We start from the raw sequence: 422,689 nt of genomic DNA on the forward strand, positions 1-422,689 counted from the left end.
CTCTCGTATGATCATTAACAACATTGATTCTACAGTTCTAGGGAATTGCAGTTCTAGGGGATGTACTATGGCAAAGTAATAAAAATATTGTTCAATATTGAACAAGAAGAAATTAAACTATCTTTTTGCTGGTATATTATGCTGTAAAAAGGAGATGTGATTAGTTCTTAAAAGATAGATAGGCAAAAATAGTAGCTTTGTACTTAACTGAATATAACTATAAGCTATTATTTGAGGTCCTATAATAAGATCTAAAAATGGAAAGTTTTTATGTCATAAAAAAATATGTAAGAGCAGTAAAAAATAAGTATAAAAAGTACAGGATTGATTTCCCTTGCAAACATTCACAGCTTAACATAAAATCACCATGCTCAAAAGAATGTGTTATTAGCACATAAACAGGCAACTATATCAGAGTAACAGAAAACAGTCAATATATATTATAATGTATGTACAAATTCAATATCTAACAAAGGCAATATTCAAATGTAAGGAAAATGAGGACTCTACTTCTAGCCATGATGGTATGATAGAGATTGGATTTATCCTCTCATCTTGAACAACTAGAAAAGCAGAGCTAATATATGAAACAGCAGTTTTCAGACATTGAACTACAGGCAGCTTAGAGCAGTGATTCCTAAGAAAGGGTAACAAGAAAGATGAGACCCATGAATAACCTAGCTCACTGCATGGAGAGCCTTTTTAAGCTAATGTCTAGGAAGAGGAGCTCAAAAAGTCTAACAATCTCATTGATTGAGGAGACAGAATTTAAGAGGCCAAAGAAGTATAATTCTCAGGGTAGAAGGCTGGGGAGGAGAGAAATATACAGGGAGGGATTCACAGACCTGCAGAGGGGCCCTCTCAGGATTTTTCCTAAGAACTGATTTCTGTGTGTATGTGAGAAAACTACTTGAGGTTGAGGAAAGGGCACCTGAATGGAGAAGGTAGGGCAACACTTGGATCTCATATGGAACCAGGAATAATTCATGTTCCTACCAGCCAGAGTAGAAGGACCTAATAGATGAGCAATCAGGGAGATTACACAGAGGGTATTGTTTAGTATCAGGCCAATCATCCCCAAGTTAAACCTGCCCAATGAAGATTAAAAGCAAACCTGAGAGCCACACTGATTCTAAGTAATTTTATTTGTCCAGGATAGAGCCCCCAAATATGTAAAAACATACAAAAATATCCAGCACTCAATAATGTAAATCTCACAATGTCTGGTACTCCATAAAAATTAACTGATAAGCAAAAAAGCAAAAAAAAAAAAAAGCCTTAATCATTTCTCAAGAGAAAATTCAATCAGCATCAACACACCCAGAAATAAGGTGCTAGAATTAACAGACAAGGATGTTATAAATAAACCCCTTATGCTCAAGAAGCTAAAGTGTAGGGTAAGGAGAGGAGAAAGAAAATATTTTTAAAAGATACAAATCTAACCCCTAGCAATGAAAAATACAATGTCTAAAATGAAATACACTAGATGTAATCAAAAGCTGATTAGACACTGTGGAAGGAAATACTACTACTGAACATGAAGACAGAGTAGTAGAAATTATCCAAAATTAGACACAAAAAGAAATTGAACAGATCATCCTTGAATTGTGAGAAAATAACAAATGGCCTGACTTATATTTATAACTGGAGTTCCAAGGATATGAGGAAGAATTCAGGGGGACAGAAATAATATTTGAAGAAATGATGACTAAAATATTTTCCAAATTTGATAAAAAACTATAAATATACAGATTTAAGAAGCTCACTGCTATGGACTCAAATGTGTTCCCCCAAAATTATATACTAAAGCGCTGACCCCCATTCCTATTTTTTGGAAATGGAACCTTTTAGAGGTAATGAGGTTTAGATGAGATCATCAGGATGGGGCCTTCATAATGGGGAGATGAGAGGTAGGGGAGGGAGGCCAGTGAGTTAACCAGTCATGCCTATCTAATGAAGCCTTCATAAAACCCCAAAGGATGGGGTTGGAAGAGTTTCCAGGCTGCTGAGCACCTTGAGGTACTGGAAGAGTGGCATGCTTGGCTAGGATGTGGAATCTCTGTGCCCCTTCTCCATTCCTTGCCTTATGCATTGATTTCATCTGACTGTTCCTCACTTATAACTTTATAATGAACTGTTAATATAGTAACTAAAATGTTTTTCTAAATTCTGTGAGCTGTTCTAACAAATTCATCCAACTCAAGGAGGAGGTCCTAGGGACCTGCAGTCTACAGCTCATGGGTCAGAAGCACAGGCGGCCACATGGACTAGTGACCAATGTGTGTGTGTGTGTGACTGGGGCAGTCTTCCAGGACTGAGCCCTTAACCTGCGGGATCTGACAGTGCCCCAGGACACTCAGTGTCAGTGCTGGAGGGCAGGACACCCAGTTGTAGGAGACCGTTCTGCCTGTCATGGGCCCAGCTCCCACTCAGAGATGCACAGGACCCACACCCACGGATAGGTTCTCCTGTGGGGAATCAGGCCTACAATATGCCTAGGCTGCTTTGAGTCTGCTTTTTGTTAAAAACTTCCTCACCCAGCCTTGTGACAGACATTTACTGTAAAGTAACTTCCTAAAATCCCTGCTAAACCTTCCAAGGATGAGTGTAACCAGTTCAACCACTTTTGCCCTTTTCATTTGTAAAAATCCCTCTCACTGATGTGATTAGCGGCATTGGCTCCTTTGTTTTCTGTAAAAGGTAACCACCTAAAGCAACCTGTGCATAGTAAATGAGGACCATCTTGTAATGTGCAGAGAAACCAAATAAAGGCCTGTCATGGGGGAGGCCACGGCTTTTGCTCCCCTTGAGAGAAAAGCCATGCTGCCCCTTTTCCTCCACCGGACTTGGTAGTCTGCGTGAATGTCTCATTTCACCCATAATGATGCGGACACTGCTTGCCAGTGTCTGCATCACCCAATGGGTGTCACAGAATTTCTAGGTAAGCGGAAAAAACAACACTCACTGGAACTGGCGTTAGAATCATCTTCTTGGGTCCTCAACTATAGACCCTGAAGGTCAAAAATTGCCCTTTTTTAAAAAAGAAAAATGCTTCTAAAGTGCTTTAAAATCAAAATATGCCGTAACTGTTGCCACAAGTGAGATGTTTACTTATCAACATTGACCTTAATCCTTAATCTTTATGAATAAAGGAATGCATTTTTCAATTAACACCTCTTTTCTGGAACTGAAAATAATCTGTTAAATGGGAAAGACTACTTTGATTTGATTGACATGGACTTTCAAATTTTATAGGCATTAGGGAGCATATTTAACAGCTTCTTTGGAGATATCTTTGAGGACCAGCTAATTCTTAGTACAAACTTTCCTTTTTAAAAAATGGGGGAAAATATAGCCAAATTAGATATCATGGAAAGGTTGCCCTTGATTTTAATCAGAAATTTCTAGTATTCCCATTTTCATAGGATCTAGTGCTCAGGGTATATGAAGGAAAGCTTTTTTTACATGTTCCTTTTTTAAAGGAATACTAGTTATTAGTCTCTAAGAAAATTATGAACGGGTGAAATGTGAGACTTTTTAAAAATATGCTTGTTTGTTTTTAACCAAAAGCAATGATTTAATAATCTGCTTTAGGCCCTGGCCGGTGGTTCAGTTGGCTGGAGTGCTGTCCTATAAACCAAAGGGTCACAGATTCGATTCCAGGTCAGAGCATGTAACTAGGCGGTGATTCAGTCCCTAGTTGGGACCAATACAGAAGGCAACTGAGCAATGTTTCTCTCACATGGATGTTTCTTTCTCTCTCCCTCCTTCCTCCCCTCACCCCCACCCCTACCATTTGCTCTCTTTCTGTAATCAGTGAATATACATCCTCAGGTGAGGTTTAAAAAGACAAAAGTAAGCCACTTTAGGCCTTTTTCTGGGTTTGTCACTAAAGCAGAGATGAAAGCATATTTGGAAAGTCCAGACGAGTCTTATTTTTCCAAAATTGAGTGGCCCGTCTCCCAGTGAAGAAAGAATAATATTCTTGACACCAAAACTTGCCGTTTTTATACTTACCTTAGATTAGCTTCACCATAACCATAATCTCTATCATCGAGGATGCAGCCACACCCCACCTGACCCCCACCCCCATTCTTTGTTACATGGACTTGTCTTCTCAATTTTGTGTAACATGCCATGTAAGCCCAGGTTCTAGATAAGGTCCCCAAATTTTTCCTCCCTCCCTGATTCACCCCCTGTAAGCTTTCCTTTACACAAATGTAAGGCTGCCATTGTGGTCAGCTCAAGAGACCTCACCTGACTTACATTACCTGGTACAGTCTTCCTTGCCTCATACTTCATCTGTGACAAGTAAATATTATTGTTTATCCAGAGGTTTTAACTCCACATGCATAGGTAAGAAAGATAAAAGGACATAATAGGCCCTGGCTGGTGTAGCTCAGTGGATTGAGCACAGGCCTGTGAACTAAGGGATTGAGGTTCCATTCCCAGTCAGGGCACATGCCAGGGCTGCAGGCCAGTTCCCAGCAGGGGACTCATGAGAGGCAACTGTACACTGATGTTTCTCTCCCTCTCTCTTTCTCTTCCCCTCTAAAGATAAATCAATAAAATCTTAAAGAAAAAAGAACATAATAGTAGGTCTTTCCTTTAGTCAAAATCAAATTTACTAATACACTAAAGACTAAAATTGGGCAGAACGAGCAACCTAGAAAATAAATCTGCAACCCAGATCTTAAGAGACCTTGGGGCCAAAGATATATTAATACTTGTATACATATATACATATATAATAATTATTAATATATTTAAAAATATGGTAGATAATTTATTTGGGCTAGGTTGATGACATCAACTCATCCATTTGCAATTAGCGATTGTGCTTTAAGTAAAGAGTCTGTACTTAAAACATTTATTTTAATTCAAAAGAGTGTGGTTTCCTGTTCAATGTCATTTTATTTAGGCTTCAGTGATCTTTCGTATATGTATGTGTGTGTGTGTTACCATAACCAAAGACAAAATATGTTTCTGATTGGTGTATATACTACTTAGGATCTTACCTTCTAACTAGAATAAATAATGGAATACTTAGGGCAATGCATTTTTCAGATAAACTTTGAAAAGCATCATTCTCCAGTCTTATGCAAATGACAAGCCTTCCACTTCTCTTGTGTTGGCTTTTGCATCATCAAATATCTATTTTAAGGTGAATCCAGTTTATTCACATTTCAAGCAAATGTAATTAGTTAGTACAATTTAGAAGTAAAGTCTCTATTTCCTCCAGATTGATGAGTTTATACCCAGAATCAACATTAGTGAAAATTCTCAGATTTTTCAAGTAGAGAATAGCTCCCTGAAGAGATTACAGGAGAATAAACCCAGAAAAATTTTGATCAGAGCCACTTTATGTTGTTTTCTTTAATTAAAGGCTAAAATTGCATCTCTAAAATAATTGGTTCTGGGAATGAAACATGTTCACAATCTGGCACAAATAACAGCCCCTGTTTATTACAAAATAATAAGCATGTAATTTTGTAACATAACAATATCACACTCAAGCACACCACATGACATTTTAGATGAAATGTTCAAATTAAAACTATAAATTATTACATCCATGTTATTACCCTATCAACCACATTTCAGTGAGCCTTACTTCTGCTGGACCCTGTAGAATAGCTTAAAGTAATTCACCTTATTTTCAGAGTGTAATCAATAAGACTAAGAATAAAATTGTAGCAAGGTAAGAAAGTAAATGCATTAAAATTAGAATATCATTTCTTAGAAGTGAACTTCCTAAACCAGTAAATGTGCTGTTCAAAGAAAAGTACTTCAAAGGCGTACTTCTCTGCATGATTAAGATTCTTTGCAATTAAAAACCTCTGTCTTGAAATATTCTTTAACTTTAAAGGCACTGCTAGTCAGAAAAATCCCCCTGGATTCCTTGGTGACATTTCTCTTTTTTTTTTCCAGTCATAGGACATGACAATACCAAAATACAACGGAGCCCACACATCTGTTAGCCACTCTGGCTAGAGGTACTCAGCTGATGCAAGACGTGCCTTTTGAAGCCTGGGGGAGGGGCACAAACCAATGAATGCAACCTGCTCACTGAAGCACCAACTCCAGAGGCAAAATGACAAGGGGAAGGATCCACTTTAAAGTTTATAAGTGTATATGTGAGCATGTTCCATATGTGTGTATTTTGCCTGGGGACAAAGGTACTCAATAAGTATTGGTTGATTGATCACTTTTTATTTTGCAAAATAGAGAACCCTCTCAAGAGACAGAATTGAAATAGTCTTGGAAGAGTCATGTTGAATTCAGAAGTAGTTTTTCTGTTAGTATAATCAGGGTCAAAATATTTACCCAATTTACTTAATTTTCTTGGTATATATGAAGATATAAATTAAGCAAGGGTACTGAAAAAAGCATAACAATAGTCCAACGATACCTTCATCATCAAACATTCAAAACAGTATAAACAGCTTCCCTGTACTGACACATCCTCTGTTCCAGACACCAGCTAACATGTAATTAATAGTGACATTGTAATTAACATGTAATAAGTGTAGTTATTAACATGTAATTAATAATTGCATAGTATTTGTTAATACTCAATTTTATAGATGAAAACATTAAGGTTATACCTAACTTCCTCAGAGTGAACAGGTAGCAGATTTGGGTATTATTCAGGTGTGTTTGACCTGAAAGCTTATTTGTTAACCTTTGCTAGAAGTTTTCAGTGGTGACCCCCTGACCAAAAACGATAGCGTTATCTAGAAACGTGTGAGAAATGCAAATTCTCAGGCCCTGCCCTACATCTACTGAATCAGAAATCTGAGGGTAAAGCTTAGTAATCTGGTTTTTAACAAGCTCCTGGGAAACTGTGACACCTGCTCAAACTTGAGAATCACTGCTTTATTCTATTCCACCTTTAATATAGACTACCATGTTATGATTGATTGAACATGACAGAGATTCTTTGCTTAACCAAATTTTACTGAGTCCCCTGAAACTTCTCCTATGCCTGTCTGTGCACCTTCTTGTAAAATCCAGTTTTGACCAGACACTAAGTCAGTTTAACCAGCATCCTCCACCCTCCATATCTGATCTCCTTCATTATATGATCAGATTGCTCATCCTTCACCTTCCCCCACGTGATGTCTGATCACCCTCTCCTGTCTTCTGCAAAAGTCCTGTGAGGTCCAATTTACTTGGAACCTCTTTTACTCCTGATGCTTCTTCCTCTTAGTGATTTTTCATTCACTAACCCCTACCTTACTCTTTGGCCATGAATTCTCACTTGTCCATACTGTATTTAGGGTTGAGTCCAGCTCTGTCCCACACTGTACTATCCCATTGCAGTGGTCCCTATACCTGTCTTGGTGGTCCTGAGTAAAGTCTGTCTCACCATCTTTAACATGTATCACTGAATATTTTTTCTTTAACAAATATGCACAAAGGTATTAAGCATGACTCAAACTATCTAGAAGTTGTATACCTCGGTCACTGTTTACATAAAATAAAAAATACCCTTATACGTGGCAGTAAAATAATTTTAAAATGACCACATATAGAACTTATTCTAATAATTTTATTAGCATTTTAAAAAGTAAAGAAATTACCTGAATATATGAGGTCTGTCCATAAAGTATCCAGCCATGTACTATGAAAATAGAGACATTTATTGAAGAAGATACAAAATATAAGACACATTGCACATAGGACAATGACCCCTCAGTACCCTTCAAAGTAGGCACCTTGGGACCTCACACAGGTCTCCTAACATCTTTTTCACTGTTCAAAACACTCTGCAAAATCATTTGTTGGAATAGCCATCAGTTACCCCATTGTATTTTCCTGAATCTCATCAATGGTCTGAAGTCTCTTCCCTTTCAAAGGTGGTTTTAGTTGTGGGAAAAGCCAGAAGTCTCGTGACACCAAATCTGGGCAGTAGAGGGGCTGAATCACAAGGGTGATTTGATTTTTTCACCAAAAAACTCTGTACAAGCTGAGAGGCATGAGCAAACACATTGTCATGATGAAGCTGCTAATCACTAGTTGCCCATAGCTGCGGCCTTCTGAATTATCACAGAGGAATATTCTCACTTAGTGAAAAATGTGATGGAGATTAGTTGTTCTACTCGCTTAGTCGTTTTGAATGTGATGGCCACACAGTATACATGCTCACTCAACAGTGTCTACTACCCCCACTGACTAGTATAATGAAATTGTCATTGTTCACACATGCACATTCCGGTCCACTCTCCTTGGCTGCCAGGTTACATTAATGTCACACAATTTTTCTCATTATATTAACAATGGCTGGACTTTTTCCAGACAGACCTTGTTGTATATTTGTCAAAATTGAATCAGAATATCCAGAGCTTTTCTCTAATATATTGTAAGATGAAAAAAGAAACTTGAAAGATAATGTTAAAAAACAATAATTCTAAAACTGAAATTTATTTGTTGACCATTTTTAATCAATTTGGCTATTTATTAACATTTATTATTATTAAAATATGGATGCTGGCTTATGTGTAGATGGTCATATTTCCATAGATTGATTGTAATCAGCTATAGTCACTATGTATAGCCAATCATTCTAAAATGTCTTAAATATATTCATTCTTTAAGTTTAAAATAGATTATTTTAATAACACACAAAAATACCTATCCTCAGATTATAAAAGAATTGAACAACAATGTGCAACTATGAACAAAATAAATAATGCAGTTTTAATGACCTATGGAAATCCTATGGGCCAATACAAGAATTTTATAAATCAGAAAATGTGTTCCAATGAGATAACAGGGACTTTCCCCAAATAGCATAACCTTTACCTTGCATGCAGAAAATGCTTGTAGCTGGCCTCCGAAAATGTCCTCTGACCAATTTTTCTTCTCTCTTCCTGTATGCACACACCACTCCTCAAATCTAGAAGTGCGGTTTATTTTCTCTTTGTTTAAGGAAGCCTTTATTTTTGTTTCACTTTTGAAGGTTTCTTTCACTGGATATGAAATTTCCTTCGGCACTTTGAAGATATCACTCCATTGTCATCTTTCTTGCATGGTTGCTGGTAAGAAGTCACTAATTCACCTCACTAATGTTCTTTTGTTGATAAGCTTTCTCTCATTGCCCTCAAGCTTTTCTCTTTGTTTTCAGTTTCTAACAGTTTGAATATGATGTGCCTAGGTTTGTTTTTTTGATTTGGGGATTGTTTTAGAAATTTACTCTGCTTGGTGTCCTTTGAGTTTTTTAGACTTATGGTTTGATGTCTGTTGTCAGTAATTTTGAAAATATTTCAGTCGCTATTTGTTCAAGTATTAATTCTGCCTCATTCTCTTTTCTTCTGGGATGCCAATTATACATATGGTATACCGTTTGATATTTTCCCACAGATACTGAATGCTCTGTTTGGTTTTTCACCTTTTTTCTCTTTGTTTTTCAATTCGAGTAATTTCTATTGACTTACATTTAAGTTCACTGATTCTTTTCTAGGCTATATAAAGTCTACTGATCAGCGCATCAAAGTCACTTTTCATTTGTCTTACTAAGTTTTTGACTTCTAGCATTTCCATTTGATTCCATCTTATAGTTTACATTTCTCTGATGAACTGCCTCTTTTTTGTGCATATTTGTTCTTTATTAGAGATTTTAACAAATTAATCACAGTTATTTTAAATTCTCTGATAGTTCTGACATTTGTCATATCTGAGTCTGATTCTGATAAGTGATTTGCCCTTTCAGATTTTTTTCTTACCCTTTCGCATGCCTCATTAGTTTTGTTATCTTTGTTGTTGTTAAAATCTGGTCATGTTATACATGTTGTTAAAATCTGGTCATCTACTATCTTATACAAGTTAGTAGATATTGAAGGAAATAATTCTTAAGTTTGGAGATGAGCCTGCTTTCCCTTTTCTAAAGCTTTTAAGGTAGTGTTCTATGTTGATATGGTCAGATGTGAGGCTGGTTTTGAAGTTAGTTGTTGCTGTTATTGCTTTCAGTGCACTGGAGTTTCAAATTTTTCTAATAATGTCATATGTTTACACTATGAGTTTGTTTGTCAGTGTGTTTTCTCAACACTTGCTCAAGAAAACACACTGCTTAGCCCTGGGTCTTCCATTAATACTGTTTTCCCACTGTATATTCCATTTTTATTTATACTCAACACTTGATAGTGTGGTTGGATGGAGAGTCTTGTGCTCTGATGTTGTGATTAGGTCTCAGTCTTAGGCAAGCTCTATGAACCTTGGGAATATGCCCTTTACAAGTATTACTGCATCTTCTTCAGATGTAAAGCCTGGCCCAGAACATATTTCTTCCCTCTGCCAGCTACAGTGGGTACCTTCAAGCTAGTACCTTCAAGCTACAATTTTTGTTGCTGTTTCCCCTATAGATTAAGACTTTTATTTCATAGGGAGATAGAGGAGAAAGATCTGGACATAACTGTAACAATAGCTGCTATTCCCTGTCCCAACCAGCACCTTAGGCACATTTTCTCAAGATTCTATCAGGTCTTCCTTGTGAGCACCTAGTAGAGTTCTTCGAGGGAAAACCAGCAAAAAGATTCAATCCCCTATACTTGGTTTTAGTGATCTATTAAAATTTGCTAGATGAGTATTTTACTAGTTTTTATGGTGCGTGGTGGTGTCTGTCCAAGGTAAGCAAACACTCATGTTTTATTTCTTATTGCCAATCCCTGTCTCTCTGTAGATTTGAAGTAATTGTCCAGTGACCTTAGCAATTTGAAGGGTTCACAAAATGTCATCAGTATATAGTTTATCCTGGTTTTGTCTTGTTGTAGAGGTATGTGAGGCATTTTATCCAGCTCTCTATTCTGAGCTGACACTCTCATTTCCTTTCTTTAATAATCTTTGTGAATTGCTAAAGGCCCTGTGATTGGCTTTGACCACTAGAATACAATAGAAGTTACAACGTGGGACTTTGAGACCAGATTTACAGAAGAATGGCAGTTTCCATTAACTGCCTCGTAGAGTCCTGAGCCAGCCACCATGTAAGAAACATATGCGGCCTACTGGAGCGAGAGGCCACCCAGTGCACCCACAGGTCAGGGAGGAAGCCAACTTCGATGATCCAGCTCTACCTACCACCCGACTGCGATTTCGTGTGAGACCCCAGGCAAGCCCAGCAGAACCACCACCCAGCTGAACCCCCGCCGACGCACAGAATCTTACAAAGTAAGATTGTTCTTTTGAGTTACTACGTTTTGAAGTTTGTTATTCAGCAATAGATAACAAAGTACTGTTCACCAACTGTTTGCAGGGTAAATAAATTATAATCTTAGACTTACTACCTCAACTATAATTCTCTAGATACCACAATTTTTTGTTCTTCTAAGAGCATTATGTAGTCAAGCATGCACAGCAAAAGACTAGTGAGAGAAAAATTTAACTCAGAGGAGATTGAAAATGAAAATGGTTATTATTTTCCCCCACTAGATCTGAAGGGGGATCAAGAGTCAGTTTAGAGATGAGGGAACTGATGTGTTGCCTTTACCAAAGCATGCAGTCAACAAAATGTTGCCAGGTGAAACTCAAAATTAGTTCACATGGAACTAAGAAGCCATTGTATTTGAATTTAATGATCTTTCAAAGACGATCTTGTATATCATGATTAAAATGATATCTAAATAAAATATTAGTATTCCAAGAAAATTACCCCAAAAGTATGCAAGATATTCTAAAGCTATTTCTACACTTATTCTAATTGTGAATTTACCCTATTTACTTAAAACATTGCTTAACATTTTAACCACTCTGAAGAAAGTCAGAAAATGACTAAAATTAGCCAAAACAGACATTTTTATCAGCTCAGACAACAAATTATACTATATACAATTAGTGCTACTCTGTAACCATGGCATCTCTTAAAACTTAATTAAAGTTTAACAAAGAAGGCTTAATGAGATAAATAGGGTAAGTTCACAATTGGGATAAATTTAGAAGTCTCTCTGAAGTATTATATTAGTTCCCTTATCAAGATTCTCTTAAAATAATTTCTTTCTCAAATCTTCTATTTCTGATAATATAAAGGAAATTATAGCCATATTGTTATTTTATAAGATAATGCTCATCTGCCCCAGGCTTATCAAGATGAAAATTGATGAAGCATACCTTCCCACAGGGTCTGCTTTCTAGGGCTGCAATTGAAGGGACAATACACAGCCTTTATGACATTTACATTTAAAAAATTTCCACTTTACATTTAACTTCCAGAATTTAATCATTAACATTCTTGGTTACCTAACTTAATTCAGCCTGGCTGATTAGTGCACTTATTACAAATATTAAGATTCATAGAGAGCAGATTGACAGCTCTGGGTGGAGGGATTGAGCAGAAAGGAAAAAGGACTCATGGACATGGACAACAGTGTGGTGACTGTGGAGGCGGAGGGTGGGTATAAAGGGGATACATCGTAATGGAAAAAATACAATAAAAATATTAAGACTGGAGAGCAGCGAAAGTGATTTGAGTTACAGAGACAAAAGTACCATGAAACTAATGTTTCTCTTTGACCCATAGTTAAAACAATGGTTAAAGCAGTAACAACAAGTGAATAGAGGCAACTGTGAGAATTTGTGCTTGGAATTTCCTCTGGAAGTCATAGATGTCTCCCCCTTTTTCTCCTTTGTGATGGTAGTCAATGATTAAGGCTTTGTTTATGTGGCATAATGCTTCCTGCACAGGTGTAGCTTGAAATTTAGGAAGAAACTTAGGGAAGAGAAATAAATTTACAATTTGTTTTGTTGTTGGTTGTGTTGCAGCTGAGATTTTAAGTTTTTTCTCAAAGAGAACAATGTGTGAATTGTATTAGAAGAATCATTTGGAGCTATAGTGATTTAAAAAGAAGAAAAAAATAACATCATATTTGTTAAAACTATTATCTGTCAGACATTGTATATAATTTAGCTAGTCTAATTCTTAGATATATGTACTAAAATATAATATACTAAAAATAATTTTGGGGCTATTTAAAGATAAAAAGATTGTGGCTCAGAAATGAGAAATTTAAGTATCTAAAACAAAATTGGTAGCCAAATTATATGAAACCAGTAGACCAAAGTATGATGTTTTATTTTAGGACACACTGTGACAATTAGGAGGCTTCAATCATTAATAAATTAATTGACTTATAAAATAAATGTTAATTGCATGCTCACTATATTCTAGAGCTGCACAAATCTCTGAGGAGCAATAGAGAATCAGCAAGACAAGGTCTTTTCCTTGGGAGCTTACATTCTAAGATCTCTGATAAATGAATCACTTCTCCTTAGACATTCAACATTCATTTACTCACTTATTCAATAGAAAGGTATTGAGAACCTATTCTTGGCCAGGTCCTATTTGAAATATAAGTGGTAAATATGACAAATTTTAAAAAACACCTAACTTCTTGTAGCTTACAAGATATTGGAGGGAAAAGGCAATTAACAAAATTAATTAATTAATGAAAACAGAACAGGGCAAAGCTACATTTACAGTTATAAGTGAAACAGAGTTTATTCTTGTAGTATTATTAATTATTGTATCATTTTTCATGTGAACAACTATAGACATACTCTTACCCCTCCCTGTATATGACATGTAACAATAATAATTACTAAGGAGAAATAAATAAATGATGCAAGGGGAAGAAATGGCATGGGTAGCCAGAGAGGTTCACAACGAGAGGATGACAGTGTCAGGAAAGGCCTTGAGGAAGTGAGGCAGAGCATAAAGATTAACAGGTATCTGGGCAAAGAGCTTTCTAGGTCAAAGTGAAGACAGTGTCAGGGCCCTGAGGCAGGAATATATCTGGGGAGGCTGATGGGAAATAAGATGAAGATTGGGGAGAATAGTAGTAGATGAGGTCAGAGGTAAAGGAGAGTCATTCATGCGTGGTTGTGTAGACCAGAATGAGGACCTGAGTGAAATGGGTTCTGTTGAGAGGTTTTGCCCTGACCTATGTGGCTCATTAGGAATGCAAAAAGTCACTGGTTTGATTCCCGGTCAGGGCACATGCCTTGGTTGTGGGTTTGGCAGAGAGGCAACCGATCGATGTTTCTCATGCATTCCAGCTTCTCTCCCTCTCTTTCTCCCACCCTCCCCTCTCTTTAAAAATTAATAAATAAAATCTTTTTTAAAAAGCAGTTTCGAGCAGTGCAAAGACATGACCTGACTTTAGTTTTACTGTTGATTCAACAGCATGCACTTGCCCTGGGGCCCAACACAGGGCAGCATATTCCTTTTCACTTAAAACACAAGCAATGCAGCTTGATACGTAGACATTCAAGCATGGTTTAGATTTGGCACAGACGAGGCTGCCTCAAGAAAGGATAAATTAACTTTTCTTGAATAAGGTATTTCCTGTGTTATTTTCAATGTGCCCATGGGAAGTCAGAGGCGCTAGGCCAAGGGATACAACATCGAGCACCATTTTATACTAACTGCTTTAAGGAGTGTGTGTAGAACTACAAAACTGTTTTGCAAATTCAGTGAAAAGGCATTCTTTAGCACTTACTTCTCTCCTCCAAAGCAACTGATTTTTAAATAGTAAACCACCCAGGAAAATAATAACCATGGATTTTTTTTCCCCAATAGCAATAGGTCAGCCTGAAAGTGGTGGCTATTCTCACCAAAGACATTTCCTATTTGTTAAGAGACTCACAACTGTTAGACTTTAGAATCCCGGTATGTCTGTTGATAGGAACTTTAGTTTAAATTGTTTTCCTAAAGTTGCACCTTTTCTTGTTGGCAGTGGTAGAACCATACCTAATTAATGATGCATCTCATGAATGAGCATCTTCACTGTGCTAGGCTGTAGCCTATGTACTTTAGGTTCAGTAACCATGAATGAAATTGTACTATGAATGATTCTATGATATAAGCATTAGTGCTCTCAGTTTCCAGGTGTATAAAGTGAGTCTCACAGAGACAGAATAACTGACTCTCCAGGATCACAGCCAGCAGATAATAACTCCAGGGCTACCTGACAAAGCCTAGTTCCTTTTTTCTAGGCAACATTCCACTTAAGAAAAGTAGCTTGGATCCTTAGAGATAACCACACCTCACACTCTTTTTTTAAATATGAAAGACAATGGTTCAATCTCAAAATCCTAAGGCATAGTCAGTCTCTAGGACCTTCTGCATCTATATAAAACCCAAAAGCAATACTATCCTTGAAGATGAATAACTACTTATATATGATCCATAGCAAAGCCTTTATTTTCAGTTAGAAATATCCAGAGTATGTGTTTCTCAAGAAGTAGTTCAGTAAGTCAGCTTTGTCTTACCCCATATAAACTTCAAAAGTAGCCTACAAATGTAGCAAGAAACATAATTATTTTCAGAAAAAGAAGAGTGAGACCTTTCAATCCTACTAAAATCCTCATGTTCTTATAAATTTACTCTCTCACACACTGGATATTATATTCCAGGGATGGGAACTGGACTGCCTAAGATCTACATTTCAATATTTATTCTTATTTGCTTCAACATGGAAGTAAATAGTGATATTTGGCAGTATTGACATTATCAGCAAATTTGTATTTGAAATCACTTTTAGATTGTCTTCACTTACCTTCTCTGAATTAGAGTTTCAGAAACTGTTCCATAAAATGGGGGTGGGGGTGGCAGGGATAGAGACAATTGTACTTGAACAACAATAAAAAAAGAAAATAATAACAAAATAAAATAATCATAAATCCATCACCTTAAAAAAAAGATGGGACCCTGACTCAATTCATCCATTGATTTTATTAAGCATGAACCTAGAAACTATTAAGATATACCTTAGAAGCTTCTCTTTCAGTTATGCAGGGGGTGCTATTTGGTAGCAATCAGTCTGTGATTTAAGGTAATTCACTATCTTTTCATCGTCTCCTAGCATTTGTTCTGGAATAAATTCTTGTAATTACATAAAAAGTCTACAGGCTTGGCAGTAGGAGAACATACTTTCAAAATCTAGGTAAATAAAAAAGTCAGTGTTTCTGAAAAACTTCAGAGGATTTTATGTACTTAATTTCTCTTCTGATAGTTCATTATTGGCATATTGGCATATAAAAATACAACTGATTTCTGGATGTTATGGGATTGGCCAAAAAATTAGTTTGTTTTTTTCCCTATGACGGCTGTAGTAGCACTTAGTTGTCTTTAACTTCATTTGAAACAATTTTGTTAGATTGTATTGTGACAGCTGTTATAGCAGCATGTATTTTAAAAATGTATTAAACATGGTGAATTTTCCTGTAGCCATTTTACTATTGAAGATAAAAGAAAATATGCAACGTTTTTGGCATATTGTGCTTTATTATTTCGAGAAAGATAAAAACACAACTGAAACACACCAAAAAATTGTACAGTGTATGAAGAAGGTACTGTGACTGATTGAACATGTCAAAAGTGATTTGCAAAGTTTCGTACAAGAGATCGATCTCTGGATAATGCTCCAAAGTCAGAAGTTGAAGACCAGTTGAAGCTGATAGCAATCACATTGAGACATTAATTGAGAACAATCAACATTATACCACATAGGAGATAGCTAACATACTCAAATATCCAAATCAATAAAGTTATTGGTGAAAATAAAAAATACGTTTTTCTTTTATGAAAAAAAAAACCTGAAATAGACTTTTTGGGCAATCCAATAATTTTCTATCCTGCAACTTTACTGAATTCATTTATCAGTTCTAGTAATTTCTTAGTAGAATCTTTAAGGTTCTCTATGTACAGTGTCATGTCATCTGTGAATAAAGACAGTTTTATGTCTTCCTTTTCAATTTGGATGCCTTTTATTTATTCTTCTTGTCTGATTGCTATTGCTAGGACTTCTGGTAGTATGCTGAATAAGAGAGATGAAAGCGAATATCCCTGTCTTATTCCCGATCTCATGGTGAACACTTGTGGTTTTTGCCCATTGTGCATGATGCTGGCAGTAAGTTTGTCATATATGTCCTTCATTGTGTTTAGGTATGCTCTTTTTATTCCCATTTGCTGAGAGTTTTAATCATAAATGGATGCTGGATTTATTAAATGCTTTTTCTGCATCTATTGATATCTAACTTTCATTATGTGGTATATCACATTTATTGATTTGAACTTTATGTACTCTTCATCAGCACATTAACATACATGAAGAAAATGAATTAATAAAAGTTCATTTAATATTAACTTAGTGCCTGGTTGTGAGGCTTAGTTGGTTGGAGCATCCTCCCATACACCAAATGTTGCAAGGTTTGATCCCCAGTCAAGGATCATACCTGGGTTGCAGGTTCAGTCTCTAGTTGGGGCACATAAGAAAGGCAACTCATAAATGTTCCTATCTCACACTGATGTTTCTCTCTCTCCCTTTCTCCCCCTTCCTCTCTCTCTAAAATTAATGAACATATCCTCTGGCAAGGATTATTAAATAAAAAGTAAATAAATAAATAAAAAGTCAAGCCTATTCTTAGCCATCATCCTGACCGCACTCTTATCTTCCTTTTGAAAAAAAAATCAATGATGCTAAGAATTTACTGGTGTGGATTTGCCATTTCAAGTAATGCTTTGAAATAAAATCCTATGAGTAGAACATGTTGATTTAGCTTGTTGAAAGAAAGCAAGGGGGAATATATCAAAAAGTGATGCCTACCCTTGAGAATATTTTTAATCGTAGACTCAAGCTAAGAACACATACACATGTATGAAATGACATCAAGTCATTTGTAAATGACCATCAGAAGCTTATGTAAAGCAAATAGATAGGGCACTGATCCAATAGACATGTTCTCATACTGACATATTCTGCTTATGCTCAGCTGAGAAAAGGAAGAATTAAATGAACTATTGTTTACTGCGTCTGTGGTGAGTCATAGCATATGCAGGGGCTGGGGCCATGATTGGGCTTCTGTCCCTTCCCAGAGGAGGTGAGGGGAAAGAGGCTTGAAGACAGAGAAGGAGAGGTTGGAATTTGGGTTTTAAGAAGGGCTATTCTAGATGCAGTGAAAATACAGTAGAATTGCAAAACTGGAGGTTAATTTTGGCCTTGGTAGTAATTCAGAGGAAAGATGTGGGTCATTGACAGACGACAGACAGCCTCTTGTTTGAAATTTTGGAGGAAACCAGTCAAAGCAATATGCAATGAGGCTAGAGAGGGGACTCTAATGCATCGCCAAACAAAGATTCCAAGAATATAAGGATTCCGGAGACAAACGAGGGCAGAGGGCACTAAGGTCTTGGCTGTGACCTAAACAGGTTCTGTTTTCTTCTTCAGAAGTGTCAGTCATGTAAAAAAGACCAAGAATAAGGGGAATAAGCACTGGGGAGGTGTTTTCCTTAAGGAAACCTATACCATTTGAACATTTTGAGATTCTGTGAATTACTGATGTGTATGGTAAAACACCCAGGTTAGTCAGTAAAGCTGAAACTAAAGCCGGATGACAAGGTAACTAGACTAGAGCCTTAGTTATTCTTTCTCATCTCTGTGAGGATACTGTTTTGATCAAAACTATGGTTTTCAAATTCAGTCATAGTGAAGCATAAGAACTATTTGCATTACATTCAACTGTAATTAAAGCTTTTAACCATAAACTAGGCAACATGAGGTCTTAAACTAACAGGATATAGTTATTAAAGGTGTCAAGAAACTGCTGTTCTCGTTAATCATAGTAAAATAATTTGCACCTTTAAAAATGAAACAATGGCCAAGGGTACTTTTCATTTAAAGAATGACTATTATCTGGAGGAAATATGCCTTGTTGTTCTGTACTGATTTCCAAAAAAGGACATTTATAATTTATACTAAAATAATCTCATGAGTCCACAACAGAGGCATGAACACACACACACACACACACACACACACACACAGCTTGTTGCGACGATGTATTATATGTATTTTTTTCTTTAAAAAAATTTTATGTAGTTGTAATCATAGCTTAGATACATTTTTTTTTTATTTGAGAGAGGGGAAAAAGGGATAGAAAAAGAGAGAATCATCAATTTTGTTGTTCTACTTAATTGTGCATTCATTGGTTGCTTTCTGTGTATGCCCTGACCAGAGATCCAACCCACAACCTTGGCATATGGATATGATGCTCTAACCAAGCGAGCTACCCAGCCAGGGCTGTGAATTCAAGAGCAATGTAGAATTGTGATCAATACTAATAAGAACTGCATTCTCATCAACAGAAAAATATAAATTCCATCAAACACTATATGCTAACTCTCCAAACACACTGATCATAGTAAGAAACAACAATTTAAAAACCCTCAAAAATGAAGATAACAACATTCCTCGAATAATATAACAGAGGTGCCCCAAATGAGCAAATCTCCACTTTCCCCCACTTCTTTCTTGTTTGCTTGCTTTCCTTCTGGCTGGCGGCTGCAGACCAAGCTGCTGAGGAGGCTCTTCCGACCAGAAGCCAGCGGCCCCCAGTGCTGGGACGCCTCCAGTCACTGCATTACTAAGTCCAGTCACTCACTGATGCTTGTTAAAAGCCAGAGCTGTGTTCTCTTGCTGAGCTTCAAAATAAGATTCTTCATCAAGTTGGTGAGCAGCATGGAGCCATGTGCAAATTAGAATAAGTTCTTCAGAAGCTCATTTCCCCTTCAAGGGCTTGAAAAGTGCTCAATTCAGGGAGCCTCTCATTCATCTTGCAAAGACCGATTCAGTAGATTTGGGCTGGGTTGGGCTACAAACAAATTATTTCCTTGCAAGAATTTCTTAGAATGATAGATTTTGAAAAATCTATAAAGATCTTCTAAAGGTCATTTTCATGACTTTGTCAAAATATACAAGCTTAGAAGTTACCCCATGCCCATTCTCCCATGCCAATATGGAATCCATGAATTCTTTCCATAAGCAAGTTTCCTCTAAGAAGTAAACAAAAATTTTGGTGTTAATATAAGCTACACTAACACAGTGAATATTCACAAGCTGACTTCAGTGCTTCACAAGATGGAAAACCCTCGCACCATTTTCCAAGTGATTTCAGTAGAAAAATGTGTTTCCAGTAGAACACTATGCACTGTTTACAGCTTCAGAGCACAGCCTTCAGGGTTATTTGATTGTGCTTCCTTGGGGGTTCTGTGAACTTCATGGTCGTCAGGCTGTTTCACCACTCTGTAAGCTGCAGACACTCATAAGCAGTGAGTGTCTTGTCTATAAACAATGAGGCTTGTCTATACACATACGAATACATTCTGTCCAGGAAGGGAGGCCCCTCCCCTGCACCCCACTCAGGAAGAAGACAGAGGAGGGTTTGCATTTATTGGCACATTTATTCAGTACTTCTGATCTGTAAATACCTGCGCTTCTTAACATCATTGAACTGGTTGTTATGCATTTTGTTTCCTCATTTAATGAGATAAATAAAATGTTTGACACGTGGTCACTTTATATTTGTATGACAACCATGACTTCACCTTTTAAATAAAACTTTTCTCTAACACAACACTGTGATTTTTAAATAATTCTCGATTATAGTCATTGAAACTAATCAAATCCATTTTCCTCAGACTGTATCTGTTTAAAAACTAAAAGCTGTCCAATTGGCCAAAAAGCTCCCAGTTTCACTTATGTTCTCATATTGTCTATGTGCTGAACAAAGGTTCAAGCTCCACCTAGTAGTGTGATGTGAAACTTAACTCTGTGTGCATGTGTGTGCATGTGTGTGCAAGTGTGTGCAAGTGTCTCTGTGTGTTTGGGGCAAAAGGAAAAAGAAATTGATTACACATTAGATATTAGAAAACACTAACAGGAATAGGATGTAAAATTGGCATATTGCAGTGATAGAAATTCTAAAATAATTCATCTGAAGAATCAGAAAGCCAAGTTATTTATCACATCAGAGATAATGTAAAACTCTCTTTGTTCTCTTAAAAGAAGTTATTTCAACTCTTAAAAATGATTTAGCACCTTAAATATCTTCCAGCTTTCCTCTAGTTTATACTGCAAATAGGTTTAATATTTAATTATATTGACTATCATGAATAAAAAAAGTTAAAAGAGTGTTACACTTCTGCCACACTTAGTAATATCTTTAGGGGGATGCATTCACTTGGCAATCATAAAAAATTAATCTATAAGGCATCATGTTGAATATTATTACAGTTGATTTAGATTCATTTCAAGCAAAGAGGCCAGCCCACGAAGACACTGTAAGGTAATGCCACTCTGATTTTGCCACCTGGCTCTAGCACTAATCTAGCTGGGTGGACTTGAAGAAGGTGTCCAGCAATTCCCACAGTCTGCCTCCTTATCCAAAGTAGAGATAAATCCTTCCAAGCAGATGGTTATTTCAAGGATAGAACTATACCACATATATGTAGAAATTTCAAGAAATTCTATCCACATTTTAATTATGATATCTAATTTGAAATATGTATAGTTCAAAAAGTCATAATATTAAGAGGAAGCTTTTGGTTCTGACCTGGGATGATATTATTTATTATTATTATTATTATTATTATTATTATTATTATTACCAGACATTTTCCATACATTATTTTATCTAATAACTCCTCGACAAAAGCATATTTAAAACCAATTTATCCAAAACGTAAAGCATCAGGACAAGATAATTTAATTGAAAAATGCTACCAAACATTTAAGGAAGAAATTGTACCAACTCTTTACATTTTTCAGAATATGAGAGTAGAGGAAATGCTTCCTAACTCATTCTATGAGGATAGACTTACTATAATACCAAAACCATAAAAAGATATAAGAAAAGAAAACTATGGACCAATATTTCTTATGAATATAGTTATAAAATCCTTCAAAAACAGCATATCCAATTCAAAAAGTTATAAAAAGTATTATACACCATGGTCAAATGGAATATATCCCAAGTATGAAAGCCTGGCTTAACATTTGAACATCGATTAATGTAGGACTTCTGGACAAAATAGTGGCATAGGTTAACACTGCTCACCTCCTCACACAACCACATCAAAGTTACAACTAAAATATAGAACAACCATCACTCAGAACCATCATAAACTGAGTTGAATGGAAGTGTGACAACTACAGAATTAAAGAAACCACATCCATCCAGACTGGTAGGAGGGGCAGAAATACAGAATGTGTTGGTCCCGCATCGACCCACGGTGAATAAAATTTTAGGAGGAATATCTTGGGAACAAGGAGTTCCAGCCCCACACCAGGCCCCCCAGGCCATGGTTCTAGTGCCAGGAAGACAAGTCCCCATAACTTCTGGCTGCAAAAACCAGTAGAAACTGAATCTGTGGAAGAAACTTTTGGAGTTCCAAGCAGTGCCTATTAAAGAAACTATACACAAATTTATGCCAACTCACTCTCTCTGAGCTCTAGCACTGAGGTGCAACTTGCAGGCACCAGTGGCAACGGGGAGAAATTGAAGTGTGCATCAAGGTGGGAACAGGGGAAGAGGCCATTGCCCCTTTTCTGAGCCCTCCCTCCACAGAGCCACAAACCTGACAGGTGGAGGCCATATCTGAGACTCCATCCACCTGGCTAATATTGTTTGCCCCACCCTGGAGATTTCCTAAAGCTCTGCACCACTCAACTTAAGGGCCCACCAAAGCTGTTAACTGTGACTTTTTCATATAAATGGTTGGTCTTGGCTCATGCTTCACAACTTCATAAATCCTATCAAAGAAGCAAAAGCCAGCCTCAGTGAACCCTCAACCCCTGCACCTTTTGCTAAGTGACTCTAGGCCTGGCACTAGCAGCAGGCCTAGTTACAAAGCACAAGATTTTTTTGCAATATTAATTCCTCACCTGAGGACATGTTCCCATTGATTTTTGAGAAAGAGAGAGGAAGGGAGAGAGAGAAACATCAATGTGAGAGAGAAACATAAATTGGTTGCCTACTGTATGTTTCAACCACAGATTGAACCCATAACCCAGGCATATTTCTTCACAAAAAATCGAACAGATAACCCTTCAGTGCACTGGACTACACTCCAACCAACTGAGTCATGCAGACAGGGCCAAAGCACATGACTTTCAACTGTCCTACATAACTGTTTATAATAGTGGGGGATTTTAACCTGGCTAAGGAAGAAGTCCTATGTGCCTTAAAGAAATCTCCCATCAAGAATCAAATAAGGTACATTGTTAACATGTCATCAGACTAGGACTTTCAGTCTATTGGTTCAGGGGTAAACTGTCCCCTTAAGGAAAGGCTCCTTCACTCTACTGACATTTCTCAAAATTCAAACACACAGGTTCTAAGAAATGTTGCCAGTTTGGTAAAGTTTTCTGAAGTAACCATTTTCTTTATCCATTCACATATCAAAAATTATATCGAACTAAAATGCTTTGAGGATTTTTCTAGAGTAAATATTATAAATAGTTCCTCTAACAGGGAGCTAATCTTGATTAAGAAATGCCTGAAAAAATAAGATTGTTATTAAGTGTCCTGGTAGTAAAAATAAGTCATATTATGAAGAACCTAGAAATATGTTTTGTCCTTGGGAGGAAATAAGCAATAATCCAATGTAAGAAATAAGCTTTTCTGAAGATAAATAAGAATTTCAAAAACAAACCAAAGGTAATCACACCGAGTTCCAAGGAAAGACAAAATTATAAATCTGTCAAAATTCTTCAAAGAACTCATGATCTGTTAAAGAGTTCCTTATTTTGATTATTTGTCCATGCAGAAATGACAGAATATCAACTATTGACATATCTCTTTCTGTGAATATTTCCCTGAGAAGAAAGAGAAAGGCTTTCCAAAAACAAGAGTCACCAGGACCTTCCTTATAATTAACTGGCACTTAAATAAATCTTTTGAGAAAAGATGGAAAGTAAATCCTCTGGTTATGTGTGAATGCATGAGGGAAAGAGGTTAGAATTAGGAGAGAAAGATGGTCCAAGCCCTGAGCGGGTGCCACAAATAGCTTACATCAGAGTGAAAGAGAGATTCAGAAAATGAGCCTGAGAGGAGTGGCCAGAGAAATAAGTGTAACACCAGAGGACCAGGTGGTGATGGAAGCCACACCTGGCTTCTATTGTGTTTGATGGAAGGAATGATGGTAAATTGTGTCAAAAAGCAATGAGAAGCCAGATAAAATGAAAGCTCCAGAGTGCACATTTATCTTAATAATAAAGGTCTCTGTTGATTTTAGAGGAGAGTCATGTTGGTGAAATCATGGAGCTCAAAGCCAGATGGAGGGTATGGAGAGACAAACTGATATGGGAAACTTTGAAAAACCTCTGTTTAACGTTTATTTGCCCAGGCCCCAGGCGCCCTAGAGAGAATGATGGGGCCATCTGGGAGGGCGGGTGGCCGGATAGTGAGGACTGGAACTAGCACCCTACTGGGAAAGCAAATAGTGGGATAGTCAGTAGGACTGGAACTAGCACCCCCGCTAATAGAACAATTATCACATTATGCTTCTGTATCCCACATTTGTCACATAGACAGGAAGACCCCTAATCTATATATTCCCCAAGAATCCTTTGTTTGGGACTCAGAATTTGGAGAGTGACTTCTCTGGGCCCGTGCACGTTAAATAATAAACCTCATACTCCAGAATCCCTCGGTGTCTGGTCGCTTTATTTTCCTATAACAATAGCATCCCAAGTGCATGTGTAGACACCAACCCTTGAAAAAACGGACTCCCCTGGGAAAAAGGAGGAAAGGTTGGAGAAAGAGGCTGGCAAGTCTACTGCTCAAACACCGTGTTAAAGAGAAAACCACAGGCCCAAAATGACATTACTAGTTTTAAAGTACATGACACCATCCCTAAACAATACCTGGCCTAATTGCTGTTTCTACCTCTCCTAGAAACATAATCATAATCAGCCAGTCTGGGATTTTCTGGTCAATACCAATGATGTATCTGGCCCTCTCCATTCCCCAAGACCACCTTCATGGGAAGAAGAAGCACTGTGCGTGATAAAAACACTTTCTATTTCCTTCCCCTCACAAGAAGATGTCCTAATTTAAAAATGCTCCTCTCTTTTCTCTTGCAAATAGTTTCCTTGCTGCACCTTTCTTTTCCATAAAAACCTTCCTTCTTGTATAACCCCTGGAGTGCCCTTCTGGTTGCTAGTTAGGGTACTTGCCCGAATTCTGAATCACTGATATGAAAAATTGGACCTTCAATTTTAGTCAGTTGAATTTTGTTTTTTAACAGGCGAATGAGGGAGTTTCTTCTGGTGGTTTCAATTTATTCTTCAAAAAAAGTAGAGAGTAAGTATATCTGTCGATAATTTAAAAACTAGAGAAATGATATTTTTCTTTTTTCTTTTATCATTATATCAGCTATGTGCAGATTCTAATAATTATGCTATTAGAGAACATTAACTGGTGGTGGTTTAATGGGATTTTTGTGTTCTTTCCACAAATGAACTGAATCCCAAGATAGGGAGATTAGGAGTTATGCTTGACATTGCTCATTCTGTGGAATTATGGTTGACATTGCTCATTCTGCTCTAGGAACAGATTCATTAACTGTGTTTAACTTTCAACTCTGGAAGTCAGGCAGTAACCTTCCAAATAAATGGTGGGTTAATTCAGAAACGATGCCTGTTATCACAGGCTGTGGTAAATGCACTGAGAACCACCAGCTTATTTAAAAATCAAGCCTGGATATTGGAGACAAAGAAAAGTAAAAATGATGCCTTCTGTTTTTCGTGCTTTGTTTTTCCTTACTTAGCTCATGTTAATGGAGATGATTTTTGTCATGGGGACTGATTTGAACAGAAGTGCAAGGAAGCAATGTTAACTATGGAAAATCTTTGAATTACCACAGAGGAGCCTTTCAATTTAATCTATGATAGCAGAAAAGAAAATTAGTCTGGTTAAAAAAAATGATAGTGAAGCACAAGAAGTAGGAAAAGGAAATAGAAGATCAGTTAAGCTAAAATTTCACTTCTGTGCTATGATGGCCAGCTGCCAATAAGGGAAATTTCCAGCTACAAGAAGGAGAAACTGGATAATAGACAGGTAACAGGAAAAACCATGTATATCAAGAGTGTGGGCAGAAGAACAAATCTAGCATATATGTGGAATATAGGAACAGTGTTCTTAAGGTGATATTAAGCATCACAAATTGAGGAAAATGGGACACACTGTGCATAATGGAATCAGATTTTTCAAAAGCCTTATTTAATAAGGAACTGGCCTCATTTTTGAAGTATGAGAAGGTAGCAAAAAATACACAACATACCATTCATTAGCTGTAATTAATTTCACACAGGGTTTTTTGAAAGTAACTAAATCAAAACCAAGAGGTGGCTTGGACTGAACATACTTTAAGTTAAAATAATATGAGAAGAAACTGGCTATTAAAGAAAACAAGTCACAGGTAAGACTTTGTCACAGAAGTGAGGTGTTGCTAGACATATAATCTCCGCATCAGCTGGGGTTGGTTTCCTACCCCTATGAGATCTAAATAGGGCCAGGCTTGAAGTCTCAGTTTGCACAGTGCAGAAATCCAAAGCCTTCCCATTCTTGGAGAACAAACCTTCACAGGGCCAAATCCATTTCTGGGTTCATACTTATGGGTCTGCCATGTCAAGGTCCCCTATACCATGGTCTAAGTCGGGGCCAAGCTCATTGATTGCCTGCCTTCCTGTTGGTCCTTAGCGTTTTTTTTAAAGTATATTTTATAGATTATGCTATTAAAGTTGTCCCATTTTTATTCCCCGCCCCTACCCTGCACGTGCCTCCCATAAGTATTCCCCTTCATTGCTTCATGTCCATGGATTATACTTATAAGTTCTTTGGTTTCTCCATTTTCCATACAATTCCTAACCTCCCCCTGTCTATTTAGTACCTACCATTTATGTTTCTTATTCCCTGTACCTTTTCTCCTATTTTCTACTTTATTTCTTCCTTCTCCCCTCCCCACTGATCTCCATGTGATTTTCATTTCTGTGAATCTGTTCCTGTTCTGGTTATTTGCTTAGTTTGCTTTTGCTTTTGTTTAGTTTTTTTGGTTTTTTTTTTTTTAGGTTCAGTTGTTGATTTTGTTTGTTGTCATTTTACTGTTCGTGTTTTTGATCATCTTCTTTTTCTTAGATAATTCCCTTTAACATTTCATATTATAAGGGCTCAGAGAGGATGAATTCCTTTAACTTGACCTTATCTGGGAAGCACTTTATATGCCCATTCATTCTAAATGATAGCTTTGTTGGATAGAGCAATCTTGGATGTAAGTTCTTGCCTCTCATGACTTGGAATACTTCCTTCCAGCCCCTTCTTGCCTGCAAGGTTTCTTTTGAGAAATAAGCTGACAGTCTTATGGGTACTCATTTGTAGGTAACTGTCTCCTTTTCTCTTGCTGCTTTTAAGATTCTCTCCTTAGCTTTGATGTAATGTAATTATGATGTGCCTTGGTGTGTGCTTCCTTGGGTCCAACTTCTTTGGGACTCTCTGAGCTTCCTAGACTTCCTGGAAGTCTATTTTCTTAGCCAGACTGAGAAAGTTCTCCTTCATTATTTGTTCAAAGAAGTTTTTAATTTCTTGCTCCTCCTTTTCTCCTTCTGGCACCCTGAGATTTGGATGTTGGAATGTTTAAAGTTGTCTGGGAGGTTTCTCAGCCTTTCCTCATTTTTTTGAATTCTTGTTTCTTCATTCTGTTCTGGCTGAATGTTTATTTCTTCTTTCTGGTCCAAATTGTTGAGTCCCAGTTACCTTCCCTTCACTGTTGGTTCCCTCTGTATTTTTTTTTATTTCACTTTGCACAGCCTTCACTTTTTTCTCTATTTTGTGGCCGTACTCAACCATTTCTGTGAGCATTCTGATTACCAGTGTTTTGAACTATGAATCTGATAGGATGGCTCTCTCTTCATTACTTAGTTATATTTTTGGAGCTTTTATCTGTTCTTTCATTTGGGCCATATTTTTTTGTCTCCAAGTGCCTGTTATGTTGTAAGGGGTGGAGCCTTAGGTATCCACCAGGGTGAGGGCAACCCACGTTGCTACATTGTGGTGCTGTATGTGGGGGAGGGGTCTTAGAAGGAACAATGCCTTTCAATTTTGTTTACCACCGGTTTCCCTGCAGTCAAGGCTCCTGACTCATCCCACATCCTCTCTTTCCATGCTGCATAGCTATCATGCAAGGATTTCCCTTCATCATCTGAGAGTTCTCTTAAGAGCACTCTGTATTAACATGCTTTTCCTCAGGTCCAAAGGTTTCCTAGCACTGTTTAGAAATCCTTTGAAGGCCACTCAGAGTCTAGCTTTGGGACATGGCCTCATTTTTCCTCTCTAGAATATGCTAGAATTTTGTTTTTTTATTTGCCTCTTTTTATTTAAATGGCTGTATAGTTAGTCAATTTTAATCTAGAAACATCTATCCTTCAGACCTAAGAATTTTTGTGTTTTATTTCCATAAACTTTTCCTGTCTATTTTCTTTCTGAAACTCTTATAATCCAGATATTGGTCCTCCTACACAGATCTTTTTTCCTAAAGATTCTATTTATTTATTTAAGAGGAAGGGAAGGAGAAAGAGAGAGAGAGAAACATCAATGTGTGGTTGCCTTCCACTGAGGACCTGGCCTGCAATGCAGACATTGCCCTAACTGGGAATTGAACTGGGGGCCTTTGGTTTACAGGCCCATGGTCAATCCACTGAGTTACACTAGCCAGGGCACAGATCTAAAGTTGTTTTAAGTTTCTTCTATTGTCCATCTCTTTTTCATCTATTTTTGGAAAGATTTTCTTGACTTGACCTTCCAACCAATCATTGATTCCTTTAGTTCTCATATATTTTTAATATCCTTAAGAGCATTCTTGTACTTTGGTGATTTACTTTTTGTAACACTCTGCCTTTGTTTTGTGGGTACAACATCACCTTGGAACTCTTTGAACATATTATTAAAATATCTTTTGAAGTTTTTTTATCTTTGTTATATTTTCCATTTTCTCGACATTTTTTTGTACATTTAACTTTTTTCTGAATTTCATGTTAAGAGTTCTATTTGTATAAGCAGATTATACAGTGGTGAATAGCACTTGAAAGTCATTTGGAGTTTTCATTGAGGGGTATACAAATATAAGAATCTCTATTTTTGTTTTAAATTTCAGGCCAGTAAGTTATCACTGGAGGGTATCCTCTGTTCTCTAACCTGGTGTGTACAAATGAGGGTAGGAGCATTATCATCATTGTTTGAAGAAAGATTCAGCCATTCTGGAGAGTGAGGTTCCTTCCATCTTCTGCTGGTATGAGGACAGGTAACCCACACCAGCTGGAGATCCAAGAGCAGATGTGAGGACCTGTTTCATAAACAGATGTTCGATTGATTTTTCAAAGTTTTCTGATACCTGAATTCCCAAGTTCTTCCAGGGTTCTAAGACAGGAGCCATGTTGCTTTTTGTCTGCCTATCCCTCACATTACCACAACACTTGTCATTTTAAGCCATAGGTAGTTTTGTATTATTACATTGATCATGTTTGGGATCAAACAGAACTGAGTCTAGGGACGCATACAACTCAACTGGTGGGAGCACAAGTATGTGGGCTGAATGTGGAGTAGTACAAATGGCAGCGCTGAGGATCAGTTTGCTGTGGGAATCAGCCAGTGTGGTTGACAGAAGAATGGGAGAGAGTCCATTAATTGGGAGAGTCAGTTCAGTTTGCTTAGAGAATTGCTCTCCATACACCAGGCTAGAAGGACATTAAACATTAAATATTTGCATCAGATTTATTGAGTCCCTAAAGGACACAGATTACCATGAAAAACAAAGTAAACAAGAAAATGAGAATTCACTTCCAGAACTTTCTAGAAATTTTCTTGATTCCTTTTAGTTATATTTATAGTTCCTATTTCCATGATTACCTTCAAATATATAATTTAAAATTCTTAATTCTCACTCTAGTTTCTGTGAGTTACATCCTTTGTTATCTTGAGACTAAAAATGTAAAATGTTAAAGTATCTACTTTTATTGTAACATTTATGTTTTTTAAAATAAAACTCTGCTCTGTTTAGATGATAAGATAACCTATGCCACACAGTGAAAACAAGTCAGAAATAGGTACTCTGAGAAGTCTCTTTTTTCACTGTTTGGTAATGATAAAACACAGTATTTTCATGTGACAAGATAATACTATAGAGAAATTCTATTACTTTTGCTAATTATCTGCATGACATATTTGTAAATCTAAGTAACAAAATCCTTAAAAGTCAAGCTTTGGAAATTGAAAAAACTAATTTAGTCACTTTTATTTCTGAATAGCTGAAAAGATAATAATGCTCTCATCCTCATGACATTAGGGACAAGTAGCAATATTTCTGCTGGGTGATTTCTATATTTTCCTTTGACATTATAGCTTATTGGAGGCAAAATAGGGTGCTGTGTATGACGGGCTTGCAGGGTCAGGCTACCTGGGCTTCATTCTCAGCTCCATTTCTTCCTGTCTGGATGAACATCAGCAATTATTTAAGTTCTGCAAATGTTAGTGTTGTCAAATGCTGAATCCTTGAAAATATCACCAAAATAACCTATTTGAGTCTGAATTTATTGCTTACCTCAGGAAGGGAGAACATTGCTTTCACAACAAATTAGTAGCATGTTGAAGAGAAGAGAGCAAAGTTGATATTTATGAGGTTTAAGGGTGTGGCTTAAGGCAAATCTTTCAAGGTGAGGGTTAGGGCTTGGTTAGGGTTAGAGGAAGAGTTTACAGGAACAAGTATAAAGAACACATGGACAAAAACTAATGGGGATAGAAATGGGGGGGGGTGGGGAGCACTGGGGGAGGTTGGTTGGGATGGGAGTAAAAGACAGAAAACTGTAATTGAACAACAATTTAAATAAATAAATAAATAAATAAATAAATAAATAAGGAAAAAATAAATTTTTCAGAAAGTTCCTGAAAGGAACATTAAAGTTATTTTTAACTTTTATCTCTCTGGATAAAATTATCCTGAAATGGCTAAGACATCGTGATAAAGAAGACAGTGGCAGAATAGAATCATGATATTGTGGACAGTAAGCTAGCTGTGTTTGGGTGAGGGGGAGAGGTACATGGTTAGGAGTCTCAGTTTCTCATTTGCAAAGTTGGAATAACAATAGTAAATTTATGGATGATGGCACTAAAGGTTAGTTACTACTACTAATAATACTTACTAGTACTATTATTACTATTAGTACTTATTAGTAATATTAGTAACAGTAATTAGTAATATTACTAATTATTAATTATTAATAGTAATTAGTAATATTACTTATTAGTACTAATAAGGGCTATTATTAGTAGTAACTAACAATACTAACCTTCTAGAAGGAAATTATATACTGTGGAAAGAGAAATGGCTTATAGTCAGTCAAACATAGGTTTAAAAGTAGTTACAAGTGTTAGTAGGTGTACTCTTTTTTGGTGACCTTTACAGTGATACCTCTCACAGGGGTATTGTGGCAATTAAGCAAAATAATGTATGGGACATAGTGTTTCAGGCAAGAAAAAGGCAGCTCACTCAAAGGGGAGAATTGCAGATGGTTTGACGTAGGGCTGATTGCAGAGGATGAGGAGCCAACAAAGGATGTTGATGCAGCAGCAGGAAGACCTGTTACTACTCCTAGAACTATAGGCACAAGGGAGGGAGCTGGCCTTGAGCCTGGCAAGAGCTGGAACCCTGGGAGAGAAGCCAGCTGACAAGAGCTGAGACCATCTGGTAAAGTAAGGTAGACACTGCCAAACCAGGCAGGGAGCAGCAGGAATAATGCCCTAACCTGTCCCTCCTTTCACTCTCCAATCTCTTGCATTGCATTTGTCACAGCCAGCGGAACACCAGAGGGCAGGTGAGCCTGAATGATGCAGCCAGTTTCTTGGGCCAGGATGGAGAAGAGCAAAGACTGTCATCAGAGGGACACACAGAGTAACCAGCACTGGCAGGGACTTACGAAGTCTTATTCCCTTGCTATGGTCAATTTAGAAATGATGATGCAGCTGAAATGAGGTACATTCATACCTCAGTACTTGCCAGCTTCTGAACTCCTCAAACCCTGTACTCATCACATTTTGACAAGAAAACAATGTTTCAGCACCCAGTGCTTTCTTGGGACTTGTCAGACTTGCTAGAACATGTATGAACCACAATACCACCCTTCATCATTCCTTGCTTGTTTGATTGGTTTTGTCATTCATCACAAGTTCCAGAATGAATCAACTGCAAGTGCTTAGGTACCACTGTACATGCAATATAGTACTGAAGAAGTCATTACGTCTAGATGAAGAGAAAAACTTTTAAGCACTAACAATGTGCAAACTTAGTGGATTAATATATGGTTAATGGAATAATGGGCCTGTTTATAAGGAGACCAATATGATATCTGCTTGTCAGCAAATCAGGATATAAAAACATACAATGTCCATTACATTCAGAGATACAATGTCCATTCACAATGTCCATTCAGTTCAAGAAACTCCCCTTAGCAAAGTCTCTAAATTTTTTTCTTTTATAACTTGCAACAAGAAAGAAATTGGTTGAATAGAAACAAACTCACATACGGAATAAACATACCAAAATATGCAAATCATATATGAGTGTGTGTATACAGGGCACGGACGCTAACCACTAATGCGCCGTCATGGGACATGCTGAAGAGCCTGTCCGGAAGCATGACAGAGTGCCTTTCTGGAGCCTCTTTGCATGCTGGTGCAGCACTACCCTCAATCTCACTGATTCTGAATCTTGACTTGGTCCATATAAAGTGACCATTTGTGATTGAGAGTTGACCTCTCCCAAACATAGAGCTGATTGGCCCTAGTTCTTTTGCTGTTTAAACTCCTTTCGAATGTCCTAGTATGCTCATGACTATTCTCTGCAAATGCTTGTTTCTGCTGAACATAGGGAGGTATTAGACTACCTCACTCCCACTACCGTCTGCCCACAATGGTTTTAAGCAGGGAAAGACTCATTTTGAGAATCAGTCTACTGGTCTTACTATACAAAGTCACTTCCTTTAGTGTCTGGTAGTTTCTCATTACCAAAATGTCCACATCTGTTGGCTGTTGAGCTGGACTAACTTCCTGAACAGGCCATGAGCCACAGAATGCTCCCTATGTATCAGATACTCTGAACCTTGATGTTGTATTGTGTGGGAAGTGTTGACAGAGACAATTCTCCTTTAAGTAGATCATGGAAAGGCTTCCTATGGGCCATTATTCCTATGTTCAGGAAATTTTGTATCCCAAATCTTTCCATGATACCATTCCCATCACAACTCATTTTTTAATGAAATATACTTTGAAGAAATTATATCTTCAAATGATAATCTCAGGGTAAACTTTCTACAGGATTTTAAAAAAAGAAACAACACTAATTTTGGTGTATAATCTCAGATATGCTTATTTATTTATTTTTGAATCAATCCTATTTCTTTGCAGTTCACATGAATTTTTCAGTGTTTTAGGTATAAGCCTATTCATGTTTTCTAAAAGATTGCAAAATCCTTTAAAGCTAGGACCATACTTAATTTATCTCTTTTATCCCACTAATGTATTCCTGTGCTCAGTGACTTTAGTTCATTTGTGAAGTGCTGCCACCAAGTGAAGAGCCACTAAAATGGGAAAAGAAAAGCCATCAAATTTAATGGGAAAAGTTATGATGCATTTATGATGTTTGGGCCCAAAGCCCAAATATCCAAACTTTTTTTTAGAAAAATATATGAATTAAACAATGAAAAGTTATTGCAATTAATAAATAAACAATTTGAGTAAATAAATATATTTTATACTTAAAATGTTATATAATGAAAGTTGTAGGGTTGGCAGGTGGTGAAGGAAGGGTGTGAGAGACGTATTCTGTGGGTCTTGCTCTCAAATCTACGCTCACAGCTCACAGCTGTAGCACAGAAACACACCATTAGGGCAAAATGAAGGTTGAGTAACCATGAGAATGTCTCAAAATACTTGAAAATAACCCACATGAGTAACCAGCTCAAACCACTGCCTTCTCATTGCTTTTGCTTGTCCTGGGTACACATAGGAAACATTTTGGGTGCATCCATTTATGGTGTGCAATTTAAATATGTTCCACCTGCTGTTCTCTGACTAAAAACGTGTTTAGAGAGAATCAATAAGCATATCTTTGCCTACAATCATAATGGTGAAATACCACTTCTTACAGCATATTTATTTAGTGTCAAAATCTTGTTCTTCTGGGGAAAAAGAGTCATTGTCCAAAAAAATAGGATAACTTTTTAAGATAGGTTATGTTGAAAAGTCATCAACTAAGCCCTCACAAGGTGAGGTAGGTCAGAGTGTATTACAAAGCATGTAGTTGCAAAATGAATAGTTAATCAATGACAAATCACTGTTTCTCAAATAGCCTTTTATTATTTTTTTTGCTGTTCTGTAAGAAGCATTTTTTTTATTATTTAATTGTTGTTCAAGTACAGTTTTCTGTTTTTTACTCCCGTCCCACCCCACCACCCCTGTGCTCCCCACCTCCCTCCCATTTCCACCCCCCTTAGTAGTTGTCCATGTCCTTTATACTAGTTCCTATAAATCCTTCCCCTTTTTCCCCTGAAATTCCCTCCCTTTTCCCCTCTGGTCTCTGTCCACCTGTTCTCTATTTCATTGTCTTTGGTTATATTTTGCTTGCTTGTTTGTTTTGTTGTTTAGCTTCCTGTTAAAGGTGAGATCATATGGTATTTATCTTTCACCGCCTGGCTTATTTCACTCAGCATAATGTTTTCCATTTCCATCCATGCTGTCGCAAAGGGTAGGAGCTCCTTCTTTCTTTCTGCTGCATAAAATTTCTTTGTGTAAATGTACCATAGTTTTTTGTTCCATTCATTTACTGCTGGGTACCTAGGTTGCTTCCAACTCTTAGCTATTGTAAATTGTGCTGCTTCAAATAGTCTTATTAAAAGACTATGTAAAGCACCACTCAAATTGTTCAATTGCTGCTGATGAAGTTGTTTTGACTGCAATGGTTAAATGTCTTCCAAAATATTTAAATAGCTTTGCTACAAAGGCTATTTATCCCTGTGTATCTGAGGTGTGTTTGCCTTACTGGAATATGGTGGATCCCTCACACTGGTTTTCAGCAGTTTTGAAGGAGAAACTAGAGGCACGTGAACATGACACCTATAGATTCTGGATGGTGAACCCGTGGGGGTGGCAGAGTGAAGGAACAGTGTGAAAAGCTGGAGCCCTGTCAGCTGGCAGTACAATGCTCCCCCCACCTGAACACATGTGGGGAAGGCACCAGCGCTCCCCTCCCCCTCCTTTTATGTGGCCTAGTTTTATACTTATTTCTCTTCCTTTATTCATTCTCTTTTATGCTCACCCTAGCTGTTTCCTTCCTAGTACTAATCTAAGGGACTCTCCTCTGTTGATCGTCACCCAATTTCTGATGTTGTAAATACTTTACTTACTTAACATGGATCTCCTTTCTCCTTTCTCTTTATGTCCCTGTCAAAGGCTCTAACAGGACAATGTTGGGAGACTATCTGGGACTGTGATGTGCCTGTGTTGGTTTTTGTGTGTATATCTTTATCTCAAGTGCATCACTTTATGTTTATGGAAGCTTTTTCTGATTACACAGACAAGAACTACAAATGGTTTCTTGTTTCTAGCAAGGATATTATTGCAAATTACAAGTAAGTATTTGTTAACATCAAGAAGAACAATTCTGGAATTTTTTTAATGTGTTGGTCAGTTGGCATGTAAATGCATGAAAACTTTGTTTATTGAGTGCTTAGTCAATGACTTTTCAACAAAATGTATCTTAAAAAGTTATCCTATTTTTTAGACAATGACTCTTTTTCCCCAGAAGAACAAGATTTTGACACTAAACAAATATTCTATGAGAAGCAGTATTTCATCATTGATTTCAGGCAAACACATGCTTATCGTTTCTCTCTAAACAAGTTTTGTCAGAGGACAGCATGTGGAACACATTTATGTTGCACACCATAAATGGGTGCACACAAAATGTTTCCCATGTGTACACAGGACAAGCAAAAGCAATGAGAAGGCAGTGTTATGAGCTGGTTACTCATGTGGGCTATTTTGAAGTGTTTGAGGCATTTTTTCTATTTATCCCCTGATCTGCCACCTCTCTTATCCTCCAAAAGGGTTAAGATTACAAGACAAATTGAAACAGAAATAAGTCCAAGGATTTCAAATTTCCCTGAAGAAAAATGTTATGTCAGTATGGTTTTACTTCTGTTCAGAGTAATCATTCAAGCACCAATTAAAGTTGTTACTTAAAATATTAGTAAATCCTATTAATAACTTCAAGCAAAAACATAAGGCAGAAAAGTTGACCAAAAGTAATCAACCTATTAATAAAGATAATAAGATTTATGCATCTAAAGCAAATATATATGAATATGAATATTTTTAAATTCCTAAAGAAAAACTAGCCAAAGTTCATGGAACACTTCCACCAACCCAAGTACCCTCCCAGTGTGAGTTGTCTTAATCAGCTGTCAGTGACAACATGGCTCAAGGGGCCTTTTCTCTGCCTCTTTCAGAGAACTCCCTTCTGGGAGCAGGAACCTCCTGAACAAAGGATGCTGTACTCCTTCCTTTGCATGATTCTTATGAAACACAGCTGCCTCCATTTCACCCCTTACAATCACCCTAATTATCTTCCTGGCAAACACTATATCCATGTCCACTGGTCAGAAATGAACACTTAAACCCATCTTTCAAATCTGCTGGTCTGTTGGTATCACACTCACAATGCTGTGTAACCATAACCACTATCAGTTTCTCAAACTTTTTCATCATCCTCAAAAGCTCTGGAGATTCTATAATCACTAAGTAATAATTCCTCATTCTTCTCTCCTTCACCCAGCTCCTGCTAAACTTTAATCCATGTTCTGTCTATGAACTTACCTATTCTAGCTATTTTGTGTAAGTGGAATAATGCAATATTTTTCTCTTGTGTCTACATTATTTTATTTAGCATAATATTTTAAAGGTTCATCTATGTTGCAGAATTTATCAGAACTTCATTTCTTTTTTATAGCTTAATAATATTCCATGTATATATGTAACATATTTTGTTCATTCATCTGTTGACAAACACTTGGGTTGTTTCTACTTAGTTATTGTGCATAGTGTTGCAATGACCATTGGCATACCGGAATTTGTTTGAGCCTCTGTTTTTATTGATGTGGGCTACAATACCTAGGAGTGTAATTTCTGGCTCTTTTGGTAATTCTATATTTAACTTTTTGAGAAACCATCAAACTTTTCCACAGAAGCTGTACCATTTTATATTCCCACAAGCAGTGAATGAGAGTTCTAATTCCCCACATGCTCATCAGCATGTTTTTTCATTTTTCTAAATCATATCCATCCAAGTGGGAATGAATTGGTGTATCATTAGTGTTTTGATTTGCATTGTCATAATTATTAGTGATATTGAGTATCTTTCCATGGGTGCATTGCCTATTTGTATATATTTGGACCAATATCAATGCAAGACATTGTCCATTTTTTATTGTTTATCTTTTTATTGTTGAGTTTTGGGGAGTTTTTTATATATTCTGAATATTAAACTTTTATTGGATAAATTATTTGTAAATATTTTCTCCTATGCTATAGGTTGTCTTTTAACTTTCTTTGATAATGTCCTTTGATGCACAAAACCTTTTAATTTTGATAAAGTTCAATTAATTATTTCTTTCATTGCTCATGCATTGGTGTCAGATCTAAGAATTCACTGCCAACATAAATAAAAGAACTAAAACCATAAAACTCTACACTTATAAAGATTAACTGCGATATTTACATCTAAGAGTTTTAAGGCTTAGTTTTAATATTTATGTTGTTACATTTTGAATTAAGTTTGCATATGATATGATGAGTTACCTATTTGTTTTTGAATGTTATATCTTGACATAGGTGGCAGGGTGACGTGGGATATTGTAGGAACCCAGAAACACGCACACAATTTCATCTCCATTCGGTGGGGCATCCATGATTGCTCTAAATTGGGGAAAGTAATAAAGAAAGCAGAGAAGAAAGTTAACAGTAATTCTATTTGTGTGTGCAGAAGACTAGATCCCAGTGTAAAAGAAGAAAAATATTTGAAGGTTCAATCAGGTACAACTTATATTGCCTATCATCCACACATACCAACTCCCCATACTTGATCAAATGCTTCAAGATGAATAGAGAAAAGGAATTGGAAGGAAGATTTTAGATCAGGGAGCATCCCAGAGAAATGAAATCTGTTCTCACCTCCTCAGCTGATTTCTAGCAAGAGAGAAAGATAGAATTCCATATTTCGAGGGGACCTGAAGCCAAGGGAAGGGTGTTATGCTTCCTACCTGGTTACTTGCAGAGGCTGCAAGCCCCACTGACAGTTTCAGGCATTCTCATGATGACACATAATAGAGTGGGTGGCCGTATACCACAGTTGCACACATGGACCAGTGAAGAACCTCAGAAATAACTGCTGAGTCTCCTCCTCATGGGACATAGGGAGATGCTAAACTTCTTACATGAAACAGTGCAAATCACCATAAGGGTTTCTGATACAATGAGTTTAAAGTTAAGCTCAAAACATATTTAATTATGTCCAATAAAATTGAATACATCCAACAGTGAGCTATTACATTTTGCAGGAATAAAAGATACGGGTGAGGTTTACATTCAAACCTTGCCTCACCTGGTGATGAGAAGTTGCTCACCAAACCTTACTATTCCATAATTTGGGGGATTAGCCAATTTAACTTACCCCATAGAAGCTGACAGCTAAACATAGCTGAATGCATTTATTAGGGGCTATGTCATGATATTTTAAAAGCTCACCAATATTTTCATACAATTGTTTTGGAAAGGTATAATATGATCATTTGATATGCTGTGGCATGCAAATAAATTCTCTAATCTGCTTCTGTATGTCCAGTGCAATTTGACACATAGATGCAGGCAAGAGTGCAGGGATGAAAGCTAACAGAAATTTGGCAGCAGTCAGAAGCCTCTCCCTTCACGTGCTAGCTCTATAGATGTCAAGATGAAAGGCCAGAACTTGGTTTCTGCTCTCAGTCCAAAGAAGTCGAGGCATTCAATCTCTATCACTCCGATGTCTTTCGCAGAAGGCTCATGAATCCCAGGGTGGGACAAGGTGATTTTCCATACAAAAACACAAATTATTCTAATGTATCTTAACAAATCCAGCATGAGGCAGAATATGTTGAGAGAAGGACAATGCTGACACATATTGAAGAGGAGAATGGAATGTAGAGTTGATCATTCTCGCCAGAAGGACCTTGAGGGAAAAGTCAGAGGTGAGATCTGCCTCTGTGCTTGCAGAAAGCAGTCATAATTTCAAATTTAAAAACCCAATTGACTGGCTTAAATCATTATTTGTTTTTTTAAAGAGTATTGTAGAAAACATTATTTAATTTTATAATTAGCACTATTTCTTTTCTAACTCCTTTTTAAAGATTTTATTTAGTTATTTTTAGAGAGAGAGGAAAGGAGGGGGAAAGAGAGAGAGAGAAACAGTAATGTGTGAGAGAACATCAATGGGTTGCCTCTCCCACATGCCCCAGCAGGGGATCTGGCCCACTACCCAGGCATGTGCCCTGACCAAATCAAACCAGCAAACTATTGGTTTGCAGGGCAACACCCAATCAACTGAGCCACACCAGCCAGGGCAACACTATTTCTCAGCAGTAAGAGACAGACAAAAAAGCAGAAACAATTCCTATTGGTGGGGTCTAATTTGCCAAATGTTGAAGTGCCTCCCTGTTAAATAGCAGGTGACTAAGAACAGATTGACATTCAGCTCCATAATTACACACTGAACTCATACTGCTAGGTGGGCACAGAGCTGTTCCTTTGTTAAAAGAGAAACCTGAATATTCATAAAATGCAATTTAACCAATGGTTTGTGTTTGCTGTGAGAGCAGATGCAGAGGGAGCTGAGTGGGGAGGGGGTGGTCAGAAGAGCCATTAGACTGTAACACAAGTCTGACCCCAAGTGAAAAATAGAAAGAAGAAAGGATGTTCATGTAAAAGTGTTTTGGACCGCAGTGACTTGTAAGGTAAGTACCACAAAGTTGTTGAGGAGTCCTCAACCACAACCACTCATCAGAAGAGTCCCACATATCCCAGGGATGAGACTGCCGTAGTATTCCTGCCACACTCAGTCAATGACTGAGAGCAACACATGGGAAGTGCAGCTTTGGTGCAAATGTGGTGATGGATTTCGGGGCCAGGTAGCTGGGGCCTTAGGTCAATTATGGTCCCTGCAGTGGGAGGAGATCTGAGAGATGAATTCTCATGGCAGTCACACCAAAGAGTCAGCTCTTCTGGGAATGCCTCACAAGGCATAGACTTAGTATAATGCGAGTATATTTGTTCATCTTTTAGCATTAAAAATGCCTGTTTAAATTGGGAGGAAAATTAATTAGCACATATTTGGTAGAGAAATGAGTGTGTTCTACCTCCAAAAGATAAGTGAATTAATCATTCAAAGAAATTTTGTACCTACTGTGCTCTTCAGACAGCCACTTGATGGTTTTTAGTTCAAACAAAGTTGCCACTTCATTCTCAGTAAATGGTAAAGGAGAAAAAAATGTCTTATTGCAAAATATATAGAGAAATAACAGCTCTGTTATTTTGTTTTCTTGAAGTGAGCCTTTCTTCTTCATGACAAATGACTATTATTCCTGGAGCTATTTGTCACTGGGGTAGGGACAGAAGGGTTGGGTAATCATGTCTGCAATATTTTCAGCACCTCCACATTACAGTTTAATTCTCCACATCCATTTCCTACAGAAGAACCTCTCCACAAAACAGGTATTACCTACATCGTAAGTTAGCTTGAGTAAGATGTGAGCAAAGAGTGGCATTTTGTTAAGGCATTACAAATGCCACAATGAGTTCCTTGTTTTCTTGATGCCAAAATTTCACCCCGTCATGACGTAAGTTCATCTCATCATCATGGCCAGTGGACACTAACTGAATAGCTATTACCACTTTACCAAAGAGAATGCAAAGAGGACTCAGAATCTTGATCTGAAGAGGCTTACTATTGTATTGGGGTGGGGAATGCATGTATATAAAAACAGTTCAGGTAGTATAGAGTGCTGGACCCAGTTTTGGTTTTATTCCATGTATAAGGTACAAAATTAGCCTACAACAGTTTTCTGGCTGCTTGGCAGAAAGCATGAGATGCTGGGTCAGAAAAGAAGGACTTTCTCATTCACAATACAGCAAGCATCATGTGGAGCTTGAGAGATCCACAGCTTTTCTAGCAAAAAGCAAACCAATCTGTTCTTTGTTCAAGAAGGGATACATTACTTATCTCCCAGTCTACCATCTGCATAAAGAAAACGTGAGGGATGGCCTTAAAGTCTCGGCACACCCAGCAAGTCATATAGGAACCCAAGAAGCTTACGTATATGTTTCTCCAAACATAGGCAGAAAGTCAAATGATCAACATAACTGACAACACCACTAAAGGTTGAACATCCAAAGTAACAGTACACTCATCAGTCAGGTTGGGGAATTGATATTGACATTGGCTAAAAAAAGACAAGTAAAAAAATTGTTTGCTCTCATAACAAATTTATTACCAGCTTTTCTCTAAAGACAGCTGTGTGTTGCTTACAAGGGAAAAAAAGGGATGAGGGGAAGAGGAATGGGTCTTTGGAAGTTTTAATATTTGTTAACAATGATGAGATTGGACTACCTACACTGAGAGACACAACGTAAATCTACCATTCTGAGCATTCACCTTCAATGATCTGAAGGAAGGGATGTTAGATGCAGGAATCTCATCAAAATCATGGGAGTTGAAATGTTATCTCTTTCCACATATTTCTGCATATTTTTTATTAAACTTTCCTCCTAAACCATAACAGAAACAATAGGAACAATGCCTGTTTTAAGTTTCAGTTAGCTGCATAGAGGTTGATGGGAGTATGGGGATTTAAAACTCTTCATGCTTTCATTAGATAAAAATCTGTGACATGTAAGTCATTATTATTCATCAGCATGAGGCCAAGTAAATTAGTGGAAGGCCAATTCTTGCTCCACACCCATGTCTGCTTGGCCCAATTCCCTCCATGAGTTCCAGAGCCACACAAGATGTTATAGCCAACGGTGACCTTTTGTACCAGAAGCTCCACTGATTCTAGCAGGAAATTGGGTTTCCTCTACTTCCACCTCAGTTGCAGAGGGCACTGAGCATGACCTTGAACCATTTTGTGATCCTATTGTGAAGCCAACAGCAATGAAGCAGCATTTCCCAGAACAAAAGTAGCTGACATCAGGAAGACACAAGACTGACAATTATGAAGCAGGCCAGGACTCCTTGCTTGAGAGGAGAGATGGAATCAGGGTTACAGCCATGCCTTGCTAAACTTATCACTTTAGGGAAAACAGAACATGACAAGTGGAAAGCAATCATTGTCTACCACTGAAGTGTTATTTAATGTGGAAAACAGGCCCAAATATGGTTTTCTTTTGGTGTTTTTTTAAAGTAATGTTGATCTTTGGTCTTCAAGGGTAATGTTGAATTTTCTCAATTCATAGCTTACATATAGATTCTGTGATCATGAAAACAGTTTCTCTCTTTATCTCTCTGATTCCAGAATCCACTTGCACATTTTTAATTAAAATCCCATTTTAGATGAAAAAAAAAAAAAGAGTTCTCTGCACAGAGAAGAAAAGAACTTTGGGAGATCTCAGGACCTCCTCATTTGAGGACCTCTTTCCCACTCCCTGAAAATCCTTCTTTCTCCTCATATTTTCCTCTACTTAACCACTTCCTACCTCACAGACTACCCTGGCTCACCTAAGCACTTAAACATCCTTTTCTTCAATGATTTTCAGGTATATGTATGACAAAGTGCTGTGACCAACTCAGCTTTATATGCATTTTGAAAAAGAAAATTTGTATTTCAAAAAAGAAAGTGGTATGTCACTAATAATGTATTTTTAAGAGATATCTCTTGAGGGAGGAGCCTGGATTCTCCCCCTTTTAAAGCTACAAAGCATTTAACAAAAACATCTAATCTGCTTTTGCTCAATTCTATCTTGGGTTCACTTCACCAAACATAGGATTTCTATTCCTAAACTCAGACCAAATCCTTGACTTTAGACCTATTTACGGACATGCTAAATATCCCGTGAAAATTTTCCAAATCCAGCAATTCAGCAGATGTATTATCTGATGTCAAGTATCCAGATGCTATTTGAGAACACGTAGATGTTTGATTGAATTTTTCATCTGTCATTCGGGTATTTGGCACTAAATACAGTCTTTAGAAATCACAGAAGGAACTCATTCTCCAGGCATTTTGTGCAACATGCCCTACAATGTTGTTTTCTGTTCTGAAAGAAAGTCCACTGTGTGTGGAAAGCAGCAGCAGCATGGAAATCTGTCCTAAAAGAGAACTTGAGTATTTAGAAGGCTGTTCTGATCTTTGGAAAATCCAGGGCTTGTCAGGTGCTGAGTTGCCCCTTGTGTTATTCTGGATAGGCTAGGTTATGTGGGATAACCCCAAACGTTCCAAATCTCAGTGGCTCCCACAGCCAAGATGTATCTTTCATTTAAGTCACATGTCCAGCATGGGCCTGGGGTGGCAGTAGGTGGGAGGGGGAATAAGGCTGGAGGGTGTCTGCTCAGTAGTCACTCTGGGACCCAAGCTGAAGGAGTCTCCATCTCAGCAAGTGTGCCTGCATTCGCCTCACAGGGAAGAGCAGAAGTAGTAGGTCTCCTGTTGGAATTTTGTAAATTCTTATCAGAAAGGATCCTCCTCATTGGCCAGAACTAGTCACATGGACACACCTAACTACAAGCAGTCAGTAAGGTTCAGTGCCCTGAGTGCTACTCAGAAGGTGAATGGAATTAGATATCAGTGATCAGTAGTCATATTAGTCATATCCATCCAAAATTCAAAGGAAAAATTCACCAAAACAAATTTTCCTTAAAGTTGGGTTTCTTCCTAGTGCAAAATCAAACATTCTTTGCTTCTTTCAGACTAAATGCAGGGTAATAATTTATCAATACATTATAACATTGATAAGATCACTGGAAGCATATTTTATTTAAAATTTAAAAGTTTATTCTCTCAGGAACCTTCACCTTATTCCCTGCTCCCATCAAAAAAAAAATAAATAAATAAACAACGAAAAGAAAGAAAATACATTAAAATTTTAGTTCCCCATGTAAAGCATGCAAAGACTCTAATTGTAAATTCAAATAAGGGAAAACCAAATCTACTTGCCTCCTGGCAAAACATCACTCTTAATGAGAACATGCTCTATGCTTCAAAATCTCATTATCAGGATTAATCACTGTTCAATGTGGCATATAATCAACTTTCCTAAGCATAGGCAAATATGCATGGTTCTTATAAAATAGGGATTATATCTGTATTTTTATTTCCCGCTGTTAAAATAGTGTTGTTATAATTATTATGCAATTTGTCAAGACAATTTCAATGATTACATAAGATTAAGTCAATGGGACATAATTTATTTCACCATTCTCCTTTTGGTTATTTACATTGCTTGCCATGTAAATGTGATTATTTTTTATGTGACTATTTGATGAATGCTTGTTTGCCTCACAAGTGCTTGTTTGTAAACTCTTGTATTTGTTCTTGGTCAGCATGATGTTCCCATTCCTAGCAGTACCTGAAATATGGTGGGCAGGCTATGGCACTTGTTGAATAAATGAAGGAACCCACTCCTTGGCCCTTGGTTCAAGTCAGCCTCATCCACAAAATATATTGATCTTCATCTCCACTATATATTGTAGTCTCTCCTTCTTATAAAACTCCTCTGCAGTTGTTTTTCTGTAACTCCCTTGCAGGGCAAAAATACAAAGTACTATTTATTGAACACCATTATGAGCCAAGCACTGTGCTAGACATACTGTATTCAAGAAGAAAGTCCATACCATAAGAGCCACAAATTGACCTAGCAGACACGTAAACAAAAATAACCCTGCCATGAAAGTTTCAATAAAAGACGCTTTCAGAACTCGTCAGTGACTGCCAAGCAGTCTGACTTTGGAAAAAGCTTGAGTCCCTCCAGAAATGAAATCTCTGTTCTTGGGGACCGGGGACCCCAAGGGGACCGGTCTAAAGATGGAAGCCCAGAGCACACTGCAGCCCAGGGCATCTGCCACGGGATCTGCCACAGTGACTGACCCCTGGGCAGGAAGATGTGAGCCAGCAACTCAGGAGCAGGTGCACTTACGTGGGTTACGAACAGCACCAATTATCAAAGAGGGAATTAGAAAAACTTTGTGATATCATCTACAAAGATGGGAATATACAAAGGAGAAAGCTCTCAATAATAACCCATTCTAGAGAAAGGGAGAAGAATGCATTCTGAGACTTTGTGTCATTAATATATTGTACTTATTCTCAGAGGTACCTACCCAAAATGAAGATGCTATTCCCATCTCCTTAAATTACAAGCCAGAAGTAGATGTGTGAATGATCATTCACTTAAAATTCTTCCCCCTTAAATGACATTTATAAACTAATGAATATCTCACGTCTTTTTGCCTTACATATGGGAGACACCAAAACCAAATGCTTCAATATCAAGAATTAGTGGAAAATAACACATTTCCTTTCCTTCACACCACAAATATTGAGTAGCTCTATTTTTGTGTGTCTTAATGCAGATGTTTCAGCAAGTGCTCGGGTATCTAATAATTAATCTTTACTAATGATTCCAGGAAGACGCTACTTTCGCTAGTTTAGGTAGTTTCACTGATGTGAAATCCTGTATCTAGTCATTTCTTCCTCCCCCACAACCCCAGGCAACCACCAATTTTGTAACTGTCTCTATAATTTTTGCCTTTTCCAGAATATAGTTGGGATCACACTGTCCATACCTTTTTAGATTGTTTTTTTTTTCACTTTGTAATATACATTTAAGTTTCTTCCACATTTTTTCATTGCTTTATAGCTCCTTTCTTTTCAGTGCTGAATAATAGTTCATTATCAGGGTATACCACAGTTTATTCATTTATTCAACTACTGAAGAATATCCTGATTCCTTCTAAGTTTTGATAATGAATTCAGCTGCTACAAACACCCAAATACAGAGTTTTGAGTGGATGTAAGTTTTCATCTCTTTTGGGTCAATACCAAGAACTACAATTGCTAGACTTACAGTAAGAGTATGGTAAGACCACCAAGCAGTTTTCAAGGTAGATGTGCCATTTTGCATTTCCACCAGCAAATAAATGAAAGCTTCTGTTGTTCCACATCCTTGCCAACATTTGATATCAGTGTTCTGGATTTTGGCCATCCCAGTGTGTCATAGTATCTTATTTTAATTTGCATTTCCTTTACGATATACTATATGGAGAACCTTTATATATGCTTATTTGCTATTTGTTTATTTTCTTTGGTGAGGTGCCTTTAAATTCACTGCTCTATTTTTTATTGGGTTTTTGTTATCTTACTGTTAAGTTTTAAGAGTTCTTTATGTATTTTGTAATAGTTCTTTATCGCACAAAACTTTTATAAATTTTTTCTCTCATTTTTTATTCTCTTGAAAGTATCTTTCATGGGGCAGAAAATTTTAATTTTATTGAAGTCCAGTTTATCAATTTATTCTTTCATGGATTGTGCTTTTGGTGTTATGTCCAAAAAGTCATTGGCAACAAGAGGTCATCTAGATTTTCTCCTATGTTATCTTCCAGGAATTTTATAGTTTTGAGTTTTACATTAGGATTATGATGTCTTTTCAGTTAATTTGCAAAGGGTATATGGTCTGTATCTAAATTCATTTTTTTACATGTAGATGTCCAGTTGTTCAAGCTTCCACTTGTTGAAGAGACTATCTTTGCTCCACTTTACTGCCTTTGCTTTTTTGCCCAAAACCAGGTCACTATATCTGTGTTATCTATTTCTGAGCTCTCTGTTCTGTTCCATTGACTTATATCTCTGTTCTCTCATCAGTACCACATTGTTTTGATTATTGTAGCTTTACAGTAAACCTTGCAGTCAGACGGCATCAGTCCTTTCACTTTTTCTCCTTCAATACTGTGTTGACTATTCTGAATCTGTTGCCACTGTCTATATACTTTAGGATTAGTGTATTGATATCTACTAAATAACTTGCTGGGATTTTTATCATGGTTGTATAAATCTGTAAATCAATTTGAGAAAAATTACATTGACAATGTTGAGTTTTTCTATCCATTAACAGAGGAGTATCTCTGTTAATTTATGTCATCTGATGTATTTCATCACAATTTTGTTTATAAATATATATACACACACACATATATTCACATATATACATATACTATACTTATTTTGTTATATTTATACCTAAGTATTTTATTTTGAGAATTTTAATGTAAATGGTATTGTATTTTTGAATGTCAGGTTCCACTTGTTAATTGGTAGTATATAGAAAATCAATTAGCTTATGTGTATTAACTTTATATTTTGCCATCTTGCTATAATTATCTGTTAGTTCCAGGATTTTTTATGGGTTCTTTTGGATTTTCTACATATATAATAATATTTTCCATGAACAAAGACATTTGTATTTCTTCCTTCCAGACTGTATAGTTTTTATTTCCTTTTCTCCTCATATTGCCTTGGGTAGCATTTCCAGCACAACATGGAGAAGAAGTAGTAAGAAGAGACATTTTTGCTTTGTTCCTGATCTTAGTGGGAAAACTTCCAGATTCTCATCATTAAGTAGAATGTTAGCTGGAGATACTTGTAGATACTGTTTATCAGGTTGAGAAAACTTTCTATTCGTAGATTGCTGAGAGTTTTTGTCATGAACAGATGTTGTATATTGTCCAATGTTTTTACTGCATCTATTGATACGATTACGTAATTATGCTTATTTAGCTTGTTGATATGAATGGATTATACTGATTGATTTTTAAATGTTAAGCCAGCCCATCTATTTTTGATAAATCCCATTTGTTCATGATATATAATTATTTTTATATATTTTGGAGTTCATTTGCTAATATTTTGTTGAAAAGTTTTATGTCTATGTTCATGAAAGCTTTGGGTCTGTGGTTTTCTTTTTTTGTAATGTATTTGGCCTAATAGAATGAGTTAAAAAATATTCCCTCTGCTTCTACTGTCTGGAAGAGAGTGTAGAAAATTGGTATAATTTCTTCCTTACCTGTACTTACTTTAGTAGATAAAGGTCTATTCAGATTATCTATTTCTTCTTGTGTTAGTATTAACAGATTGTGCCTTTTAAGGAATTAATCCATTTCATCTAGGCTATCAAATTTGTGGGCATATACTTGTTCATAGTATTTCTTTATTATTTTTTTAATATCTTTGGATCTGTAGTGATATCCCTTCTTTCATTTCTGATATTAGTAATTTGTGTCTTCTCTCCTTTTTTATTAATAGCCTGGCTACAGGGGCTTATTGATGTTACTGATCAATTACCCACTTTTGGTTTCATTGATTTCCTGTTTTCAACTTGATTGATTTCTGTTCTGTTTCTTATTAGGTTCTTTCTTCTCTTTACTTTGGATTTAATTTGCTCTTCTTTTTTTAGTTTCCTAGAAGGAAGCTAAGATGATTGATTTTAGATCTCCTTTCTTTCCTAATATGTTCAATGCTGTAAATTTTCCTGTAAGAACTGTTTTCCCTGTATGTAACAAATTTTGGTAACTTGTGTTTTCATTTTCAAAATATTTTAAAATTTCTATTTCTTTTGAGATTCTTTTCTTTAACTCATGTTACTTAGTAATAGATTTTTAAATTTCTATATGTTTTGGTACTTTCCAGTTATCCTTCTGTCACTGATTTCTAGTTTAAGTCCACTATGGTCTAGGAGCAGACTTTGTAAAGTTTTTATCTTTTAAATTTGTTAAGGTGTGTTTTATGGTCTAGAATATGGGTCTATCTTGATGGATGGTTCATATGAACTTGAGAACAATGTATATTTTGCTGTTGGATAAAATAGGCTATGGGTGCTCATTAAATCCAGCTGACTGATAGCAATGTTGAGCTCAAATTATCCCTCTTGATTTTGTCTCTGCTGGATCTGTCTATATCTGATAGAGTGGTGCTGAAGTCTCCAATTATAATGGTGGATTCATCTATTTTTCCTAGATTTTCTATTAAATTAGGCTCTGCTTAACTAGTTTCCTCTGAAAACAGATCTCACAAAAGTGTGGGATGTCCCTATGACTTCACCAGGAGATTTAAATCCTTGGATTTGTTCACACCTGGCCTCCAGCAATTTGTCAATAACAATTTATGTTGTCCTACCCCATCACTGGTTCCTGGGGATGTTTCTGCCCCAGTATGTTGTGATTCTCTTTATCCACCTCTCTCTCCAACTTTGGGGGCAGCAATTTGCCTTATAACCTCAATTCTCTTACCACTCTCAGAAGAATTTTTGATTTCACAGCTTGTTCAGCTTCTTATTCATTGTTAAGATAGACTGGCATCTTCTAATGTTGTTACATGCTGAACTGGAAAACATAGCCATTCTTAATTTTTAAGCACAAATTGTTCTAATGAAACATACATTGGAAATATATTTAAACATTCTATAAACAAGATATGTCTGTTAATTCAAGTTTTGCAGGCTTAATCCAAATATTTGGAGAAGGTTGAAAGGAATGGGACAAAGAGATGAAGTTTCTCAATATCGGGGAGATGATGTACTTCAGAGACATAGGGCAGGGTAGGCTTTGAAAGAAACCCTCATCGGAGCCACCTAACTTCTTAGGCTTTGCTTTCTGCTTCTGTTGAGTCACAGAAGAGCTGCCAGTGGTGTAACCTGAGCTCATTCCATCCCCACAAACTGTCTAAGAAGGTAAACCTTGCCATCCAGAGCAGCTAATGTATAGGGTGGCCAGCATTTTAGGAGATCTCCACCAGGCAGAAGGAGAGAGACTATCTGAAGCAACTAGATCCTTTGAATTTGGATTCAGTTTGAATTTGCAGCCTATGGAGAGCATCAGTACTTGCTAGTCTAGGCAGAAGCATAAAGCAGGCAGAGACAGCAGTGGTAGAAATTATGAATCCGGACAAGCCATGAACAAGAAGCAGTTGGAGCAACCAGGTCTCTATAATAGCAGCTCCAGCCCTGCAAGTAGTGAATGTCCACTCAGGCTAAGACAGCTAGGAGTTGTTTAACCACAGAGTTGCTGTTAGAAACTGGGCACCATGCTCTCTGTCCTCAAATGACCTTCCTTTCAGGCCCCTGTGCCTGGTGAAGGCTTTTCTGTTCTTCTCCCCCATTTCCTTAGCTAACATGGAAGACCTTAATTAACACATAAAAGTTAAGTTCTCCTCTGAGTCTAATATTCTAGAATGATACTGAACACAGTAAAAACTCATTAATTCAAATCACTTGTTCCAAATTTCTAATTATTTCATTTGGACAAAGGTGAAGTTTATTTTAACTCAGAAAAAAATTATTATAGATAGCTCAAATCAAAAAGAAAAAGAGTAGAGTAACTGTTTAAAATATTTAAGGAGAAAAACTATTAATTTAATAGGTTAATTTAAAACTATTTTATTTGTTTCTGAAAAAAATATATGACCCAAAGAAATTCAATTAAGTAGAATAAATAAATATTGGTCACCATTATGTTTTTCAACAAGAATTGGCTGACCCTCTCCATGGTGTAGGCACTGTGCTAAGTTACTGCTATTATATGAATGTTTGTGTCCCCCCAAAATTTGTATGTTGAAATTCTAACCCCCAAAGATGATAGTATTAGTGGGTGGTGTATTAGGGAGTTGCTTAAGTCATGAGGATAGAACCCTCTTGATAGGTATTAATATCTTATCGAAGAGGCTTTCCAAAAGATCCCTAGCTCATTCTACCATGTAAAGATACAAGAAGTCTGCAGTCTGGAAGAGAGTCCTCACCTGACCATGTTGGCACCCTAACCTCTGATTAACCTCAGTCTCCAAAACTGAGAAATAAGTCTCTAATTTTGTAAGCCTCTCAGTCTACTTTGTTTTAACAACCTGAGTGGACTAAGGCAGTTACCAGAACACAGAAACATGGAATCAATAAAGTATAGTATGGTACTGTATGTTAATTTAAAAAATAAAAATATAACATAAGAAAAAGCTTAGAAAGTTGGTCTTTGCCCCAACAAATGTATGGATTATACACACACACATAATGGACCTTGCCATTAAGCAGTCTAGGGACTGATGGAGAAGACAGACACATCACAAACTACTCTCTATAATAAAGGCCAAGACTGAGTTGTACACACAGGGTGTTAACAAGCACACACAAGGAGTATCCCAGTCACCCTAGGGGTGGAGATACAAGCTACACAAAGCTATAATTGAGGTCTGTTAAAATGAAAATCCCCTCTTAAGACATCAGAATAAGAAGCCAGTTCAAAATTCAATTCAAGTAGCCATCTCACATTTCAACACAGCTTATGCTGCGTGGCCCCAGGTGAAACACAGGTGGAAGGGAACCTTGGCTAGCACCACCTGCAAAACCCCAGGGCCAGTGTACCCAATGGACAGCTACAGACCACATTGGAGCACTAACACCCTGCCCCTACACAGATGATCCCCCACAGAGGGCAGGGGTTGGTGGTCAGTGGTCACAGCCTGTCCTTGCAGCTGACTGACATGGGTAAGTCCCTCCCATTGACCTACTAACAGCAACCAAGGCTCAACTACAAGGAGGAGGGTATACTCAGCCCATACCAATGGCGCACTTCAAGTACTCAGCTTGGGTCATAGGGGAGGCTATGCCACTGGACCCTACAGGACACCTACTACATCAGGCTACACTACCAAGACACGGAGTCAAAGCAGCTCTCTCTAATACATAGAAACAAATAAAAGGAGGCTGCCAAAACAAGAAGACAAAGAAATATGGCCCAAATGAATGAAGAGATAAAAGTTCTAGAAAAAGAGCTAAATGAAATGGAGATAAGCAATCCATCAGATGCAGATGTTAAAGCACTGGTTATAAGGATGCTCAAGGAACTTAATGAGGACCTCTGCAACATAAAAAAAAAAATCCAGTTACCCCTGCGTGGTGTAGCTCAGTGGATTAAGTGCTGGCTGTGAACTGAAGTGTCACAGGTTCAATTCCCAGTCAGGGTACATGCCTAAGTTGTGGGCCAGGTCCCCAGTGGGGGCCACATGAGAAGCAACCACACATTGATATTTCTCCCTCCCTTCCCCGCTCTCTAAAAATAAATAAATAAAATCTTTAAAAAAATATTCAGTCAGAGACGAAAAATACACTAATTGAAATAAAGAACAATTTACAGAGAAACAACAACAGAATAGATAAAGATGAGTATCACATCAATGGTTTGGAACATAAGGAACAAAAACCAACAGCTACACAGAACAACAATAAGAAAAAAGAATCTAAAAAATGAGGATAGTGTAAGCAGCCTCTGGGACAACTTTAATAGGTCCAACATTTGCCTCATAGGGGTGCCAGAAGAAGAGAAAGAACAAAAAATTGGCAATCTATCTGAAAAAATAGTGAAAGAAAACTTTCCAAATTTGGTTAAGAAAATAGACATACAAGTCCAGGAAGCACAGAGAATCCCAATTATGATGGATGCAAAGAGGCACACTTCCAGACAAATCATTATTAAAAGGCCAAAGGTTAAGGATAAAGAGAGACTCTTAAAAGCAAGAGAAAAGGAATTCGTTTATTAGAAGGTTGCCAGATGGGAAGGGGAAAGTCAAGAATGAGTGAAGACGTAAGGGAATTGAAAAGTACAAATAGGTAATTACAGAATAGTCATGGGGATGTAGAGTATGGTATAGGAAATGGAATAGCCAAAGAACTTACATGCATGACCATGGACATGAACGATGGTGTGAAGATTGCCTAAGGGAGTGGGGGATGCTGGGTAGAGGGGGTAAAGGGGGAAAAATCAGGACAACCGTAGTAGCATAATCAATAAAATATTATTAAAAATAAGAAATAAATTTAAAAACTTCAATTCTATATCAAAATATTCTGAAGTTCTACCCAAATCTCATTTGAAATCCAAACTATATCTAAAGGAGTGTTCAAAAACACAGATAGTGTTCTATGATTTTATTTTTATGTTCTTTGTCATTGCTATTTTTATTCTGTGATGGAAATGTTTCTAGACTGCCACAGTGTCCAATTTTCAGTGGCATTTCTAATCAAATCAAACTCAAACTAGAAAATATTAAAATGTCTTCATTCAAGATTTCACACTAAAATCTAAAACAGAAAACTGAATAAATAACAGAAAGTTAGCACTAACTCATGCAGGCCAACTGGCATTAAAACTTTTATACTTCCTTCAATATTTGCACTGAACATAAATGAGATATTGAAATGATTCTTTTGTGAAAAAGCTGTACCTAGTTAATTATGCCTACTTCAGAGACAAATCAGAGTCAGAGGAGATGTCATGAAAATTTTTTTAGCATCTCAGTAACACAATAATAGATACAATAATTTCTATAAAATACTATCTTTAGCTCATCAAAACAAGTTATTTTCCCAACTTTTTTCTTCAGTGCTTTCTGTGAAAGCTTTCACAGAAAGCTTTTTCTGTAAAAAGCTTCCTGCTTTTTACATTTACCAAATGTAAAAAACATTAAGAGCATGTATGATAAATCAATAATTGCTTATCTAAGACCAGTTAGATAAAAATGTAGGGCCTTCTTAATATCATGAAAATGGTAAATAAATGAAAGACTAGATCACAGAATGAAATTGTAAAGGTACCATAAGAAAATAAATACTCCTACCAGAGTATTGAAAGTAGAAAACGACAAAATGACTCCATCCCAGCCACTGTCTGTTACTGCAGGAGACACCCTCAGTGAAACTGCCTACCTGAGTCCAGTCAGCCCACAGCTCCGTGGGAGATACTCATGACCTGTGATGGTTGCTGCTGTGTGCCATTAAGTTCGGGCAGCTCTTTTGCAGAAATAGATGAGACAGGTGGTAACTCCTGCCATTGCTGGTGCTCCATTTTACTTTATCCTCTTCTGAAAAGATGGGCCCTTAATGTTTACTTAAGTTATTTGACAAACTTTAAATTTTGTTACCTTATCTATGGCAGAAATAGCTTTTGACATAAAGGCTTCGCCTTCGTCCTAAGCATCATTGAACATATTTTGATCTTTTGAAAAATCTGCTTCTGGGAAAACTCAAAGTAACACTATAATCTTTTAAGTTAACTCTACAAAGTTCTATAAAAAAAAGCTCCCTGAAAATAACATTTTATTTCCAAAACTTTGCACAACATCTTTACAAAAGAATAAGAAATACAACACTAGGCAAAATTAAGGCATATTATCACAATTTTATCATAACTGTAAGTACAAAAATTATTTTGTTGTTGTTTAATGGTATTCATTTAAATGTTAACCTATTGCTTCTGTTGAAATAGCATTAAATAGAACTTGCCTTCTACATACTGTTGAGCACATGTGTTAGTGCTGCTTTGTCACTTACTCTATTCAGACATGATGCAATTTACTTCTTAAAATTAAAAATAGTATACAAATGTCACTATAATTTTCTTTCATAGTTACTTAACAAAATGTTAAGTAGGTAATTGATGGAGCCACATAATTTTTATTTAGGCAGACATAAAGAGATAATTTCTTTTGAAATATTAGACTTTGAATATTAATAAACAGAAACCTTATTGAAAATGGACATGGGAGACTAGAAGAGACTTCTCAAGCATGTGTCACTCAATGTACATGACTGACCCCAACAGGTAGAGAGCACCCTGCATATTCAACAGAAAATGATACTACTTCACTACCTCAGCAGGAAGAAAAAATATTTCCTCCTTACTCGGTAACAGCTCGGCCAATGGGAGATTTTCATAATGTACCCAGTGCAAAGTCTCTATACCTCAAACTTTTCATTTTCCCCTTTAGAGTCTGTTTATAACAGCTGTTCTCAAGTCCATAAAAGAACATTACTCTCCTTTGCTTCTCTGGACTTATGTGTAATTTGCTATTGGACTGTGTGTCTCAAATTGCAAAAGGAACCTATTTTGCTGGAGAAATATCTGCCTATTTGTTTAATGTCAACAACATAAAATATTTTGTGTGGCCCTGGCTAGTGTAGCTCAGTGGATTCGGCACAGACTTTTACCAAAGTGTCGCCAGTTTGACTCCCATTCAGGGCACATGCCTGAGTTGCAGGCCAGGTTTCCACTGGGGAGCACACAAGAGGCAAGCACACATTGATATTTCTCTCCCTCCCTTTCTCCTTCCCTTACCCTCTCTCTAGAAATAAATTAAAATTATATATTTTGTTTGAATTTTACATTATGTAATGCTAGAAAGTCATTTTCGTGAGGTACAGATCTTTCATAACAATCATATTTAAAAATATGTCAGTCAAATCTCAATTCATTAACAATTTTTGTTTTCTTGGAGATCACTGCACATCCTCTCATCATCTCTCTTAGTCACATACAAAGAAATTTAAAAAGTAGTATATAAGTCAGTTATTGCCATGAAAATATGACATCACCAGCCACTCTAAAATTTTTTGACACATTACAATTAGGCAACTAGTTCTCAATTATGCATCTGAGGGTCAGATGAGGTAGCTCTGCTTCATGTGACTCATCCCAGGGCCTTGTGTCTCATTCTGTTCTTCTCAAGAGAATGGCAGAAAATTTAAAAACTCAAAAGTGCAAGCACGCTTCCAGCCTCCATTCATTAACATTCTAAAATCCTATTAGCCAGAGCAAGCCACATGGCCCAAAGTCCAAGGGTGGAGGGAAGCGAGGCCATAGCAACAATGTAGACGTCTAATTCTACTACAAGAGAATGAAGCTTTGGGACTGAAAAGTCAATCCATCAAAGTGCTCAATGAGGACAATTACACTCTCTTGAACTGTGAATCCTGTATTTGGCCCACTGGGATATGTGTCTAAAGGCAAACCCTGCAGTCAGCCAGGTCAGTTGCCCAGTCCTTGCTCTACTTCTAGTTCAGGTCTCACTCCAGGTCAGAGGTCATACTTCTGCCTTGTCCAGACCTGACTCCGTGATGTGATAGTAAACTGCCATGCCACTATCCTCAGATATTCTGAAGGAGTGACCTAAATATAAAATTGTCTCAGGACATCACAATGAAATATATTAAAAATATATTAAAAGCATGATTTTGGAGTGATAAAAGCCATAGTAACTACCACTATCTATTGAGAGCTTCACATGTGACAAGCATTGTGTTTAGTATTTCACAGAATTATTTCATGAGACAGGAAGCATTCACATGGAGTTATCCTGAAACATGAGTTAACCATCTCATAAGTGGGGGCTTTGAGTGGGCAAGTTTTATACCCACTGCTGAATCCTAACTGAATATAGTAAACATAATTTTGGTTGCCATTCTTCTGGTAAAAGCAGAACTGATGAATCTATCTAGATGAGGTGCTTTGCCCTTATCAAACTAAGACTTTTATTTCCCAGGACTCTATATTTTTAGTAGAGAAACAAAGAGAAGGAAAAAATATGGAGCTGATTTATTGAAATCGTAGATTAGTTCCTGCGACAGGATGCCCAGAGCACCCCCGTTTCCTGTCCTTTCCAGCTGGGTTCTTCAGCTGACCTTTTGTTTAGTGAACCACGTCAGATCCTTCCAAAAGTGAACGCTTTGCTTAAGTTTCCAGAGCCAGTTTCTCTTGTTTTCTACCAGGAGCCCAAACTGACACAAAGCCCTTGCACACGAGTGATCTAGCTAAAGTCACCCAGAATGTCACCACTCACTAAACAATAAGGTCCTCAAGGGGAGGGTTGAAGATGTGTTTCATCTACGTATATTCAATGTCCAAAACAAGTTCCTGAAACATAACATGCTATACACTGAATATTTGTGTACTCCCAAAATTGTTAAAACCTAATCCCCAATTTAATGGTATTTGTAGGTGGAACCCTTAGGAGGTGCCTAGGTCATGAGGTGGAACACTCATGAATGGGGTTAATGCCATGTAAAAGAGATCCTGGAGACCTCTCTCACACCCTTCCACTGCATGAGGACACAGTGAAAAAACAACCATCTCTGAACCAGGAAACAGATTAGACACCAGATATTCTGGTGCCTTGATCTTGGACTTCCCAGCGTCCAGAACTGTGAAAAACAAATTATGATTTTTATAAGGTACCCTGTCTATGGCAGTTTATTATAGAAGCTTGAAAGAACTAAGACAACACATAATTTATTTTTTCCAGATTTCCATGAAGACCTTCTGGCCCCTTTTATTTAACGGTGACACATATCCCCACCTACTGCTATTCTTCAGCTTCCCTGAATTCAGTACATTTTAACCTAAGACGATTGGGAGCTCAGAGTATTTCTTAGCAAATATTCAATAATCAAAATTAATCTGTGAGGACTTATGTTAAATTTAGGGCCTTCTATTAATAAAATGTATACCAATAAGTTGCAAGTAGAGTTGTCCCAAAAGAAAAAAAGAGTTGTCCCAAAAGAGAAACCTAGCCTAGGTCTCCTAGCCTAGGATAGAAACCACTACAGAATGATAACTGTTGTCTATAATACTTTGACATAGATAAAAAAAAGAACTGAGGCTTTCTTAAATCTAAGCTAGCTTCAAAGACAGTAAGAAGATTATTCTAAAACCATCCTGGGTATCATCAGTTGCCAAAATAGCTTGAATAAGATTTAGGAAAAAGTTCTTTCTTTAAGAGAATGTATTCTTTACCTGCAAAATAAAATTCAGATGCAACATTAAGGAAATAAGTAGACTTTTCAACACCAAAGATAAAAGGAAGATTTTGTTAATGCTATTTTGGAAAATTAAAAGTAATATTGTAACATTTATTGGGGATTCTATTTATAATTATTATGTCCATCATAGAAAAATAGAAAATGTTTTTAAAATACTAAGAAAAATTATCTATAATTTTGAAGTGTGGGGACTCTCTACCATAGGTAACAGGAAAATCTAATCCAAATTGTTCAAGAAAAGAGAGCTATTGGCTCCTAGAACTGACAGAGCAGGGCTTGAACTAGCTTCAGGCACCAGTTGATTTGAGGTCAAATGATGTTTCCAGAACCAGATTTTCATTTCACTACCTATGGTTTTGCCATCCATGAGGTTGGCTCCATTCTTAGGAAGTGTGGCTACACTCTAGCTACTCTAACACAATCTTCCCTCCAGTCCCAAATTGCATGAGAAAAAAAAGAAAGACTTTGCACCCTGATGGCAGAAATCAAAGCTTCAGAATTGAGTCAGTTCTGAGTGGGTTTATCCCTGAATCCCACACAGGTTCAGTGTGCTGACTGACTTGGGAGACCAGAGCGGACACCTGCCACCCAGGCAACAAGAACTGCAAGTACTGGAGAGTCTGCTGCTAGAATGAGACCTGGGGCTGACATGTGAAGGAGAAGGAATGGGAAAGGGAGACAAATCCCAAATGTCTGCTTCTGTAAGACCATCACTGAAAGAGAACAGCCATTAACGTTTTCTTATATGATGTTTACTTATATACATGTACCCATTAACGTTTACTTATATACATGTACCCACACAGACAATTGTAAGAAATTAGAAATTTAAAACCTGATTTACAAATCATACACTAAATTAAAAAATTTGTAAAATTTTTATATGAAATTTTATATATTTTATGAATGTATGTAAAATATATGAAATTTTAAAAATTAAATATGAAAAATTAGTAGGTGTTACAGCTAAAGGTGGAAAGATGATGGCAATGTTCTCTCTCCTTTTTAAATGTAAACCACTTGTTTATTGTACTTTTTCCATTATAATTTATCTCCCATATATCCCCTTCCACCTCCAGCCACCTGCCTTCCCCCACCCTGCAGTCTCCACACTGCTGTCTGTGACCACGTGTTCTTTCTCTAGTTTTTTGTTTGTTACTCAGTCCTTCTTCCCTACAACCTCTCCAGAGCTGTCAGACTGGTTTCTATCTATGAGACTCTCTCTGTTTTGCTTGTTAGTTCAAAATGTTCATAAGATTCCAAATATGAGTAAAATCATATGGTATTTGTCTTTCTCTGACTGGCTTATTTGACTTAGCATAATGTTCTCCAGGTCCATCCATGCTGTCCCAAAGGGTAAAATTTTCTTGTTTTAAAAAATATTTATTGATTGATTGATTTGAGAGAAGAGAAGGGAGGGAGAAAGAGAGAGAGTGAAACAGTGACAGGTTGCCTCATATATGTGTCCCAAACAGGGACAGGAGCCTCAACACAGGCATGTGCCCTGACCGCCAATCAAACCACAGCCTTCGCTTTGCAGGACAATGCCCAATCCAATGAGCCACACTGGTCAGAGCAAATTTTCTTCTTTTTATGGCTGAGTAGTATTCCATTGTGTAAATGTACCATAGCTCTTTTAGCCTTTCATCTACTGATGGACACTTGGACTGCTTTAGAATCTTGGCTATTGTGCATAATGATGCAATGAACATGTGGGTGTATATATTCTTTTGAATTAGTGTTTTGGGTTTCTTTAGGTAAATTCCCAGATGTGGAATTACTGGGTCATCTAAGACTTATAAAGAACTTATGAAACTCAACACCAAAGAACCCCCCAAACAAACCAATTAAAATATGGGCAAATGACCTGAACCGGCACTACTTCTCCAAAGAGGATGTGCAGATGGCCAATAGACATATGAAAAGATCTCAGTATCACTAATCATTAAAGAAATGGAAATTAAAACCACAATGAGATATCACTTTAGACCTGCCAGAATAGCTACCATCAATAAATCAATAAACAAGTGTTGGTGAGAATGTGGAGAAAGGGGAACCCTTCTGTCCTGTTGGTGGGAATGCAGGTTGGTACAGCCACTATGGAAAGCAGTATTGGATTTACGTCAAAAAAATTAAAATGTTCTCTGTTTTAATTATAACGATGCTTATACCATTTACCAAAAGTCATAAAACTATACTCTCTGAATGGGTTAATTTTATTGTATATATGTTATTCCTAAGTTGAAAACAACTAAGTTAAAAAATAAAAACTAAAGTATAGTCTCCACTTTTCATTTGATAGTGTATAATAAGCAGTGTTATATGAGAAGAAACTCTTCAATGTGACAATTAGCACATAGTTCAAAATCACAGAATTAGTAGAGCTAAGTCAAAATTTCAAAATCAAGCTCAGGAACATATGAAAGACTTTAAAAAGCATGAGAAAATCCAAGTTCATGAATTTTGCATCAGAGTCAGAGCAACTAATCTGTCTGGAAAATATTTGTGTTACATAGTATAAGAGCAAATCATTCATGACTAATTTTAATATTTTCTTTAATTTATTCAAGAGATAAGTATCATGAAAACTAAAATAATATTCTAGATAGAACCAGAATCAGAAGACAGAATAGGCATGATAAATTATCCTTATTCATTGGCTGATACATTAAAATTTTTCTCATTCAAAAACAACTTTGATTTAATAATATCCTCCTCATCAAGGACCAACGGTAACTCACACTAAGTATAGCAGGGACAGAGCTGGTTTATATTAAACTGATAATGTATATATATTATGCATCGGGTTCAAATTTGTTAAGAATAAAACATATAACAAAATAGAAAGTTTCCGTCAATGCTACAAACTATGCATATTTTATTTCTTTTTATCTCCACAATGGCCACACTGCATTTATTAGAGGGTCTCATCACTCTTTTTACAACCCTACGTTTTAACTGAATTTTAGGACAGTAAAGCGCAGGCATGTAGCACTCCCAGGACACTACAGTGAGATGTGCTCCACAGGAAAGATGAGCTCTATGATCAAAGGACAAGATCTGTTTCTTCCAGATACTGCAGTGAAGGTCAATACTCAACTGTGTCTCCTTGGGAACAGGAGTATGTTTATTGTTACTATTGCTAGATATTTATGTGACATTTGAGATGATCAAAAGTCCCCAAACAACTTTCATATGGCCTTCCCCTCAAAGGTTTGCCTCTAGCGGCATTAACACATTTTAGAAACAGAGGGTCTAAGTCAGTATCAATGGAGATCTCAAAATGTCATCTTCAGAAAAGGATTCACAATCCCTTCTAGATACAAGAAATACAAAACCATTCTGGATTTGAAGCAGAAGAGAAAGCTTTCAGCAGAAAACACCTTTTCTTTTAGAAAGATAACTTTGGCAGGCTGACAGAGTGGATTAGTGACTAGAGAAAATGGAGTACATTGCAATAGATCAGGCTTGCGGTAACAAGAGTCAGAATGAGGATTTACTATTTGCAAGTGTAAGTATAACTGAAATGCTGAAGGGATGTGGTACTAACAGAGACAAAGCTTTTACCCTCTACTTCTTGCCCACTGGGTCAGGGCAAGAGTCACAGCTGAGACAAACCAATGGCATCACCAGTTGCATATTTAGTTAGTTGGGGTGCCTTTATATATGTTGGTACCTGTCCTTTTAACAGACTTCCATCTTTAAAAACAAACAAATAAAAACTCAAACTTCCCTGCTCCTGGCTTTAAAAAGGTATTCTAAGTTTATTGTGTACTTTTCCTACCCCAGCTTTGTAATCAACCATTTTTCTGAGGAGCCTGGGTACTTACATTGGGAATGGAATTACAGAGAGAGCAAGATCTGAGTGCTAGAGGCAGCCATTGCTCCTAGAATGTGTCTGTTTCTAGGACCTTTTATTAACAGATAAAGATAGAACACACACACACACCTCCGCACATTCTGGTATGCATATAAATGTATATGCACACATAAGCAAGTTTGCATATATATAATGAACACATACCTGTATTTTTCCCTGTATTTTAAAATCACTTTACTTTTATATTTTTAATGTTTAGATTTGGAATAAATCTTAAAATCTAACTGTTCATCCAAGGAGGTAATGTTTCTGTTTTTTAAGGTATTTTTATTAAATATTTTATTGTTGTTCTATTACAATTGTCCCAGTTTTTTCCCTTTTCCTCTCCTCCACCTAGTCCACCCCCCACTGACAGTCAATTCCCCACACCATTGTCCATGTCCATGGGTCATTCATAGATGTTCCTTGACTACTCCCTTACCCTTCTTTCCACCCTTATCCCCTCCCCAGTCCCCATGTGTCACTGTCAGTCTGTTCCTTGTTTCCATCCCTCTGGTTTTATTGTGCTTGTTTGTTTTGTTCATTAGGTTCCTCTTACAGGTGAGATCATATGGTATTTGTCTTTCACCACCTGGGTTATTTCACTCAGCATAATATTATCCAGTTCCATTTGTGCTATAGCAAAAGGTAGGAGCTCCTTCTTTCTTTCTGCTCTGTGGTATTCCACTATGTACGTGTACCACAGTTTTTTGATCCATTCATCTACTGATGGGCACTCAGGCTGTTTCCAGCTCTTGGCTGTTGTAAATAATGCTGCAATGAAATAGGGATGCATAGGTTCTTTTGAATTGGTGTTTCAGGGTTCTTAGGGTATAATCCCAGCAGTAGAATTGCTGAGTCAAAAGGCAGTTACATTTTTAGTTTTTTTAAAGGAACTTCCATGCTGTTTTCCACAGTGACTGCAGCAGTCTGCATTCCCACCCAGAGTGCACTAGGGTTCCCTTTCCTCCACCTCCTCCCCAGCACTTGTTGTTTGTTGGTTTGTTAATGATGGCCAGTCTGACAGGTGTGAAGTGCTATCTCATTGTGGTTTTAGTTTGTTAATGCATAGTGATGTTGCTCATTCTTTCATATGTCTCTGGGCCATTTGTATGTCATCCTTGGAGAAGTGTTTATTTAGGTCCTTTGCTCATTTTTTTAATTGGATCATTTGTCTTCCTGGTGTGGAGTCATGAGTCCTTTCTACATTTTGGAGATCAAACCCTTGTCCAATATGTCATTGGCAAATATGTTTTCCCATACAGTTGGTTGCCTTTTCATTTTGCTGATGTTTTCTTTAGATGTGCAGCTTTTTAATTTGATGTAGTCCCATTGGTTTATTTTTTTCCTTTATTTCCCTTGCCCTAGGAGATATAGTGGCAAAAATATTGCAGTGTGAAATATCTGAGATTTTACTGCCAATGTTTTCTTTTAGGGCTTTTATGATGTCACAACTTATATTTAAGTCTTTTATCCATCTTGAATTTATTTTTGTGTATTGTGTAAGTTGGTGGTCTAGTTTCATTTTTTTTTTCATGTAGCTGTCCAGATCTCCCAACGCCATTTATTAAAGAGGCTATTTTTACTCCATTTTATGCTTCTGTGCTCTTTGTCAAATATTAATTGACCATAAAGACAGGGGGTTATTTCTGAGCTCTTCATTCTGTTCCATTGATCTATGTATCTGCTCTCATGCCAGTACCAGACTGTTTTGACTAAAGTGGCCTTGTAGTATAGTTTGATGACAAGTATTATGATCCCTCCTACTTTTTTCTTCTTTCTCAAGATTGCTGAGGATATTCAGGGTCATTTTTGGTTCCATATAAATTAAAATTTTCATACTACACAAAGTAATCTATAGATTCAACCCATTCCTTATTAAAATACCAATGGTATATTTCATGGATCTTAGAACAAATATTTCAAAAATTCATACCTATTTATTTTAGAATTCATTAGCTCACATTAACACTTCCCATTATACAATAGTTTGTCTCCCCAGGGATCTTGCTGGTCTTCTCTTGTTCCATACAGGTATGGCCTTCCATCCACAGTGAGAACCTTAGTTCCCCAAAACCTCAACACATTTACTCATTTGCTCAATCCCATAATACAACTGAAGTAGTTGCAGACTTGTTTCACCCATAAAACTACAACAAAAATAACCTAATAAAAGTGGTTAAGTATTTACTCGCCCTTTCCACACCATCACTACCATTTGACTTCCCAAGACTGAGGATACATGGTCAAAAACTGTGTTGAAAAATTACTAAAATTTATGATCCCCTTCTTTAATGTGGCTATGTTATTCATTTGAAATACAGTTGGTTCTATTGTTATCAGCCTGCTTTCTGTTTTAATTTTTTCTTTCCCATTTTTGTTGATTTCATTTTATTTTTTCAATATTTAGAATAATAGCAGAGTTTTAAAAAACAAAATTATTACAAAAGATATGCTCATAAAAATGTGACTCCCTCCTGTATCTCTTGTTACTGGTCCCTTTACTAACTACTGTTCTTATTTTATGGATCAATAAATTCCAAATGTCTTGGATAATATTAAGTTTTTTTATTTTTTTCTGTGGATCTTTGAATTGTCTGTTTTCTCTAGTCAGCTGTCTTTCCCATTTGTGCCTTTATTGTACTTGAAAACAAATGGTTGTTGATTGCCTACTCTCATTCATGAATAAAGGAATAAATTGCTAACATGGATATATAGCATGGATACCCTCTGAAGGTGCACAATCTAATTTCACTAATAAGTTCCTTACCTGTGTGGGAAGGTTGGCTGTAACATTCACGTGCATGGGTACTACCTGTCATTTGTCAAAACAGAGTAATTCCCAACTTCCTTGCCCACCACCAACAAAAAGGGTTTTCCTTTGGGGTGCCTATATCCACACTCAGATCCTTAGGATTCCTAACATACATCCTCTGATATTTTTAGAGATTACCACTCCAGTTTCATTCCAGAAATAATCACAATGCAATGAGGAGATGATGGCAAGTTTAAGTGCCCAAGCTCAAAACACTTTTTTAGATAACTCTAATCACCTGCCAATTCTTATCTTCTTTCTCAGAAGCTCTTGGTTGTAGTCATTCCATGGCAGGGGCACTAGCTGCTACCTCTACCATAGACTCTTTTTAGATAATCTTTAGGAATTTAGCTCTGCTGTAGTTAATCTTTAAAATTTTTTATTTTTTTTAATATATTTTATTTATTATGCCATTACAGTTGTCCCATTTCCCCCTCTTCATTCCCCTCTACCCTGCACACTCCCTCCTACCCACATTCCCCCCCTTTGGTTCATGTCCATGCATCATAAGTTCTTTAACTTCTACATTTCCCACACTATTCTTGCCCTCCCTCTATTTTCTCCCCACCATCTATGCTAATTATTCTCTGTACCTTCTCCCCTGCCCTCACTCCTCCCACTCCTTTGTTGCTAACCCTCCATATGATCTCCATTTCTGTGGCTCTGCTCCTGATCTAGCTGTCTACTTAGTTTGCTTTTGTTTTAGGTGTGGTTGTTAGTAATTGTGAATTTGCTGTCCTTTCACTGTTCATCTTTTTTTATCTTCTTTTTCTTAGATAAGTCCCTTTAACATTTCATGTAATAAGGGCTTGGTGATGATTAACTCCTTGAATTTGATCCTATCTGAGAAGCACTTTATCTGTCCTTCCATTCTAAATGAAAGCTTTGCTGGATAGAGTAATCTTGGATGGAGGTCCTTGCCTTTCATGACTTGGAATACTTCTTTCCAGCCCCTTCTTGCCTGTAAGGTCTCCTTTGAGAAATCAGCTGACAGTCTGATGGGTAGTCCTTTGTAGGTGACTGTCCCCTTATCTCTTGCTGCTTCTAGAATTCTCTCCTTCATTTTAATCTTGGCTAATATAATTATGATGTGCCTTGGTGTGTTCCTCCTTGGGTCCAACTTCTTTGGGACTCTCTGAGCTTCCTGGACTTCCTGGAAGTCTATTACCTTTGCCAGATTGGGGAAATTCTCCTTAACTATTTGTTCAAATAACTTTTGCACTTGTTACTCTTCCTCTTCTCCTTCTGGTATCCCTATAATTCAGATGTTGGAATGTTTAAAGGTGTCCTGGAGGTTCCTAAGCCTCTCCCCATTTTTTTGAATTCTTGTTTCTTCATTCTTTTCTGTTTGGTCATTTTTTTTCTTCCTTCTGGTCTGCTCCCTTGATTTGAGTCCCAATTTCTTTTTCATCACTATTGCTTTCCTGTCCATTTCCCTTCATTTCACTTAGTTTAGCCTTCATTTGTTCCTCTAATTTGTGACTAAAATCAACCAGTTCTGTGAGCATCCTGATCACCAGTGTTTTAAACTGTGCATCTGATAGGTTGGCTATCTCTTCATCACTTAAAAATATTGGCTCTGGGGCTTTGATTTGTTCTTCCATTTGAGCCATAGTGTTTTAGTTTGATAGCGCCTGTTACATATCAATGGTGGAATCTTAAGTTTTTACCAGAGCAGGGCAACCCAGTTGCTGGGTTGTGACACTGTATGTGGGGGCGGGTCAGAGAGAGAACAATGGTGCTTGCTCTGCTCTCTCTCTCAGATTTCAGTCCCCTTTGCTACTTCCCACAAGCAAATTGGGCCCTTCTGATGCTGTTTCCCACGTAGGTGGGCTTGTGCGTATTCTAGGACCCTGTGGGTTTCTCCAACAAACTCTCCTGTGAAGCTGAGAGTTTCTCTGCACCTCAACCCCCACAAGTTTTTTCAATCAGTGCTTTTGGCTTTATTTTCTATCACTGGGGCCCTGGGTTGCGTGGTCCGTCTCGCTGCCCATTTTTTGCCTGGTTTATCTGTGTGCAAATGTGTGTCTGCAGTCATCCAACCACCTTGTACATTTCACTGGGTCTGCTCATTTCCTCCCCATGCCAGGTCTGCCAACAACCACTCTTTCCTGCTCTGACCCGTCTTCATTGGCTGCCGACTCTGTCCCTCTCACCAGTCTGGATGAATGGCTCACTGTCACATTTCTGCACAGTTCAATTTTCTGTCTCCTCTGGTTGTTTTTTTTTTTTTGTTTCTAAATCTTTGTTGTCCTTAAATTTGGTTGTGTGAGGAGGCACAGTGCCATCCATCTTAGCCGGAAGTCTGTTTGATCTTTTAATGTTACCTTTTTGTTTCCCATCTTCAAGAAATTGGTTTCATTATCTGATCTTTTGTTGTTCTCTCCTCTCTTCCCATGGCTATCATGTATGAATTTTATTTTAAATTTCCTTATAGTTGTTTCAATGGAATATATACAAGGAACTGAGGTCAAAGTGAATATGTTGCTAGACAAGTTTGTATAGTTTTTTGTCCTTAAAGCATGGATAGCATGACCGACTCTGCATGAATGGGTGAGGTTAAACTGCATTATTTACATCAAGTGTTCATAAGAGTTTGCACCCTGGGGAATAACTGTGGTTCACAGGAACCACCTTGGAAGCTCTGCTGCAGGGTGGAGATGCAAATCATTAAAGAGAGAAGAGATAATGGAGTGAAAAAAAAACTCTGGCTTGGTTGTCCTTGTTGGTCCAGAGGTTCCCAGTAGAATGTTTTCTTCCTCAGTAAGCTCACCCCTATATATGCCACAGACTTTCTGCATCAGCACCCTATAATTTAAAGGGGCTTCGTATGATAACAGATCCATAAGTAGAAACCAGGAATTCATTCCCCTATGCTGCCCACTTCTAATGCTTCTGTTCACAGAGAAAACCTGAAAACTCAGCTTATCTCACTACACTAATGATATCCATCCTTTGTACTTGACTATTTCATATATGAAGTAGAGTCACCTGCTGCTTCACCTACTTCCTACCTAAGCTGCTTCACCTACTTCCAGACACTGCCATTCTATATCAGTAGCAGTAATATTACATTTTTAAACATCTTTATTAGATTAAGGAGAAGGTTGAATATTTCTCAATGAGCATTCAGTTTTAATGGCATTGTAGTTTTTTAACTCAGTTTTAGGAATTTCATATAGAATCACTTCAATTCTTTAGCATTAGCTGTTAAGAACAGGAAGATCCTGGGAAATGAAACCTATTTTTCTTCACAGGCACAAGGAGAGAAGGAATTTTAACATTTGACAACCAAACCTCATTCCATTGCTGAACTATCCTGCTTTCATTGTACAGGGAGGGGTGGAGACGGGATCCCCCCCCTCCCCAGACTCTCCTTCAGGCTTGTCCCCTGTTTATGTTGCATTATGTCTGTTATAGTGATTAACCAATACTGTCCATTCTCTAGTTCACATTTCTTTTTTAAAAAACCTCATAGGAAGTTTCTAACTTTATTTCCTTATTTTCTCCTTCCGGTTTGAAGCTGGCCTTCTCCTGCTTTGCAGACTGCTCATAATGATCACACAGGAAAAGTGTGCTGCAGGAACCTCAGGCTCCAGTGAAGGCTAATTCTCTTTCTCAGGAATTGACTCAGTCTCCTTTCTCAATGTCTTTTTCTGGTTGTGTTTTTGATTTGCAATGTGTCATATATTAACTTGGATTCACTGTTATAATCATACTTTTAAAAAATATGTTACAGAGACTGTCTCAAGCATGACTGTCTAATGGCATATAAAATTCTGTTTGATTCTTTATCTGTCTTTCTTCTCTGTTCTACCTGTTCATCTGTCACTCCATGCTTTAAGGGTGTTTCAAAAAGACCAGAAGAACAGATATGAGCATAAAGTTGATGGGAGCTTACCAAACTCCAGTGAAGTCTTTGATGTAAGTGGAGTTCAAAAAAATAAAGCAGGTTTAGAAATTTTCAACTTCAAAGTCTTATTACTATACACTTTAATCAAATATTTAAAATGTAATAAATAGCCTCTGGCTCAAGACTATGAAGATTTTATGAAGACTATTGAGTGTACAGAAGTCCACCTATTCTATTTATACTCCACTTTATAGAGAGAAGTTAAAAACATGGGTTTTATAGTCGGAGATATCAGAGTTCTAATGCACCTCTAACACTTATTACTTACAAGATTTGGGTTATATTACTTGGTATTTCTGAACTTCATTTTTCTAAGGTATAGAATGGGGCAGTAACAATAATATGTACTTTATGGAGTTGCTACAAGGATGGAATTAGGTAACGTAAGCAAAGTGCTTAGCAGAGAAGCTGACACATAGTCAGTGGAGAAAAATATTAACAAACACACAAAAAATACCTTTTGAATAGTATTTCTACACTATTAAAAAAGATAACTTGTGAAGTTGCTACCCTTGTTTATTTGCTATTTCTATATCTTTATTTTATGAATGGGATTTTTACCCTCTAGATATAACTACTAAAAATGCTTAATAAGCCATGGCTGGTGTGACTCAGTGGGTTGAGCACCAGCCTGCAAACCAAGATTACTGGTTCAATTCTCAGTCAAAGCACATGCCTGGGTTGTAGGTCAGGTCCCCAGTTAGAGGTGCATGAGAGGCAACCAACTTATGTTTTTCTTACACATCAATGCTTCTCTCCCTCTGTTTTTCCCTCCCTTCCCCTCTCTCTAGGAATTAATACATAAAATCTTTTTTAAATGCTTAGTAAAATATATTTTAAGACTCTTTAAAAATTTTTTGATCTTTACCCATGGATATGTTGATTTGAGAGAGGAAAGGAGAGAGAGATGAGAGAGAAAACACCAGTGTGAGAGAAGAACATCAATGTGAGAGAGAAACATGGATTGGTTGCCTCCTATATGTGCACCAGTCAAGAATCAAACCCATAACCTAGGTATGTGCCCTGCCTATGAATTGAACCTGCAAACTTTTGGTGTATAGGACAATGCTCCAACCAACTGAGCCACCTGGCCAGGACTTTAGACTCAAAAGATTGAATAAGCCTGTGAGAAAGTGTGAAGGAAACATGGAGAAGAGAAGCAAAGCAGAAGTAAGAGATGAGGGATGTGACTGAGCACTAAATCTGCAGGATGCTCAGTGGTAAGCACGGCCCTGAAACTTGGAGCACAAAGGGGCCTGGGGAAAAAGTCTTGGGCCCTGGTAGAAAAGAGAGCTGCGGCAAAGGCCGTTCACTTAAAATTGGGATCCTGGAGGAAATACACTCTTAGGAACAGGGCAAACTAGGAAAAAGTGTGGTAACCTGCCTAAAAAAGCAGTTGTCAAAAGAGACTTTCTGGTCTTGGTTCTGGTTGGAAATTTTTTTTAAAAAACTCTGTCCTGAGAATTCTATATCACTGGACAGGTCACATGTGAATTTAGGGCCATATTTACAGTATTTTCATGGCCCTAAATACTGTAAACCAAAGCCTATACTTTAAAGTGTATGCAAGTTTACAATGCCTTGGGTAATGTTAGGAGCAGACACAAAATATTCTTGAGGGAACATGTACTTGTGCCCAGATTTTTTAAATTCTCAGAAACATTCCAACAAATATAAGTCCACAATGAAAAAAACTCAAGAAAATCGCCCTGGCTAGTGTAGCTCAGTGGATTGAGCACAGGCCTGTGAAGCAAAGGGTTGCCGGTTCGATTCCCGGTCAGGGCACATGCCTGGGTTGCAGGCCAGGTCCCTAGTGGGGGACACATGAGAGGCAACCACATATTGATGTTTCTCTCCCACTCTTTCTCCTTCCCTTCCCCTCTCTCTAAAAATAAATAAATAAAGTATTAAAAAAAAACTATAGAAAACCCTAAGGAAATAAGTCACTGTGAGTGAGAGTTAGGGAAAGAAACAACAACAGAATTAGATCTGCAAAAACATAACACAGTAGAATGTTCGAGTATAGAATACAAACTGACTATGTTAAAAGTGCTCAAATAAAAAAATGAAATGAAGCAAAAACGAGATACTATCAACATATTAACAGGCAGATTTTTTAAGACCTAAAGAGAAGTTCTACCAATGAACGATGTAATAATTAAGAACTAGGAAGCCTGAGGGTGTTGGACAAATTCACACAGAATGCAGAGGAGACAACAAAGAGATGAAAAGTACTGAAAGCAGATCAATAGGAAGCAAAGACCTGGTAAAAAGATAACGCTGAAAGCAGTGCCCCCTTACCTGCAGGGCATAGTTTCAAGGCCCCGAGTGGATCTCCGTAACTGGGAATAGTATCAAACCCTATATATACTATGGCTTTTCCTAGACATACCTAACTTTCCACTTGAAGGAGTCACTTTACAATTGCCAGCGTCATTACTGTTGCACTTTGAGGCCATTATTAAGCAAAATAAGGGCAACTGGGACATCAGCCCTAAGACGCTGAGACAGTGGATCTGATAACCCAGACACCTAGTCAGTGACTAATGGGCAGAGAGCATCTGCAGCTCGGAGACGCTGCACAGTGATGATTCACATGCAGCGGGAACAGAGCAGGAACGTGTGAGATTTCATCACACTACTCAGAAGGCAGGCAATTTAAAACTTATGAATTATTTGTTTCTGGAATTTTCCATTTAATATTTGCAGGCCATGGTTGACCATGGCTGATTGAAACCACAGAAAAAGGGGAAACTACTGTGTATAATTTGGGCTCCTTTCCATTGTCCCTCCAACCTAGAGGTGGAAGCAACTTCTTGATGTTGCTCAACTATGATTTACTATCCTCTCTACAGCTTTTTTGCATTCCTACTGCCTCTGTAACCAATTCCCTGTATTAAATTTCCCCCACCAAGAGACTGAAAGTGATTTCTCTATTGCTGGCTGGACCCAGAAGGATAAAAATATTGATTAAATTTTAATTTTCTCAGTTAAATATGCATGATATGAGTTTAAGAGTAATCACTGGGGGGAAGGTGGAAGGAGAAAAGAGCTTCCCACCAATTAAAACATAGTCAACAAATGAAGGGAGAAACAAACAAACAAAAATGAAAAGCACAAAGTAAAATGGAGGGGTAAGCACATACATGTTAGTATTTACAATAAATATAAATGCATTCATGGGAAGAGTTGAACTCTCCAGTAAAATGGCAAAAATTTTCACATAGGGAGTCAGAATTCATCTATAAGCCAAAAGGAAGGGACACATAGAAACCAAAGAAAATGTGGGGGGGGGGTTGAAAATAAAAAGATGTAAATAGTTATATAAGGCAAATATCAAACAATAGAACAGTTGGTTAGCAACACTTACATGAGGCAGAAGAGAAACTATAGCAAAATACTTTTTTATGTTATAATAAAAGTTTCAACTCACCAGATGGATTAAATGATCCTAAATTCATTTTATTTTGACATTGCCTAATAGGGTAATCTCAAAAATATAAGCAAAAAAAATGATGGGAGAAATGGGCAAATTCACCATCACAGGAGATTTTTGACACATCTCTCATAATGGATAGAACAAGCAGATTTTATTTTTTAATAAATATTGAAAGATTTTGCCTTGGCTGGTGTATCTCAGTGGAAAGAGCATGGGCCTGTGAAGCAAAGGGTCACCAGTTCGATTCCCGGTCAGGGCACATGCCTGGGTTGCAGGCTAGGTCCCCAGTGGGGTACACATGAGAGGCAACCACACATTGATGCTTCTCTCCCACTCTTTCTCCTTCCTTTCCCCTCTCTCTAAAAATAAATAAAATAAATATATAAATAAAATATTTTTTAAAAGATGTTATTTATTTATTTTTAGAGAGAGGAAAAGGGCAGGAGAAAGAGAGGGAAAGGAACATCGATCAGTTTTTGCCTCTCACACACACCCCAACCTGAGCCAAACCTGCAACCCAGGCATGAGCCCCGACCAGGAATTGAAGTGGTCACTTCTGCCATGCTGGACAATGTCCAACCAACTAAACCACACCCATCAGGGCTGAACAAGCATACTTTAAAAATAGGTAAAAATTACTATCAATGTCATGATTTAACAAGCTTGATCTAATAGATGTGCATAGAACTCTAAATCCATAATTAGGCAATACCTATATTCCTCCCACAGGGAACATTTCTGGAAACTTGTACATCTGGAATTATTACATGAAGCCAGCTCTGGTAGGATTCTATAGTTTCTATCAGCTGGCCGAGTTATTTCTGCCATTTTGCAAACTAAAATGCCACACTAAGAAGCACTCTAACTCATTCACTATTACTCAAACCGTTAGCATAATATCTAATCTCCCTGGGTCTCTGGTGTTCTCACAGGTCTAAACTGTGTCTTCCTCTTTCCCTGCTTCTATGAAGCTCTTCCCAGAAAGCTAAAATTGCACATTTTAAATAGATGCCCAGGAAATCCTCACTAGTGTTTGTCCCTTTTGATAGTTCTAGAACATGTCTACTTTTCCTTGAAATCACTTATGTTCCCCATCCTGCAAGTTCAATGGAAACTAAATTAAGAGATGGTCATTTAATTTTCACACTGTCCATAAAAACTTTTGTAAGCACCAAATGTTTTTCTTTTCACAAAATGCTTCAAATACAGAGTCATTTGGTGCATTAAAAACCATTTTGAATGACACTAAAATTTTGATATAGTTCCTGGTGCTACAAGGCAGAGAAAGTCCTCCTGTGCCCTGGCCAGGTGGCTCATTTGGTTGGAGTGTCATTTCATACACCAAAAGGTTGTGGGTTCGATTCCCAGTCAGGGCATATACCTAGCTTGCAGGCCCAGTCCGTGGTCAGGACGCTGATGAATGGGAAGCAACTGATCAATGTTTCTGTCTTACATCAATATTTCTCTCTCTCTTCCCACCCCCTTCTCTCTCACAAATTAATAAACATATCTTTGGGTGAGGATTTAGAAAAATGTCATCTTGAGGACGATACCATCTCCATGTGTGTATCAGGATCCCAAGGCCAAAGAGGTGACGAAGCAAAGAGTTTATCGTACAGTGACAATGCTGAGCTGCCTCTGAGCCCTGTGCTCCTGCAAAGCAGTGACAGTTGAGAAACCTCTTTACCCTTATGTCATTCCATCCTTCTCTTTCCTGCCCCCCTCTGTCGAGAAATGAATAAATAAAATCTTTTTATAAATGCTTAATAAAATATAAGACTGTTTTTGCAAAGCTTTATCCTTACTTGAGGATATGTTTACTGATTTGAGAGAAAGAGGAAAGGAGAGAGAGATGAGAGAGAAAAACACCAACGTGATGGAGAAACATGGACAGGTTGCCTCCCGATCCACTTCCCCATGCAAAATGCCTCACTAAGCAGCTAACCGGCGCACTCCAAAGGATCCCCATGTCCCTGCAGATTCTGAAATAGACCTGCCTTCACCCTTCCTGGATGAGTCTCGTGTTTAAAAAAAACCCGAGTCTTCTCCATCTTCTTTGAAACATTAATCATTAGTCAATGTTCCTTCTGTTGCAATAGTCTGGATAAGACCATTTCCCTCACTGTCTGGTGCATTTTGTCTTCAGGAAAACTGGTGCCGTGACTCACAGTGTTGGTCCCTGTCTTAGGACCCCATTTTCTCCTACCAAGAGGTACGGAGGCCTCTTGGAGCTCCATTCCTGCGTAATGATCCAGGCACCCAAGGGTGAGCTCAGCTCCTGATTCTGTGTTCTGGACTTTTGTCCAGCCACAGAACAATAAAGACTGGATTTAATTCTCTTTGAGTACTTGCTTCATACCTGGTGCTGGCTTCTCTTGGTTTCATGGTTTGATCATTTCATGATTTCTGTAAATGTATTAATGGCTTAGGGAGGTCTTGTTTCTTTTAGTTGAAAGGCAACAAAGAATCTGATTTAGTGTTTTCTGTTTAACTTTTTGTCTATTTTTGTCACAATTAAGAATTTGTAACCGCAAGAAACAAAACTGTCTTTGATTTAAACCAATGAGATTTGTACTTCTATGATTATGCTTGACCCATGACTAAAAATTTTTAAATAAAGCTCTCTATTTGTGACTGTTGATATGGTTATATAACTATAATTTGGAAGGCCTTATGTCTCATTGTAAAAGTATATATTTTCCTACCCTTCATGGTATTAAATAAATTAGGCTATAAAATCTCTTAAAGGAGACCTATTCTGATTGGCTTAGTTTGTAATAAAAAACATTTACATAAATCGAATATCCATAAAATTCCCAGATAGTAAGAGAATTGAACCCCCTATAATATTTTCAGTTTTAAAAAAAGAGGTATTCTTATAGAAATAAACTTACAAATGTTTAAAGAATTCAAGTTCACATGATTTAAGTAAATTCTTGGCAAATAAGACTTATCTAATCATTTTCATATAATTAAAAACAGCTGTATATTTTCCATTAGCTCAGTGTTAAGAATAATATACATGTAGACTTATTCTACTTGGCTATGTCATTCCTAAGCATATGCAGGTTTGTTGATTGAATAAGATAGCACTACTTCTACCAGATGTTTAAGTTGATGACAAATGTAGATCCGTTTAACAAAGCCTGAATCACTCACTATTCTGACAAATTTTATTGCAACAGTTGTGTGGACACTCTCCAAAGAAAGGATGGACACTCGCCCAAAATGTGGTTCTGACTGGAGACTGATGATGTTTCACAAATACCAAAAAGGAAGGAAAAGGCTTATTACTCACACAAGGAGGCTTTCTGGAGAGAGCAGGAGAGGTTTCCCCACCAGGTCCAAATGGCTTGAAAGCGAGCAAGGAAAGGAGAGTGGTGCGGGATTCTTATGAAGGGTGGGGCGGGGCCTGAGTGAAGTTCCCCACGTGCAAGTAAGAGCTGGTGTGGTTTGACCTTCTCACCAGCACCAAAGGAGGAAGCACCTGAGCTTTCTCGCCAATTTCCCCTAATGAGGGACAGCAGAGGGAAAGGTGAGGTTTAAAAGCCGTCGGCAGTCAAACATCAACATAGGCAGACTCTTCATTAGTGACAGTGTGTTATGGCTTGTGGTATGTCAAGGTGAGCATCACTTCCAATATTGTGAGGTAACCTAAAATGTGTAGTGATGTTAAGTTGATCAGTCAATATTGCCAGGATACCAAGATCATTTCTAGTAAGGTAGACTACTGAACCATTAATTACTCAGCATAATTTTAAATTTCTATATTTTTGCCTCTTATTTTTACGATATGAAAAAGCACGTTAAAGGGCACGGCCATCTTTGCCACGGTGAGAAGGTGTGCTGTAAGGGATGTGTTTGTGCCGAGGAAGCAGGAGAGGTTTGGACCTAAAGGGAAAGGACCAGCTGTTCCCAAATAAGAAAAGGAAAATGCAGGACGAAATCTGAGTGAATATATAATACTGAGAAAATTTTGCTGAAAGAGAATTTTTTGTCACGGTCAAATCTGACATGACAAAAAAATTGATGGGCCTATGAGTTCCTTATGGTTGCTGTAACAAACTACCACAAACTTGGAGGCTTAAAACAACCCATATACTGAAAGATGTAGTATCTTTCAGTTCAGAAGTCCAACAGGGATGCTGTGGGCTAAAATCAGCGGATCAGCAGGGCTGCATTCCTGCTGGGGGCTCCGGAGGAGAGTCAGTTTCCTTGCCTTGTCCGGCCCGTGGAGGCTGCCTGGATCCTGGGCTAATGGCTCTTCCATCCGAAGCCGCAGCAGCCAGCCTGGCCTCTCTCACTCGACATCATTCTGACACTGACTCCTCTGCCGCCCTCTTCCACAGTTAAAGGATTGTCATGATTGTGCTGGGTCCACGAGCTAATTCAGGACAATCTTGTTATTGTAAGGTCTCAGAATTAGCAGCCTTAATTCCATTTGCAATAGAATTCATTCCTCTCTCTATAATGTAACATATTCACAAATTGCAGGGATTAGGAAGCAGACATCTTTGAGGGGCCATTTTTCTGCCTAGCACAAGGAATTCATCAGATTCTCAAAAGGCGATTTTCTGTCAGATATATGATACTGGCACAAACACAGAATAGTGGAATTTTTTTCTTGGATCATCGGCCTGCTGGAAGAAGTGGTTGTGAAATGTTATTCTTGCTTTCTGTGATAACCGCCCACATCCCTATCAGGACTCTAGGTTTCCTGGCAGCTTATGAAAAACTCCGGGAGCTGAAGCCCAAGTATCTCATATCGACCACAACGGACTAACCACCACCACAGACCGTGCATGGGCCAGATTTTTCTCCAGGACCCTAAGGGAGAGCCCTGTCCAGCCACTGAGGAAGTCCCATGACATGTGTGGCCACATGCACTTATGAGAAACGTAACCACAAGTGCGGACAGCATCGCGAGCATTGTCACCGTAGCCCCCAGCTCCGAGAAGCTCAACAAGGGGTTCTTACTCTAGTAAGAGTTTCCTTCCACCCCACTTTGGAATCCACTGATCTAGTTATTCTCAGGATTTAACTCCTGGCTTTTCATCTTCATTCAACCTTTGATGTTACTACTTCTCTCTTTCCTTTGAGTACCCCTCTTTTGATACCTGAACCAGCCCTCCAGCACTCTCAAACAGCCAGCCTCTGTCCCCTGCTTCCATCAGATCGCTCTGTAGATTTAATAGGAACCAGGCCAACAAGGGTCCTTGAGGGACTGTTTCCTACTTGCCTCCCCTCTTTGGGAGGTTTATGACTGTCTCACAGCTATTCGGCATGCAGTAACATTGTCTTCAACAAAAGTGAGGGCTGAGACTGTTTAACTTCACCTGAGCCCTGTGTTCCTGGAAAGCAGCAACAGGGTCAAGAAATCCTTCCATGGTTTTGTATAGCCCTTTTGAGTTCCAGAAAGTGGTCAACCAGCTGACAGCAAAGAAGTCCGCCCTGGAAGATGCAGAGACATTCTGTACCCCCCACCTTTCCACGACAACTTCCTTGTTTATTAAAATTCTGCATTCTCTTCCTCTTCTTTGTGACATTCAGTCATGAACATTGTCTCTGTTGCAACAGACTGAATAAAACATTTCCTTAACTGTCTGGTCCATTGTATCTTTCACAAAATGAAAAATCCACCCTTATATTATCTGTTTTCCAAGCTGACTTTTCCTTCACTTGGAACCCCTGCTCTTAGGGAGTAGTGTAGCTTGGTTGCTTGCTTAAAACGTGGAGTCTGGAGCAGGTCTTAGACTCTGCCCCTCGTACTGTGTGACCATGAAGAAGGGGCTTGATCTTTCTGTGCTTTATGGGGATGGTGGTGGTGATGATGATGAAGATGATGACAGAACCTACTTCACAGGGCCGTTATGTAAAAAGCTCCTAACAAGAGTCTGGTTCATGGAGCTACACACAGCTGCTATTATTATGTGAAGAATACCCAAGTCTCCCCAAACCCTTATATTCTTATGAGCTTAGTTTCTATTCCACATCTGAACTGAAAGTTCATACTCACCTTATAATCCCAGCACAGACATAGATAGAGAACAATAAATGTTGAATGAATTAATGGTTGGATAGGCGAATGAATAGTTGGATAGAAGAAAAAGGGAACTAAAAGTGAGAAGGCAAGTATTATTATAAGCAAAAGATGACTGTTTTTAATCAAATGTAGTATTTCTTTCCACAGTTAAATGAACAAGTTGAATTCCAAGCTTTATCTCAGAGATGTGTCACTAATGCTCGGAAATCAAGTCAAGTCCATTTCACTGAGGGCGTTGGTGCTAACAGGCAGCTGATAGGATCCAGCACATTGGACTCAATGTTCTGGGGTCAAGGCATGTGAGGCAATAAGACTAACTTCAATTAATGGCAACTGTCTCTGGTTTCTTTCCTTAGGGAAAGAGAGAACAAATTACAGTTTAGCCAGATTGAAATGAATGTATCACTGTTCAACTGAGTGCAGAAACTTGAATTCACACTTTTTGATTTATCACCAAGACAGACATGCTCTCAACATATAATCAGCCTCCTCCTTCTTCACACCAAATGGAAGTACCCAGACTTATCCAGGCACTAAGTGTGGGAAATCTTTTTAAACTTTAAAACAGACAGAACTGTATGTCATTAGAAAAACTTAAGCTGTAATGTGATACGCAGTTAATGTTTTAAGACAATCCATACCCCAGGCGACCAGCCATAACTCTTACAGTATACTGCCCTCCAGTGGATTGGTGAGGGACAAAAATCTCTGAAAATTTTAAATAACCTATACACAAGCTTTTAGCAGTGATGTTCAACCTTTAATAGAAACTTTAAAAATGCGCTTGCAAATACTACACAGTAATCCTCAAAACTTTTTTTAAAAAAGAGCCTTGTATTAAATGAGCTGATGTTAAGGTAAAGTACCAGTTCACAGAGACAACTGTACTTGAACGACAATAAAAATAAAAAGAGAGAAAAAAAGAAAATCTAAAAAAAAAAAAAAAAGTACCCCTTCATTTCCTCCAGAACTTGACCTTCCCCCAGTGGCTACAGCAGTGTCGCCTTATTTCTAGTTTGACCCATCACGTTCGTGGGTCCTGAACCAACTATTTCTTCTAACTAAATTCGCTCTGGGTAAAATGACTTTTTGTATTTGTCAGGAGAAACTTCAATTGCTCTTTTAAATGCTGCCTTGACACTACTGGGTAAGTAAACAACTATTTTCATTTTGCAAACAAAAGTCACTAATCAATGGTCAAATTTAGGCTAAAACTTAGATGTTTCCCCTTCCAGCTGACCCTTGGACACACGAAGTTCCGGTAACAGCCAGATGACTTCCAATGTCCTGTGATTTGACCCGTTCCATGCAGAATTTGGTTGGGTGAAATATTTCCTGTCTTTTGGTGTCTACCCGGTTTCTCACAACTTCCTTTTCAGTATCTGGGCACTGCAACTTTTTCTTTTGTTTTAAAATAGTACCTGTGGGTGGGGCTGTTCCTCATAAGGTGGTTATCTTCCTCGTTTGTCTTTGGTAAGCCTTATACAGCAAACATTCCACAAGGAAATGAGGGTTAAAAACATGAGATTTTCTCAGGGCAGAAATTTACGATGAATACTAACTAAATAGCCGGACTTTCACAGGTAACTAATTTGTGGGGAAATAAAATAATTGAAGGACATTTCTAGAAGAAAGCTGTTATTTTTCTTTGTTCCAGTAAGCATGACTACAGTTAAACTCAGTTTAGTCCTCTTGAATGTGTGCAGAAGAAAGAAAATCATTCCATGTAACTGTCTGTTTTCTAGTTGGTAAAAGACCTTTTCAGAAGTGGAGTTCAATATTGCTCTAGTAGTAATTCACCACCAGGTTATTGGACACCGAAAATGTGCTTGCTATATAATGAAATTTTGAAATAACACGGCACTTTAAGTCACGCTATTTGAGTTTATTTTGAAAGCACTTTTATATTCTCTTTCTTATCAAAAATATTTCCTCAATGCTTAGAAAAATGAGCATAGGAAATTATCTGTTTAGCGTATAATAATTACCTTGATCACATTTTGAATAGACCACAAGCAAACTTGGAGATAAATCTCTTTACAGAATACTTTAACAAAAAGAGTAAGCTGATTAAGAGGAGCTCCTGAAGGTGACTGATTAAATTTCATTCTAATTTCAGTGTAATATTTATATATTCAACATGTATTCACTTATGCATTCTCAGCTTGAAAAATATTCATTGAGCATCTACTATATACCAGAAATATGTGATACATGTGTAACAGGGTGCAGCCAAGAGGGTGGCCCCAGAAAAGGATTTGGGATGGGGTCCAGAGCTCAGGGTGTCCAGGAAATATTAAGATGTCCTCACCAATCCCCCCAGGTGTCAGATGAGGGAAAGGACACATGGAGCAGGGCCATTGAGAGCTGCTTTGCATAGCAACAGTTTCGTAGCTAACCTCTGGCATGGTCATTTAACATATCTATAACCTTTACCTGGTTACATAGATATGTTAAATAGCCGTAGCCATGCTCTGAACCAGGGGGATGGAACTGACTTCCACCCAAGATGTAACTGAGGGGCAGTTCCCCCAAGTTATTGCACCTGCATGAGAGCTTGGAGTTGATTGGCTCCATGCCATGGGGCCACACCTGCCCAGACTCATTATGGCAGCCCAGTAAAGCTGGGAGGATGCAGCAGTGTCCTGGCAGGTGTAACCAATTGTAGGAGGAGTCAGAAATGGGACTGCAAAGGAGAACTGGCGTGGGGATTTAAATGAAGACACAGCAGCCATTGTGGGGAGAGCCATGCAGTTTGGGGTGGAGTTAGGACCTTCTCTTGCCCAGGTGAAAGGGAGAGCCATGCGGTTTTTGCAGAGTGCAGACCCTCTCTTGCCCAGGTGAAGAAGAGAAGTCACATGGCTTTAGTAGCGTGGCAGGAGGAGCCACGCAGCTTTGCCAGAGTGGGAACCCCTGCAGCCAGGTGAAGAAGAAAGCCACACACTTTTGGTGGAGTGCAGACCCCTGCAGCTTTGGTAGAAGAGGCCCATGTGGCTTTGGGGTGCTCCCTTTGGCCACGTGGCCTGGGAAGCAGGAGAGACTTTGCCTGGAAAAATGGGTACAAAAAACTCTTTGCCAGTAGAGCATGAGAAGGTGCCACATGGCTTTGGAGTAATTAGAGATCCTGCCTGGATGGTGACATAGCCGACTGTGCCAGCTGCCCGAAACATGGACGTGTGCCTCTTTTCCTGAGAGGACCTAGTACCTCGTATTAGGGCAGGGGGGAAGGAAGCACTGTGTGCGTCTGTGGTTATCCTAAAGGACTTTGATATTTTAACGGGGACATTGGGTCACTGCTTTAAGTCTGTATAGCTTTGAATAAACCTTTCCTTTCCTTTCACAAATCTCTGGTATTGAGAGATGTCTTTCCTCTGGCTGCGGACAGACGAGCCCAGTAGGTATTAGTTTACTGTCCTTGGGACAGGCCCCTGTTGTTCCGTAGCAGTTTTTGGGTGGGCCAAATATCGCCCCCCTTGGACCTCTGTTCTGTAACACGTGGAGGTTTCAACCAGGAATAAGACAAGGACCTTCTGAGCAAGAGCCCATTTAGTGGGAGAGTCACATGGGTAAATAGATCATTAAAGTACAGTATTGGTAAGCGTTATAACAGAGGTGTGTAGAGGTAAGAATTTCTACCCCTCTCATAAGAATGAGAACACAGAGGAAATATACAGCTCCAAGTGGGGACATTTCACAGGAGCAGCATTATTTACATTTTAAACAATACATGACTTCATTGGTTACACAAAGCTGCCATCAAGCTTCTCCAAATGCAAATACAGCCAGGCACCAGAAAGGTGGCTTGTGAGGAAAACCGCAAACAATGCCATTTGGCCTGGGTTCGGGGAGCCTGTGGGGGAAGGGCGAGTTTGTGAGGCAGGCTGCAGGGCTGTCTGTTTCCACAGGTACTTTGGGAAGCTAATGGACACCGCTGAAGAATTTTAAGTAGTACAACTCATACAGGGTGCAGCCAGGGGGGGGGGGCCCAAAAAAGATTTGGAATGGTGTCCAGAATTCAAAGTGTATAGGAATAATGGAGAGACATATAAGATGTCCTCACCCTCCCTCCAGGGGGAAGGGAAGAATGGAGCAGGGCCATTGAGAGCTGTTTTGCATAGCAACAGTTTTGCAGCTAACCTCTGGAATGATTATTTAACATATCTATAACCTTTAACTGGTTTCATAGATATGTTAAATAGCTGTGGCCAAGTTTGGAGCCAGGGAGAAGGGAGTGGCTGCTACCCAGGATGTAACAGGGGCTGAGCCCCTGAGGGAGAGCGCCTGCATGAGAGCTTGGAGAAAGATGGGCTCCGGGACATGAGGGGTAACTGCCCAGGTGAGGGGAGAGCCACGCGGTTTCAGCAGAGTGAGGACCCCCTCTTGGTGAGGCAAAAGAGGGAGCCACATGGTTTCAGCAGAATGCAGACCCCTCTTTCCCAGGTGAAAGGGAAAACCAGCAGCTTTGCCAGAATGGAGATCCCTACAGCCAGGTGAAGAAGAAAGCCACACACTTTTGGTGGAGTGCAGACCCCTGCAGCTTTGGTAGAAGAGGCCCATGTGGCTTTGGGGTGCTCCCTTTGGCCACGTGGCCTGGGAAGCAGGAGAGACTTTGCCTGGAAAATGGGTACAAAGAACTCTTTGCCAGTGGACCATGAGAAGGTGCCACATGGCTTTGGAGTAATTAGAAATCGTGCCTGGATGGTGACACAGCTGACGGTGCCAGCTACCCGAAACATGGACGCGTGCCTCTTTTCCTGATTTACGGTACCCAGAGTTGGGACAGTGGGAGAAGTGGGAGCTGTGTGGATGTAGGCGTATACCCTAAAGGACTTTGATATTTTAGTGGAGGCGTTAGGCCTAAATAGCATTAAATAAACATTTTTGTTTCCTTTTCACAAATCTCTGGCATTGAGAGATGTCTTTCCAATTGGCGGTGGACAGAAGAGCCCAGTAGATTTGAGTATTCCGTCCTTGGGAGGGGCCCCTGTTCTTTAGCAGTTTTGGGCATCCCTAGGTGGGCCAAATATTGCCCCTCCTCCCTCGGACCTCTTGTTTGGTAACATGATGGCATGGTCAGATTTTAATTTTAGGAAGTTCAGTCTGGTGGAATTAAAATTGTGAAGGGCATTTCATTATCTGAGAGCAAGCCAGTGAAGTGGATTGGTGGGTAATCCAAATGTGAGATGGTGAGAAATGCAAAGCCAGTGGGCAATAAATCCAATGAAATAAGTCTTAAGAAATTTATATTATATTTTTTCCACTTTTATAAATTCTCTAAAGTGAGTGTATAAATCATATCAAATCATTTCTCAGTTAAAAGAATGTCATAAATGTTATAGGAAAACGAAGCAACCAGACACCGAGGGATTCTGGAGTACGGGATTTATTAACGTGCATGGGCTCAAAGGAGACAGTCTCCAAATTCTGAGCCCCGAACAAAGGATTCTTGGAGTTTATATAGTCTACGGGGTCTTCCTGTCTATGTAGCAAAGCGGGATACAGAAGTGGAATGCGGTAATTAGTTCTATCTATGGGGAGGAAGCAGAGTACAAAGGCTAAATGTGAAAATTAGTTCTATCAGCGGGGGTGCTAGCCCCAGTCCTTGTGACTATCTTGCTGTTTGCTCTTCCCAGACGGCCTTATCACTCTCCCAGGGCGCCTGGGGTTTGGGGTGAACAAAGGTTTACCAAAGCTTCCCACATCATAAAGGTGAATTTTTAATCAGAAATGTGACAATATATCATTAACATAAGCAGTTGTTACTCATGTTTGCTTGTTATTTTTCTTAGAGTATCATGCCATATACTTATTTGGTTCTGCTTATGTCTCTAAATTGTCAAATCTATAACCAGATCTGAATCTTGCCTTCTCAAGTATATCCTATCTATTCTTAAGTTATTTTAAAAGCATTATTCATGGGCAAAAAAATCTCTGATCTAGGAATTAGTGGAGGGAAAGAATTGATAGAAAACAGTGACAATGGGTAGCACTAAGGCTAACACTGCGGCTCTTCCACAATGACTGAAGACATTCTAGAACACGATACACTCACCCTTAATGAGACAAGAGCTCACCTGAGAATCATTTATAAAAGCACCTCAGTGTCGATCAAATATAAAATAAAATGAGCCTAATTTCAGTGCTTAAATGAAATTGTATTGGAAAAAATAATCCAAGCTCTTTATGCTTTATACAATGGCTGAACTCAATTTTAGTGGGGCAAAATTAAATGCCTGCTTAGTTTACAGGGGAAAAGTGGCCAAATTTGGATGCATCATTGTGAGCCAGGTGTGGTGGGCTGCATCCTAGGCTGGATGAAGAAGGCTCTGGATGCTCAGCCACTTGCTGGCAGTGGGTCCTTGCACGCATTGCTTCACCTTTCCAGGCCTAGTTTTTTTCACTTATGGTAGGGTTTTCCAGTGCTACTGACATGTGCAGCCAGATAATTCTTTGTCATGGGGAAGAATCTGGGCCATAATCCCAGGCTGAAAGGAGCAGGCAGTTAGTTCTGAGCATATTTTCTCTAGTGTGGGGAACTCCTGCCTGTACTCGGTCTTGCTTCCCTGTGGGTGAGTGGTTTCACCCACATCTCCACATTATAGATACCTCAAACCCAGGCTAAATATTCCCAGAGAAGAGCAATGTTTCCCAAAGAATTATCATGTGCAAGAATGGCACCTTGGCTATACAAAAAAAATATTCACATTATGAAGTAAACAACCTGGTATTTACCCTTAAACATCTGCATTCAAATCACACCATTTCCTTAAGAATAGCAGAGTGCATTACAAATATTTGTGTTAAGAAAGAGTCTGTTTTGCATGGCTAAAGAAAACAGTATTAAATTAAAAAGACAACCAACTGTATGGGAAAACATATTTGCCAATGATACCTCAGACAAAGGTTTAATCTCCAAAATATACAAAGAACTTACACGACTCCACTCTAAGAAGACAACCAACCCAATTAAAAAATGGGAAAAGGACTTGAACAGACAATTCTCCAAGGAGGACATGCAGAAGATCCAGAGACACATGAAGAGATGCTCAATATCGTTAGCTATCAGAGAGATGCAAATTAAAACCACAATGAGATACCACTTTACACCAGTCAGAATGGCTATCATAAACAAAGCAACAAACAACAAATGTTGGAGAGGGTGTGGGGAAAAAGGGACCTTAGTTCACTGTTGGTGGGATTGCAGACTGGTACAACTATTATGGAAAACAGTATGGAATTTTCTCAGAAAAATAAAAATTGACCTGCCTTTTGATCCAGCAATTCCACTGCTAGGATTATATCCTAAGAACCCCAAAACATCAATTTCAAAGAATCTGCACCCCACTGTTCATAGCAGCACAATTCACAATAGCCAAGAGCTGGAAGCAACCTAGGTGCCCATCAGTAAATGAATGGATCAAAAAATTGTGGTACATATACACAATGGAATTCAATGCAGCAGAGAGAAAGAAGGAGCTACTACCCTTTGCAACAACATGGATGGAACTGGAAAGCATTACGCTGAGTGAAGTAAGCCAGGCGGTGAAAGACAAATACCATATGATCTCACCTTTAACAGGAAGCTAAACAACAAAAAAGACAAGCAAGCAAAATAAAAACAAAGACACTGAAATAGAGAACAAGGGGACAGCGAGCAGAGGGGAGAGGGGAGGGAATTTAAGGGGAAAAATGGGAGGGATTTAGAGAAACAAGTATAAAGGACACATGGACAATAACTAAGGGGGGTGGAAATGGGAGGGAGGTGGGGTTCATGGGGTGGGGTGGGCTGGGATGGGAGAAATAGACAGAAAACTGTACTCGAAAAATAACTAAATAAAAATTTTTAAAAAAGAAAGAGTCTGTTTTTGTTGTCCACAGAAACAAAAACACAGTCCAAATTCAAGTTTCTCTCTTTTGCTAGAGAAATATAATTGGCAGGCAAGTTTAAAGTTAGGGTTTGCCTTAGCTTCTACTCATCGATTTTTCTGTATGTTTGTTTGGTTCATTGGTTGATTTTACAAACTGAGTTTTAGTCTGGGCCTCTTGATACAAAATGTAAATTTTATCCTTTTTTGTTCATTTTTCAATTTAAATTATTAGTTGTGGTTCTTCTTAATTCTTGCCAGTGGCCAAGCCATATCTGACAGCCAATTTAAGAAAGGCCCAAGCTCCACTGTTAGAGGATTTCTCTTTAGAGAAACACCTTGTGCTTTCCTTTGTATTGACACATCCCTGGATCACTATTTGCTCTGGGAGAACAGTTGAACTGACAGAGTTAAACAGTGGGATATAGAAAAATATCTATATAAGTTATTTAGCGAGTAAACAAGATTTTTATGGTTTTAAAATTTATCAGCACTCTCAGCTTCTAAAATGAAAGTTTAAGTAAACAGCGTGGAACTTGAAACAAAACATCAAATGACTCGTGAGGCCCAGGGCCACAACACAGAGCCACTCACAAGAAATTCTTCCCAAACGGCAGCTACTCTTAGCAGCTGCAAGTGCCGGGGAGAAAGAAGTCACTGCTGCCCCCACTTACAGGCAGCTAACTATGTAGGAAGCAGGGGAAAGGTATTTAAATACAATTAAGTCTTCACTGAAAGTTGTAGGTAGGTTCTTAAACCTGTTACTTTAAGTGAAACAACATATAACAAAATCAAATTCACCTTAGGCTAGGATCGGGTGCGTCCCACTGTTTGGTGTCTCTGGGCCACACTGGAAGAAGAGTTGTCTTGGGCCACATATTAAATATACAAACTGATGAGCAAGAAAAAGGGTATTAAGTAAATTTATGAATTTGTGTTGGGCTGCATTCATAGCCATCCTGGGCCTCGTGCAGCCTGCAGGCTGTGGGTGGGACCCCCCTGGTAGGTGATATAAACAAGAGTTAAGATCCCAAGGCATATTTCTGGTCACAAAATCATCACCAAACTTCTGAATAAAGACCCCAGACACTTCTGATATTAAACATTGAAATCAGTACATTTAAGAGAAATGAAAGAAAACAAGTAATAATAATTTTCCAGCCTGCTTATTCCAGTTCAGGGACAGGGTGGCAAGAGCCTGTCCCAGAAGCTCATGTCACAAGGCAGGACCCACCCCGGACAGGGACGCAGTTCCATCACAGGGCCTCTCTCAGCCACACTCGCTCAGACCGGGACACTGTGCACACGCTGGTCACCTCAGGGGCACGCCTTTGGGCTGTGGGAAGAATCCCACACAGACCACACGCACACAGTGGGCCCAGCCGGGAATCCATTTTTCTCCCTCATCAACATTCTAGTGAATGTCATTACTATAATCACATCAATGACAATCTTCAATGCCATTGAACAAAACAACTCTACTTGAAGACCTGTTGTCTCTTCTTTGTGACATGGGCTGTTTCTCTAGACAGAGGCACTTCAAAGAGCTAATCTGCATGTAAGTAGAAAATTCTTGGAAAGGTATAGTCTTCTTTCTGCCCTCATCAAGAATAACAATGCTAACACTTGTAATCCAAAGTCTACTCCAAAATCATGAAATATTATAATAGTCTCAGTAAGCAGGCCAAGTGGCCCTTGCTTATTTATTCTCAACCATTTTTGGCTTCCTCTGTGACAAATAGAAATGTTTAGTTTCCAGCAAATCCAACCAGTCATCACCCCTATCAGAGAACCAGCTGTCAATATGGCATGTGTTTATGGGCACAAGGAAGAGTCTTCTATCCCAAATATCTCTGGCACCTTCTCCCAAGCATTTAGGTTTCATTTCTTTGGGACAAGGGATGCCTTCATCTAAAAAGTGGGAGTAACTGAATACTGCAGGCAATTGTGACACAGTGGCATCTGTATACCTAAACATTTCTAAACATAAAAAATGTGCAGTAAGAGTACAGTATAGAAGATAAAAGTGTGTGTGCAAGCATGGGCATGGGGCCAAGAAGGGAGAGTAGATGTCGTGAGTGGGGAGGGATGGAGGCGGAGGGGGAGAAAGAGAAGGGGAAGAGAAAGGAAGAGGAAAGATCAAAAGAGACCCTGAAAGATAATGCTTGAGAGGAGAAATATAAAAGGGAGAGAGGGAAGGAGTAAAGAGGAGAGAGAGCGAGCGAGCTAGTGCACAAATGAGTTAAAGGAAAGGGACTGGAAGGAAAAAGAGAGAGAACCAAAGGGAAGTAAGTGTGAGTGCATGTGGGTGTGCCTGTGCACGAGCTAGTGTGGGATAGGCCAGCCCCTTGGCTCCCTCATGGGGACTTGGGGACTTGGAGACTTGGTCCCAGCCTCATCTGAGCACATGATGGGTGAACAGCATGCTGAGCCTCTTTCTCTATTTAAGCCACTGTGAGCTCACAGGAACTTTACCATCATACTTGGGTTCAGCATTTCTTTCAACATCACAAACAAACCTTTTGCTTATAATCCATTATAATCTTAGGGGACCACCATCCTCCAGATTCTTTATTGATGAAAATGCCTCTACATGGTGCATGACTGTGGTCATCTTAGAGGACAAATGAAAGTTAAATGTTGACAATTGTTAAGCAACATGGCAGGAGCTGGGCCTCTGAAGCTCAGACCTGTGCCAGATCGAGACTGAACCGCACAGCAGCACGTACGCATTACAGAGACATAACCCTTCTTCTAGTTTAAGTGACTATTATTCTGGATCTGTCATTAGCACCAAACCAACTCCTAATAAACCATTCCATCTTCACCAGAATCCTAAAAGGGATTGTCTGCATCATACAAATGAGGAAATGTTTAAAAACCTATCATGTTTCCAGAACCAGTAAGTGGCAAACCTAAGTTTAAAACTCAAATCCAACTTTCCACTATATTTTGGAACTTTTACCAGGCCAAAACAGTTTAATTCTAGTCCTGGCTTTTTATAACCTTGGAAAACTCATATTTATCCCACTTCAGCTTCAATTTTATCATCTGTAAAATCTAGTGCAGGAAACAAACCACCTCTTCGCATTTAAAGCAGAATGGGATTAATACAGAAATTGTTACAAATCTCCAAGAGTTCTGGAGGAGCTGCCACTGGAGCCTCGGACCTGGAATTTTGGTTTTAAGGTCACAGCACCTGAGATGTGGCCAGGGAACAGCTGCTCCTACCTCTAGTGGCTGCCACTACTTCAGGTCTGTGACACTAATGATCCAAGGCAGAGTGTCCCCAAAACCTCAGCTGCAAAAAAATCTGGGAAATGCAGGGTTTACCCTTCCAGCTTCTCCATACAGGATGAGATACAAAAGTAAATGGAGATGAATATACAAAGGGAATTACAAAAGATAATCTCTAAGAATCCTCGCCGTCCTTCTTACTTGCTGTGTGTCGTGGGTAAGTTACTTAACCTATCTGTGTCTCAACTTCCTCAACAAATAATGAGCATAGTAATGGTACCTGATGCACAGGGATGTTGTAAAGGTTAAATAAGCATAACAATATAGAAAGTATTTAGACAGCGATTGGCACATGGTGTTGTATGTGTTATTTATTATAATTATAATTATTATCATAATCATTATTCGACCTCTTCTAATTTCGAATTTTTCTGATATTTTGTTCCTAGTGAGGCAAAAATGTGAAGTGCAGAGGTGACCTATTCTAAGAACTTGAGCTAAAAGTATAGAATTTTAGAGTATATTCTTCAATTTAAGGAATTTAAGAATAATCACCCAACATCCTCTGATGTTGGCTGTGTGGGGAATCTTTGTTGGAGGAAATATTGTGAATATTTGTAAATATAGATTCTATTGGTATCAGATGTCATAACTGCATCACAATAATAACACCACAGATTAAAACATTCACTTTATATAATTTTATAATATCTTTTTAAATTTATAAACCTGAGTCTTTCATTCATTAGTGAGGATGGGGTAAAGCATCCTTGAAAAATCCCAGGAAGGGCTGATATGGGAACACAGCCCCCTTAACTCCAAAGGCTAATTCCTCATGATATATATATATTATATGATGTTTTAGAGAACCATGGTTGTATTAGTCAGTCTCTGGCTAATGCGATTAATGATGATTTTACTTTCCTCTCACATTTGTTCAAATGAATTTTTTAAAAAATATCACCAGGTGTTTCAATTTTACTTTCTGAAGATAGCTTTTTAAAACTACATGTAACTCCTAATTTTTTAAATTGCAAAAAGAACCCCTGCTAATAATTGTGTCAAAGATATCTTAAAATAGTCTTTTTAAGAAGTTTAAGTTAGTAAGTTACATTGAATGCTTTTCTATTAAGTACCATAAAATTTCATCTAGTCTTTTATTCCAGCATAATATTCATTTTTGTAAATTATTCGTTTTTGACTAATAATGTTTGCTCAGAATTTCAATTTTTAGTTTCCAAAGACACAAATATAATTAGGAACCAATTTTAATGGACTAAATTAACTACAGGATGAAGATAACATTTAAATCGATGTTGTCTGCATATTCCTGGGTATTAACGAGTGATACTCCATGAGCACGACTTACTAAAAATCCCTCTCGGCCACTTCTCCGTTCCTTGCCATTACTCTGATCAGTCTCCTTAAGTGTCCTGACTAGTGTTTCTTTGATATTGTTTCCAGATGCCTCTGAAATGATTCAAGGTATTATTTCAATGACATGTATTCCAAGGCTCCCCCAAGTAAAAGGCTACCGTCTCCCACACCTGGGTGTGCATCAGCACCATCTAGGGGATTTGCTGCACTGAGCTCTGTCCTCACAGGTTCTGGCCAATGAGATGCAGGGAGAGATCCAACATCTGTCTGATCTCAGACAAGTAATGCTGGGACACGAGGATGGTGTTTAGAAGCACAGCTCTCGCAATAACAGACTCGAGAAGGCGCAAGTATGGGCTTCAGCAAACCAGCAGGAGGTTCACGGCACTCACATTCACGTAGCACACAGTGAAAAACTGCCTGCCAGTGGGATGAGTCACCTAAGTGATGCATCGCTGTACATGCTGCTCGGGCCACCTCTGTTTGCTCTGGCATCACTGGAACTCCACTTCCTAACCGGAATGAGGATTCAGGTCTCTGTCTACAAGTAGAAATGCCCCCTTTCTATGGATTAAATGTTTGTGTTCCCCCAAAATTTGTATTTTGAAACCCTCGCTGCCAATGCGATGGTTATTTGGGGGTGGGGCCTTTAAGGGATGATTAGATTTGGATCTGGTCAGGAAGGTAGAGTGCTCATGATGGGATCACTGTTCATATTGGAGGGAGAGGGGAGAGCCAGCTCTCTGTCACACTGCTCTGCCCCCACTAGCATCCCTGCCCTGCACCGTCTTGCTCTACTCTTCTCCAGAGCATGTATTGCTCTCTGCCATGTTATGTAATTCACTTACTTCTGAATACATTGCACCCACAAGAATTTAACTCCATGAAAACAGAAATCTTTGTCTCCTTCATTCACTGATGCCTTCTACACACTCAAAACAGTGACTGGCCTCTAGTTGAGACTCCACAAATATTTGTCAAATTATCCATTCTCAGTCATTTTCTCATTTTTTCCTAGTACTTAGTAATATGTAGCTCAAAATTTACCATACACTGTATCCTTTCTGCCCATCTCTCTGCCTCTGGATGATACACTATATGAGCAGCTATGTGATTCTTATAAAGAAAGAACTTTTTCATGAGTTTTGCCCTAAAGGCTATTCTACCCATCACATTACCCCTTCCTTCTGAAAGCCAGAATAGTTTTTGGAGTAGACTCTCTGAAGCTTATTTAAAGTTGAATCTGGATCTGGTGAGGAAAATTTCTCCTTGCCTTACCATACACAACCATTATCAAAATAAACCACTACCCCTTCCCCACTGATGAACATAAAGACTTTGAATTGCTTGTCTCTAAGCTCATCTTTTCATGTTTTTGGAATTTGGTGGCATCACACAGCATTCTGGGCCACAGGAAAAACTGTTTTGGGATCTCAAATGTCTCCCGGCCTTGGTTCTATACACCCAATAAAACAATTCTTCTCCTGGTCCTTCGGAATTGTCCTGACCTATAATTAGGATGTAGCCTTATACTCGGGAGGTTTTCACATGACCCTTCTTATCCAAAAATAACAAGTGGGGAGCAGAGAGGCTAGGGAAAGGGGCTTCATCCATGCCACAGGGACCTGCCTAATTTGAGCAAGCCAGTCACAACACTCCCAGGTGCCAAATTCCTCCAGAGACTATGACGGGTTTGGAGCCCAAAGCCTCACTGGAGAATAAAATGTCCCCCTGCGGATTCCCTCCCTAGAGGACCCAGAGGGCATGGCAGCAGGTCCTCTGGTCTCCTGGTCCTCGCCACTGCCCAAGGGTGCTGTCTCTCCCTCTCTGCCTCTTGAATCTGTGGGCACAATGAGCAGCCAGGGGAGAAGCAGGGCATTCAAGATGCCGGCTGTCTCACTCGCCTTGGCACCAGCTTACCTTGGAGTTGCGACTGACAATTATTACTGCACAGCTATCAAGAGTTCAATTGGAGTGGAATAGAAAATATTATCCAAAATAGAATGTGCTATTGTGTTTAAATTTCAGTGATATGTGCTTTTTCCTTCCCATCTGGGTGCTTTTGTATTGGTCCCTACTGTGTTGGGTCACTGTTGGTGCAAATTGTGTGTGAGTTACATAGACCGGTAAGAGGATAAAAAAAAAAGTCTTAAGCATTAAGATATTCATATTTTGCTGCCAAGGCAACATTAAAATCTTATTCAATTTTTGAAATAACAAGCAGATCTCTGGTCCCCCTGGTTGTGATCTCTGTTGTGAATGCTGGTATCTTATCAACTAGTTCTGAGTGGACATCAGTGACAATTGTGCTCACCCCCCGATGCCTTTTTGGCTTCTCGCCCTCACCATGCACTTCACCCGTCTCCCAGCAGTACGTGACCTAGATGCCAAAGGATTTTCAATTCTAACTTCACCCAGTCAGTAACAATCCAAGTCCACTGCCCAAAGACAAAGATCTAAAACCGATGACCATGCCCCTCTCACGGATCACTAGGGTGCTCCAACAACTCAAAAGTTTTCATACAATACCAATGCATAAAAAAATGCACAACCAAGGCTTAGTGGAATAAGGGGGGCTCCTGGTATAAAAAACACTAAAGGACTCCCATACTGCCATGATTAATACACCATTTTTCACTGTATGTTTTGTATAGAGATGTTTCCAGTGTGCATTTCATGCAATAATGCGCCACAGCTGCAGTGCTAACCCTCAATGTGTTCCATATGGAGCTGTGGTTATAATCGGCTCCTTCTGCAAAGACTCTCTTGGACATCTTCTTTAATTAGGATTGAACTGAGCTGAGGGCCCCAGAAGATGCAGGAGAGGCCTTTTATTTCAATCATTGTCATTTCCCTGGGCAAGATCTCCTTCCAGAGAAAGCTGTGCAGATTCCCTTTAATCTTCACTAAAAGGAGTCTGCCTGTTAACTAAATCCACTCATTTTTATAATCCGAACACGACTCATGGCAACAAGCTTTAAAAAAATAGTAATTGTTCATTGCTCTACTAAAACATGATGTTGGTATCAAAGTGAGTGGGGTCATTGGTAATAATAATAATTATTATTATTGTTATTATTATACCTCACTGTGAAGGGCAGGCACAGGAACCTGAGAAAGAAAGCTGACTCACCATTTTAATGAGACAATGTCTCCTCATACATTATCTGAGACAGGGCAATGATCTAAATTAACATACACTGCAGGCTGCAAAGATAACATTAAAAGAGCTACCAGAAAGTAACTGTGCATGAAAAAGCAGAAGTTGTAAAAGGAATAGATTGTTTGACTACTAAAACTGTGAAGCTTCTATATGACACAACACTATAAATTAAACTAAAAGATTAAAAAACAAACTTGGGGTGTGGAGAGAATGAAGTATCTATATGTCAAAGGATGGGTTAATATCCTCTATATAGAAAAAGCTCTTACAACTCAATAAGGACAAAAATATGTGAAACAAACCCAATAGGAAATTTTGCAAAGCTAAAGAACAGGAAATTCACAAAAGAACAAGCGCTGGTAAGCATAACAAAAAGTTAAACCTCATAATTATTTTTAAAAGATTATTTGCTCAGAGTGAGAAGAACACACATTTACTAATTTAATAAGAGTGGAAATAGTTTTCCAAAGGAACTAATGCCAGATTGATACAACTTGGGACTGCTGCGATCTGCTTTTATTAAATGAATGTCACACAATCTTTGCACTTAGGTTCACAGGAGAACAAATTTATCCATGAGGCATTTGCTCCTGCCCTAATGATATTGTATCCAGAAAGCAATCGCCAGTGCAGCCCCACAGCAGGTTGCAAAGGCCACGACTCATATGTTGCTCCTTTAACACAGGCATGGCTTTCTATTTCAATCCAGGAGCAAAGAGTAACTGTGTGCCGTTCTCCCCAGACCACTAAAACCTGGAGACTCAGGGCTGGTTTCTAAACAGGCCCTTGCAGCAAGAACTAAAACACTGGGCTTAAAAATTCTCCCTGGAAATGCATGCTTTACAATAATAGACTGTTGTAATTTGGATTCAGTGACTGAATAGCCCAACTGCTTTTCGTCGAGGTCTAAGATGACAGCAGTTGCCTAGTCTGTCAAAAAGATGGTAGTTCAATTACTTCCACTTCTCCTGGGCACCACTCGGTGGTTAAATTGCTGCATTCCATGAACTAGAATTTAGGGCTCTTGCTCTGTGTTCCCAGAGTCCCCTGTTCCCTTTCACCCTGGTTCTTCAATCATCCAGCCCTATGTCATTGGGATCCCACAGGTAGAAAATCAAGGGAATGCTGCTCTTATCTCCATAATCCTTATGATAGAATTCCACCTCATAGAACTCGTGGGAAAGAGCATAGACACTGGGGGTACTTCTCTGTCCCATTTAAAGATAGCTGGCAAGAGTATTTAAAGTCGTGAAAGGCAAGGACCTACATCCAAGATTACTCTATCCAGCAGAACTATCATTTAGAGTGGAAGGGCAGATTAAGTGCTTCCCAGATAAGGTCAAGTTAAAGGAGTTCATCATCACCAAGCCCTTATTATATGAAATGTTAAAAGGGACTTATCTAAGAAATAAAAGATCAAAAACTATGAACAATAAAATGACAACAAATTCACAACTATCAACAACTGAACCTAAAAAAAACAAAAACTAAGCAAACAATAGAATAGGAACAGAATCAGAAAAATGGACATTATATGGAGGGTTTTTAGTGGGAGGTGAGGAGAAGAATGGGGGGAAGATACAGAGAATGAGAAACATAATTTATAGGCATAAAATAGACAGGTAAGAGGTACAGAATGGTATAGGAAACAAGCTTATATATAAAACCCATGGACATGAACTGTCATGGGGGAATGCTGGAGGGCCAGGGGTGCAGGGTGGAGGGGAAGAAAGGTGGAAAAATTGAGAAAACTATAACAGCATAATCAATAAAATACAGTTAAAAAAATAAAGATAGCGGGCAACCTTTAGTGTTCACTAACATGTAGCTTCCCCCCCTCCACCTCGCCACATAGTCACAAACCAAACACAAGTATCTGCCTCCAGGACTTCAAATGTCCAATGGAGACATGGTAAGAATACTCGTGCCAGAGTGGTATCCACGTCCAGAATGTTCTTGCACTGCAAGAACTTCATGGGCTTTGGCATTCACAGTTTAATGTAGTATCATTGGATGTCTGCTTTCAACCTCTGTTAAGGCAGCCTCCATGATACTGTTTTTCACACCTTTTTTATACCGTGACAAATGCGTACACTCATCGGGAGAAATAGGAGGTGGAGGAGGCCTGCCCAGCCCACCTCCCCACTGCCGTCCCGGGTCGGGCCATCTGTCCTGCCATCCTGTCTCCCACCTCCAGTCACCGTATTTGAAAACATACAAGCACAGGCACAAACTGTCATTGTCCATGGTTTTCCACCCAACTGTACCCTAAAATAAAACTTGGGGGGGAAAAAGACTTCAGGCAGAACAGGACTAGATCAAGAGAAAACTATGAGAGTGACAAGCTCTTTCTTGGTCACCTTCCCACTTTGCACTTCAGAATTCTCCTTCCTTCCAGGATGCCCAGTCCTGCCCTCCTGTCACAGAAGATGACGTGTGGCTCTCGAGCAGCTGAGGCCGTCGCTAGGTCGTTCTTTGTGCACTGGTCCTTCCCGAATAACGTTTGCTTATCTGAATAAGAAAGGTTCTCTTTTCTCCTCATAAATGCAGTCAAGTATTACACATTTTATTTCATTCCTACTACCTCTGAGAACTCTGGTACCCTCTTGCTTCTCTGATAAAAACTGTAATGCATTTAATAGGCACCAATAAATTAGTTGACCTTTCCTTGGAAAATAGTTCATCTTTTTTCATTTTTCTCAGTTAACTAGCACCTGCCTATTAAGTGCTTACTGTGAATGAAGTCCTATACTCCAAAAATGAATAAAACAGGGTTTCTGCATGTAAGAATAAGCTTACCCTCTAGCTAGAAGGAAGGGTGCACAGCAAAACATTATCTGAACAAAAATTATAACACCATATCAAGTGCCACAAGAGTTGTGTGTGAAAGTTCATATGGAGACAATGGACAGGAAAAGGAATGAGGAGAATGGATGAGAGCATCTGGAAGTAAAACTAAAATAAATAAATAAATAAATAAATAAATAAATAAATAGCTCAAGGCCAGTTATGAAAACCTGCGTGTTGTCCTAAAAAGTTAGACTTCTCTTACTGCAACTGGAAGAGTTAAACTATCACCTTCTGAGATAATGTGACCCAGGGCTTGAGGTGTAACTCCAGGGGAGAATACGCTTCAGCGTCACCACCCCCAGCACTGGCCTTGACACCCCCTGACCCCCACACTGCCATGACACTGTGTTTGGGAAGTGGTTGTTTAAGACATCATTTTAAAACATCTTTTAGTCCATATAACCCTGTTTTCTCAAATGATTTTAGGAAAGAGTTTATAGCTCTAACAGAATGGAGAGCAATGTTATTAAATAAAATATATATTTGGGAGAACGACATTCTTACTTGTTTGGAAATAGCAAACTCCATTAATAGACAGTGCTAAAAGAAAGTATAGACTTCAACTTTATTTGACATATAGATTGTCAGCAGATGTCAGGTGTGAAAGAATACAAATGGATAGGAGAGAAAGAATATAATAAAAACTACAATTCAGAAATTAGTAGAGTCTTCCATTTCTTTAATATAAAGTTTGGAAACCCAGCCTTGTGAATGGGATAAAACATAACACTTGATATTGTACATCTCCTTGTAAAATTTTTGAGGCACTACAGATGATTTTGACAACCACAGCTCTGCACTATTGGGAAAGTCTGAGCCAAAACACACAGGAATGGGAGCCAGTGAGAGAAGTGAGAAGCGAGAGAGACTAATGTGTGTTAAGCTTACAAAGAAGAAAGACAACGAGGACTTTCCAAAAGTGCAGAACTAAATTCAGTCCTACAGCTACATAAGGAAACTCTTAAAACTAAAATAGACATGCCATTCAGAATTTTTAAATTATAATTGGCCTTTTAGCATTATTTTGTGTTGAATTAGTCTCCTTTAGCTATTCATCCAGAAATACCAGCCCAATCAATGCATCTTCCATGCTCCCCTAAAATTTGATAAATATAATTCACTTTTTTTAGTACACACAAATTTCAAGTTTTTGCTGAATGATTTCATAATGTGCATTTTATGAAGAGTTACATGCATTGCCACACAGGAAGGCTACAAAGAGTTCCTAATTTATAATTTGACTGTATTCCCAAAATGTTTCAGAAAGTTGGCGGATTGCAACTCAGAGTGCATCCTCTTGTGAACGTAAATGATGGATAATTTCCTAGACTGCCTGCACCAGGGAGTCCAGGCCATGACATACCTCACCCATAGTTCCATTAGCACAGCCTAGACTCTGGGTCCAGACAACAAAGTCTTCTTGGTAGAGTGGGAGGAAAGGAGATAAATCAAGGTTCGCTTCTCCTTTTCTGGGATTACTATTATTATACATTAAATAGGTTAAGACTTCCTTGATCATTCTCTCTTCTCCCATGTAGTGTCTTTCCACCCCTTGTTTGGACTATTCTCTTCAGAGCCACCATGTATCATTGGCTAGTTTGGTGGCATTCCAAACCCCCACCCCCACCCCCTGCTAGCAAAGTGCTCCAAGCTCCAAAAATATCTTTTAATACTCCTATCCCAACCCAAAGCCTCAGTCTTCATACCAAGAGTTCCACAGAATGGGAGGCAGCATTAGACAGGCACATTTTCAGTTCGTTACATCTGCCACTCACACGCTTTCTTATTGACCAGGACTAATTTAGTAGCAACAGTTTCTCTTGTTGCTTCTCATGGCTTTTGAGAGATCAAATTGCCATTAAGAAAAAAATCAATACATGTTCCAATGCTCCATTCTTGGCAGGAAGAGCCCTGGCAAGTGCCCGTCTGGATGGGGGAATCCCTGCTGTCATTATCATATTGTGCTCCTGTGCCAGCTTTGAATTGGTTTACAAAACATTGTATATGGCTTATCAGTCTCCTTCCCTCTTTCCTTGAATGTTACCCAGTACATTTTTGCTCAATACCAGTGTTCCTTTAAGTGAGATCTGTTTTTTTTAAAGCAGGTGTATTTGTCGCTGTCCTATTGTAGTTGTGAGAGCTGTTCCACAAAACCATGTTGTCTTTGCATCTAGTCTGAACTTGGGTCAAGAGTCAGCAGGTGAGGAACAGGCATGGCAGGGAGGGCCTGGCTCAATGCAAACTCTGCAGGCCCGTAGCGGCTGCCTAGAAAGAGCCATGAGAGGGGTTGTAGGAGAAGGTTTCCATGCCCCAAAGCATGTAGGCGTGACCTCGACTCACCAAAGCTTCTTAGAAGAGACATAACTATGTCAACAGGCACCCCAAACATCACTGCTCTTCAAGTGTCTGTTGGCCACTCACCACTGTGGAGTTTCCCTGTCCTTTCCGGTTGTCCTAGACACTATCTTATCAGCTCCACATCCTTCCTCTTTCTCTTCCACTCATTTCCTCCCTTCCAAGAGCCAGGAAAATTCCTGCCAAGTTTTAGGAGAGCCACTTCCACTCTCTTGTGAAGTCTTGGTCCTGCCATTGCTGGGATGTCCTCTGTCCCCAGCTCTTATCAAGACTTTCTAAGCAAAAACAGTGTTCCTCCTCAGAAGGAACCCTCTTCCCATCACCCAGTAAAAAGATGGAGTGGCCGAGAAGGACTACCTGAGGAGGAAGCCCCAGTGGCCAAATAACTGGACAGCTAAACAGAACAACGGCTTCCGGGCATCTTCTCATCAGAAGTCATAACTCACTGAGAGTTTTACCCTGTTTTGAAATATGATCATAGGAATTGTTTAAACAGAGCAGATGTTCAGAGCCAAAATTTCTAAATAAATTAAAATGTTTACTTTCTTTAAATTATTCTATGATGTTAAAATTATTCCACCTTTTTATACACCTGGAAGTAAGGAGGGTGTATTTGTTGCGTGGCAACTTAAAAGTGCATGTGGCATCATGGGAATGATGTGGATGCAGCCAAACCCGTGTGGGGTCCCAAGTTTGCCGTTTAGCAACTGACTGGGAAAAATTTTTAATATTTTCTTTTTACTTTTTAAAGAGATTTTATTTATTTTTAGAGAGGGGAAGGGAAGGAGAAAGAGAGGGAGAGAAACATCAATGTGTGGTTGCATCTTGCATGCCCCCCACTGGGGACCTGGCCTGTAACCCAGGCATGTGCCTTGACCAGGAATCGAACCAGCAACCCCTGGGTTTGCCGCAGCCCACGCTCAATCCACTGAGCCACACCAGCCAGGGCTCTTTTCACTTTTTTTTATTATGAGCCTTAGTTTCCTAAGCTCTTACATGGAAATCATAAACCTTACCTTAGACAGGTTTTTTTCCTATTTTGTTTAAATCATTGGTTTACTTCATTGGGGGGAGCATTTTGGTTTTCTACTTCCCTCACTTTCTCCTTCAGTGAGGTATTATGTTTCTCCTGATGCACTGAATATAATACCACTGAAATATTCTGTTCCTAAATGGAAATTAAAGCAGGTATCAGTAGTTTCTTTTCAAAAAATAGTAGTATCAGCATTAAGTGCTAGAAAGATGGCAAGCATAGGAGCTGGACAGACCTGGGCTCCGAGCACACCCTCAGGTCATCTTTCTCTTCTCAGCCACCTCCTCTGTAAGCGTGGATGTTAACACCCAGCTGACAAGGCTGTTGGAAGAGATGCTAATGTAGAACCTGGCACACAGCAAATGTGCAATGAGTGAGAGCCCACCATGCAGTGTGTCAGTCCCTAACTCATATCCTAGCACATTTGGATAGGGTGCCACCCCCTGCACACGCACACACACACACACACACACACACACACACACACACAGGCTTCACAGAGGGGCAGTCGCATGGAATTCCAGTGGAGAACTCATACACTTTCAAGGGACCCTTCTGGCTGTGCTTCGGGAAGACAGGTGCTGCAGGGCTATTGTGATTGCCGGTGAACAGTGGCCAAAGAAAGAGCAGCTAGCCAAGAGCTTGTATTGCCATCTAAGCCTCTTGTTACCTTTTCCGGATGCAGAAACCCGAACCCCAACAAGGCCTGGGAATGTGGCATGTTGAGTGAGCTCCTTCATCTTTGAATTCAGTCATTTAGCACCAAAGAGAGAGTCTGGCATAGAGGAAACACTCAATAAATTTGTTGATAATAAATTAATGGAACGTACGTTCTTGTACCCTAGGAGTGCCAAAATGTTTAGAAAGGGAAAGCAGTGGTGCAGTCAGTAATTAAAATACCAAAAATTTTAACATCACACATAATCAAATCTAGCAATTCTACCTTATTTAGTCCTAGTACAAAAACCACCCACTTTAATTATTTTCATTTCTGGCTTAAACTCTCAGACTGGTTGTCTGACTATTACTTGAATTTAAGATTCAAATGAATACAATATTGGGGGTCATTTTTAGGATTAAGAATCCCTTCCATTCTGGTATTCAAGATTAAAATTCTAAAACTATCAATTTTCTGGTTGTTATCAGAGTCTTCTGTAGTATATACCCTCTAATTATAAAAATATAGGTCATAGATAGCCAAGGCATAACTAGAAAGAAAATATTGACTTCTATTTAACAATTTTAAGTCATTCATCGGACTCTGAATAAAAAAAATTAAAATGGTATTTACTGTACTAAAATTTAGCACATTGATTATAGCCAGACTTCTTCATATTTTCTATCCCCAAATTCTCTACTGTAATTTCATTTGCTGAGACTAAAGCATTTAGTTCATTCAATATAAAAGCATGAATGAGTGCATCATTTTTGTCACTAGAGGGCAGAAAATTAAAGTACATTATTTTCTAAACCCCTTAAAGATAGAGGTGCTATATTTAGGAGATCATAATAATTTCCTAAAAGAAGGAAATACTTTAGTAAATAAATAATGACCCAGTAAATAATTAATGAGCACTAATAAATGTAACAAATAATAAACTCAATTGTTTTTTGCTTTAATAATGTTTATAGAAAAATGTGAATTTCTACTGGATGATAATTTTAAGAATAAATATTTCTCCTAACATATTTTTGTTTAGTAGTTTTTATTTGCTGTAAGAAAAAAATTTCTTCTTGCTTTCTTCTATCCATCACACAGTGGATTGCTTTCTCAGAAGTTTATTTAATCTTGTTAAGTCTTTAGCTAATGTTTTAAATTATGAATAAAGGGACTCCCTCTGTTGGTTTTTAGTCTCTTCTGAATGGCTTTCCAAGTGCTTTTCCATAACTGGCACACCTGTAAATGTCACCTTGCAGGAGACCCCCAGGTAAGTGCTCTGAGAGGTATTTGTACACCTAACATTTCTTGAAGTAACCACTAAATGAATCAGAGAGAGCTCAGTGCCTTCCTATACTTTGGCATACAATACAAAGCTAAGTTAGAAATTTAAATAAGAAACTAATACAAAGGAAGATGATAAAATATGAATTCTGTGGACAAAAAATTCAAATCAAGCAATCTTAGGCTTTCACCGATCAGTTGGACCACCCTGGTATGGTAGGAAGAATTACAGCCTCCAGGAACCTGTGAATATGTCACCTTCCATGACAAAGGGGTTTGCAGAGGTGATTAACGTTAAGGACACGAAGAAGGAGAGATTTTCCATAAAACCAGAAGAGGGAGGCAGAAGCGGGAGGGGCTCCAAAGCCCCACCACTGCTGGCTTTGGAGATGCTGGAGCAGGGCCACAAGCCAAGGGACATGAGTGGCTTCTAGAGCTTGTGAATGGCCCTTGTCTGACAGCTGCAAGAAACTGTGGCCTGTGATCCCCCAGCCACAAGGAACAGAATTCTGCCAACAGTCTGAATGAGCAAGGAGGTGGGCAGAGCCTTCAGAAAGGAGCACAGGCCACAGAAACCCAGCTGTTAGTCCAGTGAAACCTGTGTTGGGCTTCTGACCTACAGAAGTGTGAGATAATTCACTTGTCTTGTTCAACCTACTATGTTTGTGGGAATTTGTTATGGCCACCTTAGGAAGCAGGCACCTGGCCACTGCTGAAGCAATGGGAGAGTTCCTCTTTCCAGATCCCATCTAGTACCTTAGCTTGGCGTGGTGCTCCCAGTTTCTGGACTATACCCCAGCTTTTTTAGCTTACCCACAACTCCCCCTGAACTGAGTCTTGTAGGAGGAGTTAGCCAAACAGAAATAGGAGTTGTTTCAGGCAAAAGGGACGGTGATGGGAAATTGTATGCTGTGTGGGAAGGAACTGAAGGTTCCCTGGTGTTTGCAGCATAAAGTGAGGCAGGAAGCACAGAAAAGGAGCCTGAAAATGCAGGCTAGGGTAACACTGGGGAAGAAACAGCATGTTAAATATGATCTTAATCTGTAAGCAATGGGAAGCCATTCATGGACTGTTAGAGGTTTAAGCATGTGTTTCATAGGTGATCATTTTTTTATTGTTGTTCTATTACAGTTATCCCAATTTTCCCCTGTTGTTCTCCCCTGCCCCACCCACCTCTCTGCTCCCACAGTCAATCCCCACCCTGTTGTCCATGTTCATGGGTCATTCATACATGTTCCTTAACTAGACCCTTCCCCTTCTTTCTCCTCTTATCCCCCTCCCCTCAGGTTGCTATAAGTCGTTTCCTTGTTTCCATGCCTCTGGTTCTATTTTGCTCTTTTGTTTTTGTTCATTAGGTTCCTCCTATAAGTGATCATTCTTGAAGCTGTCAAAAAATAGAATTCAAGGGAAATGAAACATTGGAAAATTCATGTAGAAATCTAGGTAAGATATGATGTTGACCTAAGACAGTGGTAGGAAGGACAGCAGTTTGAGGACGAGTTCAACAGGTATTTAGGTCATGAAATTAGCGGAATTTTGTGATTTATTAATTGTGGAATTTGAGTGAGAGACAGGGTCATGACTAAGTCCCAGGGTCTGAGTAAATAGTAGTGTCTCCAACAGAGATGAAAATATACAAAAGGAAGGGCTGTTTAGTGGGAAAGAAGGTAATATGCTATTTTTAGTAGATGCTCTGGAATTTGAGATGTTTATAGAATATCGAGGATGCACTGTCCAGCACTCAGCTGGATATTTGAGTCTGAAATCCAAGGTAGATATCTATGTCAAGTATAAATAAGAAAGTTATAAACATCTGGAACATGGGGAGATTGAATATCATGAGTGGTAACCATTCCCAGAAAGAATATGTAGAATAAAAGAAAATAATCTCAAATCAAACCCTCAAGTACATAATACCAGAACTGTGACAGAAAGAACCCACAAAGGGACCAGAAAAGAAAATGTCAGTGAGATTGGAGGAAAAGCAACAGAATGTAGTATAAACAATGTAAAAAAGAGAAGGGAGATTCCAGAAAAAAGAACTGACTAGCAGTAAAGTAAGACCTACAATATGCCCTTGAATTCTGCATTTAAGAAGCCATTGGCGATCTTTGATGGCAGTCCCAGTAGCACAGGCAAAACTGGAGCAAGTTAAAGTGAAATGAGGAGTTTACAGCACATAAAAAAGGGAGTGTTATTTCTTCCTTAATATTGACTACATTGTAACTTTGACATCTGTTCATGTCTTACCAGCAAATAGGATCGTCTCTGTTCTTAAACTAAACTGTCCTGAGCACCCACTCAATGAAGAGCACTGACATTGGCAACTAGAAAGAAGACAAAAACACATAAGATGTAGGGTCTTCCCACTAAGGAATTCACAGTTAAAAGGCAAGATAATGCTTAATTAAAAAGTAGATGGCTTTTACTGAACGTGTTTGATGTGTGAGGCACTGATTTCATGAACTCTTTTAATCTTCATAACAAACCATGAGTCATTCATGGTTAGTCTCTCTGCTTTTTTTCATATGAAGGTACTGAAGCTCAGAAAAATTATATAACTTGCTCAAGGTCACTCATCTAATAAATATTCATATAAGAATTCAACTCCAGGAAATCTGGCTCCAGAGTGTACGCATTTAACTACTATGACCTACGACTTTAGGGAAAAGTTGAGTATAATAGGGGTCAGGAGAATGGCAGAGTACTTCAGGCATTTGGAGGAAAGAAAAAATAACTTTTGCAGAGGCAATCAGGAAAGAGTTCATGAAGACATGGCATGTGCTTAAGCTTAATGGACACTCGAGGTACAGTGGCTGAGAGAGAGGACAATGAGGCTGAAGGGAGAAGACAACTAAAGGTCCAGAGGTCGCGATGAGATTGCATGTGGGATGCAAGGGACAGGCAGGTGTGCCTGGTTTGGTGTGCGAAGATGAGCAGGGAGTGCTCTGGCTGAAAGGGAAGTGTGGCCAGAATTTGGAGGCAATTAGGCCTTTGAACAGTTAGCCACAAAAAAAATCTACAGATGGTTTTAAGAAGGGTTTAAGAATATGATTGGTATTTTATTTTTAGAGAGATTAACTCAGCAGCAGTGTTTCGGAAGCGCTCAATTACCATCTCTCTTTAATCCAAACTCCCTCCCAAATTTCCCTATTAGAAGTTATCCAAGAATTTTGTATTGGTTTCCAATGGCTGCTATGGCAAATTACCACAAATTCGATGGCTTAAAACAACGCACATTTATTCTCTCACAGTTCTGAAGGTCAGAAGTCTGAAATCAGTTTCGCTGGGCTGAACTCAAAGTGTTGGCAGAGCCAAACTGCCTCCAGAGGCCTGAGGGGGAACTCTGTTTCCTTGCTTTTTTCGGCTTCTTGAGCTTCATTCTTCACTTTGTTTAAAGCCAGCAATGCAGCACCTCACCTCAGGGGCCCGCTGCTCTCCTCCTCCGTTTCAGGTCTCCCCAAGATGTTTAGACTCTCTCTTAGAAGGATGCCTGTGATTGTATCTAGGGCCCACCAGGCTAATCCAGGACCTCTCCTCTGCCTACAATCCTTAACTTAATCTCATCTATAATGTCCTGGGGGTTTGTTGTTGTTTGTTTTTTGCAATAAAAGGTAACTCTCAAAGGTCCTAGGGACCAACACCTGGAATCTTTGGTTGCCATTATTCAGTCTAGAACAGCATCCATTTAAAATAATTCCAAGTCCTTTGGTCTGTGTTTTATCCTTGTATCTGAGTGGCAACAAACATTATTTCATTGGAACAGGGCCCTGGAATTGGCAATGAGGAATGGGAAATACACAGATCCCACCATCCACCACTGTGGGGTTGTAGAGAGAAAAAACACCCCTATTGAAAAGAAAAACTAGACTTCATTTGACCAAGAAACTAGTGAGATGCGCTTTATCAGTCATTGGGGAAGGGGAGGAATGCTAGTGGGGAAAGTGCGTGCTTTGCATACAGAATGTGCGTTCATGGCAATGAATGGTGGGAGAGACCAGTACACAGGGAGACTAGAGTGGAGATACTGCTGTCATTTATGACTAAGCTGGAGAAAGACACGAAGTTTGAGAGGGAAAAGCAGTGAGGATGCACCAGGACTAGGGCATGAACTAGTTTCAACAAGGAGTGAGGGCAGGGTTGCTGGGGGCAGCTGAGGCCCATGGAAAGGACCGGACTCCCAGGGAAAAGGAAGTCCTACAAACCTGGACACTGTGAAGTATGGGTTTGCAAAGAAAAGGTTAGTTCATCTTCTGTCATGATGACCAGAAAGTCTGAATGGAAAATACATAACTCATGAAATTTTACATTTTGGGTTCATCTCTTGCTATATTGTTTCCATCATTCCACTTATCTGCAAAATTTGGACTTTTCTGCTTCTTTTTATGTTGATTCACACAACGTGAAATTATAAATGCACAATGCCTAACAAGTATGAATTAATAGGCAATTAATTTGTATAAAGAAAAGCTTTATTAGTGAAAAATGTTACTAAAGAACATCAAACCTTTAGGGATTGAATTACAATGAACTTTCATAAGGTATTAATTTCATTTTTTTATCCTCATTTGAGGACATGCTTATTGATTTCAGAGAGAGGGGAAGGGAAGGAGAGAAAGAGGGAGAGAAACACTGATGGAGAAACATTGACTGGTTGCCTTTTGTATGTGCCCTGAGCAGGACCCAACCGCAACCTAGGTTGGTGCCCTGACTGAGAATCAAACCCGAGACCTTTCGGTTTACAAGATGATCCTCCAACCCACTGAGCCACACCAGTCAGGGCCATAAGATACTCATTTCACCTGGGCCAGGCTCAAAACTGGGAATAAAATAATGGCTTTCTATACAAACACTATTAAATTTGTAAAGGAATTGTTTTAAGCTGATAAGCCTACGGTGTACCATACTGATAAATCTCAGAAATGGAAATGGAAATTATCTACTTTAGAAACCTAACTATCTTACAATGCAGATATCTGCATCCTAGATGTTCCACTCACGGTTCTGGAATAAGACAGATGACATCATCAGCTGGGATGTTTGAGAAGACCTTTGGTGAAGGAGTTGTTTGCTGTGCTGTAGACGGGGTTAAGGGGACTGACGGGGGCTGCTGAAGCATGCTCAAGGACCAGCAACAGCTGGAAACCATCACCACACATAGGCCTGAGAAGTGAGAGGAGGAAGACTTTCTTAGAACCAAAGAGGGCCATGACCTTGGGAGACAGAATAATCATCATACTAGCCAATAACTTACGTTTTGGTAAGGTTAGGAGACTTTCCGAATGATAATCTAAGCAACGTCCACCCTTCTCTCACCAGTTACAGTATATAATGTCCTGCCCTGAGGGGAAAGAGCCAGCCAACCCAGAACAAAGACAACCTTTTTTTGAAGATCACCTTTGAAACATGTGCACCCTCAACCAAACGCAGGAAGTGAGGTGCCTTTTAGCAGCTTTGTGTTTACCAGAGCTCTGACGTGGTTCGATAGAGATGGAGTAAGGTTAGAGCGACCTGAGTTTGGGCGGTTCCTTCCTGTCATCACCCCGTACGAAAAGCAGAGCCTCGCTTTGACCCCGAGCATCAGTTTAACCACATCTCATAGAGGAAGAGTGTACCCACTTCTCATTTACGTAGCCCAAAGTAGTCAAACTGAGTACGGGGCATCCCCAAAGGTAAGCCTTGAGTTCATAGGTCAGGAGGAGCCCAGTCGTCCCTCAAGGCAGTGACCAATTCCCGCAGGCCTTCAGCCCTGAAAAGATTTCCATGAAAGGCGGCAGACAAGGTTTGAAAGGGAAACACTTTTTTTCTACAGAATTTCATACATTCTACATGGGAAATGTGAAGACTGAAATATTATTTTTATTGTCATTATTATCATTTTGGTTGCAAATCATCACATATGGACTTCACAGCTGAATAATTTTCTCCCAGCTTTTCAATTCTTCTGTCAGTCCCAGAGTAGGTAATTACAGAAGCAAATGAAGCCCTTTATTCGATCCAAAGGTTTTTAGGGAGCCATCATCACCTACACACCAGGCAGCAGGTCCCTTGGGAAACCTTCAGTGTGAGCCACATTTGAATGAAAGTGGAAACCGACAGCTTTAGTTCTGGCTTTGGAACATATGGTGTGGTACATTAGCAGCATGAAGTCTATAATTAAAGACACAGCTTCTCGGTAATGACACCTAAATCCACATGTACTCGGCTGCACGGTACCTTCTGGAATGGAATCAGAGATGACAAAGCTTTGGTCTGAGGCAACACCAATGCTTTGGTGACTGTGATGACAGCCTCTGAATTATAGACACCTTCCTTATCCACTCCCACCAGCCTCCAAGCAGCCAGCAGTGTTTTCTCGCCCACAAGCTTCAGACCTTGTATTATGCAGCCCCATCATCTTGGCCACAAGTGAATGGGATCAAAGACTTAGGTCTCAGTAAACAACCACGAGCTGACTTGGCCTGAGAACCCCGCAGAGGCACTCTGCACTAAAGAGTGTCGACCCAAGGCTATTACATATTCTCTCTAGAGACATCTAAATGGAAGCAGAAGCCAAGCAGTGGAAGCATCCAGGAGTCTACACAAGTCATGATCCAGAGTGTAAGAGAACAGCAAAGACAGCATCAGAAGGTGGCAAAGAAGGGTGAGAAGCTGTTGCTGGGTATACAGCCCAGCAACAGAAACTGAGTCTCCAGAATAGTGGTGTAATGAGAAAAGAAAGCAGGGAGGGGTGAATGCCTGATTCTGGTGCCGTTTCCATGGCAGCCCTCTCAGCCATTAATGGCACCTTCCTTAGTGCCTCGCTGTGAGATTGCTAGTACCATGTCCCTCTGTATCCTTGTAAAAATTCCTATCATCGAGGCAACATACACATGTCTCTGTGCCTTGGAAGTAGAAAAACAAAACAAGGTTGAACCCAGGGGATTTTTTTTGTTGAAACCACATTTTGCACCTGAAGGTCATTCCCATCAGGAACATTCCTCCATCACATGTAGGACAACAAAGGATGAGTCTAAGAACTTGGAGGAACTTCACTTCTAACAGCAAAGCAGCATTGCATTTCGGCTCTGTCAAACCAGCTGAGTGCTTCCTACGTGCCCATAAATGGGCTAGGACACAATTTGAGGGAAGTTATTGCAAATAATTTGGAAGAAATCTGAACTGCTACAGTTTTAATTTCTACTAAGCATAACATCACAATATTTATATCAACTCAACTACATGGTGGGCAACTTGAGTGCAAGACATGCATTTAGAACAGTTGGTGGCAATGCAGAACCTGGCATACCTATCAGACTGTGTGACGCTGGCCACCACTTCTAAAGCCTGGGTTGTCAAGGCACCTGACCCAGCGTTTAGGTAGGCATGATCACGACCCAGCATTGCCTGAGATTGATGGTTGGGTAATTTTTCTACCTGTAAATCAGTGAAATAACAGAGTAATCTCTTTTGGTTATACCTGTCAACAAAACCTCATTATGAAGAGCAAGCCCAGGACAACTTTCACCAATGTCTTCGTGGAAGCAGCCTTGTGGTTTACAGTGGAAGCAGTTTTGATTCATCAGAAGGCTGACTGGTTGGCCAGTCACTTATGTCTTGGCAGTCAGTGCTGAATTCACCAACAGCAAGTTTTGTCCTCAGTTTTGCAGACTCACATGGGTGGATGCATAGAAACTTACAAAGTGCCAACCTACTAATTTATACTAACAAGGTAGCCACCCAATGGGACAATTGGGACAATTCACATCAGCTTGAGCAATGTCTCCCGAGAGTGCATGGAAGGCCTTATTCCAGAGATCTCTGAGTTTGAACAGATCAAAGGAAGGGGAGTAAAATAGCCACTTTTATGCTTTGTGCATCAGAACTGTTATCTCAATGCTTCTCTCTAACATGGGCACATTCTGCCAGGCACACGGTTCCTTGCACTGGCCTGATGGGACACCATCTCTTCTAAGCAGGATTTGTATGAGTACCATCCTCTAGCTCTGGCCTTTCCGGGCCCCCTTTTATATGATAAAGTCTGGAACTTTGTGGTTCACCATCCCCTTTGGCAGTCTGACCATACCTATGAATCCATTCTCAGAATTTTTAAATGCTACAGAAAATACATAGGATGGTCAATGAGACCAATTATAATGAAACCTAGTTCATTTCACTTGGGTTAAGATCCTCTGCATCCTGACTCAGTCATACAGTCTTTCTCCAAATTAGGTATAATAAAATTACATACTAAACTAAATTCATTTTTCTGCCTGGCCTCCCTATTATCTCTAGATTGCCTAGGTGAGAGTTTGGCAAATTGCCAGCCTTCAGTTCTGCTGCTGCATAATCACAAACCATTTCCCTGTCATGTCAATACACCGCACACACCAACCCACAGCTGACAGAACCCATTATTTCTTCCATCTTCAAGTCCTTCAGGAGTTCCTCATTCCCACTCACTCCCAAGTACTGACAGACCTAGTAACTAGTCTAGGGAACTAGTAAAAGGCAGTGCAGGGGCTTGTATTTACTAAGCGCGTACTATGTACCCAGTACTATACAGAGACCCACTCCCTGCTGTATCCAGAATCCAGAGAGATGATTTGCAATTCTGTCTCCTCTCCAAGTTGACTCTGGGCAAAACACCCAGTGCTCTAATGTCTGTGTGTGTAAAATATGTAAATAACAGCAATAGCACTGGAGGTTGTTGAGAAAAAAATAAATGAAGGAATGTATGTGGCAGAGCTGTGCATTAGCAAACCAGGTGCTGGAAAATACAACACCTGAGTACTTTGTGGAACCTTTCCTACACCTGAATTCAACTCTTGTTAATTACTGTTGAGTGGACCCCATCCTCACCCCAACTCTCCTCAAGTTCAGATGCTGCGGGATCCTATCCACACCCTATTTATTCTACAGTCTTTTCTATTATAATTATTACAATATGACTCATTTTAAAAATGATAGCGCTGTAAAATATCCTTGGTCCTCCTGGGAGATTTTAGCCCCCAAAACAGTTATGGGTGGTTAGCCCCCAGGATTTTAACTTCCTCCTATGGACTCTCAGACACTGAGCACCCCATCCCGAGGGCTGTTTAAACAGGGGCTTCATAATTGTCTGTAACATTTCCTGTGAGGGTTTGTTCTGTGGGGCCTGTCTTCTAGAAAGTTAACAACTCTTTATGTTTTAGAATTTCTTTTTTTTAAATTTTATTGTTGTTTAGGGTACAGTTTTCTGCCTCCCCCCCCCAACCATCCCCACCTCTGTCCCCTGATTCCACCTGCCCTTGGTTTTGTCCATGGGACCCTTATGGTTGTTCCTGAAAACCCTTCATCATCCCCCTCATCATCCCCTCCCTTCTCCCCTCTGGTTACTGTTTGTTCTTAATTTCAATGTCTCTGGTTACGTTTTGTTTGCTTGTTTGTTTTGTCGATTTCTTAATCACAACTTCTGGAACAATCTATCTTTCCTCACTCCATGGGGCTCAAGTTAGGATTTTCCCTCTTAGTCATCCTGCAAATGGCCATCCTTTCAAATGGCCTCCCGACTCAATTTCCTGCATTGGGAATGGGCTACAAGCCGCACTCACATGAGAAAGAACAGGCAAAATGGCCCAGCTGCTCTTGTTCCTATAAAACTGCCCAAAACACACCAACCATGTAGAAATTCACTACTGAAATCTAAACCCTGCAAAAAGGAGGGGACTTCCAGCTCTTTTTCCCATGCTCGCCATTTCAGACTTTTTTTGGGGGGGGGAGGGGGTTGGGGTGGAAAGAACAAGAGAAAATTTCTTTCTCTCTCTTCCTCTCTCAGAAAACCTGTCATTAGCCCTTACAAACACACCACAACCTTAATACAGTCCTCACCACTGTCTCACAGTGAGAACAATTCTCTCCTATTTGAAATTAATTCTCAGGTAATAAATTTTGCTGGCACAACATCAGGCTCCCAGAAATTACACATTCTCTGGAAAAGTTGTTAAAACAGAACGCATTTTTTGCTGGAACTTGGAATACACTGGCACAGTTTTTATGACTAGAGATGCCTGTTTCTCCCAGCAGCGCACGAGCCTCCGTTATCGCTGGGCTCCCACCCTGGGTCCCACAAGCGTTTATCTTTACAGCAGGCATGTGTGGTGTCGACACTGGTCTTATGAGGATGAATGAGACACAGTCCGTGGCCTTGAGGAACATGCTCTGTCGAAACAGTTTTCAATACTGGCATCGCTGGTTATGAAGTAATTTGCTACCATCAATAGAACCATTACTGGAGGTAGTGGGTCATTTACCTTCCTCTTTGTAAATTAGATCATGTTTGAAGTCGTCCCGATGGAGCATGTGATCATTCCGATTGGATTTCCTGAGTGGAATGGAAATGGGTGGAGTTACAGGAACACCTAGATTTTCATGAGGGGTACGTGAATAGCACCATTCATGAGTGTCACAGAGAGAAAGGGGCTGGGACAGCTGCCCCGGTTCATGCGATGATGCGTTGGCCTTGATAATTACAAGGAGAAAGTTAAGATGTGGCTCCTGTCCTTAAAGAGTCTCTACTATAACTAGCAGAATATATCAGATAACCACATGGAAACTAAATAATGAAGAGCTAAATTGTGCAGTTTAGACCACCAAAGTGGGAGAGCGTGCCATGCGATAAGGAATGACTTCGGTCGGTCTTGGTTCATTTTGTAAAAGTGGGGAGACCTCCAGGTTGGGAAGGTTTAGACAGGTGTGAGTCGTAGAGACAAGCGTGTTGGAGCGGGGTAGGCTTCCTCCAAAGGGTGGCTGGCTGAGGCTGCCCCTGGTATCTTGAAGAGTCTTCCCATATCTCCCACTAATCCACTCAGAGCTACAGCTCTCATCAGGTCAAATTTCAAATCTTTCCACTTCTCTGCACCCCCACCACCTCCACCCCAACTGAGGACCTCTTTGGGGCTCACCTGTCTTCCTGCTGCAGCCACCAAATGGCTCTTCCCGCCTCTTTTATTGCCTGCTTAAAATGCAACCTTCACAGATATTCCAATATCAAGTTGACCATGTCACTAACTCTCCTGCTTAAAACCATTAAATGACTCATGTATTTCCTCCAGGAAAAAGCTCGGCCATGGGACCCAAGACCTTTTATAGTGTCGTCGTTGCTTCCTCTTCAGCCTCATCTCTCACTCTTTCCCTTCATATATTTTCCTCCACAACCATTGAATTACTTGCTGTCATAGTCAGGTCAGGCTACCACAACAAGATACCATGCATGCATAAAGGAATGAATGAATAAGAAGAAAGGCAATGCCATGTTATAGGGGAAAAATGAGGCAGAAAAATTTATGTTTGATTAATTAGGTAACATGAAACCTTTATATGTTCTTTGTCATAAAACTATGATTCAAGTGGTTTTATAAGAATGGTCGGGAAGTTTTATTTCAAAAGGATAGGTAGGGTATGGGTAAGGAGAGCAGCCAGGACAGCATCATTATAATCCCATATCGATGTAATAGCATTGGAAATAATAATAGTTACTAGATAATAAATACTAAATGTTATTAATAATGTTATTAATAACATCTAGTATTTATTCAGCATTCACTACATGCCACTCGTGGTTTTAAGTGTTTTAATGTATTAATTTATTCTTACAACAACCCAAGCTTAGGAGATGAAAGGAGAACAACACTTTTTATCCCATTTTATACATGAGGAAGCTAAGATACAGAGAGTTTACTACTAACCAAGGCCATAGGTTAGTGGCAGAGATTAAAGGTAAATTATAAGAAATATTCAAAGGGGGAAAGAACACTCAGTGAAAGTTAGGATATTATAAAAATGGGATAGGGGAAACAAAGATGACTTTCAGGTTTCTGACCTAGAAAAGAGAAAACTGAGAAAGTTGGCATGAAAAGTCAACCTGTTGAGAGACACTGTGAGTGTATGGGAAAAACTGGCTTAGATGCAGTGACCGGACATCCCCACAGAGACGACCTGGAGGCAGTAACGAATGTTCACGGCAAGCCCACAGAGACTTATTGAAAGCCAGCTTTAACATATTTATCAAGGCCCAAGGAGTTGCCAACATGGGTTTTATGCAACATTTTTAAAGCATGGATTTAATTCTATTTTATAGGCAAAGAGGAGTGAGTGAAAGATTTTAAATAACATGCGAATGTGGATTTAGTTAATTTGGGAAACCAAGTGAAGGGTGGAATTGAAAAGGACTTACCAAAGTCAGGGATACAGGTTGAGTTGAGAGGCTCTATATCCTTAAAACTGACTAAAATGGTAAATGTAACATTATGTATATTTTACCACAATAAAAGAGTTGAGAAGCTGCCTCAGGGATCTAGGAAATAGAGGACAAAAGTATGAACTGGGAATGGTTGAGAGCAACTTTTAAAGGAGATTCATTGAATCCTTTATCCTCCCAGCTATTCTAGCTAAAAACCCAGGAGTGGTTTATTATTTAAAATTTAGTGACCTGGTTCTACTTGCCCGACAGTGTGCTGGGATACAAAGATGGAGAATAATCTCCGCCCTCAAATGGCAAGTTACACTCACTTGTCAAGTGTTATGATACTCATAATAGACTGTTAGGGCAGCATCAGAGGCAAGTAAGGAGCATAATGGAAAAACAGTGGAGGGCAACCATTAAGTTGTGGGGAATAAGCAGGGAAGGGTTCTGAGATATAGTGGCTCCTGAGTTGGACTTAAACAATGAAGAAGACCTTGCTAGGTAAAGAGGAGTTGGAGGGAGAAAGGGTATTCCAAGTTGAGGCACTTGCTGGGAGGCATAGAGGAGCAAGGAAAAGGCTGGGAAGTCCTGGCACCCAAAGGACTCCTGCTGCTCCAGCGCACTTGCTTCCCCGTGATGGGGCCCATTCACTTTGCTCGAGCAGGTGGTGATGGAGTCCAGGACCCTCATCCACTCAGCTGGTGAGAGCAGCCCCATCAGGCAGGGTAGACAGCCTGTACCACAGTAAGCGTAGGAAGACAGCCCCCATGAAGTGCCTCATTCCCTCTTCAGGACGGGGAGAAGAGGAGAGGGCCCTTCAACAGATTTTTGAGAATGGTGTAGACCTCAGCAACGGCATAGTTATTACTGAGGGAAGATTGAGTGGGAGTGGGGAAATGGAAGATTCTCAGAGTTAACTCTAGAGTTTCAGTAATGAGTACTCTTGGGGAACATCTTAGAGACTCGTAGAACAAATGCAAGAGCTGCTAGAAGAGAACTGAACCTCAGGGATGTCTCTGATGGTGGCTAAAGTCAGAAGAATATACTGTGTAGTGGATAAAAGTGAGCCTCTAATGTGGGCACACGAGCTTTAAAATTTAGACTCTGACAGTTAATAACTGTCTGCACTGGCCAATTGTGTCAAACTCTCTGAGCCTCTGCCTCTGTTTCTGTAGAATGAGAGTAACAATAGTACCTGCTTCATTGTTACCATGAGGACTGAATGGAAAAACACCTGGGTCCTTCACACAGTCCCTAACACAAAATAACACATTCAGTGTTAGTGACTACAACCATACTGTCACCTCAGTGACACCATTTGCCCCTTCCTGCTCAAAGGGACAAGACATCCAGAAGTAGAGATCCTGGTGATAACATTTCCAAATGTATAATGTAAATCAGTATTTTTAAGAGTTAGTTTTCTAGATGTTTTCCTTCCATACAGTGAAGGAAATCCATGAAATTAGTCTTTTTATAGCAGGATATCTTTTTATGAAGCAAAACAGAGAAAAGTTACAGGTTATTGAGAAATTGCTCTCAGTTTACTGGTAAGACAAAATCAAATATGGCAAATATCACTGTTTTGATATTAATGTTGGAGAGAATGAATGAACAAGAACTCTTCGCTTTCTGTCATTATTTTCATAGTTTCCTTGTTTAATAAAAACCAGGCAGTCCAGTTAATGAAATCTGTTCAACAGAGCGGGAGTCCTCAGAGATGACTGTAGGGGAGGGCTGGTATTTCTCACACAGGAGGAAGGAGCACACAGCAGCTATTTCTGGAGCTGAAAACAGGGGACATCAACACATTTCAGGGAGTTTTTGCCCGGAGGAATTTTGCCAGGTACACATTCTACATTTTTACATATTAGAAGCTGAATATCTTAAAATATGGGAACTAATTCAATTCTGGGGCTACATACTAACAATCCTAAATCACTCTTTTCATATAAAGGATGGATCCAAAAGTTCAATGAAGTGAAACTTTCTAATTTTTTTTATAAAGAGAAAAATAAAGCCAAGGAATGGATATGTTGCTCACCCTCAAAAAAGCATGAACTCTAATGAATAAAAATATAATTTGTAGGGAAAAACATGAAATTTGTCTATGTGAAATTAAATCTACAATCATAACAGGAAACAATACTTCCTACTCTGTATTGAAACTGATGCCTTAAAAAATTGAGAGTACATTTTCTGAAAATATGAACAGCTTCTACCTGCTCAATTGAGAAAAATGATCTTCAACTGTGTAGACAGCTCTAGCAGTATTAAGTGAGAACTGAATCCCAAGATACAAGGAGGAGTCAAAGAGCACTTAGTCATAGTAAACATCATACTTTCAGACCAAGATATCCTGTATCTTAGGATACAAAAGAAAAGTGCAGGTACAATCAAGAGCCCAAAGAGATTACTTGTGAGAAATACAGAACTCTGAAGACTTGAGACAGAGAAAAAATGCTTTTCTTTTCCAAAAGATAAGCCTGATAGACTACAAGACAACAAACTGCATGTCTATAGCTAGAAAAATCCTAAAATGATGTATGACTTGCCAATACTTATGGAACAAAGAGCTGGCCAAGATGACACATAGAATCCAAATGGGTTCCCCAAGGAGAAGATTGTCCAACTACCCAGCAGTTCAGGAGCTGTCACAAATACTGTATACTAGGAGTTTAGCAATGCAGTTTAAAAGATTCTCAAAAAATTCCATGAACCAAGCAAGGGTATATATTTGCATGTTCAATGTAGGTGAATTCATGGGTGGTTGAATAATGTTAAAGAAAGGTATTTAAGGGGAATTGTATCTGGTCTAGTTATTTCTGTGTGTTGTCAATCACCTGAATGAACACCAAGAAGACATTTAAATCTCAATTGCATGATCAATTCATTAATACACAGATTAACTACCTTAATAAATTTTTGCCTTTTTTCTCAGACTAATAAAAATGGGGTCCAAAACAAATAAGATGAAATTTATTAAATGTAGATAGAATATTTTACACATCAATTCAAAAAGCAAATATACAAGGTTTCTCTTGCTTTATCTTTAAGAAGACCCTGTGATGTGGGTACTGTATTTGCCATGTTATAGATGATAAAGGTGAGTTTGCCAAATTAGTGGTTGTCCCAAGTCATATTACAACCTCTTGCTTTCACTGTCACATCTCCATTGATTGAATCTGATTCTAGAACTTTGTGGTGATATCGGGCCTACCCAGATAATCCAGGATGATCTCCTGACCTAAAAACCTTTAACTTAACCACATCTGCAAAGTCTCTTGTGCTCCATAGAGTAACATTCACAGGTTTCAGGGATTCAGACATGGACATCGTTGGGGGCCATTATTCAGCCTACACATACTGGTGCATAGTGAGCAAGACCAAGGGTAGTCAGAAATGAGGTCAGAGAGGTGACTGGGAACTAAATCACATGGCCTTCTTGTAGGCCATCTTAGTCACGGGGTTTACCATAAGTTAAACGGAAAGCCATACAGAGGAATGGCATGGTTGACCCTACGTCTTTAAGACCCACTCCAGTGGCTGTATGGAGAAGAGACCACAAGGAGTTGTGATAAATGCAGGGAGAACAGTGAGAAGGTACTTGTGTTGATCTAGGTGAGAGATGATGGCAACTCAAGCCAGGGTCGTATAGTGGAAGTGGTCAGAAGTAGTTGTATACTAGAGATACTTTGAAAAACAGAGGAAACAGCTTTGACCCATGTAGCTCAATGGGTGTGTGTTATCCTGCAAAGCAAAAAGTTCAGTTCAATTCCCTATCAGGGAACATGCCTAGGTTGTGGGTTTGGTCCCTGATCAGGGTGTGTGCAAAAGCAACCAATGGACATTTCTTTCTCACATCAATGTTTCTCCCCCTCTCTTTTTCCCTCCCTTCTGCTCTTTCTAAAAATAAGTAAAACCTTTCATTAAAAAAAAAGAAAGAAAAATAGAAGCAACAGGATTTTCTGACAGATTCAGTGTGCCAGAGAAAGTGACCATGAAAGACTTCTTTTTAATCTGAGCAACTCAAATAGTAAAATGGTCATCAACTAAAATGGAAATTTCTGAAGAAGGAGTAAGTTTGGAGGAGTGATTAGACTAGAAACATACTCTCTGTTTTGGATATTGGCATCCAAATACAGATATTGAAGAGGGAGTTGGTTTCAGGAGTCAGGAAGTTAGGAGGAAATTTGGAACTAGGAATATAAATATGAGAATATGAGAATTGTCATCATGTCATGGTATTTTCAGCCATGAGACTTGGTAAGTTCATCAAGGGGAAAAGCATAAGGAAAGTAAGAGACAGTGAAGAACTGAATTCTGTAGCACATCCATGGTATACCACATCCAAGGAGGACCTTTCGGCTTTTGGGACAAGGTACAACCCATTGAGCCATACCAGTCAGGGCCTTGATTAGGACTTTCAAAGCTCCCCAACTAAATATAATGATCAGCAAAGTTTGGGACACACTAGTTCAGAACAATATCAAGTGCATAGAAAGCTTTATCAATATATCAAGTTGAGGAAGCTTGTGGGAATAGAAAGGATTTGGGGGAGAAAAGGAGTGGAAACCCATGTGCGACTGACAAATAGATGAACAGCATGATTTTAAACTGAGGGCTCCTGCCCCCGGGGAGTGTAATTACATCAGTTTTTCTTCATTTGGTGCACCCAAAATTTTGGGTCCTGACATCAAAATTAAATAGGTATTTAGTTCTGTTCAGCAACTGCTGGACAGACAGTGAAACTTACACCTTACACCTTAACATGGTGGGAAAGGCCGAAACACTCAGACTGAAAAAAACAGGGAGGGTCGCCTCAGTCCCAGTGATGATCTGAGCGATGGCGTCCAAGCAGCCCTGCCAACGGTTCCTGCTATCACTGCAGGCTGCCTGGAGAATTAAGATCACAGATAGGTTTGATTTCTTCTGTAGCTAATGTAACTCTACCCGCACTATTTTTTCTCCTTCCTAGAAATCTCGCAGCTGTGAGTTTAATTCCAAGTTGCACATTTCAAATAAAGTTCAATGAAGGAAGGCCTAACTCAGATAACAAGAGTCTCTAAGAGAGTCTTTATACGCCAGCTGTTAACTTTGGTGTTGAAATTCTGGTTGGTCATTCGATGCCTTTCCTTAATTCAGAAAGCACTTAGCGCACTTAGGGGAGCACCGGATTGATTTTCAATTCGAGAATCCCATGTCCGCAACTCGGAAACAGTTCCATAACATTTTCTGTTCTAGCCATCAGGCCAAATGGAGTTAGGAATGCATCCTGGACAAACAAGTATGCACTAAGCTCACACTGGAGAAAATGGAGGCCGTAGGAGGGCAGGGAAGTCAGCTGGGAGGGCCCTCGCTAGACAGGACAGTAGAGAGGGGTCAAAGATCAGGAACATGGGTGACAACTGAAAAAGAAATATCTGGGGGGAAAATGGAGAGAGATCCCTGATCAGAGAGAAGGGGAAGATCAAATAATAAAGAACTAATGACTGGGAACAGGAGAGAGAAAAATGAAAAGAAGCTGGCAAAGAGGGTCCCTCAAACAAGGGAAAAAGGAATAAGAAGGCCAGTTCACCTGGAAAACTTTGGGGTAGGACAGGAAAAGGGAATGCAGAGGACCAGACAATGAGGGTGGGCAGGGCAGAAGCTGGGAGAAGACTGCTGCTTCTCTGATGTGAGGGAGGAAGGGGGACCAGACTCACCGCTTTCTGCAAGCAGTTGTTGGAATATACCAACAATATGCAAAGGCTATGTTAAGACTATCCCAAAATTATCAAGAAAAGAGATTTAGTAAGTCCGAAGTAGAACCTAGATATCTGTGTTTTTATAAAACTTCATGCTTGTGTCTGATGTATATCCCCAACTGGGAGCCACTGGCCTACAAGGTATTAGATTAAAATGAAGAATGAGCTTGTGCACAATAACATTTTAAATAATAACTGGCATTTATGATTAATAATACTTTGCTGTTGATACCTAACATTATCAGGCAAAACAGCATTAAGACTCTAATAATTAGTCCTTGCTGGTATGGTTCAGTGAATTAAGTGCTGGCCCATGAACTAAAGGGTCACTGGCTCAATACCCAGTCAGGATACATACCTGATTAGTAGGTCCCCAGTAGGAAACGTACTAGAGGCAACAACACATTGATGTTTCTCTCCTTTTCTTTCTCTCTCCCTTTCCCTCTCCCTAAAAAAATAAAATAAAACCTTTTTAAAAAGACTCTAATAATTAGAAACATGTAATGTATGACATCAAAGATGTTGGCAAATCCCTAGGAACTTCCCATATAGGATACAGTTTCTTAAATATTGATATTAATATATTTTACTTATAAAGACTTTTACCTAAGAATTAATATCTCTTTTAACTTGGCAACTCTTCTCAGGCAACCCATCAATAGGAATATTGATATTTTTTAAAACCTAATTCTTTCTAGCACCTTACAGGGTAAAAGAATAAGTCTCTGTAATTTCACAGGGCCCTATGGGAAATCACAAATACAGTTTTAGGTACAAAAAATATCCTAAAAGTTTAACTTTATTTTTTTTATATTGAGGGTTGATTTGGGGAGATAAAAAAATTATTATCAGAGGATATTTAGACACTTTATTAAGATAAAGCCATGGGCCCTGGCTGGTATAGCTCAGTGGATTGAGTGCAGGCCTGTGAACCAAAGGATCCTGGTTTGATTCCCAGTCAGGGCATGTGCCTGGGTTGCAGGCCAGTCCCCAGGAAGGGATGCATTACAGGCAACCATACACTGATATTTCTCTCCCTCTTTCCTTCCCTTCCCCTCTAAAGATAAATAAATAAAATCTTTTTAAAAAAAGATAAAGCATGGATGCTTCAGAAACAATATTTGTTCCCTACGTGATTGAAGTGACCAAAAAATTTTAAAAATAAATACAAAGGGTAACATCATTGTAAAATATTACTTCTTTCAGAAGTAGTGATTCTTTGTTTTTCTCAGTTTTTATTGTTTTCTTAAATAGTCCAGGGTGTAATAAACTCAATATAAAGCACGATCTTTGCTGCACAGGTGACCCATACAGATTAACCCCTCATGCCGTGAGTGAAAATAATGAAAGGTAAACCAAGGAAGCAAGCCCATCACATTGAGCAAACTTTGCTAAGCTATGACCACATTCCAAAGCTTTTCAGACTCAGGTATTATAAACCAAAGCAAATAAAACTTATTTTCCCAGTTTTGCCTTTCATTGTGCATTTTAATATTCTGGAACATACTGGCACTTCAGGATAAATCTCGCAAGGCCACAAAAAGTAATTCCATAAGATGTTATTAGCATACAAGGCTTCCACCATTACTATCTTCAAGTGAAGCAATAAATATTTTTTGAAATTCTCAGTTTTAATTCCAATACAGTTTATATCAGTAGCTATAATCCACACAAACAAAGTCCTTGGAGTCCTCAGTAACTTTTATGAATATAAATGGGCCTGAAGAGCAATAACAAAACAAACAAACAAACAAAATTAAAAAAGAAATCAGGGAAATACTGTTTTAGGAAAAATCTACTCTTTTCCTAGGAAAACAAAAATGCAAATGCAGTTATATTTTCTTTATCACTCTGGTTCCTATAGTCTTAACCTCCAATAGTAACTGAACCTTTTAACCAAAGTAACTAACTCCTATTTCAGAGAGAAAATTTGGAGGTGAATGAATAATGGAGCATTTGAGCCAACAGGTAGAACTCATATATACATATAACACAACATTCAACAGACACATCCTTGCTACAGCCTTTTATACCTTCTGAAAGTGGCAAAACTAACCAAAGATATACCTCTCTGGAGCATAGTAAAAGCAAAATCATATAAACACAAATTATACCTAGTAATTATGTGTCATATTCTATTCAGAAATAATTTAGGTATCCATTGATTAACCATTAATTAATTTAATCAGCCTAAGGTCTCAAGTTCCCTAAAGATCTTTTTCAAATTGAAATATAATTCTCATACCATCAAATTCACCATGTTACATGTACATTTCAGTGGTTTTTAGTACAGTCACAAGATCGTGTAGTTATCACCATTATCCAGTTCCAGAACGGTTTCCTCACCTCCGAAAGAAAACCTAACATGCATGAGCATTCACTCCCCAATTCCCCCTTTCTCCATTTTTGGAAACTGATGATATGCTTTATGTTGATATGTTTTACCTATTCTGGACATTTCACATAAACATGATCACATATGTGGCTGTTTGTGTCTGGCTCCTTTTACTTCCCATAATGATTTCAAGGTTCCTCCATGCTGCAGCAAGCATCAGTGTTTCTTCCCTTTTCATGGACAAATAATATTCCATTCTGTGCATACACCACATTTTGTTTACCCATTCATCAGCTGGTGGACATTTAGTTTGTTTCTACTTTTTGGCTATTATGAATAACGTTGCTATGAACATTTGTGTATAAGTTTTGGTATAAAAATATAATTGAACTTTCTTGAGTAGAGCTCAGGAGTAGAATTTCCGGATCATATGGTAACTCTGTATTTAATTTGTAAAAACTACAACACTTGTGCACAGCCGTTGCATTATTTTGCATTCACACCAGCAGCGCCTGAGGGCTCTCTCCATTCTTGCCCACACTCGTCATTGTCTGTCTTTGATGAGGGCCATCCTAGTGTGAGTAAGGCGGGATCTCATTTTGGTTTTGATTTGCAGTTCCCTGGTGACTAGTGAGGTTGAGCATCTTTTTTATGTACTTATTGGATATTTTTATATCTCCCTCGGAGAAATGTCTATTCAGATCCTTTGCCCATTTTTCAGCTTGGTATTTGCATTTTTATTGTTAAGTTCTCTAAAGATCTTGGAAATTATCTTCAAGCTGACGTACTATAAAACATTATTCTTATTAAAATAAAATGTTTGTCAAAATCATGATTTAATTTAGTTGTACACAGTTCAAATCTTTCATAACCATCCAGTACAGCTGTTTAAGTTTATAGAAAGCATGCCCAAACAGAATTTTTAAATATGTGCTTTTATATTTTATTATTGATAAATCAGAGAAAATATTGCTGTCTTTTATTTTATCAACATCATTCAACTAGTCTTATTTGCCAAATGTTTACTTTAATTATGTAGACTTGGATTCTGAAAATGTCTCTTAGCTTCTGCAAGAGTACTTTTTAAAAAATTGTAGCATATTGAAAATAGTATTCAAGTTCTCTATTATCTTGGAATTTGGGGAACATTCAAAGTACACTTATTTATCATTAGAACCCAACTGGAACAGAACTCCTTTAGTTTCTATTTACTCTCTCTCTCTCTGTCCTTCAGCACCAGGAGAACATCCTTCTCCTTCAACCTTTATGAATGTCTAATATGTCTGAAGATAAAACATTTTCTACTGCCCATCCGACTTTTCTCATTCCTCACAAGTTTTTATTTCTTAAGACAGGATCCATCACCCACCCCTTTGATCTTTGCTGTATCTGACATTTCCCCTGTACTTACTGTTTTTTTAAAGTTTTATTTACATGTCAGTCTTTTCTGTCAACTCATTATTTCTGTTGTTACTTGTTTTTGCCTTTTTTCATTAATTTCTTGCTGCTTTAAGCAAATGGGTAGAAGAGTAGTCCTTCAATCATTTGCTTTAATATTTACTTTAATTTAGTTCTAATCAAACTTTCTTAATCTCTGTCTCATGCTCCCTATATCTCAAATTTTTCTTAATTTTCATTAAAATGCTTAATGTGCTCTGGCTGGTATAGCTCAGTGGATTGAGCATGGGCCTGCAAACCAAAGGATTGCCAGTTCAATTCCCAGTCAGGGCACATGCCTACGTTGTGGGCCAGGTCCCCAGTGGGGGGCACATGAGGCGCAACCACGCGCTGATGTCTCTCCCTCTCTCTTTCTCTTTCCCTTCTCCTCTCTCTAAGGAATAAATAAATAAAATCTTTAAAATAAAATAAAATGCTTGATGTCACAAAGAGTATAAGACAAACATTATTTTTCTGTCATTTGAAATAGTAGTCTTCAGAGTATTTTTATCTACTATGTTTTTCCTACTTTATTTCTTCATTAGAACCTTGGGGATTTGTATCAGGAAGGAAGGGAAAGCAGGAGAAAGAACTTGAAAGAGGAAGGGAGAAAAAAGAAAAAGCAGAGAGACAGAAGACAAGGAAGTCTATTCTGCTGCTTAGAATCAACGGCACAACTCATTCCGGCACAACTTTCCTGCATGAGCATACATTGGTTTTGCTCTATATATTCTATGAAACATAATTACAAGGGCCTAAAATATAATAGTAAACTTGTCCATCAACAACACTTTCTCTTCCAATTTCTCTTTAATCTGAGTGAGCAAGACATTTTATAAAAGACCTATCCAAGGACAAGGGTACAGTCTAGATTCTAGACAAGGACTCCCTGAACAGCTGAAAGGTCCTATAAGCATTTGGATGAAAGGCAATCCAACAACTTTGTTAGTGGATGTCAACGGTGGGCCCAGCTGTCCCCCAGGCATGGTGGAATATGAAGATGAACACAATAGAGTGACTGCCCTCAAGTAGTCTACAATAAATGGTAATATTGGATTAAGTGTCAACACACATTAGAACATAAGGGTGTACATGAATGAATACTGTCTGTTCTAGAAGGTGGGCATTGTAGACAGAGTGGGCTGGGAGATTTTCATGGAAGAAACTGACTTGAGCTGGGTCCTGAAGGGGTGGAAGGATTTGGCTAAATAGAGGATAGGAAGGCTGGATAGAGATGGCCAACCACACTTGTTTATCTTCTCCGGATATCATGACCCAATTAAATCCACATGGCATTCATTCATATACTTAAGAAATAGTTTTGCAACATCTTCCCCAATGCCATAGAATTTCAGATCTAGAAGGGACATTATCTAATCATCAACAAAATGGACCCAAATCAAGGATGTTATTTTCCTTTCCCTGCCATCATTTCCTTTTTTTCTCTGCAGGGTAATATTTCTTTCAGTAAAATTCAATCTTTCACTAAAATATGACAAAAGCATAGCCAATAAATAGAAATTCTCATTTTTCCATCTCTAAATCTCTAACTGGTTTAATAATTCACTCCCTCTCAGTGCCTTAAAAATGGAGCTTTTATCTTCAAATTCATCTGTAAAACTGTTCTCTTCCCCTCCCACTTGCTAAATGGATGCCATTTATCACTCATTTTATGGGAGCTTATCTACTCTGAGAGAAGTTTGATCAGATAACCTGGTCCTTAGAGAAGCAGAGGAAGATTGCAGGGAATTGCTTCTATTGTTTGAGAACCTCCCTTTGATCTGAAATTTTAGGATGGTTATAGGATGTCGCCAGTGTCTCTCACATATTTGATGGTGCAGGAAATTATTACCTTGGTCTCAGGGTCTAGAGAGCCTTCACTGAATGTGCTCACTGGATCCAAGCCTTCAGAATGATTTGAGGATGAGTTTAATCCCCAGTCGGAGACTGAACATTCCTAGTTTAATGTTGTGATATAATATGACAGATTTATACATTGTTCTGACATAATGAAATGCAAAGAGATGAAGTGTTTTATTTACACAGTAACCTCTTATTTCAACAGTTCACTGGCTGTTATATAGGCTTTCTGGGCTTCATCAAAAAGGCCTCAGGAAGCATTGCTGTGAGCCTTGCAGAACAGCCTCACCCGTTTACAAAGTGCTGGGCCATGAAGTCAGGAAGAAGAAAACAATAACATTAAACCAACAAGAAGCAAAACCAGGAGACCCTGGAACTTCCACGGCTCCAAGGCATCTGCAGAGCTCTCTGCCACCCAGATGAGCAAAGCCCCCAAATGGATGTTCTGGTATATTGGGGTGCGAGCAAATGGATGAAAAAAAAACATTCTTTATTACCAACATTAGAAAAATGAGAAGGAAATGGTTTGCTCCAGGGTTCCCTGCCCCTACAGTTTTGAGAAACAGAAGACAAATTAGACTTCTTTATAAAATCAAATCTGACTATCCCAGATCCAGCTGAAGGACCAGCAGCATGAACAGCACCTAAAAGCTCGTGAGAAATGCAGAATCTCAGGCCCCAGCCCCAAGCTACTGCATCAGAAGCTGCAATATAACATGCTCCAGCTGATTTGCATGCATGTTGAAGTTTGTGAAGCCCACTCAAGACCAGCATGGTGGCTGAACATTGGAACACCTGAGGAGCTTTTTAAATTAATGATCCCACCCTCAGGAATTCTAATTTAAATAGTCTGGCTCCCTAAGTGATTCCAAATGTGCAGAGAACATGGGCAAGCACTTGGAGGCCTCCTGTTCCCCAAGAGAACCTTGGAAATAGCCGCAGGTCTGGGTGCTGATGCTGTGGAATGACTACAGGGAATCACAGGAAAGCAGCTGCCCCTTTGTGGCGCAGATAAGCGTGCAGACTAAGGCTGGCTGTTCATGCCCACATGCCCCAGCTTACTTCTGCATCCATACTCATCACGGCTCTTCCCCATGCATTGTAGAGTGTGGAATCCGTGCAGAAATTTGTTGTGGCAGATCAAAACCTTAAGCCTGGGATGTCCTATGCCTGCATGTTTTTAGCTCATCCTCAAACAAATCACTTGCAATTAGGTCAGGGTCCTCTGCTGATGAAGGTAATAGAAGAAAGGTTGGCCAAAAAAGTTAGGAACTTAAAGTTGGAAAGCAAAAATCAAAAACAATAACAAAAAAAGAGAGAAGAATTACCCAAAGGAAGCAGCACCCAGCAACCCCCTGCTGTGAGTCAGCTCAGGGGAGGCCCAGCCCCTTCCAGGAGAGCCCGAGGAAGGATTCGGCTCAGCGGCTGGGCTCAGCTGGGCTGGGCTGCGCTGTGTGCTGCTGCTTCTAGTTCCAAGACCAAGTCTTAAGAGCAACTTTCCTTCCTCAGCTGCTTAAACTTTTTTTTTATCCTGTGGCTGGAAAGAAGTGTCACATTTTGTTCACTCCCAACCCTTCTCTCCCACCCCCTCCCATAGACCCTGAGCATCTGGAGGGGGTGCTGTGAGCCACCTCCAGCCTCCGGTGACTGGCTGCTGGAACTAACTTTCAGCTCCTTTCACTGTAACACTATGAAGTTCCTCGGGAAGCCCAGGAGCCAGACAGCTGCTTCTCTGCCTCTCTGCTTGCTCATTTTGAAGATTCTGCAACCAGGGCATAGCCACCTTTACAGCAACCGCTACGCTGGGTAAGTTCTGCAACTTTTATGCCCTGCACAGCTTTCAGTTGGATGAAGGGGTGGTTTGCGTATGGTGATCTGTGTGAATCTGTACACTCTCCTGGTCATCTAAAGTGTACGTGTGCTCCCGGCTCGTTGGTTGAGCTCGCTGAGAGAATGCAGTGGGTGCGAGTCTAGCTCTCCGTACTCTCAATAGTGTGTCAACTTCCCCTTCAGATCCATGTTGAATGGGATTCTCTTTACAATAGATACAGCCAGTATTTGCAGTATTTTACTTAGTACTGGGCGGGAAGGATGCTGCTATACCATGTGAATTACGACCTGGAACTATAGCTTTTCCTTTTAGCATTGTATGCAGGAGCAGTGGGTTGCAATTCACTGGTGATTAATTTAAGAGCCGTGTAAATTTTTTTATACTGCTTGTTAGCCCATAGCATGGTTATTAGCGAGATTTTCAAATCAGAGTGATGCAAATGAGTCAACTCAAAATAGGCAGAATAAAAGTAGCCAGCTATATAATTATGGGTGTTCTTCTGAAGGAAGAAACATAGAAGGGGGGGCAATTCATTCTTCCCCTCTGCAAATTAGCCTGCTTTGTGTTTGAACGCCTTCCACGAGGAGACACAGGGCGCATGGAGCAGTGTGGGACTGTGCACATCCTATTGTCCCAAAGGTTTGCTGTGGAATGTGTGTCTACCGCATGTGCTTTGCTCAGATTTGCAGAGGGTCATTCTTTGAATCTGGAAATTATGGCATTCCTGGATTTTAAAGCTGCAAAAAACTTAAATAACTGCTCTAGTTCAATTCCTTTCTGCAGAGGAGGAGAACTGGTGTCTTAAATCTTTTTTAAATAGTCTACTATCACTCAGTAATTACCAGTTGAGGGAAGCTTTTAAAGAGGTCTGGATTATAACCAGGGAGTGCCCTGTGTCTTAAAGCAAAGTTGTTCTTTCTAGGAATAGTATAAAGAAGAATTTATAAGTGTGACCCTGAAAAAGATAATTGTGTTTACCTTCTTCTCCTGAAGAATCTGGGCTCTGAATTCTGAGTTCCCCTGAACACAGTGCTCACAGAGGAAATTTTCAAAACATATCCTCAGTTTTATGGGATGCAGGCTGTGGGTGGTGGTGTTGGTTAAGATGGGGACTGTAGATGGTAATGCAATTTTATACTTCTCAACCCCAATGTTCCCACGAGAAACAGAAAGGAGTTAACATCTGAGGGCTGCTTTTTGGTCTCTAAGACACACACGGTCCAGGCTTTACATCCTGTCATTTGTCACTGTCCTTGGAGATCTGGGTAAAGAGGCTCATGTTTAATGACGGATGGTGCAGTCGAAGATTGTGGAGGAATCACTCTGACCGCCCTAGCCGACTCAGGCCATGTCATAAACATATATAACAGATTGAGGTACACCCTGTGACACAGGACCTCACTCCTCCACACGGCTGTGGTCCTCTCCATAATTATTTCAGTGTGTGGCACTCCTCAATGACAAGTTACTGGACCTGCTTCAGCTGAGCAGGTGTGGGCACTTTTCAAGGATATAAGGCCAATGCTGGCACCCTTTCTTCTGGAATTTCCAGCAACTGAAACTCTCTGGAGGAAGCTGCACTACTTCTATTCTGCAATGAAAATAATAATTGCTATTTTCTCTTTGTCTGCTACATACTAATTTAGTCCCAAATGTATAAATTACCAGACATCTGAAAACTGGAAGAAAACGATGCAACAATGAGAAAGTGAAGAAGGCGGCCTTACCTGTCATAGTAGAAGCTTAGAGCTTTCTTCAAACCAGAAATGTCTCAGAGCACACTCAGCATCTGAAGTGGGGGATTTTACTTACCTGCAATACTTACCTGTTATTCTCTCAGCACCAAAGACAAATGCTGCGTAAGTTTAGGAGTATTTTGCTTTATTTACTCAGGAACTATTTTCTGCAAGTCTAGCTCTTCAGTGAACAAGAGCAGAACCTGTTGGGATGACGTAGTGGAATATTATTTGGCATTATTTGTGTTGTGCATCCAAAGTTACAATTCTAAACCACCTCCTTTTTAACCCTTACATAATTTGTTCTGGTTTTGTTGCTAATAACTATGGAGTAGCCCTATTTTTTGCATTCTTATAAAAATATTTTTGCAGGTCTTGGTTGAATCTAATAATATGGAATTATCATTTGCAAGACTCCACACATGAATAAAATATAGAACAGTGAGGGCAGACCAGCATGCCCCCTTAGAGCAGCGGTCAGCTCAGTCCTTCTACATGAACTAGACCCAATTTTATAATAGATGCTTACTAAATGCCAAATTTAAGGGTCTCGGGGGTGGGGGGAATGCAGAGAAACTACAAGAAAAGCCTGACAAAAGCTAATTTTAGATAGCTATGCAAAATCACACAATTAAGGGATCCTCGAGCTTTTGGCTGAGATCAAGGGTAAAACACATAGAAAGAAATTAAGCTAACTGTGGAAAATCACTTGACTTCAGATAATATTATTGCTACTCTACTCTCAGAGGGTTTTAAGCTCTACAAATGCAAGTTGAACATTTCCCAGGTAAACAAATGTCAGTTAGTGAGTGGACACAGACAGACATCGTTGGTCTCTTCTGTCCTCATATTCCTGGAAACAGACCTACTTACTTACCTACCGTGATTCAGAACAAAAACATGAGGATCTTCCAAATCACATGAAATTGGGGTAGATTGTTTTGTTAGTGGTAGTAAAAGAGAGATCCAAGACAACAAAGCAATAAATTCCGCCAATACTATGGAATCACAGTGGCTATGGTTTTTCAAGAATTACTTATTCTTGAAATAAGTCCTGAAGTTCAACTGCCTGGATTTCAATTTCTGCTTTCTCACACTTTGTGGCTCTGTTACCTTGGGCAAGTTCCTTAATCTCTCTGAGCCTCTGGGGCAATACAGATAATATTAGAAACTTCTTCACTACGTTCTTGTGAGGATTAAATGCACTAGTACAGGTAGTGCATGGTTCTTGGCTCCTACTAAGTAGTTCACAGGGTGTTAACTAATCCTCATTAGTAGTTAGTGTAAACATGTATAAGGTATTTTATCAACCACCTTATTTAGTTTTTAGTACCCCCATTTTACAGATAAGCTAAATGAGGTGCAGGCAGGTTAACCCAAGTTCAGCACTAACTAACCCAGCTACACTGACTCCACAAACTAGTACTTCTCACTCTGACACCCATTCAGGTATAGAAAAGAATAGCTCTAAAAAACTGAATGTTTATTCTAGTCTGGAAAACTGATCCTTTCAGGATAATGAAGGAAAGGAGTAGATTATGTAGATAAAATTGGAAGCTTAACCTTGGTCGCCTTCTCTAGGGTTATGGTGAGTCACTGACGGTAAATCATGAGAAAAGCCGGCAGAGACCACAAGGGATGGAAAAACAGAAAATGAAGGGACTTAAGATTGTGACATGAAAAAGGCTGCACAGAAAGCAGCTGTGGGCATGTGCTTTCATTCACGCAACAGGTATGATTCAAATGCCCGCTCTGTGCCAAGAATGTTGACCAGCAGGGCCAACATCCTCGGAGAGCGTACGGAAGAGAGTGCCACACCCGACGGCAGTGCACGACTTGTGAGTGCCGGACGGAGGACCGACTACCATGGAGCTAACCAGACAGCTCCATAAACCAAGGAGGGGTAGAAATCCCTTCAAGGGCTCACCTACTGTAGTCACCCAGCCCCACTGTATCTCAGCAAGATGTGGAGAGAGAACTGACTGACTTCCTGCCACTGGGGCTGCTTCTGGGGACTTGAACCCACTGGTAATGGATTTGCCTGAGAGGCTTCCTGTCTCCTTCCTCACCCAGCCCCGCATTCATGGAGACACCTTGCAGGTCTCAGAGCAATTTCTTCCCCTCTACAGGGGAGCAGCTCCTGTGGCTCAGCCTTGTCCCATGACCACAGGTGTGTTCAGGCTGGTTCCAGCCCCTAGCCAGCTGGTCTGTTCTGATTGGTCAGTGCCCACGCTGTACCACATGCCCACCCCTGGCCCTCACCTGCCACTACCCCCCACACACCCCAGTCAGTCGTCAACTTACCTTGTCATCCATGGTCATGGGGTATAAATATTCAGAAATTAGACTTGAAAGAAATAAGATTTTTTAAAAACACTTTGTTCTCAAAATCCTGTAGGCAAAGAGGCCCCAAATTGGGATGCGACATATGGAAGAGAAGAGGACTGTGAGAAATACAGTGACAATAGATCAGATTCAGCTTCACGGAACCAGATGTGTTTCCATGTCACCCCTCTGGCTAGACCCTGCCCCTCTCAACAGCGGCTTTTCATTATAGATATGCCTTTATTTATCAACTTAGTCAATGTACATTGAATGCAACTAAGTGCCAGACACTAGGCTAGGTACCAATGTGTATTTAGACATTTTAAAATTGTATTGGAGTGACACTGGTTCTCAAAATGACTCTCGTTTCAAGTGTGCAACTCAATAAAACATCATCTGCACCCTGCATTCTGTCATCCTTTGATGGTGACTTCCTTTTAATGCTCTGACTTTTAGAAACTTAGGGCTTATTGTATGAATCTGGGAGTTGTCTTCTATGTTGATAGTTAAAGTTCTTTTCAGGTAGGATGGCTATAAACTGTCCTTTTCCCAAGACTGTTCAGTTTGCACCTGCCATCCTGGTGTAATAATTGGCAGTGTGCCCTTTCAGCCTGAGAAGGGTCCTCATTTGTATGGTAACTTGTGGGTTCAAGCTTTTTATTCTTTACTGTCTTTGTTGCTTTGATGAGGTTTATTTCAGGTATTCAACTACGCCCTTATGTCATTTCTATAGAGCAAATTTATCTCTGGTTCCTTCCATTCTTATAAAGAGTGACCTATTTTCTCCTCTCCTGCCAGCCCTGTTCAGGATTTCTTTATCTCAGCCTAGATTAAGGTAATTTTCTCCTAACTGATTTACTTTTCTCTAGTTCTTTTCCATTCTGATGATCTTACTAAAATAAGGCTCTTGTTGTACTACTCCTAGCTAAAGATCCACTTGGTCCCCTACTGCCAGCTCCATCAAATACAGAATCCTCTGCCTGGCTTTCGAGGCCTCGATAATCAGACTCTCTGATTCTCCTGCCTCTGTTTCCCTCTTCCTTAGCCCTGAAAGCCCTAGGTAGTCATATCAGAGGAGAAATTTCAGCCATGCTGATCTTTAACAGGCAAAGCAGGCAGGCCCCATTCATAATAAGGGCCTAAACCATAAAGGAGCCATCTCGATTATGAAAATAGTTTGAAATGTGTGAGATACAGATTTGGGGCATTAGGGACTACAAAGGGTGTGTGAGAGGTTCTCAGGTTGCTATCGAACCTTTCTCCTACAAGTTGGTATATAGTCAATGGAATCATTCTCCAGTGCTTTGTGGAAGTTCCAATTAGCTCTTGGCTCTTATTAATGGTAGAACATTTTTAGTTTTCTTTATGCACTAGCTCCAAGTGCAGTCCCTAATTACTGATTGTTTACCAGCCGATTATACAAAAGCTTTCCTCCCTGTGGTGTGTTCTGAGTTGGGGCCTCCTGCTTTGCCTGTTAGACCTGCAGTGCTGCAGCTCTCTCCTCCTCTGACCTGAAGTCACTGGCAGACTCTACTCCCTGGAGACCAGCACTCCCACTGCCACTGAGCTGGTGGAAGAAGGGGGGTTTCAAATGCTTCTGGGCCACTTTCTCCTTGGAGCCCAATCTGATAATGGTGCCTTGGTTTTATGGCGCCAGGATACTTTCTGCGTAATACCATTAACATGTGATTTCCATCCTTGAAAAGCAATGAAGGATATTAATGTTTCATAACTTCACAGCTCACATTGTGCAAGCTGCAAAAGCATTACATGTTTTTCTGTCTTGGTAAATGGGATTACTGAACAGAAAATAAAAGCCTTTTGGAGACTTGTTTTTAGAGTCTTCCTTATGATCAATCAGTAGATAACTGGTTTATAGGATTAGAATTTCCTTTGCCCAAGACATGCCTTCCCCGTCTGCCTCCGGGCCTTAGCTTCTTTCTGATAAAATGGAATAGAGAATATAAAGCTTTAGGATCTCATTCTAGGAAGTATAGTAAAGTTCCTGAAAATTATTTTATTAAAGGTTGAGCAAATTTCAAATAACTGGTACTCTTCAATAAAATTACCATCTTTGTTCTTTTTCTCTCTGTTCTTTGAAAATAGACTCTAAAATTTTTGTTTTATTATGTTATTAAGGATACTATAGGGTTATTTGTTTTGTTTTTCTTTGTCTTTTTGCTATAACAAAGAACCCCAAAACTCAATAGCTTAAAAAATAAATTTATTTCTCTCTCATATAAAAATATGAAGCAGGTATAGTGGGCAGTGCCAAGGAGCCAGGCTCCCTATTCCCTAAACCTCTGCCATGCTCAACTCCCAAATGTGGCTCCGGAGGGAAACAATTGTCACTCTCCTTTTCTTAAATCCAGGGGTTCAAACATCACTTCCTACTGGACAAAATCAGTTCGATGGCCTTAGCTGCAAGGGAGGCTATGAAATAATGGTCTTTAGCCAGGGAACCAGATCTGGGAGAACACTCTGGGAAATCATTGGCAATCTCTCTCAGTGGTTACTCTGCTATTTAATGATTACCAGCCCTTTCTCCCCTCCAGGTAGCTCTTCCAAAGAAACAGTCTATCCAAATAGGCTTTTAGATTTAGCTCTTCAAGCTAAAGTGTGCCCTTTTATTCTATGAATGGTCTCTTTAAGTCATAAAGTGTCAGAATTGCAGGAGCCAAAGAGAAAAACCATAGCCCAATCTCTTTGTTTAATACATGAGGAAGAAAAACTCTGAAAAGGTAAAGCTGGTGGTATAGTTAGGACTAAAACCCAGGTCAGCTGAGTGCACAGCATTCTTTCCAATTGACAAAGTGTCTTTGGTAAATCCAGAAATGATCTTACTCCCTCCTATTCCCTAGAGTTGTTGGGGTTGAAGTAAAGTGATTTGGCCAGGCTGTAAAGTGTTTAATGAGGGCAGATTTAATTTCATCTCTATGAATATTTGTAACAGACTGGCCCTCTGTGAGTCTGGGACTACAGAGATAAAGGAGCAGTCCACGTACACAGTCGTAATGAGTAATGTGGGCAAGTAAACAAACAATTCCAACTTCTCTGAGGGATCACTGTGCCCACAGAGAAAAACCCTTCATGCCGGGGTGAATGCAGGAGAGGGTCACTTCATCCAGTTGGAAGGGTGAGGAGAAGGTCAAAGAAATATTTTTGGATGTGAGATGAGTCTTAAAAGACAAACAAGAATTTGAGAATATTGTTACAGAGCCAAGGTATTTTACATTTTTCTTTTAAATGATTCATCCTCAAAGGACATAGCCCTGGTCTCAGTCTTTCCAGACACAAGCAATATATTGCATGTGCAAAGAAGTACAGGTTAGAGAGAGCTTGGTGAAGTGTAGAAAACTGGAGCAATTACATATGGCTAAAATAAACAGTATTTCTCTCGACGGCCATAAGGAAAGGTGAGGTAAGGCTTCTTGCCTATGTCCTACCTGATTTCTCCCAAAGTTGACAGAGTGCTGATGATGAATTTTAAACTGGAAATTTAGGTAATTAGTTTTTATTTTAAAGAAAGTTCCATTTGCCATCACTGAAAGGGGAAGATTTGAAGGCTGAAGATTTGACCCAAGACCGTCGTATGTTAGTGACTATTGTAATGTGCATTAGAGCCTGGCTTGAGGCAGTAACAACTAGAGGGAAAGGAGGGAACCAATTAAATATTTAGGAGGTAGATTTTTACAATTAGGTAATCAAGGAGGAGAGAAAAGAGGAAATTGTATAAAGTGATTCTTAGAACTGAGTAACTGGCCTGAGCTCTTTGCAGAGAACTTAAGTACATTTTTGAATATGTATAGTTTGAGGTGCCTACAAATAGGATAATGGGTCTGAACTTCAAGAGAGAGAGAGAGAGAGAGAGAGAGAGAGAGACAGATCTAGACGTTCCAGTAAGTGATATGTAAACAGAATTTCTTGAAACCTTGAGTGTAGAATGGAGCACCCAGGAAGTACTCACTACATAAAAAGAATAGAGAGCCGCAAACTAAATAGAACAGAGAGGAAACTAGTATAAAGGCCTATAAATAGAATAAGACACCCAGGAATTGTCAGAAACCCTGGAAAATAAGACATCCAAGATAGAAGGAGTCAGTCACATCAAGTACTGCAAAGAAGTATCATTGGTTTGGCCAATGAGAAATCAACTACATTATTATCAGAGGTGCTCTTCTTGAAGTGGGAAGTTAAAACCAGAACACAGTAAGTTGAGAAATGATTGGGCTGTAAGGAAATTAGCAGGGAGTATAGACCATAAGTTCAAGAGACTTATTCAGGAAGGGAGAGCAGTGATGCCAGTGGAGAGTTAATAACAGGATGATGAAAGGTTTTGTTATTTAGCTTTCACTTCTTAAAATTTGGCCTTGTCTTTCCTGCATTTGGGAAGTGGTAAGGCTGAAAAGGGAGGGAGAGACTGTAAAAGAGAAGAGAGGAGTGAAGTGATGAAGCTAGGTCTCTGGAGAGACAACAAGCTAGCTGGCCTTTCTTTTCTCTGTAAAGTAAGATGAGAGGTCCTGGTTCCATAAGGAGACAGTGAATAGGTGACCTGATAAAAGGAGAGATGATTTAGTTCTAAAACGTTCCTGAAGGAAATGACTTGACCTTCAGAGGGATCACCAAACATTTCCAATGGTCCAGCTGATGGTAGAGATGAGTCTGTAATGAAACCATGAACCCAGCTCCATGATTTTTTGGAGGATCATTCCATGTTTCCTCATGTTACATGTTACCTGAAACATGCCACTGTGGACCCTCATCATTCAATCTAGTACAAAAGGTGGAGTATATATCTTCAAATAAACCCTCAGGAAGCCAAAAAGCAAGTCAAACAAGATTGATGTTGGAAATACCCCATTCATTCTCTGCTTTTCTCTGCTCTGTGCCTGTGAGATACACCTCTGTGGCCTGTGTCTGGCTCCCTTCCTGAACAAAGGGCAGGAGGAGAGAAAGGCAGGGGTCTAGTTTCAGTGGCAGCTCTGGTGATAGCTTAGCCTCCATAAGGGCCAGCTCTCTCTACCCTCTGGGAGATCATTTCCTTCCTTTTTTTTTTTTTTTTTTTTTTGTCCCTTCAGAACCAGGAATACCTAATCTCTGGGAGCTTCAGCATTCCTTGTCTGTTCCCTTACTTGCCCACATCTCTGCAGATAGCTTCCTCATTAAAATCTCTTTAGTTGCATCATCTGAGCAGAATCCTATTTCTTCTGGGACCATGACTGATAGAGCAACTAAGTTGAAATTGAAAGCAGAAAGGGTACACACTTCACTCTGAAAATGTGTGTGAGAGCAATTGCTGGAGCTCAAAATGAAAGAGGACTGAAATGAAACAGCAGTGGGAGAAAGAGGATAAGGGAAGGCTGCCACTGATTTGCATTTCTCTAGAACTGACTGAAATTATGAGGTACTTTGTAAATTGGAATATAATATAAGGTATTATATTCAGTAAATTAGTGTCTAATGTTAGTTGGAAAGGCTCTTATGTAGACACATCCTGTTACAGAATTGATTACCTTTCCATTACCTTCTATCTGTCTGGGGAATTAAGTAAAAGATCTATGAAAATGCTTAAGTGTCTTCTTAGTCAAATGAATGGACCTCTCCTCTCCCCTCTCCCTTCTCCTGTCAGTTACCTGAGAACTGGAGATACCATCTCCTCCATCTTTCCAGTCCTCCCATCCTCCTGACCAAGGACCAGGGGTACCACTGATGACTACCTGGCCCCATTCTTTGTTCCCAACTAGAATTAAGAATCCTCCAAGTAGAGAGACAGAGGCAGAGTCTCTAACTCCCGAGGGCTTAGGTTTTAGTCCAATGATTTAAACTGGCAAAAAAAAAAAAAAAATGGCAATGCAAATATATTAAGCCAACACACCCTCTTCCTGCTCTTTATCCACCTTTGTTTTCTTTATCTTTTTATAGCAGTTTAGTGTTAGATGACCAACTGTTAAAAGATAAAATTTCTATATGATCACACACTTTATCACCAGATCAACATTGTGGTCTCCTTTGTACTTACAGAATCTATAACCATGTGTACATGTGACCTCATTGACCATATTTTAATTTCCCCTATCTACCTTTCAGATTGTCCTCCCCTTACCAGATTGATTTATGAATTGCCTAAATGTCTATTAAATTCCTCTTTGTGATTTTTGTGAATGTAATGAAATCATAAGACTAGTAATAAAATATGGTTTGGGTCCTGTGATAGCTTACCAATCATGTTTCCATGAAATGTATATAATATGTGCATGATGATGTGACAGCAACGCATTTGGCATCAAAATTGGTACACAAGGGGAAGGTTGGGGCATTTGAGACAAGCCTGTGTAGCAAACTGTTTGGAATAGTTAGAAAATTGCTGCTGAAGAAGATTTTCAGCTCTTGCCCCACTGAATAGAAAAGGAGGACATGTATGGGGGAGTTCCGTGCCCTCTAAATTTTCAGATCTCTGCATGGCAGCAAAGGGAAATGATTGCAAGAGACAAGTAGAAAATCATCTTAATATATCTGATAAAAAACCCCACTTTGATATTTCTTAGAGAAGTCAATACAGTCTGCCTCGTTTCCTCTGCCTAAAATTGAAACCAGAAAAATTGGTGTGCTGTCACTACCAGAACCAATAAATAGAGACAAGAATTTAATCTTTATGGGCATTTTATTCAGATGACCAGGGATCTGGGAAGACAGCAGGTTATCTACCCTCAAAAACTGTCTTAACATCTCATTTCAAGCCAACCTTTTTATAAAGAGAAGAAAGGGTGGGTATGGAGTTTGGAAAAAGGTTAATTGGATAGAAGATAGGTAAAGGGTTTGGAAAAAAGGTCAATTGAATAAGAATTGCAGTCTAGTAGCAATTTTCCTAGGACTTCTATATCTGTTGATCAACAATTCTTTACTTGTTTCACAGGCAAAGGGTGTTCCCTCCCAGGAACACAATGGCTCAGATACAATCTCCACAGGCTTGCAGTCCCCAGGGTACAAAGGTTGAACTGCTTGTCCACCTCCTGGAGTCACAGGGTCATGCGTTCTAGTTCCTGGGATAACAATTTTCCACAAGCATTAGTCACTTAGGCCTATCAACTAAGGCTAAAATCTTTAAGTTTTGAGTTTCCCTTTCAAAATGAGGACTTTTTTTCCCCCTGGAAACCTAGTTTGCTGTGGTAGGTTGCCATCCACAATATAGCTTCTACAAACTCCCCAATACTTCAAGCACACAGTGTGCCTAACTCTGTTCCTCCTAACCCCAAATCTGTTACTAATAAAAGCAAAGAAATGTATCTCTATTAATAAGATGGAGGCAGTGCAGCATCTGATCGGAGTTGTCCTGACTTTCCATCCACTCTATTTCAAACCTGCATACAGGTCCCTTATCCTGCCTTTCTTACCAACACAATATCTCATTCACTCAGTCAACAGCATTTACTGAGCACCTATCATGTGCCCAACACTATTTTAAGGCCTAGGGACAGACAGGGATTTAGGCAATAGGAATATAGCACTGCTTTAGGCACCAGTGAATAAAATAGTCTTTCATGGGATTTATATTCTAATGGGATACCAGGAAATTAATAAACCACAGTGTTAAGTTCTGATAAGGGTTATGAAGATATATAAAGCATAGAAAGGGGATAAAGAATGTCAGAAGAAGAGATAAGAGAAATGAATAAAGTCAAACCCAGAGCCATGTGAATATCTGAGGGTAGAAAGTGCCAGGCATGGGGACCAGCAGGTGGTGGGAGCCTGGTTGGTGTGTCCCCAAACAGTGGTTCTTCAGTATCATCTGGGACTTGTTAGAAGGGCAAACTCTCAGGCAACACCCCCCCTCATTAGGAACTCTGGGGGTTGGCCCAGCAATCTGGGCTTAAGGAGCCCTTCCCAAGTTGGACGCTAAAGTTTGAGAAGGGCTACGGAGAACAGGCACCCAGGTGACACAGAGGCTCTGGTGAGTAGCTGAGGCAAGAGCAGTTACTCGCCCTTTGCTCCTGCTGCTCCCCTGACGGATATAAATACCTCTATGTATTTTCTCTTTACATTGTGAAATGTCTCAATCACCTCCACTTCTCTTACTCTGTGCCTTTGTGCAGGCGGCACATTTCTGGGGAAGCCCTCCCCTCCTCCACGCCTGTCCCCTTTTCATGAGCTGCTTCAAACACTACGCCTCCTGCAAGAGTTCCCTGATGGTGCCACCAATCAGTTGTGACAGCTCCCTTCTCTGAAGTCCCATAGCACACTCTGTCATTTATCACCATCACCACATACTACTGGGTGTTATGGTTGTTCATGCATATCCTAGCTCTCTTTTTCGGTTACAAGTTGAGAGAAAAGTGCTGTATCTTATTCTTATCTGTATTCTCACAGTCCCCTAGCAGTGTTTGGCATATTTAGTAAAAGTTAGAAGGAGGGAAAGGAGGGAGGGAGAGAGGTAAGAAGATGGGAGACAGGCAAGGAAAGAAACTGATAAATTAGGAAATCTAACTGCCAACATGTGCAGGCAGTCTTGCCAGGCTAGATTTTGCCAATGACAAGTCATGAGAAATAGAGACCATTTGCTCCTTATGGCGTAGGAAGAATGTGGGGGCCCCTAGAGCTGCACCGGTATGGGCCTAAGTGTGATATTCCCCACCCTCATGTCATCTTCCCGCTGCTCAGTGTGTTTCAGGCATCACTCATATGATTACTCAGATTTGGTCTCAGATATTTACTTTCTCAGGCCCCCAAAATTGCTTTGAACAGCATTCCGCATTGGGGAGATTTCTGAGGTTGAGCCCAAGCTGCTGTTTCCTCTCTACGGCCAGAATGCACATCAGCTATTCCTCGTGTTTATTGGCCACGGTCTTCTACCGAATACAGAGAAGTGACCTTAACTTTTTGTCATTGTTGTTTATTCTCTAAGGACATGAACTCATCTGAGATTATGAATCACTTTTCATCAATTCATGTTCAGTTTAACATCTTCTCTAGTCTTTGAACAATTTTCATAAACCAAAGTCCTTCCAATTCATCCCTCAGAAGTTTATTGTCCATGTTCTTTTATTTGGCTCATCTTTTTCTAGCACTTTCGGTTTTTTTTGTTTTTTTGTTTTTTTGTTTTTTTTTTTTTTGCAGTAAGAACTTAAGTTTGTTTGCAATTTTTATACTCACTTCGCCTGCTCAGATCACCATATACATTCCAGGTGCTACAGAAACAGGATGGTCCTGGGAAGAATAGGCAATTTCCTTTAAAATAAGCAAAGAGTAAAACTTTGAACAGCCAGAATTGATCAAATAGAGTGCTGTGTAGTTCAAAGTGTCCTCAGACTTACAGCCTTTCATGGCTGCCACTCAGGGTGCCAGCCATGGGAGCAAACTTTAGTAAATCTGTAAATATCCAGACAGAAAGGTGAAATCAGTTGGTCCCTGAGAGAAAGGCGTGCTCTCAGAAGGCCTTGACTTAAGGAGCTGTTGGAAAAGAAGGGCAGATGAGGACCAGCTGGGAAATGGCAACAGGAAGGTCCCGAGGTTGGAGAATCACTCTCTAGTTGTGACACTAATGCATAGTTTCTCAAAAAAAAATGTATGACATGCCAAAGGACTTGACACCAGCTTGGCCTCTTTTTTGTATGAGAAAAAGCCTTCTTTTCTTTAATGTAACTTTCATAGAGAGCGTTTAACTACCAGATGAATAGCTCGCCATGGGCCTAACCCTCGGTCAGTTAGTTCTTTCTTGGAAAGAGATCTTAATGAGAAATAAAGTTGAAATGGTAAAATGGAATTATTGCCAGTTCAAACACCTACCCCAGAATTAAGCATTCTAAACCAACCAGTGGGAAGTTGCTAAATCAACAAGAGGAACCAATCTCATTTCTCTAACAGTGAATTGCAAATACTCAAAAGAATAATGTACTGAGAATGAAAAACTGGGTGGGGGGCGTACATATTTAACAAAGGTTTTATACCCTCGCACATGCTGTATCATTTATTTATAAGTTATAAAGCACAGCTTCCATTTAACATATTGTATCTTTAAGGGTTAATTGATTACTCCTAAGATTCTTCTGTTCATTTTGTAGCTCAGTGAAAAGCCAGTTCTTCATTTCACCCAACCTAAATATATCCATCAACTTAAAAATATATAAACGGCCAAGTGGGGGGCCCATGAGAATAATGTACCTTAAGTGGTAAGATCTATAACTTTCGTTACCTGTTGTCACCAGCAAAGACACATACATAGTCACCTTGCTTTCATAGTTTGAGTGGTAATTCACATCTCCCACACTCGTCGTACATCTCATATTCTTTACCTGTTTGTTTTATTAGACTCCAAGCCCTTTACGGGGTGACCCATTTTTAATGATTTGGCAAGGCTTGCAGACCCATCTTTCTTGCCATGAAAAGAGGCAAATCACCGTTTTCTTTCATAACATTTATCTTCCAGAACATCACTTACCTTCATCCTGAGCTCTCAGAATGCTCTCAGGTAGCACTTATCACTTCGTGTTGACTTGCCTGTTTAATTGTTTAGTCTTCCTGACTAATCTGTATACTCTGTAGGGGAAGGAACCCCTTCTTTTTCTTCCTCAAGTCCAATCTCTACACAGACTGCCGATCCCTGTGAGTTTTATCTTTGTTTCCCTTCTACCTACTGAAGTTGTACCACTGTAAGCTGCCACTATTTGACTTCTTAAAAAATTTAAAATAATGACAGTTTTATGTGGTCCCACCTAACGTAAGCTTTAATTAAGGACTTTTTACTTTTCATGCTCTGGAATACTAGCAGCTCATGTGCAAAATTTTCATTAAAGTAGCAAAGATCTATCAAGTTTATTGAGTGTTTTGTTAGAGCTTCTCAAACTTTAGCGTGCAAATGAATTACCGGACTCTTGTTAACCATGTAGATTCATCTCACAGAGTGAGCGGGCTGGGGTGGGCCCAAGACGCTGCGTTTCTGACAGGCCCAGGTGCTGCTGATGCTATCTATGGCCTTGGAAAGGGTTACTGCCTCAGTTTCCTCATCTGCAAAATTGAACTAATATTGAACTAGTTTATATATGTAAACTGCTTAGGACAGAAGGTAACACTTAAAACTCTATAAATATAAGCTGTTCACAGCATGAATAGCCCTGGCTGGTATGGCTCAGTGGTTGAGTCCTGGCCTGCAAATCAAAGGGTATTGGGTTCAACTCCTAGTCTAGGGCACACGTCTGGCTTGCGGGTCAGGTCTATGGTAGTAGGTATGTAGGAGGCAACCACACACAACATGAATATTTCCTGTAGCTTCCTCTGAAAAGCTTTCCTAAGAGAGTCATCTGAAATTGTGGGCAAAGATTAAGAGTGAAGGGAGAGATGTTTCTCATCAATTTATTTATTTAGTCAAAATTTCAGTAATTACCTATATGTTCGACAATAAGGGAAAGGTTAGTTATAGAGCACATTATGGAGTCTGTGCCCATTGTAAGTGTCTACAAATAATTTGGGGGGCTTGAGGTACAGTATGAAATGAGGAAAGAACAGGGGGCAGAGCTGCTTTGACTGGCAGCTCATGTAACCATAGTTTCTTATATATGATATAGTTCACTACATCTGGGGGAAAATGCCCCCCAAATATTAAGTAATTATTATGACCAAGTGATAGCATGATAGATGATATTTTTCTTCCTGTTGTACTTTCTCTGTATTTACTCCTTCTACATGAAGCATAAACAATTTTTATATTCCAAGAAAAAGTAATCGGAAACATGTGTAAGTCCCCACCCCCACCCCACCCTGCCAAAAAAATCAACCCTATAACAAGGATTCTGTCTTCCCTGGTGCCTTGTGCCAAAATGCTCTACAAGCATTGCAAACAAGGATCAAGAGTCAGTAAATTCAACAAATATAATACTCAGGGCAAAACTAATGACTAAACATTTTAAAAGCATGTTCATTTTTTATTTTTAAGTGAAAATGAGATTTTGGGGCGTTCCAATGGAGTATTAAATGGTCAAAACAGCTGCCTCACTGCGTGATTACCTAGATTCTGGGGACTCTGTAAAACACAGGCGCAGGGCTAGAGGCTTTTCAGTGTAGAATAATGCCAGAAACAGCCAGTATCATGCTGATATGTGTGTTTAAGTAGATGAGTGTTCCAATGGAAACCCTTTAGTAGATTCGATAGCACATATGATTAAATTTATAGTCAGATTTTCATTTAAAAGTTAATTAAATGGATCAGGAAAAAGCACTTGAAAATGACTAAAGAGAGAATCCATTATGCTTTTACATGTATTCCTCTATGACATATATTTTTCCCAGCTGGAGCTACCCCATTAATATTTTGAAAAGAAATTCAAAAAAATAGTTGCTAGCAGTTTCCAACACCATCAATTTCTTTGTGAAGCTGCCATAATAGTGACAATCAGAATGTAGTCCAGGTTGAATGTCTTTTAACTTACCAAAAGAGATCGAGGGCTATTTCATTTTGCTTTTGTGGGGCATGAATTGAGAGGAAAATTTGTCTGCATAAATTTTCTGCCACTCCATTGCTAGATAAAGTCCTTTATCCTTAATTTTTACTTGACTTTTAGTACTTTGAACTTTTCACTTTGTGAGTAGACATCACCTAGCATCTATGGATGGTTGATTCTCTCCCTAACCAGAATCTTCAACCTTAAAATGAAAAGAAAAAGAACTTTCAGATAAAAACCACTTTTTAATACCTTGCAAATCACTTTTCTTTGCTTCCCTCTTGTGCATTCTAGGACTGCGATTAAAGAGAATTTTGTCTTAAAACCGAGACTTTTGGTTAAAGAATATTGAAAAAGATGAGCTCTTCACCTGTGTAAGCTGATTGCAGTTTACTGCTGGGTGACTCATCATCATCCAGAAAAATGGGTCTCCAAAATAGGATGTCCCCAAAACATTGTATGTCTAACAATTTTATCACCTTCCTATTTTAATTTTTATATGTTTGTAATATAGGTAATATGTTGGAACATTAAATAATTTATGTAAATGACTTAAATATATATGGGAGTTCCCACAATTTTCAGTCTTGGAGGTTTAAAAATGGAGGGGATGGTTGTCTCAGGGTTCCATTCAGCCAGCCAATGATTGCATATACTGGAACCTATATTTATTTACTTATCAAATTTGCATGGAGCACCTATATATCCCACATTGTTTCAGACATTAGGAATATTAAGGGTGAGAGATAAGGCAGGCAAAGCCTCTCTTCTCGTGAAGCCCGTATTTTCATGAGGGAGATTGATAATGCACAAATGAACAACTAATAACAATCGCAGCTTCTTACAACAGGTACGATATAAATAAAAAAGATACTTTGATTTTCATTTAGTCATTTAACAATGACTAAATGACATGTGTATTGATCATCAGCTATGTACCTAGTACTGTGGTAAGCATTTTGCACAAAATAGGTGTGGCACTTGCTTTCACTGAGTTTACACTCACATTGAGGTGGCAGATGTTCATTGAAACTGATTAACGATATAAAGAAGTCATACAGTACTACCAAGTCAGAAGGAATTGACAGCTGAGTTGGGGGTCGAGTCTAAAACAAGAGAGGGGTTGCTGGGAATGTTATTTAAGGCAGGACTTTGATGCATTTTCTGGGAATGGTTATTATAGCAGATGAGAGATGGTGAGTAATGTGCTCTCTCCATCTAAGGAGATGGGAGTAATAGGTACACGATATTCACACTATTCAATGATGATTTTTAATTGTGTGGTTTTCCAAGGAAATTTGGCCTAATTGCTTGCTTGCTATTATTTGTGTGTATCTCAGATTTTTTTCAGCTACTCCCTGTCTGCACGTGTGACAAACAAGAACTGTACTTTAAATTCTGATGTGTGTAAGAACAACACAGGTGCCTTTCCCAAACTCAGTTCGAAAAGCTAGAACTGGTGTGGTCCTCCCACTGTAAAGCACATCTGAAGTAGTGAATTGGAGCTCAGTGGGGCCCTTTGCTTTGTGTATGGAGCCTTCTGAATACTAGCTGTTGGCTTCAAGAGGCAGTTGGGCTGCTGTGAGTTGGCCGTGGAGTTGAAAGAGGAGGTTGGAGAGAAATGACAAAAGGAAACTTCAGATGTGACTATTAGGTATGTGAAGTTTACCAAAGACAATGTACCACGGGGAAATCAGAACCAAATGTCAAGAGGTTCCTCTATAGGCAGAGAAGGATGTAAATGTGAGCAGCCACGTGGGAGAAGATATACCTTCTATTCAATATTCTGATGTAAACATTTTGTCTTCCCAGGAATCTTCATAGGCAGTGTGTGAGAGTAAAAAAGTATGACTGGACATGTATCTTTTGCTTATTTTTCTTTTGCTTCTTTCTTTTTCCTTTTGCCTTTTTATAAATCAAATTTTTAGAGCACCATCTATTAGGGCTGTTAATCTTTTGTATGACTACACATATGCTTTTTCTTTTACCAATTAACATTTGTCTTTTGACTTTTTCCATAAGCAAAAGACAATATAAACAATTTTAATAGCTTTAAATGCAAATTCTTAATTTTTCCTCCTGTGTGGCATTTAAATGTATGTTGTTTAAAATGTCAAAAATCTCTCCCACTGAAATTTATGAAAATATAGGGTGTTTTCTCTTCTGATTTTGCAATCCCTTTCTTTAGGCCTTTAATCTATATAAAAATTTTTTGTACATTGTGTGAGGAAGAATATAACTTAATTTTATTCTAGATTGTCACTCACAGAAAAGGACATGCAGAGAGCCAGTACATATATTAAAAGGTGCATTCCTCACAGAAGGAAATGTATAATAAAGAAATAAAATGCCATTTTGCGTGCTATCAAATTAACAAAACTTTAAAAGATTGACAATGCTCAGTGCTGGTGGGTAATGGGGGAAATTAGAACTCTCATACAGTGCTGGTACGAGAAATGTAAAATTGCTACACAGTCCTTGGAAAATAATGCAGCAGGAAGTAAGAGTTAAGATATCCTTGGTACCCTTGTGCTGAGCAATCCTATTCATTGGAAAACACCAGTCCAAAAATAAAAGACTTGCATGTGTGTTTCAATGTTAATGGAAGCGCTGTATGTAGTGATTAAAAAAAAGACCTGAAAGCAAACTAAAAGTCCATTGATAACAAAAAAAATGATTGGAAAGTGTTGATATTCATTTGTCTACACAGTGGAACATTATCGAGCAGTAAGGGGTAGGGTGCAGGACTGGGCACCCAGCCGGAAAGGGAACTAGAAGTGACTTAGTGCGCAGGCGCAGTGGCAATTGGCAGCTCTTGGGTTGACAAAACAGTGGCAGCGATGGATGTGGATGCCCTGGGCCTGGGCCGTTGTGGTTGGTAGCAGTTCCTCCACCGTGTGCAGGAACCACACTCTGGACCTTTGCATACAGAGTCAGACTAACGAGGCTTCTGACACTTCTGATGAGCGCACTGTTGAGTGAAGGGTCTGTAACCATGCTTTTCACTTCCACAGCGTCTCTCACTGCCTCGAAACGTGGCAGGCACCAGAGAGTGGGAATTCCAAAAGTATGGGCACTAGAAAAAGAATATTCTTCCCTCAAGCTCAACTGTTCTGTTATTCCTTTAACAACTAGCCCTCCTGTTACTTAATTCTAAATTAGATAGAACCGTGTCTTATCTTTGTTTCTGAGTTGGCTATTTCTGCAGTCCTATTATGTCCTGGATCAAATAAAATCCAGTTAGATCTAGAACAAAACAAATATTATGAAGTTATTACAAAGGATGAGTTATGAGCACATTCTACCCTAGAGGAATGTGAATGACATATTATTAAATGAAAACAAAGTTGTCATTTAAGATAGAAAACTGTACTTGAACAACAATTAAAATTTAAAAAAAGAAAACAAAGTTTCAGAGTAATATTTTTTAAAACATCTCTATTTTTTAAATTGGCTAGTTTTTGCATTGCAGGGATGTTAGTTTGGGATGTTGTTTGTGTTGATTCTTTCCCTTTTTTTTCTTTTTTAGGAGATGGGTAAGAGATGGTGGCAGTAGTCTTTTGTGAGGGTGGATTCTCTTCTCCCTTAAATATGAAAATGATCTGAGATAGCAACATGAAAGATTTAATTTTACTATGTAATTATGTATGTCATAAGAGCTAGATGAGGTGAGAGGAAACCTGCGTTCAGTTAGGTTAACTTGTCTTGGGAATGTCATTGTGTTCATGACATCTGTCCTTCCAAAACATGTTGGGAAAATACAGAAGAAAAAATCAAATGCTTCTAATGCCTATGAAATTAAGGGCATCACAGGGCAAGGTGATGACATTTCCCTGCAATTTTTCCATTTGCTCTACTTAAAGAGCCGGATTTTCAAGTCCATAAATTAGTGTCCATTCCAGCCCATTAGAGAAGGACCATCATTTTCTCATTTGGAAAAGACTCTGTGCCTTGAGGCCCACACTTACACATGGAAAACGTGAGCTCATCCTGGATCACAGCTTGCTTTACATCATGGAATCTCTCAGTCACAGAATGATACAGCTAGAAAGAACTGAGTTGACCTCACAGCTGATCACTTATCAGAACTACCTGCAGATTCAACAAACATAAACAAAAACATCCTGGACATATCCCAAATATACTGAATCAAAGTATCCAGAAACTGGGCCCAGGAATCAAATTTTTTAAATGATTACCAAGTGATTCTGATGCATTTCATCTATAGAATAGTGTCTGTGAACCACTGATGAAATTTATTGACCAAGAAGGTCAAGCTACCTGCCAAAGGTAACATAGGCGGGAATTGCAGCAAACATTTGTAAAACTCCTACCTAAAAAAGCCTTTTAGGGTTAAGTCCTTCTGCACAGCAGATGTGTAAAATTCAAACATGTTTGCAAAAAAAATTTTCACACACTTGAAGCCACTAATCCTTGATATGGGTTTTTGTTAAAGTAACACATCAGCTTTGCCATAAAAAAATGTCACCCTGAGCTTCTGTTGTTAATCTGCACCTGACCCTCTCTTAGTTAGTGTCTGGATATTGGCTGTGTCTAGTCTTTAGCCACAATGCATAATATATACTCTGTATCAAAAACTGAAAGTCCTCTGGGCAACACTATCCTTTAAAACTTTTGCAAGTGAAGTTAGTGTCCACATCTGAGCATATATCCCCTTCCTTTCTGGGTAATGGATATGTGACTTATTTAAAAGTCAAAAGAAAAATCTATTGACAACAGACCTTCAATATCTGAAACCCTTGAAGAATATCACCACTTAAAGAGAAAAAAAGACCAAATGGAAAGGGAACCTTTTAGAAAAACAGAGACAAAGCAAATGGCACGCGTGGTATTTCTAGTTAGCCTTGAAGGCAGTAAAGTACCAGATGTCATACAACAAAGTCCGAGGGGACTGTGTAACCTAATGGGTGTAGCCCAAGTGCTCGGCTTTTAAAAGCTCTCGGGCTTATAAAAACAAGCAACTTGGCACCATTAACTCCATATGTGAGATTTAAGACTTTTTCCCAGCCTGCATTTGATTTATTTAAACATTTGTAATGCTTACCTTTTGTGTTGAAAGGCAGAATACAAGTGAATAAGATGTTTGTTCAGCCCCTAAAATGGGGTCTTTCACATAGTAGGGTGATTAGCAAATATTTGGTGACAGTATTACCAGCTACCTCCTAACTGTGCAGTTGGAAAAGGAAAGAGCAGCAGCAGTCAATGTCTCCTGAGTTGAGTAGGCCACACAAAGCACGCTTTGCTCCACTAGAGAATGAAGTCATCCAGGAAACGATCAACATTCTGAAGAAAAAGCCAGAGCAAAGTTGTAATTGAGCACAATATCCCTAATTCAAACAAATCAGAGTGAGATACTTGTTAAGTTTAAGGAGCACAATGCAGAGATACAATTATCACATTACCAAAGACCACGCCTTCCTTTTTTTAAGTTCTATTTCCTAGAAGTTGGTGACAGTATCCAAACGTGGTGTTGCTCCCTTCTGTCCGACCACTCCTCTTTAGTCTCCATCGCTGGGCCCCTCCCCCACCCACTCCCACCTTTCCCTCCGGCCTAGGTTTTCTCACTCAGGGCTGTCTCTGTGAGCTCTGCACAGCCCGTCTCAAAGATGTGAATTGTTTTCGTGGCTTCAGCTATTTCCTGTGTTCTGATGAGTCTCACACTTTTATTTCCAGTCCTGGCTTCTTACCCATGACTCAGTCACATATGTCTAGCTGGCTGCTGGACATTTCCATTTGGATGCCAACCTCTGTAAGACAATTTATCCTTTTTGGTCCACATACAATCTCCTGCCTCTTCTTCCTAGTCTCATTGAAGTTACAGAAATTCAACCACTCTGAGGCCAAACCTCTGTCACTTTTCTTTCTCCCCTAGTTCAGGGGCTCACCAAGTCCTTTCACTCCTGGCTTTCATAAGCTTCTCCATGGTTTCACTTGTCTCATGCCATATTCACTATTTTATGTGTATGTGGCCATCACAACCCAAAACTTGCCTCTCTGCTTCCAGTTTCACTCCCTCCAATCTATTCTGTGCTCAGTACCAAATTAATCTCCTTGAAATGCCTTTCTGTTACATCACCCTGATGATTCTGAACACTGCCATGGGTCATGCCATCTCAAGAATTGTGTCAAAATTCATTTTTCTGGGATCCAAGGCTACCTACGACATGGTCCTCTATAGCTCTTACCTTTTCCTACTTGAACTCTTTTCACTTCAAAACAAATCTCTGTTCTGATCAGCATGGTCTGCTGGTTTCCCCAGACAGGACCATAACAGGTCCATATTCTGTTCACCTCACCTGGGTCCTTTTATCTGAAAGGCCCCTGCCCTTTAGCTTCTAGTTTTAAGTTCCAGTTTTATCATGATCAAACATGCCTGAAGAGACATCTCTCTCCTCTGCCAGCTTTTCTTGGTCAACTCAAGGCATCTTTAGAGAAAAGCATCTTTAGAGCAAAACTTCAATTACTTTATGACTCTCCCAGTGCTTCAGAAATAGTAAACTCTCAAAAACAAAGATTGTTATTAGATTTAGAGCCTGATCTATTGTCTGAACATGATTCTCCATTCAACTTGCCCAAAACAATGAAAAGAAAAAAAAGAGACAAAAGAAAAATTTGAAAGCTGGGCTCAGTTTTTTACCCTCCACCTAGGGTTCAAACAAGAACTATGAATCAAATTTAACCCTTACTTGTCTTTGTTCAAATAATCTGATACTTGGGGAAAGGTATCAGCCCAGATAATGACATACAGGAGAGACTCTTGCCAGAGGAATTTTCTGACTTCCCAGTTTGATAAATTTCTTTAGGGGGATTTTCTAATATGCACTCCTACACCTTACCACAGACAGTACATAACCCCTAGTCCTCCTTAGACCTAAATGGTTTCCCTAAGATTTTGCAAATTCTGTGCTCTTGATTCCTATCCAGAAGAATAAACTATTATTCTATCTAGTTGTGTTTTCTTTAGCCCAAATTAGCTTAGAAAGAAAGGAAGAGAAAGAATGGAAGGAAGGAAGGGAGGAAGGGAGGAGGGAAGGGAGAAGGAATTTTTAAAACCCTTGATTGAGTTTTGGAATAGATACATTGTTTTCTTAATTATGCCAACTAGGATTGATTAGAAATTGAGTAGTTTTAATAATAGGTTAAATATTCTAGAAAATGGGAGACTCAGAGATTGAGCCTAAGTAGGCTTTCTTGGGAGAATGCAGATGTAAGTCTTCTGGAAGGCAAAAGAACTTAATGAATATCCCACTTACATTCTCATCCCTTTGTGTCTTTTCACATTTCACATGCAGTCCCCAAGGTGTTTATCCCCCCCACACACACACACAAAGCCTGCTTCCACTAACAGTAGGCCGGCGAGGCTGAAGCCATGGTGTCCACAGGGCCCCACTCCCTCTGGAGTTTCAGGGGAGAATCCTGCCCTTCCTTTTTCCAGCTTCTGCTGTCTGTGGACTGTGGTCACCTCACTCCAAACTCTTTCTCCGTAATCACATTGCCTTCTCCACTCTTCTGTCTGTGTCAAATCTCCTGCCTCTCTCTCAGAAGAACACTTGTGACTGCATTTCAGATCCACCCAGACAGTCAGGCTAATCTCACATCTCAAGATCCTTAACTCAGTCACATCTGCAGTGTCCTTTCTTGTCATACGAAGGAGTGTTCACAGATTCCAGGGTAGGATGTGTACGTCTTAGGGGGTAGGGGCACTATTCAATGATTGACTATTAGCACTTTGTTTGTATCAAGTACATAATTAAAATGTTAAATTATAAAGCGGCAAGACTATTCTTAGAAGAATATTTACCATATGCTTTACACTGGATAGCTCTGGGGAGTGGGTTGGTGGGGAATTTCCATTGTCAGTATTATATGCTTTTTGAAGCATTTTACTCTTTTTCAAAGAGCATGTGGTTGATATGTTTGCACTTAGGAATAAAGCAATAAGGATTAAGAAGAAAAAAGGGTACTTCCGGCAATTTGGTATCTTTATTATTTCTTATTTTGTGGTGCTTATTTCCAGCATTCCCCCCTTTCTTCCCCGCACAGCTGTTCTCCTTTCACTCGCCTGTGCAATTTGGATTGAAAACACCCTTCAGGCAATTACATCCAAACTCGGATTTGCTTGGCTTCAAAGTCCCTGCCGTTCCCTCTGTTGTAAGCTATTTTTTTTTTCTAATTTCTTCCTTCAAAGACCAAAGAAAGGTTTCCAGAAGGAAAGGGACAAAGAGGAGAATCAGAAGGAGTGGAGAATATTTCCTTTTGACCTGTGCTCTGAGATAATTTTGTTTTGGTTTCTTCCCCCTGCAGCAAGGGCTGTAGCGCCCTGCTTCGGGGCAACACAGTCAGCTCCTCCTTCATTTCTAATTCCTTCCCATTTGTGGAAGGGTTTTGTTGTTGTTGTTGCTATGGCTATCATTTGTTCACTTTCTCAACCCATATTTTTGAAGCAGTTGCTATTTTTCAAGGAGTTGTAAAGAGTTGGCTGAGGATATAGTTATAAATGAGATAAAGGCTGTGCCCACAAAAGTTGTGGCGTCCATTTTTCTACTTTCCCCTCAATCTGCCCCCAAGTTCCAGTATCACTGGGTCAAGATGCACCCAGTTCACTGGTGACTAACAATTTCTTCCATGACTCTCTTCTCTAACATTCAGTTTCTTCACAAATGCATCAGAAGGACCAAGAGGCCATATGTTGGATGACCAAACTGAAACATTTTGAATTAGACAAGACGGTTCTTTCTCTCTAATGAAGATTCCATAATCTTAAAGTACAAGTTTGAAAATCCATAACTTTTCTATAAGTGTATTAAGGAAGTATAGTCACTATTTTAAGTCTAATTGGCCATAACAAAAAAGGTATTTGCAGTTTTGTGTGACATAGGACATCTTCCATGTTGAAATAATCAACTGTTTTAACATGCATTGGTAATCGGCATTGAAATCAACTTGGTTTACCATCAGGTGCATCTATTATTCTGTCTAATCACAGATAAACACAGCTGGTATGGGCATTGGTTGGAATATGCTCTGGAAAATGGAAGTGAGAAATTTGTTAAAAGCTGCCAATAATCTCTTCCCTTTATTTACTTTAAATATAGCAGAGAGAGGCTAGTTTTTATCAATGAGACAGGGACAGAGTAGAGATTTTTTAAAAGAGGGAAATCACCTGGGTAGATGAATTATGGAAAACATATAGCCAAGCTTCTCAAACTTAATGTGCATTGAAATTATCTGGGAAATTTCTGAAAATGCAGATTCTGATGTAGTGGGGTTGGGCTGAGACCCCAGATTCTAACCTTCTCACAAGCCCCAGGGTTTGGTCTTAGCAAAACCAAGATGAGTCAGTCAACTTATTCAGGGCCACTGCTTTTTGTGAAATCAAGAGAAATCCACAGCTTGGCTCTAAGATGTTTGAAGCCCCCATATCTTCTCTTCTTCGGTGCCAAATGGCAGTATTCTTTTTGGTGACTTAAAAGAGGCTCTGGTCCAGAGGAGGCACCTCTCTGATCACAAGTCTACAGTAGCTCCTCATTTCTTTTAGCTGCTTGGTTTAGTCTGGACTTTAAAAATGTATGTATTTTTAAATTCCAAAATGATACTATCAATCCATTGAGAGTAGAAGCAGGATCCTCCAAGTGCCGGATGCATATTAAATATTTAACAAATGTGTCTCTAGTTGAATATAATGAGTCCTCTGTTTCTGCAGTCTTTCCAGTAAAGCCTAGTCTATCAGCTGCCGCTTTGGCCAATGATATAACTGAGAGAGTTTAGGGAGACACTTAATTCCAAGGTTTAAATGTTAACAGGGATTGAGAGCAGAGTTTAGGTTAAAACTCAGCATTAGAATCCAAAGGAAACCCCAAACACTTTGGGAAGTTGTCACCATGTAAACACGCCTGCTTTGTCTGTCCTCACTGTCAGGATGGTCCTTCTACCCCAATGCCCTGGACATGATACCTCAGTCAGAGTGAATTACCTTTCAATAACGTCTTCTTCTGTTTTTATATGTCTCTAGTCCCCTAACAAATCCCATATCTGTTTAGAATGGAGGTGGGCGATGAGACTGTGGGCAACTTGTGTACCCCAGCACCTGCCATGATGCCTCTTGCTCATGAATAGTAAGCAGATGTACAATATTTCTGGACAGATTCAAACTTAGGGATATTTTTGAATAATTAAAGGACAGCCTTCTAAAGAACCCCATTCCTAGACCACAATTTTAGCCTGGAGATTTTAAAATACTTTTGAGATCACAATTATTTGAATGTGGAGCTTGTGTAAAACCAACAGGATTAAAATTCGTTGGTGGCTAGCACTTAATAATCACCAGATCCTGAATTTCATGTCCATCCCTCTGCTAAGAGTGAGAAGCAGAAATAAATAGCAGTTGAATGCAGCTTTAAATTGGAATCATATATAGAAGCTAATTTAATATAGGCAAAGAAAGTGGCCTTCCACCAGCCAGCGTACTGTAAAATCCATCTTCTCTTCAAACTTAAGATAAACTGAACGATGCCATTTGGAGGCTGGGAAGCACTCGAGCAATGCTCAGTGTGTCCATTGCTTATGGTGGAAACCTCAATTATAAATCTGTACCTTAGAAACAATGGATGGAATATTCCCAGGCTGCCTATAAACTGCCTAGAACTATCTAATTCTTGTTATTCAAATGTGTGTGTGCCAGGTTCCACCAAGTTTAAATGCTGGAGCAGGGAAAGGATCGTTTTCCCTCCTGTTTTTTTGAAAAGCTGAGCCACGAGCTCATTCATGGTGTACATAACTTCTTGGAGTCATTCATAAAAACTTAAAACAGGGAAATAACCTGGCTAAATATAGCTGCAGACAAGCTACTTCACCAGGTTCTACATTCAGGCTTTTTCATGTACAAAAAAAAAAAATAATAAACTTCAGGTAGAACTATTTCCTCTATTAAAATAATCAATGTGGCTGTTGAAAAATTAGTTTCCCCTAGAAAAGGAGCTAGTCTACAAAATGAGTTTACTTTTCGGAGGGGAAGGCTCTCCATGTACCTGACACCTCTGTTTCAATGCCGCCCTCTGGCCTGCTAGAAAGACCTTTCATAGCCCTCAGGATGCCTTTTCTGCTCCCAGGTTAAGCTTTCCTGCTCCCAAGTTAAGCTTCCCAAAACAGATCTTAGTTATCTTTATTTTGTTCCTGTGTGCAAAATAATGCCCTCCTCTGTGGTGAATCCACAGGCACTAGAAATGTGTTCTGGGTGTCCCTTTGCTTTTTGATTACATGAAAAGCCATGCTGATTCATGTGCTTTGCTGACTTCAGTTCCTGACACAGTTCTCCCTGCCACTGCCCAACAGCACTGGCAGTCCGCTGAGGGTGTAAATGTGTGTCTGCAAATCAGACTAGTGGCTGCCAGACCCTCCAAGGCATAAGGTGGCAGGTTTAATTGTCCAGTTGCACCGTTTCTCCCTATCCGAGCTGTGCCAAGGCCTGGATCGGGGAGCTCTGCTCTTGCTGAGTCCCAAATGTCTCAGCCCCAGAATGACTCCAACTTCACTCCCTGCTGCTGAACCATCTCCATGGTCGAGCTGGGATTTGCTTCCATCACAACTCCAGGTACTTACCCAAGTGTGCATGTCAGTGTGGGTTCTTGCACACTCACCAGGTCAAAAGGACTGGCAGTGGGAAGGGAGGGAGAGGGAGGAAGAGAAAGAGAGAGAGAGAGAAGGAGAGAGAGATCTGGAACCTGTCTCAATGCAGGTCATCTTGGACTCCCAAGTATTATCCAGCTTTCTAAATCTGTCTACCATGCTGTTTCTCCTTAGGGTAACAATACCACCAGGGTGTTAATTGGGGTGTTGCCAGACTGTCTTTCCCTCAACCACCACTTCCCACCTGATGTTGGGGACTTACTGCTGACTGGCTCCTCAACAGACAGACATGCTTTCCCTTTCCCCTGAGTTCTCTCTCCCTGGGCTCTGACATCCTTCTCTGAGAGCAGCTTACATAAAGCAACTCCCTCTCTTTCAGCTGTGTGTGTGTGCACACAGACATGCACACACACTGCTGTTGGGTACGTGATTCAGATCCCACCCCACTCCAGACCTGGAACCTTCTTGGGCTTGTGCCAGTGAGCTGATGCAAATAGATATAGGTACTCTGCTTTTTATTGCACTTAGCTTTATTATGCTTCACAGAGGTTTTGGATTTTTTTTTACAAATTAAAGGCTAGACCCTTCACCAGCAAAAGGCCTATGACTCATTTTATTGTGTTACTCACTATATTGCAGTGCTGTGGAACCAAACCCACAATACCTCTGAGGTGTACGCTTAGGAGAGAGGGTGCCCAGTTCAACAAACTAGATTAATGTGAGTGGGATCCCAGCCCAAACAGCCCCTGCTCCTGTATCCTGGGGCTCTGAAAATGAGTGCTGTTACTTATCATATGTTTGGTTCAGATTCTCTGTAGAAAACCTAATGGATCTGATATTTTCTGTATTGTTTATCATAGATAGTCTGGGTTTTCTAACAAATTAGCATTTGAATTGTGTGTTTGTTAAGCATTTATTGTAGGCAAGTAACAGAAACCAACATGAGCTACTTTAGACTAAAATGGGAAATTTGTTTCAAGGATTCAGGCAGGGCTCTGGGGACTGCAAGGTATGACCATGGACTTTCCTTAGAGCCCTGTGCTCCTTGGACCTTTGTTTGCAATCTCTTTGCATCACAGTTGAAATCCTAAATTCTGGGCAGAAAGCCTTGGGTGTCTATTTGACCATGTTCCAGCCAGCTAATGCTGGGGACACAGTTTCAGGTAATTCATATCACATGACTCAGCCAAGCCCCAGAGAGAAAGTGCAGAGATGAGGCTCTCTGTGGACCAGACTCTAAAAGGTAAGCACTATAGGAAGTATTTATTCATCTTTTTTAATCATTAAGACAACATTAATGATTGAATGACTGCAGCTCTTCAAGTGATCTCAATGACCATGAGTTGAAATGTTTTTCAGAAAGGAAAGGAATCTTCACAACAAACCTAGTGGTTCTGAACTTGGATTTCCTGGACCCATCAAGGTCACGCAGAGGTTCCAGATGTTCTGTAAAGCTCTAGTATATCTGAAAGGCCTTTGTTTATTTACCATGGTAAAGCTGCACAAGATCATGAGAACCTTGAGTTTTTTTGATTTGGACTAAAATGGTATTAACTTGTTGTAGTAGTAATGTTCCTTGTTTGTCATGACGAGAAATATTTGTTATATATAATTTTCTTTGCTAAACAATGGAGACAATATTTGAATACACTCAGTGTGGTAGTAGTCATGGCACTAAGAGCAAACACTTGCACAGTGTTCTCTGTGTGCTGCACGCTCCTGAACACTGCAGACATGATCTTTCCAAGCCCGGTGTTCGTGGAAGAGGGAAAAGGGGGTATTCGAGTGTCAAGGAAAGACTGGGAGCCACTAACCCAGGTCTTCAGTCACAGTTCAGAGTCTGCAGTAATCCTGATGCAGAAGTGCAAACATTCCACTCTTAACAGGGAGTTACAGTTCTTCCCAGGAAGTTTCATAAATGAGCCTTCTCTTGTTTGCCCCCCGTGGTTTTGGTTCTAGCCACAGTTTCACACATTCCTGACTTCTGGTTTTGGTCTCTTTAAACCCCTGTGTGCTTTTGCATTCTCTTACTATGTAGGGCATCTGAGGTTAGGTGCAGTTTTTCAAAATAAGACCCTTACCAGACTATAGAAAACTTTCATGGAGCCGTCACACAGGGCTGTTGCACTCTTTGTTCTTCAAAGAATTGAAAATGTGTTCTCTGACCTACGTGTTTTCAGTCATTGGCTACCCTTTCAAAACTAAGAAGCAGCTGTCTAATAACAATTCAAATTTAAATATTACCTGTTTGTATGATACTGAACTGGATACTTTTTTGCACGTACTCTTCATAACCCTCTAAGAAATGAGTAATATTCTCTCTCTTTACAGGGGAGGTAACTGAGGTTTAGCAAAGTAAATGCTTTGATGTGTAAATGCTCAACAGCACCTCTAGAGTAGAGGCTATAAAGTTCCAGGCAGCAGGGATGGTACCTGGAATTTTTTATCATAGTCCCTAGCACAAAAGGGGACCATCATAAATACATGAGTAAGGAATAAACAAATGATTTTAACTGCAAAGTCTATGCCCTCTCCTGCACACCAGGTTTCCTCTAAGATTCCCCTGGGATATGCTTTGTGTCCAAGTGAAGAAGTAACCGTTTGCACCAGCACTAGTTAACATGTCTACAATATTCTGTTGTCATAGAATATATGTATATTTCTAGACATTGTCTTGTCTTTATGTTCCTGGCTAAAGAAGGCTAGTTAGAGAATGTGGAGACGAATCATCACAAATCCATGATTGTAGGGAAGAGGTGATCAGAATTTTATGTTTGAATGGTATCATGTTATTATTAGAGCCACTAAAACATACCTCTAATTCTGGGATATTTTCATCCCCAGATAATGTATGCAATGCAGCTCACTTGAACTAAAATTACTGTACATTTTCTTTTGTGCATATGTTTACTTGTTGATGTTTTATACCATAACAGCTAAGCCCCTGGAAGGAAAGATGAAAACAGAGGACCCGTGCTATAAAAATCATCCTTTAGGCAACAGTGCCCCAACTTTAACCATACATTTTGTTGATTGTAACACATTGTTTTAAGCCTTGGAGTTGCAGCTCTAATGATTCATTTGTCTCTGGAAAAAATACCAAAAGAATTTCAACATTTATTCACTTAAGTCTTTTGTGAATCCCCCAGATTGCAAAAGACTTCCTTTGTCCAGGGCAATGCCACCCAATGATTGCTGAAGAAAATGGCTGTATTGATTCAAAACAATGGTTTATATTAACTTAGCAAACAGAGTTTGAGGTTAATCACCAGAAATAGTTTTTCTTTCATAGTTTATAAACTGCCTGGCATTTATAAAACTGAAGGAATGTGTGCTCTTCGACTTGTAACCATGCCTGTGCCGTGAGCCACTTTAAGTAAATACATAAATATCTGACTGCAGAGACCCACTAAGACATCACAGCTTCAGGTCCATAAACAATAGCTCTCTATTAAAACTACTATACTGGAGTATGCAAAATGGACTAAATAAGTCATGGAGAAATGTATCAGAAAAGCCCTGGTTTTGTAGGCCTCATCATAGTATGAGCCAAAATAAAATATTTAGACCAGAAAGTGATAAGCGTTTTGAGTTGTGGATCTCTCTGAGACTCTGATGAATGGGAGGTACCTGTTCCTCCAAAATGGAAATATGCACAAATTTTTACACACAGTTTTAGAGGATTCTCTTACCTCTGAAGCTCATCACTTCAAATGTTAGGCAGGAGCCTGCTTAGGCTTAAAATTGTTAGTTAGTAAGTTAGTTAGTTAGTTAGTTAGTTAGTTAACTAATTAATTAATTTGCCTATTTCACCCCTTCTTTATGGGGTGAAATAGACAAATATGGGGCACACATATGGCTTCGAGTGCCCAGAAGCCATCATGCTGTAACAGGAAAAGTTATTATGGTCACGTGTATTTGATACCATGGTGTTCTTCCAGGTCTTTCCCTTTTTATTTCAACAAGGGATTAGCTGGCTTTGCTTACTTCAGGTGGAAAGGCCTGCCGTAAGCTTCTGGTCTTTGTGGTTTCCTCTGGAAACTTATTTGAAGCCATATTTGGAAAACAAAAAAGAACTGGACCTAGAATGTAGTAATAAAATGTCTAGGCATCATCCTTGCCTTTTGCGAGTACTCCCATTGTGATATCATTCAGCCCAAACAGCCTGTGCACAGTGACTTCCCCTCTCCCAGGGTAAGGTCTGCTCTAAGGCAGTACCGGTCATTGTGTAGGCCCTGTGTGGCATAAAGAACTTACAAATATATACGCCTGTCTTCAGAATCTTACAAATCCAGTTGGAGAGAGGAGACCTGCAGAAGAAACAGGGAGTAAAACAAGAAAAAAATTATTCAGTATTGACACAATAAGAAAACATATTCACATGTGCCAACTGATTATAAAAGCAAGTGTAAAATTAGATTATTATAAACTTAATGATTATTTCTCAGTGTGTACCCCAACTTATTTGGTCATAAATCCTATTTTATAACATCAGTTACTATCTCAAAGGGCACACTGGGAAAACTTGAACTTTAATTATCATGAAAAATTTCCCTAAAGAACAAAGACCTTGAGAAATATGTAGGATATGAGTCAAGTATGGTCCAGAACAACCTGCATGAAATCACAATTTCTGGTGTGGGGACCGTGGCTCTTTGCATTTTAACAGCACCTTGGGTTATCTTCACACAAAGTCAGGCGTGAGAAGCCCCGTAGAACACACATAATGAAGAGGGAAGGCATTCATTACTATCTACTCAAATACTAAATAATAACACACTTAGGGCTCTTTGAGTTTAATCTCAAAACTTGAGAACTTACAAGATCTTGCACTTAGCGACTTCTCCCAGGGGGTCATTTGCAGGGCCTAACAGAATGAACCCCTTACATTTCTGAAACAGTTGTTGAGGATTTCGTTTTAATAGCATAGGGGGCCAAGCATTCTTTTACTTCCTACTGTGAAGCCATGATTCAAATAATACAAGGCCTTTTGTATACCTGCAAGTTACACACGCATAGTACATCATTTCTTTCCATTTTTATTGACACTTGTGAAGTATTAATAGCTTTATAGGCCAGACTTCATAGAAAGGAAGTAAGAGAAGGAAATAACTGTGTGGTAAAATGAGTTTCATACACTTTTTTTTTTCCGAGATGGAAAGATCCTGGGTAGAAGTTGAGGGCCAGCTAATTGCAATGCCCAGGAGGGTCCTGATTTTTTAAAAAATGTTCTACTTATTTTTCCTATGTGAAGAACATTTTTAAAAAGCAATCTAAATCCTCCTTCTGCTTATTAAACAGTGGGGCTGAGTGCTTTTTCCTCAAGAGGGAGAAGGAAAGGGAATTCACTTTTACTCAGGCTCTGCAAAGGAACTGGTCCTTTATGTTTTTTATTTAATTCAATACTCCAAACAACTCAAAAGGCAAGGTGGTATGTCTTTAAGTCATTTTCATAGATTAAGGAACTGAAGCTGAAAGAAGTTCAATGGCTTGCCTAAGGGCTTGTGACTATTAAGTGGCAAAAACAGAATTTTAACCTTCTATGTGTACCTTTTTATTTCTCCATTAAGAGCACAGTAGAGAGCTGCAGAAATGCACTGTGCCTTAGCCCAGGACTCTCCTTACTTCCTGGTACAGACAAAGGGTAGCACCCCCAGCAGCTTCAACTCCAGGGGGGTTTGCTGACCCTGGGAGCTCCCAGCAGCATCATGGTGTCCCCAGTGCCTCCCATGGCCCAACAAGCAGCATGGAGCAGTGATTACCAACATGGACATGGGTTTGACAATGACCAGTTGCTTAACCTTAAGTAAATTACCCAGTCTAAGATTGTTTTCTCAGTTGTACAATGAGAGTAATGTCTACTTGCATAGAATAGTATGGGTTTCTTTAACAGCTTTATTAAGGTATGATTTACATAGCTCAGTGAGCTTGGTAAATATCTTTAGTTGGGCAAAACCCACCAAATCCCATTTTAGAACATTTCCATCACCCCATACAGTACCACAGGGCCTTTTTTCAGTCAGTCTCCAACCACACTGTTGGTCCCGGCAACCATCTGTCTGCTTTCTTTTCCAGAATATCATATAAATGGAATTACACAGTATATGGTCTTTTGTGCTTAATATATTTACCTAGCATGTTTGTGGTTCATTCATTTTGTTTGTTGCTTGAATCAGTAGTTCATCCCCCTTATTCCTAAGTAGTATTTCATTGTGTACATATTATTGCATTTAAAAAAACCTCTTCATTAGTTGATGGACACTTGGGTTCTCATTTTTGGCCATTGTGAATAATGATGCTGTAAATACTAAGCACATAAATATTTCTGTGAACATAGGTTTTTTTTTTTAAGATTTTATTTATCTTTTAGAGGGAAAGGGAAGGAGAGAGGGAGAGAAACATCAATGTATGGTTGCTTTTCGTGTGTCCCCTGCTGGGAATTGGCCTGCAGGGAACTGGCCTACAACCCAAGCATGTGCCCTGACTGGGAATCGAACCGCGATTGTCTGGTTCGCAGGCCCGTGCTCAATCCACTGAGCTACACCAGCCAGGGCTCATATTTCTGTGAACATAGGTTCTTATTGTTCTTGGGTAGATACTTAGAAGTATCAATAGAAATTGTTGGGCTACATGATAAGTGTATATTTGATATTATAAGATGTCAAACTGTTCAAAGAGGCTGTACCATCTGTGTTCCCATCAACAGTGCACAAGGGCTTCAGTAGCTCTGCATCCTCATTGACCCTTGGTATTACCAGTCTGTTTAACATAAGCTATCTTAGTGGGTGTGTGGTGGTTTCTCAATATTGGTTTAATTTTTATTTCCTTAATGATCAGTGATCTTATGCTTCTTTGTGCCTTCTTGGCCATTTTCTGTGGAGCATTTGCTTGAATTATATATCTTCTTTTATGACTACTTACTCATAAAAGATACGTATCTTCTTTTGGGTAAGGCTTGTTAAAATATTTTGTCCAATTTAAAATTAAGTTGTTCACCTTGTTTCTATGAGTTTTAAGAGTTCTTTATATATATTTAAAAGTGAATCTTTTGTTAGATGTGTTTTGCAAATTTCTCCCCAAAATGTAGCTTGACTTTTCATTTCCTTAATGATGTGTCTCAAAGAGCAAAGCTCTTAATTTTGATGAAGTTCAATTTGCCAAACATTTTCTTCTATGATACAATAATAAGCACAGTCAGAAAAGGAAAAAAATCTAAGAAATCTTTCCCTGACCAAAGGTCACAAATTTTTTTCCAAGGTATTTTTAGAGGTTTTAGAGTTTTAAAATTATCACATTTAGATTTATGGTCCATTTTGAGTTAATTGAAGGCAAGTGGCTTAAAATAATACAAATCTATTTTCTTTTCTTTTTTTTTTGCCTTCTACATTTTTTAAATATATTTTATTAATTATGCCATTACAGTTGTTCTATTTCCCCCCTTCATTCCCCTCCACCCTGCACACCCCTTCCCCACCATTCCCCCCTAACTAGTTTATGACCATGTGTCTCAAATTCTTTAGATTCTATATTTCCCCTACTATTCTTGCCCTCCCCCTATCTATTTTCTACCTCCCATCTATACTACTTATTTTCTGTACCTTCTCCCCCTTCTCCTTCTCCCACTCCCCTGTTGCTAACCGTCCATGTGATCTTTATCTTTATTTCTATGGTTCACTCCTGATCTAGCTGTCCTCTTAGTTTGCTTTTGTTTGAGGTGTGGTTGTTAATAACTGTGAGTTTGCTGTCCTTTCACCGTTCATCTTTTTTATCTTCTTTTTCTTAGATAAGTCCCTTTAACATTTCATATAATAAGGGCTTGGTGATGATGAACTTCTTGAATTTGATCTTATCTGAGAAGCACTTTATCTGCCCTTCCATTCTAAATGAAAGTTTTGCTGGATAGAGCAATCTTGGTTGTAGGTCTTTGGATTTCATGACTTGGAATACCTCTTTCTAGCCCCTTCTTACCTGTAAGGTCTCTTTTGAGAAATCCACTGACAGTCTGATGGGAACTCCTTTGTAGGTGACTGTCCCCTTAGATTTTGCTGCTTCCAGGATTCTCTCCTTCATTTTAATCTTGGCTAGTGTAATTATGATGTGCCTTCATTATTTTTACTCATTACTAGTATATATTATTTATGTTCTTGAACATGACTTCTTGGGTCCAACTTCTTTGGGACTCTCTGAGCTTCCTGGATTTCCTGGAAGTCTATTTCCTTTGCCAGATTGGGGAAATTCTCCTTTATTATTTGTTCAAGTAAGTTTTCCACTCATAGCTATTCCTTTCCCCCTTCTGGTACCCCTATAATTCGGATGTTGGAGCATTTAAAGATGTCCTGGAGGTTCCTAAGTCTCTCTTCATTTTTTTGAATTCTTGTTTCTTCATCCTTTTCTGTTTGGTCATTTGTTTCTTCCTTCTGGTTCACTCCCTTGATTTGAGTCCCAGTTTCCTTTCCATCACTATTGGTTTCCTGTGCAATTCCCTTCATTTCAATTAGTTTAGCCTTTATATGTTCCTCTAATTTGTGACTAAAATCAACCAGTTCTGTGAGCATCCTGATCACCAGTGTTTTGAACTGTGCATCTGAAAGTTTTGCTATTTCTTCATTGCTCAGATTTATGGGCTCTGGGGCTTTGAGATCTTCTTGAGCCATTTTTGGTCTGTTTGTGCCCATTAAGTGTGAGGAGCGGAGCCTTAGGTGTTTCCCAGGGCAGGGCTGCTCAGGTTGCTGGGTTGTGATGATGTATGTGAGTGGGGGTCAGAGCAGGGAAATAGCGGCCCCCTCTGCTGCCTCCCGCCACTGGGGGCTGCTTGGTCCCATCTCACTGCCCACTCCCCTATCTGCGCACAAATGGGCCAGCACAGTCAACCCACTGCCCTTCACCCTTGCTGGGTACACCAGTTGCTCACTGGGTCTCTCACTGGGTCCACCCACTGCAATACCACACCTGGGATCTGCATGCCTGAGTCCATCTGACCGAGTTTTCCTGTGCAACCCCGTTCCGCCAGCTGCTGGCTTCGCCCCTCTTACTGGTCAGGCTGAAGAATTCGTTGTTATCAGACTTCCGAAAAGTTCAATTTTCTGTGTTCTGGCTGTGTTTTCTGTTGCTAACATTTTGTTGTCTCTAAACTTGGTTGTGTGAGAAAGCACGGCATCTCCACCTATGCCTCCATCTTGGCGGAAGTCGTCTGTCAGTTTGTTCTTAATTTCAATGTCTCTGGTTATATTTTGTTGGCTTGTTTGTTCAGGAACATGTATAAAGGACACATGGACAAAGCCAAAGGAGGGTAGGATTGAGGGTGAGAGGTGGGAATGGCTGGGGTGGTGGGAGGAAAATGGAGACAACTGTACTTGAACAACAATAAAAGATATAAAAAAATTTTTTTAAAGTGAAAAGATTAAAAATAAAAATGGGGATAAAGTATTTCTAGATATAGCAATTCTGGAATCTGTTTTGTTCTCTGGAAGGATTTTGGCTTTTTGTTACTGACATGTCTGGAGTCAAATTGAAATCTCCAGCTGTTCATGTTGTGTGTAAGTGTGCCAGAGTCTCTAGGGGTTCTCCCCTGCACCTTAGGTTTAAAGGTCAAACAATAATTTTGGCAAAGATATTGAACCTGCTCCTATTCATGCCTGTTACCCTCAGTTAATAAATCCATGGATTTTCACTGCCCACATTAGGTAGCTGGTAGAGGATGGGAATATTTCCAGACCAAAAGAAAAAAAAAACCCTGCAAACCCAGTTCTCAGTCAATACAGTAGCAGTTTCTCATGAGTGAACACCTCTCAAGTGGTTGCCTCTCTTTTGTTATTTCCCAGTACCCTGAAATGATTGACATTAAAAATTTTGTCCAGTGTACATTTTCTATGGAGAAGAATTACATGACCAATTTATACTATCATTACCAGAATATAGACTATAGGATTATTTTAAAGATGAAAATGAATTGAGTATAGTAGCTGGCATATAGTAAGTACTCAATGAATGATAGCTATTTCTATTATTATTACCTAATATATTCTAGATCTCTCATTGGGCCCTCGGTGTTACTCATTTCTTTTTTTCCTCTGAAACAGAGTTTCCAAACTCTGTTGGGAAATCTAGCTCACCAATTCTTGGGCTGTCTGTCACTTCAACCTCACCCAGGATTCCAAATTCCTCAGTTTACCCAAGTTTCTTATACAAACACTATCATTTTCTATGTGTGCCTCTAGATCTGCCTTCAAACAGGTCTTCTGGAACAAGTCTTTTAAGGAGCTTTTCCAGAGTTGTCTAGAATAGGAACCATATGTAAGACCCTCCATTCAATCAGTAACTCTGACCATTTGCAATGTGGCAGGGCCCCTCTACCACCTTCCACTACTCCCAGAAATAAACCAACATGCCCCATGGTATATTCTACATTCTATACTTGTCCTGTTTTCCCTGGTAGTTTATGCACTAGGGGACTGAGAATAGTCCTAATTAAGTTTTTTTGGCTTTACCAAAGACATGGATGGGGGCATCTCTTACTTTATTCTGTAGAAGCATCTTACCATTTTTCCCTAAGGTACTGCTGCAGAATAAAATAACAGTGATCCTGGGTTACCCAGTTTACAGATGCGACATGGAAAACAGAAGGAATTCTACATCAGTTATTTTCCTATTTAAGGACAGTTGTTTCACAGTCACAGATGCACTGATACAGTTGCAGCGATCAGCCTTTCTGACTACAGAGAGACAATAATGGTGCTGTTCTGAGTCATCATGAGGATTTCATTTAGGTTCCTATTCCTACTAGTGTGAATTGGCCCCTCACCAAGTCTTTTGTGCCCTAGGTTTGTGGGTCTAAGCTAATTGGTATGATGCAGTGAATATCTATCTACTTTAACAACTCCAGCATTGATCAGGTAATAAAGATTATATGCGAACTGCCTTGCGTATTAATTTGCACTGATTATCTGTGTTCCAGTTAGTGGCAATGAGGTCAACACTTTTATGGAGACCTATGATTTAATAGTGGAGAAATACACTAACTTCCTAACTAATGGGACCATGTCTGCTCTTGCCACTTAATAAGGCCATCAGTTAAGGGTCAGCATTTCTGTGTGATATTAACTTTAATGAAAAAATAGTTTAGCATGCCCACTTTTGAAATAATATACATAAGGGAGACATAATTTACATGTAATTAAGTTATAGCAAGAAAGATAAGCTCACTGTTAAAATCTTAATTGGAGAAAAATGTTCACTATTTGTCATTAAAATGCTTTACAGATAATTTTTAATGAAAGTATGGTGGTGACATGCATTATTTTATGATTATGAAAACAAATGATATTCTCAAGCAGCTTCCAGTGCTAGTTCACACTTTAATAAGTAAAATATGTCTTCATCATACTCGTTTCACCACTCTCTTGTTCTTGAAATTTGTTTTTATCCCTGCACAAGCAACCACTAGGACAAAATATGATGCGCTAATTAAACACTCCAGTGTAGTTTATAAGGGAATTATTCTCTACCAGCCAAAGAAGTTCTGGAATTGAGGCCAAAGATTTGTCTGGAGTTTTGTTTTATCAGTTCATGTTTGGGTCCTTGTGGGTAATATTCTCCTTCTAGGATGAGCCTGTACTAATTAATACTTGGGGCCTCCTTAATCACTGGATCTTATATATCTACCCGCAATGTCTAGCACTATGTCAGCATCATAAGAATTTGTTCTAGGGATGGATGAATGGATGGATGGATGGTGGTTGGGTGGATGGATAGGTGATAGAGAGAGGGGCAAACACACAAATGAATACTAGAATTATTTATTCTTTTATTCATTCATCCAAATAAATAAAAAATACTAGGACAGGATTGTACAATGTCATGAAAGGTGGAATAGGAAAGAGTTTCCAGATTGGAAATAAACTAAAATTTATGTTGAAAGTGTTTTCTTCAGCCCTGGCTCGTGTGGCTCAGTGGATTGAGTGGTGGCCTGAGAAGCAAAGTGCTGCCAGTTTGCTTCCCAGTCAGGGCACATGCCTGGGTTGTGGGCCAGGTCCCCAGTTGAGGGCATGCAAGACCCAACCACACACTGGTGTTTCTCTTCCTCTCTTTCTCCCTCCCTTCCCCTCTCTCTAAAAATAAATAATTAAAATCCTAAGAAAAAGAAAGTATTTTCTTTAGGACAAACCTCAGGATTAAGGACGCAAACTATAACTGATTGATTAACACATGCATAGGAAGTCGACAGTAAGATAGTCAGAACTTCATGAGGCTGTTCCTGTTTCTAGGATTTAGATCTTGGGTTCATGAGCCTGTGAGTTAACAGCTACATTAAGGAGGAGTACCCATATCTGCCCTAAAATCTGTCTCAAAAATCAAGGAGTACTCTCTTTTTGGGGGGATTGACATACAATTCTAGAACTAACTTTTTCACACCTTTCATTAACTGCCTAGACTTGAGTCATCATCTGGTCATCGTACATCTCTTCTGTCTTCTTGGCTGTTTTGGTTGCCCTCCTCTAGACCTATTGAAATCTTTTTTGTCTTTATTGAAGTGAAAAACCCATAACTACACATAGTATGTTAAGTGATGGCTTTTTAAAATATAACTGCTGTTATCCATTTTATTTCAGGAGGCCCAGTTCCTTATTCAGCATGGACACAGTAGTACCTCCTGAACCTTGCATTAGAATCATGCTTTACGGTTGACTTTGCTCCAAACCCACATTGTCTCATTTGATTTTACAATAACCCTTTGGGACAAGGACAGCTGCTATAGTTATGTTCATTTTACAGATAAGGAAACTGAGGCTGAAGGAGGTGAAATGACCTTTCCAGACTCATGTAACGGACAACAGAAGAGCCAGAACTTGAACCTTTGCCTCTAAAGCCCATGTCAATGATAATGGTGAGGTTTCATCTGTCACGGCTTATTAAATATGCAGTTACTAAATACTAGGCACAGCATTAAATACTTTCCATGTTTGCATATTTAATTTGCACAACCAACAACCATATTAGTAGAGGGTCAAACAAGTTAAGTGATTTGCAAAAGGTCACAGGGCTAAAAAAAACAACAAAAATAGGATCTGATAAAAAAAAATTCTGCCAGACCCCAAAGTTTCCCCACCAGCTCAGATCTTCTGACTCTGATTCGGAGTCTATTGTTTCTCTCTTGGTACATCAGGCAATGACCACAAAACCCCAGAAAACATTCCTGGGATGTATCTGATAACTTGGGGCTGGTCATCCCATAGGTTGATATCCGAAGGATGACAGTCATCCCAATTTACTCAGAACTGAGTGGTTTCCATGATCAGGGGAGTTTTAGTGCTAGTACTGGAAAGTCCTGCACATGCCAGGATAACTTGGTCACTGTAATTATCTGGTATCCTCTGTCCACTAAGACATCTTGTGGGAAATTTTTCTTATTTATGTGAATTCAGGAGGAGTTGGAACCCAGAGAGGTAAAGGCAACTTTGAGTAAATGATGAGATTCCTTTTGCCTCTGACTCAGAGGCTGAAGGCCCAGAGTAAGAATCCACATGGGTAGTTGTTACCTGCAGAATTTAGTTTAACTGAGTTTTGTTCTTCAGAACTCCTTTTCCAACTTCTTCGATACTGTGTAAAAGTCAGTTCTGTGTATTTTCCTGTCCCAACCTCTTAGATTTCACAATGTCTTTTATATTTTGAAAAACCACTCCCAGCCTCTCCCCTTATGTATTAAACTTGGATTCATAAGTTTATTCCTCACCCAACATGTCCCATATGAATAGCCACTGCATGTAAACTTATCCTTCATATGGTTTGAAATCACAGCATCCCCACGTGAAGCACAACCATTAAACATGTAAATGCAAAATTGAATTGTTTTGTTTTATTACAGTTTGACTTGAGAGTCTACACACTCTCAAGGGCAAAGGCGCTGGCAGCTTCTGGATTAGAGCTGAGGGCAGGCAGGGCTGGATCCTGGACCCAGAAGGTTGCAATTCCTGTTGTCACCACTAGCCTCCTCCCGGTTATATGCATGTAATTCTTACTTCCTTTTTGTCTACACACTTGTATCTATATGTAAAAAAAAATTAACATTTGTGTACACTGGACCAGCTTTTATGTGAGAGTTGAATATTTTCCACATATAATGCACACTTTTTTGCCCACATTTTTGAGAGAAAAATAAGGGTGTACACTATATGTGAGTAATACTAATTCTGTATCTATATAAATGTTTTTAATTCTTTTATTTATGCTTATGCATTAAAAGTGTAACTCTAGAAAGCAATAACTATATCCATATCAAAAATAATACCCTGGAATACAATCCTTGGTTTTGTTTCTAAATATAAATAAATAAATAAACAAATAAATAAATAAATAGTTTTTAAGTTAAAATGGAAGATTTTTTTCCCTGAAAGTTTGGGCTGAAAATGTGGGTGCACATTATTCATGGCAAAATACAATAAATGACAGATTGGTGGTAGCAGCCAGGCTAAGGGAAAAATGTGACCAACAGAAGCTCCCAGTGGCTTCCCCTGAGGTCATGGTGTTATCTCTCAAACCGAGAATTGAGCTGAGCCACTCACATTGGCTACTCATGTGGGCACTGCTTGGTGAGAGAAGTCAGAAGGTTTAAGGGCATCGTGGAACACTCCGCTGAAACCAAAATGACTGTGTGTTAACCAGAGAATTTTGCCTCATGAGTCTAAATGAGACTGACCAGTGAAAGGTATTCTAGCCATTCATTCATTCATTCATTCATTCATTCATTCAACAAGTGCTTTTTTGAGCATCTACTATATGCCAGGCATTATTCTCGAACATAGACTCCACTTATATTTTGATGAAGAAGAGACAGACAAATAAATGTTTTAAGTGTCTATAAGGGCTATATAAAATCCAGCAGGATAAGAAGATAGAAGGGAAATGGTGGAAGATGAGGGCTGTTTTAGCTGGTGAGGTTGGGAAAGAGCTTGTCAATAAGATGGCAGCTGATTAGAGCTATGAATAAAGTGAGAGAGGAAGCTGTGACTGTGTCTGGGGAAATAGCATTCCAGGCAGAAGGAATCGTCAGCATAGAGAGCAGTGTCTTGGGTCACCTCAGGGGAACTCAAGGAGGTGATGGCATCTGCCACAAACCAGGAAAGTTAGGAGGGACCATGACAATGACAACAGTGGATTCCCTTACAGGCGCCATGAGCTGTTATTTCATCATGGTAGGTAACCATTTTAATTGTTCAATATGTGCCACAATACAAAAAAACTGTGAAGAGCCACTGGGCTAGCTACATCAGGAAGAAAGCAAAGGAGAGAGAAGAAAAAGTCTCTTTAGCCTACTGGGGACTGTTTGCTATATCTGGATACCCAGCCAAAAGACCTCGGCATTTGGGGTGTCCACACTTACCGAGAGTGGGCAAGTTCCTGCTTCACTGGGGTTGAAGTTGACTGGCACCTGTACTGGATAGAGTCCGGATTTCCCAGGCACCAGGCCAGTCTCGAGCTGGAGGGAGGCTGAAGTGTTTCTGCTGTGTCAGCAGCAATCCGGTGTTTCACTGGTGTTCCACAGCCTGTCGTAAAATCATTCCACATCTGAGGCTACTCGTGATCTGTTTCTGAGGGGGAAATGGTAAAGGAGGTGAGAACTTTTTTTAAAGCATAGTTGACATGCAATATTATGTTATTTTCAGGTGCACAACAAAGTTATTCAACATTTACATACCTTATAAAGTAGTCACAATAAGTCTAGTGGTCATCTGTCACTGTACAAAGAGATTACGGTGTTATTGGCTATATTTGCTCTACTGTACATCATTACATTCCCATGATATTTATTTCATAACTGGAAGTTTGTACCTCTTATTCTTCTTCACCTTTTTCACTTATCCCTGACCCGTCTTCCTTCTGGAAGCCATCAGTTTGTTCTCTGTATTTCTTAGTCTGTTTCTGTTTTGTTTGATTTTTTTTTTCTTTGATTCCACATAGAAGCAAAATCATATGGTATTTGTCCTTCTTTGTCTGACATAATTTACTTACTACAGTACCTTCTAGGTCCATCCATGTTGTTGCAAATGAGAGCTGAGAACTTAAAGGGAAAGTCCCTGCATCTCATTCCATTGAAGCTAATTTGTGGAACTGGCAGGTTATCAGGGATAGGTAGCTTACATTTGCATTTTTAGTGAGAGAACATGAACCAGACAGAGAATGACCATGAGCTATTTACTAAGCTCCTACAAGATGCAGGGCACAATAATAAACTTAACCATGAGAGTAACAATGTGTAGGACAAACTTCTACACATATACAAATGGTATATATCACCTAGTGAGAAAAAAATCAGATTTTATCAAAAACTAATTTTTATGAATAAAAAGAACCTGAACCCCTGAGCTTTGTTATGAGAAGCTGTTAAGTTACCTAGATTATTGTTAAGTTACTTGCAAAATTACTGCTTACCAATAATAGACATAAAGGAAAGGGTTCCTCTTGGGGGAAATATAATAACAAGGCCAAGAGACTATTATGTACAAAGAATGTTGGGAAGCCTTGTTTAGTTCAGCCTGGCTGGAATAGTAAAAGGTAGGTTTGGAAATATATGTGGAGGTCAGATTGTGGAGGATCTTGCATACCAGACTAGGAATTTGAATTGCATCTTAAGGCACAAGACAGCTTTTATTAGTTTAGAAGAAAGTATATAAAATTTACTGTGACCAAGTTGGAGGAAGTGAATTGCAAAATCTGAGGACAGAATGACTGGTTAGACAAGCCTACAATGGTCAGTATTTCGGGTGTCGGATGACATGGTATGATCCGTGAGCTGTACAAAGATTAACACAAGAGTTTTAAAAAGGCACCTCAAATAAATAAATAAATAAATAAGCACAGCAACTTCTACTTTTGACCAAGATGGAGAAGCAGGGATTAGCTATAACCTTGTTCCTAAAACGACTAAGAAAAACAAAATATATGCTAACTATGGTTTTCCTATACTGAACATCAGACATGACAGGGCAGTGCTCTCAGAGAGGACACACACAAGCCAGCACCGTGATTGCTCCAGCTCACTGACCAGGTAATAGTTTCCAGGCAGCAGCTTAAGAACCAGGAAACCAGGGGAGCCTAGCAGTCTGCCTGAGTTGAGGAGACCACAGAGTCCAAGGCACCAAGAGCTTACAGGGAAGAGTACCAGGAACAGTATAGGAAAGAAAGAGCCAGAGTTCCAGAGATCTGCAGAGGGGTCCCTCAAAGGTTCGGGTAAGTACTAATAAACAAATGTGTGCGAAGAAACTGCCAAACCTGCAGTGAGAACCACCCAAAGGATTAGAGGAAAGCAATCCTTGCATCTCAGGTGGGGAAGAAATAGTTTATCTTCCCAGGAAACAAAGTAGAAAATCCTCATAATTCAAGTAACATCAGGGACAGTACTCAGAAGGCTCTACCTTCTGTAGTGGAATAAATAAAACTAGCTATACAATAGGGGCTACTCTAATCGTGACTAACAAAGCTGTAAAGCAAAACTCAGAAAAATCAAATTATTTCCAAGTAACTTAACAGTTTCTGAGGACAAAACTCAAGAATAGTTACAAGAATACAAAAAGCATCCAGGAGCCAAAAACACAATATTCCCAATGACTGGCATCCAATCAAATATTACCACACACGCAAAAGAGTAGGAAAATATGAGCCGTAATAAGGAGAAAAAAATAATCAATAGAATCTGACCCACAAATGCTACTGATGATAGAATAAATAGACAAGAACATAATAGTAGTTATAACAGTATTCCATATGTCCAAGAAGGTAAATAAAAGATCAAACATGCATTCAGACATAGGAAATACTAAAAAGACACAAACTGGAATTCTAGAGCTGAAAACTGCATCTATAATAAAGAATATACTGGATAGGATAAATATCAAATTAGATAATGCAGAATAAAATATTAATAAATTTGAGGACATTACATTGAAACACATAGGAATAAAAATATGACCAGATAATTTTTAAACTATGGAAAAACATGAAGCAGCTTAATATACATGTAATGGAAGTTCCCAAAGGCCAAGGGAGGGCAGAAAAAGTATTTGAAGAAATAATGGCCAACACTTTTACAAACTGGATGAAAACCTAAACTCACAGATCCAAGAAACTCAATAAACCTGGAGCGCAAGAATGAAGGAAACAGATCCAAGTTATGACATAATCAAATTGCTTAAAACCAGGGATAAAGAGACAATCTTCAAAGAGGTTTGAGGAAAAAGATGTATTATGTATAGAAGGATGAATAAGACAGCAAATTTTTTTCTACCCAAATTGATCTATAGATTCAGTACAATCCCAATCAAATCCTAGCAAATATCTTTTTTAAAAAAATTAACAACCTGCTTCTAAAATTCATGTTCAAATGAAAAGAACTAGAAAAGCCAAACAATTTTTTAAAAGAACAAAGTTCACAAGCAAACAACTAGAACAGGAACAGAATCAGAGAAATGAACATCACACAGAGGGAGTTCAGTGGGGAGGAGGAGGGGAGGAATAAAGGGGAAAAGGTACAGGGAAGAAGCAGCATAATTGGTAGGTATAAAATAGACAGGGTGAGGTCAAAAATGGTATAGGAAACAGAACTCAAAGAACTTGTATGTACAACCCATGGACTTGAACTCAGGGTGGGGGGGGGGATGCTGGAGGGTTGGGGGTACAGGGTGGAGGAAGAATAAAGGGCAAAAATTGGGAAAACTGTAATAGCATAATCAATAAAACATACTTTAAAAAAGAACAAAATTGAAGGACTTAATGATACCTGATTCCAAGACTTTTTAAAAAGCTATAGTAATCAAGACAATGTGCTATTGGGGAAGAGATAAACGATTAGAACAATAGCATCCTGTAGATAGTTTAGAAATAGAAACACACATATATGGTCAACTGAATTTTCCCAAAGGTGCAAAGAAAGTCTTTTCAATAAATGGTGATGGACACTCTGATGCAGAAAAAGAAATCATACAGTGTACCATTTATAAAAACTAAGTCAAAATGAACTTTAAGCCTAACTGCAAAACTTCGAACTATACAACTTTTAGAAGAAAACACAGGAGAAAATCTTTGTGACCTTGGACTAAACAAAGATTTCTAATATCTGATACCAAAGTGCTACCTATTTAAAAAGAAAGAACAAAATTGACTTTATTAAAATGAAAAACTTCTGCTCTTGGAAAATTACTGTTAAGAGAATAAAAAGACAAGTCACAGGCTGAGAAAAGATATTTACAAAACATGTATTTGATAAAGGACTTGTATCCAGAATATTGTAAAAACTCTAAAATTCAAGAATAAGAAAACAACCCAGCCAAAAAAGGCAAAAGATATAAACACTGAGCCACAGAAGATATACTAATGGCCAAATTAGCACATGTTCAACATGGTTAACCATTAGACAAATGCAAATTAACACTACAGTGAGAGTAAAAGCTTTGGACCTTGGATAACTGAAAGACTGATGGTATTTATGATTGCGAAAGTAGGAAACCAGTTAGGGCTGAGGGTACAGGGCTGAGTTTTAGATATGCTCTTTTTGAGGTAAGAGAGGACCATTCAGAGCGGAAATGCCTAGTACAGAGATGAAGATATAGGACTAGAACTTGGAAGACAAGTCATGTCCAGATAAAGAATTTTTTAAATAAAAGCACATAAAGAAGAATCTATACCCAAATGACTTCTTTCTTGATGATAGATATTTCCATGTATGTATATGTGTGTGTTTCATGTAGGTTCATTTGAAACATATACATATACACACATGGTTTTATATAACTGTATAAAAGCTTATAAGGTTACTTCTTGGCCTTGGAAGTAGCAAGCACTAAAGCATTTGTTAAGTTAAATTACATTTGGTTTGGATGGAAACATGACATTCCTAACTCAAATCTAAACTAGCTCTCTGTTCCAAGTGACCTAAAATAGGAATAAAGATACTAATCTTTAGAACAGGCCAGGGAATAGCTTTAAGTCCAGCCTGCATGCAAGTCAGTTTCGTGTGTATGCCTCAGCCTCCATGGCTACCACCGAAAACAACACACAGCCCCTAGCACACCCTACCTTCAAGTCTGTTTTGATCACTAGCAACAATTGTAGCCAAGTGATAACATGCTGAACCACTGACAGAGGAAATGAGCAATTAAGTCCTAACAACCTCGGATCCAAGCCTAATATTAGGCTGAACTATATGAGGAAATTCTCTCCAAGTAGACAGCCAACTACACAAAAACAAACAAAAACTCAGTAGCATGCTGCTTCATTTGGGGGGGCTGTTTGAGCTAAATGGCTTTTTGATTGTGGCTTCTTATCATGGGAAGCGTGACAGCTGTGGATACCCCTGGGCATTTTGCAGCTTCACTGCTATACAACGACGGTGGTTTCTACTCTGGAATCCCAAATTTCAAAGTGATTAGCATAAGCATTTGTTGATCTTTTAGGAGTAAAAAGCATAGTATTAGAGTCCATAATATAAAAATTGAAAATGTCTGATAAAAAGACTTTCAGAGACATTAAAATCATTCAAAACAGATGCCTAGAAGCATTATTTCTCAAGAGTGTTTTCCCTTCCAAATATCAAGTAAGATTTTTAACACAAAAGCATATGTTTAATTTGGGCAAAAACGTCCTTTCTAGATGTAAAAAGCAGGTTAACACCAAGGGCCATTAAATCAATAAGCTCTCGTGGATAGAATGTACGTAAGTTGCTTTTGGTTCTCAGAATGTTTGGGGCTGTTTTTTATGTGAACTTTTTATGGATATAATACACAAGTATAACATACAAAAAAACTGCACAAACCATACATGTTCAGTCAAATGACTTTTCAAGAGGTGAACACACCTGTGTTATTAATAATCAGACCAAGACAGAATATAACCGGCACCTAGAAGTTCCCTTGAATTTCTTGCAGTCTCCGCCCCTCCTCCCAAGAATAACAAGCATCCTAACTTTTACCTTAGCTTAGTTTTATCTGTGTATGAACTTTATATGAACAGAACCACACTCTTTATGTCTGGGTGTCTTTCACTCACCATTGTGTGGAGTGGAGTCTGCGTTCGTGCGTGTAGTTGGAACTCACTCATTCTCACACCACAGTGTGTGCATTCTGCTGTTGATAGATCCTGGCTTGTCTCCAGACTGGGGCGATGACAGGTATGACTGCTGAATACATTTCGGTCTGTGTCTTCTGGTGAACATTTCGATGCATTTCTGTTGAGTATACAGAATATTTAGAGTTTTTTAAAAAAAACTTATCCTTTTCTCACAGCTACAATCCACACAGAATTAATTTTTGTGTATTATGTGAAATAGAGAGTCAAGATTTATGTGTTCTGGATGGCTATCCACTCTTGTCTAGATATTAACCACCCTGGGCACTTGATTATTTATTTTCTCTAGTGGAACAGTGATAATAACTCCAAAAGAATAACATACGTACATATATATATATATATATATATATATGCATACAAATGTATATCACATGTATGTGACACATAACACAGAGAAAGATATTGAGATGCAGATTGTGCTCCAAATATGTTTGTGAGTTGGCTTTTACGCTTCTACGTGTACCCAGTGTTGTTACTGACAGTGAATTCCAGGGCAGCTGGCACCTGCTGCTCCAAGCACACTGTACCAGTGTGGTGGAAACTGCAGTCAAATTCCAGTGGTGCTCCGAGAGTGAATAAAGAGATGGCCCTCAACAGGAATGGGTATGAAGGAGTGGAGTAGCTGCTATTGAACGCTAATAACGCATTCATTAGTAATTTATGGATATAAATGTTTCTCTCTGCCCAAATGTTCTGAATTGATGAATAGTAAGTACCTCTCCTAACAAACCAAGAACTGTATTGGCAGATTCCAGGTCCTGTAGGGACCGGTTTGTCTTGGCCTGGCAAATGTGACTCAGCTCTGTATGGAAAACCTACAGATGCGAAGTGGTGGGCAGGAGCCAGACCTTCAAACCGAGTTCTTCCCAAATCAGGCCTAGAAAATACTTACAGACTGTTATGGCTTGCTCTTGCTAAAACTCCACCACCCTGGTCTAAAACAACAAATGTGTATTGTCTATCTTCAAGGTAATATCCAAAGCCTGTATGAGGATAGAGCTAATGAGCTCATTGTCATTCCTCTTTGCATGTTGTTTTTATTTCCTTGATTGTACCTAAAATGTAGACGATAATATTCTATGTGATAGATAATAAATCTTTCTATGATGTAAGACCCCAGGAAAACAATAAAAGCCTGTCTAGGCAAGGGTCGGGGCGCTCCCCTCTTGAGGGAGTGGCCGAGGCACCATAGGCACTCTCCCCTTGAGAGAGTAGTCGTGCCTGTTCCCTTTTTCCACACAGGGTTGTTGTCACCTGTGCATTGATTCTCGCTGTAAACCACAACAGGCAGACTCAGCTGGACAGAGTCTGCGACAAGGTCCTCCATGGAAAACTAAGAAGATTGTATCCTACACAATTCCTAGGAAGGGCTCCTCATTGACAGACCTCGGTGTGAGTGACACCCAGGAGTTGCGCAGTGTGGTTCAGTACGTGGCCCTGCGGGGATGGGGATTTATAGATGGAGATACAGATACATGCCATGCACATCTTCCCAGGCACCAGAGAAGAACTGTTGCTAGAATTAGAATGTCAGATTTTCCTGATCTGCTACTTTTATTAATAGCAATAAATACAAATGTCAGCATTCAAAGTCTTTTATACTGGACACATTTTAAATAGCAATATACTTGTATAAAATAGAGTCCATAATATACTATAACTCTTTAAGTAACTCTTTTACTATTTCTGGTGCCAAAGTTCAGTGTCTAAAGGAATGTCCACTGGGCATGTAAAAGCCTGCCTAGGAAAAATAACTCAGATGAATCTATTACAACCAGTGCCAATTATTTCTGTGCAGTTAATCTATAAAAGTTTTATAATGTAGCTGACTGTCCGAGTTGCAAACTAAATGGCAATACAGTAACCCTCTCCCCAAAACATAGTGATCTGACGCAAGCCACCCCTTTTGAAGTTCCTGCAGAGGTACTATATCATCTTAAAAAATAAAATATCTGACATGTCCAAACAGTCACAGAGTATAATTAAGACCAGGGGTTTAAAGAAAGCTGTGGACTTGTCTGAGCTTGGTATTCTAGTCAATGAAATCTGATTTCTTCTCAGCCTTATTTGAATGCAGGTTGAACCTTGTAAGTGCAAGACCCTGTGGGATGTCACTTGGTGGGAAGTGAAAGCACAGCTGCCCCTCTGTGTTTGTGAACCGTCCAAAAGAGCCATATCTGTGCAGATGAACTAATAAGGAGTGGTCTCGTTTCCCCCTGCCAACACTCCCGGAAGCTGATGAAAAAGCAGAAGACCAATAAATATTCATCTACTGATCCAACTGACATAGAAATGGAGTGTGTCATGCCATGGCTGAGGGCACTGTAATTTTGGAATGTGGCTCTTAGCAGAAAAATTAGAGTTTGCTGATCTGAAAGTGAACAGACCTTGAATCTGCCAAAGGAGTGAATATGTTTCAGGGCCAAGAGACCTGGCAGTCTCAGCATGAGAAGTGGTTGGAGTGTTTGTGCAAAGTCCCTTCCCCAAACCCCAAAATGGCTCAGATTAGACTCAACTGTCACTGCAAAAAAAAAAAAAAAAAAAAAAAAAAAAAAAGCTATTTCAGTGGGCTGCAGAATTCCTTCTTCTAAGACAAATGCCCCAGAGAAGCATTCCCTGACAGTGCTGAGGGAATTAGGCAATCAGATCCTTAAGAATTTGAGTTGGTTTTGATAGAGCAGGGGAGGGGTGAAAGGACAAGTTACTAGGATGGTAAGAATTGAATTGGAAGAATTTAACTAGAATATAGATTGTGAGGGGGAGTGGGATAAGAAGAAAGAGGAGCAAAACCAGCTCCAGTGGGCACCAGCTCCCAGAATTGCAGGCACACATCCCCTCTGTGGTGGGGAAAGGGAAGGGTCCCAGCAGGAATGAGGAGGGCAACCGACCCAGTAATGAGCAGGCTGTGTCTGGTGGGAAAACATACCCACAGCCAGGACCACTATCATTGCATCTTTGCATGGACACTTTAAATGTTCAGTAATCTGGCAGAGAGAGCTAATCATTTAGTCTCTATCCATATTCACAAGAATTTATCTGGAGTCAAATTCCTGAAATGAATATGATGCCAGGCAAAAGGAGTTTTTCAGTTCAGATCCTGTAGCAAATTAACTGGCTTCTTGCCTTAATGGCAGCTATGGGACTGAAGCATTAGAGTGATCTTGGAGTTCTAGCATAAGCTTGTAGCCATGGCAGGCGTCTTCTACACTGTGCTTCTGGAGAATGCTGTTAGGCTCTGCATTACAATTTGTCTCCTAAGACTGAACCATGAAATCAGATGTCAGTTCAAATCCTGACTCTACCACTCACAAACTGTGTAACGCTGAGCTTAACCCTTCAAGTGTCAGATTTCACAACAGGGAGTGGAGTTCACAGTTCCTGCATCATAGGGTTTTTCCTGACAATTAAGTGAAATGGTACACATAGTATAGCACAGTAACTCTAGTTTATATCAGTTAGCCTATGGTAAAACTGGTGTCATTATGCATAATTTTGCTTAAAGTCACAGAGCCTATCAATGATGTAAAGTGAGGACTTACTATACAATGATTTTATTTAAAGCTTCTGGAGGGGAAAGGCATTTGTGTGTGTCTTTTGCCTCCTTATAGCGTCTTTAGTCAACACCAGCCTCTCAAAGCCTTGGTGCAGAAGAGGCACTTGATATGTCTTTGTTTAATGAGTTTTACTGAATTAAGTCTATCTTGTTCCCTGTGCTAAAATGCTATTATGTTCTGAGGATAAAAATACTAAAACAACTTAAAGAGAGTGCAAAGTTCAACTGGTATAATCTTGACCCTTCAGATCCAAATGTAAAATTATCTTCTCGCCTAGTATCAGAAAAGTTGGGTATCCTGTATCTTGCCCCTTCAGGATCTGTTCCACTGTTGCCGAATAGAGTAGAAAAGTGGATGGGTGTGAGGAAAACAAGACCAAAAAATTCAGACTTGATGTAACATCCCTGCTTTCATCCCAGTCTCCTTTTGCCTTTTCTGCAGTTCATCTTTTTACATTTCCTGCTGGGCTCCATTTCATTAGCTGCCCAGTGTACCTGTACCTTCAAATCACATCTAGTTGAATTGTTCTTACTGCAGAATTTGCTACAGCTCCCAAGTCACTTTCAACTTTTGAAACTTCCTTTGTTACATAAAAAGTTATATTTTTTAACTTAATGAAGTAATACCTTCCTCTGCAGTACCTAAAAAATTCTATACATTTAATGTAAATGAGGCATTTAGGGCTTATTTGTTCAAGGAAGACTCCAGTTTGGCATTTCATCAATTTTCAAAGCAAAACATCCTTTAATGGGACTTGGAATAAAGCATCTCAGTTGTGTTCCAAGCCGAACTGCAGACTTGTTTGGTGCCTAGGTTACTGGCATTTTACCAATGATGCTTTCTAAATGAGACATGCTCTCTGGCAAACTTCCTCTCAGGAATTCTGGCAGACCCCTGGGGGAGTTGGAGAGACTTTGGCTTGATACTGGAGGCAGAGTAACAAAGAGTTAATGACAGAAAGGATGACTGAGGAAGATGATAGAAAGGATACTTCTTGGTTACTGGCTTGAGATGTGGGTACATTGTGGTACCTTTCAGTGAGCAGGGAAAAGAATGAAATGAAATGCTTTGGATTGCACGGAAGTATAAAAGGATGATCTAGAAGATATGTAGGTGCTAGAAAAAGATTTTTTTTTACAGGAAAATATGGGTTCAAAGAGAAAAAGAGTGTAAAATTTCTCAGTTATATGATATTTGGATTCCTTTTGATACATTTAAAAGTGTGATGTATTTTTAAATGCCAGTATTTACAATACACTTGAAAACTGTACCCACTGCAGGTATTTAAACTTACAATGAAAAACATGAGACACTAACTTTTAAAAGTACAAGCAGACAGTTCTTTAAAACTCTTTTAGAGGGTACGTAAGCACACATGTTGAAGAGTGCTGCCAAAGAAAGCCTACATAATATTCTACCCCACACAAGGGAGAAGCTCTTATGTCAAATGGGTTTTTTTAAATTTTTTTACTGTTGTTCAGTTACAGTTGTCTCCATTCCCCCCCCCCCCCATTACTCTCCACTGCCCTACACACCCTTCACTTTCCACTTTCAATCCTTCTCATGCCCAACATCGTCTTTGTCCACGGGTCCTTTATACATGTTCCTTGACTGGACCCTTCCCCTTCTTTTCCCCATTATCCCCCTCCCCACCAACCCCTCTGGTCACTGTCAGTTTGTTCTTTCTTTCAATGTCTCTGGTTATATTTTGCTAGCTTGTTTGTTTTGTTGATTACGTTCCTCTTATAGGTGAGATCATATGGCATTTGTCTTTTATCACCTGGCTTATTTCACTTAGCATAATACTCTCCAGTTCCACCCATGCTGTTGTAAAAGGTAGGAGCTCCTTTCTGCTGTGTGTTATTCCATTGTGTAAATGTACCAGTTTTCTGATCCACTCATTTATTGGTGAGAACTTAGGTTGTTTCCAGCACTTGGCTACTGTAAATAATGCTGCTAATGGTTTTATCAGTAATGAAAAAGTAAAAAAAAAAAATTCTCCCATAGTCTCTTCTATAGCAAATTACACTCTGGTGGGTGTCAGGTTTAAGGACATCATGTTCTTTAATAACAAAGCATCAGTATTCTCTTATTTCCTATTATTTTTTTTACTTTAAGTACTTCAGCCTGTTTCTTGGTCATTTTTGTTAGCATCACCAATGAACCCTACAGAATGTTAGCTGACATTAAGGAGTCAAAACATTATCTCTCTACTAGTATTAGACAGATGTTTATAGCAGTGCAATGCTGCTGGGAAGGATCTTCCTGAAGAGCCACTGCAGTCCCGGAAGCTGGGGGGTAAGGGGATAAAAGGATGTTAGAGAAAGGCAAAGCCCAGACCAAGGAAGCAGGCACATGGAGGCACAGACAACTAAAAAAAAATATGCAGGCAGATTTCAATACCAAATATATATATTAAGTGAGCACCTCTTAGGAGCTGGACACCACTGTGAGCTAGAAGCAAGATTGAAGGGATTGCTTTCAAGGTGATTGTTTTCGTGATTACATGATAGATCATTCTGAAAACAGCTCTGGACTCCATGGCAACTGCAACCACGAGTCAGATAAGAACTCACAACAAATATAGAAGACTCTTATTTTTCCGCACTAAATAAAACTAAAGATTCTCCCAACTATCCTCTTGGATTATAAAAAGGACAAAGAGGGTAAACCATACATGGGCTTGTGTTTGTGTATATAGATGACTTGTCAACATACAAGTGCTTCCTTTCTCAGAACACTCAGAATCATGATGATGCAGATAAAATGTATATATGGAAATTGGTATTTGACGTTTCATTTCTAGTATCACCTAATAGGTTTCTTTGTTACTTTCCCTGCCTTTATCCCCACGTCCACTCAGGATGCCTCAGATTACTTCCCAGCCCCCAAAGCAGTTCAGGTAACCTGAGGAAAACAGTGGGTAACAACATGTACTTGATATTGACTTGTTTCCCTGTAGAGTAGACACCCATGTACACACAAAGACACGTACATTGTGTTCACACCATTGCTTGTAGGCAAAAATAATACCTTGACCCAACTATTAACAGATACTGTGATCTGCACTGGTTTTTCTTGTAATTGTGATATACTTTTTTCTTTTACTCTCTTTAACTGTCCCTATTGCGCTCCCAGATCTCAAAAAGCCATATATCTGAGAGAGTGAGGTTTGTCTACACCAGTAATCAATGGCTCATCAGTGACTTCATATGTAAATAGCCTAGGTATTAAGAATAGTATGTTAACTTTGCTAATAGTATGTATTTTGAATCTTGGATGAGTACTTGGAGCGATTCCTCAGACCCCTCAAACAATGTTATTCCACATAGACTAGTTTCGCAGACTAGACTAGGAGCTGAGAACAACATAAACATCAATATTTTTATTTTAGCTATTTTGGCACAAAATCATTCTAAATGTAGCACTCCTAACTAAATATAAGACCGATATTTAGCTTTTTATGAGCATGAGCAACTGTAATTGTTATCAGTTATTATTTAGAGACACTCCAATGCTGAGCATTCTTGGTTTCCAAATTATATGGCTCCCAGGTGCTCTGTTTTTGTCCTTATATTAGATTTTGTATTTCCTTTTTGCTCTTAGTTGCACTACTACAAGCAAGAAGCACTAATGCCTGTGGGAAACTCATTCATCCTTTTTGAATGTCTGACCTTCTGTTACTCTAGGAAGTAATCAATGCTCAACAAGGAAGGAAGGAGAGGAAGGAGGGAGGGAGGGAGGAAGTTATTAGCTGACCAACTAGATTTAGCTTATAATTTAAATTATTACTTTAATAGTTTAATTATTAAACTAATAATTAAAATTATTTCTAAATTAAATTCCTGAAGAAGTCTATTGCCTTAGCATAGATTCTAGAATATTGCTCTTGGCATCTTAGAAATGATTGGTGCCTACTTCTCATTCCTGGGCTGAGTTGTGGAGTCTGTGTACACATATAACCGGATCAAATTATCCACCTAATCATTTCTTCAACTCACCTCTTTCTCTAGTTTTCATGTGAATAAACCTCTGAAACAATAATCACTTGTCAATATATGGTTAAATAATATTTCCATGTTTAAGAAGAATCATATTGGTAAAGGACTAGTTTTAGCCTTTAGTAATAAATGTGCTTATTTAAGAATGTGGTAGTAAATAGTCAATTTGTAATTAGCACTGGAATAAATTAGATCATAACTCAGAGTATCTGTCCTGGGTGATTTCCTAAGGGATTTGGCAATAGATCTTTGGTTAACAAGGAAGAAAGCTGATTGACAACAGTATTGGTTTTCTGGGTCTGCCTCTAATCCATCCTTTCACTGACAACAGTGATCCTTCCTCCAGGACCTTCCTGGCCACAGTTGCCTCATCCTTTACAGGCAGGCAGCCACTGGCCTTCCAGCATTTGCTCAAAACTGCCTCTTTTAAGAAACTTCCCTCCCAGGAACTTTCAGTTTCTCTTCTCTCCTTCACTCCCATGGTAAGCTATTTCAGCAAACATATTGTAATGTAACTGTGACTTTGCATGTCAGCTTCCTCTCAAAATTATGTGCTTTGTTTGTGCATACTTTATACATGCTAAAATGCCATTGTGTCCAGTAAACTTTTAGAAATATTTTATCTTGAATTTTTATGAGCTAATTCGAGCCAAAACTTATGACATTTGTTGAAAATCAAGATCTCAAATGCTCCTAGAAATATTTTTAAATGACTGAATATTGGGGGATTTTGTCATCATAAATCTCCAAAGGAACTTCTGAAACAAAAGAATAGCACACCTTTCAACAGATATCTATTTTTCCTACTGGAGCACATCTTTTGTGGGACATGCTATATACCACTGAGCCACATTCATTTTGAAATAAGGAGTAAATGAAGTGCAGCTACTATAACTTGAGGAAATGGCTAGCCCTGCATTTATAAATAATCCTAACCATCGTAACTTAGAGAAGCTCTTTAACTCATTTTAATTGGAGCAGCACTTTCACACTCACAAAGCAGTAGAGAACTGCTTGAGTGTGTAAGCGATGCACAACAGAAGAGGAACTGTAATGTTAAAGCCTTTATTGGGTGTGAGTGTATTTTTATGGTTCTGGCTATACGAACTGTGGAAGTGAATATAAAGAATATAGTAATCCATTGGAAGCTATGGAAAGTGCTTTGACAAAATACATCACACAGTATATTGCAAAAAACCAAAAACAAAAACAATTTCTCAGCCATAAAATGGATGAATTAAAATTTTTACAATTGTAGGGGAAAACCATGTTGAATAGAGCCTTTTTAACTAGATTAATAATGTTAATTAATAATGCATATGCATGTAGAGTCTTCTGCAATAAGTCTTCAAGGAGGATGATTTTAGTAATATGCAAATATGCAGGGGGGAAAGTGTGCCCGACCTGTGCCGGCTCAGTTCAAATATCAGAGACCCTCTGTGTGCACAGAAGAGCACCAAGTCCATACCATTCAACAACTACCTTTTGATTTGTTGTTGTAACAATGGCTGACTGAACACTTTATAACTTAAGAAGTTTATGTCCTCCCAGGGGCCTAGAAGGCGTGAACCAACATGTAGTTCATCTTTCTACCCCTCGTGCCTGGCACCCATGGAGCTCTTTCTAAGAGTGAGCAGCCCACTATGGCAGCAGGGCGGGGAGAAAGGGTCGGACATGCCATACTGACCTTCATTTCAAGCAGCTTGCCATCATTTAAAGCTGAAGAGTACCTTGTCTTCAGCTGAAATTACCCTGATTTACAATTACTCTCATACCAAAGGAAACTGGAAGAAGGGTCAGAGGTCCAGAAATCTAAGCTCAGTTTCACTCCCAACCCTGAGGCTTCCCCCTCGGATGAATCACCTAATCTCACACAGTCTCCCTTTAGAGGTCTATAAAATGAAAGGAAGTGTGAACGTGGACCTTTAGTCCTCTAAGACCTTATACAGCTTTAAAATTCTTTTATTTATAAACTTTTGTGAGGGAATTAGAAAGGAAATTTGGGTAATACTGGCATGGGGCTTTTTCCCACAGGCCGGGAGTCAGGATACCTGGATCCTTGTTCTAGCTCTGATAATAATTAGATCCTGTGTCCACTCTGGCCTGCTTCACCTGTTTTGGAAGGACTTGGGGGCTGAGAGGCTTAACTAGGTGAGCTCGAGGTCCTTTCTGAGAATCAAGAACCCACTTGCCAAGCCACCCATGACACCGTTGAACTGGAGGCCTTCACTTCTGATCTGAAATGATTTGGGCACCATAAACCCTTCCTTGGCACACTGAGCTAGTGGTTGTACTCAGACACAGTCAAGGCAGAAATGGGAGTCCACCATCAGGCTTCAGGGTTTCAGAATGCCTGATCAGAAACGGCACAGACTCCAAAGTCCTCTTTTGGCTCTTAAGTGTGGTAATTGATTAGTTCATGGTATATCATGACTAGCTCATGTTAAATGGTTAGGAGAAGATTTATCCGTTAAGATTTTGCTGGTAATTAAATGTGTCTAATAAAAACAGGAAACAGATGGCCAGTATTTATAGTCTGGTAAACTGAATTTTTCAAAATCTGATTTTCTCAAAGGAAACAATATATAGGGTCTTTAGTAGTGAAAAGGCAATGACCTCTAGGCTGAGTCATGATGGAATAAGCCTGATATAGGAAACTACAGTAAATCCAGAGCCTGTTCAGGTGCCTGATGATAGAATTTTTTATTCCAAATAATTAAACGTTTATGGAACGTCTAATGTAGGCCCTGCTCTGCTTGGCACTGGTGATGGTAATGACCACATGCTTATGTTCAAGGCTCATACAGTGTAAAAAGAAAGGAAATACAGACATGGAAACCCTGTAATTCACAATGCCATGTATATCAGCTATTTCCTCAGGCCCTGCTGTTCTAGAGATAGCAGTAAGTAATGTTTTTCAGGCCTAAGGCCCCAACCAGTGGAACATTTGGGGATTTGAGAACAATCAAGAGTTTCAACCATTCTTATAGACCCATAGATCCCACAGTCACCTGAACTTGGCCCTTCCCTTTCTGCCATTGTCCTGCATGGCAGGGCTGCAGTCCTCCCTTGGGTCCTCTGTGTCACAAGTCTAGGTCACAGTCACACCACCAGGCAGCACCTCTCCCCAGCAGGGCTGCATGAAGGCCCGCCACATCAGCTGCCTCGCTACAGTGCTGCTCTGGGTTCTGGAGCGAAAGGTCTCCCTCAGTTTCCCTCAAAGATCTGCTGCTCGTTGAACCACCCACCCCAGATGCTTCCTTGTTCCCATCCCTAGTGATGAGGAGTCAACAGAAACTTTCTGTCTAGGTTCCAGGGCTGTGAGTTTCCAGGCCTTGTCTCCCTCTGCCCAGCTTCACTGGCCACTACCAAGGGCCTTCACCGGCAAGAGTGACCCTCTTTAGCCCTCTCTCCTGAGGTCTCCTGCTTTCCTGAGAGAATAGGTAACAGCTTACTTTGGAGAGCTTGCTGCAAACCTTGTGCCCACTTCTGTGACTCTCCTGAGCAAGCAAGGACTTGCATCCTTTCTGCTGGGGAAGTGTAGCAGAGATGTACGGAACTAGCACTGAAGAAGGAGCTGTCACCTGTGTCTGAGAACAGAGAGAACACATGAAGAGGTCGTGTCTAGCTTGGTTCTTCAAATATATAAGTCTGCCATCTCCAAAGGAACAGTATAGCATGTCCAATAAACTTTAAATAGTTCAGTAGTTCTGAAATGCAAATTGTAAGACTGGAAAGATGATAGATCAAAAGATGAGCCTACAGGGGTGGAGGCAAGCACAGACCCCCAAGAGGCCACGTGTGTCTGTCAGCAGCCTATGGAAGGTTGCCAATTGCTAGGTGTTGCCATAAGAGTTTACATGTACTGATCCACAACCCAATGCAATAAGCACCATTATTATTTTCATTTTACATATGCAGAAACTGGAAGCTAGGAAGGTTTTGTTGCTTGTCTAGAATCCTACAGTTTGTCAGTAGCAGAACTGGAACTCAGACCCGTATTTTTTGAGCTCTAAAACTTATGCTCAAACTTTTTTGCCTACATACTTGAGAATTACTGCTGTAGCAAGCAGATGCCCACTGGAGGTTCTAAAATGAAAGGAATTGTGCAATAAAAACAGATCCATAGCAAAAAAAAGTTTTATATATATACATACACACATGGGAGGCTAGAAAGAAGCAAGATCAAAAAGAGGAAAACGTCAATGAATTTGGACTTTATCGTTTAGGCAAAGAAAAACCACAGGAGCATATGGTTACTTTGAAAAGATCTCATTATCATTTTTAAAACATTTTCAAAGTAGTTTTATACAAACTGTATTTTTCCCTCTTTTCAGTCTTTCTGCTTGGAGATATTTATTATGTTTCTTGAGAGATCTGTTCCTATGTCACTTTTTCATTCTGTTGGTGTCATACTCTTCAATTTCAGCAGTGGAAGTGGAGGTCAGAGAATAGGAAGCTGCAGCTTCATGAAGAGAGTCAGTCCTGTAAGGTCTGAAAGATCTCAGCTGTACACAGACATGCCTATTAAGGAAGCTGAAGTGAAAAGTAATAGAATGAAAGCACACTTTTAACCTGAACTGTTTTCAGGTGTTGTAGTTATTTTGTTTTGTTTCATTTTCCTGAAAAGAAATAGAAATGTTGTAGAACAAAGCCACAGAACCGGCACCAATACTCTATACTTGACCTTCATAGGTGAACCTTTTGGTCACTGGGGAAGGAGAGGATTAGAATAACCAGTTTTAACTTCAGAAGCAAGGAAAGTTATTTATGACTTATTGTGTTATTTTGACCATTTTCCTTCTGTTTTCCCCTTTCACAGATAGTACCTAGGGAATTTTTATTTCTTTTGGTTTAGTGTGCAGTAAACTAGAGTTTTGAGTATAAGGCTCCTTTGCTATTCTTTAACACACTCAACCAACCTTGTAATAGGATGAGTCATAATTACTTAAGTACAACTGAGAAATAATTTTTCCTGGCATTACAGCTGGTGTTACATCTTAATTCCTAGGCAAGAGGGACCCATGCCTGAGCTGTCCTCTGGCCCATCTCCAGCTGCACCCAAATCCCACACAAAGTGTACCCTTTCCATTGACTGTCTTGGAATCCACAGTCCTGGGACCCAAGCTCAAATAACCTCAAGCCCACTTGTAGGGCTTATGGGATCCTTGCAACCCTAGGCTTATGTGGTAAGAAGGGGCAGGTATTTGTGTGGGCTCTTTTTGGAGCTTTTATATGCATATGGGGCTATCCATGGCCCAGGGGTAGGAGAAGGCAGCACACTGACAACAGGTTAGGGGGCCACCTCTCCCTGTACTGCTACACTCAGGCATGGCGACCCATGGAGTCCAGTAATTCTACGTATGAACCTGAACTTCCATGCTATTAGGAAAGTATGCCTATCAAGGTAAAAGAATGAAACCTCATCTTATTACCTTGATTTGTAACTTTTAATATTTATACTCCTGACTTGGGTTCTGTACAAATGTTAAGGATAGGGCTGGGTTGACACCTGACCCAAACAATTGAGTCATATTTTCTTACTTTGGAATGTGGAATTGGGATTTGTTTTTGCTGGCCACTTGAACTCATCCCAGTTCCACATTCCAAGATGAGAAAATCTGGCTCTTCACATGAGGCTTCCCTGCCATCTTGCAGACTGGATGCTTTACTTATTATGCATGTGTATTTCCTCCCTGACAGAGGTCAAGGATTTTTGTATTCTTGATCACTGCTCTTTTGTTTGTTTGTTTGTTTATTTGTTTGTTTAAAAGTGTATGCAGTGTGTGGTGCACACTCAAGAAGTACTTGAATAAATTACCAAATACAAGAATGAAGTAGCGTTTGCTTCTCAGGATGGCTGAAGTAATACAGCTATACAAACACTTTCTCCCTTTAGAATGAAATTATATGTGGAAGCCGTATAGGTCCCCAGCAGTCTCACAATTCTGTGACAACAAGGGGACGTTAATCCAGATTACTACAACAATACTAATGCCAATGTCACTAAACTCTCAAGTGAACCATGACAAGCCTTTTTCCAGAAAACCCCCATCATTCGGGAAATTAATGAAACCAGTCACCCTATTAACTTCATCTACTCAGTGATATGAATAACAAAGGCAGTTTGGCATCTTCCTTTGGGAATAAGTAAGATCAGGGGGAGGTGGAAAGCTTTTCATCATTATAGTTCATTAAATGTTTAACCCTTACCTCATACCAAACTCTACACTGGTGAGTAAGGTCATTTAAACCCAACTGCTCTCTTACTAGATGTGATATTCTTCTGAGAAATCTGAGGCTCAGAAGTGATCTTCCCAAGTTTATGTGACTTAAACTTAGGTTCTCTGAATCAAAGTCTTTCTATTATGCTAGACTGACTCCATAAAAAATAAAGTCAGACCACTAGGGCTTTCTTACTGACCCCAAACTAGGTTTGAAACTATCAAGCCTCTATAACTGCTTCCTACCTGAATTATTAAAATATTGACACAGAGATAAAACTTTTCCACAGTAAAGGGAAATGATATTTTAAAGGTTGCTATCTTTTCCAGTTCATTTTTAGAAAGTCATCTTGGCTTATCAGTAGGAAAAATCTCTAAGCAATAAAAGAAATGCAATGAAAAGAAAAGGCAATGTACCATAAAATGTGCTTTGTATCTTGATAACAAGATGTGATCTATTTATTACTTATGATAAATGTGAAAATAAATTGCTTTCATGAATAGGATTCATGAATCCTATTCATGAAATAGGACCATGAATTCATGAATAGGACCATTTGGGTAATGTGAAGTCTTGCTTCTAGCATTCAGCTGGTTGAATACCTTGTTGAAATGTAGAGTAGGACCTTAGGGCTGTTTTGCAAACATAATTACATTTGTAGTTTATTAAAGTGGATTTGACATTCTCTGATGTATAATGTATTTCAATAATAATCCAAGTGTGGGGAGATTCTCTGAAAGACATTGGGAAGAAAGTAATAATATTTTATTAGTGTGCATCACGGAGAAAGACTTATCTATCTTAAAACAGTTATATTAGCTTAACCTATTCCATTTGTTTCCAAGATAAACTACATCCTAAAAAATTCCAGCTAATTTTAACTGAAATCAATAGGTCGGTATATTCTTTCCCATTTTAGGTAGTTATACATATATTGCATTGTTTTATCTCTTAATTAGCAATTTCTCTAGTTTGAATGATGACTGGCAGCCATAATGTAATCAGAGGAATCTCAGCAACCCCTGATAACTTGTATAATCTGAATTTCAACTCTGTTATGTATCTGCTTCCATTTGGTAGGGAGAATCCTGGCCCATTCCAGAGCAAAAAGAAAGCCTGTATGTCTGGACCAAAAAGAGAGGGGGTGGGAAGTACAAGAAAAGAACAGGTATTCCTTATTTATCCTGTAACAAGACCAACAAGGCAGGAAAGGGTTTTCACTGCAGAGGGAGCAACAAAGAGGTGAGTCCACACGCCACTCTCTAAAATAAAAGGAGTGTGGTAAGGCTAAAGAGCCAGTGCATGCATGGTAAGGAAGGCAGGAGAGGAGGCCGGTTACTATGCAACCTCATACATCATGAGAAGTCATTAGAAGGGATCTTCAGAACCTAGAGGGGTGGCTGGTAGAATGCAGGAACTCTGTGAATATCGGCTTAATGAAGGAATGCATGCCCATTTTTGTCACAAAGACCCTTCTGGTGACAGCGGAGAGGCATGAGTAGAAAGTGGAGTAGAAGGCCCACTAGGAGGGCTCCTGAAGACACAGCTGAGCCATGAGGGCTCATATACAGTGGGGACAGAGGGTGGGACTGACAAGGTGGGGTGTATCGAAGAGCCATTTAGTTATCCTGAGCATGACTGATATTCTAAAAAAGCAAACAAAACACTTTAGAACTCCCAGGTTTAAAGAAACTTTGATCCAACAAATATTATACTTGCCGAAGGCTTACTAGGAACTGAGAGTGGGACTCATTGTTGGAGACAGCAGTGAACACAGTCTATTGGGTAGGGGGCAGCCAACCCTTAGCAAGGAAGACGGGTGGAAGAGTCTATCTTTGCTGTTTGCTTATCAAGTCAACTCCTCTGATATTTTTCACATTTTAGAGAAAGGAAGGAAGGATATTTTGTAAATTACTAGATACATTATGCAGGTGGTGTTTGTTTATTTGGTCAGTCAGCTGTTGTTTTCTTTTAATTCTTTGTCCTATTTAACAATTGTTGCACCCTGGCTGGTGTGGCTCAGTGGATGAGCACTGGCCTGAGAACCAAAAAGTCACAGGTTCCATTCCCAGTCAAGGCACATGCCTGGGCTGTGGGCCAGGTCCCCAGTAGGGAGTGTCTGAGAGGCAGCCAATCAATGTTTCTCTCCTTCTTTTCCTCCCTCTGGTCTTCCTTTCTAAAAATAAATAAATTCTTTAAAAAATTTGTCTGTTGCCCTGGCTGGTGTAGCACAGTGGATTGAGCACAGGCCTGTGAACCAGAGGACTGTGGTTCGATTCCCAGTCAGGGCACATGCCTAGGTTGCAGGCCAGTTCTCAGCAGAGGACTCACGAGAGGTAACCATACATTGATATTTCTCTCCCTCTCTCCTTCCCTTCCCCTCTAAAGATAAATAAATAAAATCTTTTAAAAAGTTGTCTGGTTATATTTACCCATATTTTGCCATGTACAAAGCACATCCACGATTTGTGTGTGTTATACACAGGATTATTATACCTATTATTATACCCATGGTGTATAATCTTTATACCCATGTATAATGTACATTCTTATTTTTTCCCCTCAAAATTTTTGGCAAAAAAAGTGCTCATTATACATGGCAAAATATGGTGCTCTTCAGCCACATGGAATTATATGGGATTATATGGAATTAATTTTTTTTACCATTGTGATTTTCTATCATTAACTATCTTTATGTCACTTTTTAATTTGGTTTCACCTATTCTTCATAGAGGCAAATGAAAGAAGAGGGCTTTACTCTTGACCTCTCATATGAGTCTGGTAAAAGGTTTATCAATTTTGTTTATCTTTTCAAAAAACCAGCTGTTGGTTAGCCTCTCTGTATCACTCACTCACCCTCCCCCTGCTGGCCTCTTTCTCAGCCTCCTCCAGGTCTGCAGTCATGATCTGGAGACACCATTTTTTTGAGCAAAAAATCTAGTGATAAGAAATGGGGAGAGGGAGATGGTGTAGAGCCGAGCTTGTAGTTTTTGTTTTATATTAATATTTGACAGGTAAAGAGGAAATGGCATCATATTACCTCAGTTTCCCCGATCCAGTCTTTGAGGCCATCCTACTCGGGAACAGTCATGTGGATCCAGAGGTCCAGGTGCAGGAACATGTATGACCAAGCAGGACCATTAAGGAACACCACCGAGCTCATAAAGATCATCCTTAAAAAGCTAAAGGCTGTAGGCCCAGACAGAGACTCATTTTTATGTGGCATTTGACTGCTTTACAAAGAGACTTCCTTCCTGTTTCCATTTACTCTTCTCCAGGCTGTCATGCTCAGTCACGTAGGTGACGTTTCACCATCTTACAGATGACCAGACATCAGGGAGGTTAAGCGACAGAGCGAACGAAGCCTTAAAACCCATGTTGATGACCTGATGGAATGAGGTCAGGTTTATAGCTGCCATCACATGGTGGTATCACTCAGCAACAGTCCTCTGAGTTCTTCGTCACAAAGTGCACCCAATAAGCATTAAATTATGAGTGACCTAGATTCAGGCATAACCAGTAACTGCTGTACTGACCCATGGTTCCCATCCCCCGGCATCTGCGGGAATATTCAGAGAGAGAAGAAAGGGATACCGGCCATAGACACGTCTCAGACAGAAACTACTTCAAGCCAACAATGTTTAGGGGGGCACAGGTTTCATGGGAAAATCAAACGGGCTGTGGGGAAAAGTCAGCTCTGCCTCTAGCTGATCTGAATGAGAAAAGAACACCTCACCCAGCCTTTCTCCAGACTCCTTTTCTCACCCAACCCTGTTCATAGTCTGAGTGAAGGAGGCATAAAAAATAACAGTAACCATAATAATTCCTCCAACTGCCTGCCCTTGTGCACTTCTCAGCTTCTACAGTGACTAGGAGTGTGATTCCAACATATTCCAACATATTCCCCAAATCCACATGGCAATATCAGTGTTGGGAATTTTATGTCCAGGAAGGCAGATGGATAAGAAATAGCCGTGGGGAAAATGGAGCCAGGGATGAACTAAGGGAAAGATTCTGTTACAAAGAGGCTTTTTTTTTTTTTAATTTAAAAAAATCCTTAAATGGGAGGGAGGTGGGGAGCAAGGGGCAGGGGAGGCTGGGATGGGAGAAATAGACAAAAAACTGTACTTGAAAAATAACTAAATAAAATTAATTTAAAAAATAAAAATAAATAAAATAAAAACTTCATTTAACTTGAATTACCTCCTAAAATTACTATTTCCAGATACAGTAATATTAGGACAATTAAGACTTCTATATATAAATTTGGAAAAAACTCAGTTTATAGCAAAATGATTTCTGTAATTTCTAATTTTCACTCTGTTAACAACAGGTTTTTTCATTATTGGTCGATCAATTAAATAATCTATGCATTCATACAACACTTGAAGGCAACTTATTATATGCTAGGCAATATACTAATGCTGGAGTTATGAAGATTAAAAGTTGTTATTCTTGCTTGAAAAAAAAATCCTTTAGAGTCACTTCCTTCCGTTTTTGCCACCATGAGCTCCTCTGCACTGTGTCCGCCTTTCACTTTACACAATGGTGGTCATTTACAGTCAGGACTGCAGAGATTAAACACTCCTCTTAGTGATGCCATTACAGAGAGTCACGAGGGGACCTCCCTGTCATTTCCAGCTGAGCTCATCCTCCACTCCATCAGGAACTGCTGAAGGGAGTCAGAGCCAGACCATCTGATCTCTCGAAGGTTAGATGGAGAGGAGGGCAGGCTTTCTTCTCAGAGATCCTGACTGATGCAAAACAGAACAATTCCAGCAGCGTAAAATGTTATTTTGAAGCAGTTTCGAGTAAGGACTTGAAAGGTTTTTCATGGCCAACCAAAATGGGGCTTTAGAATGAATCCCAAGAGGGACTTATGTCCCCATGTCTATCCACCAAAATCCATTTCTCCTGATTCCTGACAGTTATGTATTTTACAGTGGGTATTATCTCTCTTTAGCTCATTAGAGAAAGTAAAATCTTAGAAGCTGTGATCATGGTGAAGTCAGATCCCTATTATCAGAAATTTAACTGCAATTCCACTTGGATGATAACAGCCAAGGACTTTTACATGTTTCTCCCCCAGTATCTCATTTTATAAAGTGGAAGCACCAGGTTCTGCTTTTTAGAATAATCAAATTTTATCACACTGCAATGAGAATTACTGTTAGAACAAATAACTCTTGGGCACATTGAAGAAGTGCACAGTTGAAACACTCCAGATGATTTTAAGCCCTTGGGAGATTAAATAGTAATTCCATACATTGTGTGACTCTGTGATATTCAAGGAATGCCTATATGCTATCTAATTTGATCCTACTGATGGTGCTATTATAAAGGGGCAGCATTATCCATGTCTTATAGAAAGATCACAAAAGTGAAATCATTTGCCTCAAGTTTCAGGGCTAGTAATGGAAAAGCCAGTACTAGAAACCAAAGTACAGAAACAGAAAATTAGATGGATCTGGCTGACTATTACTGTAAGCCCTTCAGGCCTGGGGGTCCTATGAAAAAGGAAGAGGCCAATTTTGATGTGTCAAAGTAATTTCATAATGCCCACAGGACTCTTTTCAGCCTTGCTTGGAAAAGGACATTGCCACAGGTTTTATAGATTGGCCCCCATCCTGTACAAAACGCTCTGCCTGCATTGCCCTCCATCATCCTGCTCCAGCCCCCATCACACTGGAGAAGGAAGAGCTGAGTGGTATGGGGAAGAGGGAGCCAGTACGGGTTGAGCCTGAGGTCTGATGTTTCCTGTAATCCAAATAAAGTTATCCACATTCCAGAGGCTATCTACCATTCCAAATTTCCTCAGTCTCCTAACGTCTTACACCTGGTTTTCTTCCCAGGCTCTGGTACCCATGTATCAAAAAGTCCTACATCACACAGATTTTACTTACCCAATGGGGAAAAGTAAGTACCTAGTAACAAGGCACTAAAAAATACAGTCTGAAGAATAGGTAATAAAACAATAAAGGCCTTTATATAATCACAAAGCCATTAAGCTTCAGGCCAATTCCTTCTATGGAGACAAAGAAAAGACGAGAATTTTAGTTTTTTTGCCATCAAACACAGCTGACAACGATTCTATGACTCTCCAGCCTCTGTGTGGTAATTTTAGACTGCTAATATTAACATCCCCTCCTTGATTGTTCTTAATTAAACTTACTCCTGAGCCTCTGCTAAATGCCAAAAATCTGGATCCTCAGTATATTCTTCCAAAAGGCTTTGGCTTTGTAGGAATCTGACAAAATTATTCAACTCCTACCCTTGCAGGCTGCCACCACTGTACATTAAAACCTACCAAATGACTCCCAGCTGGTGTCCCACCATCCTGTGCATGATTTGGGAAGGGTAATTGGACAAGAGCATTCAAAGCAAATGCATGTGGGATCATCTCTTGGTTTAAATACGTGAACACTATGCATTTCCTTGTTGTGAAGCAGCCATGGATATTTAGGTGTCTTCCCCACCATTGCCATCAGCTCCCCAGTAGCAGGAATGAGTCTTGATATCATGAACCAGACAGCACCTAGCATTCTTCTGGCACTGTGATTAGGTCAAGGGTGGGCTCAGTATCTTCTCTGATTCAAATCTAGAGAAGTTTAGGACTTCTTTCTTTAAGTAGTTGGAAAAGAAAGTACGCTTTTCTTTTTGGCAATGTTTTGGATAGATGTGTAAGTCCTGGAACTGCTGCAGCCTTTTTGTGACAGTAAGGGAAGCTGGCTTGAATGAACAGCTAAGAGAACTGGAGAGAAATCAAGCTATAGCTCTGAGCATGTTCTGCTGACCCATTGCTAGACTTTTCACTTCTAAGCAAATAACTTCCCATTATGGTTCAGTCCAATCTAAAGTGGGTTTTCTGTTAATTTGGAAACAAAAAACACACTAACTCATGAGGTAATTACACAATCATATATTTTTAAAGACCTTATTTATTTATTTTTAAAATAAAATGAATGGGAGGGAAATAAAGTGAAAGGGAGAGAAAAAGAGGGAGAGAAACATCAATGTGCATTGGCCTCTCGTGCTCCTCCCGGTACTGGGGACCTGCTCTGCAACCCAGGCATGTGCCCTGACTGGGAATTGAACAGGTTACCCTCTGGTTTGCGGGCAGGCACTCAATCCACACACCAACCAGACCCCACACAATCATATTTTTTAACCCCTAACAGAAGTTTTCTAGGATTGATTACATTTATAGAGCCAGATAGTCCCACTGCCAAAAAAGAAAAGTAAGTTCAGTATTTCCCACACAAAACAAACTCAGAAGATCTAAACCACACAAACATAGAGTCATCACATACATTTAATAGAGGAAATAGCGAGAAAAGAAAAGAGCGGATCTCGGTTTTGGGTCATGTGAGGAAATAACAAAACCAGGCTCCCTCTTTAAACTTTCCTGATTCCCATTTTCCTACAACCGATGCTTTTCCTTCTCCAAGGACCGTTCACAAATTTGTCACTTTCCGGTAAGTCTTTTTCGTGGTTGCTACTATATTACAGTCCCAGTCTTCCCCCTTTTGCCCTCCTCTGCCCATCCCACCCCTCACTCCCACAGTCAAGCCCCACACTGTTGTGCACACCCATGGGTCATTCGTACATGCTCCGTAACTAGCCCCTTCCCCTTCCTTCCATCATAATCCCCCTCTCTTCTCCCCTCTCCTGACTGTCAGTCAGTTCCATTTACATATCCACCACCATTGCCATTCAAGGAGCTTTTCATTCGTTAGACTGACCTTAAACTTCAAGGTGGCTCTTAGTTTCCTAGAAATTTTCAGATTCAAAAGAACAGGTCACAGGTGATATAGATACACAGTTCTCCTGTCAGCTATTGTTTCTAGACATAATAAACAATTTGGGGCAAACTACTGACAAAGTGTCCTTCTTAGTGTCTAAGACACTAACTAACCCTTAGCAAAATTCAATCCTAATTCTCAGTGCTCTTATTTACTCAATCCTTAAAAAATGATCTCACCTTTAACAAGAAGCTAAACAACAAAACAAACAAGCAAACAGAATAAAAACAAAGACACTGAAATAGAGAACAAGTGGGCAGCGACCAGAGGGGAGAGGGAAGGGAATTTAAGGGGAAAAATGGGGAGGGATTTTGAGGAACAAGTATGAAAGACACAGGGATGAGGACTGAGGGGGGGAATGGGAGGGAGGGGGGAGACGGGGGGGGGGGGGCTGGGTTGGGAGAAATAGACAAAAAAAACTGTACTTGAAAAATAACTAAATAAAAAAAATGATTCTTCAAAAAAAATAGGAACAATTAAATATACTACCTTAAAATGTAGCCAATTACTACAGGAGGAATAAATGAGATAATGCATGCACAGCCTTTAGAAAACACCTGGTAATAATAATGACTCAAACTATTCAGCATCATTATAACTTATTATTTCTGAGGTTAAAATAAATACATCAAATATTATAATTGAAAAAGTCCCCTGCAGACTGTTCAGCTTGGACAACTACTATAAACCCAATTACCCTTAACAAAAATAATTTCATATTCACATTGCATTTAGGTATTTCCAATATAATTTAAGTTCCAGACATCTTCATCAACATCCCCCCAAAAATTTTAAGCAGAGAAAATATAGGAATTTAAAGCCACTAAAGTTTTATGCAACTCAGTCTCTGCCTGAAAAAAATTCAATGCTTGTACTTCCAATTTCTTACCAGCTGTATTGAGATACAATGACATACAACATCGCTTAAGTTCAAGATGTATGATGTGATGATTTCTTACACATATATATGATGAAAGGCTTACTGCCACGAGGTTGGTTAACACGTCCTTGACCTCAGAGAATTGCCATTTTGTTGTCGTTATTGTGGGAACATTAAAGCTCTACTCTCACAGCAGTTTTCAAGCACACAATCCAGTATCATTAACTGTTGTCACAATGCTGGGCATTAGATCTCCAGAACTTATTTTAAAACTGAAAGCTTGTACACTTTAACTAATGTCTCCTCCCTTCCCCCACCCCTCAGCCCCTGGAAATCACCATTGTACTCTCCGTGTCTATGACTTTGGCCGTTTTCGATTCCATGTACAAGTGAGATACTATGGTATTCCTCTTTCTTTTGTCTGACTTATCTCACTTAACATAATGCCCTCAAGGTCCATCCGTGTAGTCAGAAATGACAGGATTTCCTTTTTATGGCTGAGCTATATTCCATGTATGCACATGTATGCATACGTGTGGGCATATGTATATATACTGCAGGAATATCTGTGCACATACACATAAGCGCACCACATTTTCTCTCTGAATTCAGGCGCCAGCGGGCACTCAGGCCGTTCCAGTGTCCCGGCTCCTGTGAAGGGTGCCCTGGTGAGCACAGGAGCTCGGGGTCCAGCTCTGCGTTCCATGTCAACTGTACAGCCACCAAGCAGCAAAACACAGTCCCCTCCAAACAAGTAAAGACCGTTCACATACCACAGGAGGAGTGTGCTTACAAATTTTTTAAAAAATGTCTTTCCCAACCCAAATTAAAACCATCCAGAAAAAAAAATCTTCGAATCAGGAACACATTTGGTGTGAATGTAAACAGACCCTGGTTGGTCCTCCCAGTTTCATTGATTATACCCCCCAGTTCTGTTCTCACAGTCATTTCAATCAACTCTGAATTTTGGTCAATAAATAAAAGGCTGATTTAGAAGCTGGCGCATCACTTCCCAGGGAGTTTTTCCATAGCTTTTAGTAGCCGGTTCATCCCTTTAACACATTCGAAGAAAAAAACCCTGCGTGAAAAATTTCCCCCAAATCACTTCAAATCTCACAGAGCATTACAGCCTCATTAACAGCCAGCGCCCACAGTTTTCTCTGCAGTGGGGCAGACACTGAATTGGCTCACCCAGCATCTCTACCCCAACCTCCCTCCAGTGTGGCTTTCTGGCAGCCTTGGAGCACGGGGGTGGGTCCCACATGTGATCTGGGTTCTACTCGCTCAAGACGCAGATTTGGAGTTGAGTCAGTAGGGAGGGGCACCTGGACACCTAAACCGCATTCTGTGTGTGAACGTGTCTCGTGATAGGGCGGCTGTGTGGTCGTCTGCCAGACGCAGTGCTTCCTCGGCTCTCAGCTGAGAGCTCCCAGCCTGACTTCACAAACGGAATGAAGGAATAACTCGGGAAAGAGAAAGTCTGGCAAACAACTTCCAGGAGATCCGAATTCTATTTACGAGAATTCACCTGGTCTCTTAACAGTCCATGTAGTACCTAGACAGGCGATACAAGTGATACGAGTACCATGGTTTAAAACACTGACCATATGTTGTTGACTCCTAGATTTTTATCCGTGGCTCTTGCTTCCTGCTGAGCCTCAGCTTCGTACATCCAACTTACTCCTTAACGTTATCATATCAAAGCCGAATAGCATCTCAAATTTAACAGATCAAGAAAGAAAAAGGAGCTGGATATTTCCTGCCAAACCCACCTCCAGTCTCTTCTACCTCAGTTCGTGGCAAAACCAGAGAGATACCTGTGACTCCTAACTCTCCTTTCCTTGACTCAGTTCAGCAGTGAATCCTGTGGGCCCTGCCTCACATACACTGGATTTAGCTTCTCTCCCCTGCTTCTCTAGACAAGCTGCCTCTACCATAGACTGTGACAGTCATCCCTCTGGTCACCTTGCTCTTCCCTCTCCCCTGCTCTCTTTCCTTCCCCCTTAGTCCATTCTTCAAACCGCAGCCAGAGTGAGCATTCGAAAATCTAAATCGGATACCATTCTTCTGATTAAAATGCTCTGAGAGTCTGTGTACTGAGTATAAAAGCCGAACTCTCTACGGCACCCTCAAGGCTCCACCACACAAAAGGCCCTCCCTGCCCCACCATACACGTCGCCTCCGTCCATTTGTCCCTTTGTTCTCTCTGCTACAGATGCACTGTCTTCCTGTCCTCAAACAGGCCAAGCATTTTCCAACCCAGGGCCTTTGCACTTGGGTTTCCTTTGCTTAGAGCCCTGTGGCTTATCATCACCCAGGTTTCAATTCAAAAGTTAATTCAGAGACCCACCCTTCCTTGACCACCCAATCTGAAATAGCAGCCCCCACCCTCATGAGCTACTACCAAATCACCTCTTGTTTTATTTATAGCTCTCATCATGACCTAAAATGATGTTACTAATTTGTTTACTCATTATCTGTTTCCCTCACTGTAATGTAAGCTGGATGACAACAGAAAACAACCTGCCTTATTTGTTGCTGTGTCTCCAGCCCCTAGAAAAATGGCAGTAATAGGTATTTGGCCAATGATCGAATATGTTTGCTTCATCCAATGGACCAAATATTAGTATTTTAAAGTAAGAACTATGAGCTCCTCTCTCACCTTCAACAAGAATGTCTTCCTTTCCTCCTCTGATTTTCTCCTGACAACTTTGCAACAACTAGGGGGTGTGCTCAGTCTGAGGAGCTAACATCCTCACCAAGAGAAGTGGGCATCAGCCTGGATAAGCTAAAGAAGGGGTCTCCCAACCTCTCTGCTTGTGCCCTCCAAAAGAATTTGGGAGAATAGTGTATCTCCTACACTATTTTTGTTTAACCTGAGAAAGTTGAAATATTAACTTCATTACATCTATGCCAATGTAACAATATTTGATGAGAAGATGTTATGTATTTTAAAATAGTATTTTTCTAAACCTTGAAGCTACAGATATAGCTCACATAGGAAGCTGTGTGCTGTATCCTTAATTGGCAAAGGGGAACTTCATTGCCAACCCAATCAGCCATATCTTTCGACTTGTACTTTTGTGTTAACAACACAGCCCCTTTACAACCCTCTTCCTTCTTCAGTTGAATTCTAGACTATATTATTAGATAATATACAAAGCTTGGCCATGAGTTTGTTGCCTGGATGAAATTTATGACTTCATATTCAATAAGTTTGATTAATGCTCTCTTTGGGTCTCCCCTTCAAGATCAATGTGTTTGGTGAACAGGTGACAGAGGAAGCAAGGGTATTAGAGTCAGATTGTCATTGCCCCTGCTCCTTACCCTGTGATATATCTGAATATTAACACCCTACTTACTGTCATGATAATTGATACGATGAGAGGGAGAAGCATGAGGTCCTACCACGGCCTCATGGTGCCGCACATTACTTTATTGGATGACCCTGAGAACTACCCCCCTGTAGGGAACCAGTTTGTTTCAGGTCTGGCAAATGTGATTCAGCTCTGTAAGGAAAACCTACAGAGGCAATATGGTGTGAAGGAGCCAAACCCTCAAACCAGGTTTTCCCATGGAAATCAGGCCTAGAAAATGCATATAGACTATTATGGCTTCCTTTTGCTAAAACTCCCTCACCCTGGTCTGAAACAGTAGATGTTTATTGGCTGTCTTCAAGGTAGTTTCCAAAGCCTGTGTAAATGTTCCCAAGGATGGAGCTAATCAGCTCATCCCCTTTCCCTTCTGCATGTGTTATTTTCATTTCTTTGATTATACCTAAAATGTAGGCAACAATATTCTCTGTAATAGATAATAAATCCTTCTTTAATGTAAAGCCTAAGAAAAAACAATAAAAGCTTATCTAGGCAAGGGTTGGTACACTTTCCACTTGAGAGAGTGGTTGAGGCACTCAGAGGCACTCTCCCCTTGAGACAGTGGCTGTGCTGTCCCCTTTTTCTCCACAGGACTACTGTAACCTGTGCATTTATTTTCGTCTTCAGTCACAACACACAGACTCTGTGGGCCAGAGTCTGCCACACCCCCTCCCTTTGAGCAGTACTGAGTTAAAGGGGGGGATTAAGGTTTTCCATTATTCTGAAAAGTAGGAGGTGTGTGATGATGAAGGATGATGGGGTATGGAAGAAAAACTAGAACAGCAACTCACCCTCAACTACAGGTGCATTCTCAGGAAGACCTGTTATGGAAAAGAGTACATATAAATGCTAAAAAGTTGGAAATTCATTCCATTGATAACACCAATTTCCTTATGCCCTTGGAAAGTCTCCAGGTACTCCCAGGGGTGTGCGTACTCCAGCTTGAAGTCAGCTGGGCCAACAAGCCCTGTTCATTTCTGCTACTGCTGCTGTCACTGTTGCACAGTACTGTACCTAATACATGCAACCCAACCAGATTCGATCCCCTTGTTCACTGTTAGTTTTCCTGGGCAAATAACATCCCCCAAACCTAAAAGTCCCCACAGTCTGCAATCTCTCTTTAAGTTCTGGTACAGAGACTTGAACTTGGCCCATCTAGAAAAAAACAAGACTGCAAGAGCACTGCCTGTGCAAAAGGCACCGAATTTGCCTCGGTTCCCACAGAACCCAGGACTTCACATATCAGAGTTACCTTACTCTTGGGTGTTGTGCAAGCTCTTACATATAACCGGCCCTCTAGTTCACCTCAGGCACACTTGCAGTGCCTGGGTGGCTATTTTGAAATGGATTTATAGTAGCAAGCATGCTAACCTCCTGGTACCATCCCCACTTTGTCTGCATCTTGATAGGATATCGCTTTTGCTCATAATGCTTAAGCAGCTCTCATTTTCTCTGTCTGGATGGGTGTTAGTTCTTTCAGTGCAGAAAGTTTACCTGGTTATACTGTGTCTCTGTGGTCCATGGACTTATCTGCTTTGGAGTCACCAGAGATGCTTTTCAGAACTGTTTAATTAAAGTGTATGGGAATGGGGCCTGAGTATCTATATTTCCCACCAGGACCACAGGTTAGTCTTTCTCTCTCATGAAATATCATATGTAAAAGAGAACATATAAGTATGTATGTGGTTAAGCAAATGATTACTAAACACCTGGGTGGCTACTACCCAGCTTAAAATGTGGAATACTACCAGTGCATTTGCATCCTCCCAGGAGTACCCCCACTCTGCCTGCAGTCTCCTCCACCTCCTCTTCCTTCCGAGGTTACCTCTATCCTTGGTTTTCACTGTTCCCTCGCTTTAAAAAAACTACCACATATACATATCTCCATAACATCTAATTTCTACACTCATATTTCTGAAATTTATGAAAAAATTATTACACATTAGAAATTTCTCTGAGTTGCTTGCTTATTCATTATGTTTGCAAAATTCATCCATGTTGATGTACATAGTCATAGTTCATCTATTTTATTTTTTTAAAGATTTTATTTAGTTATTTTTAGAGAATGGGGATGGGAAGGAGAAAGAGAGGGAGAGAGAAACGTCAATGTGTGGTTGTCTCTCACACGCCCCACACCAGGGAACCTGGCCCACAACCCAGGCATGTGCCCTGACTGGAAATTGAACTGGCAATTGTTTGGTTTGCAGGCCGGTACTCAACCCACTGGGCTACACTGGCCAAGGCAGTCCATCTATTTTAACTGCTGTATAGAACTCCATTTTTTGGAGAGCTACAATGTATCATTCCTACTGTTGATGGAATCTTAGGTTGTTTCTAGTTTTGTTTTGCAATTATGAAATAAAGCTGAGGTGAATGTTCTTGTATGATTCTCCTATTGCACATGCACAGGTGTGTTTTCAAGGGTTTAATTGTTGGGACATGGGGAATGGGCAGGTTTAACTTTTACCAGTTAACACACAATTGTTTCTTCCAAAGTTCTACACTAATTTATAGTCTATTGAGCAAAGATGTGAGTTTTGATAGTGATTTTTTGATACTCTCAAAATTTAATTGAAAAACTGGTAGTTTTTAGATGATTTTAATGGTAGTTATCACTATGGTTTTAACTTGCATTTCCCTGTCTACAAATGATATTGAGCATCTATTCATATTTTTGGTCATTTGTTTCTTGTTAATTTTGCATGTTCATATCTTTTGCCCATTTTTCATAAATAATGCATCTTTTTCTTATTGATACTATTCTGATTGATACTTAAATGTCTTCTCTTTGTGGCCTGATTTTTATTTTCTTTATGGTATATTTTGATGAAAAGAAGTTCCTAATTTTAACAGAATTAAAATTAATCAACTTTTATGATTTTTGCATCTTATTTAATAAAGCCTTTCCTACCCTGAGTTCCTGAAGATATTTCATGTCTTCTAAATCTCTCTCTCCTTTTTTTTTTTTTTGCCTTCTAAATCTTTGAAGGCTTTGCTTTTCGCAGTTGAATTTTTAATCCAGCTTGATTTGATCCAGCGTGACCTGACGTGAAGTGTGTGTGAGAGAGAAAGGCCCAGGTTAATTTCTCCCCACACGGATAACCAGTTGTCCCAGTTCTATTCATTAGAGCCCATCCTTTCCCCACAGATCTGTCACACCACCTCTGTCCTTGATGAAGTTTCTACATAACTAAGGCTCTATTTCTCATCTATTTGTCCATTCTCATGCCAATTTCACACTGTCTTAATCACCATAGCTTTATAAGAAGTCTTGATATTTCTTAGAACAAATCACTCACCTTACTCTCCTTCAGAAGTGACTGTCTATTGCTCTTCCAGTAGAGTTTAGATTTAACTTACCCAATTCACACACCAAAAAAAGGATGAAATATTTTTTCAGTTGCAGATGAATTAACATTTTTATTAAGAGCATGTTTAATTTAACCATTAACACTATTAATATTAAGTTACTACATACTTTCATGACTTTTAAGTAAAGGACATTGTACATGATTAGCCAGAGATAAAAAAAAAAAAGAGCCCTACAATTCACTACCCATTTCAGGCATCATCTTGATTTAAATGCATTAAATCTAAATTTGAGGAACATTATCTTCTTATAAATGAGCATCTGCTCTTCTAGTTATTTAGGTCCCCTTTAATCTCTTTTATCAGAATTTTATAATTTTCTTCATAAATAACTTGGATATGTTTTGTTGTTTGCATTGCTAGCTACCTTATATTTTTGTAGATGGTATGTTTTGACATATTTTGTGTTGATAATTTATAAAAAGTCAAATGGCTTTCTGAATTTTAATTATATATTGATTTGCTAATGCTAAATTATCTCACTAATTATATAACAATAGATTTTTTCCATTTTCTTTGTGGTTGTTTATATCATCTACAAAAATTTGCAATTTTTCTTTCTGTTTAATTTCCCTACCTTTTGTATTTGTTCTTATTGAACTAGTTCTGTTGAACAGAAATGAAGACCAAAAACTTTTTTCTCTTATTCTTGATTTCAAAGGAGAAAACTTCGAGCACCTCACTGCTGAGTATGATGTGTGCAGTTTAGAAACATAGACCATCTCACTTTATCTTAGATGTCACTTAACCTTTTCATATTTTGTAACTGTTTATTTCTGTAAATTTCTAGTACTTTCCTTAGATAATACTTTCTGGTGTGCTAATTCTCCTTCAGCTGCATTGAAAATGCTACTTAACCAGCCCGTTAAGTTTCTAATTTTACTTACTATAGGCTTCAATTCTAGAAGTTTAGTTTAGTCATTTTTATAGACTATTGTTCATTAGTCCTACTTTTGGACCCCCTCTATCATCTCATTAAACTATTAAATATACATGTTTACTCTATCTCAGAGTTGGCTAACTATAGGCCACAGGCCCAACTGTAGCCCGGACCTGTTTTTGTAAATAATGACTTACTGAAACAAAGTCATACCCATTTGCTTCATGTTGTCTTGGTTGCTTTCACCCCACATTGGCAGAATTGAGTACGGGTATACCCCAGAGACACAGCAGGTTCAGTTCCAGAGCACCACAATAAAGCCAGGACGGCAATAAAGCAAGTTGCAGGGTCTTGCCTTCAATTTGTAAAAATAAAAATAAAAAATAAACTATATCTGTGAAGCACAATATAGATAAGCTTGTAAGTTATATAAGTGCCTAATCAATATGTTGCCCACATGAAATTAATATATTGTATGTCAACTGTGATTAAAAAATTTAAAAATATATTTAAAAAGAAAAAAACAAAGCTCAATGCAATAAGATGCTTGCAGTTGCAATAGAGACTGTATGGCCTACAAGCCCAACATGCTTAGCATCTGGGCCTTTACAGGAAAACTTTTCCTGCTTTTGCTCTATTTGATCAATTCAACATCAGGTCTTATTATGCTCTTGGTTGTTTCCATTGACTTTTGCTCTTGGTGGCTCATTTCCTATGTGCTTTATAATTTTTTATAGTGAGCTCATTTTTTGCCACTTCATTTGCAGAAATTCTTTTTTTCTGTGTTTTATATTTTTTTATTCTTAAAAAAAATTATTGTGTTTTTTTCATTACTGTTAAACCCTCTTACACCCCCTCCCCCCTGCAATCACCACACTGTTGTCCCTGTCCATGAGTCATTTTTTTCCCTCAATCCCTCCACACCCTAACATCCCCCTGCCAATAGCTGTGGGAGATCCTTGAGGCCTGGTTTTGAAATGAATTCCTCTAGAAAGGATTTGTATTTGTTCTGCTAGGACCCCAGGGGCAAGTCAGGTCACTGATCAAGATCCCCCAGGAAATAATCTCTGAAAAAAAAAAGAGTTTTCATCTCTAAGAAAACAGAGGCAGTGGAGAACAGAGGAAGACTTGGACAGCACTAACTATAACAGATTTCATGGGAAACAGGAAAGCTCAGTCGGCCCTTCAGCAACCTCTCAAACTGAGACCAGCAGTCAGGCCTTCATGCCACAGCATAAACATGTGTTTGTATGAGGGTTGCCCATGGGGGAGGGGTTTTAATCTCAGGTGAAGCACCTCCCTTCTGCTGAAGACCATTCCTTAAAGTGGACTCAGCTCTGAGCTATGAGCAGGTACACGCCACAGCTGAGAGAATGAAGTCAGTAGATTTTTAATCCATATAGATAGTTTGAATTTCATTCCAGACCCTACTAGATGATTAGTGTATGGTTTTAAACTCTCAGTGGTGATTATATTCTTTTGTATCCAGATCTAGGTTCAAGACACAAGTTTTTCTACTCTTTCCTTCCACAAGGCATACTTTCCAGTTACATTTTCACTGAGGTTATATCATTAAGGCTTCCTATAAGGTTCTCTGATATGAATCCCCACCTTGCTCAAACTCTGGGGCATCAGGAATTAATGTCTCTCAGCCAGAGTAGCCACCAGCCTCAGTGTTCGCTCATCTCAGCATTTTTGGCTTCTTATGTTTAACCTACTTCTTCTATTGCCACCCTACCCCTGTGTATTTAAAAAGTACACCACATGCCCTGGCTGGTTTGGCTCAGTAAATTGACTGTGGGCCTGCAAAGTGAAAGGTCTCTGGTTTGAGTACCCAGTCAGGGCACATACCTGGGTTTGTGGGCCAGGTCCCTGGTTAGGGGAGTGCAAGAGGCAACTGATGGATGTTTCTCTCACACACCAATGTTTCCCTCCCTCTCTTCCTCCCTCCCTTCCCCTCTCTTTAAAAAATAAATAAAAATTTTAAAAAGTACACCACACATATACATATCCCAGTATTGCTAAGTTAAGTGTTTTGTACTGGAAGGTGATTTCAGTATGTTTAACACATCAAATTATGCTGGCAGATAGACTCCCAGGTGAATTTCATGCACACTAGAATTTCAAAACTACTAAACTAATATGAGCCGATGGCTGTCAGTCCACTGGGGCCTAAATCTTCTTCATTTCAATTATCAAAGGCCTTCCCTGTGGTTTTCTCTGATCACAGCTACACTTTCTTTTATGCAAGGGGGACCATATGTTTTTATACATAATTCTATGTAATTTATCAAACATTTATTATATGCTACCTTATATTACCATAATAATATAAGGCTTTATTTATGTTTTCTGTAACCAACTAGCTTATACGTCTTTGAAAGGTGTTTCCTTATGCTTTGTAACTTCTTTTTTTTTTCTCCCCACCAGGGACTTGCTTTATAGGTATCTGTTGAATGAAGTGGTTTGTTCTTAAATACTACAAAAAAGGTCTAAATTGAAGTATCAGATAATGATCCCACACAATATATTTCAAGCCCTTGAGACATGGTGAAGCTGTTATCTTACCGTAAGAAATTAATGCAAAGGCAGCATTCTCTTTTATTGCTTTTTCCTTCCCTACCTGTGCTACTGGGAGAGGAGATTCTCAAACCTTCGAGTGCAAGTCAATTTCAGATATTTAAACAATGATGCAGTTTACAAGAAGAAATTTTCATTTAATGCAGCAAATATCTATTGAGCATCCACTACATGTGAGATACCATGGCAGGCGTTCAACCTCTTGAGAAAATTCCTCTTATAAAGTGAAGTACACCAGCCAGGCTTAGGAGGTGGTGTGTTTTTCTTTTCTCTTCTGTTAAAATAGCTGCAGCAACCCAAGGGGGTGGGGGGAAGAAGTCATCACTTCTGCCTAAGTTTAATCTAAGAGTGAAGTCTAAATCACGCCCTAAACAAACTGCCACAGGGAGCTTCTTCGTGTTCTGAGTACTTTATATTGCAGCTATAAACCATGACCAAAGAGGGGAGAGTCCATTTATCTCTCGAGGATTCTCATCCAAGTTGTCTCTTATTTATTGCTTTTTAATGAAATTTTTCATGTACTTCAAAACACAATCTTTCAACAAAGGAAGTGCACTTCTGAGACCTAAGCACTTTATAGTATAGAATCTACATGCAAACATTAATTTTTTTCTAGGTGGGATTACCTGATGGGTTTCTTTGTGCTCGGGCAGGAGTTTTTGTTTTTGTTTTTTTTTTAAGTAAACATTCTACGAGTAACCCTTCCATGGAATATAAGCTTTTAGAAAACTCAACAAATATTTCAAACGGTCCATTTTTCTCAAGAATATGAGATGAGTTTAGCTATCGAGCAGCCTATATCTTCCCTTCTGAAAGCTCACAGTGTTTTAACCGGTTATAAAATTAAAGAGTGTTTTAGAGACAGGTATTCAAAGGGGAAAGCAAGAATGCCAGTGTGTGTTTTCCCACCTGGGAAGACTTTGATTTAACAGTAAGTTTATTTATTCCATTGGTTTTCTTTATCTCGTTCCTTTAAAACAGCCAAACCAAGTAAAATTATTGTTATTGTGCAGAGTGCTTTTGGTTACATACAGATGACCTGACTGAAACTGGCCTACACAATGAAGAAATTATTATAGTAAATAACAGAAAGTCCAGAGGCAGGAAGAAGCTTAAAGGTTACTTGGCTCAGCAAAACCAAACTGAAGACCCAGGTTTTTTTTTCTGTCTGTCTACTCAGCAGCCCATGGAACCTGCTTTACCCTAAAGCCCACTCCCTCCATGGTTCATTGCTGCCAGTGGTGAGAGTTATACGTGGGTGGGTAAAGGGAGGTTAGCAGTTATAATGCAGATAACACAATAATTGCTAAATAACAATACAAGAATAAACTCTGGTTCACACACTCACAAACCTACTTTTGCCCATCCCTGTGCACATAGGGTCACACATTTCCTTGTTTACCTTCTACAAGAGAGTGAATTTTTGCCCCCCAACCATAGGATAATTCTTCCCTTAAATCTGATTTGGCCAACCTATAACATATGTTCATCTCAGATTAACAAAACTGCCAGAAATATCTAAGCTCTGACCGGCTGATCAAGACTCATTCCTAATGTGAGGATGAAGTGAATATCTGAGCAAATCAGTCCTGTCAGGGTTTAAGAAGGAGAACTGGATTTGGAGGCACAGGCAAAAGTAGGTACTACAATGTCATCTGATCTTATTCCTTGTGAAAGGCAAGGCATGTAGAGAATCCTTTCTACATCCAGATAAATTGTGTCTGTAGAGGTATTGAAAATTGAACAAGTGCAGCTTGTACCAATAGAGAGAGCATCTATGCAGGGCTTTCTTTGAAATTATTTTCCTTTTTAAATTATTTTTTTTAATTTAAGTGGTTAAACATTAGTTTGTTTTTCATTGTATTCTTCCCCATTGCCATTTATCTATAGCCTCCAATCACCACAGGTGATTTTACTTGATCCCTCCTCTCCCTAGTCCCGCCGCCCCAGGCCAGAGCTGTCAGCCTGCTCTCCATCTATGAGTCTGTCTCTATTTTGCTTATTAGTTCAGTTTGTTCATTAGATCCCACATATGAGTGAAATCATATGGTATTTGTCTTTCTCTGACTGGCTTATTTCACTTAGCATAATGTTCTCCAGGTCCATCCATACTGTCACAAAGGGTAAAATTTTTTTCTTTTTTAAGGCTGAGTAGTATCCCATTGTGTAAATGTCCCATAGTTGTTTTATCCTGTCATCTCCTGATGGACACTTGGGCTGCTTCCATATCTTAGTGATGGTAAATAACACTGTAATGAACATGTGGGTGTATACATTCTTTTGAATTAGTGTCTCAGGTTTCTTCAGGTAAATTCCCAGAAGTAGAATCACTGGGTCATAAGGCAGTTCCAGTTTTAATTTTTTGAGATATCTCCATACTGTTTTCCACAGTGGCTGCACCAATCTGCATTCCCACCAACAGTGTAAAAGGGTTCCCCTTTCTCCACATCCTCATCAGCACTTACTGTGTGTTGATTTATTTACTATAGGCATTCTAACTGGTGTGAGGTGATATCTCATTGTGGTTTCAATTTGCATTTAGATACATTCTTAAAAATGTATCTAAAAACCAGACCACTTTCTTATGCCACACACACAAGAATAAATTCAAAGTGGATTAAAGACTGAAATGTTAGACCCAGAAACATAAAGTTCCTAGAAGAAAACATAGGCAGTAAAATTTTGGACATTGCTTGTAGAAATATTTTTTTCTGATATATCTTCTCAGGAAAAGAAAACCCAAAGAAAAAAATAAACAAATGGGACTACATCAAGCTAAAAGTGTTTGCACCGTGAGGGAAACCATTAACAAAATAAAATGACAACCCACAGAATGGGAGGACATATTTGCCAATACATATGATAAAGGGTTTATATTAAAAATTTATAAAGAACTTATAAAACTCAACACCAAAAATATATACAATCCAATTAAAAATGGGCAAAGGACCTAAATAAATGCTTTTCCAAAGAGGACATACAGATGGCCCATAGACAGATTAAAAGATGTTCAATATCATTCCCTTTTTATTTTATGTAAAGTGTCCTATATCCTCAATTGCTGTCTTAGGAACAAGACTAATGTGTGTTTCTCAGATGCCAAAGCTATGCCTGAGAAGAGAGGAACAGAATAGTAAGTCCCATATCAGGAAACTGATCAATAATGAGATTTTAAATACTTATGAAAAGGTTAAGAAACCAAACCACAAGGAGCAACAGAAAAGGTGAAATATATCCATAATAAAATCATGTTTTCTTGGTTCTGATGTTCACAGTGAAACACACTTGGAGAAGCATCTGTTCTTAGCTTTAAGTTCTAAAGAATGAGAAAAGTACTTCCCCATAGAGGTAATAACAATAGCTACTGTGCATTGAGAGGTTGCAGTGCCATTGGGAATGTGAGTGTAAGCCCACCACAGGCAGAACTGCTATATCCCGAGCACCTGGCACCATGCTTGGCACTTTATGTGACTTTAATACAGGTGACCAAATGAAATAATTTTCACAAAAACCTTAAGCAACAATTATTGGGTTTTTTCCCCCAATTTAAGGATTGGGAATTTTTGGCTCCAAATGTTTCAGCAACTTGGCCCAGAGCACACAGCAAGTGGTGGTGCCCAGATTAGAATCCAGACTTGCTTTACTTTTTTTTCTAAATGGAGAAAAAAATGGTACGGAGAATAAAAACCCAGTAATTCGCAGATAGGAATGAAAACCAGAAATGCCTGGAGTTTGAGCATCCTGAGTAGGAGTGCATTAGTTAAGTTTGAAAAGGCAAGCGTGAGATGATAGACATTTTCTATCAGGAAACACGGGGAAGAACAGAGACTATTTCCAAACTGGGGCAAAGTGCCTGTGCTCCCTGCTTGAGAATTTTGCCATTATGGGAACTTGGCCCTGAATCTATGGCCACTACTCCTGATACTGCAAACTCACTGATTATTTTTTTTTATGTCTCATGTGCAAACTCAGCTGTCTGTCACTGTCCAGTAGAATGAGCCCGACTAGGATAGAGTTTCTTGTCATTCCACCCTATGGCCAACTGACTAAACTGTTTTATTTAATTTTAATTTTATTTATTTAATCCTCGCCCAAAGATATGCTTAGAGAAAGAGGAAGGGAGCGAGAGAAATATCAGTCAGTTGCCTCTTGCAGGCACCTTGGCCAGAGACCCAACCTGCAGTCCAGGCACATGCTCTGACTGAGAATTGAACCCGTGATCTTTTGGTTTAAAGGACATCGCTCCAACCAATTGAGCCACACTGGTCAGGGCCACTGACTCTCTTTAAGTAAGGTGTCAAATTAGCTATGATCCCAGGGGAAGGACTTACAATACACCAAACAAAGGAGACTTGAAGAGGGTCCATGGACACGTCCTACATTCAGAGCCCTCCCAGGATATCTGTTACAACAAGTTTCCTTTTGAGGATATTCTTTCATTCAGTGGAAAAATATTTCATATTCAATGGAATATGCTACCCACTTGTAGGGTAGCATATGAGAGAATATGGAGGACTGAGTTGATGCAGCCAGGAACCCTCAAAGTACAAATAGGAGATAAGACTTCTGCCAAGATGGCGGCATAGGTGGAGACGCCGGGCTTTCTCCCACAACCAAGTTTAGAGACAATAAAACATTAGCAACAGAAAGCACAGCCAGAACACAGAAAATTGAACTTTTCGAAAGTCTGATAACAACGAATTCTTCAGCCTGACCTGTAAGAGGGGCGAAGCCAGCAGCTGGTGGAGCGGGGTTGCACAGGAAAACTCAGTCAGACAGACTCAGGCGCGTGGATCCCAGTCGTGGACCCAGTGAGAGACCCAGTGAACGACTGGTGTAGCCAGCGAGGGTGCAGGGCTGCAGGTTGACTGTGGTCCTGCATTCGTGGGCAGATAGATCAGCGAGGGAGTGGGTGGTGAGACGACCGAGCAGGCCCCAGCGGTGAGAGGCAGCACAGGGGGCTGCCATTTCCACGCTCTGACCCCGCCCCCACATGCAGCGTCACAACCTAGCGACCTGGGCGGCCCCACCCTGGTGAACACTTAAGGCTCCGCCCCTCATACGTAATAGGTGCGAACAGACCAAAACATTATGGCTCAAGCAGAAAAAGAGCTCAAAGCTCCAGAGCCAATACTTCTAAGGGACCAAGAGATAGCCAACCTATCAGATGCACAGTTCAAAATACTGGTGATCAGGATGCTCACAGAACTGGTTGATTATAGCCACAAATTAGACAAATACATGAAGGCGAAACTAATTGAAATGAATGGAATTGCACAGGAAACCAATAGCAATGAAAAGGAAACTGGGACTCAAATCAATGGAGTGGACCAGAAGAAAGCAAATAATGGCCAAACAGAAAAGAGTGAAGAAGCAAGAATTCAAAAAAATGAGGAGAGTCTTAGGAACCTCCAGGACATCTTTAAATGCTCCAACATCCGAATTATAGGGGTACCAGAAGGGGGAAAGGAACAGCCACCAGTGGAAAACTTATTTGAACAAATAATAAAGGAGAATATCCCCAATCTGGCAAAGGAAATAGACTTCCAGGAAATCCAGGAAGCTCAGAGAGTCCCAAAGAAGTTGGACCCAAGAAGAAACACACCAAGGCACATCATAATTACATTAGCCAAGATTAAAATGAAGGAGAGAATCCTAGAAGCAGCAAGAGATAAGGGGACAGTCACCTACAAAGGAGTTCCCATCAGACTGTCAGCGGATTTCTCAAGAAACCTTACAGGCCAGAAGGAGCTGGAAAGAGGTATTCCAAGTCATGAAATCCAAAGACCTACATCCAAGATTGCTCTATCCAGCAAAACTTTCATTTAGAATGGAAGGGCAGATAAAGTGCTTCTCAGATAAGATCAAATTCAAGGAGTTCATTATCACCGAGCCCTTATTATATGAAATGTTAAAGGGACTTATCTAAGAAATAGAAGATAAAAAGTATGAACAGTGAAAGGACAGCAAACTCACAGTTATTAAGAACCACACCTAAAACAAAAGCAAACTAAAAGGACAGCTAGATCAGGAGCGGAAACATAGAAATGAAGATCTCATGAAGGGTTAGCAATAGGGGAGCGGGAGGAGGAGAAGGGGGGAGAAGGTACAGAAAATAAGTAGCAGACGGTAGGTAGAAAATAGATAGGGAGAGGGCAAAAATAGTAGGGGAAATATAGAATCTAAAGAACTTGAGACACATGCTCATAAACTAAAGGGGGGAATGGTGGGGGGGTGCAGGGTGGAGGGGAACGAAGGGGGGAATAGAATAACTGTAATGGCATAATCAATAAAATAAAAAATTAATTAAAAAAATTAAAAAATAAAGCAACAGCATCAAAATATATATAAATAAAATAAATATGAGATTAAAGTGAAAAAATGTAATAATAATCAAGTATCTGTATAGCTTTTACTATGTGTCAGGCATTATTCTAAGCAGTTGACATGCACACTCACTCAATTCTCACAATAACCCCTGAATTAAGTACCAGTTTCCCCAACCCATAACTAGAAGGACTGAAGCACAGAGAAGTTAAAACCTTGTACTAGGACACGCAGCTGGCACCAGCAACTTGCCTTCAGAACACAGCATGTGCTTCTACCATCTGTTATTTGTTTCCATAGATAACTGAGCTAGGAAGGAAGGAAGAAAGGAAGGGAGGGAGGGAAGGAGGGAGGAAGAGAGGGAAGGAAGGAAGAAAGGAAGGAAAAGAAAAAGAAAGAAAGAGAGAGAAAGAAATGAGGGAGAAAAGGAAGAAGGGAGGGAGGGAGGGGTGGGGGAGGGAGGGAGGGAGGACAGAGGGAAAGAAGGGAAGGAAGGAAGGGAAGAAAGGAGGAGGGAGAGAGGCAGAGAGAGAAAAGGAAGAGAGAGAGGAAGGAAAGAAGGAAGGGAGGGAGGGAGGAAATGGGGAAAGGAGGGAAGGAGGGGAAGGAGGGAAGAAGATAATGAACGCTTAGGGGGGAAAAAAACAAAACTAAAGTGGGAAGAAAAAGCTGAAACCTTGTCATTCTGGGAGTCTGGACTCTGAAAGGGGCCCTCAAGGCCAAGGCTGGGATTCCAATGCGTGTACTGGGAGAAAAGAGATAGAAACAAGTTTCTGCATAAAGCAGGGAGCCTCAAAGTGTCAAGAAAATTCTGCCCTGCAGCTGGAAAATTGAGGGAGATTTAGTTCACCAGAGATTTAGAGGTTGGAGGTACTTGTGAAAGAGGATGTCCCAGACCTCTAGCATGCAGGGCCAGGGCTTCTAATTTACACTCTGCGTGATGTAGCATTTGCAATTAAGGGGAAAAACTGGCTCTGGGGCCTCAAGATAAGCTCTGAACCGTGCTATAAAGACACTAATCACAAGGCAGGACTCCCACAGAATTAACCAAAATATACTGAGTGCCCTGCTTTTAGAGCTTAATGAGAGATATTGGCATTAAACAAATAATTATAGTGAGTATTGCCAGAATATAGGAACAAGGGGAATAAAATCAACCAGATATCAAGGAATAGCTCCCTGGGACATAACCATTAAGCTGTGACCATCGGGGGATACATTAGTTTGCCAAGGCTCTGGTAACAAAGGACCACAGATTGGGTGACTTAAACCAACAGGAATTTATTTTTTCACAGTTCTGGTGCTACCAGACTGAAATCATGGTGTCAGCAAGCTTGTTTTTTGGGGGGGTTGATTTGTTTTGTTGTTTTGTTTGTTTCCTTAAGCCTCTCTCCTTGGCTTGTAGACGGTCATCTTCTCCCTGTGTCTGTATACAGCCATCCTTCTGCGCATGTCTGTACCCTGGTTTCCTCCTCTTACGAGGATAATCAGTCATATAGAATAGGGTCAGCCCTAACAACCTTATTTTAACTTAGTCACCTCTTCAAAGACCCTCTGGCCAAATGCAGTCACATTCTGAGATACTGGGGGGTAAGACTTCAAATATGAATTTTGAAGAGAGACAATTCTGCTATCCACACTTAGTGAGACACAGGAAACAGGAGCCCATAACAAATATAAGTAAATAGATAAATCCACTCACATCAGGTATTATAACTAATACAAATAAGTAAATTCTGCAGTGAAAAGTCAGAGAGTCTTCTACTGGGTTTTTTAATATGGAATCTAGCACCACGATGTTTGCCAGAGACACATCAGGAACAAAAAGCACAAGAGACAAGCAAACTGTGCGGCCAAACAACAAGAAAGCAAAAGGCAATTATACTGGGGAAAACGGAATTCAAGGAAAAGAGTATTAAATGAGCCAAAGCAGGATTTTTTAAAAAATGTGTTATGTTTTGAATATCCAGAGGCTTATAGTAGTTATTGATGCTTATACAGCTACATATCATCAAACTACGTGAATCAAAGTGTTTGAATTAAAAAATAAGTTCACAGTACCAAAATCCCAGTAGGTATGTTAAATAAAATTCTATCAAAAATTGTCAATTTTAGTGAATAAGAAATAAGGACAGAGAAGATCTAGATAATGTAATTAAACATTTAATAGGTATGTGTAGAAATTTTAACATTCTTCAAAATAAAATAACTTTTGGTAGGGAGTTTTGGTAAATAGAAATTAAAAACTGACATTAATGAACTATTAGACATGAACACCAATAAGAATGTCATATATTAAAACATGAATAATATAGTATACCTAAAGAAAGAAGTACAGAGTAAAGATACTGAAATTAATGACGTATGCACCTAAAGAGACAATCAATCAAAACAAAGTGATTCTTTTAAGAAAACCAGTGAAATTTAAAAAATTGGAAAGTATAATTAAGGGCTTTAAAAAAGAACAAAAACACAAATAACATTAGGATACCAAAAAAATACAAATCTATAGACAAAGATAAGATGCCTTAAATTATAATATGTTAACTTGTAGTTTATGCTAACTAGTATTTTATATAAGCAAGTGGATTATAATATGTTAACTCGTAGTTTATGCTAACTAGCATTTTATATAAGTGAGTGGATGTTTTTCTAGGAAATGTAAGTTACCAAAATTAACTCCAAATGCCCAGAAAAAAATTGAATAGACTAATATCCACAGAAGAATTAAGAAAGTAGATATCTAACCCCCAAATTTAAAAAAAAGAAGAAAAAGGAACTCCCATCTTAAAATTTTTGTGTGTGTATTCTACAAAACAATCAGAAACATAATTTCTGTGTCATTTAAAAGGTCAAAGCATATTACAAGGGGGAAAATTTGCCAGTTATGTCCATGCAGCAAGCATAATGCTGACACCAAAATCATACAAGGGTGATTCAAACAAACATTTTTTAAAGCTTATGAAAAGTTCATTTTAAAAAGAAACTCTGCATGAATGTAGGGATAAAACTCCAAAATAAATTATTAGTATATAGAATCCAGCTGCTTATTTAAAAATAGTACTTTAAAACCAACATATTAAGTAGAAAATAAAAGCAAATTCTTATTTTAAAATGCCATAAAGCAAACTCATGTGTCAGTGGGTGTTTTGTCAATTCAGAATAAAGAGCCTGGAGGGAACCACAAGGAAGTATTAACAAGCTCTAGGGGACGATGGAAGGTCAAGGCTGGAAGAGAACTGGGATGGGAGGAACTTCATTATTTCATATTCTCTGTAATGTTTTGATATTTACAAGCAAGGATTCATAGAGAAGAAATTTAGAGTTTAATGATGGGATCAATTGTGAAAGGTCATTCCAGAGCCAGAGGAAAACTCTGGAGTTTCACACCCATGTCTTTCAAAAGCAGGCTGAGGAGCACTCTCAAGTGCCCGTAAACAGAGACCTTCTTCCACAGGAGTCCCACAGTGCGGGTGCAGCATGAATGTGGAGGTAGGTCATCAAACTCAAGCAGCTCAGTGCTGTCCAATGAGAAGGCGAATGGGAGTTCATCCCTCCACGGGGACACAGAGCCCAGACAGAAAGACTACAGACATTTAGAGATGGTGTACTCTTGCCACATTCTTTTCTCTGGATGCGTACATTCTCATCACACACTTTTTAAATTGATTGCATTTATTTAAAATTATCCATGTTGTTGCTATCATACATAATGATTAGTAATCTAACTTAAAAGCAACTTGATGTTAGTATCATAGCCACACAACAGCATTTGTTCTGTAAGGAAAGGGGACAAAATCTAAGTATATCATGAGTAAATACAAATACATAATTACTAGGAGGTTACTTATATGGGATATCCTGCCTCTATACTACATCCTTAAACTGTAATTAAAAACGCCTGTTCTGACAAATTTCTGTAGGCTGAGTGAGAAATATATAGTTACAAAGTCACAGACAAATGAGCAGCTGGTTGCCCAGAGTCTCTCTAACCTCAGCTGTACTCAGACCTTTGATCTTAATCCCGAAGGGTAGTCTAGGGGTGTTAAATTGATGTTGCCACCTAGTGGCTGAAAAAACTGATCAATTAGAAAGCTGCTCAGTTCACCTTCTTTGATACCTGTTCACAGCTAGTTTTTCTAAGTTCCAGGAGCTATTTCACTACCTGAAACCAATTTGTAGTACCAAATTATTGTTTACTTCTAAAATGGCTGGCAACCAGATCTAGGAAGAGTAAGCTTTCTGTTTCGTGAGACAAGTGGGCAGTTGGGGGTCATCGTGTTTGACATGCTGTACAATGACTTCCTGTTGGGTTTTGGTTACTGCTTAGTCTACTCCAGTAATTTATTAGCTTATAAAAGGTAAGCCATTTTATGGATCTTTCTAAACAGCTTTCCTTATTCTCTATTGTTTCATAAGTAATCAAGAAGTAATAAACACATCTCTCAAGTTGTACCTGAGAATTTCTACAAGCTGAAATGAAGTGATTCTTTTAATAAAAATGAGGAAAGATGGGGTTTAGCAATCACTTTCAGGGTTCAATTTTTTTAATTTCCCACGGTTGTAAAACAGCTACAGAATGCTTTCTTCGCACTCTTGGGGAGCCACCAGGGCCCAGATGGAGGTCTTTTCCCACCAGGTGTCATGTGATTCATCCCTCAGAAACAACCCTATCACCCAGCAGAAATGTCTTTCTCAGCCAAGAATTATACTGGGTCAGGCAGGAGAGGCCAGGACCTGATGAAGCCAAGACAAACAAGGGTCAGTGTATTGTGTATCAAAAGTGAAAAAGAGAAAAGGTACAATTATATTTAAATTCTAAAGGTTGTATTTGGAGTTGTATTATAGTGACTTGATTTTTTTCTTTCCTTCTACTTCATTCTTTCCAGAAAGATATTGATAGGTTGTTTTGTGTGACTTTAAGGAAACCAAGGCTCCAAAGCCAGATTAGAGTAATAGTGCCTGAAACATACTAAATTATTATCATCAAGCCAAGGACCTTTAAATTCATAGACCTACCAAAGGTTTAACAGGGTCATTTGAAATAACAAAGTTAAAGTGATTGGAAATGAACACACAACCCTAAAGAATCAATGTCCATAAAATCTGGTAACCTCCACCAATGACCTAACAATTAATGTTACCTCCCCTTGGAAACTGCTATTCATCTAAGTAAAACCATGGATGGAAAAGCATGCAAATTGCATCCTGATCCTGGTACGCCTTTCAGGTAAAGAAGTCATGGGTAAATGGCTGGAGCTTCTGTTTTGTGCTTTACACATATGGTTTTAATGATGTTATATTTTATTTTCAGTCCTTGTAAAATGCCATAGAGGGTTATGAAAAATATTGACCCATGTTGTTCTTTATTTATTTTTTCCTACATTTTTTCTAGAAGCCAAGAATCCTCAATGATCTCCTTTGTGCCAATCCATTAATAAATACTTAATGTGTCTACTGTATGCAAAACACACTGAAAGCTGTGATTATTATACACTAGAGTGTGCTTCCCAGCTGACCTCATCATGACATGCTACAGAATGATAATACCTGTCTGGCACACCTGAGGGAGGGGTCACTACCAAAGACAACTCCCCAATGGATAGCATGACACCTCCCGTCTCCTTAGTCAATTCACAATCTTTACAGAAAGACTCTAAGAGAATGTTCAAAAATAATCTCAACTGTGGTAAAATTTTAATGGCTGTAAAATTGCTTTAAAATTATCACTTTAAAAATTTTACAGCCATCAGTGTCACATGATACACCCGTCAACAATTAATTGGTGGCCCTCCACTTTGCTCCCACATGTCAGTTGGGAAGCTCCACCCTAGAGAAATAAGATGCCCCATAGAGATGGGCTCATCTCTACTGTTCTCAGTGTGGGAAGAAGAATCCAAACCAGGAATGTTCCATAGTGTATGGATTCCATATGTCCTCTCATCAAAAGTCATATTCCTTTTCATCATGATGTTGTATTTTTTAAGCGTGTTATTTTCCTCTGTCATCAGGAATTTTCTTTCTCAAAAAAAATTTTTTTCTTTCTCAGTATCTGCTCTGAGGTATTCATGAAAGTTCTTTTCCTTATTGCCACCCTTCCTGTGTTTTTGGCCTTTCTCTGTGTGTGAATTTTTAATCTTCAAAAGCTGATGAAAAAACAAATAGTTTTAAAACAGGGGAAAAAAAAGACCAATGCAATCAGAGAGTAACAAGAACTGGATAAAATACCTGTTGGCCAGTCCAAAGTTCTGCTGTTTTTCTTCTTAAATGCAGGGGCAGTTTTTTAAAAGTAAAAAGATAGAGATGAACAAATATTTATTTTTGAAAGGTAAATATCACCATTTTTCTCTTTCTTACAGTGATAAGGTAATAAGACTTATCCCCAGTACAGAAGAGGAAGTATATGCACTGAAGAAAATATGCCGCCAGCTTAAGGTAAGAGTGTCCACTCACTTCTCTCTGTGTTTATAACATGTTTATAGGGCTTTGCTGACTAGAGTTGAATAATCGGAATTAATTAGCCAAGGGAAAAAATTCTAAGAGAACTGAAAGAGCTTGAAAAGGGTGGTTAAGTTAGTCAAAATGTTATTATATATCTGACCCATTGTCTCTATATACTAGTTTATTTATTTATTTCCCATCTCCCTGACTAGGACGTAAACTTCATGAGAGAGCACATGCATTTCTGTTCATCACTATATTCTTGGTGATTTCTGGAATATCCTAGAAGCTCAGTAAATGTTTTGATTTTTAATGAATGAGTGAATTTAGTTTATAATTTTCCAGAGATTCACTTTTCCCTCTTGAACTCTGCTGATCATCTAAACACTTTTCTTCTAATTAAAACTTCAAGCACAAGTGAGTTGAGGAAAAGAAAGGCTAGAAATTGAAGTTAATTAATTTTGCTATGTTTCAGTGGGTTTGATAAGAAAATATTGTTGGCAAAGGTTGAAGGGCTCTGATTATTCAATCTATGATGGATTTTATGGATTTTAGAGTTGACGAGTTTTTCATTCCCCATGACTGCATATAATTGAGCATTGACTTTAGCTAAAGAGCTATGACGAGAAGTGTGGTGATAGGCTATTTTCTGTGCCAACCTTCCAAGAAGAGAGTGAACCCATAAAATGTGCTGGTTTCACTTCATCTTCATGAAGAGCAAAGCAGATTATTAAGGAGGACTTATTCATCCTCAACATGGAGTAGAAAAACATGTCCTGGATGACTGGAGCACTATCCCACCTGGATGGCGCCTGCAGAGATGTTAGGGGATGGAGAATATGGGAGGAGAGATGGACTCAGTGGCTTCTGGAATGTTTATAATGATCAGACTTTGGGCCTTCTGTTTTTGCTTTGATTTTTCCCTTTGACGTCTTTCCTTCAAATATTGAGTTTATTTGCAAATAAAGTTTTGAACTTCTAGTTTATTGATTTCCTTTCTTCCTCCTCATTCCCAGCCCCTACCCATGCAGTGCTCAATTTAAGGTTGGTGTCTCATTATAAAGGCCTGGAGTGAGAATGCAGGGGCTTATCCCCAAGTTGTTATGATTTTTCTCCAATTCCAGGGAGACCGGGCTTGCTGGGCACCTCCCAAACTACCTACCTCTCTTCCTTAAAGGAGTCTCTTCCCTCTGACTTTAACCTTCCTCTGGTCACATCTGATCATCAACACGTTACAGCCTTTTCAGCAGCAGCATCTGAACCCTATCTACCTAAACAGTCCACCAGGGCTTCAAACGTTGCAAAGAAGTAAAGCCCATTTCAAGTAGGAGTTTCATCTCCATTGCAGCTGTGTTTTGGATACACCACTGGAAAAATAAAATAGCCACTTCACAACTTGGGGTCCAGTATTTGGTTCAATATTAGGATTCCCTTCCCAATTTTTGAATATAGTACCTCATAAACCTTACAAAGTTATAAAATTGCATCATTATATATGTGATCACTTTTCATTATCAAAAGCAATAAAATTATGTCAGGATGGTGGGGTTTACTTACAAACTCTCATAAATCACAGTGGATGGAGCTAAAAGGTATTGAATACAGCTGGGCCATTGTGGACATGGAACAACACACTTATACTGGGCCCCATTTTTGTACACACTTAAAACACTCCCGCATATTGTGTTCATTCGGTCCTGAAAGAAAGGTAATTATGGGGGAGGGGAGAAGGTGGGAAATGGGTAGGATGTGGAGGAGCTTAGATGACCCTAAGAGAGTGGAGGAAAGGGGGCTGGTAAGAGGGGAGCAGAGGCAGAGGGAAGAGAGAAAGGGAGTTGATACTAGAATGTTGACAATACTCTAAGGAGTCCACCCTACAGACAATTACATCCAGAGCTACAACCAGACCCTCGCAGTCACTATGTGCTGTCACCGTGCCAAGTGCTTCCTATAAATTGCCTCATTTTAATACTTCTATGACGTGGGCACTGTTGTTACTGCTGTTTTACAGATAAAGAACCTGGGAGGTTAAGAGGTTAAGTAACTTGCCCCGGCTCACAGTGTGGAATTAGAACACACATCGAGACAGGGCCAAGCACGCTAGAACCCAGGTGAGGCCACCCCTTGCCTTTAGTCTATTAACTCTGACGATCCTCATGGTGGAGATGGTGAAGGCCAAGTGTGCTGGACAATGGAGCCCAGATTCAGTGTGAATATTATCATGCATTCATTTACTTTATTTTTGAGTCACCAACCCCACCCCCACATTCAGTGATTTGCAGGAGAACTATCACAACTCTGTCTATAGTCCAACTCACAGCTATGACTTTGCAAAGGATACAAAGCAGAATCAACAAAGAGAACAAGCACACAGGCTAAAGTCCAGAACAAACCAGGCACAAGCTTCCAAGGAGTGTCTCCCAGTGGAATCATGCGGAATGTTCTTGACTGCCCCGGCAACGGGTTGTAATGGTACATGTGATATATTGTATGCCAGGGAAGCTCATTAGAGACTTAGGGCCAGGGTTTTTACCAGGGCCTAGTCCTATAGACCCCTCTGCCTAGCATGTACTAAAATTCCAGGCTCTCAGAAAGAAAGCAGGTGTTCAACATGAACTATGTTGATTATATACACAGTTCAGACACAGTTAGCTACTCTTCTCAATTAGAGTGGTAAGAACTCTCCCAAAGTCTAGGTTGCCGGAGGCCAGCTAAGGGCCCATCTTTCAAGCAGGTCTTTCTAAGGATAAACGTTTAAGACAAATACCATGTGATCTCACCTATAAGTGGAACTTAGTCAACAAAACAAACAAGTAAGCAAAATGTAACCAGAGACATTGTCATAAAGAATGAACTGACAGTAAACACAGGGGAGGAGGGAGGGAAATGATCGGGGAAAGAAGGGGAAGGGTCATCAAGGAATGTATATAAAGGACCCATGGACAAAGCCAAAGGAAGAAAAAATGGAGGGTGGGTGATGGGGGTGGGTGGGGCAGGGAAAAGTGGTAGTGAGAAAATGGCAACAACAACACTCGAACAACAATGAAAAAAAAGGAAAAAAAAAGTTTTTGTGCCTGCTATGTTAACTGTTCTCTGCACATCTCTTCATTTACTTTCACTAAAGAAATGGTTTTATTGGGCTGAAGTTTGAGACATTGCACTTAAATAAATTTTGATTTAAAGCATCATGTTAACTTGATGTTGTTTTAAATGTAAATGCTGTCATCGAGTGATTCACCTGCACTACTTAAAGTGGCAAATTTGGGCAGCCAGACAAAGCAGCCTGTGGAGAAGAAGAATTGAGTGCCTGTAATTTTACACCCTGTGGAGTTGATGGGGCAGAATCAGAGCCATTATTAATAGCTCCTTTGCACACCCATGCACTGCCTCCCAGGAGAAGGGAGGAGGGTTCATCAGGAAGCCTACAGTTGTGTTTTTTCCCCTAACATACAGTGTGGTAGACAGAGTTCTAAGATGGCTCCAAGATTTTTTCCCCTCATGTGCATGCCCTGTATAACCCCTCCTCTCGGTGTGGGTGGGAGCTGTGAACAGGGTGGGATAGTCATTCCCGTGTTATGTGGCAGAAGGGGGATTACCTGGGATGAGCCTGACCTGGTCAGGGCAGCCCTTTTAGAGCAGAGAGTTTCTCCAGTTCTTCCCAGAAAAGTGCTCCTACTGGCCTCAAAGAAGAACTCAACTAGTACATTGTGCACTGACCTTGAGAGCCACATAATCAGGAATGCACGCGGCCCCTAGAAGGTGAGAGTCAACTCCAACTGATAGGCAGCAAGAAAATGGAGGTGACAGTCCTACAATCACAGGGAAATACATTCTGCCATCACTATATGAGCTGGGAAGATGACCCTGAGGTCCAGATGAAATCACAGCTCAGCGGATGCCTTGATTTTGGTACAGTGAGACCCCAAAGAGAATATCCAGCTAGCTGTGCCTGGACCTCTCACCTACAGAGCTGTGAGATGATAAATGGGTGTTGTTTTAAGCTGCTCTGGTTAATTTGCTCTGCAGCAATAGCAAATTAATACACACAGTAAGGTGACAACCCTCCATCTTGGCCTTTGATGGCTCTTATTTTAATAGCATATATGAATGCTTTAAGTTTTCTGATCTCACTGGCTATCTCTAAGGAGCTCTGGAAAAGTAAAAAGTAATTAGATTACATGCATAGGCTGTAAATTCAGTATCTCATCTGAAATAAGAGCAAATGCAAAATATATGTGTAACGTTGGACAGAATCTGAAGAGTTACAGTCGAAGCATAGCTAATTAGATGTAGAATTGTTACAAAGCTGGGTACTTTCCTAATTAAATTTTGTGGTTTTGCTGAAGAATTAAAACAAGAAAGTTAAACAGAAAACCATGCCCCCGGAGAACTGGACTGAGAATGCAATAATCAATTAAATTTTTGATTAAAAGCATAGCCATGATTTAAATAAAGTTACAGTGAAAGGGGGACAGTTTGCAGGTGACTAAAATTAGAGTCTGAACACTATGTTCTGCCCACGTTTCTCCACAAAATCTTTGTTTGTGCTCTGAAGGAGCAGAAATGGCTTCATGTCAGATCACAGAGCAAGCTCCCATCATAGAATTTACACATTTTTGTTGAAAGAAAAAGTAATGATGCTTCTGTTCCCACTTTTCTCATCCAAAAGTTATATGATTTGAAAAAAAACCGCCCTGTAGTCTAAAATTTGCCACTGTTTCAAACTAAAACATAGCCTCGAAATATTAGCTGGTTTGTCGGGTATCACCGAGTGAAAGTTCAAGTCATGAGAGGAAGGTTTCAACACTTTTCTCCTTCGCTTGAACGTGGAATCCGCTGCTGCCTTCCTCAAGTGCAGCCTCCCTCCTGTGCTGTGGTTGGCCGCCTTCTTCTCTGATCCCCCTTGGAGCGCTTCAGACCCCCGTGGTCCTGAGGAGCAGGCAAGCTCCAACATCCAAACGGATGATGTCATTGACTGGGAAACTTGTGAGAAAGAAGATGGGTGATAGAATTCATGCTGTGGGAGTCCTTGTCCCCATTTTTGTTAACAACTGATTGTGCTATTATAGGATAACTTAATCAGGGCTGTGGCAGTCAGAATTCTATGGGGGCCTTCAAGATTCTTGGCCCTGGTATACATACACCTTTTCTCAGGTATTTCATCAAACACCAATCTGGATCCTGCCATAAAAAAATAGTTTGCACATGTAAATAGGACCCCCCAAATCAACTGACCTTGAAAAAGAAAATTTACCTGGGTGGGCCTGACTTAATCGTGTGAGTCCTTTAAAAACAGAGTGTTTTCTCCATCTCGTTGCAAAAGAGGAAATTAGATGCACTCCTGCTAACCTGGAGGAAGCCAAACATCCATGCAGAGAACTGCCATGTACCAAGAAATTCTAGGAGGCCTCTAGGTGCTGAGAGCTGCCCCCAGTTGACTAGAAGGAAAACAGGGTTTTTAGTCCTACAACAGCAAGGAAATAAATTTTACCATCAACAGAGAAGAATGTAAGATGTTCCTAAGTACCAGATAAGACCTTAGCCTGAGCTGACACCTTGATTTTTAGCCCCATGACACTTTGAGCAGAAAATCAAGCCACTTCTGACCTACAGAAATGGTGAAATAATAAAACTAAGCTGCTGAATTTCTGGTAATTTAGCAATAAAAGTCAAATACCATGGCCTTATAAAACCAGTGACTCAGAGCTACCTGCGGATACACAGAAGTCTTATGAATGATGTTGAGAGAGACAAGTAAAGAAGAGGCCAAAACTCTGATTGGCCAATATCTTTTTTGTTAAAGGCTTTGTGAAGTAATGAAGCAACATTACATTTGATTTCTCTGGCATTTTAAAAGAGAGAGAAAGCTGCTTATAATCAAGGCAAACATCCAAGTGCAGTTATGAGTTAAACTTCAGAAATATAAATTTCAGACATAGCATGCAATCTTCCCCCCTCTGCATGACTATTGGTAGTTAGTAAAGTCAATAACAAAAAACATATTAAGAGAAATAAGACAATATGTGGGGATAAAAAGAAGTACATTAGAAACCTTTTTTCAAAAGTAAAAAATCCCCTACAGTATTATTATTAGTATTATTATAATTACCCCAGTGATCCTTTATTTAATTTACTCAAGTAGGCTGAAAATATGACCTTGGGTTAATGCCATCGTATTGTAAGTTTCCTTTCTGTTTGTTAGACTTTTGTTCTGATGTTAAAACAGCCTGCTTTGGGGCTAGTTTTTAAACTTTAGAAGCAGTATTTGCTCTTCCTGGCTGGTAACTGACATTCCTACAGCAGTACCTGTAACTGGACAGTTTGAAAGGCCAAGTCCATCAGAGTCCCTCACAGAAGCTGACCTCAGGTGGGCTCATTCATGCAGCAGCTGTCATCTGTCATTACCTTGTTCACATGTCTAGTGGTTGACAGGCAGAAAGCTGGGATGACAGGACAACTGGAGAATATGTCTCTTGTCATCTAGCTGGCTAGCATGGCTTATTTACTCAGGAGTTACAGGGATCTAAAAGTAAGAGAGAGCAAACTCATAAAGCCCCTTGAACCCAAGTATGGAAGTCAAATAACATCACATCTGTTATATTCCACCAGCCAAAGGAGGTCCCAGGGTGTGGAAAGCAGGACCAATAAAATGGCATGGTCCATCAAAACAGAATAAAGTCTATTAAACAAAGTGGAGTCACTCATGTGAACCAAGATGGCTGCCAGTCAGCCATGACACTTTGTTTCCAGAGGAAAACCTTCTAAGTCACACTACACATGCCTGGCAAGGAGACACACCTGAGATATTTGTACATGTAATCAGATTAGTTGTGTCTCAGAGCAGGACCATCCACAGATAGGCTCCCGGGGAAAGTCCCCATTTAGCATCAAGAGTGCCATGATACTTATCAAGAGACCCATAGGGGTAGAGTACACAACCCTAAAGGGTACAGCCGAGGCAGGTTTCAGACCACTACAGACACAGAAAATATCCACATGCTGAAGTGCTGCTCCACACCATGCTGATCTCCTGACTGAGGTGATGCTGGAGGCTCTGCCCTGCTGGACCAAGAACTTCATTTACCCCACTGCCAACTGAGCTCCCGAGATTCTGCGTTGTAAGATGCTGCCGGCTCCCCCATCTACCGTGCTGTCTCCCAGACCCATATACGGAGACTCTGGGACTCGTGTTTGTTATTCCTCAATTCTCTTGTGTGATGTTACTACCAATTGTTTCTGAGTGATTAGTATTGTGATTAGGTTAGTATGGATTTGGAGTGAGCATGCATTGATAAAAGCTGAGTGAATAGTATAGTCACCTATGTTGTATTCCTGTTATTGCCTGGTGCCAGTGTCACCTGTAGTACTGGTGGTCATACAAGCAGTGTGGCACTCTCAGTTCTTAAGGCCCAGGTCAGACACTCTGGGTGGGGACCAAAGGTTGGTTTATGGGAAAGGCTATATCATGCAACACACGCTCCCGACACAAGGCCAGCCAGATTCAAGGAGTGAAAAAACAGACTCGTTTCTTTTTTTAAAATATATTTTATTGATTATGCCATTACAGTTGTCCCATTTCCCCCCTTCATTCCCCTCCACCCTGCACACCCCTTCCCCCCTCATTCCCTCCCTTTAGTTCATGTCTGTGTTCTTTAGCTTCTACATTTCCCTCACTATTCTTGCCCTCCCCCTGTTTTCTCCCCACCGTCTATGCTACTTATTCTCTGTACCTTCTCCCCTGCCCTCCTCCTCCCATTCCCCTGTTGCTAACCCTCTATGTGATCTCCATTTCTGTGGCTCTGCTCCTGATGTAGCTGTCCACTTAGTTTGCTTTTGTTTTAGGTGTGGTTATTAATAATTATGAGTTTGCTATCATTTTATTATGCATGTTTTTTCTCTTCTTTTTCTTAGATAAGTTCCTTTAACATTTCATTACAGTAAGGACTTGGTGATGATGAACTCCTTGAACTTGACCTTATCTGGGAAGCACTTTATCTGCCCATCCATTCTAAATGAAAGTTTTGCTAGATAGAGCAATCTTGGATGTAGGTCTTTGCCTTGACTTGGAATACTTCTTTCCAGTCCCTCTTGCCTGTAAGGTCTCTTTTGAGAAATCTGCTGACAGTCTGATGGGAACTCCTTTGTAGGTGACTGTCCCCTTGTCTCTTGCCACTTCTAGAATTCTCTCCTTCATTTTAATCTTGGCTAATATAATTATGATGTGCCTTGGTATGTTCCTCCTTGGGTCCACCTTCTTTGGGACTCTCTGAGCTTCCTGGACTTCCTGGAATTCTGTTTCTTTTGCCAGATTGGAGAAGTTCTCCTTTATTATTTGTTCAAATAACTTTTGCACTTGTCACTCTTCCTCTTCCCCTTCTCGTACCCCTATAATTCAAATGTTGGAATGTTTAAAGATGTCCTGGAGGTACCTAAGCCTCTCCTCATTTTTGTGAATTCTTGTTTTTTTCATTCTTTTCTGTTTGGTTGTTTCTTTCTTCCTTCTGATCCACTTGATTGATTTTAGTCCCAGTTTTCTTCCCATCACTATTGGTTCCCTGTGCATTTTCCTTCATTCCACTTAGTGTAGCCTTGTTTTTTTCATCTAATTTGTGACTAAAATCAACCAGTTCTGTGAGCATCCTGATCACCAGTGTTTTGAACTGTGCATCTGATAGGTTGGCTATCTCTTGGTCACTTAAAAGTATTGGCTCTGGGGCTTTGATTCATTCTTCTGATTGAGCCATTTTTGGTCAGGTCACGCCAGTAAAGTACGGCTTTGAGGGGCGGAGCCTTAGGTGTTCAACAGGGTGGGGTAACCCTTTAGCTGGGTTGTGATGTTGTATGTGGGGGTGGGGTCAGAGAGGGAGCAATGGCATTTGTTTTGCATTCTTGGATTTTGGTCCCTCTGCCGCCTCCCAAAAGCAAATTGGGCTTTTCTGGTGCTGGTTCCAGGTGGGTGAGCTTGTGTACATTCTAGGACCCTGTGGGTCTCTCCAGTGAACTCTCCTGTGAGACTGGGAGTCTCCCCGGCACCTCAACCCCCACAAGTTCTTTTAATCAGTGTTTTTAGGCTTTATTTCCCAGTCACTGGGGCCCTGGGTTGCGTGGTTTGTCTCACTGCCTGTTTTTTGCCTGGTTTATCTGTGCACGAATGTGTATCCACAGTCAGCCAACCGCCTCGTGCACCTCACTGGGTCTGCTGGTTTTCTCCCTGTGCCCAGGTCACCAACCACCACCTTTTCCTGCCAGGACCCTTCTCCCCCAGCTGCCGACTCCACCCCTGTTACCTGTCTGGCTGAATGGTTCGTTGTTGTCGGACTTTGGTACAGTTCAATTTTCTGTCTGTTCTGGTTGTGTTTTTGTTTCTAAATCTTTGTTGTCCTTAAGTTTGCTTATGCAAGGAGGTATGATGTTTCCACCTACACTTCCATCTTGGCCAGAAGTCCTCCAGACTTCAGTTCTTGAAGGGATAACGACAAGGCATGAACACAGACTCAAGAAGAATTTGTGGTCATTTTTATAATTCTTCATGCCTCCTATTCCCCACCCCACTCCAACCCCCACCCACATATTCATTCCAACCTGTCACCAAATCCAGCATGGAAGACAGCAGCTCCCTAACTTCTCCTCTGCGTTCTTACCACCACTGCCTTAGTTCTGACCCTTACTCTCTTGAGCCTGAATTAAACCAGTTTCCCAAATCGCTTTCTGTCACCTCAACTCTGACTCCTATTTGTTCTCCACACCATAGCTGAGGTGATCTTTATGAAATGAAAGTGGCTCTGTCTTAATGGCTGATATCAGGGCACAAGAATATAAATGAATATTAATGACCAAAAGGGACTACCACCATCCAAATGTACTTATTAAATATTTAACTATGTGAGGTCTTGTAAGGTCAAATGTAGAAAGCAATTATCAAGGTGATTAGGAAAAGCAAGGTCTCTGGAGATGTACCTCCTGTGTTCATATCTAGACTCTTCCACATCTGAGTTGTAGGAGTGTGTGTGAATAACCTAATTTCTTGATGCCTTCATTTTCTAATCTGTGAAGTAAGGAAATCCAGAAGAACTGATCTTCCCATGTTTGTGCTAACCTGAAGCTTTGAATACATCTATCAAAACTATAGCTATGTGTTCACATGTTGTGTCTGTCTTACTAGAATGAAAACCCCATGAGAACAAAGGTTGCTTACCATTCTTCATTGGGTAGAATCTATATCTGACTTACCTTTCCTTGATGCCTGGCTGTAGTCAGCACTCAACAAACCCTGAATGAATGAGCAAATGTAATTCATTTATCTATCTACTTGCCTATGATTATAATATGAACAACTCTCATTTGGATTCTGATCAAAAACATATATCTGACTGAATAAATTTTCAACAAGATCAAAAAAGCAAAATCAAGGTTAGGAATACAAATTACTGAAAAATTATGAGCTAAGGGAGTACTAAGGGTGTGAGGTGGAGAAAATTATCTCTCTCCACAATGACTAAGGAAGTTTATAAAAGAAGTAGAATTTCTATAAGAGCTTAATGATAGATACTTTTCTTGAGGAAACTCTCTCTAAGATCTGCAATTTTCAGTGAGCAGGCTTTCACGTAACTTTAAGATTGTGCCTCCCAGGGTTGACTAACTCAATAAATACAATAATGCTAATTACCAGAATATTTTAATTTGAAAATCAGAGCTCAGGTGTTTTGCCTAGGAGTCAATTTGTTGTACTGTATAATCAAAAATGTCTGTATTTCTTTAAGCCTCTGACATATTACCTGATTAACAAATTCATTTCTTTCTTATAACCTAGAAACAGCTATTATGGATGCCAGTGTGGCAATTCTCTGTGCCCTAAAAATTATTCAGAGCAGCTTTTGCATATTCATCAGCCAAAACCACAAAGACTTTGCTTGATTAAAGAAGTTTTCTGTTTTCTACCATTTTGTTTTTCTAGCTGTATAAATGTGGAGTGATTAAAATTCCCATAGTCCCACAAATATATTTCTTAGATCTCTTCCTGATATTTGCCTTTTTTCTGAGTCTATCTGACCATGAGTGTTGTTCTCTTCTCTCACAATTTCAGTCACATTTTAAAAATGTGCTGATTTGGGCTAAGAATCAGCATCATATTCTTAAGAGACAAGAAAGGAGAAGGTTCAGATTCTGGAACATTACTTGGCCATGAAAAGACATTGACCCAATGTAGGGATTGGTGATCTTTGAGAGGTGGCATCACAAGTCCTGACTGCCCACTCCTGCAGAGAGATGATGTTGGCAGCACAGGCAGGAGATGCCTCTGTGTTAAGGGACCAGGATGAGCCTTTTGGCACTAGTGTAGTGAATGACACACTGGGAAAGCAGTCTGGGGCTCTCGGGCAAGGAGTCAGTGGATGGAGGATAAACATTGGAAGGGCAGGATATGTTCCTCTCTTCTCATTTAGTAGACCCACCCCTCCCTCACCAAAATTTCCAGCCACCATATCCAGAGCCCAGCTTAGGGTAATAAGCCCATTCAGATGGTCAACAAATTTCAGTGAGCACTAAAATTAGTTCAAGGCCCAGTCAGAAGACAAAAACCACACCAATAATTTGAACAGAAAATTTTTAATATAAAGTAGTAGGAAATAGTAAATGGTGACTAACTATTAAAAGGTATGAGAGACAAAACACAAATTCAGAGAAGAGCTCCTACCTCTGAAGATGAGGAAGAGAACAGAAGGAGGGGACTAAGAACTTGGTAGATCTTCTTTCCCTCTCCCACCCAACCCCCCTGGCTGAGATTCAGGCCTTCTCTGGATTCAGTGATCCACCGAGTGGTGGAGAAACTCACTGGTGTGCCAGCAGGCTAGAGCTGGTTCAATCATCTACAGAAAGACAGTTCAGTTGTTTGCATGTCTTAGCCATCATAAATAATGCTGCAATGAGCATAGGGGTGCATATATCTTTACAAATAAATGTTTTCAAATTTGGGGGGTAGATAACCATAAAGGGGTTGTTTAATCAGATGATAAATCTACTCTTGATTTTTGAAGAACCTAAGAAAGAAGTTTTACCTGAAATCTTTATCATGTTTAAAAAGACTTTTGCTGAAATTACAGACATACTTCAGAGACAGTGTGGGTTCAGCCCCAAACCACCGCAATAAAGCAAGTCGCAATATTTTTTTAGCGGAAAGTCTTGCCTTCACTTGGTACAAAATGCAACATCTGTGAATCACAATATGGCAAAGCCCAATAAAATGAGGTGTGCCTGTATTATTCAGCTGAGAGTAAGAAAGGACATGGGGAAAGCAGATGAGCTAGGGTGGGAAGTCCGGATGGAGGAAGCCGAGAGCATGCCACAGGCAAACAGGGCTCCCTTCACAATTTTGTCCAAAAGTGGTATGGCCCTGGGCAGGCAGTCATCTCTCCTGCCACCTCCAGCAACCCGCTTTGCTTTTTTATTTCTTAATAATGAGTTTAAAATCATCTAAGCCTGTTTTAGAAAAATATCTTTCCAATATGAATATGTAATAATGGAGGAGATGCTGAGAGAGAAATAGTGACTTTTCTATTTTAACAATTTTTAGGTTGACTCTCTGTGTCACGGGTCTTATTGTTTATCATGTACAGGTGGTACCTTGGTACTCACTAATTTGTTCCAGAACTTGTAACAAATGCCAAAACTCATGAATAGCAAATGATGAAACATTTTCTCTTGTGGGGTGGCAGGTGGTTCATACAAGTTCTAAGAAGTGCGACAAGTCCCAAGCAAGTGCACTGAGTGCTGAAACATCTTTTTCTCATCAAAATTCAATGAGTACAGGGTTTGATGAGTTCTGAAGCTAGTGAGTACCAAGGTATGACAGTATTTGAAAAAATATTAGGGTAAGTAGGTAACAGATTATACGGAGAACACAACGTTGATTTTAGAATAACAAAATCTCTTAGGGTTACCCAATTTCTTTCAGGAGCATAAGAGCCCTTATTGGTTAAGGATCAATTATTGATCAAGGTTGATCAAGATTAATGATATACAGCATATGAAATGCTGACTGTCACAGGATTTAGAATATTACCTAGAGGAATTTATCCCTTAACAATTTGTACAAATAAGGTCTAATCATACAACCATAAGTGAATTTAATCTCTGATGAAAAATACAAGAAACATAAGCCATAAAATTTAATTCTCTGACCAATGATATCTAGCTTTTTCTTCATCAAGCCTATGAATAATGGTCTCTAGAGAATGCCCATGAAGCCAGAAGGTGGCTTCCATGGATAAGGAGGAAGCAGCTATTTAAAAAAGGTTGTCATCAAAACTCCTGGTAACTTCAGCCCTGATCAGTGTAGCTCAGTTGGTTGGGCATCATTTTGCAAAGCAAAAGGTCACTGGTTCAATTCCCAGTCAGGGAACACACCCAGTTGTGGGTTTGGTCCCCTGTCGGGGTGCATAAAAGGCTCCTTCCCCTCTCCCTAAGAAATAAATAAATAAATAAATAAATAAATAAATAAATAAATATTTAAAAATAAATAACCATAGAAGTTTCAAAAACACAGAAATTAAAGTTAATAAGTGCAAAGTAATGCCTACAGATTTTTTTACTATAAGTTACACTAAAGGGAAAATTAAAGATCACAGTATTATGTGAGCTTGTAATGAACAAATAGTGTAAAGTCACACGTGTACAAGTGAGTATCTGTTAGGACATAAGGACTTCAGGCTCTCAGAGATTCCTCTGTATGGTCGACAGTTACCCAATGAAATCCTGTCTTCTCTTCACCCTGTGCGCTCTATTTCCGACCTCCCTTTCAGCTAGTTAGCTGTGGCCATGCAACTGAGCACGATCAGTGCAATGCACACAGAGGTGATATGGGCCATTTCTTGGCCAAGACTTAAAAAAAGTCTGCCCTTGTGTTTTCTTTCCTCTTCTGTTGCCTGGATGACAGTAATAACAGGGCCCAAAAGAATGGAGAAGCCATGACATGGAAAATGTCTGGATTCCTGAGTCGCCATGAAGAGGAAGCTGCCCACCCTTAAGAAATACCCACCTTTGTCTGTTATGGGACCAAGGAATAAACTTCTCTCATATTTGGGTCATCGTATTGTATTTGAGCATTAGTGGGGAGGAAAAATAATTTTCCTTCTACCCTTCTTAGTTCTTAGCTGAGACCCCTGTAATAAAAGATATATTAATAAAAGAAAAAACTGAAGTTTATTAACATATGTACCTCATGTCTACATGGGAGATAACCAGTGGAAAATAAATAATTCTTCAAGATGGTTTAGAATTCAGACTTAAATAGCATCTTATTAGAGAAAAAAGGCAGGGTGTATACTTCTTATGGGAAAGTAAATAATTTTTAGGAAAGAAGAAAGGTCCTTAGAAGGATGGAAGCATAACAGTTTGTGACAAAGTACCTCTGGATATGGAGTCAATGTCTAGAATCCCCTTCTGTGATAAGAGTCAGTCTTCCCTGGCTGATGAAACTCCCAGAAAGGGGCATTATAACAGTCAAGTTTCTTCTTGGGGATCTGTCTTTAGGCAGATAAGGGTGGTTCAGAGAAAGCCTCTCCCCACAAATGCTGTTTTTCAAGCAGTACAGCTCAAAATCATCGATATACCAAAGCCGCACATTTTGTGGTAGCATGTCCTGAGCTCCTACAGTCATATTTTGGAGCAGCATATTCTTCTACCCTTCAGCATAATCACATGGCACATTAGAGTGCTTCCTTAACAAATCAAAAATATGCGTCATTAGCTTAGCAGTTGGGCAGTAGATGGAAGAAACATAGATATCACAGTCTAGAAAGAAAGACCAGTGTTATGTAGGAAAGAAACATTTGGTAACATTTGGTAAAACTAGGAATCAGCTGAACATAAAAGCCAAAGAATGTGTCTCCTGATCCTATAGTTCTAAGGAAAGTAGTTGCGTGCATTGCTTCTTCTCACTGCTTACAGAAAGTTACTATAAGAAAGAGCTGAATTTAGGTGGGGACTGATGAATTTACAAGCAGAAATTAAAAAGAATTGAGTATATAAAAAAGGGCAAGGAAACCAGAGTACTTCTAAACAAGACTCAAAAAGTTTTTTAGCAAAAGAAAAAAAAGTACATTAAGATTTCTCAGGTTTGCAAAGCGACTTCGGTTAAGGAAATTACTTTTCCACCTTTCCACTCAAACCAGCTGTTTCAAATGCCCTCAAAGTGGATTTCATTAATCTGAAGAGCGGTGGCAGCGCCTGAGGTCCAGGAGACGAAAAATGGTAACAAAACAGATTTGAGAATTACACCTAAGACAACTTTGGATGTGGTTGCTGTCAAATGAAACTTAATGGAAGAAAATAGACCAGAAGCCTATCTAGTTTCTGACAGATGGCCCAAAATATCACAGAACCAACCTCAAATTTGAAAAAGAGCACAAATTTGAACAAGCCAGAAGCAGGCTGCAAAAACTACCTACCTCCAAGGAGCACAGACCCATCAACACCCACTTCAAATGTGGCCATGAAGAAGGAGGAGCAAAGGAAACCCCCCAGAGAGGACTAGGGAGAACTGGGAGAGGAAAAGTAGTCCCTCCCAGAGAGCAGAGCCTGGGTCCAACCAAAGACCTTCCTTCACTGCTCCAGAGCAGAGTCTTTTCTTAATATATATATATATATATTAATATTTTAATAACAGTTTACATACAATATTATTTTCATTTCAGGTGTGCAGCATAGTGCTTAGACATTTATATAACTTATGAAGTGATCATGCCAATAAGTCTAGTACTCATCTGACACCATGCATAGGTATTACAATATTATTGACTATATATATTACATCCCTGTGACTTTGTAAATGACAGTTTGTACATCTTAATCCCTTTTTCACCCATCCTCCCAAACTATCTCCCATCTGGAAACCATCAATTTGTCCTCTGTATCTACAAGTTTATTTTTGGTTTTTAGATTCCATATATATATAGAAATCTTGTGGTACTTGTCTCTCTCTGTCTGACTTATTTTACTTAACATAGTACCCTCCAGGTCTATCCATGTTGTCACAAATGGTAAGATTTCATCCTTTTTATGGCTAAGTAATATGTCATTGAATATAGGTACCACTTTTTCCTTGTCTATCAACGAACACTTAGGTTGCTTTCATATTTTGGCTATTGTAAATAATGCTGCAATAAACATAGGCATGCATATGTCTTTTTGAATTAATGATTTGAGTTTCTTGGGATAAATTTCCCAAAAGTAGAATTGCTGGGTCATATGGCAGTTGTATTTTTAATTATTTGAGGAACCTCCATACTGTTTTCCATTGTGGCTGCACCCATTCACTATGTCCCCCAGGTAGATGCCATCATTACATGGGCCACTGTTGTAGACCACTCTGCCTGATTTTAGGAATTATATCTCTACCCCCTGTGGCTAAGGGTGAGAGACAACCTTTGGAATGCCAGCTGCAGGAGACAAAGCCTGTCTCTGGTAGCAAACGGCTGCCTCAGTTCCTCTCCCTGCCCCCAAAGCTTGGTCGGAGGTCAATGACCGGTAAGACCCCTCACAGCAGGGGGCAACCTAAGCCAGACTCGATCACTTGGGAGGCCTTCATGGAAGGACTGGGGGGGGGGGTGGCTGCAACAAAGAGCAATGGACTCTCGCCCCCCAGCTTTGTCAAAGCCTGAGTCCCCATGTTCTCTGGGAGAAGTGCTTCCTGGTTCTAATCCCCTTAAGCCTAAATACCTGTTGGGGAGAAGTGCAGCTCCTTGCCTTGCTAGAGGGAATCTGAGAAAAAATCTGGCATCACAAAAACTTGTTGATTAACCTGTGAAATCTTCTCTGCTAAGAGTGCTTTCATTCATATGATAAGGGTCCCAGAGGAAATGAGTATGTCTCCCAAAGTTTCTGCAACTCTCTCCCTGACAGATACTGACTCATAGTAAGCCCTCAGATTTTTTTGTAATGTTATCTACTGTTTGATCCTTGTCGCCTTGTATTCCTGTGTATTACAATCCAATAAAAGGCTATGGAGAAAGGCGCTCGGGGCTTTTTTCTCCTCGGAGAAACTGGCCACAGCCCACTCCTCCATCCCCTAAACAGATCTCATCTTGTCTCGGCCATTTATTTATTCATTCACATGTGTCCATAGCACCAGGGGGACTTGCAAGAGGAAGTCGCCCCCACAGGCCACTGATTCCACACACTCCCCATTCTCCCCTGTTCAAAGGGGATGTTACCATGAATGTCCTATCTCTGCTCACTATTGCACCTGGGGCAAGAGGAGGTGCAGGGGGAAGATAACCCACCTCTTAACTTGTACATTTCAGAGTGTTATGAGCCACATCTGAACCTACTGAAGAAGACTGTACTAACTAAAGAAGGCTTTGGGCGATCCCCTCAAGCAGGTATCTAGTGACTAAAAGGACATACTGACTAGTCACCAAAAATCTAATTATTTGGGGCCTATATTTCTTAGCTTCCCTACAAGTAGGAGCAAACATGTGGGTGAGTTCCAGCCAGTGGAGTGCAAATGGAAATGGAGAATGCCGCAGATCAAGGCCCTGTAACCCTGCTCACACTCTGGCCCTATCCACGGGCTGTGCAATGATGTGACCAGGTCTTAGTGCAGAGTGGAGCCGCAGGATGAAGGGAGCCTGGTCCCTAAATCACCACATGATGGAAGGCTGCCCACCAGCAGGGAACAGCTATCTCAGAAATAAGGGAAAATTTTTGAGTTTGAGCCAATGGACATCCTGGGTCTATGTGTTGCCGTACCTAGTGGTTCCCTGACAGAACTAGTAGCTCTAAAACTCACCCCATCCCTGGGACTCCTGGGCATACTGAAGCCCTGTGAATCCACTGAATATCACAGGGGTTTAAATTCTTCAAAAGTAGTATAGCTTGGGAAGTTACAAAACATACTCATTCCCTCAACAGATCATCATTGATGTCCACAGTTGGGCATTGCATGACTTACACACTGTGCTGTAAATAGAAACTGGACTTTGGAGCAAGGAGTTTAGAGACATTCATGAGGTCATCTAGAGCAAAAAGAAGACAGCTTTGTAGAACCTTGGCAGGTTTAGTGCAAGTTTCTTCATTCAGCAATCTAGCCAAACTTGCTGAAATATCTACTGTTGCCGAAATATGCCCTACATGTTTGACTTAAGCCTTGTTTATACAAATGTGTAAATGTATTCCAATATCAAATGACTACCATTTGCCAGATGGTACTCTAAAAACTGAGGGTTATAGCATAGTGCTATAACCAACAATAATTCCTCTCCTTATGAAACAGATATTCTACAACAGGAGATAAATGGGGAAAAAAGTAAAATTATATCATATCACAGGATCAGAGTTGTAGGGGGAAAGGTTGATAGGCATAGGGTATAATTTTAAATAGAGTGGTTGGGGAAGACATCACTGAGAAATGGCACTTGAGCAAAGGTTTGAAGAAGGTGAGGGTGAGCTGTTATTCACACACCTTTGGGAATACCTACCCCTTCCTTTTTTAACCTGTCAAAAGGGCCAGTCTCAGATGCTAACTCATCCAAATCTTTCTCCAACGTCCACAAGTAGGTGTGTTCGTTCTCTACCTGGAGCCCTTGAAAAACTTTGCTGTTCTCTCAATCTGTTCTCAGACTCTGGTTTTCTTACTTAAACACATGTTCTCATTTGGGAACAACAAGCCAACTTGACTGGGATGACCTAAGGTTAGTAAATTATAGCCCCTTTTGCCCTGACCCCACACAACCTCCATCAACACCAGACATGTTTGATGTCAACAACTGACATTTTCTCAACATCCTTTCACCATTTCCAACCAAATCCCTGCTCACACACTCCTTCCACATAAAAATAGTACCTTGCATGCCTTGTGAACAAAGAATGTGGTTTTTAAAAACATGGATAGTACATTTTTTTAATCCAATGGATGAAAAATGTCAGTGCAACCCATAGGCTTAAGTTTAGTCAAGGGTACAGGCTGGTAAGGCAAAAGCAAAGCAAAGCCAAACAATTACCACATTTAGGTTCAGTTTGATCCAGGGTTAGCAGGAAGGCTCTAGAGGTGACTTAAATCTCAGTGATTCAAGAACCTTGGTTATGCTCAAATGGAGGGTGGAAGGACAAATCAGATTTGCCTGGAAATTATTTTCAGACCATCTTACTAAATATACATGACCACAACTTTGGGTTATCTTAAAGAAAATCTTAGTAAATACTGATTACAGATCTGAATGTTTCCAGTACTCTTCAAAGACTCTACAAATGTTTGTCTTTAATGTTGTTTAACAAAAATTTACAGAGATGCTTTAGGGACTGTTGGTTTCATTTAGTATCCATTTTAAGTTTATAGGCCCTTTCTTCCTTCTAGTAATGCTCTTCATTCCTGTTGGGAAATCATAGAAGTATAATAAAATGCAGAAGGAACTCTTACAAGAATAAATGTGTTTGTAATTTAATGAGGAGTTAAATGAATGTCTAAGTTTTTCTCCTAAAGAATTTTGTAAAAAAGAATTGCAAAAATTGAAACAGTTTGGGACAGTCCCCTGCCCATTTCCACTTGGGAGGTAAAGAGTACAGACATGTAATTGCAAGTTCAAAGTGACCCTCTGTACTTAGTTTGGAAACATATCAAGAATGCAATTCTTGTACAGTATAGAAGGATAATCCATAGAAACAAAATGATCCCTGAAATTAACAGCATTTTGTTTAAGGATAGAATGGATAAAACCCAGATCAAACCATAAAAATAAAAACTTGCCTCTTTTCAGTTTGGCTACCCAATGTTTTGTGTCCCAAGTAATTTCTTGTTTATAATGAGAACCTTAGCATTTTATTTAAGCTGTAGAAAGTACAAGATTATAAAAGTCTATATAACACTTTGCTACCAAGGGGTTGCAAATTCTTTAAAAATGTTAGTTAACTTAATCCTCACAATTCCCAAGCAGGTAAAGAAATGACAAGTGGTATTGTGAGGGTTCGTCTCATTTTCTACTAGGAACATGAGTCATAATTAGTCTTTAAGTGGAAATGAGCTATAATTTCCTAACATTCGGTTGAGGTGCTGACCTGAACTCATTTCGCCTTTCTCCATTTGAGCAGTTATGTTCCAACTTTGCTCTTCTTTCTGTTTCTCTAAGGTCTGGTAGTGAACATGTCTTTGTGCTGAACTTGAGATGAGGAAGAAGAGAAGCCTTTTAGTAGATGTCAGCTTTTGTCTCTATTTTAAGGGAAATAAACCTTTAGGGTGCTGGGTCTTGATACACAAGAGTTATTCTACTAACAAGTAATTCCTTTTTGTCTTGATGTGTAGAGTTAAAATGGACTTGTAAAAATTTGGATTTAGTTATTTTTGAATACATAACAATATATTGATAATATTTAAAATTCAAAATGTTTAGAAAATAGACAGTAAAAAACCTCCCTCTTATTTCTTTTCTCTAGTCACCCAGTTCTTCCCACAGAGGCAACCAGTGTCACCCATTTCTTACAGAGAACCTGGGAGGGTTTAGAGGGGAGGAGCTAGATAAAGATAAATGTAACTCTGTGCAGGCATACTTTATTTTATTGCACTTCACAGATAATGTGTTTTTGTTTAACCAATTGAAAGTAAGACCCTCCACTAGCAAAAAGGTTGTGACTTAAGTCTAAGATGATGGTTAGCATTTTTCAGCAATGAAGTATTTATTAAATTAAGGTATGTATACTGTTTTTTTAGACATAATGCTATTGCACACTTAAGAGAATGCAGTATAGGGCAAACAACTTTTATATGCAATAGGAAACAAAAAATCCCTGTGATTTGCTTTATTGCATTACTTGTTTTATTGCAGTGGGATGAAATTGACCCTGATATATCTTTGAGGTCTTCCTATATATGGATATATATTTCTCTTCGGACTTTTTTCTTAAACTATAACAAAGCTACATATACTGTTCTACTGTTGCTTTTTTTACTTAAGATATCTTGGCAATCATTCCATAACAAAACAGAAAATGATCTGTTATTCTTTTTTATAGTTGCATAGTCTTCCATTGTATGAATATACCAAATTTTCATTAACCATTATTCTGATAATATTAAGATGGCCTCCAATTTTGTACAATTATGAACATCGTTACTATAAAGAACCTGTTAAGAAATTCATTTTGTGTATGTAAAAGTAGGATAAGTTCTCAGAAATGGAATTCCTGGGTCAAAGAGGATATGTACTTTGATTTATAGATATTTTTCTCTTTTTTTAATGATTTTTATTTATTTTTACAGAGAGGGGAAGGGAAGGAGAAAGAGTGGGAGAGAAACATCAATGTGTGGTTGCCTCTCATGTGTCTCTTACTGGGGACCTGGCCTGCAACCCAGGCATGTGCCCTGACTTGGATTCGAACCAGCGACCCTTTGCTTCACAGGCCCATGCTCAATCCACTGAGCTACGCCAGCCAGGGATGATTTATAGATATTTTTCAAATATCTATACTTTTTCAATTGCCACTCCCACCAGAAATGTCTGAGAATCTCTATTTCTGTACATCCAAATGTTTTCCAATTTTTGAAGGAGATATCTGATGTATCAGAGTATATCCTACATTTTCACGGGCCCACAAATTTAAAGCAATTTGTACATATCTTCAAAAGGACAATTTTAAAAATTTAACCTTAACATAATATTGCTTAAAAATACAAATCAGACCCTATTTACTATCACCATAGTAAATGTGTGGCAGATTTCTGATAAGCTGTTTCAAGAAATACATGATACAAAACATTTCCAGTTCTATCAAAGAACCTGGACAATACACTGGAGCTTCTTATACTGTGATTTGGCCACTTACACAAATTTGGGAATGTGAATATAGCAAAAAGTAGAAAATATTATTTTATGTTTGGTATTTAAAGTATATATCTGTAGCAGGTTTGTGATATTACAGGTTGAACTACAGAGAGTTTCTACCAAGTGAGAAATTCATTGTTATGAGCTGTTTACATGTATGTTGCACGTGCCAACATAACTAGTGTACTACACATTCTATAGCATTTGCCAAGGTGTGATCAGGACACCTGATATTCCAAATAAGGGCTTGTACTCAGATCAAAAATTATGTCACAGATGTCTTGTAATAGTTCTATTCACTTACAGTAATTACAGGATATTCTAGAGATTTTATTATGTACATCTATGTACTTTTATGCTCCAAAGCCTTGCTGTTCTCCATAGAGAGTAATATTTGACAGAATTTTAAAGTGTCAGACCATGTTCAATTACATAAAAATTATTAATACTGTAATATCAGCAAAAGGTACTTATTCACTGCCTTCTCTTGAAAATCTTTGTTCATACAAATGAGGTTCTTTGAAGAAACATTCTTTTTGGTTATTTTGAATTAGAAAGATCACAATGTGTCTAAATTAGTATTACTAGATATTCATATGATATAAAACTGCCTCTTCCTTTATACCCTTATAATACTGAACTCTATCTAATACCATTTATTGTGTTTCTGCAAGAAAGAACAGATGAGATAGGACAAACAATTTAAAATTGGCTCATTTGAATAATTTCAGTAGGCTCTGCGACACAGGAGACTGTCTGTGGTTGTCTGGTGCTGGGCTCTGGGGTAATTGGGACTGGTGTGAAGTGGCCACGAGTTTGAGAGCCCAATAAGGGAGGTGGTTGGTGTATAGACTCTGGATTGGTTGGTTTGTATTTGAAAAGCATACCCCTAGGAAGAGGACTCCTTCCAAGGAGACAGATGGACTCAAGCATATTATCAGGTTGCCCAGAATAAGGTGTACCCAGGACAAGTGCATGCAGGACAAGTATTAAAGCATCAAGTTGAGGGAAACTTGGTCAAAGCACCAAGTTATAGAGCATAGTTAATGCAATGATGCAGTGACTTCTAGCTCTTCTCCATGGCTGTTCGACCATTGTGAAACTTACAGATTATGTATTGGTATTTCTACAAATAATTATATATGTACATGTGTCTGTAACTATATGTGTATATGTAATCAAGAAATTATACTTTAAATATAAAGAATCCTTACTGAAAGCTGAGTAACATAAAGTACAATTGATGTTAAAATACAAGGTAATGTAGACTATTATACTGACTATAATTCAGATAAAAATTATCTTCAAGACAATTTCCTATAAATTGCACATATCTGATTTTAATAATGTTATAGAATACAATGGCTTGAGTACTTTAAAAATAACATTAAAAAGAGGAATTATTGTGATAATATTTTCTACTTTTGCTTCTCCTTTATTGGCAATATAGATTATTCATATATGCAGTGTGTTAAACATAAGACTTGTAAAAAAATAGCCTGAATCCTCTCTTAGCTCACTATCTAGAAATTTAGTGAGCTCAGTGAGTATTTATTTAGTGAGTATTTAAGTATTTATCTAGAAACCAAAATTATTTTTTAAAAAGTAAATTGAGTATATAAACTTTTTAATGTATCAATAAATTTAATTTGCTAATATTTTGTTGAAGATTTTTGCACTGGGGATATTGACCTGTAATTTTCTTTTCTTGTAGTGTCTTTGTCTGGTTTGGTATCAGGGTAATGCTGGACTCTTAAAATGAGTTGGAAGTGTTCCCTCCTCATCCATTATTTGGAAGAATTTGAGAAGGATTGGTATTAGTTCTTTAAATGTTTGGTAGAGTTCACCAGTGAAGCCATCTGGTTCTGGAGTTTTATTTGTTGTGAGCTTTTTGATTACTGATTCAATCTCCTAACTAATAATTGGTCTATTCATATTTTCTATTTCTCCATGACTCAGTCTTGGTGGATCGTATGTTTCTAGGAATTCATTCATTTCTTTTAGGTTGTCCAATTTTTTGTTATATGATTGTTCATTAGTCTCTTATGATCCTTTCTATTTTGGTGGTATCAGCAGTAACATCTCCCTTTTCATTTCTGATTTTATTTATTTGAGCCCTCTTTTTTTAATGATAAATCCAGCTAAAGGTTTGCCAATTTTCCTTATCTTTTTTAAAAAGTAACTCAGTTTTGTTGATCTTTTCTATTGTCTTTCAGTCTCTATTTTATTTCTGCTCTGATCCTTATTATTTCCTTCTTTTTACTAACTTTGGGCTTAGTTTTTTAGTTCTTTGAGGTATAAACTAGGTTATTTGAAATCTTAATGTAGGTGTTCACCGCTATGGCTGCCCCTCTTAGCTAAGAGAGTAGATCTTGATAGTTTTCATCACTAGAAAAAAACCCTATAACTGTGCGGTGATGGATGTTAAGTAGACTTATCATGATGATCATTTTGTAATATAAACATATATTGAGCATTAGGTTGTACATCTGAATGATTAGGTTGTGCACTAATGTTATATGTCAGTTACATCTGTTTTTTTTTAATTAGTTGCTTTTTAAGTACAAAATTCAAGAATCTCAAGTATCAATACATGAAAGAAGTTTTGTCTATTTTTGATGCCATGACAGGGAAATAAATCTCCATCTATGTTTTAATATGCATTTCATCCCTAAATCAAAGCCCAACATGATATAATGTTTTAATATACAGGGTCTGTCAGAAGAAAGGCTTTCTTGAGTGTGGTTGATAGAATACGTGAATGTCTTGCAGGAGATGGACAGCAATTTGAACATTTCACCTAAAATGTCATATGGTATGTTTGAGTGTGATGTTGTTATGTTACAGAATTACATGCTTATGATTTTGTAATAAAATATTTTATAACAAAAACTTTGTGTGTAACACAAAGTTCTTTGTGCCAGACCCTGTATATGTCAACAAATTATTTTGTGTTTTTATTAAGCAAAATTTGTTACTTGCTACATAGAAATGCTGAAGTTTTGTTTTTACATATTACCAAGGGCTGAATTTTCAACTAATTTTATAATACATAAACTTTAATATTCTGACCTAGAATAAAATATTTAACCTAGAAAGTATAACCTGAGTAATGCAGCCCTGGTAATTTGAACCAAAACTCCCACACAAGACAACTAAATCTGCTTTAAAAATAAACATTTTCTCCAAACCTCAAACAAGATAATTAGGAATTGCTGTATGAAAATCATAGGAATCGCTGAAGATAAAATCCAGGAATGTAAGCCCAGAATTTGTAGCTACTTATGCTCTGGAGGTATTTGCTCGCTCAGAATTGAGTGGCCCTTTAACAGCCTCACAGGCAGCCAGTTGTGCTCCCAGTCGGGATGCTAAAAGTCTTCGTGCTAGGAGTAAGCATGAACCAGAAGTAAAAAGCCCTTCCTTGAAACACCTGACAGGTGTTTCCTGTATGTGCAGGCTGACCTAGAATTCCATTCGTGAAGTGGGCCTGGCCAGTAGGGTCCCAATATGCAAATTCACCTTATCAATGCCAGCCTTTAAGAATATAGCCATCAAAAGTATCTTTCAAGAATGAGGATGGAATATGTACAACAAAACTAGGGGAGTTCATCAGCCACATTCACTAGAGGAAATGTTAAAGGGTGCTGTTCTTCAAGTGAGGTATAACTTCCAAACTAATGGAGAAAAAAAATCAAACAACAACAAAAATTAACCCCAGAAATGACAAGAATATTAAGTAAAAGTATCAAAGAATAGGTGAGACAATTAGAAAGAACTTGTTGGATGATTTAAAAAATACAAACAAAAAAATTAAAATGACTGCCGAAAATTTCAGGGGAATCATTCCCTTTTAGGGGTGCTGCAGCGCTTTTGCTTCCAAATATAGTTATGGTTACATGGATTTTCCCTTTGTCATAATTAAAGAAGCTCTACACTTGTTTTGCTGTTTTATTCTGTAGAAAAATGTTTTTAAAACCTGAAAACATTGTATCAGTCTCTCCTTATCAATACTACATAAAAATGAGGAAGTGGTTCTGGCAGCTCCTGAAAGACTTCACAAAGAAGTTTTGAAGTTCAGAAAAGGTTTAGAGAAGCTGTCACCCATCCCCCATTAAAGGTTCTACCCTGCCCCTCCAGACAGTTGCTCTCAAAGGTTCATAACACTGGATTTTCGTAAACTGTAGCCCCATAGCTCTCGCTTTGGTATCAGATTTCTTTCTACACTCCTCCTCCTCCATGCCACAGCCGACCAGGCTCTGTAATGGTCCTTTCAAGGAGGCATGTTTGCCATCAGCCAGGATGTAATCTCATTAGCACAGAGTCCTTCTGAGGGTGCTGTGCTACTGGGAACCACTGACTGAGGTAGTTTGGATCAAACCCTTTTCAAAAAGTAAATTGACTTTTTCCTTTAATTTTTAAAAAGGATTTGATCAATACCACCTCAATAATTTGCTAACAGAATGGATCTCAAATGTTTCACTACAAAAAATTAATTAATAAAAATTACAAAAAGCAAAATAGACTTACAAAACTTTTGAAATAGGCTAAAAAATATTTATGCTATACAACTACCACTGAAGTTTCTCTATACAGTCCCATAATTATGGCTCCCCAACATCAATCTTCAATGTAACTCTGGCTTCTAGTCTCCATCGCTCATGGTCTTGATAAACAAATCCTACTTTAGAGCTGAACTAAAGTGGAAACTCAAATACAAGATGCCTTTGACATTTAGAGTGAGGAAACTGATATGATTTTTGTTTGAGAATAAATTTCTATTTCAGAGGGTATTTTGAGTTGCCCATTCATTAAGCTTTTTTGAAAAAAATATAGCTATATTTTATAGTATTGTTTTAGCAATAGAATGGCTATAAATTTCCTGCCATTATTTCAGTGTAATAATAAAGAATTAAATTTACTTTAACCCTCTGGCTTGCTTTTCCTCTCCATACAGATTTTTTCCTCCTATTTCAAATATCTTTCCTTACTTTACTCTTAAGACATTAGATTTTCTGGAAATGAAAACTGGACGCTAAATTGTGCTCTGGAGGCATTTCAACAATTCTTTTCGGGAGTTCATTGAAAGGCACAGCTAAAGACAGCCAAAGGGCCTGAACTTTCTCTGTTCTCATCTGGATGACACTTTGCTTCATTTCAACTTTCCTTCTGACTCAGAAGTGCTGCAGAAATATTGCTTACAGAAAAGTTATGAATTCAAACTATTGCATATCAAAGCATATCTGCAAGTATCACATGTAAGACTTCCTGAAGTGATGACAGGAAAAGGTGTAAATTAAGCTTAAACTGAATTTTGAGATGCTTGCCCCAGAAAGGCTTAGCTAAAGTATTTAGTTAAACTGTCTGTCAAGGCAAGAGGAGTCACATGCAGGAGAAGATGGGTGAACGGTCTCACAAACAGTTAGGAAAGAACGTGAAATCCCCCCCATGGGAGCTCTGGGCTCGACTGAAACATGAGCCTGTGCTTTCCTGTGAGACCTGGAGCACAGGGCCCAGGTCCCAGGGCACTTCCTCCCTGCGGTGCTGTGAGAACTGGCCCCCAGCGTTCCTCGAGGAGCACACGCTTTTGTATCTTGTATCTGGGTGGGTGGGTGTGTAAAAGTAGGTTAATAATAATAATAAATACAATAATAAATAAATAAATAATACAGGAATAAATCTGTGTTGAGGACTCACCCAGGCAAACCTACTTTTGCCCGCCCCACATTGCTCTGCCCTTTCCCATCCTTTCTTTCCTTTCCTAAGTCTTTATTGTTTGCTGTTCTCCGGGTAAATGGAGAAGGAAGGAGGTTAAATAGTCTTTTTTAAATTATTTTTCAAGTACAGTTTTCTATTTCTCCCATCCCAGCCCACCCCACCCCGTGCTCCCCATCTCCCTCCCATTTCCACTCCCTTAGTTGTTGTCTCTGTGTCCTTTATACTAGTTCCTCTAAATCCCTCCCCTTTCTCCCCTTAAATTCCCTCCCCTCTCCCCTCTGCTCGCTGTCCCCTTGTTCTCTATTTCAGTGTCTTTGTTTTTATTTTGCTTGCTTGTTTGTTTTGTTGTTTAGCTTCCTGTTAAAGGTGAGATCATATGGTATTTGTCTTTCAACACCTGGCCTATTTCACTCAGCATAATGCTTTCCAGTTCCATTCATGCTGTTGCAAAGGATAGTAGCTCCTTCTTTCTCTTTGCTGCATAGAATTCCATTGTGTATATGTACCATAATTTTTTGATCCATTCATTTACTGACAGGCACCTTGGTTACTTCCAGCACTTGGCTATTGTAAATTGTGCTGCTATGAACAGTGGGGTGCATAGATTCTTTTGGATTTGTGTTTTAGGGCCCTTAGGGTATAATCCCAGCAGTGGAATTGCTGGGTCAAAAGGCTGATCCATTTTCAGTTTTCTGAGAAAATTCCATACTGTTTTCCATGGTGGTTGTACCAGCCTGCAATTCCACCAACAGTGAACTAGGATCCCGTCTTCCCCACAACCTCTCCAACACTTGTTGTTTGTTGCTTTGTTTATGATAGCCATCCTGACCGATGTAAAGTGGTATCTCATTGTGGTTTTAATTTGCATCTCTCTGATGGCTAGCGATATTGAGCATCTCTTCAGGTGTCTCTGGATATTCTATATGTTCTCCTTGGAGAAGTGTCTGTTCGTGTCCTTTTCCCATTTTTTAATTGGGTTAGTTGTCTTCTTAGAGTGCAGTTGTGTGAGTTCTTTGTATATTTTGGAGATTAAACCTTTGTCTGAGGTATCATTGGCAAATATGTTTTCCCATACAGTTGGTCGTCTTTTTAATTTAATACTGTTTTCTTTAGCCACGCAGAAGCTTTTTATTTTGATGAGATCCCATTTGTTTATTCTTTCCTTTATATTCCTTGCTCTAGGGGACATATCAGTAAAAATGTTGCTGCATGAAATATCTTTAAAAGAAGCTGTTCACCCATAGTCTTCAAACACCCTTCAGGCAAAACTGTCTGCTCCATTGATCCTTTATTTGGGTTTTTGAAATTCAAGCACAACAGTATTTGTGTCTTCTAAAAAAATAATAAAAACACCTTTCTATAAAAGTAAATATGTTAGGTTTCAGGGCCATATGGTCTCTCTAAACCACTCCATGCTGACATCCTAGCCTGAGAGCAGTCATAGACAATATGTAAACAAATGAGCATCACTGTATTCCTATGAAACTTTACTTATGGATGCTGAAATTTTCTTCTGTACTGTTCTTTTCCATTGACATTTAAAATGTAAAAACCATTCTTAGCTTGGGGTCATACCCAAACAGGCAGGAGACATTGGCCTGTGTGTAGTTTGGTGACCCTTGACTTAAAAGGTAAGGTCTTTTTGACCCCAGATACTTTAAAATTAAGAATGAATGAAAATAAATCAAATCATATTATCTGTACTTTGGGGATTAAATTAGACATAAGTTTTACAATTACTGGAATAATCTGTATGTGTTTAGTATTTATTGTGCTTCTGATTTTTAAGAAAATTTGACATGATAGAGAACCTGATAGATTAGTCGAGGAGATTCCAATTTAAATGTGTAATTGATTATAGATTTAGGATTTTAAGTAGAAAGTTGGAAAGAGATTTTATTGTACTTATAAATAATAATGGAAAGTTTAGGAGAACTTGAGTCTCCATAATTATAAGTTTAATAGCATTAAAATTTATAAGTTTAACTTAACTGTATAGAAAGGATTTACTTCTTCAAGTACTAAACTTGCTGGTCAAATATTTGAAGTGAAATTTATGGAATACATTGATACATATGATGTAAAATGTTTAAACTAATTTGATAAATTAAAGGCTGATTATTATTTAAAGATGTTTATCCTGTGCAACTCAAATTAATCAAATAATCAAAGAACATGGGAAGATAAAATTCTTATTTTAGACATAGATTTATAAATGGAATAATGAGTTGTATGCTATACTTTAAAGTTAATGAAAAGGATGTTTTATTTATTTATTTTTTATTGTTGTTCAATTACAGTTGTCTGCATTTTCTCCCCACCCCTTCTCCCCACCCCTTTTGAACTCACCTCCCTCCCTTTCTTCCACCCTCCCTCTTGGTTTTGTCCATGCGTCCTTTATAGTAGTTCCTGAAAACCCTTTTCCCCACTGTCCCCTCCCTGATCCCCTCTGGCTATTGTTAGATTGTTCTTAATTTCAATGACTGGTTATATTTTATTTGCTTTTTTGTTTTGTTGATTATGTTCCAGTTAAAGGTGAGATCATATGGTATTTGTCCCTCACCGCCTGGCTTATTTCACTTAGCATAATGCTCTCTAGTTCCAGCCATGCTGTCACAAAGGGTAGGAACTCCTTCTTTCTTTCTACTGCATAGAATTCCATTGTGTAAGTGTACCACAGTTTTTTGATCCACTCATTTGCTCATGGGCACTTAGGTTGCTTCCAGCATTTGGCTACTGTAAATTGTGCTACTGTGAACATTGGGGTGCATAGGTTCTTTTGGATTGGTGTTTCAGGACTCTTAGGGTATAATCCCAGCAGCGGAATTGCTGGGTCAGAAGGCAGTTCCATTTTTAGTTTTCTGAGGAAATTTCATACTGTTTTCCACAGTGGCTGCACCAGTCTGCATTCCCACCAATAGTGCACCAGGGTTCCCTTGAAAAGGATGTTTTAAATTGTACACCATTATTAAATTGATATATCTTAAAAATGCAAGTAACCAGGAACAATCCATTCAATGCAACAGCCTCTCGGACTTCAATACTCATAGAGAGACCCATAAGGATCATAATGACAGGAAGATGACACCAGGTGTAGACGACTAGAGTGGCCGATCCACCTTGACAATATAGGTGCAACCCCCGTGGCTGCCAGTGGCATTGACACCACTAGTTGGGTTCTATCCACAAGCCTGCATTGACACTGTGTCTCTATAACATACGCTCTTGATCCAAAGCAATATCCGAACCAACTCAAACCACCAATAGCTGATCAAAAGCCATGGATAAGGAAGGTGATCATGTTGTACTTGAGCCCTTTGAGGGACCAGACCCACAATGGTGTTTTAGACATTCAGCATAATGCCAAAGAAAAGCTGATACACAGTATTACCTCTGCATAGTAATGCAGGCCAGAAAAGTGGTGTCCATCTGAACCTACCATCACCTTCCTCCCAAATCTTTCCTGAGCACATTTTAGGACAGAGATCAGCAAAAACTACAGTCCGAGCAAAATCTGACCCGGTCTCTGTTTTCGTATAGCCTTTAAACTAAAAACGGTTTTTATATTTTAATAGTTAAAAATGCAAACAATCATATTTTGTGACACATGAAAAGTATCTGCAATTCAAATTTCAGCATTCATAATAGGCTTTTATTGGAACACAGTGGCGCCTCCTTACTGGCATGTTGTCTATCGCCACATCCACGCTGGTGGAGTCATTTAGCTCAGCAGAGACCATACAGCCTCCAAACCCTAGAGTGCTTCTTGTTTGATTCTTTACAGAGGAAGTTGGCCAAACCCTGCTCTAAGTAGAGCAACTTTGTCACCTCCAGTGAGTTCATATACTGGGTGGACATTCAAGGCTGAGAGGACTGACTGGCCAAGGGTTTGGGGTGGAGATACAGCCCCCAGGTGGGAAGACAAACACTGCAGAGGGGGGTTCTACCTGATACATATTTGACCTTGTCCATATTGTTTAAATGAGATTGGTTTACCCTAGGGTTAAGTTACTCTCTTGTGAGAACTAGCAGCAGGTTACAGCTAATCTCCCCCTTTCCTTTTAGTCTCAGGAATTTTAATGTCATGTGACTCAAAAAACACTGATCCTAATTCTTTGGATCTTGAATACCCTTTCTACCTTTGTGGTCATCAACAAGGATAAGGAAGATGCTTGTTCTTCAATCAGTGTATGGAAGCAGCCAATCTTCCTCATTAGGAACCTCCAGATTATGTGCTAGGCAAGAGTCCAGGTACAGAGCTAAATTTACTACAAAGCTAATAAAATGGAATCTTCAGAATCCCTCAACTGGAAAGCCCTTCCCAATGTGTTCACAGGCCCATATGTATTGGAAAAAAGTAAGATTTTTAACTTACTTTAACTTAGATTTTTCCCCGTCATTCATCTCCTCTTGTCCTAGGAAAGGCCATACCATTTGAGAGAGCCCCCGAAGGGAGGTGAATTTGGGATGCACTCAGTTTGCTTTAAGTGGGACTATATTTATAGGACTTGACATCACTTGTTCTATAGTTACTACTGGCTGTCTCCCTCCATCCATTATGCCAACACAGCAACTTTGTGGCAAGGGGAAACATAAAGTGATACAAACTCATTCCATAGTGCCCGGTACCAGAACTAGTGTTTAAGAAACAAGGTTTGAAATGTGTGAAACCAGAAGCTACTGTGTAAAATATTCTTCATTTCCACAGATATGTATAATCATAAGCAAGAGATTTATTTCCCAAATGTCTAGTCAAAACAGATATTCTCTGCTGTCAGAAATATGCTTGTAGTGAAGCCCATAAAAGGATAAATGTACCATATGTTTTTAATAGAAATCATGTGGAATAAGATTTCTTGTTTCTAGAGTTTGTGTTTTCAGAGCATAAACCTGTAGCACTTCTATCAGTGAGCATATCTGTGTGAAAAGGTCATGCGTTTTAAGCTTACAAATGTGTCATATCGGATCTGAGGGAGAACCTGTGGGTGTCTAACCTTTTGGCGTCTATGAACTACACGGGAAGAAGAGTTGTCTTAGGTCACATATTAAATACACAAACACTAACAAAAACTAATGAGCAAAGAAAGGTTTTAAGTAAATTTATGACTCTGTGTTGGGTCGCATTCATAGCCGTCCTGGACCACATGTGGCCCGTGGGCTGTGGGTTGGACACCCCTGACTGGTCTTAGAGCATCTTTGCCTGATTAAGTCAGATGGTTCAGACAAAATGCTTTGCAAAACTGCCACTGACTCAGTTAAGTGGCCTGAAGAACCTAGTGTTTCAATGGCATCTCTCTCTCTGTAAGGGTCATGTGTGTGTATGTGTATACACATACACATACACACACATACATATATACACATATATACACATATACATATATATAAGTCAGTGATTGCCATATAAAAATAATTTGAATGCCCAACCATATAGCACAGTATAAAGTAGCAACAATTTTTATATCCATTTGAATTGCTTTTGTAACCATATTAATTTTATATTTTTTGAGATGACACCTAAAAACTGTATATGCTTTCAGTTCCACAAGACCCGGATCTCCCCCAGAAAGCCCACCTGCCTGACACCCAGTGTGAGAGAGGAGTCACACTGGGTTGCCCCCTCTCATTACCCCATTGTCTGAATAATAAATAGTATGCATGTTTATAAAGAAAGAGGTGGGGAGAGGAGAGGTCCTACTATTGCTGTGATTCTTGCTCTCTGCATGTCTTGCCCCTCCCTCAGTCTCTTCAAATCCCAACTTATGGATTCTTTCTATTCTTACAGTTCAGGTTCCAGTGCAGTCTGACTCACATTTTCATGCCAGGCCACAGTATAGGTTATTGAGTAGCCTATGGAGTGGTCTCCCTCTACTCTGAATGGCCATTTTTCTGTAGGGAACAACTTTGTGCCTCCCCAGCATTCCTGAGCATCTCACATAGCACCTCCAGTGAATATGAAAGAGGATTAAGGGCAGCATTAAGTGCCCTGCTGAGATTAGAGAAACCACCCTACATATGCCCTCCACCTCTCCCGAGCTCTGTTTATCTGGGTGTTAGGATGGAAAGGGTCACCTGGAGGATTGGCCTAGGGCTGGGATTTGGTGATGAGGGGGTAGCACCATGCAGTTGTTTGGTGAGGTTGTGTGCAGTGCTATCAACCACAATGTCCCATCTGGGTAAAGAAAGAATCAAAGTTAAGGGGGGACCAGAAGTCTGGAGAAAACAGAGGGATATAGGAACTAGATATCTAAATTATATTAAAACTCAGAAAGGTGAAAGCATAGCTAGGAATTTGTAGCCCAAGAGTTGGAAGTTGAGATGTAAGATTTCAAAGGCAGCCTTGGCTAAAGGCAGACCTACGTCTTAGTGGATTGTGTGCCAGCCTGCCAACCAAAGGATCGCTGGTTCAATTCCCAGTCAGGGCACATGCCTGGGTTACAAGCCACATCCCCAGTAGGGGGTGTGAGAGAGGCAACCACACATCGATGTTTCTCTCCCTCTCCTTCTCTCTCCCTTCCCCTCTTTCTATAAATAAATGAAATCTTAAAAATATATATATTTCAAAGGCATGTAATGTCCTTAAAGTGGGTGTCTGAAGAGGAATGGAAATTTAAGCCCTTGGAGTTGGGAAGGTGGAGGCTTGGATGTCAGACACAAACATGATAGCTTCTGGGGAGTTTTCTGCAGGTGGGGTGCTTACTGAAGGCTCAGAGGAGGTACCCATCCCAGCACACGAGGGAAATGACTACGAGGTCAGCACTGGGAGCTCTGAGTCCAGACAGATGATGGTTTATCCAAACAGCATTATCTTTGGAGGAAGATGGTCTTCTACAGGAAAACTGAACCAAGAGCAGTTTGAAGCAATAGTGGAGAGGGAGGAAGATGCCAAGCAGGAGAACAGTGGAACAGTGGCTGCTGTTCCCCTTGAGATTTGAGTTATTAATCTGGGGATTTGCATTGTTCTTGGAAGGCTCTTCAAAATCTATTTGGGTATCTGACAAGAGAAATAGAAATCATGAATTAGCTGCAACCATTTATGACTGAAATTCTCTCTGAAAATTTAATGTGGTCTTGGCAACAGTAAAGGAAGGGTTCACTTGTTATGGTGACCTGTATGAGCCCAGTATTTGCAGAAGGCATTCTCTGTGGTGGTGCACGAGGAGCCTGGCAGTCTCCGAAAACTCTGGCAAAGCGAAGATGACATTGCAGAGACAGATATGATCTCTCTGAGAGTCAGAGTGCCAGAGACAAACCTGCATTACAAATCATGCACATTTGCAGAATAAACTCCAGGGAGTTGATCAATACCAGCTAATGATTTGTTCATTCTGTTTTCCCCAGGGGAAAAACAAGTAGCAATTTGGCACGTAAGCACCATTGAATTTTCATTCCTAACAGCCTTTTTCAAAGCAGTCCATCCTTTGAAAACCAAAAACAGCGATGTTTTTTATAAGACCTTGGCTCCACATCCATTAGCTGCTCTGTTGCTCAGTTTGCAGGGTCTGTGTGGCCACGCGCCTCCCGTGGAGTGCAAGGTGCTTCTTTTGATGTGCCATGTCAGCAGTAAGGGGGGCCCTTTGCCTACCAGAGCTCTGACTAAAGGGTGACTTCAAAGTGAGTGTCGTTTTCAGAAATAAGCACGCACACTCCACCAGATCTGTGTGGGGTTTTTTCATCGCATGCTGCCGATGGAATGTTCCTTGTCATTTTTGTTTTTCCATGTGCCATTATCCTTCCAGTCTTTCCCCTTTGAAGTATTTACACACAATTTTGACATCTGGGTTTGGAGGAGGATTCTGCAGTCATTTACAGCTTACCTAACAACAGAGCAAGACCAGTGAAAAAAGAAGGAAAAAAAGCCATGGCATGGTCCCAGGCCTTATAATTGTCTGCCACCTGCTCTCCATTATCCAATGCATTTATTTGGGGGCCATGCTGATTTACATATCCATCTCTAGCTTTAATTCCAATGACATGACTGATCTGACCAAATGCTACATGCTAAAAGATTTAGAAGGCCACAGTGTGATTCTCAATTCACCTCTCAGTAAATGTTTTTTGACCTTGAGTCAAAAAATCCTTACAAAATTCCTTTAAAGGCCAGTGTTTCCCTTTGTTGTTTGCAGATTCTTCTGATCGTTGCCGAGTCAGGATGTGCATTTTGTCGCATGATGGACCATTTTACAATAAAAAAAAAACAGTGTTATATAGGCAATTTTAATCACTCAGTAAAATATGTTGACATCATACTTAATGTGTAAAATGAGTTGAATTAAAACTTTTTAAATTAGAAAATTTGCTTTATGCACAAATTGTAGCTGCATCCCTTCTAATGGGTAATGTGAGTGTAAACATTTTCCTTCTATGGTGGTTGCAAGAACGTTCTGTGCACTTGATTCCACTCTCTGCTGCCCTTCCTGTGACTCTGAAAGCACACTCCTCGAAGAGAATACAGTTTTGTTAAAGGGTGTATTGTTGCACAAGAACTGAATTAAATAAACTAACACCTTAGGTGCAGTCCTTTATCTTCAAAACACACGCACACACAAGCCCAAGAATAGCCTGAACAGCCACTGTGTAGCTTGCATTCTAATAGAAGCACAGGCTTCCAGGAAATAATAATAAGCTTTGGGGACATAACAGGAGAGTAATAGGCAAAGAGAGAGAAAAATCATGGTTTGAACACCATAGACTTCAGCTTGCGTTACTTCTAGAATTAGAGATAATTACATGGTTCTTTCTGTTTCCTATACATGTATTCTGTCTCACCAACAAGATAGTAAACTCTTCTGGGGCAGTCATCATTCTTTCAACATTAAAGCCCGAATCCCGAGTAAGACCTGAACAAGTATAGGGGTTTGGGTGCCTAAGTGGAATGTACAGGAAGGAAGAAACTGAATGTGGGGAAGAAAGAATAAAGATGCAGCCAGAGGAAAGAAGACACAATAAGCCTTCAGGGATATCTGTATCTTTGTTTCCACTGCTGAGGTTAGAAGGGTCTATGTGGGGAGTCTTGCACTTAGTGTTCTCTTGCAAGGAACCCCAGTAAGTTTCGGTTCCCCTAATCAGTAACGGCTCCCCTCTCTCTGCCAGAAACTGCATCTCAGAGCCATCTTTAACCTTCCAGGGATCTAACTCATTGTTTTAAGTCTGGAGAATTTACCCTAACCAACTCTCATCTGCCAGTTTTTCCATTCTGAAAGCCATTATTCTACTCATCTGGATGACTGACAGTCGCTTCCCAACTGCTCTGCCTTTCTTCAGGATCACTGTGAACCAGCCCCGACCCCTCTACACGGCACAGGCAGATGACCTTCCCTGAAACAAGGCTCCTGTCATCACTGTGGTTGCATTCTTGTCATCACTGCTAGCACTGCTATGTGACAGGAACTAGCTGAGCCCTTTGCATACATGAGTTCATTAATTTACACACACAAACGTCAGCTTTACTCTCTGTTACAGATAATGAAACTGGGACTCATAGTCAAAGGTCATATAGTTTTTTAAAAACAATGCCGAAAAAAATACAACCACCTTGAAAAAGAATAAAACAAACAAGCAACGAAAAAAAAAAAAAGAAGGAAGGGAAAAAAAAAGGGGAGAAGGAAAGAAAAAAAGGATGAAGGGGGGGGGACGGGAGGGAGGGGGAGACCGGGGGGGGGGGAGGAAAAAAAACTTGAAACCAAATTAAAAAAAAAAAATTCAGCCTTTGAATCCTGGTTTGAATCCAGTGCCCATCTTAGCCAGTTTTCCATTTTGCATTCCAGCTCCCTGTTCAAGAACAGGCGGTTTCTGGGGGAAGGAAATGTGTTTGAACACACCACTATTTTTACGTAAAAAGGTTTCCTCCTAGCACCCTCTTCTGTCTAAGTTCTCCCCAAGTACCATTTCCTCCATGAAGACATTTGCACAATATAATGCAAGGGAGTATATATCTTTCTAATAACTTTTTTAGATTTTTGAAACAACTACAAACTTACAGAAAACTTGGCAGCGTAGTACAAAGGGCTTTTTCCCCTAACCACATGATGGTAGTTTGTCCCATTACCCTGGACCCTTTGGAGTGTATTTCCTCCACAGCAGGGCCCTCAAAACCAGAGAGTAACATTGACACCTTACTGCCAGTTAGTCTTCAGACCACACTCAACTTTGGCCACTTCTCCAAAAACATCCTTTATAGCAAAAGCATCTGTTATGGAATCACACTATTGGATTAAATTGTCCTCCTTCTTTAGTTCCCCTCGGTCTGAAAATAGATCTTCCCTTGACTTTTGTGATCTTAAGGCTTTTAAGATTTCAGGGCAGCTGTTTTGTGCCTCGATTTGGGGTTGTCTGATGCTTCCATGTAAAGAGAATCTGGTTATGCTTCTTTGGCAGGAACATCAGAATGTCACCGTGTGATCATTGCACCCTATCGCAGGACGAGTGTCAGGGTGCCCGTGTGACAGTGCTCACTGGGATCTGTTGACTGAGGTGTCTGACAGGCTTCTCCACTATTTTTCAAGTGCTTTGTAGGGAATCACTTTGAAACTACATAATGTCCCATTCCTCATAAAGCTTTTAATTTATCTATGTATATAATTATTTATATTAATATGAACTCAGTATTTTCTATTTTTATTCAATAGATCTAATCAGTTACCATAATGTATATAGATGCCATAGTTTTTCTATATGAAGCCAGTGGGAGCCCCATTAAGTTGGCTTATGTGTCTTATTAACATATTATTATTCTTTTTTAGCTATTGTCTTTCTGATAAAAGAGAAAGTTCCCAATTCAACTAGTACTTACACTGCCCAGCCCTGGAATTGGCCATTTCTCCAAAGAGTCCTGGTTTCTTCAGGGGGGAAATGGCATTGAGAAGCTAAGATCTGGGTACCAGGGGCTCTCACTGAAGCTGGAATGGACAGAGCATGGGAACATACACTTATACACACACGTATGTACATACAGGCATTCACATGTACATTCACATTTACTTCTGTATCTACTTTTATATTCAAAGCCGTGAGTTTACATTAATATGTATTTTAATTTTACTTTATGTTTACTTATTTTATTTTTATTTTTCCTTTTCCATGTTTGTAATTCTCTTCATTGACGTTGAAAAACTAGCTTCCCATTATTTGGTATACATTCAGTTGTTAAACCAATCCCCCTGTATGTAACCCACTCATTCCAGTCCCCTGCCTTGATACACACACACAACACACACATACACCAAATAAGGCCCTGAGCCAGGCCGCTGCTACCCTGTGCAGAAGCCTTCTCAGCTGGATCAAGCTCTGACACTCAGACTGAGTACCCATCCACATGGGAACTCCCCTCGCCTCACTGGGGGCTCTAACACCCATCGCCTGGCCAAGCCCTCCATGTGGACTCTTTCGTGAGCCTGTCCAGGCTGCGACACCACACACTCCCCTCCTTCCTCCAGTGACACCCTCCTCACCCCCTCAAGCTCCTGCCTACAGAGACATCCTTGTCATCTGCCCAGGTTCTGGGTTTCCATATCCCAACCCAAACAAAAAAACCTCCTTTGCTCTGCCCTACCTCATAGCTTTAGGGCCAAATTGTTCAGGAAGAAGAGCAAAAAGAGGAAAAGGAAATGAGTATGTGCTTTGAAGTAAAATGAATTTATTCTTTAGTCTTCACTGCCACTAAAGAGCTTGGTGAATTCTGGCAAACTGCCGACCTTCTCTAGCTCTTTCCCCCTAAGGAAGCACATGGCCCAGTTCAAACAAGAAAGACTTTGGGGTTGAGTTAGAGAGACCTGACTTTGAAACTGGGTTCCAGCATTGTCTTAGTCTATTCAGGCTGCTATCAAAAAATATCTCAGACTTGGTGATTGATAAACAATAGAAGTTTACTTCTCACAGTTCTGGAAATGGAGTCCAAGATCAGGGTTCAAAGCTAGTTGGTTCTAGTGAGGGCCCTCTTCTGGGCTGCGGACTGCTGACTTCTCACCGTGTCCTCACATGGTAGAAAGGGGCGACGGGGCTTTCTCAGCCCTCCAACAGGATTATAAGGGCCCCAATCCTGTTCGTGAGAGCTCCTCCCTCATGACCTAATATTGCCCAAAGTTTCCATCTTTAAAAACCATTGGCATTAGGATTCCAACATGTGTATTTGGACCATACATACATTCAGACCATATCAGCCACTGAGCAGTTCTGTGACCTCAGGCAAATCACCAGCACTCACTTATAAAATGAGATTTATAGGGACTAGATGTGACCCTGAATATATAATAATATTGTGATCTCTGTGTGGAGACACCTACCTCCATGTAATAGTGTCGTTGTAAGGGGTTGTGGCAAGAGGTGTGGACTACCTGGCATGTGGTAAATGCTTGGTATATAATCGTCATTATTATTTATGTCTCCTTTGTGGCTCATATAGTCTGCCTCATGGGATGTTTTTGTACATATGTTCTCCCAATTAGGCTGTAAATTCCCTGAAAGCAGGAATCTTATTATGCCCATTTTGTATCAGCAATGCCTAGCAGAGTTCCTAACATGTATTTTTCACCAAATTAATGGAGAGCTGTAAATCACCGAGATTAAAATTTGAGAGTTTTGTTCTATTGGCAATTTATAGTAATTATACATTTTTGGGTGTGGGAGAAACATAGAAAGTGTTTTGAGAGAATCATTAATTGGATAGTTCTACGAGGATATAAGGTGAATCAGAATAAGAATTGAAAGTGGAAATTTAGAAAGTATTTGGTCCTCCATGTAGAATCTTCCACATCTGCTTGTATACAACAGGGTTTCAAGTAATCAGGGTTTTGTGTTGCTGCATGTACTCTCCAAATGATAATTATTTGTTTTAAGCATAGCTAGGGAAATGCTTGTGTTTGCAATGTCTGGGTGAATGGGGCTGAGCAGAGGGTAGCATGAAGGCTCTGAGTCACACACAAGGAGGGAGGGGATCCATTTTCATTTGGCCTACGGACCACGTCTCAGCTGGTCTGTTCAGATGTCAATCTACACCCAAATAAAAAATCAGGGACAGCTGAAAAGTCAGCAAACCTCAGCTTCCTCCCTCATGACCCCTTTTCCCCACTGTGGACTTCTTCTAGTAGTAGAGAAGAGGGGTGGGGAGAGAAAGAATAACTAGGGGCCCCTCACCTTCAGGCTTTTCTCCCCACCAATAACAACATAGTTTATTATATTATACAAAGGTTTCCCATCCAGAGGGGCCATAGTTCTGGACCCCTAGGAAGATCCAAGTCCTCACAGAACACTGTTAACTAGTCTCTCTTTTTTTAAAGCTTTGTGTTTTTTTTTCCTAGCACATACCTGTATTAAATGATAAGAAGTCTGAAAAAAACAATTTGAAAGTGTATAGCTTTGTCCCACTGAGGGAGACTGTAAATCAGGTTAACAATGCTATGTGTCATAAATGATGGAGTCTAGCAAGCACCTTTAGAGAGTATTTCTTTTGTAATTACAGTGTTCTCTCCACTTCATTGTGTGATGGTTTAGAAACAGAGCCCTGCCAACACGTACATCAGGGAAACAGGCTATTTTTTTGTCCAAATCACCAGCAATAGAGAGCCCTAGTGTAGAACTCTGTGTTTGTAAGGGTGCAGGGAAGTTTCCCATTTTACCACCTTCTCTGGGTGATTCAGAGTATGCTGCCTGCGGTTGTGAGCTATAGTACAGAAGGGATTTATGCTAAGGGTTATCAAGGCCTTAAAAAGATAAACAGTAGAATAAATAGGAGAGCTGGCTTGTATCTCCGCACTTGAAATATTTGAATAGGCTTTGTTAAATTGACAGTAGAGAAAGTTAGTTCTACTGTTCCTATGAAATTATGACAGAACATGAGCAGAAATCTGAAGATCATGTACTTATACAGTCATGTGCCACAGAATGGCATTTTGGTCAAAGGTGACCGCATATACAATGGCAGTCTCATAAGATTATAATCTGATTGTAATTTTTATACTGTATTCTTACTGAATCTTTTCTGTGTTTAGCTATGTTAAAACCTACACATTCAAACCATTGCGTTACAGTTGCCTACAATATTCATTACAGGTTTGTAGGCCAGGAGCAATAGGCTGAACCATCTGGCCTAGGTGTGTAATAGGTTAGACCATCCAGGTTTGTGTAACTGCACTCTGTGATGTTCACACAACAACCAAATTGGCTAACAACTCATTTCTCAGAGAGTATTCCCCTCCTTAAGTGCTGCATAACTGTCCATCTCAATCTGCTGCCTGATGAGGAAGCAATTACAGGACATCATGGCTGTGGAGCAGTGCAGGCGTCTGCGGGCAGGCTGGCAGTCCGGTCCTGAGACTGAGTCTGCAGGGGGCCTTGTTCATTTCCTCCACCCAGTCTCCTTCAGAACTGTGCTTGTGGACAGGGCAGTGAATACCTTCAGGGGGAGAAGTCTAAGACTTGGAGAATATATCCGTTGCAAATCATTCTCTGAATAATTAAATAAAGTTGCATATCAGTCTTCTTTGGTCACATGCATACACAAACATTAAATGGTTTAGAAACAAATTTCACTGATTGTATAGTTATGGTATAGCAAAAATGTGCCAATATATGAGGGCGAAGAGAAATTTCAGCTGGCTCATGATGAAATACAACTCTCCCAAACTGTGATGTATTAAACTGGCCCACAAGCATTGGTACCAGGAAGCTGTAATAGCCAGCCCTCTGATTTGGGTGGGTCTGGCATGCTTTGGAAAGTGAGGTGAGTCAGTGTCACCTAGAAAAACTTCTTGAGCCGATATAATTTGACGGAGCTTTGTTAAAAGAAAATCTCACCAATTTCACTGGCTTTTTTTTCTTATTGTTGTTCAGTAACAGTTGTGCCACAGTTTTCCCTTTGGCTCTCCCCTTCCCGCCCACCCCCTCATCCCACCTGCTCCCACAGTCAATCCCCGCTCCGTTGTCCATGGGTCCTTTACTGACTCTTATACTTTGCTTCAAATTTGTGCTTACTTGATAAGAGTGTACTTTTTTCCCTTTGAGCCAGTGTTCAGGGCACGTTTATGGACACCTTCAGCCCACAATGAAGTGTGACCAGGCTGGATGAAGACATCAGCCTGCAAGATCTGCGCCGTGCATTTGCTAGGTGAAACACGTTGGTGAACAGTTGACAATGGCTCTTCATCACCCTGACGGTGTCTTGCATTGACAAGGTCTTGCATCACAGCTGTGCTGCCCCCGGTGCTGCTGGTGTCTTTCCCAGGTGACTGACTGTAGTACGCGAATGGCCCATCCTGTGGAAATAGTTGTCCACATGTTTGGAGTCAGTTCAGGAAAAGAGAAAAGTTATATTTAGGTACTTTGAGTTTCTGGGTTCCTGTGAAGCATAAATGTAATCAATTTGCATTTATTTGCATATTTTAGATAGTCCCTAAAGCTAAATTCATTTTTTTATTCACTAGATAGTTAAAGAGGGTAATCCACAAAATAGACAAAAGAGATGCCCTTCTGAGCTTATAGTCATGGGGAAGAAAATAGGCAAATGAAGAAAGTAACTATGGATTGTGGCGAATGCTATGAAAGAAATAAACAGGATTAAATAGAAAAAACCGGGATTCTTTGAAAGGTTAGAAAGGTCCTTTTTAAAAAAGTGAGAAGACTATAACCTGTTGTGAAAAGGTCTCAAGAGAAAAATTCCAGGCAAAGATCTTTGTAAGTTGCAAGGCAGATTTGCCTAGCTAAGCTTAGTTGTTTGATAGAAATAAAGCCAGGATGGCTGGAGTGTAGCGAACAGAAGGGAGAGCCCAGTTAAGATATGAAGTCTGAGAGATACCGCCCAGGGCAAGTTCATACAAGGCTTTGGAGGAAAGGATAAAACATTGAGGTTTTGTTCAGAGGACAGTGGGAGGCCGTTAAGAATTTTTCAGTAGAGATGTGGTATGTTCTAGAGAAAAATACTTTCTTCCAGGAATGGACAGACTTAGCCATAACACAAAACCAATTTTGAAAATGGCCTTCCCCAAAGCTCAAGGGCTGTGATTAGAAGCCTGGTGTCTATTCTATACTTAATTCTGGATTTGTGAACAAAGAGAATAAATTAGGATTACTAGACTTTGGGACTTGCAGGAAGGCTCACACAGAGCTGGAATTCAGCCTTGGAGGAAGAGCACTGCCTGCTGACGCTGGTGCCCAGGGCGCTTTGAGCAGACACCCTGCAGAGCTGAGAGCAAACCTGAGGGTGGAGGGGTTCGCTGTCAGACGGTGCTGATCTCTCCAATGTTGCACAAGGATGCCGATTCTGGTAGGGGAGACCAAAACTGCGAATTGAATCCAACCACTACTGCTAGAAACAACTGATACATTAAGAGATACAGAGAGGGCAGCAGCAGCTTCATTATTCAAGAGTGAAATGGAAACTATAGGCATCACTTCCATTCATAACTTGTCAATCTAACGGGCATCAACAGGGTTTGGAATAAATACAGCTAATTCTTGGTGAGCATGCAGTTCAACTGGTGGGAGCAGGGGTGCACAGATGTCCTATGACAGTAACCATCCAACAAACCTTGGGCATGAGTCAGTTTGTTGACACTCTCTAACTTCTGGTGGTGCTCAAGCCTCGCTGCTTGTCCCTATTTCCAAAAACAAAGAATCCTATTATAGGCCAAAGATGATATGTAATCCTCAAAAAGGTACCAACTTAATGGGACAGGTAAAGAACCATAAATGGGACCTAACAGAAGTAAAATTTCTTTCTCATTGTCTTTTCTCTACCTGCCCCCACCACCCCTGCAAGGTCTGGCAGAACCAGGGTAAAGAGACTTGGACAGAGATGGCCTAGTAAAGCTCAGCTTCAGGTCTTAGGGAGAGAGGGATTTATTCTCCTTCTTTGGTCCAAGTGCTAATCTCAAGGGCCAAGATCAGATACAGTCCTCTGACAAAGAGCCTAGGTAACTGACCCTTAGCCTTGCTCTTGTTGGGTCTTGGGCTAAAGGAAGCAAAAAGAGGCTGATGTGCAAAAATGGTCCCTCTCCAGTCACCAAAGTCTGAGTCCAGATAGGGATTTGGGAAGAGCCTGCATTTTTTTCCTGGTGTGTGTTCATAAGCAATGCTGCATTCATGTTTGTTAATTTAGCTAAGCTTCCCAGAATTCCCATCCAGTTCTGAGTCATGATTTGCCATAGGAAAAATTGCTAGAGATAAGCAAGGCAAAGGTGAAGCAGAAGCCAGCCTGTCCTGAGGCCTAGGCAGCCACAGCTCACCTACATGGTCCCTGACCTTCCCATTCACCCTCACCCTGTCCAAGGAGCAGAAGTCTGGCCCACAGCTTCTCAGATCCTGTGGACTCTACTTCCTCACCTTCTTCAAGTTCTATGCAGGTGCACATGTACATCCGTAGCACAGAATGCCAGCTCCTTCCACAGGTACCCATGTAGTGAGGGGCAGAACAGCCAGAGACAGGCAGGTTCCACTTTGTCCTCCCTCCCTTCCAGCCCTGCTGGCCAGTGGTGGCTCCAGGCCCACCAGGAAACCAGAGGCAACTCTCAGAGTGACTTTTTCCCTAGTACCTACACCTGCATAGTCTAATTTCCATAATAAATCCTTTACTCTATAACCATCAAACTCTAATAAGCCAGGCTATGCTGTGGAGACAAGTTATGCGTAAACTTTAACAACAAGGTTTATTTCTTGCTCATGGTCCATCTGCAGCTCTTCTCAGTATTGTCTCCACTCTGGCACCGGGGCTGAAGGAGCAGCCTCAGTTCAGAACATTGCTGGTCATCCTGACACACGGAGAGAGATGGGGAAACTCACTAAGGCTCTGCCTGGTAGGGATTCTCACCATGTCACCTCACACTTCCTTGGCCAAAGAAGTTCCCGTTACTTTGTATACTTTTTCTTTTCCCAACAGTAAATAGGTATCATTTTTTCGTGCCAATTCTACAATTCACTAATACCAACTGGGAGTCCAACAATTCAATTAAACTCTGACACTAACTCCCACAGTCAGCAGACTCCACAGGTTAAGGGCTTGATCCCACAAGACTGTCCCTACTTCAGACATCAGCTGCAAATAAGGTACCCAGGCTGCCCACACTTCTGCCCAGTGAACTGCAAAATTTAACAATTTGCTAGAATGACTCAGCACTCGGTAATGTATTTTGCTTACCAGTTCATTAAAAAGCATACAACTACAGCACCAACTTACACCATACACACACAAAAACTCAAGATGGATGAAAGACTTAAATATAAGTTGTGATGCCATAAAAGTCCTAGAGGAAAACATAGGCAGGAAAATTTCAGATGTCCCATGCAGCAGTATTTTCACCAATACATCCTCTAGGGCAAGGGAGATAAAGGGAAAAAATAAGCAAATGAAACTACATTAAATTAAAAAAGCTTCTGCACACCTAAAGAAAGCATCAGCAAAATGAAAAAGGAACTGACTGTATGGGAAAACAGATTTGCCAATGACACATTGGATGAGGATTTGATCTCTAAAATGTAAAAGAACTCATATGACTCCACACCAGGAAGACAAACAACCCAATTAAAAAATGGAGGACATACAAATGGCCCAGAGACATATGAGAGGATGCTCAACATCACTAGCCATCAGAGAGATGGAAATTAAAACCACAATGAGATACCACCTCATACGGGTCAGAATGGCCATCATAAACAAATGAGCAAACAACAAGTGCTGACGAGGTGGAGGAAAGGGAACCCTAATACGCTGTTGGTGGGAATGCAGGCTGGTGCAGCCACTGTGGAAAACAGTGTGGAATTTCCTCAAAAATCTAAAGATGGAACTGCCTATTGATCCAGTGATCCCACTACTGGTGCTTTCTGGACCCTAAGAATCCAAAATCACCAATTCAAAAGAACCTATGCACTTCAATGTTCATAGCAGCATTATTTAGAATAGTGAATTGCTGGAAACAGCCTAAGTACCTACCAGTAAATGAGTGGATAAAAAAACTTTGGTACATTTACACAATGGAATACTACACAGCAGAAAGGAAGAAGGAATTTCTACCTTTCCCAATAGCATGGATGGAACTGGAGAGCATTATGCTAAGTGAAATAAGACAGTCAAATACCATATGATCTCACCTATAAGTGGAACCTAATCAACAAAACAAACAAATCAGAAAAAAAGACCCAGAGACTTGTAAATAAAGGACAAACTGACAGTGATGAGAGTGGAGAGGAGAGGGGGATAACAGGTAGAAGAAGGGGAAGGGGCAAGCCAAGCAGCATGAATAGAGGACTCATGGACACGGACTATGGGGAGAGGAGTATTGACCATGGGAATTGGGGGGAGGGGCACAGGAAGGGAGAAAAATGGGAGGAAAGGTGGGACAACTGTAACTGAAAAATAAATAAATAAGTAGATGAATGAATGAATGTTAAAATTAAAAAGAAAGAAAAGGGTGCAACTCAGGAACAGCTACCTGTATAGACAAGGTGTAGGGAGGTGGTGCTTCCGTGCCCTCTCTGGGCACTTCGGTATGTTCACCAATTTGGAAGCTCCCAAACCCCATCATTTAGGGGTTTTATGCAGGTTTCTTTAGTAGGTACGATTGATTAAATCATTGGCAATTGGTGATTGAACTCAATCCCCAGCCTTTCTCCCCTCCCCAAGGATTAGGGTGCCGGGTTTTGTGGATACCGGCCCCCAATCCTGAAGCTATTTACTCTTCTCCTGCACTTGTAACTCATCTCATCAACATACAAAAAATAGTATATTCCAAGGGTTTTAGGTGCTCTAGGCCAGGACCTGGGGACAAAGATGATGTATTTATTTTTTTATTATACCACAATATGCCACCATAATAGATAAGTACCCACAAACATCCTTTAGGAATCTAATGAAGGTTGCAGAAAGTCAAGGATTCAGGTTTGAAGATCAAGATTGTCTCTCTCTCTCTCTCTCCATCACAAATGATAATTTTATTCACTCAACAGCCCTTGGGGGACCTGAATCAGATACAAACAGTGTAGTTGGTGTTATTTAAGACCAAGTCGTTACTCTGTTTATTTTTATTACTTTTAGTAGTTTTCCTTTGGGACTAAAAGGCTACATTATATTTCAGTTGCAAGATGTTAAAATATTTACTTGAAAAATGAGTGACTTGAATATTGGGTCACTTCTGAATCTTGAGACCCAAGAGGAAAATGATTTTTTTCCACTCGAATGGATGAAAAATAGACAAACTTTAAAGGGGCTACAGGGGACTGACATTGCAAGTGCTTGGGAAATAAATTACAGGTTATTTTCTGCGTGCTCATAAAACTACTTCTACTTTTTAGCTATTGTATAATCAATATCCTTCATATAATTATGTTACCAGAAGGTTCCTCCCTGTGTTTTGAACAAATAGAAAATTACCTTGAAAACTCATAAGATCATTACTCTTTAGACCTGAAGTTGTTTGATTTCTCTGCTTTTCCCACTGGGTTCCCACCCCAGTCGGGGAGCATAGAGGAAGCAACTGGTCAATGTTTTTCTCTCGCATTGATTTTTCTCTTGCTCTCTCTCTTTCCCTCTCCCACTCTCTCTCTCTCTCCCCACCCACCCCTAATATCAATAAACAAATCCTCAGGTGAAGATTTAAAAATATGTGTATAAATATAACTCTTCTAATGGAGTTTATCATTTTAACCAAATTGATAACCTTTATCCCGCCCTGTCATTGAGACAGGGGCCATTCTCCTCAGGGATTCTGTTGGCCTTTTATTCATTCTTTTACAATTTACTCAAAAGTATTAAGACAGGTGTCACCTTAATTAGTGTTTTGTATTCACCCAGTTGTTATGGACTGAGTCCACAGAGTGAGTAACGTGTCTGCTGAAAGCCATGAGATGGGGAGTTAGATGCTGACCCCACGCCATCCCAGTCCAGCAGCCGCAGGCAAAGCCTCCACTAAGCCATTAGCATTTGTCTAGCAAAGCAGCGGTCACTGTATTGTGTTCAACCCACATTCTCCCGGACTTCAGTAAGTAGCCTGCTGCTGCTCCTGTTCTATTTATGAATTTCCATTTACTTTTGCGTGCATATGGCCTTGTTTCTCTAATGCTCCACTTGTAAGCTTGGTGGTTTTAATAGCTAGGGGAAAAACATTTCATTATCAAATGCATGACCATATTTGTTTAATTTGAAAGGATTTGGAAGAAAGGAAACTAAGAGGCATTTTTTTAAAAAAAACAGTGTGTTTGTATGTTGTGAATAAAGTATGCAGATGAAAGAAAGAAAAAACGTCTTTATTTTTAAAGGAACAGTCTGTTTATTATAGCAGATGATCAGAAATGCCGCCTGAAACCCTGCGCTGGACCATTTCATCAGCTGCAGGCACGACAGGCTTTCTCACAAGCCCTGGGGGCCTGCAGATGTGCTTAAAGGCAACTCCTTACATTATACATGAAAAGATTATTCAAATGGATACCCTCTTTTCCAGTGCTTTAAATAGAAGATAAGTTTGTTATGTGTTTAGTTGCATGCCAAATACGGGAATATAGGTTATTTTCAAATAAAGGCCAAATGGCCTTTTATGAGTGATTGACATTGCACTCTTGGGCATTCACCCCGGAGAACTGAAAACTTGTGTTTACACAACAGCTCCTACACAAATGTTCATGAAAGCTTTATTCACAATGGCCTCAAACTGGGGAAAAAAAATGATCTTCAATAGGTAAAGGCTTAATTCTTTTTCAGTTTAATCTACATATTTAAGCACCTACTGTGAACCAGGAACATGCTTAGAATGAATGGTGCATAGGTCATGTAGAAGTTGCCCATCAGCAGCACCTGGGAACTTGTTAAAAAGGTAAACCCTCCAACCCCACCCCAAGCGTACTGGGTCCAGAGCTCAGGGAGTGAGGTTAATAAGCCCTGCAAAGTAATTCTGCTGTACACTGAAGTTTGAGGACCACAGGTCCACAAATAAACAACAGTTAGCAGGTAGTGTCAAAAGTGCCATGTTAAATGTGTCTACAAAGCACTCTGGGAAAAGGAGAGACAGCAAATAACTGGGAAAATTAAGACAGAGGGTCCAGAAGAGATGACATTTGAGCCAAACAAGATTTTATTTTTCAATTCAACAAACCTCTATTGAGCCCATACCATCACAGTCGCTCTGCCAAACTGAGAAAGTTTAATGAACAATAGTTCAGTAGATGGCACTGAGCAATAAATCAGAGGCAGATTAACCAGTGGAAGCTTTAGACTTCCTTACTTGCCTGGAATCCTTGCAACTGCCTGGCTCTGTTGTTGTCATTATACAAAATCATGAGAATATGTGTGTGTACCCTTTTTCTCACATTAGACCCCAAGGTTGGGAAAACCTCAGGTCCCCCACAAAACCTGGACCGACCTCGCACTTGCTACCTTTAGGGGTATGAGGGAGATAGTAAGGAGGCAAGCAGGACATTCCAGTAAAGAAAACTTTACATGGCCCCACTGCAAATAAGTGGCAGAAGGAGGTTTTTAAAAATTAATTAATTTATTTAATTATTGTTCAAGTACAGTTTTCTTTTACTCCCATCCCAGCCCTCCCTCCCCCAGTGCTCCCCACCTCCCTCCCATTTCCACCCCCCTTAGTTGTTGTCCATGTGTCCTTTATACTGGTTCCTGTAAATTCCTCCCCTTTTTCCCCTGAAATTCCCTATCCTCTCCCCTCTGGTCACTGTCCCCCTGTTCTCCATTTCAGTGTCTTTGGTTGTATTTTGCTTGCTTGTTTGTTTTGTTGTGTAGAAGTAAGTTTTAAACCCAGGTCGTGTGATTGCAGACAGCAGGCTCCTAGGTCCCACATGCAGTGGTTGGAATAGCACAGAGTAACAGTTAGAAGCAGGGCCTCTATGAAAATGGGGGGTTATAATAGCACCTGCTTCTTAGGATGCATGTGAGAGTGACTGAGTGAAACAGAGAGCAGGATGACAGCTAAGGGTGGGGAGATTAGGGGGGAGGAACTGAGAAAAAAGGGAAAAGAACTCATGCACATGGACAACAGTGTGGTGATTATGGGGGAAGGTGGGTATAAGGGGACTAAATGGTAATGGAAAAAAATACAATAATTTTTTTTAAAAAGAAAACCATATATGCCAGGGGACAGAGGCAGAGAGTGAGGAGTCTGTTGGTGTGACTAAACTGTAAATGACTGACAAGGTGCATTATCAGAGACCTTGGATGTGCTGAGAAGGGGTTGGACTTCATCCTCTAGTCAGTAGAAAACATTAGAGATTTTTCAGTGGGTGCCTGCCTGCACTGAACAAAGGTAACTGTAGCAACTGTACAAAGAAACAGATTGTGGAAGAGAGAGCCTGGAGCCAGGCACACACGTGGATCAGCAGCATAATGAAATGGACCAGCAGGGAGGTGTTGAAGGTGTAGATTCAGGCAATGGGAGTGAATTTCATGGACAATTCAGAGAAAGAATCTATCTCAGGATCAACTGGAAGGTAGACCAGGTAAAGACATTAAAAGTGACTTTTAGATTTATAGTTTGGGTGTTTTGTGTGCATTATAACATGGATAATACACCTCAAAACTCAAAGAAAAATATGGGAGAAGCTGTGGTTTTCATGGAGAAAATATGATCATTTGTAATGTTACATTTTTCTACATTATGCTTCCATCATCTCATATATATAATTCTAATTAATTACTTACTTTTTGACAAGTGCCACACATTTGAAAGAAAAATTACTTACACATAGACCAGTGTTTTATAATTATACAATCTCATTGTTCTAAAAATTGTTATATTCTAAAATCATTAATGAAATTACTATTTCTAAAGAACATGAAATGGGATTTAAGTATATAGGCAAAAGTCAGCCTTACTGATAAAATATGAATCAGGCAGGCTTTAAAATAACTTAGCATCATCTCTGATGGCTAGAAAAATGATTCTACAGTCTCTGCAAATAGCTTCTCAGATAAAAAGGTCAGAAGATTCCCCTTTTATAGTGTCATTAAATGAAGGGAGCAGAGCAGAGAAGGAGGGGAGTACGAGTAAGCTCTGCTGGGACCCAGGTAGAGGTTGGGGGCTAATGGAAGAAAGTTTAAAGTTACCTGTCAGGGACACACGTTACAAAAGGAGTGGGTTATATGTGCAATCCACATCAAGGAACACCAAACAGATCTTGTGCCCTAGTATAATTATACAGATTAGACATTTAGCAAAGCTGAAAGCAGCATGATGTGTCAAGGAAAAGGTCATCTAAATATCCCTAAGTGATTATTCACTGAGATTATTCAGAAAAAGTGAACTTGAGGATGAGGGAAATCCATTTTTAGCACGTGAGCTTTGCAGTGTGGGCTCGACTTTGTTCCTACTCATTGCTGTTTGACAGGAAAGCCACGGCCAGGACACCCTGGTCCTAAGTTAATGTTCTGTGTGCCGGACCTGGACATCGCTGAACACAACAGCAGGAAGCAGCAGATGCTCTGGAGTTGCCAGGAAAGGCCGCAGGCCAGCTTAACCGGCATCAGAGTTCCTTTCTGTGAATTATGAATTGATACACCTGGAATTCTGACAGTGCATCCTGACCACATTTCTGCTCTTAGGATTACAAATAGTTCCCTCTTTTCCTGGATTTATTCCCAACCCAGTTAAAGTGAATTACCCTGAGTCTCTGAATCTTTTATGACTCCTCAAGTAAAGGTCATTTCAGATGTGCATAGTCACCACCTGCTCAACTGGCAAATAATCAGGATTTTTAAAAAATAGTAATAAATAATAGTACTACTATTAGTACTAATAACAGTAGTAATTTTTTAAAAATCGTTGTAGAAAAGGGGAGCTATGCAATGGATATAGATGAAGAAGTTCCATAGATCTGTTTCACAGTAATGTGACTATATTTAATGCTACCGAACTGTATACTTAAATGGCTAAAAGGGTTTAAAAAATAATAGTGGAGTAAAAATCCTCATTCTTACACATGATGCCACCAGAAACCCCCTGAGATCTTTAATGGGTGCCTCACGACTTTAGGATGCCCCAAATAAATCTACCTCTTTCTTTCCATACTTTTTTTTTGGTCGAATTCCTGGTTGACTCTTGGGTCTTTAACTGTGCATTGTCAGAAACTGAGCGGCACTCTGCCACTGTAAGAAGCTGTATGATTCAGAAACCAACCCCCCTGATGTAATGCAGAAACCAAGGCCCAGTGACTTCAAATTCAAAGTCAAACCTGTCTACTCTTCAGCATTCCTCTTCATGACAATAAACAAGAACGTAATGATTTGAAACAACATGCAGCAAAATAATCTCCATTTTGTTTAAGAATGTAGGTGTTTTTGCTATAATGCAATATATGCATTCTAAAAGATCTCACATTCTACATAATTACACACAAAAAAATAACAGGGCTTTCAAGAAAAACTGGATTAGTGACAGACCACTTAAACCTATGCAGCTTCATAAGCAGAATATTAACAACAAAAACCCTAATACGATACTGAATTCCTAATGAATAAATGTGACAGTTAATATAGGTATGGTAAGTGAGCATTTATTGCAGTAAATAACAGCAACTCAATGGAAAGGGTAACAGAAGGGTTGAGGCCAATGAGCTTTATAGCAACAAGGAGAACATTAAGTGGAATCAGGGAAAACCAAGCAAAGGCCACTTCCAAGACAGAGCAGCAGCCAAGCTGAGACAACAGCGAGGATGTGGGGTGAATGGGATCATGAGTGGTCATTCTTCTGGGCCTTCCTGTGCTCTACTACCCTTTGTGTTCAGCTTCCATCACCTGGCAGTGCGCCAGGAAAATCTTGTATGAACCAATAAAAATTTAGGATTTTGACATTACCCTGTATTACCACTAGAGATTAAATGTTTGTGTCCCCTCCCCCCCAAATTCATGTTGAAACATAACCCCACTGTGGCAGGGCCTTGGGAAGGTAATTAGGTCTTGAGGGTAGGGCCCTCCTACATGGGGTTAGTGACCTTATAAAAGAGACCCCAAAGAGCAAGCATCCTTGTCCCATCACCAGGTGAGGACACAGTGAAGAGATGGCCTTATGAACTAGGAAGCATGTTCTCACCAGACACCGAATCAGCCAGCACCTTGACCTTAGACTTCCTAGCCTCCAGAATTGTAAGAAATAAATTACTGTTGATATTCCGTTACAGCAGGCTGAATAGACTAAGTACCAATCATATTGAAGCTGCTTTGAATTACAGAAATATACATTCTACCAGAACACACTGTATCTGCATTGGAACATTTTCTGAAAATGCATATAATGTGTAGATTTGATTCAGGATAAATTGGGAATCAATTTTGTTCCTATCCCTACAGTAATACCCATATGCAAATCCTTTCCTGCAGCCAAATAAATGAGCTTTCCTCTCCAACTGTAGCAAGACTTGACCTTTCTCCAAGAGTCACTGAAAATGAGCAGGTGATTATGTGGGTTTCTTGATGTACAAAGTTAGCAGGGAAACTTTCAATGTCTTAAAACTATAAATTTGGTGTTGTCATTAATGACTATGTGAAAGAACAATCCCTAAATGCAGAAGACTTTCATAAAGCATGGTCCTCAGACCAATCACAGTTGGCCCTCTGTACCCACAGTGTTCACATCTGTGGGATTTAACCAGCGCAGATCAAAAGCAGTGTTCAATCCACATTTGGAAATGTGAGGATACAGAGAGCTGACTGTAGGCATTGTTCTATACCATTTTATGTAAGGGACTTGAGCATCTGTGGATTTTGGTATCTGTGGGCATCCTGGAACAAATCCCTCATGAATGCGTAAAGGATGACTGCATTTCAGAATTGCCTAATGGGCTGGTCACAAACACAGATTCCCTTGCACCAACTCAGGATTCTTGAAATCAGGGTGTCTGGCAGTAGGTCCCAAGAATCTTCATTTTGTCCAAATTGATATCCAAATGAGTCTGATGTTCTCTAACGTTTGAGAAGCTGTAATATAAAGGTTTGTTGTTAGATAATATAAATGGACATAGTAGAAAATAGTTGTCTACTATGCCAGGCACTGGGAGGAGGAAAGAATTGCAGGAATAACATAGGCAAGGGCTACCTGAAATTGTTAAAGGGTATTAAACCTTAGACACTGATCTGTGATGTGCATCTATTCCCTGACTGGGCATTCAGGTCTATGTTCAAGTTCTTAATCCACTCTGAGTTGATTTTATGTGTAGTGTGAGATAAGGGTTCAGTTTCATTCTTGTATATGACTGTCCAGTTTTCCCACCACCATTTATTGAAGAGACTGTCTGTTCCCCAATGTATATTTTTGGTTCCTTTGCCATAAATTGATTGACCATATGTGCATGGGTTTATTTCTTGGCACACTATTCTGTTCCACCGATCTATGTGTCTCTTTGTATGCCGATACCATACTGTTTTAATTACTATTTCTTTATAATATAATTTGAAATCAGAAAGTGTGATTCCTCAGCTTTGTTCTTTTCTCTTAACATTTCTTTGGCTATTTGGGATTTTTTTTGTGGTTCCATACAAATTTTAAGATTGTTTGCTCTAGTTCTGTAAAAAATGTCATTAAAAGTTTGATAGGGATCACACTGAATCTGTACATTGCTGTGGGTAGTACGAACATTTTAACAAAACTAATTCTTTCAATGTATGAGCATAGAATATTGTTCTATTTATTTGAGTCTTCTTCAATTTCTTTCTTTGATGCTTTATACTTTTTGGTGTATAGGTCTTCCACCTCCTTGGTTACATTTATTTCTACGTATTTTATTCTTTTAGATACAATTGTAAATGGGATTGTTTTCTTAATTTCTCTTTCTAATTGTTATCAGTGTATAAAAACAACTGATTTTTGCATTTTGATTTTGTATTCTGTACCTTTACACAGTTCATTTGTTCTACCAGATTTTTATGGGAGTCTTCAGTGTGTTCTAGATATAATATGTCATCTACAAATAGAGATAGTTTTACATTTTTCTTCCTATTCTAATGCATTTTATTTCTTTTTCTTATAAAAATATAACTTTCTAATATTGCCCAGGTGTAAGAGTCATGTGAATGGAACTATCACTTAAGAAATGAATGGTTTGGGTGGTTTAAAGATCTTAAACTGCTGGACATTTGAAAATGTTAATTATTTAAAAAATTAGCAGTTATCTTCTACTGAAAGAATCACTTGGCTGTCAGTATATGCAGTGTTTCTCATTCTTCCCCTCCTTACAGTGACAGCATTTTCTTGTCTTCGGCAGATGATCTGATTCCAAAACAGAGTGATGGAGGTGAGCTTGTCCCATTCAGAGTGTGCAAAATTACACGACTGAATCTTTTGTTCCAGTTTAACTAGAAATCAGATGAACAAAAGCATCATTTCTGTTACTATCTAAAGAAAAGCTTACCTAAATGAAGCCCAACTTCTAGTAAGCCTAGAATAAGTCATTTTTTAGCTAGGCACAGCACCCAGGAATGCTAACAATTACATTTACAAATATACATCCAAAATATCTAATTATTAAATTCAATGTGCTCAGCCTCAAAAACTTCTATATGTGCTTATGTTTTGTGCCCATAAATGCCCATCTTTCCTCATGCATGAAATTTAGAATAATGTCAATAAAAGTGAATTTTATGATACGTATTTGGTGACCCCTAGATATAGGAAAGAGGGCAATAAATTATGAATGCTATGACAACCCAGTGAGTCAGAACAGCTAATGGGAGCATGCATTTATGTAGAGGAATGAAAAGGGGACATCGTCATGCACAATCCCTAAGCTGGTGATCTCAAAGGAATATTTAACACAAGAGTCTAAGAACGGTTAGTTGATACCAACAAAGTCTGTTCATTGTGGGCTATGCCTCCAGAGTATTGCATTCACTTCAGCATTGTAAGGCCAGTGGGCCACATTGATGCATAGCCATCATCATTAAGATCTTCCTGGACCTTAGGGACAGTCCAGAGTACAGGAAAGAGAAGTGGCATGTCAGCAACAGCAAGGTGAAAACAAAACCAGGTCCACACCATGTTGGAAAGCTTGGCATGATCTCCCGTGAGTATAAATGGTTTATTCAACAGCAGAGACTCCTGGATTTAAAGTTCTACCAACAGAGTGGAAGCGCCAGCTTAGTCAATTAACAAGAAAAGCTAGGTAGAAGGGGCATCTAATAGGTGCCCAGGTGCATACTGTGGAAAAACCAGAGTACTAGGAATTTACCATCTATTCTAGCCTATGTCCTTCAAAGAAGAGTTAGAAGAGTTTCAGGAATATAATAAAATGTATGCCACAGAAAAATCTGTCTTCAGATATTTCAGAGAGAGGGCAATAGTTGCATTTTTGGAATTTGTTTTCTAAGGACCCAAATTCATCAACAAATTATTGGTGTACACACTTTGGAATAGATCTGTATGTATGGACTGGAAAGTGTTCTTGATACATTGCCAAGTGAAAAAAAATACCTAACAGTTATGCTTATTAAGTAGTTAGATTCAAATAACTTAATAGTGGTATACTCAAGGTATTTGCATTAAACATTTTGAATGTCTCTGTGGTATTAAATTATTCTGTCTTAATTCACATTTGCCTTATTACTAGTGAGACTGATCCCATCTTCTTGTGAAGTTGCCAGTTTCTTGGCCCTGGTGAACAGGCAGGTTTCTAACTGGAATGTATATATAAAAGACTTGAAAGGAATAGGTGAGAATAAAAATTCTTGTCGATGGCAGAGTTGGGAAGCATTCTCTACCCAAAATCAAACATCTTCTTGTAGAATTCAAATGGCTTGAATTATGGATTTTTTCCTCATAATTATTTTTATATTCATTCCAATTTGTGTGTGTAGAATATAATTTTATTACATATATGTATATATATATATTTGCTTTTGTACAAATGGCATTATACTGTACCTACCATTCTTGTTCCAGCTTTATTAAGAGATAACTGCCATAGAATTTTGTATAAGTTTAAGGTATACAATTTGTTCTTTTAACATAATTACATATTGCAAAATGATTACCACTGTAGCATTAGCTAACACCTCCATCACATCATATAAGTACCATCTCTTTTATGTGTTGAGAACATTTAATATCTAGTCTCTTAGCAACTTTGAAGTATATAATATGGTATTGTTAACTATAATCATAAGTCTATGCATTAGATACCCAGAACTTACTTCTCTTTTAACTAAAAGTTATAGTTATTTATAACTTTATAAAGTTACATTTGTAGTTATGTTAACTACAGTTATAACAATGCCATAATTATTGTTAAATATAGTTATAATTGTTATAACTATATGGTTATTGTTAACAGTGTGGTTTATATTTTCATATGGTTTCTTGCTACTAATTAGCCTCCTTTTGTTTCAGCTTGAAGCATTCCTTTCAGCATTTCTTGTAAGGCAGGTTTAGTCATGAATTCCCTCAGCTTTTATTAAGGAAAGTCTTTATCTGGCCTTTTTATCTGAAGGACAAGTTTGCTGGGTAAAGTGTTCTTTGTTGACAGTTCATTTTTTTAGCACTTTGAATATTCATCCCATTCTCTTCTGATTGCAAATTCTCTGCCACAAACCCACTAGTATAGACTTTTAAGAGACATTTTTTTCTCTTGCTACTTTTACTGTTCTCTGCCTTTGATTTTAGGCAGTTTTTAAACGTGCCTTGGAGAAGATCATTTTAAATTGAAATTATGGTGTAATCTACTAGTTCCATGAAGTCAGAAATTGGATGTCCAGATCTCTCCGCAGGTTTAATCTCTCAACCATTGTTCTTTAAATAAATGTTTTCCCCTTTCTTCTTTTCTTCTTCTGGGATGCCAGTGATGTGTTCATTATTCCTTTTTATGGTAGCCCATAAATCAAATAAACCTTCTTTATTCCTTTTCATTCTTTTTCTCTTTGCTCTTCTAATTGGATAATTTCAGTTGACCTATCTTCTAGCTCACTAATTCTTCCGTTTGGTCTAGTGTGCTATTGAAATCATTGAATTCTTTAGTTTAGTCCTTGTATTCTTCAACTCCAAAATTTCTCTTTTTTAAATTGTATTTTACTGATTATGCTATTATGGTTCTCCCAATCATTTTCCCTTTGCCCACCTCCAGCACCCAGTACCCCCTCAAGCAATCCCCACACCATTGTTCACATCCATGAGTCATTGGAACACGTTCTTCTTTTTATGTTCTCTATTTTTTAACTTCTCATCTTGTCATCTAGTGTTTTCCTGATGTCACTAAATTATGTATTTGTATTCTTTCATAGTTCTCTGAGCGTCTTTAGAATAATTATTTTTAATTTTTTGTTGGGCAATTCCTTAGGTCCAGTTACTGGAGTTTCACTGTATTCCTTTGGTGGAGTTATGTTTCCCTAATTCTCTGTGATCCCTGTAGGCACAGGTGTTTGCACCTTTGAAGAGGCAGCCACTTTTTCCAGACTTTATGGACTGACTTCAGTAAGGGAACATTCCAACTTGCAGGTAGGGGCATGCTAGGGCATGTGCGACCCTGAGTCTAGTGGTGCAGGGCACCAAGTGCAGGGGCAGGTTGTGGCACCAGGTGCGGGACAGCATTATGACTCTTCATCTCCAGCCACTGGGGTCCACAGCATCAACAACTGTGTGGTGTTTGTGAGAGCTGTGAGATGTCCACAGCGGCTACAAGGGCTATTGGAGTTCTTAGCAGTACCTCCAGGTTCAGTGGCTAAAGTTCAAGGCGGTCAGTAGTGGTGGCCAGAGCTGGTAGGATGCACATACTCGGCTGTGGTGACCGAGTGCGTGTGCCTGTATAGTGTCAGGGTCTGGATGCAGACACACTCATAGTGGTGAGGGCCAGGGCAGGCAGAAAGGGCCTGAGCCAACTATGGGCTCTCTGGCAGCTACAGCGACCCTGGCTGTCAGTATGCTTTCCCATGACTGTGCAATCTCCCTCTGGGCATGTGCAATGCAGTTGAGGCTGGTGACAAGAATTGGGCTGGGATGTGCAGGTGTGCAGCTAGAGAGGTTAACTACAGGTGAGTATGATAGTACAGATTAGTGACAGAAGACAGAACTTAATCATGGCCATAACTGCAGAGGCCCTGGTTGTCAGGGTGCTCTCCCATGGCTACACAATCTCCCCAAGGTGTTTACACTGCAGTAGAGGCTGGTGACAGGTGTCAGTTCAGTGGCATACAGCTAGAGGTGCAGCCATAAGCACATACACAGCAGTATGAGTCAGTCATAAGCTGGTATCTTGTACTCACAGCCACAGAGGCCTGAGCTGACTACAAGTGCAGTTCCCAAGCGCCAGTGGGAAAAGGGGAGACAGGGAGGGACTCAGGCTGCTGTTATCAACAAATGTGACCCTGTTGGGCAGAAGCTGGTGAAATCTGCAGGGGGTATGTGGCTGCTGTGCTGGCAACTGGTTCCTTCTCCAGCAGTGAAAGCCGCTGGGCTTATCTGTAGAACAGGTCACGTGTGAGCCTTAATTGTTCCCACTGCACAGCTGCAGTTGGTGGCCCCTGCTTTTCTTCCTTGTTTGTACCATTTCTATGCACCTCAGCTTTGTCAGTGTGAGAGGAAATTGAAGCAGGGTCATAGTGTGGGATCCCAAAAGGCTGGAGAAGCTGGGCACTCACCCAGCCCTTCCTTTCATGGTGAGGGGGACTCCTTTATTTGGGAAGCACTTTCCTGGTGCTGATCAAGGGAATGGGATGATGCTGGCAACATGAAGCCATCTTCTTTCTCTTTTTGTACAGTTATTCTCATGGTTTTTGTTCCACCTTGTTGCTAAACTTTCTTAAATGTACTCCAGAGTTCCCCCACATTTGTTTTCGTTCATGGGTGTCTAATCACTGGTCTTTGTTGGAGGACAAAGGCCAAAGTCGCCATTTTGGTGACATCACCTATTCCTACTATTCTATAACCTGCTTTTCCATTTACTGTTACTTTTGTGAAGAAATTTTAAGACCAATGAATACACATTTACATTAATACATGTATATATACCAGGTCTATCCAGAAAAGGTCCAGCCATTGTTAATATAATGAGAATGGTTAATTATAATGAGAGTAGACTGGAATGCACGTGACTGAACAATGACAACTTCACTGCACTAGTCAGTGGGGGTGGTAGACACCATTGAGTGAGCACGTGTACTGTGTGGCCGTCACATTGAAAATGATTGAGCAAGCAGAGCAATAAGTCTGTGTCACTTTTGTTTTAGGCTTGAACATTCCTCTGCATAAACTATTCAAGTGATTCAGAAGGATGCAGCTGTAAGCAACTAGTGATTGGCAGCTTCATCACAACAATGTGCCCACTCATGCATCACATCTCAGGCAGAGTTTTTGGTGAAACATCAGGTGACTCAGCTCCCCCTACAGCTCATATTTGGTACCCAGAGACTTCTGGCTTTTCCCCCCCAAAAAATCACCAATGAAAGGAAAGAGGTTTCAGACTGTCCATGAGATTCAGGAAAATACCACAAGGCAACTGATGGCCATTGGGAGAACTATGTGAGGTCCCAAGGTGCCTACTTTGAAGGGGACTGAGATGTCATTGTCCTATGTACAATATTTCTTGTATCTTATATCTTCTTCAATATATGTCTCTATTTTTCATAGTAGGTGGCTGGATATTTTATGGAAAGACCTTTGTATTTATATTGCTATATCCCTAAATGCCACTAACCTTTTAACTATTTTTTTGCTTTGACAATGACCCTTAGTATGAGTCTATGGAACTGGTCTTAGAGTGCTTTTACTTTGTATCTGACTTTAAAAATGAATGCTTCTAACACCAGCACTGCATATAAACGTTTGCAGATGTTTGGTATATACCTTTTAATAGATTAAGGAATATACTTTTTATTACTAATTTCTACAAATATTTTAAAATTAAATTGATATAAAAATTGTAAAAGTTATTTTTCTGAGTATACTGATGTGATCATATTGTTTCTTTTCTTTAATACATTACTATTAATATGACAAAATCCATTCATAGGCTTTTAACGTTAAATTACAACTGCATTCAGTCATGATTTTAGTATCTTTTATATTTGGCTTACTAAAATGCATTTTTAAGATTGATACCTGTGTTCATAAGTAAGATTGGCTTATAATTACTATCCTCATGCTATCCTTGCCTGGTTTTTCTTATCAAAATTTATAGTAGCCTCATGAAATTATTTTAGAAGCATTTCTCTTTTTTTTTGTAAAATCTGGAAGAGTTAAAGTAAGATTGAGATTATGAGGCTGGGGGCACACAGCCCCTGGGAAGGATGCAGGTATTTAACTACTAATTTAGTGTGTTCATTGATAATGACCTATTCAGATTTTGTATTTATTCTTATGATGATTTTTTAAGTTATATTTTGGTACATTATGTTTTCCTATGAAATTTTTCCACTTTTGTTTTCAAATGTATTGGCTTAAGATCATTTACAGTATCCACTTTTTGTTAATTTAATAAATCTGGGTTTACATCATTCTCATTGCTAATATTGATTGAGTCTTCATTCCTTTGTTCTTATGCACATTTGCTAACACTTTTTCTATTTTAAATGTTTCAAAGACCAACTTTGTGTTTTGTTGATCCTCACGATTACATTTGTATTTCATTTCAATTGATCTCTTAGCTGTATTATGCCCTGCAGTCTACTTTTTTGTAGGTTATACCATTCTTTTTCTACCTTCTTGATTTAGATATATGACTCATCAATTTCTGTACCCTCTTGTAGCTTGAGTGTTCAAGGTCATAAATTTCTCTCTTAGAAAGGTTGTATTTAGTTTTGATTTGGTTCTAATTTTACCTGTGTCTTTTGTAATCCACAAGTTATTTAAAGTGCATTTTATTATTATTTTATTTTGTTTTTTGTTGTTGTTATTGTTATTTTTTAAAAAATTTTTATTGATTATGCTGTTACAGTTGTTCTATTCCCCCCCCTTCATTCCCCTCCACCCTACCTCCCCGTCCCCACCATTACCCCCCCTTTAGTTTATGACCATGTGTCTCAAATCCTTTAGATTCTATATTTCCCATGCTATTCTTGCCCCCCCATCTATTTTCTATCTACTGTCTATGCTACTTAATTTCTGTACCTTCTCCCCCCTTCTCCTCCTCCCACTCCCCTGTTGCTAACCCTCCTTGAGATCTTCATTTCTATGTTTCCACGCCTGATCTAGCTGTCCTCTTAGTTTGCTTTTGTTTTAGGTGTGGTTGTTAATAACTGTTTGTTGTCCTTTCACTGTTCATGTTTCTTTAACTTCTTTTTCTTCGGTAAGTCCCTTTAACATTTCATATAATAAGGGCTTGGTGATGATGAACTCCTTGAATTTGATCTTGTCTGAGAAGCACTTTATCTGTCCTTCCATTCTAAATGAAAGTTTTGCTGGATAGAGCAATCTTGGTTGTAGGTCTTTGGATTTCATGACTTGGAATACCTCTTTCCAGCCCCTTCTTGCCTGTAAGGTCTCTTTTGAGAAATCTGCTGACAGTCTGAAGGGGACTCCTTTGTAGGTGACTGTCCCCTTAGCTCTTGCTGCTTCTAGGATTCTCTCCTTCATTTTAATCTTGGCTAATATAATGATGATGTGCCTTGGTGTGTTCCTCCTTGGGTCCAACTTCTTTGGGACTCTCTGAACTTCCTGGATTTCCTGGAAGTCTATTTCCTTTGCCAGATTGGGGAAATTCTCCTTTATTATTTGTTCAAATAAGTTTTCCATTGGTGGCTGTGCCTTTCCCCCTTCTGGTACCCCTATAATTCGGATGTTGGAGCATTTAAAGATGTCCTGGAGGTTCCTAAGACTCACCTCATTTCTTTGAATTCTTGCTTCTTGACTCTTTTCTGTTTGGCCATTATTTGCTTTCTTCTGGTCCACTCCATTGATTTGAGTCCCAGTTTTCTTTTCATTGCTATTGGTGTCCTGTGCAATTCCATTCATTTCAATTAGTTTTGCCTTCATATATTTGTCTAATTTGTGGCTATAATCAACCAGTTCTGTGAGGATCCTGATCACCAGTGTTTTAAACTGTGCGTCTGAGAGTTTTGCTATTTCTTCATTGCTTAGATTTATAGGCTCTGGGGCTTTGAGATCTTCTTGAGCCATTTTTCATTTGTTCTCGCCCTTTAAGTGTGAGAAGCGGCGCCTTGGACTACCAGGTTGCTGGGTTGTGACGCTGTATGTGGGGGCGTGGTCAGAGCGGGAAAATGGCGGCCCCCTCTGCTGTTTCGCGCCACTGGGTGAGGAGCAAAGCCTCAGGTGGTTCACCAGGGCCGGCCACTCGGAGTCGCTGGGTTATGACGCCGTATGTGGAGGTGGGATCAGAGCAGGGAAATGGCGGCACCCTCCCTGCCGCTAGCAGTGACCCGTTGGGTTCTGGTCCAATTGCCCACTCCCTCACTTGTCTATCCGCGCACAAATTCGCAACCACAGTCAACCCGCAGCCCTGCTCTCTCGCTGTTTCCCCCGCGGTCGCTTGCTTGGTCGCTGGCTTGGTCGCTCGCTCGGTCGCTCACTAGGTCCAACCCTGCGCCTGGATTCTGAGCGCCTGAGTCCGTCCGACCGAGTTTTCCAGTGCAACCCCGCTCCACCAGCTGCTGGTTTCGCTCCTTACCGGTCAGGCTGAAGAATTTGTTCTTAACAGACTTCCAAAAAGTTCAATTTTCTGTGTTCTGGCTGTGTTTTCTGTTGCTAATATTTAGTTGTCTCTAAACTTGGTTGTGTGAGAAGGCACGGCATATCCACCTATGCCTCCATCTTGGTGGAAGTCCTAAAGTGCATTTTAAAATTTCTAAATGTAGATAGGTTCTGTCACTGATTTCTAAATTTAATTATGCTGTAATCAGAGAACATTTGTTTGACATACATTTTCTGACATTTGTTGAGACTTGTTTTGCATCTTGATATTGAGTCAACTTTCAATAACTTCTGTGTGTGCTTGGGAAGGAAATATGATCTTTCTGTTACTAAGAAATAACTGAGGATTTATAATTTATAATCTTTATTATATTGTCAATTTTTCCTGTGTATTTTGGGCATGTTCATATTAGTAGTACACATGTGTTTCTGGTAAATCAAACATTTTATCAATATAATTTTTATTTTTTTAGCATTTTTTTGTTGTCGTTCAAATACAGTTGTCTCCATTTTCCCACCACCACTTTCCTCTGCCCAACCCACTCACACCTCCCACCCCCAATACTAACCCCCTTTGGCTTTGTCTATGTGTCCTTTATACATGTTCCTTGATGACCCAAAGCAGCCAGGTGGTGTGTAGATTTTCACTTAATTTACCCATTTTTTATCCAACCCCAGTCTCTTCTATGCCCTGTATCATCACTTCAAAGCCTCTCTGTTTCAATTTCTCCAGAAAACATACTGGACTGACCAAAAAGTTTGTTTGGTTTTTACTCTGTAAGGTGGCTCTAGTAGCACTCAGTTGGTTTTAACTTCATTCAAAACAATTTTATTAGATTGTGTTGTGATAGTTGTCATATCAACATCCATTTTTTAAAAACTTATCAAAATCGGTGAATTTTTGTGCAGCCATTTTAATATTTAAGATGGAAGAAAATACACAACATTTTTTATGCTTTATTATTTCAAGTAAGGTAAAAACACAACCGAAATGAAAAAAAAAAAAAAGGTTTGTGAGGTTTGTGCAGTGTATGGAGAAGGTGCTGTGACCAATTGAATGTGGCAAAAGTGGTTTGCAAACTTTCATGCTGGAGATTTCTCACTGGACAATGCTCCACAGTCAGGTAGACCACTTAAAGTTGACAGCAATCAAGTCAAGACATTAATTAAGAACATTGAATGCTATATACCATGTAGGAAATAGCTGACATACTCAAACTATCCAAATCAATAAACTTATGTGTCTTTTATTTTACAGAAAAAAACTAAATGGACTTTTTGGCCAACCCAGTGTTACTTTGGTGGATTATACGAGGGCTCATTACCCGAGAGTGGTATTTGTGCATTGAGGATTTAGAGCCCTGATTCAGATTTTCAAAGGTCTCTGTTTTTTTACCACCTTCCTTCATTCCCACCTTCCGTATTCCACAGTAATACCAATCCCTCAGCTTGTCCAGGCTTCTGTGGAGCTCATGAACTTCCTTTTCATTGATATCCCTCCCATACCTCATTCTCTGCTGGTTAAATCTGAAATTTTTCTGATCAGTTAAGTAATTTACTGTTCTCTATTTGCTTTCAATATTCAAATTGTATTGCTTGGGTATACAGCTAGTTTCATCAAAGATAAAGTTAGTATCTTTTAGGTTCTCCTTGTTATTTTGGAGGTGATTGTGCAGAAGTGGTGGGATGGCAATACATTCATTTCACATCTTATAACAGGAAGTCTTGTCAATACAGAAGATCATTATTAGTTAAATCAGGATCTATTACATGGAAGTTGGTTAAAAGAACTTCTGTACTTTCATTCTCCAAATAAACCATGAGCATGCTTTTATATAGTACCATCAAATAAAAAGCAAATCTGATTTAGGTAAGCAGAGACTTTATTGAAAAGAATTATTGCAAGTGAAGGGGAAAAGACTATATCCATAGGGAAAACAGACCAACCTGAAGATATCTAAGTCTCAAAAGGGCTTTGTTGTATGTAGAAGAGTGAACAAGGCTAGAAAGAAGCAGGAGTGGGGAACTGGAATAAACAGACAGTAGATCGGAGGAGGTTCATCAGGAGGTCAGTTCATGCTCAGAAGAAGCTGTATTTTGTCTCAGTCTTGGCATGGGTAAAAGTTAAGTGGCCTGGCAGAGAGAAAGAAGCTTAATGAACACCTAGTCAAGTCAAGGCAGCAGGCATTTTGTCCAGATTGTTCAGTAGGGAAAAACAGTTCAGCTAATTATTTATGAGGCAAAGAATGGGAATCTGAGGAATTACATATGGGCATGTCCTAGATAAGAAGGGTGGAATCCATGAGCCCTTCTTATGTCATTGTGCAGCGAGGGTAGTTCCTTGCAGTAAGCCATTGCTAGAACACAGAGGAGCAGTGTAACTTTCACCAAGTTCTGGGATCACAGGGCTCAGGTAAACTTCAACATTGTCACTCTCTCTTCACTCGCCTATCCCTGATTCAACTCACCTTGCATGGAAGCCTCTGAATGATGCCTCTTACTCCACTTGCCTTCACCTTTGCCAGGCTAACTACTACTCGTGATTCAGTACTGTGCACAGGTAACACCTCTCCTGGGAAGATGCCCCATACTTCCTCCCCAGATGTAATAGAATAGTCCTCGTGTGTCTTCTCTCTGTAGACTAAGCATGCAATGTCTGCTTAGTCCTTCAGGGGAGAGCTGTGTCTTGCTCATCATTGTACCCTCAGCCTGTAGCGCAGTGGCTGAGTTTCAGTAGCTGCTCAGAAAAAAAAAAAAAATGGATGTGGAGTAGTGACCATAGCTTGGTCTTTGGGAAATCAGCCTGTTCTTACAAATAACTGAGGGACAGAACAACCTCCAGATCCTCTGGATTGTTCAAGGGTTGATGATCCAGTTGCTCAATCATCCAGCCCTCCACTTTGAGGATCCCTCACTGGTCTTTGCCATACAGGAGGCAATTAATGTGGAAGAAGATAATGTGCTGATTTGCATTTCCTATCCTTCGTTGCTTTGGAAAAGTGCTTTCAGCAAAGGGGTTGAAAATAACTTCTAAAAAGTTGAGTAGTTATCTTACTTTATATTTTTTTCATTACTGGTATATAAGCCCATGAAAGGGGATTCTAGTGCTAAATTGTTGAGAGCAATTTTTTTCCTGACTTTCAGAATAAGGAGAAAATATGGGTAAGTTTGAGAAAGATTTTTCTAGGGAAATATTAGCTTTTATACTCAGAAAGGCACATTGAATTTGGCAGAATTATAGTTTAAGGGGTACTTGAAAGTCATGTAGTTTAACTATTTCATTTTTAATTAAGAAAATTAAGGCTCTGAAATGTGACATGTTGAAATTTAGGTAGAACCAGAAAGAAGCCATTTATTTTACTTCCTAAGTTGGGCTTTTTTTTTTCCAGTAAATCAAAGATGTTTTCTTCAATTTCTTTGGATAATACATAGTAGAGTTCTTGAGCCAGAATCTGAAAAGGAAATGCACAACAAAATCTGAAATGCTTTTCACTGAGTATTACATCCCAGAAAAGAACCAGGTTTTTAAAATGTAAATGCACTATCATACTGTCATTCAAACACCAAATGGAATACTCTTCTAAATGTAGCAAGCAAATATCATGGAGAAGTCCTCAATGTTAAAACCATAAATCATCAAAAGAGGATAGAGAGAAATCTTTATTACTTTATGGGATGCAGCCTGGGAGCTCTTGCCTTCAAATATACTTATTAATGAATATCCAGGTGATGCACCAGTTGGTATCTGATTATTTCTATTCATTCTGCAAAGCTAAAGGCTAAAAGTGCTAACTCAATTCTTGGGTATAGAATTATTTTAGGCTGGCAAAATATAGTGAAATATTACTTCTCTAATCTAATAAATTTTCTGTGTGGCTACTAAGTTTCAGCTCCTCTACTGCAGGAATCACCTTGAAGGCAAGAAATAAGGTAGTATTGACTCTTTTACATGAAAAAGCTGCTTATACATGAAGTAGTAGGTGCTATAGAAAGATTCAGGGTGTCAAAGGCAGGTATGATGGACTCCCTAATTTCTCCCGGGTGGACCAGCACAGCTCTACATCTCTCATCCCATAACCCCAAACTCCCTAGTCCCCAAATCCCCTCCAAGTCAACCTAGCCTGGTAATGCTGAGAGTTCCCAGCCCTCACTTGGCATATTGTTAGTTATCACACAACCCAGGTAGCATGGTGATTAACCTGAAAAGTGGGAAAGCAGCTCCTGGCCACCCAGACTTGACTCATACCAACAGAGTGGTGTGACTCACACACTTGAACACCAACTTCAGACAAGACTACTCTGTGTCCACCATGAAATAAGATTTAAAATCTAAAAAAAAAAAAAAAAAAACACCAAGACTAGGGTGATTGTGACTAAACAGACCAAAAAAACAACAACAACAAAAAAAACATTGTCCAGACAGAAGAACGACCAAACATTCCCTTTTTTGGGGCTGATATAAGTAACTATGGCTTCTTTATCAATTACAGCTTTAGCCCCACATTATTTCCCTTCCTTTCTAGATAAAATTATTAAGCTATTCAATGATAGAATTACCTCTTTTGGATAGCATTTAATCCAGAAAAAAATCCCCCTAGCTTAACCCCTTCACTAAATCACCTAACATGAACCCAAACCCCAGAGGTTCTTTCTAAGACGCTCAGGCTAAGATTACCCCTCACTGCACTGATGCAATAAGCCAAACATTTTCTGACTACCCCTATGTTCTGAGTATTCAACTGATAGCCTTCAACATTCTTTCCAAGTTGGTGAATGAACCAATTAATAGTTCAGGGAAAATGTTAAGAATTTTTCTCTTTTTCAATACGCATGCTTTGTTTTTTGATAAATGAGACTGGCTATCCAATTATTACAATCAGCAATCAGCCTTGAAGAGGATTAGAGAAACAACTAGGGCACCAAAAAAAGGTTTCCAGAGCTTCCCACCCTTTCCACCTGTTGTAGAAATAATGTTTTTGTTTCCATATAGCCACATGGGGTTCTGCTGCCCACTACCAGTAAAATCCAGAGATTTGGAGTTTGGTAAGAAAGGAAAGGGGTTGTTTATTTAAAGGCTATACAATTTTGGAAGAACAATGGGCTTCTACCTCAAAGCTTATTTACTTTAAAACACCCAAAGGCAAATAACCCCTCCACCTCTTGTCAGCTCAGCTCAAAGATGCACCTGAAATCCCCTCTCCCATTAAAAAAAAAAAATACAGTCCTTTGGGAAATACAGGTAACTTAGCTGGTCCCCAGCCACAGTTTGGCTCCAGGCATCTTTTGGAGTCTAGGCAGCCAGCGACCCCCTCTCCCGCAGCACGCTGCCCCTTTCCTCCACTGCCCACTGCTTCCTGCGTTTGTGGAGGGGCACAGAGTTTGTCAGACCACACATTCTCCAGGGCCCATCAACCCAGGAATGCTCTGGCCTCCAACCCCTGACTGGGCTCGTGAGGGAAAGGAAAGAGAGCAAACTTCACACACTCTCTTTTTCAAGTCCCGCACAACACGGAAGTGTCCAAATTCCCAGCCAATTTGGGCCAGCGTTCACCATGCACATCAGCCTGTGCTGTGTCTCTGCTCCTCTTCCCACCGCCACGATCCATAAATGGATCGGAGGGATTTCTAGCCTCACAGAGGCACCATGTCTCTGCTCCGGTGGGACATCTCCTTGTTACACATGTGTTGTGGTCTTTTCAGCCTTACTAACTCTCTGTGCAAGCTGCTTCCAGCTGCGTCACACTGCTCTGCTCTGTTGCTGTGCTAACTTCTTTAGGCAGCCTCCACCTAAGAACCCTCCCACCTCGAGAAGGACAGACTTTTTATTTGCCTTGGGATTTCTCTCCACCCTCCAGTGATCTAGCCAGACTCTCCCCTTACATGATGACTAGCACTCAAGCTATAGTATTAATTACTGTTTAATTAAAATTTATAAGCCTTGCTTTTTTTTTGGACTGATTTAATTTTATTCCAATATGGAGCCTTCACAAATTTTTGATTATTTTATCCTTAATTAGTTGTTAGTTCATTTATTTTAATCCCTAATTAGTTGTTCATTAATGTATTTTCATCTTTCTTTAATGGTGAAACACAAGAAATTTAATTGCCTAAATTTCTGGAGCCTTTTATTGGCTTTATTGGGGCTGTGCTTTAGGGAAGTGATAATTTACAAAATGCTCGGGGCTTAGAAAGACAAGACAGGGTTAGGTAAAATTAGCCTCAGGAATTTAACAGCCTACCAAATGCCTCTGGTTTATAGGAGACCATATTCTCGGGCCAAGTCTCCCTTCCAGCAGCCCACAGATATTTGAAATGTTGGCAAGTCATGAAAAGTAGAGCAAAGACAAATGATACAGTGAAAAATAAGCATGTCTTTAACTGTGTAGCTGACATGACCACTGCAGTCATCAAACCACAAGGATGCAGTGCTGTGACCTGAGAAGCAGCATATTCCAAGATTACACTTAAATGTAATAAAAATTCAAAATTAAGAACTTATGAGTTGAGAATTGGGTAAGTAGACAAAATTTAAGTGGCCACTTTATCAATTTCTTGGTAAGAAGAACTAGAATTAGGAACCTAAAAATGCTTTGGAGCAATGTTGAAGAGAATATGTATATGAAGACAGAGGAAAGAAATAAATGCATGGCTTCATTTATTCTATCTACAAAATATTTAGTGCCTGTTGTATTGCAGGCATGGTTCTAAGAACTGGGGATATAATGATGAATATAGGGTGGGGAAGTCCAGTTTCTACTCTGGTGGAGATAATGGGGAAAACAGACATTAATATGACAATACTAGTGAGTTTGTTTAATGGTGACCTACAAAAAGATATGTCCATTCCCTAACCTTTGGAACTTATGAATGAGACCTAATTTGGAAAAAGTCTTTTCAGATGTACTTAAAAATTTTCAACCTGAGATCATCCTGGATTACCCAGATGTGCCCTAAACCCAATGACAAGTATCCTTAGAAGAGACAAAAGAGAAGACATAACAAACAGGAGATCATATGAAGGTGAGGGCAGAGATTGGAGTAAAGTGGCCAATGCCAAGGAATACCTGAAGCAACTATAAGCTGGAAGAACCAGGAAGGACCTGCCTTTAGAGCCTTCGGAGGGAGTACAGCCAGCTGACTCCTGAATTTTGGGCTTCTGACCTCTGGAACTTTAAACAAACAAATGAACAAAAATCTCTGAGTTTAAACCATCTCGTCTGTTGCAATTTGTTATGGGAACCTGATGAAAGTAATAAAATAATTAACAATACAAGTAAGGTATAACTACGGTTCTATAAAAGGAGATAACAAAGATATTTGACCTAAACATGGTGGTCAGAGAAACCTCCCCACAGTTGATAGACACAGATTCTGAAAGAAGATTCAAAAAGTTTATATGGGCCCAGGCCAAAAAAGACAATTTTAAGGGTAAACAAGAAAGGATACTCTTCAGTGTATTAAAATTTTGTATGTGCTAATATGTGAATCAATATGATTATGTAAATGTAATCAAGTACCAGTTGACAACAAACTTAATATCAAATTTTCTTGCTCAGAAAACTTGCTCAGACTTTTCTAAACCAACAAAAAATAGAGTAAATATAGAGCGAGACCATTCTCTCCTGTGCTTCTGTGTTACTTTGGGCAGCTGGGAGGCAGGCCATCTGTTACCAAGTTGAAAGAACAACTCACGTGTATTTCCATATCCACATATGGGACTCCCCCCGAAGCTGCTGGAGGACACTGATCACATTCCAGTGACACCTAAACAAGGTGTACAATCAGCCTTGGGCCTAGAAGACAGGTGGGTGCTTCGTGGAGGCTGGACCAGGCCAATAAGTGGGCATAGAACAAGAACCAGAAGAGATATGAAATTGGAGCCACACTGTATCATGATTGTTTTTATATTGCAAAAAAAAAAGTATTTTTGAATTTTGAATTATTTATTTAATGAATGTCTCCTAGTCACCAGGTACTGATTTATGTGCTGCCTATGTATTAGTTTATTTAAGTCTAACAAATCTATGAAAAAGAGTGTTCATAACCCTACTTTATAAATGAGGAAACTAATGTGCCGAGAGCTAAAGTAAATTGCCCAAAGTCACAGAGCTAACAAGTGACAGAGCTGGGATTCAGAGTCAGCCTGTCTGGTTCTAGAATTCCTGTTCTTAATCACTGCAGTTTCTATAATCTCCATAATCCTATAATAATAATTATTATTATAATTATAACAAACATACCAACAACCACTAAAACTATCAAATACTAATTAACCAAGAATCATCATCTTCATTTAACAGATGAAGAAAGTTAAGGAACTTGCCCTACATCACCCAGATGCTAACTGGGGGACCCTGAGTTTAGTCCCAGAGATTCAGACTTCAGAGTTCAGGGAATTAACCACTACATTAGAGTGGCTTCAAATCCAGCTACCTGCCTTTGGGCTAGAACACAGTCCTGCTCTGTTCATATTTGCGGTTTATTTATTGTTTTACCATCCTCCTTAATGCCAGTTGTAGGTTTTAATGCCATTGAACAAGAGGACAGTCTCACTGTAGTCTTCATCTTAGCAAGAAACTTGCAAAGTATAACTTTATCTTTACTGCTTCCAGCTTTTCTTTTTTTATTCTCTCTGAAAATAATAAAAATAAGAACAAATAATATGTGGCTTTCACTGTGTGGCAGACTCTCTGCCATGTGTTTTACTTCTATTATCCCATTTAATCCTGCAGGAAAGGCTGCAGGTAGCTTTTAAAATTATATTCACAGGACAGATGAGGAAACTGAAGCTCAGAAATGTTAAAACTATCCCCAAAGTCACACAGCCAATGCTGCCAGAGCTAGCATTTCCAGCTCAGGGTTATTGGCTTCCAAAATCCATACTCTTGACCTTTACACTGAACTGCCTCCACCTCTTAAATAGATCTGACTGTGTTTGACAGGTAATCATAGGAAAGGAACACATGGGAACAACCACCTGATGCCAAGACCAGAAGGTGCTACAAAGGAGCATCCTTTCCTTGGATTTAAATGGCTGTTTGCTGCATAGCCTGTGATGGTTGGCAAACAGCCTTAGACTATCCTGACAAGGTTGGCGATACTTTGTTGTCATCATAATCCAAGGTCACCCAGTTTTGCAGTTCAGGGACTATTTATCACTCCATCCAAATGTGATACAGCCATATGGAAATGATTGATGGTAACCTGCCCACAGTGGGCTGACTGTAACTTCAAAATATCTGCATATTAGTTTATAGGACAAATAACCCCTGACAGAAAAGACCAGGGTATGAGACCCATCAACTAGACCCCTCAAACACCAAGTCAGGACGTTGAATGTTGCTTATTCTTCTGAGCTATTCTCTGAAGATCCTGAGACACTTATCCAGGCAGTTAAATATGCATACCTGAGTTAGGCGTACCCGGTGTCACCGTTTTGTAGCTGATCATCCATAGGGAAGAGATGACCTTTATGACCCTGAGTCTTCTCATTCAGAAATCTACAATTAGCTCCTATCTTAAGGTGTTATTGAAAAGATTAGAAACATCTGTTAAGGCAGGTAGCACACTGCAAATCTCACATGACTGTTTTTCCACCCCATACCAAGACATAGGCACATGCCTGCCACCCAGACTGAAATATCCACATCACTTACCCAAGCAGCCATTGCCAAATATTACTGGAGAAAAGGTAATGATTCATTTTCATTTACTTTCCTACTATCAGAATTCACTTTCCTAATATCACAAAATATGATGCCTGATTTCAAAAATTCCTTTTAGTTGGTTTTCTTTAGAACAGCTGCTCTCCGATGACAGGTTAGTTTGCTAGGGGGCCTCCCTGGGTTATGCGGGAGGGCACGCTGCTTCCTAGAACTTTCCTACGGGGAAGACACTCTCTTCTGTGCGATGAGGATTCTCATTTTAGCATGCACTCCAGAAAATAACACTTACACACTCATCTTCAGAGTCATTATTCATATCCGTTCATGTGCCTGTAGCTCTTTATCCTACAAGTATGGTGCTATTTTCTCATCTCCACTGGCATTAAGGGATGGTAGCAAAACTTAATACCAAAAAGATGTCTGTAGAATAAACTGCTGGTTGCCAGATTGGGGGGGGGTGAGGGGTGCAAGGGGGAAGGGATGAAGAAGTTCAAAGAGTCAGAAAAACAGTCACAGGGATATAAAGTATGGCATAAGGAATATAGTCAATTTTATAATAACTATGTATGCTGTCACATGGATACTAGACATGGGTTAATGGGATGACCCCTTCATACACTATGTAAATGTCTAGTCACTATGTCATATACCTAAAACTAATATATTGAATCTCCACTGTAATCAAAGTTTTTTAAATTAGTGATATAAAAATAAAAAACAACACAATCAGAAAAAAGAAAGTCTGGTAAATCCCAAAGATGATTAAAGGAATAGAAAATCTCTGACATATAAACAAAAGTGAAAGATACCAACATTCTTTATGTCTTAAAGGTGAGAAAGCAGCTGACAAATGGAACAAGATGAAATTGGGCTGCAATGTAAGAGATTAAGACAAACGTGTGCTATTTGGTTAAATGTGGATATGAGTTAAATTAATGTCATCAACTCTCCTATTTTGGAGACTAAAAAGATGTGGCTTAGTTGCATCTAATGGGGACAGTTTGTTTGGATCCTAAATGTATCCTTGCCCAAGGGCTGACAGATGGATCAAATGATCTCTCAGCATCCCTACCAGCCCCACAGTTCTGTTTTCCATTATTGTTGGACTAGGATGTTTGCTGAGTCAGATTTGCTTTTGCCAGTTACTGGAGGAGTCAGCTGCTTGAAAGAAAATAGGTAGACTCTTTGTCCCCAAAATAAAGGATTCTCTACTCCATTCCAGATTAAATTATACCACTAAAGGTGTATTTTTCCCTGAGTCACAAAGTACTTTTAGTCTTACAGAGTTCCTAACTGAATGCAGACACTGACACCTAAGTGAAGATAAACTCAACCTTATCTGATAAAAGCTTAGCAACAAGCCAAGGCTGGAAATGCAGGAAAAAGGAGTCCCCAAGCAGAGAGAAGACAGACATGACCTTACAAATTGCACTGAATTGAGTGTAGTTCCAGGCTTATGCAGAAGATAAAGCTTCCCTCCCTCCCAGCTGAGTATAGTCATTCATTTATTCTTTTGTTGTTGTTGTTGTTAATTAAATTTATTGATGTAATATTGGTTAATAACATTACATGAGTTTACATTACACAATTTTATAACACAACATCTAGGTATGGCATTATGTGCCCACCACCCAAAGTCTAGTCTCCTTTTGTCACCATGTATTTTACCCCCTTTGCCCTCTTCATCCTCCCCCTGCCCACCTTGACCTCTGGTAACCACCATACTGTTGTCTGTGTCTATGAGTTTGCTTTGTTTGTTCATTTATTGCTTTTTGTTTTATATCCCACACATGAGTGAAATCATACAGTTCTTGTCCTTTTCCATCTGATTTATTTTGCTTAGCATGATGGTCTCAGGATGCATGCATGTCATCACAAAACACAATATTTCATCCTTTTTATGGCTGAGTGGCATTACATTGTGTATACGTACCGGGTCTTCTTTAATCATCTGTCAAAGGACACTTAGGTTGTTTCCATGTCTTGACTGTTGTAAATAATCATCAAGGAACATAGGAGTACATATATCTTTATGAATAAATGGTTTCAAATTTTTTTGAGCTGATACTCAGAAGAGGGATTGCTGGGTCACATGGTAACTCTATTCTTAACTTTTTGAGGAACCTCTATAGTGGCTGCAGCAATTTGTGTTCCCACCAGCAGTGTCCAGGGTTCCCTTTTCTCCCCATCCTCTCCAACACTTCTTCCTTGTCTTAACTGATAACAGTTATTCTGACAGGTGTGAGGTTGTATTTTATTACAGTTTTGCTGTTTATCACAGTTTTGATTTGCTTTTACCTTTGTTGTTGTGGAGTTGTGTTAGTTCTTTATATATTTTGGCTATTAGTCCCTCATTGGAGATACTGTTTGCAAATGTACAGTCACTCTTTCAATGACTGTGGAGCTCCTATGGGATGCAGAACCCTAGACAAAACACAGGGGACACTACAGTAAGCCAAACAGACATGGCTCCTGCTTTCCTTTCATACACTGAACATGTAGTAAGCACACAGTGAATTGTTAGGAGGGGACACACACATGCAACAGATAACAACTGAGTTGCTAATATGCACAAAGCACCATTCTAGGCACTTGGAATGGGGTGGTAACCACATGGACAAATCCTTTGCCCTCATGGAGCTCACGTTCTGGTAAGAGGAAGTTACACAATGAAAGCACAAGGTCTTCTAAGAACCATAACAAGGAGACCTACCTGACAAGTCCTCCCTGAGAAAGGGATGTTTCTATGGACATGTGAAGACCCAGTAGGAATTGGTGAAAGGCATGTGATAGGGAAGGAGGAGGGACCTGGAGAGTGTTCCATTTAAAGTTACCAGATGTTGTCAAACTGCCACAGTTTGCTTGTATAGTAGGATAAGGGGTAACTTCTGTATTTATTTTCCTTATTATTATTCAAATATCTGTGTAGCCAGTAATTGTAAACTATCAAAATAATACTTGGAACTATGTTATCTCATTTTTCCCTTGTAGCTTTAATAAATTGGTCTTTAAACTCTCACAAATTATGATCAATTTTATATGGATATGATGTAATTTGGAGAACAAATTTGAAATCAAATAGTTTTACCCTAATGAAGCAAGCATTGAGTCTAATTCCATAATGTGCTTATGTTACTGAATGCCAACAAGATAACGTGTTTGACATTGTGGCATGGATCTTTCCCCACCTACACTGAATGTGAATCACAGGTTGGTTCCTGCACTACAGGTGGACCTGTGGCAGCCCAGCAGTATCTCCTATGTCTCAGAGGGAACAGTTACTGATGCCCATATTCCCCAAAACGGTTCCCGAGTTCTGTTAGCCTTCTTACAGGAAGCCAACATCCCATACAAGTAAGCATTTTTCATTGCTTAATTTATTTGTACTAAGTTGAACTGAACAGTAACTGTATTCAGGTTATCTACTGAGTGCCAATGACAATGTTTCAGGTACTATTTATCAAATTGGGAAAGCCATGAATATAACAATTACATTTACCTCTGACCTTATTAATATAACAGGGGAGGGGGCATATTATCTCACCATCATCACCAAGTGGTCAGTATAAACACAGAAGGTTTTTTCTAGGGGAAGAAAGGAGAGCAGCCTAGCAGTGTCTAGAAGGTAGGTGGGAAGGCAGGGGCAGAGGAATTTTTCTGCAGTTGTTTACTTAAACCAAGGATGAGAGTCAGAACTGTGCAGACAGAAGGAAAAAATGCCAGCAAAGGGAAGAGCAGCATGGTGTGTATGCAGGAAACTGATGTAGTTCAGTGTTATTAGTGTACAAAGTGCCAATCAAAGAATAGAAAGAAAAAATGCTGAGAGGTGGGGGAAGATGTACAGGGTTAGGAGCTCAGACCTTTTCCTGAGGGTGGCGCTGTGTAAGTTGAGGATGTAAGCAAGGGAGCCATGCACACATGTAACTGGAAGGAAACTACAATCATGGCTCAGGTAAGAGATAGTGAGGCCCTGAGTTGAGGCCAGAGTAGTGGGATCAGGAGAGCATTCAATAAAATAGTTCAGAGGCAAAATCACCTGGATTCCACACTTAGTTTGGCGTAGGTGCAAGAGGAAGAAGTCAAAGATAACACCAAATCTACTTTGGGTGACTGAGGAGACATATTCAAACAGATTTGGATATTTGGATATTTTGAGGGTTTTTAAAAGACTAGTTAGAGTAGTACAAATAGAGTTAGTGGAAGATAGTCACAGGAGTCAAAGAAGAAATGAAAGACTTTCAAGAGAGGGAGCATTGGTGGTGCCAAGTGCCACAGTGATGCCAGCAAGAAAAGGACTAACCAAATTCTTTTGGGTTTGGCAGTAGAAACCGTGTTGGTAACTCTAATGGTGGTACTAGATTGTCAGGAGCAGGAGACAGAAAAGGGAACAGGAGAAGAGAACATGGAGCACAGAGAAGATGACTGCTCTCAGAAGGTAGAATAAGGAGAGAAGCAGAGAATGAGGAGTGACTACAAGGAGATGCAACATCAATGGCTGCTTGAGATATGGGATTTGTTTGGGGAGTGGCAATTTGGGCTTGTCGGTGGGCTGAGGGGAAAGACCAAGGAGAAGAGAAGGGGATGATGAGATAGGAAAAAATGCACAAGTGGAGGAGTGAGTTTGAATAGTAGGAAGGAACCTTACCCTCTAAGATAGAAAAGGTAAATGTGGAACCAGTTAAAAGAGATCATAACTGATGGCTAAATTTTCTGGATGAAGTAAGAAGGTTATCTAATGAAAGTAAAAAAAAAGGGGGGGGTTGAAGAATGTTCCAAGAGAAAAATTAGGGTAGCAACCAATAAAAGTAGTTGTTGCAGAGAAGAGAGATTGTAGCCCTGATACAAACTTGAGATTTCACTGGACAGGAACACAGAGAGGTCAAGGTTGCAAGGAAGCTGAAGTTCCTAGCAGGGTACTAGCTCAAGCATTCATTCATCAAGTCTAATCTGGGTAGGAAAGGAGAGTCTGGGAGGAATGATGGGACAAAATGGAAGAATTGAGGGAGAGAGGAAGGTCTTTGTATTGAAAACTGGTATAGTGTGGCTGAGGACAACAAACTGGAAGACAGTAGGTTTTAACAGAATGTTGGCTATTGGATGTTAAGAGTCCTAGGGTAGAACATGTATGGCTGGTGGGGAAGATTCAGGCAGTAGCCATGAGAGAGATGGCTGAAGTGTAATGGAGATCACTGAGGCTGATGTGGCCAAGAATGGGTGAGCCAAATCACCTGAGAATCACCATAGCAGTCTTCAGCCTCCTTGGAAGATGGCAGGATTAGTGGTGGGGAGAGAAAGAATATTACCGGATGGGGAATATCGGACATATCCAGAAGTTAGAAAAATGCAACTAGGAATAATATGACAAAAAAGGGAGGAAGAGCTTTTCCTGAAATTTAGATGATTAGGGGGGAAGCCGAAATGGGGGTCCAGGAGCATGCTGACCTCCCTTACTTCTGGCCCCTTGGTAAATGGGGTGGAAGAAGAGAAAGCCACAAAAAAAAATCTGTATTCTTAAGAGAGTCCAATTTCTGTTGGGTCAAGAATATAAGAAGGGAGAGTTCTCTGAAGAGACTGGAGAGTGTAGGGAGCTTATCTACAATGAAAGGGGGATTCCAGCAAGTACAAGGGAAAAGAAAGTAGTGGAGGGATGGGTAATCAGTGGAGGATCTGAAGTACAGCGTAGTGAATTGATGAGACTGGATCAAGTGACTTACCTTTTGTTTGGAATCCTAGGATTTGGGGACCGAGAGGCATGATTGTCAATGACTCCCCTCAACTACCCCAACATTTTAGCAAGTTCTGATGCTGCCAAAGCAAGCACAAAGATCTGTAATGATGTCTGGCAAGGCCTGGGTTGGGCTCATGGCTCTGGAGCTACTGGCAAAGCCTCTAGTCTCTGTGGATGACAGTCTCTAATGTGACAGTGACATCCTTCCCTGGTCCACACAAATACTTCCCCACCAGGAATATAACTGCAGCCTTATTAAAGTACTGATTTTCTTTTTCAGCAAGATATTTTATCTGTGCTTCTAGAACAGTGTAGAGACACAGCTGTGCATAAAACTGTTTTTTATATTAAATACCTTTTAGTCATTGCTGTGGCTTTGATTTTCTGAATGCCTGGCAGGAAAGAGCCTGGTAATTATACCTATAGGTACTCAGTAACAACTCACATGCTTCATTAATTATTATTTGGTACAAAAAGAATATACCAGTTATTTTAACAAATCTCTATTTCCTGCTATTAAATATAGGTCATGTGGAACTAACATAGAATAAAATATCACACTGTAAGTCACAGAGAATTGAGTCTAAAACATCGTTTTAAACTGGTTGTCTCTTCATAGAGAACAATTACTTAGAATTGTTCATTTTGTTGGTCCCAAGATAATAACATGTAAGATATCATTAAAGACCACGGGGACAATAGGTAGAGATCATTTTAATTCACTTTTATTATTATAGCCTGGGGTATTTTCAAAAGACTAGTACTTAGTCTGTACAATTATACATAATGTATAGCTAGAGTCATCTTTAAAGCAAAGATAATATACCCCCATGTGCCTAGCACCCTAGATAATCAAGCCCTCTTAATGACATGACAGATGAAATGACTCATTCTGCCATAAAAAATTTCAATCATTTTGTGAATTAAAAACCTGTAAAAGTTTGTCATGGAATTTGAAATTCTGAAACCCTCCTTCCACCCTGGAAGTTTGGAAGGGGTGGTTTTGTACTAAGTGATGACATCACCTGGGAAGTTCTTCATAGAAGCATGTACAATCGGGGTAGGAATAATAATAAGATGCAAAGAACTAAAACACAACAGTTACAAAAAATATTCTGGAGCTCCATTGAATGGCCTTCTCATCAATCGACAAATTTCCAATCAACAACTTGATGAGGAAAATGGCCTACACCTGCTATGTCCCAATTATTATTTTTATTGATTGATTTGAGAGGGAGAAAGAGAAATAGAAACATCAATTAGTTGTTCCACTTTTTTATGCATTCATTGGTTGATTCTTGTATGTGCTCTGACCCAGGATTGAACCCCCAAACTTTGTGTATCAAGATGACACTCTAAACCAACTGAGCTACCTGGTCAGGGCCACATCACAGTTAAATTTTCAGGTTGGTCTCGTAGGGCCTGTATTAAGGTGCAGTCTAAATTATTGAACTGTATTAGTTTGCTAGGGCTGCCATAACAAAGAACCACAGACTGGCTGGCTTAAACACAGAAGTGTTTCATCACCTCATGATTCTGGAGGCTAAAGGTCTGAAATCCAGGTGGCAGCAGGGTTGGTCCCCTGTGAGAGCTGTGAGGGAAGGATCTGCCCCAGGCCTCTTTCTCTGGTTTGTGCATAGCGGTCTTCTTCATCTCTTCATATCATCTTCCTATGTGTATGTGTCTTCATGTCCTAATTCTCACCCCCTTTTTACAATGTTCATTCTACCTAGAGCTGCCAAACAAACAGAGTATCAGCAGTAGAACCTCGAAACTTTCTAGTGACGTATGAGAGGAATTGCTCTTACCTTGAGATGAAACAAGTTATCTGTACTTGGTTATGTTTGGAAAGTCAGTTCACTGGAAATACTGCAAAAACAATACAATATAGCTCCATTTTGGAAACATTCTGAACATTTTTATACCCTTGGAAATTTTTTATTTTTGTATTTATGTGGTTTTTCTTTTTTAAATGAAAATCCAAAGGGAGATTTTTTTTAATACTCACCTGAGGATATGTTTATTGATTTTTTTCTTTTCTGTTCTTTTTTTTCTAGAGAGAGACAGAGACAAAGATAGAGACAGACATCAATTGGTCGTCTCCTGTACGCTCCCCAGTTGGGGATCGAACCTGCAACCCTTTGGTGTATGGAACAATACTCCAACCAACTGAACCACCTAGGATTCTTATGTAGATTGCTGGCTTTGGCAAATCGATTTGCATTTTTTCCCTAGTTTCCTGAGATAGAGAAAAGTAGCCGGGAGAAATGGAGGGATGGTGCTAGAAACCTACCTAAACATTGCCTGCAATAACTGGAAAGTGTTGGCAGTTTATAACCAACCACCTCAGCTCTAATCGAACTTGCATCTTTCTTACCTCTCCACATTCTCTCACAACACAGGAAGTTTGGACATTGATATAAAGGTTCATACGGTTCTTAAGACCTACACTGGCCATATTTGAAGATGCTTTTAGTCCATACAAGCCTACTTTGATCTACTGTAACTTCTTTCCTTGATGGAAGAAAGGAAGGACTAATACAGAAAGGAGGACTAATCCTCCACTCACATTTGAGTCACTACAAGCAGCTACCAAGCAAGTTTACCAACCCTGTGTCACCTCACCTTATTTTAATATTTAATGTTTCTACTTCTGAAGTTGAAAATTGAAACAAAAGAACAGTAAGCCAATAATAAATTCCTAAGTATTTGTCCATGATGGGTAAAATACTTGGTAAATATATGAGTGAATCAAAAGGATGGTCCTACACCCAGCATGACCCTAAGTTAATCTACTTCCTCATAAACCAAAAAGTGTTTATTCAGGGAACTCAAGAAATTTTTTAATGAAGTGATCTACATGGATCAACCTTAAAAGTTATTTATAAATGGCATTACACATTCGATTAATAGCATTTAAAGCACAAAGCACAGTTCTCTTGAAAGATAGAACATGAAAGCAAAGCTTTTTAGCAATCTGCCAGACTCAGAAAAATTGCTCGGAGGCTCTTCAACCTTTTTACTTTTTTAAGTATATTTTATTGATTTTGCTATTACAGTTATCCCAATTTTTTTCTCCTCTTTATACCCTCTCCACCCTGTACCCCTACCCTCCAGCACCCGCCCTTAGTTCAAGCCCATAGGTTGTACATGTAAGTTATTTGGCTTCTCTATTTCTTATATGATTCTTAACCTCCCCCTCCCTATTCTGTACCTACCAATTAAGCTTCTTGTTCCCTGTACCTTTCTCCTCCATCCTCCCCCTTCCCCTCCCCACTGATAACCTTCATGTGATCATTTCTATAATTCTGTTCCTGTTTTAGTTGTTTGCTTAATTTTTGCTTTTGTTTGTTAGGTTCAGTTGTCAATAGTTTTGAGTTAGTTGTCATTTAATTGTTCATTGTTTTTGATCTTCTATTTCTTAGATAAGTCCCTTTAACATTTCATATAATAAGGGCTTGGTGATGATGAACTCCTTTAAGTTGACCTTATCTGGAAGTACTTTATCTGCCCTTCCATTCTAAATGATAGCTTTACTGGATAAAGTAATCTTGGATGTAGGTCATTGCCTTTCATCACTTTGAATATTTCTTTCCAGCTTCTTCTTGCCTGCCAGGTTTCTTTTGAGAAATCAGCTGATAGTCTTATGAGAACCCCTTTGTAGGTAACTGTCTTGCTGCTTTTAAGATTCTTTCCTTATCTTTAATCTTGGGTAACTTAATTATGATGTGTCTTGGTGTGTTCCTGCTTGGGTCCAACTACTTTGGGACTCTCTGGGCTTCCTGAACTTCCTGGAAGTCTATTTTCTTCATCAGATTGGGGAAGTTTTTCTTCATTATTTGTTCATTTTAATGTCTTGCTCTTCCTCTTCTTCTTCTGGCTACCCTATGATTCAAATGTTGGAGCTCTTAAAGTTGTCCCAGAGGTTCCTCAGCCTCTCCTCATTTTCCTGAATTCTTATTTCTTTATTCTGTTCCCATTGGATATTTATTTCTTCCTTTTGTTCCAAATCATTGATTTCATTCCCAGTTTCCTTCCTTTCACTGTTGGTTCCCTGTATGTTTTGCTTTATTTCACCCTGTGTCACCTTCATTTTGAGACTGAGCTCAGTCAATTCTGTGAGCATCCTGATTACCAGTTTTATAGGTTGTCTATCTCCTTGTTGATTAGCTTTTTCAGTGGAGTTTTGATCTGTTCTTTCATTTGAGCCATATTTCTTTGTCTTGGTGCACCTGTTAAGTTGTAAAAGGACAGAGCCTTAGGTATTCACCAGGGCGAAGTGATCTTCTTTGCTGCCTTGTGGCACTTTTTCTGGGGGAGGGGTCAGAGAGAGAACAATGCTGCTTGTTCTCTCTGTTTTAGCCCCACTTTCCAACAAACTCTCCTGTGAGATTTGGACTTTCTCCTGCCTTCACAGCCCCCACAGCATTTTACAGTGAGAGTTTTGGGGTCTTTAGTTTCCCTGGGAGCCAGCCCCTCCTTGCCCATGGTCCATGGCCTTGCCATGGGTCCTCTCTACCTGCCCACCTGCCCCTCTCCACCCCTCCTACTGGTCTGGATGAATGTTTCTTTAACTCCTTGGTTGTTGGAATCCCATGAAGTTTGCTATTCTGGCAGTTATGGTTGTTCATTGTTTTTAAATCGATTGTTATCCTTCTTTTGGTTGTGCAAAGAAGCAAGTGAAGTGTTTCTACCTACATCTCCACCTTGGCTGGAACCTGGCTCTTCAACATTTTTAAACATTCCCTATAAATGTGCTACTTCATGGATAGTTACCTCTAGTTATAACAGGGGTTCCCAATCTCTGGGCCATGGACCGGTACCAGTCCAGGCCTATTAGGAACCAGGCTGCACAGCAGGAGGCAAGCTTGAATGTCCCAAATCATCAGGCTGCACTTGAATCACCCCAAAACCATCCTCCCTGACCCCATCTGTGGAAAAATTGTCTTCCATGAAATTGGTCCTTTGTGCCCAAAAGGTTGGAGACTGCTGATAGAAGACATCGCTGAATATTAGGGAGACAAGTCTGTATCTAGCTCAGCTGTCTCATCAAAACACTAATGACTATAGCTGAGCTCGTTCCACTCACTACAGTGACCCTGGAACCCCACCCCCACCCCCCAGCCTCAGCCTTCACTTTCCAAATGCATCCACTTTGATTAGCTGTGCTTTTCTTCTCTTGGCATTGTGGCAGGAAGTGAAATTCCCTTTTTCCCACTCTGTGTATTTCTTCAGTTTGCTCTTGAGAACTGTAGCTTCTTTCCCTCTTTCCCTTTCCTTTCTGAGTCTTGAGTCAGGTTGCTGGGTGATGACATGAGAAAAGTCAGTGATGAGAAGGACAGGAACAGATAGAAGCATCAGGAAAGAAGGATGTGGTGATGGAGTAGAAGACTTCATCTTGTTTCAGTTCTCATAATGTCACACTGGACTTGGAGTCAAATAATTCAAATTTGGGTTCATGTTCCAGGTACAAATTCTGGTTCTGTACTCACTAGCAGAGTGACATTGGCAAGTTCCTCACCATTTTGAGGATCAGTTTCCCCACTTGTGAAATGGGGATAACAATACAGTTTTATTTAGACATAATCTTAGGTAATAATATATATAAGACAGTGTGTGATATATACAGGACAATGCCAAGTGCCTCATAGGCACCCAATAAATGAGTGCCCATACCCATCATTCAGTTCTTATAGCTGCTCAATGAACAGTACTTATTATTACCATTACTATTTATTATTATTGTTGTTGTTGTTATTATTATGGAACATCTGTTTAAAATTTTACACTTTATATTTACTACACAATTTACTTCACAGCTTTTATGTCCTGAAAATGAACATTCTCCTGACATTGGTATTCTTAGAAATGTCTATCTTTGCTGCCTTCTTTCATAGATACATGATTTTATTTTGATATTACCTGATTTTTATATTATCTTCATTTCATTTTCATCATATCTATCATTTCAAATCCAGGATCCTCATAGAAGATCTTCAGAAAGCACTGGAAAAGGGGCGCAGTTTGCAAACCCAAAGAAATCGAAGATCCCTCTCCGAATACAATTATGAAGTTTATCATTCCTTAGAAGAAGTATGTAATCAAAGGACCTTTTATTGCATTTTTTTGAGGCAGGGACTATATGCAGAATAAGTATAGCTCTTTTTTTCTTTTTTAAATCCTAACCCAAGGATGTATTTATTGATTTTTAGAAAGAGAGTAAGGGAGAGGGAAAAGAAAAAAAAATCATCAATGTGAAAGAGAACCATTGATCGGCTGCCTCCTGTGTATGAGATCAGACCCTCAACCTAAGTATGTGCCCTGACTGGGAATGGAACCCACACCCTTTTGGTGTAAGGGATGATGCTCTAACTGACTAAGCCACCTGGCCAGGGCAAGTACAGCTCCTCATATTGTCTAGGTACCTCAGGTCAGTCCTCTATTCCATTAAGCATTTAATTACTATATAAGAAGTAGCAAAATAACTTGAATTCATCTGCTTTACCCCACCCACTCCTATGAAGGTCATGGAAAGTGCACTGGAAGAGTGAAGTGATGTTGTTATAACTGTAGTTATAGAGACCTTAACTTAAAAGCGTGATGCACATATTGATGGAAGGTAGAGCCAACTGGAGTTTGAGGACAAGGATTTGGTTGAAGGGTAGAGTGAATTTGGATTCTTACCACACACCCTCTGCAAATCTGAGACCTCCCAAAGGCCAAGCTTCATCTGTGGTTCCTCAGGGCCTATTAACATGCTGCTATTTATTCTACGTGGAAAGCACAGCAGTCTCATTCCCACCAACACATCATTTACTGCTCACCCGGATAACAACTAGTCATTCTTCAAACCTCAGCTTTACGTAGGAAGACAGCTATTTCTACTCTCCTAGACTGGATCAGAACTCCACTCCCCACCTCCAACTTCCAACATATTTTATGCACCATAGCACATGGATGTATGATTCTTTTTCATCAATACCTTTCTCTCTAATAAGCTGCAACTTCCATGAACACAGGCTACTTCTTATTCACCACTGCATTCCTAGTGGCAAACAAATAGGGACCTCCAAATAGATAGTAGGGGACAGAATGAATGCATACATATATTCTCCATGTTTCTTCTGAATTGAGCAAAGGAAGATGAAGTATTCATAAGATCCCATTATATTCTTAAGAGAATTCTTGGTTCTCTTGATAATTCTTGGTTCTACTTTCCTTTCAAAATTATTTCTACATATTTTACGTTACAACAAGGAAATGTTTTAGGTAATTTAGCACACGAAAATTTTATTAACATTCACTAGAAAAAGTCAAATTTTTAAAATATAACTATATAGATATATGTGTATATATACATACATATATACACATATGTAAAAATATATGTATGTCTGTATATATTTTTATATATACTCATTAGACTAAGAACAGAAAGAAAATAATATGGTACTTCCCAAAATCTATTTTTTTCAACACAGATTCTTTCACATCATGGAACAATGGGATGCTCTTGTGTGACTTCCTTACTCATACAGCTTTTAAGTAAAAAATGTCACCCATTTTTCTAAATGCCTCATTCATCCATCTCAAATATACCTTCTCCTGATGACAGAGAAGTGTGTGTGAAAGGACCAATGCAAATGCATTGCTATTACTTGGGAATTTATTCAGACTATGCCCTCTGATGTGTGTATTGATAGATTGAAGATCTTTAAATGTTAAAAAATGTCTTTTTCTTAGCATCTTCCATTCAATGGCAAATTACAATATATTGGGCTTTCATGTAGTTTGGGTGATTTTCCTGAAGCCAATTTCTTTCTTTTTCTCTTAACTACTTTGGGGAAAATGGAAGTAAATTTTGATTTTCTAAAGGATCCCAGAACACATTGATTAATTTTCTGCAAAACTCTGCCATCAAGATACAATTTACTAATGATAAATTGTAGTAGAAGGTGTTCTTTAAACAGGGAACAATATAAAAACTTGAATCTACTATTTGTAAAGGCAGAAAATAAAAGGTAATTTTAAATATCCTGAAGAAAATTAAAATAGAGAATTGGTTTTTGTTCAACTTTATATTCCATGTGTGCTGTTTGAGTTCTGAGACCTATTGTTGTCTTCTTACCTTTTGTTTTCTAAAAGCTCTGTAATTATGAGAATCTGACATGACTTTTATTTATTTGCTTTTAGATTCAAAATTGGATGCATCATCTGAATAATACTCATTCAGGCCTCATTCACATGTTCTCTATTGGAAAATCATATGAGGGAAGATCTCTTTTCATTTTAAAGGTAAAAATAGAAAATTATTAACTAAAATATTTACTAAACAATCATTCCAGCTTTGACATATGGGGAAAAGAAATAGAATGGTGTCATAGTGTCTAATATTTAACATTATCTGATAACTTAAGGAAAAGTTTTCCCTTAGGTGTTTAAATCATATTGAAGTTTCGCCACAGAGTATTGCAGAGAATACTAACATATTCTGAATTATTAATACACCTAAAAATAATGGCCTTCAAAATAATTTGTGAGTTGGTGGTGCATAAGGTGAACCAATGTAAAACTACATAAATATGTAAGAAGGTATGTGTCATTCCTAGCCCATGACCCTGCATTCTTTTCTAGCCTGGCCTGCAGCACTCCATCTTTTTTCAACCAAACACTCCAAAAGATTTATCATAAAACATCACCCTGCACTTTCTCACCTCTTAGTCAGACTATGACTCATTGGCCTTCACACTCCCACTGCTCCTCTAAACCTTCTCTAGCCAAGGTCAACAATGACCACTAGTTTTCCTTCTCATCTCTCTGACCATCCCTCAGGTCTCATTCTCTGGCTCCTCAGCCTTTATCTTTTCCTTACATTCTGGCAGTCCCAGGATTCTATCCTCTATTCTCATTCTACAGACAATCTCAAGCTGGACATATCCACCCATGGTTTCTACCATCATTCCAGACTTTGCTATTCAGTGGAGTCCCCTCTCTAGAGATTTAAAATTCATACATCATTGGCTGCTTTGCACTCTCATGTCAACAGTCACAAAGGCACCTTTCCTCAGAATGGTACCACTCTGCTCCCAGTGTAAAAACATGAGCACCACCCTAAATTCCTCTCCTCTCTTTTAACCACCTGCTTTAAATCTACCACTAGGAATGTTAATTTTTTTCCTTCTAAATACATTTTTGGATGTGCACCAACCTTTTTGCTTGTCCTCACTGATCTCTGGACTATCACAGTAATAGCCTCAGTACTGAACTTCCTTTCTAGACCCTGTCATCTAGATCCTCTAACCCAGCCATCTCCATGCTGCTGTCAGTGTGCTCTCCTCCTTCCTCCCACTCCACACACACTCCTCCCATGGAACTCAGGATGCAGCCTCCTCTGTTTCATATAGGACTCGGGAATTTCATGTGCTCTGCATCTGCCATTCCTCCCTCACACCAAGAAGCAGTTCCTCAAATATGATGTGCTCAGATTTTTTTCCAAACTTGCGATGCCTTCTTCCACCTTGTCTGCCTGGCCAACTTCCAGTCTTGCTCAAGTACTCAAGTGCTTAAGAAGAAGTCTTTTCTTTTGAGAAGACTTCTTTTATGTCTCAGGAAAATTAGATGTGTCGCCATGTTCTAGAACACCCCAAGGTTCCCAGAGTAACTAACACATAGTCGCATCATAATGATTAATTGTTCATAGTCTGCTGTCCTCACTACCATATAAATCCTGTATTTTTCCTCTTTGAATCTCTGGTGCTCAGTACAGTGTCTGACATTGAAAAGAACTTCCTGAAGTATTAGTCGAGTAAATTAATGCATAAATGAAAACTAGACCCCAATAAATGTGTCAAGAGCCACCTACTGATTACTGGGTTAGAAAGCAGGTTATAAGTAACGTTTATAATAGAATTACAGAGAAAAATTTGCCAATTCCACAATTCAAGTTGTTTCGTGTTTTTCCATTTTGTGTTGAAATCGAATTTGACTTTGTCCACCTACAAAACAGAGCTAATTCTTTGGGGAAGATTCCTTGGGAATTTTTCTGATTACTTGGAATGAAGAGAGGCAGAAAATTTAGCTTTTTACTTAACAGTCACATACAAGGGGGCATTCAAAAACACTGATTTATAAAAAATTGTGTATTCAGTCCCTTTCAAAGTGAATACTCCCCATTTGATGTAATATACTTATCAAGATGTGTTTTTCCCACTGCTCAAAATGGTTTCTGAATTTGTTGATCTTTCTGCTGCTTTTTATTTTGCCTCTTTCATAATGGCAAAACGTTTCCCTTCGAGGGCTTTTTTCATCTGGGAAAACAAAAAAATCACTCTGGGCAAGATGGGATGAATAGAGAAGGTAGGGCATGGGGGTCATGCTGTTTGGGGTCAAAAACCACTTGCTGAACACTCAGCGTGGTGTGCGCAGGAGCACTCCTAAATCACCCATCGTGAAATGGGCAAACACATCTAAAGAGCCTTCAAAAAAATCCACTGAAGCCAAATGCAGCCTCTCACAACAACACCAGTTGGTACTCTGATTCAGATGGGTTCCTAGAACACTAACCTAGTGGAGGAAGCCTGTACTACAAGGAGCCTTCCCTCCAGAAGATAATTCCAGGGTTGGGGGGTGGTCCCCTTTCATGTTTATATTAAAACAGAGAAGCAAACCTATTTAAGGAATTGTTATGTTTCTTATGTATTTCCCAGTTCTTTGATTTGTAATTAAGGCAAAAACTGTATTGTTTCTGCATAAAACAACCCGGACTTCTGGAATAGGTAGGGCATCTCTCCTTTTTTACAGGTTACCTAATAAAACAAAGCATAGTGAAGAATTATGCTGAAACCTTATTAAATTATGCCGATCACTAAATCCCAAAATAAAAGCCTGCATTGGTTACTAAGAATACTCTTGTTTTCAGCTGGGCAGGAGATCACGGGCCTACAAAAGAGCTGTCTGGATGGACTGTGGTATTCATGCAAGAGAATGGATCGGTCCAGCCTTTTGCCAGTGGTTTGTAAAAGAAGTAAGTTAAACCCTTTACACAAGGTCCATTTCAGTTAGTTGGTGGTTCCCATGTGTTTTTATTCTGCTCAGGTAACAAAACTGAGAATGCAAAGCCAGTGATACCTGCTTGGATGATAACACCTTGATTTTGGGGGTCGCCTTCATGTTTAGAAAGACCTTTCATAACCCTGGCTCCATTTATCCTCACCTCTGCCTTTATCCTCACCTCTGCCTTCATTTATCCTCACCTTTGACCTTGGAGGTCATTAAAAAGAAGAAACCTGAGATTCAGAGCATTTATGATTTTGTGACAAATGAGGAACCAACCATAGCAGCTGATATATGGGAAAAGCTAAAAATCAAATTTATGGTGTTCCAGAGCAATTTCTAATATAATGTTCAGCTTGGAAAATTCTCCATCATCTGTCTTCTCTGTCAAAATGATGTCACATGGGCCATAACAATAAAGACATGAGCAAGTGATTACATTTTTTCCCTTCTGCTATGGATCTGTAATTTAGATACAAAAGACCTTTAACCTCTGTGGATTTAACATTTTCAATCTCAGCATTTTTCGATGACTAACTGTTAATGACTCATAGTGATTTCTCATTTTCCAAGGGCTTCTGTACGTTAGTGAAGCTAGTGGGCTCCTATCCCGGGAGTGGGCCAGCCTCATCAACCAACATCTTAATATGTTTGGAGATTTTTCTATCCATTGTCAGTGGATAGAAATGGAAAGTCATTGTCAATGACTTTCATGGGTTTTTTAAAATCTCAATTTCTTATTTAAAAAAAAGAACCTCCTAAAAGAAAACCAAGCACTAGTACTGGTAATGAAAATAAAGAAATCTAAGGGTGGGAAGGTTCTAAGCCAGAGAATAACCCTACATGTATTTTTAGCCCTGTGCTCATAGAGAACCACTAAGCATACAAACGATATTTTGCATTTTCAGTTTTATTACACTGTGTTTATTACACTGTGTTTCTATTTCACCGTTTTAGATAGAAACACAGTGTTTCTAAAACACTGTGCCCTATAGTGAGGTTTGGGTTTTGAGGACTTTCCTAATCTAGGAAAATATCCCTCACAAATGTCAAGGATGTACTAAATTTGTAAAATCTGCCTCTGCCACTACCAAACACATAAAAGTATCCTTCATTTTATAAATATTATATAATAGTAAAAATTTCAAATGATTCTCACTCCGCATATTGAGCAATTCCTCCTATTCTTTTTTTAAAGATTTTTTTTAATTTTATTTCTTTTTAGAGGAGAAGGGAAGGAGAGAAGGAGAGAAATATCAATGTATGGTTGCCTCTTGTGTGTCCCCTTCTGCAACCCAGGCATGTGCCCTGACCAGGAATCAAACCGTGATCCTTTGGTTTGCAAGCCCGCACTCAATCCACTGAGCCACACCAGCCAGGGCAAGCAATTCCTATTCTTTAAAATGCCATTTTACCCTGGTAGGACCAATGCAACAGCTAATAAGAAATTAACCCTATTACCTTGTAGTAAATATCCATCATATGCACACAACATATTGTCTGCTGTCTCGAGTTTCAAAAAGAGGGGAAAACTGGTTAAGTATAGAGCACTAATGGTTTATACACTATGGTCCTGCATGTTATTGAAGGACATAAGAAATTATCTCTGAAATATTTTACCTCTCCTGGACCTGCGCAGCCTGTTTGTCATAATGCCTAAACTTACTTTACACGTTTATGGTGTTATCATCTCTGTTTGTACCAAGGGCTGAGATTCTCTTTATCTTGTTCATGGCCAAGTCCCCAGGACCCAGAACACCACCTGGCACCTAATAGATCTTCAGATATTTGTTACCGGATGGGAATAATGAGAATCCAGTGGTAATGATGTGGAAAGATTTCTGAGAGATGACTTGTCAAGTCATCTGATGCGATATGAATGGCACCACCTGGATTTTCGCAATGCACAATCTGTGCAGCCTCATGTGGCAGCTCTGTAATTCAGCTGAATTTCCAAGGAAGAGGAAGACACCGTGTAACCACAGGAAAAGAATGAGGCACCTGGGATGACTGCCAATAGATAGTAGTTGATTTTGGCACAATAGCAAGGAGCATCAATTAAGATTAGGTGCCATTGCACCAAAGATAAGTAAGGAAAAGCCTTTCCCCCCTCCATGGGGCCATTGCCAGGCATGCAGGCATGTCCAGCCATTTCTGTTCCTCTGCTACCCTTTCCATACCCCTCTCACTCTCACTGTTTATGGCCACTGCTTACCCCCCTACTTTATCACTTACATTTTCCAAGTCAGGATAACAACCAGAAACAAAAAAAAAGAGGGTCCTAGGGCCACTTGCCCCAGTGGCCTGGTGGAAGCAATGGGGCTGCCAAGGTGTGACAGTCATGTGGTAGCAGTGACTGGAGTGGGTCAACATTACAGGCTGGTAAGAAATAGTCTCCTTTGCTTTAAAGTCCCCATTTTCACTAATGGTGGTGTTGGGGACAGAGGGAATAGGGACTTGAAAGATCTAAATAACCTTAAGCCTGCCAAGCACTAGAGCACCATCTCTTACACACTGATTCCATCCCTTGTTAAATCCTCAGTCTCCCAAAGAAGGCAGAGGTGGTTGGTCCAAAAGGGGCTCTAAGCAGCACCCCTTCCACAGGTTACCTCCCCTTCACCCCAGAAATCCCATGACCAGTTCCCAGGCTCCCAACTCATCTCATTGCCAGGCCCCTCTGGAGACACCAGAGAATCTCTGAGCTCCATCTCTGCCTCCCATGAGACTCTAGGATTATATGTCTACCCCTCTCTTGGCTGACACAAGCCATACCTCGGACTCTCCCCTCCTGAGTTTGCTCCTTACTGGCATACGAGGAACACCTGAAGAGAGGTCCTCTCAGACACACAGCAAACAGGACAGAGGTCCTCCCTCCTCACATTTTTTACTCTAGTCTATCAGTGGTCTCTACCATCTCCTAATTTCCCTGAGATCCAGCCCCAGGAGGCGAGGGTAGTGTCAGAAGCCAAGAGATTGTCTTCCTAACTTTGCTTTCTCTCTTTTGTGGGTGCTTTAACCCAAACTCAACAGCTTAAAACAACAGATCGCTTCTGTGGGTCAGTAATCTAGACACAGGTTAGCCTGATGCCTCGTGCTCAGGACCCCTCACAAGGCTACAGGAGCCTGGGTCATCTAGAGGCTTGTGCAGGGGAGGATGAGTTTCAGAGTCACTCACATGGCAGCTGGCAGTTGTGGGTCCTCACAGGCTGTGAGCCAAAGACATCAGTTCATTGTCACACGGGCCTCTTCACCAGGCAGCTCACAGTATAGCACCTGTCTTCCCTCAGAGTTTATGGGAGAGAGAGCAGGCCCAAGATGGACACCAGTCCCTTTGTAACCTAACATCAGTAGTGACATTCCATCACTTTTGCCATATTCTGTCCATTAGAAGTGAAGCACTAGGTCCAGACCATATTCAAAGGGAGGGCTTCACATAAGAGCTTGGGTACCAAGAGGTGAGAATCACTGGAGACTAGCTGAGAGGCTGCCTATCATATGTTGATGGGACTTTTCTTGCAGCCCCCACTATAATGTTTGAGAGAATGTTTAATGTTTAAGACATTCTTAAGTAAAATAAATCAGACAAAAAGACCACATATTGTATGATTCCACTTATAAGAAATGTCCAGAATAGGCAAATCCATAGAAACAAGAAGTAGATTAGTACTTGACAGGATGTTAAGGAGGAGGAGAATTAGGAATGACTACTAACAGGTATGATGTTTCTTTTGGAGGTAATGGAAAATTCTGGAATTAGATGGTAATTATAATGGCACATTATGACTATACCAAAAATCACTGGCCTATCCCCATTAAAGTGGTGCACTTTGTATTACATTAATTACATCTGAATTTTTAAAAATAATAAAGTGCTGACACATGCTACAGCATTGATTAACCTTAAAAGCACTGCTGAGTAAAATGGGCTAGTCAGAAAAGACCGCATATTACATGATTCCATATATATGCAATGTTCCAAAGTAGACGAATTTATAAAGACAGCGGTAAGTTAGTTGTTGCCTGTGGATGGGGCAGTTGAGAAAGTTGGGGATTTGATACTTAAAATACATGAGATTTCTTTTTGGATTATGACCATATTCTAGAATTATATAGGTATGATGGTTGTACATCTCTCAGCATATTTTAAAAACACTGGATTGTACACTTTAAAAGGATGAACTATAAGATGTAGAAATTATTTCCCCCAAAAGTTGTTATTTTTAGAGTTAAATAGAGCTTCCCTAGAAGATATCTGTATTGATCAGTCCAACAATTTCTTATTGAGCACTACATTTTCAGTGCTTTGGTAGCAGCATTATTATAGTCAGCATAAGTATAATTCATGGTCCCTGCACTCGGGTAGTCTACATTCTATTTAAGGAGAAATATTTATGCACAGGAATCAATAATAAGCAGCACAAAACAGTGTATCTTCGGGGGTTAAATTGTACTGACTATAGTAGCTGAAGGAATTCAAGAAGCAGAGAAACCATGAGGTTTTGGAAGAAGACAAGTTTGGGGAAGATTTGTGGAGGAGGTGAGTCTTGTTAGGCCTTGACTGTGGAGTAAGCACTTGATCAAGGAGATCAAAGAGTGTCCAAAAAGAGACAAAAGACTAATGTTGAGAACATGGCGTGTGTGTTGTTGCAGATTTGAGAGACAAAGCCTATAATCAGTGTGAGTAGATTCTAATGCAGTATAATCAGTATGAGTAGATTCTAACTCTGGAAGACAGAGTTTGGTCCCATAAAGCAAAATTTAAAAAAAAAACTGATATATAGTAAAAAGCATATGTCATTGTCAGAGAGTTTAAAGATGAAAGGCAATGATATATGGACAAGTCCATATAAGGAGGAGTCCAGAATGGATCTAGGCATGGACAGGAAGAGTGGACATAGGAATGGAAAGTAAAGAAAGCATAGATAGAGTCCAAAGGAAAAACCATTCATTCCTTCACTTATCCTTCCCAGTGCTTACTGAGCACTTCTTTTTTTGTGAATGCAGCTTGCTAAGTCCTGTAGTGATACAAGTACTATACTGTCATGTATGAGACATTAACCCTTTCTGAAAGTTACTTACAATTCTATTGCGGTGATGAGACACAAACACAAAAGGTGGCACCTATGAAGGAGGTTTATAGGAACTGGTGATTGGCTTGATATGGGGATGAAAGTGTAAATCAGTCAAGGATGACAAGATGCCCAAGAGAGTGATGAAGTCATAGAAAGTGGGAGAGCATCAGCTGAAGTGTTGGCAGTATTATTAGTTTAAAGGGAAGAACCCAACACAGCACTACATTACTCAGGATAAATGATTAATCTACTCAACTACTAATCACTTAGTACCTACCATTACCAGGCCAGGCATCATTAACACACTGAATTTTGAGAAGGTAGAGGCAAGACCATCAAAAACTCTGCTCTCCAGCAACTTTATTCTCTTGGGCCAAAAGAATGAACTCCTCTCTGAGGAGAGATTAAAGAAATTTATTAAGCAGCCAAATAATTGAATACCTGATTCACAGGCTTAATTTGGGTGAAAGACATCCAGGAATAAATTTCAGTGATTTTGCCCACCATTAAAAAAACAAACAAACTGTCTCTAAGTATTTTTCTTGTGTTGTTACTTAATCTGATAAGAAGAAACAGGAAAAGGTGGAGGACTGTATCAGTTCACCATTGAAGTTCTGGCAAGAGTTCAGGGGTAGTAATGACATACGAGGCTTGCCCAGAAAGTATCCGGCCATGTAATATGAAAAACAGACAGGAAGATACAAGAAACATTGTACATAGGAAAATGACACCTCAGTTCTCTTCGAAGTAGGCAATGTGGGACCTCAAACAGTTCTCCCAATCGCCATCAGGTGCCCTGTTGTATTTTCCTGAACCCATTCACAGTCTGAAATCTCTTCCCTTTCAAAGGTGATTTCAGTTTTGAGAAAAGCCAGAAGTCTTGAGGTGCCAAGTTCAGGCTGTAGAAGGACTGAGTTATCTGGGTGATTTGATGTTTCACCAAAAAACTCTGCACAAGACTTGACGCATGCAAGACTTGTATGCAAGACTTGATGCGTGAGTGGGCACTTTGTCATGATGAAGCTGTCATCAACGGTTGCCCACAGCTGTGGCCTTCTGAATCATCCAAGTAATTTTTGTGGAGGAATGTTTCAGTTTACACAAAATTTGATACAGACTCATTGTTCTACCTGCTTAGTCATTTTGACTGTGATGGTCACACAGCACACACGCTCACTCAAAGGTGTCTATTGACCCTACTGACTAGTACCTGGTGAAGTCATCATTGTTCATGCATGTGCATTCCAGTCCACCCTCCTTGGCTGCCAGGTTACATTGATGTCATGCAAACCATTCTCGTTATATAAACAATCATTGGACATTTTCCAGGCAGACCTCATATAGAGTAGCCAAGTAATTTTCAGAAGCAGCCCAATTTTTTAAAAATTTTAACTGTGGGAAGGTCACTTAATTCTTTGTTGCCAATACATATGGAATAGCATTTGCTTCATTTCTTAGGATCATCTCCAATTGAACAATGCTATTTGAGGATTTGTCCACTTTTGAGACTTCGAAATTGTCAGTCTCCTGAATTGAGTATCTCAAGCCATGGCCAGTGCTAGATGGCCCAAAGTTATATATAGCACTTAATTTTTGCCTCAAATTATTTTAGATTGCTGGGGCAAATATGACCAGAGTTGTTATTCATAGAATACTTTGAAAATAACTCAGGAAAATATTTATTTGATTTCAAAGTGGGGAAGACATTTCCAAGCATAAAAGCAAAGGAGAAGTCATATAGGAAATGATTGACAGCCCTGACTTCATAAAATATTTTAGACGAGTCATTAGTGATGTAAAAAACTATCCATAGCATGCTGCTCTATCCAAAAAATAAAATAAAAGCCAGCATGGACATTATCATTTCAGCGTTGTAAAATCTATGTCTGATATACATATACATTAAATGCTAAAAGAATTGTGGGTGATTTTGATTTTCTTGTTCATGTTTTTGTTTAATTTTCCAATATTTTTATATTAAACAGAACCAAATGTGATCATTAAAAAAATTAACTCAGCCAAAACTGAATACATTTCATTTTGAAACTATATTCAATGCTGGAGGCATATATTCCTACAGGTATTTTAGAATCAGTGATTGTGTGCTATTTAATTCAGTAGTAGACCACAGATAAAGCAAGGGTTTGTGAGAAGATGATCCACAGGCAATTTGGGGCAGTAATGCTCTGAAATGGAAAGTTACTCCTGACTTTTAAGTATAATATAAAAGTGGATCTAATTTGATCTTGTTACAGAAAGGTAGTAGCTCCAAAGAAAACAAGAAGGAAGAAGAGGAAGGCAGGGTGGAGGAAGAGAAAAAGAAAGAAATTGGAAGAGAAAGAAAGGAGGAAAAGAAAGGAAAAAAAAAGAGAGGGAGAGCAGAAAAAACAAAAATCTTGCTTCGTTTCCCCGGTGAGCCACAATATTCTTCTGCTGTTACTGTGAAACCTCAGCCTTCCTGGCCCAGCCTGATTACACAGGAAAACCACCCCCGTTACATGTCCCCTCCCATCTACACTGGGTACCAGTGATGGCTAATCCTGGTACCAAAATCTGGCATATGATTCAGATGTACTATGCAGCTAATTCAAATAGCCAAAAACAGGAGTAAGAGATTTTCAGGGAAGGGAGTTCTTTCCTAGGAACCAGCTGATGATTATGAGCTGGGTTAGTCATAATATTTGGAGGCTCTGGTGGGTGTGTGTAAAGGACAGAGCTCTCAGGAAGGCAGAGCTGCAGTTGTAGAAGAAGCCCTCCAACTTGGAAGGCTTTCCAGAAAGGGGAGGAGCTTTGACCCACGATCCACAAGCTTTCCAAGGAATACTCCTTTTGGATAATCATCTTTTTCAGTCTTACATGTCTTGCTGGTTATTAAAGGTAAAAATATAACATAAACCTTCAAAAAGGTGTGAAACTCAATTGAAGTTTTGCTTAAGAAATGTATCACTAAAACTAAAATAAACGTTTTAAAGAAGAGAACTTAAATGGTGTGCATAAAACATGCCAAAAGACAGGGAATAAATAATTGAGTTATTAGGCCCAGATCAAATATTTAATGAGTTCAGTTAAGTAAGCAATTAAGTCTTTGTTCTTAACTGCATAATCAAAAACCACTTCCTCATATAAAATGACCTGCGTTTTTTAAATTGTCTGCCTTTTTTCCTACCATTCCGAGTAGTTTTAATAGTTTTATTTTTTTCTACCAGCCTTGTGGTACCTTTAACTCCCCATATTCTCCCACCCTTTTTCTTTATCCCCAGTCTTTCCTTTAATACTCTGCATCCTCCGACCTAGCTTCTTCTCCCTATTTATTCAATTTATAATGTCTCGTACATAGCAAGGTCTATATTAATGTTTGTTCAACTTAATTAAATTGAAATACATTTCATTCTTTGTACTCCACTACCCAGTATTTGAGAATGTTCCCAGCACTGTTTGTACGGGCAGTCCTCAATTTTTCTGCACAGTGGTGCAGGGCTGTAAAAGTGACCGTGCAAGCTGATGCCATCAAATTCTGTTCTAATAATCAGTGCAGAAAGTTGCATTTGTTCTATTACCTTTATGTATTTATACCAAAAGATTAAAAACTCTCTCCCTCTGTTATAAATATGTGGGGAAACAACAACAAAAAATAGTAAACCTAATATTGATTATGCTGTAATTTAAACAATTAGAAATATTAATAATTAAAATGATCTATTTTTTGTGAAATAAAAACTTAGGACTGGTAATTCTGACACTGCATTCTCATCACATAACTTACAACGTGAAGTGAGCATCTTTCTTTTATTGCTGACACTCTACAGATTCCCTTCCCCCGTCCCTCCCTTTTATGCCTCGGCAAATGGCCATACTCCTTCCTTATTGTAGACCAGCTCCCAATATTTTTTTCCTTTGCCCTTTCACCATTGTAAAATATTTATGTGTTTCTTTGATGTGAGAAGTTGACAGCATCATATCTCCCAGAACATCTTCCTGCTTTTCATCACAACCACTTTTCTCTTGTTTTATGGCAAGTCTGTCCTCACTCAGTTCCTCTGTCTGCACATGTGACGTGTTGGCAGTGCCGACATTCCTGTGGTGATCTATCTTTTGTATAACTCCATTTATATTTGATTCAAGTTTCGCCTCTACATTATTAGTTTTTAATAATGAACTTTAATCCTGAACTTTAATCTCTGTGGACCAATTTCTTCTTGCAGTCATTCATTTTTGTAAAATGCTGCACAGGTTTAGGAGACAGAGGGGCAACACAACTATCACTTTTCCACCTGCGTGTGACCTAAGTAACAGATGCCCGGTGAGCAGTGCCCCAAAGACAGACTTTAAAAGAAGTGATATAATTGGTCCCAGATTTTGATACCCGTCTGTTATTTACATAATGGTTTGTATACTAAAAATCAATCAGTGGTAACTGAAATTTGAACTGTACTGGTTGGAGGACTGAAGTTATTTAACTAAACCATGGTAACTGAAATTTGTGCAGAGCAAAGCCGTGCAAAATGAGGATGCTTGCACTTTCTTTTTGGTAGATGAAAGATTCTTGCAGAGTAGATTTTAACAATGCCATGGAGTTCACCCTGGCCCCGACTCTGTTGGTCCCAAGTAAATACAACCAACCATTGTCATTAGGCTATCTCAGCATGTAAGTTCTAAAAATGTCAGTAGTGTTACTAGGAAAGAGTAGGGAAGATGTGCTTCTAATATTATATTCTTCCTGGTGACACAAATATTTTAAATATTTATCTGTATCTCTTATTAGTAAATACAGATGAATAGATACAAATTTTTATTTATCACCTGTCCTATTATATCAGTCATCTCTGGGTGGTTCTAAGTATAAATTAAGTATAAAAACAACTAGAGTTTCGATGGCCAATAGACATATGAAAAGACATTCAACATCACTAATCATCAGAGAAACATGATTAAAACCACAATCAGATATCACCTCACACCTATCAGAATGGCTATCATCACTAAATCAACAAACAAGTATTGACAAGGATGTGGAGAAAAGCGGATGCTCCTGCACTGCTGATGGTGTAACCACTGTGGAAAGCAGCATGGAGTTTCCTCAAAAAAATTAAAAAGAAAACTACCTTATGATTCAGCAATTCCACTTCCTGCTATTTATCTCCCCAAAATCCAAAACACTAATTCAAATAGATACATGCATCCCTATGTTCATTGCAGAATTTCTTATAAGAGTCAAAATATGGAAGCAATTTGAGTGCCCATCAATAAATGATTGGATAAAGATGTGGTACTTACATATAATAAAATATTACTCAGCCTTAAAAAAGAATGAAACTTTACTATTTGTGACAACATGAATCAACCTAGAGGGCAATACGCTAAGTGAAATAAGTTGGTTAGAGAAAGACAAATACTATATGATTTTACTTAATTGTGGAATCTAAAGAATAAATAAATGAATAAACAAAACAGAAACAAACTAATAAATACAGGGAACAAACTGATGGTTGCCAGCTGGGAGGGGCTTGGGAGGCAGGGTGAAAAAGGTGAAGGGATTTAAGAAGTACAAACTGGCCACTACAAAATAGTCACGGGGATGTATTATAAACACAGCATAGAGAAAATAGTCAACAATATTGTAATAACTATGCATGGTATCAAGTGGGTACTAGACTTATCAGTAGGATCACTTTGTAAGTTATATAAATGTCTAACCATTATGCTGTATGCCTGCAACTAATATAATATTTGACGTCAGTTGTAATTGAAATTGTTTTTAATTTCTTAAACTAGAATTTATAAGATTAGCATGTGATTTTCTAGTTCTCCATCCTTCACTCACAGAGCCTCTTGCTCACTTTGCCTTCAAACCATTATTTAGTTACTATCTTGTATTTAAGAAGCTCCTTGTGGCAAGATGGTAAATACCTTTATAGATTAAGTTCCCTTTTTAAAAATTTCCCTGGAAACTCTCCTGCCCTAATTGATTCTCCTAGTATTAAATTTTAAATACCTCCTTTGTGTCGAGATGCACCCACGTAGATGCTACAACTTTCCATCCTAAATAAGTACATTCCACTCCAGTCCAGGTCAAGACATTCTTCAACCCGACTGGTGACTATGCCTGTCCTTGGGCTTCCACTGGAGCACTGCCTACTTCTCCAAATGTGTGATTATTATTTATTCTCCTCCACTGAATGTGTGGTTATTATTTTCAGGATGTGTGGTTATTATTTTCAGGTCCTCCATAATGACTCTAGTTATTTAACTAAACCATGAAAAAACAAAAATAATGGAAAAATTTAAAACTAACTTTAAAAGGCCAGTAACACTGATCCTATAAAAAAAAGAAAAAAAATGCCCCCAAATTCCAGGCTGTTATGGGGGCTCTAAAAAAAGGAACATCCAACCAAATAAATGTTAACCTAATAGTGAATATATTATTTTTCTAACAGAAGATAATACTCTAAACTTTCTTTGATGAATTTTTAAATAAATTGATGGAGTAAGGTGACTGCAGTACCTAAAGCCTGCCACACTGAGGCGTGTGGTGCATTGTTTTGTGGCTGGCTTTCAGATCATGACTTAACTAAGTCTTCCTCATACGTAATAATAGTAGTCCAGACACTACACTGGTAAAGCCCAGATGGAACTTAATTAGTAAGCGTCTCCTTTTCTGTGCATATGCGTGGTGTGAATGGATTGCTAAAAAGAGTCCTACCCATTAGAAGGAAAGTGCACCCCTTTATGGTTAACGTATGTCAGAAGGATAGAAAATAGAAAGTCACATACATAGTCATCTCTTTTCTAGAAACTCCACCTAAACCATAAAAGAGAAATGATCTATGTCCCACTACTTAAAGCGTTTGACTGAGGCGGTCTCTCAGTCATCCTGTGCGATACCGAAGAGTCACCATAGTGTGGTCGCCCTCGCTTCGTCCGACCGGAAGGAGAACGGTTCCTAGAACTACAAAATCACAAAGTATGGCATATGCAATACAATGACACCCTGTTCATTTTTCAGAGGAAGAACACATTCTGGCAAGTCTTGAAAATTAAGTCCACATTAGAATGGAATACTAGAGAACAGCTTCTTTATTTAAGGAAGTGTTGTATTCCAAATATTATTTGGAAGTGAGGAGCTTTAAAATAAGGCCAAATCAATGGCCTCAATATATTACATATAGAACCAAATTTGACAGAATTATAAGAAAAAGTGACAAACCTAATAATGTCAATTTTTAACACAACTCAATTACTAAAGCAACATACAGACAACAATTTTAGTTAGAATATAGATGATATAAACAATGTGATTATAAACTTAATCTAATAAACACATATGGAATCTAGACCTAATCATTGGAGAATACGTATTCCTTTCAAGCATAACTGGAACATTTGTAAAACTTAACTACATGCTCATCCACAAAGCATGGTTTAAGAAATTTAGCAATGAATCTGTATCACATAGACCATACTCTCTGACTATAATGCAGTTGTTAGAAATTATTCATAAAACATGAATTTAAGAAGAAAACTCACATATTTTAACATAAAAATGTTTATGAATAACTCATGGTTTAAAGAAATCAAGAAAAAATTAATATTTACAACTGAATGGAAACAAAACTATTATATACCAAAACACCTAGAATATAGCTAATACAGTACTAAAGGGGAATATATAGCTTTAAATAAGTATACTAGAAAAGAATTAGGTCTCCAGATTAATGAGCTAAGCTTTCAATTCAAGAAGTTAGAAAAGAAAAGAGTGTCAACAAAAGAAAGAAACAAAGAAAAATCAATGAAAAAGAAGGCAAAGATATATATCTTTCCTATTATATCTTTGTTTTATATTTAATTAATTTCTGCTCTAGGCCTACATGGTTTACTGCCCAAGTAACAATAGAGAGACATAACGCTGAAACCAACACGAGACAAGGACAAAATATGAAACCAGAGGCCTATCTCACTCAGGAATATAGATGTAAATGCTAGCATCCTGATCCCAGCCAATGTAGTCAGAATACATATTATATCCAGATGGGTCTACACCAGGCATGTAGGGAGGATTAAACAGTAGAATATTACTTAATAAAATTGACCATAGCAACAAATATATGATCTTAATACTACATGAAGAGAGATTATTTGCTAGAATTCAACATCTGTTAATGACAAAAAATTAAAAACCTAGGACAGGGCAGAACATTTTTAATATGTTCAACCTTGACTTTAAGACTAATGTGAAGAGTAAAGGGTAAAAAGTAGCCAACACAGCTCTGAAGTGCAACAACACGGGAAGACACGTGCTACTGGACTCAGCAGATTCTGTGTAAACTGTGGCGTGGCTTGGTGACTGGATGTAAACCAAAGTGCAGTTGGGCAAGTCCTCCCACAGATGCAAACCTGATGCTTGACAGAGAACATGCTAACTCACTAAGGGAAAGACAAACCAGCAGCACAATTGGCCTTCCATAATGGAAAAATAAATTAATTTAATAAGTCCCAACCTCACATCATGTAAAGAATCCTTTCTAGGAAGTTTAAGGCCCATGTTTGAAAAACAAGCTTGAAAACAACCTTTCGAATGCGGGTGGGAGAGAGTGTGCAGCAGGAAGGAGAATAAAGGGGGAGAAATGGGACAACTGTAATAGCATAATCGGTAAAATATATTTTAAAAGAATAAAAGAAAATACAGGATATCTTCATGATCTTCAGGCAGAGATAAGTTCTTAAAGAAAACATATACATTTAGTGGTGATAACTTAAAAATCTGTGTACAACAAGGACATGATGAAAATAGGAAACAATAAGTTTCAAGAAAGGAAGATGTTCATGATGCATATAACCAAATGATTAATAGCAAAATATAAGAAGAATAAGAAGTTTAATAGAAAAAATAGGTAAAAATATAAATGAGCAATTTATATTTAGAACAGCCTATTATTATATAAAAAGCTATTTAATATAATTTGTAATCAGGGAAATATGAAGGAAAAAAAAAAACAACTTCATACCCTTAAATTTTTTTAATTAAGAATTTAACAATACCAAGGGTTGGTAAGTTTGTACAGCAATGGGAACTCTCATTCACTGCAGATGAGAGTATTTCTGATTTAGAGAGAAAATGGTAACAGTAAAGTGGAAGGTATGTAAATCCATGATTCAGCAAATTCATTCCTACATGTATAACATCAAAAACTCTCACACGTCTAGGAAAAATGTGCAAAAATGTTCATCGTGATACTATATTTCAATGAAATATTGAAAGCGACCTAAGTGTTCATTAACAAATTAAGAGATCGATATGTTGTTTGTTTACTTATAGTGGAACACTAGTTAAAATAAATAAATGATCAGCTTAGTAAGTGTCAAAAATATAATATTGGGGAGAGCAGCAGACTGAACGTTGACACACTTGATGTGTGAAATCTCAAAGCATACACATATACATTGTTCATGAATCTATATATGTAGCAAAACAAAACATGCATGGGAAAGGTAATATCAAATTTACGACAGCGATTAGCTTGGTGGAGGGGAGAAAAATGGAATCAGGGAGTGGTTAAAAGGAAGCTTTAGTTTTATCTACAGTGTCTCAAAAGATTTGATAAATATGGAAAAATGTGTTTGGTGGGCACATAGATATGATAGTCTTCTCTTCACTTTATTTACTTCAAATATATTGTAACTTTAAAAAGGAAGTTAGGAATATTATTTTAAATACAAAAGTATAGTGGTCACTTGCATTGAAGGAGGAGAAGGCAGGGTAAAAGAACATTCTCATGAACATCTCTAGCATAGCCTGCTGGTTAGGATGACCCATAATCCATGCTTGGGAAAGGTGAGACATCCCCAGTTCGGCCTGGGGCAAACGAGCCAAGGTTCCAGTGCGGGCAGGATAAATTATCTCGACTTTTTCCTATCCTTTTCTGCCCTGCTGCCCCAGCTCGTTTTTCTCCCATCTCTTCTGTCTTCCTTTCTAACATGGCATGGAAAGCCACTTTAAGGGGGGAATGTCACTAACCATATAGCTCTGTCACTGCCGTCCCCAACAGGCTTCCTCTAAGCATTGGGGAGGAATGCTTCCTCCATTCTTGAAGTGAAAACAAAATTTCTAGATATGGACAATTGATTATATATCAGAGATATTCCTATAGTTTGAAACATTAGACAATTGATGGAAATTCAAACATATATGAAAATTCTACTAAAGCTATTTAGCCAACAAATTATTACTGAGCCTTAAATAACAAGAGAACAGGAAAAATCACATTAAAGTTTATCAACTTGTGATGACCCCATAGATATTTATATTTAATAAAATTATTTAATAACTCTTTTCTTATGTCCTTAAATATATCCTTATGTTTTCATTATTCTATCTAATATAGTAATAGTTTCTAATAATAACTTGTATTATTGGATTGCTCTCTATGAACAGAATTCTCACCATGTAAATACAGAGCGCTGCTTACAATGGATTCAGAAATTCCACTTAATTACGTGTAAAGAAAGATTGAAATTTTAAGCATTAAATTTTCCAAGGAAGTATGTACATAATATTTAGGAGTTATTTTATTTTCCATCACAATCCAAATGGGCATAAAATTAAAAGTAATTCTCCTTCCTTATGTTGTCCCCTAGTCCTGCTGCCCAGAGTCAGCCGTTGCTATAAAATTTCTACCTGTTTTTCTAAGATACTTTATACATACACAAACATGCATCAAAAAGAACTTTTAAAAGGGGGATGATATTTCAAAATGTCTTGACTTGGTATATTCAATATTTTCTACTGAGGCAAAATCTATAGAGCAGAATCTTCAGAGCTGGGGTCAGACACAGCAGAAGTAACACCCAGTCACAAGAACAAGACGACAGAGATGTCATATTGTTCACCAAGCTTCTTATAGAAAAGCCAGGAGAGAACCAAGTGTCCATGCAATAAGTTCTAAGGCTTAAATCTGGCACCAGTTAGACAATTAAGTGACATATATAACTAGCTTGCATGTCATGTAAAGATATCAAACTGTATTTAGGTGTTTTGTCCACAATGAAATGGAATCTTATAAAGAACCGATTGTATAAAATTGTTGCGTTCTTAACCTAAAATGTAGCCATATCTAAAATACATCAGTTGGGCAAGAGACTGCCCGATTAATGTTTTGCCACCTTTGCTAGAATGTTATTCATAATATAGAGTTTGAGACAAAAGTCTCATCAAAGAATACAAGTATATGATGTTAAAGAGTATAGTTCATGTTATGTTACTGCTTTTTAACTCAACATATTTGGTGTTTCTATGGAGAGAAAGGATTTTCTAAATCTGTATTTGGAGTCAATTTGTAAGAAAACTGTTGCCTTTGCCTTCTAGGCTCTTCTAACCTATAGGAGTGATCCAATCATGAGGAAAATGATGAATCACCTGTATTTCTATATCATGCCTGTGTTCAACGTTGATGGATACCATTTCAGCTGGACCCATGTAAGTCACGTTGCCTATTCTGTCAAAGAGAGACCGAATTAATCATAGAAAACTGTCCCAGAACAGGAAGGAAGCTTGTGGGCAGCCAGCCCGGTGATCCAGAGCTACAAATGAAACCTCCACTCCTCCGCCATCATAGCAACCTTTTGATTTTGTTTGTTTTTATTATAGCTTTGCATAAATTTCATGTAAATAAATATTTCTCTTTTAAAATAAATTGTGAAAAATCACTAGTTCAGTCCATCTTATTCGATTTGCCTGTAAAGAAATGAGGCTGAGCTAAGTAAGGTAAGAGACAGCAAGTTTGTGGCAGATAATGGAGCGTGAACCTGGTATCTTCTTCCCATGCCCTGAATTGGTCTGTTCCAGAAGGAATTCTCCCCTTCAATGCTGGGGTTCATTCACTGATTGTGCTACTAAATTGCTTGTGAATAATCTTTTAACTATTCTTTCTGCAACTATGTTTTTAATTACATTCTAGGATCGATTTTGGAGAAAAACAAGATCAAGGAACTCGAGGTTTCGGTGCCGCGGAGTTGATGCCAATCGGAACTGGAGAGTGAAATGGTGCGGTAAGTTGGGGACTCATTGAGATTCAGATCCAAAGGCTCCACACAGCTTTTACACTCAGAAATGATGAGCTCGTTAGGACTCTAATGTACGGCTGATGTTTTTCTGTATGTGAAAACCTAATAGAGAAAAACATGAATATGTACATTGTTGCTATAATTTGCAAAACAAAATGAAAGGGCTTTTAAAATATGAAAACATCAAGGATTTAAATCTATCGACCCAATCATGAAAACTGAAAATTTAAACACCAATGTAAAAGCAGGAAACAGAGGAATACAGTCTCTGTCATTCGGAAACTGGAAGTTTGGTTTGCGGAGCAAATCTGGTTAAGTGTTTTCATGCTTTCACTGAGAGTGGCAATGATCCTGCTGTCATCTGTCTATGGTGACCAAAGCTGCCAGATTCCTGCTGAGAACCCACCAATATGTCAGCTCTGCATTAACTGGCCACACACACAGAAAATATATTTCCGCTCCCTTACCTGTTTCATTGGTACATACCTTTCAAGCACAGAAATAATGTCATTTGGAGAAAGAAAACTTGCAAAATAAAAAAGCAGGTAGGGTACTAGAGGGGGAATTAGCCATGGCTCGCATAGTGGAAGCAAAACTTTACCTGTAGCCATCTTGAGTTTTTAGCCGGGACTGTTAAACAAAAACACAGTTGAACAAGAGAAAAACGGTTTACCAATATGTACAGTACATGTCACATGGCAGAAACCTCATAAAAAAGTAACTCAAAATCGCAACTTAGAACTCTGGCTTACACAACATCTGCAACAAAGAGCAAAACGTTTAAGGAGAAATGGCAGGACAGAGGAAAGCAGTTTTAGGCTTCCTAGGGCAGCAAACTGTGGGAAGATAAATATGTGGGAGGAAACTCATGGCGTAAAGTAGCTTTAGATTCCTCACAGGTGCACAGGTGCTGATAAGAGTCTATCTCCAAGATAAGGAGAATTTATAGCATGTCTTTAGGTGGAAAAGGGGAAGGTACAGAGATCTTTTCCTGCATTTCCTGTTGCTTCATTGTCTGCAGCTCAAAGTAATTTTTAGGTCAAAGGGGCATATTTGGTGGGGACATATTTTGGTGTCCTTCACTGGTATTATATTTGTCAACAGAAGGGAAGAAAAGGAGAAGTAGTATCAAAAGACAGAGTCCTACCTTAACTCCTTCAAAACATTGACCATTGACCTAATAGAAAGTCTTTGTCTCTTAGAAATGAGGCCTGTCATAGATCACTCACTCTGTGATACTTTGGGCTCTGTATTCCATGCTACCCCTCCTGTCCTCACCAGCCTCAGACAGAATGGGCATGGGCTTAGACTGCCCCCCCCACCTCCCTCTGGGGAACCTCCCTTAATCGGAATTGGCAAATAAGAATTGGGTAGGGTAGAAAAAGAATATGGTTCTAGAGTATGAGATATGGTTTCATTCTACCATTATTGCTCAAATTATTTGGGTAATTTTCCATAATCTATATAATAATAATAATGCCCACCTAAAAGGGCTCTTATAGGAATTAAAGGAATGTACACATGTTTAATGCCTAATTTAGTCCTAGCTCCAGTGACCTTCCCTTTCTCCCTCTCCAGAATAGTCAATTCACCTCTGAGCCTCAAGGCGATTGTAAAACCACCTTTCCCTTCAGGAGAGTGTTGCGCTGATGAGCCATGGAGAAAGAAAAGGCATTGCATAAATACTATAAAGTGGTATTATTGATGACTGTTTAGTGTTAAGATATTTTTCTTCAACCTGGGCCGAGACAAGCTTATTCACATTAACCCCCTAAGGCTGCTGATTTTTTTAAAGTCCCTTTTCCCCTCTCTGATGGGACCATCGTGCATGCTCACAGGTGTGTGTTCTGTTTCACTGGTTGACTGCTACGCACACCCATACATGTGTCATACACAGGACTCCCACAACCATCTGAATGAGTGCCCTGAGTGGGTAACTGAGCTCAGTAACACTAGCAGTCCAGGCAGCTCTGCCTGGGTAAGGTTAGACTCTTGTTTATATCCAGTTACAAATAACTGTCCTGCTACCCTGGGTTCTTCTTCTCTTACCCTGTATGTTTCCTTCATCCATATGCCTTCTTTGATTTCTTTCAACTGCTATCCCAACTAGAATTCCTTTGATTCTTCCCATTTTTGAATCATTCTGATTCTTTCTGTGAATCAACACTCAAGATGTTGACAAGGGACTATGACATATGTCAGCTGCAAAATGACCTTGATAGACTGTTGTAAGTGATGCGGAAATGCAGACTGCCTGTCTGGGATCATCTCTCCTTCCAAACTTCTCCCGAGGAGATTCAGCTGATTTGGCAGGCAGGCAGACGTGGTCTTCTTCCTTCACAGCATCAGACCCGTCTCCCCACAGCTACTGGTTTGGTCAAGGGGACAGTGAACTCCACTGAGGGAACCGCTCTTAGGTCAAGGGCATTGAAATAAGTGAAATCCCAAAGTGAACCTCCAAATAAGCACCCATAGTATAAATGACATGGAAATGCCCAGGCCCATTGAAAACAACTGCTTCTTTCTCTTAAGTCAGTGCATCTCAAACTTAAAGTGTACAACACAAAACTGCTTTTTACCATGAAAACTCTGACCCATAAGTGTTATGCGTTAGTGCACTTAGTGTAGAGTAGAGCGCTTACAGCATACACATGGGAAAAAGTACATCTTCCCAATACTTCACAGCTCCCCCTGGGGACCTTCAGGCCATGAAATGGATACCATGGCTCAGAAAGTCCAGCAGAGGGACTCAAGTCAGAGTAGTGGTGGGAACCAGGAATAAATATGTCAATTGTATACATTCATTTTGAAAAGTTACCTGTGCACATACTCTCTGTGAAAGAAAGTAGGTATTCTTCCCATCTTTCCCTGCACTCTTTTTAGAGAATGCTGTGAACACTGCTTTTCTCTCTTTTATTTTTTTAAAGACTTTATTTATTTAGTTTTACAGAGAGGGGAAGGGAAGAAGAAAGAGAGGGAAAGAAACATCATTGTGTGGTTGCCTATCACACACCCCATACTGGGCACCTGGCCCACAACCCAGGCATGTACCCTGACTGGGAATCGAACCAGCAACCATTTGGTTCTCAGGCCAGCACTCTATCCACAGAGCTACGTCAGCCAGGGCATGCTTTTCTCCAAATTGGAATAAATCCAGAAGAGAAGCAAAAGGTTTGGATGATATCCATATTTAAGCTTTAGTCCCTTTGTAAATCAAGTGTTGCCTAAACATAAATTACTATTGCAACAACCTACAGAATTAAAGAACATGTTTGAAAATTGTATATCTGATAAGGGAGTTGTATTCAAAATACTAAAAGAACTCTTACAACTCAACAATAAAAAGACATATGACCCAATTTTAAATGCACAAATTATTTGAACAAACATTTCTCTAAAGAAGATATACAAATAGTAATAAGCATAAAAAGATGCTTGGTATCATTAGCCATCGGGGAAATACACATCAAGGTACCACTTCACACTTACTAAGATGGCTATAATAAAAAAGAAAGACAATTACAAGTGTTGACAAGATTATGGAAAAATTGGAACGCTCCCAATTGTTGGTGGGAATGTAAAGTGATGCAGCCACTTACTTGGGAAATCTGTTTAATAGCCCTGACCAGTGTAGCTCATTTGGTTAGACATTCTCCTGCAAACCAGTGGGTTCAATTCCTAGTCAGGGTACATGGCTGTGTTGTGGGTTCGGTCCCAAATAGGGGTGTGTGCAAGAGGCAACCAGTGTTTCTGTCTCACATCGATGTTTCTCTCCCTCTCTTTCTCTCTCCCTCCCCTGCCTCTAAAATATCAGTAAAAGAAAAAGAAATTTTCACAAAACTGTTTAATAGTTCCTCAGAAAATTAAACACCAAGTTACCATAAGGCGTAGCAATTCCACTTCTAGGTATATAACCAAGAGAAATAAAAACATTTGTCATACATTGACTTGAACATGCATGTTTATAGCAACATTATTCATAGCAGCCAAACAGTGGAAACAATGCAAATGTCTACCAACTAATGAATAGATACACCAAATATGCTGTATCCATACAAGAGAATATGATTTGGCCATAAGAAATAAGTACTGTTACATGGAAGAATCTGAAAACATTATGCTAAGTGAAATGAGCTAGTCACAAAGTAACAAATACTATATGATTCCATTTATATGAAATGTCCAAAGTAGGTAAGTCCATAAAGAGAGAGAGAGAGTAGATTAGTGGTTACCAAGGGCTGGGGAGAGGGGGCAATGGGGAGTGACTGCCAGTGGGTAAGGGGTTTCTTTTGGAGAAAAAAGAAACACAGGGGTGGGAAAAAGTAAGTTAATAATAATGTATAATACACGAATTAATAGATAATAGCACAAGAATAACCTGCACTTCATGTACTCTCAACTGTAAACCTACATTCGCCAGCCCCTATGTTTTGGAATTAGATAGTGGTGATGATTGAGAATATACTAAAATGCATTGAATTGTATGCTTCAAAATAGTGAATTTTATGGTATGTGAATTAAGACTCCATAAAGCTGTTCTAAAATTTTTTTAATTGCCAGTTAGGAGCTAGTTAGGCACTTAATGAAATATAACTACTTTTTTTTAGAACACTCAATCACCTAACATTATAAATTAGTGTAATATGGGGGAAACTGTACTTTTTTACAGCCCAGTTACTATGTCCCTCTCCACACATGCCCTTCTCCTGCCCAAACCCTCTCTTTCAAAAAAAGGGGGGACTTGTTTAGTTGGACAAATATTTTGATAGATCACCTGAGATGACGAGGGAAATTACTCCATAGCGCTTGTTTTCAGCCAGGGCCTGTGAGAGAATAGATGGTCACTGCCATCTTTCTAAGAGGATGAGTTCTTCCCAATGAAGGGCTTTGGTTTAGAGAGAGCTGTTCTAGCTGAGAACCTGAGCTGAATTGCAATAAAAATATAGGAGTTTCAGAGACTAAGTTTGGGGCAAAAAGAGAGGGTAAAAAAAAGAGAGAGGTAACATTGCTAAAATATCTAGAAAGGAACATTGGAGCTCAAAGATGTCTAATGAGGATTTTAATTAAATTTTTAATTAAATCCTCATCAGTATTGCATAACCACCACCATCGATACTATTCAGTACAATCTGCTTCACTGACTACCGTTTGTGTAATTGGACCTGCTATTTGAGGATGTGAGAAAGTGCTGAGACTGGCCTCCAGGTGAGCTCAGAAAAAGAACTCACCCTCATCAAATTTTCAGAGGCACAGAACTCACCACAGGAAAGCACTGCCTTACAAGACAATGAATTTATATCATTGAGATTTACAGACAGGAGTTGGATAACTTGGGTCTGAGAATGACATATAGATGGAATAAGATATCAGCTAGGTGGTTGAACTTGACCTCTAAAATCCCCGCCACTTCTGTTAAGGGTGATCCTAACACATTATATATTAATTCAATTTTAAATCAAAATAAATATATAAGCACCTTCTGTAATGCAAGATGCTATAAGTGGTACCAGAAAATTCTGAAAGACTTAATGAGTTCTTATCTAATGCCCAAGGAATTATTTGGGATTCTACAGAAATATAAAGGAAAAAATCTGTTGGCTTGTTCTCTTTGTTTTATAACCAAGTCCATATAAAAAGATAATTAATTTCCTGAAATCTCTTGCAGAAGTAGACAGAGACATTTTAAAATCAGAGAATCAGTGAGTTAAATTAATATATTCACTTAACAGAGTAAAGGGCATAGAATCCTAAAGATTTAGAAATTTAGATAATACAGGGTTTGCTCGCTGGTGGTGTTGATACATGGCTAACATTTATTAAAGATTCACCACCTGGGCCTGGTTGGTGTGGCTCCATGCATTGTATGCCAGCCTGAAACAAAAAGGTCTCCAGTTCGATTCCTGGTGAGGGCACATGCCTGGGTTCCAGGCCAGGTCCCAGGGAAGGGGGTGCATGAGAGGCAACCGCACATTGATGTTTCTCTCCCTCTCTTTCTCCCTCCCTTCCCCTCTCCCTAAAAGTAAATAAATAAAATCTTTTTTAAAAACAGGTTTACCATGTGCTTAGCATGTGTTAACTTCTCAAGATGAATTTCCCATTGGTCAATGCTAGTACGCTCCCTATTTAAGCGATGAAGAAACCAATATTATAGAAATTAGGAAACATGCTTCAAATTACACAAAAATTGGGCCCGTATGAGAAGCCAAGTCTGTTTCCAGTGCCCCTGCTTCTAGTCATTAGTGTGACCCTTAGGCACCAACTTACCATGATCAGTCAGTCTACTTGGTCAGAGCTGAACAACATGTGTCTACTAAGGAGTAGTTGATATCAGAATAATAATAAGACAGGGCCTGTTTAACCAAAATGATGAAACACAGATGAGAGAGAGATGGGGAATATATGATAAGAAGAAAGGAGAGGGAGATTCCTCAGTTGCTGTTTATGATCTTGGGACACCTCATTACGAAGCTGGTAGCTTGAATCTGCATGTGATGTCAGGTGCATGATTTCCAGTTCTGCGGGGAGAATTTTTTTCTCCTAGCCAGAGGTTGATATCTTCCCACAGAGACAGACTGCTTTGTAGCACACACTTCAGTTGAAAGTGTTGCTCTTTCAGGGCCCCAGGTGTATGCTTGGGTCTTGTTCCCCGTCCTGCGTGTTGAGAATCCAAATCCTGGCCCAAGCCTTCTGCCACTGCATTCAGTGACTGAATTCTCTTCAGGCTGAGAATGGTTGCAGCTTTTGCTTCGGCTGTTCTCATTCCAGCTCTCTCTCCCTGCCTGTTCCGTCAGGAATATTTGAGAACTCTACTGTGTATTTACACTGATTTATTGAATGCTTAGAGGCGTTTCTAGCAGAGCTTTATCACCATAGCTGCCACAACGCTGCCACACTGCCTGAAAACCCAGCTATCAATTTAGACATGAACACAATGAGAATTAGTGTTGGCCTGACTTCTTGGTGATGGTTTAAAGACCTCTATCATCCCCATAATTGCCTAAAACAATCCCACTTGTACCTGATCATATAGAATCTGCCAATACCAGGCACCTTTCCCTTATTCGCTGCCTCCTACAAGTAGCACCAAAGCGAAACTGTCACAGTTTCAAAGTAAAGGTTTCCAAATAAAAATATGCATCTTTAAGGTATTTCTTACCCTGGTTCCAAATGCTGTTTTTTAAATCCTTGTATAATATAGCCCTGGTGAAATTTGGGAAAAGCTGACAACGGATGTTGAAACTTAGGAAGAACTGGTTTATGCTGATTTTTCTGATTTTCTCCCTGGTTTAGGTGTTTTCTCTTTAAGTTTCTCTTGCAATGAGTCTGTAGTGCACGTCCTGGTGGGCACTCCTGCATCCATTCCGACCTCTTTCTTGTGTGACTTCCTATACTGCAAAGATAAAGACCATACTTCCTAGAACCCCTTAGAAGGGATCTGGGTGTGTTCTACCATTTAGCTGCCCTCCTTGTGAGACTTTAAATATGGAAGGAAATTGGAGGTCATTTTCTGATGGCTTCTATTGTCCCTGCTGCCCAGCACCATGGTGGGGGGTGTGGTTTACCTGGGGCAGCTTCCTCATCACCACTCTTCTCTGAATCCGCTACTTCCTCATCTTAGAAAAGCCCCTCCTGGTACCCTGCACGCTGCCTCTCGAAGGCTCAAACTGAAGTTTTTTACCCAATTACTCCGAAAGACCCTAACGCCTTTAAAAAATAATCCTCTGTGCTTAAACTAGCCACTGTGGATTCTGTGCCCTTTCATGAAGCCCCAACCAATGCAGAGCCTCTCAGAAGCATTTCATTTCCCAGTGCACATCTATTACCTTGGCCAAGAAGTTTATGCTTTCATAAGCTCTTTCTGACATTCTGTTTAATTTTTCTTTTTTTCTTTGTTTTCGTTATTGCTACCACCTCTCCCACCTTTTCATATTCAATTATCATGCATACTATTTTCACCTTTTAAAATAATGTAGCGATTAGAAATACTAGTAGCTATTACCCCTACCTTCTCAGTCAAAGAATATATTGTTGATTCCTCTTAGTGTTCCTCTTATCAACTTTCGACATGTCTTTGCAAATTGTGTTCTTTCTAGCATAGAAAGTTTTAAGACTGCAGTGAAAATCCTTCTGTTTCTAAAGCTAAAGAAAATATTTTTAAAACCTTTTATTTTCTTCTCTTGCTATAGAAACACATTTTGCTAATCCAGATACCGGTTGTATGAAAAACTCTTCATCTTCTGTTTTATATTTCATGTTTCTTATGCAAGACATACCCAAATTGATGTTCAAGTACAGCTGTCTCCATTTTCACCCCGCCATGACCCCCAGCCCCACCCATCCCCACCTCTCACCCTCAGACCTACCCTATTTGGTGTTCTCCATGTGTCCTTTATACATGTTCCTTGATGGCCCTTCCCTTATTTTCCCCCATTATCCCTCTTCCCTCATCCCTCTGGTTACTGTCAGTTTGTTCCTTATTTCAGTGTCTCTGGTTATATTTTTGCTTGCATGTTTATTTTGGTGATTAGGTTCTACTTATAGGTGAGATCATATGGTATTTCTCTTTCACCACCTGGCTTATTTCACTTAGTATAACACCTCCCCAGTTCCATCCATGCTGTTGTGAAGGGTAGAAGTGCCTTCTTTCTTTCTGCTGCGTAGTATTCCCTTGTATAAATGTACCATAGTTTTTTTACCCTCATTTACTAGCGGGCACTTTGGTTGCTTTTAGCCCTTGGCTATTGTAAATTGTGCTGCTATAAAAATCAGCATTTTGTAGCCACAGATTAAATTATGTTTGATACTGATTGTATATGTGTACACAAAATGGTATATTGTTTTATTTCTCTGATCATTCTTGTGGGTAAATATATAATAATTGTCATGTGAAAGATAATATCTTAGTTTAATTATAACATCTATTCTAACACTACAAACAAATATCTTTGTTAAAGTTTTTAGAAATGATGTTACAGAGTTTTAAAACCTGTAACTCAGGTTTTAAATAGCTCATTTTTGTAAGTCGCTAAAGTAACATTTAAAAATATTTTTACGTGATGCGTAACAGAGGTTACAGAATCACTCCTTCAGCTCCTTGAACATTGGGCTACTGATACTTCATTTGGTCACATAATTTTAAGTGATTCTGAAGCCCTGTAATTGTGTTGTTCCAGCAGGTGACATTCCCAGGTTGCTCAATCTCGAGAAGACCTCTGGTCTTGCTGTGGGCATACAAGGAAGGTTCTTAAACCTTTTATCTATTACTTCTTTTTTCACTATGCTGGTTGCTCTCTAGCATTGTTGCATTTCTGAGTTTACCAAAAACAAACTTCATCTCCCTGATAATTTTCCTCCAGCTGTATCATTTGCATTTGACAGGTTGTGTTATTTTTTTATTTTCGTAAATTTTATGCATCTCTAACTGCTTTGAATTTTTGGTTCCTGTGACTGTTTTTAACATCGCATAAGCATTGCAGCCTTATGTTCCCTTCTGGGTCACTAATGCTAATGATTTTTCTTGTATTCAGATTCCCAATTCCCTCTTAATCTCTATGCATATTTTTAATCCACATTTGTTTTGAAGTAACTTTCTATTATTAAAACAATCTCTTTTGCATGCTATTCTTACCTACAGAAATAGGAAACCATGATATTCTTTGTATCCACTGCTTTTTATAATTATCTGAAATGCTCTCCTGTGCTGAATAATGCTGTCTTCTAAAGCAGTTTTTCCCAAACCTCACAAAACCCTCGTGGTCTGCAGAACCCTAGCGGTCCAGGAAAAGTTATTTGGTGCCCCCGAAGTGACTGTCTCAGTCGTTTTAGGCTGCTGTAACAAAATACCAGAGACTGGGTGGCTTATTAAAAAGCAAATATTTAATTTTCACAGTTCTGCATGCTGGGAAGTTCAGGATCATGGAACCAGCCAGCCAATTCCGTGTTCAGTGAGGGCTTCTTGTATCATAGATAACAGGTGCTCGCTGTGTTCTCCCATGGTGGAAGGTGCTAGGGAGCCCTTTGGAATCTCTTTTTTGAGGTCATTAGTCACATTAATAAGGGCTCCACCTCGTGACCTAATCACCGTCACAGGCCCAACTTACTAATACCTTCACGTTGGGCATTAGAATTCCAACACATGAATTCAGGGGGGACAAACGTTCAAACTATAGTCATAAAGGACATTAAATGGTAGTATTTTTAAGTTGTAAGAAAAAAAGTCCTTTTACATCATAAGAAAAAATACCAAACACATTGTGTATGCTGGTCATCTGAGGTTATCAGGTGCACGCCTGAATTTATTTACTCATTTATTCAGCTACTAGTTACTGAGCTGGTTTTTGGGAAAAAGCAATAAACACAACAAAGTCAGGTTGTGAGGAAAAATATAATGCCAGGAGAATAATGGAGCACGCCAGGGGTGGGGAGAGTCAGCTGTTGTTTGTGTGTAGGGAAGACCACTCCGATAGGTGAGAGAGTGGAGGAGGTCTGGGGACAGAGAGGACGAAGGGAACGGCAGTGTCCAGGCTCCAGGTTGGGGCATCTCTGATGTGTTCAAGGACGAGCAAGAGGGCTGCATAACTGCAACCAAGTGAGTGGGGCAGGGTGGGAGGTGAAGTCGGAGCAGAGCCAGATACAAGATGATGTTTTCAGAGTAGGATGGGAAACCACTGCAGAGTTGTGAATTGAAAGGTGATATCATCTAACTAACTTTTTAAGATACTCATTCTGGCTACTCTACCAAATGGATTGGTGAGTGCAGATATTTAGATTCAAATTACACTTATATTGTAAATAATAGTGTAATAACTATGTATAACTTATTGATGTGATTACTTTGTGAGTTATATAAATGTCTAATCGCTATGTTGTACACCTAAAAATAATATAATATTGTATTTCAACTGTAATTGAAATATTTTTAATTTAAATGAGAGAGACACCTTCCAAATAATACAAATGTCTATCCAAAATCTTTTTTTTTTTTTTTTTTTTTTTTTTTTAAAGATTTTATTTACCCATCTTTAGAGGGGAAAGGAAGGAGAGAGGGAGAGAACTGGCCTGCAACCCAGGCATGTGCCCCGACCGGGAATCGAACCGCAGTTGCCTGGCTCCCAGGCCCGTGCTCAATCCACTGAGCTACACCAGCCAGGGCCCAAAATCTTTTTAAAAAAAAAGATACTTTCCTGTTGGGAACTGCCCTGCCTGGTTTCAGGAGCTGTAACCCCCCCATGGCTAAGGCTGAGTGAGCGACCTTGGGACCGTAAGCCACTAAAGAGCAAAGCTTATCTCTCTGGCAGAGGTACCTTCTCTGCTCATTTTACTTCACCCTGCCTGGCCCCCAGTGCTTGATCAGTTAGCCAATGACAGATAAGATTCCTCAAGGGAGGGATGATCTAAGACAGGTACGATTACTGGGGGCCCCAGGGAAGAACTTGGGGCTACAGAAAAAGGGGTGATGGACCCTCGCCCCTCTGCTTTGACATAGCCTGAGTCCTCATTCTGTCTGTAAGAAGTCTTCTAATCTCTTGGCTGCCTTACTTCCCTGCCTGACTTAAGCCTGAAACAATGACTTAAACCTGAAACAATGCTGGTGGTGGGTGCTGCCCTGTGTCGGAAAGGTCGGGTTCCCTAGGGCAGCAGACCTAAGAAAGAATGCATAAAATTCTAAGAAACCTACTTTGCTAATACCCTCAATTTAAATGATAAGGATCCAAGCAGGAAGCAAGTTTGTTCCTCAAAGTTTTATAGCCCTTTAACTATCTGACTCTGACTCAGAATAAGCCCGCAGAATTCTTTGAATGTTATCTATTGTTTAAGCATTTCTGCCTGACAATGACTGATGACCTTTATGTATACACCTGTATTCCTGTGCAAACTGAACCCAATAAAAGCCTGTCAAGGCAAGGGTCAGGGCGCTCTCCTCTTGAGAGAGTGGTCGAGGCATTCCGAGGCTTATTCTCCCATAGAGAGAGAAGCTGCACCATCCCTTTTCCTCCACAGGACTCAGTAGTCCATGTGAATTTGTCTCCTATCTCATCCATAATGCCACGGACACTGCGAGCCAGAGTCCTGTCACTTTCCCACTCGAAAGAATTGTTTTCAAAATATAAATTAACCACATCTTTAGACAACCATGACATACATGAGGGGGAACCCAAAAAAACCCGGAATTATTTTCTGAAGGACGGGCCCCTTGTAGTACAGGCTTCCCCCACTAGGTAAGTGTTATAGGAACTCATCTGCATCAGTGTACCAGCTGGCACTGTTGTGAGAGGCTGTGTTTGGCTTCAATGAATTCTTTTTGAAGACTCTTTCAACACACTTGCCCATTTCATGATGGGTGATTTATGCGACCACATCACACTGAATGTCAGCAGTTTTTGACCCAGAACAGCAGGACCCCCGTACCCCACCCTCCCTATTCACCAGATCTCACCCCGAGTCACTTGTTTTTGTTTCTCTGGATGAAAAAAGCCCTCAAAGGGGAACATTTTGCCAATGTGGAAGAAGTGAAAAAAAATGGCAGAAGCCCTAAAAGGCATCAAAATCTATGAGTTCAAAAACTGTTTACAGCAGTGGAAAAATGTCTCAAATAGATGTATTGCATCAAATGGACAGTACTGTGAAGGTGACTAACATTTAAACATATAAGAATAAATACACAATCTTTTATAAATAAATTCCAGTTTTCTGGGGTTCCCCCTCATATCATAATAAATTCCAAATGTGGATATATCTTTATTAAGTAAAGAGCTAAGTGTTTTTTTAAGGAACCAAAATTAAGATAAGCAAACATGCAAGAAAAAATATTTGCAGTAAATATATGAAATAAAGTTTTACTATCATTTTTATACAAACACTTCAGAATCAATCATTACATAATAAAATAATTGAGCCTACATGAAATATAAAAAAACTCCAAGACTCTAGGCATTAAATTTTTCTAAATTACAATTCATGAAAATAAACCAACATGATAACATGGGCAAACCCCTCTAATGAAAAATGATATTAAAATAGCCCTGGCTGGTATAGCTCAGCGGATTGAGCACTGGCCTGTGAAGCAAAGGGTGGCCGGTTTGACTCCCAGTCAGGGCACATGCCTGGGTGGCAGGTGAATCCCCAGTTGGGGGCATATGAGGGGCAACCACACATTGATGTTTCTCTCCCTCTCTTTCTCCTTCCCTTCCCTTCTTTCTAATTAATTAATTAATTAATTAATTAATTAAAAAAAGAAAACACACTAACATTAAAAAAAGAAAAATGATATTAAAATAAAACAAGGTAACATTTCATTTATTAAATTATTCCTCAAAATGTTTAACCTAACGTGATAACAAATGTGATAACCTAACAACAAGTGTGATAACCTAAGCTGGAAGCAATGGTAAAACTGGGAGAACATGTATCTCTGGAGGCATTAGAAAGCAATTTGACCAGACACATCAGAAATACCATTCATTCTTCCATTCATACAAAAACGAAAAAACCCTGCATACCTTCTGTCTGCCACACTGTGCTAGGCCCTTGGAAGCAGAGGCAAATCCAGCACACTCCCTTTCCTCATGAGGATTTAAATCACTGAGGCTAGAGTAAGTGAAGAGAAGAATGAGAAAGGAGAAAGGAGTGAAGAGAAAAAGAAAAGAAAAAATAATAAAATGTTATAGATACTATGTGGAAATATACATGCTGTATCTATGTGTGTATATATATATATATATATATATATATATATATATATATATAAATATATGTGATACAGTGGAAATATAAAGAAAGAAGGGATTATTTATCTACTTGATAAAGTCAGAAAAACCTTCATAAAAGAGATGATTGCAGATTTAAGTAGGCTGAACTGTGCAAAGGATTCAGTGTCAAGAGGGCAACCAGGTGGCAAAAGGTCTTGGGAATAGCAGCAGAAACAGAAGGAGTTTAATTCAGTTGAAGAAGAGCACTGGGACAGAAGAGGTCCCAGGTTCATGGTGGACATGCTAAGATGCAGCGTTATGCTGAGCTCTACAGATTTTATTCTAGAAGCCATGCTGGTCAAACTGAACTGGGACTATATGTATATGGAGTTATGTCACAAAGAGTCATAGCAAACCATCAAGCCATGTCAGTTTCACTTGAAGATTTCAGAAGGAGAATTATCTGATGTTAAAGCAAGCAAATATATAATTGAGTGGAGTGGACCAATCCACATGATTTTTAAGGTAAAACAAAGATTTCAAAGAGGTTATGGACTTAACAGTCTTTGTTGACTTTGCCTGTTAGGGGGGTTTTGATGGAAGAGTTTGACAAACACTAGATAATTAGAAGCCTTTCGAGGGAGGGGTAACTAGGAGCTCTTAAAGCTAGGAAGAAAAGGACTGATCTGAGTGTCACTGGAGCAGGAGTGTCAGTGAGAGGACAGGTTAGTAAACACAGCAGGACCAGAATCCAGGAGATCGTGGCTAGAATGGAGAGTTTGGAAACAGCAGCATTTACTTATGATGGGCCCCAGGGAGAAGTAGATGATGAAGTTCAGAGGGAAACGGGAGGACCTAGTTGGCTCCTCATCTGGCTGGAGTGACTGCGCATGAGAAAACAGGCAATACCACACTTTCTTTTGAAAGTGGGAATGGGTGCAACTTCTGTGGAAGGGTACTTGGCAATGTCGACAAAACAAAAAAATACACATCCTTTTGACTAATTCAGTAATTCTACTTTTAGAAGTTTATCCTATTGCTATAGTTACATGTGTAGAAAATAACTCATACAAGGATACTCATTGTAGCACTCTTTCTAACAAAAGGTTAGAGGTATCCCAAGTGTCCATCAACAAAGGACTAGTGAAGAAAATTACTCTACAGTTACACAGTAAAATGGAAGCAGCCAGAATTATACAGCTGTTTTATGTACTCGTATGAAAAAATATCCAGGATTATGCACATAGAGCTGAACAATGCAAAAGGTTTAAGATTTTAAAATATAAACAGTATTGCTCTTTGTGCAAAAAAAGTTTTTTTCAAAGATGGACATAGTAAAACTGGCTTTTTAGTTATAAATACATAGACTAAACCTGGCATAAAATAAGAAAGTAGTAAAACTGGCTGCTCCTGGGGAAAAGAAATTCATGGCTAGATGGGTGAAGGGGGAGCCATTTACCTGTATAACCATGTACATGTAGTGGCCACTCGAAAAATTTAAAAACAGTAAAAATAAGTTGTTATTCTTGTCTTAAAAAAACGGAAATGCAATTTTAACTAAAGTCAAGGTTCAGAATGTACTATTACCATTTGAAGCACTTCTCCTTTCATGTCAGTTTTTGTTATTTAGCCTAATTATGAGTAAAACATGGGGGAGCGGGGCCTAAGAGAGGCAGATCACAGGTCTGGGAGGAAGTCTCATTGCACTCCTTCCTCCCGGCATCACGCCTCCCTGACCCCACTGGCCGCCCCCACCAAATGGAGTGGGGTGAGAAATGCAAAGTTCGAGTTCCCACTCAATTATATAGTATCCAGTCTGAAAAACACCAAATGCACTGTCCTCCTTCATCATCCCTCTTGATATTTCCTAGAAGGGCTGAATATGAAATATAGAGAAAAAGTAAAGTTTTACACTGACTCAAAACATTTTGTTAAAATTTATTGTTTTATTATGTAGAAAAATAGAAAGTGCATATCAACAAAAAAAATTTAATTCATGTGACATATTTCACTAGCATACAATAACTGTTTTCTTACACTGGCATCTATTTAAAACGAGGTTCTGGCATGCCATTCTACCTGCAATTTCGAGAGATTCTAGAATGGCCTTCCAGCAAGTTCCATGACAAAAATAGCACTAATTTATCATTCATCACCCTTAGATTGGGAAGGTGCACTGGCAACAAAGACAAAGTAGTAATAGAATTCAAAATTAATTGATTCCCTTTTCTTTTTACACATTATCATTCTCAGGTATATTCTTATTCTCAGGTATAATTTTATTTGCATATATTCTGAGCGCATGCCAGAAACCTAGAAAACAACATTGTAGATCAGGCTCTTTGCAAGCTCTTACCTTTTATTATAACCTTAAATTGTAATAAAACTGACCTTCAGCTCCAAAACACAAATGCAATTTTGATGTGACAGACAATGTAGGACCTTGCTTCAGGACAGAGTGATTCACTCAGTAAACATTTGTCGAGCCCCTGCTATGAGCAAAGCACGACGCCAGGCAAATAGAAACACTATTCAATCCTTGTTCTTGGGAAGTCACAGCCCAGTGAGGGAACCTGGCATGTAAACAACCAGCAGTGAGCTGAGGCCCAGGGAGAGCTGACGACTAGAGGCAGGGACAGTGTCACGCTCACAGAGGAGAGAGGAAGGAGGAATTCTACTGGGGTGAGAGTGGGCAAGCTGTGGACAGGTGGCTTTTGAGCTGAGCCTCCCAGGCATGAACGGATTTTGATAGGTTTCAAGAAGAACTGGCCAGTCTAGGCTGAAAGAAAAGAAGAAACAAAGGAAAAGAGGTGTGGGAGGAATTGATGGAGTGGCTCTGGGAGGGGTGGGGCTGCGGCTGCTGAGACGGTTATACAGAAAAGAACATGAGCCTAAAAACAGTCCACTGACTGGGGCTGGACACTATGCTGAGGGGTTCGCACTGATGTTGTTACCCCTGAGAAGCCAATGAGGGTTTGGGAGTGGTTTGGAGGAGATAACATGATCTAACACCATCTAACTGTGGTTTAGAAAAGTACCCTGATAGCCGTAGGAAGGATGGATTAAAGTGTGTAGTAGCAGGGAGACCAGTGGAAAGGCCGTGGTGTTGTCCAGGTGAGAGATTATGCATGCCAAAATTAGGTACAGACAGAGAGGAGAGGTAGGAGAAGATTCTGGAAGGCAGAGTCTTGGAACACAGTGACTAGAGGGGGGCAGGGAGGGATGGGGACACTGTGGGAATTAAAGAAAACCCTAAGACCTTCAGCCAAAAAAATAAATCCCCCACATATTCAGGTAGAGAGCTTCCCCCCCCCCCCAAACCAAAGAGTGTTAATAGAGAGAAAAGAGAAAAAAGAAGAATCTGGAGGCATCCTCTAGTCTGGTAAATTTACTAGCTTATTTGATAAATATTTCAAGGGCGGTATGCTAGGTATAAGAAATATAAACAAGAAAAGGACATAATTCCTGCCTTCGAGATTGATAGTTTAGTAAAAAAGCAATTACATTAAACTGTGATAAATGCTATGTAGAGATAAAAGGTGCTTATAAGAGTATATTAGTGCCCTTTCGCTGCTCTAAAAAATCACCACAAATGTGGTGGCTTAAAACAACACACTTATTTTCTTAAGGTTCTAGAGGTCAGAAGTCCAAAACGGATTTCAGCAGGCTGAAGGCCAGGCAAACCACACTCCTTGGAGGGGGTTGGGGGTGTTCTAGAGGAGAGTCTTTTCCTGGTCTTTTCCAGCTTCTAGGGGCCACACCTGGATCCCTCATCTTGTGACCTCTTCCTCCATCTACAAGCCAGGGACAGAGCATCCGCCCTCAGCTGCCCTCTGCTCCTGTCACAAGCCTTCTCTTCTGTGTGTAATGAAATGTCCCTCCTATAGGACACTTGTGGTTACATTTAGGGCCTACCCAGATAACCCAGGAGGATCACCCCAATTCAAGAACCTTCATTTATCACATCTGCAAAGGCCCTTTCCCAGATGAAGTAACATTCACAGATTCCGCAGATTAGGACCTCACAGTCTTTAGGGGCCACTATTTGGCCAGCCACAAGGGTTGTAGAGAAAAGGCCCCTAATCAGGTCCCTTTATCTTGGAGGCAGTTCTTGGCCATTGAAAAGTTTTAGGCAAGGAAATTGCATATTAATGTTTGCAGTAAAATTAATTCAGGACTTCTGAGGATCAGATTGAAGAAGAGCCTGGAGTCAGAGAACCCCCTATGATAACCCAGGAAACTTTTGACTAAGACAATAGCAGATGAGTGGGCTGTACTGGAAAGAAATTTAAACAGTGGCTTCCACAGCTCTTTGAGGACCGTTGGATGCAGTAAATGATGTCTGCTCGGTCAATCAGGAGCCCTCCACCAAGATTTGTAATACAATAGCAGAAACCGATTTGGGAAGGGGTTGGAGGACTTTAGGCAGTAAGGGAAATTTTTATCTAAGGGCAATACGTTCTGAAAATTAAACAACTTGCCAGCTAAGTTTTAGATTGCAATCCATTCTCCGAGACTGCCTCAAAGAACAAAAACATCAATCAAATCACACAACATTTATCACTGAATTTTACCCTCACATTGGTGAAACAGAATCTAAGGATGTTAAGGAAAAGTGAGTATTTTTTCACACTAGAATTTTTTTTCATCTGGACTGGAACCACGAACCGTCAATGCTGGAAAGAGTCCTAGCAATCCTTTTCTAGCCAACGGTTCTCAGCTTCATTCCTACCCACGACCCCATACCCAACTGATGAGGAGAGAGCACACCCACTGTAATCGGCTGTTTCTCTCCCCCGTTATGAGAGCATATTGGAATAAATTAAGAGAACATTGGCAAGAAAATCTCAGATATTCCACGCAGCAACATTTTTACGGATATGTCCCCTAGAGCAAGGAATATAAAGGAAAGAATAAACAAATGGGATCTCATCAAAATAAAAAGCTTCTGCATGGCTAAAGAAAACAGTATTAAATTAGCAAGACAACCAACTGTATGGGAAAACATATTTGCCAATGATACCTCAGACAAAGGTTTAATCTCCAAAATATACAAAGAACTTACACGACTCCACTCTAGGAAGACATCGAACCCAATTAAAAAATGGGAAAAGGACTTGAACAGACACTTCTCTAAAGAGGACATACAGAATATCCAGAGACACATGAAGAGATGCTCAATATCGTTAGCTATCAGAGAGATGCAAATTAAAACCACAATGAGATACCACTTTACACCAGTCAGGATGGCTATAATAGACAAAGCAACCAACAACAAATGTTGGAGAGGGTGTGGGGAAAAGGGGACCTTAGTTCACTGTTGGTGGGATTGCAGACTGGTACAACCATTATGGAAAACAGTATGGAATTTTCTCAGAAAAATAAAAATTGACCTGCCTTTTGACCCAGCAATTCCACTGCTAGGATTATACCCCAAGAATCCTAAAACATCAATTTCAAAGAACCTATGCACCACAATGTTCATAGCAGCACAATTTACAATAGCCAAGAGTTGGAAGCAACCTAGGTGCCCATCAGTAAACGAATGGATCAAAAAATTGTGGTACATATACACAATGGAATTCTATGCAGCAGAGAGAAAGAAAGAGCTACTACCCTTTGCAACAACATGGATGGAACTGGAAAGCATTATGCTGAGTGAAATAGGCCAGGCATTGAAGGACAAATACCATATGATCTCACCTTTGACAGGAAGCTAAACAATAAAACAAACAAGCAAACAGAATAAAAACAAAGACACTGAAATAGAGAACAAGTGGGCAGCGACCAGAGGGGAGAGGGAAAGGAACTTAAGGGGAAAAAGGGGGAGGGATTTTGAGGAACAAGTATGAAAGACACAGAGATGAGGACTGGGGCGGGGGGGGGGGGGGGATGGGAGAAATAGATTAAAAAAAATATACTTGAAAAGTAACGAAATAAAATTTAATATTAAAAAATATATAAAATAAAATAAAATAAAAACAGTTAAAAAAATAAAAAATAAACAGGAACCAGCAAAAAAAAAAAAAGAGTTATTTATCAGGACAAATAAACCAATTATTTGAGTAAAATCATTTTAGAACATGTAACTAGCTGCTGTATGACACCCCCCTGCTTGAAAACACAACTGATAGCAACACAGCACCACTTGAAAACCACTGACTCAGGTCCCTGGTCTGCCCGGGACAAATGCAGCCAGAGCTGTGACATGCCCGCCACTGAACTCTCTAGCAGTACAAGTTCTTATTGGAGCCCGGTCTTGTGATATCTTTCAGTCCATTGCTGCTTTTAGCACCCCATTCCTCTCCATTTGTCCTCTAAACACCCCATTCCTCCTCATTTTGCAGTCCTTCCTGATTTTACAATTCTTCATTTCACAATCAATCCAGATTTTAGAGAGAGAAGGAAGGGCAAAGGTTCATAGAAGCAATAAAATTTTTATTGTTTGTCCTTTATTTTTAAGATCCTATTTTTGGGGGTCCCATCCATCTTGAGTCCTACCAAGTCTCTGCCATTGCGGTCTCCCCAGGGCTCCTAATCCCCTGCTCCCTCTCCCACCTCTGTGCTCCGTGGGCTCAGTCTGCACTGCGCCCTTTACGACTGTATTCCCCCTACATTGCCTTGTCCCCAAATTTCCTCCCAGGTGTGCATCTTGTCTCCCTTCTAGATTTATGGGGTCCCTGTAGAGTTTCACATCTCAGTACTCAACAGCTAAAGAGGTGACGTATGTGGCATGGAAGTTAAATTGCTGAAATGTTCAGAACAGAGATGTGTGCTGTTTTATTTGACAAGACTAAAACCTCTCCCTCTGCACTGCGGAGATCTGTAATATATTCTGCTCTTGTTCTGCTTCTGAAGAATTTTGTCTCAGCTCCAGAAACAATGTATTGGCTCCCCTGAACTAAGGGGAAACAAGTCAGCTTTAGATTCTCATGCTCCTAAAACCTAAAGTTTTAGGTTTTATGCTTCTCGTCCCTCTCCCTGAAAAGCCTGTTTTATCATAGTTTCCAGGGTATTTTCTGGGGGGGAGGGTTGTCTTGTTTTTTTGAGATGCTGTCCAGTGCTTTTCCTTTCTGCTATCTTGATCTTCTATAGTACAGCAGCTATTTCTGATCAGAATCTGTGTAATTGAGGCCAGGTCTGTACAGGACTCTTCAAACTGTGTCTCCAACACCGCTGCTTAAAACCACAAAGGGACACACTGTTCGATAATTCTTTTGAGCTATCCCTCTGTTTTAGTAAAGCTGGAATAGTGCCCCCAAAGGCTATAAATAAAATTAGATCATTTTAGTGGCTTTCTTTCCACCTGAATTAATTTGCTTCCTTTTTAGAGGCCCCACCCACATTTTCTGCTTCTATTTTTTAAAGACAGGGTTGGGATAAGAGATGAGTAAGGCAAAAACTCAGAGAAAAACACAGGCAGAGAGAATTTTGAATGTGCTATCCCATTCTGCTGAATCAATACTTAATCTGTGGTAAATAACTTTGGCAGAATGCCAAGCCGTAAAATAAACCGTAAAATGCTATCGCATATTCCAGTATCTAATGTACTTCTTAGGCAAACAGCATTAAATTGAGGCATGGCCCTTCCTAATATTACACAGTTTAGTTTGCGCATGATAATTAGGAAATAAAATGCTGCTTTATTTTATTATGTGCCCCATGTTGAGTGAACACTGTGCTAGGCCCAGTGAGTACGGAGTTGGGTATGCAGACAATTTTTGCTCAGGACACTCTTTCCAGATGCTCTGGCTGACTCCTGGGACCTTCAAGTCTGCTCAAAAATCAGTTTCTGAGAAGAACCGTCATCACCAACTTATAACTGCAACCCACCTCCCCAGAATTCCTGATCTTTTACACTCCTCTACTTTTTTCTTCTTCTCCACAGCATTTTTCTACCGTACAGTGTAATTCACTTATTTCCTGTGTTTATTGTTTATTTCCCCCCACCCCCACCCCTAGCACCACCACTAAAATGTGAACTCCACACGGCAGGACCTGTTGGTTTGTTCATCAGTGTATCCCTGTGTGTGGTGTGTGGTACGTGCATAGTAAAAACTTGCTGAATAAATGAAAATATCAACATGTAAGTAGTTGTTGAAGAAGCCATATTTATTGAAGAAAGAAATAATTGGGAAAAATGGGCTATTGTCAAAACAATTGGATATTCCTCCTTTTAAGTGACTGATAGAGGAGCAGAAACTCACAAAGAGGACTGAGAAGGCAAGAAAAGAGTGGTTGGAGAACATATATGTGCGTCAAAAAAAGGAGAATACTTTTAAGCAGAAGGTCAGGCTCTATGAAAGGTCAGGTAAGGTCACCCCCTGGCCCTCTAGAAACTGCTGTCCCTTGCCCCACTTTGCTGGCCATCCTATACCCTTTATGGCCGGCGTCCATCTTCCACACACCTCTGCTCTCTCTGCCTCTTCCTCAAAGCCTCCCTACTGTAGACAGTTCTCTCCAGTTGCAAATATGTCTCCATTCATTCTTTGGAAGAAAGCTTACCAGCACACAAATACAGTTTTGTGTACTTTGAGAGGAAATGTAATGGCTCTGTTTCTGCTCTGACCTATTTCAACCTTACTTGTGAAGCCATCACTTTGTATCTTGTTGAGGGCCAAAGGGGACTTGTACCCCTGCGCTTGAAGAATCTGGGGCTCGTCACCTGTATATAAGAATTTTAAGGACCTCATTTCCTTTCTGAAACTGTTTACATTTGATAAAATACCTATTATAACTTAGGGTAAACTCAGAGTTTCAGATTTGAAATTATTCAAGAAATATTTAGGTAATAGAATGTTCTCGTGGACTGACAGGCTATTCGAAGATACTTTATTGGTTTTGTTGCCCTAGTATGTCCTCAGCCTTCCATAGAGATGAACTGGGGTTTGGCTGTTCAATCAAAGAAGCAGTCCAATGAAACAGGCCAAGGTGCAAGCACCTTCTCTGAGCATGGTAAGCATCACTTATCCACTCAGCAACATTTAAAGAATTGCAAAGGTATCCACTCTACTAAGTACTTGGGAATAATAGGTCATGATCTTTAAAACAAATGCCTGCCCTCTAAAGAAGAGAAGAGTCCATACAAATAAATATCTACAGCACAACAGAAGTGCTACCAGATTTACAGACAGATTTGCAATCATCTCTAGAATGATTCTATATTCTATACTCCACTGCTTTTCCCACCCTATGTTGGAGCTGTACTACCTGTGCTAGTATGGAATGTTATAAAAAACTCAAACCTGTCCAGCAAAGATTGGTGTTGGCTGGATCTGGTAAGGATGCTGAGAATAAGGGTAGTACTTTGGGGTCCACAGGAGGGTCTCACTGAGGCTACACTGTCAGGGCAATATATCTACCACCCACATCACCTTCAGACCTAACTGCTCCCTACTCCAAAAGGGACATATAGCAGTGGTGTCATTTTCCAAATAATTATCCCTCTTGCAATTCAAACTTGTTGAAGAAAAACATTCAGTTCAGTATTTCTTCCCTTATAAAGAGAAGCAATTCTACCCTTTTTAAGTTGAGAAAAAGTAAGTATCTAGCCTCCATAAAATTCAGGAGTAGCTTAGAAATAGTTTCAGTTCACACAGACAATGAAAATACTGAAGAATTAAATGTCTTCTTTGACACTTTGAACAAAGCAAATAGTTTATCTTTAGTGACTTACACTGTTTAGTTATTTAGAAGAGTATTTGATTTTCTGAGGAAACATCAATAGAGCCATTACTTGTTACCCTAAATATGTGGTAGGCATAATTTGTAAGGAAAGTTATCGGAACAATATGTTGATATAGTATGTAAGACTGAATACAAAATCTGCTCAGTGGGTCATGTTATTTTGATAACACCTAAGTCTCTAAATGGAGTTTAAAGGGAAAGCTTGAGGAACTAGTTCCAGTTATACTAGATGGCGCTGGAGGTGGAGGGAAGAAGGGGAAGGAGAGGAAGAACACTGGTGGTTCCACAAAGTGGCTTCTACAGCACTCTCTGAAATGGCCATTTGAAAAGCAGTTCTCAATTTACAGCAACAGTAACAACAATAAAGAAAATATACTAAAAAATGTTAAAATATGAATGAACATAAATCACAATCTGAACAAATGGAATGGCATAACAAGTCCTTTGACTGCATGGTTCAACATAGTAATGTCCTCCCAAAATCAGTAGAAATTGAGTGCAGTCCTAATTAGAATCTTAGTGGGGTTTTCCATTATGTCTTCAACTCTTGGGAATTGATAAAATTATCATAATGTTTATATGGAAAAATACATTCTAAAAAGGCAATAAAATTGCAAAATAAAAGTACAGTAAGGGGAACTTGCCCTGCCTGATATCAGGGCATTCTGAAATGCTACTATAGATTGATAGGGTAACAATATGGAAAGAGACAAATAGATCAGGAGAATAGAACAGAGAATCTAGGAATAGATCCACCCATGCAATAGACTTTAATATATGACCAAAGGAGTATCTAAATTCAGTGCAAATGATAAAATATTTAATATATGATGCTGACAAAACTGGCTATCCATATAGAAAAACCAAAGGTATAACCATATATTGCATATGTATAAAAAGAAATCCAAAAAAATGAAAAACTTGGGTGGAAAAAAATAAAATGATTAAGTTCTTAAGAGAAAATCTATGTATTATGTATAATCTCTAAAAATAGAGAAAAATTTCTTAACCAACACAAGAAACCCAAACGTTATCTAAAAAGAAAAACATAGTGATAATATAACATTTTAGATCTAAAATAATTAGTTACCATAAACGATTGAATAAAAATTATAAATTTGAGGATAATATACAATTCAGATGACAAATATCTATATAAAGTTCTTTTATAGATGGGTAAGGAAAAGATAAACAGCCCAAGAGAATAACATGAGCTAAGAATATGAATGAGCAATTCAGAGAAGAGGCCAATCAAAGCAAACATAGGAATTGATGTTCAAAAAAATTATCTTGCTATCAAACTGGCAAAAATAAAGATGATAAAAATTGATGGGAATATAGTCAATCACATTGTAACAACGTTATAATGGTGTAAATGGCGTCATGTGGGAACTAGACATATCAGGGTGATCATCTGGTAAGGTATATAAATGTCTAATCACTGTTGTACAACTGAAACTAATATGACATTATCTGTCACCTGTAATTGAAAATATTTTTAAAGGTGATAAACATGAAGGGTATTGTTCATAGGAATAGGTGATAGTTTATAATAATTGTTTGTAAGGAGAGGTGGTAGTTTATATACTGCTTGTTGACATGTAAATAGTAAAAAATCTTAGTAAGCAACCTGGCAAAAATCTATGAAAATTAAAAATATAATTCTAAAGTTATGGGGTATAATAGTTCAGGGGTAGAATGTTTAGCTGCATATAAATAATACAATAATTTTAAGACTTTAAAATTTTGAATTGTGTAAACTTAACACCTACTTAAAATAACATATATGTAAACATATCCTTCAATCCCTTTAAAAACTTTTTTAAAATTTCCCTTTTAAAAATGATCAGAGATTTTGTTTATCTTTTCAAAGAATCAGATCCTGGATTTATGGATACTTTGAACTGTCCTTTTAGTCTCTGTTCTTTTAATTCTGTTCTAATCTGGATTACTTCCTTCTTTCTACTCACTCTGGGCTTTGTTAATTGTTGTTCCTCTAGTTCTTGTAGATGAAAGCTTAGGTTGCTTATTTGAATTTTTTCTATCTTTTTTAGATAGGCCTGTATTGCTACGAACTTCCCTCTTGGGGCTGCCTTCGCTGTGTCCCATGGGTTTGGGGCTGTTGTGTGTTCATTTTCATTTGTTTCCAGAAACTTTTTTATTTCTTCCTTGATCGCATTATTAACCCATTCATTGTTTAATAGCATGCTATTTAGTCTCTGTGAATTTGAATGTTTTTGAGTATTTTCCTTGAAGTTAGTTTCTAGTTTCAAGCCATTGTGTTTGAGAAAATGCTTGATATGATTCCAATTTTCTTGTATTTGTTAAGGCTTGTTTTGTGTCCTACCATGTAGACAAAGGACTGGAACAGACACTTCTCTAAGGAGGACATACAGAGGGCACATAGACATGTGAAAGTACTCAATATTACTAGCCACTGGAGAGATGCAAATTAAAACCACAACGAGATACCATTTCATACCAGTAAGAATGGCCATCGTAACCAAATCAACAAACAACAAGTGCTGGCAAGGATGTGGGGGGAAAGGGAACTCTAGTGCACTATTGGTGGGAATACAGACTGGTGCAGCCACTGTGAAAAACAGTATGGAATTTCCTCAAAAAACTATAGATAGAACTAACTTGATTCAGTAATCTCACTGCTGGGATTATACCCTAAGAATCCTGAATCACCAATTCAAAAGAACCTATACACCCCAATGTTCATAGTGGCATTATTTACAATAGCCAAGTTCTGGAAACAGCATAAGAGCCCATCAGTAAATGAGTGGATCAAAAAATTGTTGTACATTTGCACAACAGAATACTACACAGCAGAAAGGAAGACGGAACTCCTACCCTTTTCGACAATGTGAATGGAACTGGAGAATACTATGCTAAGCGAAATAAGCCAGGTGGCAAAAGACAAATACCATATGATCTCACCTATAAGTGGAATCTAATGAACAAAACAAACAAACAAACAAAATATAACCAGAGACATGGAAATAAGGAACAAACTGATAATGACCAGAGGGGTGGAGAGAGAGGGATCATGGGGAAAGAAGGGGAAGAAGGGTCTAGTCCAGGAACATGTATAAAGGACACATGGTAACGGACAACAGGGTGGGGGCTGACTGAGGGAGTGGGGGCGTGGGTGAGGCAGGGGAGAATTTGGGACAACTGTAATTAAACAACAATAAAAAAGTAAAAAAATAAAAAATTTAAAAAATTACAAAATAAAAATGATCAAGGAAATGCAAATTAAAACCACAATGAGGTATTACTTCACACCTTTCAGAAGAGCTACCAGTAAATTAACAAACAACTGGCAAGGATGTGGAAAAAAAGGAACCCTTGTGCACTGTTAGCAGGATTGCAAATTGATTCAGCCACTATGAAAAATAGTATGAAAATTCTTCAAAAAGTTTAAAACAGAGCTGCCATTCAACCCAGCAATACCACAGATGGATATCTCTCCAAAGAAAATGGAGATTCTAACTTAAAAAGATATATGCATCCCAATGATCTTTAGAACATTACTTACATGCAAGAGCCAACATACGGAAGAAAGCTAGGTGTCCACTGCTAGATGCCAGATAAAGAAGATGTGGTACACACATATATATAAAGTAGAATATTACTCAACCATAAAAAATGAAATCTCACCATTTGTAGCAACATAGATACTTCCATAATGTATTATGAACAAATACTGTATAATTACATTTTTATGTAGAATCTAAAGAAACAAAACAAATGAATAAAGAAAACAAAAAAACAGAAACAGACTCACTCACAGACAGAGAAGAAAACAAACCGATGGTTGCCAGAGACGGGGAGTGGGCAGAACAGGGGAAGGGGACTGAGAGGTACAAACTTCCAGTTACAAAATAAATTATGGGAATGTAATGCACAGCATAGGGAATATGGTCAACACCAATATTAACAACTTTGCACAGTGAGAGATGGCTACTGGACTTATCTTAGTGTTCAGCCTGTAATTTATATAAATGTTCAACCACTATGTTGTACACCTGAAACTTATATATTAACTATAATTAAAAAATAAAAGTGGACATCTGGTATGTTCATATGTACCACTTTTTTCTGCAGACATATATTGCTGGATCTTCTTTATTTTTCTATATGAAAATATCAGTCATTGTATCAGTGAGTTTCATCTGTTAGTATTTTTCATAATCATTTATTATGTGTTAACTTATCATTAACACTTACTTATTCCTGCCACCTTAATTCCTGTTCTCTATTTTCAAATATCTCTTCTTTTTTCTCTACTATTTTCTGTTGAATGGGTCAAAGTTACTTCTGCAAACTGTGAAGTTTGTGCTCTATTTTTCTTCTTCTTGTAGTTATTCCCAATTTATTAAAATTCATGCTTAGCTTTGTTTTTCTCCATCAATTTTTAAATTTAATCAATAGCTATATCTCCTTTGTGAAGGACACCAATCACTTAGCATGCTTTTACTTCTTCTGGTCCATCCTCCCTCATTCCGTCAGTTTTTTATATTCTTGAATTTGATACTAGATCATTATACTCTTTTTCTCTTGCTTATTTAGACAATAGAGCTTACTAAATGGCTTACTCTCCAGTAATTCTCTTATCAAGTATCTTCTCTGGAGTTGTTCATCATTTTGTTGGAACACTTTCTCTCAGGATGTTTACAAATTATGTCTGTGTATAGTATACCTTCTGAGGAATTTCATGCCAAAAAATCTTTATTTTGCTCTCACATTTCAAGGAGAGTTTAGTTAGATATAAAAGTCTAGATTCAAATTTCTTTTAAAAGAAAGAAGAAATGCTGTTACTTTGCAACAGCATGGATGGAACTCAAATTTCTTTTAAAAAATACTTTGGAAACATTACTCTAGTGCTGCTATTAAAAAGGTAAATGTGTATTTAATTTTTATTCCTTCTTAGATGACCTATTTCTGTCTCTCAAGAATTGTTTCCTTTTTTTAAATTTCACTTTGGGTGTCAATGAGTTGGTATTTTCCCTTTAATTTCCCTCGTTTGGAACACAATAAGTTCATTCAATCTTTTTCTACTTGTGGGAAAATTTTAATTAGCAGTACTTCAAGTATTTAGCTTCCACTTAATTTTTCTCTTTTAGGGCCCCTATTAATCAGATGTTGACAGTTACTCTAATATTTTACCCTTTAATTTTTCTCTAATTTTTCTAGTTTTTTGTTTCTTTTTAATGCCTCTGGGAATGTTTCAAAACCCACTCCATCTCATTAATTCACTCATCAACTGCATTTATTCAACCCAGTAATACTTTTTATTTCTATTATATCTGATCAGTTCTTTTTTATAACTTATTGTCCCTGTTTAATGTTTCTAATGCCTTCCTGTATGCTCTTGAGAATATTTCTTCAGATTATTATAAATTCTTGTTGCTCTAGCTCATCAGTTCTGCTCCCTCTGGAATTAGTTGTTCGGTTTGTGATCTCTGCTTTCCAGTGCTTTACATCAGTGTTCATCAGATGTCTCTCTATTTTTCCTATTCCTTTTAAAGTATTGGCTACAGTTTTACATTAAGTTCTCAGTTCCATCCATATCCCATTTCACTTCAGAGGATTCTCCAGAATTAGACTCAACAGAGGAAAGCCACAGTTTCTCTAAGTTCCCCGCCTCAACTCTCCTATAGCATAAACAAGTTTTACTGCCCTCAAGATTTAGTTCAATTTGACATGGTTGTCTCTTCATGTTAAGTAGAATTAGACTACGTCACAGGATCACCAAACATTTTCCATTTGTTTATGGACAGAGTTATAGTTTTCTAGAGGTATGGGATATTTCCCATATCCCTTTTTCCAGGGGAAATGGGAATTTCCCATATTCCCATTTGTAGGTATAATGGTGGCTCAGAATGGCAAATAACTGAAAAATATAATTATTTCCAAAATTTGCTGGAACCTTAATAGTTTCTGATTGTTGCAGTGAATTTTATTTTTCCTCCCTCTTCATAGATGTATATAACATAACTTTGTATTTCAAAATTATCAAAATTTAGTTTCGAGGATTTCTTAACTAAACCCTATTCAATCCCCAAGGTGGGTTTTACAAACCTGTTTGGATAGTGCTGATCTAATAATATAATAAAAGTTGGTTTGGTTTGCTCTGCAGAGGTATTTGCCTTGTTTCTATGTTCTTGCTACTTTAGTATTTGTATCTCACCAGACTCCTGTATAGATGTCTAGCCTTTTCTTTTGATTTGACACTCATTTATTCAATGAATATTCACTGAACACTTGCCATACTATTGTTCTAATCACCAGGTGCTCCGCAGGAAGGGCACAGTCCCTGCCTTCACAGAGCATTAGAGTCCAACAGACTCCAGATTGAATGTAGGTTCTGTTAGAGTGAGTGCTTCTGTGTTGTTTTCCAATGTATCCCAGGTACCTAGAACACTGTAAATATCGGTTGAATGATAAATAAGTAAATATTGACAATTACAAGTTTGTTAAGCATTATGGAGAGAAAGTACAGGTGTTGTGAAGTATTTAAGTGAGAGGCCTTACCCTCTGTAGGGGATCACGTAAAACTAGTTCTCCAACTGATAGAGCTATCTCTTTAAAGTGGCTTTTGCAGGCTCACTTAAACAATCAGCACCTATTTCCTATTCAGGCCACCCCCCTATTATGCATAAAGGCTTGAACCACCCTGGATTTTTCAACAATTGATTTTTGTAAATGAGTGATTAGATGAATTGCTTAGTAATACCCTATGCTTATAGAAATAAAAAAAATCACAGTTTAATAATGCAGATTTGTGTTTCTTGCTTCTTGCCACCCCATTTTCTTTTCTAATTTGCAGCTGAAGGAGCTTCTATGCACCCATGCGATGATACGTACTGTGGACCTTTCCCAGAATCTGAGCCAGAAGTGAAAGCTGTAGCTAACTTCCTTCGAAAACACAAGAAGCACATTAGAGCTTACCTCTCCTTTCATGCATATGCTCAGATGTTGCTGTATCCCTATTCTTACAAATATGCAACAATCCCCAATTTTAGCTGTGTGGTAAGTATTTGACCTCTGTACCTGTGTGCTAGGCTTCATGCTTTTCTAATGCTAAGATGATTCTAAGTAGTTGTGATAATAGCAAACATATATTACGTTTATTCTAATCAGCATTTTATGTTTAGTAGCTCATTTGCTTTCATAATCATATAAGGTGAAAAACTATTCCTATCCCCATTTTACCAAGGAGGAGACTGAAATCTAGACAAATTAAATACTAATTAGGCAAAGAACACACAGCTACTAAGTGTCACAGCCAAGATGCAGCCCCAAATCCAGCTCCAGTGCTGCTGTTTTTAACCACTGTGCTCTGCTGCTTCTCAGATGCAATCATTTCAAACCTATTTACATTCTTACCAGAGGTTATACAGAAAATGTCAGGATGGATTTGGTATTACAGCTTCAGTCACATGTGCAGAGCTATGATTAACTTCATTGAATAAATAATTGCTCATACATTATGGTCTGACTCTCATTAATTAAAAGCAAGTTTTAGTTTATAAGTGCTATTTGCTTAATGCTACTAAGTCTCTGGGCATGTATCTGACAAGTTAGTGCTGAGACTCAACAGCCTTTCTGGCATAAGATTACTTAAAAGTGAAAAAGTAGTGTTTCTTTCTCTCTTCACCTCGATAGCCCACCAAGCTATCCAAAATGGGCATAATTCTTTCTAAAGGGGGCCTGGTTCAGAGCCTATAGTATCTAAAGGCCTATTAAGTTCAACACCAGAACAAACTAATACATAGTGTTAGAGGTGAGAAAGAGGGAGGGAGCAGTGGTTGAGAAGAGGCTCAGGAGGGAGGGCTCTTGGGCTGCTGTTGATGTTCTTCTGTTCCTTGACCTGGATGGGATTACACAAGTGTGTGCCATTTTGATTATTTGTTGAGCTATACATTTAAAGTTTGTATAGTGTTCTGTATGCATGTTATACTTAAATTGAAAAGGTTTCATAAAAGAAAAGGATCTCCTTTCATCCTATACCTTAAACTCTAAGTTCTGTACTAGTCATTTGGGATTGCAGGAATTCCTCATCTAGATGTCCAGGACCGGAAGGAACTGGGAACATGAAGACGTCAGGAGAAGGCCTGGGGCAAGGTTTCCATCTGAAAGAAGAACTTTGTTCTTGGCATTCCTAGCAAGCATTCTGAGTAAATTCTCTCTCTTGAGAAATATTGTGAATGAGGCTCTGGCCAAGTAGCTCAGCTGGTTAGAGCATTGTCCCAATATATCAAGGTTGCAGGTTCAATCCCTAGTCAGGGCATGTGTAAGAATCAAACAATGAATGCATAAGTAAGTGGAACAACAAGTGGATGTTTCTCTCTCTCCCTAAAATAAAAAAATAATAAAATAAAATCTTGGAAAAGAAATATTATGAATGTGGTTGTTGATTAGACAGTGCTCTTCTTTACTACTCTGAGGGTCAGACAGAAATTTTGTTGTCATCAGTGTTGGTCTGGCACCCTAACCACCTTGTTTCACAATGTTTTTGTAGGCAAACATTCAGTCCTTTTTAAACTTGGCAGTGTCTGTTTATATGCTCACAAAACATTATATGGAGTATGCACTATATTAAAACTATTACATGAGAATGTTCTCCATAGTTTAATTCCTCTTCCCACTAGGAATGAAGCCTATTTTCCCTTTGCCTTGGGTTTGAGGATGTAGTATAAAGAGTACGTTAGTTTTCCAACCAAAGATGAATTTTGCTCTCAAGGGACAGTGAACAATGTTGGAGACATTTTTGATTGTCATAACAAGACTCGGATGCTATTGACATCCAGTGAATAGAAGTCAAGGATTCTGCTCACCGTCCTGCAGTACACAGGACAGCCTCCCACAGCAAAGAATTATTCAGTGCAAACTGTCAGTCATGCCATGGTTGAGAATCCTGTTAGTGGGTTACATATCAGCAAAATCACTGAAACCAGGATTATAATTCTCAGAAGCTAATTAGTCCCTGAATGTCAACTGGAAACCATTCAATTTTATTAAATTGTTCAAAAACATTCCATCAGCATGTAGGAGTCTAAATTTTCACTAACATTTTCAAGTCACTCATTAGGTTGCTTTAAATGTTAAAATATTTAAATAAAAAATATTTTCCTTTCGTGGCTAAAGTCTGATGAGTGAGGCCTGGGCCTCAATTTATTGGAAAAAGAAAGAAATGGGGAAAAGGGGAAGCACCTAAACTCTCTCAAGTAAGTGTCTAGCTGTGCCAACTGGAAAAATAATTCTTTAAAAACACTTGCTGAAGTTTCAGTTTTTTTGTGGAAGGATATATCTGAACCTCTTATCTACGTGCACCCGCACCAAGTGGCAGAAGTGCAGTGAGCTGAAAAGCCTAAATCCATGCACATGTTTTACGTAAATAGACAGAGTGGATATATTTTTATTTTCTTAATAGATTTTTCCCCTTGGGTTCAGTCACCTGAAATAATGAGGAACAAAAGTCTCTGTACCAGCAGAATGCAGTAATCTTCTAAATGTAGAAATATCTGCCCTTGCCATAGAATATTTCTGTGACCATTGGAGACAATGTTGAAATATTAGAAAATTCTCCATAAAGATACCTCATTGTAGTGTTGACATTCCTTTTCTGTTGGCTCCCAAGAGGAAAATGTTATCATCATTGAGATCAATAATAAATTGTCTGCCAGGTTCTGGAGCCTGGTCCCTAAATATCCACAAAGGGCAGCATTTGCTACAAGCACTGCTGGATGCCTCCCTGAGGTGAGTGAGGACGGTAAGATGAAGCTGGGTCTAACACGCAGCCCCCGTTGCCCAGAGTGCTTCAGCCAACACACTGAATTATTCATGGGCAAATTGAAATGGTAGCATTGTATACTGGTTTCAACATACTTCTTTACTTCTCACTGGTCATACAATCCTTCTCTAGCTCCTTACTGAAATGTGTACTTTTATACCATTTGAAATGTCTTCAGGAGTAGTCGGTATCATTCCAGTTCACATTAGAATACTCACTTTTTAGTATTTTGTCTGCGTTGAATATTTTTTATGGTTTTTGGAATCAGAAATTCCTGGTTCCAAAATTTCTACATCTTGGAATTACTAGCTAGCTTTGTGAGAGGCATATGTAACTTTAAAAGTCATGGAGCATTCTGAAATTGTTCCCATTCTCAGTAGGGATAAATACGTACCATAAGACAAGTCATTCTTACTGAATTAAAGAGCTTCTTAATTGATCCACATGTCTTTTAAATACCTTGTACATCACCACTGAAGTATGTACTTAGGGATCAATAAGATTATGTTGATACTCTTGCTGACCTATGCTCATTCAACATTGATGCAAAACATATTGATTAAGCATCTATTATGTACAGGCACATGGCTAAATACTGAGATGGGCCCTGCCCTATCAAGTACTTTGTAATTTATAGAAATAGGTGTCCCTGAACTAATGTGAAGAAGAATGCTACATCAGCACCAGAAGATATGAGTACTTACCCCTCATCCCAACTCAACCCCCCTTGCTAGGTAACCCCAGCCTGCCCATTTAACTTCTCTGAGACTTTTCTCATTTGTAAAATGGAAATATTACTAATCACTAGCTTGTTGTGAGGATTAATTGAAGTAAATGTGTTCTAAAACATATTGCAAAATGCAGCATGGGACAAAGAGTAACCTAACATTATTAGATATATCTATTAACTAATGTGTCCATTCTCATTCTTCAAATTGATGAGTGTTAAGGATCAAACAACATGCCATTGTTTCCAAAGGTTTCAATGCAATAATGTAAGTGGTACAATTTCTCCATTTTCCCCCACAGGAATCCGCAGCTTATAAAGCTGTGAATGCACTTCGATCGGTATATGGGGTACGGTACAGATATGGACCCGCCTCCAGCACATTGTGTAAGTTTCCTGTGTATGTTACATTAGAGTCATTTCTTGAACCAATATCCTGAATAATGACTTCCCTTTAAAAAAGAGAGAGAGAATGTGTGTCCCCCACTGAAGTAAATTTTTTGACTACCAAATTAGCCAAGGAAGATGAAAGGAATTTATATCTGATTTTTTACACTGTTTGACAGAAATCACTGTACCAGTTTGGATAAATTTGAAGCAGAGAATATTCTTGTCATATAGTTATGACTATAAAGTTGAACTGAGATGTTATGTCAGTAGAAAATACCAGAATAGGCTCCTTAAGCAATGCTAACTACTATAAGGCTGGAAATAGGCCTTGAGGAAATCACAAAGTAATGTTTCAGTCCAAAAAGAGCTTCCCTTTTATTCTTTTCCCCCCACCATACTTGTTATGAAATTTTGTTTCTTACATGACATCTTCGGCTGAATTTCCCCTTAGATGGTGACTGAAATATTTCTTACATAAAGTAAATATTTTAATTAAGAACAATTGGGTATATGGAAAGAACTTGGACAATGAACCGGGAGACTTGGGTTCTCGTCCTAATTCTGCCGCTAGTCAGGATGCAGTCCTGGCCAAGACATCAGTCTTGGGCTGTGGTATCCACAACCGTTCAATGAGAAATCAGACTAGACCATGTCCCACAGCCCTTCAAACTCTAGTGAGAAATCCTAACTATTTATGAATATTATGAGTGTTTATGTATGCATGCTAGTTACACGCACACCCAGATCACGTGTATATGTACAGATAGTGATACCCAATTATGCTTTATAGGGAGGTAGCAAATTCTTCCTGATGTCTTTAATGTACGTACCATTATGTTCATAGCTCTTTACTTTCTTCAGCCTTCAGAAGAAGAGCTGGTTTGTCAATTAAGACTACTTATCAGATACGTGTATTCTAGTAATGACAATGTCTTAAGTATCAGAACTTTTTTCAAACTCCACAATCAATGGTCTCTGGCTGATCTTTTTAGAACTACTTTTCAATAAAGCCACCATGAAAGGGAAAATATAGTATTTAAAAAACCACATTACAGACTTCCAGTCAAGATGGTGGAATAGGTAAACAATATGCTCACCTTCTTTCATGACCACATCAAATTACAACTAAATTACAGAACAACCACTCTTGAGAGAAAACTGAAGATTAGCTGAAGAGAAGTCCTATAACTAAGGATATAAAGAAGAAGCCACTTGGAGACTGGTAGGAGGAGTGGAGATACGAGATGGGCTAGTCTCACACCCAGGTATGGAGGTTACAAATCAGGAAGGATATCTTGCCTGCTGAGGTCACCCCTGGAGGTGAGGGTTCTGGGCCCACATTGGACTCCACAGCCCAGAGCACCTGTGCCAAAAAGAGGAGTCCCCACAACATACGTCTGTGAAAATCAGCAGGGACCTACCTGTCCAGGTGATACAGAGAACTGCCACAGGCCCAGACATCTTCTTAAAGAGCCCAAACACAGACTCACTCACAAACAGTCACAAACAGGGAAGGAACAGCGGCTGAAAAAGCACCAGGGACTTAACAGAGAAAATGAATTGACTGGCTTCTAGGCAAGAGTTGGAGGGGCAGCTCTCTACAAGGACAGAAGTGCTGGCAGCTATCATGGTTCCTTTGTTGAACCCTACCCTAGCTTAGTCTGTATTTACATGCAGGCAACAAATCTGAGTCTCTACCGGCCTGGCTAATACCACTTGCCCCACCCTGGTAATTCCCTGAGACCCTGCCCATCCAACTCACACGCCAGCCCAAACCACTTCAAGCGGCTGTTCCAGACAAGCAGCCAGACTTGGCCTATGCTGCAAATGTTACTAAAATCTCTCAAAGGTCTACAAACTCCAAATAAGCAGTGGCTGGCCTCAGTGTGCTCTGTATCTATTGTTAAGTGTCCCCAAGCCCACCCCTAGTAGCATCCAGCCTCAATTCACAGCATAATCTCTCCCAGGCCCCTCCAAGCCCAGCACAGGCAGCCAGCAGTTGCAGATCACCCGAACAGACATTGAACCAAAAGAGACATACATAGATATATGAAAAAATTCTCAACATCACTAATCATCAGAGAAATTCAAATTAAAACCAAAATGAGATATCACCTCACACCTGTCAGAAAGGCTGCCCTCAATAAATAAAAAAAACAAGTGTTGATGAGGATGTGGAGAAAAGGAGACCCTCCTGCACTGTTGATGGGATTGTAAATTGGTGCAGCCACTATGGAAAACAGTATGAGGATGCTGCAAAAATTGTAAATTGTAACTACCATTTGACCCAGCTATTCCACTTTAACGTATTATCCAAGGAAACTTAAAACACTAATTTGAAAAGATATATACATTTCAATGTTCATTGCAGCAGCATTTACAATAGCAAAGATATGGAAGCAACCTAAGTGTCCATGAGTAGGTGGTCAGATAAAGAGGTCACACACACCACACAGACGTATATAATGAAATACCACTCAGCCATAAAACAGGAATGCAATCTTGCCATTTGCAACAACATGGATGGACCTAGAGGATATTATGCTAAGTGAAATAAGTTGAACAGAGAAAGATAAATGTATTATTTCACTTATATGTAAAATCTAAAAGACAAAATAAACAAACAAAATAGAAACAAACTTATAGATACAGAGAACAAACAGATGGTTGTCAATGGGAGAGAGTTTGGGGGCTGGGTATAAAACAAGAAGGGTTTAAGAAGTACAAATTGTCAGTTACAAAATAGTCACAAGGAGGTTAAGTACAGCATAGACAGTGTAATCAATAATATTGTAACAATATTGTAATTGTTCCAGGTGGGTACTAGACTTATCAGAGGGGATCTGTTCATAAGGCATATAAATGCCTAACCACTATGCTGTAAACTTGAAACTAATATACTATTGAATATCAACTGTAGTTGAAAATTTTTTTTTAATTTTGCCCTGGCTGGTGTGGTTCAGTGGATTGAATGCTGGCCTGGGAACCAAAGGGTCCCTGGCTAAATTCCCAGTCAGGACACATGCCTGGGTTTGCGGGCCAGGTCCCCAGTAGGGGGCACTCGAGAGGCAACCACACATTGATGTTTCTCTCCCTCTCATTCTCCCTCCCTTCCCCTCTGTCTAAAAATAAATAAATACAATCTTTTTTTTAATTTAAATTTAAATAATGGGAAAAATCACATTACCAATGAATACCCATCATATTAAGAATCTAAGGCATTAATTTAAAAAAATCTTACACTTCACCTTTGCAGCTTGATATTAAGGCACAGTCATAGTCTGATATTTACCAAGAAAAACGTGTTACCATAGAAATTAGGTTGTCAGCCCTGGCTGGTGTAGCTCAGTGGATTGAGCACGGGCCTGCAAACCAAACGATAGTGGTTCGATTCCCAGTCAGTGCACATGCCTGGGTTGCAGGCCAGTTCCCAGCAGGAGGCGCAAGAGAGGCAACCATACATTGATATTTCTCTCCCTCTCTCCTTCCCTTCCCCTCTAAAGATAAATAAGTAAAATCTTTTAAAAAAAGAAATTAGGCTGTCACATTACTGCAAGGTAACTGTTGGCACATATTGTCTCTGACTTTGGCTCCTATGGCTACTATTTGTAGTGCCAGTGTACCCTAACCCAGAGGGACGATGAAGCCACAACCTCCCTTCTTTCGTTGATGGAAGCAAAGGGACCCTGAGAAACAGCAGAGCCATCTGTCATCTTCACATTATAATTCTATCTCTAACTTGTCCTGGCAAAAACAGCATAAAAAGTGGTATTATTTGAGTAGGTGAACATGCTCTGAAAATTTTAAAATAAAAGTATATGTCAGGCTAGATCTTATAAATCTCAGGAGAAACATATAGAAAAGGTTCTTCTATGCAACACGTAATCATTTATTAAAAAATTATTAAGAGCATGTTAGGCTAAAAACTACATTAGGGGTATAAAGATACAAAATAATATCAGCTAATATAGGCTAAGCACATTACTTAATTTTTACAACAACCCCAGGCAGTAAATATTATCATCCCCCTTTCAAAAAGGTCGATCAAGGCACAGAACAGCCACAGGTGGTGGGATCAGATACAGCCGAGCCCACAGTCCGCAGCTATTGCCTGCAGTTTCAACTCTGCTGAAAAGCTGGAGCATGTGAGGTCACCGGAGCCAGAGGGAAAGAGCTGTCAGGAAGGACTGTCAACTAGGTTAAATGCTACTGAGATCTTGCAAATGGGATCTGGGGGAGAAGGAGGGAGAGATTAGGCCTGCTGTCACTGATGACCTTCAAGAACACAGACAGGTAGAGGCAAGAACCAGATTGAAAGTGACTGAGGGTGTAGAAGGAACTATATATATCAATCTCTTAGTTTTAAAGCAACAGGAAGGAGAACAAGAGGACTGCATATAGAGGGATGATAAAACAGAAGTGCTGTGGAAAAATAATGCTTGAACATTTTGGGCAATGCAGTTGCAAGACAGGAAGGGGCAGTTAATTAATGAAACAAAGGCCTGGAGGAGGGACCCGCCCCCCAGCAGAGAAGACAGTAATACGTGGTATCAAAAGATGACACGTGTAAAAGATGAGCAACATTTGTTCCTCTGAGCTAAAGGGGAGAAGTCAGAGGGCTGTGATGTCAGCAGAGGAGGTGATGGGCTAAATGCGCTTTTGGAATATGGGGACAGTGAGAAAGTGAGGGACAGAACTAGAAGAGAATGAGAAAAGTTCCGTAAGTAGAGGTCTAGAAAAGGGAGCCTAGAGCAAGCAGCTTTGGGAACAGAGAAAGACTTCAGTGATTGCTATGAATTTATAGCAAAGACTTTTTCCAGCTACCTCACAAGGTGTGAAAGCAGAGAAACTGGGCCAGAGATTGAGAATTAGCAAAATCAAGGCAGAGAAAGGAATAGATGAGTCTCATTAGGGCATCTAGTGAGAAATTTAGTGAAGTCATTGACCAGGGCCAGGTAGAGAATAAAATGAAATTATAAGGCTGGGAAGAGTCTGTGAATTACAAACTTAAGCAAAGGTAAAAAAAAAAAAAAAAAAGCAAGTTCATTAGGAATTAAAAAAGAATAGGGGAAGTATAAGAAATGAGGAGGGGGGTTGGGAGAACAGAATTTTAATACTGTAGACCTTGGAAGTGAAGAACTGAGTGATAAGAGGAAGAAAAGCCCACGGCCTGGTTTTAGTGATGGGTGAATGAAGTGCAGGGGGAAACAAAGATTGTAGGAGCTGAGGCTGAGAAATCTGAGGCCACTGCACTGCAAAAGCATCAACACTTAGACTAGGTCCTCACAGAGGATGGCAGATGTGACTCATAAGGTCTATGAGCTCGATGCCAACAAACTACTGTTAAATCATTCTTGTTGAAATGATGTTTATTGAAAGAATTTAGTGTAACTTAGTAATACATACATTTATGAAAATTATACAGACTCTTTAGTGAAGATGATTTTTTTTCTTTTAAACTTCTAGATGTGAGTTCTGGTAGCTCAATGGATTGGGCCTACAAAAACGGAATACCCTACACGTTTGCTTTTGAACTACGTGACACTGGGCATTTTGGATTTTTACTCCCAGAGGCGCTCATCAAACCCACCTGTACGGAGACCATGATTGCCGTGAAGAATATCACAGTGCACCTACTCAAGAAGTGTCCCTGATAGGACCTGAGGGTCAGGTCAACCGCCAGAGAAAAAGCTGATTTTGCACAAGAGCTACTTGACAATGGATGAAAATTGTTTTTAAAGAGAGGGGCAACTGCTTGGAGTGAACATATCTCTAGACTTTTGAAGGAATTTCTCATGCAATTCAACTCTCTGTGGCAATTTTTAAAATGGTAAAAAAATAAATAAGAGCATAGCCTAGTTTTTTGTAAGCAAAAGCATTTATTTTATATCCCATTAGAGTCTCAATGGATTAAGGTGGGGGATATTTTCCAATTATTTTTGTCTCACTAAATGTACAAATTGTGAATGTCACTTTAATAAATCACCTATTCTCAATTCAGATCTGCCAATGTTGTTCAATCATTTGGTTCTTTTGAAATGGCAAGAACTATATTCCTTAATATAATATATAAAAAATGTTCAAGACCTTGAAGTATTCACAGCTTTATCCCATGGAGTTAGTGTACCATATAGCTATAAAAATAGAGCAGGATAGAGCACTTACGTTTAGATTTTGAGAATACCACTTCTTTAAAATTGTATTTTATTGATTATGCTATTACAGTTGGCCTGATTTTCCCCCTCTACCTCCCTCCACTCAGCTCCCCTCACTCCCTCAGGCAATTCCCCCCACCCTTGGTCATGTCCATGGATCATGCATATAAATTCATTGGCTACTCCCTTTCCTATACTTTGCTCTACATCCCAATGGTTATTCTGTAACTACCTATTTGCACTTCTTAAGCCCTTCACCTCTCACCCATTTTCCCACACCCATCTCTTTATCTTTAGTCTTTGGCATTAAATTATGATGTGTCTTGGGGTGGGCCTCTTTGCATCCATCTTGTTTGGGACTTTCTGTGCTTCCTGGAATTGCATGTCTATTTCCTTCACCAAATTAGAGAAGTTTTCTTTCATTATTCTTTCAGATAGATTTCCAATTTCTTGCTCTTCTTCTTCTGAAACCCCAATGAAGCAAACATTGGATTGCTTAAAGTTGTCATACAGGCTGCTTACACTATCCTCGATCTTTTGGATCCTCTTTTCTTCTTGTTGTTCTGATTGGTTGTTTTTTGCTTCCTTATGTTCCAAATCATTGATCTGATTCTCAGCTTCACCCACTCTACTGTTGTTTCCCTATAGATTGTTCTTTATTTCAATTAGTGCTTCTGACTGGATCCTTTTTATGCTGTTAAGGTCCTCACTAAGTTCCTTCAGCATCCCTGTAAACAGTATTTTGAACTCTATATCTGATTGATTGCTTATCTCCATTTCATTTAGCTCTTTTTCTGGAGTTTTTATCTGTTCTTTCATTTGGGACGTGTTTCTTTGTCTGCTCATTTTCGCCACCTCCCTGTGTTTGTTTCTGTGTATTAGGTAGAACTGCTTTGACTCCATGTCTTGGTAGTATGGCCTAATGTAGTAGGTGTCCTGTAGGGTCCAGTGGCACAGTATACCCTATCACGCAAGCTGGGTATTCAAGGTGCACCCTTTGTGTAGAATGAGTACACCCTCCTCTTGTAGTTGAGCCTTGGTTGCTGTTGGCAGATCAATGGGAGGGATTTACCCAGGCCAGTCAGCTGCAAGGATTGGCTGTGACCACTTACCACCAACCTCCAGCCTCCACAGAGGATCAGCTACGCAGGAGCAGAGTGGAGGTGCTCCAATGTGATCTGCAGCTGTCTACTGAATGTACTGGCCACTGGGATTCCCCAGGTGGGTTAGGCCAAGGTCAGCCCTCACCTGTGTTTTGACCAGGGGTACCCTGCCTGAGTTACGCAGCAATCTGAGATGGCTGATACTTGTGCTAGCCTTGGAGATTTCCAATGGAAGCCAAACTGTGAATCTAGGCAGCTAGTTCCTGGACTGGGGCTCACTGAGGCCAGTTGTTGCCTGTTTTAGGGGATTTAGGAAGTTGTGAAGCATGAGCAAAGACTATTCACATGGAAAAGCAGCTTGGGTGGGCCTATAAATTGGATGGGGCAGAGTCTCTGGGGATCTCCAAGACAGGTCAAACAGTGTTAGCCAGGTTGATGGAATCTTTAAAAAGGCACCAGTCTGCAGGCTCTATGGGGAGAGAGCCCAGACAAGGGACAATGGCCACTGCTCACCTTGATGCCAGACACCTCAGCCTCCCCCTGCCTGCCACTGGTGCCCTTCAGACCACCACCCTGTCAACAGAGGGTAGAGGGAGAAAGCCTGAGTAGGCAAACAGTTTAAGAGGAACTGCTTGAGGCTCCAGCAGTTTCTTCAACTGACTCAATCCCGGATGGTTTTTGCAGCCAGAAATTGTGCAGACTTAATCTTCCTGGCACTGGAACCCTGGGCTGGGTGGGGGACCTGGTGTGGGGCTGGGACTCCTTGCTCCCGAGATGTCTCTCCTGGATTTTTATCCACCAGACATGGGTATGGGACCAGCCCGTTCCACAGCTGCACCCCTTCTACCATCTGGCTGAATGTGATTTAATTCCAGTGGTCACACTTCCAATCAACTCAATTTCTGTCAGTTCTGCGTGATAGTTGTTCTATATTTTAGTTGTAATTTTGTTGTTGCTGTGCAGAGGCAAGCCATGTCTACCTACACTGCCATCTTGATTGGAAAAGAAAAAAATACCACTTTTAAAATAGGAGAAAACATGAATTGAGGTGCCAGACACTGTATTAAGAGCTTTATATAATAATCTCACATTATTCCTCAAATACTACAACAGACACTACTATTATCCTCACTTTTCAAGTAAAAAAAAATTGAGGTTTTGACAGGCAAGTTATCTATCTGGACTGCTGGAAATAACTAAAACTTCTGGACAAAATGTAATTTTTTAGATCATCTCTGACACTTCAGACAAAAAAGTAAGAGAATTTTAGTCCAGGCACTGAGCAAAGGCAGGAACCTAGAAAGCTAAGTGGCGCACCATTATCCTGAGGGCATTTGTCACACCAGGTGAGTACCGACTAATTTTCACAGGTTTGTGGAGAATGAGAGCAGAGAAAAAAGCCCAAGGTGGAAAGTCTAATAGTAGATTCTTCCACAAGAATTCTGGGAATTCCAAGGGTAAATTACAAATAGCCCCCATACTACCTACCTCCAATGGACCACATGGAAAATGAACAATTTCAAATTTTGGCAAAAGCAAAGAGGGGGAAAATCGCCACCAAGAATTCAGAGCCACACGTCAACCCTCACTGGGATTTGCCGCCCAAATTCAGCCTACAGTTATCCTCCTCTTTTTAAAAGTTCACTTTATACCACGTGGCTTTTACAAAAGACCTATGTTAGTACTCATTTTCACTAACCAAAATAAACCTGAAGAGGATTTTCAAATACATATGAAAAGGGAACATAGCATGTCACGTTTGTTTTGCATGGAGAGCAGCCCCACCAAGCTCCTTCCCAAGGAGCCACACTCAGCATCTTAGCCTCAAGCGACCAGACCTCTGAACTGTGTCTGTGATTATCTGTGCTTCATCTCCATCTGTTCTGCGCATCCATTAGCAAGATGTGCCCTGAGGAAATCACTTCTTTACTTAATTCCATTTCAGCTTTCGAAAGGCTCCATAGGAAGAGGCTACTTCTGAATAACTTGGGAAACCTACACCTAAATGGTCTGATAAACCTCTAACCAAGAATTTAATTCAGATTCATCCCAGATTGGTTATATTCTCCAAGTATTTGGTAGAAGCAAATACAAATACTCTCAAAGAATTTATCTGATGTATGATAACACCAGGATAAAAAAGATAAGCTTAAAAACATTCAGAGAGGGAAAAAAATGATCACAAAGGAATGAAGACTAGAGGAGCGTGAAATTTCCCACCAGCACCACTGAAGCTTGAAAACCATTAAGAACTATATCGGAGTTTTGAGGACATTTTCTATCCTAAAAATCTACACCTAGCAAAACAATCAATGAAATGTCAGGGAAGAATATTTTTATAAAATTGAAGTCCTACCTTTCCCAGGAAACTTGTGAAGAATATGCTCTACCAAAATGAGGGGGTAAATCAAGAGAAAGAAGTAGGATCTCAGAAAATAGGAAATCCCACATAGGAGAAAGTCATGGAAAAAATCTAAAGATAATGGTGAAGAGAAAATTCCCAGTAACCACTGTATGTTGGGCTTATAGTAAAACTAACTTGGAATTGGAGGAGAACTGAAGAAAGACTTCAGATGAAATTTTCCAAGATGAATATGAAACAGAAGACAAACATGTTGAGAGGCAATTTTTACTTACATCAGACAGTTTGGGGATGAACTAGTAATAAAAGCACAGAAACAAAGGAAACAACAAATACATAATTGTTAACTCTGATAAAAACAGTAAGTAATGTAAGAGAAGAAATATAATCATAGTATACTGTGACTTAGCTATGAATACTATTTATATTAGAGTTAAATAATGTTAGCCCTAAATATTAATTTAACCAAAAACTGTGATATAAATATATTGAGAGGACAGGAAGGAGTAAATGTATGTGAGGAGAGGCGGTATAGGTGAGCTACATTCTCATCTGCTGTAGCAGGAAGTCAACAGACAACACCTAAAACAGAAAACAATCAAGACATATCAGCATTTGCATTTCATTTAGAAATAAGAAGGTAAATACTAGAAGAAATAATTTAAGAGATTATGAATTATTGAACTGTTGAAAGGGAATTGAGAGTAAGAAAGGATGGAGGAGAGGACTGCTGTCTTTAACATGAGACTTGTCATAATATTTGACTGGTTTTATTATTTTTTTAATCAAACAAAGAGTATACTCCCCTTAAAGGAAGATCATTTTCTTAATGAATCCCCAACAACTCACCATCCAGTTTTTGATGTTTATAACATGTACATTATCTCAGTTTTAAAAAGTCAAATTTAAATTTAAAAATAGTAAATGAGATTGTATGTGGAATGCCTAGCACAGAACCTAGAGTATAATAGACAAATGGGAAGTATTCAACCTATAAATCTAATTTATCTTTTTATCTTGTAGCTCCGGTTATGAATTTGCAGGAATGGATCTCAGGTAGGTCTGAGGCTCAGTCCTGGTTAGGAATAGTACACTCGGAAACTTCAATGCATCCCATCTGGGATGGATTTCAATTCATCCCATCTGGCAGTAAATGCTCAGAAATGATCAGGAATGGAGGGTTGTATAGGTAGTTATTTCTACCCACAGAACAGGCAAAAGCCAAAGTGCTCAAAACAACCAGGAGGACTTCCAATATTGGGAACGTGCTGCTTGTCGAGGGACCTGACCAAGATGCACACAACTGACTGGTGTCATCTGGTGGCCTTCATGGACCACTGAAGCCAGGAAGCTTTTCCCTTTGATTGGGAGTGAGCTGCGGAGCCCCTGCTCGGATTGCAGTCTGGGTCCAGATCCTTTGCTGGTATATAGTAATATCTTCCCATCAAACATTATCATCCCTGTAACAACCAAATGATAGTCAACTCTCAAAATAAGAATTTACAGATAACCCCCCAAATTCATTTTTATATCTATTTTAAAGAGTTTATTTATTTATTTTTAGACAGAAGGGATGGGAGGCAGAGGGAAACATCAATGTGTGGTTGCCTCTTGTGCACCCCCTACTGGGGAACTTGCCTGCAACCCAGGCATGTGCCCTGACTGGGAATCAAACCAACAGTGCTTTGGTTCTCAGGCCAGCACTCAATCCACTGAGCCACACCAGCCAGGGCTCATTTTTTATATTTTTAATTTCTATTTATTCTATGCCCTGTGTAGTAAAATATCAGTAAGTTAACACCAATAATTTAAATTTATATTATTTTATTTTTTTCTTGCCCTTTACATAGCATAGGTTCTAAGAGTATTTTTTCAAAGTCAAAATGAGGACAACAGAAAATCTGAATAATCCACAAATTATCTGGTCATACTGTTTCCTTATTATCACATACAGATTTGAGATAAAATTTGCCTTGATGAAGCTCATGTAAATTCTTTTCACATTTCAGTAACACTATATATTTAAGGCTCAAGTTCTATAAGTGGGTATTTTAATATTTATAGGCTAATCTTTTTAAACTAAGCCACAGAATGTACTGCTGGGTGATTTATGTTCAAGACGCCCTGCTCAGTGCCGTGTGTGTGGAGGGGTGCTAGGAGCAAAAAGTGCTCTGTTTATGTTGACACTTGCTCAGGAATGTAAGTTAACCAAACTAAAAACAGCACATGCATTTTAAAGTCTAGTTTAACCCAGGCAGGTGTGGCTCAGTTGTTTGTTGTCCCACAAACCGAAAATTTTCAGGTTCAATTCCCAGTCAGGTCACATGCCTAAGTAGCAGGTTCGGTTTCCAGTCAGGACAAGAGGCAGCTGATTGATGTTTCTCTCTCCCTCCCCCTCACTCTCCCTTCCCCTCTCTCTAAAATCAGTAAGCATGTTCTCGGGTGAGGATAAAAAAATTAATTTAGCAAGATACTTCCTCCCCATATACTATTATTAAGAGTCATTTTATAGATTATGGTTATGTTGAGTTATAGCTCTCAACCTAGTCCGAGTGAATGTGTTCATTTCCTGGGTCTACCATAACAAAGTACTACAAATTGGTGGCTGAGACAACAGAAATTTGTCTCACAGTTCGAGAGGCTGGAATTCTAAAATCGAGGTGCCAGCAGGGCTTCACTCTCCCTGACCCCTGTAGGAGAGTCCTTCTGTGCCTCTTCCTAGTTTCTGGCTGGTTGCCAGCTATCTTTAGCGTTCCTTGGCTGACAGGTACAAGTTCAAACTCAGCCTTCCTTTCACATGGCCTTCTTGCTCTGTGTCCCTGTATTATCACATGGCGGTGTTCTTACAAGGACACTAGACATTGAGTTAGGGGCCCACTCTGCTTCAGTATAACTTCAGCTTAACTTCTTACATCTGAAGTGACCCGATTTCCAAATAAAGTCACATTATGAGGTACTGGGGAATTATAACTTCAACATACCTTTTGGGGGGGATGAGGAGACAAACATTAACCCATAACAGTAAACAAATATCATGAAATATTGATATTGATGAGTCTATTAACAAAGCCAAAAAATGATGACTCTTGCTTGAGTTTAATCATTTGTTCTCAAGGCTAACTCTTGGGAATAGCCACAAAAATAAAGCATGTTTTTTATGTTCTAACACTCCCTATGAGGTTGCTTTTAATAGACTAGTAATGGAAACAAAATTACCTATTTTTATAGTTTATTTCCTTAAATAAAACTATATTCAAATTGTGACTTCCTTTTCTTAACATGGGAAATTTGTCAGTTTTAGGTAGTGTCATGTATTACCTTAGCTCTCAGTAATTTTGGGGGGCTGCTGCATCATGAAAAGTATTTACAGCTAAGTTATACTAGATCAAACCTAATTGATTAAATCAGATTTCTGCAATGTTAATTAAAGTATGCTGTAGATTAAGCAAAGTAATTACCTGAGCAATCGCATTTAATAGAATATTTTCATGAATCAGAATATTGCATAATAAACCTGAAAACGGCTATACTGAATACCTAATACATTTCACAAAACAAATGGCTCTGAGAACTGCTAAGACACCTGAATGATGCATATGAAAATAAATGTGACTTGAAGACCTTCTACAGCAGACTCGAACTCTTCATTTCCAGTGTGCCGCCAATCCCCCTGCCATGTTTCTGCAGGCAGGACTTCTAGGACAATTTCTTCTTTCCCCAGTGGGAGTCCTGTGGGAGTTTCTGCCCAGGGCATCCATCCTTGTCCCACCAGCCCGGGCGAGGTGAGGGAAGCGCATCAAATGATAACTCTAGACTTCATAAAGTATAGATTCTGGAGTACAGTTCACCGTACGATTTAGTTATGAGTTAAACGAAAGTGATAGCTTCCCACATAACACAGAAAGAGTGTGTCCTAAGTTTCAAACTGACTCAAGAGCAAATGCTTCCCCAGGTTGGGAAGAATGCAAAGCAACAGGAAAAACCAGCTTCTCCAGAAAGCGAGCTGGCTGCCCAGGGCACATATTCTGGAAGGAAAAATTTATGACCCAAGGAGCAGTGTTAGGTTCAGTTATTGAATTTCTATTAGAGCTGTACTTTTGACACAGACCTCTGCTACTCTAGGTGGCATTCTTCAGTAATTTAAAGCTGTATTCAATACTCTGAGGGAGACTGTCTGCTGTCTGCTGAGCAGAAATTGCATTGCTAGATGTGTTTAGATGTAGTTATCTGTCTCAAGCAATACTGGTCTGAAAAACAGTGTAAGATTTTCATCTGCTAGAGCAGCAAATGTGAATGGACAGTTTAATGGCTTTGTGCCAGGGTCAACAGAATTTCAGAAAAGAATGAATATTTGAAGTGTCACCGCACTTGTCACAATCTATCATGGGAGACACATGAGGATGTACTGAAGAGGTAGCACTGAGCTAGCCAAGGGTGTCCTAGAATCAACTAATTATGTGTGATAATAACATAACTCTGAGTAAAATTGACCCGTAAAGGATTAATTCTGTACTGGGAATTCAAAACTAAATTATTGACTGTTTAGACTCATAAATATGAACATTATTAGCTTTTTCTCTTTTAAAAAATACTTGGGAGTCATTTCTACTTTAAGTATTTATTATCTTCAGTCCAGTTGCTTTCACATGGGGGACATTTTAAGTCACAATCAACATTTTGATCACAGATCTCACAGCAATGTGCATATTTGGTTAAGACTAGTCACCTATTCCAAGGATAGCTCTGAAAATCACTATTAAAAACGTCCCTGTGACTGGATACAAGTTTTTAGTGCTCCACTGCCTTTCTGCTCTCCTTCTCCTTCTCTTAAGGGCTAGAGAGAATTCTTAGTTCTGTCTGTCTTAATCTCTCTTCTACCTCCATCCAAGGCAGATTCTTCCTCACTAAACCAGTTCCTGAGCTTTTGCCTGGGGAATTGGGAGGAAAGGTAGAATGGAGGGGAGTGAGAGGATCCTTAGGTAAAGAGTGGGAACTTTCCCAGGGACTCTGAGGACAGGAGGCATGAGTGATATATAGGAGAGTAAAGAAGGGATTTTAAGAATCATTGCTGAAGATTTTTTGCAATGTTCAACAAGGACTTTGAAATTGCTGGGCCATATTCTTTTAAATACATCATTATTTGAGAATAAACCATTTGGATCTCAATCTTATAAATATTAAAATCTGTGTTGGACATTTAACACAATTCCTGAAGAAGTAGGACCTTAGAATGCCCTGGCCATGTCTAGATAATATGAAATCTTAAGAATCCTGCACTGCCAGTGCTCGCTGGTGTGGCTCTGCAGATTGAGCCCCGGCCCATGAACCAAAAAGGTGCCAGATTTGATTCCCAGTCGGGGCATATGCCTGAGTTGTAGGCCAGGTACCCAGCGGGAGCATGAGAGAAGTAACTGGTCAATGTTACTCTTGCACATCAATGTTTTTCTCCCTCTCTTCCCCTCTCAGAAAATAAATATAATCTTTAAAAAAGAAGAATCCTGTGTTTCCAAGATGAAACCCAGAAAATGTGATTTCCCAATATCTTCTGCAGAATACAGAAATGTGACTTAGGCTCTTCTAAGAATAGGTTCAGAAGTGAGAGTTAATATCCAATGAGTATAAAGTTCCACTTTCACAAGATGAGTAAATTCTAGAGATCTGTTATACAATATCATTCCTACGGTTAACAATACTTAAAATTTTGCTAAGAGGATAGGTGTCATATCAAATGTTCATAACAGAAATTTTTAAATCAATACAGGAAATTTCAAAGAAAGGGAGAGAGCAACTTGAGAAAGGAGGTACCATATGGTGGCAAAAATGGCAGGCAAGTTCCCGCTGCAGAAAAGGCGGTGGAGGGGGGAGGGGGTGGCAGCAGTGGCGGCCATGGTTAATCTCCTCTGGCCAGTTCTGCAGCCCCTAGTTGCCCAGCATTCCTAGACTCTCGGCTTTGAGCTGGTTGTCCCGTTAATATCCATACATTGTAATGAACTCCTTTCCTGTTTAATCAGCTAGCACCAATTTCTGGTGCCATACGAATATTGTATTAAAACTCTTATTGGGCTGCATATGAGAAGAACGGCTCAGTTTCCCAGACTTACTCTAGTTTCATGTTTAGCCCAGCCATGATGTGCTGGATTATGTTACTTGTACATTTTAATCAGTGGTTTTTAGTTCAGAGTAAGGTTTTGTTTCCAAAATATTAGTGAAAATGGCATGAAAGACCACGGAATAAGGTGTTTTCAAAATTCCAAATGTAACTGCCAAATGAGACCTTTATAAGAGAGGGCACAATGAGACAAGAAGAATATTTGGTTTTATATTTAGAAGAGAAAGAGGTTCAGGTTAGCAGTGTTAGGTTTCTAAGTCATTCTCCAGGGAGACCTTTTTTAGTTTTTATCTGCAAATTAGTAATAACAGGACCTGTATTACAGGTATAATGTGTGAATTAAAGGATGTAACATATGAAAAATATCAGTGAAGGGCCCAAGCCCTACATTGTCCATACCAAGAACAGTTTTCTAAATTTTACAACATACAAAAACATAGACCAGAAAATGTGGGCACATTTTTTTACTGGAAGAAAAATATTAATATGCAATATACTGTATATTGCATAATATGTGTTATATATTATATCATATACAATATTAATATACTATATGATATATAATGTATAAAATGTATTTATATTGTGTAATATACCATATTAATATAAAATAATATTGACTATCAACTGTAATTGACAAATTTTTAAAAATAGTGATTATAAACTCCTGACCTCCACAACTGTAGTGCAAATCACCTTCATTGACTATGGGTAACTGATCATTAGGATTCTTTCTCTTTTTAATTTTTAAAATATTTTTTATCCTCACCCAAGGACATATTTTCACTGCTTTTAGAGAGAAAGGGAGAGAGAGAGAGAAGCATTCCTTGGTTGCCTCACATTTACACCCAGACCAGGGATCAAATCCACAACATAGGTACTATGTGCCCTGACCACGAATCACGCCCACAACCTTTCTGTTACAGACAATGCTCCAACTCGCTGAGCCACAACGGCCAGGGCAGGGTTCTTTCTTGATCCACTTTTCTCATACTCGAGCTACTGGACACTTTATTTAACTAAAAGAAATTCATTTCCTTTCCTATATCACGCTGTTGACAAAGTAAGTCAACTTACAAAAAAATTCAATAAGTATCTCATGTAAAAGGAGGAGATAATTTAAATACAGACTTTAATGTAGAAGGAAATATCCCTGTGCAGTGCTCTGTGGTAATAAAGATATTATTCTTAAAAACCTGAACAAGACTAAAAGAGTAACTGGACACACAGCCATTTTGTGTATTTGGCAAACAAGTTATCTGCCAAAGGGGAAAAAAAAATCTATGTTTCAAGGGAATTGTGTACTTATCCAAAGGTTTACAGAGCAATTATTGTGTGATTGGTACTGTCTCCTGCCAAGAGAGTCTACAAGCAAAACTGTAAATAAAAATAGTAAAGCTCGCGTCAACGCCTTCTCTCTTGGCAAATTCGGTGTCTTCTGGATAACCGGCACCCTCTGTTGCCTCCCACTGGCCTGTCTTTCCAGATAGGTCTCACCTCCAGACTTCTCTCCCCACCTCCTCCTACCCAAACTGACCTCTCTGGTGCGCAGAAGGAGGAAGTGCTCTCAGCTGTCTATTGCAGGACTATTTGTTTGCTCAAGCTGCCAAAACAAATATTGACACCACAGAGTGGGTGGCTTAAACAACATTCATTTTCTCACAGTTCTGGAGCCTGAAAGTCCAAGACCAATTCAGTTCACGCTAAGGCCTCTCTTCCTGGCTTGTCTTTCTTTAATGGATATGGAGCAGGTGGTGTGGATGGAGAAGTGGAGAAGGCAGAGAGAGAAGAGGGGAAGAGAGGGGCCAAGGAGGAGGGACAGAGGAAGAAGAGTACAAGGAGATAGGGAGGGGGAGAGGGAGAACAAGCCCCACTCTTGTGGACCTTGGTTAAATAAGCAGTTATTTAACCTCAACCGCTTCCTGAGAGGCCCCATCTCCAAGTACATCTATGCTTGGGATTAGGGCTTCAATGCAGGAACTGGAGGGTGGACAACAAACATTCAGTCTGTAACCAAGGGGATACACTTAACTCAAACACATCACATTATGAAAGGAGTTTAACCTTCTTTGCACAAAATGCATCTTAGGCAGGGAGTAATTGCTTAGCAACCATAGGAAAGAATAATAATTTTGGGGGGATATATAATATCCCCCAAATGTCTAATAATTTAGGGGAATAAGTACACCCTAGACTTGTCTTATGGCTCCCAGGTCTACCCTATTTTACTGGGTGCAAGGCACATCCTCATTCTAGTTTATAGTTGTTTCTGGTTCCCACTTCTTTAGTGCCATTCAGGAGTGGGCAGTAAACCACTTCACGGATAGCTGGGCATGTGCTCACACTGTCCAGTTCCCCGAACTGCAGGCCACTGGCCTTTTCTGGACTTGACCCATGCTATGACTTCAAGTCCATAAATAAGAAGGGGGACAGAACCTATGCACCCCAATGTTCATATCAGCACAAATCACAATAGCCAAGTGTTAGAAGCAACCTAAGTATCCACTGATAAATTAGTGAATCAAAAAACTGTGGCACATTTACACAAGGGAATACTATGCAGCAGAAAGAAAGAAGGAACTTCTACCCTTCACAACAGCATAGATAGAACTGGAGAGATATGCTAAGTAAAATAATCTAGGCAGTGAAATACAAATACCATATGATCTTATCTAAAAGTGGAACCTAATCAACAAAACAAATAAGCAAGAAAAATATAACCAGAGACATTGAAATAAAGAACAGACTGACAGAAACCAGTAGGGAGAGGGGTAACAGAAAAAAAGGAAAGGCTCATCCAGGAACCTGTATAAAGGACACATGGACAAAGCCCAAGAGGGGTAGGGTCGAGGGCGGGAAGTGAGGATGGGTGGGGCGGGGGGAGTGGTGGTGGGGAAATGGAGACAGCTGTACTTGAACAACAGTAAAAGAAGGGGGGAGACATTGTCTTCCCTATTCTGGCAGTTTGCCACACAGCCATATCTGGATTGTATTCCAATTTTCTAAACTGTTGATGCTGGTTAGTGCATGCGCACACAGCAACAGACACACAAGCCTGCATATTCTTAACCTTTAAGGTTGTCTTTGTACATTTACCCACCTTTTGGGGAATTGACCACAAAAGTGTCCAAATTAAATTATATATTACTGTGTAGTAAATACAGATGGTATTTAGAAGTCTTAAAGGTCACTTTGGTTTTTCCTCGAAAACACAGAAAGAGGCAAGATGTGTAACATTTTTTTCTGTCCTATTCTCACATAGGAATCTGAGCAGCTACTCCCTCAGCAGATACCTAACCGGAATAACGCCCCTGTTTTTAATTTTTATTTACTGATTTCAGAGAGGGGGGAAGGGAGGGAGGGAGAGGGAGAGAAAGAGAGGGGAAGAGAGAGGGCAGAAAGGAGAGGAGAGAGGGAGAGGGGAGGTAGAGATATCCATTTGTTGTTCCACTTATTTATGCATTTTTTGGTTGGTTCTTGTATGAGCCCTGACCAGAGATTCAACCTGCTGAGCTAATCAGCCAGAGCCTGAATCCTTAAACGCGAAAAAAATGTCTTCAGGAACCTTCATTTACCAAAGGCCTGTGCTGCAAGCATTTATACTCAACAAATTTCAACAACAGATTTTGCGATAATAATACTTGAAACATAAGTTAAGTTTCTCAGAGTACATAACACTTTCCAATAACCTGACAACATCCCTGGGAATTTGGCCGGTACCATCAGAGTGCTCCGACACAGAAAGCCTTGCTCAATAATAACTTAATGATTGATTAGTTGCAATGTAATCATTTCTAAAAACTGACACACAAAACATTTCAATGATTTCAGTATGGTTTTTTGGTCCACTTAATTGCAAAACTGAGACTATAAGCCAAGTTCTTTTTTTTTTATAAAGATTTTATCTATTTATCTCTAGAGTGGAAGGGAAGGAGAGAGGGAGAGAAATATCATCAATGTATGATTGCATCTCGTGCATCCCCTGCTGGGAACTGGCCTGCAACCCAGGCATGTGCCCTGACTGGGAATCGAACCACAACTCTTTGGTTCGAAGGCCCGCACTCAATCCACTGACCTACACCAGCCAGGGCTCTTTTTTTTAACTAATAGAAATTTTTAAATACATGAAAGTAATTTACTATATTAAACCCTATGGTTCTGTTGTCCAGTTTTAACAATTATCAATATTTTATTTTGCCAAACTTTTTTCATCTTTCTTTCTGCAATTTATTTTCTTATTGTAACATTTGTAAGCAAATCCTAGATATACCATTTCGTCCACAAATACTTCAGTATTTATCTCTAACAAGGTAGCCCTTAGATTTTAACAGGTCTGTGTGGTAGCTTAAACAATAGCCAAAGGACTCAGATGTCCAACAAAATATTCGAGTAGCCCTTTTTTCATTTTTTCCCTATGTATTTCTGTCCCTCAAAGAATAATCCAAATCAATTTTAATAAGGCAATAAATAGAAAAGCGAAAAACAAAAACCAGTTATCTTGATAGTAGAAATATAAAATATCAGCTCTCAAGTTACTTAAAAAATTTCAGTATGTTCCTGTTCTGTCAAAAGCACAAGCAAGTCCCTTTCATACCATTTCTTCCTCCAGGAAAATCAGGCCCCTGGAGAAAGTCATGATGTGGCAATGCCATTCTGGGTGCTCCAGACTCCTGCGTGAATGCTTTGCATATATATAATTTGCTGTGGAAATTGTGGTGGTATTTAATAAAAGATAAATAAAATTCCTGAGTGTCTCACCTTGTTAAATATTACTTTGGTATGTAATTTAACAAAGGTTCTCTGCTATTACTATTTTATGGGCTTATGGACATTTTAATCCTATGCTAATTTTCATATGAAATTTTAATTTCACACTCATTAAAAGGCAATCCATTCACTGCTGAGGCAAATAACTCACATTTAGAGTGTCCATGAAGCCTGGAAACAGAGGCATCTATGTATAATAAATGGCTTGTTGACATTACATGACAATACGTGGCATGTGATGTGCGGTCTCTCATTAGTGGCACATAGTTTAGTGTGGTGGGCAGAACGGCAATGAACAGAGCACAGCAACACAGCGTTTCCAGCAGCCCTTGCACATACCTGTGCAAGGCATCGCCTCCCTTCGGTAGCTCTCAGATGTGATCACCAGAATCAGCAGTATCAGTGATGCCTGGGAAGGGTAAAAGTACAAATTTCAGGCGGCCTCACCCCAGGCTTACTGCATCAGAAACTGTTTCAACAAGTTCTGCCAGTGATTCTCATACAAGCTGAAGTTTGAGAACCACAGGCTCAGATTATCCATCTCTGATTTTCACTGAAGAAAAACAAACAAAAATTCTGCCCTTTCAGCATACTCCAAGCACAGAGTTGCCAGACTCAGCAAATAAAAATACAGGAGAACACCAGTTAAATTTGCATTTTGGATTTTAAAAAAGGAAGTTTTTAGTATAATTATATCCCTTGCAGGTATGTCCCATGTAATATTCTACTTGTGCAAGGGATATATATATCTAAGTATCCTCATGAACACTTATACTAACAAATTATTTGTCGCTTATCTGATAGATACTCCAATTGAACTTTTCATCTGGTATCCTGAGTTTTTCTGGCATCCACATCCAAGGGTGTTCTGATCTGGCCAGCATTCGGCATATTCCATAGAACTGCACCATCCAATCCAGCTTTAGAAATTACCCTACCACCATCTGGGGTCATGTGATGGTCAGTCTCGGAGGGACCTTCCCTTGCCTGTTAAAAACATACACTAATTGGAGGTCACTCAACATGGGCAAACAAAGCAGAATCACCTATTTTTTCCAAGCTCTGTGGCCACTGTGTAGTTGGAAATACATTAAGTCCTTACTTAACGTCCTCAATGGTTCTCGGAAACTGCAACTTCAAGTAAAATAATGTATAACAAAACCTACTTTACCGTAGGCCAATTGATAACAAGAGTTAAGTTCCTACAGCATATTTCTAGTCACAAAAACACTGCCAAACCTCTAACAAAAGGCCCAGAACACTTCTAATATTAAGCAGTCAAATCAATGTGAGCTAGACGTACATTTAAGATGAATCAAAACAAGTAACGTAATTATTTTCCTACCTGCTTATTCCAGTTCACGGTCACGGTGGCTGGAGCCTGCCCCAGCAGCTCAGGGTACAAGGGAGGAACCCACCCTGGAGAGGACAGCCTTCAATCCCAGGGCCACCCACACTCCCTCAGATGGGGACGTGAATAGAGCCACCCTCCTATTCACCTCACGTGCACATCTTTGGGATGTGGGAGGCACCTGGAGTCCAAGAGGAAACCCATGCAGACGTGGTCAGAATGTGCAAATAGACAGTGGCCCCAGCCGAGCGCTTTGGTTTTTCTCATCAACGTTGCAGGGAAACCATATTGACTGAATCACTTCAGTCAAGGACCTGCTATATTGTGTCAGCTGAAGACAAAAGCTAAAAAATGCATGCCAAATCTCATCCAGGTAACTTTATGAAATGTGAAAAACAATATTTTTCTGTTTCATGCAAGAGTCTTTGTTTACAATACAAATAATTAGCTATGGATTAAAATGTTTCTACATCCCTTAGTAGAGCTGCAGGCTGATGGTAAGTCTTCAAGTCAGAAAATTAAAACCAAACAATTTGGAAATCTAAATCTTTCCTGAATTATTTTATGTAGTCATTTCTTTTTCATTCTTGAACTGTCATCCTAGTTCTTTTTAAACTTACATAAAATAAAATGCATAGATTTTAAATATACACTTGGGTGAGTTTTGACAAACACAATCCATACCCCATGAAGGTACAGAACATTTCTTTCATTCTAGAAAAGATCCTTGAGGCCTTCCTAGTCCAGCACCCCCCATCCAGAGGCAACCACTGTTCTGATTTTTATTACCATTGGTTAGTTTTGCTTGTTCTAGAACTTCACGGAAGTCACTTTCATTTTCACACATCCGGGGCATTTTGCTATATGGCAAAGGATTTATCACGTATTTTTATTTATTTATTTCTTCTGAAATTGCCTGAAAAGTCCTAAAGGTAGCACCACATTGCCCTGCTTCAAGGAGAGGGGAGGGTGCTGGACATTTATCTGGGCCCAGGGGAGGCACTGGAACCTATGGAAGTGACTAGAGGCACAAGAAAGAGTGGCTTAGGTCAGGGACCCCTGATGGCCTTCTGCAGTGAGTCCCCAACTCAAGAAGCACTTGGGCCAGGAGACCCAGGAAGTGATGGCCGTGGGGGGCATGCGAGCACTGTGCGGGGTAGAGGACGACTCCAGCACCCCAGGCCGTGCGGGGCAGGGGCTGTGCCATCACCTTCCTGGCAGTGCACATCCCTCCAGCCTCTAGTCGTTTGGTGACTGAACTCATGCCACTGCCTATGTGCTCACAGACATCTGTAATGAAGGCAGGTATCTGCACGTCCCCAGATCTTTTGGGGCTCCTGTATCTGTACCTTGGGGGCAAACTAGACCATACCGGTCCACCATAAGGTAAAAGCAGAGGAATGGAGATACCCCTGTTCTAGCTAATATAAGTTAAACATTCCAGTTATTTAATATTTCAGTGCTTTTCAAAGTACCCACTGGAGTAGCATCTAATTATCATTTTAAAAGTCTACTACCCAGACAGAGAGCATAAAATGTAAAATGCCAGCAGTATATAATCTAATATCTTCCTCCACGGAAAAAACATTGTTACGATGTTCTCTTTTGCTCGCACTCCTGAGGGTTCCAGGGATGAAAGACCATATAAATCAAAGCAGATATATTACTAGCACAAGGTATGGTAGATTTACATCAACATACACAAATGTTATCATTTGGGACAAATTTAGAGAAATACATAGAAAGAATAAAATGCATTTTAAATGTACCCCCAAATGTTAAAAGCTCATAACAAATCCTCAGTCTCCTCCAGCTCTTCTTGAATTTCCAGAATGTCTCAAAGGCAAACTTACCTGCAAACCCTTCAGGAAAGACTCCGAAGTCACTCTCATTTACTCCACCAGATGTGGCGTCCATCCCTATCAGGTTCCAAAGATCCACACTGCCTTCGTGTCTCAGGAGAGAAACCTCATAGTATTATCACATGTGACATGAAGCCTTCCTGCTTCTTTTGCTATTGAAGATCAGGTCCTCCAGTAGCCAGTTCTGATGCAGAGTTTGAGGAACATGATCTTTCTGGAGGGTTAATCCCTCCAGACAAAGTGGGGGACAGAAGCAGGTTGGACTGAGGAAGTCATCGAACTGCAATGCAGACACAACAAATGGAGCCAGGAGCTCTGGGGTGAGTACTGCCTGTGGGAATGTCCCCCACTAGGGCCTGATGGCTGTGCCTCCACGTAACTGTTTCACTCAGCCACCAGAGGCAGCCCCAGGAAGGGAGTGACCTTGAGTGAGGTGACTCTGGGAGAGAAGTAGGCCTGAAAAAGCTGACAGCTGTAGACTGTTTTGCTGACTTCTGTAGGCTCGGCAGCTGGACACTAAATCCTTCCTTGAAGGGACATGTACCTCGTACAGCTATTCTCCAACTCTTTCTTCAAGAGCCACATGGCTTTTTCACGATTTTCCAGAACGCCATGCTCACCCTTATCTTGGAGTGGGTCCATGTGCCAGGAACACGTTCCCCGCCCTTTTCACCTGGCTAAGTCCTTTGTGTGCCTCAGATCGCACCCACTCCTTTGGAACACTCATCTCGCTTGTAAGTTGTGTAAGGTCTTTCCTCCCCCCTAAACACCCTCCGTGAGAGCAGGGGTGATGCTGGGCTTGTTTGTGCCACTCGTCAGTGTTGAGCGATGTGCCAAGCACAGAGTGAACCTTCAGTGTATGTTTGATGAGTGGATTAGTTACCTTGATACACCTGGTATTTTAGTTTGGGTTTCCCCAGAAGCAGACCCTAGAGCAAGGATTTGAGTTCAAGCTCTTTATCTGAGAGGTGATTCAAGCACACATTGGTGGGGAGGTAGGAAAGTGAGACAAGAACGGAACAGCAGCCAGTTCATTGCCGATTACCAGTGTGGGCAACGAGCTTAGTCCTGCTGGGGAAATCTGAAAACCAGCACCAAACATATGCCCTGAAGTTGTCCATCCAGAAACGAGTATGATTCCATTTACATGAAATGTCCAGAATTGGCCAATTCATGGAGTCAGCAAGTAGATTAGTGGTTGCCAGGGGATAAGGAAAGAGGTACTGGGAATAGTAACCCCCTAAGAGCTATGGGGGTTTGCAGGGGGAGGGGGGAATAAAACTGTTGATAGTGATGATGGTTGTACTATATTGCAAATATATGAAAAGTAACTGAATTTTATACTTCAATATGAATTTTATGTTATATAAATTATATCTCAATAAAACAAATTACCATAAACAAATGAAGACACTGAGATCTTTATACAATAGCTCCATGTATTAGTCAGGGGGGCTGGGGACCAGGGGCGTTCATTTCTGCAGCCAGCCCAGCCTGTCCCAGCACAGACAGAACAGGCTCTGAGACCAGGGCAGAGAGGTGCAGATATCAGTAGCCTGGAGGCTTGATGCCTGAAATGGGAAGGAAGAGGGGGATGGGTAGGGCACAGACAGGTAGGGCATTTAATGAGAGACAGACCCGGCAACCCACCTGGCATATTCTAAGATGAGCCATTCTGTGGAGCAGGAGGACTTACTCAGAAACCTCCAGCTCCGAGAACATATTTTTCTAAACCTATTCTAAAACAGAGCAATGCATGAATGACATGTTGAGGAAATCCAATTATCTCAGCTGTAGCCCCACATCAAGTAAAGCAGTGAAAAAAGAAAAGAACAGTCAGTGCTTTCAGGGGGAAGTGGGATGGTGGTGCATTGAATAACGACCCTCCTCCCTGAAAAAAATATTCCATATTCTAATCCTGAGAACATGTGAATGTTCCCTTTTGCAAGTGTGACCAAGTTGAAGATTTTGAGGTGGGAAATTATCCTGAATTACCTGTATAGGCCCAATGTACTCACATGGTCCTTCTAAGAGGGATGAAGGAGGATCAGAGGCAGAGGAGACATAACCACAGAAACAGAGGCCACAGCAAAACGCTTCGAAGGTGGAGAGAGGGGCCACGAGCCAAGGAATACAGGTGCCACTAGAAGGCGAAAAAGATTACAACACAGATCCTCCCCCTCGGAGCTCTCAGAAGGAACTAATCCTGCCACCATCTAGACTTTAGCCCAGTAAAAATGATGGCAAAGTACAAATGGCAGTTACAAAACAGTCATGGGAATATAAAGTACAGCTTAGGAAATATAGCCAATAATATTGTCATAACTATGTATGGTGTCAGGTGGGTACTAGACTCACCAGGGGATCACTCTGTAAGTTATACAAATGTCTAACCACTATGATATATACCTGAAACGAATATAAAATAGTATTGACTGTCAACTGTAATTGACAAATTTAAAAAAAGTGATTATAAAAACTACTGACCTCCACAACTGTAGTGTTTTATGCCACTAAATTTGTTACAGTGGTAATAGGAAACTAATACGAGGATTGAGAGCACTTTCCCAGAAAGGATTTAAAAAATAATGGTGACATCACTTCTTCCCCAGAATGCATTGCAAAATTTGGAATGGTCTTAAAATTACAAAGAAAAAAAAACACTTTGTGTCTTGACTTTTTGTTCGATACAGTTAGTCCATTTTTTAATCTTTTAAAATATTATAATTATCCTCATATGATTTCTTTTTAGAATAATTAAATAGTACTTGATAGAATATTTGTGTGCTTTTTTATTTTATAAATTGAATGTTATAATTTACTTTTTTCAGACTTTGGACTTATAAATTACATTATGCCAAGTAAAAATTCTTACTAGAATGTCAACATATGAAAAAAATTAGTGGATAAATTCCCAGAAAATAACATGTTTACAACTCTAAAACTACTGGAAAATTCAGTGAATTAAATAGAAATGTTCCTGCTGTATAGCAGCAAATATGTGGACATTTTCGATGTGAATTAAAGAGAGAAGGGAGAGAGCTGCCGGGTGTGGAGGTGAGTGGGTGGGGCCCTTGAAGCTGAGAATGGGACACGGGGAAGGTAAGGTCCGAAATCTTAGAAAAATTAGCAGGGAAGAAAGGGCAGGGGTTCAAAGAACATAAAATAAGTGAGATGTTCAGGAATACCTAGTCAAAGGCTCAGCTGCCTTATCTCTGGTTCCAGCCTATTCTCCACATTATCACTAGATAATAGAAAACAAAATTCAATCGTGTTATATCTCTACTTAAAGCTCTGAGCTTTGTAAGTAAAAATAAAACAAAAAGCCAATGCACCATAATCCCAAAGGCACGCAAAGCTCTTGCTGGCTGGATGCCAGCCTACTTGTTCAACCTTATCGCCACCATGCCAATCATGCCAGACTCTCCACTGTTCCTGAAATGTCTCAGTATCTCTCATACCTCAGGGCCTTGGCGAATGCTGTTTCCTTTGACTGGAATGTGTCTTTCTTGTTCTCATCACATAATGATTCATTCCAACCTAAATGTCTTCCCAGTGAAGTTTCTGCTAGAACTCATTAATCATGAGCCTTGAGCATCCCTCCTGCATGTTTTTGCCAGGGATGCTGGGAACACAAAGCCCTGGGTACTCTTCACCCCAGCCATCTCTGTCCGCCATGCTTGCAGAGAGCAATCTTGGGAGCTAAAGGGGCATCTTGCTTGCCACTCACTTTAAAAGCTGAGCATTCCTCTTTGGTAACACAATCTGTGGCATGTACTGTCATGGGACCTGAATACACCATGGGGCCTGGTGGGGGTGGGGGGCGCACAAGGGGACCTGGTACCGACAACAGGCTAGCCCTGCCCACGGTGCTGTGAGTAGTAAAGTCATTTCTCCCCGGCCCAGGAGTCTCATGCCTTCTGGCAGCATCCATGAAATATTACCAGGCTGGCTTGTTAGCTTGCAAGTAGGGTAAAATCCCAGATTCTTCATAGACTTTACTATTTCCCCATCTCTCTAGACAAGGTCTATGACCTCTTCTCGTATCTGTGATCTTATAATATTTTCTCAAAAAGTGTAATGTTATTATATGAGGGCATGGGTTATGGTACATAGGAGATGTTCAGAAAAATGTTAGTCAAATAAATAAAATATTTCTAGTTCAATAAAGGTATCTGCTCTGGTGAGTGCTGCATTTTCCCCTGACTAAAACTGGGCTTATTTAAATAAAACAGACAAAATCAAACCACTCTTTCATTGTCAGAGGAGAGTCTTCCTTAAATGACAAATGTTCTGAAAACCTTGGAGAGTCTAAGACTGACAGCTTAGGCTCTTTCACTTTTTTCTCCTGTCAGTTAAATTTGGCCAGCATAATCCTGTTAACTGCTAGACTTTAAGAAAAATCAGCTTTTAAAGCATTCTTTCTCTAGTCCACAGTATATGTTTTCTATTCTTAAGAATTCAAGGTTAACTCCACATTTCGAGATTTTGAGTAAGATTTTTTTGGACTGTTGTAAGCTGGAGAAATAAAACTTTCATTAATTATTGAATTTTTCCTAGTAATTTTATAATCTTTTTGCAGCCAAGAGGTATGGCAGTACATTAATAAGTTGAAAAAATAAATGAATAAATAAAATCTTACTGGGTTTTGAGATGATAAAGGGAAATTGAGAAAATGCAAAATAGCAAACAGAAGCAGCTGTTAGAAAACCCAAAAGTGAAGACATTATAATACAATAGACAGCTCTCTAGCCAAAGGCAACCGGTTGGCTTACAAGATGAAAGCCAGTTACCCCACTAATGAGCTACACAAGAACCACATCCTTCCTCCTGTCCAAATGGTAGAGAAAGAAGAAATTACTTACTTTACTCAATTTAAAACTAGCCAAACCTTCGTACTTAGATAAAGAACAGAACAGTAAGGCTCTAATAGTTGAAATCAGATTTATACTGTTGAAACATGAATCTTATTTTTCAGGTAGTCTGTGGGCAATGTTGAGTTCCTGCTGGAAATGGGCCCCTATTAAACAAAGGAGGCAGATCCGGCCCTCAGTCTCTGATGGCACGGTGACCTGTGAGGCCACACCGAGGTTACGGTATGACAGGTTTGGGCTCCAAGCAGCATCATTCCCCTCACACCCTGGCTCCAGGGCTCAGTCTGTGTGGAAAGTTAAAAAAAAACAGCTAGATGTTTTGCCAGAACATTCCAAGATTTGGAATGGCTAGAGAGAACATTGTATGTTTTATTTTATCTTAATCTGCTTTAATTTTATCCTACATTTGAAAAGTAGGAAACTAGCCCCATGGAAATACCATTAATTGAAGCAACAGGAGAGGAAAGATGAATCTCCTGGCATTTGGAGAAATGAAGATTAGATATAGATGTAGATGTAGATAGGTGATTAGATAGATAGATAGATAGATAGATAGATAGATAGATAGATAGATAGATAGATATGATACAGGGTGCAGCCAGGGGGGCCCCCAAAAAAAGATTTAGAAAGGTATAGAAATATTGGAGAGACATATAAGATGTCCTCACCGCCCCCCCTCCCAGGGGGTAGGGATGAATGGAGCCAGGCCATTGAGAGCTGTTTTGCATAGCAACAGTTTTGCAGCTAACCTCTGGAATGATTATTTAACATATCTACAACCTTTAACTGGTTTCATAGATATGTTAAATAGCAGTGGCCAAGTTTGGAGCCAGGAAGAAGGGAGTAGCAGGGACTGAGGATGGAACTAGGAGGACTCAAGATGGAACTAGCAGGGACTGAGGATAGAACTTGGGGGACTCAAGATGGAAACTAGGAGCTGCTCTCCTGAGTGAGAGGGGCTTGGACTCAGAATGTAACTAGGGGCTGCGCTCCGGAGTGAGAGCGCCTAGGTGAGAGCTTGGAAAAGACTGGCTCCGAGACATGAAGGGCCCCCGCTTGGCCAGATGAGGGAGAGCCACGCGGTTTCAGCAGAGTGAGGACCCCCTGTTGGTGAGGTGAAAGAGGGAGCCACGTGGTTTTGGCAGGGTGCGGACCCCCTCTTTCCCAGTTGAAAGGGAAAACCACGCAGCTTTGCCAGAATGGAGATCCCTGCAGCCAGGTGAAGAAGAAAGCCACATGCTTTTGGTGGAGTGCGGACTCCTGCAGCTTTGGTAGAAGAGGCCCACACAGCTTTGGGGTGCCCCCTTTGGCTGCGGGGCCTGAAAAGCAACAGAGACTTTGACTGGAACTGGGTACAAAGGACTCTTGCCAGTGGACCATGAGAGGGTACCACAGTACTTTGGATTAACTCGAGGTCCTGCACAGTGACACAGCTGACGGTGCCAGCGGCCTGCAACACAGACGTGTGCTCTTTTCCTGATTTACGGTACCCGGAGTTGGGACAGTGGGAGAAGGGAACGCTGTGTGGGTGTAGGTGTATACCCTAAAGGACTTTGATATTTTAGTGGAGGCATTAGGCCTGAATAGCATTAAATAAACATTTTGTTTCCTTTTCACAAATCTCTGGCATTAAGAGATGTCTTTCCAATTGGCGGCGGACAGAAGGGCCCAGTAGATTTTAGTATTTTGTTTTCGGGAGGGGCCCCTGTTGTATAGCAGTTTGGGGCATCCCTAGGTGGGCCAAATATTGTATTGCCCCTCCCTCGGACCTCCTCTTGTTCGGTAATAGATATATAGATAGATAGATGATAGATAGATAGATAGATAGATAGATAGATAGATAGATAGATAGATATAGTAGATATATAGATATAGATTCTCCTCCTACTTTTTGTCCGATATATTGTACTGCCCTCGTTGTGCCTCAAACCAGAATGTTTGATCTGTATCTTGGACTCTGGGAAGAGTGGATAATCCCCAGAGGCTGGACCCAGGAGTTCAGTGCTGCTTCTACTACTGACACAGAGAAGTGGAAAATGCGGGAATGACCAATGTCAAGTCTTTATGTTGGTCACTGCCAATAGCATCCATCTGCCCATTTTACTGCAAAGCTGGAAGAACATGCCTTCTACTTTAAAGTTTCATTTGTCAAACTAACTCTTACTCTACCAATGCCTTCGTGATAGCTCAGGGGCCAGAAAAAAGTGCAATTGTGTTGAACCATTAGCCTTTAGTAATTAGATAGTTTATTTAGAGAACCTGGGGTTCAGCAGTGGATGAAAGGGGGAGGTGTGAATGCTTTTGAAAACAAAATTACTCAGGAAAAAGAAACAAGTCTCCAGTTTCAACATCCCCTCTCCCCCACCCACCTCCTTTACTCTGCAAGGCAGGGTCCTTTTCTCCTGGCAGTTTCTGCAGAGAATACAGTTGTAGTCCCAGCCTGTCAAGCTGTGTGTTTTGATATTTTGTGAGCTGCAAACTGATTTAATAGCAGGAATGTGAATGAAATGCCCCATGTGTTATCTTGTGTACCTGGGTAATGCAATGAGGACCACTGATGAAGACATCATCGCAGCACCTAGGGAAATCTGGAACTTCTGACTGTGGAGTTTTCTTTTCTTTTTTTAAATATATTTTCTTGATTATGCTATTACAGTTGTCCCAGTTTTCCCCTCTACCTAGTACCCCCCCCAATCATTCTGGCAATCCCCACTCCTTAGTCCATGGGTCATGCATGTAAGTTCTTTGGCAACTCCATCTCTTATACTCTTCTTAACATCCCTCTGTCTATTCTGTACCTACCAATTTGTACTTCTTAATCTCTGTACCTTTTCCCCCATTCTTCACTTTCTCCCTCCCAGTTCACAACCCTCCAAATGATCTCCATTTCTATGATTGTGTTTCTGTTCTGCTTGTTTGCTTAGTTTGTTTTTTAAATTTAGTTGTTGATAGTTTTGAATTTATTGCCACTTTAAGTATTCATAGTTGTGATCTTCTTTTTCATTTTTATTTATTTCACTTAGTATAACCTTCATTTCTGCCTGAGTCTGTTTTATGCTGTTGAAATAACCAATGAGTTCCTTGAGCACCCGAATAACAGTGTTTTTGAACTCTGTATCTGATAGATTGCTTATTTCCATTTCATTTACTTCTTTTTATGGAGTTTTGTTCTGTTCTTTCACTGGGCCATATTTCTTTCTCTCTTTTGGCAGCCTCCTTGTGTTTGTTTCTATGTATTAGGTGGAGCTGCTTTGACTCCCCGTCTTAGTACCATGGCCTATTATAGAAAAGTGCACCTGTACATTGGGTGGGGCAGAGCCATAGGCAATCACCATGGCAGGGCAACCTGGATGAACAAGAGTAATGAAGTCTCCAATATGGTGTCACTGTTCTGTGGCTCTGTGTGGGGGAGGGCTCAGAAAGGGCACAGTGATGCTGCCTATCCTCTGGAGTTTTGTCCAGGAGGAAGCTCTCCCCTGGCACTCACCCTGCTGCCAGATACTTCAATTTGTCCCTGTAGGCAGCCACAGATGCCCTTCCGGCTGCTGCCCTTGTGCTGAATCCCAGAGAGAGTGAGTCTGTGTAAATCCTAAATTCATTTTGGGCCCTTTAAGATGAGATTCCTGAGAATCCCACAGTTTCTTCTGCCACCCCACCTCCCACTGGTTTTTACAGACAAAAGTTATGGGGATTTATCTCTCTGGGACTGGAATTGGGCTGAGTGGTCTGGTGTGGGGCTGGGATTCCTTGCTCCCAAGGTGTCCCTCCTAATTTTTATCCACCACACCTTGGTATAGGACCACCCATTCCGTGTCTCCCCACCTCTGCACTTCTGAGCATCTCCATTCTTCTGATGCTTCTGAGCATGTCAGCATGTCCATTCCTCCTACCTGTGCACATGAATGTGACTTCTTTAATCCCTCGGTTGTCACACTTCCATACAACTCAGTTTTCTGATGATTCTGGGTGATATTTGTTTGGTAGTCTAGTTGTATTTTTGCTGTGGTTGTGAGAGGAGGTGAGCTATGTTTATTTATGTCTCCATCTTGACCAGAAGGTTGTGGAGTTTTCTTATGTATCATGAAAAAAAAGCCTTTTTTTTCTTTTTTCTTTTTTTACTCAGCCACTCAAGTTGTGTTTGGGTCCACTAGATTGTGGTTTGGGTTCTTCTGGTGGTTTTGCTTCCCTCTTTTCAAGATGGGGAAATAAGTAACCAGTGAAAGTTTTTCTTAACTTCCTCACTTGTAGTAAGAGAAATAATAGGGCTCAACAACTAGAGTCACCTAGTTACCACCAGCTTAAAGGTTCCCTACTAGAGGCTGGTACTTTTCCGTGTTCTGTGTTGCACATGTCTGCATATGCCCCACCCCAGAGGGTAAAGGCAGGAACCATGGAAATGAACTTACAGACATGTTTCTGAGGAGAAGTAGACTTACTAAAATCCCTAGATTGCCTGGGGTGGGGGGTGCTCGGGGCTGAGATAAGAGTAAAAGACAGAAAACTACTTGAACAACAATTAAAATAAAAAATTTTAAAAATCTGTACATTGACAAGTAGTAGTTTAGAGGCATGCCCTCGTCCCCAGAGGCAGAGCACTCAGAATACTCCTTCTTAAGGCCTATACTGATTGGCCACATTTTTATATTAATGGGCTCAAAAAATTATAGGTTAATCAGCTTTAAAAATTATGTTTAAAAGAAGTTACATATAAAACACTGTAAGTAAAAAGCCAGAATACACTGAATTGCTATATTGGGCAATAGTTACTTCCCCCAGGTATTTACTAAAATGATAAGAATGTTCTAAAGACTCACTAATTATGGCTAATTTATAACTACCATTTAAAACTCATTTCCCCTGAGCCAGATTTTTCATGTAATCCCAAATAGCCATTATTCCTAACTATCCAATTTCTGTTAAGCACAGATATTTTTCTGTTCACTCAGGTATACAAATATCAGATCAACAACAACACTCCTTCTCTACCTAACCAATTGTTAAATCCTGTATTTCTTTAATAAAATGGCCCCTAATCTCCCTTTCTACTGAAACTTCAGTTCTGAAATGGTCTCTGAGCTCCCAGCCTCTCCCTCCAATCTATTTTGTGCATGGAAGTTCAGTTAATCTGCCCATATCGTCACTTTGGTTGTAGGGTCTACCGGCTTAAAAGTCTTTCAGCAATGGTGTTCATCTGTTAAACCAAAGCCCTCTGCTGCTATATTCTGCATGCTTTGCAAACATCTTACCACCTTTTGATCAATAGGTAAGTTATGGTATTGCCAGTATTCCAACTTTTAACAGTAGTTTCTGTCAAACAGAATGCCAAGCAGCATGTGGGTGTTAGAGTGCAACTTGCTACGAGTAAGAGGAAAGAGGCTAAGAGCAATATCCAGCCTGTGCCAGGGGAACTGTCTTGTGCTAACCGGAGTTTCTGAGAACATTGCCTCAGAGTACTCAAGAGTGCACTATCTGGGAGTAAAAAGCTCTGTTTCGAAGAAACATGCTGAAGGTCAACCAAGTGAACAATGAAGTAATGAAGTATGGATGATTTTGTAGACACTGTGAGACCATAACTACACTGTACAATTGCTTGTGCTATGAGTGCTGTTGGCTTAGTGTTTCCAGACCTTTAATCCTTCCCATTGTCCTGCTAAAAATTCTAGTATGTGGTGTGCCACAAACCAAAAAAATTGAAGACTTCAGTCCAAATTCCATACCACCACTTACAAGGCCCTTCTCATTTTGACCCCACCTTTCTTTCCAGCCTCAACTTCCAATAACTGATCCTCAAGTCACACGGGACTGACCACACTCAGACTAAGTCAGCTCTTTATTGTGTCTGAGACATTGTATGCAGAAGGAAGGTTATGTTCTTCTCTTTTCTACACTCATTTATCAAGACCCAGTTACAATGCTGTCTCCTCCCAGGGGCTTTCTCTGACTCCCCCAGTGATTGTTCCCATCGCCCTTTGCATTTATTTTTTTTATTACAGCATGTAGCCTCACATTTTATAATCACTACCTGTCTCCAAGGCATCAAGGATTGTGTGTCTGAGTTGCCAAGGTCACAAGTTTCACCTCATTCACCTTTGAATTCCAACCCTTGAGATGTTACAAACCCTCAGTAGATACTTGCACAACTTTTTGTTTTCCTGAGGTTCAGGCCACCTATGACCTATTGCTAACATGTCTTCTGAAAGTTATCTCCCACAGCTGTGCCACAGGTACTTTATACTCAGACCAAGCTAGAGTACTTACTATTTCTGAAATATGACTTATGCTTTCCCACTTCTGCAAATGAGCTCATAGGATTCAAAGGATTCTCACATTTGGAACACTTACCCTCTCTCCATGAATGCCACCTATACAAATTGCACTCATTCCTTTTGACCAAGCTCAAACCCAAATTCTCCCAAAAGCCAAATCCCGACAGCCAGACTAAACATTTTCTCTGAACTTTTTCCTATCTGGTTATATAGTTCTTAGAACACATAACACAAACTCCTATGAATTGTAGTCAATTGAGTATATTTGACCTCCCTTAGAGGGTATAATTTCCTTGAGGCAATAAAGATTCATTATTAATTTTTGATTTCTCATTAGAAAAAAATCGAATACACATAGAAGGTACAGTTTTTAAATTCATGAATTATTGAAATAATACACATACATCTAATGCAGCATGCTATTTGCTATATTTTATTTACATAAAGTATCATACAATTAAATTATAGTTTATGGAATAGGAGACATTTCAACATTTTCTTGGTACATTATGTAATTGTTATTGTATGTTGAAAATTCTTCTATCACATTCTCAACACTATTGTGGGCCTGTTTACAAATTGAGGTAAATTTTACAACCCTACACAGGATGGAGGTGTTAACTAACCTTATTGTGATAATCATTTTGCAGTATCAAACCACCACATTGTATCCCTTAAATTGACATATGTTTTATGTCAGTAATATCTCAATAACACTGGGGGAAAAAAACCTACACACCTTCTCCTCTTACTCTGGAATGTGAAAATCCTAATTTACAACACAAAGTAATAAGTCCTAATACAAGCGAATTCCTTCTTTTCCTCCTCTTTGCTTCATTGCACATATCTATTATAGCAGAATTGCCATTGCTGTGTTGTTAGGTTTTCACACTGATCCCCCCACTATAATTTTTGAGCTTCTCAAGGCTAAAATCACATCATATTTGTCTCTATCTATTAATCTGTCAATAATAATTAGTTTATGTAAAAATATACATATATTTATAGTTATACTTATATGTAAATGTTATGCAAACATATCTTAGTATTTATATATGTGATAAAAATATATAAATTTATGTAACTATTTTTACTGACAATGCTTTTCATTTAATAAATATTATTGAAATAATTAATGCACATTTTAAACAGTCAATGCTTTTTATCACTAACAATTTTTCAGACCTACTAGAAGGAAAAAAATAAAGCAAAGAGATTAAGGCTCATTGCCCCCAAACAGTAATTGGATATGAATACAAAATGTCTATGAAGTAATAGTAAAAGCCAATAGTCCAACATATTTCAATTTTTGTAGAACTTTATAGTTTAATATTCTTGGCTTGATATTATTTAGCCACTGGGGCAATACTGATCTCCCACTGTAATTTAGAGCAGTTTCTCAAACTTGAATAGTGAACAGACACCTTTTAAAATATAAGAATCCTCCAGACTCAGACTTTCCATAATTTGTGTTTACTCTGTTATTATTTTAAAATGTAAAAAAATATAAAACAAGTTACAAATATCTTACACTTATGGCCTTCATACAATTTAAAATAAGTTTGCAAAGTAAATACCAACAAAACTAGAAAAGTGAATAAAATTCAAATTAACAACATTAATGTGATGGAATCCGCCATTTTGCTGAAACCAAGATGCCATTTGCAGGAGGAAGGTGGTACCTGCCTGTAAGGTGGGCTCTCTTAGGATCCTGATGTCCCTGCTCCTTGTGACCTCCCTCAGACATTACTTGTCTCCCACTCCTTTTTCCTATTCAAATGTCATTCTTGTTATAAGCACAAAATGACTCATTTGACCTTCACTTAGAACAAATACAGGATTTACTAATTTGACCACTACTCTTTTATCATTAGCCCCTGAGAATTAGAGTATCCTGGTGCTATTTTACAGTTATCCGACTACATATAAAAGTAAATATTGCCATGAAGTTACTGGACACTATTCTGTTATAAAGAGGTCATCCTGATGATTCATGGCATGCTTATGTTAACATTGTAGAAGATTATGACCAAATGAAAATGATCAAATTTGACCCAAGGACTCAACATCCTCAAGAACATCAGGTCCAAAAACCACTTCGACAAACATTATCCCAGAAAATGTTTCCCCCATTGTGGGTTTCTGTTGGAATCCCATTCACAACAGTATAAGTAACCTTGAAGGTCCCATGTAGGTTAGCACTTTTAAAAGCAGTGATAAAATTGTGACATCCTCAATGTGAGCCTGTTTCTTTCATTTACTACAGTTTCTCTCTCTTCTCTTTCTCTACCACTTAACTCCTTCCTATTTTATTTACCTACTTGTTTATCTTTTCTTCTCCCTCCTACCTTCCCTATTTCTTTTATTTACCTATTCCTTCTTTTCCACTCTCCTTACTGTACTTTCCATGATATTAAAGTATACTCTCAATTTATTTTAAATGTGCCCTTTGGCCTTCTATGGATTAATAGCAAAAACAAAAACAAAAAACAATTGTTGTATTCCCATTACCTTGTATTTGGTCTAGCATATAATTAACGCAAACATTATTGACTAAAGTGTCTGTAAAGTTTCATAAATTCGTTGGGCAGTAGAGACTCAAAAAGGTAAAAGACACAAACAAACAAAAAAGTGGTTACATTTTTTGAGTACCAAGCAAAATTATTGTAATAATTATTACAATTATTGGAATTATTGTAATAATCTACATTTTGATCTTGTCCATAGATATTAAAAGATGTGCTTAAAAATTAAAAAAATAACTTTCCCATCCCCTTGTGGTATAGTGAGACACATATCTCACATCGAGTTTAGGTAGCTAGGTTTTGTCCCGTTTCCCAGTTTAAAACAAGAGCTTCTCTGAGAAGACTAGCTTGTTTTAATTGTATGCAAAATAATAGCAGATCTTCTTTCTTTTGTCATTTCCCTAAGGCTAAATTTAGAGAAAATGACTGAAATCTCCATTGACACGTTACTGAATATTCTTATCATATTTTATCCAGGATTAAATATTTTTCCTCGAATTAGGCCTGCCTTCTTCACATCAACTGTTTCTGAACTTTGACAGGTCACTAGGCTCATGGCAGACAAAAGCAACTCCCTTAAAGGTCTGCCAATTGCCAGAAGCATTCCTCCTCTCTGCTGCTTTCCACATATCACAAAGAAATGGAACGAGAAGCCGGGGTGTCCCAGACTCAAGACAAGTGTCAGGACCTCTGAAGGGTGAAAGGCTCTCTCTGCTTGAGCTGCATAGTGAGCAAAATGTGACTCAGAAAAAGGATCTAGAGGCAATTTCTAAGATATTTTGATGACTCGCCATATCATTGAAATGAAAATATATATAGCCTCCTAAGGAGATTTGTTTGAAGGAAATTCCGATAAGATTTTTTTGTTGTTTGTTTTTTTGTTCAATTAAGACTTAGATCAATTCCACTCCTTTGTAAAGCTTTTCTTGACCTTTATTGTCAAAATTCATTGTTCTTTCCTCTTTATTTCCATAAGCATACCTCTGTTAAATACTTCTCACTCCATTTCATGTTGTGATTATTGTTTCAAACGTATTTTATTGCAAGTCTCTTGAAAACAGAAGTTAACTTTAATTGTATTTATATCCCTCAAGTTCCAGGCAGATGCCTGCAAAGAGAAGTTCTTCAATACATGCTTACTGATTAGATTAAAAACCTGCTAAGTTTTTCTTTTAAAAAACTGCTCATTAGCAGTTATGAGTATAGTGAGTCTATATCACATGGTCTTTAAAACTGGCCATGGTAGCTAAAAAGTTAGGTTTCATGAGATTATACATATAAACACACACACATAACCTTATCTACCACCTAAAGTTTAATAACATCTTTGGAAACACTTTATCATAATGTAGGTGAAGAGACTTTAGAAATCATAAAACATTATAAAAACGCTAGTGGCTACCATGAGGTTCTGAAATGAACCAAGGGCATAGCATTTCTATGGCTAAGCAGTCTAGTAATGTACATTAAACAAGGTTGTTTAAAATAAATCGTAATATAAATAAATCTCATGACTATGATTAGTTCATAGTCCACTAAAGTCAGAATTCATCACTGTGATTGTATGAACTGAACTGTGCCTTTACTGCATATGGTATAGCTCATGGTTTGCAAAAATATAAATAAGGAAAAAGAACAAGAAAGCAAGCTGTCTTCAGAGAGTTTGATAGCCTGCATAAACATAACACAGTCATAACTGTGTTGCAAAAAAAGACTGTTTTTTTACAGAAACAGGTGCAAAGGACCTCTACCAACACTTTGGTCTAATTGAGAGATTATCTCCATGGCTACTGCATCCAAAGGTATGAAAGCTGCCTAGCTTTTAAAAAATTGCTGTTTATTTACACTTTTCCCTTAGCATGATTAGTAAATTGTATATTTTCTACATAGTTAACTTAAAATTGCTATGGATACAGAGTACTGGAGGATCTCGGAAATCCAAGTTATTTTCTGTAACAGTGACAGAAAAATCATTCCAAAAAGACTGTAATGAACAGCAACAAGAAAAAAAATAGCCTTCAGCTTTTGGAAGCATATAAACCAAAAAGCTGATTACATTTGCAGTGAACTTCTGTTGTAAAACATGCCGTAAAGTTTAAAATTCAAAGGATTCCTTCGAACTTAACATAGGGAGTTGAGAAAAACCAAAATTGCAGGGAACTTCACCCCATGCCCTGCAATCAAAGTTGTAAGTACTGGCCAGATGTGCTACGGTTGTTGAACAGTTAATATCTGAGCAACTTAAAACATTACCCAATGGCGAAGCCTTTGAACAGAAAGAATCAAGTGTAAATCTAGAATTACACAATGCTATCAGACCAAAAATAGAGAAACATCAAATAGAGCAACAGCGGTACTAGGAACTCAGATATACAGGGTCTGGCTGAAGTAATGCCTGCTTGAGTGTGGTTGGAAGAGTAACAATATGGGTGTAATAATTAATAGTTTTAATTTGAACATTTTACCTAAAATGTCATATGGTATGCTTGAGTGTGATAGGATTATGTCACAGAATTGAATGCTTATGGTGTTGTAATACAAGGTTTTGTGATAAAACAGGGGCATCATTTGTGCTGAACCCTGTATTTCTCTGAGGCTTAGTTTCCCATTCTTCAAATTGCTTCTACTGGAAATTTTAAGTGGAACAATAATAGAAAATGTTCTCCTAATCCTAACTCAAAAAAATAAAGCAAGGCAACACAGAAGTGCTCCCAAAAGTCAGCACTTGGGAATGAACATGACATTGAATCTGAGAAAATGTGTGATTGAAGACAATAACATGTGCAGGAGAAAGAGAAATACTATGAACATTAATTTCAAGGAATAATATCTAAAGTGATCACACTTTCAGTTTTTCACTATAAATTTTATGAATACATTTGAAATGTGGTGTTTCAAAACATGAGGTTTCAAAGTAAGCTATAAATACACTTCTCAGGAAATGAAACTGCCACATTACTGTCAGGCCATATTCCAATCTTATGGCTCATGAATTTATTTTTATTCCACCAGTTGAAAAACTAGAAAATATAGGTATAAGCAAAAAAATAAGAGGAAATTTTATCTTGTCACCAACCAAAGATAAACAATATAAACACTTTTGTTTACATATTTCCCACCTTTTCCTTACATTTACTATATTGTAACCTGATTTTTCCCTCTCTGTTACTATAATACAGACATTTTTCCATGTCAGCATATTGACATGCACCATTTCCAATGGCTTCATAGTATTCCATTGTATGGATATACTATGATTTACTGTAGCCAATTCTGCATCAATAGATGTTTAGGTTCTTTAGTTTTAAAACACTGTGATGAACAACCTATTCTCTATCCTGCACCCAGAATGATTTTTTAAAACATAAGTCAGATAAGTAAGTCCCGTACTGATTACTTGATTCCACTCTTGAAAAAAAAAGCCCCCAAATAACAAGTGCTGCCAAGGACGTGGAGAAAAGGGAACTCTCATGCACTGTTGTTAGGACTGTAAATTAGGGCAGCCACTGTGAAAACCAATATTGATATTGCTCAAAAAATTAAAGATAGAGCTGCCATATGGTCCAGCAATCCCACTTCTGGGCATATATCTGAAGAAAACAAAACCACTAATTTGAAAAGCTATATGCATCTCTATGTTCAGCACAGCATTACCAGTAACAGGCACTATATGGTTGCAACCTAGATGTCCATTAAGAGGTAAAAGATGTGGTATAAATATTCAATGAGATATTATTTAGCAATTTAAAATAATGGAATCTTGCCATTTGAGACAGCATGAAAGGACCTAGAGAGTGTTATATTAAGTTAAATAAGTCAGAGAAAGACAATACCATATGATTTCACTTATACGTGGAACCTAAAAGAAAAACAAAGCAAGTGAACAAACAAAACAGAAACAGACCCATAGATATAGAGAACAAGCTGATGGTTGCCAAAGAGGAGGCGGGAGCTGGAAATTTTTTTAAAAAGGAAGATCCTTGAACTTCCCATGGCCCACAAAACTTGACCTAAGCAGGACTCTGGCTCCCTACCAAGATCCTCCTACCCCTTTTCCTGTCACTTGCGCTAGTCCCACTAACCTTTCTCTCCTGTCACACAAGACAACAATGTCATTTCTGCCTCAAGACCGTTGGGCACACCTTTCCTTTAGCCAGACCCACTGTTCAAAAACTCCTCGTCTTCTGGGCCTCTGAACCTGATGCGGTCCTTCTGACCACCTACCCTGCCACCTCTTTTTAGCTGCTTTACTTCATACTACCTGAAAACCACATTTTTTTATTTTTTGTATATGTTCTGTCATCCACTCTGGTCTACATAAAAGAGGCATATGCTTTTAGCACAGTACCAGGCACATGGAAGCTCCTCAGTACGTGTTCCTTGAATTACCAGTTAATTTAGGACTGAAACTCAACATATGTCATCCTTCCTATTTTAGCCGTTTCTTCAGAGGCAGAATTGGCAGAGAAAAGAACAACTGAGTTAGGAGTAAACCAGCCTTTTCTAATCCTGGGCAAATTAAACATTGTCAGGGAAGCCTTCTCTTACCCCTCACCCTGTCACTGCCAAGCCCCTCCAGATAGTACTCAGAAATTTTCCTTTGTGGTAATTACCAAAGTTGTTAATGATTATGCACAACACTATTTGTTGAAAACACTTCTCCTGCAGGAAACTGAATGAAACTCCATGAGGGCCAGCACTGTGCCTTATTATTTGCTGGGTTTCCAGCTTCAGCTATAATGCCTGGCATAAAATAAGCATGCAAAACATATTGTTGAATAAAAGAAATAATAGTCGGTCCTGGCTGGTGTAGCTCAGTGGAGCACAGGCCTGCGAACCAGAGGATCGAGGTTCGATTCCCAGTCAGGGCACTTACCGGGGTTGCAGGCCGGTCCCCTGTAGGCCAGTTTCCAGCAGGGGACACATGAAAGGCAACCATACATTGATGTTTCTCTCCCTCTCTCCTTCCTCTGTAAAGATAAATAAATAAAATCTTTAAAAAAAAAAAGAAATAATAGTCATCTCTGGGCTGAAACACTGGAGGTAGAAAATGAGTTACACAGGTCTAAAATTGTGATCTTAAGAGCTAGCCCAAGAATTCTTCTTTTGAAGGGACCAGTGCCTGCCATTTGGAGGAGGTGAGCCCCGGAGGATTGTGGGAAGGCAGTGACTCAACGGAAGCAATGGCTGACTGGTTCTGCATGACAAAGCCAGAGGAATTTGTTTTGCCTCCTAGAGGAAGGGGGAGCCAGACTGACGGTGCCGTTAAAATGGGGCACCAGGTGAAAAAGAGAGGGAAATGGAAACAGAGAGTCTTCAGTAAAGTCTATTTACCATGCAAACCACCTCATGGGAGTGGGTGTGTGTGTGTGTGTGTGTGTGTGTGTGTGTGTGTGTGTTTGCATGTGTGTTTGAAAACCAGGGAAGAACCTGAATGTGATACCTGGGTCAATACATTGCTGGACAGAAGTAAATCACGTGAAACACTGAAATAGTCCATAAACTGAGAAAACAAAAAGCCTGAAGCCAGGGGTGACTTTCAGACTATAAACTTCCTAGTAATTTCTAGAAATCAGCAACAAGCCTTGGAGTTGCGGGGGAGCTGATTTTATTTTATCCAGACTTCAAGGGACAAGGAGAGGCGAGGTCCCATCTGGGTTAAAACAGTGAGTGACTACTATAACTCTTCACCTCATCTCTGGACTTGGTTGCTATGCATCCTTTCACCAGTTTGGAATTGGAGGGGTCTACAGGGATGACAAAAATGGGGAAAAAGAGGGCACAGTTGGAATGAGAGACCCTCCTCCCTTGTCATCAGGTAAGATAGATTTTACCAAAATGCCTCTTCCTACCTCTCTTTTAAGACTTAACATAGTTATTTAGCGATTTACCATCCTTTGGAAAAAGGTACTCTATAAATAAACAGTACGTGCTTTGCAGTTGTAATTAAGTTACTCAAAGTAAACTCATGTGACTTTCTTGCTTTCACGTGATTACTCAGAAATTTTGCCATTTTGAAATTTCTTCTAGCATAAATCATTATATTGTATTGCTTTCAACGCCATACCTACAGAATCACAGGTGAAGACAATCCTATAAAAATCTTCGGTGGTGACTTATGGTGACCTGCCAGGAGAAAAATATCTGATATCAAGGGTATTATTCTTTATATTTGTGTAATCTTAGGGCACTGCAGGAAGAAGAAAATAGTTGTCCAGATACAAATGATTAGAATATGTATGTAAGCAAGTTCTCTTCTTTTTCACAACTGGGTGGGCTGAAGAATGATTAACGCGAGGCTCTGTGACAAGGGAGAACATACCCACGTTTTACTACTGCCAGTGGCCCCTGTTTTTATTGGACCGCCCTGCTTCTTCCCAGAACGGAAGTTTTAAAACTTTCTTGATAAATTCAGCCAGCTCTTAATTCAGCATGTGCTAATACGTTCATTCCACTTCCAGGGAGACCTGAATGGGGAAAAGGGAACAGGTGGGGCCGCCTTTATTGACTCTTCAGTGTTTACCTATTACATTCAAAGCAGCTTTACTGATCATAAACTGAGCTCAAAGTAGAGAATGGCCTACATGGTAGTCAGAAAACTGGAAAAACAGTCTGGTTACTCAGAAAGCTCCATTTTCCACACGGTCTTTGCCCTGCTTTAAAGTGGGAAGCTATTACATACAGTATAGAGTTGTATGTATGTGAACTGAAAAAAGATTAGGAAGTCATATAATAAAGTGTGTATGACTACTGTTCCTGAACGTGACATCATGAGTGTGGTAGAATGATCACCAGATGACCCTCTGGGGGTCCCCTTCTCCAGAGGTCCACATCCTAATCTCCAGGACCTGCGAGGAACAAAGGTGCTGGCACTGCAGATGGAGGAAGGGGACAGGCCTCGAGTAGCCGGAAAAGGCAAGGAAGCAGTCTCCCTAGGCCCTCTGGAAGGAACAGATCCTGTTGACATCTTAATTTTAGCCCATTGAGACCCACTGCAGACTTCTGAGCTCTAGAACTATAAAATACCAAATTTCTGTAAGGTTCAAAGTTGTGAAAATTCGTTATAACAATAGGAAACTAGTGGGTGATTCTGGTTATTGTCTGGGGGGCACTTTTGAAAGGGAGGGTGTTTGATACTTTCTGAGTTTTATATAACGTATATATCTTACCTTTATAATTAGGAAAATTTTATGTTTTTTTTTCACGTAATACTAAAATAGTGATGAGGGCTGTGTAGAAACTTTTCAGTGTTTAGGCTCAAAACTGACCACGCCAAAATTGCTCCTTAAAGTTCTTAATGTCGTTTGTTGAGAAAATTGACATAGGAAGATGCACACAATACAAAGTGGTAGTTTATTTAAATCCAGACCTCCTAAACCATGAAAACTTCATCTAATAGTTATTTATGGAGCACCTGCAGAGCATGAGGCACCAGCTGGGTCCCTCAGCGGACGCATATCCTTTCCACATAATTCTGTGAGTGAGCAAAGCATGGCCTTCTCCCGCAGGACAGCGTGCAGCACGGTCTGACACATCTCTCTCGCATGAGCTTCCTCCGCTGTGCGTGGTGGCTGTGGTGGTGACGCCAGCATTCGGAGGTGGTGGGGGAGGGAGGTTGTCAGACGTGTGGGTGGAGTTAATGGCAGCTGTACCTGTGGAAGAGACGGCAGCAGTACTAGTAGGAGAGGGGTTGGAGTGAGCAGAGTATGATGGACTATTTCACAATTCCTTAATTAGGACACCAGGGCCCCCCCAACATGTCCTTGTTTGTTGGACATGTGGCTTTCCTTACTCTTCTCTGATCATTTTTGATCACAGGTGAACCAAAGAAAAGCTGGTGACATGTCCGAAGGTGGGGAGGGGTAAAAACAATCACTGTTTTCATTGTTTTCTCCCAACTTCACTGCATGTTACACAAAGCTACCAGGGATTTGTCTAACAAAACTTCCACATCTTATTTTCTCTCTCCAGGCACCTGTTGTTGGAAGCACACCATCAACTCTTCATTCCCCATTTCCCTCCTGAGCCTCAAACTGTCACCCATCTCTCTCCAGGCTGCTACCTCAGCCTGGAATACCCTTCTCTGCATTCTAAATTGGTTTCATTCTTCAGGGCTCAACTCAAATGCCAGCTGCTTCTTGCACCAATGATTGAAACCCTGTGCCAGAAAACTTTCATATACATTGTATTATTGAATCTTCTCCATTTGAGTCTTGCTTTCCCAGGTGAGAGTGTTTATTTGAACCTGGGGTTTGTCCACCCCTGGATGCTGCTACATAAAACTCCGTTCAAGCAAGAACCATGGTTGGTCACTCTTGCTTCTTTCCTCCTATAGTTATACATAAATTTACCTCTATATTATTACTTATTTCATCCTGCTTCACAGTTAGTTACTATTTTACACGTTCAAATCCTCCCTTCTAACTCCACTGTCAGTTTTTTGAAGATGGGTACATTTTCTTACTTATACTCCTATGCCCATGAAGTGTGGCATGCAGGGCTTTATGAAAGGCAGGCAAGCAGGCAGTGTATATAGATAAATACAAACATATACACACATACATGTGTGTGTATTTTTATAAGTCAAAGATTTGTTCTCCAGCTTCTTCTACCCACACATTTTGCAGAATAACAAGGTTTCAAAAAGTTCAGAATTTTCCCTCCACCCTACCACCACTCTGAATATGGTAAGTTCACAGTTGTGTCTCAGACTGGAGCTAACTAATTTTACTAAAATTAGTGAAAACATAGTTACTTGCTGCTACTGTGTGTGTTTTTTTAAGGCTTTAGCTAACAGGGCCAGTTGCTCAATGAAGTGTAGTAATGACCCTTGTAGAAATGGCTCAAGGATTTCAAGGTGGAGTAGTAGATAATATCACTGAGGAAAGCAGTACAAGGAAATAACTGGAGACCACCCCACCTCTCCCAACTGAACTCACCTTGGTCACATAAAACGTGTTGGAGGACAGGGAGGAGGGGAGATGGGGCAGACTCTGGGAGACTGGTTTAACCCGCTGGCTTTAATGCTTAGACAAATGAGGCAATGGTTGTTCAGATCTGAGATTCTCAGGCAGTTTATTGAAGAGTTTCAAAGGCAGTTAAAGGAAGCTTTTAAATAAAAAACTAAGTAAATTCCATTCAAATGCGTTTGGTTGTTTGAAGAGAAAGTGGGTCTGATAATTCTTATAGGAAAGAAATTGTTGATGCCTTTGAAGAATGGCATCTCCCCAAATTATGTTGTCAGTTTGCCATTAAGTGAGGCAAGGCTCTAGATACTAGTACGTGTTTACAAAATAAAAATCCTAATGGAAGAAATACAAAGAGATATCTCTTTTGCCAAGATTTGTTTCTAAAGTTAAGGGTTATTTTCTATACTTTGAAAGCTTCTCCCTTTCTCTCTCTCTCTTCCTCCCTCCTCTCTTACTAAAATCAATTTTTAAAAATATCCTCAAATCAGGATTTTTTTTAAAAACTAATTTTTTTCATTTATCATATCCTGTATTTTGCTGTACTATTTAACTTAGAAAAACAAGAGGATATATCTTCCCAAGACAAAGCTTTCTCATACCATTTTTTTTTCTGAAACAAATATTTCCAGAAGGAGAGACTTCTTTTTGTGGAATGTGTTTTTCTATTTGCAAGTGAGATAAAGTGATTAAAAGAGCCATAACTGCCTGTCACTGGCTAGAGCAAAAAATAGAAAAAAATTTTTCCTTTTTGCTTTCGAGCATCTTCTCTTCCCCTTCAGGAAGGCATGGGCGTCGGCGCCCCTCCACACTTTCCGCTGTCTGGTAGCGGGAAGGAAAAGGCTAACAAAAGCCCATGCTGCACAGTCTGGAACCAGACACACTTAATCTCCAACTATAAAAGTAGAAAAGAGAGGCACTGTATAAATATCATCTCATAAAAATACCATCATTTTTCTTTCTAGTCCTTTTCTCTGAAACATATATATGGTTGCAAAAATGTTAGCCAGAAGCCACATTGTAGAATACTGAGCAATTTTTACAGGGAGGAGAATGAGAATCCATATTCCAAGCTCTACATTGTACTTACTCTTTTCAATGGTCAATTTTTTTTATTGTCATTTAGAAGTTATGTTATAACTTCAAGATTAATGAAGGTTTCCAAGAGTGTTGGTGGATCAAAAGCCTTCTTACTCTCATTTTTTAAGAGAAAACAGTGGAAAAAAGAGAAGGAAGGACTGGAGCAAAAGTAAGAAATTTTGCAGACATGTTCTTCAGGTTACTTTTTATTGACATAACTAGGTTCCGAGTCACAGTGAACTAACCAAGTCCTGTTTGTAGTTCATGGAGCAAATTTAACCACCTTCAACAGCAGCGCTTAAGCTCTAGTCCGTCAGAATCACCACAAGGTCATGTTGAAACACACATCGCTGAGCCTGCCCCCAAAGTCTCATGTTTAGTAGATATGGAGCAGGGCCTCTACCCTTCCAGCTTCTTTTGGCTGGTCTAATAATTAAATTGGCATAGCACAGGAGAGAAAAATTCATTACATGCATACAAGGCCTCCATAGGAACAGGAGACCTGCAGGCAGTCAGGCATTTGAGGATTCTATGCCATCCTGAACTAAGGAAAAGAGAGTAGGGTCTGGGACTTCCGTGCAGAGAAAGATGATTTTCAGGAAATGGGGAGAGCAAATGTTTGATAAACAAATATTGACCATGCAGAGAGAGCGAGCACTGAGAGGAGTTTGATCTTCTGAGATGCTGCCAAGCCCCCACAGGCTACCCACACTGGACCCACATTCTTCATGGTTGTCTCTGGGGATCACGCTCTTTCTGGGCCCTCTGTCTTTTAGGTGGGCCAAAAAGTTTGTTTGGTTTCTCCCATGAAATGGCACTAGTCGAACTTAGTTGTCTTCAACTTCACTTGAAACAATTTTATTAGATTCTATTGTGACAGCTCTCATACCAGTGTGCATTAAAAAAAAAACTTACCAAAATTGGTGAATTTTTGTGTAGCTATTTTAATATTTAACTTGGAAGAAAACATGCAACATTTTTGAAATGTCATGCTTTATTTTTTCAACAAAGGTAAAAACACAACTGAAACACACACAAAAAAGGTTTGTGCAGCGTGTGGAGAAGGTGCCATGACTGATAGAATGTGTCAAAAGTGGTTTATGAACTTCCATGCTGGAGATTTCTCACCGAATGATGCTCCACGGTCAGGTAGACCAGTTGAAATTGATAGTGATCAAATGGAGACATTGAGAACAATCAATGTTATAATGCATGGGAGATGGCCAACACACTCAAAATATCCAAATCAGTAAAGTTATTGGAACAAATAAAAAAATGTCTTTTTTATAAAGATTTTATTTATTTATTTTTAGAGAGGAAGGAAGGAAAGAGGGAGAGAAACATCAATGTGTGGTTGCCTCTTGCATACCTCACACGGGGGACCTGGCCCACAACCGTGGCATTTGCCCTGACTGTGAACCCAACCGGTGATCCTCTGGTTCACAAGCCAGTGCTCCACCCACTGAGCCATACCAGCCAGGCTGAAAAATGTCTCTTATTTAATGGCAAACATTAAACGGGCATTTTAGCCAATCCAATAAATTCTTTTAGGTAGTTAAAGGAGAGGTAAAAGTTTGTTGTTTTTTAATTTGCTGGGTCTTCATTGCCTTTGCTCAAAACAGTCTACATGCCAAAGTGGCACGTTTTGGGAAGGCTCTTTCTGAATCATTTCAGGACTTAAAATTGGACTTTCATGAATGTGCTCAACACATCTTCGGATGCCCAGTTTCTAAAATGCATTTTCATAATAAGTTCCTAGGTGATAATACTGTTGGTCCAAACGCCCAACTTCGAGAACCACTTTCATAGAGCTTTTATTTACAAGACTCTTCTTTGGATGTTTGATAAAATCCTGACACCTAGACCTCACCCTAGGTCCACTGAAACAGAATCTCTGGGCTTGGTCTGGTCAAAGACAAATACATCTGAACTCTGGTTAAAGCAGTAAGGATAGATTTTTATTCAGTAATAACTATTGCAGTAGGAGGAGGGCCCAGCGTGAAGAAGTCAACTTTGTCAAAACAATAGCAAGAAACTTCTTAAAGTTGGATATGCTAAAGAAAAGGCACTGAGAGGTGTGAAGGGTCCATGTGACCAGGCCCTCTGGGTTTGTTAATTGGCACTTACCCTGAGGAGGAGTAAACTTCTGATATTTTTAAAACAGGAGGCAGTGGTGCAGGTTAGAACACTACACCCACAAAAGTTAGCCCCCCCCCCCCATCCCCTCGCACAGGGAGGGGGAAGGAAAGTTAGATCCTTGAATGTTTGCATTTCAAAGAAAGATCCTTAAGATTCTTGAGAAGCCAATCTAGGTAGTAGAGATTTACATAGGAGCAAAGAAAGCATAACTCTTCCAAGGGGTTAAGGGGCCCATCACCAGTTTTTGGCTGGAACAAACAATAAACTCTTCTGGCAATCTTGAGCTTTCTCAGGTAGGTATTTAAAGAGGCTGGTGGGTATCCTAGCAATGCAGACTTGAGCTGTTAGAAACCAGGCTAGTATTTTTTCAAGTCTCCTAGTGTGTGTGTGTGTTGAAGATGGGGTAAGGAGGCAGGGGATGGGTGAAATTATTTATGCTGACAGCCTGTGAGTTTTACAGGCTAAAGTTGAGGCCTAGTTGAAAAGAGGAATTGACTAGAGTTTGGTCAAGGAAAGAGAGCTCTTGTCAGTCTGGGCATCTGTATGTTGATATGTGTCCACAGATAATTCTAGCGATCAGTTGAAAACCAACTCCTATGGTAAGGAGATTTACAATACCAGAAGAGAGGCAAAGTTTGCTTAAATGTATTTGTTTTATAGGTTGTTCCTAAGACTTACACAACTGCAGAAGCAATTGGCAAACAGGAAAGATTTCTGCATTACTCTGTGGTGTAGGCATGCAGCATTTCAGAAGAAGCTGCAATTACCTTATTTTATAAAGTAATATTTCATTCAAATCCCAAGTCAAGGATGATAAGGCATTGAGAGGGAGCTACAACAAATATCCTGGCCTTTGTTTTCCCCTCAGTATTTAAAAATACATGTTCAGGGACATCTGACTGTTGATTGTGAGAGACTTCTGTCCAGAGCCACCTGTACACAGACCAGGGAAAATCATATCTGATGACATCTCCTGGCTTCAGCATTTTTGTTCAGGGGAAATTCCATAAGAATAAATACAAAATGCAGCCTTAACTGGGATGAGAATTTTCAAAATGTAGCCTAAGGGGACAATTTTCTTATTGATTGTATGAGTGAACTGGTTATGGGATCTGCTATGGACTGAATTGTGTCCCCTCAAATTCATATTTGAAGCCCTAACTCCCAGTGTGACTATTGGGTGATTAAATCTGCAAGCCAAGAAGAGGGTCCTCACCATAAACCGAATTAGCCTGCACGTGAGCTTCCAGCTTGCAGAGAGAACTGTGAGAAATAGATTTCTGTTGTTTGAGCCACCCAGCCTATGGTATTTTGTTTTGTTAGCCCAAGTAGCCTATGTCAGAATCATTCATTCATTCATTCATTCATTCATATTATAATGATCCCTCTTTTAGGCACTGGCAATATAGCAATAATCAAAATAAAGTCCTGAACTTTGAGGAGCTTATTTTCTAGAAGTGAGGAACAAACCCTTCAAAATCAAAACAAATAGTGTAGCCCTGGCTGGTGTGGCTCAGTGGACTGAGTGCCAGCCTGTGAATCAAGAGGTCACCAGTTCAATTTCTAGTCTAGAGCACATGCCTGGGCTGCAGGCCAGGTTCCCAGTGGGGCAAGTGGGAGTGGCAATCACACATAGTTTCTCTCCTTCTCTTTCTCCCTCCCTCCCCCTTTCTAAAAATAAATAAGATCTTAAAAAAATAAATAAAATAAATACTGTAAATAAAAACAAATAGTGTGAGACATGCTAATCAGTGCTATTGGGGAAAAGCTGAGTGAGAGAGGAGTGGGGAGAGGCCATTTTCTGTGCTGTGGTCAGGGAAGGCCTTGCTTATCAGATGACTCTTGAGCACAGACCTGAATGAAGAAGATCATAGGAATGGAAAAATGCAAAGATCTAAAGCAGAGATGCTTCACAAGTTCAGGAAATAGCAGTAAGGCCACAATGGCTGGAGTTGAGCAAGCCAAGAAGAGAGCAATTAAAGTGACTGTGGAGGTCAGTGCATTGCATAGTCTTGTGGGTCTGCATTAGGACTCTGGCTCTTACTCTGAGTAAAAAGGGTAGACACCAAAGGGTGTTGAATGCAGCTGTGACATGATCTGGCTCTCATTTGAGAAGAAATTTGTTACTGGTGGTAGATGGTGGTGGGATAGGGGAAAGGCCAGAGGCAAGGAGACTTGATTGAAAGTGGATAGGTTCTTATCAATAGTTTTTTAATTTGAACTTAGCTTTTGAAACAGCTAATGAATGTACCTCTTTGGGAGTCTCCAATGATAATTTCTATATCTTGGGTTATTCACAGATTAAATGAAAAATGTATTACAGTTTTATTTACACCCAGGACCTAGGATTTCCCTTTTGACTTTCCATTCTACATTTTTTCTAAGATTCTCTTTGGTTCTTTCACAAACATCACCAGAGCCTGCCTGCTCAGTGACCTTTCTCTCTGTACCCTGATAGAACGTCAATTTTCCTAATATCTCAGAGCTATTGGCACTGTCTTCCTCTGCCTGCTGGAGCAGTACTTCTCACATTGCAGGTGCACATAAATCCCTATGGGGGATTTGCTAAAGTGCTGATTCTGATTTGTGATGTCTCGGGTAGGGCACAAGGGTTCTGCATTTCTAGACAGCTCCCCCTGCTATTGGTTCTTGAAAAATACTTTGAATAGCAAGGTATTAGAGCATTAGAAGAATCCTACACACTCTAAACATTCTTTTTGTGAATAAAAAATCAGATAATTTTGTGCAATGAGAAATGTATTCTTCAGTGCATTTCTATTGAGTAAGAATGTTGGGTCCCAAGGAGCAAATTTAAATATTTTATTCTTTTTCCAGGTAATAAAAAAATACATAAATACTATTTTCTTGAAAAGGGAATACTTTTCATTTTAATTTATTTTTGTTATAGGCAATACATTCACAGGACTCAAAATGTGAGAGATATGAAATGGTCACCATTGATATATCTCAACTGTCACCTGTGAACACTAGTAGAGATAGTCTAAGCAAATTTAAGTAAATACAGTGCATAAACTTTCTCCCAGTTATGCACAAAAGATAGTATATTATGCCTACAATTGAAAGTTTGCTTTTCTTACCCCTAATACATATGAGATCATATCAGTATGTTAAAGCATCCTCATTCTTTATGTGCCATTAGATGGATGTGCTATAGTTGAAGTAGCCTCATAATAATGTAATTGGAACTGACAACTCTTTAAAACTACAAATGAAAACAAATCACAGTCCTGTTTTCCAGCCACTGGAGGGGAAACAAGATAAAGAATAAATAGTTAATATTGCTATAATCCCCCCAAATTTCTTTCTTAAATTAAAAAAATTAAGACTTTACATATCAATAATGATATTTTGAATATTGTTTTTAAATAAAACAATGTTTGCATTTTCTAATATGTAAGGGATTCCCTTGGGGTTATGAATAGTGTGTTAGGAAATTGCAGACTCAGTTGAAACAGTAGTAAATCACAAAAAAAAAAAGAGCTTTGAAAGTATGTAAGTGTTTGTATGTAAGAGTATGGATAGCTTGAAGTCTTGTATAATAACCTAGAAAATTCATTCACAGTCAATCGGGATGATTTAGCCTCTTTACTAACCAGACCCGTCTTCCCCCATTACTGCTTGATCTAGCAAACCTGTGTTTCTCTCAATTACCTAAAAATCTCCAGAATTAGTCATCTCTACCTATATCCAGTGGGTTCTGATTTACTAGTCTCATAGAAGTAAAATTAACAGTTGATGTTGTTAAAAGTAGGGTTTTTTTAAGCATCATAGAGTAAAATTGACTTTTGCCTGTGAGCAGATCTATGAATTTGAACACATGTATGTATGGATTCATGTAACCACCACCATAATCAGGAATATAAGAGATTTCTACCACTCCCCCTCCAGAAAAACCTCCTTTGTGTTATCTCTGTATAGACACCTTCTACTTTTACACACAACAGCTGATGACAACTGTTTTTTGTCCCTATAATTATCCCTTATTGAGAATGCCATAGAAATGGATCATACAGAATGAAACCTTTGAGACTGCCTTCTTTCACTTAGCATAATGTCTTGGATGAGATTCATCCAAGTTGTTACAGTTATCAATCATTTGTTTTTTTGGTTTTCTGAATATTATTCCAGTGTATAGATGTACCATTGTTTGTTTATTTATTTTACTCAGAGGAAGACATACAAGTTTTTCCCAGTTTCGACTGAGTCTGAATAGAATTTCCATAAATACATGTAAACTTGGGTTTTGAAAATTTTAAGAATATGTATTCTAAATAAAAGCTGTTAATCAGATATGTGGTTTTCAAATATTTTCTCTCATTTTGTAGTTTGTCTTTTTATTCTCTTAACAGTGTCTTTCACAGAGCAAGAGTTTTAAATTTTGTATAGTCCAATTTATCAATATTTTTCTTCAATAGATCATGCTCTGGTGTCAGGACAAAGAACTTCCATCTCACCCTCGCTCATGAAGATTTCGTCCTATGTTTATTTCTGAAAGTTTTTTACAGCTTTATATTTTACATTTAGACCTATGACCTATTTTGAGTTCATTTTATATAAAGTATGACCTTTAGGTTGAGACTGGGTTTTTAAATTTTTAACTTATGATGTCTAATTGTTTCACCACTATTTCCTGAAATGACTATCCTTTTTTCCCCTAAATTGCTTTCAAATCTTTATCAAAAATCAATTAGCTACATTTCTATGGGTTTACATCTTGGACTTTTATTCTGTTCTGTGATCAGTTTGATTATCCCTTAGCCAATGCCACAGTGTCTTGATGACCACAACTTCATATTAAAGTTAATATTGAGTATTGTGATTCACTCAATTTTATTCTTTTTAAATAAAACCTGTTAAGACTAGTCTAGCTACATTGCCTTTCCACATAAATTTTAGAATTGTCTTCTCTATAACTACAGTATTTGAACTGTGTTAAACCTGTAAGATTATTTGACATTTTTACATTGTCTTCCAAACTATGAACATGGCATGTCTCACCATTTATTTAGGCCTTCTTTGAATTATTTCATTAGTATTTTGTTGTCTTCAGCATAGGATTCTACACATGTTTTGTTAGATGTATAACTAAGCATTTTATTGAGGGACTCTATTGTAAGTGGGATTTAAAATTTTTTCATTTCTGATTATACATTCATGGTTTATAAAAGTGCAAAAAAATTATGTATTGACTTTGTAACCTTTGTGACCGTGCTAAACTCAATTGTAAGTTCTAGGAGTTTAGAGATTTTTGCTGTTGTTGTAGTTGTTGTTGCTAAGATTCCTTGGGATTTTCTAAATAGACAATTATGCTGACTGCCTTTAAGGACAGTTCGTTCCTTCCACTCCAACCTGTGTGCCTTTTCTTTCCCTTGCTTCATTGTATCGGCTAGGGCCTCCAGAAAGATACTGAATTTGGTAGTGACAAGGGACACCCTTACTTTGTTTCTCACCTTAGCATTCAGGCTTCCACCATTGAATTTTTTCACAATTGAGTACGATGTTAGCTTCAGATGGTTCTTTCGACGATGTCCTTAATCAGATTGAGGATGTTTGCTGAGAGTTTTTATCTTGAATAAAGACTGAATATTGTCAAATGCATTTTCCTCATCAACTGATGTGATCAAGAGCTTTAATTTTTTTAGATCATCAGTGTTGTAACTTACATCGCTTGATTTTCTAATATCCAGCCAGCCTGCTTCCAAGTATGATGCCCCCATTTGTATATTGTTCTTTTATATATTGCGGAATTTTACTTCACAATATTTTCTTGAGGATTCTTATATCTATGTTCATAGAGGATATTAGTCTGTAGTCTTCTTTTCATACTACCTTATCTAGTAGTGGTTTTGGTTTGGGTTTCAAGGTTATGGTGGTCTCATAAGTTGACAAGTGTTCTATTTTCTGGAAGAGATGGAATTGGTGTTTTTTAAGTGTTTACTAAAATTCACAACTAAAACCATTTGGGCCTAATATTGTGTGTGGAAATTTCAAATTACAATTCAATTTCTTTAAAAGGCAGGCTTTTAACAAAAACTCCTGTTTTTTTAAACCTGCTGCCAGAAAATGAATGCCATGCAGCCATTAATATTTAACACTCAGTTTAGTGTACTAGTTGTTGAAAATAGTTTAAAATGATTATCTTACAATATTGGTAAAAACTCATTTTCAAAGGGATAGATAGACATATGTAACTAAGAAAGACAAGCTAGAACAATAGTTAAAGCACTCATGAACTTTGGCAAGTGACAATTTATCTTTGGTTCTGTAACCTTGGGGAATTAACTTCCCTAACCTTTTTTCCCCTCATTTGTAAAAGAGGAGTAATAACATATACACGCCAAGTTGTTGTGAACATTAAACGAATTAATACTTGTGAAGGGTATCATATAGAGGAAGCACCCAATACATAGTAGGTATCATCAGTGGAACTATATAGGGAAAAATGATAGCAATGTAAATAGTAAAGAAGAGAATAGTGCCATGGATTCAAAGTAAGTACTTTGTACCACCCTAGAAAATTATATAACGTAAAGACTTTAAGGACATTTAAGTGCTTATGCTTTCAGTTTTACTGTTCTGTAAACTATTAGTACTTAAATTAAAATCCATGGGAAGTCTATTACCTTCTGGCTCTAGATTTGTAATTTTTTCTTCAACAACGTTCTAATTTTTTGGATCTTCACTTCAGTTATCAGATACCACAATATAGTCCGTTATTTGATAAAAACTTCCTCTCTCCTTTTATGTTTTTTTTTTCTAAATGAAATTCTTTAACCTGTCATGCTAATCCCTCTGTCTGCCCTATTCAGTGTATTGATACTTTTCCTGCCTGGAAAAGTATCAATGGGCAGGACCTCTGAGTTTGAAAACACATTTTATTCATTTATTTCCCTTAATAAACAAGACAAAAACAAGCAAACTTGACAGAAGAAGAAGATCAAACTGGCTTACAAGAAAAGCAAGTAAGTAGACTTGACTTACTTTGGGGATAGCCTTTCTTATACGAGTCATGTCACTCTTGTGGTCTCAGCAAAACTGATGTTTCTCTGTTTAAGCAATGTTTCCCATCTTTTCCTAAGTTGCCTGCTTTGTCTTTTCTTATATCCCCGGTCTCCAAAAATCTGCAATCTGTTTAAACATTAGCATGGATATATAATCAGGTGTAAGGTAGAAGGTACACGATGCCATAAAAGACTGCAGAAGGGAGGGATTGTTGCTGTTGGAGGTAGAAGAAAACTTAGGATGGGATGAATTTCAAGGAGGCATTGAAGTTGGGGATGTTTGGGAGAGCAAGCAAAAGAAAGGTGGCAGTGAGTTCTCTGGATTGCTGAAAGATAAAGGTATACTGGTACAGAAAAGCTTGTATGGATATGTGGAAAAAAGAGAGGAAGAGGAATGAGCTGGAACTTGAGTACCTACTAGGGTATTTTAAGGGAGGAAGCAGTGGGCAGGGAGGGAAGTTGCAAGAAAAGACTATTTAGAGAGGCGGTATAGCTTGGTTGTTTAGAGTACAGGCTCTGGAGCCAGACGTTCCAAATCGTCACCCTGATTCCACCATTAATTGTATGATTTGGGCAAGTTACCTAAATTCTGTTTCTTCATCTACACATAAGGGATAATAATGGAAATGTTTTCATTTGCACGACTGAGCTTAATTCATAATAAGTTCTATATAAACAGTAACAGTTATTACCATTATTTTTGGGAAATTAGTTTGAAAGTCAGGTGAGGGTCAGATTATGGAATATTCTGAAAGCCAATAGAACTGACATATAATGTGAAAGACTACTGGAGGAATCAGGGTTTTTTTTTTTGTCAAGTGAACATGGTATTTTTTTATATTAACTAATATTGGCTTGTAACATCAATCTGATCTACTCAGCATTCATTAAATTTTATTCAGATTTTATATAATTTTCATGTTACACTGAACTAAAATCTATATTTCAAAGGGTGATGATAAAGCACTTCAACCAGGATGCTAAAACCCAGGTTGAAGTCTTGTATTATTTGATATTAAAATCAAAGTGATAGTATTACCCAAAGAGAAAGTCAGGGCAACTAATACATAGCAAAGTTATAGATGAAAGGGAAAATGATTAGGGGTAATTGATAGTAAAGTTAGATTGCAGACCGAAAAGCAAAAGTGGCTGCAGGAAAGCAATTGTGTATAAGAAAAATATGCTTTTAAATTTAGAGGATGATAGGTATTTCAAAAATATAGAATTTGGATGTTTTGAAAACAGCAATCAATCAAATGCAAGTGGATACTGAGACTGAGTTTCTTATTTAAATAGGTTGGATAAGCACCAAGCAACAATAATGATGTGGAAACACGTAGCAGGGGGTGTCCAACCTGTGGTCCGCGGGCTGCTTGCTGCCCAGGATGGCTGTGAATGCAGCCCAACGCAAAATCACAAATTTACTTAAAACATTGTAAGATTTTTTGTGATTATGTGTTGTATTTAATGTGTGGCCCAAGGCTTCTTCTTTCAGTGTGGCCCAGAGACGCCAAAAGGTTGGACACCCAAGAGAAATATACTCAAAATTTTATTTAAAACTTACCTGATACTGGTACCCCCAAACCCTTCCCCTTCACTTGTGAATAAAAGACTAAAAATAGTACCTTCCCTTTTATCTTCCAAGGACATCGGCTTTATTTTATTTTATAGCTTTAAAAAATATTTTATTTATTTTTAGATAGAGGGGGGAGGGAGAAAGAGAGGGAGAGAAACATCAATGTCCAAGAGAAATATGGATCGGCAGCCTCCCTTACCTTCCTGACTGTGGACACCCCAATTGGGGACTGAACCCACAATGCAGGCATGTACTGTGACTGGGAATTGAACTGATGATCCTTCACTTCACAGAATGACACCCAACATACTGAGCCACACTAGTCAGGGCAACGTCAGCTTTATCTTAGTCTTACCCTATCTTTTGCTCCAGGCAAGCCAAAGTTGGGTAATATCCTGAGTTTCAAGTTGGGTGAGAGTGACCCCCTCACCCAATCTGCACACACCCTTGCCCATCCCATCACAACCACCTTTTGGGTGAAGTCTTAGACTCAGCCAAGGAGGAGGATGAATTCTCCTCTAGGAGAAAGGAGGATGGAGGCCATTCCTTCCGAGAGGGTTAGATCATATCTCAGAAGACTGGACTCTTCTAAAACCAAAAACTGCACTCTTACTCTCAGATTTGTTTCTACCCCATAAACAGGCTAGGCCATCTCCACAAACAGCATTTCTACTCATTTACTGGCTCTGGTAGGAATCATGGCATTTATTCGAGGCCTCTTCCTTTCTTCTAGTTTCACTCCAAATCATTACTAACTCGGCCCATTCTGCCACCATAATATACCTCAAAACTGTCCACATTACTCTATCTCCTCTGCCATCACTTAGATGCCAGTGGTCTACCTAACATTTATGCAAATTGGAAAAAGGAACTCCTTCACCTGAACAGCTGCTGGGGCTGGACTTCAGCCCCATTTGCCATCTTTGTGCTGAGCAGGATCTCCCAACCCTTGCATGGTGTATTGGACTCCAGCCCAAACCATGCTGCACTGTTGTAATCACCTCCTCCCTGTTCTGTCCACATCCACTCTT

General features: G+C 39.3%; 1 protein-coding gene across 1 annotated transcript; it reads left to right on the forward strand.

Moving 5' to 3' along the window:
• Positions 1–126,655: 126,655 nt before the first annotated feature.
• On the forward strand, positions 126,656–369,356 carry CPA6 (carboxypeptidase A6). Its single transcript, XM_037148967.2, has 11 exons — positions 126,656–126,851; positions 221,477–221,552; positions 298,522–298,646; positions 306,999–307,113; positions 309,214–309,315; positions 311,939–312,043; positions 328,504–328,614; positions 329,096–329,186; positions 359,418–359,620; positions 363,414–363,498; positions 368,968–369,356. The coding sequence occupies exons 1-11, from the start codon at positions 126,736–126,738 to the stop codon at positions 369,153–369,155; spliced, it is 1,317 nt and encodes a 438-aa protein (XP_037004862.2). The 5' UTR covers positions 126,656–126,735; the 3' UTR covers positions 369,156–369,356.
• Positions 369,357–422,689: the final 53,333 nt, after the last annotated feature.

The sequence above is a fragment of the Artibeus jamaicensis genome, unplaced genomic scaffold (assembly GCF_021234435.1).
Source record: "Artibeus jamaicensis isolate MK-2021 breed Jamaican fruit bat unplaced genomic scaffold, CSHL_Jam_final scaffold_916, whole genome shotgun sequence".
NCBI classification, from domain to species: Eukaryota; Metazoa; Chordata; class Mammalia; order Chiroptera; family Phyllostomidae; genus Artibeus; species Artibeus jamaicensis.

Coding starts and splice junctions, on each gene's coding strand:
- CPA6 (XM_037148967.2), top strand. CDS start 126,736: ATGAAGTTCCTCGGGAAGCCCAGGAGCCAGACAGCTGCTTCTCTGCCT. Junction 307,114..309,213: donor TTTATCATTCCTTAGAAGAA/GTATGTAATCAA, acceptor ATTTGCTTTTAG/ATTCAAAATTGGATGCATCA. Junction 328,615..329,095: donor ACCATTTCAGCTGGACCCAT/GTAAGTCACGTT, acceptor ATTACATTCTAG/GATCGATTTTGGAGAAAAAC.